The 576,716-nt window shown below is 36.9% G+C and overlaps 4 protein-coding genes, 2 long non-coding RNA genes and 1 pseudogene across 14 annotated transcripts; 4 read left to right on the forward strand and 3 right to left on the reverse strand.

Moving 5' to 3' along the window:
- Positions 1-3,918: 3,918 nt before the first annotated feature.
- Positions 3,919-68,942, forward strand: PIP4P2 (phosphatidylinositol-4,5-bisphosphate 4-phosphatase 2). 2 transcript variants are annotated; one of them, XM_013996621.3, is made up of 7 exons: positions 3,919-4,258; positions 30,921-31,069; positions 38,160-38,266; positions 39,599-39,722; positions 46,414-46,466; positions 66,608-66,698; positions 67,382-68,942. In XM_013996621.3, the coding sequence occupies exons 1-7, from the start codon at positions 4,153-4,155 to the stop codon at positions 67,523-67,525; spliced, it is 774 nt and encodes a 257-aa protein (XP_013852075.1). In that variant the 5' UTR covers positions 3,919-4,152; the 3' UTR covers positions 67,526-68,942. The 2 variants fall into 2 exon arrangements, with proteins under 2 accessions (XP_013852075.1, XP_084877223.1); XM_085021097.1 differs by lacking the exon at positions 38,160-38,266.
- Positions 68,943-95,838: 26,896 nt separating this feature from the next.
- LOC146403797 (uncharacterized) lies at positions 95,839-101,164 on the reverse strand. The gene is made up of 2 exons (XR_014843012.1): positions 100,606-101,164; positions 95,839-98,138 (listed from the first exon to the last, which is right to left on the reverse strand). It is a non-coding gene; the product is annotated as an uncharacterized LOC146403797 (long non-coding RNA).
- A 78-nt stretch (positions 101,165-101,242) lies between these two features.
- Positions 101,243-162,379, forward strand: C4H8orf88 (chromosome 4 C8orf88 homolog). 4 transcript variants are annotated; one of them, XR_014843011.1, is made up of 7 exons: positions 101,243-101,377; positions 106,769-106,867; positions 109,724-109,797; positions 113,920-113,969; positions 134,520-134,592; positions 157,993-158,099; positions 160,270-162,379. XR_014843011.1 is itself a non-coding variant. In XM_021089133.2 (6 exons), the coding sequence occupies exons 2-6, from the start codon at positions 106,795-106,797 to the stop codon at positions 160,291-160,293; spliced, it is 351 nt and encodes a 116-aa protein (XP_020944792.1). In that variant the 5' UTR covers positions 101,243-101,377; positions 106,769-106,794; the 3' UTR covers positions 160,294-162,379. The 4 variants fall into 4 exon arrangements, 3 of the variants coding, with proteins under 3 accessions (XP_020944792.1, XP_084877225.1, XP_084877226.1); XM_021089133.2 differs by lacking the exon at positions 113,920-113,969; XM_085021099.1 differs by lacking the exons at positions 157,993-158,099; positions 160,270-162,379 and adding an exon at positions 140,799-140,959.
- Positions 141,179-147,248, reverse strand: LOC146403798 (2',5'-phosphodiesterase 12 pseudogene; annotated as a pseudogene). Its single transcript, XR_014843010.1, has one exon. The product of XR_014843010.1 is annotated as a 2',5'-phosphodiesterase 12 pseudogene (transcript).
- NECAB1 (N-terminal EF-hand calcium binding protein 1) lies at positions 159,882-418,116 on the reverse strand. Its single transcript, XM_021089131.2, has 13 exons — positions 417,850-418,116; positions 405,389-405,413; positions 382,147-382,255; positions 312,562-312,587; positions 296,012-296,109; positions 234,511-234,647; positions 223,523-223,644; positions 218,443-218,519; positions 189,795-189,845; positions 179,493-179,605; positions 168,060-168,137; positions 167,054-167,145; positions 159,882-163,812 (listed from the first exon to the last, which is right to left on the reverse strand). Exons 1-13 carry the CDS (start codon positions 417,946-417,948, stop codon positions 163,787-163,789), a joined length of 1,053 nt encoding a protein of 350 aa, XP_020944790.1. The 5' UTR covers positions 417,949-418,116; the 3' UTR covers positions 159,882-163,786.
- A 100,753-nt stretch (positions 418,117-518,869) lies between these two features.
- Positions 518,870-543,456, forward strand: TMEM64 (transmembrane protein 64). 4 transcript variants are annotated; one of them, XM_021089135.2, is made up of 3 exons: positions 518,870-519,920; positions 533,822-533,977; positions 539,635-543,456. In XM_021089135.2, the coding sequence occupies exons 1-3, from the start codon at positions 519,114-519,116 to the stop codon at positions 539,824-539,826; spliced, it is 1,155 nt and encodes a 384-aa protein (XP_020944794.1). In that variant the 5' UTR covers positions 518,870-519,113; the 3' UTR covers positions 539,827-543,456. The 4 variants fall into 4 exon arrangements, 2 of the variants coding, with proteins under 2 accessions (XP_020944794.1, XP_084877228.1); XR_014843014.1 differs by lacking the exons at positions 533,822-533,977; positions 539,635-543,456 and adding an exon at positions 522,271-522,486 and having other exon boundaries at positions 518,870-521,771; XR_014843013.1 differs by lacking the exons at positions 533,822-533,977; positions 539,635-543,456 and adding an exon at positions 522,271-522,486 and having other exon boundaries at positions 518,870-521,766.
- A 3,571-nt stretch (positions 543,457-547,027) lies between these two features.
- LOC146403799 (uncharacterized) lies at positions 547,028-553,412 on the forward strand. The gene is made up of 2 exons (XR_014843015.1): positions 547,028-548,487; positions 549,798-553,412. It is a non-coding gene; the product is annotated as an uncharacterized LOC146403799 (long non-coding RNA).
- The last annotated feature ends 23,304 nt before the right edge of the window (positions 553,413-576,716 follow it).

The raw sequence follows: 576,716 nt of genomic DNA on the forward strand, positions 1-576,716 counted from the left end.
CTTTGGGGGCAGGACATAAACCCCAAAAAGATTTAGAAGAAGCCTACAAAGTTTTTAAGGGTGTAGTATCATTTGAATAAAAAAGAACAGAGATAGTTCAAAATTTTAAAAAGGCCTCTGGGCCTCTTTCTTTGGGCAAAAGGCAGGCTGGGAGAGTTACTCAGCTAAAAACAGGAGCCATATCTTACAAAAAAGAAAGGACTCAATGGCAGGGCAAAGAGCCAAGAAGAGCACTATATGAGGAAACCTAGCAGCACCAGGATCAGAACTATTGCCCTAATAAAGAAAAACTCTCTGGCTCTAATGCTATAGAGCTAGAATGCTATAGAGTTCTATATACTATAGAGATCTATATGCTATAGAGTCATATCTCTAGATTGCTAGATAATGGTCTAAAATGAATCATGCTTCCCTATGTTCCACAGCTTTTTGCAGTGTGACTGTCAAGGGAGCTAGTGAAATATATTCAATTGAATTTCAGAATTCTGTAGTTGAGTGTATGCTATGTTCTTTCCACTCTAAATGCATATCACTTCCCTCCCCTCACTTTATGAAACTAGTGTTTACTGCTATTATTCTGCTCCTAATTCTCTAATAGATGTTGGAGGCTAGGACAGGGGGAGATGAGGAAGGCACATATCTTTTCAGTGCATAGCTCTCTGAACAGGTGCAATATCCGAGGAACTGAACCTTTGGATCATACCTGAGGAACTTTATTTAGGTGATGAGATATACAAAGATGACTTTGGTGATTAAATGAGATGTTGGGGGTCTTAGGAATGGGGAAATATAGATTTCTTGTGCTTGTGAGAAGGACATGAACCACTGTGGCCAGAGGATAGACTAAGGTAGATTGCTATACAACGGTCTATGATGAATCAGGCCTCCCTATGTTCCACAGTCCTTTGCAGTGTGACCGTCATTCCATCCATGAAGATATGGAATCTATTCCTCCAATGGTCATGTGACTACCTTTGACCATGAAAAGAGGCCTCTGGGTCCCCAAATTTCTTTGGGCAGGAGGCAGCCTAAAGGAGGTAGAAGAATGATGAAAGTAACATTATTTGAGGTCCAGAGGTTAGATCTTAAGAAGTGCCATGGCTTCCACAATCATCCTCTTAGAATACTTCTCTGAGACTACTAGGCATGTGAAGAAGAAGCCTGGTTTGAAAGACAGTACGGAGAAAGACAGCTAGATATCCCAGTTATCTCAGCTGAGCCAGCTGCCAGCTAACCTGAGCTGAATGCAGCTGCCTGAGTAAAGCTAGGCAAGACCAACATAATATCCATGCAATTAAGCAAAAGAATGATAAAAAAATAAGAAATCACATTGTTGTAAACCACTAGGTTTTGGTATGGTTTGTAACTGGAACTGTAGCTTAATCAGCTTAAGTAAGAAGTAAGATATGGCTCTTCTTGTTCACATATTATCTGTTTATATTGTACTATTATTCCTTTATTCCAAAAGTGAAAGTGAATAGTGATGGCAAAGTATCATAATCATAAAATGTCTTGGATTGAGTAGTATTAACATTTAGTGAGTAACCATAAACTATAGCATTATCTTCAAACTAGAATTAAGTGATGCTCATCTAATAAAAGCTTTTTTTACTTTTTGTTAAATTTGACATTGTTTCAAATATAATCTCAGTACAGCCATTAACTGTATCAACCTCAAATGAGTTCTGAAATGAATAGAGAAGCCATATAAAGAAGGAAAAAAAAGATTATACTGATTATTATTATCTGGGCAATAAACTTTAGTTGTAAAGATATAATGGAACAATAAAAATAGATTACAAGGAGTTCCTGCTGTGGCCCAGAGGGTTAAAGATCTGGTGTTGTCTCTGTGGCAGTGTGGGTTCAATCCCTGGCCTGGCCCAGTGCAGTGAGTTAAGGATTTGACATTGCTGCAGCTGAGGCATAGGTTGCAGCTGTGGCTGAGAATCAATTCCTGCCCTGAGAACTTCTGTATGCTCTGAATATGGCCGAAAAAGGAAAAAAAAAAATTGATTGCAAAACCCATCTTCATCAAAAAGTCAAGAAATGCTCAACTTTTTTCCTGCTAACAATTTGTTTTAGTAAGATTCTGGAACTGTGTAGGATTTGTTCATACCCTCACTTGTTTAATCATTTAGTAAACATTTGTTGAATGCTTATTAATGTGCCAGGTATTGAGTTAGATACTGGAGATATAATAATGAATGGGAGAGATTTGGTTTCTGACCTCATAAAGTCAGCTGGGGATAAAAGGTAAGTAGGTAATGTAAATGCAAATATACTATTACAGTAGAGTGTGACAGGTGAGAGGACAGGACACTACAGTTACCCCCTGTCCCTCTGTATTTCTGGGGGATTGGTTCCAGACACCCTTTAACCCCTTTGCAGTGGATACCAAAATCTGCTGATGCTTAAGTCTCTTACATAAAATTGTGTAGTAACTGCATAGTATGGATATAACTTATGTACCTGCTTCCCTATGCTTTAAAATACCTGATACAAAATAAATGACATGTAAACAGTTGTAAATACAATGTAGATGACATGTAAATAGTTGCTGAAGCGTGGCAAATTTAAGTATTGTTTCTTGTAACTTGCTGAAATTTTTTTCTCAAAAATTTTTGACCTGTGGTTGCTTGAATCTGTGGATGTGGAAACCCATGTATATGGAAGATAACTGTATAGAAAGAGGATTTTGTTGATTCTTCTTAAAAGTTTCTTTAACTCAGGAGCTTCTAGGCTGCGACTGTAACAACACTGCTGTTTCTTTTGTAAATTGTCCATTTTTGCCAGGAGTGCTACATTTTCACCCCTCACATTCCATGTTTAAGTGCCCTTGGATTAAATCCTATGGGAATCCTTATATTGTATTGTATCTTGATACTACTGACCCACAAAACATGCTGCATAATAAAAAATAGTATTCCTTGATTTTCCTTTAAGATTTCCAGCTGGTGCTTAAGCGGATTTCTTTTCTTTTTTTTTCAGAAGAAAGAGTATCTCCAGAGAGCATGTAATATAAGTAGCTTCAAATGTCTTAAATTTGCTTCTCCTCATGCCCCTTTATATCTACAACTGGGACTACCAGCCTCATTTTTGGTTTGTTTTTGATTATGCTACCTCACAGGCATCTTGAAGAACAAGACATGCCCTGTTCATCTTTGTAGACCAGTAAGCACATGATAAATGTGTGAAGAATGACTTAAAGAATTGGTGCAGAAAAGTTACAGGTTTGAGACCATGACTATTTTCCTATTGCATTTTTTAATCTGGGCATGTTCAAAACTTTGTCTTAACATTATCCATAAACTTTATTGTATATGTGTCAAGGACAACATAGTACAAAAACAAAACTAAAATGACAACCTATTTTGTAAAATGAAACTTGCAAAAGCCAACAACACACTATGCATCATTTCCATACGGTAGTTACTAAAGTGCCAAACGGTTATTTAAAAATTAACAAGGAAAAGGAGGTGGCACTGCTCATGCAAAAACCTACTTCCTTTCAGACAACAGATGTTGAAAAATGATTTTCTGACAAAAGCAGCAGTCCTCGAGAAGGAACTGATAATCCTAGAAATAAGCTTTCTTCATTTAACTGCTGCAAAGTTTGAAAGCAAAGAACCTCTCTTGCTTCCTGGAGGGGGAGTTAAACTTGAGATTTGTGTTGGCTGGAGTCTTCCTATAATCAAGTCAGAGGCCTTTTACCCCCTTTCAGACTGTAAAACCTTCTTCTCCTTAATTAAGGAATCGCAGAGTACTAAGAGGAAAAAGTTGTAACCCTTCCCTCCCGCTTACCTCCTCTCCACCTATGGTTACTTCGCACCTTCTCTTCCCCACTTTGCCTTGCAGGCAACCCTACTGCGTTCCCAGGGCTCCTGCTCCTCCTCTTCTCCCCTCCCCCAGCTCTCCCGGGCCCTTTCTTTCTTTCTTCCCTCCCCTCTCCCAGACGTGCTTCCCAGAGCGCTTCCCTTCCCCCCCGCCTCTTGGTCCTGCACCCTCCCCTCCCCGCCTCTTACCTTGTGACACTTCCCAGGTCTTTCCGGGGAAGGCTGCAGCGGCGGCAACACTAACCACCACCTCCTGCCGGAGCCGCAACCCCCGACTCAGCCTCCCACCCGCCCTGCCGCTGCCACCGCTGCCGCAGTCATGGCTGCTGATGGGGTGGACGAACGCTCGCCTCTGCTGTCCGCATCCCATTCAGGAAATGTCACTCCCACGGCCCCACCATACTTACAAGAAAGCAGCCCCAGAGGTAAGACCAGCATAGACATTTCTACTTTGTAAGGAAAAGCCTAGAATGTTAAAGACCAGGGAGCTCTGAGGCGGAGGCCAGCTTCTTACTTGGGCTGGCAGGGAAGGATGCTGACTGTGCCTTCTGAAGCAGAGCCTGTCTGCCGGAGAGAGCTTCACCGCAGGGCTTTCTGGTGGTGTACTGTATGTGTGTGTGTGTGTGTATGTGCGCGCGCGTGTGTGTGTTTCACCCTTTCTTACCCACCGGTATGGGATGTGCGTGTGTGTGTGTGTGCACCCTGTCTTATCCACTGCTGTGGGGTTGTGTGTGTATGTGTGTATGTCACCACTTCTGACCCAGAGATACAGGATGTGACATGAATTTCCCCAGACTGGGCTTTGCTGTTTTGGAGCAGCCCCTAAGTGCAGCTGGGTGGTGTACAAATCTTTCACAATCATTCACAAATACTTTCAGGTTGCTGAGAAACCTGGACTATTGCTCACCTTGGCATCTGTCCTTGAAAGGGCTTAGCCAGAAAATATGCATCTCCTACCATTCACCCACCGTTGCGCTGTTCAATCAGGGAATTGCCTTGCCAAAAGGAATAGAGTTAGTCAATATTCCTAATATGTCTGAAATCTCTGCTCTTCATTATTACTCCTACTTGTAAGAAATATGTGTTAATTTTAGTGATAAATGAGGAGAAATAGAAGGGAAGATGGGATGTTTTTGATGTGAGATTGAAATGAACTTTTAAAAGTAACCCAAGATAATATTGCATATATTTCTATTATCTCTCTTCTCAAGATAGAATCAAAAAAGATTTGATGGCAATGGGGTCTGGAGAAAGAAGGGAGGGATCTATTCACTGAACTATTGTTTATTCAAAGATATTTGTTCTAAGACTTTTAGTTGATTCCTATAGTAGAAATAAGGCGGAGTCAGGAGTTAGAGAAAATGGAAGGCAAGACTTTGAAAAACCTCTTAGAGTAGTGAAAAGATTGGTTCAATATGGCACTTGCAAATTAGGTTAAGTGCCTCCCTCTTTTTTGGCTGGATGGGAGTGAGAGGTCTAAAAACCCAGGGAGGCAAACCTTTTTTTCAAAAATGCTTTTGAAAATGTGGGTGGATCATGTTTCTTGTAACACAACTTTTTCTAAGCTCAAATCTGGAATTGGAGCAGCTGTAGAGCAGGTTGAACTTGTCTGGTATTTAAAAATTTCCATTTGACACATTATAACTTGAAAGCAAAAATCCAGATCTCAATCCACACCTAACAAGAAACAAGACAGAGGAAAAAGCTGTTTAGCTGTGAATAATTCACTGTGATTGATGAGTTCAGAAATAAGGTACAAATGGTACCTTATTTCTGTACCCGTAGAAAACCTACAAGTCATGCTTGTTGGTCAGCATTAAACTTGTGTCAAAAGTCACCAGTAGGGAGAATTTCCTTTAATGGACAAATTTAGTGTTAATATGTTTACTGTTATCTAAATTGTATGAGCCTACAATAGGTTTATAGATTTATTAATGAATATTTCAACTTCATCAAGTCACTCGTTTAAGACAAAATATTTGACAATTTATTGAGAGACAGTTTAGATTTAAGAAACTGTCCTATAACATATTTTCATGCCCCTGTCTTACATGTATTTTTTTTTATTTAGTGGCTAAATTATCCCACAAAATGGTCATAGTCATGGACCTGCTCGTATTTGTAGACTTATCATGTGCCATATAGTTGTTTAATCTAAGACTCCTCAAACCATACAGAAGGTACAATTTCCAGCTCAGCCGAGAAAAAGAATTTTCTTTTTTTTTCTTTTTTAAGAAATCTATTAACAACCAAGGAAATTCAAAGTGTTAAAAAAAACAAAATTTAATTGAGTAAATTTTAAAGACCTTATTTGCTTTATACAAGGATTTGTGAATCAGGTAGCAGTCCATCTAGCAGTTAGAAAGGAGTTCCAAGGAGCTATGCAAAATTAAAGACATACATGCAGAAGGGAGTGGGACAAGGAAGTTATACAAGCAGAAAGTGGATTGGTTGTGGCAAGGTCACTTTTCTTTAGGGGATGGCAGAGGTCTTTCAGGCAGATTACCTCACTAGTGCTGATCAGTGATTCCCAATTGATTAGGTTAAGATTCTGTTTCTGAGAGAAGCATAAGTGATTCCATTTTGGGCCTATTTTTCTTATTTTTAACAAGTTATTTAGCAAAAAGCTCTTTCTGCTATTTCTTAACTGGTGAATTAGACAAATTAGATAATCAGAAATACTAATTTCATACGGCATTATACCTGGGAAGCAAGAAGCATAAATGAGAAGTAAAAGGCATTTTATTTGCACTTTGACAAAATATCTTTTCTCAATAAATAACAAATAAGAATCTTTATAAATACTTCAAGTAATATGCAAGATCTGTTTCTAGAAGACCGGTGCTGTTCACTCATAGTAATTCATTGGGCAGCACAATGTGCCAGAAACTGCTCTAAACAAGACTAACCAAACCCATGCCCTCATGGAGCCCATGTTGTGGTGTGGACAAAAGTATTAAGTAAAGACATGGTTAAATTAGTTCAGATTGTAACAAACATTCTGTGACTAGACTAGATGTTTTCAGTAGTTGACAATAATTAGAGTTGAAGCTTGGGATTCAACAGACCCAAAATAGAATATACTTTTTGAAAATGAACTTTGGTTTATGCTGACATCTATAATTACCCAGACTTTAAACAATTTTTTAAAGTAGTTAATAGCCATAACTAGCAAATATTTTCTTCATTTCAGCCCTTTGGTATTTGTGTAACCCTCTAAGAATAGGAATGATAGACCTCACCCCAAGATGAAATATTCCATTTCAAATTGAAAGTTGGTAGTACTTATTTATATACAAGCTATTGATCATGTAGTGGGGAGCAGTTAGTATTTTGCATCTGTTTTCTTTGTGGTCTGTGTAACATCCTCCTGGATTTCTAAGTGGAGTGCTTCTAGTGGTCTTTACTGTACTTTCCTGCATATGGTAGGAAATCACCTCTCCTGTGATACTCCATTTAGTATACTTGTCAGCTTTTGTTAACTTGTAGAAATTAAAATCCAAGACAATTTTAGGCTCATTTGGAAGCAGACTGTGAAAAAATTGTACACAACTTGTGTAATTTGCCGATATTTATTTGTTTTCTTTATACATCTGCTAATTTTATAGGTAGGATATAGCAATTGAATATGATATTTACATTTATGAGACTTCTGCTATGAAAAATGACTTGTATTTAGGTCATCTAATTATCTATTATTGAATACAGGAATGTGATTATCTGCTTCATTTTAATTCTATAGGGAAAAAGTTACTTTGTTACACAGAGATAGTTTCATTTACTTAGTTTATTTCTGTTATTCATTCAGCAAATAAATATTTGAGTACCAGCCAAGTTCTGTGGTAAGAAGGGAAAAATAGACATGGCTCATTTTCCAGTATAGTGGGGAATATAAAGACATAAATTACATAATCATTCAAACAAATGTAAAAACTAGTGAGGATGAGGACTGTGCTAGAAATAAATTCAGTGCCAAAAAGATTTAACCTGGTTAGGGAAGTCAGAAAAGGCTTTCCTGAGACTTCTTTGAGGTCTGAAAGCTGAGCAGTGCTTAACTTGGCAAGGGGGGAATTAGAAGAACATTCTTACCAAAATAAATAAATAAATAAACAAATAAAAGGTATGTGCAAAAGCAGGATATAGTATGCTAAATGCAAGGAATGAAAGAAGGCCAATGTACTGAAGGAAGGAAGAGCAATAGGGACTGTGCTGCAAAATGGGATTGGAGAGGTTGGTGTGGTTGGTATTCTCCAGAGACTCTCCTTCCTTTCCTCAGAACTATGTTTTTTGATATTCAAGTCCTTGGAGAGTTATTCTCCTTGAATCTGGGCTGACATTGTGGTTCAGTTTGGGCCTGTAGAATAAGGTAATGGAGAGATATATGACTTCGAAGGCTAGGTCACAAGAGGTCTTGCAGCTTTTGCCTTGGGTCTCTTATAAAGCACACTCTGAGAAAAGTAACTCATCATGTAAAAATTTGAATGCCGTGAGACTGCCATGCTTCAAGGAACCCTTTTAACTGCAGAGGCTGTAGGGAGAGAGGGATGCCCAATCAACCGTCAGACATGTGAGTGAAGAAACCACCTTGGTGGTATACACAATAGAATATTCCTCAGCCATTAAAAGGAAATAAATAATGGCATTTGCATCAACATGGATGGACCTAGAAATTATCATGCTAAATGAAGTCAGTCAGACAATGAGACACCAGCATCAAATGCTATCACTTACATGTGGAATCTAAACAAAGGACACAATGAACTTTTTGCAGAACAGTACTGACTCACACACTTTGAAAAACTTATGGTTTCCAAATGAGACAGGTTGGGGGTAAGAGGATGCACTGAGGGTTTGGGATGGAAATGCTGTAAAAATCTGGTTGTGATGATTGTTGTACACCTATAAATGTAATAAAATTCATTAAGTAATTAAAAAAAAAAAGAAACCACCTTGGATGTCCATTTGAGCCTTTACATGACTCCAACTCAAGCCAAATTCTTATTCCACCTTCATGCCAGATTCTAGATGATAACCATACCGAGTCTGAACAATCTACTGACTCATGATAGCTAATATTAAATTGTTGTTTTAAGCCCTAAATTTTTTTGTGATTTGTTTTGCAGCAGCAGATGAATAGAATAATAAATATTAATGAATGCATGCAGGAATTATTGGTCATGTTGAAGAATTTTTCCATAAGCAAAGGGATGATCTGATTTGGTCTTTTACTCTTTTTTTTAAAAATCGCTCTATTTATGGATTAGAGAACAAATTAGAGAAGGACTAGAGTAGATGAGGATAGATGACTTTAAGAGGCTACTTTAATGATTTGGACAAATCTGATAAACTGTGAAGATAGCTTGGACTCAGGCAGTGGTAGAGGTGATGGAATAAAAAGATGTTAGGCATTAAATTGAAGAAGGATTGATGGTAGATTGGATGTAGAAATGAGAGGCAGGTGGCATGAATATCTCCTAGAATTTTGGCTTCTATTACTTGGTGTGATTACCTACACTGACACGGAGAACACCACAGGAGGACCAGCTTTTGGGGAACACAGATCATGAGCTTAGTTGTAGACATGATACATTTAAGATGCTTTCAGATATCAAGAAGAGATGTCAGGTAGGCAACTGGAACTACAGGTGTAGGACTAAGTAAAATGAGGCCTGGGATGAAAATATGAAATTAAGTTATTTATATTTGGCAATAGTCAAATAAATGGATCTTAATTTAGAGCTTTCTGAAGCCCCACCAGTGTGCCATGGGCTATGCTGAGATAGAGTGTACATGTGTTAGGATATTGATTAACCTCAGTCGTTAGACTGGCAGAAGGCTTTAGGCCAGTGGCTTTCATCTCTGAGTAGTTATATCAGTATTGTCATTTTCTCTGTGTACTACAATGTGAAGAAATTTGGGAAGCTTTATATGAGACCACTTAAGGAGAAAGAATAAAAAGAAGAAGAGGAAAGAGCCTAGGATAAAGCTTTAAGAAACTGCCACATTCAGTAACCAGTCAGGAGAAGATGAATCTGCAGAACTGCTGATAAATGTCTTCCAGTGAGATAGGAGGAAAACCAGGAGACTGTAATATCATAGAATCAAGGCAATAAAACACTTCAAGAAAGGAGCAGTCAAACGTGTCAAAAGCTGCAAGAAAGAGCAAATGGTCTAAAAAGGTGTCGTTTGAACTTAGTGCCATTGAAATTATTTGTGACCTTAGAATTGTTCATATATGTTTATATTTAAATCTTTTTTTTTAAATTAAAGAATTGTTCATTTCCACCTAATGTAATACTCCAATGTGAATTAATTTTAACGGTTAAATTACCGCCAGGCCACTTAACTTCAATGAAGACACTAATATTCCTTTATTCTGAAACACGCTTAGATTTCTTTAGGAACATAATTGCATTTTAGAAGGCATTCCCATTTCCTTTTCACCTTTAAAGAGTGTTTTGCTTTAAAGAGCGTGTAAATTCAAAATTGCTTGAAGAAATTTTTTTTGACTACAAAATAAATTGACTTCTGGTTTGAGAGATAATTTAATATGTATCCTTGTACTTCTTACTTAGAAATTGAACAGTATATAAGGTATTTTTTTTTTCAGTAATTCTCTTATGACCTCTACCTGATGAAAACTAAAGTTAAAAGTGGTACCTACCTTACTTTAAAGCAGGTCAAAGTCTTATTTCACTTAGAACTATGTTTCTACACTAGACTAGAGTTTTACTAAGTGTCTTGGTTCAAGCTTTTATAAGAGAACACCATACACTGGGTGGCTTAAACAGCACACATTTATTTCTCACAGTTCAAAAGCCTGGGAAGTCTACAGTGGAAGTGCCTACAAATTATCTCTGTAGGTGCCTCAGGTTTCTAGTGAGTGCTCCCTTCTGGGTTGCAGACCTCCAGCATTTCCTTGTATCCTCATGTGGTGGAAAGAAAGCAAGAGACCTCTCTTGGGTTCTTTTCATAAAAACACTACTCACATATATGAGAGCTCTACTCAGATGACCTGATTATTTCCCAGGGGTCCCATCTCCTAATACCATCACATTGTGGTTAAGAGTTCAACATATGAATGTCGAGGGAACACAAACATTCAATACATTGCCCTGAGTTAGAGTCCTTAAATCTACTCGGGCAGTCTTTTACATTTCTGAACCTCCTTGCATCCTTGAAGAGTTTAAGGTTGGCTCTGGATTGGCAGGACGAAATGATGTAGACTCAGAGACATATACCGTATGCACAACCCTCTGTAAGATGTAATTAATTTCTCATTTTATTTGCCAAAGATTTTGAAACCCACTGGAAGTCAGGTTGTCATAACAAACAGAAATAGAAGAACAGCCACCCAAAGTTCTCCCAAAGTCCCAATAGGAGTGTGTAGTTGGGTGATACTGAAAAAGTAGGGAAGGTTGATTTTGTGCTATGCTAAAGCTAATACTCCATTTAAGGGAATTTCTTCAAAATGGGTTTTTTTTGTGTTTTTTTTTTTGTTTGTTTTTTGGTCTTTTTGGCATTTCTTGGGCCGCTCCCGTGGCATATGGAGGTTCCCAGGCTAGGGGTCTAATTGGAGCTGTAGCCACCAGCCTATGCCAGAGCCACAGCAACGCGGGATCCGAGCCGTGTCTGCAACCTACACCACAGCTCATGGCAACGCCGGATCGTTAACCCACTGAGCAAGGGCAGGGACCGAACCCGCAACCTCATGGTTCCTAGTCGGATTCGTTAATCACTGCGCCACGACGAGAACTCCAAAATGGGTTATTTTTTGTTTGTGTTTTACTGAAGTATAGTTGATTTACAATGTTTTAGTTTCAGATTACAGCAAAGTGATTCAGTTATACATATACTTTTTCAGATTATTGTCCATTATACCTTATTAAAAGATAGTGAAGAGTTCCCCTTGTGGCGCAGCGGAAATGAATCTGACTAGGGTTTGATCTCTGGCCTCGCTCAGTGGGATAAGGATCCAGCATTGCCTTGAGCTGTGGTGTAGGTCGCAGATGCGGCTTGGATCTGGCATTGCTGTAGCAATAGCGTAGGCTGGCAGCAATAGCTGTGATTAGATCCCTAGCCTGGGAACCTCCGTATGCCTCAGGTGCGGCCCTGAAAAGACAAAAAAGACAAAAAAAAAAAAAAGATAATTGAATATAGTTCCCTGTGCTATACAGTAGGCCCTTGTTGTATATAATGTATTGTTGTACATAATGGTTCTTGAATCCAAAATCTGCTCTACTGAAGACCATGTAGAGAAAATAGAGCCCACACATTGGCAAACTATATCTCCTTCCAGTTTTCTGGTATTGTGGCAAGCCCATTTCCTATTATAATCCTTTTCCATTATTCAGAAGGCATCAAACTCCATGATTCTTTTATTCTCTTTTGTAATGTCTAATTTCCTCCCGGATCTACTCTGCATCTTTAAAACATTAATCGAGAAGTGTTTCTTTCAGTCAGTTATCATCAAATATTTGAGCACCTATTATACTGTTCCAGATGCTGGGGAGCTTACACTTCAGTGAAAGATACATTTGGTGAGCATTATAATTTCAGAGAGTGAAGAGAATAAAGCAGGACATGAGGCTAGAGTAAATGGAGGCATGGGAAGTATTTCAGATGGTGTGTTCAGGAAAGATATCTCAGAGGTGACAGTTGCACAGAGACCTGAAAAATTAGTCCAAATCAGCTGTTGTAAGATTTAGGGGAGAATTTCATCAGGCAGCTGAAACAACAGATACGAAACATGCTGGTTTTTTTTAAAAAAAAGGACAGTGGGGGGATTCCTGTCGTAGTGCGTTGGAAACGAATCTGACTAGCATCCATGAGGACACAGGTTTGATCCCTGAATTCGCTCAGTGGGTAAAGGATCTGGCGTTGCTGTGAGCTGTGGTGTAGGTCGCAAACACAACTTGGATCTGGTTTTGCTGTGCATGTGGTGTAGGCGGGTGGCTATAGCTCCGATTTGACCCCTAGTCTGGGAACCTCCATATGCCACAGGTGTGGCCCTAAAAAGAAAAAATAAATAAATAAAAACAATAAATAAGGATGACAGTGGATTAGAGTGTGGTGATGTAGGGGAAGTGTGGTAGAAGAGGTTAGAGAAAAACCAGGAGAAAGGTTAGGGAAAACCAGAGGTTAGGGAAAACCAGGAGAGCTTTGTCTGCTGGGGGGTGGGGAGGATGCACAACATTAGAGTTATCAGTTGTTTTATTTGGGGCAAAATGATGAGTATAGCCTGGGAGACAGCCTCTCAGCTCTGAGGAACTGCTCTGGAGAAGTAATGGGGGAGGTCAGTGTGTATACGGCATTAGTGAAGGGGGTATATGTACAGTCAAGCACACGTTTTGGCAGAAAGTTTTTCCCAGTGATGAGGAGCAGATGTCTCCATTAAGGATTTTAGTGATTTTCTAGATATGAGACGATGTAAGAAATTGGGCTCATACAATCTCCTGAAAAATATCTAACTCTCTGAAGGCCTGTTCTGCCAGTTTTTCCCAGAGGACAGAGTGCCTCATTCCTGACCTCTGCCCTAAACTCTGACAAGCAACATTTTTTCATCCACAGTGCCCCATCATGGTCATAAATTCAATCATGGTTTCAGAGCCATTTCATAACCATTTATTTTGTCCCATGGTGCTATGAATGCTCATTCCTAGGTTAGGCAAGGATTTCTCTGATAGTCATTCATTGTGCTTACTGGACTAGGCCCTATTAGCAGTAGCCGAAAGTCTGTGGACCACTTGTTTTACTAGTTTTTTCCTAGTTCAGGAAAAGATTCCTTCTGTTGCTTCCCAAATCCGGAGTTACATTATTACAATCATCGATGTCATATAGAACTATATATCTGCTCAGTGGCTTCAAGTCAACTAGTCATCATCTTATCAAAGGCTTAGTCACATTTGGCAGTGCAAGAAACAACAATTTTGTAAAATAGGCAAAATACAAGTGTTACTGAGGTCGCAAGTAAGAATTTAAGCCAAGAACTTCCATTAGATGTGAACCAGTATATCCCCAGGTCACTTAGTCTCTTCTGTACCAATTCTTATCTTTAACAAAAGTGATATACAGGCATTGTTCATAAGGCACCTAGCCTAATTTCCTAGTGGTTTAATTGTTCCCAACATAAGGGGAGCCTTAAACTTTTTTTTTTTTTTTTGCCTTTTCTAGGGCCACTTCTGCGGCATAAGGACGTTCCCAGGCTAGGGGTCTAATCGGAGCTGTAGCCGCCAGCCTACACCAGAGACACAGCAACGCAGGATCCAAGCTGTGTCTGCAACCTACACCACAGGTCATGGCAATGCCAGATTCTTAACCCACTGAGCAAGGCCAGGGATCAAACCCGCAACCTCATGGTTCCTAGTTGGATTCATTAACCACTGAGCCACGACGGGAACTCCAAAACTTTAATGATCATAGCCATATAAATCCATCCCAAAACTAAGGTAGGCTGTATTCTTTGGCTGAAATTTTGCTTGTGCTCTGATTGAGCTTGAGTAACTTTAAAAGAAAATTTTTATTTATGGCGATAGAGCAAGTATGATTTGTCAACTAAGGGAATCCCATCTAGTAATATCAATAATGGCCCAAATAGAACTGTAACTTCTTTCTTCCAGCATCTTTTTTTTTTCTTCTTTTTTTGTCTTTTTGCTTTTTCTAGGGCTGCTCCCACGGCATATGGAGGTTCCCAGGCTAGGGGTCTAATCAGAGCTGTAGCTACCAGCCTACGCCAGAGCCACAGCAACATGGGATCCAAGCCGAGTCTGCGACCTACACCACAGCTCATGGCAACGCCAGATCCTTTAACCCACTGAACAAGGCCAGGGACCGAACCTGCAGCCTCATGGTTCCTAGTCGGATTTGTTAACCACTGCGCCACGACAGGAACCCCTCTTCCAGCATCATTTTTTAAGGGCCACCCAACTAGAGCCCTGGAGTAGAAAAATCCACAAAAGTAACCCAGGAGTGCTGGATATAGATAATTTACCATAAATCCAACATTTAGATCAATTTTAAACTCTACATAAGACTGTGAAGTACATTTAGTTCATAAGCAAAGTAATTGGCATAAAGCCCTGGTCTGGCGTCTTTTGTCCCTTGTCTACTTCAGATGTCATTGCCTTCTCATTATGGTCTGATAGTTTCTCCTCTGAGCATTGTATTAAGGTGATTTTTGAAGTCAGCAGTCCTCTCTATAGGCAAGTCCAGTGCAGGGGTCCTTTCTAAGTGGTAAATATTAATCCAAGAATCAATTCCCTTCAGTTTTGCTGCACATGAGCTGGTTAAGAGTATCTGATAAGGGAGTTCCCGTCGTACCTCAGTGGTTAACGAATCCGACTAGGAACCATGAGGTTGCGGGTTCGATTCCTGGCCTTGCTCAGTGGGTTAAGGATCCAGTGTTGCCATGAGCTGTGGTGTAGGTCGCAGATGCGGCTCGGATCTGGTGTTGCTGTGGCTCTGGCGTAGGCCAGCGGCTACAGCTCTGATTAGACCCCTAGCCTGGGAACCTCCATATGCCGCGGGAGTAGCCCTAGAAATGGCAAAAAGACAAAAAAAAAAAAAAAAAGAAAGAAAAAGAGTATCTGATAGGGTCCTTCCATCTAGGTTGGAGATAATTCTTTAATGATGTCTTTTTTAGTATGTATAATTCCCCTGGCATGATCTCTCTCTCTCTTTTTTTTTTTTTTTTTTTTTTTTTTTTTGTTTGGCCTTATTAGCGGCATAAGGAAGTTCCTGGACCAGGGATCAAATATCTGAGCCACAGCTGTGACCTGATCCTTAACCCATTACACTGGGCCAGGGATCGAACTTGTGCCTCAGCGGCGACCCTAGCCACTGCAGAGACAGTGTCAGATCCTTAACCCACTGCACTACAGTGGGAACTTTGGGGGGCATCTGATCTTTATCTAAAGGTAAAAAACTTTACCTTTAGATAAAGGTAAGCTTCGGAGATAAGCTTCAGAAACAAACTTAGAGTGTCCTTTTAAAAAGTCAGTCTAACTTTACAGTAATATAACAGCAATGATATTAGTCTTAGTAAATACAGGCCTCAATTAACAAAACTAGAATTTAATATCTACTGAAACATGATATTTTTCTTTCTGAATTTACCCTCCTTTCTACCAAATATAGCCAAATTAAGACTGCTTTGTTTGGCAATTAAGTCTGGTTTCAGTAAACTTGGCCTGATGATTTACATAAGTATAATTGATCTCATACATTTTTTTGAAAATTGGCTTTGCTTGAAAATTTTGTATAGAATCTCATTGAATTTTTAAAAGGCAAACCAGGAAAGCTGAGCTTGTTACAGATTTTTCCTGTGATTTTTATAGATTTGGATGAATTCCTCCCTTTTTAAGGTCCTCAAAATACCTTGAGGTTACTGTACCTATTAGGAACTGGCCTTCCTAATTTATCTGATAAGGTTTCTGGGAACCTAAGAGTTTCCAATCTCTGGAGGAACAAGGTAGAGAAAAAGAAGAAATGTGCCAATTCTGCTTACAAAGATATTATTTACCAAATTGGTATAGTCATAATTAGCTTGAGGGGAAGGGTTTCCTTATTTTTTGGAAAATACAGATTAAAGCCAGTATTATTTCAGACAAAAACTATAAAAATTATAGTCATATTCACCTGTTTGCTCAGCTCTATGTAACTAATCCTTTTTAATAATTATGAAGCCGTCAGGTTTTCCATTAGAATTCTTTGATCTCTTACTAAGTCCAGCAGGATAATCTGAAAGTTATCCGAAATCAGTACTTATCTAAAAGTCCTTGCTATGAGTCTTCTTGAAGAGGAAGCATTTTTGCAGGGAAATCAGAGTAAAACAGTAACTGTCTGTAAATGACAAAGACTTAAGAAAGATGGTTAAGGACCTGATTACAATATAGCTGACAAAGAAACTTATTTATTGCTGTAACCTACAGCGTTTTAAGATACATACTAACTAGAATTATGACTGATAATATTTTACCAGTGGTGATAATATTTCACCATATTTTTAGGAATTTCGTATAACTTTTAGAATATCTAGATTAGTAACATATACCCATACAATATAACCTAAGAAGATTTATTACTCATTTGACAATGCTTCTCATGTAATTTAACATACCAAATGAACTTAACTTAGTTTAATGTCTGTCTATCTTTGCGATATTTCAAGAGCCCTTTGAAGCACCCCAAAGTTAGCTAGAGGTCAATGGAACTTTATTAGAATTTGGTTTGGAAAGTTTATGAAAAAGATATCAAAAAGGTTTAAAACACTTGCATAAATAGGATTATAGGTCACTTAACCAAGTGATAATAAAAGGATTCAAAGGCACATATAGAAGGTTAATACAGATTACCATTTAAAGGTAAAAAAAGCTTTATCATCTGTTATCAAAAGCAAATCAACATTTTAAGAAAACTTTGTCCTCTTAACAGAGAGATTAAGGTTTTACACCAAATTCAGGTTTTACATACCAGTTTACTTTCAAAATTTATTTACTCAAATTTATTCTAAACTTAGCTAATCCTGACTATGCACAAAACTCTTTTCTCAGGGTTCCTTTTCCATAAATCTTCCATAACTTTCTGTATCCATATTAGTTGGGCCCTTATTTTTGCCCATCCAGAAACAGCCATCCCTAAGACGAAATTGCTTTCTTTTTCCTTAATAAAATGCAGTTCCATTCCTCTTACCTTTTTTTTTACCAAAAACACACATCCTACTTTCCTAGTGTACACTGAAATGTTTCTCCTGTTATTTCTAGTAGCTTTAATTGCATATGTAAATTCTAGTAGCTTTAATTACATATGTCATTCTTAAGAATCTTAATTTCTAATGAAAAACTAAGAAATAAGCAATTATGAACTTTTTACATTAGCATTCTGTAGATTGGCAAACACAATAATAATTTCTAAAAACATATGCTTTCTTATAGAAAATATCTCAGTATGTCACCAAATATATTTATTAATAGTCATAAATAATTTTAGTTTTCTGAAAAGGAAGCCAGTGTTCAGTGATTAATGTTTGAGTATCTTATTGGGGAATCACATAACTACTCAGTAAAATTCCATTATTTAACTTAATTTAGCACAGTTCTAAAATTTCAAGTTATCAAATATCTGGAGTTTTGTTTTTTTGTTTTGTTTTTTGTCTTTTTAGGGCCATACCCATGGCATACGGAGGTTTCCAGGCTAACGGTCGAATCAGAGCTGTATCCACTGGCCCACGCCACAGCCACAGCAATGCCAGATCCCTGCCGCATCTACAACCTACACCATAGCTCACAGCAATGCCAGATCCTTAAACCTCTAAGCAATGTGAGGGATCGAACCTGCGTCCTCATGTATGCTAGTCAGATTCTTTTCCGCTGAGCCAAGATGGGAACTCTTAGAGAGATTATTTTTAAGTAAACATTCCTAAAACATAATTAGTCATAAAGAATTCACTCAAAAGTTCTTATCTTCTGTATATTTAATTTACTTATTAAAAAAGTTCATCATACTGAGCTATTTTTCTTGCTTACAAGTTTGTAACAGATAGAAAAGATCATAACTTTAAAATATAGATGTTATTATCTTTTCTTACCTCACTCTTACACTTCCAATATCCCTCTTTTACGTAAATTTCTATTTCTTCCAATACCCTTTGAAAATTGCAAAGATGGTATATTGAACATTAAGGAGTGTAACATGGCTCTTTTAAACATCAAAAGCCCAACTAGCACGCAGTATTTTTTTTTTCCTTTCATAGAAAGTATTTGTATGTACCACACAACCGGTTAAGGCATTCTATTCAGAGCATGTATTTGTAAAGGCGGTTGCAAAATCTTTTTTCATCTCATATTGAGGAAGGATGTCAAGTTGAGATATTTAAGTTTGGTAGAACCATAATATGGTTTTAAAACAAATATACAAGAAAGCTCCTAATAGTTCAGCGTTTAAATGTGTGACTTCTACAAGGGGAAACTTAAATCATAGAAATTCCCAAATTCCCATGATTTCTATTGAGTTGTATGGGTTCTACCAATTAATACAAAATTATTTTTAAAATTTATAAGAAACCCATTTTCTAAATTTACAGAATTCAGTGATCCTATTCTGGTTCTCTGTATAGAATGCTTTGCCTAGCTCACCAAAAGTAGTGTTTACATTTACTGCCAGTTCCTATTGAGTCTATAGGTTATTATTAAAGCTATCAAACATGCCCGCATACAAGATGATCTAAGTGGAAGCCAAATGGTCTTTTATGACCTAGTCTCAGAAGTCAAATACAGTGTCACTTCTGCCATGTTCTGTTGGTTAAAACAGTTATAAACCGCCTGCACTTATGGTGAAAAAACATAGATTCTACCTTTAATGGGAGGAGTGTCAAAGAATTTGAGGTCATATTGTAAAACCACCATGATAAGTTGTGATATATACTCAAACTGGAACACTATGGAAAAGAAACGAGAAAACTCTATGTATCATTGTGGAAAGTTTGCCAGGATATACAACGAGGTGAAGAGGGAGTTCCCATTATGGCTTAGCATAAATGAATCTGCCTAGTATGCATGAGGATGTAGGGTTTGATCCCTGGTCTTGCTCAATGGATTAAGGATCTGGTGTTGCCACAAGCTGTGGTGTAGGTCGCAGATGCGGCTTGGATCCCACATTGCTGTGGTTTGAGCATAGGCTGGCAGCTAAAGCTCCAATTTGACCTCTATCCTGGGAACTTCCATATGCCCCAGGTGAGGCCCTAAAAAAAATTTTTTTTTTAAATAATATAAAGTGAAGAAAGCAAGAAGAAGAAGAATGTATAAGACATATACCATTTTTTGGAAGCAAGATGAAAAAGAATATGTGTATATATGTATATTATCTGTTGTAGGTTAAAGAAACACTGGAAGGATTCAAAAAATAATAATTTACATGGAAATTTCTGAAGTAGGGCATGATGGATTGGCACAGAAACTGGAGTAACAATTCTAAGCATTCACTTTTTTACATTAATATTGATTTTTGAGCCATGGAAATATGTTACTAATAAAAATTTAATGTATCAGAAAGCACTTTGGCCATATTATGATTGATCCTTGTAGAGTTTATCCTGGACTAGGACCCTGAACACTTTAACAAACGCTATTTTTGGAACCTCAGCCGAGTTATGAATAGAGCCCCTGTCAGTGTCATTGTTCCATTCGAGGTGATACTTTGTAAGGTAGCCCCCTTTCTACACATCAGGTGATAAGCACTATTGAAAATAATATACAGGGTAAAGAAAAAGAGTGCGGGGGATGGTAAGCTGTTCTTCTTTGTAAAGCATGTCAGAGGCAGCCTTTAATAAGAACTGAGGGAGCAAAGCCTGGAGATAGTGCAGGGAAGAGTGACCCAGGAACATGCAACAGCAAGTGCAAAGGCCGTGAGGCAGGAGTGCATTTGGACTATTCAAGGACTAACAAAGATACTGGTGTGGGTTGTGTAGAGTGGTTAAGAGGCAGGAGGGTAGGAGAGAAGTCAGTGGGCCTTTTACAGACATGGGCTATTACTCTGAGTAAATACAGTTTATTATAGAAATATGAACAGAGGGGTGACATGATTTGACTTGTGTTTTAAAAGGATCACTTGCGTTACAAGCTGAGGGAGGACAGTTAAGAGAGCTACTTGGATAGTCCACACATGGGGAATGGGTGTTTGGAAGAGGTTGGTGTGATGTTACATGGAAAGAATACACAGGCACAGACAATGTAAAATCTTCCTAATAAATATTAGAACTAGAAAAAAAATGCTATTTTTTTAGACCATATCTCTGTACAGATCCTTGTAGTGGCACTTTACATTTCATTGTGTTTGATTTCATGACTCCAGCTTGTCGAGATCTTAATAGGAAGTATCCTGTTTTGAAATGGGAAACATATCACTATGCGATAAGACCAAACTCATTGCCTCATACCAGCATCATTTATTAGCCACTTCTAAGTCTTTTCTAGATGAGGATTTACTTTTTGCTTTCTATAGGTAAATGAGTAGGAAAGGGATTTTGGAAAAAGAAGCATTCAAAGTCTATCCATTCATCAAAGACCTTTCTTTTCATGTAACCTTTCTAATTTCTGTTACTGGAAGATACATGTCCCCAAAGCAATATCTCTCAATATTTCCACTGTACATTTTAGTACACATTTGTGTACATGATCTTATCAAGGGAGACAAGGAGGATTCCTGTACCTTTTCATCTCTGAGTTCTTTGTAGCCTCTTGCACCTGATCTTATATTTCTGGGCAGTCAACAAGTAGCAGTATGAATAAATGATAGTGTGAGAAAGCTAGGAAGGATGCCATGATGACAATTTTGAAGTCATTTAGGGAGTGGAGGTTTTATGGGGAGCTAGAAGAACATGAGAATAAAATAGAATAGCAGAGCATGTAATAAATCCTTGTCTTTATTAGAAACATGGCAAAGGAAGCAGCTACATCACTTCCTGCTCCATACAATGAAGAATTCTCCTCATAATGGATTAACCTCTGGATTTCTGTAGCAATATCTATATTGTATAATGAAATTAGGAGTTCCCAGTGTGGCACAGCAGGTTAAGAATCTGACTGCAGTGACTTTGGTAGCTGTAGAGGCGTGGGTTTGATCCCTGGCCTGGCACAGTGGATTAAAGATCCAATGTTGCAGCTGTGGTGTAGGTCATAGATTTGGCTTGAATCTGGCATTGCTGTGGCTGTGGTGTAGGTCTGCAGCCGCAGCTCCAGTTTGACCCCCCAGCCCGGGAACTTCCATGTCCTTAGATGTGGCCCTAAAAAATTAAATTAAATTAAAATAAATTTGGCCAGCCCACGAGGTGAAAATATCAAGCACCAGAATTTAAGGGGTTTATTCACTAAATATGCCTAAAAATAAGTATTGTCTAAGAGATTTAATTCATTCCATATATTGTGTCTGATTTTGCTTAGATATATGGTGAATATGTCCCAAGTCCCCAAATTACTAAACTGGTGACTTTCTCATCTGTAATCTGTTAATCCCTAGGTCATTTTTTAAATGAGTGAACTATTTCAAGACAAAAAAATACTGAGTATAATATAATCATTCATATATCTTACCATGTAACTATCAGACTTTAACAGTATGCCATACTGTTTCATATATTTAAGCAAATGAAACAACGCAAATACAGTTGAATCTTTTCCCTTCATATGCTGAGGTCATTTCCCCCTTCATGTTTTCTCATCTGAAATGTGTTAAAACAAATTTGGGATTCAAGTTTGTTTAGGTATATGTTATTATAACCATAAATAAAAAATAAACACAATAGTTGATAAAATGAGAGAATAATACTTTACTTATAAACTGTCAATCCTTGAAGGAAACACTGCTGCCGCAGATGAAATGCATTAGAATGAGGTTAGGGTATTGCCTAATGAGAAAGAACAGAAGCTTTTGTCATCTAGGAATTGGTTATTGGCAGGTCATTGGGCATTTCTTGCCAGCATCTCCAATTATATGGCAGTATTTTAATACAACCCAAATGCCTAAATCCACTAAGGGAGGGGAAAATAGCAGATAAACTGCTCTGAGTGGAATTCAGTACTCATCATCACCTGCTATATGAGAATGCCTAGTTTGTTGTTGCTTTGGGGTCTACCATGGCCGACATAAGCTCCTATGAACAATCCTGGAGGCACTGGGATGTAGATTGATATTGGTCCCAAACTGATAGCACAACCACACTTAATAAGGTATGGCTGTTTTTCTAGAGCTACTGATTGGAGAAAGGAGTTAATGGTAAAAATAGATAGAAAGATTGTAACACTTGAAAGTTAAATTGTGCTAGAGTGACTCTTTGTCACTACACTTCTCTTCCCTTCCCTTCCCCACACCCCTGAGGCGCTGAGCCTTAGTCAGATTTATATGCCCTCTTCTGTACTCCCCAAATCCCAAGTGTGCTTATCAGAGCACTTTCCATCATACTTGTAGTTTTATTGCCTTTCTACATGTTAAGAATTTGAGCTCTTTGAGCCCTGGAGCATGTCTCCTTCTCCATGGTATCCCTGGCATATGTTCAGTGCAGTGCCTGGTACAGAGTAAATGTTCAAGTACTTGTAGCTAAATGCTAACTAACTCCTGGAAATTCATTGTAGAGGACCTGGCAGGCTGCTGCTTGTTGCCTGATTGTAGCTGAAGGTCTCTTGGCTCTTTCCGGCATCAGAGCTCATAGAGGGGGCTTATATCACAACTCCTCAGTTACAAAACTAGAATTGCCCTGAAACAGCCGTCAGACTTAGAGAATGAGAGTTGAGGGAAGATGTGCCAGTTGTCACCACTCCTACGTCTTTCATATCCTCCACGGTGGCACTAATCTCTGCAATCCTCCCAGGGATGTAGAATTGCTTTTGGTAGAAGTTCCAGGGGCCCTGGATGTGACCCAAATCTATGGGTCAGAGAACCAGTTTAGATATTTTGCCAATTTCAAAGAATGTCTGTTCCAATTATATATTCAGGAACTGGGAGAATAACTTCAGAGTGGGTCCCCAGATCTACTGAGACTACCATGGGTTGGATCTAGGGTAAGACTCTGTCTATAACTGGATGGCCATCTCTATCATCTTTGACTGGTGGACCGCAGTAGAATTTTGAGTCTTCAGGAATTAGCGCCATTTAAGAGCCAGTTTCTAGAAATCCCTGAAAGATCTGGATATTTTCTTTTTCCCCAGTGAATAGTCACCCAAGTAAATGGTCTGAGATGTCTTTAGGGGAAGGCTTGGAGATTTTAAATATATATGCTTATGTAGTGCTGTTGGGTTATTCCTCGGAGGCATCGACAAACCCTTCAGTAAAGATGCTGTGGGTCTGTGAACTTGGATTTGTTGGAAACTGGTTGAAAAACTGGGACTCATCACGGTGGCTACTCATGTCAGGTTGCTGCTTTTAAGACCTAGTTTTTTCTGTTAAATATAACCAAGTAACATTTGTGTAGGTTACCCATCCATTTCACTCTTATACTTATTTTAGTGAACCACTGCGCAAGTTCTTGTGGGTCAAATTTTCCTAATATACACTATTTCCTGCTAAAATATATGTAACCACCTTGTCTTTGGCTCTTAAGTGCTGCCATTTGGCCTCTGTTACCTTGGGATTCCATAATCTCAATTGCAGTCATCCTGCACTGTAATTCCTGGCCTCTGTAGGAAAGCCACGTAGCAGAATGCTTGTGTTCTCCTAAATAATGTATAAATCAATGCCGTAGTGGAAGGCATATTCTCAGAGTTTTCTCAGAGGATATACTTGGGCATGGGTGTGCAGATTTCATATGATTATTCACTCCAGCATTCCTGACTCCCTAAACTTTTGATTGCCTCTTTTGCATTATGCTAAGGATGTTTTGGCATTTCAACCTCGTTAAATGTAAGGCCGAGTCTCATCAGCCGAGTGAACTGGTAAGAGCTACTTCTAGCTTTAAAACAAACATCAACTCCAGAACATCTGGCAAACACATCTATAATATTAAATTTGGTTCAACTCAGTATTATGTTCCATTCTCTTTGCTTTAACCCCCTAAGGATTCACTCCCACACAATGTTCTCCAGTTTTTTGACAACATATTTCATCAAAACCTTGCAATTCTCTTGATGTATACATAGCTTCTTTCTGAGTTACACTTTGTATTTGCTCTCCTAGAAATTACTGAGATCTGATCCTAGTATACAGGTCTTGAGGTAACAAGAAACTTGAGGGTGGATCTTAAGGAAAATGCTTGTCCCCTTGTAAGATAACTGTTTCACATGAGGTTATTAAGTTTTTCATTACGATGAGGCTCATCTCTTCAGACATAACAAGAAATGTTGTGTTCAACTCACAGGGGAGGCTCAAAGTGACTCAGGGGTTTAAGATTCTCAGCTCTGTTTGGGTACAACCAGATGGCCGCATTCCAAGTTTCAAAGTTTCCCCCCTTTGCAATCAATGTCCTAAGGTTCACATGGCACACTTGGTAAGGCTGTGGATCTACCTAGACATTATGAGTTAGCAATGTGCACAATTAAATTTTGTATTTATTTCCAGCAATAAGCCCTGTGACAATTAGAAATAAGCAATACTTTTAGGGCTGCAATAGAAGTTCTCTGGTTCTCTGACCATGACTTATACTGAGAATTTAAAGACCTGAGCTTCTTTTTTTTTTTTTTCTGCAAATGCTCTAGTGCATTCATGAGAGTCTAACCCCATATCACAGTCCATAGAGTAATTATTACTGCCATAATAGTCATTTGAAGGAGCCAAAATGTCACAATCATCTGTAGGATATAATACAGATTCACTGGGATGCCACTGAGTGCCATCAGTTACTACCATACCATGTCTCACTGGCAAAGGAGCTCAGCACTGCATTCAAGCCCAAGGCATGACCAGCCCATTTCTCCAGTCCCATTTTTGAGTGTCTGGTTCCTGAAATTACTGCTGGTGTAAGTTTTTGTGACAGTTAGGACAGGAAGATAGAAATCACACAATAAGAATATGACAGAAAGAATTGTTAATTAGATATCAAGTTGTTAACTAAAAGGTAAAGATATTACTCTTAGATATCAAATAGATATTAAATGCAGTAAGCAGCTGTCACTTCTAGATCTGAGAGAAAAAAGGGAAGAGGTTGGAATTATTAAAATTTAGTAATTTCGAGGAACAGAAGTGAAACATGACCTCTAAGAGGCACTGCCCAGCCGGTGCTGATGTCTCTGAGCTCTGGAGAAAGATTTTGTACACCTGGGGAAAGGGCTACAAGTCCCTTCTTCCTCCTCCAACCCTTTAACACCTCCTTTTAACAGAATGCCATCTGCAGCCAGCTGGCAAAGCAAAAATGTGGTTTGCAGAGTTTTAGTTCCAGCATGACAAAGCAGAGAAGGGTAGATTTGCAACTGAGAGCACATTTACCTTCCCATCTGATTTCAGCCAGATGGATCCTTCTGAGAGTGTCATGGTTTTAGAAGAACCTAGGAGTCTCCTGGAATTGTTTCATTTCTTTGGTTTCAGAGAGGGGAGGAACAGAAAGTGGTCTTACCTTTCTCTGTGCTGAACTGGAGAGTTATAAACAAGAAGTAAATATCTCATTGTAGGCAAGCACAGTCTGTCCCTAACCATACTCTCTACAAAGAGCCCATGTAGGAGAAAGGCCAAAGCTTTCTTATAGGCTGGTTCATAATACTTTTCTTGCTCATCCTTAATTTATAGTGTTCTAAAATGTCTCTCATTTTAATTGGATGTCATCTTTCAATTTTGATACAAAATCTCTGTCAAAGCCCTAAAGGATTAAATGTAAAGATTGTATTAGCAGAAAAAGAAAAAAAAGAGAGTGTATTAGTGAAATAAGTGAATTAAACTGGAAAATATTTGACTTATAAAATAATAACTAGATAATAAAGGTCAGACCTATCCAGCAAAACAATTTCAACCTTTAAAATGCTTGAAGATGTAGCTGGTAAAAAATGAAGTATGTAATATACCAGGATGAATTAGCAGGAAGGAAGGGCTTTTTGGCATAAAATAGATAAATTATGTCAATGTTTGTGACGGGAAAGTATAATTTGATCACTTGCAGTTTTACAGAATAATGGTCCTTTGAGTGTTTTAAGGAAAACCATTATGTATGCCTTGTGATCTATATTATTTCATCTTGTCTCTTTTAGGAGTCTCAGTTTTTCTATGAAATTTTTATCACAAACTAATTCTTTCCTTATATTCTATATTATTTTTTATTTTCCCTGACTATTCTTTCTCCTCCTAATCCCCTTTAACTCAGATCTGATTCTTATCTAAATATTTCTGCAGAATCCTTATTAGTCCTTATATCTTTTCTCTGTATTAAATAATTTTTCAGTAAGAGAGGCAACTGTCATTATGGAGATTTCTGGGAGTCAGTCAGCTTTTGGCTTTGTTGAAGTGCTATGTAAAAGTCTTTTCAAAAGTTAGAATCTCTGGGAGTTCATGCTGTGGCACAGTGGGTTAAGAATCTGACTGAGTGGCTCGAGTCACTGCAGAGGAATGGGTTCAATCCCCAGCCTGGCACAGTGGGTCTACAGCTATGGCTTGGATCCAATCCCTGGCCAAGAAACTTGCATATGCTGCCATTTAAAGAAAAAAAAAAAAAAAAAAGACAGAAAGAAAAGTTAGAATCTATAGGCTTCAGTTTTTCTCTTCCATAAGATGAGGAAATTAGACTTTATAATATACAGATTTTGCTTGAATTTCTAACATTGTAAACTTATGGAACTTTGAGGGAGTTTTTCAGGATTGAGAATTATTGGTCTAACAAATACTGCTCTAACACGGAGAAAACAAGATTTTTCAGCTAGGCAAACCCCATAGAGAAAATGATCATTGTTTAAATAACAAATAAGACTCTTCCAAAATGAAAATTTTTTTCTGACTCTTAATATCTAGTGGTTCCAAGGTCTGAGGCTACAGTGGACTTTTTAACCAGGGCATAAATTTAAAGTATGTGTTATAGTGGTGATCTGTTGAAAGTGAAAAGAGACAAAATGGGCAATCTAAGTTGCTAATTACTGCATTATTCACAACTGTGAAATAAAGGGATTACAAGTCCTTTACAAGAGAAGATGGAGTGGTAGGTGAAGGTTTTCAAGTGAAAAGAGACAAAATGGGCAATCTAAGAGACAAAATGGTCAATCTAAGTTGCTAATTACTGCATTATTCACAACTGTGAAATAAAGGGATTACAAGTCCTTTACAAGAGAAGATGGAGTGGTAGATGAAGTTTTCCTTGGGATAAAAGTATAAGAAATATCTTTAAATCAGTTTAGGACTGAAGTAATGGACAGAAAATTGAAATCATAGGCCTGAAATCACTGTTTAGTGGAGCAGTTAGGCTGCAACATCTGTCATTTTATTGATCTTAAGGATTTATTGTACTTATCTGGTGGACTAGGCCACTGTCCCCTGACCACCTACTCTCTCTTGGGGCATCATTTGGAGAGGGTATTCTCTATGTAGACGAGAGCCTTTTTTTTCTTTTTTTCTTTTTTTTCCAGTCAAGCTGTACTCTGCTACAAGGACCCTAGCTCATCTTCAAGGAGAGTAGTGGTAATATACTTAGTGTCATTTTCCCAAGAGAAACAGAGATGTCTAAAAAATTTCAGTGATTCACTAACTCATTTGTCCATTTCATTCATCCATCCATCCAATAAATATTTATTGAGCATCAGGCACTCTGACAAGTGCTGAATCAGTCCTGAACAAGCCAGACATGGCCCTGGCCTCATGGAGCTTAGAGTTTCTCCCATTTTAGACTCCTAATTTTCATTTGTTCTTTCCCTCCCTCACACTTCCTAAGCCTCCAGAAGATAAGCGCATATTTTTTGGGTCATTGAAAGCTTTTTTTTTTTTTTTTTTTTTGCTATTTCTTGGGCCGCTCCTGCAGCATATGGAAGTTCCCAGGCTAGGGGTCCAATCGGAGCTGTAGCCACCGGCCTACACCAGAGCCACAGCAACGCAGGATCCGAGCCGCGTCTGCAACCTACACCACAGCTCACGGCAACGCCGGATCGTTAACCCACTGAGCAAGGGCAGGGATCGAACCCGCGACCTCATGGTCCCCAGTCGGATTCGTTAACCACTGCACCACGACGGGAACTCCTTTTTTTTTTTTTTTTTTTTTTTTTTTTTTTAACAGGTTAAAAATTATGCAGTACAAATTTTAGAGGAAAAGTTCACAAGGTTTCATTGGTTCTGATATACTTCAAATGGCTTCTTAAGATCACACATTGAATTCTTTAAGAGATTCCATTGAGCAAAATGTTTGCCTGTTGAAGTAGATGGATTTTACCATCCTTTTATGTAGCTACAATGTGTGACCTCCTCCCTTCACCCTCAGTGCCTTATTTTCTTAGTGAAATTGTCTTGTCTTTATTTCTTTTCTATTATACTACGTAAGATAAAGAACTAGAATTATGGGAAACTACTTTACATTATAATTCAAGGAAAAGGCAATTTATTAATAATACTATTTCTAATAATTATTAAAAACAATATTTATTATCACACATTAGACAGTGTATCTTGAATTTCTACTGTGTATATTCTTTTTCCCAGAACAATACCTTCCTTACTGATAAGTGATAAAGTAATCTACAGATTTCGAGGCCTCAAATGTATTGTTGTTGACTGATTGATATTTTAACCTGTTTTTGATTAATACATTACAGGTTACCCCATATCAACCTCAATTTCTTTCAAGGATTTCAAACTATTTTTATAATATAAGACATCTATAGCTTCTTTTCAAGTTCACTGTTTGGCAGTGTTCTGGTATAAAGTCTTCCAGAAATGTGTGCATGTTGTCATTTCGATGTGGCCTCTTTCAGAGCCTTGGCCACTGCAGAAATTTAGCTTATTATGAATCATTTGAATGAATAACACTTGTTGCTAATCCTTTGCAAGTCTAAAAAATTCATACCCCAAGGATGCTAGGTGGTAATATGTGGATTCTAAACATTATATGTATAAAGTGCTCTATTTAACTCATTTTAAGCTATCAAAGAGTTCAGAATCTAATCCAGTGTATAGAAAAATCCCTATTTCAAAAACAGGATTTTTTCATGATTAGCTATTGTGATTGTGTTCAATAGTGTCACACAAGCCCCTTTGAAATATCAGCTCTCTTTAGTGGGGATTCAATCATGTGTTAAAGTATAGTCTTTTCTAGATACCCTATGAAAATATTTTAACTTGAAAGGGCCTCCTATGCTTGTAATTAAGATAGCTACAAAATGACGTTAGGCTTTCCACTTTAGAAATTCCATTCCAGAGTAATATATCTAGATTCCCTTTTTCTGACTTTCATAACAAATAAATACTTATGGTAGATGAACATAATTCTGAAATTGGGCTTCCACCTTTTTCCCAGTCACCCAATAAGTTGATCTTAGGACTCTCCAAAAAACAGTGTGTGGCAGGGGGATATATGTGTTTGTGTGTGTCTTTGTATTCTGGAAATTTTTAAACACACGCAGAAGTAGTAAGAACAAAGTGACCTTCTAGGTCAGGCCGTTGGATTCATCAGTATCACCATTTGGCTACTCTTTTTCTGCTGTTAACCCATTGTTTTCCTTAGAGTATTTAAACTTAATCTCAGACATGTTTTACCCATAAATGCTTGGATACATTTATTAGGGTTTTTAAAATTAATTAATTTATTTATTTTGCTTTTTAGGGCCAAACCCATGGCATATGGAGGTTCCAAGGCTAGGGATCCAGTCGGAGCTACAGCTGCTGGCCTACACCACAGCCACAGAAACGCAGGATCTGAGTTGCGTCTGCGATCTACACCACAGCTCACCGCACAGTGCCAGATCCTTAACCCACTGAGCAAGGCCAGGGATCGAACCCACAACCTCGTGGTGCCTAGTCAAATTCACTTCTGCTGCACCATGATGGGAACTCCACATTTATTATTTTTTAATGTTAGATGAAAGTTAGAGACTAAGATTGTTAAATTTCCTTCATTCTTAGTTTTTGTCTGAAATTGTCATTGTTCCATTCTAATTAGAACATGTTCCATGTCGATAAGTTTTAGTTTTTTTTTTAGTTCATTTTGTCTCTCCTGGATGGCCATCAAAACCCTATCTCGTTCTTGTCATAGCCAGTAACTATTATACTGATTCTGTATAAACAGAATACAACAATTACACAATTTATGTGTATCTATAACTAATTTAAAAACTTCATTCTTGTTGACTATTTCAATTTGGGAGTCAGATCATTATTAGTGTAAGGTGATCACTTTCCTATTACAAACTGTATGAATGTACACATAGGATAGATGGATATTTTGAGTATAGGTTAGTAAAAGGAAACAGGGTCATTGGTATAAACCTAGGCAGAAAAGACTTGGATTTTAGGAGTTAAGACTTTATTCTACTTCACAAGATAGTCCTATGTGTGTTTCTTCTCTGAAACTGTGATAAATTGGCCAGCTTTAAAAGCATAAATAAAAGAACAGTAGAAATTTTTTAATAGTTTCCCACTTTATTTCCATTGCTTGTATGTTCAAACCAGCCATATATCTCTGAGAGTCTGATTCGGTGGCTAATATCTTTTTAGCGGAACTCCCACCTCCGTATACAGCCATTGCCAGTCCAGATGCCAGTGGTATTCCAGTAATAAACTGCCGGGTGTGCCAGTCTCTCATCAATTTGGATGGCAAGCTTCACCAGCATGTGGTTAAGTGCACGGTTTGCAATGAAGCTACAGTAAGTAGAGATTTCCATTAATAAAAGCACAAATTATTATCTGATGTCTTCTCCCTAAGAAAATACTCCAATAATGTTACTTAAAAGTGGATGTGGGCTGGGTACAGATAGGACCTTTTTTTTTTTTTTCTGTCCTTTCTTTCTTCTCTCTGGCTCTTTTTTATGATAAAACGATGCCTCCAGGTGTTTAAATCCATTACGAAAATTTCGCGATGAATTTAAATCTAATGCTATTTGGTTCTTTACTTTCTAAAATGAGACTGACCATCGATAGTTGTTTATAATTATCTTCAGTGTCTAGCCACATAACGACTAACTCATTCTGATTTTCACCAAAATGAAATATACTAAAGTTCACTACAATGTGGACTTTACCTATTACATGGAAAATTATTTAAATTTATTTTGTATCTGTAGGATGTCAGTATGATTTTTCTGGGCCTTTGTGATTATACATTTATTATTGACACCCGTGTCAAAGTGTTTACAAACAGCTTTGTATATATTATTCCATTTACTTGATATTAACTTACTGAAATATTAAAAAGTTTGAAGAGCACATTTTTTTACTGAACTTTGGGAAGAATAAATTTTAAGTAAGTTTTTTTTTTACAGTTTTAAGTAATAAACTGATAATGTGTATATTGATTAATTTAAATATATTTCTATTTTCATGGTTAGGCTTTATTTTTAAATTTTCAGTCTGTCTCAAAATTTGCAATTAAATGTTAACTTTCAATATCTGTATTTTTTTCCTCTTTAGAAAAGTCTAAAGAAAGTCAGCCAGTGATTATCATGTCTCTAAGAACCATAAAACATGAATACTGGGGGCTTTATAAATTATATAGAAAGTTATAAAATACAATCTTATGTCATGAATCAATGTATTCAATCATAAATTTTTTTCCTATAGGGGATATAATTTGAAGAACTGTATTGTATAATAGGTGTTACCTATAAAATCATCTATTTCAAGTTGAACACTCCAACTCAACTTAAAAAGAAACCTAAATAGTAAATTTAATTACTGTTAATTCCTTAGGGCTCGTTTTAGAGTTGGCAAGCAAACAAGTATTGTTAGACACATTAACAAAGAAAAAAAAAACATTGTCTTAAAGGTTTCCTTGGACTTGGCATTAATGTTGAATTTTTTCCTCTTTCTTCACCTATACAAACTTTGTTTTTTAATGAGTAGAAAAAAAGGAAATTTAAAGCTTTATAATTATACTTGGAAGTAAATAAAACGGAGTAGGCCATTTATGCAAGAATCTCAAAGTCACTATGGATTTAACCAACAGCCTCAATCTGTTTACTTATAAGTGATGAGTTCATTTAGGATCAATAGAATTTGGCTTCAGGTAAGCTACTTCTGGATGTAAATAAAATTGTGCTAGAGTTCCTGTTATGGCTCAGTAGGTTAAGGGTCTGATGTGGTCTCTGTGAGGATATAGGTTTGATCCCTGGCCTGGCTCAGTGGGTTAAGGATCCAGCATTGCCATAAGCTGCAGCATAGGTCACAGACATGGATCAGATCTGGTGTTGCCATGGATGTGCTGTAGGCCGCAGCTGCAGCTCCAGTTTGACCCCAGCCCAGGAACTTCTGTATGCCACAGGTGCAGCCATAAAAAGAAAAAAGAAAATTATACTGAAATTTTTATAGCATTACTATCCCTGTTAGTAAAGAAATATAAATGATTATGAATATTCTAGAGAAAATGAATAGTATTTAATAACATTGCCTTGTATGGAATTAGTAATATTATAAGGGAGGAAAAAAGTGAAAAAAAGTCCTGAGGAATGCTCTAACATATGATTTGCTAATGTTTGCAATGTAATTTGATCCTAAATTTATGAATGAAGAGATGTTAGGCAACCAGCAGCTTCTCTGGAAAAATTCTAGGTTGAAAAGAACAGATATAATGGATAGATATTATGTACCAGGGTCCAAAAGAACAGTTCCCTTGTTTCACTATCACTGTTCCCTGCTCAGTTTAACTGTGATCATTCTCCTTAAGTCATCTAAAGCAGAATATCAGTGTATCTATTCTCCTGAGCAGACAGCTTTAATAGGAACCAAATATTCCTGTGGAGATTGAAAAACTAAAACTTAACAAAAAACAAGGTTAATAAAAGTTCTTTTTATTTCAGTAGATAGAATTGAGAAGGGAAGTAAGGTGTGTGTAGGTGTGTGTGTGTGATAGAGAGAGCAAAAAGAATTATGGACAAATTTTAGCAAGATTTAGAGAGTAAAGAATTTAAACTTAAAGGAAGGCAATCTCTATGACTAGTTAGTGGAAAATTTGAGAGGTCTTGGAGAAAGAGTGGAGCTAGATGGCTGCATAACTCATTAAATCCGAGATTTGGAAACTGATATACTGGGGTTTGAATCCTAGCTCTGCCACTTAGCATTTTATCTTTGAGGATTTTTGTAAATTGTGGCTCCTTATGTAAAAAGGTATAGTAGTAATAATACCTAACTCTTAGGGTTGCTATTGGATTATAGAGGTAAAATGTCCAGCACAGTGCCTGGAGCATATATGTTTATTTTGCCAAAGTTAAGACTTCTAAATCTTATGCATAATTACAATGTCATCCCCTCCCACCCATCATTTTACTGCAGACTAGGCATGACATGTTGTGGGCTAGCACTGAAGACCAGGCTTGACATTTTCTAGTTCAGTCTCCTTATTTTACAAATGAGAGAACTGAGATCTAGAAGTATAGTGGGAATAAAATATAGGCATACCTCAGAGATATTACAGGTTTAGTTCCAGACCACTGCAATAAAGCAAGGAATATGAATTTTGGGCTTTCCTCTACATGTGAAAATTATGTTTATATTGTAAGTGTGCAATAGCATTATGTCTTAAAAAGAACATACCTTAAAAAATACTTCATTGCTGAAAAATGCTAACCACCATCTGAGCCTTTAGTAAGTTATAATATTTTTGCTGGTGAAGGGTCTTGTCTCCATGTTGATGGCTGCTAACTAATCAGGATGGTAGTTGCTGAAGGTTGAAGTGACTGTGGCAATTTCTTCTTTTAAAATTTTTACTTATTTTTATTGAAGTATAGTTGATTTTCAGTGTGGTGTTAGTTTCAAGTATACAGTAAACTGATTCATTTATAAATAAATGCAAATGTGGCGTATGTATATACCACAGATCCTTAACCCACTGAACAAGTCCAGGGATTCCTTTCCCTTATAGGTTATTAGAAAATATTTAGTATAGCTTTCTCTGCTGTTCAGTAAGTCTTTGTATGGCAGTTTCTTAAAATAAAGCAGCAATGAACCATTTCTTTGTAACATGCTGTTTGATAGCATTTTACTCATAGTAGAACTTCTTCCAAAATCGTAGTCAAGGAGTTCCTATTGTGGCTCAGTGGGTTAAGAACCTGACTAGTATCCATGAAGATGCAGGTTCAATCCCTGGATTTGTTGAGTGGGTTAAGGATCTGGTGTTGCCACAAGCTGTGGTGTAGGTCATGGACGTGGCTGGGATTTGGTGTTGCTCTGGCTGTGGTATAGGCCAGCAGCTGCGGCTCTGATTTGACCCCTAGCCTGGGAACTTCCATGTGCCACAGGTGAAGCCCTAAGAAGACAAAAAAAAAAATGGAGTCATCCTTCAAACCCTCCTTTATAAACTGCTACACCTTTTTCAACTAAGTTTACGTAATATTCTAAATGCTTCGTTGTTATTTCAACAGCCTGCATCAGGAGTAGATTTTATCTCAAAAAACTACTTTCTTTACTCATCCATAAAAAGCAATTCCTTATCTAATCAAGTTTTATCATGAGATTGCAGCAGTTCAGTCACAATTTCAATTCTAATTCTCTTGCAATTACCACCACGTATGCAGTTACTTCCTCCATTGAATCTTGAACCCTTCAAAGTCATCCATGACAGTTGGAATCAACTTCTAAACTCCTGGTGAAGTTGATATTTTGACTTCTTTCCGTGAATCACAAATGTTTTTAGTTCATCTAGAAGGTTTTCAGTTTACTTCACACAGATCCATCAGAGGAGTCACTATTTATGGCAGCTACAGCCTTATAAAATCTTTTTTTTTTAATAATGAGACCTGAAAGGAAAATTACTCTTTGATCCATAGGCTGCAGAATAGATATTGTGTTAGCAGGCATGAAGACAACATTAATCTCATTGTACATCGCTATGAATGCTCTTGGGTGATCAGGTGCATTGTTAATGAACAATAATATTCTGAAAGGAATTTTTTTTTTTTTTTCTGAGCAGTAGGTCTCAACAGTGTGCTTAAAATGTTTGGTAATTATATTGTAAACAGATGTGCTATCATCCAAACTTTGTTTTTCTATTTATAGAGTAGTGCCAGAATAGATTTAGCATAATTCTTAAGGGCCCTAGGATTTTCAGAATGGTAAATGAGCTTTGGCTTCAACTTAAAGTCACCAGCTGCATTAGCACCTAACAGGAAAGTCAGTCTGTCCTTTGAAGCTTTGAAGCCAGGCATTGACTTCTCCTCTCTAGCTACGAGAGTCATAGATGGGGTCTCCTTCTAATATAAAGCTGTTTCATCTACATTGAAAGTCTGTTGTTTAGTTAGCTGCTTTCATGAATCATCTTAGCAAGATGTTCTTGCTGTAGCTTCTACATCAGCATTTGCTACTTCATCTTGCAATTTTATGTTATGGAGATGGCTTCTTTCCTTAAACCTCATAAACTAACCTCTGCTAGCTTCAGACTTTTCTTCTACAGTTTGCTTACCTCTTAGCTTTGATAGAAGTGAATAGAATTAGGACCTTGCTCTGGATTAGGTTTTGGCTTAAGAGAATGTTCTGTCTGCTTTGATTATCTATCCAGACCACTGAAACATTCTCCATATAAGACTGTTTCACTTTCTTATCATTTGTATGTGCATTCGAGTAGCACTTTGAATTTCCTTCAAAACCTTTTCCTTTGCATTTATAACTTAATTGGTGCAGGAAGCCTAGCTTTTGTCCCATCTCAGCTTTGGACATGCCTTGCTTACTAAGTTTAATAATTTCTAACTTTTGATTTAAAGTAAGAGATGCGTGACTCTTCCTTTCACTTGAACACCCAGAGGCCACTGTAGGGTTTTTAGTTGACCTAATTTCAGTATTAGTGTGTATCAGGGAATAGGGAGACCTTAAGAGGGGGAAAGAGATGGGAACAGTCAGGCAGTGGAACTGCCAGAACACACACAGAATTCACTGATTAAGTTTGCTGTCTTACATGGATGTGATTTGAGGCACTCCTAAATAACAGTGACATTAAAGGTCACTGATCAACGATCAACATAAAAAATATAATAATAATGACAAATTTTGAAAATCGTGACAATTACCAAAATTGTGACACAGAGACACAAGGTGAGCAAATGCTGTTGGGAAAATGATGCTGGTAGGCTTGCTTATCACAAGATTGTCACAAGCCTTCAGTTTGTGAAATAACACAGTAAAGTGAGGTATGCCTATATAAAACAAATTTTGCCATTTGCTAGCACATAGTTACTTAATGGTATTATTTGTATATAGAGAAATTAACTCAAATTCTGGTTCTTGATACTTTAGGATTTATAGCAATACATTTTGGATGTATGTAAATTTTAGAAAGTCAGATTTTTATTTATAATATAGTTTAATAAATTGCAGATGACTTAATAAGTTATACATATATAATTCTCATATAAAATATTATAAAATATGTATTTCCATCAAGGTTAACTTAATATTTTTTAATCTTTTATAAGATATTGTTGCAGACTTACAGAAAATTTAGAAAAATAATTTTTCTATTTTTAGAACAATTATAGTACTAATGGTACATAGTAGCATAGGCTCTTCACCTGCATTCCCCAAATGTTAACTTTTATATATATTTTTGTTTTGTTTTGTCTTGTTTTTTTGAAGTATGCTTAATTTACAAAGTTGTAATAATTTCTGCTATATAACAAAGTTACCCATTCATACATATACACATAATGTATAACAAATGTTAAAATTTTGATGCATTAGCTTTCTTTGTCTAAATAAATAAATAAATAATCTTTTTAGAACTTTTTAAGGCAATTGCAAACATGGGTACTCTTCTACCTCTAAATATTTTAGTGTGAATTTCCTAAAAAAAAAAAGAAAAAAAAAGGACATTCACCTATACAGTCATGGTACAGTTATCAAATTCAGGAAATTAACATTGATACAATACTGTTTTCTAATCTTTTGAACAATTCATGTTTGCCCACTTGTTCCATTAAAAAAAAAAATCTGTTCCAGGAGTCCAAAACAATATACTTCATTTGGTTATCATGTTTCTTTAATCTCCCTTAATCTGAAGCTTAGTCTTTGTCTTCTATTGCCTTGACATTTTTGAAGAGTACAGGTAAGATATGTTGTAGAATGTTCCTCAACTTGGGTTTGTCTGATAGTCCATTGTGATTAGATTCAGGTTTTACATTCTTAGCAAGCATGCCCCAGGAGTGTTGTTCTATTCCTCTCAGTGCATCATAGGTTATTTACTTTACCAAGCTTAAGGAGTGTTTTCTTTAGCTTTATTCTAGCTTTTAAATTTACAGTAAAGTTAAAGAAAAACAGAAATGCTAACATTAAAAGTTATAAAATGGTTTTTTTAAGCTAAAAGATGTCATAAAATTAATTACTTCTTATATTGTAGTGGGTAAAATTTAAGACAAATTCAGATTTGTGATATACTTCTTTTTCCCCACAATTCTTTTTGAGCTTGTTTTTTTCAGACAAATGCCAGAATGCTCAGTGAATGTTTGCTCCTGGCCAGGCAGACAGATGACCTTGTCTTGTGAACTTTAAATGGAAAACAACTTCAGGCCAATACAAACTAATTTTGAAATATGCCCCTCATAATTAAATTTCTATAGTCCCCCAAACTTTATAGAGTGTTTGCCAATATCTGAGGTATTTAAAATCACTTATGATGCACTTTTCATTAAACTGTATTTTGGTAACACTGTGGGGAGACTAGTTTTTAGGAATCATTCCCCTTTTTATACACAAACGAGCTTTGGCAATCTGTACTTTGGTTAATTTTATGTGGTTGTATTTTCTTCCCTTATATAGCCAATCAAAAACCCTCCAACAGGGAAGAAATATGTTAGATGCCCTTGTAATTGTCTCCTCATTTGTAAGGACACATCTCGGCGAATAGGATGTCCGAGACCCAACTGGTAAGGCATAAAGATTCATTCATTCATTCATTCATTCACCAAGAACTTATTAAAGATCCATTATGTGCAAAGTTTTATTCTAAACAGAGTCTTCGTCCTCAAAATAATCATAAGACCTGCAATACCTTTTTTCTTTGTTTAAAGGAATGATATTGCTTAGTTTGAAGTTAATGGTCACAGGTATTTGTAAAATAATATACTTGAAAGAGCAATGAAAATTTATTGATGGTATGTAAGTACTTAATGCATGCAATAAATCAATGACTTATTAAATTTAGTTAAAAAATAACCAACTATTTTATCTTTGACCTGGAAGTGTTTTAGTAATCATTGTGTACTTTACCATGTGTTACACTAGTCTGTGCTGAGTATAATCGATACAATAAATTCTGGAGTTATTTGCCCATGCCAGATGCCATATGGATGTGCCCAGATAGGAGTATATCAGAACCTTAACTGTGTTTTTTCTGTGATTTCTGTCTTTTTGACATTACATAAATTATTTGCAGCCCCATCCGATGATAGACTGGAAAACAGTAAGGAGGTAGCCTTCCATTTTTCCTTCTGTCCTACTCTGATTAAATAGACGTAAAAGGGAATTCCCATCGTGGCTCAGTGGTTCATGAACCCGACTGGTATCCAGGAGGACGCAGGTTTGATCCCTGGCCTCGCTCAGTGGGTTAAGGATCTGGCATTGCCTTGAACTGTGGTGTAGGTCGCAGACACGGCTCAGATCCTCTGTTGCTGTGGCTGTGGCATAGGCCAGCAGCTGTAGCTCTGATTTGACCCCTAGCCTGGAATTACCATATGCCACGGGTACGGCCTTAAAACAAAAATAGACATCAAGGAATACCAGCCTACCCAAGAGAAATTTGGTTGTGATTCAGAACTTTGGTACCTTCATGGCACACACATATTTGTTAATGCAGGATATTTTAACTTACCTAGCCTTCTACCAAACTCAAGTTGTCTTCCTAGATAGGGAATGATCAGAACTATTTTCAGATTTTAACTTACAATAAATTGGAAATGGCAGGTAAATGGTTCCCAAGATCATTTGATTAGGATCAACACCATAATTCATGGTTCCCATCCCATTCCAACTGTTTATTTTTATTTTATTTTTTTTGCTTTTGAAGTATTGACTATTGCTATTTTCTTTGATTTCTAAAGAAATTCACTTAATTTATAAAACAAGTATTTAATTCACTTAATTTATAATACAAGTATAACCTATTTTCAATACTATATTCCATATTTTGATTCTATTTTTCAGGTATTGCTCTCAATCCATGTGGGAGTAATGAAGTTGTTACCTTTCTCTTTCCACAGTAGACGCATAATTAACCTTGGCCCCGTAATGCTTATTTCTGAAGAACAACCAGCTCAACCTGCATTGCCAGTGCAGCCAGAAGGTACAAGGGTCGTGTGTGGGCACTGCGGAAATACATTCTTGGTATGTAATGACATTTGTTTCAGGGACGTCAGTCTGCAAATGTAGCTTATGGTCACATAGATTTAACTACTGCTCATAGTCTTACAATTTTGTCCAAGTACAGATTGATCAAAAAATTAAAACAGAGCCTATTTTTAGAAAGACAGTAAATTGTGCTGCAGCTGCTTAATCAGTACTGCATCATTTGTGAATTACATATATGATGCATCCTCAAATTTGCAGAAAGGGCCTCTGTGGGTAGGCCTCTGTGGGTAGGTACCCTGATCTCTAGGCAGAGCAACATGGGTATCTTGGCTTAGTGAGCAGCTGAATCTACCTCCTACCCTCACCTCCTCAGCAGAGCACAAAGTGCACAATCTCATGAAATGGCCTTGTTTTGTGGTTATAGACTCAAGAAATATTCTTGTTATAATTTATCAATTTTTTTCTGATTTTTAAATATGAAACTTGTACTAAAGGGAATTAACTCTGGTATCTATAGTTAGAAAAACCACTGGATTAAAAAAATAAGAAGGTATAAGTATGAGCAAAAGTTATGGGAGTTCTTGTTTTACCACTTTTAACTTTAACCCTAAGCTTCATTTTTACAAAGTTAATTTCGTAATGACTTAGCCCATCAGGAATCATAAGAACAGGTTTTCTTTATTATTCAGCCTTCAAGTGAGACAAAAGATTTTCCCTAGAACCCAAATACTAGAGGAACTTTCTGGAGTGTTGGCATGGGAGAGCTGAGGTTACAGTGGTTTATAAGCAAGAACTGCTATCACTAGGGATGAATGAGCTTAAGAAAGTGTGGATTATTTGCTCTTCTTTCCTTCTAATTTTTATTTTTGATAAAGTAATTCTTGTACAGTAACATCGAATGTCAAATAGTACTGTAAAGCTTATAGGGAAATTGGTGGTCATTTCTATCTAGCTCATCCCCAATTATCATCCACCAGATACTTTCAGCTCTTTCAGATGCTCTTCCAGTATGTTCTTTCAGGTATTTAAATTGTTTGCTTGTATTTTATCTTTTTTATTAAGCAATTTTAGATATTACCTATTATTTTGTAAAATGCAAATTGAAGATTTAGCACCCTTACCACTTCTGCCTGCACTCGTAGTCTTTTTTCTACTTTCATACTCACTGTAGAGTTATAGCATATTATTTGATTAATACTTAGTGTTTACATTTTTTATATAATTAAGTAAATTATTTTCATAGCTCTGCCAAGTAATATATTACCTTTCTCTCCTGAATGACTTTAACATTTTCTTTGATATCTTAATTTTTTATGTTCAAACCGTTAGTTCTTCTCATATTCTTTTATAGAATTATAAAATTCCTGTCAATATAGTCAAACATATCAGGGAATCTATTATTTAGTCTTCCTGCTACACAGTTGTCATCCTGTGACTTCCCTTCCCCTTATCCTAGGAATTCCTATTGCCTCTTTCCTATTTTGGATCCCATGACATCCTTATAGTTCTTGGTTGATTCCCTCATCTTGTTGGAGCACATCCTCTCTTAGCTTTCTGAGAAAAGATGCAGGGAAATAAATTTGAGCCTCTGTAGTTCTTAAATGGTTTTTCTTCTAATCTCATTTCACTTTATAATTGTTCAGATATAGAATTATAGGTTGCCAATTGTTCAGAAATTTGAGGGCTTTGCTGCACTGTTATCTTTTCTTTCTTTTTCTTTTCTTTTTCTTTTTTTTTTTTTTTTCTGTCTTTTGTCCTTTTAGGGCCACACTCATGGCATATGGAGGTTCCCAGACTAGGGGTAGAATCAGAGCTGTAGCCGCTGGCCTACGCCACAGCCACAGCAATGCCAGATCCCAGCCATAGCTCATGGCAACACCAGATCCTCAGCCCACTGAGCAAGGCAAGGGATCGAACCTGCATTCTCATGGATACTAGGCAGATTTGTTTCTGCTGAGCCATGACAGGAACCCCTTTGCTGCACTCAATGTTGATGAGAAGATCAGCTGCTGTTCTGACTCCTGACCCTTTCCATGTGACCCTTTTTTCTCTCCATTTTCTCTTATTTTCCTCTTTCCTCTTGTATTTCTCCAAGGTTCTAAAATTGTATTAGAATTTGCCTTGAAATCTTTTTTAACTCTTTGTCTTGGTACTCAGTGGACCCTTTTACAGTCCACTGTATTTTTCTTCATTCTGTTTTTCTAGAACTTTAGAGATTAGATCACCTGAATTGATGTTCTCTCTCCCTGTCATTTTTTCTTACTTTTTTTTTTTTTTTTTTTTTTTTTTTTTTTTTTTTTTTTTTTTTTACTTACTGGAAAATTTCCTAGACTGTATCTTCTACCCTTAATTTAAAATTTTAATTTCAGATGATCTAAATTAGATTTTAATTTCTAAGAGTTCTTCCATGTTCTCTGATTAATTTCTCTTTCTTCTAAATAGCATTTTCTTCTTTATGACCTCTCTCTGAAACTATTATATTTTGTCTGAAGTATTCTTCTTTATGCTTTTTCTCTGTTTTCTCGCCACTTCTTCTATTTGTTTTTCTGGTTTGATAGTTTTACTGAAAAGCTCATTTGTATTTGAGAGTAAGTTGGTAATTGGAGTATCTTAAGTATGCAGAGGGAGCTGAACTTTTTCTCCTCCCTTCCTTTCTGCCTTCCTGCCTCCCTTCCTTCATCCCTCACGTTTTCCTTTTTTCTCTCTTCTCCCCATCTTCTTTCTTCCTTTTCCTCTTCTCCTTTATCTCTTATCCTAAAGAATTGCCAACTATTATTATCAATAAGCCTTTTTTAAGGCAATAGTCCTCTGATCTCTTGTAAGAATACCTGGGAGACAGCATTCTAGGAGCTAAGAAAGGGTAATGGGGTGAAGCTTTCATCTACTGTTCAGACTGTATGTAGACTTTGACTTAATTACTTTAGAATGGTATTTTATTCTTGCCTTCTCCTGTGCTTGGTATGCCTAAGTTCATAAGCTTTCTAGATCAGTTTATTTAAGAGAATAAACCACTCTTCTCTTTCATGTGTTGGGGAGAGAGGGGTTTTGGGTTTTGTGTTATGGAGGGAAGACTTTAGAATTCATACTCCTGTTTTTATCACTTTCCCTAACTCCCACCTTTAAAAGCACCTTGTAGCCCCAATGCCTAAACTATTTTATGGTTTTTTAGTTGAATCATCCTGCTTTTCATTGGCTATCTCTCTGATGGCAGTCACATTTCAACATCTTTTTCATTAAGTTAGTTACCAAGTCTCCATCAGCTTTCCATTGTCCAAAAATTCATGATCATTTCTCCTCAGATTCTCTTTGCCCTTATGGTATTATACATTTATAAATCCAGTTTATTATCATTTTAGTCAAATTTGGGAAAGGAAATAGAAATGCATGCATTTGTCCTGCTTATTTCATTTAATAAGAATTTATATGATTTTTCTGATCTAGTAGAACAAGATAAATTTTCTCTGCATTTGTATTTTATTGTTTAAATCAGTGACAAAGTACATAAAGTAGTGGGATATATTTATGGTGGGGATAGTGAAAAAATTTATCATTAAAAATCACTATTGATTTATTATAGGATGACTCCTTCGGTAGGCATTCATGTATCAAGTGAATTGACTAAATTAAATCATAAAATATATTTATCATTTCCTTTCTTAAATGCAAACAAATTAGATTTTGAAATATCATTTAAAAATCTTCAAAATCAATTTTTTTTCTCTTTACTTCCTTCCAGTAAGCTCCCTTCCACAGTTACCTTGTACTTGAATTTTGCCCAGTTATATTTTATATTCTAAATCCTTATTATCAATAATCCTTATAGGCTCATTATAAGTAAGCTGATTTCATTTGTTCAAAAACACATATTGAGTGTGTACCAGACACTGGGCTGTGTGCTGGGGAAATAGGGAGGTGCATTCCCTGCACTCATGGGATTTTCTAATTTATTAGGAGGAGAAAGACAATGAAAACAAGAGTTATATGACATATATCTAGGCTACAGCAGGGAAATTCAGAGTGTTCTTAGTGTACATATGGAAGCACCTTGACTAGAGAAAGTGATATTATCCTAAAAGTCTTAGAAAGCTATAGTAGAGCTTTGTAATTAGTTCTTTGCACATGGATGCTATGTGTATAATAGATTGCATTCGGGCAAGACTGAAGAAGCACAAAACCAGATATTTAGGTTTTGTTACTCAGAAAAGTGATGATGATGGTCCTAAATAGCATAAAGAATTTGAGAGAGAATTGGCCATACTGATATTAGTGTAGATAAGGGCATAAGGAAAAAAGTAAAATTAAAGACAGCTGTTACAAAGGTTTATATTTAATTTTTTGAAATCACCTTGAAGTGAATTCTAGAGAATGATCCAAGTCAAGAGGTTAGATAGATGTGTATATGACATGACTTTTATTATTTTAAAAAATAGTTTATGTATTTAAATATTTTCCTCACACAAGAGAATTATTAAAGTAATATGCAAGCCAAAGATGCACTTCTAAAAGGAACTACTTCTTACTTAATATTCAGTGCAGGCAAGTGAATCATGTTAGCATGGTAATTATGATTTAAAAACTTTGTCTTTAGCAGGAAAAGGTGTTTCAGAATAATATATAATATTTAAAGATGATTTCAAAATTCCCCAAAAATCAAGTCTTTGGTGATTAGGAGAATGCAAAACATACCTGTAGGGTGACTGTTACCTTTGAGAATTCCAGATTAATGAGAGATGCTGAGTGTTATGAAGAATTAACAGACCTAGAAACTCTCGATTCTGACTTGAGAACTTGACCTTATCCTTATTATTGTTATTATTATGCCAATCCACGCAGTCTTATATCCTTTGTAGTATTCTTTGCTCTTCAAGCTTTTAGCTAATAGAATAGTTCTTCTACTTATTCTGTACCTGTTTCAGCTTTTGCTTATAAGGCATAAAGTTGAGAAATTGAGATAAGTTATAAAGTACAATAGCATTGAAAATAAAATAAGAAAAAAATCAAGCAGAACCAAAAATAGGGAAGAAATATGAAAAAGTCATGCATAAGAATATAAGTATGCATAATATTTAATACTGGGCATTTGGTGAAATTTGACTGAATTTTAGCTGTGAGCCTTCTATGGCCAATGAAAAGAGCAAACATGACTATTACAATATATTCATGATGTTTTCTTAAAAGTTCACATAGGAGCTTTTATTGCAATACTAAGACCTGAGAGTATTATTCCTATGGATTAAGATGAAAGAACAGTATAATGGATGGTGTCCTTAATAACATACTTCATTTATAGTAATATAATATAATGTAATTTAATATCACTGTTATAATGCTAAAATTAAATTCACTAGATTCACACTATTCACACTATTCATTTCACAGCCTGGCTGGAATCATGGATAATGTTTACAAAGCTAGATTTGTGTTCCAAAGTATATTCATTAGAACATTCATTTTATAGGCTAATGAGTCTTATGTGAGTAAAAAGTACCAGAATCATTAGGAATTGCTAGGATAAAAAAAAATTAAATAGAATTTTGTATGTATGTGTTTTGTATGCTTTTTAGCATTTTGGTATGTATTACTGTTAAAATCCAAGAGGAAGTTTTATGTGTATGTGCAAAAATTAAAAAAAAAAAAATCTGAACAATTTTGAGAGGATCATCTAGCCAGACCAGTGTTTTGAGGGACATTGTTTAGAAAAGAACTTTCCAGAATAATAAAGGTAATACACACTATTCCTCCATGAATGTAAAGGAGTTTCTTAAAACAACAACAGAGTTTAATTTGCATCTGTGTGGGGCAGATGTTCCCTGTTGCTGATGAAAGGCAGATCATGCTGTCAAGGAGTACTTGACTGTAGGGTCGGCATTCTCCAATAAGATCTAAAACAACCTACAATATGTGCCTGAATCATAGATGATGGTTCAGACTTTTCCCTGAAGTGGGCCAGTGTAGTACCTTTAGACAGGTTCAAATTTTCTGTACTTGTTCACAGGGTCCTATGATTTGGTGGCTTAGCAGAGAGTAATAACAGTTTTAACTTGAACATAATTGAAAGTAATGACACCAGTTGCCTATTGTATCCATTAGAAATAAAATCTAGTAGGGTACTATCAAATGACTAGCTTTTAGCAGTGTAATTTTCTTATATGCCTTCTAAGATTGATTTACAGATATACCTTGGGGAAGGAAAGTTGTTCATAGGAGAGAGTGTTTTGTTATATAGAATAAGCTACTATAGAACAGAAAGCAGTTTCCTGACATTAGTTTGCTTGTATCTATTTTGTTTATTTACTTTGTGCCTTTTCCACAGAAGTAGAATAGTTGCATTTTTAGTAATGAGTCTAAATATTCATGTCATCAATATTTACAGGAAAAACAACTTTGACGGTACATGAAATATGTTTTTGTTTTCTGGCAGTGGACTGAGACATAAACCTGAAATAAATGACCTTGGTTACGGCATTACATTCAGTTATCATTGTAAAGAAAACCTAGATTGCATCAGAACCTTGGGAAAATCATGGGAACTGTTTCACAGGGGAATCCCAACCTTTATTTTAAGGGAGGGAGAGATGTGTTGGAGGGGAAAAGCTCATGCAACCATGAAAGGTTGATGGATTCTGCTGTGATCCCTGAGGACATTTGAACTAAAAGAAACATCTTATCAGATTGGATGATTTTCAGTTGTTTTTCTTTTCAATCTCTCTCCTTATTTATTTTACAGTGGATGGAACTAAGGTTCAACACTCTGGCAAAATGCCCACACTGCAAAAAAATGTAAGTTTCCTACTATAGGAAATTCTATTGAGAAGTATTTGAGAACAATTTAAAGAGTACAGAATTCTCACTTAAGTAGGTTTTGATTTTTAGACATACTATGGAATGAATGCATGTTTAATATATTTATGCTTTTTAAGACTAAAAAGATATATCTTTAAGTGGATTAATATATTCCATTTTTAAATTAAAATGATTTTGCTTATCTATTCTGTATAGGAAAATCAATTTGTAAGAAAACAAAATTATAGTAACCTGATGGGAATTTTCAAATGTAGTACGAGGTTTAATCTGTTGCAAATAATCTAAAATTTATATTTTTTAAATGGGCTGTAATCTAGGAGAAAACCAAATTTTGTATGTGAATGGGTTATAATTATGTAGTTGGATGACAAATTTTTTATGTTTATTTATCTCTCTTAATTACTCAGTCAATTTTTCTGTATTCCCAAGTGGTGTACCTAAGGAAGATAACAGAAGGCAATATAAAAATGGGAAAAAATAAAAAGGCATTTTGATTACAGACATTTCAGGCTACTTGTGTTGGGAGGCCCTAAGTCACCCCAAAATATTTTGACTTACTAGGAGAACTAATAGGAATTGATATACAGTTGTACTCACAGCTTTACAGTGAAAGTATGTAAAGCAAAATCCGCAAAAGAAAAAAGCACATGGGGGCAAAATCTGGAGGAAACAAAGAGCAAGCTTCCTAGAGTCCTCTCCCAGTCCAGTCATATAGGACTTAATTCCTCCAGCAGTGAATCGCTACAACATATACAAAATGTTTTTGACCGGAGGAACTTATTAGAGACTCATAATCTAAGATTTAATTGGAGCTGGTTACATAAGCAGCTGCTTCATAGCACATACCACAATTCCATATTCCCAGAAGGAAAGCAGGTGTTCAGCATAAACCATATTCTTTGCACAAACAATTTAGGTATAGCAGGCCACTCTTATCAGTAAGGGAATAGTTTGAACTTTTTTGAAATCTAAATTCCCAGGTGTTAGCCAGGGGTCTACCTCATAAGCCGACTTGTCTAAAGATAGCAGCCTGCTATACTAACTCTTTTTCTGCATAGCATCTATTTTGGTAATAAAAATTTAATTCAAAAATTGCTATTTTTCCACTTACATGTGTGGAAATTGAGCAAAGAAAATTAAACTGAAATGTTTTGATAATTCAGTATTTAAAATAAAAAATATGGAGTTCATGCTGTGGCATAGTGGATTAAGAATCCAACTGCAGCAGCTCAGGTTGCTGCCCAAGTATGGGTTTGATTCTCAACCCAGCGCAGTGGGTTAAAGGATCCAGTGTTGCTGCAGCTGTGGCATAGGTTGCAAGTGTAGCTCAAATTCAGTCCCTGGTCCAGGAAGTTCCATATGCCATCGGTGCAGCCATTAAAAAAAAAAAAAGAAATATTAGCTCATTGTTAATATTTTGTGATCTTGAGAATAATATAAATATTATATCTATTTTGAGAGTGAAGTAATCCTGAGAATGGTTTATAGGACAAAAGAAAAGTGTCTCCAAAGTATAATACAACAAAATATCTCCATTTATCTGTGCTAGATCTGATTCCAACTAAATGTATTCTGATAAGAATAACTTCTTTACAGCATATTTGTAGCTTCAATTGAACAGATATTTCCTTTTTTATTTACTTGTGAAATTTTTTAACATCTGAATGCTTAACTCAGTTGAATCCAGGATAAGTCCATAAATGGAGAAGCAAAGTGGATAACCCATATAAGTACACAGAAAAATATATACTTGAGGAACCTCCCAAACACATGTGTGTGAATATGTATGTGAATAGTCTATATTTGTTTATCTGTATTTTAACAAAAATGAAGAAAATTATATATATCTTCATCAAGAACATTAAATTGGATCATAAAAATCTTATAAAAAAAACAGAGACTTCTTGTGATTAGCAGACTGTGTGCCAGCCACAGTGATCGTTACTTTGTATACACATATATATTAATCTGTAATCTTTACAACAGTCTTGGGTAGTAGGATATTATCCTCATTTTACAGAGGGGGAGCTGTTGGAAAGGATAATGATTTTGCTTAAGTGATTTGCTTGGTTAATTATTTTACAACAATTGCATTATTTTACTAATACTAAAGGAGTTATTGCCTGTCTAGATATTCTATGGTTAGTTAAGGTATCACAAGACAGTGAGTGTATTACTGTGAAGAAAGATTTTTATCAATTACATAAAGAACTATTTGCTAAGAAATTCACATGAAATGAATCAGCTTAAATACCATTCTTAGAGAATGTTTATAGAATTGGAATCACCTGCGGAGCATAGGAGGACTCAGGGCATTAATGAGTTTGAGCAAAGTTGCTGTTATCACATGAACTTACAGCTCATATCTAGATTCCTTTTCTCTTTGAATGAATGTTTTGTTCATAACAAAATTATAAGTCATTTTTTGAAGTAAGTTTCTTTAAAAATTTTTTATTATAGTTGACTTACATTGTTGTGTTTCTGCTTTACAGCAAAGTGATTCAGTTATATATATTCTTTTTTATATTCACTCTGAGTAAACTCTGAGTTTTTATTTCTTTAAACTCAAATAGCAACTCTCCTAAAATTGTTATTGAAGTTACTAAATCATTGCTATGAAAGTAGCCTGTTATTTTTATATCTTATAAAACAAGTGAGCTCCAGAAACCAAGAAGCATTTTTTAATCTCACTGATTCTTACTCATATAATAACTGAGGCTATTGTAGCTGAAGGTGAGATATTTCTTTCATTTGGGCAGCTTATGGCCACTGGCCAGACATGAGATGTGATCCTAGTACACAGAAATGTTCTTGGACCATATTTCCATGAAAATGTTATAATGGACCAAAGATTAGTAGACATGATGATTTAATCCATGGTAAATTATCAATGACTATCATTCCATCTATGTCACTGAGATACTTTTATGTAGATCTCTTCTTGCCATTTTAAACAATAGCAGACTTATTCTTAGAAGTTATCCTTTTATTTTCTGTTTAGTGCTTTATTTTATAATTATTGATTAATTCATCAGTCCTATGCTAGATACTAGTTGCTCAAAGTAAAGATTAACCTTGTCTTCAGGGGACTTAGTCTTGTGGGCATAGAGAAGAGAAGAGACAATTACAGTAAAGTTTTTTATGCTTTAAAATGGTATGCCAGCATCCTCTGCTCTGAAGAGCCCCTAATCTGAATTAAAGGGAAAGGGAAAATGAGAGAAGGTTTGTAGGAATGAGGAATATATGAAATAAGTGATCCAAGATGAGTGGGAATGATATGAAAAAGGGGGCAGATGGCTCGTTATAGAATAGGCCACTGAATTTGCTCTTACAAAATTAACATCTCCTTTACAAATTCTAATAGATCTGTTCTATCTTCATCTAGTTGTTTACTCTGTAGTATTTGATTCTATTGATCATCCTGTTTTGTTTTGTTTTTTCTTTAGAATTTGCTCTTTTCTTGATTTCCAGACATCACTTTCTCCTGGTTTTTTCCCACTTCTCAGAACATTCCTTTCTGATCTCCTTTTTTGGCCTCACTTCCTCTTCCAACTTGTCAAATATTGCTGTTCTCTAGGATTAGAACTTAACTACAATAAATCTGTGCTTTTTCTTATGTTTTTATGTTATTTGTATGCCACTAAATCACAACCAATATACCATTAAACCACTCCAGATCTCTCTTCAGAGCTTCAGATGTAAATATACAATCTGTATTCAACATTGTGCCTATAGTTATTTCAACCTGGTGTCCCATAGGCATCTCAACTAGAACATCTCCAACTCCCCACCCCACTCTACAAACTAACCTTCCTTGTGTATTGATGAGTAATTTACATTAATAAATGTTTTGGGAGTTCCCGTCGTGGCGCAGTGGTTAACGAATCCGACTAGGAACCATGAGGTTGCGGGTTCGGTCCCTGCCCTTGCTCAGTGGGTTGACGATCCGGCATTGCCGTGAGCTGTGGTGTAGGTTGCAGATGCGGCTCGGATCCTGCGTTGCTGTGGTTCTGGCGTAGGCCGGTGGCTACAGCTCCGATTCAACCCCTAACCTGGGAATCTCCATATGCCGCGGGAGCGGCCCAAGAAATAGCAACAACAACAAAGACAAAAAGACAAAATACAAAAAAAAATAATAAAAAATAAATAAATAAATAAATAAATAAATGTTTTGCTCTCTGCCTAGCTGACCAAGCAAAAACTGAGTATATTTTTATTCCCCATACCCAAATTTTAACAAGTTCTGTCATTTGTCTCTTGATATTTCCATTCTGTTCTCTTATTCTCATGATTCCTACTATATATAGTTCAAGCATTCAGGATCCCTCACCAGAACTACTCCAATAGCTTTCTAATTTATTCTTCAGCTTTAATAGGGCTCTTCCCATTTATTAGAGTAATGGTCCCCACATGCAAATATAATTTTAAACTGGCTTCAGACCTTTGAGTAGCTCCCAAATGCATGGCATGGTATACACTTGTGCAAGTTGTATATTGTACAACCCACGGAGGTCCCATTTACACTGTTATTCTAGGTTTTTCTATTAGTGCCATATATATTATCCTGAGGAAGGATATTCTCTATTTATTGATATAAATGTATCACATAGATTATTGCCCCATTGCCTAAAGTCCAAAATCAAATTCCATGCTTCTTAACAAGATTTATACAACCCTCTAAGTTTAAATATTTGCCTAAATTCTCTATGGGTATTTTTGTTATGTTTTCTTCCACCTGTACACATACCGTCAGCCTCAAGAAATTCTTCTACTTCCATAAATATACAGTTCAGTTTCTTGTTTCTGTCCATTAATCTCCTGCTAGGCCTGGAATGACCTGGCTTGTCCCTTTCTCAATCCTGACTGCTTGGAAAACACTTGCATTACTTCGAATTAGCTTGTAATTAGAAAAATCCCTTGTTTTTACTCAGGGACACTTTCTCTGGGAGAAAAATCTGCTGCTTATTTCTTGAGTGAAATCTATTTTTTCATAGCTGAACAGTACATCTTTTCTCAGCTAAGATGACTTACTCTCCCATCTAATCACATCTTACCTTATCTGTAAGTTCACCTACTAAAGCCTTCACTGGCTACGTCATCTGAAAATTATGCTTAAATAACACTGCTTAGCACCATCTTCATTCTCCAGGTATCCTTCATAATGCTAGTGTTCCACAGGGGAGTTGTGAATGGGAAGGCAAATAGTTTGAAGAGTGATTAGTTGAATGTTTGGGAAATCTTGCATGATATTTTCCTCTTGGATGTTCAGTGTCTACATTTTTGTATATTAGAGGATCTTGACTTTCATATCCAATAATATGAAAGACTAGTTAACTGTTACAAATATCCTTTTTTCATTTTTAGAAATTTTATTGAAGTATAGTTGATTTACAGTGTTGTATTAATTTCTGCTATATAGCAAAGTGATTCAGTTATATGTACAAGTTGATCCACTCTTTTTTCAGCTTCGTTTCCCATATAGGTTATCACAAAATACTGAGTAGAGTTCCCTGTGCTATATAACAGTTCCCTGTTGACCATCCATTCCCTATATAGTAGTGTGCATATGCCAGTGACAAACTCCCAGTTCATCCCTCACCTCTACCATTCCCCTTTGGTAACCAAAAACTTGTTTTTAAAGTTTGTTTCTGTTTTGTAAGTTCGTTTGTATCATTCTTTAGATTAACATGTAAGTGATATATAACATTTGTCTTTATCTGACTTATTTCACTTGGTATGATAATCTCTAGGACCATCCATGTTGCTACAAATGCCTTTATTTCATTTTTTTTTTTATGGCTGAGTAGCATTCCATTGTATATATGTACCACATCTTCTTTATCTATTCCACTATCAACGGACATTTAGGTTGTTTCCATATCTTGACTATTGTAAATAGTATTGCAATGAACATTGGGATGCATGTATCTTTTTGAATTATGGTTTTCTCTGCCCAGAAGTGGGATTTCTGGATCATATGTTTAGTTTTTTGAGGACCCTCCATACTGTTTTCCATAGTGGTTGTACCAATTTCCATTCCCACCAACAGTGTAGGAGGGATTCCTTTTCTCCATACCCTATCTAGCAACTTTTTAAATGCATAGTTCAGCTTATATGAATGTTAATTCGGAAATCCCCAGGGACCAGAAATGGAGAACAAATTACAACCAGTGCTGTTCCCAGGGCAGTTACCAATACTAGGGTCTCAGAGCCTTGTGTTTCAGTGTTCAAATGAAGAATGACAGGGAAGGCCTTGGCCTTGAATAAGGTGGGGAGTTGGAATACCATCCCTTCCCACCCCCAATAAAGTTCTTAAAGGACTATTCTCCATGAAAAGAGTAGGTCAAGGAAAAAAGTCCCCCAGAAAAGGAAGAATTCAAATGGATATTTTATAAGAACAGTGAATTTTTTTATATTAAGGTTTGTCAAAGTAAGTTCTCAACAAAACCACCAAGCACCTGAGGAAACAAGATACCATAAGCAGAACTGGCATTGATAATAAACAGAATAGTTAGACTTCTGAGGACTTCAGATATTATCATTATTTTAAGAAGGTATATTATAACCATGTCTAAAATATTTTTTAAATAGAAATAAGAGAAAACAGATAAGAGTCTAAAAAATGATTGCAGGCACACACAATAGCCTATACACAAATGTTCATAGCAACTTTAAACTTAATAGCCCCTAACTGGAAACAGTCTAAATGTTCTTCCATGGCTGAATGGGTAAATAAACTGAGATTTATCCAGATCTTGACATACTATTCAGCAATCAAAGGAACAAATTATGGTTCATTCATGCAACAGTTTGGGTGAATCTTTGGGAATTTATGCTAAGTGAAAACCAGTCACACGAGGTAAACTACAATAAGATTCCTTTTATTTGATAACAAAATTTTAGGAATAGACAACAGGTTAGTGATGGTGTGATAGGTGCAGGGGCTGAGTAGGCAGGAGGAAGAATCCTTGAGGCTTTGGAACTTTTCTATATCTTAACTGTGATGATGGATATGTGAAATTCCAAGTAGAATAAATTATATAGAATTAAATATACACATACACACTAATGAATATAAGTAAACCAGGAAATATGGATAGGGTATCAGTAGATTATATGAATGTCAATATCCTAGTTATAATATTGTACTGTAGATTGCAAGATATTACCATTGGGGGATATTGGGTAGGGAACAAATGACATTTCTTTGTATTGTTTCTTAAAGCTGCTTATGAGCCTACACTTGTTCTAAAACTAAAATTAATTAATCCAAAAAATAACCACAAAGTTTTTAAAAGAAGCAATAAACTTCTAAAAATTAAAAATTAGAGATGTGAAGATGGTGGAATAGAAAGACTGCAGCTCAACTTCTCTCCTAAAAACAACAAAATTAAAACCAAATGCGGAGCAATGTTCAATCAAATGGACTGGAAACTTTCAAAAAGATATCTTACTCCAGAAGACAAAGAGGAGGCCACATAGGAGGTAGGAGGGGTGATTACATGATATAAGCAACCCCATACCTCCTGGGTAGGAAGCACCACAGACTGGAAAGTGACTGTATCACAGAGACTCCCCTACAGGAGTGAGAATTCTGAGCTCCATGTCAAGTCCCAAGAGCATCTGGTATTGAAGGCCAGTGGGGCTTGAGTGCAGCAATTCCATAGGACTGGGGGAAATGGAGACCCCATTCTTAAAACCTGCACACAGACTTTCAGGTGCACTGGGTCCCAGGGCAAAGCAAAGTCTCTATAGGAACCTGGGTCAAACCTGACTGTAGTTCTTGGAGGAACTCCTGGAAAAACAGGGGTGAATGTGGCTTCTAATGGGGGAAGGGCATTGAAAGCAAAGCTCTTGGGAATATTCATCAGTGTGCATTTCTTTGGACGTGGCCATTTTGGGAAAATCTGGGTCCACCCATCAGTGCTGAGAAGCCCCAGGCCAAACAACATTCCAGGTGGGATCACAGCCCCACCCATCATTAAACAAGCTACCTAAAGACCCCCAGGCACATAGCCACCTCTAATCTTATCCAGAGACAAAGTCCCGCCCACCAAAGGGATAAGAGTAGCTCCACCTACCAGTGGGCAGGCACTAGTCCCTCCCATCAGAAAGCCTACAGCAAGCCCCTGTACCATATTCAGCCACAAGGGGAGCAGACATCAGAAGTAAGAGAGGTTACAACTCTATTATCTGTAAAAAGGTTGCCACACCAAAAACCTATGAAAATGAAAAGACAGAACCATAATTCAGATGGAGAATGAAAAAAACCCCAGAAAAACAGTTAAGTGATCAGGATATTCTCAGCCTCCATGAAAAAGACATTATATTGTTGATGCTGAAGATGATGCTAGACATTGGAAATAAACTGGAGGCAAAGATGGATAATCAACAGGAAACACTGAGCAAAGAAATACAAGATATAAAACTTAAGCAAGAAGAGATGCAAAATATAATAACTGAAACTTAAAAATTCATTAGAAGCAGCCAACAGCAGAAAACAGACAGAACAACAAATAAGCGAGATGGAAGAGAGATTTGTGGAAATCATGGATGCAGAAGAGAAAAGAGAAAAAAGATTTAAAAAACAAATGAAGAGAGTCTCAGAGAACTCTGGGACAATGTTAAATGCACAAACATCCATATTATAGGGGTGCCAGAAGGAGAAGAGAGAGAGAAGGGGACAGAAAAAATATTCCAAGAGATAATAGCCAAAAACTACCGTAACATGGGAAAGGAACGACTCACTCAAATCCAGGAAGCACAGTGAGTACCATATAAAATAAACCCAAGGAGGAACACCCCAAGACACATATTAAGCGAACTGACCAAAATTAAAGACAAAGAGAAAATCTTGAAAGCAGCTAGGGAAAAGAAACAAGTAACATATAAGGGAACCCCGATAAGGTTATCGGCAGATTTTTCAGCAGAAACTGCAGGCCAGGAGGGAGTGGCATGATATAATTAATGTGATAAAAGGAAACAACCTCCAACCAAGATTCCTTTAACCACCAAGGCTCTCACTGAGATTTGAAAGAGAAATCAAAAGCTTTACAGACAAGCAAAAGCTAAGAGAATTCAGCAACGCTATACCAGCTTTACATCAAATACCAAAGGAAAGTCTCTAGGCAGAAAAGAAAAGGCCTCAACCAGAAACAATAATACCACAAATGACAAGGCTCATCAGTAAGGGTATATATACAGTAAACATACAAAATCATCCATGCACAATTACGCCACCAAAATCAGAAATCATGAGAAGAGGAGGGTACGAATGCTGGACACTGGAGGTGCATTCCCAATTAAGAGACCAACAACTTAAAAAAATCTCAATATATATGGAATCATATCAAAACTTCAGAGTTAATGCAAACCAAAAATCTACATTTGATACACAAATAGGAAAAATCAACTCAAATACAACACTAAAGATAGTCATCAAACCACAACAGGAGAGAACAAGAGAAAGGAAGAAAAAGAGCAACAAAAACAAATCCAAAGCAGTTAATAAAATGGCAATGAGAACATACATATCAAGAATTACCTTAAATGTTAATGGACTAAATGCCCCAGCCAAAAGACATAGAAAGGCTGAATGGATACAAAAACAAGACTCATCTATATGCTGTTTTCAAGAGACCCACTTCACTTCTAGGGACACATACAAACTGAAAGTGAGAAGATGGAAGAAAATATATCATGCAAACGGGAATCAAAAGAAAGCAGGAGTAGCAATACACATAACAGACAAAATAGACTTTAAAATGAAGAATATTTTAAGAGACAAGAGTATTTTAAGAAACACTACCTAATGATCAAAGCATCAATCCAAGAAGAAGATATAACAATTTGAAATATCTATGCACTCAACAAAGGTTCACCACAATATATAAGGCAACTGCTAACAATCCAGGACAAATCAACAATAACACAATAATAGTGCGGGACTTTAACACCCCACTTAAAGCAATGGACAGATCATCCAGAAAGAAAATCAACAAGGAAACACAGGCCTTGAATGAAGCATTAGACCAGATGAAATTAATAGATATTTATAGGACATTCTATCCAAAAGCAACAGAATGCACTTTCTTCTCAAGTACACATGGAACATTGGCTAAGATTGATCATATCCTGGGCTACAAATGCAACCTTGGTAACATTAAGAAAGTTGAAATCATATCAAGCATCTTTTGTGACCACCACACTATACGACTAAATCAACAACAAGAAAAAACTGCAAAACACACAAACACGTGGAGACTAAACAATATACTACTAAACAACCAATGGATCACTGAAAAAATCAAAGAAGAAATAAAAAAATACCTAGAAGCAAATGAAAACGAAGATACGCCACTCCAAAACCTATGGGATGCAGCAAAAGCCATTCTAAGAGGATAGTTTATAGCAATGCAAGCCCACCTCAGGAAACAAGAAAAAGCTCAAATAAACAAGCTAACTTGACATCTAAAGCAGCTCAAGAGAGAAGAACAGACAAGACCTAAAGTTAGTAGAAGGAACGAAATAAAGATCAGAGCAGAAATCAACGAAATAGAAACAAAGAAAACCATAGAAAAGATCAATGCAAGGAAAAGCTGGTTCTTTGAAAAGATCAACAAAGTTGATAAACTCTTAGCCAGACTTCTCAAGCAAAAAAGAGAGAGGACTCAAATCAATAAAATTAGAAATGAAAAAGGAGAAGTAACAACGGACATCACAGAAATACAAAGGATCATAAGAGACTGCTATATGCAACTATACTCCAATAAAATGGAAAACCTAGAAGAAATGGACAAATTCTTAGAAAAGTGCAATCTTCCAAGACTAAACCAAGATGAAATAGAAAAGATGAATGGACCAATCACAAGAACTGAAATTGAAACTGGGACTTAAAAACTTCCAACAAACAAAAGTCCAGGACCAGACGGCTTCACAGGCGAATCCTATCAAACATTTAGAGAAGAGCTAAAACCTCTCCTTCTGAAACTATTTCAAAAAATTGTAGAGGAAGGGACACTCCCAAACTCATTCTATGAGGCCACCATTACCCTGATACCAAAACCAGACAAAGATACCACAAAAAAAGAAAACTATAGGCCAATTTCAACAAAATACTAGCACACCGCATCCAACAATACATTAAGAGGATTGTACATCATGATCAAGTGAGATTTATCCCAGGGATACAAGGGTTCTTCAATATCCACAAATCCATCAGTGTGATACACCACACTGACAAACTGAAGAATAAAAACCATACGATCATCTCAATAGATGCGGAAAAAGCCTTTGACAAAATCCAACACCCATTTCTGATAAAAACCCTTCAGCAAATGGGCATAGAGGGAACCTACCTCAACATGATAAAGGCCATATACGACAAACCCACAGCGAACATCATTCTCAATAGTGAAAAGCTGAAAGAATTCCTGCTGAGATCAGGAACAAAACAAGGATGTCTGCTCTCACCACTACTATTGCACATAATTTTGGAAGTCCTAGCCACAGCAATCAGAGAAGTAAAAGAAATAAAAGGAATCCAAATTGGAAAGGAAGAAGTAAAACTATCCCTATTTGCAGATGACATGATGCTATACCTAGAGAATCCTAAGGACTCTACCAGAAAACTGTTAGAGCTCATCCACAAATTTGGCAAAGTCGCAGGATACAAAATCAATACACGGAAATCGACAGCGTTTCTATATACTAACAATGAAAAAGCAGAAAGAGAAATTAGGGAAGCAATCCCATTTCCCATCACATCCAAAAGAATAAAATACCTAGGAGTAAACCTACCTAAAGAAACAAAAGACCTATACTCTGAAAACTACAAGCCACTGATGAAAGAAATAAAAGATGACACAAATAGATGGAAAGATTTACCATGCTCTTGGATTGGAAGCATCAATATTATCAAAATGACTCTACTACCCAAGGCAATCTACAGATTCAATGCAATCCCTATCAAATTACCAAGGACATTTTTTCACAGAAATCGAACAAAATATTTTAAAGTTTGTTTGGAAGCACAAAAGACCCAGAATAGCCAAAGACATCCTGAAAAAGAAAAACGGAGCTGGAGGAATCAGGATCCTAGACATCAGACTATACTACAAAGCAACAGTCGTCAAAACTGCATGGTACTGGCACAAAGACAGACATATAGATCAGTGGAACAGGAGAGAAAGCCGAGAATTAAACCCACGCACCTATAGCCAACTAGTCTATGACAAAGGAGGCAAGAATATACAATGGAGAAAGGACAGCTTGTTCAATAAGCTGTGCTGAGAAAACTGGACAGCCACATGTAAAAGAAATGAGAACACTCCCTGACACCACACACAAAAATAAACTCAAAATGGATTAAAGACCTAGATATAAGACCAGACACTATAAATCTCTTAGAGGAAAACATAGGTCAAATACTCTCCGACATAAACGACAGCAACATCTTCTCAGATCCACCTATCAGAGTATTAACAATAAAAAGAAAAATAAACAAACAGATTCAATGCAATCCCTATCAAATTACCAAGGACATTTTTCACAGAAATCGAACAAAATATTTTAAAGTTTGTTTGGAAGCACTAAAGACCAAGAATAGCCAAAGACATCCTAAAAAAGAAAAATGGAGCTGGAGCAATCAGGCTCCCTGACTTAAGACTATATATAGTACAAAGCAACAGTCATCAAAACCATATGGCACTGACATAAAGGCTGAAATATAGATCAGTTGAACAGGATGGAAAGCCCAGAATTAAACTCACGCACCTATAGCCAACTAATCTATGACAAAGGAGGCAAGAATATACAATGGAAAAAGGACAGCCTGTTCAATAAGTGGTGCTGAGAAAACTGCCCAGCCACATGTAAAAGAAAGAAATGAGAACACTCCCTAACACCATACACAAAAATAACTCAAAATGGATTAAAGACCTAAATATAAGACCAGATACTATAAAATCTTAGAGGAAAACATAGGCTAAACACTCTCTGACCTAAATGACAGCAACATCTTCTCAGATCCACCTTAGTGTAATGACAGTAAAAACAAAAATAAACAAATGGGACCTAATGAAACTTAGAAGTTTCTGCACAGCAAAGGAAACCCTAAACAAAATGAAAAGACAACCTGCAGAATGGGAGATAATATTTTCAAATGAATCGACTGACAAGGGATTAATCTCCAAAATTTACAAACACCTCCTACTGCTCAATACCAACAAAACAAACAACCCCATCAAAAAATGGGCAGAATATCTAAACAGACGTTTCTCCAAAGAAGACATACAGATGGCCAAGAAACACATGAAAAGATGTTCAACAGCACTCATGATTAGAGAAATGCAAATCAAAACCACTATGAGGTACCATCTCACACCAACCAGAATGGCCATCATCAAAAAGTCAGTAAGTGCTGGATAGGGTTTGGAGAAAAAGGAACCCTATTTCACTGTTGGTGAGATTGTAAATTGGTGTAACCATTGTGGAAAACAGTATGGAGATTCCTCTGAAAACTAAAAATAGAACTACCATTTGATCCAGCAATCCCACTTCTGGGCAGGTATCTAGAGAAAACCATGACTTGAAAAGACACATGTACTCCAACATTCATTGCAGTGCTATTTTCAGTAACCAAGACATGGAAACAACCTAAATGTCCATCAGCAGAGGAATGGATCAAGAAAATGTGGTACATATACACAATGGAATATTACTCAGCCATGAAAAGGAACAAAATACCAGCATTTTAACAACATGGATGGACCTGGAAATTGTCATGCCAAGTGAAGTCTTTTAGATCATGAGACATCAACCTCAAATGGTATCACTTACGTGTGTAATCTAAACAAAGGGCACAACGAACTTCTTTGCAGAACAGATGCTGACTCACAGACTTTGAAAAACTTACGGTTTCCAAATGAGACAGGTTGGGGGGTTGGAAGATGTACTGAGGGTTTGCGATGGACAAGCCATAGGGTTTTTTTGTGATGATTGTTGTACACCTGTAAATGTAATAAAATTTATTAAGTTAAAAAAGGATACAAACTACTAAGTATAAAATAAACAACAGATTTATGATAGAGCACAGGGAAATATTACTGTTATTTTATAATGCCTTTAAATGGAGTGTAATGTTTAAAACTATTGAATCATTATGTTATACACCTGAAACTAATAAAATGTTGTAAATCAGCAGAAAATAAATAAACACATAGGACTGCAACAATTAAAATTTTTTATCTGATCAAAAATACATTAGAGATGTGAAAATGCAATGGAATAGGCTAAACAGCAGATCAAACTAAGTTGACAAGTTATAGATTAGAAGGCAAAGGCAAGTAAATTACCTAGAATCCATCCAAGAGATAAAGACGAAAATAGTATTAAGAGAAATATAGGAGTTCCCATTGTGGTGCAGTGGTTAACGAATCCGACTAGGAACCATGAGGTTGCAGGTTCGATCCTTGGCCTTGCTCAATGGGTTAAGGATCTGGTATTGCCGTGAGCTGTGGTGTGGGTCAGAGATGCGGCTTTGATTCCTCATTGCTGTGGCTCTGGCATAGGCCAGTGGCTACAGCTCCAACTAGACCCCTAGCCTGGGAACCTCCATATGCTGTGGGAGTGGTTCAAGAAAAGGCAAAAAGGCAAAAAGGCAAAAAAAAAAAAAAAGTATATGTGAGGACATCTGATATATTTCTGATCTAGAAGGAAAAACTAGAAAATGGGATAGAAGCATTTTGAAAATTTTCAGATCTAATGAAAGAGTAACCTGTAGATTTAAAAAAGAAAACAACAATGAAATCCAAGCAGAATAAATAATGCTTTTTAGTGAAATTGTAGTTAAATAAGCTAAATAAAACATATTAAAATCAGAGACAGAAAAGGCAATTTTTTTTAAGTTTTATTGAAGTATAGTTGATTTACAATGTTATAATTTCTGCTGTACAACAAAGTGATTCAGTTATACATGTACACACATCCGTTCTTTTTCAGATTCTTTTCTTATGTAGATTATCACAGAATATTGAGCAGAGTTCCCTATGCTATACAGCAGGTCCCCATTGGCCAGCCATTCCATACACCACAGTGTGCATATGGATAGGCAGATTTTTTTTGTATGAAAATGGTAGCAGTTCTGTCATCAGACATCTCAACAGCAGCAATGGAAGCCAAAATGTTTAAAAATATTTCAAAGTACTAAGAGAAATGAACTATCAAACTGGTATTGCAGACCTATCTAAAATACTACAGACTAATGGAGGTAAAATAAAGATATTTGCAAATGCAGAACCAACCAATAAGAACAATCAAAACATAGTGTTACAATCCTGATAACCTCACTAAAGAAGTTGATAGAAGGTGAACTTAGGAAAATAACCCAGAAGGAATTGCTAAGTCCAAGAAAGGATAAACCTAGAAATTCCTTTTTTTTTTTTTTTTGTCTTTTTGCTATTTCTTGGGCCGCTCCCACGGCATATGGAGATCCCCAGGCTAGGGGTCGAATCGGAGTTGTAGCCACCGGCCTATGCCAGAGCCACAGCAACGTGGGATCCGAGCCACGTCTGCAACCTACACCACAGCTCACGGCAATGCCGGATCGTTAACCCACTGAGCAAGGGCAGGGACCGAACCCACAACCTCATGATTCCTTGTCGGATTCGTTAACCACTGCACCACGACGGGAACTCCTAAACCTAGAAATTCTGTGCATTCCTCAGGAAGGAACCCTGACTGTATAAAACAGCAAAAACAATAACAGTAATACTATTAATGCTAATAAGTTTGGAAAAATAAAAATAGAATTGAAATATTAGAGAGCAAGAGCATGTAAGATGATAATGTAATGTTTGGAGTTAAAACTTTTTAAGATCTGGGAGTTCCCATTGTGGCACAGTGGAAACAAATCCAGCTAGTATCCATGAGAATGCGGGTTCAATCCCTGGCCTCACTCAGTGGGCTGGGAATCTGGCATTGCTGTGAGCTGTGGTGTAGGTCACAGACATAGCTTGGATCTCAGGTTGCTGTGGAGTAGATGTAGGCATAGGCATAGGCCAGCAACTGTACCTCCAATTTGACCCCTAGCCTGGGAACTTCATATGCTCCAAGAGTGCAGCCCTAAAAAAAACTTTTTAAGATCTGTGCACTTATTGGGAAGATAGATTTACCAAATGATTTTAGTTGTTAAATGGTTCACATATTAAAATTTTAAGTGTAAGTGCTAAAGAATAAAAATAAATTGTAAAACTTTCTAAATAGTAGGTAGAAAATGAAATAAAAGTCATAGTCAATTCAAAAAAAGTCCAACAAAGGGGGTGAAAAAGCAAAGAAAATAGAAAACTAATAGAAAGCCTAAATGAGATAGACGAAATAATCAATATATATTATCAGAGTATATATATAATTATACTAAACTTGTCAATAAAACGTGCGAGAAATTATCAAACTAGATTTAAGTACATCTATATGTAAAATGAAGAAGAAACATACTAAATATGAGCACATAGAATGAAAGTAAAAGATGTTAACACTAACCAAGAAAAGATACACCAGGCAAATCTAACCAACAATGAAATAGTAATAGTAGTTAAAATAGCAGAAACTGCCCTTCTTTTCCTTACAATGAAAGAACTGTCGGTCTTAATGGCCACCCAGATAGAGAATGCACTTCCTAGCCGCTTTTGCAGATAATTTTGACCATGTGTTTATGTTAGGGCTAATTGAATATGAACAAAAGTGACTAATACATCTTCCTGATACCCTCCTTAAAGATAAAACTGCTTCTCTTGCTTTTCCCTCCCTCCTCCAATTGGCCAGAAAAGGCAACTGCAGCAGGAGACTTGTTACCGTATTGTGTCAGTAGCAGTCATGGAATGGAGCTCTAGGCTGCATGTTTACCTTTGCTTTCTTATATACAAGAGAAGACTTAAAGCTGCTATATTCTGGATTTCTCTGTTACAGCATTTTAGCATATACCCTAATTATCTCAAATACTTTAGAGTAAAAATAATTATTTTTACTATGGTCATTTCATCAGAAACATAAATTCTGAATTTGTGTGCACCAAATAATCTAACTTTGAAATCTATAAACTAAAAATTGATAATTATGGAGTTCCCGTCATGGCGCAGTGGTTAACGAATCCAACTAGGAACCATGAGGTTGCGGGTTCGGTCCCTGCCCTTGCTCAGTGGGTTAACGATCCAGCGTTGCCGTGAGCTGTGGTGTAGGTTGCAGACGCGGCTCGGATCCCGCGTTGCTGTGGTTCTGGCGTAGGCCGGTGGCTACAGCTCCGATTCGACCCCTAGCCTGGGAACCTCCATATGCCGCGGGAGCGGCCCAAGAAATAGCAACAACAACAACAAAAAAGACAAAAGACAAAAAAAAAAAAAATTGATAATTATAAGGACTCTGCTGTTGTAGATTGACATAAATTACAAAATGCAAAATTTTAATGCTTTTAGAAGAAAGGACAAAAATATTTTTATGACAGAAGTAAGAAGGTATTTCCTAAACAAGGTATAAAATGTACAAACCTTAAATGAAAAAATTAATAGTTTGGACTTTATTAGAAGTACTTTACATTATTACACTGATATTACTAGTGAACACTCATGATGAAAAGATGTTATTAAAAATGTGTTTATAAAAACAGATTGCAAGAAGATACGTGTAGTATATATAGTTGCCTGGAATAGTATGCAGATTATAGAAATATCACCTATGCATCAATCAGTAAGCTCAAGACAGCCCAAGACAAAAAGACAATAGGTATGAACGAGCAATTAATGGAAAAAGAAAACCAGCATTTGAAAAGATGTCCAAATTCACTACAAATTAAGTTTATAAATAGTAAAAACCTCAATGAAATACCATTCACACTCATGAAGTTGTTAAATGTGAGAACAATATCAAGTGTTCAAGTGTTGATGAAGATGTGAGTGGAGCAATGGGAAGCTCTCTCATATAGTGTTGGCGGAGATAGAAATTTGGCCTTGGTAAAGATATATCTACAGTACAACCCCACAATTCTATTCCTAGGTATTATGTTTGAGAAATTCCTTCATAGGTACATAAGGGAACATAAAAAATGTGATAGAAATAGCCTTGTTATAATAGCAAAAACAGAAAAACTAAAACCCTGATTATATGTCAACACTGAGAATGAGTAAACTGTGTTATTTTCATATAATGGAAGATGTAAAAATTAATGAGCTAAATCTCCACATATGGATATGGAAGAGTCTCATGTAGAGCACTGAGGGAAAAAAAAAGCAAGTCACAGAAGGATACAGCTTAACACATACACCTGTAAAGTTTTAACACTTTCAGAACAATACTATGTATTGTATACAGATACCACATATATATTGAATGCATAGGAGATTTTATTATCCATACAATAGGTGTTTTTGGTCATTGCCTTATGTCTATGATAAGATGGCACTTGGACTGTAGAGTAGCAGTAGATTATTTCTTTCCTGGAAAGAATTCCCAGAGGTAGTGACTGTTTAAGATGAGTGATGAACAATGAAGCATGGGTTTTCTAAGCAGAATTCACGCACTGAAATTAATGTACTAAATTGTGTTCCTTTAGCTAGCAGAAAAACTGCTCCAGTATTCACTTGGAACCTTTTGATTTACTGAGTGTATTCTAGTAAATTTAGTTGACTTCTAATCTATGGTAGATTAGACTGCCAGAGGCAGCTACATAGGTAAATGAGAAATGATGGCCAGCTGTGATATATCAGGCAGGAGAAACTTCAAAATGTGCAAATAGTTATTAAAACTAAAAGTAGTCTAAGACTAATTATAACATGAAGGCAATGAATCACAGATGCTCTAATAATTCCAGATAGCAGGCTGTACACTACTGCAATTAATGATGACCCCCAGGTCATCCATATGTTTCTATTTTGATTCATGTATTCAGGAGTTTTTATGATACATATTTGCAATCATATTCATCAATTTTAAAAAATATTTAGGACTTAAGTTATTTTTCTGTTCTGCAAAATTAACTTTTCTAAAATATGCCTAGTAAATGATGCATATCTGTATTTATTTAATTTATTCAATAGACAGTCCATGAATAATTTACTCTGTGATAGGCATAATGTTGACACTGGCCATACACAGACAAATCAGATGTTTCATTATATCGTTCACTAACACAATGTGTGATATATGTTATGTGTTAATATATGTTTATTTAGGAAGAGAAGAAAGTGCTAATGTGGCTTTTTGATTTTTGCTATACTTTTATCCTTTTGAAAATTTAAAAAAAAATAGAGGTAGAGATAACTAAAAACAACTGGATTTGGAATTTCAGTTGAGAAATATGTTTTATGAATTTCCCAAAGGTTTATTGCAGAATTTATTAACGATTTTTAAAAGTTTAATCCCTTTATTTTATAATATTAATTCTAAAAATTTATTTTAAGAAAATAATGAAAAGTAAGCACAATTCATTTAGATGATGTTTAGCTGGCGTTATTTATAAGGAGGAAATTGCTAAGTGTCCATAGGGAATGGTTAAATTATGTTATACTTAGCTATCAAAATTCCAGTTTGAGAATACTTAATGATGTAGGCTAAATTGGTAAGTTACCAAAAAATAGCTAGAGAAAAATACACCAAAACGTTCAGTGGTATTTATGGTAGTGGAGTTATAGATAGGTAGTTTTCCTTTTCCTTTTTTTTCTTACTCTTATTTCCAAATTTCCTACACTAAACATATTCCGACTGTTATAACTGCAAAAAATAATCATATTATTTGTAAGATAAAACTGATTTTCCATTTTGGAATACATTTTTTTTTGAAATAAAATTGTATCTTAGAAGATAATTATTGACCACAGTTGTTTTCTTTTGGGTATTGTCAATGACCAAGACTTGAATTTTATTTAAAGCCACAGTGATATATCACAAATTCATCAGTTAGGATTTTGGTCAATCATTAAAAATAACATTCTTATGCATGTTCTTGTCTCTCAAGTTGAAGGAATAAATGGAAGTATATGTGTTACTAAACCATAGTCAAATTCTCAAAAAAATGGAGTGGAGAATCTTCATGTAAATACTTAATGTTTTTTGTTTTCACAAATTTGCAGTTCCTCAGTGGGTAGCGCACTTCCGCGAAGACGCTGTTGTGCATATATTACCATTGGAATGATATGTATTTTCATTGGAGTTGGATTAACTGTGAGTATTACTCTACTAAACTGTTAGAATTCTTTCCTCTCAACTTCATCAATGGTAAATGGTGAGGTCTGGAACTACCTTCAGTGATCCCTGAAGAGCCTGTATTCCCTGGCATACCAGGCCAAGAAGCTTCTGAAAGACTGTGAGCAATCTGCAGCCAATCCATAGGCCTGTCTTCAGTGGAGCTTGCTGAACCTGGTGAAATCATGACTTGGGACGCCTCTGAAGGTCCTTGACATTGGGAACTTTATCATCTATTTAACAAATCCCATTTGTGTTTGTTTTGTGCCTGAGCCAATTTTGCCATGGTCAAAACCGTAACAATATTCATTCAGCTAAGGAGGTCTGAAAAACCACTTTTCTTTCTATTCAAGTCAACCAGAAGTACATTATCAGTATGGGAATAGCATAGGGGTTATATAGATTAAATTCCTTTTATAAATAACATTTTAATGGGATTTTTTTCTTCATAAAATTTATAGTTAATATAACAAGTAACATCATTTTATTAAATTTCACTCTGTCAGTGGTAGTCAACAAATACAGCAACTCATATTTTGTAGGGATTTTGTGGGCTCAGGAATATATTTCATAAAAATTGTATGTAAGCCAACACAAGTTGTCTAAGCAGATATTTTCTTACAGTTTCTAACTTTTTGTTTTTATATTGCTTTTTATTTTAGGTTGGCACCCAAGATTTTGCAAGGCGATTTCATGCAACCTATGTTTCTTGGGCAATTGCTTATCTCTTAGGTTTGATCTGCCTTATCCGAGCTTGTTATTGGGGAGCCATAAGAGTGAGCTATCCAGAACAAAGTTTTGCATAAGCTTGTTTATGATTTGGTGATGCAGGTGAGAGTATCTAGCAGTTCTTGATAAGCTACTCTGGACATCTTTAAATCATTTACCTAATGGATTTCATTCTGGTTCATGTATGCAGTTTCAAGACTTTGGGAGTCTTTTATGAACAAATGTTCATTGCACTACATTATATGCAAATAGTTTGTTTTGCTGCTGAGTTTTCAAGCTCCATATAATAAAGCTTAATCCTCATGTTTTTTCACATATCTTTTTTTTGGGGGATTTTCTCCTAAATATTACATGTAATATCACCCTTTCATTATTTTTTAATCAGTTATTCCATTATTTGCAGATCTGTGAGTATTCCTAAGAAGTGTTTATAAATGTTGTTATAATAGCCTCACATTTATATTTACATTTTAATTAAACAGTATCACGATTGCTTGCTCTAAAATCTAAGCAATATACATTTTGCTTGAACTGCTTACTGCAACTTTAACCTAAGATCATAGTGACCTTATTCAGGAAAAAAAAAATTTGAGTGTACCTTCAAAGACTTGACCTTCTTGTCAGATAAAGACCATTTCTAGATACTGTATGCTTGTTTTATGTTGTTTGTAGAAAGATATAATATTTTGGTAGTAATTTAAAATATAAGAATAAAAATATTTATTTGTCCACAGTTGGATATATGTTGGATAAATGTTTTTTCTCAAAGATCACAGAACTTTTGTCTTTCATTTTTGCCTGTTTTGTAATTTACTAATTATAAAAGTTCTGGCTACATTTATGGAATTTAATGTTAATCAGCTATATGTATTCCTTTATGGATCCAGAAGGAAGTATTTTACGTAACATGTTTCATAATATTTAACCATTTACAAAGATGTACCTGCACTGAGTTTTTCTCCTTTTCATTAGATTGTGGTAAATTTTTCTTATTGGGATAATTATGGAGTACTTATATGTGAAGGGAGCCTGTGACATTTTACTCTGGCTAAAATATTGAGATTAAATGCAGTTACTTTTACCATTCTTCTCAAATATAGCTGTCAAATAATTACCAAATTAATTCAAGAATATAGAACAAAGGTAACAAGCAGCATAGTTTCCTAAGAATTCACTAGAATTTAAGGAATCGGCTCTTGCACTGCCCATCTTTGCAGTTTTGAAAAATAAATAGCTTAGCTGAGAAGTAATATTCTAAAGCTGCTGAAGTGTGAATCAGATAATGAGATGAAGAGTAAGTTAATTGGCTATTCCAGGGTTAAGAATAATATTTTAAATTATTTATGTTCCTGATTAGTATAAAAATGTACTCATCATAAAATTTGGGGCAAGATACACATAAACTTCAAAGAGTAAATGATAAATGTATAGATTCAGTAGCTCAGGATTATATGTACCTTTGAAAATCCATTAATAAAGATTATTGTTCAAAAATTACCTTGTTCTATTCTATTTTAAAAATATAAGAGGTCTGTCCAAAATTGCCTAGAGGTCTTACTATAATGTTTTCATGTTTACGAGTGTATATGATATTCCTTTATATAATACTCACTTATGATTTTCCCAATTTTCATGCCATTATTCTAAAAATATTTTAATAAATTTTTAATACACTTGCTGTTAAGTATGAATAACTTAACTAGATAAGAATCTAATTTATTTCTTTACTTAGTGGTTGGCTAGTTGTAGCAACATTGTATATTGAGTAAAACCTTATTTCCCCATTAATTTGAAATCCTACATTAAATTATATGCTGCTGATCATGTTCCTTTTGGAATATTACTCCATGATAGCAGACACCTTGGTCTTATTTGCTACCATTTTAGAACAATGCCTAGTGTGTATGTGTTCAATAGATACTAATTGCATGAATGAATAAATTGGTATGTTAAATTCTTATATGCATTTGGATCTGGATTTTATATTTGTTCCCAAATGTATTGGTAAATATTTATATAATCTTGTGGTAAGAAAAAAATTTTCCAAGTAGATCTCCAAAGCAGAAATTAATAGGAAAGAAATTCAACATTCATTGCTGATAAAAACTTTTTAAAAAGCGAGTGTAGAGGGAACATACCTCAACATAATAAAAGGCATATATGACAAACCTGCAGTACCATCATATTCAACAGTGAAAATCTGAAAGCATCTCCTCAAAAGATCAGGAAAAAGACAAGGATGACCACTCTTGCTGCTTTTATTCAACATAGTATTGAAGTCCTAGCCACAGCAGTCAGACAGTAAAAATAACTAAATGTAATCCAAATTGTTAAGGAAGAAGTGAAACTGTCACTTTTTGCCATTGACAAGATACTATATAGAGAAAATCCCAATGATGCCACCAAGAATCTCTTAGAAGTAATAAATGAATTTAATAAGTTGCAGGATATGAAATTAATATACAGAAATATGTTGCATTTCTATACACTAACAACAAACCATCAGAAAGAGAAATTAAGAAAACAGGAGTTCCCATTATGGCTCAGCAATAATAAACCTGACTAGTAACCATGAGAATGCAAGTTCAATCCCTGGCCTGGCTCAGTGGGTTAAAGGATCTGGTATTGCTGTGAGCTGTGGTGTAGGTCAAAGATGCAACTCAGATCCCGAGTTGCTGTGGCTGTGGCATAGGCCAGCAGCTGTAGCTCTGATTTGACCCCTAGGCTGGGAATTTCCATATACCATGGGTGTGGCCCTAAAAAGAAAAAAAAGTCCATTTACAATTGCTTCAAGAAAAGAGTAAAATACCTAGGAATAAATTTTAACCAACCTTTTACAGGAGGTAAGAAACCTGTACTAAGAAAACTATGACATTAATGAAAGAAATTGAAGATGACACAAATGGAAAGATATGTCATGTTCATGTACTGGAAGAATTAATATTTTTAAAATGACCATATTCTATTCAAGCAAACTACAGATTCAATGTAATCCATATCAAAATGCCAATAACAAGAAGTTCCCATCATGGCTCAGCCAAAATGTATCTGACTAGCATCCACGAGGATGCAGGTTCAATCCTGACCTCGCTCAGTAGGTTAAGGATCTAGTGTTGCCGAGAGCTGTGGAGTAGGTCACAGACACAGCTTGGATCTGGTGTTGCTGTGGCTGTGGCATAGGCCAGCAGCTACAGCTCTGATTTGACCCCTAGCCTGGGAACCTCCATATGCTGTGGATGTGACCCTAAAAAAAAAAAAAATACCAATGACATTTTTCACAGAAATAGAACAAATAATCCTAAAATTTGTATGGAAATACAGAAGTCCCCAAATAGCCAAAAGAATATTAAGAAAACAGTACAAAACTGGAGGTATTGTGCTCCCTGATTTCAAACTTTACTACAAAGCTGCAGTGATCAAAACAGTATGGTATTGGCACAAAAACAGACACATATTATTAATAGAATAGAATCAAGACCCAAAAATAAACCTACACATATATGGTCAATTAATCTACAACAAAGGAATATATACACTGAGGAAGAGACAGCCTCTTAAGTAAATGGTGCTGGGCAAACTGAATAGCTGGATGTGAAAGAATCAAACTGGATTGATACCCGTACAAGAATAAACTCAAAGTGAATTAAAGATTTAGTAGTTCCCATCATGGTGCAGCAGCAACAAATCCAACTAGGAATCATGAAGTTGAGGGTTTGATCCCTGGCCTTGTTCAGTGGGTTAAGGATCTGGTGTTGCCATGAGCTGTGGCGTAGGCCACAGATGCAGCTCGGATCTGACATTGCTGTGGCTGTGGTGTAGGCCAGCAGCCACAGCTCCAATTAGACCCCTATCCTGGGAATGAATCTCCACATGCCTCTCAGGTGTGGCCTGACACAAAGGCAAAAAACAAACAAGAATATATCAGCTTAGCAATATTTTTATGGATATGTCTCTTCAGGCAAGGAAAACAAAAATAAGCCAATGGGACTATATCTTAAACTAAAAAGCTTTTGCAAAGCAAAAGAAACTATTAACCAAACAAATGGTAACCTACTGAACAGAAAAAGATATTTGCACACAATGTATTTGATAAAGGGTTAATATCCCAAATATACAAACATCTCATACTACTCAATATAAAAACAAAAACAAAACAGAAAACAAAAAAACCAACAATCCAATTTAAAATGGGCTGAGGACCTGAACAGATATTTTCCCAAGAAGACATACACATAGCCAACAGAGACATGAAATGATCCTCAACATCACTAATATCACAGAAATGCAAACTTAAACTTGCACCTGAATCCTTATTTTCAAAAAGATAACAAATAACAAGTGTTGGTGAGGATGTGGAGCAAAGGGAACTTCTCAAACACTGTTGGTGTGAATGCAAATTGGTACAGATACTATGGAACACAGTATGGAGCTTCCTCAAAAAAAACTGAAAAAAGGACTACTGAAGATCCTGCAACTTCATATCTGGGTATTTTTGTGAAGAAAACAAAATCGCTAATTCAAAAAGATATACACGTATTCTGATGTTCAGTGCATCATCGTTTACAATAGCCAGGATATGGATGCAACCTAAGTGTCCATCAATGGGAGAATGGATAAAGATGTGGCATACCTAAACATAAAAAAGAATGAAATCTTTGCCATTAGAAACAACATGGATAAACCTAGAGAGTATTATGCTAAGTGAACTAAGCCAGTGCAAATACCATGTGATTTCACTTACAGGTGAAATCTAAAAAACAAGACATACAATAAAACAGAAACAGATTCACAGATACAGAGGAAAAACATGCAGTTGCCAGAGGGTATGGTTGTGGGGATGGGGGATGGGTGAAATAGATGAGGAAAATTGAGAAGTACAAACTTCCAATTAGAGAATAAGCCACAGGGATGTGATGGATAACACAGGGAATATAGTAAAAAATATTTAATGACTTAATATAGAAAATATAGTAAATAACATTTAATAACAGTGAAAAGTGGTACCTAGATTCATCATAATGATAGTTTTGTGGTATATAAGTATATCAAATCTGTATTGTACAGTTGAAGTATAATATTGAGTCAATTACACTTCAATTAAAAACAAGAAATTGGGAAAGTATTCATAGATTGTATGATTAATAGAAAAAAATCATAAGTAAAGCCAAAAGAAAGACTAGTGAAGATCTTTACAAAATAGTACAAAGAGTTAATCTTTCTAATATGGTAAGGGATTGAAGCTCTGAAAAAGTGATTCACAAAAGACAAAACACAACAATTAATAAATGTGAACTTTAAAAAATTTTGCCAATAATCAAAACCCGTAAGTTAAAACAAAGACATACTGTTTTCACTTACCATATTAACAAAGCTGAAAAGAGCAATAGTATTCCTGCAATTTTAAAGATATGGGAATGTATACAGATATACCTTCTCTACCCTAGTGATTGCCACTAAGAATTTATTCTAAAGGGGTTAAAGATAACAAATATGTATATAAAATGTTTATCACATTTTTGTTTGTAATAGGAGATAAAAAGAAAATGTCTAAAAATTCAATAATGTGGACCAGGTGAAATAAATTACGGTACATCTATAACTGTAAAATAACAGGCTGTCATTTAAAATGTGATGAAGATTCTCATTTATTCAATCGGAATGGTTTACAAAATATGGTGGTAATTATAGGCTTCAAGTTCCCTTTAAGGAGATTAAACCCAAAAGCCTCTGGCCATGTCTCATTGTAATGCCCTTTCCCCCACCTTGACCAACCTGGGCTGCTCACTCCTTGCCATAGAAAGATTGTCACCTATTCCTCACCCTGCCTCTATATAACCAGTTCCCCATGCAAATAAGGTATCCTCCCCAAGTCCAAACAGAAGATCAAATTGGTTCTCCACTCAGTCCACATTGTGGGGTATAAAGACTATTGCAGAGGAGTTGGACCCTCTTTTAATCTGCAGGCACACGAGTCCTCTCTCTCCCTCTAAGATGTACTTTCACTTTAATAAATTTGTAAAACATCTGCTGTTCTGATGCTTTGCTATGGCAAGATGGGGACTGAGGAAACTGTGACTATCAGTGGGAAAGATCAGATCACAAATCAATATGTTAGAATATAATCCAATTTAAAAAAAATGATTTTGCATGTTATGTGTTCTAAAAAAAGACTAGGGAAAATTAAGCACTAAAAGTTAAGAATAGTTATCTAAGGGTGATGGAAAAGAAATGATTTTCATTTTATTTCTATACTAGATTAACTAATAGTTGGAAAGTGTAAGTTTCTTTTTGATAAATAGATAAGAATGATAAGTATGATCACATGATTATTATATTTTCATTTAGATTACTGAAAAATTTTTAAATATATTTATCAAAATCTAAACCAATTAATTTCATTCATAAAACTTTATATTTCAAAGTAATCAAATTAGGAGTTCCCATTGTGGCTCAGTGGTTAATGAATACAACTAGGAACCATGAGTCTGCGGGTTTGAGCCCTGCTTTCGCTCAGTGAGTTAAGGATCTGGCGTTGCCATGAGCTGTGGTGTAGGTTACAGACGAGGCTTCGATCTGGCATGGCTGTGGCTCTGGCGTAGGCTAACGGCTACAGCTCTGATTCGACCCCTGGCCTGGGAAGCTCCATATGCCATGGGTGTGGCCCTAGAAAAGACAAAAAAAAAATAATAATAATAATAATAAACATATTATATATTCAAGTGAATTACCATAAATCTTTAATTAACTACAACAAAATTTATGACATTTTATACTTAGTTTTATTCAAAGTAGAGCATGTCTTCCAGTGACTAGTATAGTAGTAGAACACAGAAAACACTGGGAAAATGTACTGGAAGGAGTGTAACATAGTCACTAATCAGAAAAGGAAGGATTTGTTTGTCCCCTGCTGTCCAAAGATGGGGGTGCGGGGAGCCTTATTTCTTCGAAAAGAAAGAAAAATTAAACCATGATCAGGTATTTTTGAGCAAGTAATTTAGTCATTTGTGAGTATACATACGTTGTTTCAGAAGAAAAGAAAGAATCCTATAATGACATATGGCTGGTAAGGTGCTTGCCTCTGAACACAAGCATGTCATGTTTAATATTCACAGTGTCAACTTAAAATAATGCACTACCTAAAAGTTGACTGTTAAAGGTTTTATTTGGAGCAAAATTAGGACTTAAGTCCAGGAGTCAGCATCTCAGGTTGCCCTGAGAAAACCCCCAAGTGGTAGTCAGGATATATAGGAATTTTTTGCAACAAAGGGCAGAGAGTAAGAACAAGAGATTACAGAAAACCAGATATCTCATATTAAGGAATTTAGCACTTTTCTATGGGAAGATGCAAAGGTCTGGGCTCACTGAAATCATTCCTTCGAAATGCATCTCAGCTATTGAGGCCAGTGGATATCCTCTGTTTTCACAGCCCGAGTTTCCTCAAGGCTGGCTGTTAGGAGTGGCTGCAGTCTGATGGCTGCTAGATTGCAGTATTCTTTGTCCCCTTCCTGAATTCCCCCAGGGCTCCCTGGCTCACCCTTGGATGTGGCTGCATTGGCAGGTGATTGTGTCATTCTTTCTTTTGTTGCCTTAACTGCAGTCTAAGGCAGATAACTTTGAAATACAGCTCCCAAGAAGCTGGGGGAATAATATCAGTGTACGTGAAGGTGAAGGGGAGGTGCATGCAACCATACACGCATCTTATAAAAGTTTGTTTCTCATCTTGTGAAGGTTACTACTAGTCACAAGGAGCAGACATTACCAGAAGGAGTTTAAGTGTTTTTCTAGATGTGAAGAGATGCAAGAATTGGGCACATGAAACCTTCTCCTAAAAATATCTAACTATCTGAGGACCTATTCTTCCAGTTTTCCCAGAGCACAGAGTGTGTTTCTCCTGGTCTCCACCCTGAGCTCCAGTCACGGGGTGCTGCATGTCTGAAGCTGCAGTGGCTTATGATTTAATCCACATAGAGGCAGATGGCAAGTGCCAAACTCCAGTTCACAACAGCAATGGTAAAAAGTAAGGATTCTTGTTTCTGCTTTACCAGAGGAAATTGAGGTGCCACTTCCATAGATCTGAAAAAGATTTTGAGTAGAACAGGAATCCGCATTCAAAACAAGCACTCACAAATGGTGCTGATGTTGGTTTTTCCTGGATCATACTCTGAGAAACACTGTACTAAATCATGCTAGAAATATGCACAACTTGTGTTCCTATGCAATTTCTCTGGCATTTACATTTTTTAATGTAGAAAAAGCTTTGATTGTATTTGAGTAATAACATTTTTTCTTTTGTTTATTTTTGATCTAGCTATACTAGGGCTTCTAATGCTATCATGAAAATCTACAGCCATTTCCATGTTCATAATCTGCAAAACTTACTATAAAATCTAAATTTGCATTAATTCAGTGTGGTTTTGATGCATATGTAGATATTTATATAGTAAGCACTGAGGGAAAAAACTTACTTTTATTGAGCTGCACATTTAACCTCTATGTCATAGTTGTCATGGTTCTAAGAAGTCAGAGAGGTTAAATAATTAAAGATCCCTCAGTTTGTGTATAATGGAGTCATTTGAAATCCTTCAGTCTGTGTACCTCCAAAATTTATCTGCTTTGCACTACTTAAGATCTATTGTGGAGTTCCCATCGTGGCGCAGTGGTTAACGAATCCGACTAGGAACCATGAGGTTGCGGGTTCGGTCCCTGCCCTTGCTCAGTGGGTTAACGATCCGACGTTGCCGTGAGCTGTGGTGTAGGTTGCAGATGCGGCTCGGATCCCGCGTTGCTGTGGCTCTAGCGTAGGCCGGTGGCTACAGCTCCGATTCAACCCCTAGCCTGGGAACCTCCATATGCCGCGGGAGCGGCCCAAGAAATAGCAACAACAACAACAACAAAAGACAAAAAGACAAAAGACAAAAAAAAAAAAAAAAAAAAAAGATCTATTGTGCTTTGCTATGTAGAGAGTAACTTCTTAATGTCTGTGCTCCTTGCTGTTCTTTGTGTGTAACTCCTCTCTAGAAAGAAAATTTGAAAATATTTGCCCTAAGTATTTGTTCTGCAAAGAATAGAATACTCTAGCTTAAAAAATATTTTTTGATTTTCACGGTATATAAAACTTTATTGCTTATAGCATTTTCCTCAACAAAATATTATTAAATGTATTTATTTTTTATAATGAACATAAAATCATAGGAAAATTAGGTAGGAATATTACATATTAAATATATGGAAATATACAATGTTTTAATTAATATAACATCTTTTTCTTGTAATTTTTATTGTAATGATTATTAAATTGTACAAGATGCTAAAAAAGATTTGTAAAGGCTTTTAATTTTTAAATTCATTTTACATGCTTAGTTACAAATTTAAATAAATACTAAGGTTTTTTATGTTTGATAAATGTATGTTTTTCACCTTTAATGGAATACCATGTGAAAAACAGAAAAATAAAATTATATACCCTTTCGGGAGTGCCCCTGGAATAAGTTTTCAGATAAGGCTAAAGATGTGAGTACAATTTACAATTTAACAGGTGAGAGTCTTTTATCTACCATGGAGATAGTCTTCAGTTCTGTTAGTATAATTAAGACTCTTTTAAGGTAACTTGCTAAATATGAAATGATCACACACATTGTTCTCACTGAACTTTTTAAGTGAATTATGCTATGTGTAATGCTTGGATGTAAAGCTACGGTAGCTCCCAGTAATCAAATAAAATTTCCTGAAAAACTTTGCAACAGCGTCTGATACTCTACTTCAAATATACCATTGGCTTAAGGTATTGAATATTAAGTAATCTTGGAGAAAATGCATTAATTTTTATTAGGTATTAAGCCTTTAGCAAGAGTAAGCTTAGGACATTTGTGAAGAATTAGATGGGACCAAATGTGTACGTTGTGTATATGTATTACATACCAAATGTGTATGTCCAAATGCACATATGATCTTATCATACCTACCTAAAATCCTTCAATATCTCTCCGCATCCTTATAAAAGTGATAAAAGATTTTTATCCTTCTTTATCTTAGGAATGTTACAGGCTTCAAGGGCCCTTGAAGGAGATTAAACCCAAAAGCTCTGGCCACGTCTCATTGTAATGCCCCTTCCCCCACCTTGACCAGCCTGGGCTGCTCACTCCCTGCCAGAGAAGCAATGTTGCCCATTCCTCACCAGGCCACCAGATAACCTGTTCCACATGCAAATGAGATCCTGCCCAAGACCAATTAGAGGATCAAATTGGGTTTCCATTCAGGTCTGCATTGTGGGGTATAAAGACTATTGCAGAGTGAGTGGGGAACTCTTTTTAAAGCTGTGCTCACGTGAGTCCTCTCTCCGTCTCTGAAAATGTACTTTTGCTTTAATAAATTTGTAAAATGTCAGCTGTTCAAATGCTTAGTTACAGTGAGACAGGGACCAAGGAAACTATGACAGTAACAATATTGAACAACTACCCAAACACTGCCTCGTATTTTGTGTTTTTGCAGTACTGAGTTATTGGTATTGGTGGAGGGTAATGACTGCTATTTCTTTTCTCTATGCATTTGGACATGCCCTTCCGCCTGCAAGGAATATTTCTGTCTCAGTTGGCAAACTCCTTTTTATATTTGAAAAATCCTGCTTAGGCATTATCTCCACTGTGAATCCTTCCATGCTCCTTCCCTTACACCCACAGACAGAATTCTTTCTTTCCTTGTGCTACTTCTATTCCATATAAATACTTCTACTACTGAGACAGAATACTAACTCAGGTAGTTGGTGTAGGAGCAAGGGCTCTGATACATTCTTTTGATATGGATATTGATTAACCTTTGTGGCTTAAGGGCTCCAGGGAATAACACTTCCACAGGCCTTGTTTTATTATTGGAAATGTGCATTCTCCACAGACTTTGTTTACTGTAGGAAATGCCCACTCCTTAACTGATAAAAAGGAGTGAAAGGAATGGTGACTTTAAGGAAAGAAAAGGACAAAGAAACCACAAAACTTAACAGGGCATTTCCAACACTCAAAGCCCTACTGAACAAGGACTGATATAGGTAATTAAACAAGGCCAATGGGAGATAGCCACATCTTTCTGAACCCCATGCTGGGACACTCCCCACCCCCCCCACCTTTAAGCAATAAAAACCCATAAAGGACAATAGAGAAAGGAGGCTCTTCTCACTGCTCCCAGCTGTCCTGGGAGCTATTTGCTTTTCTTTAATAAAGACTTTGCTTGCTTGCTACCTGTGTGTTCCTGGAACTCATTTTTCGACTACTGTGAACAAGAACCCAGATTCCAGTATCACTCCCATATACTACCCTCTATTTTACTTTTTGGTTTTTGTGCCTTAGTCATGCTAGTCTTATTTCAGTTTGTTTTTTTATGTCCTCAAGCCTTGGCACGTAGTAACTTTTTCCTTTTTTTTTTTTTTTTTTTTGAGCTGAGCTGATTGGAACCAAATCTCTATTATAGCTTTTAATGTATTCCTTTAAAGGTTATATGTGTATGTGTTTATGTGTATTTTTTCATAACATGCTTTGTAAATGTTTATGGGATGAGTGAGAGGAAGAATACAGGCAGGGGACTGATAAGGAGATCATTTGGTAAACACTAGCTAATGTTACCTCTTCAACTTTACCCAACTTCCCAGGCTTTCAGAAGCACCACACAGGCACATAGGCACACTGTGAGTGCTTTTATCTTTACAATTAGCTTATTGAGTTGGAATTATTTGTTTGTGTATTTGCACCCTCACTAGACAGTACCACTGAGAACAGGAAACTGTTAGGCAGTAATATAAACTGGAAGGAGAATACCAAACGGATCATGTAAGAAAACCCTATCATCAAGATCCAACCAGGCTCCAGACATTTCAGCTGACCAAACAAACAGGAAAAACAGTCTCCAGCACTGATGAAGGCCCCAGGACCAAGATAATTTAAGGAGCTATTAAACCTCAGAATAAACAGAGCCAAAGGAACTGTTAAAATTCACACTTAATGACCTAAATCCTCCTTCCCTGTTTCCCAAACCCCCTCCCCCTACATGACCTACCACAGGAAACCCTAACTATAAAAAAGCCCAGATAGCAGGGAGCCTGAGTTCTCTCTGCTTAGTGCTTCCAGCCACTATGTTGGTTGATAAACTTGCTTGCCATCTCACTGCTCCAGCCTCTGTTTCTCTCAACTTCACTGTCCTAAAAGAAACCAATTTGTGTGTGTTAACTTGTGCTCCTACAGGTTTTTTAAAAATAAATGTAAGATACTGTGAAGGTAAAGTTAAATAAGCTATGAAAATAAAATTGTAAATTAAACCTCTACTTATAAGTAACAAGACACACTTAACTATGAATTATTATCCTTCTAATTGGAAACTGGGATTCCTATTTCCGCTCTTAGCTTTTCCTCATTACATTCTCATTCTCAAACCCTTTTTTTTGAACCAAAGTAAATATTTCCTTAGAATGAGAAAAGCAATGCAATAACAACAAATTGAAAAAATTTAAAAGCTGACAAATAGCAAAAAGTCCATAAATATATTTTTATTATTTATTTATTGATTTATTTGTATTTTTAGGGCTGCATCTGCAGCATATAGAGGTTCCCAGGCTAGGGGTCAAATCCAAGCAGTAGCTGCCGGCCTATGCCACAGCCACAGCAATGCCGGATCCTTAACCCACTGAGCGAGGCCAGGAATCAAACCTACAACCTCATGGTTCCTAGTCGGATTGGTTTTTGCTGTGCCACGAATGGAATTCCCATAAATATATTTTTAATTAACTGCCTGAACCACCTTTATATTTCCTTTGTATTTTTAGTTTTGTATTTTTGATTACTTCTTTATTTGAAAACAATTTTATAGTGTATTTTCTTTGTGAGAACAAATAATTTGTTGCTTTCAGGATAGGCAATCAAAATTATTTTTTATTATTGAAAGTTTAGAAAAGTTAAATTCAGTCACAACGTGTTAGGGAATGTCCATTTTCGTGTTATTGAAACCGTGAACCAGACCCTAAATCTTTGTATTTTGAAGTAAAAGACTTTCCCTTTAGCTTCCCAGGCCTCCCCTCAGTTTCAAAGGCTGACTCAAGATTTAATGATTAAGAAATATTGCTATAGCTAAAAACTAGTTAAAACAGTATCTATTATGTTATGTCCTATCTTGGCCCACTAACTTATTACTAATGTTTACTTTCTAGTAGAGTTATATTTTACCTAGTATCTGCAATAATCAGACACTTGATTAATTGCTTTCTTTTACCAATGATTACCTTCTATTTAGAGTTATATTGCACCTATATTTCACTTTTTGTAATTCAGACACTTCCTAACACCCCTTCCCTGTGAACAATCTTCATTCCAAAGAAAAGGTCAAGGAATAATAACCCAGAAGACAACCAGAAACCATCATTGGACCCACTGACACCGGCCTTGACAACTCTGAAATAATCTATGGATAAAGAGTAATATAGACACCTTAATCAATAACCCTGTCTTCTGAGCTAAACCTAAAAACCTCTTGCTCTCCTCTCTCAAGTCAGGATATAGTTTTAAGGCATTAAGCCTACCGTGTCCTCCTTCACCTGGCAAAGCAATAAAGCTGTTCTTTCTCTTCCTCAAAACCCTGTCTCTGAGACCTAACTGGTGCTGGCGTACAGAGGACGAATTTTCTGCTACATTGTTAAATTTGAGGAAATCTGTTATGACTTTATTATGTTAGCTTCATAATTTCAAGGATTTCTAGTTTTCTTAGGCAGTATAATAATTCTTAAATACTCTTTAAAATTGCTCATTAACCTGTTGTCAAGTTCTTTTTGTAGAAGTACATTGTGAGTCTAAATTATCCTTGTAGATGCCAATATTTCTTGCCAAATCAACAAAATATTTTTTTTAAGTTTCAATATGTTTATATAACTTATTTTTCTTCATCATTGACTGTCAATAAATCAGGGGTCTACTTATTACCTCTATCTAAAATTTATCTATATCTCCCACTCCTGGGCATCTATCCAGAGAAAAACATGACTAGAAAAGATCCATGCACTCCAATGTTCATTGCAGCACTAAATACAATAGCCAAGACAAAGAAACAACCTAAATGTCCATCGACAGAGGAGTGGATAAAGAAGTGGTACATATACACAATGGAATATTAGTTAGCCATTAAAAGGAAAGAAATAACAGCATTTTGCAGCAACATGGATGGACCTAGAAATTATCATGCTAAGTAAAGTCAGTCAGACAGTGAGACACCAACATCATATGCTATCACTTACATGTGGAATCTAAACAAAGGACACAATGAACTTTGTAGGACAGTATACTAACAGTTACTCAGACTTTGAAAAACTTATGGTTTCCAAAGGTGACATGTTGGGGGGGGTTGGGGGGATGTGCTGGGGATTTGGGATGGAAATGCTATTGTTTGGTTGTGATGATTGTTGTACAACCGTATATGTAATAAAATTCATTGAGTAATAAAAAATTCTGAAAAAAAAAATAAAATTTATCTTTACCTCAAAATAGATAACTGATTTTGGTTTTATTTGAAGTTTTTTTCCTTCCAATCCATTTTTATAACAATTTCTATTGATTTTATTTAGGAATATGTGCCAAACGATTTTATTATATGATGTACATATAATCATATATGTAAACATTGCTAAACATATTCCTCAAGAATAAAACTTCTATTTTGACTAGATTAATGAGAACTGAATCTTACACCTACAACCTTTTACATCTGGGTGTTGAAAGTATTTATTGACTTCACTGTCCACAGAATTCTGGTGCCTCATGCCTCTGACCCCCACTTTACTCTCTGACATTAGGCAAGCTGTCTCAGTAGAAGGTAGGGGTGTTCCTGGAAACCATTTCTACACCTAAATAGCTAGCAATAACTTGACTATGCATGGAAGTGACTGTAAAATCCACACCTTTTAAAATAGTAAATCCTACCATATTACTGTCCCACCTAAACTCTTCAAGCTTCCCATTGCTCTTAAAATAAAATTCAACCTCCTTACTAGAACCTACGAAAACACTGTAGGACTTCAGTTTTTTCTCTCTCTCCAAACTCATCTTCAACATTCTCTTCTTGCTTTCTTTAACCCAAGTATACTAGTCTTACATCAGTTTCTGAAATATGAAACTTTTTTCTCACCCTATTACATTAATACTTGATACTGAGTCCAATCTTGTTCTGCTTGCTGCACAACAAGCCAATAAATAGGGAAACAAATTGTTGGGGCATGGAATAATGACTGTAGTCTTTTAATCAGAAAGTCAGCAAACTGAGAAGATAGAAGACTAATGTCTCAAAGAACCATCATCCCCCAATCAGAATTAAGGCTTATTTTGTATAAAAAGGGGGAGGGGTGGTTGTTGCACACTTCTTGGTATAGAAATCCTTTATTCTTACAGCTGTTCACACAGGTAAATTCACAGCCAGGTTATGATGTTCCTGTAAACCTCCAATAAAACAAATATTTATTCCCTTATTCTTTGTTCTACAACCTTTTAATCTAAAAATGTAATACTCTTAAGCATAGCCTTGAGAATAGGCTATCCTTTATGTTTCAAGCTATAGGCAACTTTTTTTTGTGTGTGTGTATCTTTTTGAGGTTTCGCTAGCAAGCTTACCGAAGTTCCCAAGCTAGGGGTTGAATGGGAGCTGTAGTTGTGAGCCTATGCCACAGCCACAGCCATACCAGTTCTGAGCTGCATCTGTGACTTACGCTACACCTAATTTCAATATTTATCTTTTATGAAGGGCAACCTTAGGTCTTCTAAGGGGTCACAACCCATTGCTCTCTAGGACTTTCAGGAATTGTGTTGTTTTCTGATGACAGTGGTACTACTTTAAACTAAGTTTGATGTATCCATGGCTTTACTCCATTTAACAGATGAATGTGTGGTAAGTAGTAGCACATCATGTGGCCCTATCCATCTTGCAGTTACCTGGTGTTTAGGCCCTGGTTCTCTTTGGTTTTTAGAGAGTACTCTTTCTCCAGGCCAGAAACAACATAAAGCTTCTTCAGTTGGATAGGCAGACTGCTGGAGGTAAACTCATGAACAGAGGTTAGTATAGTGCCCATGGTTTAAACATGATTGGCAACTGCTAGGTCACTGAGAGCATTTATAGATTCTCTGACCCAGGTGACATTCCAGACACCTGGAACGATATGCCATACAATATTTCAGAGGGGCTTAATTTAAGCCTGCTTCTGGGAGCCGGAGTGGCGATTCTGTACAGATTCTATCTGTAGCAGGGCAACTGGCAAGACTTTTCCTAAGTTAAATCAGTCTCTTGACATATTTTAGCAATGCTCTTTTTTAATGTATCATTTATTTCCTCAGTTCTTTCTGTTGATTGTGGTTTCCAGGATGAATGTAGCTTTCAATTAATTTGCAGTGCTGTGGAAATTTGTTGGGTTATGCTAGAGACAAAAGAGTCCCATTATCACTTCAAAAGGGGATTAAGGTTGTGTGAAGCAGGGGATAATCTCCTAAGGAGGGCTTTAACCACTGTCAGGATGGGATATGCCTCCACCCAAGTGTCAATAAAACTAGCATGTCTGTTTGCCAGTGTGGCAAGTTCCTCTATATTGCGTCCCCATCTGGGGGGACTGACAGTAGTGTTTGTGTAATTTTTAGCACAAATCATGCAAATTTGAGTGATTTGCTGGATGGTCTTTTGTAGGTTAGGCCCTTATACATAAAATAAATGTTTATTAAAGTATAGTTAACTGATTTACAATGTTGTGCCAATTCCCATTATATATTTTTTGATCCATTGTAAGGTGGCATCTCTCCTGTAATGGGTACTATCATGAATGTGCTGCAGTAGTGTCCAAGAGGGCCTCATGGATCAGAACAATTCCTTGTGCACTATACTTCCAGCCAGCTAGGCGAGGTGTGGTCAAGAATGAGTCCCCACTCTTTGGCACTCTCCTTGTCCTTTTTTGAATACACTGGCTGATATTGTGACAAGTCAATCTGCGGAGGAAGTGGCTTGATAATTGTCTTCCTTTACTGCCTTCTCCACAGCTTAGTCAGTTTACAACAAATTGCCTTTTATGAATTTCACCCTTTTGGTGGCCTGGGAAGTGCATTATGGTCACTTGTGAGGGCTTATGGATGGCTTCTAATAGTAAGAGGATTTCAGAAGTATGTTTTATGTCTTATTATTTGAAGTAAGGAGCCCCTTTCCAGACTGCCCTATGGAGAATGCATAACGACAGTCTGTGTATATATTTGCTTCCCTTCAGTGAGTTTCTCCCTTCTGAGCTGAGCTCCCTGGGGGCAGGGCTGTGGTTAAACAATCTTTTTAAGGGTTAACACCAGTATGTTGCCTACCTTGGTCCATGAAGCTGCTTCCTTTGGTTCCAGTTCTGTAGTCAGCCAAGGATTGGTCCATTAAATCCGGTCTGCTAGAGCAGAGGAGCTCCATGACATGCAGACAGTCAGGCTCTGTGGATGGTGCATTATCAATCTAAATTGAGAGCATTGTGGCTGGATTCACGATTGAAGTGACCTGAAGTCTTACAATGGGATTTTCTAAGAGAATGGTTTGGCACTTTCCATTTCTCCCGGGAGTCAGCCAACAGCCCCCTTTTTGTTCCAGTAAAGAAAGGACATGGCGAGGGATATACACAGTAGTGGGTTTCCTTGGGATATACTTCTCAGCTTCCTGAACTATGTCAGAAGTAGCTGCTACAGTTAGAAGAGAGCCATTCCTTGACAGTCTGTTCTGGCAGTTTTGAGAAGAAGGCAACCGGTCAAGGGATAATCCTCAGAGTTTGAATTAATACTCCTAGTCTTATGCCTGACATACACTTTGAAAGAATTCCTTAAGTCTGGTAGTCTCAAAGCCAGGAATGAAACTAACTTTTTTTTTTTTATTGTTTAAAATGCTGTTTGGCACTCTTTAGTCCAAATAAGGGGTTCAAAATCATGTCCTTTTAATGCTTCTTAGGTGGCCTTTGCTATGAGCCCATAATTTAGGATCCAAATCCAAGAGAACCCTTTCATTCCCAGAAAGCCCCTCAGTTGTCTGCAAGTCTTGGGTGTTCCCAAGCCTGCAATTGCCTGTTTTCTACCAGGCAAAATCCTGCTGTCCTTGAGAAAGGACAAAGCTCAGATACTGGACTTGTTGCTTATATATTTGGGTCTTTTTCTGGGAGAGTTCTACCCACAATTGGCCAAATAGTTCAAAGTTCTGATGGTATTTTGTAGACACTTATCACATGTAGGTTTTGCTATGAGCAAATTATCCATACATTAGATAAAGAGTCCTTCATCCAAAATTAAGTTTCTAAGGTCCCTAGCCAACATTTCCCCAAACAAGACAGGGGAATTCTTAAATCCTTGAGGCAGGATTTTCCAATGTTTCCAGGTCCTGCCATTCAAAAGAATACAGCTGCTGTGATTCTTCTGCAATAGAAATGCAGAAAAAAAGCATCTTTCAAATCCAAAACTTAGAACCAGCCATAGTTTCTCAGAATAGTCGTGAGCCCAGTGTATGGATTAGGTGCCCCAGAGTGCAAATCTTGGCCTATTTCATTAATAGCTCTCAAGTCTTCGACAAAGTGATACTCTGCTGAGTTTGGCTTTTTGACCAGGAGAATAGAGGTGTTATATTTGGACCTGCAAGATTTAATCAGTTCTGTTTTCAAGAACTTTTTGAGAATTGTCTGAATTCCCACTGGGGGCTCTTGCCTCAGAGGATACTGTTTTAAATTATGTGTTCCTGTGTTCCTTTTTAATGGAATTTGAATTGGCCATGCATTTTTGGCCTTCTCTGGGGTGCCATTAGCCCACATTTTTGGCCATACCTTTTTGTAGAACTGGGGGTAGGGGGAAGAGTTCTGTCTCCTTTTCTGGGGTGTATGTGAGTACTATTGGTAGGCTTACAGCATGCTCCAGTGGGACCCTGATATCAAGATGTTCTAGCAAAAAAGTTACTTGAGCATTTATTTTACAAAGGAGATCTTGGCTCCAAAGGTATTGGACATACTGGCATATTTAAGAAAGTGTGTTTCTGGGTGAGGTCCCCTAATTAGCATTCTAGAGGTTGTAAGAAAGAATAATTTTGTACTTCTCCAGAAATTCCCATGAACAGAATGGACTTAGATATTTTCTGTGCAACCTTGCTGTTTACCACAGAATATGTTGCACATGTATCTATCAGAAAGTCAATCAACTTGTCCCCCACTATCAAAGTTACCTGGGGCTCCTGTGGGGAAATTGGGATTGAGTGCCTCAATCCAAGAGAGCCCCACCCCAGCCTCTTCATTCATCATCAGAATGTTCCTCTCTTTATACCATATGAGAGTCTCCCATATTTTTTATAGTTTTCTTTCTTATTTTTTAGTCTAGAGCAATCAATTTTCCAATGCCCTTACTCCTACGGTATGTACATTGTTCCTTCCCTAATGGTGGCTTACCTGTCTTCTGGTTACTGGTTACTTGACTTCTGGGAATCCAGTGGTGATGCCAGATGAGTGACATTCTATTTTGCATTCTCTTTTTTCTATCATTATTCCCTGTTGTTAAATACGTTAAATGCAATGTCTGCCAATTGAAAAGGGTTCATTAAAAATGCACCATCTATGGGATAAAGTATAAAATAAATTTCCTATTTGTCCTGCATATTTTCCATTCCACTTCTCCAGAGGGAGTCACTTAATCTTTTTCTTAAGATCCATGATATAATAATCTGTGTGAATGTAATTGTGTTTAAATATATGTATTTTATTCTGCAAAAAATAAAAAATAAAAATAAAAACTCAAAAAATGCACCATCTGGAGTTCCTGTCATGGATCAGGAACTAGCGAACCCGACTAGTATCCAAGATGACAAAGGTTCAATCCCTGGCCTCGCTCAGTGGGTTAAGGATCTGGACTTGCCATGAGCTGTGATGGAGGATGCAGACATGGCTCAGATTGTGCATTGCTGTAGCTGTAGGGTAGGCTGACACCTACAGCTCCGATTGGACCCCTAGCCTGGGAACCTCCATGTGCCATGGGTGCAGCCCTAAAAAGAGACAAAAAGACAGAAAAAAAATAAAAATAAAAATGCACTATCTAACTTTCTTAATTTTCTTCTTATATCTGGGGTGCTTTGCCCAGTGAGGGTCATATTTACTCTTTTGATATTTTGGGGGGGAGGGGCACAGGGTCTGCATCAATGTAGCACCTAAAAGCTTGATAAAGTTTTTTTTAGAAAATCTGATGGATTTTCATTGAGTTTTTGGTTATCTGCTGAATTTCATGACGTTTTGCCTAGGTACCTCCTTTTAAAGGCCCACTAATATACACATTCTATAATGGTCTAGGTGCAGCACTCCTCTCAGGAGTGCCAGTCTGGACCTGATTCCCCTTCTTTCACTCTCCTCTTTTCTCTTGTTTTACCCAGTTATGTCACCAGATTCTTGCCATTATTGGAAGTTTAAGTTCTTCTGCCAGCATTTAGTTGCTGTTCTGTGTGAGTCATTTAATATGTAGATGTGTTTTTTTGGTTGTGTTTGTGGGAGAGGGAGAGTGTGTCCCCCTACTCTTCCGACCTCTTGCCTCTCCTCATCTGTTCGAAGCATGATTTTTTAACGTGCTTAAAAAACAGGGGTACCATAAATCAAAACCAAACATTACATTCACAAAAAATGAAAAGTACTTAAGCATAAAATAAATAGAAACCCCCCAAACCAAAAAAGAAAAGAGAAACATAGAATCAACTGGAAAACAAAGTTTAAAATGGCAATAAATACATATCTATCCATAATCTCCTTAAATGTCAATGCACTGAATAATCAAAAGACACAGAGTGGTAGATTGGATGAAAAAGCAAAAACCTTCAATCTGCTGCATAAAAGAAACTCACTTTAGGACAAAGGACACATAAAGATGGAAAATGAGGTGATGGGAAAAAATATTCCATGCCAATGGGCAAGACAGGAAAGCAGGAGTTGCAATACTCATATCAGACAAAATAGACTTTAAAACAAAGGCCATAAAGAAAGACAACGAAGGACACTATTTAATGATTAAAGGATCCATTCAAGAAGAGGATATTCCTGTTTTCCACATATATGCCCCGAATATAGGAGCACCCAGATATATACCACAAATATTAACAGACATAAAAGGAGAAATTGATGGGAATATAATCATAGCAGGAGACTTTAACACCCCACTCACCATCCATGGACAGATCCTCTAGACAGAAAATCAGTAAGACAACAGAGATCCTAAAGGACACAATAGAAAAGTTAGACATATTTTACATTTTCAGGACATTACATCCAAAAAAATCAGAATACACATTCTTCTCAAGTGCCCATGGAACATTCTCAAGAACTGATCACATACTGGCACACAAAGCTAAACCTCAACAAATTTAGGAGCATAGAAATTATTTCAAGTATCTTCTCTGACCACGATGGCATGAAACTAGGTATCAACCATAGGAAAAGAAATGAGCATAAAACCTACTACATGGAGACTAAACAGCATGCTACTAAAAAACCACTGTGTCAATGAGGAAATCAAGAAGGAAATTAAAAAGTACCTAGAGACAAATGAAGACACAACCTCTCAAAATCTGTGGGATGATGCAAAAGCAGTGCTCAGAGGGAAGTTCATGGCAATACAGGCCTTCCTCAAAAAAGAAGAAAAAGCTCAAATCGACAACCAACCCAACACCTAAATGAATTGGAAAAAGAAGAACAACAACAACAACAAAAAAACCTAAAGTCAGCAGAAGGAAGGAAATCATAATGAACAAAGAGGAAAACAATAAAATAGAGATTCAAAAAACAATTAGAAGAACTCCATAAATCCAAGAGCTGGTTCTTTGAAAAGGTAAACAAAATTGAAAAACCTCTGGCTAGACTCACCAAGAAGAGGAGAGGAAAAACCCAAATAAACAAAATCAGAAACGAAAAAGGAGAAATCACAACTGACACGCAGAAATACAAAAAGCAGTAAGAGAATACTATGAACAACTATATGCCAACAAATTTGACAACCTAGAAGAAATGGACAACTTTCTAGAGACTTACAGCCTGCCAAAACTGAGCCGAGAAGAAACAGATCAACTGAACAGACCAATCACTAGAAATGAAATTGAATGTGTCATAAAAACACTCCCTACAAATAAAAGCCCAGGACCAGATGGCTTCACAGGCGAATTCTACCAAACATACATAGAGGATCTGGTGCACATCCTCCTTAAACTCTTTCAAAAGGTTGAAGAAGAAGGAACACTCCCAAAGACATTCTATGACTCCACCATCACCCGAATTCCAAAACCAGACAAAGATACCACCAAAAAAGAAAACTATCTACCAATACCCTTGATGAATATAGATGCAAAAATTCTCAACAAGATCTTAGCCAACCGAATCCAACAACATATCAAAATGATCATACACCACGACCAGCTGGGATTCATCCCAGGTGCACAAGGATGGTTCTACATATGCAAATCAATCAATGTCATATACCACATTAACAAAAGAAAAGTCGAAGACCATATGACCACCTCAATAGATGCAGAAAAAGCATTTGACAGAGTCCAACATCCGTTCATGATAAAAACTCTGGCCAAAGTGGGTATAGAGGGAACATACCTTCACATAATCAAAGCCATTTATGACAAACCCACAGCAAATATAATACTCAGTGGAGAAAAGCTGAAAGCCTTCCCACTAGAATGTGGAACAAGACAAGGACGCCCACTCTCAGCACTCTTATTCAACATAGTACTGGAAGTCCTAGCCACAGCAGTCAGACACACAAAAGAAATAAAAGGCATCCAAATAGGAAGAGAAGAGGTCAAACTGTCACTGTATGCAGAGGACCTGATACTATATATAGAAAACCCTAGGGACTCAACCCCCAAACTACTCAAACTGATCAATGAATTCAGCAAAGTAGCAGGATACAAGATTAACATTCAGAAATCAGTTGCTTTTCTGTATACTAACAACAAAATATTAGAAAAGGAATACAAAAATACAATACCTTTTAAACATGCACCCCAAAAAAATCAAATACCTGGGACTACACCTGACCAAGGAGGTAAAGGACTTATATGCAGAGAAGTATAAAACATTAATCAAGGAAATTAAAGAAGATGTAAAGCAATGGAAAGACAGTCCATGCTCCTGGGTTGGAAAAAGTAATATTGTAAAAATGGCCATACTACCCAAAGCAATCTACAGACTCAATGCAATCCCTATCAAATTACCCATGTCAGTGTTCACAGAACTAGAACAAACAATCCAACAATGTATATGGAACCACGAAAGACCCAGAATTGCCAAAGCAATCCTGAGGAACAAAAACCAAGCAGGAGGCATAACTCTCCCAGACTTCAGGCAATACTACAAAGCCACAGTCATCAAGACAGTGTGGTACTGGTACCAAAACAGACAGACAGACCAATGGAAGAGAATAGAGAACCCAGAAACAAACCCAGACACCTATGGTCAATTAATCTTTGACAAAGGAGGCAAGAACATAACATGGGAAAAAGACACTTTATTCAGCAAGCATTGCTGGGAAACCTGAACAGCTGCATGCAAATCAATGAAGCTGGAACACACCCTCACACCATGCACGAAAATAAACTCAAAGTGGCTAAAAGACTTAAATCTAAGACAACACACCATCAAACTCCTCGAAGAGAACATAGGCAAAACATTCTCTGACATCAACCTCATGAATATTTTCTCAGGTCAGTCTCCCAAGGCAACAGAAATAAGAGCAAAAAGAAACCAATGAGACCTAATCAAACTGACAAGCTTTTGCACAGCAAGGGAAACCAAAAAGAAAAAAAAAAAAAAAAAAAGGACAACTTACAGAATGGGAGAAAAGACTTTCAAACGATGCAACAGACAAGGTCTTAATCTCCAGGATATACAATCAATTTTTTTTGTCTTTTTGCCTTTTCTTGGGCCACCCCCTCTGCTCATGGAAGTTACCAGGCTAGGGGTCGAATTGGAGCTGTAGCCACCGGCCTATGCCAGAGCCACAGCAACGTGGGATCTGAGCGGCATCTGCGACCTACACCACAGGTCACAGCAACACCAGATCCTTAACCCACTGAGTGAGGCCCAGGGATGGAACCAAAAACCTCATGGTTCCTAGTCGGATTCATTAACCACTGAGCCACGACAGAAACTCCTAGGATATACAATCAATTTATACAACCCAAAAACAAAACAGCCAACCCCCAATTGAAAAATGGTCAAAGGACTTCAATAGACATTTTTCCAAGGAATATGTACAGATGGCCAACGAACACATGAAAAAATGCTCAACATCGCTGATTATAAGAGAATTTCAAATCAAAACTACCACGAGATACCACCTCACACCAGTCAGAATGGCCATCATTAATAAATCCACAAATAACAAGTGCTGGAGGGGCTGTGGAGAAAAGGGAACCCTCCTGCACTGTTGGTGGGATTGTAAGCTGGTACAACCACTATGGGGGACAGTATGGAGGTACCTTAAAATCTATACATAGAACTGCCATATGACCCAGAAATCCCACTCTTGGGCATATATCTGGACAAATCTTTCATTAAAAATACACATGCACCACACATTCATTGCAGCACTATTCACAATAGCCAAGACATGGAAACAACCCAAACGTCCATCGGACAGATGATTGGATTAGGAAGATGTGGTGTATAGGTACACAATGGAATACTACTCAGCCATAAAAAAGAACAAGATAATGCCAGTTGCTCCAACATGGATGGAACTAGAGACTCTGATATTGCGTGAAATAAGTCAGAAAGAGAAAGACAATCACCATGTGATATCACTTATATCTGGAATCTAATATATGGCCCAAATGGACCTTTCTTCAGAAATGAAAATCATGGACTTGGAGAATAGACTTGTGGCTGCCCAGGGGGAGAGGAAGGGAGTGGAAAGTTGCTTGGGCTTAACGGATGGAAACCTTTGCTCTTGGAATGGATTTACAATGAGACCCTACTGTGTAACATTGAGAACCATGTCTAGAAACTTACATCTCAACACAACAATGGGAGGAAAAATATGTATACATGTATGTGTAACTTGGTCCCCATGCTGTACATTGGAAACAAACAAACAAACAAAAATAAAAAAAGTGCTTCCTATATCTGCTTGCTTTTTCCTATAGTCCTATAGGCTCAAACACATCATGAAAATATAAAGAAATCTGTATTTTCTTACTTCCCTTCCCCACATTGTATGATTTTGGTCTTTTTCTTTCTTTCTTTCTTTTTTTAACATCATGTTTAGATCTGTATGTTGGCTTATTTAAGTGACTGCTTTCCAATTGTGGTTTCCTCCATCCTAATTCTTCTTTTTTCCTTTTTTTTCCCTCTCTCTCTCTCTCTTTTTTTTTAATTTAGAGGAGCCCTTTCAGTATTTCTTTTAGAATGGGTTTCATATTGCTGTACTCTTTAGATTTTGTTTGTTGGAGAAATTCTTTATTTCCCATTATATTTCAAATGATATTCTTGCTGGATAGAGTATTCTAGGTTGCAAATTTTTTCCTTTCAGCACGTTAAATGTATCTTGCCACTCCCTTCTGGTGTTTCTGTAGAGAAATCAGCTGATAGCCATATGGGGGTTCCCTTATAATTAACGCTTTTGTTTTCTCTTGCTGCCTTTAGACTCTTCTCTTTCTCTTTTTTTATTATAATAATAAGCCATTTTTATTATAATATACCTTGGTGTGGGCCTGTTTGGGTTCCACTTTTTTGGGGCTCTCTGTGCTTCCTGTATCTTGATATCAGTTTCCTTTAGATTTGAAAAGTTTTCAGACATAATTTCTGCAAATATATTTTCAATCCCCTTTTTCTTCTCCTTCTAGAATTCTTATTATGCATAGATTGGCCCGCTGTATATTATCCCATAGATCTCTTATATTTCTTTCATGTTTTTTCATTTGGTTTTCTGTCTGCTGTCCTGTTTGGGTGATTTCCATTATTCTATCTTCTACGTCACTATTTCATTTCTCTATTATTCATTCTGCTCTTTATTGCCTTTAGCTCAGTTTGTATCTCTACAAATGAATTTTCTAGTTTTTCTTGGCTCCTCCTTATATTTTCTAGTTCCTTTCTAAAGGAATCTGCATTACTGTTCATATCCTCTCTTAATTCCTTCAGTATTTTCAACACCTCCCTTTTTAACTCCAAGTCTGTCAGGCTGCAGAGTTCTGTTTCATTGCTGATTGCTTTAGGTGAATTCTCCTGTTCCTTTAACTGGGAGTGATTTCTGTGCTTCTTCATCTTGCTTGTGTTTTTCTTTTTCTGTGAGTTTACGGAAGCCAAACTGTAGACTTGTAAGGCTAGTTCTAAGCAAGAATAACCCTTTGTGTTTTTAGGGGGTTACTAGTTATTTTTGGCATGCGAGTTTGAATATTTGATGTCTCTTTCTTTGGTGTAAGCGGGCTGTTGTTCCCAGGATGCTCAGTGTGTTTTCATGAGGAGGCGGCAATGGGTAGGGCAGGAGTCAGTGCTTGGTCATTGGCCTCTCAATAGCAGCAAGGACCTGCAGGAAGGTGGCAAGGCTACTCCTGGTTTCAGGGCCCTGGGAAGTGGTAATAAGCTCTAGGCAGATCTTCAAGGTGACCAGAGCATTTAGCAGTAGCCACAGCAGGGTGCATGAGTGCCCAGGGGAGTGAAAGCAACAACAGCTTGTATTAGATTGCATTGCCCTCCTCTGAGGTGATTGGAACTTCAGGTGCTGCCTGTTCAGGGACCCCTATTTGGAGCAGGCCATGACTATCTCTAGAGTCATTGATAACTGCAGTAGTTTGCCTCTGCCACCTATAGACCATGCATGAAGCAACCCGTCTCAGCCCACATATGAGCAGCTGTATACTGTGCTCCTAGTTGCAGGATCCTGGGATGTAACAGAGATCAGGCATGTGAGTACTGCCTGGAATGTTTGGCAGTGGCAGCAGCAGGGTGGGTGTGTTCCCAGGGGTGCCTGAGCACTGACAGGTGGTGTTCGGTCACAATGCCCTCCTTTGTGGTGCCCTTTAGGTCAATGGGACTGCAAGTGATTTTTGTTCGGGTATCTCCAATGGCAGTGGGCCACACCCACCTCTGGAATCAGGGATAACTGCAATGGTTTGCTCCTGCTGCCTGCAGACCATGCAAGAAGCACCCTGTCCCACTTAGCCCATGCAGTAGGTGCTGCACCAGCTGCTCCTAGTTGTAGGATCTTGGGAAGGACAGTGACCAAATGTCTGGCCGCTGCCCAGAGCCTTTGGCAGTGGCAGCTGCAAGATGGGCGTGTTCCCAGTGGAGTGAGAGCAACAACGGTTGGTGCTTGGTTGCAGTGCCCTCTTTTTTACTTTTTTGCCAACCCCTGAGGTGACTGGGGTTGCAGGTGGTGCCACTCACAGGCCCCAGTGGTGGCAAGCCACGCCTCCCTCTGGCCTCTGAGATGACTGCCACATTGTCCCTGCCACCTCTAGATTGTGCAAGAGGCACCACGTTGTACTTAGCCCCCTTATGGCCTTAGCCCACACAATAGGTGCCTGGCCACTGGCAGCCTGCACAAGAAGCTCCTAATCTCCCTTAAACAAGCAATAGACTTCTTGCCACCTGTAGCCTCCACAGAGTCACCCGGCCCTCTAAGCTCCCAGGCTTGCGCAGGATCCAGAGCAGGGAGTTTCCTATGGCAGCCCACCTCTCCTCTCTCCCCTCCCCAACAATGGTGCCTTGCCTCTCTTCCGGGTCCGGAGCTTCTCCCAGTTTCCCTCTGCTGTGGAGTTCACTGCTCCTTAGCCCCTCATGCCATCACCACTGCTGTCCCCAGAACTGACCTCCGGAGCCTGAGTCTCAGGGCCCAGCCTCCACCAGAGCATCTCAGGCTGTGGTGCCTAGGCAGGTGTTTCAGATGATCTGCATGGCTCTCACTCTGTGCTGTTCTCAGTCCAGCTGCTATGTTTTTCTTGGCAACTTTGTGGTCCCGCGGCTCTCACTCTGCTTTACTGTTCTCAGTCCAGCTGCTGTGCTTTTCTCTGCCAACTTGGCTGATCTTTGTCAGGTAGGCGGCTTCCCAGGAGGTGGGTTCCTTTTCTCCTTCACATCTCCCTCTCGGGAATGCTAGTCCCATCCTGATTCCTTTTCTCTTTTTTCTTTTGTTCTACCCGGTTATGTCAAGAGTTTCTTGCCCTTTTTGGAGGTTGAAGTTCTTCTGCCAGTATTCAGTTGATGTTCTGTGTGAGTAGTTTTACATGTAGATGTGTTTTTTTGATGTGTTTGTGGGAGAAGTTATGCATGACTTCTTCTCTGCCATCTTGCTCTGCCCGCCCCCGTTTTCCTTTTGTTGTGGAAACTGCAAAACCGTGGCAGTGGAAGGAGACAAACAGCACTCAGAGATATGGGAAAGCAAGGTTTATTCAGCACCAGTGCAGGCTCAGAGGAGTCACCTCCAGAGTCTGAGCACCAGGTCGTTGTTCTCAGTAACTTTTATACACTACAAGGTCTTGATTTTCCCTTATAAGCATCCCGGACCTCCCCCCCATCCCCAAGCAGACAGTGTTCCTCCCTAAGAAACTGAGCAAGAAAGGTTACAGAAGCAGAACTGATAAGCAATGTTGGGTACATGATTAGCAGGGCTGCTGGCTTGGACACAGGGCACACAGTTGTTACGTTATTACAAGAAGGGTGGTATAGTGAGGAGCATAGCTGTAAAGGCTTGCAGCTGCCTTCTTAGCCAAGGGGGGCGGTTCTTTTTTTTTTTTTTTTAGTTTATTTATTTATTTATTATTATTATTATTTTTTATTTTCCCACTGTACAGCAAGGGGGTCAGGTTATCCTTACATGTATACATTACAATTACATTTTTTTCCCCACCCTTTCTTCTGTTGCAACATGAGTATCTAGACAGAGTTCTCAATGCTATTCAGCAGGATCTCCTTGTAAATCTATTCTAAGTTGTGTCTGATAAGCCCAAGCTCCCGATCCCTCCCACTCCCTCCCCCTCCCATCAGGCAGCCACAAGTCTCTTCTCCAAGTCCATGATTTTCTTTTCTGAGGAGATGTTCATTTGTGCTGGATATTAGATTCCAGTTATAAGTGATATCATATGGTATTTGTCTTTCTGGCTCATTTCACTCAGTATGAGATTCTCTAGTTCCATCCATGTTGCTGCAAATGGCATTATGTCATTCTTTTTTATGGCTGAGTAGTATTCCATTGTGTATATATAGCACTTCTTCCGAATCCAATCATCTGTCGATGGACATTTGGGTTGTTTCCATGTCCTGGCTATTGTGAATAGTGCTACAATGAACATGCGGGTGCACGTGTCGCTTTTAAGTAGAGTTTTGTCCAGATAGATGCCGAAGAGTGGGATTGCGGGGTCATATGGAAGTTCTATGTATAGATTTCTAAGGTATCTCCAAACTGTTCTCCATAGTGGCTGTACCAGTTTACATTCCCACCAACAGTGCAGGAGGGTTCCCTTTTCTCCACAGCCCCTCCAGCACTTGTTATTTGTGGATTTATTAATGATGGCCATTCTGACTGGTGTGAGGTGGTATCTCGTGGTAGTTTTGATTTGCATTTCTCTTATAATCAGCGATGTTGAGCATTTTTTCATGTGTTTGTTGGCCGTCTGTATATCGGGTTGTTCTTTAGTTAATACTCTATTTCACTTTCAGATTGCTGTACCATAATAATGTGGCAGACATCTGACTTCCTTCTAATACAATAGCATAAATGTTTCTACAAATGGAATGTCATCATTTTAACCTACTCTTTCTCAAAACAATTCTAATTGCAAGGTAGTATAATAAGGTGAGGTATTCCAGGGCCATCACTCTACTGATCCTAATATGTATTGGGATCTCCCACTATTATAATAGAGTATCATCTCTTTCTTAGTCACAGGCCCACAGCTATATTTTGCACAGTTATTTAAGATATGCCCCAAAGGGCTTTTCTTAAGGGACAAATGGGATATTTCCCATATTTATAATTTCAAGGAAAAAAAAAAAAACACTAAAAGCACAAACAAAATTTCAATACCAAAAGGACAAAGGTTTCATTACGAATGAATGCAAAAACAAAAGCAAAGAAACCAGTTCACAAAGGGGGTTGAGTCCGACAACAATTCAGCTGCCTGAATTGAGGGGGAGAATGCTCCAGGTTGTATACACCGAAGTAACTTATACTACTGTATGGAGCCAGCTGGTTCTGAAATGTCGATTACTTTCTCACCTTCTAAGTACTGAGGCAGCTGATGCCACTTCAGGGAATTTTGAAGGGAAGAGCCTCAGAACAAGTGGTCCCAGCAGCTGCTAAGGCCTTACCTGAAAATTCCCCAACTGCGGCTGGCTGGCCACAAGCAGCAAGGCTCCTGGCTGGCCTAGCCAAAATTGATACCAAGTTCAAGTCCTTTTTGCTTGCCTCATGACAGGCCCATAAATTGTGGGACAATTGTGGCAAGGAATAATGACTTTAACTGGAGAACCAGCAGACCTAGAAGATGGCAGACTAGTGTCTCAAACAACCATCTCCCTCTCATCAGAAATTAGGCTTAATTTATATAAGAAAAGTGAGCTGGAAGGCGAGTATGGTTGGTTAGTTGTTGCAAACTTGGTGCAGAAATTCATTGTTCTTGCAGCTGTCCAGGTAGGTCAAGTCACAATCAGAGCATGATGTTCCTATAAACCTGCAACAAAACAAATGTTCTGTAACTTTTTATCTAAAAGTGTAATAACCTTGGAATTTGCTTAGTTGCTCAGCGCTAATGAACCTGACTAGTATCCATGAGGATGAGAGTTTGTTTCCTGGCCTTGCTCAGTGGGTTAAGGATCCCATTTTGCTGTGGCTGCGGTGTAGGCCAGGAGCTACAGCCCTCATTGGACCCCTAGCTTGGGAACTTTCATATGCTGTGGGTGCAGACATTAAATAAATAAATAAAAATAAATAAAAGTGTTACACTCTTAAGGGTCATAGCCTTGAGAATAGGATATCCTGTACATTTCTCACTATAGCCAGCATTCTTTTACAAAAGGTACAGAGCCAGCATGACTAAGCACAAGCACCAGAACAGATCTAATACAAGTCAGATTTGTTCTTCCCTATCACATACCTACAGTTCCCTTTACCTAAACACACTTTTCCTATTCTACATCAGCCTTTGGGCCTGACTTAGATGGTCTTTTTTCAGAGAGGCACTATATATCTTCAGTTACCCCATTCTAGTCAAGATTTATTTGCCTTTACACAGCCTCCTTTGGAGGTCACTCATCTTTTGCATCCTCTTACCAAGTACTTCTTTCATAATCAGTATCCCTTTCCAATGTTCCAATTTATCTATAATGTAATTGTGTATATGGTATATATTTTCTGTGTATGCATATAAAATAGCTGTTTGAATACCTTAACTTGAACATCCCATTTTAATAGAATGTTTACAAATCCCATTCTGAACTCATCATGTAACAGCAAAGAGAAAAAAATCTGACTCCATATTAGATCTGTTCCTTTTTACTTCGTTTTTTCTTGTTGTTTTTGTTGCCTGTGCTTAGTCATGCTGGCTCTTCACATTTTGTAAAAGAATGTTGCCTATTGCCTGAAATATACAGGATAGCTTATTCACAAGGCTCTGACCTTTAAGAGTCCATTCATATAGAGATAAAAAGTTGCAGGACAGAAAATAACATTTGTTTTGTTGTAGGTTTACAGGAGCATTGTGACCTGACAATGACCTGCTGCACAGTTGCTAGAACAACAACAACAACAACAAAACAGAGGCTAAGAAGTTTGCAACAACTAACTACACCCGTCCCTAATCTTGCCTTTAAAAAGTCTTCTTAGGTGTTCCCATATTGGCAAAGTGGAAACAAATCTGACTAGAAAACATGAGGTTGCAGGTTCAATCCCTGGCCTCGCTCAGTGGGTTAAAAATCTGGCATTGCTGTGAGCTGTGGTGTAGGTCTCAGACGAGGCTCAGAGCCTTCATTGCTGCAGCTATGGCATAGGTTGGCAGCTGTAGCTCTGACTTGACCCCTAGCCTGGGAATCTCCATATGCCATGAGTGCAGCCCTAAAAAACAAAAAGTAAGAAAATAAATTAATAAATAATAAAAATAAAAAGGCTTCTTAGGCATAAGCCAACCATTTCCTGGCACAGCCCTGCAATAAACCTTTTTTCTATTCCCAACCCTGATTTTCAGTATTGCTTGGCCTCACTGTGTGTCAGGCACACAGACTTGCATCTGGTAACAATCCTTTCCTCCTCAAACCAGTTCTGCCTCTTGTATTCCCTATCTTAATGTCATCACCAGCTATTCACTTGTTCACCCAATTCAGAAACCCCAAGAATCACACTAGATTCTCTTACTCATGTCTTTCAACCAATCTGTCACAAAACTATTGATTTCACTTCAGCAACATCTCTCAGATTTACTCCTTCTTCTTTATCAAACATTATTGTTGGAGCTATTACAAACACCTTCCAGGAAGCCTTATATATAAAATTTTTGTCCTTTTTTTTTGCCTTTTCTAGGGCTGCCTGCGGCATATGGAGGTTCCCAGGCTAGGGGTCTAATCGGAGCTGTAGCCACCAGCCTACACCACAGCTCACAGCAATGCTGGATCCTTAACCCACCGAGCAAGGCCAGGAATGGAACCCGCAACCTCATGGTTCCTCGTTGAATTCGTTAACCGCTGAGCCAGTAAGGGAACTCCCAGGAAGCCTTCTTATAGCTTGTTTAATATTGCTATATCTTACACTTGCCCTCCCCCAAATCTAACCTCCATAGCGCTACCAGAATGAGCCTTCAAATATTCAAAAAGTTATGAAAGATTCAAAGTTTGATTCATGTCCACTTCTGTTTTATTTCCCCACTGCTAGCTCCTCAACTCCAACTACTCCATACTAGACGAGTACACCCCCCACCCCGCCCCTTTCTGGACTTCTTTCTTGCCTTCTTCCCCCAGCCAATTGCAACAAACCATCACCTGCTCTGAAAACAGCTATGACATTCCCAGACTAAGGGTCAATTTAGATATTCTTTGTACTATGTTCCAAACTTAGATCTATTACTCTATCACAATGCTTACTTAGTACAGCCCACAGAATTGCCCACCAGCCCAGAGGCCCACCGAATTGTGAGGAACTGTCCTGTTTACCCGTGTTCTGTCCCCATGCCCCCTGGTATAGAGTTGGTTCCAAGAGAGACTCAAAAATAACAATGAAAAACCGAGTAAAAGAATAAAGGTGAAGATTAAAAATAGAGGATTCAGATTCAGACGAATTCGCTTCAACTCATTTTGTTCCTTTCAGTGCTGCAGTCTGTGTGAGACGCATCTCAAACCCCTTACTCCCAGAATCCTAGCCCCATTATAGACTCCTCGGGATGTTGGGGCCCGTGGCCGCTCAGACGCGGGAGGGGGCTCAGTCGTCAGCGCGCGGGAGGCCTCGCTCACAGACGGTGCCTGGAGCCCGCGCAGGCGGCTCCTCCCGCATCTCCCAGGCTCACAGGACCGCCGGCTGTCGGTCCCCAGGCTGTTCATAAGGGCGCGCTCCGTCCAGGTCGAGCCTGTCAGCACCTTGGAGAGGCCTCCCGCCTCCTCCTCCGCACGAGGCAGGGTCCTAGAAGCGCCGCGCCTTCCCGTCGCAACCAGCACGTCCCGGAAGCGCGCGCCGCGGGTTTAACGGTTCTGCTCCCGCCGGGCTGCGCCCGCGCTCGAGACCCGGAGCCCAAAGCACCGCCCTGCGCCCGCCCCTGCCCCTCTGAGCCGCCGTCGGCCCCGCCCCGCCCCCACCGTCGCTGCCACCAGGCTCTCGAGGGGAGGCGCGGCCCGAGCCGTTCCCGGACAGGCGGGGGGGGGCGCTGGGCCACCGCGTCTGGTCTGAGCACCGCGACGCTGCTGCCCCGAAGTCCTCCCGGATCTTGAGGCGGTAAGTGGCCGGGGAGGACGAAGCCCCACGGCGAGGAGAGAAGTCAGGCCCAGGGATTAGGAGGCGGGCCGGCGGCGTCTCCCCAGGCAGGAGCATGGGAAAAGTTGAGGTGACTGAGGGAAGCTCCGGGATCTGTGGGGACAAATCAGGCGGGGACCCCACAGGGTCCACAGGGTAGCTCTTAGAGTGCGAAGGGAGCAAGCGGGTCAGAAGGAAAGAGGTGAGGGCTGGGGTGGAAAACCCGGCGAAGGGCAAGTGGTTGAGGGAGTTAATCTGCTGAAGGGATGCTGATGAAACAAAACAAGCAAATAAAATGCCCCCCGAAGTAAGAGCACGTCGCCCTCAGTCCCAGGACCTGGTCCTAGGTAGTGGGATGGTTAGAAGACTGTCTCATTATTTTGGTGCATCAGTTTATTATTGAGATTACCGTGGTTTGTTTTTATTATTAATAAAATAAACATTAATTACATAAAATTATATACAGTAAGAAAACTCAGTAGGAAATCAAAAGGAAATCCAGTGGTTAATGAATGTTGAAGGTGTTCTGCACAACTTATAAGGATAGGCCTTTTTAAAAAAGTTGACATGTAACAGTATATTAGTTTCAGGTATACAAAATATTTGTATCAAAAGTTTTTTTATTGCCTTAAGAGTTTAGCAAAATTATTTAAAAAGAAAAACTGTAAAAGGACAGTTACATCAGTTATGACAACCACAAACACCCATAACCTGGACAGTTTTATCCCACCTAAGTGTTAAATTGCATGTATGTTGAATGGTGCTTCAAAAGAAAAATTTTTTTTTTTGGTCAGAGGTGTGAGATGGAAAATAAAATGGAACACTCTGGGCTTATAACTTTTTCATATTTTAGTTCTACTTTTTCATGAATATGGCACCCTTATTTGTGGAATATAAAATGTCTTTCATCACCTAAGTCTAACTAGTTTATCCTTTATTCTCCTTTATTTCCTGTATGTTATTTTTTATCTATCAGTTTATCAGTTTAGAGTTTTTTTACTTATAAGCAGCATTTGGCTTTAAGGGATCTTAACTTTGTAAAAAATATTTTGAAATTGAAAATTGAGATTAAATTCTATCTAGTATAATCCTATATGGGAAATAACACATGAAATAAATGAAGCATGGTCTTTCTCTTCTTTCAGCCTATTTCTTTACACCAAATATTCAGCAAGGTTTTATACATAAATGTTCTCTTTCATAATTATTATTTTTTCCAATAAACAGTGTCCACATGGAACAGTGGAGAGTCAGGTATCTTTTACTTATCCGACATACAGGTTTAGAGACGGACATCAACTTTATAGTCAAAACCTCATTTCTACCAATTATTGTGTGAACTTGAACACGTCTCTTATTCTTCTGAGCTTCGGGTTTCTCATCTGTAAAGTAGTCACTTTTCTGATGGATTTTCTGCAACAGTTAATGGATGGCTCAAAATTAAATGTGATAATATATGTAAAGCAATTAATGTGTAGTAGGATCTCAAAAAATGGAGTTTTAAATAAAAAAGAATGGTGTATGTTGGGTAATGAAATTGTGCCCCAATTGGTCAGTGTATGTGCTTACTATCTCTTGATACTATATTTTATAAAATTTTAGGTTAATTTATAATTTCAGAATTGATGGACTCTTAGAATTCATATTTAGTTTGATAAGATTTAAAAAAAAACCCTAAAATATAATTATTCTACATGTAGAATAGCAACTACACTTAGGTTTCCAGACTTGCAGAACAGTGTTCTGTTCATACCCCTAGGCCTTTTAAGGTGATTTGTTAAATATGTGTAAACTTGAAAAAAAAACCGCTTTATTCAGTAACCATTTCTCAGCATGTATTAATGGAATGAATTTTTGAGACATTGGGTCAAAACGTCCTTAAAAATATTTATACCACAAAACTATATATTTACATTTCAAAGACAACTCTATGACAGGCCCAGTGTTGTAAATGAGATTGTTTTTTTGCAACAGTTATTTCTAACACTTGATATCCTAAATGCCTATCCTAGGTAGCATCTATAGTTTTCAAAGGGAACTTTCGAAGCTCTACATTCAGTGAGTGATGTAGACATTAGAGTTTAAGACTAAAGTTATTTTATGTACTGACGTTGTAGTTGTCTATTTATTTATTTATTTATTTTGTCTTTTTAGGGCCGCACCTGTGGCATATGGAGGTTCCCAGGCTAGGGGTCTAATCAGAGCTATAGCAGCTGGCCTGCACCACAGCCACAGCAATGTGAGATCTGAGCCATGTCTGCGACGTACACCACAGCTCACGACAATGCTGGATCTTCAACCCACTGAGCAAGGCCAGGGTTCCCAGTCAGGTTTGTTTCTGCTGCACCAAGATGGGAACTCCAAGTCTATTTATTTTTAACCCAAACTGAGAATTGGGTTTTGGGTTGTAGAGTCCTGTCTTTCATAGATTACAATCTTGGACCAATATTTACCAGATGATACTTGCCTTTTCCTTTAGTAACCCTAAGACATGATGCTGTTATGTAGTACACATCCCAGACTTACTCCCTGTAATATAACTTTCTCTATGCAGGTATAGTTTACTTTAAAAAAAAGGCATATTAAGTAGATTACTGTGTAGTACCATCTTTTCTAATTTCCTTATGTGGATTTGCTGTAGTTTTCCTACTACAAATTAAAAGAGTACGTTGTGCTGAAAGATCTTTGTTTATTTACTTATGTTGCAAAATCATATAATAGTTCTGTAACTCCCAACTCTTGAAAATCCCTAGTTTGAATACTGTGGATTTGCATTGCTCAGCAACTGGAAAAGACTTTACAGCCTACCAACTCAGTTTCAGCTGAGCAAGGAAAAATAAGAAAGTGTGTGTCAAAGTACTCTATTGTATCCTGATTCATTAGTTTCATATGGGAAACAGGATGGAAAGTTACTACTACTTTTATTATGGTTCTAATTAAAATGGCTAGGATAAACATTAAATAATGCAATGTTAGATTGCTTTTTTGGTCCATATTAAAATATTCCCTTCCATACAGAAAATATTCAGTAAATATTTTTTTTATTGTTTAAATTTTTATTTTTTTTTACAGAATAAAATACATATATTTAAACACAATTACATTCACACAGATTATTATATCATGGATTTTAAGAAACAGATTGAGTGACTCCCTCTGGAGAAGTGGAATGGAAAATATGCTGAGACAAATAGGAAATTTATTTTATACTTTATCCCATTTTGTATGGCTTTCATCTTTACTATTTAGTATTATCTGTTACATTTCAATTTTTCTTTAAATATTAACATTATATTAAAATTGTGTATATTATGCAACTAAAATTTTATATAGAAGAAAGCCTTATATACCATTAAATATTTTACATAGCAAAATAAAAAGAATAAATTAACTATAAGAATAACAAAAATAATAAACCCTCTGAAAATAAGTAAAATGTAAAATGCGTAAATTGGTTAAAAAACAGTGTAACTATATAAATATATCCTCACAGTTTGTTACATCTTATTGATCCTTCAGTATAGGCATTACACCATTCGAGGCGATGTGATAAGACATTGTAGACCTTGCATTGTACCATGAAGAGAAATGGTTATTAATAATACAATTGTAGAACTGTATTATTTAATTGTACAGTTGCATTATTTAATTATAATTATCATAAATTCTTTGATGGAGAGGAAATCAGAATCAGATCTAAGGAGACTTCAGCATTCCAAGAATGATGTCAAATGACCCCTTTCATGGTGGATTATGCACTTACTTACTATGAGATATATTTCTTCTCCAGAGATTCCTTGTTTATGTATCAATTGTAGATTTTTGGTTTACAGTTATTCTGAAGTTTTGATATAAGAGTCTATATGTACATGAGATTGTTTTAAGTTGATGGTCTCTTAATTGCAAGTTCATTTCAGGTGTCCTGCATTTGTACCCACCTCTTCTCATGATTTCTGATTTTGGTGGTATAATTGTGCATGGTTGATTTCTCAATAAATATTTGAAGTGCGTTTTTTTTTGCTACATATGCTTATAACTTTTTTTTTTTTTGTCTTTGCTATTTCTTTGGGCCGCTCCCGCGGCATATGGAGCTTCCCGGGCTAGGGGTCGAATCGGAGCTGGAGCCACCAGCTTACGCCAGAGCCACAGCAACGCGGGATCTGAGCCACGTCTGCAACCTACACCACAGCTCACGGCAACGCCGGATCGTTAACCCACTGAGCAAGGGCAGGGACCGAACCCGCAACCTCATGGTTCCTAGTCGGATTCGTTAACCACTGCGCCACGACGGGAACTCCCTTTTTTTTTTTGTTTCCTGTTATATCACAGTTGTAATGCCAACAAGTATAAACAGTATTAGTTTTGTTTAGAAGATTATTAATCACCATGTTGAAATACCGGTTACATAGACATTAAGAAGGTAGATAGGTGTTAACTTGGAGTACTTGGGTGCTTGTCTTCAAAATATAGGAAAAAATATTTTGTGTTTAGTTGTCATTGCTGACTTTGAGAGGTTGTTTATAAATTTATGATTTTTAACATTTAAATATGTTCAAAGAGGAAAGCATTTCTTTTGAGCTAAAAGAAAGTTATTAACCCTATTTTATACTTAAGGACACAGTCACTTAGACTAACGTCAAGTCAAGACCTTATGTTTACAGTGAGTTTCTGGCTGAGCAGGTGCAAATTCAGATGGAGTTTTACTTTTGACTTTGTCTTGATAGGCATCAAAATTTGGAACACTTTTGATCCATTCAGCATCATATTTTCATTAAAAAGGAGGTATTTAAGTTTATATATTTATTTAGTAAAACTACTAAGATACAAAAATAAAGTGTAGTTTTTTTTGGCTTCAGCTAATTCAGTCTAATCAATTAGACATGTAATAGACTTTATAGGATACATTTTTAGAAAAATTAATAAGAAAAATGCAGTATGGACTGGTGGAGGAAGAAATAAAATTTTTATCATTACTATTATTGTTATTTTACCGTCAACTATTTGTTGGAAACTAAAGAACTTCATATGAACTTTTATTTAATGTTAGTGTTGGGACATGAGGCTACTTTCCAAGGAAGTAGCAAGAACTTGACCTTGGTCTTGAGGATGAATAGAAATTTGGGAGAAGAGCAGCAGGGAGAGTGAGGGAATTCTGGACAGAATACTTGAATGTACAGATAAATGGTGAAATAGAATAAATTTATGAATTCAACAATTTATTGAACATCTGTGTATCAGACACTGTACTTTTGTGTTTGTGTATTCCATCTTAAGTAATAGTTATCTTCAAATGAATGTCATGGTTATTTGTATATGTACTCAACAAATAGATTATCTTGTCCAGAAGATAAAATGTATTTTTCCCTTCTAAAGTATGGAATCTCAAGGTCTTTGTGATAATGGAAACCAAAAAATTGATTGGTAAACCACTTCAACCAGCAAGACCTGTTCGTCATCTGACTTCTCCCCCTGGTGAGTAATCTAGGGTACACTTTTAAGAATATTAATAAGTTAGTGGATAATTAGTACTTCAAAGGCTGAATAATACATAAATAATATTATATGAATTGTTTATGGTGGAGATTTAAAAACCAGTGATCTCTAAAGAATTTAAAAGCATTACCAGAAAGATTCTTTTTTTAAAAAATTGAAGTATAATTTATTTTTAATATTATGTTAGTTTCAGGTTTACAGCAGTGATTCAGTTATCTGTACATAATTTTCCATCACAGGTTATTATAAGATATTGAATATAGTTAATTGTGTTATATAGCAAATCCTTGTTGCTAATCTGTTTTATGTATAGTAGTTTGTGTGTGATATATAGTTTGTATGACATGCTATTGTATTGTCTTTCTCTGTATTGACTTACTTCACTAAGTATAACATTCTCTAGGTCCCTCCTTGTTGCTGCAGTGGCAATATTTTGTGCTTTTTAATGGCTGAGTAATATTCCATTGTGTATGTATAACATATCTTAAGCCAGTTGCCTATTGATGGGCACTTGGATTGTTTCCATTGTCTTGGCTATTGTAAATTGTGCATTATCTTTTTGAATTAGAGTTTTTGTCTTTTCCGGATATATAACCAGGAGTGGGATTGTTGGGTTCTATGGTAACTCTATTTTTAGTTTTTTAAGGCATGCCCATACTGTTTTTCATAGTGGTATTTTCGATAGTGGCTATACAATTTTCATTCTCACCGACAGTGAATAGAGTTCCATTTTCTCCAACCTGCACCAGCATTTATTATTTGTAGACTTTTTTTTTTTTTTTTGTTCCTGGGCCAGGGATCAGATCCAAGCTGCAGTTGCCACCTAGGCCACAGCTGCGGCAGTGCTGATCCTTAACCCACTGTGCCAGGCCGGGCATTGAACCTGTGTCCCAGCACTCCCAAGATGCTGCCAATCCCATTGCTCCACAGAAGGAACTCCTGTTTGTAGGCTTTATGATGACAGCCATTCTGACCAGCGTGAGGTGATAACCTCATTGTGATTTTGATTTGCAATAAAAGAATATTCAAATGGTCTACTAATCCGTAGTCTACCAGACCAACAGAAATGGGAAGCATAGTTCTAGTCTGAGAGCAATTTGTGTGTGTGTGTGTGTATGTATATATATATACATATATATATATATATATATTTTTTTTTTTTTTGTCTTTTTATCTTTTTAAGGCCTCACCCACGGCATATGGAGGATCTCAGGTTAGGCTTTGATTCAGAGCTACAGCTGCAGGCCTACACCACAGCCACAGCAACACCAGATCCAAGCTGCATCTGTGACTTATACCACAGCTCACTGCAATGACAGATCCTTAACCCACTGAGTGAGGCCAGGGATTGAACCCACAACCTCATGGTTCCTAGTTGGATTTATTTCTGCTCTGCCACGATGAGAACTCCCTGTATATTTTTTTATGTCTCATTTTCACGGTTGATAGTTGGCTTCTGCTCAGAATAATACTCACAATACAAATTGTGTCTGGTGATTATGATTTTTGCAGAATAGTCACGCTGTAGCGAGCATTAACCTTTATAAAAATATTCCTAATTGAAAAAATTAGGATAAAGCAACACTTACAGATTAGGGCTATGCTTGAGCTGGAACATAAAATCTAATTTTTTAGGAAATCTAAATTAAAATTTCTAAAATTAAAATATTTTCTTTTGTCCATAAAACTAATCTTTTGTACAAATTCTTGAAATGCTTGGTATTTAATTCGTAAATTAGAATGTTAACCTTTTTATGCCTTTCATTTCTTGTTATGTATATACTCATATATAATACATATACATATATATACATAAAATGTGAAACATTCAGATTCTTTTTAGTTCGTGTATTCACCTAAATAGCTACTTGGAAAAAGCAAAAAATTGCCTTTTTATTATTATTTTTTATTGGGTGCAAAGATTAAGCAGGAACGACAGAAATGACACAGTTCTTTAGTCCTCCATTTGTTCTCCCATCTTTGGTTCCTACAAGGAAGGTTATGTCTACTTTGGTCATGTGTCCTCTGAAGATGGCTGTGACTTTGGACAGACAGTTAAGGAAATTAATGATATTAAGGTAACTTGTGGACCAAAGCTTAGCAGTGCCAACACCATATCTTTCTGGTGCACTGAAGAAGCAATTGTATAGGGCAAGTCTCAGATTTTATCCTAAGGGAAGGAAATAAAACCATTGGGAGCTACTCTTTTCTATGGCCAGTCTCCTCCCTTCCTCATTTGTACGGATTAAGTTTTTCACTGATCCTTTCCCTCAAAGGCTACTACAGGGATGAGAGTGGGCTGGTTGCCCTTATCTCTCATTTAATTACGGCTTCTTAAGACCTGGACAGGGGGAGGGGTTTATTAAGTAGAAAAGTTAAGTAAATCATAAATTAACTTTAGGCCTTTCTCAACATACTTCTGTACTCCCTGACCAACTCTCATCCCCAAGCAATCTACTTTTTCTTTATGACCCAGATTGAACTATTTTTCTTTGTGAAACCTTCACTAATACCCCAAAGCCCACTCTACTCTCCCATGGTATCTTCTTTCTAGCTCTCGTATACTTATTTTTATTATAGTCATTATTTATGGGGTTGTTTTTAAAAATAGGCCATGAACTCATTTAGTTCAAAACTATTTTTTATGCTTACAAACCCATCCCCTAACATGGTGGCTGACATTTCATTGTGTTGAGTAAATGAATTATCAGGAAACATTTAAAAACAGTTCCTAGAATATCCTGGATACTTAAGGTATATATAATGTAAGTGACATTATATCATTTATTGAATTAATGGATATTTAAAGTAGTTTCTTTTTTCCTTTCCTTACAGGAGCAGTATTCCCATTTAACTTTCAGAATGAATATACATGCAACACTCAGTGCTTACAAAGTGGAGTTAGCAGAGTAAGTCTTCGAAGTTATAATAAAACGAAGCATTAAAAATAGGAGAGTTACACTTGTTAGTATCATGCTATTGTGTGCCACATACTGTACTAAGTGCTTTATATGCTTTTGAAAAAGTTAAGATATATTTCAAGCATATATTAGAATAAATACTCATTATACCCATTTTTATTTTTCTTATTTTTTTATTTTTACTATGATTTTTATTTTTTTCATTATACCTGGTTTATAGTGTTCTGTTAATTTTCTACTGTACAGCATGGTGCCAGTTACACATACATGTATAGATTCTTTTTTCTCACATTATCATGCTCCATCATAAGTGACTAGATACAGTTCCCAGTGCTATACAGCAGTATCTCATTGCTTATCCATTCCAAAGGCAATAGTCTGTATCTATTAACCCCAAATTCCCAATCCATCCCACTCCCTCCCCCTCCCCCTTGGCAACCACAAGTCTTTTCTCCAAGTCCCTGATTTTCTTTTCTGTAGAAAGCTTCCTTTGTGCCATATATTAGATTCCAGATATAAGTGATATCATATGGTATTTGTCTTTCTCTTTCTGAATTATTTCACTCAGTACGAGTCTCTAGTTCCATCCATGTTGCTGCAAATAGCATTATTTTGTTTATTTTATGGCTGAGTAGGACTCCATTGGTATATATACCACATCTTCCTAATCCAGTCATCTGTCAATGGACATTTGGGTTGTTTCCATGTCTTGGCTATTGTGAATAGTGCTGCAGTGAACATGAGGGTGCATCTGTATTTTTAAAGAAAATTTTGTCCAGGAGTTCTTGTCGTGGTGCAGTGGTTAATGAATATGACTAGGAGCCATGAGGTTGCAGGTTCGATCCCTGGCCTTGCTCAGTGGATTAAGGATCCGGTGCTGTACTGTAACCTGTGGTGTAGGTTGCAGAGGCGGCTTGGATCCCGTGTTGCTGTGGCTCTGGCGTAGACTGGTGGCTACAGCTCCAATTTGACCCCTAGCCTGGGAACCTCCATATGCTGCGGGAACAGCCCTAGAAAAGGCAAAAAGGAAAAAAAAAAAAGGAAGTTTTGTCCAGATATATGCCGAAGAGTGGGATTGCTGGGTCATATGGTAGTTCTATGTATAGATTTTAAGGTACCTCCATATTGTCCCACATAGTGGTTGTACCAGCTTACATTCCCAGCAACAGTGCAGGAGGGTTCCCTTTTCTCCACACCCCCCTCCAGCATTCATTCTTTGTGGACTTATTAATGATGGCCATTCTGACTGGTGTGAAGTGGTATCTTGTGGAAGTTTTGATTTGCATTTCTCTAATAATCAGGGATGTTGAGCATTTTTTCATGTGCTTTTTGGCCATCTGTATAACTTCCTTAGAGAATGGTCTATTCAGGTCTTTTGCCCATTTTTCCATTGGGCGGTTGGCTTTTTTGCTGTTGGGTTGTATAAGTTGATTGTGTATCCTGGAGATTAAGACCTTGTCTGTTGCATCGTTTGAAAGTCTTTTCTCCCATTCTGTAAGTTGTCCTTTTTTTTTTTTTTTTTTCTTTTTGGTTTCCCTTGCTGTGCAAAAGCTTGTCAGTTTGATTAGGTCTCATTGGTTTCTTTTTGCTCTTATTTCTGTTGCCTTGGGAGACTGACCTGAGAAAATATTCATGAGGTTGATGTCAGAGAATGTTTTGCCTATGTTCTCTTCGAGGAGTTTGATGGTGTGTTGTCTTAGATTTAAGTCTTTTAGCCACTTTGAGTTTATTTTCGTGCATGGTGTGAGGGTGTGTTCCAGCTTCATTGATTTGCATGCAGCTGTTCAGGTTTCCCAGCAATGCTTGCTGAATAAAGTGTCTTTTTCCCATGTTATGTTCTTGCCTCCTTTGTCAAAGATTAATTGACCATAGGTGTCTGGGTTTGTTTCTGGGTTCTCTATTCTCTTCCATTGGTCTGTCTGTCTGTTTTGGTACCAGTACCACACTGTCTTGATGACTGTGGCTTTGTAGTATTGCCTGAAGTCTGGGAGAGTTATGCCTCCTGCTTGGTTTTTGTTCCTCAGGATTGCTTTGGCAATTCTGGGTCTTTCGTGGTTCCATATACATTGTTGGATTGTTTGTTCTAGTTCTGTGAACACTGACATGGGTAATTTGATAGGGATTGCATTGAGTCTGTAGATTGCTTTGGGTAGTATGGCCATTTTTACAATATTACTTTTTCCAACCCAGGAGCATGGACTGTCTTTCCATTGCTTTACATCTTCTTTAATTTCCTTGATTAATGTTTTATACTTCTCTGCATATAAGTCCTTTACCTCCTTGGTCAGGTGTAGTCCCAGGTATTTGATTTTTTTGGGGTGCATGTTTAAAAGGTATTGTATTTTTGTATTCCTTTTCTAATATTTTGTTGTTAGTATACAGAAAAGCAACTGATTTCTGAATGTTAATCTTGTATCCTGCTACTTTGCTGAATTCATTGATCAGTTTGAGTAGTTTGGGGGTTGAGTCCCTAGGGTTTTCTATATATAGTATCAGGTCCTCTGCATACAGTGACAGTTTGACCTCTTCTCTTCCTATTTGGATGCCTTTTATTTCTTTTGTGTGTCTGACTGCTGTGGCTAGGACTTCCAGTACTATGTTGAATAAGAGTGCTGAGAGTGGGCGTCCTTGTCTTGTTCCACATTCTAGTGGGAAGGCTTTCAGCTTTTCTCCACTGAGTATTATATTTGCTGTGGGTTTGTCATAAATGGCTTTGATTATGTGAAGGTATGTTCCCTCTATACCCACTTTGGCCAGAGTTTTTATCATGAACGGATGTTGGACTCTGTCAAATGCTTTTTCTGCATCTATTGAGGTGGTCATATGGTCTTCGACTTTTCTTTTGTTAATGTGGTATATGACATTGATTGATTTGCATATGTAGAACCATCCTTGTGCACCTGGGATGAATCCCAGCTGGTCGTGGTGTATGATCATTTTGATATGTTGTTGGATTCGGTTGGCTAAGATCTTGTTGAGAATTTTTGCATCTATATTCATCAAGGGTATTGGTAGATAGTTTTCTTTTTTGGTGGTATCTTTGTCTGGTTTTGGAATTCGGGTGATGGTGGAGTCATAGAATGTCTTTGGGAGTGTTCCTTCTTCTTCAACCTTTTGAAAGAGTTTAAGGAGGATGTGCACCAGATCCTCTATGTATGTTTGGTAGAATTCGCCTGTGAAGCCATCTGGTCCTGGGCTTTTATTTGTAGGGAGTGTTTTTATGACACATTCAATTTCATTTCTAGTGATTGGTCTGTTCAGTTGATCTGTTTCTTCTCGGCTCAGTTTTGGCAGGCTGTAAGTCTCTAGAAAGTTGTCCATTTCTTCTAGGTTGTCAAATTTGTTGGCATATAGTTGTTCATAGTATTCTCTTACTGCTTTTTGTATTTCTGCGTGTCAGTTGTGATTTCTCCTTTTTCGTTTCTGATTTTGTTTATTTGGGTTTTTCCTCTCCTCTTCTTGGTGAGTCTAGCCAGAGGTTTTTCAATTTTGTTTACCTTTTCAAAGAACCAGCTCTTGGATTTATGGAGTTCTTCTAATTGTTTTTTGAATCTCTATTTTATTGTTTTCCTCTTTGTTCATTATGATTTCCTTCCTTCTGCTGACTTTAGGTTTTTTTGTTGTTGTTGTTGTTCTTCTTTTTCCAATTCATTTAGGTGTTGGGTTGGTTGTCGATTTGAGCTTTTTCTTCTTTTTTGAGGAAGGCCTGTATTGCCATGAACTTCCCTCTGAGCACTGCTTTTGCATCATCCCACAGATTTTGAGAGGTTGTGTCTTCATTTGTCTCTAGGTACTTTTTAATTTCCTTCTTGATTTCCTCATTGACACAGTGGTTTTTTAGTAGCATGCTGTTTAGTCTCCATGTAGTAGGTTTTATGCTCATTTCTTTTCCTATGGTTGATACCTAGTTTCATGCCATCGTGGTCAGAGAAGATACTTGAAATAATTTCTATGCTCCTAAATTTGTTGAGGTTTAGCTTTGTGTGCCAGTATGTGATCAGTTCTTGAGAATGTTCCATGGGCACTTGAGAAGAATGTGTATTCTGATTTTTTTGGATGTAATGTCCTGAAAATGTAAAATATGTCTAACTTTTCTATTGTGTCCTTTAGGATCTCTGTTGTCTTACTGATTTTCTGTCTAGAGGATCTGTCCATGGATGGTGAGTGGGGTGTTAAAGTCTCCTGCTATGATTATATTCCCATCAATTTCTCCTTTTATGTCTGTTAATATTTGTGGTATATATCTGGGTGCTCCTCAATTTGGGGCACATATATTGACGATTGTAATCCTCTTCCTTTTCTTTTCTTTCTTTTTTTTTTTTTTTTTGCCATTTTTTGGGCTGCTCCCATGGCATATGGAGGTTCCCAGGCTAGGGGTCTAATTGGAGCTGTAGCCACCTGCCTCTGCCAGAGCCACATTAACGCGGGATCCAATCACGTCTCAGCCTACGCCACAGCTCATGGCAACGCTGGATCCTTAACCCACTGAGCAAGGCCAGGGATCAAACCCGCAACTTCATAGTTCCTAGTCGGATTTGTTAACCACTGCGCCACAATAGGATCTCCAGCAGTATCTTCTTCTTGAATGGATCTTTTAACCATTAAATAATGTCCTTCTTTGTCTTTCTTTATAGCCTTTGTTTTAAAATCTATTTTGTTTGATATGAGTACTGCAGCTCCTGCTTTCCTGTCTTGTCCATTGGCATGAAGTATCTTTTCCCATCTGCTCACTTTCAGTCTATCTGTGTCCTTTGCCCTAAGGTGAGTCTCTTGTAGACAGCAGATTGAAGGTTTTTTCTTTTTTATACAATCTGTCACTCTGTGGCAGAGTATTAAGTGCATTGACATTTAAGGTGATTATTGATAGATATGTATTTATTGCCATTTCAAACTTTGTTTTCCAGTTGAGTCTATGTTTCTCTTTTCTTTTTTTGGTTGGATGGTTTTCACTTATTTTATGCTTGAGTATTTTTCTTTTCAGTTTTTGTGAATATAACGTTCGGTTTTCATTTGTGGTTGCCCTGTTTTTTTCAGTATGTTAACCCTTTTTTGTATCTGATTGCTTTAGGCTGATAATTCCTATAGGCTCAAATATCATTAAAATAAAAAAGAGAATATATATTTTCTTACTTTCCTTCCCCACCATTGTATGATTTTGATGTTTGTTTTAACATCTTCATGTTTAGATCATATGCTGGCTTATTTATGTGATTGCTTTCCAATTCTGGTTTCCTCCACCCTATTTCTTCTTACTGTTTTTTTTTTTTTTTTTTTTTTTTTAAATTTGGAGCTTCTTCGTCTTGTTTATTTTTTTTCTTTTTCTGTTTGTTTGGGGAATCCAAACTGTAGTGTCCTAAGGCTACTTCTATTCAAGAGCAGCCCTTTGTATTTTTGCAGGGATTACTATTTATTTTTGGTCTGGGAGTTGAATAGTTGTTGTCTCTCTCTTCAGTGTGTGCAGGCTGTTATCCCCAGGATGCTCAGTGTGTTTTCAGGGAGCATGAGGCAATGGGTAGGGCCAACAGTCAGTGCCTGGTTGCTGGGCTCTCAACAGCAGCAAGGACCTTCAGGAAGCTGGCACATTCTGCTCCTAGTTGCAGGGCCTTCGGAAGTGGTAATGAGCTCTAGGCAGATCTATAAGGTGACCAGAGCATTTGGCAGTAGCAGCAGTAGGGTGCATGAGTTCCTAGGGGAGTGAGAGCTACAACAGCTAGTTTTTGATTGCAGTGCCCTCCTCTGAGGTGATTGGAACTGCAGGTGGTGCCTTTTCAGGGTCTACTGGTGGTAGCAGGCCATGACTGCCTCTGGAATCAGTGATAACTGCAGTGGTTTGCCTCTGCCACCTGTAGATCATGCATGAAGCACTCCTTCTCACTTAGCCCATGCGGGAGGTACTGTACCAACTGCTTCTATTTGTAGGGTCTTGGGAAGGGACAGTGATTGTGTGGCTGGGTGCTGCCCGGAGCGTTTGGCTGTGGCAGCTGCAGGGTGGGTGTCTTCCCAGGGGAGTGAGAGCAACAGCGTATGGTACTTGGTTGCAGTGCCCTGTTTTGTTTTGTTTTGTTTTCAACCCCTGAGGTGACTGTGGCCACAGGTGGGGCCCTTCACAGGCCCCAGTGGTGGCAGGCCACTCCTCCCTTCAGCCTCCTAGACAACCTACGTGATCTGTCCCTTGCCACCTATGGATCATGCAAGAAGCACCACATCGCATTTAGCCCCTTGATGCCCTTAGCCCACACAAGAGGTGCCTGGCCAGCAGTGACCTGCACAGGAAGTACCCAGTCTCCTGTAAACCAAGCGAGAGGCTTCTTGCTGCCTGTAGCCTGCATCGGAACCGCTCCGCCCTCTGAGAGGCCTCAGTCTCTCTTGCACGCTCATGCACAGGAAGTTACATATAGGGTCCACCCCTCCTCCTCTCGCCCTCCCCAACGAAGGCACTTTGCCTCTCCTGCGGGTCCGGACCTTCTCCTGGGTTCCCTCTGCCATGGTGTTCCACTCCCCAGCCCATACCACACCATTCCCCCACCCGTGGCACACTGCTCCCTAGCCCTTAGGCTGTTTCTACACAGCCGACCCCAGTCCTCTCCCCAGGATTGACCTCCAGACCCTAAGTCTCAGCACCCAGCCCTCGCATGAGCATCTCAGGCTCTGGTGTCCGGGCCGGTGGTTCAGATGATCTGTGTGGCTCTAACTTTGCTTTGCCCTCCTCAGTCCAGCTGCTATACTTTTCTTGGAGACTTTGAGGTCTCTCCGACTCGGCTGATCTTTCCGTCAGTTAGGTGGCTTCCCAGGATGTGGGTTCCTTTTCTCTTTCACAGCTCCCTCTCAGGGATGCTAGTCCCATCCTGATTCCTTTCCTCTCTCTCATTTTTCCTTTTGTTCTACCCAGTTAGGTCAAGAGTGTCTTGCCCTTTTTGGAGGTTTAAGTAATTCTGCCAGAATTCAGTTGATGTTCTGTGTGAGTCATTTTACATGTAGATGTGTTTTTTTGATGTGTTTGTGGGAGAAGGTGCTCACCATTTTTAAATCTAAATATTTTTCGATATTTGTTTTAGAAAATTTTAAAGAAAAATCCTTACAGATGTAGTTAAAAACACTGTCCCTGCACCATCCTACTTCTTTTCTACACCTCCCAAAGATAATAGTCCACAATTTGTTATTGTTTCCGAAAGGTATTAGTACTTTTGCTATAACAAATAGAATTGTTTTTACTGTTTTATAATTTTATATAAATAGCATATTATCTATGTATGTTTTGCCGTATGTTTTCACATAAATTTTTTTAATACAATTTTTGACTAAAACAGTCACAGATTGAAAATTCAAAACATACAAAATGGCATTTAGTGAAGTTTTTTTTCCAGTCTCTATCCCCCAGTCACCTATCCTCTGATCAGAAGTAACCATTGTGGAGTTCCCGTCGTGGTGCAGTGGTTAATGAATCTGACTAGGAACCATGAGGTTGCGGGTTCGATCCCTTCCCTTGCTCAGTGGGTTAAGGATCTGGCATTGCTGTGAGCTGTGGTGTAGGTCGCAGATGCGGCTCGGATCCCACGTTGCTGTGGCTCTGGCGTAGGCTGGCAGCTACCGCTCTGGTTAGACCCCTAGCCTGGGAACCTCCGTATGCTGCGGGAGTGGCCTAAGAAATGGCAAAAAGACAAAAAAAAAAAAAAAAAAAAAAGTAACCGTTTTACTACTTTCTTATCTAAATATGTGCTGATACAGAAAAATCTCTTTATATTAAGATACCACATTTTTTGTCTCATTTTTTGTCAATGGCCATGACGCTTGTTTCTATTTTATAATAAATGCTACAGTAAACAGCATCTATATGTTATATTTATACATGTTTGAGAAGTTCTGTGTGTTTAAAACTGGAGTAGAACTGCTATACACTAAGTGATTTGTACAAGCAGTGCAAGAAGGTCTGTTTTTTTTTTTTCTATGTTCATACCTTGTTATTGTCAGACTTTCATTCTTTTTTCATGTTTAATGGGTGAGAAATGTACCTTTTGTTTGTTTTAATTCTTTATTACTTTGGAGTGTAGCATCTTTTAATGTTCATTTTGGCCATTTGGTTTTTCTGTTTTGTGAATTAATCAGTTTATATCATTTGTCTATTTTTCTTGGTCTGTGAGAATTATTTTGTTTTTTTTTTTTTCAAAAGTTTAAAATCTTAATGTAGTCATATCAATTTTTTTTATGATGTCACTTTTTATGTCATTGTTTATGAAGTCTTCCCATTCCTAAAATCAAAAAATATTTTTCTTACATATTCTTCCACAATTTTTAAAGTTTAGCTTTTATTTTTAGGTGTATAGTCTACCTGAAATTTTTATGGTATGAGATAGAAATCTGTTTTTTAATATAGATGATCAATTGTAAAGTACAAGTCATAGAATAATCTATATTATTTCCTCACAGACTTATGCTGTCTTAGTCTTATTCATAACTCCTTGGAACCCTTGACCTTTTAAAAATTTTATATGTAAAAGTGAATATATTAACATTGCACATTTTATAGAGAAAATCAGTTAATTAAATCTACTTCTAAGTTTAAAATTTTGTCTACTGCTTCATTTATAATGCAAAAAAATACCAGAACCTATGTCAGAAATAACACATAAACTTTTTTGTAATGCTGTGCAGTTTTTTAAACCAACTTTATTAAGGTATACTTTATATACAGTAAAATGAACTCATTTGCTCAATAAGTTTTGATAAATTGTAAAGCCTGTAACCAACGCCACAATGAAGATATATAACATTTTTACCTTCCTCCAAAATGCCTTTTATTCCTTTAGACAGTAATTCACCATCCCCAGTTCCACTAATTCCAGTGCTCACTCCTTCTCTAGGATCTGCTGATCTGCTTTAACTACTAGTTTTAGCTGTTCTAAAATTTCATGTAAATGAAAACATATAATCCATTATTTTTTTCACTTTTCAAATTTTTTCCCTATAGTTGATTTACAATGTTCTGTCAATTTATGCTATACAGCAAAATGACCCAGTTAATCATATGTATACAGTCCTTTTCTCACATTATCCTCCATCATGTTCTATCACAAGTGATTAGGTATAATTCCCTGTGATATATACAGCAGTCTCATTGCTTATCCACTCCAAATGCAATGGTTTGCATCTACTAACCCCAAACTCCCAGTCCATCCTACTCCCTCACCCTCGCACCAGCAAACAAGTCTGTCCTCCATGTCCATGACCTGTTTCTGTTTTGTAGATAAGTTTTTTGTGCCATATTTTAGACTCCATACATAAGTGATATCATATGGTGTCTCTTTTTCTCTTTCTGACTTACTTCACTCAGTAAGAGAGTCTGGTTCCATCCATGTTGCTACAAATGGCATTATTTTGTCCTCTTTATGGCTGAATAGTATTCCATTGTATATATATACCACATCTTCCTAATCCATTCATTTATCAGTGAGCATTTAGGTTGTTTCTGTGCCTTGGCTATTGTGAATAGTGCTGTGGTGAAGATAAGGGGTGCATGTCTCTTTTGCAATGAAAGTTTTGTCCAGATGTGTACCCAGGAGTGGGATTGCTGGATCATGTGTTACTTCTATATTTACTTTTCTGAGGTATTTCCATACTGTTTCCATAGTGGTTGTACCAACTTACATTCCCACCAACAGTGAGGGAGGGTTCCCTTTTCTCCAAATCCTCTCCAGCATTTGTTGTTTGTTCATCTGTTAATGATGGCCACTCTAACTGGTGTGAGGTGGTACCTCATTGTAGTTTTGATTTGCATTTCTCTAGTAATTAGTGATGTTGAGCATTTTTTCACGTGCCTGCTGGCCATCTGTATATCTTTTTTGGAGAAATGTCTGTTTAGGTCTTCTGCCCATTTTTTGATTGGGTTGTTGGTTTTTTTTGTTGTTGAATTGTATATTTTGGGGATTAAACCTTTGTTGGTTGAATCATTTGCAAAGATTTTTGTCCCATTCTGTGGATTATCTTTTCATTTTTTTAATGGTTTCCTTTACTCTGCAGAAGCTTTTAAATTTAATTAGGTCTCATTGTTTTTTTTTTGTTGTTGTTTATTTTTTTATTGTCTTTATTTTAGGAGGTGGGTCAAACAAGATATTGCTGAGATTTATGTCAAAGAGCATTATGCCCAAGTTTTCCTCTAGGAGTTTTATAATATCTGGCTTTGCATTTAGGTGTTTAATCCATTTTGAGTTTATTTTTGTGTATGATGTTAGAAAATGTTCTAATTTCATTCTTTTTATGTGTAGCTTTCCAGTTTTCCCAGCACCATTTATTGAAGAGAATGTCTTTACTCCACTGCATGTTCTTGCCTCTTTTGTCATAGATTAGTTGACCTTAGGTTTTTGGGTTTATTTCTGGGCTTTCTCTCCTGTTCCATTGATCTATATATCTGTTTTTGTGTCAGTATCATATTGTTTTGATGATTATAGCTTTGTAGTAGGGTCTGAAGTTGAAAGCCTGATTTTTCAAAAGTGCTTTGGCTATTAGACGTCTTTTGTGTTCCATACAAATTTTAAAATATTTTGTTGTAGTTCTGTAAAGATTATCATTGGTAATTTGATAGGGATTGCATTGAATCTGTAGATTACCTTAGGCAGGATTGTCATTTGATAACCAAAATCATGCTATATCATTCCATCTATCTGTGTCTTTGATTTCTTTCGTCAGTGTCTTATAGTTTTCAATGTACAAGTCTTTTGTCACTTTAGGTAGATTCATTCCTAGGTATTTTATTCTTTTTGATGTGATGGTAAGTATGATGGTTTCCTGAATTTCTATTTCTGATATTTCATTATGAGTATATAGAAATGCAGTTGATTTCTGTGTGTTAATTTTGTATCCTGTAACTTTACCAAATTCATTGATGAATCCCAATAGTTTTCTGGTAGTGACCTTAGGATTTTCTTAGGATTTTGTCGTCTGCAAACAATGGTAGTTATACTTCTTAAATTCCCATTTGGATTCCTTTTATTTCTTTTTTTCTTTGATTGCCGTGGCTAGGATTTCCAAAACTATGTTAAATAACATTGGTGAAAGTGGACATCCTTGTCTTGTTCCTGATCCTAGAGGAAATGCTTTCAGCTTTTTTTCTGTTGAGAATGATACTAGCTGTTATATGTCATAAATGGCTCGTGTTACCCATTTTCTGGAGAGTTTTTATCAGGAATGAGTGTTGAATTTGTCAAAAGCTTTTCAGGATCTATTGAGATGATAATACAGTTTTTATTTTTCAATTTGTTGATGTAGTGTATCACATCGATTTGTGGATATTGAAGAATCCTTGCATCCCTGGGATAAATCCTACTTGACCATGGTGTACGATCTTTTTAATATATATTTATATGCATTAGGCTGATATTTTGTTGAGGATTTTTTGCATCTATGTTCATCACTGATATTGGTCTATGATTTTCTTTTTTTGTGATATCTTTGTCTTGTTTTGGTATCAGGGTGATGGTGGCTTCAGAGAATGATCTTGTCAGTGTTCCTTCCTCTGCAATATTTTGGGGAAAATTTCAGAAGAAGAGGTGTTAACTCTTCTCTGAATGTTTGGTAGAACTCCACTGAGAAGCCATCAGGTCTTCCACTTGTGTTTTTTGCAAGTTTTTAAATCACATTTTCAGTTTTAGCACTTGTGATTGGTCGGTTCATAGTTTGTATTTCTTCCTGGTTCAGTCTTGGTAGATTGTACCTTTGTAAGAATCTGTCCATTTCTTCTAGGTTGTCCATTTTATTGGCATATAGTTGCTCATAGTGGTCTCTCATGATTCTTTGTATTTCTGCAGTGTTGGTTGTAACTTCACCTTTTTTATTTTTAATTTTATTGATTTGAACCTTCTCTTTTTTTTCTTGATGAGTCTGGCTAAAGGTTTATCAATTTTCTTGATCATTTCAAAGAACCAACTTTTGGTTTCATTGATCTTCTCAATTGTTTTCTTTGTCTCTATGTTATTAATTTCTGCTCTAATCTTTATGATTTCTTTTCTTCTACTAATTTTGGGCTTTGTCTATTCTTCTCTGGATGTGTAAGGTGTAAGGTTAGGTTGTTTACTTGAGTTTTTTCTTGTTTCCTGAGATAAGATTGTATTGATATAAACTTCCCTCTAAGAACTGCTTTTGCTATGTCCCATAGGTTTTGGATTACTGTATCTTCATTGTCTTTTGTCTCTCTATATCTTTTAATTTCCTCTTTGATTTCTTCAATGATCCGTTCATTGTTTAGTGGCATATTGTTTTGCTTCCAAGAGTTTATGTTTTTTTGTTGTTTTTTTCTTATGGTTGATTTATAGTCTCATAGCATTTTGATCAGAGAAAACGCTTGAAATAATTTCAGTTTTTAAAAATTTACCAAGGCTTGATCTGTGGCCCTAGATGTGATCTACCTTGGAGGATGTTCCATGCGTACTTGAAAAAAAAGTATAATCTGCTTCTTTGGGTGAAAAGGTCTATAGATATCAGTTAAGTCTATTTGGTCTAGTAATTCATTTAAGGCCTGTGTTTCCTTGTTGAATTTCTGTCTGGATGATCTGTCCATTGCTGTAAGTGTGGTGTTAAAGTCCCCCACTATTATTATTATCAATTTCTCCCTTTATGGCTGTTAGTAGTTGCCTTATATATTGTTGTGCTCCTATGTTGGGTGCATATATATTTAAAATTGCTATTTCTTCTTCTTGTATTGATCCTTTGGTCATTATGTAATGTCCTTCTTTGTCTCTTGTGACCTTCTTTATCTTAAAATCTGTTTTGTCTGATCTGAGTATTGCTACTCCTGCTTTTCTATATTTCCATTTCCATGTAATATTTTCTTTCATCACCTCACTGTCACTCTATATGTGTTGTTAGATATGAAGTGGGTCTCTTGTAGGCAGCATATATATAGACTTTTTTTTTTAATCCATTCAGCCAATCTGTATCTTTTAGTTGGAATATATAATCCGTTTATATTCAGTGTAATTGAGGGTAATCATGTACTTACTGACACTTACTTAATTTTTTTGGATTGCTATTTTGGGTCTTTTTTCTTCCCTTCCTCTCTTTATTGTCTTCTTTGTGATCTGCTGACCATCTTTAGTGTTACATTTGGCTTGCTTTTTCTTTTTGGTGTATTATTTGATTTGTGGCTCCCATTGCATTTTGTTATAGTAATCCGTATGTGGGCAGAATTGTTTCTACTTGCTGATCTCCTTTCAAATGCATTTTCAGTGTTCTACATTTGACTTCTCCTCATGCTTTCTAGTTTTGATATCATATTTGTCAATGGGTGATTTCCTGCTTTTAAATTATCTTTGCCTTTACCAGTGAGTTTTTTCATTTTTAATATTATTTTTTCTAATTGTGGCTTTTCCTTTTCTGCTTAGAGAAGTTCCTTTAGTAGTTGATGTTGAGCTGGTTTGGAGGTGCTGAATTCTCTTGGCTTTTGGTTGTCTGTAAAGCTTTTGATCTCTCCATAAAATCTGAATGAGAGCTTTGCTGGGTAGAGTATTCTTTTTTTTTGTTTTGTCTTTTTGCCTTATCTGGGGCCGCTTCCCACGGCATATGGAGGTTCCCAGGCTAGGGGTCCAAACGGAGCTGTAGCCACCTGGCCTACACCAGAGCCACAGCAATGTGGGATCTGAGCTGCGTCTGCAACCTACACCACAGCTCACGGCAACGCCAGATCCCCAACCCACTGAGCAAGGCCAGGGATTGAACCCGCAACCCCATGGTTCCTAGTCGGATTCGTTAACCACTGAACCACAACAGGAACTCCTTGGGTAGAGTATTCTTGGTTCTAGTTTCCTCCTCTTCATCACCTCAAATATATCTTGCCGCTCCCTTCTGGCTTGTAGAGTTTATGCTGAAAAATCAGCTGTTATCCTTAAGGGGGTTCCCTTGTGTGTTATTCGTTGTTTTTCCCTTGTGGCCTTTAATATTTTTTCTTTGAACTTAATTTTTGTCTGTTTGATTAGTATGTGTCTTGCTGTGTTTCTTCATGGGTTTATTTTGTATGGAATTCTCTGTGCATCCTCCACTTGAGTGAGTGTTTCCTTTCCACATTGGGGAAATTTTCAGCTATAATCTCTCCAAATATTTTCTCTGGCCCTTTCTCTCTCTTCTTCTGGAGCTGCTATGATGTGAATGTTGGTACATTTAGTGTTGTCCCAGAGGTCTCTTCAACTCTCCTAGTTTTTTCATTCTTTCTTCATTACTCTTTTATGTAGCAGTGATTTCCACCACCCTGTCTTCCACCTCACTTATTCATTCTTCTGCCTCTGTTAACCTGCTATTGGTTCCTTTTGTATTATTTTTAATTTCAGCTATTCTGATATTCATCGTACTCTTTAAATCCTCTAGCTCTTTGTTAAACATTTCTTTTAAATTCTCAATTTGTGTCTCCATTCTTTTCCCAAGATCTTAGATTATCTTTACTATCATCACTCCAATAGTAAAGATAATCAGGTAGATTGGCTTTCTCCTCATCATTTAATTTTTTTTTTTTTTTTGGTGTGTGTGTGTGTGTGTGATTTTGTCTTATTCCTTTGTCTGGAAGCTGCTTCTTTGTAGTCTTGTGGTGTCTTTGGGGGCCTTCTCCCTAACTGTTGCTAAAAGGCTCTTTCCGTAGCTGAAAGGATGGATGTTTCTGGTGGTCCCTCCCCCTGCCTGGCTGCTGATAGGTGTGCTCTCTTTAGACACAGAGGATTGGAATGTGGGTTAATGGGCCTCACATAGCTCTTTGGTTTGGAATGAGTGCCACTGATGTGGGCCTTTGCACAGCCACTGGTAGGGGCCTTGTATCTTGTGCTTTTCTCCACTTGGGCAGCCTGCTGCTCTGGCAAGGAGTGGGCACCAGCAGCCCTCTCTTGGCTCTTTTTTCTGCAGATTGGGTGCTGCTAGCATGAGCCCCTGCAGAGCTTCTGGGTGCAGCTGAGGCGCCTGTGCTTTTCCTGATTGAGCAGATTACTGCTCTCCTGGGGAATGGGCAGTGCTGCCAGCTCTTCTGGCACAGGTTGGGGCCACCAGCAGGAGCTGGGAACTTATGTTATTTCCCCAGGAGGTTAATCTGCCTGCTCCAGTAAGTCTGCAGCTCTAGCATAAGGTTACAGTTAAATGAAAATGGGGAATCATCCAAAAACTATTTTCCTTGTTTTTTGCAATGCAACATAATTATTACTTGGCCTCCTAAATTATATGCATTAAACTTCTTCTAAAAATGAAGGGTGGGGCTGCTTCCCAGCTATTGCTAGGCAGCCACTACTGCCAAGTGATTTCCCAAGCCAAAGAAGGTAGTGTCCTGCAGTTTGAGCCAGTGCACACAGGGAACAAGGCTTTAGTGGTGGATCCCATCCCTTCTTTCCAGCTCTCCCAAACAGTGCCATCTAGTGTCTAAGCCTAACTGCCTTGCCTCTGCTTAGACCCTCTGAATTGTGGTCACCCTATACTGTAGTCCCTCCAGGCTGTTCCCACATGGCCAGCCCTGTTTTTTTCCCATGTAACAAGCCACAGCTCCCTATTTGGGTCTGATCTCTAAGGCCAGAATTTTATTTCCTGACACCTGCTGGTATCTGCCTATGGTTGCATGTTGCCCTTAGTTCTCACCATTTGTGGAGGACTGTCTCCTTTTTAAGGGCTTCACACTATTTGTCTAGAGTTCCTCCTCCTTTTTTTGGCTGCTCCTCCTCCCTGGTGGGGGAACTTCCTGGGGTGCAGAAGCTATTCCTCTTTCTAGCTCCCTCCTGGGAGAGCAGGTCCCGGCTCTCTCACTCCCTTTCACTTCTTTTTCTCTTCTTCTTTCTTCTTTCTATTGCCCTATCTGGTATTGTACTCTATCATATTCTGAGGTCTTTTGTCAGTTTTTCACAAATTTTCTGTGCTAATTATTCCACATGTAGTTGTATTTTCAGTGTATTTGTGGGAGTAGAGGAGTCTCATGTCCTGCTACTCCACCGTCTTAGACCTTCCACATGTATATTCTTTAGTGTTAGTTTTTTTTTTTTTTTTAGTTAGCATAATGCTTTTGAGATTCTTCCATGTTGTATATATCAGTAGTTGGTTTCTTTTTAATTTAGAATAATATTGAGCTGTATGAATAAAGGACAACTTACATATTAATCAGTTGATGGACATTGGATTATACCTAGTTCAGGGGTATTAAGAATAATGCTATTGAAGATAATTGTGTTCTAGTCTTTGTGTGGACGTATATACAATACATAGCAGTGGAATTGATGGGGGCGTTACATGATAATTTGGTTTAGTTTCATAAGAAACTGCCAAAGTATTTTCCAAACTGGTTGTACCATCTTACATTCCCACCAGTAGTGTGTGCGATTACAACTTGCTTCATATTTTCACCAACACTTGGTATAGTCAGTCTTTTCATTTTTAGCCATTTTAGTGTGTAAGTAGTTGTATCTCATTTTAGTTTATATTTGCACTTTCCTAAGGATTAAGTATATTGAGCTTGGTATAGTCAATCTTTTTGTTTTTAGCCATTTTAGTGTGTGAGTAGTTGTATTTCATTTTAGTTTATATTTGCCCTTTCCTAAGGATTAAGTATATTTTTATCATGAGTTTATTTGCCCTCTGTTTTTTTCTTTTTGGCAAAGTGTCTGTTCAGAGTCTACTGCATGTAGTAAGTATTTGGGTTGTTTGTCTTTTTAGCACTGAATCATAAGAGTTTGTTGAAAATCACTGTATCATGCATTTTTAAATTTATTTCTAAACTCTGTTGTGTTCTACTGATTTATATGTTTTTATTCCAGTTTTATTGAAATATAATTGACATAATATTATATAAGTTACGGTATGTGTGATGATCTGATACATGAGTATGTTGCAGAATGTTTACCACAGTGGATTTAGTTAGCACTTGCTTCATTTCATGTAATTACTATTTTGTTATTGTTTTGTTGTGATGAGAGCATTTAAGATTTACCCTCTTAGCAGTTTTCAAATATACAATACAGTATTGTTAACTATAGTCACTATGCTATACATTAGATCTCCTAGCAGTCTATTTCTAGGTCAGCATCACACTTTACAGAGTGCTGTGGTTTTCTAATAATCAAGTATCAGGTATGAAAGTTCACTAACTTAATTTTTTTTTTTCAAATTTGTCTCTTTTATTCTGGGTCCTCTGCATTTCCATATCAGTTTTTTTTTTATTATTTTTTTTTGCAGGGTGCACCTGTGGCATATGGAAGTTCGCAGGCTAGGGGTCATATTGGAGCTGTAGGTGCTGGACTACACCACAACCACAGCAGCTTCCTCAGCCTACACTGGAGTTTCCAGCGACACCAGATCCTTAACTCGCTGAGTAAGACTAGGGATCAAACCCACATCCTCACAGAGACAGTGTTGGGTCCTTAACCTGCTGAGCCACAATGGGAACTCCATTTTGTATTTTTTGTAAGTGGTATTTTTTGTAAATTTCAAATTCCATGTGTCAGTTTCTAGGACACAGAAATATTATTGGTTTTTGCACATTGGCCTTGGTAAACTCGCTTCTTAGATCTCATAGCCTTTTTATAGAGTATTTTCTGCCATTCTTGTGCTATTGTAATGGTTTTACTTTAGTTTGTACTATAAAAACATAATACATTGTTACTGTTTTGGCTTTTGTATATTATCTTTTAAAATAATCTTATAAAATAAAAGAATGAATTTATTTTACTATCATTTCCAAAACTCTTAATTTCTTTGTGTAAATCCATGTTTATGTCTGGTACTACCTTCCTTCTTTCTGAATAACTTTTTTTTTTTTTTTTTTGGTCCTTTTGCCTTTTCTAGGGCCATTCCTGCAGCATATAGAGGTTCCCAGGCTAGGGGTTGAATCGCAGCTATAGCCACCGGTCTACACCACAGCCCACAGCAAGGCAGATCCAAGCCATGTCTGCAACGGCAATGCCGGATCCCTAACCCACTGAGCAAGGCTCGGGATTGAACCTGCAACCTCATGGTTCCCAGTCAGATTCATTAACCATTGAGCCATGACGGGAACACCCTGAATAACTATTTAAAATCTGTTTTTTATTATCACTTCATAAAACAGTATTAAAAACTTTGCCTTAACAAGTTATTATCTTTCATGGGTCTGTGTGCTGAGTGGGCTTAGTTGGCCATTTCTTTCTCTTTCTTTCTTTTTTTAATGTGTGTGGTGGTTTTTTTGTTTTGTTTTGTTTTAAGCTATGCTGGCAGCATCTGGAAGTTCCCAGGCTAGGGACTGAATCTGCGCCACAGCAGCAACACAAGCTGCTGCAGTGACAATGCCAAATTCCTGTACCGCAGGAAAACTCCTAGGTGGCCATTTCTTAGTAGTGTGGTTTTAGTCAGATAGCATATGGGTTGGGAGTGCTTGAAACACTGGACTGGACTGGATGGCTAGATGGTTCACTCACATGGCTGGTAGTTGATGCTGGCTGTCAGATTTAGTCCTCCTGTAGACTGGAGGAAGCACTTACAGTTGGCTTCTTCAAGTGGCTTGGGGTCTCTATAGCACCATGTCTGGGTTTTAAGATTAAGGCCTGGAAGCCAGCACAGTGTCATGTCTGTCATATTAGATTGGTCTGAGCAATCACAGAGCTTGCATAGAGTCAAGAAAAGGAGATAAAGAATTTACTTGGGGTAGGAGGAATGTTAAGAATTTGCGGCCATCTTGATCGCTTAGTAATATGAATTTCCTTTCATCTGTATTACCAGTTCATGGCCTTTGTTCATTCTTTTTTTTATATGATATTTCCCCCAATTGTTTCCCTAGGAGCTCTTTTATTTTTTATTTTTATTTCTTGGGCTGCACTTGTGGCATGCAGTTGTTCCTGGTCCAGGGATCAAACTTTTCACCAGAGCAGTGACTGAGCCACAGCAGTGACGGTATCAAGTTCCTTTATCCTTTAGGCCACCAGAAAACTCTTTTAGGAGCTCTTTTATACTACAGAAATTAGGTCTTTATGAGTTAAAGTACTTTTCCTATTTACCTTTTGTCTTTTGATAGTGTTTATAAATCTTTTTTAATTTTTGTTTTAGGAATGGATGTTGATGTGAATTTGTCTGTTCCTGTTCTCCTTCCTTATTTTAGTGGTGTAAATTTGTTTAAGATGGGTGATAGGGTCTAGAAACATTTTTCCTATGAAATTGAAAAGGCTAAATAGAATATCCAGGTATTGTATCACAAATTACAAAGAGCCTTGACTTAAAACTAAAAAACAAACAAACAAAAATACCCGAACCACTGATGTTTATTTTGCTTTACTAAAGCCTGTTCAACTTTTTTCATTTCCTAAAAACTAGTCATGTTATCCTATGCTATCTAGCACAAGGCTGCTTTTCTTTCATAAACATTCATTTTTTACTTGTCAATCAACCTAACTCCTGTTAATCCTACTAGTGTTGTTTAAGCATCACTTCCTATGTAAAGCCTTTCTAGAAATTTCTAAGTCAAATTTGATAACCCTTCCATTGCACTTCTGCATATATTTATTATAGAACTGAGTTCTCACGTTTTATTGTGACTTGACATTTTATTTTTCTGCCTACCTTTTATTTTGTGAGCCCTCTGAAAACACATACTGGAATGTCACGTTCATCTTTGTATTCCCAGTACAAAGCACAGTGCCAGTCATGTAATAGGCACTCTGTGTTTGTTAAATGAGTGGGTTTATTAGTAGGGCCACTACTACACATTTGGTGCTTTTACAAGAATTAGAATACAGATTTTGTTAGAATAAAATACTCTGCCACCATCTGCTATGACATCTGCAACATGTATGCTGGGAATGGTGCCCCTGTAGATACACAGCCTTCATAACTACTTGTAGTTGCCCTGAGTTTCAAAAGCTAGCTCAACTGTCTCTTAGCTGTGTACTTTTGGGTTTGTTACCAAACACTTCTTATCTTGATTTCTGTTGCCTGTAATATGGTGATAATAACTTTTGCCTTATTTCCTTGTAAGATTATGATGATTAAATAAGACATAATCATTTTATAAAATTTTAGTAGGTGTGTGAAAGATTTGAAGTAATATAAAATTTTAGTAGGTGTGTGAAAGATTTGAAGTAATATATATTTTTATTATGTGCAGACATGACAAAGTAAATTTACTTTTTAAAATTTGAGATATGATTAAAAATACAAATTTAAGATATTTAGGTTGTATCACATGATTTTTTTAAAAAGGTATACAACCTGATGATTTAATAGATACATACATTGTGATATGATTACCACAGTTCCTCACATCATGTGGTTAACATTTTTTTTGTATGTGTTATGATCTACTTTCTCAGCAAATTTTAAGTATATAATACAATATAATTATCATCACTATGCTGTGTGTTAGATCCTCAGAACTTATTGATCTTATAATTGGAAATTTGTACCCTTTGACCATTTCCCCTACCTCCAGCTCCTGGTAAACCACCATGCTATTCTCTGATTCTATGAGTTGGAGTTTTTTAGATTTCATATATAGTGATATTATACAATATTTGTGTTTCTGTGTCTGACTGATTTCACTAAGCATAATGTCCTCCAGTTTTATCTGTGTTGTTACAAATGGCAGAATTTTTCTTCTTTTTTTGGCTGAATAATATTCCATTATTCATAGAATAATACTCATATATATATAAATATGATATATTGATGGACACTTAGGTTGCTTCCACACCTTGTCTTTTGTGAATAATGCTGCAGTAAACATGAGAGTGCACTGTCTTTAATAGTAACTTATTTTACTTTGGATATATACCCAGAAGTGGGATTACTACATCAGATGGTAGTTTTATGTTTTCATACTGCTTTCCATAGTAGTTGTACCAATTTATACACCCACCAACAGTGTACAAGAATCCCCTTTTTCCCGGTCTTGTCAATACTTGTTATCACTTATACACTCACACACACTTTTATTTATTTATTTAGGCCACACCCACAGCATTTGGAAGTTTCTGGGCCAGGGATTGAATCTGACCTATTCCATAGCTGCACGGCAATGCGAGATCCTTAATCCCTAAGCCAGGCAGGGGATTGAACCCACACCACCACATAGACAATGCTGGCTCTTAAAGTGCCATACCACGACGGGATCTCCCCACCTACATTTTTGTTAATATTCAGTCTAACAGGTGTAAGGTGATATCTCATTGTAGTTTTGACTTACATCACCCCAATGATTAGTGATGTTGACCATCTTTTCATGTACTTCTTGGTCATTTGTATGTCTTCTTTGGAAAAATATTTATTCAGGTCCTCTGACCACTTTTTGATCAGATTTTTTTTTGCTATTGAATTGTATGAATTCCTTATATACTTTGGGTATTAACTCCTTATTGGATATATGGTTTGCAGGTATTTTATCCCCATTCTGTATGTTACCTTTTAATTTTGTTGATTGTTTCTTTTGCTGTGCAGAAGCTTTTTAGTTTGATGTAGTTGCACTTATTTATATTTGCTTTTGTTGATTATATTGTTGGTGTCATATCTAAAAAAATTATTGCCAAGAGCAAACACAGGGAGCTTTTCCCCTATGTTTTCTTCTAGGGTTTTTATGAGTGCATGTCTTATATTTGTCTCTAATATAGTTTGAATTCATTTTTTTGTGTGTGTAATGCAAGATAAGGGTCCAGTTTCATTCTTTTGCATGTAGATATCCAATTTTCTTACTTTTTTTGAAGAGACTATCCCTTCTCCATTGTATATTCTTAGCTCCCTTGTCAAAGATTAGTTAAATGTATTTGTGTGGATTTATTTTGTGGCTATTTTGTTCTGTTAGTCTTTGGGTCTATTGTTATGCCAGTACTGGACTATTTTGATTATTAGAGCTTTAAAATATAGTTTGTGGTATTAGAAAAAATTCTCAACATCACTAATTATTAGAGAAATGCAAATCAAAACTATAATGAGTTACCACTTCACATCAGTCAGAATGGCTATCATTAATAAGTCTACAAATAACAAATGCTAGAGAGGGTGTGGAGAAAAGGGACGCCTCCTATACTCTTGGTAGGAATGGGTACAACCTCTGTGGAAAACAGTATGGAGATACCTCAGAAAACTAAATATAAAACTAAAATATGATCTAGCAATCCCATTCCTGGACATATCTGGACAGAACTTTCATTGAAATAGATATAAACTCACCCCTATGTTCATCACAGCATTATTCACAATAGCCAAGACATGGAAAGAACCTAAATGTCCATTGACAGTTGGATGGATTAAGAAGATGTGGTAAATGTACACAATGAAATACTACTCAGTCATAAAAATGACAATGCCATTTGCAGCATAATGTGGGTGGAACTAGAGATTCTCATACTAAATGAAGTGAGTCAGACAAGAAAGACAAGTGCCATATGATACCACTTATATGTGGACTCTAATATATGGCATAAATGAACCTATCTACGTAAGAAACAAACTCATGGACATGGAGAACAGACTTATTGTTGCCAAGGGGGAGGGAGAGGGAGTGGGATGGACTGGGAGTTGGGGGTTAGTAGATGAACGCTAGTCCATTTGGAGCAGATAAACAATGAGGTCCTGCTGTATAGCACAGGGAACTATGTCCAATCACTTGTGTTTAAACATGATGGAAGATAATGTGAGAAAAAGAATGTTTTATAGATATATATATGTATAGCTGGATCATATTGCTAGACAGCAGAAATTGACAGGACATTGTAAATCAACTATAATAAAGAATTAAAAAATAGTAAGTTCTAAGGAAAAAAGAAATGCAGTTTGAAATCACAGAATGTAATGTCTCCATATTTGTTCTTACTCAGGTTTACTTTGATTACTCAGGGTCTTTGGGGATTCTGTGTAAATTTTAGGACTTTTTTCCTATTTCTATGAAAAATGCTATTTTAATTTTGATAGGGATTGCATTGAATCTGCAGATCATTTCAGGTAGTATGGACAGTACTACCACTTAATAGTTACAGGGTATCTTTTATTTATATCATCTTCAATTTCTTTAATCAGTGTCTTACAGTGTTCCATATACAGATACTTCACTGCCTTTGTTAAATTCATTCCTAAGTGTTTTATTTTTCTGATACTATTTTAGAGAGATTGTTTTCTTGATTTTTTTTGATTACAGTTTACTTTTGAGTTTGATTTTAGATATTATACTTAAGTAGTGTTACATATATAGTGAAGTCTGCCTCTGCCAAAATTTTCAAATTTAAGAAATTAATTTTTTAAAGGACCATATAATTTATATTATAGTTTTTTAAATCTAAAAGGCAGAACTTTGGAAAACCAGAATCTTTGGTATTTCTCTATCTTTTCTTACTGCTATTTAAAAATTTAAAAATTCTAAATTTGATTTTTTTCTGGTATCTGAGTAGTGGAGAATTACACTACTCTTCATTGTGTCATAGGGTAGAAAATTAATCCTTTGGACTTTAGGCAAAGTTACCTTGTTCGAATTTGCGGATATATAAGGAATGAGCTACAACTTGCTGGTATAGTGATTAATGGAGCAGAGATCTTTATTTTTCAGGACAGATGTCTCCAAAGAATCCCACCTTGGTGAATTACCTTGGTCTCGGGTCACGTTTACTGTTTGCTAACTGATATTTGTCAGCATAAAGGGAGATCATCTCTTAGGGGTAGATCATATTGACCAAATTCATGGAACTTGTTTATAAAATAAGAAAGCCTATTATTTTATGAGAAATCTTGCTGTCTTGTGCTCTGTGATTTGTTACTGTTTTCACTAGTGTAGTATCTGGTCTAAGGAGATTTATGGGAAGCTAAATTGTAATCAAGATACTGCTTAGTGAGCATGGAATCAAAAGGAGTTAGTTAAAAAGATTTTTTCTAAGGTCATCAGATTAATTTACCAATCTCATAATAAAGATGGTCCTGCGAGTAGGTCTAGAAAACTGGGCTAATGCCTCCCCCTCCCCAAGACATTGAACTCTACCAATGTTTCTGCTTTCTCTTTGCCTCATTGGCTAAAGTAGTTTTTTCTTATTTTCCCTGTTTCCAAAGTGTTAGATGAAATAGCCCATATGCTTGTAGACTGACATCAAAAATTACTTCACATGAGATGAAATAAAGTAAATACTCTAATATCATTGCATCTTTTTAACAAATATCTGTTTTCATGAACTAAAATCTATTTTTAATTACTTTGGAATTATTTATCTTTATGATCAAATAATTCATCTTTGGCTTTTTGTTTCCTTTCAAAAATAATTATAATAATGACAAAGTAGTTATAATTATATGTGAATTTATTTTGAAAGATGTTTTTGTTGCTTCTTTTTTTTTTTTTTTTTTTTTTTTTTTGTCTTTTAGCTATTTCTTGGGCCGCTCCCCACGGCATATGGAGGTTCCCAGGGTAGGGGTCTAATCGGAGCTGTAGCTACCAGCCTACACCAGAGCCACAGCAACTCAGAATCCGAGCCGCGTCTGCAACCTACACCATAGCTCACGGCAACGCCGGATTGTTAACCCACTGAGCAAGGGCAGGGACCGAACCCACAACCTCATGGTTCCTAGTCGGATTCGATAACCACTGCGCCATGACGGGAACTCCTTGTTGCTTATTTTTAATAGACGTTCTTAGTAAAGTTGCTTATCCTTAGCCCCAAAATATGTCTTGACTAATGCTTTGACTGTTTAGGAAAATATTTTTGGATGGTAACAAAAAGGTTATATAAAAATTTTAAACCCTAGTTAAAAAATGTATTTTCTTTTTCTTTTAATAGTGTAAAACGAATGGAATGCAAGCCTTTTCTCAAGGTCTTAATGAACAACAACATCAGTCTTCAGTTAAAAAAGGTAAATTTTTACCATAATTCCCAAATTTCATAAGAGAGTCTTAGCATTCATGTAAAATTAATATTTGCTTAGCTATAAAACTTATATATATAAGATATTTTTAATATTATTTTGGTTGATTTCTGTCTGTATTAGGCTCTAGGTTTAACTGCTCTAAAGGGGAGATCATAATAACAGTGGCTTTAGCAAGACAGAAGTTTATTTCTGTATCTTTTGTATCATGTAAAATTTTGAGCTGGTATACTCATTCTGTACTGTGATGTTGCGCTGTCCCCAGTATTACACTGTTGTATGGCTTTTCCCTCTTTACCACATGGTCAAGATGGATGACTCTACTCCAGCCAGCATGTCCCCTTTCTAGCCATCAGGAAGTAAGTGACGAAGAAAGTTCTTCTTAAAAGTTATGACCCATAAATTGCATATTTCACTTCAACTTAATGTCTCACTGGCCAGAGCTTAGTCATGCTGTACAAAGCAGACTGGAAATGTAATCTTTAACTTTGTAGCCAGCTAATTTTATTACTGATGGGGAAAGGAAGAACTGTTCTTGGGAAGATCTGATAGCCTCTCCCACCCAGCTACTTTTTAGTAAAACAGATTATTTATTCATTTAGTTTCCAAATTTTTGACAATCTATGTGTGTAATTTTAAAAGTTAACCATTTATTAAAATACTCTTATTAGCATTTTATTCTAGTATTTAACTGCACATTCTCAGTAAAATATTTAAATTATTTCCATGTTTCTCATTTTTTTTTCCTTTTTATGGCCGCACCTGGAGCACTATGGAAGTTCCTGGGCTAGGGGTTGAATTGGAGCTGCAGCTGCAGGCCAGTGCCACAGTCATGGCAACACCACTATCAGCCACATCTGTGACCTATGCTGTAGCTTGTGGCAACACCAGAACCTTAACCCACTGAGCTAGGCCAGGGATCAAAGCCACATCCTGACAGAGACTATGTCAGGTTCTTAACCTGCTGAGCCACAATGGGAACTCCATGTTTCTCATTTTTTGATATCATATTTTGATGGCCTCTTTTGAAATATGAGAACTTATGTCTTCCTCGTCAGTCTTCTCACTTCTTTAGCTCTTCTATCTAACCTCTCCCTACCACATAGTTACTTCATAATTTTCAGATAAAGCATTATCAGTCTTTATATTATTTGCCTATAAATGTAGTTGCTTAGCCAAGAGGTGCATGTCTCTGTTTTATACAATCTATCATTTTTCCTGGACCTAATGTTTGCCTTGTTTTTCTGTATAACTTGTTAACTTTGCCCTTCAGTCGTTCCAACAACTCTGCCACACGTATGTATAATATTTCCTTATGATCAGATACATCACTTGGTATATTTTCCCCTGGAGGAAATTTAACCATTTTAAATGTATAATATCATGCAGCCATCACCACTATATAATTTGAGAACTTTTATTCACCCCTGAAGAAACCTCATACCCATTAAGAAGTAAACTCCCCCTCCCCCAGTTCTCTCCTCTGTGTAGCCACTGGCAAACTCTAACCTGCTTTAAACCATTTTAAATGTACAATATTGTGTAATCATCACCGCTATTTAATTCAAGAACACTCTTTTCACCCCCGAAGAAACCTCAGAAATATTTATCACTATGAGTTTTATAGTTTTAACTCTTACATTTGGATCTTAGATCCATTATGAGTTAATATTTGTATATAGTGTGAGTTATTAAGCCCACATTCACTTTCGTTATTGAGGTATAGTTGGTGTACAATATTATATAAGTTTCAGGTGTACAACATACTGAATCAATTTTTTAAAGTTATATTCCATGTATAGTTACTGTAAAATATTGGCTATACTCCCTCTGTTGTACTGTATATCCCTGTAACTTACTAATTTTATATATAGTAGTTTGTACATTTTAATACCCTACCCCTATACTGTCTCTCCTTTCCCTCTCCTCACTGGTAACCACTAATTTGTTCTATATATCTATGAGTCTCTTTCTTTTTTGTTATATTTAATAGTTTTTATTTTTTAGATTCCACATATAAGTGGTATCATATAGTATTTGTCTTTTTTTCTATCTGACTTATTTCACTTAGCATAATACCCTCCACGTCCATCCATGTTGTAGCAAATGGCAAACTCATTTTTTAATGGCTGAGTGATACTGTATAGTGTATATATGCCGCATTTTCTTTATCCACTCATTTGTTGGATGGATACTCAGGTTGTTGCCTTGAGCATTGGGATGCATGTACTCTTTCAAATTAGTGTTTTCATTTTTTTCAAATAAATACCCAAGAATTTATTAAATAAATAACCAGGAAAATATAATCAAATAAAAAAATACCCAGGAATTCCTGGGTCATCTGATAGTTCAATTTTTAGTTTTTTTGAGAAATATCTATTCTATTTCCTTAGTGAATACACCAATTTATATTGCCACCAAAAGTGTACAAAGGTTCCCTTTTCTCTACATCCTTACCAACATTTGTTATTTGTATTCTTCTTTATTTTGTAAAATTTTTTAATTTTTTTTTTTTTTTTTTTGCCTTTTAGGGCCACACCTATGGCATGTGGAGGTTCCCAGACTAGGGGTGTAATCAGAGCTATAGCTGCCAGCCTACACCACAGCCATGGCAATGCCAGATCCAAGCCAAGTCTGTGACCTACTCCACAGCTCATGGCATCGCTGGATCCATAACCCCCTGAGTGAGGCCAGGGCTCGAACCCACAACCTCATGGTACCTAGTTGAATTTGTTTCTGCTGCGCCATGGCAGGAACTCCCTAGATTCTTTTTTATGATAGCTTTTCTGACTATCATAAAAGTGATATCTCACTGATTTTAATTGGCATTTCTCTAATGATTAACAATATTGGACAACTTTTCGTGTGCTGGTTGGCCATTTGTATGGCTTATTGAAAAATTGTCTATTCAGGTGTTTTCTCATTTTTAATTGGGTTATTTATTTGACATTAAATTGTATGAGCGGTTTATATATTTTGAATATGAACTCCTTATTCATCAGAAGTTTTTAAGAGGACTGATTTGTTTATTTTTGCTTTTATTTCCTTTGCTTTGCGAGACAACTCCAAGAAATATCGCCACAATTTATATCAAAGAGTATTCCATCTATGTTTTATTCTAGGAGTCTTATGGTTTCTGGTTTTATATTTAGGTCTTTGAACCATTTTGAGTTTATTTTTGTATATGGTATTAGAGACTTTTAGTTTCATTCTTTTATGTGTGCCTATCCAGTTTTCCCAGCACCACTTATTGAAGGTACTCTCTTTTTCTCCACTGTTTAGTGTTGCTTCCTTTGTGGTAGATTAATTGATCATAAGTTCATGGGTTTATTTCTAGGCTCTCTATTCTATTCCATTGACCCATGTGTCTCTTTTTGTGCCAGTACTATACTGTTTTTGTTTAAATTGAAGTGTACTCAATTTACAATGTTATGTTAGTTTCTGATGTGCAGCAAAGCGATTCAGTTATACATACATTTTCCTTTTCATAATATTTTTCATTATGGTTTATTACAGGATATTGAATTTAGTTCCCTGTGCTATACTGTAATATCTATAGTGTCTTGATTACTGTAGCTTTGTAGTATAGTCTGAAGTCAGAGAGCATGATTCCTTCAGTTCTCTTCCTCTTTCCAAGATTGTTTTGGCTATTCAGAGGTCTTTTGTATTCCCATAGAAATTTTAAAATCATTCTAGTTTCTGTGAAAAATGCCACTGATATTTTGATAGAGATTGCATCTGAATCTATAGATTGTCTTGGGCTGTATAGTCATTTTAATAATATTAATATTCTTTCAGTTCATGAACAAAGTATATCTTTCCATCTGTTTTTGTCATCTTCAGTTTCTTTCATCAAAATATTAGCAAACCAAGTCCAACAATATACCAAAAGTATCATACACCATGAGCAAGTGGGATTTATTTCAGGGATTCAAGGATTTTTCAGAATTCACAAATAAATCAATGTGATATCTGACATTAATAGATTGCAGAATAAAAATCATATGATCATCTCATTAGATAAAGAAAAATCTTTTCACAAAATTCAACATCCTGAAAAAAAAAAAAAAAGCTTAAAGCTGAAAACACATTTCCTTTAAGATCTGGAAGAAGACAGGGATGACCGCTCTCACCACTTTGGTTCAGCATGATGTTGGAAGTCCTAGCCACAGCAATCAGACAAAAAAAATGAATCCAAAAGAGAACTGGAAAAGTAAAACTGTCACTGTTTGAGTATGACATGGAAGATCCTAAAGATGCCATAAAAGCACCACTGGAGCTCATCAATGAATTATTAAAGTTGCAGGAGAAAAAATAATACAGTGTTCTGTTTCATCTCTATACACTAACAACTAATGATCAGCATGAGAAATAAAAGAAATAATCCCATTTACAGTCACATCAACAAAAATAAAATACCTTGGGATAAACCTACCTTGGGAGGTAAAAGACATGTTGTTGGAAAATGGTAAGACACCAAGTTTATTTATTTTTGCATTGGCTTTCCAGTTGTCTCATCACTATTTGTTAGACATGACACCTTTGTTGAAAACTTTTGACCATAGGTTTATGTGTTTACTCCTGGACTTTTGGTTCTGTTCACTTGATCTGTATGTTTACCCTTATGTCCAAATCACAGGCTTTGTTTACTATAGCTTTATGGTAAGTTTTGAAATTGGTAGATATGTGTCTTCCAACTTTGTTTTTTTTTCCAGTTGTTTGGTTATTTGAGAGCCCTCGGAGTTCCATGTATTTTTTAGGATCTGCTTTTCCATTTCTGCCGAAAACAGGTTGTTGGAATTTTGAAGGGATGGCATTGGATTTGTAGATCATTTGGGGGCATTATTGCCATCTTAACAACATTAAATCTTCCAATCCATGAACATGGGATATATTTCCATTTTTTAAAGTATTTTTTTTCATGGTTCCTAGTGCTACACAATGGGATCTCGTCACTAATCCATTCCAAAAGCAATAATTTGCATCTGATAACCCCAAGCTCCCCATCTACCCCACTGCCTCCCCTTCCCACTTGGGATCCACAAGTCTATTCTCCAAGTCCATGATTTTCTTTTCTGTGGAAAGGTTCATTTGTGCCTTTATATTAGATACCCGATATAAGTGATATCATATGGTATTTATTTTTCTCTTTCTGGCTTAACTTCATTCAGTTTGAGAGTCTCTAGAGAGTTCCATCCATGTTGCTGCAAATGGCATTATTTTGTTCTTTTTTATGGCTGAGTCATATTCCATTGTGTATATATACATATCTTCCTAATCCAGTCATCTGTTGATGGACATTTGAATTGTTTCCATGTCTTGGCTATTGTGAATAGTGCTGCAATGAACATGCGGGTGCATGTGTCTTTTTCTTTTTTTTTTGTCTTTTTGACATTTCTTGGGCCGCTCCAGTGGCATATGCAGGTTCCCAGGCTAGGGGTTGAATCGGAGCTGTAGCCGCCGGCCTACGCCAGAGCCACAGCAAGGCAAGATCCGAGTCGCGTCTGCAACCTACACCACAGCTCATGGCGACGCCGGATCGTTAACCCACTGAGCAAGGGCAGGGATCGAACCCGCAACCTCATGGTTCCTAGTCGGATTCGTTAACCACTGCGCCATGACGGGAACTCCGCATGTGTCTCTTTTAAGGAAAGTTTTGTCTGGTTATATGCGCAAGAGTGGGATTGTTGGGTCATATGGTAGTTCTCTGTATATATTTCTCAGGTATTATTTAATTTCTTTCAGCAGTGTTTTACAACTTTCAGTATACATGTTTTGTACCTTTTTGGTTAAGCTTATTCCTATGTATTGTCTTTATGTTGCTAATGAACTTGTTTTCTTAATTTCTTTTTTGGATTGTTGATTAATAGTGTAAAAAGTACAATTGGTTTTGTGGCGACATTAATATGAGCTTAAAAAGAACAATGATAATAAAAGTATGAATAATAAATTGTGTACCAAAAAATTAGGTAACTTAGATGTAATGGTAAAGTTATTGGAAATACAGAAATTACCAAAACTTATTCCAGAAGAAAGAAAATCTGAATAAATTTATAGATTAAGTAATGAGATTGAATTTGTAATTAAAAAAATCTTCTAACAAAGAAAACTCCAAGATTTGATGGCTTCGCTGGTGAATTCTAGAGGACACTTAAAGAAGGATTAATATACCAATCCTTCTCACACTCTTTCAGAAATTGAAGAGGAGGGAACACTACCCAGTTGTTCTATGAGGTCAGTATTACTCTGATATAAAAGCCATACAAGGATATCACATGAAAAGAAAACTCCAGACCAATATTCTTTAGAATTAGCTGCAAAAATTCTCAGTAAAATACTTGAAAACCATCTTTAGTAGCATAGCAAAAAAGATTATACACGTTGGCCAAGAGGGATTAATCCCCAGAATGCAAGTGTGGTTTAATATAGGAATATCAATCAGTATAATACACCACATTAACAGAATATAGGAACAAAAAGGGCATATCACTTTCACATTTGATGCTGAAAAGACATTTGGAAAAACCCAATAATATACCCTTTCTTGATTAAAAACTCTCAGAAGGAAGGAATAGAAGGGGACTTCTCAGCATGATAAAAAGTATGTATGGAAAACCCACAGTTAACATCATACTCAATGGTGAAAGACTGAAAGCTTTCCTACCTAAGATCAAGAACATGTAAAGGATGCCCACTTTCATTCAGCATTATGAAAGTTCTTATGGGAGCAATTAGTCAAGAAGAAGAAATAAAAGATTTTCAAATAAGAAAGGACAGAATATTCTTTATTCACACATGACACAGTTATGTATAGAAAATCTTAATCTGCATAAAATTAGAGCTAATGAATTAAGCAAAGTTGTAGGCTACAGAATCATTGTCATTCATGTTATTAGTAATTTGAATCTTTTTTTCTTAGTCTTTGTAGGTTTTCATCTCTTCAAATAACCAACTTTTGGTTTTCTTGACGTTCTCTTGTTATTCTGTCTCTATTTCATTTATCTCCACTTTAATCTTTCTTATTTCCTTTATTCTTCTGGCTTTTGATTTAGTTTGTTCTTATTTTTCTAGTTCCTATAATGTTTGATGTTAGTTATAGATTTGAGCCATTTTTTTTAAGGGTAGGCATTTGTAGCTATTCATTTTGCTCTGAGTCCTGCTTTTGCAGCATCCCAAAGTTTTGGTATGTTGTCTCCTTGTTTTCGTGTCTCAAAGTATTTTCTCAGTCTTCTGTTGTTTATTCTTTGACCCATTGATTAAGAATATGTTTTTAATTGCCATGTATTTTTCTTTTTTTATTAATAAAGTATAGTTGATTTACAATGTTTTATCAAGTTCTGCTGTACAAGAAAGTAACCTAATCACACACATTTCTGTGTTGCACAGTAGGGTTCCATTGCCCATCCATTACAAATATAACAGTTTGCATCCAAAAAACCCCCCAAATGCCCATCTATCTCACTACCTCCCCTTTCCCCATGGGAACTCCAAGACTGTTCTTGGCCATGATCTGTTTCTTTCTTTCTTTCTTTTTTTTTTTTTCCAGATAGGATCATCTGTTCCATGTTTTAGGTAACACAAATAAGTGATATCATATGGTATTTGTCTTTTTCTTTCTGGCTTCCTTCATTTAGTATGAGAGTCTCTAGATCCATCCATGTTGCTGAAAGTGGCATTAGTTTGTCTTTTTATGGCTAATATTCCATTGTGTTTGTGTGTGTGTGTATGTGTGTGTATATATGTGTGTGTATGTGTGTGTGTGTGTATGTATGTATACCACATCGTCTTATTCCATTCATGTGTCGATGGACGTTTAGGTTGTATGTCTTGGTTATTGTGAATAGTGCTGCTATGAATATAGGGGTTCATGTATCTTTTTCAATGAAAGTTTTCTCTGTATGTATGCCCAGCAGTGGAATTGCTGAATCATATGGTATCTCTGTATTTAGTTTTCTGAGGTACCTCCATAATGGAAAGATTTACCATGCTCTTTGATTAGAAGAATCAATTGTGAAAGTGACTGTACTACCCAAGGCAATCTACAGATTCAGTGCAATCCCTATCAAATTACCAAAGACATTCTTCACAGAACTGGAACTGAATATTTTCGAATGTGTATGGAAACACAAGAGACCCTGAATAGCCAAAGCAATTTTGAAAAAGAAAAACGAAAATGGAGCAATCAAGCTTTCTGACTTTAGACAGTACTACAAAGTCATCAAAACAATATGGTATTGGCACAAAAACAGAAATATAGACCAATGGAAGAGGATAGAAAGCCCAGATTAAAACCCAAGTACCTATGGTCAAGTAATCTGTGACAAAGGAGGACAGAACATACACTGGAAGAAAGATAGTGCTGGGAAAACTGGAAAGCTATATGTAAAAGAATGAAATTAGAACACTGTCTAACACCATATACAAAAATAAACTCAAAATGGATTAAAGACCTAAATATCAGGCCAGATAATATAAAACTCCTAGAGGAGAACATAGGAAGAAATGCTCTTTGACATAAATCACAGCAACATCTTGTTTGATCCACCTCCTAGAATAATGACAGTAAAGACACAAATAAACTAATGGGACCTAATTAAACTCATAAGCTTTTGCACAGCAAAGGAAACCTTTAAAAAAACGAGAAGACAACCCACAGAATTGGAGAAAATCTTTGCCAGCAATGCAACAGACAAGGGCCTAATCTCTAAAATACACAAACAACTCATGTAACTCAACAACAAAAAAACCAACAATCTAATTGAAAAATGGGCAGAAGGCCTAAATAGTTATTTCTCCAAAGAAGACATATGGATGACCAACAGGCACATGAAAGAATGCTCAACATCGTATATTAGAGAATTGCAAATCAAAACTACAGTGAGGTACCACCTCACACCAGTTAGAATGGCCATCATTAACAAGTCAACAAATAGCAAATGCTGGAGAGGGTATGGAGGAAAAGTTACCCTCTTCCATTGGTGGTGGGAATGTAAATTGGTACAACCACTATGGAAATTTCCACATATTTTTAATTTTTATTTATTTATTTTTTATTGTAAGAATATTTTACCTTGGTGTCTAGTTTTCCATTAAAGGTTACACATAAGCTTTGATTCATATTAAATTTCCTATTAAAGCAGTCTTAAATTCCATTAAACACAAATCTGTTTCCATTTTAATTCACACACAAGTGCTGTATGATCAGAAGGATGGGAAACACTAGGTAAGGCCTGGTGGGTGGTGATTTCTTCATGACTTGGTAATGGAATCACCTGTTCAACCTCTAAAGCTTTTAAGTCAATGAAAATGTAATCCAGATATCCGTGAAAACCACCAACATAATTTATGTAAGCAGGTTCACTACAAGCACTTTTCATTTTGAAGAAATGGGTAAGAAACATGTTGCTTGGTTCTTCTTCCCCATTGGAAGCCCAGGCTTCATGATCCTCTGGAATGTTGCCATTGATGACAAAGTGATACATTTCTGTTAATGGGGTACTATTAAAGCCCCCACAAAATATAACTGATATGCCAGGATACAAAATACAAGAGACATGTCTAACATGAGCCAAGGCTACTGCCATTTGAATGAGATGAATGTACCCACCTTTGGGCTGCCAGTAGAGATGGGTATTAGCAACACATATGTTTTTAGAGGAGTCCTTTGTAGACTGAAGAACAGAAACCTGAAGGACAGAAGATCTCTGAAACACCTTCTTCTGTGCTGATGGGTACAAAACCAGTTTCTCTAGCAGTTCTTTGTGAAGTGGGTCAGACTGCAGGGCCTCATGGAAAGCAATGTCATGCTGGCTAAGGAGGTTGAACTTGGACTTTTGGTAAAAAGTAGCGAGGCCTTCGTGCTGCTTGATTCGAAACACCCCCTCCAGCCCAAAGGCCTTGAAGGCCCGCACCAAGCTGTCTGTAAACACATTGCGGTCAACTTCCTGCAAACAGACGAGGTCAGCGTTGTAGCCCGTGAGTTCCTTTTGGATAAGCTTCTGGCAGTAGTTGAGTTCCAGGGTGTAAGGGGCACAGTACAGGTACAGGACCATCTGTGAGAACTCAGTCTAGACATATGTGTCAGCCAGAAGGTTATAGGAGACAGTGCAGATGAGGGTCCACACATTTTTAAAATTTTCCAATTTTACTTCTTTTATTGGTTTCTAGTTTCAGTCCATTGTGGTCAGAGAAGATACTTTGTATGATGCCAGTGTTTTAAAATTTACTGAGATTTCTTTTCTTTTGTGGTCTAACAAATGGTTTGTCCTGTAGAATGTTTCATGTGTACTGCAGAAGAATGCATATCCCGCTGTTATTGAGTGAAGTGTTCTATTTCTGCTAGGTCTATTTGGCTTATAGTGTTCTTGTCCTCTCTTTCCTTGTTGATATTCTGTCTAGTTTATCATTCATTATGGGCTTCGAAGTCTCCAGTTGTTACTGTTAAAATGCCTATTTGATCCTTCGATTCTGTCAGTTTTCCCTGCTTTTGTTAGGTACATATATGTTTATAATTGTTATCTTCTTAATGAACTTACCCCTGTAAAAATTGTTAATGTTTGTTTTTTATTGTTTAAAGTTTTTTTTTTTTAATCTAAGTTAGTATACCCACTCTTGGTTGCTGTATGCCTCAAATATCTTTTTCATTCTTTCACTTTTCAACTTATTTTGTGATTGGCTCTAAGGGAGTATCTTTAGACAACATACAATTGAATCATATTTTAATCCATTCTGACAATCTGCTTTTTAATTAGAGGGTTTGAGACATTTAATGTAATAACAGATAAGGAAGGGTTAACTCTACCCATTATGTTATTTGTCTTCAAGTATTTTATCTTTTTTGGTCTTCAGTTCTTTCATTAATGCCTCCTTTTGTGTTTAATAGATTCTTCTTAGTGTATCATTTTTATTTCCCTTGTCCTTAATTTTTTAGTTATTTTCCTAATGGTTGCACTTAATTTATAACAATCCTGTTTGAATTAATATTGGTTTATTTTCAGTATTATATAGAATTTTACTCCTAGTAGCTACATCACACCTATATGTTTTATTGTCTTTATTCATATTTATACATACTTGTACATGTCTTTATACATTGTATAATCTATCAGCCTAGATTTATAATTATGCCTTTTTATACATAAAACAACAGTTCTTGGTTGACAGATTTTTTGCTTTTTCAGTAACTTTGTCATCCCAATGCCTTCTAGCTTCCATGGTTTCAGATGAGAAATCAGCTTTTTATCCAATATTGAGAATTGCTTTTAAGTGGTAAATTACTGCTGTCTCTAACTTCAGGAATTTCTTTTAGGCTTTTAACAATTTGCTTATAATGCATCTCAGTGTGAATCTCTTCGAGTGTATTCTATTCGTAGTTCATTGAGCTTCTTGAATGTGTCAGTGTATTTCATTAAATTTGGGAAGTTTTCTGCTGTTATTTCTTGAAATATTTTTCATGCTTTTTCTGTTTCCCCTCTCCTCTTGGGTCTTCCATTATGCATTATTTATTTATTTATTTTGGTATTCTTGATATGCTCCTATAGGTAACTTAGGCTCTGTTCCTTTTTTTTTTTTTTCATTCTATATGTTTCCACTCATCAGACTGGATAATGTCATTGACTTATATTTCTTTTTTCTTTTTAAGGCTGAACTTGTGACATATGAAAGTTCCCAGGCTACAGGCCAAATCAGAGCTGCAGCTGCCAGCCTAAGCCACAGCCACGGCAGTGCCAGAGCTGAGCCATATCTGTGACCTATCTCACAGCTTACAGCAATGCTGGATCCTTAACCCACTGAGTGAGGCCAGGGATCAAACCTGAATCCTCATGAATACTAATCAGGTTCTTGACCTGCTGAGCCACAATAGAAACTCTTGTAATTTTTAAATTTGCTGATTCTTTTGCCTCCTCATACCTGGTATTAAACTTTTCTAGTGAATTATTTGCTTCAGTATTGTACTTCAATTAATATGCTAACTGTGGAGATCCAATTTTTCACTCTTCCCAGGGTCTGTTGTTGCTGCTTATTGTAATTGTCATTTCTTTAGTGACTTTTATAAACTAATATTATGAAGTCTGTATGTGTCATGTGTGGATGCTCTAGTCTCTTGTGATATCTTCATGGTCAGCTAATGATTCAGCAAAGATTTCCTTCCATGCCTAGATCCAAAAAACAAAACAAAAAATTCTCTCTCAGTATTTGTGTATGACCTCTGTGCGTGTGTATTGGGGTGTGCCTTCAGTACTCAAGTCAGGCAGTTTACAACTCTGCCTTTGCCTTTACTTTTTGCTTGTGAGGGACCTGAAGGTAAGCCAGGGATAAGAGCTTGGGCATACTCAAGCCTTTCTCTGAGTAGGAGTCTATCTAACTTCCTCCAAACATCTGAGATTCTTTCAGTGCCCTTATTCCCAAACAGATCTCTTTTCCTAGCCTTTCTTCCCAAGCTTTTCGTTTTGCCTTTTGTTTGTTCCAGTTGTTACCCTTTGTCCTAGGTGGAAGTGGCTAATACATTTCCCTATAAATGTGTTGACAAATGGATTCATTAAGTAGCCTCAGACTTTGGAGAGTTCTTAGGTGAAATATAAGCAAGTCCTTTGAGATGATTCCTGAAGGAGCTACCAGACAGGTCAAAAAACAAAAACAAAAACAAAAAACACCCACTACAATTATTTGAGACTAGTCTCTACTGCTCTCTCTGGGACTGTGAACCTGTACCAAGAATGAGGCCTATTTTCAAAACCATAGGCAAGCTGGACTGGGGTTGATGTTCCTAGGCAAGTTAAAATGGCACAAAATTCTTCAGCAAATTTAGCTATCATTTCTTCATTAAGCATTCCCCTAGCAGTCTGTATTAAATGGCTCTTAATTCTATCAACTCCAGTGCCATTTTGATTCCCAATCCCCCAAGGCCCTTTATAAAGGTCTTTTTTTTTTTTTCCCTTTTTAGGGTTGCACCTATGGTATATGGAGGTTCCCAGGCCAGGGGTCTAGTTGGAGCTGTAGCTTCCGGCCTATGCCAGAGCCACAGCAATGCAGGATCTGAGCCATTTCTATGACCTACACCACAGCTCACGGCAACGCTGGATCCTTAACCCACTGAGCAGGGCCAGGGATTGAACCTGCAACCTCATGTTTCCTAGTTGGGTTCGTTAACCACTGAGCCATGACAGGAACTCCTGAAGGTCTTTGTTTAATATTTGCATTTTGTTTTGTTTTGCTATTGTTGCTCTGGATATATTTTAGATTGTGTATTTTTCTTTTCTGAAATTTCCAAATGTTGTACCTTTGTGTAGTCTTTTTTTTTGTTTTTTTCCTCAGTTTTTTACCCTGAGCAATTAGTGAATTTCTTCAGTCTCAAGACTTAGGTTCTTCTAATGTGGAAATTTGTGGCTGTTTCTTAGATGATGTTTCTCATCTCCATTTTCTTCTCTGTTTTCTTCCTGAAACTATTAGTAATATATTAGTAATATTAGCCTACTTACCTGTCTGATTGATACTCTTAATTTTCTTATATTTTATTTCTTATTTTCCATCTTATTATTCTTTGGGTTTACCTTCTAATAGCCTTCCTCAATTTCTTTTTCTGGCAGCACAGTCTAGAGAACAACTTAGAACTGAGTACTAGCCATTTGTTCTTTTAAAAGGCACCAATCACTTCCATCACTGGAAAATTCTCATTCACTTCTAACACGTTGTGTTCCTCCCTACTGTTGTTTTTCATTCTCTAAAATCAAGACTCCTTACCCCTCAATTCCCATTCATTTTTAAAAGATCTTCATTAAGGTATAATTTATATTTAATAAAATTCACCATTTTAAGTATGTATTTTGTCTTTTTAGTAAACTTGCAGTTGTGTAACCATCAGCACAACTTAGTTTTAGAACATTTTCATCATCACAAAAAGAACCCTGTACATATTTTCAGTCAATTCCCAGCTCTAGCCCTAGCCCCAGGCAGCTGATACTAAGCTCTGTTTATGTCTGTTGATTTGCCTTTTCTGGACATTTCATTTAATTGTAATCATACTATATGCAATCTTTTGCTTATAGCTTCTTTTACTTAACATCAATATTTCATTCCTTTTAATTGTTGAATAAATATTACATTTTATGGCTAAATTTTTAAATTTTAAACCAAATTTTAAACCAAATTTTAAATTTTAAACCAAATTTTGTTTATCTATTTACCAGTTGATGAAAATTTTTATTTAAAGCCTTCAGTTTTGACTGACATTTCATAATGTTCTTTGAACATTCCTGTAAAAATTTTTGTGTGGATATATATTTTCATTTCTCTTGGATAAAAGTGGAAATACTTGATCATATGGTAAGTGTTTGTGAAACTTCAAGACAAATTCTTTTCAAAGTGACTGTGTCACTGGCAGTATCTACAAATTCCAGTTGCTCAGAGTCCTTGACAGCACTTAGGATTGATAGTTCATTATGACTTTTTAGTTGTAGAAATTTTAGTAGGGCCTGATTTCCAAATTGCCACATAAACTCAGCAGTTTATACCAAAGGGAAATGAAAAAAGTAGGTGTACACAAGAACTTGTAATATATCCATTTCATCCAGGTTGTCAAATGTCACCTTGAAGTTGTTCATAGCCTAAGTAGACATTTCGCCACAGAAGACATAGAGATGGCCAATAGGCACATGAAAAAATGCTCAACATCACTAAATATTAGAGAAAATCAAAACCACAGTGAGGTACCACCCCATACTGGTCCAAATGGCCATCATCAAAAAGTCTACAAATAATAAATGCTAGAAAGGGTGTGGAGAAAAGGGAACCCTCCAACTCTGTGATTGGGAATGTAAATTGGTGCAGCCATTACGGAAAATAGTATGAAGTTTCCTTAAAAAAACTGAAAATAGAGTTACCATATGATCCAGTGGTTCCACTCCTAGGTACATATGCAGAAAAGATGAAAACAACTTGAAAAGATACATGTACCCCAATGTTCATAGCAGCACTGCAATAGCCAAGGCATAGAATCAACCCAAGTGCCCATCAACAGACAATTGGCTTAAAAAGATGTTGATATTTGTATATAATGGAATATTACTCAGCTGTAAAAAAAGCATGAAATACTACCATTTGCATCAACTACCAACATGGATGGACCTAGAGAATATCATACTAAAGTGAAGTCAGAATAACACAAATATTATATGATATCACTTATATACAGAGTCTAAAAATAATGCAAATTAATCTATGTACAAAACAGAAACAGACTCATAGACATAGAAAACAAACTTATGGTTACCAAAGGAGAAAAGGAAGGAAGGAGGGATAAATTAGGAGTATGGCATTAATAGATACAAACCACTATTTATAAAATAGATAAGCAGCAAAGATTTACCATATAGCACATGGAACTATATTCAATATCTTATAATAACCTCTAATGGAAAATAACCTGAAAAAATATGACTGAATCACTTTGCTCTACCTCTGAAACTAACACAATATTGTAAATAAACTGCACTTCAGTAAAAAAGAGAATTTGTAAGTTTCTCTTGGAGCACTACTTCAGCTGCACTCTACCAATTTTGAATGTTATATTTTAATTAACATTAAGTTTAAATATTTTAAAAATTTCATTATTATTTTATACTTTTGAATTATTAAGAACTATTAATTTCCAAATTATTTAAGGTTTTCCTAAATACCTTAAATAGATTTCTTTTTCCTTTTTCTTTTCTTTTTTTTTTTTTTTTTTGGCTTTTTGCCATTTCTAGGGCTGCTTCTGCAGCATATGGAGGTTCCCAGCCTAGGGTCTCATCAGAGCTGTAACCGCCAGCCTACACCAGAACCACAGCAACGCAGGATCCAAGCTACGTCGCAACCTACACTACAGCTCATGGCAACACTGGATCCTTAACCTACTGAGTAAGGCCAGAGATCAAACCTGAAACCTCATAGTTCCTAGTCGGATTCACTAACCATTGAGCCATGACGGGAACTCCTAAATAGATTTCTTAATTTACTTTGTTGTCAAAATTTTATAGTCTATATGATTTAAAGCTTAAATTTTTTATTTTTATTTTTTAGCATTTTTTATTGAGGTAAAGTTGACATAATACATTATATTAGTTACAGGAGTACAACATGATTTGGTATTTGTATAAATTGGGAAACAATCACTGATTAAAACATCTGTCACCGTGCATAGTTAGAAAATTTTTTTCTGTGAAGATAACTTTGAAGATTTATTGTCAGCAGCTTCCAAATAGGCAATATGGTAGTATAAACTATAATCACAATATTATACATTATATCCCTAGGACTTATTTTATTTTTATTTATTTATTTATTTATTTTTTTGTCTTTCTGCTATTTCTTTGGGCCGCTCCTGCGGCATATGGAGGTTCCCAGGCTAGAGGTCAAATCAGAGCTGTAGCCATCAGCCTATGCCAGAGCCACAGCAATGCGAGATCTGAGCCACGTCTGCAACCTCCACCACAGCTCACAGCAATGCCGGATCCTTAACCCACTGAGCAAGGGCAGCGACCAAACCCGCAACATCATGGTTCCTAGTCGGATTCGTTAACCACTGCGCCACGACGGGAACTCCAGGACTTATTTTATACCTTGAAATATATACCTTTTGACCCCTTTCACCCTCTTCACTCACCCCCAACCCCCTCCTCTCACTATCATGAATCTGTTCTCTGTATGTCTAAGTCCATGGGTGTTGTTTTGTTTTAAGATTCCATATATAAGTGAGGTCATAACAGTATTTGACTTTGTCTGTCTGACTTAGCATTATGCCCTCAGAGTCCATCTGTGAGCTGCAAATGGCAAAAATCCGTTTATTTATGGCTGAAAAACATGCCATAATGTGTGTATATGTATTCGCTTTACCCATTCATCCATCAGTGGACACTAAGGCTGTTTCCTTGTCTTGCCCATTGTAAATATACTGCAGTCAACATGGGAGTGCAATTATGTTTTCAAATTAGTGTTTTTGTTTTCTTTAGAAATATCCATAAGGGGAATTGTTGGATCATATGGTAGTTCTTTTATTGACTTTGAAGAACTTTCATATTGTTTTCTGTACTAGTTGCACAAATTTTACCTTTCCATAAGCAGTTGACAAGTGTTCCCCTTTTCTCCACATCCTTTGAGATACTTGTTGTTTTTTGTCTTTCTGATAATTGCCTTCCTAACAGGTGGTATCTCATTGTGGTTTTGATGTGCATTTCCCTGATGATTAGTAATGTTGAGCATCTTTTCTTGTTTATGTTGGCCATCTGTATGTCTTTGGAAAAATATCTATGTAAATTCTCTACCTATTTTTTAATTAATTTTTTTTGCTATTCAATGGTCTGAGCCCTTTATCAGAAACATTATTTGTAAATATTTTCTCCTATTGAGTAGGCCACCTTTTCATTTTGTTGTTGTTTTCCTTTGCTGTGCAGAAAATTTTTAGTTTGATACAGTCCCACTCATTTATTTTTAACTTTTGGTTCCCTTTTCTTTTAAAAATAATTGCCAAGACCAATGTAATGAAAATTACTGTCTATGTTTTTTTCAATGAATGTTATGGTTTCAGGTCTTAAATTCAGGTCTTTAATCCATTTTGAGTTAATTTTTGTGTATAGTGTAAAATAAGGGGCAAGTTTCATTCTTTTTGCAGGTGGATGTTCAGTTTTCCAAGTATCCTTTATTGAAAAGACTTTTTCTCATTGTGTAGTTCTGGCCCCTTACATCCGTTGACCATGTATTCATGTGTTTATTTCTGGGCTCCCTATTCTGTTCCATATATATATAAAATCTGTTTCAGGCCAATAACACACTGTTTTTATTACTATAACTTTGTAATATAGTTTAAAATCAGAGATGTGTTGTCTCCAGCTTTGTTGTCCTTTCTCAAGATTTCTTTGGCTATTTTGGGGTCTTTAGTGATTCCATACAAAGTTTAAGATTTGTTTATTCTATTTCCATGAAAATGCTATTGAAATTTTGATAGGTATTGCATTGAATTAGATTGGTTTGAGTAATGTGTACATTTTAATGATATTATTTCTTCTGTCCATGAGCAAAGACTATCTTTCCATTTATTTGTGTCATCTTCATTTTTTGAATTCATGTCTTAGAGCATACAGGTCTTTCCCTCCTTGATTAAATTGATTACTGGGTTTTTTATTCTTTGATATGGTTGTAATTTGGATTGTTTTCTTAGTTTCTCTTTCTATAGTTTATTAGTATGTAGAAGCACAACAAATTTTTGTATATTGATTTTGTATCCTGCAACTTCACTGAATTCACTGACTAGTTCTAATAGCTTTTGGTAGACTCTTTAGCATTTTCTGTATGTCACCTGCAGACAGTGACATATAGAAATGTCTTTTCCAATTTGGATACCTTTTTCTTTTTCTTGCCAATCTACTCTGGCTGGGACTTCTAATATTATATTGAACAAAAGAGCTAAGAGTGGTCATCCTTATTTTGTTCCTATTCTTAGAAGTAAAGCTTTCAGCTTTTTACCATTCAGTATGATGCTAGCTGTGGGCTTGTTATATGTGTCTTTTATTATGTTGAGGTATATTCCATTTACACCCACTTTGTTGAGAATTTTTATCATAAACAGATGTTGAATTTTAGCAATTTCTTTTTTGTATCAAGATATCATGAGATTTTTATCATTTTGTGATGTGGTATATAACATGATTGATTTATGGATATTGAATCATCATTGCATCTCTGAAATAAATCCCACTTGATCATACTGTTTGATCCTTTTAATGAACTGTTGAATTTCGTTTCAAAAAAAAACCGTATTAAACTATTAAGTTTGTTGAGGAATTTTACACCTAAGTTTATCGAGGATATTGGCCTATAATTTTCTTTTCCTGTGGCTTCCTTTTCTGATTTTGGTATCAGGGTGATGCTGGCCTCTTAATATGAACTTGAGAATGCCCCCTCCTCTTCTGTTTTTTGGAAGAGTTTGAGGATTGGTATTAATTTTTTCTTTGAATATGTGGTAGAATTCACCAGTGAAGCCATCTAGCCCTGGACTTTTGTTTATTGTGAGGTTTCTGATTAGCGATTCAATTCCTTTAATAGTAATCAGTCTGTTCACATTTCTATTTCATGATTCAACCTTGGCAGATTATGTTTCCAAGAATTTATGTTTCTTATGGGTTGTCACATTTGTTGCCTGTAACTGTTCAGAGTATTCTCTTTTTTTTTTTAATTACTCCAATGAATTTCTCACATCTGCAGTTGTATAATGATCATAACAGTCCAATTTCACAGGATTTCCATCCCACAGCCCAAGCACATCCCCCCGCCCCAAACTGTCTTCTCCGGAGACCATAAGTTTTTCAATGTCTGTGAGTCAGCATCTGTTCTGCAAAGAAGTTCAGTCTGTCCTTTTTCAGACTCCACATGTCAGTGAAAGCATTTGATGTTGGTGTCTCATTGTATGGCTGACTTCACTTAGCATGATAATTTCTAGGTCCATCCATGTTGTTAAAAATGCCAGTATTTCGTTCCTTTTAATGGCTGAGTAATATTCCATTGTGTATATGTACCACATCTTCTTGATCCACTCCTCTGTCGATGGACATTTAGGTTGTTTCCATGTCTTGGCTATTGAAAACAGTGCTGCAATGAACACTGGAGTACATGTGTCTTTGTGAGTTGTGGTTTTCTCTGGATAGATGCCCAGGAGTGGGATTGCTGGGTCAAATGGTAGTTCTATTTTTAGTTTTCTGAGGAATCTCCCTCTGTTTTCCACAGTGGTTGCACCAATTTACAATCCCATCAACATAGTATTCTCTTATCCTTTGTATCTCTGTAATATCAGTTGTAATGTCTCCCCTTTCATTTCTGATTTTATTTATTTGAGCCTCTTATATTTATTGAGACTTGTTTTATGGTGAGCATATATGATCTATCTTGGTTACCTACTTGAATATATTTTGTATTTTGTAGTTGTTGGTGTAGTTTTTATAATGGACAGTTAAATCAAGGTGGTTGATAGTATTTTTTTTTTTTTTTTAGGGCCACACCCACCGCACATGGAGGTTCCCAGGCTAGGGGTAGAATCAGAGCTGTAGCCACTGGCCTATGCCACAGCCACAGCAATGCCAGATCTGAGCTGCGTCTGTGCCCTTCAATGCAGTTCATGGCAATGCTGGACCCTTAACCCACTGAGCAAGGCCAGGGATCAAACCTGGCATTGTCATCATGGTTATTAGTCAAATTTGTTCCCTCCAAGCCATAACAGGAACTCCTAGTTCATAGTGTTTTTAAGATCTTTGTCTTTTCTGATTTTTTTTTTTGTCTAGTTATATCAATTTCTGAGGGAGTGGTTTTTACATTGCATGGTATTTTTATGGAATTATGTGTTTCCCTCTTTACTTCTATTAATTTTTCCTTCATACATTTGGAAACTCTCTTTGAGCACAACACATGATGATTGTTTTCTCGTTATCTAATTTTTTTTTTGGCTTTTTGTTTTTTTAGGGCTGCACCCACAGCATGTAGAGGTTCCCAGGCTAGGGGTCTAATGGGAGCTATAGCCACTGAGCTACACCAGAGCCACAGCAACGTGGGATCCAAGCTGCATCTGCGACCTACACCACAGCTCATGGCAATGCCGGATCCTCAACCCACTGAGCAAGGCCATGGATCGAACCCCCATCCTCATGGATGGTAGTTGGGGTTGTTAACCACTGAGCCATGACAGGAACTCTTCATTATCTAATTTTAAGATAGCTACTCCAGCCTTCTTATTCTTAGTCTTTGTGTGGTATATCTTTTTAAATCCATTTACTTTCAGCCTTTCTGTGTCTTTATATTTATATTAAATATATTATATTTGTATCTCTTGCTGGCAGCATATAACAGAGTCTTCTTTATTATTTGTTGTGTCAGTTCATGGCCTTTAATTGAAGTGTTAAACTTAGGAGTAAACCATGGCCCTCAGGCCAAATGCCTGTTTTGAAAATTATATTTTATTGGAATGTCACATGCTTATTTAGTTATTATCTGTGCTTGCTTTTCCACTATGAGACATAGTTGAGTAGTTTGACTCTATGTCCCCAAACTCCTTGAATATTTTACGCTGTGGCCCTTTACAGAAAAATTTTGCTGACTCTGGTTTAAACCATTAAGATTTAATGTGATACAGATGAATTTATGTATATCATTTTTTTTCTGTTTGTCTTGGTTTTTGTTTATTTTTGTTTTTCCCCTTCACTGTTACAAATTCTTTTAGTTTGCTTTCATCTGATTTTTTTTTTTTTTAACTTCATCTGAATTCCTATAGGATTTTTTCACTGGCAACGTGTAAGGGAGAAAAAGCCACTCCTCCTGTGTTTTTCCTTTTGTTTTTGGATATTTTTGAAGTTATATTTTGGTATTCCGTTATATATATTGTATTTTTAACTTTTTTGTACTTTTATAAGTGATTGGTATAGAGATTGTAATATCTGACTTTCTCAGTGTACTTGCTACTTCATGCAAAATGATAATAGTAAAACTTTGCAACCATATGTAGATTCCTTTACCTTATACCCCACTGTATTGACCTTTTTGCTATAGCTATATGCATTATATCTCCATACCTTGAAAATCCCACCAGTATTATCAGAAATCTTGCTTTCAACAGTTTTGCATGCTGTCAGAAACTTAAGAGAGGAAAAAGGGAGTCTTATGTTTATCTGGATCTTTACCATTTCTCTTTTATTCTCCCTTTAAGCTGAAGCTTAAAATGTTCATCTGGTATCATTTCCCTTCAACCTGAAGAATTTCCTTTAGTGTTAATTCTAGATCAGTTTAGCTGGTTACAAATTCTTTTAGTTTGCTTTCATCTGAATTTTTTTTTTTTTTTTTTTTTTTTTTACTTCATATGAATTCCTATAGGATTTTTTCACTGGCAATGTGTAAGGGAGAAAACGCCACTCCTCCTGTGTTTTTCCTCTACCTTCAATACTCTATTGTACTCATAACACTTCTGACACTAGGTGTGTGGTATTTTTTTTTCCACATATCAATCAATTCTTTGCAAAACCAACTTGTGTCCTATAAATCAACTCAATTCTAACATTATCTGGAATTAACATAGACCCCATAGATTAAGGGCCTAGCCCCATAAGAGTACCCTCACTTCAGATGACAGTCTCAAGAGAGATTCTCAAGACCCCCTCCTTTGACTCTGTCATTTCTTTGGATGGCTCACAAATCTTAGGGAAAAACTACCTACTTAATAGTATGGTAAAGAATACAGATGAACAGCCAAATGAAAAGATACATAGGGCAGGGTCTGGAAAGGTCAAGTGCAGGAGCTTCTCTCCCCATGGAGTTGCACCGCATTCCTAGCATGTGGATGTGTTCACCAACCCAGCAGCTCTCCAAATTCCTTACTTTGGGGAATTTTAAGGAGGCTTCATCATGTAGGGATAGTTGATCATTAACTCAATCTCCAGCATTTCTCCCTTTCCCAGAGGATGTAGGAGTGGGGCTGAAAGTTCCCAACTTCTAATCATGGCTTAGTCTTTCAGGTAACCAGTCCCCATCCAGAAGCTCACCAAGAATTACCTCATTAGAGCAAAAGACCAAATCCCCTAGGAAAGTTCAGCTCTTAAGCTGTGTCAGGAACTAGAGTCAAGGAAAAAATAGAACGAAAGATGCTCTCTGTGTTCTTATCACTTAGGAAATTACTAGGGAAAGGAGCTCTGAGCAAGGAACCAGGGACAGAGACCAATACATATATTTTTTCTATTATTTCACAATATGAAAATCAAGGTGGCCAGCCCTTTTCTGTTAGCATTTTAAAGCTTGTAGCTCCACTGTTTCTGGCCCAATAAATGGACTAGTATAGACCAATGTGGTGATAGTCTCTAATGAGAAATCTGCAGATATTTGAATCATTGCTCCCTTTGAAGATAGAGACTTTAACTTGCAGCTTTTTTGCTATTACCTTGCATAGGTGTACAATAAATGCTTCTTGAACTTATTTTGATTGCATTAATTTTTTTAGTAAGTTAATATAAAGATGAGATAGGCTTATTAGGGTTCCATTTTGGCAGGATCTGAATTGCCCAATAAGTATTACAAATGTTATACTTTATAATACAAGATTGTTCTACTAGATAGGATTAACTAAATAAAAGAAGCCATACACTACCATTTTTCTGAAAGGATTCTCTTTCAGTTTTCCTTGGATAGTCAACTTCATTTCCATGTAAAAGAATTGGAGGCAGTAGACATTTGTCATAACTTTTTCCCCCTTTCTCTTTTACATAGAAACTACTTACCATTTTATAAAGTAATGGACAGTTAAGGGACATCCAGAGAGAAATAAGCCAAAAAGTGTTTGGGAGAGTTCTGTGCTTTTGTAACATTACATTTGATGTTTAATATCTACAGAGAGAATCAAATACAGCAGAGATTTCCTATTGAAGCTCTCAAGTGTTTCTATCTGCAGAAAAAAACCAGACTTTCTACCTGATCATCCCATTGTACTTCAAAAACCAGTGAGTAGTTTTCTAATTTTGTATTTTTAAAATTCTAAATATTTATCTTTTAAAGATTTTTGTATGTTTAATTTCTATAATATTTTCCTTTAAAGATTTTTGATCTTTCTCATTATGCAGTATAATTCAGAAAAGTATATAAATTTAAATGTATGATATAACCACATAGTGTAAGTAACTACCACTCTGGTCAGTAAATAGAATGGAAGCATCATATTTTAGGAAATATTGTTCTACTGGGAGGTCATGGAAAGAGATCCCACATTATCTTCTAAAAGTTCCATTGTTTTAAGATTAAGTTTTATAATCCACTGGAATTGATTTTACTAAATCGTGTAAGTTTTATTTTTTTTTTCTGCGTGGATATCCTAGCTATACTAAGTGAAAGTATAGTCCTCTGTCACCTTTGTGGCAATATATCTATGCGTGGTCTGTTTTGGGGCTGTCTGTTCTGTCAAGTCTTTCTATACAACACTCACTACTCTTCAACAGGTCTTTGCTGTTTCTTAACCCTTTATATTTCTGTCACCTCATCAAATTCTATCAAAACAATACACAGTGAATACATATATGTATCTTTTAGGATATTTGATTGGAGAGGGCATGAGGTTTGGCATCAGGCTTGGGTTCAGGTTGTAGCCTCACCTTGTGCACTGATATACTGTTGAAACTTAGGCAAGTCACTTAACCTTCTTTGAGCCTCAGTTTTGCAATTGTAGATAAAGATGATGATCTCTAGTTATTAGGATTACAAGGGATTTATGAGAGTGCTTTTAGTATGGTACTCATCTCTCATTATGTACTCAGTAAATGTTGATTCCCATCTTTTATGGTCTTACATTTTGACTGGAATTTTACTTTATTTTATTTATAGTTTTTATAAGCACCACTGCATATAGGTAAAAGCATGTAAAAGATAGACAGGCATACCTCAGAGATATTGTGGGATGGGTTCTAGACCACCACAGTAAAGTGAATGGCTCAATAAAGGGAGTCACATGAATATTTTGGTTTCCTGGTGCATATAAAAGTTATGTTTACACTGTACTGCTATTAGTTGCTCAGTAGCCTTATGTCTTAAAAAACCCACATACATACTTTATTGCTAAAAAATGCTAACCATCCTCTGAGCCTTCAGCAAGTTGTAATCTTCTTGCTATAGTAATATTGAAGATAACTGATCAGAGATCACCATGACAAATATGGTAATGATGAAAGTTTGAAATATTGCGAGAATTACCAAAATATGACAGATGCAAAGTGAGTAAATGCTGTTGCAAAATGATGACTATAGGCTTGCTTAGTGCAGGGTTGCCACGGTCCTTCAATCTGTAAAAAATACAGTATCTATAAAGCACAATAAAGTGAAGTATGCCTAAGTATACTATTGAGATGAGTTAAGAATATAGGTATGTTAAGAATGACTCAAATGTGATATATAGAGTATCTCCTGTGTTCTCCATTTGCGGGATTTCTAACCCTTTGGAATCTGTAGCTTTTTTTTTTTCCTAATTACAGATTTTTGTATTTTAATTTATTCATAGTGCATATTAATGTTTCTTAATCTAAACTCCTTACCTTGCAGGCCTCCCACCAATTATTTTTAAAATTAAAGCATAAATTTAAAAGTTTTTGTTGTAATACTTTGCACACAGGAATATTTAATGAGGAAAAGCATCCTTGATACTTGAATGTTTCTACCTATTTAGAGATCTTAGGGCCATGTAATCCTTGGTCTGTAAGAATAAATCTAAACTTCAACACTGTATAAACTATAGTCGCTTTTTCATTTTGAAGGTTTTCCATCTCTAACATTTTATTTTGTCAGTAAAAGTTTGACTTACACTTTATTTTGAACAAATCTTATACATTACAATTGAGTTTATTTACTTTTGAATTTTATGCATTAATAACATTTAAAAAACCTAGGTACCACAAAAACAGAACAACTGGGTTGGAATACAGTCTAATATAATTAAAAATGAATTACATATGTTTCTCTAAACACAGGAGAACTTTATTTGAAAAGTTCTAGTTACTTTAATAGTTTCTTCACTAACATGCATTTAGATCTGTAAACAGTAGGATCACAGTATTTGGCTTGATAAGCTAATTAGTAAAAGCTGCATTCATTCAATCTAATTGACAAATGAACATTTTCTTATTACAGGAAAACAACCAAAGCTTTAAGTAGCACTTTAAGAACATATATATTTGAAGATAAAGAATTATTCATATTTTGGACACCTGCAAATGAAGTGGATCTAGCAACAATAACTATAATGGACTGTGACAATTCAATGTATTTTTAATTTTGATGGCTGGGAATTTGGTTTCTCCTAAAATGAGAAAGAGATACTTTAAACTATAAAGAATTTTCTAATCAGTTTCAGCTTTACAGGCAGTTTCCTGCATAAATTGAGACATTAATTTGGTTAGTGAAATGGGAAGACTGTATTTATAATTTGCATGCTACTTGCAAATTTTTCATCACTTGTAATAATGGAATGTAAGCTGTAAAGATGCTCAAATATAAAGTATTTGCTACAGTGTATATATGATACATAATTTCTTGTGTCTTTTAAAGTTGCTTTTGTTGTTTCCCACTGATTTCATACCAGCATTTGAAAAGAACTTTCCTATCTCTCTAGAGGCTCAGAATAATTCAGGATGTTCAATACTTAGTTCTCAATAAGAGGGAGAACATTTTTAAAAAGGTATTTCTTTTCAAATATATGATCTATCTCTAGGTTTGTGATAATACCAACATTGTCAAAGATTGTTTTATTGCCAAAAGAGGAAAAATTTGGGCATTTATAAATAATTGAGGTACATTAAGTTTTAATTCTCTAATTTCTTATAACAAGAATATATATGGATGAAGAATTTGGGAGTTTAAACTTTTAGCTCCCAGAAATTTTTATTCAATATATCTCCTGCAGTTTGTCACTCTGGATGTTACTCGTTAAAAAAATAAAAGTTTCTTCCAGCACAGTGCCAGAAATTTTGCTGATAGAAAGGTAAGTGTAAACTCTCAGTAGTTCTGTTCTTTCAGGTTTTCTCAGATCTCAGGTCTACTGGCAAGGCATTCAAGGGCATCATTTGGCAGAAAGTTTACCTTAAACTGAATTCTGAACTCCTAAAACCAGTACCTTTTTCTTCACTGGTCTCGGGGCTTGTTATCCAGATCAAAATTTAGTCCATGGCAGGTTACCCCTCTTGGTCTTTAGTATACTACTTTTGATTGCTTTGTTCCCTAGAAAAAGATTTCTTTTTAAATAGGGGATAGAAAAGCTTCATTAGCAATAAATCTATTGGTTATTTTAAGATTACTTTATACCTACAGTGTAGTTTTTTTCATTTGTTTTTGCCCTATTTCCCTTTATATTATAGGCGCCATTATTTATATGTGTATGAATATAAACACACTCTCATATACATACATAAACTACATGTATAATTTATGTAAGAGCTGGGGTCATCTCAAAAAATATAATAAAAAAAGAGCTGTGTTCAGAATTACCATATAATTAAATTGGTTTGCTTTATTATTTGCCTATTCTCAAAGTCTTTTTTTAACTTTAGTTTAAAGATGATAGAATCTATTCCAATTGATTGTATCTAAAGAGAATCAAAAGAGCCTTTCAACTTAGCACTGTTACTGAGGACAGAAACTTTAAAGTCATACTAACCTTCTACTTTGGAAACTGCCTCGTATCCAAAAGACCTGTTGTACTTTCTAAATATGATACTGAATTGGACTGGTCAGAACAATGTATTGATTGGCTATAATTGTATTTTTGAAGCCATTGTTTTCAGGAAGAGTTTGTACATCAAAAGTCTCCAAGGTTTCAAAGTCTTTTGATCCTTTCTTACTATATATAATCAGAGTGAGACTGAAAAGACTATTTTATTATCTGTTTGCCTTTGTACATATGTATAGCTTGTTTGAATAATCATTGTACATCTCCATTAATGTTATTCTTTGCTTGTATATAAATTAAAGAGTAGAGATAGATGTTATTTCATTGTGTTCATCATCTGTAGAAGTGACCATACACACATTTTATGTATATATACACACAAATATATGTGCATATGTCAAAATTTACTACCTAGGTTTAGTAGAAGCTATTAAAATTAATTTACTTTTATTTAAATTGAATGAGGACTAAGTGTATATAAAGATATTGTTAAAAAGTTAATATTCCATAAATTAGTTTGAGAAAATATTTTAGGTCACTTTTATATTTAAAAAATAAAATTTTAGTTCAATCTTCCCTTTGTCTGAGTTTTCCAATAGTTAAAAAAAAAAAAAAAATTGGAAAAATTCACCTTACATTTGCTTCCTGGTAGACCTGTGGTTGTTTCAAGGGAATTTGGATTAGAGTGTGTAACATGGTAACAAATATCTATATGCATTGCATTTTCATTAGCATTTATAAGAATAAAAGATTTTATTAAAAGATTTAATTTATGAGCTTGTACAGCAGAGCATAAAAGGTACATAGTTACAGTTGTTCTAGTGAACTGAGATTGTGGTTATTCCAGTGCTGAAACTGGATAATAGATGTTTTTTGTCCACTACATATTTTATTATTTCCCTAAAGTTTCATACTTGTTTTCTATTTCTTCCTTATTCATTTAGGTTAAAATTTTGTTTTTAAAATACTTTGAAATCATTATTTAAATGGAAATTTCTATTTTTCATAAGTTAAAACCTGAGTCACATATACTCTTGATCATGTGCCCAAAATTCCAAACCATATTTTTTCAAAGTAAAACTCTCCTCTTTTCTTGATTTGTTTAACTTACATACATGGAGTTATGGTACTAATAAATGATATAACAGTGTTATATTATTAAATGGTACCCTGTCAAAGAATTTTTCCCTTGTGAAAAACCAGTTTATAACCTGACAGATGGATAGAGATTCTGTCAGTTATAATGAGGGTTGTTTTATGCTCATGTATTTACTTTTTAAAAGCTCAAACAACAGAAAGATATTTTCTCATAATTCTAGAGACTAAGAGTCCAAGAGTGCTAGCAGAGCTGGATTCTCTTGAGGCCTTTCTCATTGGCTTGGTGTTGGCCACCTTCTTACTGTGACCTCATGTGGCCTTTTCTCTGTGCACATGTATCCCTGCTGTCTCTCTGCATATAAGGACACCAGTCATATGGATCATATTATTCTACGTAATATAACGTGAATAGACATAGATCATGAATTGGGAATGGAGCAGGCATTACTCAAATATAAATTTCAGTTGCTGAAAATTAGATACTTAAAAAATCACAAAACACTGATTTAAGCTTTACAGTTTATGACATCTACAAAAGCTGTTCTAGGAAGTAATATTCTAAATAAAAGTTCTCACTGTGTCATAATGATTTTGTTCCTTTATGTGTACACTTTTTCACATATTAGGATTTTGTGGCTACTGGGTTTTAGGTTACAGTATAGCAATACATTAGCACATATTGAGAATAATAGTGAACTTAGAAAGTTGAGCTAAAATACATATGAAAGATAAAGTTATAGAAGACATTTAAGAAATGAGTGCACATTTTAGGGTAAATAAAACCAAAGAGAGTTGACTAATAAGTACAGAGAATTTTCTAGTTCACATTTTAGATAAGAACACTTGTTTTTCACTTGGAACCATAAAGAAAATGTTTAGAAACATCTAGTTGTTCAGGATCCACCATGAAGCTGAAACAGAAAAACAGTTTTTTGAGAAAATGAAAATAACTGTCAGGGCTAAGTTCAAAGTGCAAGTCATACTTAAAGAGACTATTTTCCCTCACCTTTAGTCTGTATATTTACTTATATTTCAAGTCACTATTTCCTGACTTGATTGAATTTTTCTATGTAATTGTTAGTCATGTATCTTTTGGCACTTGGTTGTAGTCTAACAGAAAAATTCTTGATATATATGAGTAGAGTTTTCTTGACAATGAGATTATAAATGCCTTGAAGTTAAAATCATGATGTTATTATTTTAATCATACTCAGTTCAGAAAGATCGAATACAAGCAAATGGATATGTTGTAAACAATATTTTTAATGTATATCTCTATTATCAAATTGAAATTGTTTTCCCCAGTAAATACAATTATCCCACAGACAAATTTAGGGCAAAGAAATAAGATTGGTGGGGGTTCTCATTTGTGGCTCAGCAGAATTGAACTGAGTGAGTATCCATGAGGATGCGGGTTTGATCTCTGGCCTCGCTCAGTGGGTTAAGGATCCTGTGTTGCCATGAGGTGTGGTGTAGGTTGGAGACATGGTTTGGATGCTGCATTGCTGTGGCTGTGGTGTAGGCCAGCAGCTGTAGCTCCAATTCAGCCCCTAGCCTGGGAACTTCCATATGTCACATGTATGGCCGTAAAAAGAAAAAAAAAAAAAAAAAAAAAAGTAAAATTGGTGGAATGAGGTGAGAAAGAAACAAAAAGGATTAAAATTTGTTTTAAAAGCTGTTTAAATGATACACTGATTGGCAATAGGATATTTCTTGTGTAAACTTTTTTCCATAATTTTAGGCCTTTCTTCTTTGTCAAGGGATATTCTGCTCCACAGAGGTTTCAAGTTTGGAGAATTGAAAATGGATATGATGTCAGATACAAAAATTACAAATGTCAGGACTTCTTGGGAAATTTATGACAAATACCAATGCATTTATGATGATATCAAAGTCCTTATTTATTCCTTCATTTAGAAAATATCTGTTTCCATGTGCTATACACTGTATTTTAATCCTGCACTAGAGGTTGTAAGGTTAAATAATGTGTGCTTTCCTGCATTCTACACACCAAAGCTGTAGCAGTCATATTTACAGAAGTTATTTGAACTAGAACTAGTTATTTTCTTCTCATTTGTAACAGTCCAAATCTGGTATGATAGTTAAGCTAAAACTTGTCTAGATCAATTTAAGGCAGTCACTCAAGTCTGTTCCTTAATAGCCTTTGCTACCACACGCACCTACAACTTTCCTGAAGCTATGGTATTTCCTAATTTAAACTGCATGAGTCAAATTATTAATCACAAGAAATTTCAACCATATTCTTGGCTTTCTTATTTGAGGGTTAAATCTTAGATACATAGCAAGAGAAATTCTACAAGTCTACTGTCTTTAGGTTAGGTAAACCTGTTTTTAAGATCTAGAGTAAATATATAACTAAAGCTCAGCCTGAGACTATCAGAGTTGGCCAACTCCAAAGCATTCACACCTGATCTCCCCCATTTTCTCACCTAGCTTCAAATTTCAGAATTTACTTTTTCACTTTCCACCTATTGCCCAATCTATCAAAATATATCCTAATTTAAAAATTTCTATCATTTTGTTAAAACTTCTCTCATCAAATCCAATTTCCAGTCCCATTCTCTTCAGTCATACTCCACTACATAGGCCCCCTGAGGAGCACTGTTCATTGCATGTTACTCTTTTGGTTTTCTTGTTACTCTACTGCTGTGACACTCCTAATCTCTGATGGGTTCCCCTCTATATCCTTAATGAAAGGAGGCTCTTCTCCCCCAATCTTTTAAATAAAGGCATTTCCTCAGGTTTCTGTTAGATATTTTGTTCTTATAGTCCCAGGCTTCAACCATCATCTTGCTATGGTTAACTCCTGAAAATTTTATCTGCAAGGGAACTCCCAGGGTACCTTCTTGGTTCAGATGCTTTGTTTCCTTCGCCTAGATTATTGCCCTGCATAACCAGTTTCTATCCTCCCTATGACATTCACCCTTCTGTCTCCTGCCGCAGTTACTACTGATTAGAGCATACACTAGCCCTCTCAAAAAACTTAATTACGTATTACTGTACGAAGAAAGTTTAAACTTCTTATTATGACATTTGCAATTCTCATTTCCTATTCTCTCCTCTCTCTCCACATGCACCACATAAAGCCTTATGTTTTAGTCATATCTTTGTACTAATTAACGTAGCACATTTGCTTTTTGTTCATGTCTACAATTTGCCTCTATCAAAGTACCCTTCTTTATCTTTATTTTATCCAAATCTCATATTTTAAAGTCAGCTTAAGGATCATCTCCTAAAATTGGAGCTTAATCAGAAAACAGGCCAGACACCCAACTATCGCCAGTGGCTACGACTTATTAACATTCATAAAAATGTTTAATTGGTAATTGAATGGCTGATTAGTTAAATGAATTTTGGTTCTCAATTACCTTAAATAAGCTTTGGCTAGGCCAGATTTCTTGGACAATTTCATTTCGAATCTCTCCTTTCCTTCTCCTTTTTTCCAAATTACAAAAAATTTTAAGTATTATGATAAAAATATTCTAACATAATTCTAATCTCCAATCTATGGGTCACCTTTTCAAAGCTATTCAAAACACTATAATATGGTAAAGCCTTTGAATAATTTTTTGAAATGCCATGATTTGTATTTTGCTTAATATTTTAAAAGTGACTAGCAAATAATTAATACTAGGTTTAATACAGCCAGAAATATAAATAGAGTCAAACTAAGGAATAAAAGCAATAGAAAAAAATATACATAGATCTCTCACTTCCTCCCTACACTTAAGATGTATAACGAAAAAACAAAGTGCCATTGATAAAAGGGAAGAGGTGAGAGTGTGCTGTCTTATTTATTTATTTATTTTATTTATTGTCTTTTTGCCATTTCTTGGGCTGCTCCTGCAGCATGTGGAGGTTCCCAGGCTAGGGGTCAAATCGGAGCCGTAGTCGCTGGCCTAGGCCAGAGCTACAGCAACGCAGGATCCGAGCTGCATCTGTAACCTACACCACAGCTCATGGCAACGCCAGATCCTTTAACCCACTGAGCAAGGCCAGGGATGGAACCCGCAACCTCATGGGTTCCTAGTCGGATTCGCTAACCACTGAGCCACGACGGGAACTCCCTGTACTGTAAAAACGAGAAAGGCAGAATGAAAGCACATAGAATTGTGATACCAGGATAATTACCAGGAACTAGCATAGTAGATGTGAGTTCTGGAGTTTCCAAGAAATCCACATTACTTCTTTGGAATGTCTTGCTATAATTCATCTGAAGGTGGCTGTATAAATAATTACAGGTTAAGGCTGTGCAATTTATTACAATCTTCCTGAGTGTAATACAGTTTAAATTTAGTCAAGGTAGCAAGGTTTCAGATGATCTGGATTAAGTGCCTGAATACAATTCTTTTCATGGTTGTTTAACCTTAAAAAGAACGACTCATGAGTAATTTAACAATTGTCATCAGAATTTTTTATAGAGATATTTAAAAACTGGAGAGCATTAATTCTCTACAGAAAATAAAAGGAGATAACTGTAATTGCAGCAAGAAATTTAAACAGAAGGAAAAATATCTTGGCTGTCAGGATGTTTAAAAATAGAATAGCTAAGAAGAGGAACTACAGATTCTCCATCTCTAGAGAAAAGAAAGAAAAATCATCTAAAAGTATAGGCCTGGAAGTAAGGAGTTGAGTAAGTTACTGTTAAAGCGCCCTTTTATGCCTGAAAACTCTTTTGGTGTCTTTATGCATTATAACTTAAAGTGCTTAAAATAGCCAAAAAAACAAAATATTTAGGTGAAATATGTATTAACTACATTTCCAGGTATTAACATGCAAAATATTGACTTGAGAAATTAGGAAGTAAACATTTTTTTCATCTTCCCTTTTCTGTATCCTTTGTCTTCCACCCTTGTATACCTTAGACACCCACGACCACTATCTAAATGTTTATCTGAAAGTATCAGTAAAATGGCAGTATTTAAAGTGGGGTCATTATCAAAAGTCTTTGTGCTTCAAAAGGAAAATGATTTCTAATCCATGAAGAGTGGGATTTAGAGAAATGAACAAATGGGACAGGTTTTAAGGTGAGATAAAGGGAATGGAGCTTTTCTACATGTCCTAAAATTATATCATGTATATTACCACCTCTCTGGTGAAAAAATAATAATTAAAATAAGGCCTAGTCATAACTTACCTATTCCATACATTACTATCTTCCCAGAATTCATAAATCATGTAGCGAGATTCATTTGAAAGCTTCTGTATAGAAATACTGAAATGGAAAAAAAAAAGGCATTATTAGCTATGGAAAATTAAATACAAGAAGTAAACTAATATTTTTATCATCTCTATATGTGGTTTGAAACAGTCTTATTCAGTCATATAGAAGATACTTAAGGTTCCTATATGAAAATCAAAATTTTGTCAAGAACTGATTAATATGTTGGCCTGTTTAATATAATTTTTTAGTTTTCTGGCTTGGAATCATGAAGACTTTCTTAGAAATATTATAGACATTACAAATATAACTTCTGTAAAATTTCACTCATATATCCATTCATTCAAAAAGATTTATTGAGTTCTGTTTTGCCAAGGTTTAGAAAAATGTGAGTGCATGCCACTTTCCTTGCCCTCAAGTCTGCCTCTTCAGATCAACCCAAGGAGTCCTTCCGATCAACCTCCAAAGCTCTTGCCAAATTATTTTCCTTACCTCTATTCTTGGATTGACAGCTTTTGTTTGTGGTCCTGCTGCAAGCGGTTTGAGTTACTTGGACCACACTGCTGCTGTCCTACTGTCTCCATATGCCCAATATTGGTCCTCCTCCTTTCCCTTTTACACACTCACACTTCTCAAATTTCTCTCTGTTCAGATCAAGTTTGAATCCACATTCTGCCATAACTGTAATTTTTAAAAATTGCTTTTCCAATTTTGGGAAGACAAATTTGTTCCCTCCAGCTCTATGGACTAGCCTGAGAGTGACTAATAGCCTATATAATACGTTTTGGAAGAGTGAAGAGAGGGAGGTGGGTGAAAAGACAAGTTGAGGTTGAGACTGGATTTAATTCTGTGGCAATGAGGAGACACTAAAGGGTTTAAAGCAGGGAGAGACCCATGATTAAAGTTGAGTTTTAAAAAATCCTTCTGGGAGGATTGGATTAAGATGGTGGAATAGGAGGACTGGAGCTTAACTTCTCTCCTAAAAACAACAGAATTCACAACTAAAGACTGAGCAATCTTCACCAAAATGGACCGGAGACCTTAAAAAAGATACCCTACTAAAGAAGAAAAAGAGGAGGCCACATCAAGAGGTAGGAGGGGTGATTTCATGATATAAACAACCCCATACCTCCTGGGTGGGAAGCTCCACAGACCGGAAACTAACTGGTTCACAGAGACTCACCTACAGGAGTGAGAGTTCTGAGCCACACATCAAACTCCCATGTGTGGGGATCTGGCACAGGGAGAAAGAGCTCCAGAGCATCTGGCATTGGAGGCCAGTGGGGCTTGTGTGCAAGAGCTCCACGGGACTGGGGGAAACGGAGACCCCATTCTTAAAAGGCACACACAGACTTTCACGTGCACTGAGTCCCAGGGCAAAGCAAAGTCTCCAAGGGAATCTGGGTCAAGCCTGACCGCAGTTCTTGGAGGACTTCCTGGGAAAACAGGGGTGAACATGGCTTGTGAGGGAAGGACATTGAAAGAAAAGTTCTCAGGAATATTCAGCAGCAGTGCCTTTCTCGGAAGTGGTCATTTTGGGAAAATCTGGTCCCACCCATCAGCTGCTGAGAAGCCCCAGGACAAACAATAACCAGGTGGAATCACAGCCCCACCCCTCAGTAAACAGGCTACCTAAAGACCCCTCAGGCACACAGCTGCCTCTAATCCCATCCAGAGACTAAACCAAACCCACCAGAGGGATTAGAATCGGCTCCTCCTACCAGGGCAGGCATCAGACCTTCCCATCAGGAAGCCTACACCAAGCTCCCATACTGACTTCAGCCACAGGGGGGCAGACATCATAAGTAAGAGAGGTAACAATTCTATTATCTGTAAGAAGGTCACCACACAAAAAACCTATAGAAATGAAAAGACAGGGGACTAAAACTCAGAAGAGGGAGAAAGGAAAAACCTCAGAAAAACAGCTAAGTGATCAGGAGATTCTCAGCCTCCAGGAAAAAGACTTTAGACTGTTGATGCTAAAGATGATGCTAGACATTGGAAATAAACTGGAGGCAAAGATGGATAACTTAGAGGAAACACTGACCAAAGAGATATAAGATATAAAACTTAAACAAGAAGAGATGCAAAATGCAATAACTGAAATAAAAAATTCACTAGAAGCAGCTAACAGCAGAATACAGGAGGCAGAAGAACAAATAAGAGAGGTGGAGGACAGATTAGTGGAAATTACGGATGCAGAACAGAAAAGAGAAAAAAGATTGAAGACAAATGAAGAGAGTCTCAGAGAACTCTGAGACAATGTGAAACGCACCAACAACCGTATTATAGGGGTGCCAGAAGGAGAAGAGAGAGAGGAGACAGAATAAATATTCCAAGAGATAATAGCTGAAAAAGTCCCTAACATGGGGAAGGAATCACTCACTCAAATCCAGGAAGCACGAGTACCATAAAAAATAAACCCAAGTAGGAACACCCCGAGACACATACTAATCAAACTGACCAAAATTAAAGACAAAGAGAAAATCTTGAAAGCAGCTAGGGAAAAGAAACAAATAACATACAAGGGAACCCCAATAAGGCTATTGCCAGATTTTTCAACAGAAACTCTGCAGGCCAGAAGGGAGTGGCATGATATACTCAATGTGATGAAAGGAAAAAAACCTCCAACCAAGATTACTCTACCCAGCAAGGCTCTCATTCCGATTTGAAGGAAAAATCAAAACCTTCACAGATAAGCAAACGCTGAGGGAATTCAGCAACACTAAACTGGCCTTACAACAAATACTAAAGGAACTTCTATAGGCAGAAAAGAACAAGAGAAGAAGGAAAGGAAAAAGAGCAGCAAAAACAAATCCAAAGTAATTAATAAAATGGCAATAAGAACATACATATCAATAATTAACTTCAATGTGAATGGACTAAACGCCCCAGCCAAAAGACATAGACTGGCTGAATGGATACAAAAACAAGACCCATCTATATGCTGTGACCCTACCTCACTTCTAGGGACACATACAAATTGAAAGTGAGAAGATGGAATATTCCATGCAAATGGGAATCAAAGAAAGCAGGAGTAGCAATACTCATAACAGACAAAATAGACTTTAAAATGAAGAATATTTTAAGGGACAAAGAAGGACAGTACATAATGATCAAAGGATCAATCCAAGAAGATGATATAACAATTTTAAATATCTACACACCCAACACAGGTTCACCACAATATATAAGGCAACTGCTAACAACCTTAAAAGGAGAAATTGACAATAACACAATCATAGTGGGGGACTTTAATACCCCACTTACAGCAATGGACAGATCAACCAGACAGAAAATCAATAAGGAAACACAGGCCCTGAATGAAGCATTAAACCAGATGGACTTAATAGATATTTATAGGACATTCCATCCAAAAGCAACAGAATACACATTCTTCTCAAGTGCACATGGAACATTCTCTAAGATTGATCACATCCTGGGCTACAAATCCAACCTCGGTAACTTTAAGAAAACTGAAATCATATCAAGCATCTTTTCCGACCACAACGCTATACGACTGGAAATCAACAACAAGAAAAAAACTGCAAAACACACAAACACGTGGAGACTAAACAACATGCTACTAAACAACCAATGGATCACTGAAGAAATCAAAGAGGAAATTAAAAAATACCTAGAAGCAAATGACAGCAAAGATACGCCACTCCAAAACCTATGGGATGCAGCAAAAGCCATTCTAAGAGGATAGTTTATAGCAATGCAAGCCCACCTCAGGAAACAAGAAAAAGCTCAAATAAACAAGCTAACTTGACATCTAAAGCAGCTCAAGAGAGAAGAACAGACAAGACCTAAAGTTAGTAGAAGGAACGAAATAAAGATCAGAGCAGAAATCAACGAAATAGAAACAAAGAAAACCATAGAAAAGATCAATGCAAGGAAAAGCTGGTTCTTTGAAAAGATCAACAAAGTTGATAAACTCTTAGCCAGACTTCTCAAGCAAAAAAGAGAGAGGACTCAAATCAATAAAATTAGAAATGAAAAAGGAGAAGTAACAACGGACATCACAGAAATACAAAGGATCATAAGAGACTGCTATATGCAACTATACTCCAATAAAATGGAAAACCTAGAAGAAATGGACAAATTCTTAGAAAAGTGCAATCTTCCAAGACTAAACCAAGATGAAATAGAAAAGATGAATGGACCAATCACAAGAACTGAAATTGAAACTGGGACTTAAAAACTTCCAACAAACAAAAGTCCAGGACCAGACGGCTTCACAGGCGAATCCTATCAAACATTTAGAGAAGAGCTAAAACCTCTCCTTCTGAAACTATTTCAAAAAATTGTAGAGGAAGGGACACTCCCAAACTCATTCTATGAGGCCACCATTACCCTGATACCAAAACCAGACAAAGATACCACAAAAAAAGAAAACTATAGGCCAATTTCAACAAAATACTAGCACACCGCATCCAACAATACATTAAGAGGATTGTACATCATGATCAAGTGAGATTTATCCCAGGGATACAAGGGTTCTTCAATATCCACAAATCCATCAGTGTGATACACCACACTGACAAACTGAAGAATAAAAACCATACGATCATCTCAATAGATGCGGAAAAAGCCTTTGACAAAATCCAACACCCATTTCTGATAAAAACCCTTCAGCAAATGGGCATAGAGGGAACCTACCTCAACATGATAAAGGCCATATACGACAAACCCACAGCGAACATCATTCTCAATAGTGAAAAGCTGAAAGAATTCCTGCTGAGATCAGGAACAAAACAAGGATGTCTGCTCTCACCACTACTATTGCACATAATTTTGGAAGTCCTAGCCACAGCAATCAGAGAAGTAAAAGAAATAAAAGGAATCCAAATTGGAAAGGAAGAAGTAAAACTATCCCTATTTGCAGATGACATGATGCTATACCTAGAGAATCCTAAGGACTCTACCAGAAAACTGTTAGAGCTCATCCACAAATTTGGCAAAGTCGCAGGATACAAAATCAATACACGGAAATCGACAGCGTTTCTATATACTAACAATGAAAAAGCAGAAAGAGAAATTAGGGAAGCAATCCCATTTCCCATCACATCCAAAAGAATAAAATACCTAGGAGTAAACCTACCTAAAGAAACAAAAGACCTATACTCTGAAAACTACAAGCCACTGATGAAAGAAATAAAAGATGACACAAATAGATGGAAAGATTTACCATGCTCTTGGATTGGAAGCATCAATATTATCAAAATGACTCTACTACCCAAGGCAATCTACAGATTCAATGCAATCCCTATCAAATTACCAAGGACATTTTTCACAGAAATCGAACAAAATATTTTAAAGTTTGTTTGGAAGCACAAAAGACCCAGAATAGCCAAAGACATCCTGAAAAAGAAAAACGGAGCTGGAGGAATCAGGATCTTAGACTTCAGACTATACTACAAAGCAACAGTCGTCAAAACTACATGGTACTGGCACAAAGACAGACATATAGATCAGTGGAACAGGAGAGAAAGCCCAGAATTAAACCCACACACCTACAGCCAACTAATCTATGACAAAGGAGGCAAGAATATACAATGGAGAAAGGACAGCTTGTTCAATAAGTGGTGCTGGGAAAACTGGACAGCCACATGTAAAAGAAAGAAATGAGAACACTCCCTGACACCACACACAAAAATAAACTCAAAATGGATTAAAGACCTAGGTATAAGACCAGACACTATCAAACTCCTAGAGGAAAACACAGGCCAAACACTCTCTGACATAAACGACAGCAACATCTTCTCAGATCCACCTATCAGAGTATTGACAATAAAAAGAAAAATAACCAAATGGGACCTACTCAAACTTCAAAGTTTCCGCACAGCAAAGGAAACCCTAAACAACACAAAAAGACAACCTGCAGAATGGGAGAAAATATTTGCAAATGAATCGACTGACAAGGGATTAATCTCCAAAACTTATAAACACCTTCTGCAGCTCCATACCTAAAGAACAAACAAGCCTATCAAAAAATGGGCAGAAGATCTAAACAGACAGTTTTCCAAAGAAGACATACAGATGGCCAAGAAACACATGAAAAGATGTTCAACGTCACTCATTATTAGAGAGAAGCAAATCAAAACCACTATGAGGTACCATCTCACACCAGCCAGAATGGCCATCATCCAAAAGTCTACAAACAATAAGTGCTGAAGAGGGTGTGGAGAAAAAGAAACCCTAGTACACTGTTGGTGGGATTGTAAATTGGTACAACCACTGTGGAAAACAGTGTGGAGATTCCTCAGAAAACTAAACATAGGACTACCATTTGACCCAGCAACCCCACTCCTGGGCATCCATCCAGAGAAAACCACGACTCGCAAAGACACATGTACTCCAGTGTTCATTGCAGCACTGTTTTCAATAGCCAAGACATGGAAACAACCTAAATGTCCATCGACAGAGGAGTGGATCAAGAAGATGTGGTACATATACACAAAGGAATATTACTCAGCCATTAAAAGGAATGAAATACCAGCATTTTTAGCAACATGGATGGACCTAGAAATTATCATGCTAAGTGAAGTCAGCCATACAATGAGACACCAACATCAAATGCTTTCACTGACGTGTGGAATATGAAACAAGGACAGACTGAACTTCTTTGCAGAACAGATGCTGACTCACAGACTTTGAAAAACTTATGGTCTCCGGAGGAAACAGTTTGGGGGGTGAGGGGATGTGCCTGAGCTGTGCGATGGAAATCCTGTGAAATCAGATTGTTATGATCATTACACAACTACAGATGTGATAAATTCATTTGAGTAATAACAAAAAAAGGAAAAAAATAAAAGGAAAAAAATAAATAAAAAATCCTTTTGATGGCAGTGTGGAGTATCCTATGGACACTGTTATGCAAAGCAGGAAGAAAAGCTAAAAAGGTAGTTTAATTAGCTTGGGTAAGAGATGATGAGGATTCAAACTAAGGTAGAAAGAAAGGAAGAGGGGATAATTCATAAGCTTTAAAGGGAGACTAGGAGACAAATATAAAAAGATGCCTTTAAAAATTAATTCCACAAGTCTAGCTTGTTCAGCCTAATGTTTCAAAATATAGTTGGATTAAAAATCAAAATGAGAGGTTAGAAAACCAATAATTATATTGATTTAATAGAGAAAAACAGAATATACCAGTAAAAATAGCCAAGCTCAGTACAGAGTTTACTAAGTATGACCAGCAGGTGGTGGTAACTACACAGAAATTTTCATATTTATTTTTCTTTCTTTTGACTGTAAGCAGTTTGGTCTTTTTCATAAAGCTTTTGCTGTATTAAGCTATGATGTAGACAATATTGTTATTATTTCAATTACAGATTTTCTGGGGGACAGGTTTATAAAATTATCAAAGGAATTGAATAGAATGTGAAATTGGAGATTTTCTAATTCCAGAAGTTCATAAATCTATTTGGAGGGGGAGGGTTCCTTGAAATCCCAGAAGTGAGCTGCATATTTGCTTTTTCCTGGGAAGAGAATCTATGGTTCCCATCATAGTATTAAAGGGTGTGTAATCTCCAAATGTAATCTGAAAATGTAATGGACAAATTTCAATCCATAACTATTTTTTGAGATAAAGTTTAAAGTACCCAGTTTAGTATTTCCAGTGCTTTATGAGCTGTCTCCTAGAAACTAATTTATTTATATTACTACATTAAAAATCAGTAATCACTAATCCTGTTATTTGAACCTTCCCTTTTCCTGACTGGCCACAAGAAATTGACATAATTTTAGCCTGATATTCAGGAAGGATTGAAGAAGGTATCACATTGTGATAAGGAAGTGGTTTGGAGTGTGGGCATACGGGCATGTCTTCTACAACCATGCATTAGAGCTTTGTCACCTTGGGCTCATTACTTAACCTGCTTCCTCACCTGTGAAATGGTGGCAAAAATAGCACTATGAGGATTAAATTAGGCATTGCTTTGGCCAGTCCTTGGTGTGTGTGAGTGTGTTTAACTAGCTGTTAGCTCAGTAGCAAAAAAGGAAGTACCTCCATTCAGTAGGTAGCTATGAAAGCTAAGCCTTAGTGGTGCCCAAGTTGAGAAGCATGACAGAAGTAAATGGAATAGGAGAGAAAGGAAACTGAGGGGAAATATCTTCGATAATAATGAGAAGTAGTAAGCCAATAATAATGTTGCTAACACACATTGCTCTGTCCCAGGCCCTGGTCTAAGCATTTCTCATGGATTAAGTCATTTTTACCTTCACAGACCCTCTGGGGCTCATATGGCAGATACCGTCTGTTGACTTCCCAACTGCTGTTATTCCCCCCTTTCAAAATGAATCCTGCCATTGTTCAGTTTGCAGTATATCCAGTGTACCAATCAGTTCTAAGCTGAGACAGTCATCACAATCTCCTTTCTGCTGGATATTTGTTTCCTAACCACCCCAGTACCCAGGAATGGCTGAGTGACTTGAGTTGGGCCAACAAGATGCTAAGGGAAGTATGCAGATAAGCAAGGACTTCTGGGAAACTTTACATCCTTAGGTTCAGACATGAAAGGATGGCTTGTAGGTGTTGCTCGTGTATAACACATATGCACATACACACGCACACTCACATACACACTTGCACACATACATTGATTACTCTTTTCACATATTTTGTTGTCATGAAGACTTATCCCTATGTTTGGCATGGAGAGGTGATGTACACAGTGTATTCTCAGGACCATACTTGACTTCAGAGAGAATGAAACTAGTTTCTGCTTCCAAAGATCTTAGAATCCAGTTAGGAAAATACTACTCATTCATGAGCAATTAAAGCCATGTAGTTGGAACAGAAGGGATCTTGTCTATTCTACTCCTGGTTAATCACAGACAGTCCAGGAATCTAATTCAAGGATGACCAAATACTTGCAAGAAAGATTAAATGTGGGTTTTGGAGTCGGACAAATTTGGGCTAGTTATTTAACTTCTGTGAGCCTGTTTCCTCCTGAATTGGATGTAATACAAACTTTAGATAATTGCAGTGAAGATTAAAAAAGAAAATGGGTACAAAATGCCCAATCTCATAAATCCTTAATTTCCATTTTATTTTATGCCAGTGTTTCCTCTCTAACCATGGTGAGGCCAAGCCAAACATTGTGGGCGAAGAAGAAACTGCATAACTCTGATAATTCACAGAGCTTTATTTTATCAGCCAAGCCTCAGGCAACCATGCTGAATGCATTAGAGCATGACTGAAGACATGAGTGGCCCATTTGACTCTTCATCAATTAATACAGACAGAAAATTAAATTTGATTAACTAGTGCAACTGGATTTAGACAGGCACACTCACATAGCATGTATTCCACCATATTTTCCATTTGTGGTTGAGACTTATTTTCATCTAATAAAGTTTACTTTTTGGAAATTCCAGTAGAAAAAAACTGAAAAAAATCAGCAATAAGAAGTGAGGGAAGAGTTAAACAAACCAGTCTTACAATGGAAAAAGAGGGTCTTAAAGTCTCAATTTATCTTACAGGAAAAGGATACTTTCCTTTCCCTTTACTTCACATCTGGAGCTGAGGGAGCAATTTTGTGTGCTCACTGGGAGACCAGAGTTTGCAGCAGGCGGCACAAATCTGCTTCTCTCTTATTCTCCCACAGCCTGTTTCCCTTACCCTGGGGCTATTCTAGTTGCTTTAGATCATTTTCCCAATGCACATTAATGTGGTGTTTCTGAACCTTAAAAAGTAATCAAACTTTGTACCATTTTTGCAAATGTAAAATATCTAATCTATCCTAGGAATTGTGATACAACAAACCAGACTTTATTTTCTTTATAGCTTCACTAACCAAAAAAAGTTTACTGAGCTCTACTTTCTACGGTTCACAATGTGGAGTTTATAAGTTCTTTTTTCATTTTCCAAAAACCTTATCTTTAAATGAGCAGCCTTTTAAAAACTACATATACTCTCACTTTGGCAGATCTCTTTTAAGTCACTGAAATAAAAGGACTAAAATGTGGTTTTGATCTCTGCCCTTCTGAGCCCATTGAGAAGTACAGTAACAAAAATAAAAAGTAATGACTTAGTTACAAAGGCACTGCTGGGAATATGGTGAACTGTATGACATGAATGGCAGTAAGCAAGTCCTCTTCTACATCAGAAAGGAAGTCAGCCAGCCACACGACAAGGAACCAGTAGTAAGTGCAGCAGTAATCCCAGCTCATGTTTCCTGGTCCTTAGTTGATGGGAGGCACTCTGCTGTGCACTCAGTTAATCCTCAAAACCCCTTTCTGAGGAAACGAGTCTTCGAGCCAGCTGGGATCTTTCTCAAAATGACAAAGTTAGTACAATCCCATGTTTAATTCTGGAGCCAGACTTCTTAGCTGGGAAAGTGTTCTGCCAGAGTGAGAATGAGATTTAACTAGTAATCACTGGGAGGAACACCAAAGCACTCAGAGACATGAAATATGTGTTTCATTGTGCACATATGTGCTAAAAAGCTTCATGCATGCACATACGTGCTAGAAAGCTTTCTTAAAGCAATGTTCTAAGAGCATTATGAAACACAATTTAAACAAGCTCCCAAGGTAGGGATAGATTTGGTTCAGTTTTTCATGAGCAGGTGAGTCTAGGCTCTTGGCTTGAGGTAGAGCATGGGCTGGCTAAGACCTGAAGCTGGGTATACACTTCTGGGAAGGAGAATGGCCAGAACTAAGGCACAGAATTAATAGATGTACATATAAGCTCAAAAGGCAACATGCAGCTGGGCACTGTTGAAGCACAGTGCTCAGGTGAGGGAGAACAAATGGTAGCAGTGCTATGGATTTCTGGGGGACTGTAATAGTATAAATGTAGGGTCAGGATACATTTATAGCATTTGATAAGGTACTCATTACTTCAGGGTTCTGATTATGAGAATTCCATGATAATTGTTTCTGGAAAATTATGATTTTCCACTTGGAGTGGAGAAACTGAAGATGAGCTATATAGTTATTTTTTTTTAGTAGCCTGAGCTAACAGAAGCCTGCAGAAGTAACTTTTTTTTTAATGACAAAAATAAACACTTGACAAAAATCAAGATGGTGCAATTTCATAATGAATGGCTGAAATGGTGGTTATTAGGCCATAGTACATGCTCCCAAGGGAGCAATCAGAGCTAGATGCACTAAAGCTGGAGCCTCATGTACCAGAAATGATTAGAAATCAGAGCGTGAGCCTGCCTGAATGCAAAAGGGGGATTTGGTCTATTTGAAACTCCTCAAATTGTTCTCTTCAATTTATTTACCTCGCTGCTCCTAATACTCAAATCCATATAGAGTCAAGAGAAAACAGTCTATTGAACTCTGCAAAATGCATCACCCAAAGGGCTGGAAGGATCAGCACCTTATATGAGGATTCTCAGATGTGGTCTTCCAGACCCCTCCTCATCTGGACACATGTGCAGGCGTACCTACCGCAAGCATCCACTTTGGGAGGAAGCACTCTCCACATAGTGTTTCAGAGCAAGCTGGAATTCTTCCAAGTCCTCTTCTCTCACAGACATCTGACGCTGCACAAGCATGATGTGCTGCAAGGGGGAGGGGAGAATGTCAGTGTGTTGACTATCACAGAGCCTCCCAAAGCTAACCCCCTATTGCTCATCCCCATCCCTCCTCACAAAACAAACAATTCTCATCTAAAAGTATGACCAAAAAGGCCATGATTAGGAGTTCCCACTGTGGTACAGTGGGTTAAGGGTCTGGCATTACTGCAGCTGTGGCACAGGTGCTGAAGAAAGTATCCTTCATAACTTTCACAATGATGTTTCCCTTTTAAAAGCAGTGGTTCTCCATCAGAATCACTGGGGAGGTTTTAAAATTGCACTTGGATTTCCTGTCATGGCTCAGTAGAAACGAATCTGACTAGCATCCATGAGGACACAGGCTTGACCCCTGGCCTTGCTCAGTGGGTTAAGGGTCTAGCATTGCTATGAGCTGTAGTATAGGTTTCAGATGCGGCTTGGATCTGACATTGTTGTGGCTGTGGCATAGGCCAGCAGCTACAGCTCTGATTTTACCACTGGCCTGGTAACCTCCATATGCTGCAGGTGCAGCCCTAAAAAGCAAAATAAAATAAAATAAAATAAAATAAAATAAAATAAAATAAAATAAAATAAAATAAAATAAAATCGCATATATATCAGAATCTCTTGGAGTGGGATACAGGCACAGGTATTTATAAAAACATCTCCAAATGACTCTAATGTGCAGCCAGGGTTAGGATCACTAGAGTCACTTACCAAATTTTAGAGAGAATTCCTACTGTAAACAGGGGACATCTCCAAATTCTCCTTGGAAAATTCGTGCTGATAGACATATTATGAACATCATTACAAAAAATCAAATTAAAAAAATGTGTGTGTGTGCATTTCCAAAGGTGCATTAACCATCGCAGGGTTCTCATACATATTACCCACCTACAATAGACTCCACTCAAAATCTCATGGCATTAGATGGAGCCTGTGTTTAGTGGATCACACTGGGTTGGACGTTAACTGTTTCTTGTATCAAATCCTTTTACCATTATAGCATTTGTAGCTTGAAGACTTAAAGATCCACCTATGGGCTTCTCAAGGTATTTTTATTTTAAGATTAATCCTTTCCTCATCAAATGTTGGTAGTAAATCATAAATGTGCCAAAAACATAAGGATTGGAGGTGAATCATAAAATTACAAAGCAACAATGCAAGGATGATTTAGAATATGAGGAAAATAACTTGCATGATATTACCCATTTCTGTAGCACTACAGCTAGAATCAAGCCCCTGGTTTACTGTCTCCTATTCCAATGAGCTCTTCCATTCATGTTAACAGCTATCATTTGTTGAATACTAATTATACTGTAGGTATTATGCTAGGCACTTTATATATTCAACAAATGTTCCTACTTTGTGTTCTAACAGGTAGTTACCAAGTGCTGGATTCAAGGTATTCTAGTAATAGATTAAGATATAATTCTTGCCTTCATAGGTTTTAGTAAAGAAATAACAAATCTTTAAAAGTATGTCTAAGGAGTAATTTTAGGTGTGCTCCATGAAACTTATTGTATGTAAATTGATCAGAATTCTACTAAAATTTTGACCAACTGTATTGCCAAATAAATCTTGACCCTAGTCTTAAAAATCCTTTGTCTAAGTTTATTTATTTTTCTTTTTTTGTCTTTTCTAGGGCCACACCTGCGTCATATGGAGGTTCCCAGGCTAGGGGTCTAATTGGAGATGTAGCCACCAGCCTACACGAGAGCCAGAGCAACACGGGATCCAAGCTGTGTCTGCAACCTACACCACAGCTCATGGCAATGCCAGATCCTTAACCCACTGAGCAAGGCCAGGGATTGAACCTGCAACCTCATGGTTCCTAGTCAGATTTGTTAACCACTGAGCCATGATGGGAACTCCTATTTAAGTTTTAAAATAATATTTGGGCCCACAAACTCACATCAGTGGGAAGCAGGCTGTGAATATTGCATAACTGTCAAGAAAGATAATATTCCCCAGTGGCATGTTTTAGGTGTGGTTATGGATGATAATGGACCAAGAAGAAACTCTATTTTTTTTTTTTTGTCTTTTCTATGGCCACTCCCATGGCATATGGATTTCCCAGGCTAGGGGTAGAATCAGAGCTGTAGCCGCCGGCCTATGCCAGAGCCACAGCAATGCGGGATCCGAGCCGCATCTACAACCTACACCACAGCTCACGGCAATGCTGGATCCTTAACCCACTGAGCAAGGCCAGGGATCAAACCTGCAACTTCATGGTTCCTAGTCGGATTTGTTAGCCACTGCGCCACGATGGGAACTCCAGGACCAAGAAGAAACTCTTAAAAAAACAATAGACAGCAGAGTTCCTCCCAGAATAGAGATGTCTAGTTACGGAACTTCCTTTATTAACAAATATCTTCTCAGCAACCAACCAGTGAATGCTGTAGAATTCCCTTTCATTTGTTTTTTGTATGGCAGTTTTTATGGCATTTATTCTAGCCTAGTTTTATCACTGTGTATTTTATCTGTGTGTGTGTGTGGGGGGGGTGTTAGAAGAATTGGGGGAGGGGAGTCAGACCTCAAGGGGTTACCAAGAAAAATGTACGTCATCCATGGATGCTGGATTTTGAGCTAAAAGCAGTAACTGGAGGCGATTTTGTGTTCTACATATATGACAAGAAGGGTGCAAAAGAATATTTGATGACTAGAAGGTAGATTAGCAGACTCCAAGCTGTGTATAAAAATCCATTTCTTTCTTCTTTATATATATAATATATAGTTATATATAGCATATGTTATATAACATATTTTATATCACATAATATAAAATTATAACTATAATTTTATAAAATATTATATTATAAAATAATATACTATTATACATACTATAGGTATTATAGCATATATGGTTATATATATTATATATACTTATGTATATTATATATATATGAGCGAGAGTTAAACTATATATTCCATCATCCCTTGCAGTTAGGTGTACCCAACTGATGAGTTCTTACCGGTAGAATATGAGCAGAAGTGAAATATACCACTTCACATTCTCTTTCCCTGTTCTGTTAGCTGGATGAAGACCTGCCTTAGGAATGGCAGAGCCATAGATGAAAGAAGATCTCTTATCTTTCTCACAGATAAGAGAAACCTGTGTTCCTGAATCACTGTGTAGACTGTTTATTGGACAAATTTTTATCAGATTGGAATCATTTTACGTTTTGGGTCTATTTGTTTCCATACATAGTCATCTAAATGAGTTCAATTATTTTAATTGAGCTTTATTTTATTTCCCTTCAGGATCAGTGATCAAAGCCTATTTTCTAAGATTGTGTAATGAACAATCAGCCTCCTATCTGTCTCTCCCAGGACCTGGTTTTAATATCAATAAGAGTTAAAGGTAATCTCTACCAGAATAATTATGAACATATTCTTTTGAAAAAAATTCACAGAGGTGACTTGGACAGGTATTTGTGATAAACAATAAATCACATAATTCTTACAGCTTTCCTAATGAGATGTCTAAATATATCCACTTATTCCATCACAGTTATTTTAGTCTTAAGGCAACTGTTATGTGAGTCAGATTATTAATATGACCAGAGAACCCATGTCCTTTGAAATGTGACTTTTCAGTTTTCCATCAATACCTGGATTATTATTATTATTACTATTGTTTACTTTTAAGGGCTATACCTGCAGCATATGGAGGTTCCCAGGCTAGGGTCTAATCAGAGCTACAGCTGCCAGCCTACATCACAGCCACAGCAATGCCAGATCTGAGCTGCATCTGTGACCTACACCACAGCTTATGGCAATGCTGGATCCTTAACCCATTGAGCAAGGCCAGGGATTGAACCTGCAGCCTCATGGTTCCTAGTCAGATTCCATTTCCACTGTGATGCAATGGGAACTCCGACACATGGATTCTCTTTCCCCTTATCTTGGATCTGGGTTAGCCTTCCAACTTATTTTTGCCAATGGAATGTGACAGAAGGGATACTGTGGGATTCATCCCGAGTTCACAAGAATGGTTCAACATATGCAAATCAATCAATGTCATATACCATGTTAACAAAAGAAAAATCAAAACCAAATAATAATCTCAATAGATGCAGAAAAAACATTTGACAAAATCCATCATGGTGGGAATATAAGTTGATGCAATCACTATGGAGAACAGTATGGCGGTTCCTCAAAATACTAAAAACAGAACTACTATATGATCCAGCAATCCCACTCCTGGGCTTCTATCTGGCAAAAAAACATAATTCAAAAAGATACATGCACCCCACTGTTCATTGCAGCACTATTTATAACAGCCAAGACATGGAAGCAACCTTAATGTCCATCAACTTAGGAATGGATACAGAAGAAGTGGGGCATATTTACAAAGGAATATTATTCATCCATAAAAAGGACGTAATGCCTTTTGCAGCAAGGTGGATGGGCCTAGAGATTATCATGTTAAGAGAAGTAAGTCAGACAGAAAAAGACAAATATCAGATATCACTTACATGTGGAATCTTAAAAAATGATCTAAAAGAACTTATTTACAAAACAGACTCACAGATTTCCAAACAAAATTTATAACCACCAAAGGGGAAACATGGAGGGAGGGATAAATCAGGGGTTTGTGATTAACATATACACATCACTTATTATTATTATTGTCTTCTTAGGGCCACAGATGCAACATATGGGAGTTCCCAAACCCAAGTGGAGCTGAAACTGCCAGCTTAAGCCACAGTCACAGCAAGGCAGGATCCAGGCCATGTCTACAATCCATACCACAGCTCACAGAAACATAGGATCCTTAACCCTCTGAGTGAGGCCAGGAATAGAACCCACATCCTCATGGATGCTACTTGGGTTCATTTCTGCTGAACCACAAGGGAACTCCACATCAATTATGTATATATAAAATAGATAATTAACAAGGACATACTCTATAGCACAGGGAAATCTACTTAATACTCTAAACCTATGTGGGAAAATGATAAATATGGCTATATGTATAGGTATAGATGATTTGCTTTGCCATATATCTGAAAATAATACAGCACTGTAAGTGAAGTATAATTCAATAATTTAAAAAATTATTTAATACATTTTATATATACAGTATCCTTTCCAGAAAAAGATTTGAGGTGGTCCAATCTATCATCTCCATCTTGCATTCTTTTCCCTTTTCTCTCTAAGAGCAGATGTAGACTGGATTCATTTTTACTAGCCACCTGGCCTTGAATAAGTTACTTAATCTTTCTCAAGTCTTCTGATACATAAAACTGGAAGTTTTTATGAATGGATAAAGAAGTGGTACGTATATGCAAAGGAATATCACAGAGTTTTGAGGAAGGTTAAATTATATATTATACATATAATTATATATAATATGAAATTACACTGTTTTGATGAGTCATCAAAACAGTGTGGTACTGGTATCAAAACAGACAGACCAATGGAACAGAATAGAGAATCCGGAAATAAACCCTGACACCTATGGTCAATTAATCTTTGACAAGGGAGGCAAGAACATAAAATGGGAAAAGGAAAGTCTATTCAGCAAGCATTGCTGGGAAACCTGGACAGCTGCATGCAAAGCAATGAAACTAGAACACACCCTCACACCATGCACAAAAATAAACTCAAAATGGCTGAAAGACTTAAATATACGACAGGACACCATCAAACTCCTAGAAGAAAACATAGGCAAAACACTCTCTGACATCAACATCATGAATATTTTCTCAGGTCAGTCTCCCAAAGCAATAGAAATTAGAGCAAAAATAAACCCATGGGACCTCATCAAACTGAAAAGCTTTTGCACAGCAAAGGAAACCCAAAAGAAAACAAAAAGACAACTTTCAGAATGGGAGAAAATAGTTTCAAATGATGCAACTGACAAGGGCTTAATCTCTAGAATATATAAGCAACTTATACAACCCAACAGCAAAAAAACCAATCAATCAGTGGAAAAATGGGCAAAAGACCCGAATAGACATTTCTCCAAAGAAGATATACAGATGGCCAACAAACACATGAAAAAATGCTCCACATCGCTGATTATAAGAGAAATGCAAATCAAAACTACCACGAGATACCACCTCACACCAGTCAGAATGGCCATCATTAATAAATCCACAAATAACAAGTGCTGGAGGGGCTGTGGAGAAAAGGGAACCCTCCTGCACTGTTGGTGGGAATGTAAACTGGTACAGCCACTATGGAGAACAGTTTGGAGATACCTTAGAAATCTATACATAGAACTTCCATATGACCCCGCAATCCCACTCTCAGGCATCTATCTGGACAAAGCTCTACTTAAAAGAGACACATGCACCCGCATGTTCATTGCAGCACTCTTCACAATAGCCAGGACATGGAAACAACTCAAATGTCCATCAACAGATGATTGGATTGGGAAGAAGTGGTATATATACACAATGGAATACTACTCAGCCATAAAAAAGGATGACATAATGCTGTTTGCAGCAACATGGATGGAACTAGAGAATCTCATCCTGAGTGAAATGAGCCAGAAAGACAAAGACAAATACCATATGATATCACTTATAACTGGAATCTAATATCCAGCACAAATGAACATCTCCTCAGAAAAGAAAATCATGGACTTGGAGAAGAGACTTGTGGTTGCCCAATGGGAGGGGGAGGGAGTGGGAGGGATCGGGAGCTTGGGCTTATCAGACACAACCTAGAATAGATTTACAAGGAGATCCTGCTGAATAGCATTGAGAACTATGTCTAGATACTCATGTCGCAACAGAAGAAAGGGTGGGGGAAAAAACTGTAACTGCAATGTATACATCTAAGGATGACCTGACCCCCTTGCTGTACAGTGGGAAAATAAAAAAAAAAGAAATTACATATAGAAATAATTATATTGTATATATATTTATATTTATTAGTAAGTATTATTTTATAATATAAATATTATATATTTAAAGTATACATAAAGATCTTGTCCATGATTGATAGTCAACAAATGTTACTTCTCTTACTCTAGTCAGAGAAAAAATGGACTTAAAAAGAATTATATGCTGCACTCATCATTATGTAATGGCTCATATCCAGAAAAACAGTATGGCAGCTGCTAGTATTCAGGACTTTTGCTGTGTGCTTAAATAAGCCTACCAGATAATCTGCTCAACTCTAATGATAGGAAATCTCATGAAACAGAGTCATCTACTACCTTATGACCACACTGGTAAAAAGCAGCTCTACTTTAGTGCTTGGAAGTATCACAAACACTAGATTAGGAATATTACAGTGTGTTGAGGAGTGTAGGTCTGGAATAGAACTTCTAGGGTTCAGCTATGATATTTAAAATTTTCTACACATTAATTTCTTCATCTATTAAATTGGGCAAATAACAGCACCATCTCATATGGCTTTGGAGAGGATTATGACATTTACATATGTGTGGCTTTAACACAACATTTGCACATAGCAAGGGCTCGGTAAAGCTTAAATTAAAACAAAGTATATAATAAAAATTTATGCTTTGTTCTTAATGTTTCGTTTTTTTTTTCCAAATTTCTAATGCATCCAATAATGGAAAAGGAAAAATGTCTCTCCAGTCAATAAATTCTAAAAATGGTTTTGATCATCAGGTAAATCGCTGATCACACAGTAACGTACAATAATGAGTGCCAGTTGTGAAACAACATGAAAAATTGTTTTTGTCATTCTGAGTGTAAATGTTTCATAGGAATTGATAGTGATGCATATACTACCACTAGTAAAAAATTCAAATTTTTTATGAAAAATATCTTATGGGTAAAAAAAACCAAACTAGTTCAGACTATTACTATATGTACATTCTCATAGAGCATAATTATTTTACTTCTACATATGGTTAAAAATAAGAATATTCTTTCCTGCTTTTAAATAATTTTGACAACTGAACTACCCAGTTCTTTTTCTCTAAAATACTTCCATGCACTGTTGAATTGGAAATGCTATGTGGGTTGATAGATCTTTTAAAATAGATCTTGCTCTTCTGTCAGGGACCAGAGAACAGAAGTCTGTACCTTTCATAAACAATCCCTAGAAATTTTTCTCCTTCATAGATAGTGAGAAAGAATATTCATATTAAGAAAAGACAACAGTCTCTCCTAATACTAAAAAAGTGTTCATTTTTCTTAATTGGCATATCGTTTTCCCTACATGCAAACCTAAGAGACGATACAGATGCAAGACTTCAAGGTCACAATCCTGTGCCTGTGGGGACTGCACAGGCTTGCTAGTCATAGAATCTGTGCTCAGTACCTCTCTTCCCTCACCTTTCCACTCAAATCTACCACTATTTATTTATTTATTTAATTTATTTATTTATCGGCTGCCCCATGGCATATGGAATTTCTTGGGCCAGGGATCAGATCCAAGCCACAGTTACAACTGCTGAACCCTTAATCCACTGGGCCAGGCTGGGGAATTGAATCTATGTCCCAGCACTCCAGAGATGCCACTGATCCCTTTGCACCACTGTGAGAACTCCTAAAATCTACCTACCCCTTTAAAATTCTGGGGGCCTGATGAATTAACATAGACCACATCCTTATCTTTGGAGGAATAAAAGTACTGAACCTGTAGTGAAAATATACTTTATATCTAGGGAGTATTTCTGTATCTATAGGATTCTAATCATAATAGCCATTATTAAACTATTCTGAAAAGCCTTAAAAGCTTCCCCTTTGAAAATTTCCTTTGTGCTCTGAGTTTGGACAGATAAACAGGAGCTGACACACAGGTGATTCTCACCTTCTATCACATAGGCAGTGCCTGTGGAACAAGTACATGGTACAGAGATGGAAGATATTTCCTATCCTTGTTTACTATAAATGTGACTGATCCTACAAGATATATACAAAATATTTAAGGTATTAAGAAAAATGATTTTCTGTAGATACTCAGGATTTTAAAGCGCAAACTTCCATTTTACTGAACGTAAATGCAAACATACAATTTCCCAAAGCAGAAGTGCTATAAATATTTGCCTTAGAATAAAGTAAAATAATAAAGCATGGTATGTATTGCTTTTCAATTAGTTAATTTATTCATTAATTTCATTTGTCACATTTAATGAACCTACATGATTGCTTTGTCCTTTTTCTTTCAGTCTCCAGCAATTGTAATCCCCTAGATAGATATCTATTCCCTATGTGCATGAATGTTCACTTTTCTCTAAGCATCATTTCTTTTTCTTTGAAAAGTGATTTCTGAGCATCTATAATGTGCCTAGCCCTGGGCTAAATGCTGGATATACAATAATTAATAGGGCCAAGTTTTGGCTCAGATGTACTATTCAGACTATTTTTTTTTTTTTTTTTTTTTTTTTTTTTTTTTTTTTTTTTGTTGTTGTTGTTGTTGTTGTTATTGTTGCTATTTCTTGGGCCACTCCCGCGGCATATGGAGGTTCCCAGGCTAGGGGTTGAATCGGAGCTGTAGCCACCGGCCTACGCCAGAGCCACAGCAACGCGGGATCCGAGCCGCGTCTGCAACCTACACCACAGCTCACGGCAACGCCGGATCGTTAACCCACTGAGCAAGGGCAGGGACCGAACCCGCAACCTCATGGTTCTTAGTCGGATTCGTTAACCACTGCGCCATGACGGGAACTCCTATTCAGACTATTTTATGATACAATTTGAATGTTGTCCTTCTCTGCTAGTCATATTTATTCAATTATTCAATAACTCATTGATTTATACATGCATAAAAATTTCATTTTGCACATATTACATACCAGGTGCTTTCACAAAACCCCTATGAAGTAGGCATTAGTCTTCCACAAACCACAATTTAGAAAATATTACTGAGCCATACAAAATAAAACATGCCCACGTTTAGTTTATTAGTTTTTCATATTTTCACTGAGATAGTAATGTTTTTGGTGTTTTTTATGGCCACACCTATAGCTTATGGAAGTTCCCAGGCCAGGGGTCAAATGGGAGCTGCAGTTCGGGCCTACACCACAGCCATGGAAGCACTGGATCTGAACTGTATCTGTGACCTATGCCACAGTTTGTGGCAGTGATGGATCCTTAACCCACTGAGTGAATCCGGGGATCATATCTGCATCCTCATGGAGATAATATCAGGTCCTTAACCCAATGAGCCACATTGGGAACTATGACAGTAATTTTGAAAAAAAATCATGTTTTAAAAGTACATATATACAAAATTTTTACCTAGAAAGAATACTTACATATTTAGTATTCCCTTCAATAACTTCTTCTAGAGGTTCAAGTTTGAGATCCTTTGGTTAGAGGAAGAAATGGGGATAAAACCAGACATTAGTTAAATGAAACATATATTTGAATGTTACAGCACTTTTATGGCTAATATTGAACCAAAATAACTTCCTCATCTGAAAGGAGATGAAATAATTCTGATTTTTATGAGCTCTTCCAATAAAGATTATTTTACCCATTGTAGCAATTGTAAGGAGCCGTTTCAAATGCGTTCAATTTGTTATTACTTTGAGCTTACTTCATTGATGCCATTAAAAGAGAACAAAGTGGACAGAAGACTCATTAAAGCAGAGAGGAAAAGGATAGAAAAATTAAAAGAAAAAGACTGAGTAGGTTGATAGCCTTTGCTGCGGGTATATGGCAATATACTTGAGATATAATGAAAAGATATTCACATTCTAAGTGCTAACTTTGCTTTGTTAAAAAGTGAAATAAAAAGCAAATTAAATCACTATTAATATTTGTTAAAAACAAAAGACTACTGAAAAGACAGAGCTTTCTGTGGTGATCAATGCATAGTGTGCTAATCTCACCTGTGAAACCAAACATGTAGTCTCTGAGGAATTCATTCTAAGAATATATATACTAAAGAGCAACATTGCCACAATGGTGATATATGTTGGTTGTTGGCTTTGCTTCCCCTCACAAGAATAACAAACAACTGTTAAGAACAAGATACCTCTGAGAGAATCCTACAGCAAGGCTAAAGCACTCTCCTACACCACAGAGACCAAGATAGACTGCACTAGAAGATAAGAGAAGTGGCAGCATTGCCACATCCCTAGGCCAGCATGCACCACTTGGACAAATCTCCTGAGCCTTTGGTTCCTTCAGTGGAAACAGAGAGCCTGGGGGGACAACTAGCCTCACACAGCATTGTGAGTTATTTTGTGAAAGCCCCTACTCTGATCTACCAAGAGAGATTGCAGTGAAATCTGTGGTGTTCATCCACTGGGAATCTGACTTTGACAGAGAAGAGGGAAGAAGCTTGCAACAACCAGCACACAGATCTTGGAAGACCAGGTTCATACTCCAGTGCCCAGGTAGTAAATCCAACAAGCAGCTTTGCTTGTCTGCAGAACAAAGTTTGGGATGTATTCTTGACGAGGGGACTTACGTGTAGTGCAGATCTGCCTGATTTAGATCCTCTTAGGACAAGTTTTGTTGGCCCTAGAGCCCATTTTGCCCACATCCAGGCAAGGAGCTGAATCACATTCCCACCACTGCGGGGAGTGTTTTCCAAGCTGATCTTCAGAGGGCTTTCAACAACTTCTGGAAGCAATGTGGCCCAGCAGTGCTCAAGCCAAGAGGTAAGAGAGTAAAGCTGATTACCCTGAACAAAACCAGTACCAGGTGTGGAATGTCCCAATGATAAGCACAGGCAGGGGAATTAATTTATAGACAAGGCTAAGAGTAGTTCCTGACATCTTCCACTCTGAAAGCCTGTTTGGGAAAATAATTAGACTAGCCGGGAGTGAGCCCTCACTCTCCTGCCTAGGCAAGGAAGTTGAGACATATATATGTTATGGAGGGCATCTTCTGGCCCCATCCCAGAAAGGCTAGTGGAAACACCTGGAAACTATGCAGCCCAGTGACACCTGAGCTAAGGAGGCAGGAAGTGCCAATAGTTTCCAGAGCAAAGACAGCAGCCATGTTTATTCAGGGAACTTTTAACTTTAAAACAACTTTTAACTTTAAAATAACAAGGAACTTTACCAGCTTTAGAGCTACTTATCCTGCTGTACCCAGGCAAGGAATCTAATTCATAGTGCTGCTCATTGCTGATGAGCCTTCAACCTGTCCAGCCAGGAAACTTAACTAGAGCACACAGGAAGCTACATAGCTTATTCGACAGCCCTACATACAGTGGCATTTGAACAGAGAGCACAGCCCATGGACCCATATCTTAAACTACACACAGAAATTAATTTAAAATGGATTAAAGGACCGGGTTAAAAAATGGCTGAGGAGTAGGACATGAGGCTCACTTACTCCCGCAAATACATTGAAAATCCCTCTATGTGTGGAACTACTCTTACAGAAAATTAGCTGAATGCTGACATAAAAACTCAGGATTCTGACAGAACAAGAAAAACTTCATGAAACTGTGTAGTAAAAAAGAAAGGAGAATAAAAAGAGAGAAATGGAGAAGTGAAGCAGGTCGGGTCCTGTGTGCCTAGGAGGGAGTTGGAAAGAGGAACAACACCTCACCCTGGGAAGTTCCCCACACCAGCAAAGAGACCAGCCAAGACAGAAGAGGATATTTGCATTACTGGAGGAGAACACAGCAGTTGGTGTAAATGGAAACAGTCCTCAAGAAAAAAAGTCTAACTGCCCTGTACTTCCCAACCATAGGCTGATGTGATCGGGGGTGGGAACTGAAACTCCAACTTTGGAGATCAGACTCAGAGAGAGAGCTGGGGTTGGCTACATTAGCAGCACAGAGACAGCGTGAAGGGGCTAGAGTGACCACATTTGAGGCTATAAGCTGAGGAAGTTTGGCCAGTTTGGAAGCTAGAAACCATTGTTAGGTGGTGCTGGAGAGAAGGGCCAGGATCCACCGCTATAGCCTTACGCTCTCAAGTGATCTCAGGTTGCAAAACCTGCAAACAGCGCCTGCTACAGGATCAGTTCCAGTTACAGAGAGCCTCAATTTACTTAGAGGGTGGAGAAAATTATCCCTGAAACAGTGCAAATGATCCTGGGAAGGGGCCTCCTAAGTGGGAGGAAAGTTGTTATTTGTCTATGAGGCAGAAGGTGAATTGTGAAGCAGCATGGACAGTGCAGGAGTTCATAAGGGGCCCCCTGGGTGGGCAGAGATCCTTAATTTACCTGGAGGGTGGAGAAAAATATTCTTGAAACAGTGCAAGCAATCCTGAGAGTTGGAAGGGGGAAAGCTGTGATTTGTCTAGAGGGTGGAAACAGCTTGGACTGTTCAGGAGTCTGCACAGGGCCCCTTAGATGGGCAGAGGTCCTCGATTTTACTCGGGGGTGGAGAAAGTTATTTCTGAAACAAGATGAAGAATCCTTGAGAATAGCACAAGCTCCACGATCCCAGCCAACAATCAAGTAGGGGACTGTGGAAGCAGCATACATTGCATGGCTATCCAAAGGAGTCAAGAGGGTCCTGAAGGTGCATGCCACTTTGCAGAGGCTACAGGGAGCACTCTGCCATCAGTCTGTTAGGAGGAGAGACCTTTGGAATGGTGAAGGGGCTACAGCAACAGAGAGAGCTTTTAAGCAACAGATTGGGAGGATCCCACACCCTTGAGAATACAGAGAATTCTCCCCCAACCAGCCAAACAAAGGGAGTGACTACAGAAAGGCATCTGCCCCAGCAGCTACAGAGAGAAACCCTGAGAGCCTCCCCAACAGAGGGACTGCTGGAGCAGCTGCTGTGGTTACCAACCGCAGGAAGTTGTCCTGAGAACTACCTGCAAGCAAGAGGAACCAGTGTTGCCCCCACTCACAAAAGCAAGCCTGTGAACCATGAACCACTGCAACTCATGGACGCCATTCCTTGCAGCCACCTGGATAATACTACAGTTCACATCACTAGCTCTGAGTATAAGTGAGCCACTACCACTCTTGAGAACTACAAGACTAGGGGCCAGATGCTGCATCTACATATCTGCCATCAAGGGAACAATAATCACAGAAAGGTGGAGATTATGAGATGATGAAGTATCTATTAGACAAAGGAACAAGACAAAAATCACAGAAAAACAACTAAATGAAGAGATATGTAATCTACCTGAAAAATAATTCAAAGTGATGATAATAAAGATGATTCAAGATTTTGGGAAAAAAATGGAGGCATAGACACAAAAGTTACAAAAAATGTTTAACAAAGAGATTGAAGAGATAAAGGAAAAGCAAACTAAGATTGGTAGCATAATATCTGAAATGAAAAATAATAGCAGGATAACAGAGGCAGAAGAATGAATAAGTGGTGTGGAAGACAGAGTGGTGGAAAAAATAAATAAAAAATAAAAAGAACTTGGGAGAGTCTAAGAGATCTCTGATACAACATCAAACATACAAACATTTGTATCATAGAGGTCCCAGAAGGAAAAGGAGAAAGGCCCAGAGAAAATATTCAAAGAGATTATAGCCGAAAACTTCCCTAATTTGGGAAAGGAAGCACCTACTCAAGTTGAAGAATGCAGAGAATCTCACAAAGGATAAACCCAGAGAGAAACACAGCAATACACATACTAAACAAACTGCCAAAAATTAAATACAAAGGAAAAACATTAAAAGCCACAAGGGAGAAGCAACAAATAATATACAAGAGAACCTGAAAGGATAATAGCCTATCTTTCAGCAGAAACTCTGCAAGGTAGAATGGGGTGGCAATATATACTCCATTGCTGTATAAGGGGAAGCATCTAGAACCATGGATAATATTCTAAGCCAACTTCTCATTTAGATTCAATGGAGAGATTAAAAGCTTTCCAGACAAGAAAAAGCTAAGAGAATTAAATACCTCTAAACCAGCTCTACAACAACTACTAAAGGAACTTCTCTAGGCAGAAAAGAAAAAGCTACAATTAGAAACAAGGTCATTTCAAATGAGAAAACTGGTAAAGACAAAAATAATATAAAGGCAGAAAATCACACACTGACAAATATATCAAAAATAACAACCATTAGAAGACAAATGCAGAACATTGAAAATGCATCTGAAAATAAGAGACTCAAAACCCAAAACAATTCTGTACACTTACAGTTGGATATATTCAAATCTCATGGGAACCACAAACCAAAGAACTATAATTGACCAAAACAGTTAACAAAATGGCAATAAACACATATTTATCCATAATTTCACTGAGTGTAAATGGATTAAATGCTCCAACCAAAAGACACAGACTGATGAATGGTTAAGAAAACAAGACCAATTACCTACAAGAGACCCACTTCAGTCCTAAGGACACATGCAGACTGAAAGTGAGGAGATGGAAGAAAATGCTACATACAAATGGAAATCAAAGAAAGGCGGGAGTAGCAATACTCATAACAGGCAAAAATACTTTTTTTTTTTTTTTTTTGTCTTTTGTTGTTGTTGTTGCTGTTGTTGCTATTTCTTGGGCCGCTCCCGCGGCATATGGAGGTTCCCAGGCTAGGGGTCTAATCGGAGCTGTAGCCACCGGCCTACGCCAGAGCCACAGCAACGCGGGATCCGAGCCGCGTCTGCAACCTACACCACAGCTCACGGCAACGCCGGATCGTTAACCCACTGAGCAAGGGCAGGGACCGAACCCGCAACCTCATGGTTCCTAGTCGGATTCGTTAACCACTGCGCCACGATGGGAACTCCGCAAAAATACTTTAAAGTCACAAGAGATAAAGAAGGACACTACATAATGATCAAAGGATCTATCCAAAAAGAAGATATAACAATTGTAAATATATATGTACCTAACATAGGGCCACATCAATATATAAGGCAATTGCTGACAGCCATAAAAGGAGAAATCAACAGTAACACAATAACAGTGGGGGACTTTAACATCCCACTTACACAAATGGACAGATCATCCAGACATAAATTCAACAAGGAAACACAGGCCTAAATGACATCATAGGCCAGTTATGTTTAACTGATATTTATAGAACAGTCCACCCTAAAACAGCAGAATACACATTCTTCTCAACTGCACATGGAACATTCTCCAGGATAGATCATGTCTTGAGCCATGGATCAAGCCTTGGTAAATTTTTTAAAAATTGAAATTATTTTAAGCATTTTCTCTGACCACAATGCTGAGACTAGAAATCAATTACAAAAACAAAACAAAACAAAACAAAACACAAAACCCCCCAAAAAACAGCAAGAACACAAACTCCTGGAAGTTAAACAATAGGCTTCTGAACAACCAATGGGCCATTGAAGAAATCAAAGAAGAAATCAAAAGATTCTTAAGAGATGAACGACAGTCTTCACAAAAATCCAAATCCTTTGGTACACAGCAAATGCAGTTCTGAGAGGGAAGATTATAGCAATAAAATCTTATCTCAGGAAAGAAGAAAAAGCTCAAATAAGCAACCTAAATTTATACCTAAGGCAACTAGAGAAGAAAGAACAGACAAAGCCCTAAATTAGTAGAAGGAAAGAAAACATAAAGATCAGGCAGAAATAAACGAAATAGAGACAACGAAAACAACAGAAAAAAAATCAATGAACCCAAAAGCTGGTCCTTTGAAAATATCAACAAAATCGATAAACCTTTAGAGAGACTCATAAGAAAAAAAGGGAGAGGGCTCAAATAAATAACGTCAGAAATATAAAAGGAGAAATTACAACTGACATTGCAGAAATACAAAGGATCATAAGAGACTAGTATAAGCAACTATGTGCCAATAAAATGGACAACCCAGAAGAAATGGACAGATTCTTACAATGGTACAACCTACCAAGACTGAACCAGGAAGAAATTGAAAATATGAATAGATCAATCACAAGTACTGAATTTTAAAATGTGATTAAAAAATTTCCAAAAATAAAAGTCCAGGACCTGATGGCTACACAGACAGAATTTATCAAATATTTGGAGAAGAGTTAACACCAACTCTTCTGAAACTCTTCCAAGAAACAGCACAGGAAGGAGCACTCCCAAGCTCATTCTACTGAGGCCACCATCATGCTAATACTGAAACCAAAGATACCATCAAAAAAAAAAAAAAAAAAAAAGAATTTATTTTCGTGCATGGTGTGAGGGTGTGTTCTAGTTTCATTGATTTGCATGCAGCTCTCCATTTTTCCCAGCAATTCTTGCTGAATGGACTTTCTTTTTCCCATTTTATGCTCTTGCCTCCTCTGTCAAAGATTAATTGACCATAAGTATCAGGGTTTATTTCTGGGTTCTCTATTCTGTTCCATTGGTCTGTTTTGGTACCAGTACCACACTGTTTTGATGACTGTGGCTTTGTAATATGGCTTGAAGTCTGGAAGAGTTATGCTTCCTGCGTGGTTTTGGTTCTCAGGATTGCTTTGGAAATTCTGGGTCTTTTGTGGTTCCATATAAATTTTTGGATTGTTTGTTCTAGTTCTGTGAAAAATGTCATGGGTAATTTGATAGGGATTGCATTGAATCTGTAGATTGCTTTGGGTAGTATGTCCACTTTTACAATATTACTTTTTCCAATCTAGGAACATGGAATATCTTTCCTTTTCTTTACATCTTTTTTTGTTATTTGTTTTGTTTTGATTTTTTATTACTCAAATGAATTTATCACATCTGTAGTTGTGTAATGATCATAACAATCTGATTTCACAGGATTTCCATCGCACAGCTCAGGCACATCCCCTCACCCCCCAAACTGTCTCCTCCGGAGACCATAAGTTTTTCAAAGTCTGTGAGTCAGCATCTGTTCTGCAAAGAAGTTCAGTCTGTCCTTGTTTCATATTCCACACGTCAGTGAAAGCATTTGATGTTGGTGTCTCATTGTATGGCTGACTTCACTTAGCATGATAATTTCTAGGTCCATCCATGTTGCTAAAAATGCTGGTATTTCATTCCTTTTAATGGCTGAGTAATATTCCTTTGTGTATATGTACCACATCTTCTTGATCCACTCCTCTGTCGATGGACATTTAGGTTGTTTCCATGTCTTGGCTATTGAAAACAGTGCTGCAATGAACACTGGAGTACATGTGTCTTTGCGAGTCGTGGTTTTCTCTGGATGGATGCCCAGGAGTGGGGTTGCTGGGTCAAATGGTAGTCCTATGTTTAGTTTTCTGAGGAATCTCCACACTGTTTTCCACAGTGGTTGTACCAATTTACAATCCCACCAACAGTGTACTAGGGTTTCTTTTTCTCCACACCCTCTTCAGCACTTATTGTTTGTAGACTTTTGGATGATGGCCATTCTGGCTGGTGTGAGATGGTACCTCATAGTGGTTTTGATTTGCTTCTCTCTAATAATGAGTGACGTTGAACATCTTTTCATGTGTTTCTTGGCCATCTGTATGTCTTCTTTGGAAAACTGTCTGTTTAGATCTTCTGCCCATTTTTTGATAGGCTTGTTTGTTCTTTAGGTATGGAGCTGCAGAAGGTGTTTATAAGTTTTGGAGATTAATCCCTTGTCAGTCGATTCATTTGCAAATATTTTCTCCCATTCTGCAGGTTGTCTTTTTGTGTTGTTTAGGGTTTCCTTTGCTGTGCGGAAACTTTGAAGTTTGAGTAGGTCCCATTTGGTTATTTTTCTTTTTATTGTCAATACTCTGATAGGTGGATCTGAGAAGATGTTGCTGTCGTTTATGTCAGAGAGTGTTTGGCCTGTGTTTTCCTCTAGGAGTTTGATAGTGTCTGGTCTTATACCTAGGTCTTTAATCCATTTTGAGTTTATTTTTGTGTGTGGTGTCAGGGAGTGTTCTCATTTCTTTCTTTTACATGTGGCTGTCCAGTTTTCCCAGCACCACTTATTGAACAAGCTGTCCTTTCTCCATTGTATATTCTTGCCTCCTTTGTCATAGATTAGTTGGCTGTAGGTGTGTGGGTTTAATTCTGGGCTTTCTCTCCTGTTCCACTGATCTATATGTCTGTCTTTGTGCCAGTACCATGTAGTTTTGACGACTGTTGCTTTGTAGTATAGTCTGAAGTCTAAGATCCTGATTCCTCCAGCTCCGTTTTTCTTTTTCAGGATGTCTTTGGCTATTCTGGGTCTTTTGTGCTTCCAAACAAACTTTAAAATATTTTGTTCGATTTCTGTGAAAAATGTCCTTGGTAATTTGATAGGGATTGCATTGAATCTGTAGATTGCCTTGGGTAGTAGAGTCATTTTGATAATATTGATGCTTCCAATCCAAGAGCATGGTAAATCTTTCCATCTATTTGTGTCATCTTTTATTTCTTTCATCAATGTCTTATAGTATTCAGAGTAGAGATATTTTGCCTCTTTATTTTTTTTAACCAATTTCTTTTATTTATTTACTTATTCAATCATTTTTTTTCCCCACTGTACAGCAAGGGGGTCAGGTTATCCTTAGATGTATATATTACAATTACATTTTTTTCCCCACCCTTTGTTCTGTTGCAGCATGAGTATCTAGACAAAGTTCTCAATGCTACTCAGCAGGATCTCCTTGTAAATCTATTCTAAGTTGTGTCTGATAAGCCCAAGCTCCCGATCCCTCCCACTCCCTCTGCCTCCCATCAGGCAGCCACAAGTCTCTTCTCCAAGTCCATGATTTTCTTTTCTGAGGAGATGTTCATTTGTGCTGGATATTAGATTCCAGTTATAAGTGATATCATATGGTATTTATCTTTGTCTTTCTGGCTTATTTCACTCAGGATGAGATTCTCTAGTTTCATCCATGTTGCTGCAAATGGCATTATGTCATTCTTTTTTATGGCTGAGTAGTATTCCATTGTGTATATACACCACTTCTTCCGAATCCAATCATCTGTTGATGGACATTTGAGTTGTTTCCATGTCCTGGCTATTGTGAATAGTGCTGCAATGAATATGCGGGTGCATGTGTCTCTTTTTAGTAGAGTTTTGTCCGGATAGATGCCCAAGAGTGGGATTGCGGGGTCATATGGAAGTTCTATGTATAGATTTCTAAGGTATCTCCAAACTGTTCTCCATAGTGGCTGCACCAGTATACATTCCCACCAACAGTGCAGGAGGGTTCCCTTTTCGCCACAGCCTCTCCAGCACTTGTTATTTGTGGATTTATTAATGATGGCCATTCTGGCTGGTGTGAGGTGGTATCCCATGGTAGTTTTGATTTGCATTTCTCTTATAATCAGCGATGTTGAGCATTTTTTCATGTGTTGGTTGGCCATCTGTATATCTTCTTTGGAGAAATGTCTATTCAGGTCTTTTGCCCATTTTTCCATTGATTGATTGGCTTTTTTGCTGTTGGGTTGTATAAGTTGTTTATATATTCTAGAGATTAAGCCCTTGTCAATTGCATCATTTGAAACTATTTTCTCCCATTCTGAAAGTTGTCTTTTTGTTTTCTTTTGGGTTTCCTTTGCTGTGCAAAAGCTTTTCAGTTTGATGAGGTCCCATGGGTTTATTTTTGCTCTAATTCTATTGCTTTGGGAGACTGACCTGAGAAAGTATTCATGATGTTGATGTCAGAGAGTGTTTTGCCTATGTTTTCTTCTAGGAGTTTGATGGTGTCCTGTCCTATATTTAAGTCTTTCAGCCATTTTGAGTTTATTTTTGTGCATGGTGTGAGGGTGTGTTCTAGTGTTGTTGATTTGCATGCAGCTGTCCAGGTTTCCCAGCAATGCTTGCTGAATAGACTTTTTCCCATTTTAGGTTAATGCTTCCCTTGTCAAAGATTAATTGACCATAGGTGTCAGGGTTTATTTCCGGGTTCTCTATTATGTTCCATTGGTCTGCCTGTCTGTTTTGATACCAGTACCACACTGTTTTGATCACTAAGGCTTTGTAATATTTCTTGAAGTCTGGGAGAGTTATGCCTCCTGCTTGGTTTTGGTTTCTCAGGATTGGTTCGGTGATTCTAGGTCTTTTATTGCTCCATATAAATTTTTGGATTGTTTGTTCTAGTTCTGTGAACAATGTCATGGGTAATTTGATAGGGATTGCATTGAATCTGTAGATTGCTTTGGGTAGTATGGCCATTATTACAATATTGATTTTTCCAATCCAGGAACATGGAATCTTTCCATCTTCTTGCTTTCTTTGATTAAAGTTTTATAGTTCTCGCCATATAGGACCTTTACCTCTTTGGTCAGGTGTATTCCGAGGTATTTGATTTTGTGAGGTGCAATTTTAAAAGGTATCGTATTTTTGTATTCCTTTTCTAATGTTTCATTGCTGGTATACAGAAATGCAACTGACTTCTGAATGCTAATCTTATATCCTGCTACTTTGCTGAATTTATTAATCAGTTCAAGTAGTTTTGGGGTTGAGTCCTTAGGGTTTTCTATGTATAGTATCATTTCATCTGCATACAGTGACAGTTTGATCTCTTCTCTTCCTATATGGATGCCTTTTATTTCTTTTGTTTGTCTAATTGCTGTGGCTAGGACTTCCAAAACTATGTTGAAGAGCAGTGGTGAGAGTGGGCATCCCTGTCTTGTTCCAGATTTGAGTGAGAAGGCTTTCAGTTTTTTCCCATTGAGGATTATATTTGCTGTGGGTTTCTCATAAATGGCTTTGATTATATTCAGGAATGTTGCCTCTATTCCCACTTTGGTGAGGGTCTTGATCATGAATGGATGTTGGACTTTGTCAAATGCTTTTTCTGCATCTATTGAGAGGATCCTATGATTTTTGACTTTTTTTTTGTTAATGTGGTGTATGATGCTGATTGATTTGCGTATGTTGAACCATCCTTGTGAACCTGGGATGAACCCAACCTGGTCATGGTGTATAATTTTTTTGGTATGTTGTTGGATTCGGTTGGCTAAGATTTTGTTGAGAATTTTTGCATCTATATTCATCAATGATATTGGGCGATAGTTTTCTTTTTTGGTGGTATCTCTGTCTGGTTTTGGAATGAGGGTGATGGTGGCATCATAGGATGTCTTTGGGAGTATTCCTTCTTCTTCAACCTTTTGAAAGAGTTTAAGGAGGATGGGCACCAATTCCTCTTTATATGTTTGATAAAATTCCCCTGTGAAGCCATCTGGTCCTGGACTTTTATTTGTAGGGAGTGATTTCATGACCTCTTCAATTTCATTTCTAGTGATCGGTTTGTTCAGTTGGTCTGTTTCTTCTTGATTCAGTTTTGGCAGGCTGTAAGATTCTAGAAAATTGTCCATTTCTTCCAGATTGTCACACTTGTTGCCGTATAGTTGTTCATAGTATTCTCTTATGGTTTTTTGTATTTCTGCTGTATCCATTGTGATTTCTCCTTTTTCATTTATAATTTTGGTTATTTGGGTTCTTTCTCTCCTCTTTTTAGTGAGTCTGGCCAGGGGTTTGTCAATTTTGTTTAACTTTTGAAAGAACCAGCTCTTGGTTTTATTAATTTTCTCTATTGTTTTTTGAGTCTCTATTTTATTGATTTCTTCTTTGATCTTTATAATTTCCTTCCTTCTGCTGACTTTAGGTCTTTTTTGTTCTTCTTTTTCTAATTCATTTAGGTGGAGGGTTAAGTTGTCAATTTGGGATCTTTCTTCTTTTTTGAGAAAGGCCTGTATTGCTATAAATTTCCCTCTGAGCTACGCAGCATCCTGTAGATTTTGAGAGGTTGTGTCTTCATTATCATTTGTTTCAAGGTATTTTTTAATTTCCTTCTTGATTTCCTCATTGACCCACTGGTTTTTTAGTAGCATGTTGTTTAGTCTCCATGTAGTAGGTTTTTTGTCTTTGCTTTTCCCATGGTTGATTTCTAATTTCATGGCATTGTGGTCAGAGAAGATACTTGAGATAATTTCTATGCTCATAAATTTATTGAGATTCGCTTTGTGTCCCAATATGTGGTCGATTCTTGAGAATGTTCCATGAGCATTTGAGAAGAATGTGTATTCTGATTTTTTTTTGGATGTAGTGTCCTGAAGATATCAATTAAGTCTAACTTTTCTATTGTTTCCTTTAGGATCTCTGTTGCTTTATTGGTTTTCTGTCTAGAGGATCTGTCCATTGGTGTGAGGGGGGTATTAAGGTCTCCTACTATGATTGTATTCTCATCACTATCTCCCTTTATATCTGTTAGTATTTGTTGTATGTATCTGGGTGCTCCTATATTTGGGGCATATATGTTGACGACAGTAACATCCTCTCCTTGGATGGATCCCTTAATCATTAAGTAGTGTCCTTCTTTGTCTTTCTTTATGTCTTTTGTTTTAAAGTCTATTTTGTCTGATATGAGCGTTGGGACTCCTGCTTTTCTGTCATGTCTATTGGCGTGAAATATTTTTCCCCACCCTTTCACTTTCAATCTATATGTATACTTTGTCCTAAGGTGAGTTTCTTGTAGGCAGCATATTGAAGGATTTTGCCTTTTTATCCACTCAGCCACTCTGTGTCTTTTGATTGGGGCATTCAGTCTATTGACATTTAAAGTGATAATTGATAGATGATTATTTATTGCCATTTTGAACCTCGTGTTCCAGTTGATTCTATGGTTCTCCATTCTTCCTTTCTTTTTTTTTTTTTTTTGGTTGGATGGTCTCTGATTATTATCTGCTAGAGTGTTTTTTTTTTTTTTTCATTTTTTGCGAATGCAATATTTGGTTTTGGCTTGTGGTTGCCCTGTTTTTTAAGTATGCTAACCCCTTCCTATAATTGTGTGTTTTAGCCTGATGGTCCTGTAAGTTCAAACACTTCATTACTATATTAAAATTAAGAAGAGAAACATACAAACAAACAAACAAAGGGTTATTTATTTCCTAACATCCCTTGCGCACATTTTTATTTCTTTTAAATTTTATTTTTTTTGAAGCATGTTCATGATTAAATCTGTCTGCTGGCTTATTTGAGTGACTGCTCTCTGATTGCAGTTTCCTCAGTCCTAGCTCTTCCTCTTCTTCTTCTTCTTTTTTTTTCTTTTCTTTTTTCTTCCCTTTCCTTCCTTTCTTTTTGGTTTAGAGAAGCCCTTTCAGTATTTCTTTTAGCCTGGGTTTTGTGTTGCTGTATTCTTTTAGTTTTTGTTTGTTAGAAAAAATTTCTATTTCCCCTTCTATTTTAAATGGTATTCTTGCTGGATAGAGTATTCTAGATTGCATATTTTTTCCTTTTAGCACTTTAAATATCTTTTGCCATTCCCTCCTGGCCTGTAGTATTTCTGTAGAGAAATCAGCTGATAATCTTATGGGGGTTCCCTTGTAGGTAACATTCTGTTTTTCTCTTGCTGCCTCAGGATCCTACCTTTATCACTAACTTTTGCCATTTTTATTATGATGTGTCTTGGTGTGGGTCTATTTGGGTTCAATTTGTTTGGGGCCCTCTGTGCTTCCTGTATCTTGAACTCAGTATCCTTTAGATTTGGGAATTTTCCAGCGATAATTTCTTCAAATATGTTTTCCATCCCCTTATCTTTTTCTGCTCCTTCTGGAATTCCTATTATGCGTAGATTGGCCCGCTTTATATTATCCCATAGGTCTCTTATATTGCCTTCATGTTTTTTGATTTGGTTTTCTGTCTGCTGACCGGATTGGGTGATTTCCATTATTCTATCTTCCACATCACTGATTCGTTCTGCATTATTCATTCTGGTTTTTACTGCCCTTAGTTCAGTTAGTATCTCTGCAAGTGAATGTTCTACTTTTTCTTGGCTGCTCCTTATATTTTCTAGCTCCTTTCTGAGGGTATCTGCATTACTGTTCATATCTTCTCTTAATTCCTTCAGTATTTTCACTATTTCTCTTTTGAACTCCAGGTCTGTCTGACTGCAGAGATCTGTTTCATTGTTGACTGTTTTAGGTGAGTTCTCCTGTTGGTTTGACTGGGGGTGGTTTCTCAGCTTCTTCATCTTGCTTGTTGTTTTCTTTTTCCTGAGGAGTTGTACTCTCCGTGACCAGGCAGTGTTTGCCTTGTCACTGCCGTGGAATGTTTCCTGGGCTGGTGTTGTTGGTCAGTCTTTTTTTGAGGCAGTGTGGCTTTTTTGGTGTGTTTATGGGGCTAACAGGGTCTCTTTGAAGCAAAGGAGGACTTCCTGAGGGCAAACAGGACTGGGAGGTCCACACCACAATGGTATCAGATTTCACTTGGTCAGGCAGAGCTTGCTCTGGTGTTTTTAGGCTGTGGGGTTCTTGCAGGGGGTTGGCGGTGTTGGGCAGCAGTTCCTCAGGAGTGCAGCACCTCCTGAGGGCTGGAGCAGCTATCTGGGTCACTGAGAACCCAGGAGGCTCTTCCCTAGGTCAGCCCAACTCAGGACAGCCTGGGAATGTAGGCAGATCTGAGAATGCAGGCCTGAGAATGTAGGCAGATCTTTTCACAGCCTGGCCAAGCTTGTTGTAGCTTTTCTGGGCCGCAGGGGGTCCTGCAGAGAGCTGGCAGTCATTTGCAGCTCTTCTGCAAGAGTGCGGCTCCCCTCAAGGGCTGGAGCAGCTAGCTGGCCTGCTGAAAACCCTAGAGGCTCTTCCCCAGGGCAGCCCGACTCAGAAAGACCGTCCGAGAATTAGGCAGATCTTTTCACGGCCTGGCTAGGCTTGTTCTAGCATTTCTGGGCTGCAGGCCTTTTCTCGGGGAATGGTGGTGTTTGGTACTGCTCTGCGGGGGTGTAGCCCCTCCAAAGGGCAAGCAGGCCTGTGCAGGGACAGTCCCTGTGGTGGTAGGCTTCATTTTGCCTCTTTAGATAGGTTTACTCCTAGGTATTTTATTCTTTTGGATGTGATGGTAAATGGGATTGCTTCCCTAAATTCTCTTTCTGCTCTTTCATTGTTGGTGTATAGAATGCTGTTGATTTCTGTGTATTAATTTTGTATCCTGTGACTTTGCCAAATTTGTGGATGAGCTCTAACAGTTTTCTGGTAGAGTCCTTAGGATTCTCTAGGTATTGTATCATGTCATCTGCAAATAGGGATAGTTTTACTTCTTCCTTTCCAATTTGGATTCCTTTTATTTCTTTTACTTCTCTGATTGCTGTGGCTAGCACTTCCAGAACTATGTGCAATAGTAGTGGTGAGAGCAGACATCCTTGTCTTCTTCCTGATCTCAGCAGGAATTCTTTCAGCTTTTCACTATTGAGAATGATGTTCGCTGTGGGTTTGTCGTATATGGCCTTTATCATGTTGAGGTAGGTTCCCTCTATGCCCATTTGCTGAAGGGTTTTTATCAGAAATGGGTGTTGGATTTTGTCAAAGGCTTTTTCCGCATCTATTGAGATGATCGTATGGTTTTTATTCTTCAGTTTGTCAGTGTGGTGTATCACACTGATGGATTTGTGGATATTGAAGAACCCTTGTATCCCTGGGATAAATCTCACTTGATCATGATGTACAATCCTCTTAATGTATTGTTGGATGCGGTGTGCTAGTATTTTGTTGAAATTGGCCTATAGTTTTCTTTTTTTGTGGTATCTTTGTCTGGTTTTGGTATCAGGGTAATGGTGGCCTTATAGAATGAGTTTGGGAGTGTCCCTTCCTCTACAATTTTTTGAAATAGTTTCAGAAGGAGAGGTTTTAGCTCTTCTCTAAATGTTTGATAGGATTCGCCTGTGAAGCCGTCTGGTCCTGGACTTTTGTTTGTTGGAAGTTTTTAAGTCCCAGTTTCAATTTCAGTTCTTGTGATTGGTCCATTCATCTTTTCTATTTCATCTTGGTTTAGTCTTGGAAGATTGCACTTTTCTAAGAATTTGTCCATTTCTTCTAGGTTTTCCATTTTATTGGAGTATAGTTGCATATAGCAGTCTCTTATGATCCTTTGTATTTCTGTGATGTCCGTTGTTACTTCTCCTTTTTCATTTCTAATTTTATTGATTTGAGTCCTCTCTCTTTTTTGCTTGAGAAGTCTGGCTAAGAGTTTATCAACTTTGTTGATCTTTTCAAAGAACCAGCTTTTCCTTGCATTGATCTTTTCTATGGTTTTCTTTGTTTCTATTTCGTTGATTTCTGCTCTGATCTTTATTTCGTTCCTTCTACTAACTTTAGGTCTTGTCTGTTCTTCTCTCTTGAGCTGCTTTAGATGTCAAGTTAGCTTGTTTATTTGAGCTTTTTCTTGTTTCCTGAGGTGGGCTTGCATTGCTATAAACTATCCTCTTAGAATGGCTTTTGCTGCATCCCATAGGTTTTGGAGTGGCGTATCTTTGCTGTCATTTGCTTCTAGGTATTTTTTAATTTCCTCTTTGATTTCTTCAGTGATCCATTGGTTGTTCAGTAGCATGTTGTTTAGTCTCCACGTGTTTGTGTGTTTTGCAGTTTTTTTCTTGTTGTTGATTTCCAGTCGTATAGCGTTGTGGTCGGAAAAGATGCTTGATATGATTTCAGTTTTCTTAAAGTTACCGAGGTTGGATTTGTAGCCCAGGATGTGATCAATCTTAGAGAATGTTCCATGTGCACTTGAGAAGAATGTGTATTCTGTTGCTTTTGGATGGAATGTCCTATAAATATCTATTAAGTCCATCTGGTTTAATGCTTCATTCAGGGCCTGTGTTTCCTTATTGATTTTCTGTCTGGTTGATCTGTCCATTGCTGTAAGTGGGGTATTAAAGTCCCCCACTATGATTGTGTTATTGTCAATTTCTCCTTTTAAGGTTGTTAGCAGTTGCCTTATATATTGTGGTGAACCTGTGTTGGGTGTGTAGATATTTAAAATTGTTATATCATCTTCTTGGATTGATCCTTTGATCATTATGTACTGTCCTTCTTTGTCCCTTAAAATATTCTTCATTTTAAAGTCTATTTTGTCTTTTATGAGTATTGCTACTCCTGCTTTCTTTGATTCCCATTTGCATGGAATATTCCATCTTCTCACTTTCAATTTGTATGTGTCCCTAGAAGTGAGGTGGGTCTCTTGAAGACAGCATATAGATGGGTCTTGTTTTTGTATCCGTTCAGCCAGTCTATGTCTTTTGGCTGGGGCGTTTAGTCCATTCACATTGAAGGTAATTATTGATATGTATGTTCTTCTTGCCATTTTATTAATTACTTTGGATTTGTTTTTGTGGCTCTTTTTTCTTCCTTTCTTCTCTTGTTCTCTCCTCTTGAGTTTTTATGACTAACTTTAGTGTTGTATTTGAATTGATTTTTTTTTTGACTGAATTCAAAAACACTTCAAGTTTTATTTTGAAGAGCTGACTCAAAGAACAAAGTTGTTGTTTTTTTTTATAATTTTTTTTGTTTTCCCACTGTACAGCAATGGGGTCAGGTTATCCTTACATGTATACATTACAATTATATTTTTCCCCCACTCTTTCTTCTGTTCCAACATGAGTATCTAGACAAAGTTCTCAATGCTACTCAGCAGGATCTCCTTGTAAATCTATTCTAAGTTGTGTCTGATAAGCCCAAGCTCCCGATCCCTCCTACTCCCTCCCCCTCCCATCAGGCAGCCACAAGTCTCTTCTCCAAGTCCATGATTTTCTTTTCTGAGGAGATGTTCATTTGTGCTGGATATTAGATTCCAGTTATAAGTGATATCATATGGTATTTATCTTTGTCTTTCTGGCTTATTTCACTCAGGATGAGATTCTCTAGTTCCATCCATGTTGCTGCAAACAGCATTATGTCATTCTTTTTTATGGCTGAGTATATTCCATTTTGTATATATACCACTTCTTCCGAATCAAATCATCTGTCGATGGACATTTGGGTTGTTTCCATGTCCTGGCTATTGTGAATAGCGCTGCAATGAACATGCAGGTGCACGTGTCTCTTTTAAGTACAGTTTTGTCGGGATAGATGCCCAATGCATTGATTTTTCTTATTTGTTTGTGTATCAAGTGTAGATTTTTGGTTTGCAGTTATTCTGAAGTTTTGATATGAGTCTACATATATATGAGATTGTTTTAAGTTGTTGGTCTCTTAATTGCAAGTGCATCTCTAGTGTCCTAAATTTGTACCCTCCTCTTCTCATGATTTCTGATTTTGGTGGCATAGTTGTGCATAGATGATTTCATATCCTTATTGTATATATACCTTTACTGGTGAGCCTTGTCATTTGTCGTATTTTTATTTCCTCTTGCTATCTTTTCTGCCTAGAGAATGTCCTTTAGTATCTGTTGTAAAGTTGGTTTAGTGTTGCTGAATTCTCTTAGCTTTTGCTTCTCTGTGAAGATTTTGATTTTTCCTTCAAATCTCAATGACAGCCTTGCTGGGTAAAGGAATCTTGGTTGGAGGTTTTTTCCTTTCATCATGTTAAGTATATCATGCCATTCCCTTCTTGCCTGCAGAGTTTCTGTTGAAAAATCTGCTGATAACCTTACTGGGGTTCCCTTGTATGTTATTTGTTTCTTTTCCCTAGCTGCTTTCAATATTTTCTCTTTGTCTTTAATTTTTGGTCAGTTTGATTAATATGTGTCTCAGCGTGTTCCTCCTTGGGTTTATTTTATATGGTATTTGTTGCATTTACTGGATTTGAGTGAGTGGTTCCTTTTCCATGTTAGGGTAGTTTTTGACTATGATCTCTTGGGATATTTTTTCTGTCCCCGTATCTCTCTCCCCTCCTTCTGGCACCCCTTAATACAGATGTTGGTGCATTTAATGTTATCCCAGAGTTCCCTGAGACTCTCATTTGTTTTCAATCTTTTTTCTCTTTTCTGCCCCACATCCATAATTTCTACTAATCTGTCCTCCACCTCACTTATTTGTTATTCTGCCTCCTGAATTTTGCTGTTGGCTGCTTCTAACTAATTTTTTATTTCAGTTATTGTATTTTGCATCTCTTCTTGTTCAAGTTTTCTATCTTGTATCTCTTTGCTTAGTGTTTCCTGTAAGTTATCCATCTTTGCCTCCAGTCTATTTCCAATGTCTTGCATCATCTTCAGCATCAAAGTCTTTTTCCTGGAGGCTGAGAATCTCCTTATCACTTAGCTGATTTTCTGTTTTTTTTTTCTCCCTTATCTGAGTTATAGTTCTCTGTTTTTTCATTTTCATAGGTTTTTCGTGTGTTGACCTTGACAGATAATAGAGTTGTAACCTCTCTTACTTCTAGTGTCTGCCCCCTTTGTGGCTGAAGTCAGTATGGGGGCTTGCTGTAGGCTTCTTGATGGGAGGGCCTAATGCCTGCCCACTGGTAGGTGGAGCCGATTCTAGTTCCTCTTGTGGGTGAGGCTTTGTCTCTGGAGGTATTAGAAGTGGCTTTGTGCCTGGGGGTACTTTAGGCAGTCTGTTTACTGATGGCTGGGGCTGTGATCCCACTTGGATTGTTGTTTGGCCTGGGACTTCTCAGCACTGATGGGTTGGGCCAGATTTTCCCAAAAAGGCCACCTCCAGAGAAAAGCATGCTGCTGAATATTCCTGAGAGCTTTGCTTCCAATGCCCTTCCCTCACAACAAGCCATATTCACCCCTGTTTTCCCAGGAAGTCCTCCAAGAACTACAGTCAGGTTTGACCCAGATTCCCTTGGAGACTTTGCTTTGCCCTGGGACTCAGTGCACGTGAAAGTCTGTTTGCACCTTTTAAGAATGGGGTCTCCATTTCCCCCAATCCCATGGAGCTCCTGCACACAAGCCCACTGGCCTTCAATGCGAGATGCTCTGGGGGCTCTTTCTCCCTGTGCCAGATCCCCACACATGGGAGTTTGATGTGGGGCAAAGAACTCTCACTCCTGTAGGTGAGTTTCTGTGAAATACTTTCCATACATCTTTAGTTTCCTTGATTAATGTTTTATAGTTCTCAGCATATAAGTTCTTTACCTCCTCAGTCATGTGTATTCTCAGGTATTTGATTTTTTCGGGTGCAATTTTAAAAGGTATTGTATTTTTGTAATCCCTTTCTAATATTTCATTGTTAGTATACAGAAATGCGACTGATTTATGAATGTTAATCTTATATCCTGCTACTTTGCTGAATTTGTTAATTGGTTCAAGCAGTTTTTGGGTTGAGTATAGTATTATGTAGTCTGCATACAGTGACAGTTTTATCTCTTCCTATTTGGATGACTTTTATTTCTTTTGTTTGTCTATTTGCTTGGCTAGGACTTCCACAACTATGTTGAATAGCAGTGGTGAGAGCGGGCATCCCTGTCTTGTTCCAGATTTAAGAGAGAAGACTTTCAATATTTCTACATTCAATATTATATTTGTTGTGGGTTTGTCATAAATGGATTTGATTATGTTCAGGATTGTTCCCTCTATACCCACACTGATGAGAGTGTTTATCATAAATGGATGTTGGACTCTGTCAAATGCTTTTTCTGCATCTATCGAGATGATCATATGGTTTTTGACTTTTATTTTTTTAATGTAGTGTATGACGTTGATTGATTTGCATATGTTGAACCATCCTTGTAAACCTGAGATGAATTACACCTGGTCAAGAGCTTAATGTCTAGAATATACAAGCAACTTACACAACTCAACACCAAAAAAGCCAACCACCCAATGGAAAAATGTGCAAAAGACCTGAATAGACCATTCTCCAAGGAAGATGTACAGATGGCCAACAAGCTCATGAAAAAATGCTCAACATCCCTGATTATTAGAGAAATGCAAATCAAAACTACCATGAGATACCACCTCACACCAGTTAGAATGGCCTTCATTAATAAGTCCACAAATAACAAGTGCTGGAGTGTGTGTGGAGAAAAGGGAACCCTCCTGCACTCTTGGTGGGAATGTAAACTGGTACATACCATGGAGAACAGTATGGAGGTACCTTAGAAATCTATACATAGAACTACCATATGACACAGCAGTCCCACTCTAGGGCATATCTCTAGACAAAGCTTTCCTTAAAAAATACACATGCAGGAGTTCCTGTTGTGGCTCAGTGATTAACGAATCCTACTAGGAACCATGAGGTTGTGGGTTCGATCCCTGGCCTTGCTCAGTGGGTTAAGGATCCGGCATTGCCATGAGATGTGGTGTAGGTTGCAGATGCGGCTCGGATCCCACATTGCTGTGGCTCTGGTATAGACCAGCGGCTATAGCTCCAATTTGACCCCTAGCCTGGGAACCTCCATATGCTGCGAGAGTGGTCCAAGAATATGGCAAAAAGACAAAAAAAATACACATGCACCTGCATGTTCATTGCAGCAGTATTCACAATAGTCAAGACATGGAAACAACCCAAATGTCCATCCACAGATGATTGGATTAGGAATACGTGGTGTATATATACACAATGGAATACTACTCAGCCATTAAAAAGCACGACATAATGCCATTTTCAGCAACATACTGAGTGAAATAAGTCAGAAGGACAAAGACAAATACCATATGATATCACTTATAACTGGAATCTAATATATAGCACAAATGAATGTTTCCACACAAAAGAATAGACTTGTGGCTGCCAAGGGGGTGAGGGAAGGAGTGGGTGAGATTGGTAACTTGGGGTTAATGGATGCAAACTACTGCTCTTGGAATGGATTTACAATGAGATCCTGCTGTGTAGCATTGAGTACTATGTTTAGATACTTATATTGCAACAGAACAATGGGAGGAAAAAGTATGTATACATGTATGTGTAACTTGGCCCCCCATGCTGTACAGTGGAAAAAATAAATAAAAAAGAAAGAAAAAGAAGAAAACTACAGCCCGATATCACCGATGAACATAGATGCAAAGATCCTCAACAAAATATTAGAAAACTGCATCCAAATATATTTAAAAAGGATCATACACCATGATCAAGTGGGATTTATCCCAGGCATGCAAGGATTCTTCAATACCCACAAATCAATCATGTGATACACCACATCAAACTGAAAAAGAAAAAACATATCGTATCAATAGATGCACAAAAAACTTTTGACAAAATTCAACACCTGATTCTGATAAGAACTGTACAGCAAATGGGAATAGAGTGAACCTACCTCAACATAATAAAAGCCATATATGAAAAACCCACAGCTAACATCATTCTCAATGCTGAAAAGCTGAAAAATTAAACATAGGACCTAAAATATAAGGTCAGATACTATAAAACTCCTAGAGGAAAATGTAGGCAGAACACTCTTTGACCTAAATCACAGCATCATCTTGTTTGATACACCTCCTAGAATAATGACAACAAAACCAAAAATTAACCCATGGTACCTAATTAAACTCAAAAGCTTTTGTACAGCAAAGGAAACCATTAAAAACATGAAAAGACAACCCACAGTATGGGAAAAAATCTTTGCAAATGATGCAACAGATAAAGGCCTAATCTCCAAAATATATAAACATCTCATACAACTCAACAACAACAAAAAAACAAACAACCCAATCAAAAATTAGGCAGAAGATGTAAACAGACATTTCTCTGAAGAAAACATATGGATGGCCAACAGGCACATGAAAAACTGCTTAACAACACTAATCTTTACAGAAATGTAAATTAAAAGTACAATGAGGTACCACCTCACTTTGGTCAGAATGGCTATCACTAACGAGCCAAGAAATAACAAATGCTGGAGAGGGTGTGGAGAAAAGAATGCCCTCCTTCACTGTTTGCTGGAATGTAAGTTGATACAACCACTATGGAAAACAGTATGGAGATACCTCAGAAAACTAAATATAGAACTAACATATGATCCAGCACTCTCACTCCTGAGCATATGTCCAGATAAAACATTCAATCAAAAAAACACATGCACCCCTATGTTCATCACAGCACTATTAACAATAGTCAGGACCTGGAAACAACCTAAATGTCCATTAGCAAATGAATAGATTAAGAAGATGTGGTGCATATATACAATGGAATACTACTCAGCCATAAAAAAGAACAAAATAATGTCATTTTTGGCCACATGGATGGAACTAGAGATTCTCATAGCAAGTGAAATACCATATGATATCACTTACATGTGGAATCTAAAATATGTCACAGATGATCCTATCTACAAAACAGAAACAGATCACAGAGATGGAGAGCAGACTTGTGGATGCCCAGGGAGAAGGGAGGAAGTGGGTTGGATGGCTAGTTTGGGGTTGGTGAATACAAAGTATTGTATTTGGAGTGGATGGGCAATGGGTTTCTACTGTACAGCATAGGGAATGGTATGTGATTTGGTCACTCTGATCTACAACAGAAATTGAAGAAACATTGTAAATCAACCACACTTTAACTTAAAAAAAGAAAAAGAAACGAATTAAAGACTAAATTGTAAGTTCCGAAATCATGAAATTCCTAGAAGAAAACACAAAATAAAGCTCCCTGACATGATTATTGTTAATGATTTTTGGATGTGGCACCTAAAGCACAAGGAAATAAATAAAAAGTAAACAAGTGGGATGGGATTACATCAAACTAAAAAAGCTTCTGCACAGCCAAAAATAAAAGTTAATGAATTGAAAAGACCAAACTTTGGAATGGAACAAAACATTTGAAAACCATATATCTAATATTTGAAATACATAGAGAATGCTATACTTCAATAGCAAAAACAAAACAAAACAAAACAAAAACCAAACAGGAAAGGACCTGAATAGACATTTCTACAAAGAAGATATATGAAAGGCCAACATGAACACAAAAAAATATGTTAAATATCACTACTCATTAGGGAAATGCAAATTAGAACCACAATGTGATATCACCTCATGCTTATTAGAATGACCAGTATCAAAAGACAAGAGATAACATGCAGATGTGAATGCAGAAAAAGGGAACCCTTGCACATTATTGGTAGGATTGGAAAACAGTGTGGAAGTTCCTCAAAAAATTCTAAACAGAACTACCACATGATCTAGTAATTACATTCCTAGAAATATATTCAAAGGGAATGAAAACATTAACTTGAAAAGATATATGCACCCCTATTGTCACAGTAGCATTATTTACAACAGCCATGTAAACAACCTACATGGAAGCAACCTAAGTGTCCAGTGATGAATGAATGGATAAGGATGTTGTGGTATATCATCTATATCTGTATCTGTATCTATATAATATCTACATCTAATCTATCTCATATATATGAAGATGATGCACAATAAATTCCTTCAAGTAGATAAGAAATACATTGAAAGTTATAGAAATAGAGACTTTTTGAAATAGTATAAGCCTGTTAATAGAGCTATGTAGCTCTAGCTATGCTATTTCTTGTGGTAGAATTTTATGCAAGTTAACTTCTCTGCAGTTCATTTTTACTTTTTTCTCTGCCTTAAATTCTCTATCCCTAGGTTTTCATCTAGTATCTCTTTCTCATATTTCCAACTTTAACTCAAATATCACATCCTTAGAATGATCTCCCATTACCCACTTTAAGTATCTAACCCTCCATCTTCATCATATTGCCCTACATTTTCCTCATAGCACTTTACCCTATCTGAAATTACTTCATTAAATGTTGAATAAACTAATGGCTGAATGAATGCCCATTTAAATCACAACTCCTCGGTGAAGATAAATTTATATATGGATATAGAAGTGTATTGAATCTTTAAAAGTACATAGAGAAACTGCAATAATAGTGATCTTTTTGACTGCCCTTTCCATAACAACAACTCAGGCACACTTTTAAGTTCTACTTTCTTTAATCTAAGGTAAGAATAACTTAAAACAAGATGTATCAGTGCGACATCCTTAATTACATCCCCTTAAATATGGATTTCCTGTGATCCAATGACACACTTAGGATTTCATGAAGATTAAAGAGGTTTTGTTGTTGTTTTGGTTAACATTAAAGGTGTTATCTGCACAGGAAAAAATGAGATATAACCACAGTATATCCCATAAATACTCATAGAGGTCAAAGAGGAAAAAAGGAATGCCTGAAGAAACTTGTATCAATTTCAAGTGCTATCACCCCCCCAATAAGTGGTTTTGGGTTTGGTTTACAGTGCTGGAATGATTTATCATAAATACTTAACAGAGAGAAAAGATAATATATACTCCACTGTAAGTGCATTTCTTTATAATGTGGAGATCAAACCTAGTTATAATGACTGCAGAAGACAAAATAGCCAGCAGTGAAATAATATGCACTTAGCTACTGTTTGGCAATTGGGTAGTTTTTCCTCAAAAATCTAACTCATCACAGTACAGACAAAGTTGTAGAAAAACCCAACTTGCACTGCTTTTCCATTCATTAAGACAAATCATGCTGAGCCCCCACATAGCTGGAGCCCCATGCTGAAGCCCATCGCACTGTACTTTCAATAACTTCTCAGACACTGTTCTCATAATGAAACACTTTCATAGGAAGGAAAGGAGAAAAAAGCCTAGGAAAGAAAAAGACATGATAATACTTTGATTTAAAGTTGGGGAAAAAAGGCATGACCTGAGTTTGAGCTATTCATTTAAAATAAGGACACAAACTTATGACACCAAAGGAAGACAGGTTTGCCAAGAACTTCAAAATTATTTTAAAAAGAGATACTGTATTCTTTAAATCCAAACTTATTTAACAACTGAATCCTAATATTTTAACAAGGTTTGGTTTTCAAATAGGGTCCTGCATTTCCAAATTTTCCACAATTGGGAAAGGAATTTTCATAGTTACTGTTTTTCCTACTAATCTTTTTAGTCTCAGTCCACATACCAATGTGGAAAGGAGGAAAGTTGATTTACAGCAAACTCTTAGTTTATTTTATTTGCCCCAGTAAGTGGTCACTTTAAATTTAACAAACAATAATATGGTGGCAGGGGGACAGGAACTCTCCAAAGCTGCTTCCCCTAGACTTGGTTGGTTCTTCTTTGTACAAAATCTCCATTCCAGAGAACTTACCGTACTCAGGACTTGAGGTTTCGCCTCTGTAGAGATCTTAATCTGTTGGTTTGTCTTCTTGCATACTTATCTAACAGGATGTTTCTACTTAGGTGTCCTATTATATTTTGAAATTAATACATTTAATGAACCAATTCACTTACTCACCTCACCTTATCAATTATCTCTCATTGTCTCTCCCTTGTCTGTTAATGGTACAATTGTATCTGACACTTAGGCTTAAACCCCCAGGCTCCTGTTTGAGATTATTTATCCTGTCCTTTGCCCATCATGCTCATTCAATGGTCCTTTAATTTCACATTGAATCTTTCAAATTTGCCACTTTCTTTCCAGTCACCTAGTCCAGGCCCATCTCTTGCTATACTTGATCTCAGTGGGCTCAGGTCTACAGCTTGCTCTTTAAAGTCATTGTTATCATAGCTGGCTTTGGTGGCTCTGACTTTGAATCTTCTTGTTTGAATCCATTTTTTATTCTTGCTGCACTATTTTCTATCTAAAGGATTTTTATGTCATTTATCTGTTTAGAGATAATAAATGACTCCTGTTGTTGCCAAGATTGAGTCCAAATTCCTTAGTCTGTTATTTAAGGCCATTCACAATATGGCCCCATTCATTCACACAATTTTGTTTTTGTCTTTCTAGGGCTACATATGTGGCATATGGAAGTTCCCAGGCTAGGGGTCGAATCAGAGCTGTAGTTGCTGGCCTATGCCACAGCCACAGCAACGCTGGATCCAAGCCGTGTCCCTGACCTATAACACAGGACACAGCAATGCCAGATCCTGAACCCACTGGACAAGGTCAGGGATCAAATCCGAGTCCTCATAGATACTAATCCGGTTCATTAGGTTGAGCCACAATAGGAACTCCCATTCACACAATCTTACTAGTCACTATGTCCCTAAATGAAAGACTCTAACCAGGCTGGTCTACTTAATCTTTGTTCATGCCATCATCCCACCTGAATGCCCTCTCTAACTGTTCTCTGTACTAAAATTTTTACTTTTCCATAGCCAATATTCGCTCATTAGTTTGTTATCAAACATTTATTCCAACATTAATTCCAATACAATTTCCTTCAGTGAATTATCTAATCTCCTTTCAATACAGACTCTGGGACTGTTAATCAAGAGAGTGTGACAATAATAAGACCCTCTCTCCTTGGAAAGTGGAATTTTGGGCAGAGTGCCCACAGACTGGAAATTATTGGAACTCATTTAGTCCAGTGAAATAACCTGAGAAACTGTTGAGAGACTGTTTCTTGCTTACCTTGATCTCTAGAGTTATCTTATCTCCTGACATTCCCAAGTCTGGATCTCTAGACTGTCTGTTGATTCTGTGCTGATTCACTCTCATTCCTTCCAGAGATTTCTTTTTTATTAAAGAGGTAATTTCTGTTGCTTGCACTCAAAACTCCTAACTGTCAGCATTTAAAAAAGCCCACTTAAGTCCTTTGTGCCACACAAGGTCCTTTCCAAGCACTCCAGCTTTCAATAATCATTCCCTCAGTTTAGCATCTGTAGATTTTGGTATATGCTCCATTCCTTTGGCATGTCTCAGTCAGTTACCAAGTATTTACTGAGCATTAACTATTTACTGAACCTGGTTCTAGGCTACTGCATATTGTAAAAATCTGTTAACTCATTTTTTTTGAGAACAGAATATTTTTACAAATGGATTCTGGGTTCTTCAAAGTCAGTAACTTTGTCTCAAACATACATGTTCCTTCCTTGGTGCCTGGTATGTACAGAAAACACATATTCTTACTTATGGGCAAAAGCAGCCTCTTCCATTAAAGCTGTTTAAGAGGAATATAACTATAATATCAGGATTTCTTGATGCCAGTAGAATTACTCAGTAAAAATACAATAACTGGAAATATAAACTATAGTTCTAAAGAACTTGCCATCATATCTTAACTTGCTAGATAACTTGGTAGTTTTTATGAAAAAAATCATCAGTTAAGATGCTCTAGAAGTTGAGTGTGCAATCTCATATTTTAGCGCACAACATCTCCATTTCCCTAAATCACTTTGAAATAATCCTAAGAGTCAGCCATGTCATCCCTGAGAGCTTCACTTTGCATCATTCAAGTACACTGCTATCTTACATGACTGATAACCTAAGAGTCAGGCAATGTAGTAGATTTATTTAACTTTAAACCTTATATTCTATTTTAGCTATAATTAGGGATGGTTTTGGGAGGAATGAGAATTAATGCAAGCTTCTACTTTTGCTTTAACAAAAATTTCAAATAACTACCAACCAGCCATTGGTAGGTAGCATCACTGAGATCCTGGTTGTTACCCTATCCATGGGGCAGCCATGGATATTAGGGCAATAAGGAAAAATGAGTAATAATCTATTGACAACTGAGAGGGAGAAGAAAGAAAGAGAAGCACTCACTTTCTTTTCCAGTCTGTCAATTAATTTCTGGAGTCTATTTATCTGGGTCATCCATTGGTTATCTTCTTCTAGTAAACCTTGAGGGGAAAATCAAGAGGGCAGTGTGTTAAGTTCTAGACAGAGCAGGAAAAATTTGGCATCTCAGAGCTTTCTTTTGCCCTGAAGGAAAAACACAGCATCATTGACTAATTAACACATTACACACACACACACACACACACACACACACACACACACACACACCCCTACACGAGTCCTTTCTAAGGTATTGTTTTCCATAGGTCCATGCACCCCAGTTGGTTCATTTTCACAAGTCTGTTTTTTTTTTTTTTTATGTCATTGTCTGAACTGGCCTTTGATAGTCAAAAGAGCAGATCCTGCTGAACCATTTTTACCACCCCATGATGTGGTTGATTTTTCTTTTGGAAAAAAGAAAGCACCAAGGAAATTATAGTCCTGATCACAGCAACGGGCAAACTGTTAATCAAAAAGAAGTATAAAGCAAAATAGCAAGTATCTTCTAACTTGAGTGGGCACAATGGTCACGGCATAGCAGGAAAGAGTACAGGCTCTGGAGTCTGCTGATTTGGTCAAATTACTTGATTCCTTTGGCCTCACTTTTTGTATTTTTATTTTTTAAAACTTTTGCTGCCCTATGGCATATGAAGTTCCTGGGCCAGGGATCAGATCTGAGTCACAGTTGTGACCTGTGCTACAGTTGTGGCAACATAGGATTCTTTAATTGACTGTGTTGGGCCAGGGATCTAACCTGTGTCCTGGTGCAGCAGGGATGCCACCAAATACTCTGCACCACAGCAGGAGCAGTACTTTTCATATTTTCTCCCATTCTGTAAGTTGTCCTTTTTTATGGTTTCCTTTCTGTGCAAAAGTTCATCAGTTTGATTTGGGCCCATTGGTTTATTTTTGCTTTTATTTCTGTTTCTTTGGGAGACTGACCAGAGAAATCATTTGTAAGGTTGATGTCAGAGAATGTTTTGCCTATGTTCTCTTCTAGGAGTTTGATGGTGTCTTGTCTTATGTTTAAGTCTTTAAGCCATTTTGAGTTTATTTTTTTGCATGGTATGAGGGTGTGTTCTGGTTTCATTAATTTACATTAATTTACATCCTTACCTTTTTACAATAAAATGTTCTAGCTGTGTGCAAAGTGGCATTGATATTTTTACAGGGATTTCATGGAGTCTGTAGACTGTCTAGGGAAGTATGATCATCTCAACAATATTAATTCTTCCAATCTATAAGCCCACTATCTTTTTCCATCTGTTTGTATTGTCTTCAATTTATGGTATCAGTTTTCTCAGTACAGATCTTTTACTTCCTTAGATTTATTACTAGATATTTTGTTACTTTTGATAGAATTGTAAATGGGATTATTTTCATAATTTCTATTCCTGATACTACATTGTTAGTATATAAAATGTAATAGAATTATGTATATTAATTTCGCATCCTGGAACTTTATGTAATTCATTCATGAGTTCCAGTAGCTTTTAGGTGGTGTCCTTAGGATTTCCTATGTACAGTATCACATCATCTTCAAATAGTGACAGTTTTACTTCTTCCTTTCCAATTTGGATTCCTTTTATTTCTTTTTTTATCTGATTGCTGTGGGCAGGATTTCCAATCCTATGTTGAATAGAAGTGGAAAAATTTGACATCCTTGTCTCATCCCTGATTTTAGAGGAAATGGTTTCAGCTTTTCACCATTGAGTATGACATTAGCTGTGGGTTGTCATATATGGCCTTTATTTTGTTAAGGAATGTTTCCTCTATACCTAATTTCTGGAGAGTTTTTAATCCTAAGTGCATATTTAATTTTGTCAAAAGCCACTTCTGCATCTACTGAGATGATTATGTGATTTTTAGTCTTCAAGTTCTTAATGTAGAGTATCATAAATTGACTTGCAGACACTGAACCATGCTTGCATCCCTGGGAAAAATCTGTTAATATATTGCTCAATTTGTTTGCTAACATTTTATTGAGGAATTTTGCATTTATGTTTATCAGTGATATTGACCTGAAATATTTTTTCTGTGAGATTATCTTTTCAGGTTTTGGTATCAGGGTAATGCTGGCCTTGTAGAATGAGTTTGGATGTGTTCCCTCCTTTGCAGTTTTTTCAAATTATTTCAGAAGGATATGTGTTAATTTCTTTTCTAAGTATTTGGATTCACCTGTGAAGATAACTGGTCTTGGACTTTTGTTTACTGGGGTTGTTTTATTGCTGTCTAAATTTCATTGCTCATATTTGGTCTGTTCATATTTTCTATGTTCTATGTATGTATATGTTAATTTCATCTTGTTTAAGGTATTATTTAAGGCCATTGTTTCCTTATTGATTTTCTGTTTATATGATATGCCCATTGATGTAAATAGGGTGTTTAAATCTCCTACTCTTATTATGTTACCATCAACTTCTCCCTTTATGGCTGTTAATATTTGCTTTATGTGTTCAGGTGTCCTATGTTGGGTTTTTATATATTTGCTATATTTTATTTGCTATATTTACTATTGTTATATCTTAATCTGGGATTGATATATTTGTATTGCTTTCTCTTTTTTTGTGTGAACATCTATTATAGATTTTTGGTTTGTGGTTACCATGAGTTTTATATAGACCAATCTATATGTATCTGTGACTATTTAGTGTTGCTTATCTTTTGAGTTCAAATCCATTCTAACAGCTCTGCATTTTTATTCCCACCCATACATTTAATGTTTTTGACATAGTATTTTGCATTTTTATGTCCCTTAACTTTTGTGGATATAGACGATTTTACACTTTTGTCCTTTAGTCTTCCTACTAGCTTTATATGTGGCTGTGTTACTACCTTAGTGCATATTTTCCTTTACTAATGAGACTTTTCCTTTCAAAATTTTCATATTTCTGGTTTTGGCCTTTTCTTTTCCACTTAGAAAAGCCCCTTTAACATCTCTTGGAAAGCTGGCCAAGGGGAAATGCTATATTTTAGCTTTTTTCTTTTCTATGAAGTTTTTGATCTCTTTGTCAAATCTGAATGGAAGTTTTGCTGGTTGGAGTATTTTTGGTTATATGTTTTCCCCTTTCATCACTTTAAATGTGTTGGGCATCCTCAACAGCAGAGTTTCTGCTGAAAAGTAAGCTGATAGCCTATGGGAGTTCTATATGTTAACTTGTTGCTTTTAATATCCTCTCTTTATCTTTAATCTTTGCCACTTTATTTTTATTTATTTATTTATTTATTTTGCTTTTGGGGGCCGCACTTGTGGCATATGGAAGTTCCCAGGCTAGGGGTCAAATTGGAGTTGCAGCTGCTGGCCTATACCACAGCCACAACAACATGGGATCTGAGCTGCATTGTGACCTACATTGTGCTCAGGGCAATGCCAGATTTTGTGTGCAAACTCTATTCCCCATAGTCTTCCCCCAAAAATAAACTCTGCTGGCCTTTGAAGTCAAATGTTCTGGAGGTTTGTTTCCCCAGGGCAGGATCCCCAGGCAATAGAGCCCAATGTAGGGCTCAGACCCCTTGCATGCTTGTGGAGAACATCTGTGATTGTAATCATCCTCTCATTTATGGGTCAGCCTCTTAGGACTCCGCATCTCATTGTGTTTCCTTTTTTTGTATTTAGTTGTAGAAGATCTTTACTGTCAGTCCTTGGGCTTCTCATCAGTAGTTGCTCTGTTGTAATTCTGGTATCCATGGGAGAAGGTGAGCTCAGGGTCTTCCTACTCCACCATCTTGGCCACTCTGAGTGGTTCTAAATGAGCTGTGTTTTTTTTCCTGGATGTTTGTACTTTTGATATTCACCAGGAGACAATACTGTTCCAAGTAGTCACTGATCCTAGGAGGCTACCTGAAGAGTAGAACTGAACCCAACTCACAACCAGCTGACATCACACAAATCACACAATCTAACATAGAGATCCATGAGAGAAAAAAAACAAATATTTCCCATTGTAATTACTGATATTTTGAGGTTATTTGTTTCACTGTAAAAAATGGAATAATAATCTCTTACCTCTGAACAAACTGCTTAAATTTCTGGGGAAATTGATATACTAATACCTATCATAAGTTAAAATAACAATGTTGAAAAAAGAACTTTGAAATCTTTCAAGTACAATCTGTACATACAGGATATATCTATATATTGATTTTGTGAAATAGTAGATATTTAAATATTCATTTGTGTTACAATGACATGTTCAAGTGATATGTGCATGTATATATACACATACATATAAACATGTAGATATATTCACACTTCATAAAAATTATTCTAGGGAATTCCCATCTTGGTGCAGCAGAAATGAATCTGACTAAGAACCATGAAGTTGGGGGTTTGATCCTTGGCCTCGCTCAGTGGGTTAAGGATCCGGCATTGCCATGAGCTGTGATGTAGGTCACAGATGCAGCTCAGATCCCATGCTGCTGTGAGCTGTGGCATAGGTTGGCAGCTGTAGCTCTGATTCGACCCCTAGCCTGGGAACCTCCATATGCTATGGGTGGGGCCCTAAAAAAATTACTCTAATACTTAGCAATGTAAGTTTTCATATTTCAAATTAATTTTAAAGTAATTAATATAAATTATATGGTTAAAATAACTATTGAGGTCTTAGTCTAATAAACTATACACTTTGAAAGCATGGCTATGGCTTTAATCCTACCACAAAGGAAATGATAATCCTTTTCCTAAAATGAATTTAGAGAATGAATGAAATGCTTAGGCAGGCTTAGGGATCTGGAGTTAGGGGGCAGACTAAAGGGTACCCCCTTTGTTTAAAGATGATGAGGATTTCTATAGTCTCAAGTCTTTCACGCATATTCCGTATCCATCATGTCTCTATGTACTGCCCAGATACAACCGCTAGGATTCTGACAGAACTGATGATTAGGATCATCACCACAGTACTTAATACTCAGATTCTTCAGCATTTTGGTTTCAGACAAACTTTTTTGGTATAAAGAAAGCATTCCATTATTATTGTTTTAGCTGCCTTTTTTACATTTTAAAATAAGTCAATATGAATATACAATTGAGTAAATCTGAAGAAGAAAAATGACAAAGCTTCATTACCTGGACTGTAGACATTAAACTGAGGGCTGTTGGGGGAGAAGCTGTTGTGTCTCTGGACTCGGCGACTTGATCGTTTTCCAGGCCATTGGATTGAAAGGACTTCTGGCTTAGTTGGCCCTTGTCTTGAACAACAAAGATAATATTTAACCTCAATGTCAGGGCTTCAGTCTCTTATCTCAAGGAACATATCTTCAAATATCAGTTACAAAGATTTTCTAGTGCAGTGAAATGAAAACATATGAGAATTATAGCTTGGCAACATGGTCTGGAGATGTGTAATAATATAATAATATAATATGTCAAACTAAGGAAAAGATATTGGAATTTTTTTATTCTTGCAATTAAACAGTTTGAGTAAAAATCCTACCTTAATTTTTAATATAAAAAATTCTTTCTTTATTGTCCAAATCATCAATGGAAAAAATGTTTACTTGTACACTGCCATTGTATTTTGTTTAGTTTGAGAAAACCTATGGAGTTTCTTTTTCTTTTATTCAATTTTAAAATAATTGTTTAAATCTGGAGTTCCCATCATGGCACAGTGGAAACGAATCTGACTAGGAACCATGAGGTTGTAAGTTTGATCCCTGGCCTCACTCAGTGGGTTAAGGTTTCAGCTTTGCCGTGAGCTGTGGTGTAGGTCACAGACACAGCTCAGATCTGGCATTGCTGTGGTTGTGGCTTAGGCTGGCAGCTGTAGCTCAGATTAGACCCCTAGCCTGGGCACCTCCATATGCCGCTGGTGTGGCCCTAAAAAGACAAAAAGACAAAAAAAATACTTGTTTAAATCAAAGCTAAATATAAACACCATATTGTATCAATAGTCAAATAATCCTATAAATTTATTTCTAGAAACAGAACCTCCCCTCTGCTATACCATGTCTCCATTTCCTTTATACAAAGAATGATTTTCAACCAGTGTTTATATGTATATAATATGCTTAAATTCCTATTTGTTAGGGATGCGTGGCCAAGAGATGGTGAAGTAGGAAAATGCTGAGCTTACCTCCTTTCATGGGTACGCTAAACTTATAACTATTTACAGAGCCACTATTGATGGGAACAACCTGAAGACTCGCAGAAAAGATGTTACACAAATAAAGGAATCATTTATTTATTTGTCCAATAATGAGATTGGTAGGACAAATGGAGATACAACATGGTAAAGATTCATACCCATAAGTAAGCAACCCACAACAAAAGGAAAATGACTACTGTAGTTCTCCGAAGTGAGGGGTCCAAGTACAATGCTGAACTCCCCAGAACATATAGCTTTGAAGGCAGTGGGACATGCATATAGGTGATCTGGAGGGCTCTAGGCAACAGAGACCCCACTCTTAAAGGGCACAGGCAAAAAACTCACACAATCTGAGACCCACAGTGGAAGCAGTAATTTAGGAGGAATCTTGACCAGACCCAATTGCTGATCTTAGAGAGCCTCCCAGAGAGGCAGAAGGCAACTGTGACTCTCCCTGGGGACAGAGACAATGGTGACAGCATTTCTAAGAAGCTGCTCCACCACAAAGATATTTGAGCTGGAAAGCATAATTTTGGAGTCCTCCTTTTCACACTCTAGTTATAGAGGTTTATGCCTACATTAATAAATTGACATCAGTCCTAGGAACACCAAAATTGTCAGCCAGGCACACAGGAACCCAGTCCTGCCACCAATTGCCCCAGGACCAATTGTGCAAACAGCAGCCTTTCTTCAGCCTCTGATACCCTGGACCCTACAATTAGCCACCCTGGAACATGACACTTCCCAGCGATGGACTGACATCAGCACTAGGATACCATGAAGCAAGCCACACCAGGACCTAGTCCTTCCTACCAGCTACTATAAGGCAGGGACTTGTAGCTAACTATGTCAGAGGAAAGCCCTGCCCACCAGTGAACCCATTAATAGTTGGACCTACCACAACAGAGGGCCCATGCAGTCCACATAGTGGGAACTCCTAGAGCATACAGCTCTGGTAAGCAGAAGGTAGTGCTTTTCCAGGCCCAATAGGACATTTTCTATTTAAATCTACTTCTGTAAGATTGAGAAACATAACCAACCTACCTAACACACAGAAATAAAAACAGAGAGCTTGGCAAAATGATGTGAAAAAGGTATACGTTCCAGATAAAGAAACAAAATAAAAACCCAGACGAAGAACTAAGCAAAGTGGAGATAAGCAATCTACCCAATAAGAGTTCAAGCTAATAAATCATACTCAGGAGAAGAATGGATGAACATAGGAGTTAAAGAGATAGATATAAAAAAGAACCAAACACAGCTGAAGAATACAATAACTGAAACAAAAATACACTTGAAGGAGCCAACAGTACAGTAGATAATACAGAAGGAATGGATCAGTGACTGGAAGACACCAAAGCTGGTGTAAATTACCAAAGCTGAATAGAAAAAAGGAAAAAGAATTTTACAAAGTGAAAATAGTTGACGAGACCTCTGGGACAACATCAAGGTAACTAATCGTGCCTTTATAGAGGGCCCAGAAGAAAAGAGAGATGGGGGAAGAGAATTTACTTGAAGAAATAAAGGCTAAAAATTTTCTAATGCAAGAAAAGAAATAGACATCCAGGTTTAGGAAGCATAGAGGTCCCAAACAAAATGAACTCAAAGAGATCCACATCAAAACAAATTGTAATTAATATAGCAAAAATTAAAGATAAAGAGAGAATCCTAAAAGTGGTAAGAGAAAAGTAACTAGTTACATACAAGGAAACTTCCATGAGACCATCACCTGACTTTTCAGGAGAAACTTCAGACCACAAGTGTGTGGTAAGGTACATTTAAAATGATGAAAGAAAAAACTTACAACCAAGAATATTCTACTAGGCAATGCTGTAATTCAGATTTGAAAGAGAGATAGTTTTATAGATAAGCAAAAAGCCAAAAGAATTCAGCCCCACTAATCTAGCTTTACAATTAATGTTAAAAGGATTTTTCTAAATTAAAAAGAAAAGACTACTATTAGAAATATGAAAAATATTAAAAGAAAATCTCATTGCTAAAGGCAATATGCAGTAAAGGCAGTAAATCAACCAAAAAGCTAGCAGAAAGGTTAAATGACAAAACTAGTAAAATCATTTATATCCACATTATGTAGTTAAGGGATACACAAAAGATAAATATATAAAATATGGAGAGGCCATATTTTATATCTTAGGAGATCAACAACTTTAAATAATTACATATATGTAAATAATTACATATATATGGTTATATATTTTTATACGTAAATGCCATGGTAAATGCAAACCAAAAACGTATATAGAGATACACACAAAAAAGAAAGAAGTCCAAACAAAATTACCTATCAAGTCAAAAGGGAAAATAGCAAAAGAACTAAGGAATAAGAAAGAACTTCAAAAAGTAACCCCAAAACAATTAACAATATCTATCAATAATTACTTTAACTGTAAATAAGCTAAATCCTTCAATCAAAAACATAGCATGGCTGCAGGGACAAAAAAGAACAAGACCTGTATATGCTGACCACAAGAGACTGACTTCATATCTAAAGATACATAGGCTGAAAGTGAGGGAATGGAAAAGTATTTCATGCAATTGGAGATAAAAAGACAGCTGGGGTAGCAATGCATACATCAGACAAAACAGATTTAAAAAAAAACTGTAAAAAGAGACAGAGAAAGATATTACAGGAGTTCCCATTGTGGCTCAGTGGCTTAAGGACACAATGTTGTCTTTGTGAGGATGAGGGTTCAATCTTTAGCCTGGTTCAGTGCATTAAGGATCTGGTGTTGCTATAAGCTATGGCATAGGTTGCCAATGTGGCTAAGATCCAGTGTCGCTATAGCTGTATCACAGGCCCCAGCTGTAGCTCCGATTCACCCCTGGCCTGGGAACTTCCATATGCCACAGGTGTGGCCATGAAAAGAAAAAAAAGAAAGAAAGAAAGAATGATATTACAGAATGATAAAAGGATCAATTCAACAAAAAGGTAAAACAATTGTAAATGTATATATACTCAACATAAGAGCACTTAAATACATACAGCAAATATTAACAAATATAAAGGGAGAATTAACAGTAACACAACAATAATAGGAAATTTAACAGCCCTCTTACAACAATAAACAGATCATCCAGACAGAAAATCAACAAGGAAACATTGGTCTTAAAAGAAAAAGTAGACCAAAGGAACATCTCCCACTTATGAATCAGGAAGTCACAGAAAATACAAACAAACCAATTACCAGCAATGAAACTGAATCAGCAATTAAAAAAACTCTCAAATAAAAAAAAGTATATCACTACATGGCTTCAAAGGTGAATTCTACCAAACATTTAAAGAAGAGTTAATGCCAATCCTTTTCAAATTATTACAAAAATTTGCAGAGGAAGGTAAACTTCTGAACCCATTCCAATGAGGCCAGCATCACCCTGATGGAAAAATGGCCCAAAGACACCATGAAAAAAGAAAAGTACAGGCTAATATCACTGATGAACATAAATGCAAAAATTCTCCATAAAGTATTAGCAAACTGAATTCAACCAAAGAATAATATACCATGATACATAAGATTTATCCCAGGGATACAAATATGGTTCAATATCTGTAAATCAATCTATGTGATACCGTACATTAAGAAAATAAAGAATAAAAATCATATAATCATCTCAACATATGCAGAAAGAGCTTTTGACAAAATTCAACATCACTTATTATAAAAACTCCCCATAAATTGGGTATAGAGAGAACATTCCTGAACAAAATAAAGGTCATATATGACAAGCCAAGCTACCTTTACACTCTACAGTAAGAAGTTGAAAGCATTTTCTCTAAGGTCAGGAGCAAGACAAGAATTCCCACTCTCACAATTTCTATTCAATATAGTAGTAGAAGTCCTAGCCACACCAATAAGACAAACAACAACAAAAATAAAAAACTTTCACTGCAGATGACATTATATTATATACAGAAAAGTCCTAAAGATGCCACCAGAACTATTAGACTATTAGAACTATTAGAATTAATAAATTTGCAGGATAAAAAATTAATACATAAAAATCTATATACTATCAATGTTTCTATACATTAACATCAAACTATCAGAAAGTGAAATTAAGAAAACAACTTACAATTGCATGAAAAAGAATAAAATTTCTAGGAATAAATCTAACCAAGTAGGTAAAACTACTGGAGTCAGAAAACTATAAGACATTAATGAACTTAAGACAACATAAGTAAAAGTAAAAGATATCCTGTACTCAAGGATTGGAAGAAAAAAATTATTAAAATGACCATACTATCTAGGCAATCAACAGACTCACTGAAATTTCTACCAGAAAAAAAAAGGTATTTTTCACAGAGTTAGAACAAATAATTCTAAAATTTGCAGAGAAACACAAAAGACTCTGAATAAATTAAATAATCTTGAGAAAGAAGAACAAAGTAGGAAGTATCATGCTCTCTGATTTCAAACTATACTACAAAGCTATGATAATAAAAACAATATAGTACCAGCACCAAAACAGACACCTAGCTCAATGGAACAGAATAGAGAGGTAGAAATAAACTCTCTCACACATGATTAATTAATCTAGGACAAAGGAGGCATGAATGAACAATGGAGAAAAGAGCTTCTTCAGTAAATGTTAGGAAAACTGAATGGCTACATGCAAAAGAAACAAACTATTTTATAATACCATATACAAAAATAAAATTGAAACTGATTCAAGGCAAATGCTGTGGGTTTGTCATTTCCCCAAAGAAGATATATGGATGGCCAAAAGGAACATAAAAGATGCTTAACATCATTAATTATTAGAGAAATAACAATAATACAATGATGTGCCACCTCACGCAAGTCAGAATGGCCATTAGTAAGGCTACAAACAACACATGCTAGAGAGGGTATGGAAAAAAGGGAACCCTCTTATACTGTTGGTAGGAATGTAAATTGGTACAACTACTATGGAAAACAGTATGGTGGTACCTTAGAAAACTAAATATGACAAGCTTGTGGTTGCCAAAGGGGAGGAGGCAGGAAGTAGAGTGGACTGGGAGTTTGGGAGGGGGGTTATTATATGCAAACTATTACATTTAGAATGGATAAGCAATGATGTCCTACTGTATAGCACAGAGAACTATATCCAATCTCTTGGGATAGAACATGATGGAATATCATGTGAGAAAAAGAATATATATATATATATATATATATATATATATACACACACACACACATATATATATGTATATAGAAAATGACTGGGTCACTTTGCTGTACAGCAGAATTGTCACAATACTGTAAATCAACTATACTTTAATATGAAATTAAAGAAAACTTAAATGCAAGAGCTGAAATCACAAGACTCCTAGAAGAAAACAACAGTACACTTTTGTTGTTATCATTATCTTTTTTTTAGGGCCATACCACCCATGGCATATGGAGGTTCCCAGGCTAGGGCTCGAGTTACAGCTGTAGCTGCTGCCCTAGTCACAGCCACAGCAACATGGGAACATGGGATCCAAGCTGTGTCTGTGACCTACACCACAGCTCACAGCAATGCTGGATCCTTAACCCACTGAGCGAGGCCAGGGACTGAACCCACATCCTAATGGAAACTAGTCGGGATCATTAACTGCTGAGCCATGATGCAAACTCCTGCAGTACACTTTTGATATCAGTCTTGGCAATATTTTCCCCACTGCCTCCTCAGCAAGGGAAACAAAAGCAAAAATAAACAAATAAGACCGCACCAAACTAACAAACTTTTGCACAGTGAAGGAAAATATCAACAAAATGAAAATGAAGCCTATTGAATTAGAGAAGATATTTGCAAGTGATATATATGATAAGGGGTTAATATCCAAAATATACAGAGAACTCATACAACTCCTCAACATCAGAAAAAGAAATGTTAAAAATGGGTGGAGGGGAGTTCCCGTCGTGGTGCAGTGGAAACGAATCCAACTAGGAACCATAAGGTTGTGGGTTCGATCCCTGGCCTCGCTCAGTGGGTTAAGTTCTTGAGGCTTTCTGAGGTTATGTGATACAAATTGTATTTCATCTTGGCTCTTATACTACATGCTTACATTTTAGCTTTCTCAGATCTCCTAAATCAGAGCTTTATCTCCTAATTCTGAGCTTTATCCTATTGATTCTTTCATCTGTCTTATCATTGTGGATTTGGGACTCCTTTTTTCTAGATGCTTTAAATGCCATTTTTGAGAGGTTTAGGGAGGGACCAAAATAAATAATCTATGTTTACTCTCCAATCTTTAACTAGATGTCCTTCTAGATTTCCCTTAATTACAAGAAAGTCAACTTTCTAGCAACTTTGGTGGTAAGGAGGAGATGATTAGAGCATTCCTTCTTTATGTTAAAGCTAAAGAAATTGATGTCTGAGCTTTTACAATCAGTTTGTGAAATTAAAGCTTTTCCTTACTTCTATAACAGACAACCATCAAAAGAAGAAAAATAACTTCTAAGCCCAGAAGTTGTCTTTCTGGATAAAGAACAACTTTGGAAAATAGAACAAAATTGCAGATTTTGCTATAAAAAAGAAATTCACATAATTAAATTGTATTCCCAGAAATCTAGTTTGTGAGAAAGAAAGGTTTATGTAAGAGGACAGGTGTCCTCTAGACAGAAACTTCAGTATAACCTAATGATTGTTCTTGTCTTTGGCTATTAGGTACTTTCAAAGACACAGAATTAAGTGGCTCCCATTAAACCAGTTTGCCAAAGCAGATACAATGAGTGTTACATAATGCCATCTGAAAATATCACCTCTGTGGTATTCCAGCTGTATGCATCTTTTCTCTCTGAAACTGCTATTTTCACATGAATAGACACAGACATTTTGCTCATCACAGCACGTCTAACTCATTACTGCAGGATGAATGATACTATGTGATTACTCCCTGGGGTTGATAGCAGAATAGATGGCTTCTCAATTTTTTTCTTTATTTCAACAAGTCATTGTAACTCGAAGCTTCACAAATATTAATCCCCAGAGTAATATTGATGCTGAAGGGGAAGCAAATTATCATAACCCTGAAATTTTTAAAGATATCTGTGGGTTGCAACTTTTGACTGCACAGAGCCTCATGAAATCTTCTTTTATGATATAAAAAAACAATGCAGGAGTTGTCTCACAGTGCAGTAGATTAAGGGTCCAGTGTTGTCAATTTAGCGGTTTGGGTCACTGCTGTTGCATAGGTTCGATTCCTGGCCCTGGAAATTTCATGTACTTTACGTTGGGCCAAAAGAAGAAAAAAAAAAAAACTAATGCATTTTTTAGGGGGGATATACCTATTTGACCTCTCCTCTCTGAGCTTGTTCTCCTCTCCCTCAAATTTACTACATACTACTGTGAGACTAATTTCTCTTAAACCTCGTCTTTATTATATTTCTCCTTTATTTATAACCTATGACAATCTCTGATCATATGGAGTCTAAACACATTTGTCTAGCTTTAAAGACCTATCTTAACCCTGTCTCTCTATGTCCCAGGTCTTCATCTGATGATCCTCTATATAGCTTCCTGTACCTGGAATCCCCCCTCATTTATTCAGTGTCATATATTTAACACATAGTTGTGCCAGGTATAGGGAAGCAAGGCAAAGCCCCTGCCATCCAGAAACTCAAAGTCTAATTGGAAAGGTAAGTGAGAGACTGAGATTGGAAGTAGATATAAGTAGAGGGTACTAAAGAGAGTACATGGTGGTAGAGTGGGAGGTATAACATTCTGTCTTGGGAGCAGTGAAAGCTTCTTAAAGAAAGTGTTGCCCAAGCAGTGACCAAAAAATCTAGGAGGGGTTAGTCAGATGAGAGACATGGGTCTTAAGTAGTGGATGAGGATACTCATCCCTTCAGGAAGATATCACTGTCACTAAATGCACCCAAAATATCCAAGTCAAGTTTTGTCTCCTCATGAGGCTTCTTCACTGATCTCTTGTTTGATATCACAGGAAAAAGGGCAGCCATAATTCCTCTCTGTCTTTTCTCCAATGAGGAGCTCTCTGGGGCTCTTTACTTTGGTGTCTGGTGGCTAGCTGACTGGAAGATGGAGCCTTGGGAGCCAAATAATCTTGGGCTCAATTCACATGCTTCAGTCAGAGTAACCAAAACTTCACATCAGATATTATGGGCACAAATCCATAGTGGAACCTTGTTTTCTGTTTGACTATTCATGTAGTTCCCCCCCTCCCCCGGAAATCTCCCTGGGGAGAATATTATGGATTTGGGGTAGGATTTGGGCATTCTGGGTGCCTTAGTCAAATGCTATACAATAGCACTCCCCTAAACTGACATCAGATCCACAATATTTCCTATTCTCCCAAGCTGTTTTTGAGCTAGAAACCTAGAAATAAAAGATTCATTAATTCTCTAGTGTCTTCTACTTTCCTTAAACTCTGAATTATCATGCTTTTTCTCATTAACCCCAGCTGCTATGCAGCTGTTGTCAGGGGTCACAGGAGTTCAAGATCAGCCTGTGGCCTAACACAAAGAACAGTTGTTCATTATACATTCACTCTATGGTGGTGAGTGTAGAATGCAAGTCTGTAGGAGGTGACTGTGGAAAAAAACCTAAAGTGCAGGTAAAGAAGCCTTTTTCAAGCCTCTTCTCGGGTGGCAAAGGATTGATTCTAAAAAAGGGAGAATCCATTTTATGTGAAGAAAATCTGAAGAAAAGGCAATAAATCAGGTCTCACTTTCTCAAGAGGAAAATGAAATCAGTTTCACTGTGCTTTAAGACATTCCGTCATCCTCTGTTCAAACCTGAGGAGATGGGTTGTTGCTTTTCTAAAGCTAATTGCTACACTTTGCTATCTGATATGGAATCACCCAATATAATGAAAATACTAAATTTATATTGCTAAAATGCTGCAGAGAACCATCGAGGAATGCACGTCCATGTTCATCAGCTGCACAGGCTCATTAGATCTGAAATTACAGGCTTTTTTTGTTAGAATTAGATGATGCTCACTCATTTTTACATTGTAAACATAAGGTTGAAAATACCACTGTTTTTCTGAGATGTCCTAATAATTATGTATCCATTAATTTGTTTAGAAAAATTGGCCCTACAGAGTAGTCTGTTATTAGCCTCCTTAAAAAAATGTACTGTGTGGTTCTCCCTAAAATTCAGAAATTAAATAAGCCATATCCATAGGTCTAAAGTAGCACATGCAAAAATATCTTGCATAACCATGGGTTTTGCCAAGTGCTTCTCTAGCTTGCAAGGTAAAAAATGATAACTTAAAGTACCAGCTGTTGGTGGGAATTATTTTGATGTCTGCTTTACAGACATTTCTAATCCAAGGTTCTCTTTAGCATTAGTGCCATCATTTACATAACTATTATATTATCACCACTTATCTTCTCAGTGATATCAATTGGTGGTATTGAATTTTGAAACTTTTTCCCATTATTCAATTTTCTCTATTTCCTTAAATAATTAGGCTTGTTGAATTCTTAGGTATCCTGCTATATCTAGGTTCACTGAGCCTGTAAGACTTTTTTCCTATCATTTCCATATTTTCAAATATGCCCATTAACAAGATTAGCTCAAATGTCATCAAGAACCTCCATGAAACTTGTCTTTTGTCCCTTGGCAATTTCCCATTCTCTCTGGTATTTACCCTTTTGTACATTGCATTATAGTTTCAGTGTTCACATTTTATTTATCTTAATAGACTTTAACCTCCTTAGGAACTGGGACTATGTAAAATATACCTTTACATTATCACAGTGGCTTGTAAAGTCTTCTCCATCTAATAAATTCTCAATTAAAATGTGTTGAATACATGATAGTAGAAGAAAAATGAGAATGGTCTTTTTAAGAGCAAATATAAGGCTAACATACAATGGAGGTCCCTGCCATTCTGTTTAAATCTATTCATTCTCATTTTTAATTTTCTCTAGTTTAACTAGGATGCCTTTCATCTGGTCTTCCATAAATATGGAGTCACTAAAGAGATATCATATGAAATCATCTAACTTGCCTTTCTTGACGGGTTTGCTCCTCAGTAGTTTCCATGGCACATTCGAGAGAATTCTGGAGAGACTGCAGCTGATTCAAGGTCTCTTTCAATAAAAATCGAGTTACAAATTGTTCCAAATTGGAGGCCTCTTGATAGTCCTAAATAGGACAAAACAAATGCTATTAGAAGTATGGTAGGAAAAAATAACCAGGAATGTTTTATTCTCATGATCCCATCAATCTCATATTAATCCTTGAGAAAAAGAGACAAAAAGGAGAGAAGACATGTTGGGCCCTGGAGGCTGGAGCAGAGTTCTATCTACCCACCATAAGTTAAGTAAGAGAGCTGCAGAAATGACTAGAATGTCTCATCTCCATTGCACAGGATTAGAAAAAAAGGACAAAACCTAGTTGAATTATGCAATAGACAACTACAGAAAAGAAAAAAAAAATATCTGGAGAAAGGTTGGAATGTGACTAACTCTGGGCTTGTTTTCTATTACCAACTAAATGCAGTCACATGTCAGCAATTGTCTTAATTCCCTCTTGATGTATTATATGCCTGATCTGAAGCCAAAGGAAATCATGTGTAGTTATCTCAAATTTCAGAAAATGTTAAACTTGGAATATTTACACAGTTTGTTAAATCTGATTATGAATTTTACCTGAATCTCATCTGGATCTAACATCTAGATTGAAGAAAGAGAATAAAACCATATTGTTGTGGAATGAAACATGTAGGAATCACTTTTTTTTAGGTCATGGGACAGCCAGCTAAATCTGATTTTCTATATTCTCAGGAGGGAACAATAGTTTGTTCAGCCAAAGAAAGGACTTATTTGGCTCTATCTCTAAACAAAATGATTATTTCATGGTTGAAAATACAAAACTGAAAGAAGTAATGGTGACAAGATAATGCCAGGAAATACAGTGTGCTGAGAAATCTTGGGGTATGGCTGTAAACCCAAGCAAACAAGATTTAGTTAATTAACCTTTCTAGGTCTCAGCTTTCTCACTTAAAAATCAGACCAAGTACTCTGGCATACATCTGAACTCAAAAATATTCTGAGCTTCTATCAACTCTAAATTAGGAAATATTGAACTTCTGGCCTCCTGGTATAAGTTATTTTAGAATTTTATTCTGTTAGCAGAACAACCTAGTGTCATAGAAAACTTAACTTCTTTCCTAACTTGAAATAACAAAAGGTTTCAATCATCAGTCTCTCTTTAAGTTCATTTTTGTTTTTTTATTTTTGTGGATGAACAATACAGAAAATTTTCTTATCGCCCTATCTTATTTAAAAATTAAAATTTTTTATGTCTTTAAATTCCACCGAACAAATTAACCCTAAAACAAGACATTCCTTACTATAATCAGAATTTTGTGTGTTAATTCAATGTAAAAATATACAAAATATTTAATTTGAACATATAGCTTGTCATTTAGCAGCAATAAAATCTTCAAAAAATTAGTTCTTAGTGTGTTTTATAAAACTGAGTAAAGCTTTCCTTTGAGATGAAAAGAAAATGTGATGATAGAATAAAACAGTTGTGCTTGATGGATGTCCCATAGTTATAACATTTTTCTAAAGCACATTAAAAAGATAAAATGTATTAAAATGATGAGATGCAATTGTGTAGTCAGAGATCACGCCAACTGTATTTGTACTTCAGTATATACTACACTAATCTAAAGCAAATGATAAAGGTTTATACCTATTTATTGACAGCATATAAAAGTAAAGGGGTATGCATTTTTTTTTAGCTGTGCAGCATTGCATTGGCCTCAACCTTTTCTCATTTAAATGTTAGCTATTTGTCATGTTAAAATTATCTATAGAAAGGAGATTTTTACTTTTGAGTTATCCAGTTTAAATGCTCTGGTCACTGTGATTAGATTTTAGCTTCTTGGACACAAAGGTCATGCCTTATGCTTTTGTATGCCTCATGGTACCCAGAGCAGATACTCATTCAATACTTGAATGTTTGCAGATAAACTCCTAATTCTGAGAATCGATTGTGTTCACTATTATGGTCTTAATTGTTACATTTCTCTATTTCTTAAAAATTTTTTCTTAAAAATTTAAGAAAATTTTAAGAATTAATTAAGAATTGTTGTGCCAAGACTTGCATCTCACCTTGAGAATTTACTATCATCACTACTGACTCTCCAGATAACATTAAGAGATGGCACAACACAAATGGTACATTTGAAAGAAATGTTGATGCCTTGACATTGAGAGGAGTAGTAGGTGGGTTTGAGGATTTAAATGATTAAGTTTTTTGAGTCAATTATGAAAATCTGCTGTTATGTTCTGACCTTGATTGGCAAAGAGAAAAAAAAAATGCTTGTTTTCTATCTTTCCTATTTATCCTTCCAAACCCAGTTCATGTGTGGCTTTTCCTCCCTTTGAATAAGCATTTCTCTTCATAGGATTAGGAACAGGCCCTTTCCCTTCTGTGTGTTCTTGTAACAACTCTTCCCTACCTAGGATATAAATTTATCATTTTATACTATAGTATGTTGTTTGCTTGTCTATTTCTGCCATCCTGGGTCAGCTCCTTAAACGGTATGGAATATGTCTTAATCATTTCTGCCTCCAGAATGTCCAAAACAAAACCTGGCTCACAGCCTCTGATCCATAAATGCTTAAAAACTATATGAGGAACAAGGAACCACTTGGGGGTTCAGGAGATGGAGGTAGTATCTGAGCTCTGGGAACTGCTCTTGCATCTCTCCAGTCACTGGCTGCCTTCCCCTGCATCTAGCCCTTGCTGGTGGTAGACACTGCTGTTCAGCTTGTTTAGTCATATGAGCTCTACAATAAAAGGAAACACAGCTTTATTTTATAACAGAGTGTTTGTCCTCATTTCATTTTCTGTACCATTGTTGGTCTTCTTCCCTAGCCTTATTCTGGATCCCAAGGTTTAGGACTGCAGTCCCAGGTGGTATGGATCCAATCTTCCTTCCCTTCTCTCAGATGTGCAGTGGATGTTCATTGAGATGACAGTGGCAAAAGAAGCAGATGGAGAATTAAATAGATAATAAGCTGGAAAATGTCAAAGCCTGGTCCTTTTTATTCTCAACAAATGTGTTGGTAGTAAAGGTACAAAAAGGGATCTTTGCATGCTGAACTCCCACAATATTCTATGGTGGCTTAAGTACATATTCCTTTGGGCACAACCTGGAACCTGAGAAATTGGTAGAAAGAACTTCTACTGGTCTAACAAAGCAGTAAAGAAAATGTACAGATGATACCTGATATCCAGTCCTTCATGTCTATAACAAAGGATGTGGGCAAATGAAGGCTAACTGTATGTTTTTCAGGTCCCAATAATGTTCATTCAATTCATTGATAACTGTTCAATTAATAATAAAGAGGAAATTGTTAATAAAGCAGCCTTAATATTTCCATTTGTACCTTGGAAAGCCAGAATGTATTTCAATCCACATATATCCTTTGTGTGGAGCTGGAACAGGGCGAGGAGTCATTCAGGTAAAATTCTTAGCATTAGCAGCACAGTGCTTTGAAAATCAGGCTTCTGAGACTGTGCATTTTAACTGTCAGACAGCAAGCCCTTGCCCATCTGGTATGATGGAGGTTTGGAAATCTTAGCTATTAACCTACTATGAATCATCTCTGTTAATTATAAAAATCAGAGCATAGTCTTTCCGGTTTGTGTTTGCCCTATTTGAAAATTAATCAAGTCAGTGACATTCAGTCTCAGTGTCATCTTGTTTACGAGATCAGATACAATCACATTTTGCAGGGGGTACTGCTTCTGAATGCCTTTTGATCTAAGCCCTGTAGCATTCCCTGTTGTGTGAGACATCTGGGCCAGCTTCTATAATAGGAAAAAATTCACTTTCACAAAAATAAGGTTTTTTTTTTCCCTCTTTTTCTACTTTTCCCCAAATTGTAACTTTTAAAATATGAACTGGCTTATCCTCTTATCTATGTCCTATTTCTTTAAATATTCTTAGACTTTCATTTTAAATGACACTTTTCAAACTAGGGGAACACATATCAAGTTTTGGCCTTACTAAAATAAAAAATAAGAAAATAGTCCTTAATTAAGTGTCTTAAAGCTGGACTGTGGCTAATTCCAGATAGGTCTTTGAAAATCTGAGATGACAGAACAAGAAATTAAAATATTTTCAAACTGTAGATTCCCAAGTATTAAGGGAATTGTAGTTTTTAAGGTCAGTGATAGAGAAAACTAGCTCTAATCTGTTATAAAGGGCTCATCCTAGAGATGTCAAGGATTTACTCCATGTAGATTTCTTACTTCCGGCTTCTTCTATTGCTCTGTCTAATACCAGCATACCCTAACAAGAACATACGGTTCCTTAAATGTCTTTGCTTAAAGAGTAATCTCAGAGTAATCTCAAATTAATCCTCTTTGAACAAGTAGAATTTCAGGAAAATTTACATGGGTATTTCCTTAATAGCATCAATCTCATAAACTTGTAAGGATTAAATGAAAAGTACATGGCATGTAAAGCACACCATATGATGTCCAGCTTGTAGTTTTTGATAAGTAAGTATTCACTATTGTTATAAATCCATTAGTGGAAGAATATTACAAAATGTAATAGATAGATCATTGGCCTAAAATTCACAAGACCTGGGTTTAAATGTTGTGATAATGGTTCACTTCATAATTTTTGATAGGGTAAATATATGGTCCCTGTTTGGAATGTAGCAGCTTTCCACAAATATTAATTTTTCTGAGTTCTTTCTACCTATATTTAGTGCTGCACATCTGCTACCCTGATTGTTCGAAAATGTATACTTTTTACATGCACATTTGTTACCATATTGGAACTATGACTCATGAAATTTGATATCTGAGGATTTGCAATGTAGAGTTCAAATGCAAAATTAATTTGAAAGTGTTTCCATTCTTGAATTTTTTCTCATCAAGAGTAATACATGAGATCTAGTTTACAGATCTAAACACTTCTTGCATCATCTCTTTTATCTACTCTGAATTCGATCAACTGTATCTTCTTCTAGACCATTTCACTTTCCAGAATCTCTCAGTCTTTAATGTTATTTTACTCCTGTTTTCTCTTCCAGATTTGTATTTGTACACTGGCTAAGATTTCTTTCCTTCTCCTTAAGTCATTATGAGTGTGGCTCTATTAATATGTTCATCCCTTATTCTGAATCACAGAAACACAGAAACCAGAAAAATAATAACAGAAGGAACTAGGGAAGATATGCATATCAGTGGCATTGTTTTTGAAACTCCAAAAACTTTCACCTAAAAACAGGTAGTGCAAATAGATTAAACACAATAACAACAAGACCCCAAAGGTACCAAATACAACTAAACTAGGTTTTAAGGGTGTCAACAGGAACTGGAAGTGATAAGTGGCTAAGGACAAAATCTCTGATGGCCACAAGATCTGCATTGCATGGTGTCACTGGGTGTGTAGGAAGAAACAGAGAGAGTAATGGGATCTGTGAAAGCCCTGAAGATAAGAGAACTCCAAAACAGCCAACAAATATTCATAAGAAAATATAATTGGTTGACTTGAGAACAGCTAAATCTGGGAAGAGTTTTATTCAAAAGTAGGTGAGCATAAAAATCTTAGTAAAGCCTAAAAAGGCTGGAACAATGAGGTCCTGTGAACTTTTGGAATCAATTAGCCAGGATGTTATGCTAGGAGGGTCCCACACTGAAAAGAAACTGCAGGGACTCAAATCAAAACTTAGCAGGGTTATAGAGATCAAGAAGATTCAGATAACAGTCAGGGAGAGCAACAGAGCCAGAAATCTCAGAAGAGCCACTATATATTTTTAATACTACAAGACAACCAAGAAGGAGCTCTGTGAAGTCAGAAGAACTATTTTGAACAGATCCTTCTTTGAAAAACTCAAGAAAATCATGTTAAAAATAGGCAACAGAAAATTATTAAGGTGAAGTTCTATATAATGGTTATTATTAAAAAGGGAAATAAAGAGTAAAATAATGTTCCTGCAGACAATGGGTGTGCACAGAAAGATAAGCCCACAAAACAGATCAAAACTATAACCAAGTATTTAAAAATGAGCTAAAAGACATTAACAAAAAATTGAAGAAAACAAAAATAAGGAAAAGAAAGAAAAAGGATTTGAGAGGTGTCGGGAGATGTTTCTACAATCTTTTCTTAGCCTCTCTGCTTCTATTTTCTATGCTGAAAACTCCATCTTGTCCTGCTCAAACTTTACCCTATATTCCTGCTTGAAAAACAGTTGCTGTCCTGGTAAATAACTTAAGCTTAAGAACAAAGACCAAAAGGCATAAGTTATTCATGTGGTCAGCTGAATGAGAACATAATGTGTTGGTCTAGGCATGCCTGACCTGTGCAGATAGGCATGTTGTTTTGCACAGCATGATATGTCCTGTTAAGATAAGAGGAAGATGAGCCTCATGGCCCCAAGGGGTTTATGAGGGGTTGTTAGCAGGATATGCATTAGCAAGGAGATTAAGGTGCAAACCTAGGCACTCCGGGTTGCCACAGTTAGGTATGACCTCTGCAGAAGCACAATGGTGGTTTTCTAGATGCTATGCATAGACAGCTGATGCCAGGCTTCCTCAGTGCTAATGACTGTTAAATGCGTAAAGGTCAGAGTAAAGGCTTAACCAGCTATGTGAGTTTTAAAAAAATAAAAAAACTATATTCTACACCTACAGTCCCCTCCTCACTTGACATAATCCCAAAGAGCACAATAAAAGCAGTGTGTTTTCTTGAGGCCATGCTCTTGGTCCGTGAGACCTTGAGTCCCCAGTTCCCAACTTTGATTAACATAAATGTCTCTATGTTTTGTTTTATGTTAACCATTTCTTAAGTTTCACAGCACCCGTTCTCAGCCTTCATCTGCTGAGTTGGTCCTGGCAGAGAGGAAGTGAAAAATATTGCAGATAAGCAAAAAAAGACCTACCATACTTATAATAGAGTTCCTTTAAGAATAAATCCAGAAATCAACAAAGGAACAGAACAAATCCTAGAATCTAACATTCAAGAATGCTTTTCTGAAATAACAATATTTAAAATTAGGTACTGAAAGCATACTGCATGTGTAAGAGTAACAAGTAAGCACAAACAGATTAAGACACATTTTAGTAAAATTACTAGACTTTAAAAGACAAAGTCTTTGTGCAGTTACACATAAAGATCAAAACACTCCTAGAGTTTTTTAAAAATTATATTATTTTGATACATTCCAAAATCAACACTTTTTTACTAGAAAAAGTAGAGAAATATATTTAATATATACAAAGTAAAGAAATGGAGCCAAAAATTTTATATCAGGAAACATTGACTTCTAACTGTAAAGAGAACTGAAAAAAAATTTTTTTTTTTTGGTCTTTTTGCCATTTCTTTGGGCCGCTCCCACGTCATATGGAGGTTCCCAGGCTAGGGGTTGAATCGGAGCTGTAGCCACTGGCCTACGCCAGAGCCACAGCAACGCGGGATCCGAGCCGCATCTGCAACCTACACCACAGCTCATGGCAACGCCGGATCCTTAACCCACTGAGCAAGGGCAGGGACCGAACCCGCAACCTCTTGGTTCCTAGTCGGATTCGTTAACCACTGCGCCACGATGGGAACTCCTGAAAAATTATTAACATGCAAAAACTCAGATTAAAATGTTCCCAAGAGCTCCTCCCAAGTAACCTACTAGAGAATGAGCTTCATATATCTAAAATAACTAGAGTGTTCAACATAAAAAATAATGATGTAGGACAAGCAGTAGCAGACTTTTTTAAAACAGAGAATTATATAGTAAATATTTTAGACTCTGTTAACCAAGACACCACAAATATCACTGTATCATGAAATCATCAGCAGATAATTCTTAAAAGAATGATTCTAGCTGTGTTCAGAGAGCATATAACACACGTGTTTGGCAGAATCTGGCCAATGGCTAAAGTTTTATAACCCCTAATACAGGCATTGACTATCAAAGGCTGCCAACATCAAAAGAGACATCTAGAAAGTACGTGCTTTGTGATGTTGCCAAATAAGACTCTGGATTCATCAGACTATTTGAGGTAAAAACAAAGTTCAGAAGAACATGATAAATTGTGCCGTGAGAGGCAGCAGTGAAGTCTAGATGGTGAGAGTTGTGGGAATAGACAGATATGGCCTGTAAAATTCAAGATTCTTTGGCACGCAGTAGAAACACTCCCAAATTAGTAACTTTTATCACCTCTCATATACTGGCTTCTCAACTGCTGTTTTGCATTTTTCTGGGGTGTAACAGAGAACCAAATGTTATATTTTTCAGTGTAAAGAGCAAAGAGCTATATTTATGAATAAATTTGGCTCAATATATGTTTGTTGATATGGATAATGAAATATAACCAAAATTTCTTCTCCCCAAATATGCTTTTTTCCACCTTTTAGCCCACACATTTTTTTCTTTGAAGACAATTTTTAAGTACATGAAATACCTCAAGAGTAACAGTCATTTATAATTTGTCTCTTCCTAAACAGTATATATGTCAGATGAATATATATTTTAATGATAGTCATATAATACTGAGCATTAATATGCCTAATTTACTGAATTTTTCAAAGACAAATACACATTCAAAACATCATATATGATTTTTCTGTTTTCAAAAACAAATTACTCTTGTCTTGATCTAAATAAATTCTGTGCCAGAGGAATAATTGGGTATTAAAATATTGTGAGCACTGCCAAATGGTCTAATGCATTGGAAATGGTAGATACTTAATATATTTAAGCATTGGCACATTTTTGGATTAATTCACCTTTGTGACCCATTTATGAATAGAATAACAAAGCACTCCAGTAACTTTTTATTCAAGATCAAATGTTCCTAGGAATAAAAAACCTTCTTCAGAATAACAACTAGGCAATTTTTTTCTTTTAAATGATCTTTATTTTTTGCATTATAGCTGGTTTACAGTGTCCTGTCAATTTTCTACAGCAAGATGACCCAGTCATATATACATATATACATTCTTTTTCTCACATTATCCTCCATCATAAGTGACTACATATAGTTCCTAGTGCTATACAGCAGGATCTCATTTCAATGGGACTTAAAAATAATATTGTGAGAGAGATCAAGATGGTGGAGTAGGAAGACACAGCCTACTCCTCCAATCATGAACACATCAAAAATACATCTACACATGGAGGAACTTTCACTGAAAATAAACTTGATACTGTCCAAAAGTCTCTTCTTACAACTAAGGCTGTAAAGAAAGATCCATAAAGTTGGGTTAGAAGGGAGGAGAAGCAATCAAGTTGGAACCCATGTCCCTAACAGGTGACACAGAAGAACAGGGGAATATCATGGGTTTAGGGACTTTCCGAGGGGAGTGAGTTCAAGCCACATATTGGGCACCCCAGCCATGGGGTCCAACACAGGGAAGATGAGTCCACTTAGCTTGTTTGAGAACCAGTGGGGTTTACTGGAGGGCTGTAAGAAACTGAGACTCTGCTTGTGAAGAGTGCACGCACACACAAGTTAATCCCCAGGAACAGCATAGGAGCAGCAATTGAAAACTGCTTAGGGCTCTTGCCAGTTTCCTGCTACTGTCCCAGTGAGTACCCGAGGTGGCTGTTTCATTAGCACAGCTTTCAACTAAAGCAAAGGATGCTGTTTCCAAGGAGAGCATGAACACTTAGAAAGAATGGAGCTGGCTCAGACAGAACCCTGCCTCTCAACGGAGGAAGGGCAGCCATTGTTTGCATGCATGCAGAGGCAAAAGATTAAGGGATACCTGTGGCTCTGACTGGCTTGATAGAACTGTTGAAATGTGTGCCTCAGCTCATGCCAGGTGCTCATTCCAGGCCCTCTCATTCCAGTGCTTCCGTCTACTAGAGTGGAAGTGCCATTGTCCTGAGGAGTGCACACACTCAGAGAGAAAGGAACCAGCTCAGATCTGACCTCAAGGAATCTGCTCCAGCACCTTAGTCTCACTCCTATCCTAAATAGGGAAGTGACTAACACTGAGGGAGAAGGCCCAACTCAAACCTGGTTCCAGCTCCACCCCCGCCCCCCCCACCTCCAGCTCTACCTACCACCAAGGTAGTAGCTGCCAACAGACCCTGAAAGAAGTCATGACCCACATTCACTTTAAATTCAGTTCTCCCACCAAAGCTACTGGACACACCCAGAGTGCATAGGGATGCCCTCACACAAGGACACTGTTCAAGAACATGAACAGATAGATGTTTCACTCTGAAGCTTCATAGAGATGAGAAATTTAACCTAGATTAGGAGAGGAATATATTTCAAATGAAAGTACAAGAAAAAAGATGTCTAATGAAACAGAGATAAATAATTTACCACATAAAGAGTTCAAAGCATTAGTAATAAGAATGCTAACTGAAGGAGAGGAAAGAATCACCAAATCAGAACAGGAAGGAAAAGGCACATTTGTTTACAAAACTAGGAGTAGGGACTTCTGGGACAACATCAAGGATAATTATAGGAGTCCCAGAAGGTGAAATAACTGAGAAGAAGTAGAAAGTTATGTGATAAAATTATAGCTGAAAAATTCCCAAACTGAAGAAGAACAAAACTGATTCCAGGTACAAAAGCATAGAGATGCCCAAACAAGATGAACACAAAAAAACTCACATGAGGGAGTTCCCGTCGTGGCGCAGTGGTTAACGAATCCGACTAGGAACCAAGAGGTTGCGGGTTCGGTCCCTGCCCTTGTTCAGTGGGTTAAGGATCCGGCGTTGCCGTGAGCTGTGGTGTAGGTTGCAGATGCGGCTCGGATCCCGCGTTGCTGTGGCTCTGGCGTAGGCCAGTGGCTCCAGCTCCGATTCGACCCCTAGCCTGGGAACCTCCACATGCCGCGGGAGTGGCCCAAAGAAATAGCAACACAAACAAACAAACAAACAAACAAAAAACTCATATGAGACACAGCATAATTAAAGCGACAAATTTACAGAGATAATTCTAAAGGCATCAAGGGAGAAACAGAGTCATATACAAGGGAACCTCCATAAAGCTATCAGATGATTTCTCTGTAGAAATTTTGCAGGCCATAAGGGAGTATGATATATTTAAACTGCTTAAAGGGAAAAAAACCTACAACCTAGAATACCCCTAATATTCAGAATTGAAGAAGCAATACAGAAATTCTTAGAAAAGCAAAAACTAAAAGAGTTCATCAATACTAAACAGATCTTTCAAGAGGTGTTTAAGGGTCTTCTTTAAGTGGATAAGAAAAGGCTATAATAAGAAGTAAGAATTTATAGGAAAGAGAAAATTCCATTAGTAAATCAAAATATAGTAAAGATTTGGATCAACCACTTAGATATGCTGGTATTAAAACTAAAAGACAAAAATTGTAAAATCAGCTATAACTACAATAATGGATATACATAAAAATGCAAAATATGATATGAAAAACAGAAAACATGGGGGAGGGAAATAAAAAATTTAGATCTTTTAGAATGTGTTTGAAATTAAATGAATAAAACAAGTACATATAGATCAACGTGTAAAACCCCATGGTAACCACAAATCAAAAATATACAATAAATACACAAAACCTAGAGATAAAGGAATGCGAGCATAATATTGAAAAAAATCATCAAACCACAAGAAAAGAAACTAAATAAAAAGAAAAGAACAGAGAACAATGACAAAACAACCAGAAAATAAGTGACAAAATGACAATAAGTTGACATCTATCAATAATCACTTTAAATGTCAGTGAACTAAATGGTACAATGAAAAAGACATAACATTGGATAAAAATATAATAACTAACTATATGCTGCCTAGAAAAGTCACTTCAGAACTCAAGACATACATGGGCATAAAATGAGGAGATGGAAAAAATATTCCATACAAATGGGATGACAGGAAAAGTTGAGTAGCAATACTAATATCAGAGAAACTAAATTTAAAACAAGATATATAACAAAAGACAAAGAAGGGCATTATATAAGGGTACTGGGATCAGTGCAAGAAGATATAACATTGTTATCATATATGAACCTAACGCAGGAGCACCTACATATATAAAGTTAATATTAAAAGATGTAAAGAAAGGAAATGACAATAATACAATAATAGCAGGAGACTTTGAATACCACACTTGCATCAATGTACTGATCATCCAGACAGAAAATCAAAGGAAACAGTGACCTTAAATGATGCATTAGACCAACTGGACTTAAAAGATAACTACAGGACATTCCATCCCCAAACAGCAGAATACACATTCTTTTCAAGAGCATATCAAATATACTCTGGGATATATCGAATGCCATGGCAAAAAACAGGTCTCAATAAATTTAAGAGGACATAAATTATATCAGGCATATTTTTCAAGTCAGATTGAAATCAATTACAGGAGGAATAAAACAATAGGTCAAGGAAGAAATCAAAGAGGAAAGAGAAAATACCTTGTGAAAAATTAAAATAATAATAAAAAAAAACTTTTCGGGAGTTCCTGCTGTGATGCAATGGGATTGCCAGTGTCTCTGCAGCACCAGGGCACAGTTTTGATCCCTAGCCTGGCACAGTGGGTTGAAGATCTGGAATTGCTGCAGCTTCAGCATAGATCACAACTATGGCTTGGGTCTGATCCCTGGCCTGGGAACTCCATATGCTGCAGGATGGTCAAAAAAGAAAAGAAAAGAAAAAAAAAAAACTTTCCAAAATCTACATGATGAAGCAAAAGCAGTTCTAAGAGGGAAAATTACAGCAATACAGGAACCCACCCCAAACATGAAAAATCTCAAATACAACCTAACCTACACCTAAAGGAATTAGAAAAAAGAACAAAGTCCAAAATCAATAGAAAGAAAGAAAAAATAAAGATCAGAGAAGAGATCAATAAAATAGATTAAATAATACCACAAGAGAAATGGTCAATGAAACCAGGAAGTGTTTTTTTTTTTAAAGATAAACAAAACTGATAAGCCTTTAGCCACGCTCATTAAGAAAAAAAAAGAGAGAGAGAGAGAGAGGGGACCTAAATAAACAAAATGAATGAAAGAGGAGAAATTATATCCACAGAGATAAGTCTTAAGAGAATAATATGGACAGTTAAATGCCAATAAACCAGACAGCTTAGAAAAAATGAATGAATTCTTAGAAACATATAATTTTTTCCAAATTGAATTAGATAATCTAAACAAACTGATGACTAGTAGTGAAACTAAATCAGGAAAAAACAAAAACAAAAAACCTCACAGCAAACAAAAGTCCAGTACCAGGTAGCTTCTTTTTGGTAGGGGAATTCTACTAAATTCTTCATATAAAAAAGACATAATATCTACCTTTCTTTAATTATTCTAAAGGAACACTCCCAAGCTCATTCTGCAAAGACACTATTACCCAGATTACCAAAACCAGACAAAAACACTACAAAAAAGAGAAAATTATAAGCACATATTTGTGATGGATATCGATGCAAAAATCTTCAATGAACTGTTAGGAAATCAATTAAACAATATATAAAAAGAATCATATACCTTAATCAAGTGGGATTTGTTCCAGGAATGTGGAAATAGTTCAGTGTTACCAAAACAATCAATGTGATATACCATATTAACAAAAAGAAGGACGAAAATCAAATGATCATCCAGTAGAAAGAGAAAATGCATTTGATGAAATTCAACATCCATTTATGACAAAAACCCTTGTCAAAGTTGGTATAAAGGAAACATATCTCAACATAGTAATGGTCATTTATCAGAAGTCCACAGCAAATATACTCGATGATGAAAAGCAAACAAAACAAAGCATGCCCACCCTCACCACTTCTGTTTAACATAGCATTGGAAGTCCTAGACATACCAATCATACAACAAAAACAAAAATGAAATAAAAGACATTCAAATTGGAAGGGAAGAAGTAAAAATAATCATTTTAGACCATGATACAGACCATGATACTATAGGTAGAAAACCCTAAAAACTCCACCAAAAAACTATTTCAACTAGTAAATGAATTCACTAAAGTTGCAGGATATGTGATTAATATACAGAAATCTGTCATTTTTCTGTACACTAATAATAAGCTATCAGAAAAAGTGAGAAAAGAATCTCATTTAAAATCATACCAAAAAGATTAAAATACCTAGAAACAAAATTAACCAAGGAATTGAAAGACTTATACCCTGAAAACTGTAAGACATTTATAGAGGAAAATGAAGCAAAACAAAGATGTCAAAATATATCCCATGTTCATGGATTGGAATAATTACTTTTGAAAAAATGTCCAAACTACCCAAAGCAATCTACAGATTTAATGCAATCCCTATCAAAATACTCATGACATCTTTCACAGAACTAGAAGAAATAATACTAAAATGTATATGGAATCTCAATATAGACGAAGCAATCCTGAGAAAAATGAACAAAAGTGGAGGCATTATGCTTCCAGTTTCAGTTAAAGCTATAATAATTAAAAGAACATGATGCAAAAATAGGCACATAGATCAATGGAACAGAATAGAGAGCCCAGAAATAAACCCATACACTTATAGTCTATTACTTTTACAACAAACGATGCAAGAATATACAATGGAGAATTTCCCAGGATCTTCAATATGCTGCTGGGAAAACTGGACAACTATCTGTAAAACTGGACAAGAATAAAATTATTACACTTACACCACATACAAAAAAAATAAGCTCAAAATGGATTAAAGACCTAAATGTGAAAACAGAAACCATAAAAATTCCTAGAAGAAAACATAGGAAGAACATGCTTTGACATAAATTGTAGCAATATTTTTTGGTCTGCCTATTAAAGCAAAGGAAAGAAGAGTGAAAGTAAACAAATGGGACCTAATTAAACTTAAAAGCTATTTCACAGACTGGGTCACTTTGCTGTACAGTAGAAATTGACAGAACACTGTAAATCAACTATAATGGAAAAAATAAAAATCATTAAAAAACACAAAATGAATGGGAGAAAAATATTCACAAATTACATGAATGATAAGGGATTAATATACAAAATATATAAGCAGCTCACACACTTAACACTTAATGTTAAAAAAGGCAGTAACCTGATTAAAAAATGGATGGAAGACCTGAATAGACATTTTTCTAAAGAAGACATATAGATGGCGCATAAAAAGATGTTCAACATTGCTAATCATCAAAGAAATCAAATCAAAGCCACAATAAGATATCATCTCAAACTTTTCAGAATGGATATACTCAAAAGATCACAAATAACAAATGTTGGCAAGGATGTAGAGAAAGGAGAACCCTAGTTCATCACTGGTGGGAATGTAAGTTAGTGAAGCCACTACGTAAAACAATATGGAGTTCCTTGAAAACACTCTGATTAAAGGTGTGTTACAACTTCTCACTCAGTGCTTTATGTCTCTTAATCTCTTTCATATTTTCTGGCCACAGTCTATGATATCTTCAGTTCTGTCTACCAGTTCACTTATTCTCTTTTTTGCTATATTTAATCTACTGTTAGTCTCCTGATGTTTTAATTCCAAATTGCTTTCATTCTTAGCAAATCATTTTTGTTTCTTTCTCAAATTTGTTTTGTCTTTTTTTGTTTTGTGTACTCATGCTCATTTCTCATATTTTTAATCCTACCAAGTACTTATAAAAATGTATTAACATATTTATTCTTAAGCTGTATTAAGTTTTTGTGTTTCAATTTTTTTTTTTTTTTACTGTCAGTTTATATTATTTGTAAGATTACTCTGTGGAGGTATTTACATATAAATTTAGAGAGAATTTAATCTTTCTTTTGCCCAGCCCTGGGGGCACCAAAATATTGGAGTAAATTTTATTTATTTCTAATTTTTATTATGTTTCTTTTTTGGCCATTTTCTGGAAATGGAAATTTCCAGGCCAGGGATTGAATCTGAGCCACAGAAATGGCAACGTCAGATCCTTAACCTACTACCCTTGGCCAGGGGTTGAGCCCATGCTGCTGTAGAGACAATGCTGGATTCTTATTGCTGCACCACAGCAGGAATTCCTGGAATAATTTTAAATTAAATTATTGGCTTGAGCCTATCCCCATCACCCAGGAAGTTTAAATTTGGTTTGAGATTTCACATGAGGTCCAAACTGTAGTTGCAATTCACAGGACAAACTCTTTCCTTCTCTTTTGTTTATTCAGTGTTCAGGATCATTAGGGGTAATTTTCCTTAATGTAAGGAGTAAAGCCCTTTGGGTTCCAAGTTTATACAATAGGTATCCTATTGGAATCCCTACCTTGGAGAGGAGATGATTGTAGCCAGGCTTTCTGTATTTCCACTGGGGTTTCAAAAGGCTCAAAAAATAAAATTTAAGGTTACTGGATTAAAGTCAGATTTCTTGTACTTATTTGTTTGAGTGCCCTCTTTCACTTAGATTTTGGCTCCTGAGGAGTATTTGCTCTTTAACCAGGAAATTGAAATATTTAAAAGTTTTAAAAATATATTGTGTGTAATATTTTTAGTTTGTTTCAGCAACAGGCCTGTTCAAGGAATTTTCCCCCCAATAAATTTACTCCATTTACTATAATGGAAGTTGATAATTATTTTTAATGGATACTTTATTTGATCCTCACAAACTTGATCTAAGAGATTAATTAACCTACCTAAGGTAATATAGCTAATGGATAAATTTTGACTTTAGTGTTCATATGTTATAAATGAACCACAGAAAAAAATTAACAAAAAATCTTTGTTTTTCATAATTAGTTTAAAAATCTGACTTTATCATAACAGACATACTCTGAAATGACTGAAACAATTTTTCTACAGATACATTATTAAAAATTTTTAATTAATTTAAGTATAGTTTACCTACAATGTTGTATTAGTTTCAGGTGGACAGCAAAGTCAGATCGTATGTGTGTGTGTATAAATAATATAATATATAATTATATATATGTGTGTGTATATATAGAAATAAATATTTCATATCCTTTCCCATTATAGGTTATTAACAAGATATTGAGTATAGTTCCATATGCTATACAGTAGGTCCCTGTTGTTTACCTGTTTTACACACAGTAGCATGTATACGTTAAGCTCAAACCCCTAATTTCTCTCTCCTCCCACCTCTTTAGTTAACATAAGTTTGTTTTCTGTCTATGAGTCTATTTCTGTTTTGTAAATAAGTTCATTTGCATAATTTTTTAAGAATCCACATATAAGTGATATCATATGATATTTGTCTTTCCCTGACTTACTTCACTTAATATAACAATCTCTGAGTCCACCCATGTTGCCGAAATGGCATATTTCTTTATTTTTATGGTTCAGAAATATTATATTGTGTGTGTGTACACACACAATATCTTCTTTTACATTCATCTGTTGATGGACATTTAAGTTGTTTCCATGTCTTGGCTATTGTAAATAATGCTGTGATTAATATTGGGGTGCCTGTATCTTTTTGAATTACAGTTTTCATCTTTTACAGATATATGCCCAGGAGTGGGATTACTGGATTACATGGTTACTCTGTTTTTCATTTTTTAAAAAGGAACCTCCACACTGGTTTCCATAGAGGCCATAACAATTTACCTTCCCATCCAACAGTGTAGGAGGGTTCCTTTTTCTCCACACCCTCTCCAGTATTGGGAAGACCTTTGGATGAGGGCCACTCTGACTTGTATGAGGTGATAACTCATTGTAGTTTTGATTTGCCTTTCCGTAATAATTAGCAATGTTAAGCATGGTTCATTTGCCTCTTGGCCATCTGTATGTCTTCTTTAGAGAAGTGTATATTTGGGCCTTCTGTTAAGTTTTTAAAAATTGGGTTTTTTTTTCATATTAAGTTATATGAACTCTTTGAATATTTTAGAAATTAATCCCTTGTTGGTTTTAACATTTTCAAATATATTCTTCCAGTCTTTAAGGGTGTCTTTTAATTTTGCTTATGGCTTCTTTTGCTTATGGTTTTAAGTTTAATTAGGTACCTTTTGTTTATTTTTGTTTTTATTTCCATTACACTAGGAATAAGGATCAAAAAATATTGCTGCCCCTAGCCTGGGAACCTCCATATGCTGTGGGTGAAGCCCTAAAATGACCAAAAAAAATTTGTTTTAGATCTATGAAAAATGTCATTGGTAGTTTGATAGGGACTGCACTGGATCTGTGGACTGCCTTGGGTTATGGCCATTTGTACAATATTGATTCTTCCAATCCAAGAACATGGTATATCTTTCCATCTATTTCTATGATCTTCGATAGCTTTCATCAGCATCTTAAAGTTTTTCACCCTTTATTCTTTTGTTATCTTGTGATTTGATGACTATCTTATATGCTGTGTTTGAATTCTTTTTTCTTTTTTTTTTGTGTATCTATTTTAAACTTTTATTTTGAAGTTACCAAGAGGTTTTTGTATAGTGGTCCATATATATGTGATTATTTTAAGTTTCTGATCTCTTAATTTCAAACGCCCTTTCAAAACACTTGGTATGTACTCTCTTCCCCTCGTGGTTACTATTTCAATGTCATATTTTATATCTAATTGTTTTGTGTAGCCTTTAACCACTTGTGGATACAAATGATTTTACTAATTTTGACTTTTAACCTCCTTACTAGCTTTGTGTATACATGATTTCTTACCTTTAATGTATGTTTGCCTTTAGCAGTGAGCTTTTTCATTTTGTAATTTTCTTGTTTCTAGTGTGACTTTTTCTTTTTCATCTAAAGAAGTTCCCTTAGTACTTGTAATAAAGCTGGTTTGCTCTTGCTGAATTCTTTTAGCTTTTGCTTGGATGTAAATGTTTTGATCTCTCTATCAAATGTAGATGAGAATCCTACTGAGTAGAGAATTCTTGGTGTAGTTTTTCCCCTTTCATCACTTTAAATATATTATACCACTCCATTCTATAGTGCAGATTTTCTACTGAAAAAAACAACTGATAACCTTATAGGAGTTCTCTTGCATGTTATTTGTTTATTATCCCTTTCTACCTTTAGTACTTTCTTTTTAACTTTTGTCATTTTTGATTATAATGTGTCATGGTGTATTCCTTTTCAGTTAATCCTGTATGGGACCCTCTGTGCTTCCTGGACTTGGGTGACTGTTTCCTTTTCCAGGTTAGGGAGATATTCAGCTAGTATCTCTTCAAATATTTTCTTGTTCCCTTTCTCATCTCTTCTTCTGGGACACCAATAATGCGATTATTAGTGTAGTCTCAGAGGTCTCTTGAACTTTCCTCATTTTCAATTGTTTTCTTTATTTCTGTTCAGTAGCAGTGATTCCCACTACTCCATCTTCCAGCTCACTGATCTCTTCTTCTGAATCATTTAATCTACTATTAAGTCCTTCTAGTGTATTTTTCATTTCAGTTATTATATTCTTTATTTCTGGTTGTTCTTTATATTTTCTTTTCTGTTTTTTTTCTTTGTCTTTTTGCCTTTTCTAGGGCCTGCAGCATATGGAGGTTCCCAGGCTAGGGGTCTAATCAGAGCTGTAGACACTGGCCTACACCAGAGCCACAGAAACACAGGATCTGAGCCGCATCTGTGACCTACACCACAGCTCACGGCAACCTTGTGGTTCCTAGTCGGATTCGTTAACCACTGAGCCACAATGAGAACTCCATATATTTTCTAATTATTTGTGAAAAACTTCCAACTGTGCATCCATTCTCCTCCCGAGTTCTTTGATCATCTTTACAATCATTACTCTGAACACTATCTTGGGTAGATTGCTATCTCCACTTCACCTAGTTTTTCTTTTAGGGTTTTAACTTGTTTCTTCATATGGAACATATGCTTCTGCCACCTAACTGCTTAAGTTGCCATTTGTATTTTTATGCATGTGGTAGGTTAGTTATGTCTCTCAACTCTGGAGAAGTGGCATCATCCCAGGAGAAGGAGACATTCTATACATCCGAGCAGTGCATTTCCCTCTTGTCACCCAAGCCATGTGCTCTAGATGTGTACTCTAAGAGGGATGTGTGGGTCACTTTGTTGTGGCAGGCTGACTGTGTGGGTGGTCTAGTAGGCTTTGTTGACCCTTAGTGTAGTAGGCTGCCAGGCCCTGCTTTGTGTGAATGCTGCTGGCTCTGTTTAGCAGTACCTAGTCACCATGCAGCTGGATAAAAGACCTCCTAGGAGGCCCTGTGGCTAGGGCTGCCTCATTGGTTGGCCCAGTCATATTCCTGAAAACTCTGAGGTTTTACCTACCCACTGGCAGGTGGAGCCAGATCCTGAGTTAGTACTTCTAACAGGAAGAGTTTGATCTTGAAGTCTAGCTTCATGATCTTAGTATCCCAAAGATTGTTTCAGATCATTGGTGTGTGTGTGGAACTAGTTTGTGACTAGTTAGGTATGGGGTCTGACATGTTCCACAGGTTGCATTGCCCTGCTACTGGGCAGGTCCAGGGCCCAGTTGGTCCAAGAGCAGAGCAGAGTGTGGCCTGCTGTGGTGGACCACAATCAAGTGAGATTTATCCCTGGGATATGAGGATTATTCAATATATGAAAACCTACAGATTAAAGGGTAAAAAAATTACATGATCACAACAAATGCAGAAAAAGTATTTGACAAAATTCTATATCATTTTTGATTAAAAAAACTCTCAAGAGGAGTTTCCATTGTGGCTCAGCAGGTCAATAATACAGCTAGTATCCATGAGGATATGAGTTCAATCCCTGGGTTAAGGATCTGGCATTGCCATAAGCTGTGGCATAGGTTGCAGATGTGGCTCGGATCTGGCATTGCTGTGGCTGTGGAACAGGCCAGCAGCTGCAGCTCTGATTTGACCCTTAGCCCAGGAACTTCCATATGCCACAGGTATAGCCCTAAAAAGAAAAAATAAAAACAACATAACAGGAATATTTCAACACAGTAAAGGTCAAATATGAAAAGCTCACAGCTAACATCATGCTCAACTGTGAATAACTGAAACTTCTTCCTCTAAGATCAGAGTCAAGGCAAGAATGCATATTCTGACCATGTCTCTTCAACACAGCACTAGAATTCCTAGTGAGATTAATTAAACAAGAAAAGAACATGAAAGATATTCAAATCAGAAAGAAAGATAAAATATTATCCCTATTTAAAGACATTTTTATATATAGAAAACCATAAAATAGTCATAAAAACATCTTATAACTAATAAGCAAATTTGGCAATATTCTAGGACACAAAATCAATATTAAAAATTCAGTTGTATTTCTATACACTAACAACAAACTACCTGTAAAGGAAAATTGAAAATAATCCCCTTTTCATAATAACATAAAAAAGTATAAAATAATTGAGAATATACTTAACTAAGAAGGTGAGAGATTTGTACACTTAAAACTATAAAACACTGAATTTAAAGTGGACACAAATAAATGGGAAGACATCCCCTGTTCATGAATTAGAAGAATTAATATATATATATTTTTTTATCTTTTTGTCTTTGTTGTTATTATTGTTGCTATTTCTTGGGCCGCTCCCGCGGCATATGGAGGTTCCCAGGCTAGGGGTCGAATCAGAGCTGTAGCCACCGGCCTACGCCAGAGCCACAGCAACGCGGGATCCGAGCCGTGTCTGCAACCTACACCACAGCTCACGGCAACGCCGGATCGTTAACCCACTGAGCAAGGGCAGGGATCGAACCCGCAACCTCATGGTTCCTAGTCGGATTCGTTAACCACTGCGCCACGACGGGAATTCCAGAAGAATTAATATTATTAAAATGTTCATACTACTAAAGTGATCTACAGATTTAATGCAATCTCTATCAAAATCCAAATTACACTTTTTACAGAAATAGAAAAAATTATATAATTTATACATATCCATGAAAGATCTAAACAGCCATAGCTACTCTGGGAAGGAAGAACAAAGTTAAAGAAATCAAACCTCTTTATTTCAAAATTCATTTAAGAGCCACAGTAACCAAAACAGTATTACACTAGTATAAGACAGATATAAGACAAATAGAACAGAATAGAGAGCCCAGAAATAAATCCATGCATATAGAAACAACTGATAAATGTGCCAAGAGTGCCTAGGAGAAACAATCATCTTTTCAACAAACTGTGTTAGGAAAGCTAGATTTCCAGAATAAAAGAGTGAAATTGGACACTGACTTTACACCAGACACAAAAATCAACTCAAAATGGATTAAAGACCTGAGCATAAGACCTGAAACTCTAACACTCTTAGAAGAAAACATAGGGAAAGTTTCATGATATTGATCTTGGCAACAAATGCACCTGGCAACAGAAGCAAAAACAGGTAAATGGCACTACATTAAGCTAAAAAGTTTCTGCAAGCAAAGGAAACAGTGAAATAAAAAAGGTAATCTCTGGAGTGGGAGCAAATATTTTTCAAAACATGTACCTTATAAAGGAATAATCTCCAAAAATATCTGAGGAAGTCTTATAACTTAAGAGGAGAAAAGCTAACAACCCAACTTGAAAAAAATGGGCTAATGTCTTGAGTAGGTATTTCTCCAAAGAATATATACAAGTAGCCAACAGTTATATGAAAAAATGTTCAATATTACTAGTCATCAGGGTAATTCAAATAAAAACTTCAATGAGATATAACTTCACACCTGTCAGGATGCTATTATTAAAAAAACAAACAAAAAAAGACAAGTGTGGAGAAATTAGAACTCTTGAAAAACACAGCTACTATGGAAATTATTATGGAAATGTCCCAAAATATTTAAAATAGAATTACAACATGATCCAGAGATGGTGGCATCTTAGTACTTATTTAAAATATTTTAAATTAGTATCTTGAAAAGATTAGCACTTTCATGATTATTGCAGCACTATTCACAATGGCCAAGGTGTGGAAAAGACCTAAATGCCCATAGACAGATAAATGGAAAAAGAAAATGTGGTATATACAAATAACGGAAGACTATTCAGCCTATTCAAAAAAGGAAATTCTGCAACATGGGACAATATGGATGAATCCTGAGGACCATTATGCTAAATGTAATAAGCCAATTGCGACAGATGATTCAATTGTAGACAAAGAAGTTCACTTGCCATATAAGTAAACAAAGGATCTTGTGGTTATCAAGCCATCAGCACGGCACCCACCCTCAATTATGCACACTGAAGGGATCCAGGATGTTGAAAAATAGGATACTGGCCTAGATAGTTAAGATGCCTATCAAAAGAATAGTTGCAATGTGCCCAGACTCTTACATTTTTCCATACATATAAAAGCACTAAATTCATTAACCTGAGATGTTTGGTTTTTCTTTAATTAACAGTAATCTCTTGATGTTCTCACTACCTGGTTTTTGCTGCAAAAACTCCTTTATATTCTGGCTTCTCATTTACCTGTTTGGAACAGTTCCTCTTACCTATCTGAGAGGCTATCTTCTGGGCTTAAGTCTTCAGAAAGTCCACCCAAAACCCCCAGAATTCTCAACTTTTTGGTTGTATATTTTTCATCAGTTATATACATTAGGTATCTAAAACAGGCAAACTCAAATAATGAAAGAGTGGAATGGTGGTTGCTAGGAGCTGGGGCAGGGGAGTGGGAAATGGGAAGTTACTAATCAACAGGCCTAATTTTAAGGTGAGAAAGATAAATAAAATCTAGAAATTTGCTGTATAACATTGCACCTGTAGTCAACAATAATGTATTGTACACTTAAAAATTTAAGAGAGTGGGTCTCATGTTCATAATAAAATGAAGGGATAGTAAGTAGATATATTTTTAAAAGTCTAAGAAACACTAAAAAAAGATGAAATAGTTCCAAACATCTATTTATCTATTTTCAAATTGTTTTTATCACACACAGAGCATTTTTTAAACAAAGCTTTACTTTAAAATTATTGATTAATCTACACATTGGAAAATAAGAAAGAATAAAATTTGTAGATGGGTACTTCTATTATTTATTGCATATCCCTTTGTAAATATAGATGTGTAAGTTGCATTTAAAATGAAAATAAAAAACAACTTGATTTTACAGTTGTTATTTGTTAAAATAAATTTATTCCACAAATACATATTAATATTAACACACACAAAACACTGATAGAATACAAATAAGGTTTTAGCCAAACATGAAATACACATGGGGTCTACTAATTAGGACACATTGCCATTCCTCCACTGATTGAATATAATTACCAAAAAGTCTCACTTGCATGAAAGAGATATTTAATTATTAACAAGAACAGGGTATCTATAGTCTGTTGATGTACAAAAAAATACTTCAGTCTTTGAATTTCATAGGAAAGCAGTTAATCAGACAAATATAATGCATTATAGAGCTGGAAGGGGTCACAGAATACAAGTCCCCTCATTTCCAAAATGAGGTATAAATAGATTAAGGATATTTGCTCAAGATTACAAAGCTTACCTAAAGTAGACTATCATACAGTTGTCTTTTTCCTGCTGCATCATATAAAAAAGTGTTTAAAACACAAAAATCCTTTTGATGATTCTGGGTTGATGTTTAGTATCTCTGGAGAGAAACAATTTCTAGTAATTTCCTGAGGCTATAAGGTGCCCTAAAGGGCACAACTGGAAGAAAAGCTTTTCAGGGAAGAGAATGAACAATTAAAATGAAGGGGAAATGACCTCTGAATTGCAGCTTTATTGCTATTTAAGCTGATAGTAGCAAAAGGGGAGCATAATTTCTGAAAATTGGCTTTTCTTGATTAGAAACATTTAAATTATATCAGCTTCAGAAGGTTTTTCTCAGAGACATTTAAGGCGTCACATAAATATTCATCAAAGTCCATGCTGAAATGAATATCTCCAGGCTGCCAGTTATTTAATTTATCATTTCATATTTCTCTTTCACATTTGATATATAGATTTTCTGGATTTTGTATTGAATCAAACACTCAAAAAACTTAATCTGAAGGTAAAATTTAGATTTTAGAAGAAATAAATAAGTTGTAACATTGCTATCCATCAAACTGTTTTTCATATATGAAATCAAAACCTTCAGTTATTCAGAATAATTAAAGGGTGTTTATATATCTGAAAAACAATCAAGAAACTAACAGAGAAAAATTAATTAAGTTTTTATATAATCAACAAGAGCAAATTTCAATTAGCATTTGGAGCTCTAGGCTTGGGGTACTATGGAGAATGAAAAGACTAGAAAACAGTGATGAACCTATGATTAGAATCTTGATCATTTCTTAAAAAAGTTTTCATTTTAATCGGAAGTTTAGATTTTGCACCTGTGTAATGACAACTGATGCAGAATCCTGTATTTGGAAAGTTATGGTGATAATTTTCCTTAAGCTCAGAACTGGCCCTGTGTTAACAGTTTAGTGAATGGACTGAAAGGAACTGACCAGTTGTTTCTACTCAATTCTGAATAATATTTTTTTGGACCTCATAGAGGATCAAATTCCATGCTGGGTGACAGGATTTTCCATTAATTGTAGTGTGACTTTAAGTAAGTCCACCAATTCCCCTGTTTGTTTCCTTAAATATATGAGATGAGAACACTGGGCTCAGCTTCTACCCCAGAACAGATTAAGACTGTGTTCACCAGTTCCTCTAGCACTGGGTGGGAAGAAAAGAATCATTTTTCTTCTTTTTTTCTAATAGGTGAAGCAATTTTCTCATGCCCACTCTACCCTTCTCTTCTTGCTCTGCAGCCTCAAAAAACCTCAATGAAGAGTACACAGATTCTGCTGCATGAATTATGATAATCTGACATGATTCCTGAATCTTCCCACTTCAGTATGTAGGAGCTAAGCTTGGCTGTTTCACTATTGCGCAACTATTTATTTTCTTAGGGAAACTCAGAAAATAATTATAATATTTAAAAAGTGGTGAGGAGGATGGGATTAAGATGGCAGAGGAGTAGAACATGGAGCTCACCTCCCACAAAAACATTTAAAATACATCTACAAGTGGAACGATTCATATAGAACATCTACTGAAAGCCAGCAGAAGACCTCAGACTTATAAAAGAGCAAGAAACCCTCAAGGTAACCAAGTAAGACAAAAGGAAAAAAAGAGATAAAGATAAAAGAATCAAGATGGGGCCTGCATTCCGAGGAGGGAGCTATAAAGGAGGAATAGTTCCCACACCCTGAGAAGTCCCCTTAGCAGCAAGGAACTCGGCCTGGAGGAGGAAGAGCTTTAGAGCCTAGGAGGAGAGCCCAGCAACCAGTTGCCAAAGGCAAAATGTAAAATAATCTGCAGAGAAGGTTAGCACCACTGCCCTGAACTCCCCAGCCTGAGACACTCATCTGCTGTTGTGGGCTGGGTTTTGTTGCTGAAGATCAAGCTTCAGAGATCAGATACAGAGAGGACTGGGGTTGACTGTGTGAAGAACGCCTGAAGGGACTGGACTGTGGCAACTGAGGGTGTAATTGGAAGAAGGCTGAGCCCACCAGAGAGGCAAGGTGACATTGCTAGGAGTGTGCAACAAGAGGAGCATAACCTCAATAAAAGCTTCTTTCCCTGTGAGTACAGTCAAGCAATAAGACACCACCTTCAGGAGCTCTGGGGGTAAGCGGTGAGCTGCTGCCACCATCATGGGCTCCAGAGGTGGGCATAGGCTGTGGTCAACCTTACAAGAACCACAGGCAGGCTCCAAGACCTGCTCCCACTCTCTGGGGAGTGCACAGGCTGCAGATACCCTTATAAGACCTGTGAACAGGTGTAAGGCCCTGCTCTCACTGACTGGGGTGTGTATAAGGGCCACCACATCTGTACAGACCATATCAAGGGACTAATAGCCAGAAGAGACTAAGGAAAGAGGCAGCAAGCATCCAAACTAAAAGCAGCCCCTCAATTCCAGCCAAGATATTCGAGTAAAAGGATTTGAATTCCCCTCCTCTCAAAAATACCAAAATCATAATTAACTGCTGAGCAATCTTTGAAAAAAAAAAGAGACCGGAACCTACCAGAAACAATATTTTGTAATCAAAGACAAAGAAGAGACCAAAATTAAATGGTAGGAGGGTGGACTTCCATGATATAATCAAACCCCATACCCACTGGCTGAGAAACCTTCAAATTGGAAAATAATTACATCAAAGAGGTTTCTTTACAGGAGTGAGAGTTCAGAGCCTCACATCAGACTAGACACAATAACAATGAAAAAATAATCCAAAAACTATGGGAATGCAGCAAAAGCAGTTCTAAGAGGGATGTTTATAGTGATAAATCTTACCTTGGGAAACAAGAAAAAGTCATACTGCCTCACCTTACACCTATAGCAACTAGAGAGAGAAGAACAAACAAGACCCAAAGTTAGTAGAAGAAAAGAAATAATAAACATCACAGCAGAAACATGTGAGGTACAAATGAAAGAGTAAAAAATATCAATGAAACTAAAAGATGGTTCTTTAAAAAGATAAACAAAATTGATAAAACTTTAGCCAGGCTCATTAAGAATAAAAAGGGAGAGGGCTCAAATCAATAAAATTAGAAATAAAAAATGAGAAGTTAAAATAGGCACTACAGAAATACAAAGGATGATAATAGACTACTAGAAGCAACTCTAAACCAATAAAAGGGACCACTTAGAAGAAATGGGCAAATTCTTAGAAAGGTGCAAATTTCAAAGACCTAACCAGGAAGAAATAGAACATATTCACAGGTATTGACATTGAAACTGATTTAAAAACTTCTTAAAAACAAATGTCCAGGACCAGATGGCTTCACAGGCAAATTCTATCAAATATTTAGAGAAGAGTTAACATCCATCCTTCTGAAACTACTCAAAAAAATCACAGAGGAAGAATCAATCTCAAGCTCATTCTACGAGTTTGCCATTGCCCTGACACTAAAACCAGATGAAGATAATACAAAAAAAAAAAAGAAAATTACAGGTCAATACAGCTGATGAAAACAGATGCAAAAATCCTCAACAAAGTATTAGCAAATAAAATCCAATCTACATTAAAAGGACATCACAAACAGAGTTAGACAAAATGAGATGACAGAGAAATGCATTCCAGATGAAATAATAAAATAAAACTTACAAAACCAACTAAATGAAGAGGAGAAAGACAATCTAGATGAAAAATAAATCAGAGCAATGACCTCAGAGTAAAGACGATCTTAGATTTTGGAAACAGAATGGAGGCATAAACTGAGAAGATACAAGAAATACATAACAGAAGATTTAAATAACAAACAGAGATGAACAGTACTAAATGAAATAAAAAATACACTAGTCAAACCAACAGCAGAATCAAGCAGGCAGAAAAGCAAATAAATGATTTGGAAGACACAGTGGTGGAAATCACTGCCACAGAAAAGAATTAAGAAAAAAGAATAAAAAGAAATTTATCCCTTTCATTTCATTTTCTCTTCTGATTGTTGTTTAGGACTTTCAAAACAATGTTGAATAAAAATGGTGAGAGTGTGCATCCTTGTCTTGTTCCTAATCTTAGTGGAAATTCTTTTCAGCTTTTCACCATTGACAATGATGTTAGCTATGGGTGTTTCATACATGGCTTTTATTATGTTGATGTAGGTTTCCTCAGTATCTACTTTCTGGAGAGCTTGTATCATAAATGAGTGTTGAGTTTTAACAAAAGCTTTTTCTGCATCCATTGAGATGATAAGGTTTTTATTCTTCAGTTTGTTAATGTTGTATATCACACTGATTGATTTGAAATATTGAAGAATTCTTGCACACCTGGGATAAATCCCACTTGATCATGGTGTATGATCAAGGCCGGAGATCAAACCTGCATCCTCTTGGATACTAGTTGGGTTTGTTACCATTGAGCCACAATGGAAACTCCAAAAATGGGATACAAATTTGAAAAGAAGAAGCAAAACTGTCACTGTTTGCAGATGACATTATACTATACATAGAAAATCCTAAGGACACTACCAGAAAACTACTCAGGCTCATTAAAGTATTTGGTGAAGTTGAAGGATAATAAAATTAATACCCGGAAATCTCTCACATTCCTATACAGTAACAAAAATATCAGAAAGAGAAGTTACCATCCCATTTACCATCTCATCAAAAATAATAAAATACCCAGGAATAAACCTACCTAAGGAGGCAAAAGACCTGTACTCAAAAACTACAAGATATTAATGAAAGAAATCAAAGATGACACAAATAGATGGAAAGATGTACCATGTTCTTGGATATCAAGAATCAATATTGCCTATACTACCCAAGGCAATCTACAGATATAGTGCAATTCCTATTAAAGTACCAATGGCATTTTTCTTAGAACTAGAACAAAATTTTTAAAATTTTCATGAAAACACAACAGAGCTCATATAGCCAAAAAATCCTGAGAAAAAAGTGCAGCTGGAAGAATCAGGCTCCCTTGCTTCAGACTATACTGCCAAGCTACAGTTATCAAAACAGTATGATACTGGCACAAATACAGAAATACAGATCAATGTCACAAGATAGAAAGCCCAGGGACGAATGCACATACCTATGATCAATTACTCTATGACAAAGGAAAAATACACAATGCAGAAAAGATAGTCTCTTCAACAAGTGGAACTGGGAAAACTGGACAGCTACATGTAAAAGAATGAAATTTGAAACTTCTCAACACCATACAGAAAAGCAAATTCAAAATGGATTAAAGGCCTAAATGTAAAGTGAGATACTATAAAACTCTTAGAGGAAAACAGGTGGAAAAATATCTGAAGTAAGTCATAGCAATAGATCCTTTGATCCACTTTCTAGAATAATGAAAATAAAAGCAAAAATAAACTAATGGGACCTAATTGCACATAAAGGCTTTTGCACAGCAAAAGGTACCATCAAAAAAAAAAAAAAAAAAAAGAAGAGACAACCCTTAGAATGGGAGAAAAATCTTTGCAAGGAAGCAACCTACAAGAGATTAATCTCCAAAATATAAGAAAATCTCATGTTGCTCTATGTCAAAAAATGGACAGAAGATCTACATAGATATTTCTCCAAAGAAGACAGATGGATGGCCAAAACAAACAAACAAACAAACAAAAACAACAACACATGAGAAGATGCTCAACATCACTAGTTATTAGAGAAATGCAAATCAAAACTACAGTGAGGTATCACCTCACACAAGTGACAACTGCCATCATCACCAAAAAATTTACAAACAAATGCTGGAGATGACATGGAGAAAAGGGAACTTTCCTGTATTGTTGGTGGGAATGCAAACTGGTATAACCACTATGGAGAAAAATATTTAGTTAAAAAAACTAAATATAGTGGTTCCCATTGTGGCTCAGTGGTAACAAACCTGACTAGTATCCCTGAGGACACGGGTTCAGTTCCTGGCCTCATTTAGTGGGTTAAGGATCTGGCATTGCTCTGAGCTGTGGTGTAGATAGCAGATATGGTTCAGATCCTGTGTTGCTGTGGCTGAGGCTGCAGCTGTGGAGTAGGCCAGCAGCTACAGCTCTTATTTGACTCTTAGCCTGGGAACTTCCATATGCCATGGGTGCGGCCCTGAAATGACAAAAAACAAACAAACAAACAAAAAACTAAATACAGAGCTACCATATGATCTAGCAATCCCACTCCCAAGTGGATATCTAGAGAAAAATGTAATTCAAAAAGATACATGTACCTCAATGTTCATTGTAGTATACAACAGTCAAGACATGGAAGCATCCTAAATGTCCACTGAAGAGAGGAACTGACAAAGATGTACATATGGAATACTACTCAGCCAAAAAAAAAAGAATGGAGTAATGCCATTTGAAGCCACATAGATGGAGAGATTATCATACTAAGTGAAGCAAGTCAGACAGAGAAAGACAAATATCATGTGATATCATGTATATGTGGAATCCAATAAAAAAAGATACAAATGAACTTATTTACAAACCAGAAGTAGACTCACAGATTTTGAAATCAATCTTATGGTTACCAAACTGGAAAAGTATGTGGGGGGGATAAATTAGGAGGTTGAGATTAACATATATACATTACTATATATAAAATAGATAATCAACACAGACCTACTGTATAGCATAGGGAACTCTACTCAATATTTTGTAATAACCTATATGGGAAAATAATCTGAGAAACAATGGATATACGTATATGTATAACCGGTTCACTTCACTGTACACCTGAAACTAACACAAATTTTAAATCAACTATACTTCAATAAGATTTCTGTAAAAAGATCTTCAGGCATTTCCTGGTGGCTCACTGAGTTAAGGATCTGACGTTGCCACTGTTGCTACTTAGGTCACTACTGTGGGTCGTGTTTTGATCCCTTGCCGAGGAAAACTTCTGCATTCCATGGGTGGAGCCAAAAAAGAAAAAATGATCTCCATAGGAAATTGAGTATCAATGTAAAAAGTAAATAAACTGGCTTTGATAAGAGCTTATGCTTTATGCTATTTAAAAAAGAGAAAGAAAATGTGCAAACACTAAGCAGAATCCCAGAGAAAAACAGAGGAAAGCTTTTATTATTTTTGATTGGAGAGGGTCTCTTTAGAACACCCTGTTAAACATTACTGTGGTCTTCAAAGCTCCACATCAGGTACTCAGTGTTTATGTAGCAATGGTCATTATTTTTACTAGTGTATCTGACTCTAGGAAGGAATGTTAGGTTTCCTTCTCCCACGTTATCAAATTTGGGTCTCACAGTATTCCCAGTACACTCTAGGAATTATAGCATTTAGTTTCATGTAAAACTGTATCAGGAGTAAGAACCTATCTGAGGTATGTTTTTCCTATGATGAACAAAGAAGCATTTCTGGATCAAATCAGTGTGTACTAAATATACACAAAGCTTTTTATTGTATCTTTATTTTTATTTTTTATTTTTAGGGCCTCATCTGCAGCATAGGGAAGTTCCCAGAGATCAAATTGGAGATATAGCTGCTGGCCTATATCACAGCCACAGTAAGGCCAGATCAGAGCTGTGTCTGCAAACTATGTGACAGCTCACCACAACGCCAGATCCTCAACTCACTGAGCAAGGCCAGGGATTGAACCTGCGTCCTCATGGTTACTAGTCATGTTTATTACCACTGAGCCATGATGGGAATTCCACATAAACCTTTCCTGATCAAAGCAGGGTGTACTAAATACACCCAAAAATCAAATACACTATGTACTATTACATACAACAAGGTAAGATTTAAGCATTTTATATCACAAACTATGGCAAGGTTAGATTTAGGCCTTTCTGCACATCTCTCTCTGTCCCAGAGTTTCTCATCTTGCTCCAGTTCAAAAGTTTTGAGTTCCATCCTTTCACTCCTAGCAAGCTTTCAACTTTATTAAGTTATTAGATAAAAGAAATAAAAAAGGCAAGGTCCTTCCCTTACCATGGACATTTGCTTTTAAAACCTAGTTAAGACTGGACTTTTTTTTGTCTTTTTAGGGCTGAACCTGTGGCATATGGAAGTTCCCAGGCTAGGGGTTGAATCAGAGCTGTAGCTGCTGTCCTATACCGTAACAACAGCAACTCAAGATCCAGGCTGTGTTTGTGACCTAAACCACAGGTCACAGGGACGCTGGATCCTTAACCTACTGAGCGAGGTCAGGAAACTAGCCAGTTCATTACCACTGAGCCATGATGGGCACTCCCAAGCCTGGACTTTTAAAGACTGAAAATCCTTTGAGACTTTTTTTTGAGAGGTACTATCACGTCTCAGCAGTTGGCGAACCCGACTAGCATCCATAAGGATTCAGGTTTGATCCCTGGCCTTGCCCAGTGAATTAAGGATCCAGCTTTGCCATGAGCTGTGGTGTAGGTTGCAGATGCAGTTCAGATATGGCATTGCTGTGGCTCTGGTGTAGGCTGGTAGCTATAGTTCTGACTGGACCCCTAGCCTGGGAACCTCCATATGTCACAGGTATGGTCCTAAAAGACAAAAAAAAAAAAAAAAAAGTGCATTTTTAAAGATTTCTGAATAATTGCCTATGTTCCTAAAATCACATTCTGGTATATAGTAAGTACTCATGGCAGCTATGGAGGTGCTACCAGGGAGAAACTGTCAAAATAATGTACCTATTTGACAGCCTCTGGGTACTGTACTTTAGGGGTTCTCTGAAATGTTCATGCTGTAGCCACATTCTCTCCAGGCTATTCTAACTAATGACTAACACAGTGAAGATTCAAGAACTGGGCCATTTATGCCTGATGTGGAACTCCTCTTTGGGCAGCCCCTTTGCTCTATGGCTCCCCACAGGCCTGGACAGGACTTCTTTAGAGGTTCTTTCTGCTCAGCTTTCATGTCTTTGATGTCAGATCTGCATCATGATGTAAAGGTTCTTCCTGTACTCCTGTGTCCTTTCCCCTTCCCTTCACAGGTATTTCTTCCAAAAAATCTTGCACTCCTAGTTCCATCTTAGCATCTGCTTTCCAGAAGATTTGAGCACCAAAGTACTCCACAAATATTTGTTGGCCCAGATAAAGGAACCTCAGGAGAAAATAAATGAATAAAGGAGGTGAAGAGAAAGGTAAGGAAACAAAATTGACTACATATCATTTGCCAGATTGCTTGGCTGCAAGGGAGTCTCGTGCAGTTGGGCTAAAAGATTAGTTAAGATAATATATATGCTCAGTGGCTGATATATAAAATGCTCAATAAATAGAAACTATCCTTATTATAAAGAGTTACATTGGATTTTGTGCAAAAAGGTAAGATGGGTATGAGATATCAAGAGTCATGGAAGATGCAGAGACCCAGGCAAGAAAAGAGATCAGGGATCCAAAGAGGGTATGGTTCAAGCAGTAATTTGAACTCAATCAATTTAGCATGGCTGAGAAGAACTCCCTAGGAGCTGTTGTTCCTACTGAAGGCCTTCTGAGGACATTCATTCCTACATAGCACCAAATATTAAATTGGTCCCTTTTTCAAGGCTCTATGATTTTAGGGGTCCCTAAATGGTTAATATAATGTCTGATTTCAGTGAAGCAGGGAAACATTGGTATCAATCTATAAATGGTCCTATTCTAAATACATGGCTATATTTTTAAATTTGGATTTTGGGCCCTAAATGGTGTAGGAAGAGGGGAAGTGAGCACAGACAGGCCTTGGTGTGAAACTTGGCTTCCTTTCCATCTGAACTTGCTCCTATAGAGAACTCCCAGGCTTAGCAATTATTTTTTTCCATCTGCTCAAAATGTAACACTAAAATTAGGTGTGTGATTATGGACTTTTCTTAATTGTAATTTGATTAAAGAGAGTTTCTAGAAATAAGACACAATTTTGAGGTCACACTATTTACCTCCGAAAACGATACAGGTTATAACTAGGAAAATTCCAACAGAGCACTACACATTATAAGAAAAGAGTTTGTAAAGAAGCAATAATTAACCTCATCCTATATCAATATAAAAAGGAATTCTTTAAATCAATCAATTATGCTCAAAGCCATCTAAGGCATCTATCAGTGACTTTTAGAATGTAGCTCTGGATTCCTTTTAGTAAATTAAGACTACAGGTGAAAGCATTCTTAATTCATACATGTCTGTATACCTGCCACAAACATAATTAGTGCAGTCTCATGACAATATCATTTTGAAAGCTTAATAAATCTATCCATACTTTCCACATTGCACCAGGGGTCAATTTTCACTAGGATATGCATGATTTGTTCTCCTGCCCTTGAAATACAATGAATTCTTCCAAGAATTTGTAGGGTTTGTTTGTTTGTTGTTTGGTTGGTTGTTTTTTGGTCTTTCTGCGTTTTCTAGGGCTGCTCCTTGCGGCATGTGGAGGTTCCCAGGCTAGGGCTCTAATCGGAGCCACAGCAACGTGGGATCTGAGCCACATCTGCAACCTACACCACAGCTCACAGCAACGCCGGATCCTCAACCCACTGAGCAAGGCCAGGGATTGAACCTTCAACCTCATAGTTCCTAGTCGGATTCGTTAACCACTGCTCCATGATGGGAACTCCAGTTTTTTAAAACATATCACAGGCAAATTCTACCAAACATACAAAGAGGATCTGGTGCCTGTCCTCCTTAAATTTTTCAAAAGGGTGAAGTAGAAGGAATACTCCCAAAGACATTTTATGATGCTACCATCACCCTCATTCCAAAACCAGACAGAGATACCACCAAAAAAGAAAACTATCGCCCAATATCATTGATGAATATAGATGCAAAAATTCTCAACAAAATCTTAGCCAACCGAATCTAACAACATATTAAAAAGATCATACACCATGACCAGGTAGGGTTCACCCCAGGTTCACAAGGATGGTTCAACACATGCATCAATCAATGTCATACACCACATTAACAAAAGAAAAGTCAAAAAACACACGATCATCTCAATGGATGCAGAAAAAGCATTTGACAAAGTCCAACATCCATTCATGATCAAAACTCTTGCCAAAGTGGGTATAGAGGGAACATACCTGAACGTAATCAAAGCCATTTGTGATAAACCCATAGTAAATATAATACTCAATGGAGAAAAACTGAAAGCCCTCTCACTCAAATCTGGAACAAGACAAGGATGCCCACTCTCACCACTGCTCTTCAACATAGTTTTGAAAGTCCTAGCCACAGCAATTAGATGAACAAAAGAAGTAAAAGGCATCCAAATAGGAAGAGAAGAGATAAAACTGTCACTGTATGCAGATGACATGATACTATACATAGAAAACCCTAAGGGCTCAACCCCAAAACTACTTGAACTGATCAACAAATTCAGCAAAGTAGCAGGATATAAGATTCACATTCAGAAATCAGTCACATTTCTGTATACTAACAATGAAATATTAGAAAAGGAATAAAAAAATATAGTACCTTTTAAAATTTTACCCCCCAAAAATCAAATACCTGGGACTACACCTGACCAAGGAGGTAAAGGACTTATATGCAGAGAACTATAAAACTTTAATCAAAGAAATCAAAGAAGATGTAAAGAAATGGAAAGATATTCCATGCTCATGGATTGGAAAAAAATCAATATTGTAAAAATGGCCATACTACCCAAAGCAATCTACAGACTCAATGCAATCCCTATCAAATTACCCATGACATTGTTCACAGAACTAGAACAACAATCCAAAAATTCATATGGAACCACAAAATACCCAGAATTAACAAAGCAATTCTGAGGAACAAAAACCAAGCAGGAGGCATAACTCTCCCAGACTTCAGGCAATAGTACAAAGCCACAGTCATCAAAACAATGTGGTACTGGTACCAAAACAGACATACAGACCAATGGAACAGAGTAGAGAACCCAGAAATAAACACTGACACCTATGGTCAATTAATCTTTGACAAAGGAGGCAAGAGCATATAATATGGGAAAAAGAAAGTCTATTCAGCAAGCATTGCTGGGAAACCTGGACAGCTGCATGCAAGCAATGAAATTAGAACACACCCTCATGCCATGCACAAAAATAAACTCAAAATGGCTGATAGACTTAAACATAAGACAAGACACCATCAAACTCCTGGAAGAGAACGTAGGCAAAACATTCTCTGACATCAACCTTACAAATGTTTTCTCAGGTCAGTCCCCCAAAGCATCAGAAATAAAAGCAAAAATAAACCAATGGGACTAATCAAACTGACAAGCTTTTGCACAGCAAAGGAAACTAAAAAGAAAACAAACAAAAAAAAAAACAACTTACAGAATGGGAGAAAATAGTTTCAAACAATGCAATGGACAAGGGCTTAATCCCTAGAATATACAAGCAATTTATACAACTCAACAGCAAATAAGCCAACAAAAGACCTGAATAGACATTTTTCCAAGGAAGATGGACAGATGGCCAACAAGCACATGAAAAAATGCTCAGCATCCCTGATTATTAGAGAAATGCAAATCAAACCTACCATGAGATACCACCTCACACAAGTCAGAATGGCCACCATTAATAAATCCACAAATAACAAGTGCTGAAGAAGTTGTGGAGAAAAGGGAACCCTCCTGCACTGTTGGTGGGAATGTAAACTGGTTCAGCCACTATGGAGAACAGTTTGGAGATATCTTAGAAATCCATACATAGAACTTCCATATGACCCAGCAATACCACTCTTGGGCATATATCTGGACAAAACTTTCCTTAAAAAAGTCACATGCACCTGCATGTTCATTGCAGCACTATTCATAATAGCCAAGACATGGAAACAACCCAAATGTCGACAGACGATTGGATGAGGAAGATGTGGTATATATACACAATGGAATACTACTCAGCCATAAAAAAGAATGACATAATGCCATTTGCAGCAACATGGATGGAACTAGAGACTCTCATACTGAGTGATATAAGTCAGAAAGAGAAAGACAAATACCATATGATATCACTTATAACTGGAATCTAATATCTAGCACAAATGAACCTTTCCACAGAAAATAAAATCATGGACTTGGAGAATAGACTTGTGGCTGCCTGATGGGATAGGGAGGGAGTGGGAGGGATCGGCACTGTGGGGTTATCGAATGCAAACTATTGCTTTTGGAATGGATTAACAATGAGATCCTGCTGCGTAGCATTGAGAACTATATCTAGATACTTATATCACAACAGAACAAAGGGAGGGAAAAAAAAGTATACATGTAAGTGTAGCTTGGTTCCCACGCTGTACAGCAGAAAAAAAAATAGTATTGCATTTCACCATTGATGAAGCATAAACTCTGGTGGTTTGAAAGAATAATCAGATCTATAACCATATCATATACATTAACATAGCCATCTCAACTTGATCTTTATTGAAACTATCAGGGCGAAATATGTTTCAACACTCAGAATTTTTAGAATCTAGAAAGGTAATACCTACTATACTATCTATCATGTAATATTCAGGGTCTGAGATAGCATCCTATAATGATTATATTGATATTTTTGCAACACAATCTTTTTTTTTTCTTTTTTAGGGCTGCACCTGTAGTATATGGAATGGCCAGGGCTAGGGGTTGAATCGGAGCTGCAGCTGCCAGCCTATGCTATAGCCACAGCAATGTGTGATTGGAGCTGCTTCTGCTACCTATGCCGCAACTTGTGGCTATGCTGGTTCCTTAACCCACTAGTGAGAACCCATATCCTCATGGACCCTATGTTTGTTTCTTAACCCCCTGAGCCACAACAAGAGCTCCCTGCAACACGATCTTGAGTGTGAAAATAAGTTTTGCTACCAAATGAATTTAGGTGCTAAGCTTATTAAACAAAAAACAACATTAAAACAAAACCAAATATTCAGTTTTCAAAATTTTATGGATTTTGGAATTTCAGATAAGGAGTGGTAGTGAACTTGCATCCTAACTCAAACAATCCTATGATGACTGTGGGAACAGAAAAGAAAGAGTCGCAAAGGTTTAGCTTAAAATTAAAGTGGGAGGCAGGGTTGGTGTTGCTTTCTACCTGCTCATTCTAGAAGACTCATTTACAAGACGTCTCTTGGGCTACATAAAATATAGACTCTCGGGAGTTCCCGTCGTGGCGAAGTGGTTAACGAATCCGACTAGGAACCATGAGGTTGCGGGTTCGGTCCCTGCCCTTGCTCAGTGGGTTGACGATCCGGCGTTGCCGTGAGCTGTGGTGTAGGTTGCAGACGCGGCTCGGATCCTGCGTTGCTGTGGCTCTGGTGTAGGCCGGGGACTGCAGCTCCGATTGGACCCCTAGCCTGGGAACCTCCATATGCCGCGGGAGCGGCCCAAAGAAATAGAAAAAAAAAAAAAAAAATATAGACTCTCTATATAATGCTTTGTCTAAAATGAGTAACTTGCAGGAATTATTCTTTTACTGATAATCAGCTCATGGAGCTTTACTTGTGCCTCTGATATGCATGAGAAAATATACAAGGGGGTGGAGACTAAGAATTAAAGGAAGAAAACAGCCCTTCCAGTTATTCCCCTTTTCCTTGTGGCCACAGGTCCATTCCTCACAGTAGTCTCATCCTTGCAAAGAAGTTGAAGAGCTATTTTGCACTGAGCTTTGAGGGACAAGGAAGAGGTGTTACATAATTCCCTGCTGTTTCTCTTTATCAGATCAACAATCACTTTATCAATTGACTAAAAAAATTCTGCAACACAATGATCAAGATAATAGAATAGCTATTAATAAAAGTGTTTTTGTTATATCATTGGAAGGTAATTTTTGTTTCCTATTATAATCTTCTTTGTGCTAAACACCTGGCAACACCTTGAATGTGGTAGGTGTTCTAGTGTGCTTATTAAGTTGGGGTGAGAAGGCACCTTTAGGACCTTCACACCACACCCTTTTTGTGTGTGTGCTCATTGCTTCTTTTTTTTTGATTTTTTGTCTTTTTCAGGGCCGCACACATGACATATGGACATTCCCAGGCTAGGGGTCTAATCAGAGCTACAACAGCTGGCCTATACCAGAGCCACAGCAACGCCAGATCCGAGCCGCACCTGCGACCTACACCACAGCTCACAGCAACACCAGATCCTTAAACCACTGAGTGAGGCCAAGGATCGAACCCGCAACCTCATGGTTCCTAGTCAGATTCATTTCTACTGCTCCACGATGGGAACTCCATGCTCATTGCTTCTCAAAAGAAGACCGTGGTTCCCAGTGTTGAGGCTACTTTTTCTGTTTTTACTGAGGCATTTAGAGGCATTGGATTCTGCTCCTGATGCTATTTATAACTCTGGGTAGGCAGGTTCCACATCCCTCCTTTGTACTTCCAAGTGGGTTGCAGGAGTATATATTCTGTCACTGCAGATTATCTGTTTTGATTACACAAATGAGGAGATGAGACTGACTAGGAGCTGTGCTTCCTCTCCAGTTATTCTCCTATATTGGTACAAATTCATTTGTTGGATTTTTTAAAGTTTTATTGGAATATAGTTGATTTACAATGTTGTGGTAATTTATGCTGTACAGCAAAGTGATTCAGTTATACATGTACACACATACATTGCCTTTCGGATTCTTTTCCCATATAGATGATCATGGAATACTGCGTAGAGTTCCCTGTGCTATACAGCAGGTCCTCATTGGCCAGTAATTCCAAATCCCTTGATGTGTATATGCCAGTCCCAAATCCTCTGTCCATCCCTCCCCCACCTTCACCTGTCCCCTTTGTAACCATAAGTTTGTTTTTAAAGTCCACGAGTCTGTTTCTATTCTGAAAGTGAAAGAGAAACATCATATGATATCATTTAGATGTGGAATCTAAAAAACAGTTTACAAATGAACTTATTTGTGGGACATTTCTGTTGGATTTTGGTAATTATGTTATTGACAGACATTTTACCTTCACACTATCATGTGTGTCTCTACCATTAAGTAGTGATTGGCCTGTCATTTAGGGATATGCATGAACTTCTGTGTATTCACAAGACAAGTTCTCTAAGAAACAAGCCCATTTTGCTTCATCACTATTAAAAATACTTATGTGGGAAAAAGTGTTTAGAACTGTTTTATGTTATCAGCCTACTTTATATGAAATTTATGCCATATATCTCTTTTTCCTCCTTGCTTTTTTGATTAGCAGCATGAAAATGAGGCTTCTGTTTCTAAGAAACTCTAAAAATATTACTCACCTGCACCTACCATGTTCTGCCAACATTATAATCTTGGTTTATAGCTCTCAAAAATATCAGAGAAGAAGCTCATGACATGAAGATGTGCCATAGACAAAACTATTTTAAATCAAGTTCGACATAATGGATTATGGAGAAAAAATCAAACCATGAGAAAACATGATGAACCACATTAAAAAAAAAAAAAAACCAGCGTCCTTTACAAAATACAAATTGTATAAGCACTATAAAACTGCTAATTCCTTTCTTTTTTCAGCCCTCTCCAGCTGGCCACAAAATGCATCTGGCCCCTTGCCAGGGGGCTGTGACTCCCTCTGGCACCAGGCAGGCTGGAGATAGGCAGTTCTCATTTCATGTTTTGATAAATTCAGAAAGAATATGTTGCTGCCCTGAGCAACTAAACATTCCAAATTTTAGAAACAATTTAGAGTGGAAATTTTGTGAATCTGCTCCCTCCTTAGTTTTTCCCTAGTACCTGGAAATAGTCACATTGGCTCTTAACCTGTCCAGAATTGTATTGCAGTCACTGAGCCCCTCTTCCCTTCTAGCTGACACGAGATCAGAAGTGGCATATTCTTGCCTTTCCTATGAACTAGTCTATTTCAATAAATGTTACTGAATGCTTTAATTAGCCTTAGCAATATTACACCTTTAAGACAGTAAAAAGTGATAGGAACAATCACAGGAGTATGACTGAGGTGATTTCAGAGCACACAACTCCCCTTGGTGGGTCAAGGCAGTCTTCTCTGGGAAAATGACATTTAAACTGAGCCTTGTAGCATCACCAGGATATTATAGGACCATCCAGATGGATAGAAAATGGATAACTGGAACCCTGAAAAAAAAACCTAGGGAGAACAAAGGAATTCATCCACGCAAAAGGACCACTCTACGGCAAAGTCCAGAGTGGACAGAGACTAGGCAGAATTCAGGGGGTTGTAAACAGCTAAACGTGGCTGGGGCAGAAATCATCTAAGACTGGCAATAGGTGGGATTAGGGAGTTGAGCAGTGGTGCCAGATGGACAAGGAGGGCCCAGCCAGTCTTGTGTGCCCTGGGCAAAGGGTCTGGGCTTTTTCCTGAGGGCAATGGGAGATAGATATTGTAAGCTTTTAGGTAGATGAAGGAAAGCCTTATTTTCTGGAAAAATTTCTCATACTGCAGTGTGGAGCATGATTTACAGAGAACACTGGTAGAAGAATAATGAATTTGGTATCTGTGGCAAATAATCCCAGTGAGAATCATGGCAACTCTGCCTAACATGGCCCAGACAGTGGGATGTGAGCAACATTAAAATGAGTAAGTCATGGGGACTAGATGACTGATTCAACCACAGGGGATAACCAGAAAGAGGAGAAGGCAACAAAGAACAAATGTGAAAACTAGCCTTTTTATTTGAGTGACAGTCACATGGGTGGTCTTTTTCATTTAAAATATTTCTTTATTGTTACAGCGTCTTTTAAAATATTGTCTATATTACAAAGAAAATTTGATAGTTATAATACTTAGTGATCTAAAGTTTTTAAGATAGAAATCATGATACTAACAAATGTTAAGATTATTATTGTTCATATTTGATTGATTCAGAGGTAAATCAAAATGCAATTCTCTCCCTTAAGAGAGAAAACCTGTGAGCTGATCTCTCACCTACCCTAATTTCATTTAATTGAAATACTTATTTTCAAATGGGCAGAAGACCTAAATAGACATTTCTCCAAAAAAGATATATGGGTGACCAGAAGGCACATGATAAAATGTTCATCATCACTAATAATTAGAAAAATGCTAATCAAAACTACAGTGAAGTATCACCTTGCACCAGTCAAAATGGTCATCATCAAAAGGTCTACAAATAACAAATGCTGGAGAGAGTGTAGAGAAAAGGGAACCCTCCTACACCATTGGTGGGAATGTAAATTGGTACAATCCCTATGGAAAACAGTATGGAGGTTCCTCAGAAAACTATACATAGAACTACCATATGATCCAGCAATCCCACTGCTAGGATATATATATATATATATATCCAAATAAAACTATAATTCAAAAAGATACATGCAGGCCTATGTTCAGAGCAGCACTATTCACAAAAGCCAAGATATGGAAACAACCTAAACGTCTATCAACAGATGAATGGATTAAGAATATGTGGTACATATAAACAATGGAATACCATTCATCCATTAAAAAAGAACAAAATAATGCTAATACAGATGGAACTAGAGAGTCTCATACTAAGTGAAGAAGTCAGAAAGAAAAGGACAAACACCATATGATTATACTTATATGTGGAGTCTAAAATAGGGGGAGTCTAAAACAAGGGAGAGAAAGGAGGGAGTGGGATGGACTGGGAGTTTGGGGTTAGTAGATGCAAACTATTACACTTAGAATGCATAAACAACAAGGTCCTACAGTATAGCACAAGGAAATATACCCAATCTCAGAATTCCCATTGTGGTGCAGTGTAAACGAATCTGACTAGGAGCCATGAGGTTGTGGGTTTGATCCCTGGCCTCGCTCATTGGGTTAAGGATCCAGTGTTGCTGTGAGCTGTGGTGTAGGTTAAAGACACGGCTCAGATCTGGTGTTGCTATGGCTGTGGTATAGGCCTGTAGCTACAGCTCCAATTAGACCCTAGCCTGGGAATCTCCTTATGCCATGGATGCAGCCCTTAAAAGACAAATAGACCAAAAAAAAAAAAAAAAAAAAAAAGGAAACATATCCAATCTCTAATATAGAATATGATGGAATATAATATGATAAAAAGAAAAAAATATATATGTGTATATATGACTGGGTCACTTTGCTCTACAGCAGAAATTGGCAAAACATTGTAAATACTTTAATAAATTTTTTTTGAAGAAAAAAAGAAATACTGATTTTCAGAGTAATACAGAAAAACAATATGACCATATGAGGAAGAAAGAATGATAACCTACATATTTTGATGTTCCTAAGAAATAAAAATACATAAATATTTTCTGAAAATTTTGAATAACGATTTGTTGTTGTAAGCCCAAAACTCTTGGCCTTTATCCATTACTTTTTGATCATATAAAAATATACACAAATAGAAAAAACAGGAGTTTCCGTTGTGGTGCAGTAGAAATGAATCTGACTAGGAACCATGAGGTTGTGGGGTTGATCCCTGAACTCACTCAGTCAGTTAAGGAACTGGCATTGCTGTGAGCTATGGTGTGGGTCACAAATACGGCTCAGATCTGGTGTTGCCATGGCTGTGGTATAGGCCGGAAACTGACCCCTAGCCTGGGAACCTCCACATGCTGGGTGTGGCCCTAAAAAGAAAAAGAAAAGAAAAGAAAAACAGTGTTGGCAACCCTGGCTTTATGCTTCTCAAGTCATTTTGACCGGCAACAACCAAAAAAAAAAAAAAAATCACATCAAGAATGACATTTTTAAAAGTGAGGAAATTCATAGTTTCATTACATTTCTTTCTATGTGGATATACAATGCTTGCAGAAAAATTTTCTAGAATTCATAAATCACCTAGAGTCACAAACACATAAATATTCACAAAATTGCACAATGTACACAATAACTTTTCTTTCAAAGACTAAAGATCAATATAACGACTGGAGTAAACGTTAGACTCATTTTAGACACTGCAGTCAGAAAACCAAATAAGTTTATATGAGAAAAGTAAGAGCTTGCTTAACTCCAGGGTATTGACTCTTCCCTGTGTTAAATTTTTAATGGCCCTCCACTGCTTAAACTCTCAATTTCCCATTCTGAACAACCACTAGCATTCAAAATAGCCTTATGCTTCAAATACACTTTATTCTTGTCTTTCCATGAAGACACACTGTTTCTCACACATTTGCTGATGTTATTTCTTTTCTTGAAAGTGATGTCCATTCTCACTATTACCCCAGCAATCTCTGCCCATAGACTTTCTTTTCATTCTTTGAAGTGCAGCTTAAGTGCCTTTTACTCCTCAGTAACTTTCCAAATTAGTTGATACATTTTTCTATTCTTACCACTTGGTTTGAACCATTCCTATCACATCTATTCAAAGCTTTGCATTACAGACAATCCTGAGTTACCCATTCTGCTCTATGGTAGGCCTCTTGAGGATATAGTGTTGCAAAACTTAGATTCCTTTCCACTTTCTAGCACTGGATATCTGCTGAATGAGTGACTGAATGGAGTTATTCCTAAAACACAAGGATTTGCAGTCATTAAAAAAACTGAAACCCTCTTTGAAAGCTGGTATCTTTGAAGTACTTCCTTAAAAGCTTCTTTTAGACTAGTCATCTTTAATATTAAATTAACTCAAACATATAAAAATGTATTTCCTCCCTTGTTATGCATGTTTTGACTTTTTGATAGTTCTTTAATCTTAAATATATTTGTATATGTGGCTTGAGGCACAGTTTTAAAAAAGTAACTGATTCTTACTATCTTTCAGCATTGGTAATACTCAACTAAGACAAGGAATGGACATGTTTGTTTTAATCAATTTATTTCTTTTAATGGGGGCAAATACTAATGGAGAAAAAAAGATAAAGATCCCCTTCTTCCACCACTCCTTTCAAAACACACACAAACACAGTTAAAAGCAGACTATTATGGTGATTTTAAAGATATCTGATCACTTGTGATGGAACATGATGGAGGATAATGTGAAAAAAAGAATGTAGAAGGGGGTGGCGCAAGATGGTGGAGGAGGAAGAGGTTACACTCAAGTTCTCCCACAAACACATCAAAAAAACACATCTACATGTAAAACGACTCACACAGAACATCAGCTGAATGCTGGCAGAAGAACTCAGACCTCCAAAAAGGGCAAGAAACTCTTGACATACTGGGCAGAACAAAAGGAAAAAAGAGAGAGAAAAGGAATCAGGACCACACTAGCATTCCAGAGTGGGAGCTGTGAAGGAGAAAAGGAACCCACATCCTGGGAAGCCACCTAACTCTTGAAAAGGTCAGCCAAGTTGGATGGACCTCAAAGTCACCAAGAAAAGTGTAGCAGCTGAACTGAGAAGGGCAAAGCAGAGTGAGACCTGCACAGATCATCTGAACCACTAGCCCTGACACCACAGCCTGAGTGGCTCAGGTGGGTGCTAGGCACTGAGACTTAGGCTCTGGTCAGTCCCCAGGAGAGGACTGTGGTTGGCGGTGTGGAGACAGCCTAAGGGGCTAAGGTGCAGTGTGCCATGGGCAGGGAGAGCAGTACCCCACAGGCTGTGGAGGGGAACACCATGGCAGAAGGAACGTGGGAGAAGGTTCGAACCCGCAGGAGAGGCAAGGGGCCATTGCTGGGGAGGGCGAGAAGAGGAGGGGCAGACCTCCACAGGAAACTCCCTATACCCAAGCTTGCGCATGTGCCTGTGGGCTCTCAGAAGGTGAGGCAGCTCTGGCTCAGGCCACTAGCAGTGAGAAGCCACTTGCTACTCTAAAGAGATACAGCGGTTCTGGTGCAGGCTGCATGGGGCGAGAAACCACACACCAGTCTGTCGGGGACCAGGTGGCTCTGGTGCAGGATGTAGGCAGTGAGAAGCCTCTTGCTTGTTTATGGGGGATTGGGTGCTTCTTGTGCAGGCTACCTATATGACTGTGAGGTTAAAGCAAGCAGATATAAGAAGGGGTTAAAATACTTAAAAAACAGCACAACCACAGATCAAAACAAAATATTACATTCACAAAAACTGAGGAGAGTACTTAAGCATACAATAAATGGAAACCATACAACCAAAAAAAAAAAAAAAGAAAGGAAGAAAAGAGAAACACATAGAATCAACTGGAAAACAAGGTTTAAAATGGCAATAATACATATCTGTCAGTAATCACTTTAAAGGTCAATGGACTGAACACTCCAGTCAAGAGACACAGAGTGGCAGATTGGATAAAAAAGCAAGAGCCTACAATATGCTGTCTACAAGAGACTCACATTAGGGCAAAGGACACAGATAGATTGAAAGTAAGGGGATGGGAAAAGATATTTCATGCCAATGGACAAGACAGGAAAGTAGGAGTTGCAATACTCATATCAGACAAAATAGACTTTAAAACGAAGGTCATAAAAAAAGACAAAGAAGGACACTATTTAATGGGTAAAGGATCCATTCAAGAAGAGGAAGTTACAATCGTCAATATATATGCCCCTGATAGAGGAGCACCCAGATACCTACAACAAACACTAACAGACATAAAAGGAGAAATTGATGGAAATACCATAATAATAGGAGAATTTAACACCTCACAGACATCAATGGACAGATCCTCTAGACAGAAAATCAATAAGACAACAGAGATCCTAAAGGACACGATAGAAAATTTAGACTTAATTGACATTTTCAGAACATTACATCCAAAAAAATCAGAATATACATTCTTCTCCAGTGCACATAGAACATTCTTAAGAATCAATCACATACTGGGGCACAAAGCTAACATCAACAAATTTGAGAGTATTGAAATTATTTCAAGTATATTCTCTGACCACAATGGCATGAAAATGGAAATCAACCACAGGAAAAGAAATGAGAAAAAACTTACTACATGGAGACTAAACAACATGCCACTAAAAAACCAATAAGTCAGTGAGGAAATCAAGAAGGAAATAAAAAATACCTCGAGACAAATGATAATGAAGACACAACCACTGAGAACCTATGGGATACTGCAAAAGCAGTGCTCAGAGAGAAATTCAAAGCAATAGAGGCTTTCTTCAAAAAAGAAGAAAAATCTCAAATTGACAATTTAAGCCACCACCTAAGTGAATTAGAAAAAGAAGAACAAACAAAACCTAAAGTCAGCAGAGGAAGGAAATCATAAAGATCATTGAGGAAATCAATAAAATTGAGAATCAAAAAACAACCAAAAAAATCAACAAAACCAAGAGCTGGTTCTTTGAAAAGGTAAACAAAATTGACAAACCTCTGGCTAGACTCACTAAGAAGAGGAGAGAAAAAACCCAAATAAACAAAATAAGAAATGTAGAAGAAGTGACAATGGATACTGCAGAAATCCAAAAAAAAAAAAAAATGAGAGTATACTATGAACAATTGTATGCCAACAAATTTGACAACCCAGAAGAAATGGACAGCTTTTTAGAGACTTACATCCTGCCAAAACTGAATCAAGAAGAAACAGATCAACTGAACAGACCTATCACTAGAAATGAAAAAGAATATGTCATAAAAACACTTCCTACAAATAAAAGTCCAGGACCAGATGGCTTCACAGGCGAATTCTACCAAACATACAAAGAGGAACTTAAACCCATCCTCCTTAAATTTTTTCAAAAGGTTGAAGAAGAAGAAACACTCTAAAAGACATTCTATGATGCCACCATTACCCTAATTCCAAAACCAGACAAGGATACCACCAAAAAAGAAAATTATAGGCCAATATTCTCAATGAATATAGACACAAAAATTCTCAACAAAAGTTTAGCCAACATATAAAATCAAATCCAACAACATATAAAAAAGATCATACACCACGACCAGGTGGGATTCATCCCAGGTGCAAAAGGATGGTTCAACATTTGCAAATCAATCAATGTCATACACCACATTAACAAAAGAAAAGTCAAAAACTACATGATCATCTCAATAGATGCAGAAAAAGCACTTGGCAAAGTCCAACATCCATTCATGATCAAAACTCTTACTAAAGTGGGTACAGAGGGAACATACCTTAACATAATTGAAGCTATTTATGACAAACCCACAGCAAATATAATACTCAATGGAGAAAAGTTGAAAGCCTTCCCATTAAAATGTGGAAGAAGACAAGGATGCCCACTCTCACCACTGTTATTCAACATATATTGGAAGTCCTGGCCACAGCAATCAGACACACACAAAAAATAAAAGGCATCCAAATTGGAAGAGAAGAGGTAAAACTGGCACTGTATGCAGAGGACATGATACTATATATATAAAACCCTAAGGGCTCAACCCCAAAACTACTTGAACTGATCAACAAATTCAGCAAAACAGCAGGATATAAGATTCACATTCAGAAATCAGTCACATTTCTGTATACTAACAATGAAATATTAGAAAAGGAATAAAAAAATATAGTACCTTTTAAAATTTTACCCCCCAAAAATCAAATACCTGGGACTACACCTGACCAAGGAGGTAAAGGACTTATATGCAGAGAACTATAAAACTTTAATCAAAGAAATCAAAGAAGATGTAAAGAAATGGAAAGATATTCCATGCTCATGGATTGGAAAAAAATCAATATTGTAAAAATGGCCATACTACCCAAAGCAATCTACAGACTCAATGCAATCCCTATCAAATTACCCATGACATTGTTCACAGAACTAGAACAAACAATCCAAAAATTCATATGGAACCACAAAATACCCAGAATTAACAAAGCAATTCTGAGGAACAAAAACCAAGCAGGAGGCATAACTCTCCCAGACTTCAGGCAATAGTACAAAGCCACAGTCATCAAAACAATGTGGTACTGGTACCAAAACAGACATACAGACCAATGGAACAGAGTAGAGAACCCAGAAATAAACACTGACACCTATGGTCAATTAATCTTTGACAAAGGAGGCAAGAGCATATAATATGGGAAAAAGAAAGTCTATTCAGCAAGCATTGCTGGGAAACCTGGACAGCTGCATGCAAGCAATGAAATTAGAACACACCCTCATGCCATGCACAAAAATAAACTCAAAATGGCTGATAGACTTAAACATAAGACAAGACACCATCAAACTCCTGGAAGAGAACGTAGGCAAAACATTCTCTGACATCAACCTTACAAATGTTTTCTCAGGTCAGTCCCCCAAAGCATCAGAAATAAAAGCAAAAATAAACCAATGGGACTAATCAAACTGACAAGCTTTTGCACAGCATAGGAAACTAAAAACAAAACAAAAAAACAACTTACAGAATGGGAGAAAATAGTTTCAAATGATGCAACTTACAATGGCTTAATCTCTCAAATATACAAACAATTTATACAACTCAACAGCAAATAAGCCAACAACCCAATTGAAAAATGGGCAAAGGACCTGAATAGACATTTCTCCAAAGAAGATATACAGGTGGCCAACAAGTACATGAAAAAATACTCAACATTGCTGATTATTAGAGAAATGCAAATCAAAACTACCATAATGTACCACCTCACTCCGGTCAGAATCACCATCATTAATAAGTCCACAAAGAACAAATGCTGGAGAGAGTGTGGAGAAAAGGGAACCCTCCTGCACTGTTGGTCAGAATGTAAGCTGGTACATCCACTGGGGAGAACGGTATGGAGGTCCCTTAGAAAACTCTACATAGAACTACCATATGACCCAGCAATTCAACCCTTGGGCATATATCTAGACAAAACTTTCTTGAAAACACACATGCACCAGCATGTTCACTACAGCACTGTTCACAATAGCCAAGACATGGAAACAACCCAAATGTCGACAGACGATTGGATGAGGAAGACGTGGTATATATACACAATGAAATACTACTCAGCCATAAAAAAAGAGCGACATAATGCCATTTGCAGCAACATTGATGGAACTAGATACTCTCATACTGAGTGAAGTCAGTCAGAAAGAGAAAGACAAATACTACATGATATCACTTATATCTGGTATCTAACATACAGCACAAATGAACCTTTCCATAGAAAAGAAAATTATGGATTTACAGAACAGACTTGTGGTTGCCTAGGGGGAAGGGGAGGGAGTGGGATAGATTGGGAACTTGGAGTTAATAGATGCAGACTATTGCCTTTGTAATGCACAATCTTGCTGTATTGCACTGGGAACTGTGTTTAGTCACTTATGATGGAGCATGATAATGTAAGAAAAAAGATTGTATGCTTGTATATGTAACTGGGTCACCATGCTGTACAGTAGAAAATTGACAGAACACTGTAAACAGGTATATGAAAACCAATCATATTTAAAAAAAAAGAAGAATATATATGGATATATGGCTGGGTCACTCTGCTGTGCAGCAGAAATTGAGAGAACATTATATATCAACTATGATAAAATATTTTAAAAAGATATTTACACATATTCTATGGTACTTTTTCCTTAAATAAGTGGAGTTTAATAATTTTCCTCCCCTTGAGGAGGGCTGGATTTACTAATGAATAGGATATGATAGAAGTGATATGATATTACTGCCAAGACTATATTGTAATCTTAATCTCTGTCTTATTTTAGGGTTTCTATGTGTCTCTTTGTCTGTCTCTTTTTTTTTCCCTCTTTTTGTGCTTGCTATGGAGAAATCTAGGTGCCATGTCATCTGAACAGCCCTAAGGAGAAGCCCACATGATGAGGAATTAAAGCTACATGACTAACTCTCTATTGCCTCCTAATATGCCAACAACAGCTGCTCAGAAGCAGTTCCTCAAGCACCTTCAGATGTCTGCAGTGTCAACACAAAACTTGACTACAACTTGAGTCAGAATCACCGAGTTAAGCAACTCCCAAATTCCTAAGTCTTAAAAACTGCTAGAAATAACTTAATTTAGGAGTAAAATTTATTGCACAGTAGTAAATAATGGTTATAACTAACCAAGTCCTGAAATATTTTTTCTTTTCTCTCCAACAAACCATGATTTTTGTCATCTTTTCAAGAAATTGACTGGAAATCATGGTGGCTTCAAGACAAGAAGGCTAAGAAGAAATTGGCAATGCATCAATTTTGAGATTACTGTCTACATCTTATCCATATGACCTAACACTTTTTTGCCTCAGTCTCTTTATACACTTATGGGAACAAAACAGAACCTACCTAATAAAATATTAGGATTAAATAAGATACTAAAATGAAAGTGTTGGCATGGTTTTTGGTAAGTGTTAAATAATACGTTAGCTATATTATTATTATTTTGTTTCAAAAAATCTAAGAGGTTGCCGAAGTAGACATTTTAATCTCAGAGTAATAAGACACAGCTAATATTTGGGCACTTAAGTGTACAATTAATGAAAACAATCTCTCTTTTTTTTTTTTTTTTTTTTTTTTTTTTCTTTTTAGGGCCTCACTTGCTGCGTACAGAAGTTCCCAGGCTAGGAGTTGAATCAGAGCTCCAGCTGCCAGCCTTCACCACAGCCACAGCAACACAGGATCTGAGCTGCATCTGCAAATTACACAACAGCTCACAGCAATGCTAGATCCCCAACCCACTAAGCAAGGCCAGGGATCAAACCCAAATTTTCATGGATACTAGTTGGATTCGTTTCTGCTGTGCCACAACAGGAATTCCCCAATCTCATTTCTATATTGTCAGAAGTCAAGTCACTTACAGGGCTTGGTAGTCTTAAAAAGTGAATTATGATCCATTATAGAAATTCAAACTGAATATTGTCCTGGTTTAAAGAAACTCTAATAAGAGTGTGTAATTTTTGCACCACACCAGAGATCCCGGACCAGGCTACACCCCTGTAGAGCCACTAGAGCTACAGACCATTGCTAGTACACAACTGTCAGATCATTAAATAAATCACTCCAAAGAGGACAGCACACAGCACATGAGGCCATGAGCTCTATTGTCCTGTAGCAGTCACACAGGAAACACAGGTATAATGCACCATATACTTATTTTGTCTTTGAACATATTATTCAATTGAAGACTTTGGCAAAACTAAATAGTTAAAATAATATTTAGTACATTTGTATACTAAATAGCAAACAAGAAACAGAAAGGACAACTTTAGCATGGTAATAACTGATGCCTGTTGAATCTGAGAAATATAACACAGATAAATTTTTAATCTTTCCCTCTTTACTTTTACACTTTAGGCAAAATAAATGAGTCATATCAATTTTGATTCTCATGACAGAATCACATGCTGTGCTGTATATCCCCTAGAAATGTTTGTATTAACTTCTCTTTCCCTCATCTAGCTTTACACATTTCAAAGATCAGTTTTTTAGAAATAGGGCTATTCATGAAGGCAAATCCTTAAGCAAACCATCTTTTCTGTTTAAATAAAGTGGTGTACTTTGTACTCATTACTTCATTAGGCAGAAAATCAACCCCAATTTCTCTTAAGAACAAAGTGTTCCAGTCAGCAATTTAAGCTACATTTTAAAAAAGATTCTCATGAAGGAAACAAACAGTTCCAAAACTATATGTGCATAACACAAAATACAATAATTTCTCACTATATCTTATTTATGGTTGGGTGGAGGGAGAGGAATAGGGTTGGAAGGATTAGTAGGATTGTCTAAAAATAAAAGTGATCATGAAAAAGGGTGACTACTTATATAGGGATCCCTATGGTTTTGGGGTACACCAGAGATTTACCTGGGGCCTGTAACTATCACAGCTCTAAGGATTTGCTGAGATTTTTTCAAGTCCTTTCAAGATTATAGGCAAGATCATCATTTGCTATTATACACTCATTCAGGAAGCATAAGGTAAAGTGTAGCAAACTGCTGTCAGTACAACCTGATCCTACCCACTGGTAAATCACAGACCTTTTTGGAATGAAGGCCTCTGGCAGAACCAGGCCCCAAACTGCCTACTTAAGTGGTCAAAGATGTGTAGTTACCTCTATCTTCTTTCTCTTTTAAAATCCTGCCCATTCTTACCTCCTTATTTAAATCTCACCCCCACCCACCAACATTTTATCTGGTTAGATTTTCTGAAAGATAGATGAAATAGGTTGATTATTCCACTAAGTGGCAATGCATCTCCATGTTCAAACCTGTAATATTAGTTAAGGGAAATAAATAGACTGTCACAGCTGGAGCAGCCACTGAAAATGGTAGCTAATCTGCTCACCAAAATCATATACAAAAAAAAAAAAATCAATCATTTTCTAATATACTGCCAATATTGAGTTAGGAATATGGAGAGACAGAGTTCCCATCATGGCTTAGTGGTTAATGAATCCGACTAGGAGCCATGAGGTTGCGGGTTCGATCCCTGGCCTCCCTCAGTGGGTTAAGGATCCAGCGTTGCCATGACCTGAGGTGAGGGTTGCAGATGTGGCTTGGATCTCACATTGCTGTGGCTGTGGCATAGGCTGGCGGCTACAGCTCTGTTTAGACCCCTAGCCTGGGAACCTCCATATGCTGCAGGTACGGCCCTAGAAAAGACACACACACACACACCAAAAAAAAAAAAAAAAAAAAAAAAAGGAATATGGAGAGGCAGACCATTTATAAAAGCAACAAAAACATAAAATAGCTACAAATCAATTAAGACATGTCTTGAAACTATATGAAGTATCAAAACATTTAATGAGACAAAAGAAAGTTTGGATAAATGAAGAAATATGTATGCATATGCATGGGAAGCATAATATTAGCAAGATGACAATCTCTCAAAACTACTTTACAAATGTAATGAAAATCCAATAGCTTTCACAAGGAAATTTCCCTTAGAATTGAAAAAAACAACTTAAAACTTATATTAAAATGACAAAACAGGAAAAACACCAACACTTTGGTAAAGAAAAACCAGGGTAGACTTGTACTTTTTCATTTTCAAACATACCCAAATACTCAAGCAAGAATTAAGACAATGTGTTAATAATACTAGAACAGTTCTATCAGTGGAACAGGACAGTTAGCTAAGATACCCACCCAAGTATAAATATATAGCAAATGTTAAATGTGGAATTTTAGGTAAGAAGTGAAAAGTGGGGGTTGTCTTGTAGTTCAGTAGGTAAGGATCCAGCATTTTCACTGCAGTGGCTTGGGTCACTTAATCCCTTCCAAATGCCATTGGCATGGCCAAAACAAAAGAAAAAAGAAAAAAAGAAAAGTGTAATAGTTAGCTAGCTTATTTGGCAAAAGCAGCTGGACTTCTATTTGGATGCTTTGGGATCCTAAATCTACCCAGAGCTCAGAGGGCCACCAGCAGTTTTGCATAGTGCTCACTAGCTATTAGCTCTCCTTTTAGATATATTTAATTCTTCAAGCAAAAAGCTAAATATGGTATGTTACATCTCTTGTTTTCTAATTAACATTTCATCTATTTCTTTGATGACAATAGACTATGTATATTAAAATGTATGAACTTCCTTGTCTAGAATGTTGTATATGCACCATTTACTTTTTTTAATTTCAGCATTTAATTATTTTAGCATTTAATTAGCATCTACTTTTGTCTATGATTTCTTTCATATTTTCTTCACATATTACACTAAGCTCTGGGCACCTATTTGTTCACTTGCAAAATTGAAAATAACTTTATCAGAGAAGCCGGATGTCTCCAGTCTGCTGAAGAGTTTAATTGTTTCAAACATTAATTTTTTTTTTTGTATTTTTTTAGGGTCTAACCTGTGGCACATGGAAGTTTCTAGGCTAGGAGTTGAATCTGAGCTGTAGCTGCCGGCCTGCACCTCAGCCACAGCAACACTGGATCTGAACCATATCTGTGACCCACACCGTAGCTAGCAATAATGCCCAATCCTTAACCCACTGAGCGAGGCCAGGGATTGAACCTGCATCCTCATGGATACTAGTTGGGTTAGTTACCACTGAGCCACAATGGGAACTCCTCAAACATTAAACTTATCTAACACTAGAAATTTTTTGTGCCGTGATACAACTTAGGGTTACATATTTATAAAATGTTCAGTATGGAACCACATTTCAAATGAAAATCACTTGGCTTAAAACTCACTAAATTTATGATATTAATAAATAAACTAAGCACTTTGTGACTCAGTTTCTACATTTTTGAAATAAGTATATTTTCATTTGCCTAATATTACTCACTAAGATGTTACAAAGAATAAATTAAATATTGTACATTAAAGGATGTTGATAACTCTAAGCACTATATAAATGTTAGTTGGCACTTATTGTTAATTCTCATTCACTTTTTGTTCAGAACTACTCAAACCTTAAACTAGTAGGGAAGAAGAGGCTCTGTCTAGCAACTTGGCTCAGAGAAGTCAGTCAGCAGTCAGGTAATTTGGTAGAGCTGTGGCAACAGCTAGAAACAGCTAACAGTGTGGTTTCCAGGTAGGTGCCAATCCAAGTTTCCAGCCTGCCTAGGCTACACTGTCAGCTTCTGTCCCTTATCCTCCTAGTTTTCACCTTGTTGATGATTGCCTGAACTAATCATTCCCCTGTGGTCTAATCTACAGGTAATCTCATCTTTAAATTGCCGCCAAAACCATACTCACATGAACTGGGTCAGGTCTGTGATCTCAGTTCTGCTCCCTCCCTCCACAGACAGAAGTGGCAAGTTCCTCTGCCCAGGACTGCTATTCTATAAATCAGCAAGTACTTCAGGTTCCTTCAGGAAACCATGGGTCTCCTAGAGGACTCTGTCCCCCACGACTTGAAGCAGGTTTCCAATCACCCAGCATTTCCCTTTGCCAGAACTGGGCAGAAGTCTGGCCACCTTTGTAAGGAGGATTCTAAGGATTAGATCTGACACAGGGCTTCTCTGTTATTGGGCCAAATCTGCAAGCTCAAGACAACTTCTCTCCTATTTTCCATGCCCTTAGTCTCGATCTTCTTTTTCCTGAACACATTTATGTGAAAGGTAATTTCAAGGAACACATGGGATATCAAATAATCTTTTTGGAAAATGTTTTCCTATGGTCACTCTGAAGTCCAAGAATATATTTTTCATTAATAAAATTTAATAATTAAAAGGACTATAATTAAACTATAATGAAGGATGAAAATGTCCGCCTTCTATAAGCCTAAGAGGGTTACTATTCCATCAGAGTAGTATTTTAGCTCCTATATTCTGCCTGAAACATGGGAAAATTTTCACTATAAATCCAATGTAAAAATCATAATTAATGATTTTTTCCAAGATAGGAATTCTTAGACCTATTGCTATTTCTTTTTTTCTTTATAAGACAACTTTTTATAAATGAAATGGTTATAATTAACTAGTGAACAGAATATGGCACCCTGGGGGGCTGACATGCTAAATAGAAGGAAATAAACATAGAGGAGAGATGGAAAGGTTGAAATGATGTTATATACCGATGCTGGGGAGACAAACAGCATAGATCCCAAAGACAGATGTTAAGAGGCAAGAGAGAGATAGGTGCTCAGTAGTGCTAAGACTCAAGTTCATATTTTTCTTAAAATCATTGATGCTATATTGTAGGATGTGCTTACTAGAAAAACGACTTTTAGGAGCAAAATAGAAAATATGTATACATTTTAATTTTGACACATCCCCAGGTTCACTCAGCAGCATGACTGTTGCACCCTAAATAATTATTTTAAGAACACCACTCTTCACTTTAGCTCATAATCTCCTTTTAAGCCCTACCAATGAGCCTTAAGGGCATCCCATTTATTCTTATATAACTCAGTACAAGATGTTTTCACTTAAGCATCAGAATTCCACATGTGATTTGATATTACAAGCATATTGCATACCGAGGATATGTTACTTGTCACCCCATTGTAGAAAGAAGAGAAACAAAGGGACAAATCTACTTGTGTGTGTGTGTGTGTGCGCATGTGCGTGTGGGTGTGTGTGCGTGTGTGTGTTTGTATGAAACCCAAAATCAGGGAAATCTGGTTTTAGCTACCTTCAGGGCTTTCAAATGATCATGTGAAATTTGACATATCATGCTTATTTCAGAAAAATAAACAAAGTAAAATAATCCAGTTAACTCCTGAGGATCTAGCAAAGGGCTTGTGTTTAAGGAGGAGGAAGGGAAAATAATGACAGACTATATCTGTGCCAAGTCACCTCTTGAAGTTTAAGTTAAGCAGTGGTAACCCATTTAATCCATTCTCTGACACAGTAGACAAATGTATTACCAGTGAAGATATACCGTAAATGGCCTGCATTTCATTTTTCATAAAAGTCTTGAACAGTCAGCCCTTCCTACTGAGACAGGACCTTTCATCTGGGTAAAAATATTTAGGAACTCTCAAAAGGAAAATACTAGATTTCTCAATCAGAATTCATTGCATTAGATAGAATGGACAAGATGTCAGTTTAACAGTGGCTTGAAAAATGTCAAAACTTCTGCATTTCACTCATTCTGAGCTATCACGCATACCTTTCTCACTTTATTTTTTTTTTTTACCATTTCTTATTTTCTTTCTTTTTAAAAAAATCAAATACATTATCTTTGATTATACAGTATGATTATATGGCCAAAATGCTTTTTAAGGGTCCATGCTAAGAAAAGACTTTGTACTTAAGAGACCAAAATAATGGATTGATCTTAATTTAAATTGCACAAAGCCTCATTGTATTACTACAAGGAGAAGAATATTTTAGTGCAATCTGTGAGAAAATAAGAAATACTATATACTTGCTTTTTTTTTCCTATTAAAAGAAATCTGAAAGCTTCTTCAAGGAATTTAGGAACAATTTTTCTTTCAGAAGCAAAAATACTTAGCATATGGAATTTCATCAGTTTACTCAATCACTACATTTACTGAGTTCATTTTAATTTTCAGGTCCATTTTAATTGCTAGTTTCTGGGTATTCAAAAAAAAAGATACTTTCTCCTTCCTTACAGACAACAAACAAAAATACATAGTTACTCATCCTGATAACTGCTAGCAAGGAACAAATGAAATATTCTGATAAAGACAATTTTTTTATTTTATGTATCATGTATGCATGTGTGTATTTATTTATTTTTGCTTATTAGGGCTGCACTCAAGGCATATGGAAATTCCCAGGCTAGGGGTCAAAGCGAAGCTGCCCTTACCAGTTTATGCCACTGCCACAGCAACACCAGATAAGTGCATCTGCGACCTACACCACAGCTCACAGCAACGCTGGATCCTTAACCCACTCTATGGGGCCAGGGATTAAATCTGCATCCTCATGGATACCAGTCAGGTTGAGAACCCAATGAGCCACAAGGGGAATTCCCTGCCTTGTGTTCTTTGAGTGTGTGGAATAGTGCTTTGAATTAAGAAGCACAAAGTTCACTATTTAAGATATTCTAATCATGGATGCCAGTCAGGTTTGTTACAGCTGAGCCACAATGGGACCTCCAAGACAACCTTATTTAGATAGGTGGTTTGAGAAGACCTTTCCGAGAACATGGCATTTAAGATAAGATCTAACCAAAGAAGTTATATCAAGCAGAACTTTAAAAAATTACCATTTCTGGACAGATGGTCCCAAGGGATAAAACTTTATGTGATTTCTAAATGCTCCTGAAGAGGTCAAGAGAAAATCCATTCAGATTTCTTTTTTTTGTTTGTTTTTTTTTTGTTTTTCTCTCTTTCTGGAATTTGTTATTTGGATATTGGACATCTTAGATTGATACTCCATTTTTCATGTCATATTTTGCTTTATTTTTTGGAGCTTTTTTAAACTTTATTTTCTAAAACTCTGTTAAATCGTTATTTCTGCTCTCTTACTTAAACCTCCAAAAGCATTTTCTTATTTTCCTGTGGCCCACTGTTTGTCATCCTGTTCTTGCTTCATGGATGTAATATCTTCTCTTACATCTTCGTGGGAGTAAAGGGCATTACTTTGAAGTTTCCATCTCCATGCATTGTCTGCTGAATTAGTCCCTCCCTCTTTCTTTTTCAGTTTGTTTTGGTCTCAGTCTTTCCTGTAAGAAGTTTAGTGGCACTTGAATGACTGCATATTTAAGGATGGACTATAAATAAGCTGATTATGCAATGGGAGGAGAGATCAGACCAAGCTCCATCATCACTGGAGAATTTATAGGTCTTTTCCCTTGTTTGTAATGGTTAGACTTTTCCTGCCCTTCTTTCTTGGCCACACCTATGGTATGTGTAAGTTCCCAGGCCAAGGATCGAACCCATGCCACAGCAACCTGAGCCAATGTGGTGACAATGCAGGATCCTTAATCTGCTGTGCCACAAGGGAACTCCCAGTTAGACTTCCCAGAGACAGCCTCTTGTTATCTGCTTGGAGGAAAAATGCCTGGTTGCCAACACTTGAAGTTAAGTAAGAGAAGAGTGCTGGATGTATTTTAACGTAGTATATTAACTTTTGTTTCATCCCTCAACTATGACTAATACCACCCCAAGGCTCTCCTTTACCTTTTCCGAGATCAAGAATATATTTCTTACTTGGATGCAATTGCTTAGCTGGGTAGAGAACAACAAGGGATCTGGGGATCTGGGGACCTAACTGCTTCCTATTCAGATTTCCAATAAATCACCTTGTTTTAGCCCTACCATTCCCCTCCTTTTCCAGTGACAGCTAGTGCCACAAATTCCTGAGTCTTTTTACAAATCAAGCTAATGATTTTCTCCTTTTTCTCATTGTAAGTGAAGCAGTCAAATGTTTCAGGTCTTCTGTCAACTACTGCTTGTCCATTTGCTTTTCAGTTTCTAAATTTTATTGCTATAAATTTCCCTATTTAAAAAATCTAGTTTCAGGAGTTCTTTTGTGGAGCAGTGGGTTAAGGATCTGGCATCTTCATTATAGTGGCTTAGGTCACTGCTGTTGCTTGGGTTTGAGCCCTGGCCTGGGAGCTTCCACATGCCACAGGCATGGACAAATTAAAATTTTTTTTCTTTTAAAAATCTAATTTCACTCTTTTTCATGAAGCTTCAATAGCAAGCAGAATTCCTTGTATATATTATTCTGCTGTCTTTATCCAGAAATTCCATATATACTTTAATTTTCAAAATTTCTTGTTATGTACTGTATATGAGCAGGAGAACTATGTCTAGATACTCATGTCGCAACAGAAGAAAGGGTGGGGGAGAAAACTGTAACTGCAATGTATACATCTAAGGATAACCTGACCCCCTTGCTGTACAGTGGGAAAATAAATAAATAAATAAATAAATAAATAAATAAATAAATAAAATGCCTTTTTTCTGACTTACTGACAGTGGAAATTTTAATTCTCATCTCTCTTGACCTCTTCATAGTGTTGCCCACTTCCTACCTCTTGACATACTCTATCTCCGGCTTTTGGACATTACATTTTCATGGCTTTCCCCCATCTTTCTTCCCACTTTGTCTCAGCTCATTCTCCTCTACTCACCATCAAAAACTGAAGTTCCCTAAGCTCAGTGTTGGGTCCCCTCCTCTTTTTAATTTATACTCTTTTACGATGATGTATCACTCAAGTTCTCTGCTTAAGCATTAACAATTCGCAAGTTATATATCTCGTATACACTTAGGTCTCTCAGATCTAGGTCTATGTATCTAACGGCTTATTTGACTTTCCCTAGATGTCTTGAAGATAGCCTAGATCCTGTATGTCTGAAAAGTAACTTATGATCTTACTTCCTTTTTTTAATGGCCACACCCACAGCATATGGCTCCTGGGCCAAGGATTAAATCCTAGCTGCAGCTGCGACCTACACCACAGAGGTGGCAAAGCCAGATATTTTAACCCACTGCACCAGGCCTGGGATCAAACCTGTGCCTAAGCAGCAACCCAAGACACTGCAGTCAGATTCTTAACCAATTGCACTGCAGAAGGAATTCCTAATCCTATCTCCCTAAACATGGTCCTCTGTCAGCATTCTCTGTCTATATAGTGCCAGTACCAAGATATTCAAGCTTAAAACTAGGATTCATCCTTGGCTAGCCTCCTCACTCATCTTCCTTTTTCTATCCTTCCACATTTTCCACATTAATCCCAAGCTAATTCTTGCATGTTTTTTAAAAAACACTACATGATTTTTCATATCTCTGCTTAAAATGGCTGATTTATTTGCACTTAGCATACAGGTCTAAATCTAACATTTAGATTTAGTAAATACAGGTTTACTAACACACATGATGAAAGATGCCACCACTTCCAACCACACCAGTTTTATCTGACATCATGACACTCTTGATTTTTCCGAGTTTTAGCCTTATTGGCCATCTTCCTTGAATGCCCCATGTTCCTCCTGACACAGGGCCTTTGCACACGATGTTCCTTGCATCTGGTTCTTTGCTTAGATATAACTACTTCTTTTAATTCAAATTGCTCAGGTGTTATATCCTCCAGCACGAATTAGGTGTTCTATATTGCGCTTTTCTCTGTTGTACTATATGTGAATCACTCGTTCATGCGCTTGTATCCCCACCAGAATAAGAATCATTTGGAAAGCTCTTTGTGTCTTTGTATCCTTAGCATGAAGCACAATATCTGCCATCTGGTGAATTTTTTATAATTGAATTGCAAATAAATAGGTCATTTATATCAAGAAAAATAAATTATCAGTGATAAAAACAAATCTATACTTCTAAGATACACTAGAAAATAGGTATGATTTTTAAGAAAAATATTTTTCAAAGAGATTTTATAAAAATAATCAAATTTTCTTACTTTTTTTGTTTTTCCCATTGCCTTCAGGATAGAAATATTTAAGTCTTCAAGTGCTGCTAGTACATTCTCATACTCGCCCAAGTGCTGAGAAAAATATTCTGAAATGTGAAAATATTGAAATAAATTTTTCAATGCAATAAATGTTTGTATTTAGGTAATGTTAGAATATCAACTAATGATTTACTCAATAAATAAGTAAAACAAATAGAGGAAACTGAACATTTTTCAAATAAGACTAACACTAAAGCATCAATATACTTTCAAAAAATTAAACTATATGTTATTCTTTCTTCTAGGAGGCATTTTAGAAAGGCATGCTTTGTTTAAGGTTACGAATTGAATAAAACACAAGGCACCCCCTGCGAGTAACTATTCTTGTAACAATGTAATTTTTTTTACCCAATTTGGATAGAAGAAAACACATTCTAACACATTTTTCAGTTGATTGGAATAAATGCTACATTGGATATTACAATTAAAATTACAGGCATGGAATATATGCTGATCCCAAACTAGTACTTTGAAACATAATAGAGATAAATGCAAAATATTATATTTGTACCAAAGAAACTGGACACACACAGTCTGCACAGGGATGCTACTATATAACACTCCACTTCAAATGCACAATACATAACTGTTTCTCCTAAATTCAAAGAGAAGTTCAATTTAAGTAAAATTAAAGGGCAGAAGAACTGCTCCCAATTAAAAGAGCAAAAGAAAACACTGAAATAACAATTAATTAGAGATAATCAGTCTACCAGACACTGTGTGCAAAAGTTGGCAATAAAAGTGCTAACTAAATAGGATTTCCCATTGTGGTACAGTGGGTTAAGAATCTGCAGTGGCTCAGGTCACTGCAGAGGTGTGAGTTTGATCCCCAGCCCAGCACAGATTGTTAAAGGATCTGGTATTGCTGCAGCTATGGCATAGGTCACAGCTGTGGCTTGGATTTGATACCTGGCCCAAGAAGTTCCCTGGACCATGGGTGCAGCCATAATAAAAAAAATGCTAACTGATTAAAGAAAGAGCACTGTTTAAGAGTAAACACAAATCTTTTTAACATGGACTCAAAAACATGCAGCCTGTCAAGACTGATTAAGAAGATATAGACAATTTGAACAGACTGATCACTAGAAGTAAAATAGAATCTATAAGTTAAAAAACAAAAACCAAAAAACAAAACACACCTCCTTGCAAACAAAAGCCTAGGATCTGATAGCTTCACTGGGGAATTGTACCAAACATATAAAGGAGAATTTATGCCTATCCTTCTCAAACTAGTACAAAAAATTGAAGAGGAGGGAATATTTCCAAATTCATTCTACAACATTACCATTAACCTGATACAAAAATCAGACAAAGAATTATAAACAATACCAAAAGACCAATATCTTTGATGAATATAGATGTAAAAATTATCAACAAAATATTAGCAACCCAAATCCAACAATGTGGAAAAGGATGACACACCATGATCAAGTGGGATTTATTTCAGTATCACAAGGATATTTCAACATATGCAAATCAGGAGTTCCCATCTGGCACAGTGGAAACAAATCTGATTAGGAACTATGAGGTTGCAGGTTTGAACCCTGGCCTTACTCAGTGGGTTAAGGATCTGGCATTGCCATGAGCTGTCGTGTAGGTCACAGATGCAGCTCAAAACTGACATTACTGTGGTTGTGGTGTAGGCTGGCAGCTGTAGCTCCAATTTGACCCTTAGCCAGGAACCTCCATATATGCTGTGGGTGTGGCCCTAAAAAAGCAAAAAAAAAAAAAAAAAAAACCCAAAACATGCAAATCAGTGTGATGCACCACATTAACAAAGGAAAAACATGATTATTTCAACAGACACAGAAAAAGCAAGACAAAATTCAACATCCATTCATGATAAAGACTCTCATCAAAGCAGATGGTACAGAGAGAACATATCTCAAGACAATTTAGGCCATTTATGACAAGTTCACAGCCAACATTATACTCAGTAGTGAAATATGAAAGCCTTCCCCTCAAATTCAGGAATAAGACAAGGATTCCCATTCTAAATGCTTCTATTTAACATAGTATTGTAAATTTTAGCCACCACAATCAGACAGGAAAAACAAATAAAAGGCATTCAGATTGGAAGGGAAGAGGTAAAACTGTTACTACTTGCAGATGACATGATATTCTACATAGAGAACCCCAAAGTCTTCACACCAAAACTGATAAGAACTAATAAATGAATTCATCAAGGTAGCAGGTTAAAAAATTAATATAAAGAAATCTATTGTGTTTCTATACACTAATAGTGAACTATAAGAGAGAGAAAAATTTTGAACCTATTTAAAATTCCATTAAAAGGAGTTCCCTCTGTGGCAAAGTGGGTTAAGGATCTGGTGTTGTCATAGCTGCGGAGCAGGTTGCAGCCAGGGCTTGGGTTCAATCCCTGGCCTGGGAACTTCCATATGCCACTGATGTGGCCAAAACAAATTACATTAAAAAAACCTTAAGATAAATTTAACCAAGGAGGTAAAATACCTACACTCCAAAAAAGATAAAACATTCACGAAGTAAACTGATGACAATTGAAGAAATCAAAAGGTATCCCATGCTCTTAGATGAGAAGAATTAATATTGTTAAAATGGCCATACCACCCAAAGAAATCTTCTGATTTAATGTAATGCCTACCAAAATACCCAGGTCATTTTTCACAGAACTAGAACAAATAACCTTAAAATTTATATGAAACCGTAAAAACACCCCAAATTACCAAGCAGTCATATGAAAAAGGAACAAAGCTGAAAGTATAACCCTCCAAAACTTTAGACTATACAAAAAAGCTATAGTGTTCAAAACAGTGAGGTACTGTCATAAAAACAGAAACATAGATCAATACAGAACAGAGAGCCCAGAATAATCTCATGCACCTATTGTCAATTAATCTACAACAAAGGAGGCAAGAATACAATGGAGAATAAAGTCTCTTCAACAAGTGTGCTGGGAAAACTAGGCAGCTACATGTAAAACGATGAAATTAGAACATTTACTCACACCACATAAAAAATAAACTCAAAATGGTTTAAAAGCCTAAATGTAAGGCACGAAACCATAAAACTCCTAGAAGAGAACACAGGAGAAACACACTTTGACATAAATCATGGCAGTATGCCAACTACAGCATTTGGAGTGGATAAGCAATGAGATCCTGCTGTATAGTACAGGGAATTATATCCATTCACTTGTGATGAAATGTGATGGAGGATGATGTGAGAAAAAGAATGTATATATATGCATAACTGGATCACTTTACTATACTGCAGAAATTGACACAACATTGTAAATCAACTACAATAAAAATTTTATTAAAAATATTTTCTTGGTTCAGTTTTCTAAAGTAAGAGTAATAAAAGCAAAAATAAACTAATGAGACCTAATTAAACTTGAAAGCTTTTACACAGTGAAGGAATCCATCAACAAAACAAAAAGGCAGCCTATGGAATGGGAGAAAGTATTTGCAAATGATGCAATTGACAAGGAGTTAATATCCAAAATATGTAAATAGCTCATATGACTCAGTATCAAGAAAATGAAAATCCAATAAAAAATAAGTGAAGATATGAATAAACCTTTTTTCCAAAGAAGACATAACAGATGTCTATCAGGTAAATGAAAAGATGGTCAACCTTGCTAATTATTAGAGAAATGCAAATTAAAACCACTATGAGGTTTTATATATATATATCACATCTTTTTAAGCCAATAAAAGAATAATCTTTTCCAGAATAATCTCATGCACCTATTGTCAATTAATCTATACAAAGGAGGCAAGAATACAGTTGAGGAGAAACAGTCTCTTCAGCAAGTATATACACACATACACATATACAGTGGTATAGTACTCAGCCATAAAAAAGAATGAAATACTGCCATCTGCAATAATGTGGATGGAACCAGAGAATATTATACTTAAATAAGATAGGTAAAAAAATAAAAATACTATATGATATCATTTACATATGGAATCTAAAAAATAATACAAACAAATCTATATGCAAAACAGAAACAGACTTACAGACATAGAAAACAAAGTTGTGGTTACTACCAAAGGAGAAGAGAAGTGGGAAGGGACAAAATAGTTTATGGGATTAACAGATACAAACTACTACCTATAAAATAGATTAAGCAACAACAATATACTGTATAGGAGAGGGATTTATACCCATTATCTTGTAATAACCTATCATGGAATATAATCTGCAAAAATACTGAATTGCTATGCTATATATCTTAAACTAACACAATATTATAAATCAACTATACTTCAATAAAAAACATAAATAAATACATATTTTAATTCACATATATTTGGCTTAAACAGTGAAGGTCCCTGGAAAGAATATAAGTTGTCTTTCCACCTTGAAATCAAACCTATGTATTCATGTGCTGATAGAGCACATGAGAAGACAAGGATTAGAGGTCTTAGAGGAGACACCTATCTAGCCTGCCCTCCTTCTTTCCTTCCTTTCTTTCTTCCTTCCTTCCTTCCTTTCCTTTCCTTTTTCTTTCCTTTCCTTTCTTTTCCTTTCCTTCCTTCCTTCCTTCTTTCCTTCCTTTGTTCCTCTCACCTTTCCAAGTAGTTAGGAAAAAACAATCACTCCCCAAGCAATATCACTTGGGAAATCACTCTGAGAAGAGAGAATTACAACATCAAAGCTCTGAATAGAGAGTTTAAGTTGTGAATAAGTATGAGAGTTATCTTGATGTGGTACAGTTCAGTGTTATTCAAACTGTTTTTATAAGTTACACACTGAGGGACATACGCCAGGGCAAGTAGGCTCCAATTAACTCAAAGAGAGAAGTTGGGTGAAAAAGTCAGAGACATTTAACATAGATAAAAAGAGATAATTCCATCTCTCCTTTATCATAATGTGGGTTCATTTACTCAAACCTAGACTTAATGCACATATTTAGTGCCTGTTATATATACTAGGAACTTGGAATACAAAGATGAAAAAACAGAGACAATTTTAAGGAGCATACAGTCTGGTAGGGGAAATAAATACTCCAACAAATAACTTCCCTACACATGATCACTGTTCATGACAAGGATCAATAGCATTTACAGAGCAGATACATGAGGAATAGAATGCCCAAGCATTCAATACAGAGCAAAGAATGCCCAAGCTCACCTGAGTAAATCAGAAAGAGCTTCATAGAGGAGATACCAATAAGGTCTGAATTAACAGGTATGTGAGAATCTGTTGGATAATCAGAAGAAGGGTAAACAAAGACATGGAAACATATATCTTGTTAGCAGGAATATGTGTAGTTTATCATTGCTAGGATATAAAGGATAGGATTGGGAGATATTTAAGGATAAGAGACACCAAGGAAGCAGGATGCTACAAATCATGATGAGAGAGGAAACTCAATGTGTTGGAAATTCCTTGCTATGTGCTCTAAATTTTATCCCTAAGTCTAGGTAAGTGTTTTCGACCATCTGCATTGGATACTCTAGAGAATTCCCTAGAGCTTCACGGCTCAAACTTTGTCCTATGGAGCGGCAGCATCAGCATCACCTAGGAACTTGTAGAGCGCAGTATCTCAAATCCACTTCAGATCTATTGAGTCAGAATTTGCATTTTAATAATCCCCCAGATGAGCTGTAAGTACATTTAAGTTTAAGAAACACTGCTCTGGAGTACTTATTAGAAACGAATATTATTCATAAGGTCTCATCTATTAAATCAGAAAATTTGGGGTGAGGCCCAGGTTTAAGCAATTTTTTGTAAGTTCACTAGGAGATTATTAGGCAGATTAAATGTGAAGAGTGTTATGAGCAATGGGAAGCCTTGGAACAGTTTTGAAAAGGAGAATGACATACTCAAATTTTTCTATTAAAAAGATCTGAATACACTTGGAAGGTTTGGAGAATATTGGTGATATACCTCAGGAGAGACAAGAGTAGTGTCGACTGCCAGGAGTAATTTAGTCATAGTAAAAGGACCATAGGTCATACCAAAGCTATGAGGTAGAAGTGGGAATTTCAGCAGTAAATCTGCATACCCCAAAATATAGCAAAGTCAGTGACGGCTTTGGAAATGGCTAAGCTTGGACTAAGGTATTATTCATGTTATTATGACTCATGTTCCTTAATTGAATCATGCTACCAATGTGAGCTGAGCAAATGTGTTTAGCATTACGGATAAAGAAAAGTTCAGAACAAATGTTTATTCCTTAAAACCCTTGTCCATTGTAAGTAGGATAACTTCCAGGAGAAAAGACCTATTTTTATTGAAGCCCACATGTTTTTTTGGTGAAGGTCATGTAGAGTATGTGACCACAGATTGACCTACAAAACTATACCCAGAAAATTGGAGGTGCCTCATCTCCTTTCCTGCCCTTGAAATGTATGCTTCCTCACCCTTCCCGCAGTGGGAGCCATTTTCAAGGACACATCTTCAGAGAGCAGTCTGGATAGTGTAGGTGACTGAATCCAATTAAGGACTCTATATAAACTTTTAAGATTCTTGTGGGAGGGTGCAGAGATCTACTTGTTTTGTAGCTGCCCACATCTAGCCTTATATGCAAATTTCCCTGTCTATTAAATCTGCCACTAACAATTTGGAATGCTCTGCCTCTTTCTCTGGTCTCCCTGTGCCCTCCGTGTACAAGGGCCAATTTGAAAGCCAATAGGATTCCATGGGCAAGAGCTAAATACGATTGTATAGTACATATGGAAATGTGTGAGGAAAAATTCACCTCAATAAATAAAGAATCTTCCAAAAGAGTCTGGGCATTGAGTAGAATGAAAGAATAGAGAAAGAGTTATAATTAGATGTATTTAATAAATTATCTGTCAGAAAGCAAATCATCTTCTCATGGATATTTAATGCCAACCAAAGGTTAATTTCTCCTTTCCTTACTGTATGTGATTGGAGGTGTCACATCACCAAATTACAGAGTTTTCTATTCTGCATCTCAGTCTTACAAGTTGTTGAGTTTTCAAGTCTGGCCCAGGAATTCCAGGTCAGAACAAGAGAACCTGTAGCTGCCACAAAGGCCGTACTGGGAACTAATCTCACAAAGCATTTTCATGAGTTTAGATGAGTCCCTAAATATAGGTACAAGATATGTACCTTGCTATAACTTCCCAAGTAATATACTAGATAGGAAAGAAAATAGCAGATGACAGAGAAAGAGAGAGTTTGTATATCCATGCTCCGAATAAAGGCATCAGTTGGAAACCTAAACATGAGTTATTTTGAGGGGATACATATCAGTGTCACACAAGCTATTTTGCAATTCTTTTTGGTGATTTTATAAATGTGCCAAGTACATCTGGCCATAGCTCTAACAGCATGGAATAGAGACTTTTGATTTTCTAGCACCCAGACTTGGCAGGGACAGGTTCATCAGCACTTCCCAGGCTCTGGCAATGCAAGGTCATGCTCCTCTATGTCTGACTAGGTGTGTCTGGGGCACAGCTACTTAAAGGAACTTTGTGTATGAGGCTTAAAAAATGTTTATAGGAATTTCCTTCACCTTCAGTTTTATAGATCTTATTTATAGACTTTATCTAACTTTCAAAATAACTTAATATTTTGTAGGTAAAAACTAACTAGATGAGAACTTAGACTATTGAATATATTCAACCTTGCTCATGAAGCTTTCTTATAAAAGATGCTTTCAGATCAAGCACTGTAGCTATGTGAACTTTCATTGCAATCATTCGTCACCTGTCTATAAATATCTCAAAATACTCAGCTGCCAAGTTCAAGAACTGCAAAACATTTCAGTAAAAATGAGTAAGAGCATAAAGTTATAAGCTGGGTAAGAGCAGTAAAACAATGATTTTGCTCCCAGCAGATTTTAGATCACAGCTAAAAATGGCACAAACAGAAAATCAAAGACTCAGTGTTAGAGTTCAAACACAGTTACCTAATTAAAATCAAGTTATGCATTGACTAACAGGAATAAGCTATAGCCTAAAGCTTCTACTTAGGAAAGTGAGTAATATTGACTTGCCTATACACTGCTTGTGGGCATGCACATCAGAAGAACCTGACCAAGTAATTATACTTTCGGGAGTCTATCTTACAGAAAAACTTGTACGAGAGTGCCAAGAGAATACAAACAAGCATATTTACTTCAGTACTGTTTGTTCCAGTGGAAAGCTGGAAACAACCTGAAAGCCTACTAAAAGGGACTTGGTTGAAAAAATTAAGGTAAATGAGGCATTATCAAGCTTTTAGTTTTATTTCATTTTATGCTATTTAGGGCTATACCCACAGTACATGGAAGTTCCCAGGCTAGGCATCAAATTGGAGCTACAGCTGTCAGTCTACACCACAGCCACAGCAACGCTGGATCCATGACCCACTGAGCAAGGCCAGGGATTGAACCTGCATCCTCATGGATACTGGTTGGATTCATTACCACTGCGCCACAAAGGGAACTCCACTGTGGAGTTTTTTAAATAAAATGAGGTAGAACAGTGTGCACTTGTACTGATCATACAGTATGATCTCATTGTTGGAAAAAATATACACATACATATCAAAGTCAGTATATGTATAAAACGTCTGGAAGGATATATTCCAAGCAGTTAGGAAATTAGTAGCAAGGGAAAAAAGAGGCAAGTGAGACAGACTTTGGCACTTTATCTTACACTCCTACACAATTCTATGTTGCTAAATTTTAAAAAATAAAGTTACTTTCATAATTAAAATAAGAAATATATATTTATATATACATTATTTTAATATATTTTTGAATTTTAGATTCACAATTTAGTCACTGACAAACTGAATAAAAGCAACAGAAAGTTTTAGAAGCCTGGACCTTTTAATCAGCTTCTACCAAAGAGAACATGAAATCCATTTTCCATGCCATTTGCTCCTTCCATGCACAAGGAAGAATTTATGCTGGGTGTGAGTCAACATATCTCACTTGCTAGCACTGAAAAATTTGGTTTTGCTTAGAATCTATTTTGACTCCCACCAGTGAGGAGGTCAGCTGAGACTGAGGAGGAACTTTAGAATAATGGAGGAGAAAACAGCCATTGTTTTGATGCAGTTAAAATGGCAACAATCTTCCACAAATGGTCACTGCTACAGCAAGGTCAGTGCTATGGCAACCATATGCCAGTGTCAACAAGTGTCAGGAACTAAAAATCTGGCCTAATAGATCAGACTCAAACAGAGAACTGGAGCTGACTACATGGGAAAAAACTGGGGTTAGTCACACAGAGACAGCCTAGAGGGACTAGAGTTTAGGGCAACCACATTTGAGGGCATAAGCTGAGGTAACCCAGTCAAGCTTAAAGGCGAGGCACCATTGTTTGGGGGTGCTGGAGGGAAGGGGCAGGATCCACCATACAACCTTATTCCCTGCATGCTCTAAGGCTTCAGGACACTGTCTTCTTCAGCTCTGGGAGCCATCTAGCATCAGTGACTGCCTAGCAACAAATGGGAAGCAGTCATACCCTTAGGGCCACTGAGAACTCAGAGCAGGCAGAGTTACTGTTGGGGGGAATAACACAATCTTCTTGGCTCCTGCAAGTGGCTCACACACTAGCAGTGGCCATTCAGTACCAAAAGAACTGTGAGAGGGTGTCTGGCACATGTTCCCTGAAGGTGACACAAACTGCCCGACTGGGAAAAGCACAAGCTCTGCAGCAGCTTGTGCTGGTGGTGCCCATTTGCACCAAAAGAGCTGCAAGGGGGCTGCTGGTGCATATTTCCTGCAGAGCCACAAGTTGCTCTACCAGGAAAAGCACCATTTCTGTACCTCCTGCCAGTGGTCCTGTGGGGGTCCATGCCAGTGGTGCTCCATCCATGCCAAGGCAGCTGTGGGAGGCCCACTGGCCCACATATGATCTGTGGTAGCAACAGAGAGCACTCCCGCCAGTAGCCAGGTGGGAGGAAGGACCACCAGAAGTACATGTCCTGCAGCTACAGAAAGAGCCTTTTAGCAACAGTTAGGGACCAACCCCCACCCTTGTGGCTACAGAGAGATATCCCTAGGGTGCGCATACAAGGAGAGTGACTGCAGAGTGACACCTTCCTCTACAGCTACAGAGAGCAGTCCCAAGAGCTTCCCTGGCAAAAGGAGGAACTGCAGGAGCAACTGCTGGCATTGCCAGCTACAGGAAATAGTTCTGAGAACCACGTGGTAGCAGGAGGGGTTGCAGGAGCCACTGCTGCCCCCACATAATACAAAAGCAATCCTGTGAACTGCGAATCACTGTCACCTTCCTTGAGGACTCCATCCATATCAGCCACCCAGCCCCAGGAGAGGGGCTTCTTTTTCTAAGTAGAAAAGGAAAAGTGTGTGATACTGCTGCTCCCATCACATGCTCTAAGTACACATGAACCAGTACCACCCCTGAGAACTTCAGGACTGGGCATCTGCTGCTGCATCTATATACCTGCTGTCAAGAGGACAATACACAGAAAGGTAGATATTATGAGATGACAAAGAAGTAGCTTTCAGAAACAAGAAAAAAGCACACAAAAACAGCTAAATGATGAGATAGCCACTCTACCTGAAAAAGAATTCAGTGATGATAGTAAAGGTGGTCCAATATATTGGGAAAAAAATGGAGACACAGATCAAGATGTTAAAAGAAAAGTTTAATAAAGAGCTAGAGGATTTAAAGGGCAAGCAAACCAAAATGAATAGCACAATATCTGAAATGAAAAATACACTAGAAGGAATCAAATGCAGGATAACAGAGGCAGAACGAATAGGTGAGATAGAAAACAGACTGGTGGAAATCACTGCCACATAAAAGAACCAAGAAAAAAGAATAAAAAGAACCGAAAAGAGAGTCTAAGAGACCTATTGGACAATGTTAAATATACCAACATTTGGGTTCATAGGGGTTCCAGAAGGAGAAGAGAGAGAGAGACGGGGCCAGAGAAAATATCTGAAGAGACTATAGCTGAAAATTTCCCTAATATGGGAAAGGAAACACTCAAGTACAGGAAGAACAGCATGTAGCATATAGAATAAACTCAAGAGGGAACATGCCAAGACACATTTTAATGAATTTGACCAAAATTAAAAACAAGTTGTGGAAGCATAGAGAATCCCATATAGGATAAACTCAAGGAGGAACACAGTGAAAACATACTAATCAAGCTGACAAGAATTAAATACAAAGAAAAAATTATTAAAAGCCACAAGGGAAAAGCAACAAATAACTCAAAAGGGAGCCCCCATAACGATAAAAGCTGATTTTTCAGCAGAATCTCTACAAGCCAGAAGGGAGTGGAAAGCTGTAATTGAGGTGATGAAGAGGAGGAACCTAGAACCTAGAATACTCTACACAACAATGCTTGCATTCAGATTTGATGGACAGATCAAAAGCTTTTCAGACAAGAAAATGCTAAGAGAATTCATCACCTCCAAATCAGCTCTACATCTATTACTAAAGGAATTTTTTTCTAAGCAGAAAAGGAAAAGCCAAAAATATAAACAAGAACATTACAAATGAAAAAGCTCACTGGTAAAGGCAAAGGTAATATAAAACTAGGAAATCACTCATTGACAATTATGATATAAAAACTAGCTAGCATGAGAGGAGAGACAAATGCAGAATACTGAAAATACATTTGAAATTAAGAAACCAGCAACCTTAAACAATTCTGCACTAAAGACTACAAGAAAACTGTTAGAGATCATCAACAAAATTGTTAAAGCTGCAGGATACAAAATTAATATATAGAAATTGATTGCATTTCTATATATTAACAATGTAATATCAGAAAGAGAGATTAGGGAAGCCATCCCATTTACTATCACATCAAAAAGAATAAAATACCTAAGAATAAACTTATCTAAAGAGCCAAAAGACTTGTACTCTGAAAACTGTGACATTTATTAAAGAAATTGAAGAGAACACAGATGGAAAGATGTACCATGTTCTTGGATTGGAAGAATCAATATTATCAAAATGACTATACTGCCCAAAGTAATCTACAGATTTAATGCAATCCCAATCAAGTTACCAAGGACATTCTTCACAGAACTAGAAGAAAAAAATTTTAATTTGTATTGAAACACAAAAGACTCTAGATGTCCAAAGCAATATTGAAAAGAAAAAAAACAGAACTGGAGAAATCAGGCTCCCTGACTTCAGACTATACTACAAAGCTACAGTCATCAAAAGAGTATGGTACTGAAAAAAAACAGAAATGTAGATCAATGGAACAGGATAGAAAGCCCAGAAATAAACCCAAGCGCCTATGGTCAACTAATCTATGACAAAGTAGGCAAGAACATACAGCAGAGGAAAGACAGTCTCTTCAATAACTGGTGCTGGGAAAACTGGACCACTACATGTGAAGAGAATGAAATCAGAATATTCTCTAACACTACACATAAAAATAAACTAAAAACGAGTTAAAGACCTAAATGTAAGGCCAGATACTATGAAACTCTTAGAGGAAAACATAGGCAGAACACTTCTTACATAAATCACAGCAACATCTTGTTTGTTCTACCTACTAGAATAATGACAATAAAGATATAAATAAACCAATGGGACCTAATTAAACTCAAAAGCTTTTGCACAGCAAAGGAAACCATGAAAAAATGAAAGACAGGGAGTTCCTGTTGTGGCATAACAGAAATGAAGCTGACTGGTATCCAGGAGGATGCAGGTTTGATCCCTGGCCTTTCTCAGTGTGTCAGGGATCTGGCATTTCCATGAGCTGTTGTATAGGTCACAGATGCAGCTAGGATCCCACATTGTTGTAGCTGTGGTGTAGCCCAACAGCTGTAGCTCTAATTTAACCCCTAGCCTAGGAACTTCCATATGCCATGGGTGCGACCCTAAAAAGCAAAAAAAAAAAAAAAAAAAAAAAAAAAAAAAAAAAAAATGAAAAGATAACCCAAAGAATGCGAGAAAATATTTGCAAACGATGCAACTGACAAAGGCTTAATCTTCTAAATATACAAACAACTCAGCAACAAAAAACCAAACAACCCAATGGAGAAATTGGCAGAAGACCTAAGTAGACATTTCTCCAGAGAAGACATACAGATTGGCAGCAGACACATGAAGAAATGCTCAACATCACTGATTTATTAGAGAAATGCAAATCAAAACTACAGTGAGCTATCACCTCACACCAGTCAGAATGGTCATATTTAACAAGTCAACAAATAACTAATGCTAGAGAGGACATGAAGAAAAGGGAACCCTCCTTCACTGTTGGTGGGAATGTTAATTGGTACAACCACTATGGAAAACAGTATGGCGGTTCCTCAGAAAACTAAATATAGAACTACCATATGATCCAGCAATCCCATTCATGGGCATATATCTGGATAAAACATTCATTCAAAAAGATGCATGCACCCCTAGGTTCTTTGCAGCACTATTCACAATAGCCAAAACATGGAAAAAACCTAAATATCCAATGAAAGATGAATGGATTAAGAAGATGTGGTATATATATATATATATATATATATTATATATATATATATATAATGGAATACTATTCAGCCATAAAAAAGGACAAAATAACGCCATTTGCAGCAACATGGATAGAACTAGAGATTCTCATACTAAGTTAAGTAAGTCAGAAAGAGAAAGACAAATACCATGTGATATTACTTACATGTAGAATCTAAAATATGGTGTGAGGGTGTGTTTTTATCTACAAAACAGAAACATATCATGGACATGGTGAGCATCCTTGTGTCGGCTGGGGGAGAGGGGAGGGAGAGAAGGGGATGGACAGGGATTTTGGTGTTGGTAGATGGATACTATTAACATTTAGAACAGATGGGTAATGGGATCCTACTGTACAGCACAGGGTACTGTGCACAGTCTCTTGGGTTAGAACATGATTGGAGATAGTATGAAAAAAAGAATGTGTGTATGTATATTTATAGCTTGGCTGTTTCAATGTACAGCAGAAATTGAAGGAACATTGTAAATCAACTATACTTTTTTTTAAAATTTTATTTTCCCACTGTACAGCAAGGGGATTAAGTTATCGCTGCATGTCTATATATATATTTTTCCCCACCCTTTGTTCTGTTGCAACATGAGTATCTAGACAGAGTTCTCAATGCTACTCAGCAGGATCTCCTTGTAAATCTATTCTAAGTTGTGTCTGATAAGCCCAAGTTCCTGATCCCTCCTACTCCCTCCCACTCCCATCAGGCAGCCACAAGTCTCTTCTCCAAGTCCATGTTTTCTTTTCTGAGGAGATGTTCATTTGTGCTGGATATTAGATTCCAGTTATAAGCGATATCATATGGTATTTGTCTTTGTCTTTCTGGCTCATTTCACTCAGTATGAGAGTCTCTAGTTCCATCCATGTTGCTGCAAATGGCATTATGTCATTCTTTTTTATGGCTGAGTAGTATTCCATTGTGTATATATACCACATCTTCCTCATCCAATCGTCTGTCAATGGACATTTGAGTTGTTTCCATGTCCTGACTATTGTGAATAGGGCTGCAATGAACATGCGGGTGCATGTGTCTCTTTTAAGGAGAGTTTTGTCCGGATAGATGCCCAAGAGTGGGATTGTGGGGTCATATGGAAGTTCTATGGATAGATTTCTAAGGTATCTCCAAACTCTTCTCCATAGTGGCTGTACCAGTTTACATTCCCACCAACAGTGCAGGAGGGTTCCCTTTTCTCCACAGCCCCTCCAGCACTTGTTATTTGTGGATTTATTAATGATGGCCATTCTGACTGGTGTGAGGTGGTATCCCATGGTTGTTTTGATTTGCATTTCTCTTATAATCAGCAATGTTGAGCATTTTTTCATGTGTTTCCTGGCCATCTGTATTATCTTCCTTGGAGAACAGTTTATTCAGGTCTTTTGCCCATTTTTCCATTGATTGATTGGCGTTTTTGCTGTTGGGTTGTATAAGTTGTTTATATATTCTAGAGATTAAGCCCTTGTCGGTTGCATCATTTGAAACTCTTTTCTCCGATTCCGTAAGTTGTCTTTTTGTTTTCTTTTGGGTTTCCTTTGCTGTGCAAAAGCTTTTCAGTTTCATTAGGTCCCATGGGTATATTTTTGCTCTTATTTCTATTGCCTTGGGAGAATGACCTGAGAAAATATTCATGACGTTGATGTCAGAGTGTTTCGCCTGTCTTCTTCTAGGAGTTTGATGGTGTCCTGTCTTATGTTTATGTCTTTCAGCCATTTTGAGTTTATTTTTGTGATGGTGTGAGGGTGTGTTCTAGTTTCATTGCTTTGCATGCAGCTGTCCAGGTTTCCCAGCAATGCTTGCTGAATAGACTTTCTTTTTCCCATTTTATGTGCTTGCCTCCCTTGTCAAAGATTAATTGACCATAGGTGTCAGGGTTTATTTCCGGGTTCTCTATTCTGTTCCATTGGTCTGTCTGTCTGTTTTGGTACCAATACCACACTGTTTTGATGACTATGGCTTTGTAGTATTTCTTGAAGTCTGGGAGAGTTATGCCTCCTGCTTGGTTTTTGTTTCTCAGGATTGCTTTGGCGATTCTGGGTCTTTTGTGGTTCGATATAAATTTTTGGATTGTTTGTTCTAGTTCTGTAAAATATGTCATGGGTAATTTGATAGGGATTGCATTGAATTTGTAGATTGCTTTGGGTAGCCTGGCCATATTTAGAATATTGTAAATCAACTGTACTTTAATAAAAATATTTAAAAAGAGATTGAGGAGGCAATTTATTATAGAAAGTAAAAAAGGAATCCATTTTGATTAGAAAATATTATATTCACAAAAAATAAAATTCACTCTGGAAATTAAAATGCATGTTCTTGAAGAGAAGGGGAGGATTGTAACACACAATTAGGGATACAATCACTAGGTTTAAAAATACATAGCAATTCTGCTGAATTAACCCCCACCAACTAGTTCCCTGAATAAAACTATGGGAACAAAGCAGAGTCAAACTTTAAAAAAAAATAAAATAAATACAGAGTAGGTTCTTAATCTAGTTTTATTATTATAGAAGAAAAATTCTTCATAACAAATAATAAATTTCAAAAATATTTGCATTTCATATTTATAGCCTCTGATTCTGTTTCCACCCACAAAAATGGAGAAAATAAATGAAAAGTCCGTTAAATCAGAAATTTGTGAAGACTTCTTTCCCTACTGAATCACTTGTTTTACAAGCAACATTCTAGAATGGATTTGGCAGGTATGGAACAAGTTGTTTTTAAATGTCAAGGGGTCAGGTTTGCAAAACAATTACAAAAGGCCCTGCACAATATATTTGAAGAGAATAATGAAGTTCTATTAAACACTAGTTTAAGAATATATTCAAGCTGGTGGAGAATTTGCTCTCGTGAAACTGATTGTACTAACTATAATCAATATTGTCCTCCTGTGAACACATAAGGCCCAACTCCTTCCTCAGTGAAATACATACTTCAGTAACGCATGGATAAAGGTAAATTCCTTGAGATATTTTACTTTATTCCAGACCTTCTAAACTATGACGTTTCTTTCAGGGTATATAGAAATATATGACAGTATATTTTTTATTCTAAAGCAAGTAATGAGTTTGATTGGCTTAAAAAAACTTACCACATAGTTCTTCTGTGTCAAGATTGCTGAAAAGATAAAAAAAAAGTATTATTACTTTGGTAATATTTAATTTTAAGTATTTGAATACAGTTATCCCTTAATGTATACTATCCTATTAATAGATGATATGTAGTTATAGTATTTCTCTCTCACATTCTATATTGATTGCTCATATATTAATAATGATTATCAGCTTTTATCCTTGAACAAATAATTCTTGGCATTTGGGTGTCATGAATTACTTATTCATGTCATGCTGGGGAAGGACTGCATAATTTTGAGAATGTAAGCTCTGAGCTAGTACACTTGAGTTCAAATATTAACTCCACCGCTTAACATCTACACCCTGAGTACTTTGCATCTATGTGTCTCAGTTCCTCAGGCCCAAGATGGGAGTAATAATTTCTATTTCATAGGAATGTCATAGGATTTAAAGGGGTTAATAAGTATAAAGCATTTAAAAGAGTAACTGGCACAAATTAAACACTTAATGTTAGCTGTCATATTTCTGACTTGACATAACAGCTAGAACTTCCATATCTAAATTCAAATTTTGGGCTAAGTTTGATTCTGCTCATTTCAAATTATTTGTAATATATAATGAAGAGTTACATTGTTTAATATTTATATATAAACAATCAAAATTTGTTATCATTATGAATATAACTGCAAAAGAGCCAGATGAACTGTTAGGTGATCTGATACATTACTACCAGAAGAATAATGGTACCAAAAAGATACGGTACAGAAATTCCACAATGGTCCAATATCAGGTACTAAATAAATATCACATATTTACATCATAATTCAAAGGAGAAAAACCTTCATGTTAACAAATACTAAATGGGAATTTAATAAAATTCATCTTTCATTCCTATTTTTTAAAGTTTAAATAAGAATACAAGTAAATCCCGCTTGGGTTATGGGATGGAAATCCTGTGAAATTGGATTGTCATGATCATTATACAACTACAGGTGTGATAAATTCATTTGAGTAATAAAAAAATCAGAAAAAAAAGAATACAAGTAAACCTCTTAAAGATGAAGACTGCCAAAAATCAACTGCAAACATCAGTTAACTGAAAATCTTTGACTACATACATATCAAAACTCAATGTAAATAAACTTTATAATTCAGTCCTCCTTTAAGTAGCCGTCAGGGTTGACAGAAGGGACACTGTTGTAAGCATTTCAAACAACCAGTTATTTTGCCAGTTACATCCACAAATTTGTCATGTAATTTTAAACTCAGGATTTTATCCTAACATGCTAAATATTTGATCTTAGGTAAATGATATCTCCATATTATAGGAAATATTTTTGTAAAGTAGTATTTGCCTTCAGATAGAATATGTAAAGTCTTCTGCAATAGTTTTGGTGTGGGCTCCTGTTCATTCATCTATTTATCCCATAAACATACACTTTATGTGTCAGGCATTGTTTTGGCTGCCATGGCTAATTAGGCTGCATTAGATAATGAGCTGAATATAGCATATCACTAGTCTCTAGTAGCTCAATTTAGAGGTAGGCTCACGCAAAAAACAATTAAAATGTAATAAAATAGTTGGTAAGAGCGGAAATTGGCTAACTTGCAAAAGTTACCAGGGATTACATAAAAGAGGATATACTTGTGGACTAACTCTCAAAGGTTAAATAAAAGTGAAAAAGGCAGACAAGGGAAGAAAATTCCAATTAGAGAAATGCTATTTGCAACAAAAATTAGAAGTGTGAAGAGTATTTTACTAAATTTCTAAATGACTGAGTAGTTTATAGCTGAAACATAAGGTCAGACTGAAATCAGAATGAAAAATGAAAAGCCTCATTCTAAGAAATTTCTACTCTATCTTTGCTAACTTGGATCAAAGAAGAATTTAAAAGTGAGTGATATGATTATATTTACACTTTCCAAAGGTTCTGACAGATGGATTAAGATGGACCAGAAAGAGAGTTTAAACAAGGACCTACTGTGTAGTGTAGGGAAGTTTACTTGATATTCTGTAATAACCTATAGGGTGGAAAATGGATATATGTATCAGTATAATGGATCCACTTTGCAATAAACATGACATTAATACAACATTGTAAATCCACTATACCCTAATAAATTTTTTTTTAAAAAAAAGAGATTTTTTTTTTAAAAAAATGGACTAGACCAGTTTAGAAGTTATTATTATGGTGTGGGAAAGAATGGGACAAACAGTATGCAGTACTATCCACAGGAGTGGCAATAGGAAATACATTTTTATTTTCTGGAAAAATGTATTTCATTTATTTTCACTCAGTTTTACTGAGATATAACTGACATACAGCACTGTATAAGGTGTACAGCATAATAATTTCACTTAAATGCATCAAGACATGATTATCATAATACATTTAGTGAACATCCATTATCTCATGGATACAAATTTTAAAATTAAACAAAATTTCTGTGTGATAAAAATTCTTAGAATTTAATCTTTTTTTCCCTTTTCCAAATATATATATATATTTTTTATATATTTTTTATTTTCCCACTGTACAGCGAGGGGGTCAGGTTATCCTTACATGTATACATTACAATTACATTTTTTCCCCCACCCTTTCTTCTGTTGCAACATGAGTATCTAGACAGAGTTCTCAATGCTACTCAGCAGGATCTCCTTGTAAATCTATTCTAAGTTGTGTCTGATAAGCCCAACTCCCGATCCCTCCCATTCCCTCCCCCTCCCATCAGGCAGCCACAAGTCTCTTCTCCAAGTCCATGATTTTCTTTTCTGAGGAGATGATCATTTGTGCTGGATATTAGATTCCAGTTATAAGTGATATCATATGGTATTTGTCTTTGTCTTTCTGGCTCATTTCACTCAGTATGAGAGTCTCTAGTTCCATCCATGTTGCTGCAAATGGCATTATGTCATTCTTTTTTATGGCTGAGTAGTATTCCACTGTGTATATATACCACTTCTTCCCAATCCAATCAACTGTCGATGGACATTTGGGTTGTTTCCATGTCCTGGCTATTGTGAAGAGTGCTGCAATGAACATGCGGGTGCATGTGTCTCTTTTAAGGAGAGTTTTGTCCGGATAGATGCCCGAGAGTGGGATTGTGGGGTCATATGGAAGTTCTATGGATAGATTTCTAAGGTATCTCCAAACTGTTCTCCATAGTGGCTGAACCAGTTTACATTCCCACCAACAGTGCAGGAGGGTTCCCTTTTCTCCACAGCCCCTCCAGCACTTGTTATTTGTGGATTTATTAATGATGGCCATTCTGACTGGTGTGAGGTGGTATCTCATGGTAGTTTTGATTTGCATTTCTCTTATAATCAGCAATGTTGAGCATTTTCTCTTGTGTTGGTTGGCCATCTGTATATCTTCCTTAGAGAACAGTTTATTCAGGTCTTTTGCCCATTTTTCCATTGATTGATTGGCGTTTTTGCTGTTGGGTTGTATAAGTTGTTTATATATTCTAGAGATTAAGCCCTTGTCGGTTGCATCATTTGAAACTCTTTTCTCCCATTCTGTAAGTTGTCTTTTTGTTTTCTTTTGGGTTTCCTTTGCTGTGCAAAAGCTTTTCAGTTTCATTAGGTCCCATGGGTATATTTTTGCTCTTATTTCTATTGCCTTGGGAGAATGACCTGAGAAAATATTCATGATGTTGATGTCAGAGAGTGTTTTGCCTATGTTCTCTTCTAGGAGTTTGATGGTGTCCTGTCTTATGTTTATGTCTTTCAGCCATTTTGAGTTTATTTTTGTGCATGGTGTGAGGGTGTGTTCTAGTTTCATTGCTTTGCATGCAGCTGTCCAGGTTTCCCAGCAATGCTTGCTGAATAGACTTTCTTTTTCCCATTTTATGTGCTTGCCTCCCTTGTCAAAGATTAATTGACCATAGGTGTCAGGGTTTATTTCCGGGTTCTCTATTCTGTTCCATTGGTCTGTCTGTCTGTTTTGGTACCAGTACCACATTGTTTTGATGACTGTGGCTTTGTAGTATTTCTTGAAGTCTGGGAGTTATGCCTCCTGCTTGGTTTTTGTTCCTCAGGATTGCTTTGGCGATTCTGGGTCTTTTGTGGTTCCATATAAATTTTTGGATTGTTTGTTCTAGTTCTGTGAACAATGTCATGGGTAATTTGATAGGGATTGCATTGAATCTGAAAATTCCTTTGTGTAGTATGGCCATTTTTACAATATTGATTTTCCCAATCCAGGAACATGGAATATCTTTCCATTTCTTTACATCTTCTTTGATTTCTTTGATTAAAGTTTTGCAGTTCTCTGCATATAGGTCCTTTATCTCCTTGGTCAGGTGTATTCCCAGGTATTTGATTTTGTGAGGTGCAATTTTAAAAGGTATCGTATTTTTGTATTCCTTTTCTAATGTTTCATTGCTGGTATACAGAAATGCCACTGACTTCTGAATGTTCATCTTATATCCTGCTACTTTGCTGAATTTATTAATCAGTTCAAGTAGTTTTGGGGTTGAGTCCTTAGGGTTTTCTATGTATAGTATCATGTCATCTGCATACAGTGACAGTTTGATCTCTTCTCTTCCTATTTGGATGCCTTTTATTTCTTTTGTTTGTCTAATTGCTGTGGCTAGGACTTCCAAAACTATGTTGAAGAGCAGTGGTGAGAGTGGGCATCCCTGTCTTGTTCCAGATTTGAGTGGGAAGGCTTTCAGTTTTTCCCCATTGAGGATTATATTTGCTGTGGGTTTATCATAAATGGCTTTGATTATATTCAGGAATGTTGCCTCTATTCCCAATTTGGTGAGGGTCTTGATCATGAATGGATGTTGGACTTTGTCAAATGCTTTTTCTGCATCTATTGAGATGATCATATGATTTTTGACTTTTTTTTTGTTAATGTGGTGTATGATGCTGATTGATTTGCGTATGTTGAACCATCCTTGTGAACCTGGGATGAACCCAACCTGGTCATGGCGTATAATTTTTTTGGTATGTTGTTGGATTCGGTTGGCTAAGATTTTGTTGAGAATTTTTGCATCTATATTCATCGATGATATTGGGCGATAGTTTTCTTTTTTGGTGGTATCTCTGCCTGGTTTTGGAATGAGGGTGATGGTGGCATCATAGAATGTCTTTGGGAGTATTCCTTCTTCTTCAACCTTTTGAAAGAGTTTAAGGAGGATGGGCACCAATTCCTCTTTATATGTTTGATGGAATTCACCTGTGAAGCCATCTGGTCCTGGACTTTTATTAGTAGGGAGTGATTTTATGACCTCTTCAATTTCATTTCTAGTGATTGGTCTGTTCAGTTGGTCTGTTTCTACTTGATTCAGTTTTGGCAGGCTGTAAGATTCTAGAAAATCGTCCATTTCTTCCAGGTTGTCACACTTGTTGCCGTATAGTTGTTCATAGTATTCTCTTATGGTTTTTTGTATTTCTGCTGTATCCGTTGTGATTTCTCCTTTTTCATTTATAATTTTGGTTATTTGGGTTCCTTCTCTCCTCTTTTTAGTGAGTCTGGCCAGGGGTTTGTCAATTTTGTTCACCTTTTCAAAGAACCAGATCTTGGTTTTATTAATTTTCTCTATTGTTTTTTGAGTCTCTATTTTATTGATTTCTTCTTTGATCTTTATAATTTCCTTCCTTCTGCTGACTTTAGGATTTTGTTCTTCTTTTTCTAATTCATTTAGGTGGAGGTTTAAGTTGTCCATTTGGGAGAATTTAATCTCTTAACTTTCATATTAACACACAGAAGTGTTAATTATACTCATCATGTTGTATATTACATCCCTAGTACTTAAATACCTTATAACAAAAAGTTTGTACCTTTTGACTGACTTCCTCAATTCTCCCTCCCCTTCTGGTAACCACAACTACCTGTCTCTAGTAATCACAACACCCGGTCTCCAGTAAGCATAAACCTGGTCTCTGAGATTGTTTGTTTCTTTGGGTAGTATACTTGACCTACAGCTCTGTTAGTTCCTGTTACACAACATAGTAATTTGGTACTTCTAAACAGTTAGAAATGATCACCACAAGTCCAGTTAATACCTGTCACCATGCAAAGATACTGCATGCATAATAATTATATGCCCCATGCTATACATTTAATACCCATGACATTAACTTTACAACTGGAAGTTTGTACCTTTTAATCCCCCTTACTATTTATTTTCTTCACCCACTCTATCCCATCTGGCAACTACCTGTTTGTTCTCTTGTATCTATAACTCTGTTTCTGTATTATTATATTTCTTCATTTGTTTTGCTTCTTAGATTCCACATATAAATGAAATCATACAATCTTTGTCTTTATCTGCTTGCTTAATTCACATAGGATAATACTCTCCAGGTCACATTATTGCAAAAGGCAAGTTTTCATCATGTTTTTTATGGCTGAGCAATAATTTATGGTAGTGTATATACATACACATGTATATGTATATATGTATATACATATATCACATTTTTTATCCATTCATCTATCTATAGGTACTCAGGTTGCTTCCATATCCTCCCTATTATAAATAAATATATAAATAATGGAGATAAGGCTGCTTATATCTGTTCTAATTGGTGATTTCATTTTCTTCAGATAAATATCCAGAAGTGGAATTGCTGGATTTTTAACTTTTGAGGAATTGTATTCTACAGTAGCTGTACCAGTTTATATTTCCACAAATAATGCATGAGGGTACTCTTTTCTCCACATCCTCACTTACACATGTTATTTGTTGTATTTTTGATAATAACCATTGTGACATGTGTAAAGTGCTATCTCACAATGAGAAATGATTTGCATTTCCTTGATGATTTGATGTTGACCATTTTTCATATGTATTATGGCCATCTGTATGTCTTCCTTGAAAAAAAAAATGTCTATTAAGATCCACTGCCTGTTTTTTAATCAGGCTGTTTTCTCTTCTTATGTTGAGTTTATGAGTTTTTATGTATTTTGTAATATTAACCCCTTATCAGATATGTCACTTGCAAATATCTTCTTCCATTCAGTCGGTTGTTTTTTCATTTTGTTGATAGTTTGCTTCATGGTGCAAAAATTTTTTAGTTTGATGTAGTCCCATTTATTTTTGCTTTTGTTTGCCTCGCCTGAGGATAAAGATCCAAAAAAATATTACTGAGATTGCTGTCAAAGAGCATACTGTCTGTGTTTTCTTCTGGAGTTTTATGGTTTCAGGGCTTACAGATAAATCTTTAATCCATTTCGAATTTACTTTTTTGTAAAGGGTAAGAGAGTAGTCTAGTTTGATTATTTTGTGTGTAGCTGTCCAATTTTCTGAATACCATGTGTAGAAGAAGATATCTTTTCCCCACTGTATATTCTGTATATTATTATGTACTTCATCATAGATTACCTTACCATATAAGTGTAGGTCCATTTCTAGCCTCTCTCTTCTGTACCATTGATTATGTGTCTGTTTTTGTGCCAGTATCATATTGTTTTGATTACTGAGGCTTTGTAGTATAGTTTCAAATCACAGAGCATGATACCTCCAGCTTTGTACTTTCTCAAGATTATTTTGGCTGCTCAGGCCTTTTGCATTTCCTTGCCATTTTAGAATTATTTCCTAAGTTCAGTGGTAGTTTGAAATTCCATTGGTAGTTTGAAAAGGGTTGTATCGAATCTGTAGATATACCTGGGTAATATGGTAATTTCTTTTCTTTTCTTTTCTTTTTTTTTTTTGGTCTTTTTAGGGCCACACCCATGTCATATGGAAGTTCCCAGGCTAGGGGTCAAACAGAACTGTAGCTGCCAGCCTATATATACCACAGCCTCAGCAAAGTGGGATCCAAGCCATATCTGCAACCTACACTGCAGCTCACAGCAACGCTGAACCCACTGAGTGGGGCCAGGGATCGAACATGCATCTTCATGGATACTAGTCAGGTTCATTACTGCTGACCCACAATGGGAACTCCTGTTATGGGAATTTTAACAACAGTAACTCTTACAATCCATAAACATATCTTTCCATCCATTTGTGTTGTCATCAATTTCTTTCAGTCATTGTCATAATTTCCCAAGTACAGGTCTTTTAACTACTTAGTTAAATTTATTTGAAGGTTTTTTATTCTTCTTAATATGATTTTAAATGGGATTATTTTCTTAATTGCTCCTTCTGATAATTAATATATATAAATGCAACATATTTCTTTTTTTTTTCTTTTTACAGCTGGCATATGGAAGTTCCTAGGCTAAGGGTGGAATTGAAGCTGTTAGTTGCAGGCATGTATTACAACCAAAGCAACACCAGATCTGAGCTGCATCTGTGACTTACACTGAAACTTGTGGCAATGTTGGCTCCTTAATCACTGAGCAAGGCCAGGGGTCAAATCTGCACCCTCATAGACACAACATTGGATACTTAACCTACTAAGCCACAATGGGAACTCCAACCACAACAGATTTCTATATATTAATTTGTATCTTTCAACTTTACCAAATTCATTGACTAGTTCTAGTAGATTTTTTTGTAGTGTTATTTAGCATGCTGTTTAGTATCATGTCATTTGCAAACACTGAACATTTTATTTCTTCCATTTCAATATGAATTCCTTTTATTTCTTTTTCCTGTGTGACTGCTGTGGCTAAGACTTCCAATACTATATTGAATAAAAGTGGTGATATTGTACATCCTGTCTTGTTCTTTATCTTAGAATAAATGCTTTCAGTTTTCCACAACTGGGTAGGCTATTACTTGTGGGCTTGTTACATGTGGCCTTTTGTTAGTTGAGTATATGTGTTCTATGCTCACTCTATTTAGAGCTTTTATCAAAAATAGATGTTGAATTTTGTCAAAAGATTTTTATGCATCTATTAAGATGATTATGCATCTATTAAGATGATTAAGACTATTCTTCAATTTTTTTTTTGTCTTTTTTTTTTTTGCCATTTCTTGGGCCGCTCCTGCGGCATATGGAGGTTCCCGGGCTAGGGGTCGAATCGGAGCTGTAGCTGCCAGCCTACGCCAGAGCCACAGCAACGCAGGATCCGAGCCGCGTCTGTGACCTACACCACAGCTCACGGCAACGCCGGAACCCTGACCCACTGAGCAAGGGCAGGGATCGAACCCGCAACCTCATGGTTCCTAGTCGGATTCGTTAACCACTGTGCCACGACGGGAACTCCTATTCTTCAATTTTTTAATGTGATGTATCAAATGGATTGATTTATGGGTACTGAATCATGCCTGCATCCCTGGACTAAATTCAATTGATCATGGTGTGTGAAGCATTAAATATAGTGTTGAATTTGGTTTACTAAGATTGTGCTGAGGATTTTTGAATTTATATTGGCATATAATTTTTTTGTATGCATCTTGGGTTTTAGTATCAGGGTGATGCTGATCTTCAAGAATGAGTTTGTAAATGCTCCTTTTTCTGCAAGTTTTTGAAATGTTTGAGATGGATAGGTATTAACTCTTCTCTAAATATTTGGTAGAATTAATCTTTTGTTTCTTGGGAGGTCCCCCCCCCTTTTATAGGGCATCATGTGGAAGTCTCCAGGCTAGGGGTCGAATGGGAGCTGCGCTGCCAGCCTATGCCACAGCCTCAGCCACACAGGATTTGAACTGTGTCTGTGAACTACAACACAACTCATAGCAATGCCAGCTCTTAACTCACTGAGTGAGGCCAGGTATAAAACCTGCATCCTCATGGATACTAGTTGGATCCATAACCACTGAGCCACAAGTGTCAATTCCAGTAACTTACTGGTTCAATTTCACTAAGAATAACTGGTCTATTCTTGTTGTCTATTTCTTCCTGGTTCACTCTTGATAGATTGTACATTTTTAGGAATTTATACTTTCTTCATTTTATTGTCAGTTATTCATAGTCATCTCCTATGATCCTTTGTATATCTGTGGTGTTTGTTGTAATTTCTCTTTTTTCATTTTTATTTCACTGATTTACGTCCTTTATCTTTTTTCTTGATGAATATGTTAAAAGTTTATCAATTTTGTTTATTTTTGCTAAGAGCCAGCTCTTAGTTTCATTGATCAAATTTGTTCTTTTTTAGAATCTAATTCAAACTGAGCTAAAGGCACTAAAGAGCAGAACAGATAGTTCAGAGGAAGGAATTAGTGACTTGGAAGATAGAATAATGGAAATGACCAAATCAGGACAGTAGTAGAAGACCAAATGAAAAAACACAAAAGCTGTATAAGAGAGCTATTGGACAATTAATAAAGGAGGCCAATCTATGCATAATAGGAATTCCAGAAGGAGAAGAAAAAGAAAAGGGGATTGAAAATATATTTGAAGAAATTATGGCTAAAAATTTTCCAAATCTAAAGGAAACAGACAACAAGATACAGGAAGCACAGAAGGCCCCAAACAAGTTGAACCCAAATATGCCCACACCAAGACATATTATAATAAAAACGGCAAAAGTTAAAGAGAGGATTCTTAAGGCAGCAAGAGAAACACAAAGCATTAATTATAAGGGAACCCCCCATAAAGCTATAAGCTGATTTTTCTACAGAAACACTACAGGCCAGAGGGAGGGGAAAGATATATTTAAAGTTCTGAAAGGAAAAAAACTGCAGCCCAGAATACTCTATCCAGCAAGAATATCATTTAAAATAGAAGGGGAAATAAAGAATTTCTCCAAAAAACAAAAGCTAAAAGAGTACAGCAATACTAAACACATTCTAAAAGAAATATTGAAAGGGCTTCCATAAATAAAAAAGAGAAGTAAGGATAAATAGGATGAAGGAAATCACAATAGGAAAGCAATCACTTAAGCCAGCATACAGATCAGAAAGAGAGAAAAAAAAAAACCTACTATAAAAGTGATGATAAACACAAGGAAGAACAAAAGGACATCATTTAAAATTATTTTCTTCCATTCTGTAAGTTGTCTTTTTGGTTTTTTTTTTTTATGGTTTAAAACTTGTCAGTTTGATTAGGTCCCATTAGTTTATTTTTGCTTTTATTTCTGATGCTTTGGGAGGCTAACCTGAGAAAACATTTGTAAGGTTGCTATCAGAGAATGTTTTGCCTATGTTCTCTTCAGGGAGTTTGATGGTGTCTTGTCTTACATTTAAGTCTTTAAGCCATTTTGAGTACAGGAGCAAATGGCTTCACAGGTGAATTCTACCAAACATACAAAGCGGAACTTATACCCATCCTCCTTAAACTTTTTCAAAAGTTTGAAGAAGGAACACTCACAAGAATTTCTATGATGCCACTATCACCCTAATACCAAAACCAGACAAAGATACCATGAAAAAAAAAAGCATAGTCCAATATCTCTGATGAATATAGATGCAAAAATTCTCAAGAAAATTTTAGCCAACTGAATCCAACAATATATAAAAAGATTATACCTCACAACCAAGTGGGATTCATCCTAGGTTCACAAGGATGGTTCCACATATGCAAATCAATCAATGCCATACACCACATTAACAAATGAAAAATTGAAAACCATATGAACTTCTCAACAGATCCAAAAAAAGCATTCGACAAAGTCCAGCATCCATCCATGACACAAACTCTTACCAAAGTGGGTATAGAGGGAACATACCTTAACATAATCAAAGCCATTTATGACAAACCCACAGCAAATATAATACTCAATGGGGAAAAACTGAAAGCCTTTCCACTAAAATCTGGAACAAGACAGTGATGCCCAACTCACCACTATTATTCAACATATATTGGAAGTCCTGGCCACAGCAATCAGACACACAAATGAAATAAAAGGCATGCAAACAGGAAGAGAAGAGGTAAAACTGGCACTGTTTGCAGGTGATATGATTCTATACATAGAAAACCCCAAGGACTCAACCCAAAAACTACTTGACTGATCAATGAATTCAGCAAAGTAGCAGGATATAAGATTAACATTCAGAAATCAGTCACATTTCTGTATACTAACAATGAAATATTAGAAAAGGAATAAAAAAAAATACAATACCTTTTAAAACTGCACCCCCAAAAATCAAATACCTGGGAATGCACCTGACCAAGGAGGTAAAGGACTTATATGCTGATAAATATAAAACATTAATCAAGGAAATTAAAGAAGATGTAAGGAAATGGAAAGATATTCCATGCTCCTGGATTGGGAAAATCGATACTGTAAAAATGGCCATACTACCCAAAGCAATCTACAGATTCAGTGCAATCCCCATCAAATTACCCATGACATTTTTCACAGAACTGAACAAACAATCCAAAAATTCATATGGAACCACAAAAGACCCAGAACTGCTAAAGCAATCCTGAGGAAGAAAAACCAAGCAGGGGGCATAACTCTCTCAGACTTCAAGAAATATTACAAAGCCACAGTCATCAAAACAATGTGGTACTGGTACCAAAACAGACATACAGATCAATGGAACAGAGTGGAGAACCCAGAAATAAACCCAGACACCTACAGTCAATTAATCTTCAACACAGGAGGCAAGAATATAAAATGGGAAGAAGTCTTTTCAGCAAGCGGTGATGGGAAAATTGGACAGCCACATGTAAATCAATGAAACTGGAACACACCTTCACACCATGCACAAAAATAAACTCAAAATGGCTTAAAAACTTAAACATAAGACAAGACACCATCAAACTCCTGCAAGAGAACGCAGGTAAAACATTCTCTAATATCAACCTTACAACTGTCTTCTCAGGTCATACTCCCAAGGCAACAGAAATAAGAATAAAAATAGAATGGGACCAAATCAAACTGACAAGGTCTTGCATATTAAAGGAATCCATAAAAAAACCAAGAATACAACTTATAGAAGAAAATAGTTTTAAATGATGCAACTGACTAGGGATTAAGCTCTCAAATATTCAAACAACTTTTACAAATACAACTCAACAGCAAAAGAGCCAACAACCCAATGAAAAAGTGGGCAAAGGACCTGGATAGACATTTCTCCAAAGAAGATATACAGATGGCCAACAAGAACATGTAAAATGCTCAAACAGCTTATACAACTCAACATCAAAAAGCCAACAACCCAATGGAACAATGGGCAAAAGATCTTAAGAGACACTTCTGCAAAGATACACAGATGGGCAACAAGCACATGAAAAAATGATCAACATCCCTGATTATTAGAGAAATGCAAATCAAAACTACTATGAGGTACCATCTCACACCGGTCACAATGGCCTTCATTAATAAGTCCACAAATAACAATTGCTGGAGAGGGTGTGAAGAAAACGGAACCCTCCTACACTTTTGGTGGGAACGTAAATTGGCAAAACCACTATGGAGAACACTATGGAGGTACCTTAGAAAACTATACATAGAACTACCATATGACCCAGCAATCCCACTCTTGGGCATATATTCAGACAAAACTTTCCTTAAAAAAGATACATGCACCCACATGTTCATTGCAGCACTATTCACAATAGCCAAGACATGGAAACAACCTAAATGTCCATTGACAGATGAATACATTAAGAAGTTGTGTGTATACACACACACACACACACACACACACACACACAATGGGATACTACGCAGCCATCAAAAAGAACAAAATTATGCCATTTGCAGCAACATCGATGGAACTAGAGACTTTCATTCTAAGTGAAGTAAGTCAGAAGGAGAAAGACAAATACAATATATCACTTATATCTGGAATGTAGTATAGGGCACAAATGAACCTCTACACAGAAAAGAAATTCATGGACTTGGAGAACAGTCTTGTGGTTGCCAAGGGGGAGAGGGAGGTTAGTGTGATAGACTGGGAATTTGGGGTTAACAGATGCAAACTACTGCTTTTGGAATGGATAAGCACTGAGACCTGCTGAATAGCACTGGGATAGCATATCTAATCACTTATGATGGAGCATGATGAAGGATAATGTGAGAAAAAGAATGTACACCTATGTATACTATTGCTTTTGGAATGGATAAGCACTGAGACCTGCTGAATAGCACTGAATAGCATATCTAATCACTTATGATGGAGCATGATGAAGGATAATGTGAGAAAAAGAATGTATATATTTATGTATGCTGGGTCACCTTGTACAGTAGGAAATTGATAGAACACTGTAAACCAGCTATAATGGAAAAAATCATTTAAAATAAAAAAGAATCTAATTCATTCACTTTTAGTCCGAAATTTCTGATTTTTATCACTCTACTATGCACTTTTTTTTTTCTAGTTCATTTAGGTGTAAGGTTAGGTTGTTTGTTTTGAGATTCTTCTTGTTTCATCAGGTAGGCTTGTTTCACAGAAAACTTCTCTCTTAGAACCTTTTATGCTACACCCCATAGATTTTGGGTTTTTTATCATTTTAATTTTTTCCACTATAGTTGATTTACAGTGTTCTGACAATTTCTACTGTACAACAAAGTAACCCAGTCATACACACACATATATATATTTTTTTCTTTTTCTCACATTATTCTCCATCATGTTCTATCACAAGTGATTGGATAGAGTTTTACTGTATTTTCACATTAATTTGTCTCCCAAGTATTTTTCATTTCCTCTTTGATTTCTTTCATGATCCATTTATTGTTTAGTAGCATACTGTTTAGCCACTATGTACTTTTCTGCAGCTTTTCTCTTTAGTTGATTTCTAGTCTCATACTTTTTTGGTTGGAAAAGACGCTTGATATTATTTCAGTTTTCTTAAATCCACTGACACTTGTTTTGTGATTAAGCCTGTGCTCTATCCTGGAGAAGAGTCCATGTGCACTTGAGAATTCTGCTGTTTGGGGATGAAATGTTATCTATACATAACAATTAGTCTAAAGTGTAACTTAAAGCAAGTGTTTCCTAACTGATTTTCTATCTAGATGATCCAAGTTGGTTGTTAAAATCTCATACTATCATTTTGTTAATGGCAATATCTCCATTTATGTCTATTAATACTTCCTGTGTAATTAGGGGCACCTATGTTGGTTGCATATAAGTTTATAATTATTAAATCTTCTTTGAGTTTTCCCTTGATCATTTATTTTACTTCCCTTCCTGGTCTACTGTTACAATCATTGTTTTAATGTCTATTTTTTTCTGATATAAATATTTTTACCCTGGCTTTTTCATTTCCTTTTTCATGGAATAACTCTTTCCATGCCCTCACTCTCAGTATTTGGGTGTCTTTAAATTTGAAATGAGTCTCTTTAGGCAGCACGGATATGGGTCTTGTTTGCTATCCATCCAGCCTTTATGCTGTTTGATTGAGGCATTTCACCTATTTACATTTAAAAGTTATTGATAAGTATGTATATATTGCCATTTCGTTAATTCTTTTCGGTTCATTTTTGTAGTTCTTTATTATTTCTTCCTTTTTCTTTTGTACTCTTTCCATGTGATGACTACATTTAGTGTTTTTGTAAAATACCTTCATTTTGTATGTGTATCTATTTTGTCTTTATTGTGTATATCATATATATGTGTTTATACAAGCACACATATATATTATTATGAAATGTTGATCTCAATTTCAAACACCTTTTAACAACCATACATTTCTACTACTCTCCTGCCATCTTTTTTTTTTTTTTTGTCTTTTTCTAGGGCCATACCCATGGCATTTGGAGGTTCCCAGCCTAGGTCTAATTGGAGCTGCAGCTGCCGACCTACATCAGAGCCCCAGCAACAATAGATCCAAGCTGCATCTGCGACCTAAACCAAAGCTCAAGGCAACACCGGATCCTTAACCCACTGAGCAAGGCCAGGGATCGAACCCACAACCTCATGGTTCCTAGTAGAGTTCTTTAACCACTGAGCCATGATGGGAACTCCTCTCCTGCTGTCTTTAAATATGCTTTTGACATATTTGACATCTTTTTTGTCTTGTGTATCCCCTAACTACTTATTATGGACATAGATGATTTTACTACTTTTATTTTTCAACCTTCCTACTGGCTTATTTCTGGTTGATTTACTACCTTTACTGTATATTTACCTTTACCAATGAAATTTTTCCTTTTAATATTTCTAGCTGTTGTAAAACTGATTTTGGGGGTTGATCTTTTTGTTTTTGCTTGTCTGTAAAACTTTTGACTTTCCACCAAAACTAGATGAAAGCCTGCCCAGAAAGAATATTCTTAGTGTAAGTTTTTCCCTTCCATCATTTTATGTCATGCTTCTCCCTTCTGATCTGCAGTATTTCTGCTCAAAAGTGAGCTGATAGACTTATGTGTGCTCCCTTGTAGATAATTTGTTGCTTTTCCCTTGCTGCTTTTAATAGTATCTCTTTATCTTTAGTCTTTGCCATGTTACCTACAGTGTATTTTGGTGTGGTCCTCTTTGGGTTGATCCTGTTTTGCACTGTCTACATTTCCTGAACCTGGATGTCTATTTCCTTTCCCAAGTTAGGGAAGTTTTTAGCTATTATGTCTTCACATATATTTTCTGTGTCTTTCTTTTTCCTTCTGATACTCCTATAATGTGAATGTTAACGTATTTGTCTTATATTTTTATTCAGCTTCAGTGATTTCCACTACTGTGTTATTGATTACTATTCCATTTTTTCTGTATCATATAATCTATAATCTAATATTGATTCTTTCTAGAGTATTTTTATTTCAGTTATTGTATTCTTGATCTCTGCGTGGTTCTTTACCTTTTCTAACATATTTTATCAGAGCTACAGCTGCTGGCATATGCCAGGGCCACAGCAACAGGGAATCTGAGCCACATCTGGAACCTATGCCACAGATTGTGGCAACACTGGATCCTTAACCCACTGAGTGAGGCCAGGGATTTAACCTGCATCCTCATGGACACTGTGTCAGGTTCTTAACCTGCTGAGCCACAACAGAAACTCCTCTAACTCTTTTTTAAAAACTTCTAACTTCTTACTCTATTAATCCAATCTTCTCTCAAGTTCTTTGAACATCTTTATAATCATTACCTTCAACTCTTTATCAAGTAGATGCTAAACTGTACTTTACTTAGTCCATCTTTTGGGGTTTTATCTTGTTCCTTTATTTGGAACATGTTCCTCTGTTACCTCACTTTGCCTAACTTTCTGTTCTTATTTTTATGTATCTGATAAGTTGGTTATATTTCCTCACCTTAGAGAAGTTACCTTTTGTTGGAGACAATGCTACGTGCCACTCCTCTGTGTTCACCAGACTACGTGCTCTAGGGGTGCCTTCTTGTTCACTACATGGGTATTTCTTGTAGAGAGTTGACTACCATGGACTGTCTGGTAGGTGTGGTTTGCCCCTGATATAGTTATTTGCTAGGCTCTGCCTCGTGCATAGGCTGTGTGGGGCCAGATCATGAAATGGTTGGCTGTGGAGCCCTGGGAGGTTTCAGGGCTAGTGATGGCCCAATGATGGGAGGAGTCAGACTCTGGGGCATGTGGCTTAGGGCCCTTTTGATCTCAAAGCTAGTGTCAGCCTGCTGGCAGGTTGGGACCAGGACCCAGAGGATCAGGGCTGTTGATTGCCTGTTGGTATGTGGAACCAGTTCTTGATACAGTTGGCAATAGATTCTGGGGTTCCTGAAGCAGGTGTCAGACTGTTAGTGGGTGGGGCCATATCTCAGGACAGCCAGCTGATGGGCCCAATATGTCCCAGGAGTGGTGTCTGTCTGCTGGAAGCCAAGGGGTCTCATGGCTGGTACTGGTCTGCTTAGGTGGGTTGAAGCTGACTGTCAGCTTTGCTGCAGTATTCCTGGTATTGGTGTGCCCACTGGTGGTTGGGACTTGGCCCCAGGGGATCTGGAGCTCACTGGTAGTTTGAGCCAGGTCCCAAAGTCTCTGGCTGCAGGGGTCCTAGAGTTGATGTGTCAGCCCAATTGTGGGTGGGGCTGAGTTCTGGTCCCTCTGATGGAAAGGGTTGGGTCCCAGGCCAGCTATGGGATCAGGGGCCTTATGCAGCCAGCATGCTAGTAAGGGGGTGCTATTTCTCCACATGGCTAGCTGCTTTTCTAGAGGCCTCTTAGTACTAGTGTCCACAGATTGGTCAGCCGGGCCAGGTTCCAGTGCTAATAATGGCACTTTCCAGCACCACGGTGTCCTTGTGGTAGAATGAGCTCCCAAAATGGCTGCAGAAAGTGTCTGTGTCCGCAGGATGAGCTTTTCCCCTTGCTTCTCTAGGAGGTTCTCCAAGATCAGCAGGGCAGTCTTGTTCAGGAGCTTTTCAAATTACTGCTTTTGCTCTGGATCCCAGAGTATGTGAGATTTTGTATGCCTTCTTTAAAGTGGAGTTTCTGTTTCCAAAGCCCTCTGCTTTCCTGAATGTAAGTCCTAATGGTTTTTGAGTCAAATGTTTTGAGATCTTTTCTTTCCAGCGCAGTACCCTCAGTATGGGGAGCCTATTGTGGGACATGAAGTCTCCTTGGGAAGAACTTCTGCAATTGTAATCATCCTGTTTGTAGGTCATCCACCCCAGGAGTATGAGTCTTGACTCTACCAGGTCTCCACCTATTCTACACATCTCATTGTGTTTCCTTCTTTATATCTTTCATTGTACAACAGTTTTTCTCTTAGATTCCAGTCTTTGTCATCAATAGTTGCTCTGTAAAATTAGTGTAATTTTGATGCCCATGGAAAGAGGTGAGCACAGGTTTATGTTTGTGACTCTCTGTGCTTCCTGGATCTAGATGTTTGTGGCCTTTTCAGGTTAGGGATGTTTTTAGCTATTATATTTTCAAATTGTTTTCTGCCCCTTTCTCTTTCTCTTATCCTTCTGGGACACCTAAATGTGAATGTTAGTATATTTGATGTTGTCCTAGAGGTGTTTTAAACTGTCCTCTTTCTTTTTATCCTTTCATTTATTTGTTTGCTTGTTTGGCTTTAGTGATTTTCAATACCCTATGCTTCAGCTCACTGATCCATTTCTGTATATCATTTAAACTTACTGAAAATCAAATTACTTGCAACATATTATAAAATATATATGTAATCTACATGAAAATAGATCTACAGTAAAAGAACATGTAAAGTTAAAAATTGTCACCTCAAATGTTCCCTTTTTTAGCAGTTTACTACCAAAGCCATGTATATTGCAATACCTATCAAAATTACAATGTCATTTTTCATAGAAATAGAACAATTTTAAAGTTTTTATGGAATTGCAAAAGACCCTGAATAGCCAAAACAATCTTGAGAAAGAACAAAGTTGGAGGTATCACACTTTGTGATTTCAAACTATATTACAAAGCTATAGCAATTAAAATAGTATCATCATTAAAAATGACATATTAATCAATGAAACAGAATAGAGAACCCACCAAATGCAAAGGCAACCAAAGAAAAAAGAAGAAAAGAGAAAAATGGAACTGCACCAAACTAAAAAGCTCTGCATATAAAAGAAAACCATTAACAAATGAAAAGGCAGACTACAGAATGATGGAAAATGTTTGCAAATTACACATTTGTAAATCATATATCAAGATACATTATATATGATATATATATAATTATATATATAGGGTTATATATCCAAAAGGTATGAAGAACTTATACAAGTCAATAGCAAAAACAAAAAAAAATAAAACTGCTCAGAAGACTTATACATTTGTCCAAAGAGGACACAGAGATGGTCAACAGGTAGATGAAAGATACAAAGCTCACAATCAGGGAAATGCAAGTCAAAATCATAATCAAATACCACCTCAAACTGGTCAGAATTGCTCTCATCAAAAATACAACAGCTAGGTGCTAATGAAGATATGGAGAAAATGGAATCTTTGTGCACTGTTGGCAGGTATATAAATTGGTGCAACCAATATGGAAAACAGTATGAAATTTCCTCAAAAAAAACCAAAACAAAAATAGAGATACTACATAATTCAGCAATTCTACTTCTGGGTATATACCCAATGAAAATGATATCTGCACTCCCATGTTCAATTCAGCATTATTTACAATAGTCAAGATATGGAAATAACTTAAGTATCCACCTCTGGAAGGATGAATAAAGAAAGTTGATATACATGTGTATGGGGTATATATACCATGAAATATGGCATGAAGGGAAGAAAATAAGGCAAGACTGTGGAGACACAGGAAAACGGATTCAAATGAAGGGAGAATGTTATTTATATAGACTGGAACCAAGAGACCGAGAGGAAAGAGGAGGTAATGGGTGGAGAGATACCAAGCAGAGACAGGAAGGAGGCATATGAAGCACAGTCATAACCTCAAAAATGGGAGAAGGCATATTTCTTTCTCCCAACTTAAAACATTTTTTTTAAGGCAGAAATCTAATAGGTTCATAACTGTGTCTATTTTCTAGTTTAAGGGTTTCTAAATATGGCTGAGCATCTGAATCAGCTGAAGAATTTTTTAAATGCAGATTTCCAGGACAAACTCTTAAAAATTATACTTCAGAAATTCAAGATATGACTTTGGAGTCTCTTTAAGGAAATTAGCAAAGAGATTTCAGTAGTCCCTGGATACTTGTAACACTCTCTCTCAAATAAAATAAAATATTTTTTAAAAATTTACATATTTTTGTAAATATACCAAAAGTATCAGAAAATTGTCCAAATTTAACTAAGTTTGATATGACTAGCAATGTTTCAATTTTTTCAAAACAAAAAAAACCTGACAGAAATAAAAAGTTTACTTTGGAGAGTAGGAAAAATGATGGGTTTGGAGTACATTTATACCTTTCTTTTTATGCAATAAAATGCATCATTATGCATAACTCTGAATCTAGCATGCTTCATAAAATGTTTGATCTTTCTTATTATCTCTAAAATTCAATCTTGAGGGCCTATCTCAAATATTATTTTGTCTTTGAGATTTCAATCTTTGTCATTAGACAGACAGTATAAAAAAGGGAAGAATATTTTTTCAATATTTTTCAATACAGCAGAGAAAGACAGCTTTATGAATGAAAAATGAATTCTTTCCCTTTTTTCTTAAGATCAGCATTATGTTTTCACCAAAATCCATTCAAGGGCTTGATATGTACATCAATTATTTGGGCATATATATATATGTTATTTGAAAGGCCAGAAGTGGCAAAAATTAAGCAGAATTTTCATTTTAAGTGAAAGAAGAGGGAGGTTATTATGTGTTACCAAGATACATGGCATCTATTGCAACACTCCCAGGTACTATTAGCAAGTATCTGATGTTTTGAATTTTATATGTGACTGAGGAAGGGAAAGTACAGAAAATACCCTGTAGAAACATCTTAGACTTCGCATACATTTTATATCTCCAGTATCCAATATAGTTCCTTCCATTCCAGTTATTAATTTTTGTCTTTCTGGGATGCATCCATGGCATATGGAAGTTACCAGACTGGGCTTGAACTGGAGCTGCAGCTGCCTGACTACAGTCAGAGCAACGCCAGATCCGAGATGCGTCTGCGACCTACAACCGCAGCTCGCAACAATGCCTGATTCTTAACCCACCAACCTGGGCTAGGGATTAAACCCATGTCTCAAGGATACTAGTCAGGTTCATTACTGCTGAGCCACAAGGGAAACTCCCCAGTTATTAATTTTAACAACTCAAAAGTATAGTTGGGTGGTAATTCTATATTAAAAACAAAAACAAAACCAAAAAAAACAACCTCAAAGGAAAACTATACAAATTTTAAAATAATCACATATAAAAGCCTGCATATACGCACTGAGAAATGTATTCCTTCAATGGCCTGCTTATCCTCCTTCGGAACCAGTATATGAACCTGTTTCACTGATTTGCCTCATAAAACACCTTGTTTTACTGAGATTTCTGAAACTCAATTTTACAATCTTATTTTAAACATCACAGTTGCCATTGAGAACAGTATACTTGTTTGTTTGTGCAGGTAATGATTATGTGTACATAACATAACATCATAACATTCAAAAGATAAAACAGCACCCCCAGTGAAAAGTCTGTTTTCCTCCTACCTCATCTCCTAGCCACACAGGTCACTTCTAGTAGGGGTGTATTTCCAGTTTCATGTGTATCTTTCTAATGATACTCCTGTATTTATTAACACATTTATGCATATATTTTTTCATTTTAAATAAAAAGCAGCATATTATACAGGCTATTCTATATGTTACTGATTTATTTGACAATATATCCTGGACATCATATACACACACACACACATATACAGATATAAAACTGTCTCATTCTTTTTAATACTTGCATAGTTTTCTACCAAATGAATGTACCATAATTTATTTATAGAGGCCTTATTCAATGAGTATAACTGTTAAGACAGGCTACCTCCACACTGACTGAAAGAAGTCATACATATAGAGAAGTCCTGAGTCAATGTGCTCGCCTCTAACTACTCTTAAGTCTAGGCAATTCCCTCTCCAATTCATTATATCAGATGACATCCCATTCTTAATGTATAGTCTCATTTTTGAAATCTTGGTTTAAATATGTACTTTGAGGCAGTATCTTGTAGTGAGAGAGGATCAGGAAATTTGAGTTTATTCTTGGATCCACAAGCATAAACTTGTGGATCATCTAACTGACCTTAGGCAAGTTGCTTACATTTCTAATCTAGAGTTCCCTCATGTATAAATTAGGGTCAAAGATAATTATACCTTTCTCAGTGTATTATCTTGAAGATTGAATAACTTAATATATTTAATGCCTTTAGAGCATTGCTTGACACATAATTAGTATCTCTCAAAGTTCCTCTGATTCCAAGGAACACTTAAATACTTACTCTTAGCAGATGAAAGGGGTGAAGGATTCTTTGTCATTTGCCATGTGACAGCATTTCCTTTACCTTTAACCATATGTGATTGATTACTTGCTATTAGGAGAGAATGACACCACTCTTAAGGCCTGGGCCATTTTATTTCCAAGTGATCCTATGTTATTATGACAAGGTTTCTCTAAACACATGAGATACTATTTTGCATGCTTGTTTCTTTGCCAGAATCTCTAATGAAGAAGAGAAAGGTGAAATTATATGTCACCACTGCCAGTCATATTGGGTTGCCTTGAGAGAGAGAAGTTCCTGTTTTCAGAGCATGCCTGTGGGTGAACCTCTCCTTGACTGTCCCTTCTAAGATCACAGAAGGCATTTTGGGAAGTTTATTAAATTCTCCTTAGACATGAAAGCAACTCCAAAAGAGACCTCATCATCAGAGAAATATGAAGAGACAGTCAGGGTGATATTTGATTGCTATTGAATGTTATTTTGAATAGAAAATAAAGATATGTGAGAAAAAAGAATGTATACTGTATGTGTAACTGTGTCACCACGCTGTACAGTAGAAAACTGATAGAACACTGTAAACCATCTATAATGGAAAAAAATAAAAATCATTATATATAAAAAAAGAAAAAGAAAATAAAGAGATGGGTATAAACCCCTTTGGACTGACTGATGGCCTATTCTTAGAGTTCTGAACCTTTTACTCATAAAATGAATCTATTAATTAGTTTGAGACCTGGAAGGAAGGAAAAAATCATTCTTGATGTTTAATAAAAAATTCTTCCAAAGAACGTAAAGCCTAATACCTCTTATACTACCTTTATACCAGCAGACACATTCTTACCTCTATAACTTTTTTCTTCCTCTTCCCTGGACCTGGAAAAAACTTTTCTTCCTTTCATATCATTGCGTAGGCCCTGCAATGTCCTGTGTGTGTTCCACCTTCTTCACAATGCTGTTTCTGACCCATTTTTGACTTTCACTCTTCTGAACCCTTAACTGTGGTTCTTAGCCTTTCCTGTATCACTGAACCTATTGAGAATCTGATTAAAGCCATGAACCAACTCTAACTATTTAGCTAGCTGGGAATGGCATATAGATATAAATACAACTAGGTGGATAATCTGAGAATCCTCAAGATCTACCCTTGCAATCCTAGGTTCTCATCATTTTTCTCCAAATCCACCAATTTGGTACTGCCTCGTATTGTTATTTATCTGGTAAATGTAATACATGTATCATCACCCTCCTAGATCAGTAAATTTTTGACCACATGGGCAATAAATTTCTTAACTTATAAGTATTATTCTCAGTGTTCTAGAAACATCTCAAATAAAGGTGCCTCCCAGAAAATAGGGGCATAACAAGAATATCAATGGGCCACTGTGCAGTGATTCTCACCCTTGGCTGCTCGTTAGTATCACTTAGAAAGCTTATGAGTACCAATGCCAAAGTCTTGCCTCAGGTTCTTGTTTATTTGGTCCTGGGTACAGCCTTGGCCTACTAATTTTTCTAAAAGCTCCCAGGGTAATGCTAATAGGCAAGCAAGGTTGAGATCCACTGGTAGATGCCTAATAGTAAACTCTCCTGAAACAGATTGATAAGGTTTGGCTCAAACTCTCACATTTTCTAGTTGGGTGATCTTAGCCAATTACTTAACTGCTCAAAGGGTCAGTTTTCTCAACTGTAAAGCAAAGATAAAGGTAAATTTAGCTTTATTAAAGGAGAATAAAGGAGATAAATCTTGAAACATTTGAAAGGGTCAGGCAAAGAGTAAGCACTCAATAAATATTAGCTCCTACAGTTACTTTAGATAATAAACATTCAAGTGCACAGATAATATGATATACACCTCATAACCAAGGCTTCAGTATCTTCCATCTTAGAAACAACACAGGTAATTCTCAATTATTGGTGCCATCCTTCTAGCCATTATTCCTAGGGAGCTGTTTCCATATTCTTGAGCTATAGCTTAGGTGTAACAGATGATCCTGTTTCTGGATGTGGAAGTAGAAAGCTACAATGGAAACAATGAGAAGATTGGACAGGTACAATATAGATTGTAATGATCTATCTGAGTTAGCCTTGACTGCATGTTACCACCAAACGCACGTGAGCAGATGTATTCACAGAGCACATACTTTGAGATACCCTGTTTAAGCATTTTGTTGTGGGAGTTTGGCTTCTAGGGAGATGAATTCCCTGCAGACATTTTTATGCAATAATAATCCATGCTATTATATGTTTTTTATATTTTTCTCAGCTTTAAATGGTATTATCTTTATTTTAGGGTTCTTGAAAATTTGAATAGGCAAAAAATAACACATTAAATATACTCATTATTGGGAAAATGTTATCTTTATTTCAATTGGGTAAATGACCCTAGTTTCCTAATATCTTTTTATAAAGATGAAATTAAAAAAATGAGTGTGGATTTTAATCTTGTATATTGCCCCACTAAAAACTAAAAAATTACTCTAACTTGCTATGAATTATAGAGCATGGCTTAGGTAAACCAGTCAAAAATTCACAACCTTAGTTTCCTCTGTTTAAAATGGTTAAGTGAGGGAAGAGTAGGAAAACATGTTATAATGACAAAATTTAAATTTTGAAGCCATGAAGTTCTTGTTTGATTCCCTGATCTATCCTTTGCAAGTGAATGGGATCCTAGGTAACTCACTCAACTTCTTGCGGACTTAGTAAATGGTGGTAATTTAAAAGTCAGTATAAACATGAAACATTTAGAACAGTGCTTTATAAAAAAGTAAGAATCAGGCAGATGTTTGCACTCTTCCTGACAGATGTCCATTTAAGATGAAGTCAGATATTTTTCCACAATGAGTGAGCAAATAGGATATCTAGGAGAGACTTAAACTGATACATTTCTCTCATATCACTCCCTCTCCAGCAATAAAACTAAAACCACCAACAACAAATTATATTAATTCATTTAACTTATTTTACTGAAATTTACACTAGAGCCTTTGTACCGAGGAAGCAAAGGAATAAGTATAATTAAAAACCAAATGAGAATTTAATGATTTCAATGGAAACAAAGAGACTTGAACTCCACTAATAAAACATAGACAAAGCAATAACACCCCAGATCTCCTGTTTCCCAGTCCAGTGCCCTTTCCTCTGACCTGTCCAATAAAGCACACATTGTGATTTTTATGGTATTCCCGTATCATGTGTTACATATTTATCAGCTCTCTGTATTTATGAAAAATGATCTTTACATTATTCATCTTCTCCTTCTCTCCAGGGCTATCTGCTCCAAACCGCCAGTTCCCTGGGCCTCTTTGACATTATGCCAAATCTCTTCAAACTTAAATTTTCTTTCCATCCTCCATTAATTTATAACATGCTTTGGGGAAATGTGCTGTTTTGTGCACAGAGCCATTTTTAAGTCATTGAAATGAATATCAAGGAAATTTATCTTTTCTATCCCGATGTACTTATCCTTCTTTTTTTAAAACCTCTTATTTCTCCTTTCCACATCTCCATTTTTAATCTTTCTTTTTCTGTTCCATTCAGACAACCAGAAGAAAAAATTTAAATGATATGAAGTGAATTGGAAACCACTCTATTTGACAAGTTCCATTCAATTCCTTTTTTTCTTTTATACTTTTGGCATATTAAATAAATTCTAAGCCATAGTCCATTCTAGTCCCTTCTTTTTCTACTTTGGAGAGTTCAAGAATAAAATAAAATAATTTTATTATATAAATGGAAATTATAATCACACACAATGATCAGCTATGGCTGTTTTTGTTAATTACTTTATTAAGAATGAATAGAAGATGTGGTACATATATACAATAATATAAAAAAGAATGAAATAATGACATTTGCAGCAACATGGATGGACCTAACAATTACCATACTAAGTGAACTTAGTCAGACAGTGAAAGAAAAATATAATATGATATCACTTATATGTAGAATCTGTAAAAAGGATACAAATGAAGTTATTTGCAGAATGGAAACAGATTCACAGAATTTGAAAACAAAATTATGGTTACCAAAGAGGACAGGTTGGAGGGAAATGATGGACCAGGGATTTGGGATTGGCATATGCACACTGTGGTATATGGAGTGATTGACTAACAAGGACCTCCTGTATAGCACAGGGAACTCAACCCAATATTCCGTGATGGTCTATGTGGGAAAAGAATCTGAAAAAGAATGGATGTGTGTATGTGTGTAACTGAATCACTTGGTTATGCAGCAGAAATTATCAAAACATTGTAAATCAACCATACTTCAATAAAACTTTAAAAATGAAAAATAGAATAGTACTGGAAAATTTTTAAATAAAAAATTTTCTTTTATATTTGGTAATAAAAGTAAGAAATCTGAGTGATATTCTAAATTATTCTAGGGAGAAGTTGCCCTTAAGAAGTCCTTGAGCTTACCTTTTCCCATAGGCACACAAAAATTACAACTATTTTCAGAACAACTATTGATGGGAAGGCTGAAAACTAGAGGAAAAGATATTCTACAACTAAAGATATAATGAAGGAATGAGAAGATGGGTATGCAGGTGGAGATACAATATAGTCAAGACCCAGTCCTCAAGTGGGTGACCCACAAATGGAAGGATAATTACAATTACAGAAGTTCTTCCCAAGGGATGATGGGTCGGAACCTCACAAATAGATCTGAGGCTGGGGATCACCAAATGATCATCAGAACATTTGGCTTTGAAGGCTAATAAGGCTTATTTTCAGGAGAGCCAGAGGGCAGTCTGAAACAGAAAGTGCTCTAAAAGAGAGCACAAAAAACCTCATATACTCTGGGACCCAGGCCATAAGCAGGGACAGATCCACATACTGATCTTGAACAGCCTCCCAGAGAGATAGGAAGAAACTGGAGCTCATCCTTGGGGACAGACACTAGCCACAATCATTTCAGGTAACTCATCCTAACATGAGGACACGAGTGCTGCTAAGTATCATTTTGGACTCCTCCGTCTAGCCTGCCTATTAGCACTGGGACCTGGCCCCACTGACCATTCTGTGAGCACCAGTACTGGGACACCTTTGCCAAGCAGATAGCCAGGTGGGGATACAGCCCCACCCATGGCAGGCCAGCTGCCTTAAGTTTCCCTGAGCCCTCTTCAAAGACCAGACCAGTCCACCAAAGAGCAGAGGGCCCCTCACAGTAGTACCCTGGCATTAGCCCCTGGGATCCTGGAGCCCCACAGGCAGCCACTGAGACCCAACCCCAGCAACCAGTGCATTGGCACTATCTCTAGGACCAGCCACACACACCAGTGAACAGGCATCAGCACTAGAATCATCTGGGCCCCAGCCAGCACAATCAGCAGACCAACACCAGCTTTGAAATACCTAAAGAACCGCAGTCAGCTACTCAGAATCCAGCCCCACCCACAGTAATCCAACACCAGGTTTGGGAAACCCAGGACCATGTAGTTGGTATTCTAAGGAACTGCCCACCAATGGGCTAACTCCAGCTCCTAGACCTCCAGGGCCTTTTATCCAAGACCCTGAGACTTGATCTGCCCATCAGCAGACTGGCAGAAGCCCCAGGACTCAAAGACCCCAGCCCTGCCCACAAGCAGGTCAATGCCTACTCTGGGACTCCTTAGATCCCTCACTCAATCAACTCAGTATACAGCCTCATTCACCAATGTACAAACAACAGTTTGGGGATACCATGAGCCCCGCAGCTAGCAGTGTCAGGAACCATTCCACTCACTTAGCAGGCCAACACTAGAAATAGAACCCCCAATCCCAAAAACACTGACTCTAGAACCCAGATCCTTCAATAATGTATAAGAGAATATCTCTACTCAAGGAAATATTTGCAAATCAAAGGGATTAATACCCAACATATATAAATAGCTCATACAATCTAATATTTTAAAAAAAAGATTAAAAAATGGGCCGAAGACCCGGATAGACATTTTTCCAAAGAGGAAATGCAACTAGCCAATAGGTACATAAAAAGATGTTCAACGTTGATAATCATCAGGGAAATGCAAAACAAAACCACAATGAGATATTACCTACATCTTTCCAAATGGCTAAGAACACAAATAACCAATGTTGGCAAGTATGTGGAAAAAAGGGAATCCTTGTACCTGGTAGGAATGCAAATCTGTGCATCCACTGTGGAAAACAATATTGAGGGTTCTCAAAAAACTAAAAAGTGAAGTACCATATGACCAATAATTCCACTCCTTGGTATATGTCCAGAAAAAGAAGAAAAAAACTAATTTGAAAAGATACATGCACCTCAATGTTCATAGCAACATTATTTACATTTGCTAAGATACAACTGCTAACATACAGAAACAACCTAAGTGTCCATCAGCAGATTAATCAATAAAGAAGATGTGGTATGTAACACACACATACATATACATGTATACATACACATGCATACATACAGTGGAATACTACTCAGCCATTTGCAGCAGCACAGATGGACTTGGAGGGCATTACACTAAGTGAAATAAGCTAGACAAAGAAAGACAAATACTGTACAATATCACTTATATGCAGAATCTAAAAAAAAAAACAAACTGATAATATAACAAAAAAAAGAATCTCACAGATAGAGAGAATAACTAACGGTTATCAGTGGAGGAGAAAAGCAATATAGGGTTGAGGGAGTAGGAAGTACAAACTGTTGGGTGTATGACAGGCTCAAGGATGTATTGCACAGCACAAGGAATATAGCCAATATGTAAATGGAATGTAACCTTTAAAATTGTATAAAAATAAAAAATAAGATAAAAAAAGAAATAGCCCTACTCAGCCAGCCACTTTGTGACCTGGCCATGCCCACCACTGGCCTGCAACCTTTGCACAGCACAGGGCTTGGTAACAGTCTGAAAAGTAAAAATACATACCTACCAGACTGCTCAAAATAATCATCCACCACAACAGAAATATCCACACAGCCTACACAGGCCACCTCAAGAGCACATAGTTCTTTCTGGAACCAGACGGGAGTGCACTACTGGGACACATAGAACATTTGCAGAAGGCAACATCTTGAAAGTCAGGAAATGTGACCAACTTACCAGATACATAGAAATAAAAACAAGTTAGGCAAAATGAGGTTACAGAGGAACATGTTTCAAATGAAGGAACAAGACAAAACCCCAGAAGATAAACTAAGTGAATGGAGATTGGCAATTTACCAGAGAAAGAGTTGAGAGTAATGACGGTAAAGATGATCAAAGAACTGTGGAGAAGAATGAATGCACAGAGTGAGAAGTTAGAAGTTTTAAACAAAGAGGTGGAAAATATAAGGAATAATCAAACAGAGATGAAGATTACAATAACAAAAAGAATATACCCTGGGGGGAATCGATATGTTTAACTGATACAGAGAAATGGATTTGTGAGCTGAAGCACAGAGTAGTGGAAATCACTAAAGCCAAACAAAAAATGCCACAAAATGATAAAAAGAAAGAGGACAGTTTAAAACACCTCTGGGACAACATCGAATATACTAACATTCACATTTAGGTGTCCAGAAGGATGAGAGAAGGAGAAAGGGGCAGAAAATGTATTTGAAGACATAACAGCTGAAAACATCCCCTAACCTGAAAAGGCAACAAACATCTAGGTCCAAGAAGCACAGAGCCCCAAACATAATCAACTCATGAAGACCACACCAAGATACCCTGTAAATAAAAAGTAAAATGGCAAAAATTAAAGATAAAGAGATACCATTAAACAAAAGAAAAGTAACAGCTCACTTCTGAGCAGAATATGGCAGGTCAGAAGCAAGTGGCATGTTATATTTAAAGTGATGAAAGGGAAAAACTTACAACAAGAATATTCTATCTATCCAGGCTTTCACCTAGATTAGATGAAGAGGTCAAAAGTTTTACAAACAAGCAAAAGCAAAAAAGTTCAACACCACCAAGCCAGTTTTACAAGAAATGTTAAAAGACCTTATTTAAGTGAAAAAGAAAAGGCCACAATTATAAAAATTAAAAGTAAAAAAGGAGGAGTTCCCTTTGTGGCTTAGCAGTTAGTGAACCTAACTAGGATCCATGAGGATGTGGGTTTGATTCCTGGCCTTGCTCAGTGGGTTAGGATCCCACATTGCTGTGGCTGTGGCATAGGCTGGCAGCTGTAGGTCCAATTCGACCCTTAGCCTGGGAACTTTCATATGCCGCAGATGTGGCCTTAAAAAGCAAAAACAAACAAACAAACAAACAAACAAAAAAAACAAACACAAAAACAAAAAAAAACTCATTATCTCAGTGGTAAAGGCAAATATTCAGTAAATGCAGTAAATCAACCAGATATAAGCTAGTGCATCTTTTGAAAAACAAAAATAGTAATATCATTTATTAGGTAGTTAAGGGATACACAAAAAAAGATTTAAAATATGATGTCAAAAACGGTAAACATGGCAAGGGAGCAGTTAAAATGTATTTAAAATTAAGAGACCAGCATTTTAAAATAATCATATATAATATATGCTACATGTAAACCTCATGATAATCACAAGCTAAAAATCTATAATAGATACACACAGAAAAAAGGAATAAAAAAGTAACATTAATTATAGTTATCAAATCACAAGTGACGAGAGCAAAATAAATCAAAATCAATTGACAAAATGGCAATAAGTACATACCTATCAGAAATTACTTTAAATGTAAATAGACTAAATGCTTCAATCAAAAGACAGAAAGCCTGAATGGATACAAACCCAAGACCCACATCAATGTTGCTTATAAGAGATGCACTTCAGATCAGAAATACTGAAAGTGAGGGGATGGAAAAAGGTTTTCCATGTGAATGGAAAGGAAAAGAAACTGGGGTAGCACTACATACTTCGGACATAACAGACTTAAAGACAAAGAAGGACACTACATCATGATCATATATTTTTAATAACATTTCATCCCAAAGCAGAATACACATTCTTTTCAAGTTCTCATGGAACATTCTCCAGGAGAGGTCACATGCCCATTCACAAAGCAAATCTCAGTAAATTTAAGAAAACTGAAACCATATCAAGTATTTTTTTCTGAACAAAGTGCTATGAAACTAGAAATCAACCTTAAGGAAAAAGCTGCAAAAACACAAACACATGTATGCAAAACAATACTAAACAACCAACAAACTCCTGAAGAAATTATAGAAGGAATTTTGAAAATAGCTGACGACAAGTGAATATGAAGACATGTTGATCCAAAATCTACTTGATGCAGCAAAAGCAGTTCTAAGAGGAATAATTATAATGATACAACCTTACCTAAGAAAAAATGTAAAAATCTCAAATAAACAAACTAATCTTACACTTCATGGAACTGGAAAAATAAGAACAAACCTGAAATTAGAAGGAAATAAATCATAAACATTGGAGTAGAAAAAAACAAACTAGAAACTAAAAGAAGCAATAGAAAAAGCCAATGAAACTAAGAGCAATAAAGATAAAGAGGAAAAAAGAGGGAGGGCTCAAATAAAGAAAATCATGGTATCACTTATAACTGGAATCTAATATACAGCACAAATGAACATTTCCACAGAAAAGAAAATCATGGACCTGGAGAATAGACTTGTGGCTGCCCGGGGGGGAGAGGGAGGGAGTGGGAGGGATTGGGAGCATGGGGTTATCGAATGCAAACTATTGCTCTTGGAATGGATTAACAATGAGATCCTGCTGAGTAGCATTGAGAACTATGTCTAGATACTTAGAACAAAGGGTGGAAAAAAAATGTATACATGTAAGTGCATTTTGGCCCCCATGCTGTACAGCAGAAAAATAAATAAATAAATTTAATTTAAAAAATGCATTGACACACAAAAAGTAATAAAGGAAGCATTTCTAGAATATGTAATGTCACAAACTAGATAATATTAACTATACTCCCACTAAAGAAAGGTAGAAACCTAGACACACACACACACACACACACACACACGCTTGATTTAAAGCAACTTTCAAGGCAGTGATATCTGCAAATCCAAATTTAGAAAAAAACAAAAAAACAAAAACAAAACAAATAAAAAAAGGAAAATCAAGGATGAGATAGGAGGAGTTACAACCAACACCAGAGAAATACAAAGAATCATAAGATATCAATACAAACAATTATACACAAATTAAATGGATATGTAGAAAAAAATGAACACATTCCTAGAAATGTACAATCTCTCAAGAATGTAGAAGGAAACAGAAAGTATGAATAGACCAATCACTCAATGAACTTGAATCAGTAATAAAAACAACAAAACAAAAGTCCAGGATCAGATAGATGTCTTCACAGAAGAATTCTGCCCAATATTTAGAGAAGAGTTAACACCTATCCTTCTCAAAAAATCCAAAAAAAATTGCAGATCAAGGCACATTTCCAAACTCATTCTATGAGACCAGCATCAGTCTGATACCAAACCAGATCAAGATATCACAAAAAAGAAAATTACAAGCCAATATCACTGAAGAACATAAATGCAAAAATCCTTAACAAAATTTTAACAAACTTAATTCAACAATACATTGAAAGGATTATATACCATGATCGAGTGGGATTTATTCTGGGGATTTAAGGATGGTTCAATAGCTGCAAACTGATTAATGTGATACATCACATTAACCAAAAAAAAGTCATATTATCATCTTAATAGATGCATAAAAATATTTTGACAAAATTAAGCATCCATTTATGACTAACTCTAAAAAAGTGGGTACCCAGTGAACATATCTCAGCATAATAAAGTGCCATATATGATAATCCCACAGCTAAGAACATAATCAATGGTGAAAAGCTGAAAGCATTTCCTCCAAGATCAGGACAAGACAAAGATGCCCACTCTCACCACTTTTATTTAACATGATACTGGAAGTCCTAGCCATAGCAATCACACAGGATAAAGAAATAAAAATAATCCAAAATGGATAGAAAGAAATAAAATTATCATTGTTTGCAGATGATATGGTTCTATACTAGAAAATTCTAACAGTGCCATCAAAGTGTTACCAGAACTCATCAATGAATTTGGTAAAGTTGCAGGACACAAAATTAATATCCAGAAATCTGTTGCATTTCTATATATTAACTATCAGAAAGATAAATTAAGAAAACAATAATAATTACAATCACATTGAAGAGAACAAAACATATAGGGATAAATCTAGCTAAGCAGGTGAAAGACCTGTACTTGGAAAACTCTAAGATGCTGATGAAAGAAATAGACAATGACACAAACAGATGGAAAAATATAGTGTGCTCAATGAATGAAAGTGTTAATATTGTTAAAATGACCATATTACCCAAGGCAAACTACAAATTCAATGTAATCCCTATAAAATTACCAATGGTAGTTTTCACAGAATTAGAACAAATAATTCTAAATTTTGTATGGAAACACAGAAGACCCTGAATAGCCAAAACAATCTTGAGAAAGAAGAATAAGGCTGGAGGTATCATGCTCTCTTATTTCAAACTACACTGGAAAGTTACAGCAATTGAAAAAGTATGGTTTTAGCAATAAAAACAGATAAATTAAGATAAAATAATAAGCTCACATAGATCAATGAGAGCTCAGAAGTGGACCTACCCTTACATGGGCAATTAATCTACCACAAAGTAGGCAAAAAAAAAAAAAAAATGGGGAAAATATAGCGTCTTCAATAAGTTATATTGAGAAAACAGACAGCTACATGGAAAATAATCAAAATGGACTCTCAGACCACAAATAAAAATAAATTCAAAATGGATTAAATTCTTAAATCTAATATCTGAAACCATAAAACTCCTATAAGAAAAGAGATAGTATGTTCTTTGACATAAATATTAGTATTTTTTTTGGATATTTTTCCTTAGGCAAGGGAGACAAATGCAGAAATAAACTGAACAACAGTTTAACAAACTAAAAAATATTTTGCATAGTGAAGGAAACTATCAATAAAATGAAAATGAAGCATACTGAATGGGAGAAAATATATGCTAATGATATATCTGATAAGGGGTTAATATCCAAAATACATAGTGACTTAAAAATGACAGAGGGAGTTCCCACTGTAGCACAGTGAGTTAAGAATCTGATCTCAGTGGCTTGAGTCACTACAGAGGCTCAGGTTCAATCCATAGCCCAACACAGTGGGTTAAAGAATCTGGCTTTGCCATAGCTGCAGTGTAGGTTACAGCTGTAGCTTGGATTTAATCCCTGGCCCAGGAACTTCCATACATGGTAGTTGTAGCCATAAAAAATAACTAGAGAAGATCTGAATAGAGATTGTTCCAAAGGAGATATCCAGATGTCCCACAAATACATAAAAAGATATTCAATACCACTAATCCTCTGAGCAATGTAAATCACAACTGCAATGAGGTATCATCTCACTTCTGTCAGGATAGCTATAATTAAAAAGACAACAAATACAAGTATTGGCAAGGATGTGGAGAAAAGGAAACCCTTGTACACTGTTTGTGGGAATGTAAATTGATGCAGCCACCATGGAAAACAATATGGAGAGTCCTCAAAAAATTATAAATAGAACTATTATATGATCCAGTAATTCCACTCTTAGATATATATCTAAAGAAATTAAAACACTAATTTGAAAATATATATGCACCCCTATATTCACTGCATCATTATTTACAGTAACCAAGACACAGAAGAAGCCTAAGTATTTAGCAATAGATGAATGGATAAAGAAGATAAACACACACACACAAGAATATTATTCAGCCATTAAAAAAAAGACCCAAATATTGGGAGTTCCCATCATGGCTCAGCGGAAACAATTCTGACTAGCACCCATGAGGACACAAGTTCAATCACTGGCCTTGCTCAGTGGGTTAAGGATCTGGTGTTGCCTTGAGCTGTGGTATAGGTCACAGATACAGCTCAGATCTGGCATTGCTGTGGCTGTGGCATAGGCCAGTGGCTACAGCTCCAATTAGACCCTTAGCCTGAGAACCTCCAAATGTCGCAGATGCGGCCCTAAAAACAAAAAGCAAAAACCCCCCAAATTTTTCCATTTGCAACAACATGGAAGGATCTATAGGGCATTATCTTAAGTGAAATAAGGTCAGACAGAGAAAGGCAAATACTATATGATTTCACTTATATGTGGTATCTAAAAACCAAAAACAAATGAACATAACAAAACAGAAACAGGTAGAGATGCAGAGAATAAACAGAGATGCAGAGAATAAACCAGAGAGGAGTGGGACGGTGGGGGAAAAGAATAGGTGAGTGAGATTTTAAAGAGGTACAAATTTATAGCTGCAAAAAAATGAGTCATGAATATCAAGTGTACAGTGTGTGGAAAATAGTCAACTTGTATTAAATATCTTAATATGGCGACAGTTCTTTATTAGACTTACTGTGTCGTTTACTTTGAAATACACAGAAATTCAAATCACCATGTTGTATAGTAGGAAGTAACATACTGTTATAGGTCAATTACACTTCATAAACAAAAAAACTCATGGAATAAGATTAGATTTGTACTTAGCAGAGATAAGCGTGCAGTTTTTGGAAACTGGATGAAGGCAATCAAGAAGTACAAACTTTCAGTGACAAGATAAGTACTAGGGATGTGATGCACAACATGATAAATATAATCAACACTGCTATATGTTATATATGAAAGTTTTTAAGAGAGTAATTCTTTTTTTTTTTTTTTTTTTTTTTGTCTTTTTGCCATTTTCTTGGGCCACTCCGGTGGCATATGGAGGTTCCCAGGCTAGGGGTGGAATCAGAGCTGTAGCCGCTGGCCTACACCAGCGGCCACAGCAATGCCGGATCCAAGCTACGTCTGCAATCTACACCCCAGCTCAGGGCAACGCCAGATCCTTAACCCACTGAGGAGGCCAGGGATCCAACCCTCAACCTCATGGTTCCTGGTCGGATTCATTAACCATTGAGCCACAATGGGAACTCCTAAAATTTTTCTTATGGAGAGAATTCTAAAGAATTATTCTCTTGGAGTTCCCGTCGTGGCTCAGTGGTTAATGAATCCAACCAGGAAGCATGATGTTGAGGGTTTGATCCCTGGCCTCGCTCAATGGCTTAAGGATCCGGCGTTGCCCTGAGCTGGGGTGTAGATTGCAGACGTGGCTGGGATCCGGCATTGCTGTGGCTCTGGCGTAGGCCAGCGGCTACAGCTCCGATTCCACCCCTAGCCTGGGAACCTCCATATGCTGCGGGAGCGGCCCAAGAAAATGGCAAAAAGACACACACACGAAGAAAAATTCTATTTCTTTAATTTTATATTTATATAAAATGATGGTTATTCACTACCTTTACTGTGATAATCACTTCATAATATATGTAAGTCAAATCATTGTCCTGAACACCTTATGCTTAAACTGTGCTGTATGTCAGTTATATCTCAATAAAACTGGAAGAAAAAAGGTACAAACTTTTAGTTACAAAATAAATGAGTCACAGGTACAAAATGTACAGTGTGAAGAATATAGTCAATAATTATGTAGTACCTTTGTGTGGTGACAGACGGTAACTACACTTGCCATGGTGATCATTTTGAAATGTATAGAAATATAACATCAAAGACATTTTATAACAGGAACTAACATAGTGTTGTAAGTTAAATATGCTTCCAAACAAACAAATAAGTAAACAAACTCATAGCAATGTTTTGTGGCTAACAGAGGCAGGGTCTAGCAGGAGGAGACAGTTAAATGAAGGTAATCAAATGGTACAAGCTTCCACTAACAAGATACATAAGTACTATGATGTAATGCACAACATGAATACAATTAACACTGCTCTATGTTATATATGAAAGTTGTTAAGAGAATAAATTATGTTAGCACAAGGAAGCTTTTTCATTTCTTGAATTTGTATCCATACAAAATACAAAATGGATATTTACTAATTTTATTATGGTAATCATTTCACAATGTAAGAAATGATTATCTGTATACCTTAAACTTATACAAAGCTGTATGTCAAGTATATTTCAATAAAATTAAAAGAAAAAATAATTATAAATAAATTACTCTATTATTTTAAATTATAAGCTCAATTCTAGTCTGGACAGTTTGACTATGGTAAGCATTCATTTAATGATATAGAATAAACGAATGAGTAGAAAATAGCATAAACTGAAAAAATACTGTTTTAAAAAATTGATGCACTCATCATTGAAAGTACTTTAAATTTTCTGTCTTAAATCTTTTGTTCTAAAAGATGGAAGAGAAGTCATAGCTAGTTTCTTGCAATAAGAACACTTTAAAACATTTATTGGGGTAGTTTTTTGAGGCTTCTAAAACTATCATAGTTCCAACTAAATAGCAAGAAAATTTCATAGATTAAATCTTATGAAATAATTACTGCAGTTTCCATTTTGATGACACTAAAATGTCTGTGATTTTCTTTCTTTTGGAAGTATCAAGAGCAAGTTTAAGCATGTTGTAAAATAACTGCTCCTGCAATTTCAGTATTAAACCAAAAGCTATTTTGTTATAATAAATAATCTTAGGAAAGTATTAGATATGAGAGGCCAAAATGTAATCAGCCATATTGATAATATGCATACCCAAAGGACAGCTATTAAAATTGCAAGTTACAAAATTCCAATTCTGGAAGATTACCTTTTATAAGTGACATTAAAATCTCAGCTATATTCAGTGTTACATTAAAGCTGGCAGGAAATAATTAGATATCATTTTGTGGTAATTAAGGATATGGCACTTTTTGTTCACTTAGCCCAGTTTGATCTCTGCTTAACAGAACTTAGGATATACCAGGTGGCAATTCTGGAAAATGTTATGGTTCCTCAGCAACTCGAAGGAAGATGCAAGCTTGATTATGCTGACTTCAAAAACCACTCAGGAAAAAACTACTTTAAAAATTAGAACAGAGATAACAGTCGAATGAGAAAAACTTCCCTGCTGTTTAGAGCAAAAACCATTGCTCATTTTGGAAAATTTTGTATAGAACTGTTACTAGACTAGCGTCCTTTAATTTTGCATAAAGATAAAATATGCAAATCTCAAAGAAATCTGAAAAACATAAAGATAAAGGAGTGAACTTCAAATGTTTTTCTCACTTACAAATATTATTGAAAATTGCATAGTTTCCACTTAAATATATAGTATCATGCCTTGTGGTTAAAAAGAATTTTTTTCGGAGTTCCCATTGTGGTGCAATAGTTAACGAATCCAACTAGTAACCATGAGGTTGTGAGTTCAATCCCTGGCCTTGCTCAGTGGGTTAAGGATCCAGCGTTGCCATGAGCTGTGGTGTAGGTTGCAGAAGTGGCTCGGATCCTGTGTTGCTGTGGCTATGGAGTAGGTCAGTATCTACAGCTCCAATTAGACCCCTGGGAACCTCCATATGCCAAGGGAAGTGGCCCTAGAAAAGACAAAAAGACAAAAAATAATAATAATTTTTTCAATTAATGAATTTATTATTATTTATACAAAACACAAAAATTTATAATCAGCTGTAGATGAATCAGTGCCTACTTTCAAATAAACTATTTTTTTGGAAAACCAAAGATAAGGATCTACAAAAATGATTTTTTCTATGTCTTGGCTATTGTGAATAGTGCTGCAATGAACATAGGGGTGCATACATTTTTTTTAATGAAAATTTTGTCCAGATATTAGCCCAGGAGTGAGGCTGCTGGAATATGTGGTAGTTTCATATCTAGTTTTCTGAGGAAACTCCATATTGTTTTCCATAGTAGTTGTATCAGTTTACATGCCCACCAACAGTAAATCCATTGACAGATGAATGGATTAAGAAGATGTGGTACATATATATAATGGAGTACTACTCAGCCATATAAAAGGCCAAAATGATGTTTGCAGCCACATGGATGCAACTAGAGATTCTCATACTAAGTGAAGTACATCAGAAAGAGAAAGACAAATACCATATGATGTCACTTATATGTGGAATATAAAATATGGCACAAATGATCCTATTTACAAAACAGAAACAGAATCACAGACATAGGAGCAGACTTGTGGTTGCCAGAGGGGAGGGGGGAGGAAGTGAGATGGATGAGGATTTTGGTGTTGGTAGATGCAAACTATTGCATTTAGAATGGATAATCAATAGAGTCCTACTACAGCACAGGGAACTATGTCCAATCCCTTGCGTTAGAACATGATGGAAGATATAGTATGAGAAAAAGAATGTATATATGTGTATGACTGGATCACCAGGCTGTACAGCAGAAATTGACACAGTGCTATAAATCAGGTATACTCTATTTAAAAAAATCTATAAAAATGAAAATGTACTTTTGAAGTAGCATATTTAAAAATTCTAGTTAATAACAAGTAAATATATAAGTACTATAATTATACAAGGTAAGTATTTTAAAATATGAACCAGTCTCCTTGTCTGCTTCTACCCCAACAGCATCTGCCATTATTTCTTCCTACTGACTAGGCTACTACTGTTTTAGAGAAGCAATGACAGGCAGACCACAGATAAGAGAGGGGTGTAAGAGTTAATTTTATGTGTCAACTTGGCTAGGTCACAGTGCACAGATATGTGATCAATCAATATTATATATGTTTGTGAGAGTGTTTTTTGATAAGGTTAATATTTAAATCAATAATTTGTGAGTAAAACAGTTTGCCTTCCATAATGTGAGTGGACCTTATCCAATCAGATAAAGACCTAAACAGAAGAAAAAGACTGATTTCTCCCAAACAAGAAGAAATTCTCTAGCAGGCAACTTTTGGACATTAATTGTAGTATCAGCTTTTCCTGGGTCTCCAGGCCACCCTTCACATTTTGTACTGAGTAGCCTCTATAATTGCATGAGCCAATTCTGTAAAAGAGATTTCTCTATGAATATACCTCCTATTGGTTTTGCTTCTCTGGAGAACTTTGACTAATACAAGGGATCAGACTCTGGAATTTTGAAATTCAAAAGTCTAGACCCAGGTAGGATAAAAGATTTAGAAGACTATAACTCATTAACAGCTATGCCTCCCCATGTCCTAAGTGGATAAGATTCCCTAGAGAAGAATAGGAAAAGAGAAAAGGGAAAGTGATTCAGAGGTCATCTTCCCTGTCTTCCTTTCAAGGCCAAGTCTGTAGGTAAAAAAAGATGTTTGTCATGGTAGAACTCTAGAAACGTTCGAAATCTAATATGAGGGATGTTCTGTGACTCATCTCCAGATAGAAAGTCTATGTTCTCCTTGATTGGCATGGTGGGAAGCAGCAAGCAGACATGTCTATTTGGTATGTCTAGACAGAAGGACCAGAAACAGTTTCACAGTTATCTGCACAGAGACTATTATGGGAATACTACAGGGACCCTCAGGATCTGAAAGCAGCAGAGATTTGGCACAGGGAACTGGTAGACATGAAAAAGGTTGGGAGTTAAGAAAAAGGGAGAATGCAAGGGACTGGCCTGAAATGACCAAAAATCAGGTGAAAAGTAAGATACCACTACTGATGCATCATGGAAAGCTGAACTCAGAGAGGGAGAGATGCCCCTCCTCTCTCATGATTTTGCACTAGGTGGCCCCAGACTTATGCACGACCCCAGAAATGGAAGAGAGTGATCCTAAATTGAGTGAGATTAAATTTCCATCACCTGGCAAAATGGATGTTCAAAAAAAGAAATTAAGTCATAGAAAAATAAAAGTTACATTTCTCATTTGCTACCTGCCTGGTTTTCACGGCTGCTATACCAATGAGTAAGGAGGTAGTACAGAATAGAGAAAAGAGGGAGGGATGGGTTCCAGAGACATATTCCAGTTTAGGGTTAGTCAGTCATATTGATCTTCTTTGAACATAGTTTCCTCAAATATAAAATGAAGGAGTTAGACTAGAAGTTCCCAGCAGAAGCAAGTTTTTGTTTTCTTTTTTCTTGACATGCATTGTCTGTGATATAAAAATGTAAAAGGAGGAGTTCCTGTTGTGGTTGTGGGTTAAGAACCCGATGTTGTCTCTGTGAGGATGCAAGTTCAATCCTTGGCCTTACTCAGTAGGTCAAGGATATGGCATTGCTGCAACTGCAGCACAGGCCTCAACTGTAGCTCCAATTCTACCCCGAGCTTGGGAACTTCCATATGCTGCAGGTGCAACTGTAAAAAGAAAAAAAAATATGTAAAAGGAAACATCCAGCTTCGAAGGAAGAACTTCTGTCCAAAAATTATGCTAGATTTTGCATTTGCTTAGTTTCTAGCCCATAAGCAGTACTGATAAACATCTATTTAATTGAAATAAAGCAATTCCCAGGGTTCAGTGTTGAAATTATCTTTAGAATCTTGTTACCTAGTAATGTTTCACTGTTCTTATTGGTGAGTATGTAATAGTTTCCACTAACAATAGAGAGTGGGAGCCACTGCAAAATCATTAAATTCATTTCTCCGCTACATGTTAAGAATATGTTAAAGATTTTCCTCTCAGGATCCCATAAATCCTTCAGAAATAATAATTTTAAAACAGAATGAAGGAGGAAACATAGAAAGATTCTTCCTCTTTTCGACAGGGGAAGTGTTTACTTTTATTACTCTTGGATATGAAGAGGCAAAGAAGACCAGTAATTATCCATCCATTCAACCAAAGGAATGATTCTGGAAGAGGCACAAACCAGTAAAGTAAATTGTACATGTTTCCTCATCTGCCACAATTCCAAAGCAACTTTTCTAGCACTTATGATTATGTACCATTAATACTGCCCTCAAAGTCCTTAGTAACATTAGTAAAACTTAAAATCCATACCATTAAAATCAAATGTAAAGTTCTGCGATCCATCAAGCAAGAAACAAAGAAATCCTTTAGCTGTCTAAATGGTACCACTGTCTCAGCATTCTGGGGCTTTACAGAAAAGGCCCTATACTGCAAAAGCCTCTGAGAGTGATTCAGAAGCTCTAATCATGCACAGAGCAGGGCTAGACAGCCTAGAACTTGTATGAAGAGCAAAGAGCTCTAGAAGAAAAGCTGTAACTGCCCACATAAAACAAACAGCAAGCAACAACCAAGAAGCTCACCCACACAGCCAGGCCCTTGAGAGTCTGCTGACACTTTTCTGCAGACAGCTTCTACAATGTGAGCTGCAGCCTAACCAATCCTCCCTCATACCCAGCACTTATCTTGAAGGGGTTAGGACAATGGGAAAATTTAAAAAGAAGTAACAGCATCTATTTGTTAGACATACAGACTTGAATATAATTTCAAGCTCAAGGACAAAAGTTAATATGTGAGGTCAGAGGTGGACCTTATAGGCAGCACCCCGTGACCTACATTGTGGAACTACCCAGTCTCTACTTTATAGAGAATTGCATGGGTTCCTGACTGTTAAGTGTCCCAAATCACTTCTCAAGCCTGAGCTATTCAGATAGTTTCCCGTTAATTCTCAGAACTGCCACCGTGCCACTATCCATTAGGAAAGTTCTTCTCTCTCAAAACCAAAACTCAGTCTTCTCAGTTTCCCCCTTTCCTTACTATCCTTGAAAATAAATCTCCAGGACATTTTCACTGCTGAAAAACTACACACTCAGAGGAGAGAGATGTAACCAGAGTCAGAAACCTATATGTCAGTTTTTAAACCCCTCCTTTCGATAATATTCAGAGGCTTAAGTGGCCTCCAGTTTTCTGATATTACTGAGGTCAAGGTCCTCTGGACCTCCATCTATTTCTATACTATGCTAATATCTTTTTTTTTTCCCAAAAAAAACCTCATTTTCCAAGCTACTCATGCATCTTGAAGCCATGATTAGGAAAAATGCAATTCCTGTCAGCTAGAGTTCATATTACTAAGGCTCTTTAGAAAGAAAAATATTTGTTTCAAAGGCTCTTCACCCAAGATAGGTCATTTCTACACACATTTTCCAATCCACTATTTCAACTATTTGCTCACTAAATTGAGAGGTTCATCACTACCATTTTGTTCTGTAGTAACATCCCTTGAAATACTAGATTTCTATTTATTGAGAATGTCCCCACCACAACTATCAGCAGTTATCTCCCCAAGAAGAGTTGTGACCATGTGCAGAAAACTAAATGAAAGTTTAGCTTCACAGCCACAACCATTTTTCTCTTGTCCCAAACCCAGGAAGCAGTGACAAACAATGAATCTGTACTTCATGTGGTTCTGTACTCATAAGTACTACTAACCCAAGTCAAACAAACTTCACATATTTATATAGCACCTTCCTTGGCTGGCAGACTAAACTGCTTCTTAACATTTGTTTCATGAATTTTTATAATTTACTGCCAGAAAATATTATTAGCTTCATTCAATATTCAAAGATAGTAAAACATTGAAAAGTTTATTTGGCCAGAGCTCTCAGAAACTAAATAAAGATTATCACTCTGCCAGACATCAAGGCAGCATAGAGGCTGAGGTGAGTAGTGGTAAAGTGCCAGACTGCCCAGCCTTACCCCTTATTCTCTGTGTGATTTTTGGGAAATTACTCACTTTCTCTGGGTTTCAGTTTCTCATATGTAAAATGGACTAAATTACAGATTTGTTGCAAAGGTTAAGTAATTGAATGAATGGAAAGTGCTTAAGACAGGATCTGGCACATGGCAAATTATCCATAAAAGTTAACCATGATTATTGCTCTGCAGTATCAAGGTAACTATCATCCAAAATATTTCTGTACTGAAAACATTTAAGCCAACTCAGAAAGACTAGAGGACAGATTCTTTGTTGTTGTTGTTGTTGTTGTTGTTGTTGTTGTTGCTATTTCTTGGGCCACTCCCGCGGCATATGGAGGTTCCCAGGCTAGGGGTCTAATCGGAGCTGTAGCCACCAGCCTACGCCAGAGCCACAGCAACGCGTGATCTGAGCCGCGTCTGCAACCTACACCACAGCTCAAGGCAACGCCGGATCGTTAACCCACTGAGCAAGGGCAGGGACCAAACCCGCAACCTCATGGTTCCTAGTCAGATTCGTTAACCACTGCGCCACGACGGGAACTCCTAGAGGACAGATTCTTAAAATGGTTCATATAAACATTTTTCTAGTACAGTTGCAACAACAGCCTCTTAATTGATCAACCAAGTCTGTCTCTGGACTTGTCACCTCTTATCAATTCTCTTCACTATGGGTAGACCCAATCTTCTAAAACAGAAAGCTAATGCAGCCATTTCCATGTTTAAGACCCTGCAACAGCTCTGCACTGACCTAAGAGATGAAATCCACGTGCCCCACTGGTTCACAAGGCCTTTCACAACTGGGATCCTCCTTTGCCTCTCTAGTTCCTCTTCCCCAATGCCCTCTTGAATTTGATGCTATGGGCATGCGGAATGTATACAGGTCCTCCAACATGCCACACTCTCTTGCACCTAAAGACTTCCATGTATGCTACTGCCTTTGACCAGACACTTCTCTCATCTGCATCTGCACCCATATCCATACCTCTTCTTAATAATATTTCATGACTTAGTTTAAAAATAACTTCTATGAGGTTTTGTCTGACCCTTTAGCCCTTTGGACTGGGTTAACCCTCACCCACCACCCAACCCCAAAGCAGTTTATTTCCCTACAGAACAGTGGGTTAAGAATCCAACTGCAGCTGCTCAGGTGGCTGCAGAGGTGTGGGTTTTATCCCTGAGATCCCCCAGCCCTACATAGTGGGTTAAAAGGATCCAGCATTGTCACAGCTACAGCTAGGATTTACTCCTGGCCCAGGAATTTCCATATGCCATGGGTGCAGACATAAAATTTTTAAAAAGAGAGAGAGGGAGATTTTGAAATATGAACTCTAAAAGGCAAAAATCTGTGATTAGGAAAACTAAATACAAGTAGAAGTGCCAAGAGACACTTAGAATAAATAGGAAAACAGAAATTCAAAGACCGTACAGTTCTTACAATTCATCCTGAGTCTGATATAGACATGATTTTTCACTAAATTTGGTGATGGATTAGAACAAGAGAGTGAGTGAGAGAGTGAGAGAGAGCAAAAGAAACTAGGCAGAGACAGGGACTCAGAGAACAATAGATAAAATTCCATAATTTCTATTTAATGCTTTTGAAATAAAGGTCAAATGGTAATTCTCCCTATTTTTTTTTTTTTTTTTTTTTTGTCTTTTTGTCGTTGTTGTTGTTGCTATTTCTTGGGCCGCTCCCGCGGCATATGGAGGTTCCCAGGCTAGGGGTTGAATCGGAGCTGTAGCCACCGGCCTACACCAGAGCCACAGCAACGCGGGATCCGAGCCGCGTCTGCAACCTACACCACAGCTCACGGCAACGCCGGATCGTTAACCCACTGAGCAAGGGCAGGGACCGAACCCGCAACCTCATGGTTCCTAGTCGGATTCGTTAACCACTGCGCCACGACGGGAACTCCAATTCTCCCTATTTGATTCTTGATGAGTCCATAGGAAGGGCCTTGATAAATTATTTTTCAAGAAATAAGATATCATTTTCCTTGTTCACATTATTACCTTGAATGGATGACCTTTGGCTAAAGTTAAACAGACAACTCCCATTAACACATAATCTAGGAGTCTCTGGTTTTTTGAAACCTTTTTTTAAAAGTTAGTCTCCCAAACTAACTTTTTTTTTGGTCTTTTTTTTTGCTATTTCTTGGGCCGCTCCCACAGCATATGGAGATTCCCAGGCTAGGGCTCCAATTGGAGCTGTAGCCACCAGCCTACGCCAGAGCCACAGCAACATGGGATCTGAGCCACGTCTGCAACCTACACCACAGCTCACGGCAACGCTGGATCGTTAACCTACTGAGCAAGGGCAGGGACCGAACCTGCAACCTCATGGTTCCTAGTCGGATTCGTTAACCACTGCGCCACGACAGGAACTCCCAAACTAACTTTTGTTTCTATTTCAGAAAAACAAATTTTTACTAAAAGATGGGTTTTTCAAACAGAGATGAGCATGTTAAATTGCATTTTATCACCAAGAATTAACTATTGTAAAGATCCATGTTAAAGACAAGTATAGAAATAGAAATATTAATGGAGAAGAGTGCCTTTTCATGCTCCCCAATCATATTAAGCAGAAGCCACTGACTCTACATTTACAAAACATCAACCCTCCATAAGATATTTGGAAAACAATTTTCTATCCATCAATATGTCAGCTTCCCACAAATATAAAGTAATATTTATTCATTTATGCAGGTACCATGACACACGGTGCCTGTTATGGATGAATAATAAATATCTGTTGAATAAATAAATGATTAAGTAGGTAAAAATGAGTAATTTCTTGGAAGCTACAATTTCAAGTGGAATAAAGTCAGTCTGATAATCTGAATTTTCACTTGGAAACTATTCACTATTAAAACAAAGGAAAGGAAAAAAAGAAACTCAGTCTCAAATTTGTATCTATTAAATCTATCTGATGGCAGCAAGGATGGGAAGATGGGGGGAAATTATACATGCAAATTATCACAGCTCTATGGCCCTACACAAGTAGGTTTCTAATTATTCTGAATCACTGTTTTAAATCTAAAGTCGATTAAAAATAGATTCTCAGGGAAACTTAAAAATAAAATTAAACAAGTCCACTAGTGAATGAAAAAGAACAATAATGTTCAGCTAAGACCCATGCTCAGCTTTCTTATAATTTAACTACTAAAAGCTAGCGCTATTTATTCTTTCCTTATGAGAAACCTTTTAAGATCAGAAAAGAGAATATAATGTTCTATGTACTAAAAGCTTCTTTTTAAATCATTGAAAACTTTATATATATATATACACACACATATATATATATGTATATATATATATTCAATGCATTGAATATACTGGAACAATGAGAAATTCTTAATTTAAACAAATTCTGAGTCTGTTAAAATAAGACAGTAATCCACATTTACATCTTAACATTATATTTCATGGTTTTTAATTCTTAAGAGTAGAATTATTTTAAAAATGACATTTTAAATAATTTTTATTTTTTCCATTATAGCTGGTTTAAATGTTCTGCCAATTTTCTACTGTACAGAAAGGTGACCCAGTCACACATACATGTATACATTCTTTTTTCTCCATTATTATGCTCCATCATAAGTGACTAGATATAGTTCCCAGTGCTATACAGCAGGATCTCATTGCTTATCCATTCCAAAGGCAATAGTCTGTATCTATTAACCCCAAATTCCCAGTCCATCCCACTCCCTCTCCCTGCACTTTGGCAACCACAAGTCTGTTCTCCATGTCCCTGATTTTCTTTTCTGTGGAAAGGTTCATTTGTGCCTTATATTAGATTCCAGATGTTAAGTGATATCATATGGTATTTGTCTTTTTCTGACTTACTTCACTCAGTATGACAGTCTCTAGTTCCATCCATGTTGCTGCAAATGGCATTATTTTGTTCTTTTTATGGCTGAGTAGTATTCCATTGTGTATATACACCACATCTTCTTAATCCAATCATCTGTTTATAGACATTTAGGTTGTTTCCATGTCTTGGCTATTGTGAATAGTGCTGCAATGAACATATGGGTGAATGTGTCTTTCAGGGAAAGTTTTGTCTGGATACAGCCCAAGAGTGGGATTGCTGGGTCATATGGTAGTTCTGCGTAGTTTTCTAAGGTACTTCCATACTGTTATCTCCAGGGGTTATAGAGCTTACATTCCCACCAATAGTGCAGAAGGGTTCCCTTTTTTCCACACCATCTCCAGCAACCTTACAAATGTTTTCTCAGGTCCGTCTCCCAAAGCATCAGAAATAAAAGCAAAAATAAACTAATCAAACTGACCAGCTTTTGCATAGCAAAGGAAACCATAAAAAAAAAACAACAAAAAGACAACTTAAAAGAATGGGAGAGAATAGTTTCAAATAATGCAAATGACAAGGGCTTAATCTCTAAAATATACAAACAACTTATACAACTCAACAGCAAAAAAGCCAACAACCCAATGGAAAAATGGGCAAAAGACCTGAAGAGACATTTCTGCAAAGAAGATATACAGGTGGCCAACAGCACATGAAACAATGCTCAACATCCTGATTATTAGAGAAATGAAAATCAAAACTACCATGAGGTACCACCTCACACCAGTCAGAATGGTCATCATTAATAAGTTCAAAATAAAAAATAACTTTTTGTTTGTTTGCTTTAGGGCCATACCTGCTGCATGTGGAACTTCCCAGGCTAGGGGTTGAATTGGAGCTACAGCTGCTGGCCTACACCACAGCCACAGCAGTGCAGGATCCGAGCTCAATCTGCAACCTACACCACAGCTCATGGCAATGTTATATCCCCAACCCACCAAATGAGGCCAGGGATAGAACCTGCATTCTCATGGATCCTAGTTTGGTTTGTTAACCGCTCAGCCCCTCCAAAAATAAATTTGAAATTGTTTAATTTAGAGTGTAATGCCAGATTTATCATTTACTCTGTCTCCAACAAGAAAAGTCAGTTCTTTTTTTTTTAACAGAATTTGTTAGCAGTATCACTGCTCTATGTCAGCCAGGGTCTGAAGTCACAAGCAGTGTACATTTCCATGCCTTTCTTACATCTAATCAATATCCTATAGCAATTAACCAAATCAATCCTATAGCAATTAATCCAATCAATTAACCAAACTACTTATTGAATATATTCCAGTAATTACTGAAAGTAGTGAGAACAATGTCCTTACCACAAAGTTGTTTATAATTTAGATTTGGAGACAACATTAACATGCTGATGAAATAATTAGCAAAAAAATAAGAGATGATATATAATTAAGTGATACCTTATGAAAGTATAAACTATAATTATAGAAATTTAGACAGAGAAGATGATCAGGAAAGAATAAAATACTAGTGAATATATTTTAATAATAATAATTATTTTATGGCAGGTGTTAATTTATGTTACTGCTAAACTTTGAAAGATGGGTGTTTTATATTAGCTCCATTTTATAGCCAATGAAATTAGGGCTCAATGAACAGCAATGACTACTTGCAGTCTTCATAGCTAGATAGCGAAGGGATTTAACCTTGACCAGTTCCTGAGTTCTTTTTACATTGCAGCACTGCTTTTTTATGGAGTTGAGTGGACCTTGATGTCTGGAAAGTTTTACTAGGCTTAGGAGAGGGGTAGGGATATTCAAGAAAAATGTATAGTATGAGGTATGGGGAAAAAGAAATCTCTCCCTTCTCATTGAGCTTATAATGTGTGCTAGACATTATACTGGGGCTTGGGAATGGGTGCAAAGCAAAACAGTCATGACCTCTGCCTTCATGAAGGTGAGCCTTAATCAAATAAATATAAAACAAATATAGAATTGTAGCTGATAACAACAGTTGGCAGAGAAGACATATGTATTACAATGAGAAGGCAGATTGAGAAATTTAACCTAATGATGAAGGTCAGGGAAGGCTTTCATGAGACATATAGATGTATATATGATTATATAAGCATGGAGAAAAGATACAGAAGACCACACTTTAGGTGCTGATGAAGATTTGTTACAGGGAATGGGACAGGGGTAGACAGTGGGAGAGAAGAAGAAAGTCAAAAGGAAATAGTTCTCTGTGATTAAAACAGAATGCACATATGAGAAGTAATGGTAACCAAATGTTATTGGTAGTTATCTTAAGGGGATGGAATTTCAGGTGTTTTTATTCTCTTCCTTGTGATTTCTATATCGTTTGAATTATTTTTACAGGAAGCATATGTTATTTATATAATTTTTATTGTGGTGGGAAATATTTTCCTAAAGAAATTGCTCTTCAAAAGCTTTCAAGAAGTAAGCAATGACTCTCAGGTTATTTGAAATATGTATTTCAAGAATTCTGAAATCTCGGGATGTCATAGAGAAAAACAATTGTGATTGTTCCATCAAACTGACCATTTTTGAGAATAATGTAGTTGTACAAGAGAGAAAGCAGGTACTTAGGCAGTGGTTGTGACAATAAAGAGAACAGATGAATTTATAGGATAAAATGGTTGATGCAGTGGGCATGGAAGACAAGAAAGAGAGAAAAGACTGTCCAAGTGAACGTTATATACTTTTAAAAGATTGGAATTAGCATTTTACTAATTTGATTTAATCTACTTGGTGGATATTGGCAAAGTAAGAAAGAACACTACATTTATGTGAATAAATAATTCATATCGATTGCTCAGTAGACAGTATTTATTTTAAGCAGTAATAGATTTTGCTTCACCACTAGCAATTACATCATAGCTGACTGTAAGAGAGAGTTCAATTAAGACTGAAGAATAATTCAAGCTCTTTACTAGGAGGAAGAGATGAGAACCAGAGAATAATTCTCTAGATAATATTAAAAATATAAAATATCTTGAAAAGTTTGGAAGCAAAGGCCTTTAATAAAAATGACTAAAGTTGGAGGTCTCTTTTGGCTCAGCAAGTTAAAGATGTGTTGTTGTAATTGCAGTGGCTCAGGTTCCTGCTCAGGGTTTGTTCCCTGGCTCAGGAACTTCTGCATAATGCAGGTGCAGCCAAAAAAAAAAAAAAAAAAAAAAAGACTATAGGAGGGAGTTCCCTTTGTGGCTCAGTGGTAATGAACCCAACTAGTATCCATGAAGATGTGGGTTCAATCCCTGGTCCTGATCAGCAGGTTAAGAATCCTGCATTGCTGCGAGCTGTGGTGTAGGTTGAAGATGCAGCTTGGATCTGGTATTGCTGTAGGCCAGCAGCTGCAGATCTGCTTTGACCCCTAGCCTGGAAAATTTCATATGCCTTGGGAGTGGCCCTAAAAAAAAAAAGTGACTAAAGGAAACAGTAAAACTCTGTGATTGCTCTGAAGAACAATGGAAAAAAATGAAGCAAATGCAGCAAAGTGATGGAATAGAGGGTAGTAAGGGGACTAAGTCTAAAAGCAGAAGAAAATTCCAGACACTAAGGTAGGATGGAGGGAGGGAAAATGTTCAAAGAAAGGAAATAATGTCCACAGAGAGAAAGAGTAACATTTCTACATTATAGCAACTCCCACACTGTAAAAATCCTACATAATAGGTACACAAAAAAGGAGAGATAAAGGCAGCAATTAAAGAAATTACCTTTATAGTGTACATCCAAATATATTCTATTACTGGAGACAATTAAGCACATTTTCATCAAGAATAAAATATGTGAAGGTGAGTTTAAAAACTGTCCTTGGGGAGTACTCATTGTGGCTCAGTGGGTTATGGACCTGGCTAGTATCCATGAGGATGTGGGTTTCATTCCTGGCCTTGCCCAGTGAGTTAAGAACCTGATGTTGCCATGAGCTATGGTGTAGGTTGCAGACGCAGCTCAGATCCTTCCTTGCTTTGGTTGTTACATAAACCAGCAGCTGCAGCTCTGATTCAACTCCTAGCCTGGGAACTTCCATATGCTGCAAGTGCGACCCTAAAAAGCAAAAAATAAACAAAAAAAGCAAAAGCAAGCTGGCTTTGGAACTTTTTGATTTCTGATACACAAAATAAAGAGCTAAAAATCTGAAAATTTACTGAGGTGGTGTGACAATGTACAGAGTTTTGAGTTTTGCTTCCAGCCAGCCCTGAATTGTAGACTGTGAATAATACATTTTTATATGTTTTTTTGGTGAAGATGAAATAAGATGATGTTAAGTAAGTGCCTGGCATATTCAAGAAACGTATTTTCCTATTCAATTAAAATTAAACATTTCATTTAGAAATTACACTTTTTTAGAAATTACATATGAACTGTCTTGACAAGAAATTAGCTCATCTGCCATCTTTGTCAGGGAAAATTAGAACCATTTTGCCCCCCAGCAATTATAGTTAAGGAGAAACCATTTCCAATAAATTAAAAAAAAGTCCTCAAAATTCTCTTCTTTATAAATTCCTCAAACCATGCTAATCACCTTAATTATAAAATAGACTATTGATTACTCACTCTTCCTCTAAGGAATAATCCTCAGATCCTCTGCAAATTGTGGAATGGGGCTTGATTTAGGAGGAAATGGTAGTGGTGATGATAAAATGCCTTCATGAGAAAGAAAAGGATTTTAAAAGTAACTCTCAGGAAACGGCCTGTTTTATTCTCTCCATATTTTCATGAGTTAGAGATACTCAAAGAAAGTAAATGGGTTTTGGAAATTATTGGACTGAAAGGCACAGTCTCAAAAAAATAAGGGAGGAGTTCCCATCATGGTGCAGCAGAAATGAATCCAACTAGTATCCATGAGGATGTGGGCTGGATCCCTGGCCTTGCTCAGTGGGTTGGGGATCCGGCAGTTACTACCGTGAGCTGTGGTATAGGTCACAGATGCGACTCTGATCCTAAATTGCTGTGGCTGTGGTGTAGGTCAGCAGCTGCAGCTCCAATTTGACCCCTAGCCTGGGAACTTACACATGTCACAGGGGCAGCCCTAAAAAGCAAAAAAAAAAAAAAAAAAAAAATTAAATAAAAAATAGAATAAAAGCTTGAACCCATTAAAAAAACTTTTAAAAAATCAAATTATATATAAAAATAGGTGAATAGTAAGGAAAATTGATGGCCACAGGCGAGTTCAAATGGCCAAATGGAATCAATAACTGAAGACCTAGTTATAGATTAGAATGAGTCCTGGTAAGACTGTAAGACTTCTATTTTTGGTCTCTTAAAAATGTGGCAAAAAGTACGTCTCTATAGGATATAATTAAATAGTACTTCTCTTAGTTACATACACTGTTCTTTCAATTTTTTTTTTTCTTTCTAGGGCTGCACCTGTGGCATATGGAAGTTTCCAGGCTAGAGGTGGAAATGGAGCTACTCTGCCAGCCTACACCACAGCCACAGCAATGCCAGATCCGAACTGCTTCTATGAGCTACACCACAGCTCATGGCAACGCTGGATCCTTAACCCACTGAGCGAGGTCAGGGATCCGTGCCTCATCCTCATGGATGCTAGTTGGGCTTGTTACCACTGAGTCACAAGGGGAAATTCCTATTATTTCTAATTTTTAAATTCTTTTTTTAGGTTCACATCCCAGCTTTATTTTATTTTATTTATTTTTTTGTTTGAATTCTGGTTTAATTTTTTTTTTAGATTTTTTTAAAAGTATAGTTGATTTAATTTTAAATTCTTGTAAAAAATAAGGACAACGTGAGAACTATCCAGAGTATCTACTTTAGGTTGGTGATTATGGAGAAAAAGTAAGGGAATAAAGATCAAGCGTGGAGTTCCCGTCATGGGTCAGTGGTTAACAAATCTGACCAGAAACCATGAGGTTGCAGGTTCGATCCCTGGCCTTGCTCAGTGGGTAAGGATCCAGCATTGCCATGAGCTGTGGTGTAGGTCACAGACGCGGCTCGGATCTGGCATTGCTGTGGCTCTGGTGCAGGCCGGCAGCTACAGCTCCAATTAGACCCCTAGCCTGGGAACTTCCATATGCTGCAGGTGTGGCCCCAGAAAAGACAAAAAAAAAAAAAAAAAAGATCAAGTGTTACTCATTAAGTCTGCCTACGTTTTTTGGCAGTCCCTGAAAATACAGAGACTTGGTAGGACCACAAGGAAAAAGAAGTAGAATCACAGGCTTGATTCTAGGAAAGTATGGGTAAACAGCAACATTGAGAATAGACACAATCAGATGGTCGAGAAAGGAAGTGGGTATCGAGGGCTGGGGCCCTGAAAGATCAGTGGAACAAGGATGCTTGTTAAAACAAAGATTTCTCTCTGGCTTCAATCTACAGTATAGATAGCTTCAAATTTTCTAGATTGACTCTACACTTAGTAGGAACTCTCTGGAATACAAACTCCACCAAGCCCCGACCTCTTGGGGAAGCAGATCATCTTCCTCTAAACTATGAATAGTAAGTGGAAGTATTTAAGGCTGAAAAGTTATTTGTTCTGCAGGAGACTCAAGTTTTGCTGCCCAGCATTTATTGCCCCTTATTTTGGTAACTGTATCCTGGTTTCCTTTCACATTGTCTTTTCCTAAAAAGTGATATTTCAAAAATGTGCATGAGATCCAAGCTAGACTAACATAATTCAAGACAAAAATTTTGCTGGAACTACTGTGAAATAAAATCTCTCAGAGTTTTCCAAGCTGGTGGCAAAAGGAATCTTGAGCCTCTAGTAACCTTCCTGACCTCTCAGCAAGAAGGTCTATGCAAGAGACTAGCTAACGCAGAGAAGAGGTGAGGGATGATTTCTAGCACCACTAAGTCCTTTGCTCCAGCACACATGAAGCCTATCTCTGGACTTTTCAGATACATGAAGCAGATAATTATTTCTTTAAGTCAGCTTAATTTATGTTTCTGTTACTCACAACTAGTAAAGTCCTGCCTAGTACATTATCTTTTGCCCTGCTGTGACTTCTGCTAAGTAAGGCTTTGAAGAAGTTGAGGACTGTCTATAAGAAGTATGTTATTCTCTCCCTCCTAAGTATCCTTGGCTCCTCTGACTCAGAATGTTAGCAAAGGATGCTAACCACAGCTGTCATCTAATTTGTTCCTCTCTCTGGAAAAGAGCATACACCTATCAGCCTTTGTCTGCTTATGCCAAAGAGGCAACTCAATGCCTGGACTGATGTCAGCCCTTAGTTCTTACAGCTAAGTCTTGATCATAAAATGCTCCATCTGGGCTCTGTATTCTCTATTAGTTTGCTCATGGCCAGTTGGAGCTTTGTCTGAATACTAGGAGCACTCTTCCTTCAGTGCTCCTTTGCCCAATCTATATCGCTAAAACTCAACCCTGGCACACCCAGTCTGTCCAGTCTACTTTAGCCTTGTTATACTCTGGACTTTGATTTTCACTGTTTTCTCATGACATATTACTAGACAATTTTTTTCTATTTTCTAACTTCTTAACTGGCACCTCTAAGTCATGCCATACTTAGCCTAGCACTTGGGATTGTGATCTGCCCTATCTTCCAGGTACTGAGGTCTTAGTGCCGCTTTCTAAATTTTCAGTACTAGTTGAAGATGGTATAGACTATAAGGATAGACTCTCTTGCCCACTATTGGAATTGCAACGAACTTTCTAGTCACTACATGCAGTGAAGGCTTTGGTCTTCAAACTAACATACTGCTTATTCCTTGGGTACTGACCCTGCCATCTTTACCTAAGGATGCTAAAATGTGTCTACTTAAGCAGTATAATGATAACTCAAGGGAAAAAGTGGTTTCATCAACCAACTCATCGAACTTTAAAATTTAACTGTTATGCACAAATGTACAATGAACAATGTTTTCTGTTTCAGAAGGAAAAAAATTCTGCCATCTGAAACAAACCCTTTGATATCATTATTCTCCAAATACTATGGGACTTTATCTCAGCATTGGTGCATAAAAACTGTCTTCAAAAATTAGAAAAACTTGTCATAAAGTATTCATATTTTGCATGGCTCTAAGGAATAGAATAAATTAGAATAAGTGAAAGTTTAGAGATAAAAATTTCATTTTAGGTTAAGAAAGAGATTTTTAAACTTTCAAATCTAGCTCAAAATGGACTATGATTTTACAGCAGGCAATGATTTTTTTTTTTTTTTTTTTTGCTTTGCAATGCTTCACTGATTTAGCAAGTACTGGATTGAAATCTAAGATTTTAGCATCCAAAAACTTATTTTAGTATGGAATAAGGAACACTTGATGTGAAACATCAGTTGCCCATTTCTATCATAGGCTCCCATCTGCAGGCCCTGGGAAACTTTCCTGTGTTCACTGCCTGATCTAACAGCAAAACTTCCATCTGGTCTACCATTTGGTCTATCCTGACAATCTGGAACTCCAAATTGCAGTATGCTAAAAGAATCATTTTTGTCTCTAGGGGATCTTTCCCCCTTGCCTGTGTTATGGATCTGTTCCACAAAGAATTATGCTAATTTCTTCATGTGTTCCTCTGACTAAAAAATGTAGACAAGCTAATTGAAAAATGGCTTAATGATGAGTGAAAGGACTTCTTCTTTTGTTTAAGAATAACTGAGCTGCTAAACTAAGTCAGTTGCAGGTGTACAATGTAGTGATTCAATACTGCTATGCATTATAGAATGCATAGCAGTAAATCTAGCTACCATTTATTATCATACAAAGATATCACAATATTATTGACTATATTCCTTATACAGTACAATTCACCCCCATGACATTTATTTTGTAACTGGAAGTTTGTACCTCTTACTCTCTCTAACCTATTTCACGCACACCCCTATCCCTCTCCCTCTGTCAGCTACCTGTTTATTCTCTGGATATAAGAGTCTGTTTCAGTTTTCTTTTGTTTTATTTTGTTTTCATTTTATGGCTGCACCCATGGCATGTGGAAGTTCCCAGGCTAGGGACTGAATCTAAGCTCCAGCTGCAACCTATGCCACAGCTGTAGCAACACCAGATCCTTTAACCCACTGAGCCACAGAAGGGACTCCTCTTTCTGTTTTTTTTTTTTTAATCGAGGTATAGTTGATGTGCAATATTATGTAAGTTTCAATTGTACACATGGCAATTCATAATTTTTAAAGCTTATACTCCATTTATACCTTTTCTTAAACAAAATATTGGCTATATCTGGAGATGCTGTCATGGCTCAGAAGTTAACAAGCCTGACTAGTACCCATGAGGACTCAGGTTCGATCCCTGGCCTCGCTCAGTGGGTTGAGGATCCAGCATTGCCATGAGCTGTGGTGTAGTTTGCAGAAGCAGCTCATATCTTGAGTTGCTGCAACTGTGGCATGGGCTGGTTGCTACACCTCCGATTAGACCTCTAGCCTGGGAACCTTTCTATGCAGCAGGTGCAGTCTAAAAAGACAAAAAATAAAAAATAAAATATTGGCTATGTCCCCTGTGGTCTACAATATATCCTTGTAGCTCATTTATGTTATATATAGTAGTTTGTGCCTCTTAATTCCCTACTCTTGTCTTGACCCTCTCTCTTTCCCTCTCCCCACTGGTAGCCACTAATTTGTTCTCTATATCTCTGAGTCTGTTTCTTTTTTGTTATATTCATAGGTTTGCTTTATTTTTTATGTTCCACGTGTGATATCATATAGCATTTGTCTTTCTCTGACATTCCATTTGTCATTATACCCTCCAAGTCCATCCATGCTGTTGCAAATGGCAAAATTATTTTAGGACTGAAGTATTCTATTGTTTGTGTGTGTGTGTGTGTGTGTGTGTGTGTGTGTGTGTGTGTGTACATCTTCTTTATCCATTCATCTATTGATGGACACTTAGGTTCCTTACATATCTTGGCTATTGTAATTAATGCTGCAGTTAACACAGGGGTGAATGTATCTTTACAATTTAGTGGGTTTTGTTTTCCTCAGAAGAATACACAGAAGTTATACTGTTACACTGTATGGTAATTCTATTATTAATTTTTTTGATAATACCTCCATACTATGTTTTTCATAGTTACTTATGAATTTGCATTCCCACAAACAGTGCAAGAAGGTTTTGTTTACTCCACATCCTATCGACACTTGCTATTGGGATTATTTTTGATAGTAGCCATCTGACAGTTGTGTGGTGATATCTTATTGTGGTTTCATTTGCATTTCCCTGATGATTAGTGACTTTGAGCATATTTCCATGTGTCTTATGGTCACTTTTATTTCCCCTTTGTAAAAATGTCTATTAAGGTGCTCTGCCCATCTTTTTTAATTGTTTCTTGTTTGTTTTTTTGTTCTGCTGTTGAGTTGCATGAATTCTTTGTATATTAGGATACTAACTCCTTTTCAGATACATAACTTGCAAATATCTTCTCTCATTCAGTGGACTACACTTTCAATTTGATGACAGTTTTTGTTTTCACTGTGTAAAAGCTTTTTCGTTTGATGCAATCTTTTGTTTAAGATCACCTTTGCTTCCCTGGCCTGAGGAGACAGATCCAAGAAAATATTGCTAAGACTGATGTCAAATAGCATACTGCCTATGTTTTCTTCTAGAAATTTTATAGTTTAAGGCCTCACATATAAGTTTTTGTTCCATTTTGAGTATATTTTTGCAAGAGCTGTCCAGTTCTCTCAATACCATTTATTAAAGAGGCTGTCTTTTCCCCATTGTATGTTCTTATGTCCTTTATTGTAGATTAATCTCAAAATCAACAGCCCAGAAATAAACTCGTGCTTATATATTCTCAATTCTTAGCCATTGATCTATGTGTCTATTTTTGTGCCAGTACTAAACTATTTTTATTACTATAGCTTTGTAGTAGAGTTTGAAGTGAGGGAGTGGGATACACCAAATATCATTCTTTCTCAAAATTATTTAGATTATTCTGGGTCTTTTTTGTTTCCAGGTAAATTTTAGAATTATTTATGTTAGTTCTGGAAAAAATACCATCGATATTTTAATAGGGATTACATTGAAATTGTAGATTGCTTTGGGTGTTATGGACATTTTTACAATATTAATTCTTCCATTTCCTTAGCACAGTATATATTTCCCTTTGTATACATCATCTTCAATTTCTTGCATCAATGTCTTATAGTTTTCTAAGTGAACATTTCATCTCCTTGGTTAAATTTATACCTAAGGTATTTTATTATTATTGATGCAACTGTAAATGGGACTGTTTTCTTAATTTCTCTTTGTGACAGTTTTTTTCTTAGTGTATATAAATGCAATTGATTTGTGCATATTAATTCTTTAACCTATGACTTTACCTAATTGAGAATTCTAGTAGGTTTTTTTTGGAGGCATCATCAGGATTTTCTATGTATAGTATCATGTCATCTGCAAACAATGATAATTTAACTTATTTCCTTTTCTTGTCTAATTGCTGTGGCTAGGACATCCAGTACTATGTAAATATGAATGGTATTGTTTCTGTTTTAGTGGGAAATCAGGATTTCTTGTTCCTGATCTTAGTGGGAAAACTTTCACCATTGAATATAATGTGAGCTGTGGGTTCATTATTTACAGCCTTTATTATGTTGAGGTATATTCCCTCTATAACCACTGTGTAGAGAGTTTTTATTATAAATTGTGTTGAATTTTGTTAAAACTTTTTCTGCATCTAGTGATATGATCATGTGATTTTCATTCTCCCATTTGTTTGTTTTTTTTTTTAAAGTTGGGTATAGTTTTTTTTTTTTATTATTATTTTCCCACTGTACAGCAAGGGGGTCAGGTCATCCTTAGATGTATACATTGCAGTTACAGTTTTTTCCCCCACCCTTTCTTCTGTTGCGACATGAGTATCTAGACATAGTTCTCAATGCTATTCAGCAGGATCTCCTTATAAATCTATTCTAGGTTGTGTCTGATAAGCCCAAGCTCCCGATCCCTCCCACTCCCTCCCCCTCCCATCAGGCAACCACAAATCTCTTCTCCAAGTCCATGATTTTCTTTTCTGTGGAGATGTTCATTTGTGCTGGATATTAGATTCCAGTTATAAGTGATATCATATGGTATTTGTCTTTGTCTTTCTGGCTCATTTCACTCAGTATGAGAGTCTCTAGTTCCATCCATGTTGCTGCAAATGGCATTATGTCATCCTTTTTTATGGCTGAGTAGTATTCCATTGTGTATATATACCACATCTTGCGAATCCAATCATCTGTCAATGGACATTTGGATTGTTTCCATGTCCTGGCTATTGTGAATAGGGCTGCAATGAACATGCGGGTGCATGTGTCTCTTTTAAGTAGAGTTTTGTCCGGATAGATGCCCAAGAGTGGGATTGCAGGGTCATATGGAAGTTCTATGTATAGATTTCTGATTCTCCCATTTGTTAATGTGATGTATCATATTAATTGATTTGGAGATATTGAACCATCCTTGCATCCTGGGAATAAATATGGGATAAATCCCACTTGATTATGGTATTTGATCTTTTAATGTATTCTTGAATCCAATGTGCTAAAATTTGTTGAGGATTTTTTCACCTAAGTTCACCACTGATAATGGTCTGTAATTTTCTTTTTCTGAAAGTTTTTTGTCCAGTTTTGATATATGGGGGATACTGGCCTTGTAGAATGAGTTCAGGAACAATCCTTCCTCCTCAATTTTTTGGGGAATAGTACAAGAAGGATAGACATTACCTCTTCCAAATGAAAGAATTTACCTGTGAAGCTGTGTGATCTTGGACTTTCTTGGGAGGTTTTTTTTTATTAATTATTACAGATCAAATTTAATTACTCATTTTTGGCCTGTTGCTATATTCTATTTTCCCCCAATTCAATATTGGGAGATTTATATATCTAGGATTTTTTCATTTCTTCTAGGCTGTCCATTTTATTGGTATATAATTTTTCTAGCAAACTCCTATGATCCTTTGTATTTCTGTTATGTGAGCTATAACTTCTCTTTCATTTCTGATTTTATTAATTTAGGCCCTCTCTCTTTTTTTTTTCTGATGAGTCTGGCTAAGTTTTATCAAGTTTATCTCTTCAAAAGAGTAAGATTTTAGTTTCATTAGTCATTTTTCACTTGTTTTATGGTCTCAATTTCATTTATTTCTTCTCTGATCACTGCTAGCACTTTTCGTACATTAGCATTAACATTAGATTTTGTTGTGCTTCTTATTCTAGTTCCTTTAGGTGTAAGGTTAGGACTATCCATCTGGGATTTTTCTTATTTCCTGAGGTAGGCTTGTATCTGTATAAACTTCCCTCTTAGAACTGCTTTTGCTACATCCCATAGATTTTGGATTGTTGTGTTTCCATTTTCATTTGTTTGATTTCCTCAGTGACACTATGGTTATTTAGTAGTGTATTGTTCCAATGTTTGATTTTGGGGGAGGTGGAAGTTTTTTCTTGTAGTTGATTTATTTCTAGTCTCATACCCTTGTGATCAGAAAAGATGCTGATATGATTTTGGTCTTCTTAAATTTATCAAGGCTTGTTCTGTGGCCTAGAATGTGCTCCATCCTGGAGATTATTCTATGTGCATTTGAATAATATGTGTTCTGCTGCTTTTGGATGGTATGTTCTTTTTATATCTTTGAAGTCCATCTGGTCTAATGTATCACTTAAAGCAAGGGTTTCTTTATTCAAGCAGGGTTTAAAATTCCCTAGTTTTATTGTGTTACTGTTAATTTCTCCCCCTACATTTGTTAAAATTTTCTGTATATGTTTAGGTGCATCTCCTTGTTAGATTAATCCCTTTATCATTATGTAATGTCCTTTGTCTTTTGTTGCAGTCTTTGTTTTAAAGTCTATTTGGTCTAAGTATTATTAGTCTCCTTTTTTTTTTTTTTTTTTTTTTTTTTTTTTTTTGTCTTTTTGCCTTTTCTTGAGCCGCTCTTGCAGCATATGGAGGTTCCCAGGCTAGGGGTCCAATTGGAGCTGTAGCCACCAGCCTATGCCACAGCCACAGCAATGCGGCATCCAAGCCACGTCTGTAACCCACACCATAGCTCACGGCAATGCTGGATCCTTAACCCACTGAGCAAGGGCAGGGATTGAACCCACAACCTCATGGTTCCTAGTCGGATTCGTTAAACACTGCGCCACAATGGGAACTCCTACTCTACTTTCTTTTCATTTACTTTTGCATGGAATATCTTTTCCATTCCCTCATTTTAGCTTTTTTTTTTTTTTTTTTTTTTTTTGGTCTGAACTGAATCTCTTGTAAGCAGCATAGATATAGGTCTGGTTTTTATATCTATTCTGCCTCTCCATGTCATTTGACTGGGCCATTTTGTCCATTTAAAGTAGTTATTGCTAGGTATATACCTATTGCTATTTTGTTAATTGTTTTCAGTTCATTTTTGTAGTTTTTTTTATTGTTCCTTCCTTTTTCTTTTGCACTCTTCCCATGTAATTTGACAATCATATTTAGTGTTATTTTTGGATTCCATTCTCTCTTTTGTGTGTGTTTCTATTATAGATTTTGTTTGTGGTTACTGTGAATTTTATATGTAGTCGTGTATCTATCTTTCTTCCTAACTCTCTATCCATCTATCCATAATACATATATTATGTTAGCCTTATTATGTAGATTATTTTTCACTGTAGGTTTTTTTCCTTCTTTGTCACTTTAATATATATTGTTCCACTCCTTTCCAACCTGCGGTGATTCTGTTGAAAGTTCAGTTAGTTGTCTTTTAGGAGTATGTAACTGTTGTATATAATTGTTTTCCCTTACTACTTTTAAGATTCTCTATCTTTAATTTCTGCCATTTTAATTACACTGCAGCTTGGTGTGGACCTCTATGGCTCGATCTTGATTGTGACTCTGTGTTCTTCCTGAACCTGGATATCTGTTTCCTTTCCCTTGCTAGGGAAATTTTCAGCCTTTGCATTTTCAAGTAAGTTCTCTACCCCTTTCCTTCCTCTTTTTCTAAGACCCTTATAACAAATGTCAGTATGCTTGATGCTGTCCCAGAAGTCTCTTACACCATCTTCATTTTTTTTATATTCTTTTTTCTTTTTTGTTCATCTTGGGTGATTTTCACTACTCTCTTTCAATTTGCTCATCTGTTCCTCTGTATCATTTCTTCTATATTTTCTGTTTGTTATTCTCATGGTCTTCATCCATTCTTCTTCTGAGTTCATTGAGCATCTTTATCATTATTGCTTTGAACTTTTATCAGGCAGATTGCTTACCCTCACCTCAGTTCTTATTCTGGGGATTTATCTTGTTTCTTTCTTTGGAACATATTCCTCTGTATCTTCCTCTTGTATAATTCTCTATGGTTAGAGAATGTTTATTTCTATGTATAGGTAGGTCAGTTGATTAAATTTTCCAATTTTGGAGAAATAACTCTCTGTAGACAATGTCCTATGGACCCATCAGCACACTCCCCTCTGATCACTAGAGCTATATGCTCTAGAGCATGCCTGATGTGGGCTGCATTGGTCTTTCAGTTTTGGTGGGCCCAACTACTGTGCACATGCTGGTAGTCATGGCTGGCCCCCTGCCCAGTTTGCTGCCAAGCCCTTTCTTGTGCAGAAGCTGTCAGCCTACTGGTAGGTAGGGAAAATCCTTGCTTGAATGGCTGAAGGTCTTTGGAGTTCCTAGGGTTGGTACAAGCCCACTGATTGGGAGGGCCAGGCCCTGGGCCTCCTAATTGCATGGACTGAGGAATCGTGGATCTGGTGTTGTCCCACTGGTGGGTGGGGCTGGGGCTAATGGAACTGGTTGCTAAGGCTGAGGGGTCCGAGGACTGGTGCTAACCAGTTGTTGGCAGGTAAGACCCCAGTGCTAACAGCCTACAGGGAGAACTCTAAAATGGTGCTTGCCATCACCTGGGTCCTCATGGTAGAATAAGCTATTCAAAATGGCTGCTACAAGCATCTATGTCACCGAGAGAGTGTCTTAATTGCCTCAAGGCTCTCTTGGAGGCTATCCAAGATCAGAAATTGCATCTGACCCTGGTTCCTTTCATATTACTTCCTCTGTGCTGGGTCTCAGAGCATGTGAGGTTTTGTGTGTCTATTTCCAATAGCCCTTCTGTTCTCCAGTATACAAACTCCACTGGCCTTCAAAGCCATACATTCTGGGGGCTTGTATTCCTGTTTCAATATCCCTAGGCTGGGAAATACAATGTGGAGTTTGAATCCTTCATTCCTTGAGGAAAACCTCTGTAATTGCAATTATCCTCCCATTTGTAGGAAACCCTCCAAGGCATATGGGTCTGGACTATACTGCATCTCTGCCCCTCCCACCTGTCTCACTGTGGTTCATTCATTATATCCTTAGCTGTGGAAAATATTTTCTATTATTATTCAGGTCATTCTCATTGGTAGCTGTAATTTTTCTATGCCCATGGGAGGAGGTGAGCTCAGGTAAAGATCTCTGCAATATTGGATACACTTTCAAATGAAAGCACTGTTTTGTTATTGTTGTTTTTGACTTTTTAAGGTCACACCTGTGGCATATACATGTTCCTAGGCTGGGGTAAAATCCGAGCTGTAGCTCTCAGCCTACACCACAGCCACAGCAATGTGGAGTCCAGGCCATGTCTGCAACCTACACTACAGCTCACTGCAACACTGGATCCTTAACCCACTGTGTGAAGCCAGGGATTGAACCTTCATCCTAATGGATACTAGTCGGGTTTGTTACCACTGAGCCATGAGGGGAACTCCAAATGAAAGCACTTTTGATGTACCATGGAAGCTTCCTCTTGACCTAATGATATTCCTTCTATTTCTTCTCTCTATCTGGTATGGTAATGTCCATTTGTAAACTACCAAAGCTGTATATTTAGTTTTTATTATTTTTTAAAGCTTAAATTTTAGGGGTTTAAATATTCTTTTCTAAAGAGTAACTTTTATAAAATCTGAGAAAAAAAAGTGAGTTTAAAAAAGCTTTACTAGAGCTGGAAGAGATAGAATAGGCCAAGTAATTAAAATGACAGAGATCAACATTTTTTTTTTAAGGAAAAGCAAGATTAGGCATATTTGACCCAGAAAGAAGATAGTAAAGTAAGGCTCGACAAAAATCTGTTAAATCATGAAAGTCCTAGTAAGGTGAATATGACATACTTCAGAAAATTAGTGTTTATACTTCCCCTTAATGCTTAAGTAAAAATTTTCAACATTTTTTTCTTGTTTACCAAAACTTACATTTTCTACCTTCTTTGCTACAAAACATATCCCAAGTATCATTCATAGAAACATGCTTATCTTTTGTTCCACACTCAACCAATTACTCTACTCAATAAAAAAATGAAAATTTTCCAAATGTGCAACCATAATGGAAAAGAACTATCAAATAATAAAAAAAAACCCTTTTTTAAATGTTATAGAAAGCTGGACTTCATTGACATCTTTAAAGTTCTCCTACTTTCATTCAGGGCTTTTTCTACTTCTAAACTCTCTGTTTTTTTTTGTTGTTGTTGTTTGTTTTTTTGTGTTTTTTTTGAAGAGACCTTAGAAGTGGAAAGAAATGTTCAGACCATGTAGATTAGAAATGTAATTTCCAAAAACAAAAAGTCCTAATCTTCAAATCTGATTAAATACTTAAGATGATTCATGGAATTCTCATTAGAATGAGGTTATACTGAATTTTAATCTTAAACTTGTACCTGTATAGGCCAGAAGGGTGACCACAACTCCCTAACCTTCTTTAACATAGAGGAGGATGTAGTTAATATTTTAATTTTGAAGTACACTTAAAAAAAAAAAAACCCCAGCCTTCTATGGTTCAGATCTAAAATACCTCCAACCTTGGTAATATTAATGAACAGAAATTTTTTCACCATCTTAAATGCGTAAGTTCTTATGAGGTTGCATGTATTTTTTTTTTTTTTTTTGTGCTTGGGGTTTGTTTAGTATAGTTTACTTGTATCCATGAGAGAAATTTGACTGAAAAGATCTAAGGGGCTCCAGGGCATAAGTTTTTTACTTTAGTGAAATACTCTTAACAAAATTTCTCAAGTGAACATGTTATTTTTTTTTTTTAAATGAAGGAGCAAATGAATGAATGAAATGAAAGAAAAAACAGGAGAGTTATAATTGAAAATTAAACGTGTGGAGGGGCAGTATATATATTTTTATTTGTCAAAACTCTGTTAGAAGTTCCCACTATGATACAGCAGAAACGAATCTGACTAGGAACCATAAGGTTGCATGCTCGATCCCTGGCCTTGCTCAGTGGGTTGAGGATCTGACGTTGCCATGAGCTGTGATGTAGGTTGCAGACATAGCTGGGATCTGGCATTGCTGTGGCTGTGGTGTAGGCTGGCAGTTGTAGCTCCAATTAGACCCCTAGCCTGGGAACCTTCCATATGCCATGGGTGTGGCCATAAAAAGCAAAAAAATAAAAATAAAAATGAAAACTTTTTAGTTAATCATAGCACAGCTCTACATTAATAGTTTATTCATTTTAAATCTACTATAAAAACATAATTTCTGAAAATATGAAGGTTTACCTGATGATTTTTTTTGTCCTTTTACAAAGAATGATTTACTTAATTTTTAAATTTAAAATACCTCAATTATGTTGCACTATAGACATAGCTATAATTATGTTTCTAAACAATATTTGCTTCTCATGATCAAGCAAAATATTTAAGAATAGCATTCATGTGATAAAAGAGGGAAATTTAACTAGCAAGATACGTTTTCAATATTTTCCTTCTTCCTTTCCAAATATTTTCAAAGTGGTTATGTCACTTTTCAAACATAGCCAGATATACTGTTTATAGCAAAGATACTTGTATTTACTTAGATGGCAGTAATGAGCTGAGGTAATACTGTCTTAGATTATACTTTTGCAAGGAGCAGAATCTTACTCAAATAAGCTCAAGAAAATGTGGAGTATTAATTGGATAATGATTTAATGGACTCCAAAGTGAAGCTAAACTGCCAGACATCAGAAAGAGCAGAAATCAGGCAACCCTAGAGGCTATAGTAGCAGACATTCATGGTTTCTGACTCTCATAGTTCACCATAAACATGAGACAGTGAGTGCCAACTGACTTGGTCCCGTCTATGTATAAACTGGCTCCTTCAGGCTATGTGGTACCCTTGATCAAATTAGAGTGGTTGAGGATGGTGTGCATTTGAGAGCATATTTTCTTAGAAGGTATGTGAAAGGGAACTATATATGGCATATATATAGTACAATCACTAAAATATTAAAATTTGGATCATGCAAAGATAAATTATATCACTTGCTTGAAATATGGCTATTAAATATCAGCACCAATGTTTGAATTAACTTTCATAAAAGATCAATGTCCAACACTAGCATCCTTTTTTTAAAGGAATTTCATGAATATAATTCAGAAGTCCATATCTAATACTTTAGCTCCAAATTAAATTGAACAACATTATTATCAGAAAACACTTGTTATTTATACATTTTTAAAAATACCTGGTAGTAATACTCTTTTAGAGTTATTGTAAAAATCATTATATACTTCTTTAGCACTTATGTAATCTTAATGCTATGCCAACCGTTAATAAATATATAAATAAAATAGTAAAATTAGGCAACAAGTTCTAGTGAAAACTTTATTTTTCATTAATATGAGTAAACATGTATTAAAAAATCTCTGTGACACCAAATTCTGGAACTATGACTACAAATAGCAGTTCCAAACCTGGAAATTGTTAAAACTTTAATGTTTAAAACAATAATGAGAAAGAAATAACCAGGATATATGATGAAGTACTATCATCTCAACTTCCAACATCTGAGCTCTGGTCTTCTCTCCACTCAGTATCATTTCTTTGAATGATACAACATCAATTTGTTTTTTCCATGCATAAACATTACTCCCTAGCAGTAATTTAAGAATTCAGCTGCTAACTGTATTCTTCCTCTACCACTACCCCCTTAAGCCTATCTTTGAGTAGAGCCACAATGACCCACAAAGATGTCATAAGCTGAAACACTAACAATCTCATAATGCAAATTCTGTATTATCTGGTCCATTCTTTCCTCTCCTGATTCTCCTACTTTCAGCCTTACATTTGTCATTTTGGTAATAAGGGAATATCTTTTGCTCCTATTCACCTTATTCTTTCAGGTCTTTCCTTATGCTTTCCCCTCAGATTGAAATATTACGGCATCTATTTCTTTACGTAATCAATTTCTACTCTCCCATGAAGACTCAGATCCTGCTATCTAATCCTAAGAACATTCTCTCAGCCTACTCAACTGGACATCTCAAAGTATCCTGTGTGTATATCAATCATAACATTTATGATATTATTTTGAAGTGATCAATTAGTGGGCCTATTGCTCCTCTAAACTATAAGCTGGTTCTGTCTACCGCTAGTTCCTACTAGGGATTTGATATTCCTAGATTTATTGCACAGAATGGAACTTCTTATATAGTTATCTTCTAAAACCATTTCTGACAACAGAAACCTTAGACCATTTCATAGGGAATTTGGAACCCCAACAGAAGTCAAGACAATTACAAAGTGTCATTTTTAAATATTCAGCTGCTTGAGTAAAGTGAATTCAATTTTTTAATTTTTCTTATTAGTCTGATGCAAGAAAATATCAGTGCATAGATGTAGCCCAAGAGCATTTTATTGGTAAGCTGGCTCACTGCCTGCAACCATCTAAACACTTTGGAGTTCCCGTTGTGGCTCAGCAGTTAACAAATCCAACTAGGAACCATGAGGTTGTGGGTTCGATCCCTGGCCTTGCTCAGTGGGTTAAGGATCTGGCATTGCCGTGAGCTGTAGTGTAGGTCGCAGACACAGCTCGGACCGCAGGCTACTATGCCTCTGTTGTAGGCCAGCAGCTACAGCTCCAATTAGACCCCTAGCCTGGGGACCTCCATATGCCGTGGGAGTGGCCCAAGAAATGGCAAAAAGACAAAAAAAAAAAAAAAAAAAAGGAAGATAGTGATTATTAAGTAGTAGACATACAGATGGGTCAAGGAGGCATAGTTCAAATGGTATGTTTCAGTATTAGAAATCTATAATTGTGATTATAATTGTGTCACAAATAATATGATTTGTTTCAATTAATCACATTTCTGTTGTTCTATATCCTAAATACATCATTATTTTATGTTTTTAAGTATAATGTGAATATAAATAGAAATTTTATAAATGTTATGCTAATGCAAAGGAGAGAAAATAAATAGATGACTGTATACATTGATTGTTTAGAGAAAATTCTGTGTCTTGAATTAACTGCATCTCTCAGGTAACACAGATTTGGAGTTCAGCATATCTGAGTTGTCCAGGTAATTGCTGCATTTTCCTATTTTGCTACGCTAACATAAAAATGGCCTTAGGATTATTTATTTATTTATTTATTTTTATTTTTGTCTTTTTTTTTTTTTTTAGGGCCATACTCACAGCATATGGACGTTTCCAGGCTAGGGGTTGAATCAGAGCTGTAGACACCGACCTTCACCACAGCTACAGCAACATGTGATCTGAGCCACAACTGCAAACTATACCACAGCTCAAGGGCAACACTGGATCCTTAACCCACTGACCGAGGCCAGGGATCAAACTTGCATCCTCATGAATATTAGTCAGATTTGTTTTCACTGAGCCATGATGGGAACTCCAGGACAATTTTTAAATGAAGCAAATTGAGATAAAATCTAAGAAATGAGGTAAAATTCTACCTCCTTATTAATAATACAATTAGAATTATTTGTAACCTATGCTTGTTTTACATTCTACCAACTCTACAATTACTTTACAGAAGATCATTTTTTTCTAATTCAATATTCAGTTTTTCACAGCATTTCAATTATTAAAGAGAGACTATCTTAGAATCAAACATAGGTGAGTACTATAAAATGTGCCCTCTGAAGCTTTCCTCCCTCTCTCCCCCTTTGGTACGTACTTGTTCATTCCCTCTTTACTTTGTTTAGAGAAGCAAGTGATTTTAAAAAGTTCCTTACTTGGTATTATGTGTATCAATGGTATGGAAGAGCTCATGTAATTCTTCTCCACTCAGAACACCATCTGCAAAATATGCTTTGAATTCTTCAAAGGACAATTTTCCATCATCTAAAATGGTAACAGCAAACAGAAGAGAAGCAAATCATTTTAATTTTGTACACTATTTTATCTTATAACTTTAAAAACTTTGCCCAAATGCTTATACAGGTTTATTTGCACATGCACACATGTATTCAAAAAATAAGAACAATTTGTGTTTAAAATAAAAGCAATTTAATATATCTTTACAGTACATAGACTACAGATGTTTATACCCAAAAAAAATATGTCTACATGATTTAGGGTATTTTTTGGTTCTGTTATTCATATGATGAACGTTTAACATCTAAGAAGCAATTTAACTGGCCACACAAAAAGGATATCCATATAACTAAATAAAAGCTCAAGACAGAATCAGCTATTTACAGGTGTTTTGCCTTCATATACAGGACCTGGAAGGTTGCAGAATAAAGAGATTGTAATAGAAATTCTGATATTATTCAATCAATATACACTTATAAGTGTATCAGAATTGTTATTACAGTCTAACAAAATGTGTTCATTCTTTTATTCCTTAAGCAAATGAACATTATTTAAGCTGAACACATTTTATTTACTGTTGGATACCAAAGAGAAAGATATCAGGGAGTCCAAAAAAAGAAATCAGATGTGCAGGCATAAGTAAAACATAGTAAGTGTAATAAGAGATATATACTCTGGAATATAAGGGAGTTTGAGTAATAAAAGAGGCTTTCATTTGGGGGCAAGAGGAATTTTAGTAAATTTTTTGCCTGACATTGAAAAATAGATAAAATCTAAATAAGCAGAGATGGAAGAAACACATTAATAACAGATGAAAATAAAAGATTTGAACAAGACACAGCAGCAGAGAATATAGGGAAATAGATGGCCAAGAAGGAAAAGCTACGTAATGAGCTGCTTTCTCAGCACATCAGGTAAGTTGCCAAATGCTGTTAAGTGGTGGAATGATCTTCTCTATTTATAAGGAGGCAACAGAGAAAGAAGGAAAAACTTGCCAGGTTCACAACGTCTCTATAGGGTGTTCCTACCAACAGTATTATATTGAAAAAAGTTGACATTATCTTAAAATAGGTATTATTTAATAGGACTGGATCTTCAAAGTTCGAGCATTTTTGCCTTCAAAAGATGGCCCACTGACCATTTAGAGAACAGTTAAAATGTAGATGGGAGAGAGGACAAGATGGCAGAGGAGTAGGGGGACACGCTCACCCTCTCCCACAAACACAACAAAAAAAGCACATCTACAGAATAAATGACTCGCACAGAACAGCAACCAATCGCTGGCAGAGGAACCTAAACTCCAATAATGGCAAGAAGTTCGTGACATTACTGGGCAGAACGGGAGAAAAGAGGAGAGTGAGAGAAGGTGAATCTGAGCGGGACGGGCGCTCCCGAAAGGGAACTGTGGAGGAGAAAGGGATCCCGCACCCTGGAAAGTCACCTACCGGGGGAAAGATCAAACAAACCGGAGGAATCTTCAGATGCAGAGAAGAGTGTAGCAGTAAGTTGGAGTACAGAAAAGCTGATTAAGAACCCAACAGACCATCTGAACTATGGGCACAGTCACCAAAAATTGAGACGCCTGGGTGGGGGCTGGGCACTGAGACCTCGCCTCCGAAGGTTAGTCCCTGAGAAAGGGCCGGGGGATGCCTGGGTGGGGGCTGGGCACCGAGACCTCGGCTCCAGAGGTTAGTCCCCGGGAAAGGGACAGGGGACGCCTAGATGGGGGCTGGGCACCGAGATCTCGGCTCCAGAGGTTAGACCCTGAGAACGGGCTGGGGGAGGCAGAGCGGAAACTGCTTGGGAGGTCTAGAAACCATTTGACGGGGCAGAGACTGCCTGGGAGACTAGAAAACAAAGCTGTTGAGAGGAAGGGGACAATACTCTAGGGGCGGGGAAGTGGAAAGCCACATCAGAGGGAACCTGGGAGAAGAGCCTGGTCTGTGCCTGTGCTGGGGAGGGGAGAGAAGAAGGGGTGGGTCCCCATAGAATACCCCCCACACCACAGCAAGCTTACAGGCCCGCTAGCTAGCAGAAAGCTGTGCTTCCCAGTGCATCCCATCCCCCCACCCCCGCCACCCCCTACGCTCTCACTGGACCTGGGGCTGCCTGCCATCCAGGAGGGCTGGCCGCAACAATTGCCTGAAGCCTACCACTGCAGGGGCTGTCCTTGCACAGGCCTGCTTGCCCTATGGAGGCGCTACACTTCCGCAGAGCAGCACCAAACACCACCAGCCCCCGAGAAAAGGCCTGCAGCCCAGAAAAGCTGCAACAAGCCTAGCCAGGCCTTGAATAGATCGGCCTAATTCTCGGACAGTTTTTCTGAGTCAGGCTGCCCCAGGGAGGAGCCTCTTGGATCTCCAATGGCCCTGCTACCTGCCCAAGCCCCCAGGGGGTGCCCTAGTGGATCAGCTGCATAGGACTGCCAGCTCCAGGCAGGACCCCCTGCAGCCCAGAAAAGCTGCAACAAGCCTGGCTGAGTCGGGAAAAGATCTCAGACGGTTTTTCTGAGTCAGGATGCCCTGGGGAGGAGCCTCTTGGGTTTCCAGTGGCCCTGCTACCCGCCCAAGCCCCAGGGGGTGCCCCACTCACGCGGAATAGCTGCTCAGCACCACCAGCACCCTGGAAGAGCCCCTGCAGCCCAGAAAAGCTGCAACAAGCTCGGCCAGATTGTGAAAAGATCTGCCTACATTCTCAGGCTGTCCTTCTGAGTTGGGCTGCCCTAGGGAAGAGCCTCTTAGGTTCTCAGTGACCCAGATAGCTGCTCCAGCCCCCAGGGGGTGATGCACTCCTGAGGAACTGCTGCCCAACACCGCCAACCCCCTGCAAGAACCTCACAGCCTAAAAACACCAGAGCAAGCTCTGCCTGACCAAGTGAAATCTGATACCATCGTGGTGTGGACCTCCCAGTCCTGTCTGCCCTCAGGAAGTCCTCCTTTGCTTCAAAGAAACACTGTTAGCCCCATCAACACTCCAGAAAAGCCACACTGCCTCAAAAAACATTGACCAACAACAACAGCCCTCAGGAAACATTCCACGGCAGTGACAAGGCAAACACTGCCCGATAACGGAGAGTACAACTCCCTCAGGAGAAAGGAAACAACAAGCAAGATGAAGAAGCTGAGAAACCACCCCCAGTCAAACCAACAGGAGAACTCACCTAAAACAGTCAACAATGAAACAGATCTCTGCAGTCTGACAGACCTGGAGTTCAAAAGAGAAATAGTGAAAAGACTGAAGGAATTAAGAGAAGATATGAACAGTAATGCAGATACCCTCAGAAAGGAGCTAGAAAATATAAGGAGCAGCCAAGAAAAACTAGAACATTCATTTGCAGAGATGCAAACTGAACTAGGGGCAGTAAAAACCAGAATGAATAATGCAGAAGAACGAATCAGTGATATGGAAGATAGAATAATGGAAATCACTCAATCCGGTCAACAGACAGAAAACCGAATCAAAAAACTGGAAAGCAATATAAGAGACCTATGGGATAATATAAAGCGGGCCAATCTACGCATAATAGGAATTCCAGAAGGAGCAGAAAAAGATAAGGGGATGGAAAATATATTTGAAGAAATTATCGATGGAAACTTCCCAAATCTAAAGGATACTGGGTTCAAAATACAAGAAGCACAGAGGGCCCCAAACAAACTGAACCCAAACAGACCCACACCAAAACACATCATAATAAAAATGGCAAAAGTTAGTGATAAAGAGAGGATCCTAAAGGCAGCAAGAGAAAAGCAGAATGTTACCTACAAGGGAACCCCCATAAGAATATCAGCTGATTTCTCTACAGAAACACTACAGGCCAGGAGGGAATGGCAAGAGATATTTAAAGTGCTAAAAGGAAAAAATATGCAACCTAGAATACTCTATCCAGCAAGAATATCATTTAAAATAGAAGGGGAAATAAAAATTTCTTCCAACAAACAAAAACTTAAAGAATACAGCAACACAAAACCCAGGTTAAAGGAAATATTGAAAGGAAGGAAAGGGAAGAAAAAAGAAAAGAAAAAAAGAAGAAGAAGAAGAGGAAGAACTAGGACTGAGGAAACTGCAATCAGAGAGCAGTCACTCAAATAAGCCAGCATACAGATTTAATCATGAACATGCTTCAAAAAAAATAAAATTTAAAAGAAAAAAAGAAAAAAGTGTCATCAAAACCATAAAATGTGGGAAAGGGATGTTAGGAGGTAAATAACCCTTTTTGTTTGTTTGTATGTTTCTCTTCTTAATTTTAATATAGTAATGAAGTGTTTGAACTTACAGGACCATCAGGCTAAAACACACAATTATGGGAAGGGGTTAGCATACTTAAAAAACAGGGCAACCACAAGCCAAAACCAAATATTGCATTTGCAAAAAATGAAAAAAAAAATACGCTCAAGCAGATAATAACAGGAGACCATCCAACCAAAAAGAAAAGAAAGGAAGAATGGAGAACCATAGAATCAACTGGAACACGAGGTTCAAATGGCAATAAATAATCATCTATCAATTATCACCTTAAATGTCAATGGACTGAATGCCCCAATCAAAAGACACAGAGTGGCTGAGTGGATAAAAAGGCAAAAACCTTCAATATGCTGCCTACAAGAAACTCACCTTAGGACAAAGGATACATATAGATTGAAAGTGAAAGGGTGGGGAAAAGTATTTCACGCCAATAGACATGACAGAAAAGCAGGAGTCCCAACGCTCATATCAGACAAAATAGACTTTAAAACAAAAGACATAAAGAAAGACAAAGAAGGACACTACTTAATGATTAAGGGATCCATCCAAGGAGAGGATGTTACTATCATCAACATATATGCCCCAAATATAGGAGCACCCAGATACATACAACAAATATTAACAGACATAAAGGGAGATAGTGATGAGAATACAATTATAGTAGGAGAGCTTAATACCCCCCTCACACCAATGGACAGATCCTCTAGACAGAAAAGCAATAAAGCAACAGAGATCCTAAAGGAAACAATAGAAAAGTTATACTTAATTGATATCTTCAGGACACTACATCCAAAAAAAAGCAGAATACACATTCTTCTCAAATGCTCATGGAACATTCTCAAGAATCAACCACATATTGGGACACAAAGCGAATCTCAATAAATTTAGGAGCATAAAAATTATCTCAAGTATCTTCTCTGACCACAATGCCATGAAATTAGAAACAACCATGGGAAAAGAAATGACAAAAAACCTACTACATGGAGACTAAACAACATGCTACTAAAAAACCAATGGGTCAATGAGGAAATCAAGAAGGAAATTAAAAACTACCTTGAAACAAATGATAATGAAGACACAACCTCTCAAAATCTGTGGGATGCTGCGAAAGCAGTGCTCAGAGGGAAATTTATAGTGATACAGGCCTTTCTCAAAAAAGAAGAAAGATCCCAAATTGACAACTTACCCCTCCACCTAAATGAATTAGAAAAAGAACAAAAAAGTCCTAAAGTCAGCAGAAGGAAGGAAATTATAAAGATCAAAGAAGAAATCAATAAAATAGAGACTCAAAAAACAATAGAGAAAATTAATAAAACCAAGAGCTGGTTCTTTCAAAAGTTGAACAAAATTGACAAACCCCTGGCCAGACTCACTAAAAAGAGGAGAGAAAGAACCCAAATAACCAAAATTATAAAGGAAAAAGGAGAAATCACAACGGATGCAGCAGAAATACAAAAAACCATAAGAGAATACTATGAACAACTATACGGCAACAAGTTTGACAACCTCGAAGAAATGGACAATTTTCTAGAATCTTACAGCCTGCCAAAACTGAATCAAGTAGAAACAGACCAACTGAACAGACCAATCACTAGAAATGAAATTGAAGAGGTCATAAAATCACTCCCTACTAATAAAAGTCCAGGACCAGATGGCTTCACAGGTGAATTTTATCAAACATATAAAGAGGAATTGGTGCCCATCCTCCTTAAACTCTTTCAAAAGGTTGAAGAAGAAGGAATACTCCCAAAGACATTCTATGATGCCACCATCACCCTCATTCCAAAACCAGGCAGAGATACCACCAAAAAAGAAAACTATCGGCCAATATCATTGATGAATATAGATGCAAAAATTCTCAACAAAATCTTAGCCAACCGAATCCAACAACATACCAAAAAAATTATACACCATGACCAGGTTGGGTTCATCCCAGGTTCACAAGGATGGTTCAACACATGCAAATCAATCAGCATCATACACCACATTAACAAAAAAAAAGTCAAAAATCATATGATCATCTCAATAGATGCAGAAAAAGCATTTGACAAAGTTCAACATCCATTCATGATTAAGACCCTCGCCAAAGTGGGTATAGAGGGAACATTCCTGAATATAATCAAAGCCATTTATGATAAACCCACAGCAAATATAATCCTCAATGGGGAAAAACTGAAAGCCTTCTCACTCAAATCTGGAACAAGACAGGGATGCCCACTCTCACCACTGCTCTTCAACATAGTTTTGGAAGTCCTAGCCACAGCAATTAGACAAACAAAAGAAATAAAAGGCATCCAAATAGGAAGAGAAGAGATCAAACTGTCACTGTATGCAGATGACATGATACTATACATAGAAAATCCTAAGGACTCAACCCAAAAACTACTTGAACTGATCAACAAATTCAGCAAAGTAGCAGGATACAAGATTAACATTCGGAAGTCAGTAGCATTTCTGTATACCAGCAATGAACCATTAGAAAAGGAATACAAAAATACGATACCTTTTAAAATTGCACCTCAGAAAATCAAATACCTCAGAATACACCTGACCAAGGAGGTAAAGGACCTATATGCCGAGAACTGTAAAACTTTAATCAAAGAAATCAAAGAAGATGTAAAGAAATGGAAAGATATTCCATGTTCCTGGATTGGGAAAATCAATATTGTAAAAATGGCCATACTACACAAAGCAATCTACAGATTCAATGCAATCCCTATCAAATTACCCATGACATTTTTCACAGAACTAGAACAAACAATCCAAAAATTTATATGGAACCACAAAAGACCCAGAATCGCCAAAGCAATCCTGAGAAACAAAAACCAAGCAGGAGGCATAACTCTCCCAGACTTCAAGAAATACTACAAAGCCACAGTCATCAAAACAATGTGGTACTGGTACCAAAACAGACAGACAGACCAATGGAACAGAATAGAGAACCCGGAAATAAACCCTGACACCTATGGTCAATTAATCTTTGACAAGGGAGGCAAGAACATCAAATGGGAAAAGGAAAGTCTATTCAGCAAGCATTGCTGGGAAACCTGGACAGCTGCATGCAAAGCAATGAAACTAGAACACACCCTCACACCATGCACAAAAATAAACTCAAAATGGCTGAAAGACTTAAATATATGACAGGACACCATCAAACTCCTCGAAGAGAACATAGGCAAAACACTCTCTGACTTCAACCTCATGAATATTTTCTCAGGTCAGTCTCCCAAAGCAATAGAAATTAGAGCAAAAATAAACCCATGGGACCTAATGAAACTGAAAAGCTTTTGCACAGCAAAGGAAACCCAAAAGAAAACAAAAAGACAACTTACAGAATGGGAGAAAAGAGTTTCAAATGATGCAACCGACAAGGGCTTAATCTCTAGAATATATAAACAACTTATACAACCCAACAGCAAAAAAACCAATCAATCAGTGGAAAAATGGGCAAAAGACCTGAATAGACATTTCTCCAAAGAAGATATACACATGGCCAACAAACACATGAAAAAATGCTCAACATCGCTGATTATAAGAGAAATGCAAATCAAAACTACCATGAGATATCACCTCACACCAGTCAGAATGGCCATCATTAATAAATCCACAAATAACAAGTGCTGGAGGGGCTGTGGAGAAAAGGGAACCCTCCTGCACTGTTGGTGGGAATGTAAACTGGTTCAGCCACTATGGAGAACAGTTTGGAGATACCTTAGAAATCTATACATAGAACTTCCATATGACCCCGCAATCCCACTCTTGGGCATCTATCCAGACAAAACTCTACTTAAAAGAGACACATGCACCCGCATGTTCATTGCAACACTCTTCACAATAGCCAGGACATGGAAACAACCCAAATGTCCATCGACAGATGTTGGATTCGGAAGATGTGATATATATACACAATGGAATACTACTCAGCCATAAAAAAGGATGACATAATGCCATTTGCAGCAACATGGATGGAACTAGAGACTCTCATACTGAGTGAAATGAGCCAGAAAGACAAAGACAAATACCATATGATATCACTTATAACTGGAATCTAATATCCAGCACAAATGAACATCTCCACAGAAAAGAAAATCATGGACTTGGAGAAGAGACTTGTGGCTGCCTGATGGGAGGCGGAGGGAGTGGGAGGGATCGGGAGCTTGGGCTTATCAGACACAACTTAGAATAGATTTACAAGAGATCCTGCTGAATAGCATTGAGAATTCTGTCTAGATACTCATGTTGCAACAGAAGAAAGGGTGGGGGAAAAATGTAATTGTAATGTATACATGTAAGGATAACCTGAGCCCCTTGCTGTACAGTGGGAAAAAAAATGTAGATGGTTTTTCTCTACTAGAAAATCAGAATCTCATAGACAGTCTGGAGAGGTGGGGTAGGTAGAAAAAAATTGGGATTTTTAACAACCTATGTAATTTCTCCTTATTCTGATTCTTTTTTAATTTTTTTTTAGGGCCACAACCACGGAAAATGGAAGTTCCTAGGCTAGAAGTTGAATTGGACCTACAGCTTCCAGCCCATGCCACAGCCATAGCAATGCGGGATCTGAGCTGTGTCTGCGATCTACACCACAGCTTACGGCAAGGCCAGATCCTTGACCCACTGAGCAATGCCAGGGATCAAACTTGCATCCTCGTGAATATTAGTTGGATTTGTTTCCTCTTAGCCACAATAGGAACTCCTCTTATTTTGATTCTTGAGAGATATTATTAAAGAACAAAATAGGCCTAATCACTGAACTATTTATGAGATAAGGACTTAGAGGTTATAACATTTCAAAAATTCTTATTTGCAAAATATAAATAGCCCCAAGAGTCTTAAAATTGTATTTCATTTTGCTTTTTTTTTGTTGTTTTTTAGGGCCACACTTGCAGCATATGGAGAGTATGGAGGTTCCCAGGCGAGGGGCCCTAGCCACAGCCACAGCAACATCAGATCTGAGCCACATCTAAACACCGGATCCTTAACCCACTGAGTGAGGCCAGGGATCCAACCTGCACCTCATGGTTCCGAGTTGGATTCGTTTCCTCCGCGCCATGATGGGAACTCCTCATTTTGCTTTTTAATTTAATAGGTATATTAAACGAATTTTCAGTTAATTCTTGCCAACAGTTAATTGGGCATATATAGCCTCATAGGTCATAAGAATAATGATTTGGATCAAAAGTAGAACGAGTCCCTAACCCCTAGAGGGCCACTGCACAGGCCTGGCTCAGCCACTTAGATACTTTTACAAAATAGAAACCCTTTACAAAATGAAATTTAATCCATCAGGATTGCCTAACACAACTGTCAAACTTTCTGTTTCTGTTTTGCGATGGGATATTTTAGTGTCATGTCTCCAATGACTATTTTTAAACTTTAGCCCCACGTAATCTGATGTAAATCCCAGATTAGATTTAGCAGAGTATCTCTTCTGTGCATCTCCATACTTTAATGAAAAACATATTGCCAAGAGAGAGAAAAGGAAAGGCCTTATCATCTACAAAAGGAAGAAAGTAAGAAGGAAAGGGAAACACAGAAATCAACCCACTATTTACAACTCTGCAACTAGATTTGCAACAAATGTGATACACCCATATTTATGGTGGAATATGTTTTCCTTGGTGAATATTTAATGGTCCCCACGTAAGCTGAATCAAACCTGTGCCACCCTATGGGCGGGATGGGCCTCTGTAATACTTCTTTATAATTACCATAAGTAAATTAATTAAAGTAATAATGTCCATACTATCAAAAGCATTTAATAACAAGTCCTCTGATGATTCTGTGGGGACTAATGGCCAGTTTTTTTTTTTTTTTTCTAATTCCTATTGAAAAAAATACAAAAATAAAAAGAAGGCATTGAATATAGTGCTGACTTGAAGGATGGAAAGTATGTTCTAAAAGCCTGTTTTTACCTCATGCAGGATTGCTGGGAGCCTTCAATTTGGGCTGCTATGCTTTTAAACAAGAAATTGCAAAGAGTTAATTTTGAGTACTTCCAGACTAGGGCTTTAATTTTAAACAAAAAGTATTACATTTTTTAAAAGGAAAGGGAGAAAAAAAATCCCCTTCTAGTGTAGTTATGCATTATTAAAGCAAATGTAATATTTTTATTAAAATATTTTATTTCCAGTTCAACTTTCCTTTAATTTATACTGGCTTGGCTCAGAGAATAGCCAAATTTGGTGAAGTCTGATGTCCTATGATGATCTTAACTTTTACCACCAAAGGCAAATTTTTTTCAGCTTTTTCAATTAGAATTACATGCTTTACCTGAGTTTTTCCTGAGCATAACTAGTCCTTTCTATTTTATTTCTAAATTATTCTAGCCTTATACCACAAATTCCACTAACGTTTTTGAGACGGAGGGAGCGAAGTGCAATTACTTAGAGCATAGTCTTAAAAAAAAAAAAGAAAGAACAGGAAATCTTGAGTATTAGACATGGGATTTGCTCTGACACAAATTGTACCAATATTTTCTTAGGTCAATCTCCCAAGGCAAAAGAAATGAAAGTAAAAATAAACAAGTAAAACCTAATCAAACTTTTAAGATTTTGCACAGCAAAGGAAACCATAAACAAAATTAAGACGACCTACAGACTGGGAAAAAATATTTGCAAACAATATGACTGACAAGGGATTAATTTCCAATTATATAAAGAGCTCATATAACTCAATCACAAAAAGACAACCCAATAAAAAATGGGCAGAAGACTTAAATAGACATTTCTTGAAAGAGGACATACAGATGGCTAACAGACACATGAAAAAATGCAAAACATCACTTATTATTAGAGAAATGCAAATCAAAACTATACTTCCCACCAATCAGAATGGTCATCATTAAAAGCTCTACAAATAATAAATGCTGGAGAGGCTGTGAAAAAAATGGAACCCTCCTGCACTATTGGTAGGAATGTAAATTGGTTCAGCCACTATGGAACACAGTACGAAGGTTCCTTTAAAAACAAAAATAAAGCCTCCATATGATCCTACAATCCCACTCCTGGGCATACAAGCAGAGAAAACGATAATTTGAAAAGACATATGCACTACAATGTTCATTGCAGTACTATTTACAATAGCCAAGACATGGAAGCATGGAAGCAACCTAAATGTGCATTAACATATGAATGGATAAATAAGATATTGTGTGTATGTGTGTGTATATACATCCACATATATGAATATACATACATACACACAATTAAACATTACTCATCTGTAAAATAGAATGAAATAATGCCATCTGCAGCTAATGAATGGACCTAGAGATTATCAAAATAAGTGACATAACTCAGACAAAGACACATCATACACATGGAATCTAAAACAAATACAAAAGAGAACTTATTTACAAAACAGAATCAAAGAAATCAAAATCAAACTTATGGATACCAAAGGAGAAAAGGGGGATGGGTAAATTAGGAGTTTGGGATTAACATATACACACTAATAAATATAAAATAGATAACTAACAAGGACTTACTGTATATCATGGAGAACTATATTCAATATTTTGTAATAACCTATAAGGAAAAATAGTCTGAAAAAACACACAGACACACACACACACACACATACACACACACATATATAACTGTATCACTAAATCACTACGCTGTACAACTAAAACTGACGCAACACTGTGAATCAGCTATACTTCAATTTAAAAAAAATAGAGAAGCAAAAATCTTCAACAGAATATTAGGAAACTGAATCCAACAATACATTAAGTAATTGTACTCCCATGATCAAGTGGGATTTATTCCAGGCCTGCAAGGATGGTTTACTATCCAGAAGTCAATCCATGTGATACACCACATTAATAAACTGAAGAATAAGAATCATCTTTTTGATGCAGAAAAATCTTTTGACAAAATTCAACACCTATTTGACCTCCCTTTCAAAGAGTGAAGCTATGAAAAGGGGAGGAAGGAATAATCTTCACAGTGAAGAAATCTGAAAGATACACCTCAGCCAGGTCATCATGATCAAAATCGATAGGCATTAAAACATATCGATAGTATATACCTTTGATATGAGGTGATGGCACTTTATCTCTGTGACCTTCCTCCCCAGAACACATAACCCCAGTCTAATCATGAGAAAAACATCAGATAAATCCCAAACAAAGGACTTTCTACAAAATGCTAGGTTACTACTCCTTAAAATTGTGAAGGTCTCAAGAACAAGGAAAGTCTGAGAAACTGTTTCAACCAAGAGATGTGACTACTAAATATAATGTGGCATCCTGGATGGAATCCTGAAACAGAAAAGGGACATTAGGTAAAAACAAAGGAAATCTAATAAAGTATGGACTTTAGTTAATGTATTGGCTCATTAACTGGAAAAAATATATTAAAATAAAATGTTATAATACTAAGGGAAACTGGATATAAAGCAATTCTCCATACTAGCTTCACAGTTTTTCTGTAAATGTAAAACTGTTCTAAAATAAAACATTAATTTAAAATATACATATAGAATAGAATAGAATAGAAAAGTTATATAGAATTAAAATACTTTAATATATTAAAAACTGATTTGGCACGTTATCAATATGATAAAATCAGTTATGTTTATTTGTATTAGATCTTGAAATCTAACACATTTCACTCAATAATCAACTCAATAGATTCATTTCTTTCTTAACTCCAGATAATCTATCCTGGATACCATGTTTTCTACAGATTTTTGGGGGGAATAATTTTGTGTTATGCAAGTAAAAAAAACATGTTGACCTATTATCTTGAAAAACATTTTACTCTAAGTTTTGTTGATTATATTCATCAAGATAATTTCATAAAGAAATTATTTATTCTTATTTTTCTTTTTAGGAGCATAAGAAAGTAAATCAACAAGGTTAAATAAGTCAGTTGTTGTCCCTGAAAGCACACCTCCTTGGACACACTTTTGGAAGGTGATCATTAAAACTGCCTTCAGTTTAAAATATACCCAATCTGTGTGATTAGGTCACTTTGCTACACAACACAACTTGAAGAAATGTTGTAAATCAAATATAATTCAATAATAATAACAAAAAAGAAAAAAACTCAGGTAAATAAAGGAGTATAGGACTTTAAAATACTAAAATAAAATAAAATAAAATAAAATAAAATAAAATAAAATCTACCAAGTGCCCAGAAATCAGGTGGAAAATCAAATAACTGAGTTGAATGCTTGGGTCTTCACTGACTTAATACCAAATATTTAGGCAGTTTATCAGGAAAGATTATTTTTTACATCAAAATATTTTTTGTCATTTACAATTGTGTCGTGAATATAAAAAAAATCTGTCTTCACCATGAGGAAATGAGTATATATTAATTTTTCATGACTAGAAAGGATGTGCTTCTAAGTTAGTGAAAAAAATATGTTTAATATCGCTTCCATGGAGAATTAACAATATTTTACATGATACTGGGAGAAAGGAAACAAGAAAACATACTTAGCCTTTCATAGAATGACAGATGAAACATTTGTTTTTGGAAGAACATTTATTAATTTGTAGTGAAAGTAGATTCAAAATTAGCAAAGTAAAGAATATTCTATCTGGGGAGATCCTGTTGTGGCTCAGTGGTAACCCAACTATTATCATTAGGATGAGAGTTTGATCCCCGGCCTAACTCAGTGAGTTAAGGATCCAACATTGCCATGAGCTGTGGTGTAGGTTGCAGACACAGCTCGGATCTCACGTTGCTGTGGCTGTGGTGTAGACTGGCACCTGCAGCTCTAACTCGACCCCTAGCTTGGGAACTTCCATATACTGCAGGTGCTGCCCTAAAAAGAATACTCCATTTGTAGGCAAATTTTTCTACAAAATAAAAAATTAAATGTTTTAATACTGGTGTGATTTATAGAAAAAGGAATACAATACACATCAGATTGCTTTCTTTTCCCTTCGTCAGTATCTTCATTCCCATTGGATAACCACTACTTTCCAAGTTAATTATCTATTATTTCTGCCTGGCCAACCCTTATTTTGGTTAAAATTCTTTGATTTTCACTTGGGATGTCATCTGCCCCCTCTCTCACTCTACGTATTGCCCCCTCTCTCACTCTACGTATTACAAGTAAGGCTTTATGAACCCTACTCTACTATGGGGGTATATGGAATCCAAGCCTGGAAAATCGGTTCATTCCATCTCTCAGTTACTGCTTCAAGGATGATCACATGACTCTAGCTGATCACTCAGAGAAAATCTCAAGATTTTTGCTAAAATCACTTTAAAATAAGGGATATTTTCTCTCTATTCTGACTTGAATTGGTAGAAGCCATTCTAGGAGCCATCTTGTCACTTCTAGTAAGAAAGCATATCTGAAAGTAAAACCAACCAGAAGAAAACCAAAATTGAGATGAAGAAAGAGAGAGGAAGATAGGAAAATAGAGACCTAGATACAGCTGGGCCTGCAGCTACACCATTTCCTGCTATTTCAATTATAAGAGACAAGAAACTCTCAACTTTACTTAAACTAAGCAAATTGGGTTTTTGTCACTTTAAAGTGAATTGGCTCTAATTGATAACCATCTTTCTTTTTTTATAGCTATCTTAATACTTACTCATCTTCAGAGATTTACTTGAGGACAATTATTTAATAAGATTATCTGGGCTACCCCAAGCTCAGAGAACTTTTCTCTGAACTCTTATGTGTTTACCATTCAACTTAGTGATATCTCTTGCATTGCTGATGACATTATTATTCAATTTTCTCTGTGTTTATCATTAATTTATCAACGAGATGCTAAGCTCTGAGAGGACAACATTGTCCAATATCTCCTCCCCACCTTAAGTCTCTAAGAGCTTATAGCTGATGAACTAAGTGTTCTCCAGATCTGTGTGCAAAAATCTAAGTTACTTTCATTACACAAATGTATGGTTTGTCCTAGTAACATAAAATCTTGCAAAGGCTCACAGTTTTCAGTCAGTCTTCCATAACTGATCTACAAGTGATGAAATCATATCTTTAAGACCTATACAAAATTAATAAAGGCAGAAGGGAATATTGCTAATTTAGTCCTATTATTCCTACATTAAAAATGAGAAAGTAAGTTCAGAGAGGTTAATTTGTCCAAGATATCCTACACAATGTATACTAAATTTATGTTGTTGTTTTTTTTTAATCTTACCACCTAGCACAGTGTCTGGCATGTAAAAGGTATTTACAAAATATTAATCAAATGAACAAATAAATAAATGAAATAATGAATGATAGAGCTAAGATTAAAGATTATCCTTTTTGGTTTCAAATCTCTATTATACCATGCCACCTTCAAACAGGATCATAGCCAAAACAATACCTTAGATCTTTGTCTTTTGTTTTTTAATTACATTGAATCAGTGTTATTCATATGGAAATAGATCCTAGATTTCAACAGCATAACCCTACTACAGAGATGAGCCATAATAAATCAAGCATCCTGGACTAAATACTAGTGCTTTGAGGTTAGAGAGGAATCTGGATATAAATTCTATTTACTCATTATTTACTCTGGGTCATTGCACAAGGTATCTATGTCTCAAACAATTAATTAAATTGGGATAATGGTACCATTTTCCTTGAAAGATTACTGTGGAGATAAAATGAAAGTATGTCTAGAATAGCAACTGGCATATAGTAATCCTTTGCTAAAGTTATTTACTGTTATTACTGTACTATTACTTTCTTTTGAAGTCTGAACCAATTTTCTCATGGCCATATAAGTCTTGGTAATGCACAAGCTATTATATTTTATTTTATAATTTAGAAATGATTTAGAATATAAAGAAAAAAGAAATAAATGTCACTAATAGATAAACAGATATTCATAAGTAAGTGCTCATAATTAAAAGTGGCCCCAATATTACAATAAATAAGCTTTTAATACAAGAGACACTCTTACGTAAACAATTTAGCAGTCTCATTACCAATTCAGTTGCCCAATCTGGAAACTATAAATCTGACTCCCTCCCTCCCATATACAAATACGTGCCATTAAATACCTTCATCTTGCTCATTAACTATTTCCAATTAATTACCAAGTCCTTGCTAATTACATATATAAAAATATCAAGTTCAGTTTTTACCTCTTGCCATGGATTTATTGAAGCCTTCAATAGCTCTAATACTGAGGCTTTAATAGGGTAATGAAAAGTGATTAGATTTTCAAGACACTTTAACAATGGAAAAAATAGGGCCTGCTAATGGATTAGGCGCGGAATTGTTAGAGAAAGAGAAGAATCATGGATGCCTCTAAACCTTTTTTTTTTTTAATGAACTGCTGAATTGTGGTGCCATTTCCTAAGATGAAGAATGCTGCTGAAGGAGCAAGTCAAGCAACTGGGATAAGAGTGTGGTTTCAGATATGAGCATGGTAGGTATCTGACATACTTTTACAAATGGAGAAATTGTGTTGAGTCAGTACCTAATTCCTATGCATTTTTTCAAGTTGTGTGCCTCTGTACTTGCTTTTCATTTACCTGGAATTACCTGTCCCCCATGTAAACCACACTTAATCAGATGAATTAATTACAACTCAAGTGGTTGTTCCTCAACATCCAAGGCAGAATTAGACTTATCTTCCTCTAGTTCCCCATAGCAATGTAGCAATATTTACAAAATAATATTCATGAATCAAGCTTTAATCACTAGGTATACAAAAATGTACAGTCCCTAAACTCAAAGAGCTTGCAAACTCATAGAGGGTAGGGGAACACACTCACAGACTATTCAGGACAATGTGGTAAGTGATATTATACACAAATGGCTTTGAAACTAAAGACGAGAGTGATGGGTAGTTAGGCAATGATACTAATGCATATTATGTATGTATCTGTCACATGTAAGATATTTTGTATTATTTCATTAATCATCACAGCAGCTCTACAAGCCAAGCATAAAGGCACAAATACCTACCCAAGGTTAGACAGCTTTCATGAGACAGAACTAGTTTAAAAATCAACCTCTACTCCAAAGCCAATTCTCTGCCAAACCAAATTCAGAGAAGGCTTCATGGGAGGGATAAACTTGGACTAAAACAAGAAAAATGAAGGCCATTACCAGTGGAGGAAAGTATGAATATATACATGCAGAGGGATGGGGGGAGTTGGAGGCAGTATCTTTCACAGATAATGGGGAAAAATGGAACTTGACAGGTAATGCTATGCTCAGGAATCTTGATTTTATCCCATAGGCAATAGGTAACAAATGAAGGATTTTGAACAGAGGAGTGATAGAATCCTGTAGGTTTACACTACAGGAAGATTATTCCAACATAGATCCTAATGTAGATCTATATCACAGCACTTATTAGAGTATATAATTACTTTCTAATTCATGTTTATCTCCCCCTCTAAACTTTGAACTTTAACTCAACTCCATTCCATTCCCTGTACTCTGTGTGTGTGTGTGTGTGTGTGTGTGTGTGTGTGTGTGTGTGTGGTACCAACTTTAAGTCTTATTTATTTCATATCTTTAGTCTCCAAAGTAGGCTCTGGCAAATAGGAGCATTGCCTAGTAACAGATGAATAAAAGAAAGAAAGATGGAGGAAGAAAGGGAGGGCAAGACTGAAATTTAAGATCTTTCCAAAGTTTATACTATCTTTTCTAAGCATGGTTCTCATTAGTTTTAATAAAACTCTGGGTAAATAATGACCAGTTGAGCTATTTTGTGAAAAAAAAATCAAAATATTGCTACTTTTAAAGAAATACACTGATCTACTAGTTATTTGACATCATGAAGATATAGCCCACATAATCCAGCATTGCAATATTTTTGATATCAAGAAGAGCCCTAGATACTGAATGTATCACACTTTCCATTTTCCCCACATTTCTTTAATTATTTTATTTAAAAATCATAAATAAAGATGAATAGAGTTTCTTCAGTTTTCAATGTGGAGTACAGAGCCCAAAGGCTGTCTTAGGCATATAGAATCAACTCCAAGCACACATGAGAAATTATATTAGCACTATTGGCTTGCAAAAAACAGGAAAAGCAGAATGAGCAGGGCAAAGGTAGAACAAGTGCCAGGGCAGCTCAGGGACCTTAGTAAGGTCATCAGGGACATAACGTCTAGGCACTGTCAGGTGAATAATTCAGCACCAGTGGGAGGGTGAGTAGGACATTGTGACTGACAGTACCACCAAATAGGAATAAGCATTAGGATGAAAAAAAAATAGAAATAGGTAACACTTATTAAGAATCTCTTAAGGGTCAGACACCTTTCCAAGAATTTGTGTGCATTATCTCATTATCTTTCAAAAACCTGCAAGAGAGGCACTGCCTTTGTCTCCATTTTACAGGTGAGGAAGTTAAATAACTCACCCAGTTTACAGAGTAAGTGGAATAGGGATTTGAACCCAGGAAATGTGACTGTGAAGTCATAAGCTTAATATGCTTCCTGGATATAGCTGGAGTATAGGAAACGATTACATTGCAGAACATAAAGGGAAAAGAATGTTAAGCTGCCAATCCACAGATCTGGATTACAAAAAATGCTTAAGGTAAAAGCCACATTTTAGGGTAGACACTTTGCTCTGTACACTCCAGGATCTGTTATTCTCAGCCAATGGTAGCCGTATCTTGAGCTCAGTAATTGGAATCTAAAATTTCTATTTGTTTCTATGACAGCTGATAAGCCCAGCTATGTAAGATAAGAATTTTAACAGTTTTCTGCTTTTGGCAGAAAACCAACAGATTTATGAGTGTTAAACTGCTTTACATTTTAGAAAAGAAAACTACACACAGAGATAGAACATTTGTTTTCCCTTTCTCTGTAAGAAAAAAAAAAGAAAAGAAAGAAATCATTACTATCAGAACCTGCACTCATGCACTTCCACATATTGGATGGCTTGAAGGACCACTTCTCCCAATAGGGTTGTTGTAGTTCTGTTTGTTTTAATGAATCAGTCTTACTAGACTTTGACTTTCAAGCTGACAGATGTAGAGTTGAAGAGTCTGCAGGTGTGCATATGCCTGAAAGTAAATGTGAGTGCAGGGCTATCTGAGAACCCTTCTTCTCTGTAATAAGCTATCTGATTCTCAGTTTCCTAATTTTCACCAAAAAGTTTGATAAAATAGTGAGCAATTATAAAATAAAAATCATCCTTATGCCAATAATCCTTATTTCCAGCACCTAGCCTTTACAATCTTGTCATCTTTATTTGTGGTTAGGATCCCTGACTAGAAGATCAGAGGAGCTGAGGAGTCTCGTCGGGGCGGGCGGGGGGGGGGCAGTGAAACCTAAGTAGCTTACATCAAAGACAGTTTTGTTATTAAGATGTAGGAAACATAGAATCTGACCTCTAGATGGTACTCTGAAAGTTTCCCTGTCTTCAGAGAAAATACTCCCATTAACTGAAACTGTTGTTTCACCCCTCTACTTCAGTTCATATTTTTACATTTCATTGGAATAAACCAAACTTTGGGTAACCAAACTGAAAGGCTCTTAACAATTTTCATTTAATATATTAACATTAGTTATATAATGGTCCCATGAAATCTCTGAAGATTTGAAATATTTCTAAACACACAAATAAACTAGGGTTTTTAATGCAAACATTATTTCCTTGATGTGAATTGGCCTTAAATGAGTCATAATTCTTTCAGATTACCAAGAAAGCATTTAATGCATGGAATCAAGAAAACTACTCTGTACTGGAGAATCAGAACATCATATTAAAAATCTTTGCAAATTCACATAATGCTTATATGTATATACTTACACATATATAATTATGTATGTGTAGTCTGAAGTACCTATATATATGCATACATAATAAAGTGAAAAGATCGCCAGATTTGGAGTCAGAGACACTTAGGTTTAAGAATGCTGGTTCTGCTGATAACATACAATATACCCAGAGAAAATTATTTAACTCCTCTGAGCTTAAATTGCTTCACTGAAAAAACAGGGAAATAATAGAAAAAAAATGTAAAAGTACTATTCTGTGCAAGATCAAGAGTAACTAAATGTTTTAGAGGTATAATCTCATTTAATACTCAAGAAAATTTTATGACAGAAGTAATATTACCCTCCTTTGACAAACAAGGAAACTGAGGCAAGGGGAAGTTAAATAACTTGCTCAAAGTAATACAACTAAAGACTGTTTCTTATCTCTAAACTGTTATTCTGTAGACTTTTCATAACGACTGAAGACAATGCATATAAAACACCTACATAGAGCCTAGCCAATAATAATATGTCCTCAGTAAATTTTACTGATACTATTAATAAACAACATATAAATAACAATACTTAGTTTGATTAATGATGTATGTGATTGAGTTTCTTCTTCAGTTTTCAAGGTCAGATTGTTAGTAATACACTTCCTACAAATAAAGTCAGAAATATTTATTGAGTACTATGTTGTGACAGGAATTTTGCTCACCTCTGTGGCGTGGTCTCTACCCTCACAGTTTTACAACATATGGGTTATTGGAGTAGCTAAAAGCCACTGAGGAGAACTATAATGATTTCATAAAGAGATGTCATTGCATTGGGCTCAAAAGTGCCATTCATACAGCCTACCTATTTGCTGACCTAGAACGGCAGATCAAGGATGGCAGCAGAGGAGTTCTTCGCTGGTACAGCAGGTTAATGATCTGGCATTGTCATTGCAACAACTTGGGTCACTGTTGTAGTGCAGGTTCTATCCCTGACCCAGGAACTTCCATATGCCATGGGCACAGCCAAAAAATAAAGGACGGCAGCAGATCTCAGTAAATGCACATCAACTAGATGAATTGAATGGTGTTATTCACTACTATGGGCCTTTTCATTTTGCCTTTTCATAAAGTTAAAAAAATATTTTTGCAAATTTTACAAATATTCATGTTATGAATGTTTTCCATTTTCATTCAACCTGCATATAAATAAGTTTTTTTCAGGGAGTTCCCTGGTGACTCAGTGGGTTAAGGATCCTATGTTGTCACTGCTGTGGTGTGGATTTTATCCCTGGCCCAGGAACTTCTGCATGGTGCAGCCAAAAAAAATAGTTTTCTCAGGATTTTTGTCTTTCTAAGTTTAATTCTAGGCTCTTTAGATCGAAGCAGTTGTGTCTCTCTAAGCAATCCTATTTGAAGGTCTATCTCTATGTTCAAGATCCCAGCCTATGATTTAAAAATAGCAGCCAAGGAGTTCTTTCATAGTATTGTGGGTTAACGATCTACACTGTCAGTATAACTTGGGGCATCGCTGTGGCACAGGTTCAGTCCCTGCCCTGAGAACTTCCATATGCCACTGGTTCAGCTAAAATAAATACAAATAAAAAAATTAAAAATTAAAACAACTACGAAACCCAAAAAACTCATCAAGTATTTTTCCAATTTCTCCAGAAGCTTCTCTTTCATGTGAGATAGATTCCAAAAGCTAAATCTGTACCCTAGCAGACAATCTATCATATAGCTTATATCTGCTTATTCCCTTTGTTATCCCACCACCAATTATGAAATCCATAAGGTATTCTATCATATGAAGGTCTGTTACCCAGAGAGTAATAAGTACATGTAGCAGCTATTTATTTGCAAATATAGAATGTAATGAACACATGGTACAGAAAGATTTTTTGATGCTGATATCCTCTCATTTACATGTATATCCACTATCTTTTTTCCCTATTTCAATTCCATATGTATGGTAAAGAGTCTGGGTTTTTTTTTTTTTTTTCCACTAAACTCTGTAACAGAAATGACTAGAATGTTACCAAGTGTCCTAAAAGCCAAGGGACTAAAATGCAAAGACAGCTCAAGCTTTCAGTAGTATACTGATCACATTGATCCTAACAATACCAGCAAAATGAGCAGGTATAAGTTCTTAATATATACCATGCACTGACCTGGAGAATTTACATATGTTATCTCATTTATTATTCAAAACTCCAAGTTTGAGAAAACATTTTGATGGATAGGCATAATTAAATATTATCAGATTTGGGCCACTATTTTATTGCTCCTTGGATTAACATTTTTTGTTGTGTGAAAAGGTGTAGATTGACAGTGAAGCTTTCCTTGATCAGGCTGCTTAATGGCTAGACTACAACATATGTCTGTCAGATCTAGATTCTCTCCCCATAGATTAGAAATCAGATTTCAAGAAAAGGAGTCCTTGTAACCTAAATTTGTCAAGAAATTCTTGTCAAGAATATAGTTCTATTATGAATTTATACTATAGCAGTGGAATAAATTCAATAACCTCTGATTTGGTATTCTATGGAACAAAATTTGTAGTAGAATAAAGGAGCCAAAAGATATTGCTTATTGCAGCTTTTTATAAGGTTAAAAAATTGGACTTTGGGCAGGCATCATTTAAACTGTGATTTCTTTGACAAAACAATTTTCCCTTAGGGTTCCTCTTTCCTCTCTGCCTGTATAGATTATCCACCCCAGTGCATAAACTTCAAATGGGAGATTTGTGGCCAAGAGCCATGGAATAAAGATAATTCTGATAACACATGCATCCATATAATAGTGCAGTAGCAGTCCCCAAGGCCACTATAAAGTTCGATGTGGAGACCCTATACTTTGGTGCTACACAGATTCAAGTTCAAGTCTTATATCTATATCGTATTAACTCTAAGACATAACAAATGCAAAGCACTTGCCCCAATGCCTAGAACACAGTAGACACTCAACAAAAAGAAGCTGTTATTACCTTAAAAATAAATTTAAAGCACAAAAGGGAAAGCCAGAGCCCAAGTATGATGGCTCCTTACTTCAAAGGCATAAATTCCATCTTCCCGTCAAATACAAATACCTCTGTCAACTTCTAATGAGTATCTGTAGCCATGAACTTGCCTAAAAATCTTACAAGTACAAGAAACTGACATTTTATGTGTCAATTTCTTGGGTTCCCATCTCTTTTCCATATTATTCTTTATAAAGTGATCTAAAAGGTAATAGATTAATAAATAGAAACTATAGATTTTTTGTCTTACCATTTTTGTCTGCTCTCCTCAGTATCTGGAAAAGAAAAAGGACACATTTTATCACCATTTTTTGTAAGCATGGCAGGGAGCATTATACTCACACGTAATTTACCCATTATTAAACAAAAGAAACACCAATTTAAAATAAAAGTTTTCCAATTGAAACTTTTATTTATAATAGTCAAAATTAAAAACAACCCAATGTCCATAAACAAGTGAATGGACAAAGAGGCCATCGTATATCCATACACTGAATACTACTGAGCAATAAAAAGGAATGTGCTTTTGATGCATACAATAACTTGATGGATCTCAAAGTAATTATACTGAGTAAAAAATGTAGACACAAAAGAGGTATTATTCTACTTATATAAAATTCTAGAAAATGCAAAGAGTAAGAGCAGATTAAGGGCTGTGTAGGAAATGAGTAGGGCAGGGCTGGATTATAACAGGGCATGAGGAAACTTTTTAGAATGGTAGACATTTATTTTCTTGATTGCAGTAAAAGTTTCATAGATGTGTAAATATGTGAAAACTCAACTTTACACTTTAAATATGAGCTATTTAGTGCAAGTCAATCATATAATAAAGTGGGGAAAAACAGAAACAATATTAATAAATTTTGGATAATTAGGAGCTCATGTGCCTATACTATATCTTACTTTACTTTTATGAGCTAGTTATATTACCTGGCAGTATTTTAACTTATCTTTGATGGGTATGAACTGCTTGATTATCAAGAATCTTTGTAAAGATTTTCAATTTTCTCTGGTAAACCAATCTCCCCTCTACTCTTGGCCTTTTTTGGGGAGAGCACTAGTTAACAAGGTGTCACAACCTGTTAGTAGAGACTACTCAGGAATTAGCACAATAAAGCCAAAAAAGCCTTGGTTTTGCTTGATTTGTCAAGAAAGACACACTTTTTTTTTTCTGTTGACTTTGAATCTATGAAAGTACAGATAAGAAGCTTCTGTTAGCCTTTTTGTGATTGTATACAGTGTGGGTTGAACTGTGTTGCTCCAAAACAAATGTTGAAGTCTTAACCCCTAGTAACTGTGAATATGACCTGGTTTGGAAATAGGATCTTTGTTGTAGTCAAACTAAAACAAGATCTTATTAAATTGGGGCTGAATCCAATGACTGGTGACTCTATAAGGAGAGAAATTCAGAGATACAGAGACACAGAAGAAGGCTCTGTGATGACATGGGCAGGTATTAGAGTGATACTGCTGCAAACTAAGAAATGCCTAGGGCTGATGGTTACCACTAGAAGCTAGGGGACAGGCATGGAACAGATCTTCCCTAGAGACTTCAAAGGGAGTATGGTCCTATCTACACCTCGATTTCACCCTCTAGCCTCCAGAACTGAGAGAATAAATTTTTCTTGTTTAAACTACCCTTTGTTCAGTCCTTTATTATCGAAGCCCTAGGAAATTAATATAATATACAACCTGGAAATAACCAACACTCAGGAATGGTGTGTCAAGAAGTTCCTGTTGTGGCTCAGTGGTTAACGAATCCAACTAGGAACCATGAGGTTGTGGGTTTGATCCCTGGCCTCACTCACTGGGTTAAGGATCTGGTGTTGCCATGAGCTGTGGTGTAGGTTGCAGAGAGGGCTCGGATCCCACGTTGCTCTTGCCCTGGTGTAGGCCGGCAGCTGCAGCTCCAGTTAGACCCCTAGCCTGGGAACCTCCATATGTTGTGTGGGTGCGGCCCTAGAAAAGACAAAAAAAAAAAAAAAAAAAAAAGGAATGATGTGTCAAGAGATTGAGAGAAACTGGATCACAAGGACACTCTCTGAGTCCCTTGATCACTTAATCCTGAAAAGATGACCTTTGCTTTTCATTACAAGAGTCAATAAATTGTTTTAATTTTTAAATCTTAAGATAGTTGGGTTATTTTTTCTATTAGCAACCATCAAATTAGTCCTAATTCATACTGTATATTAATAGAAAAAATCTGGGTAAGATAATACACAGCTTTGTCATACATAGTACCAAAGAAAATGTCCCTTCACCATATTACAAAGACAAGCTTTAATCAAATGAAAGGGGTAATTAAGGACTGTACTTCCTGAGCAATTTATAGGTATGTTTAATATCTATAAATACTCTTATATTTAGGTGATCACTTCTTGGTGGCCATCTAGAAATATCAGCAACAGTTTTCGTTATCAAAGGTTTCTGTTTACTAATTTCCACTACAGAAATATAATCTACCTTTCCTTCTGCTGATTTCATGGAGATGAAGTATGGATAAATGTATTCATCACTACAATGCATTTTTATTATAAAATACTAATATTATTGCTAAAATTTCTCCCCTGAAAAATTTCCAGTAACAGATATGTATCACCCAGAACTGAGTGCATAAAAGTTGTCCTCTTTTAAACTAAATTTATTTAATTATTGCAGTAGGACTGCTTTCAATAGTAAGAGCTTATATGTTTAGAGCAAAATTAGACACAGCTTCTTTTTTACAATACAGAAGTAATTTCTAGTGGGGATTTTGGAAGTCCATTTCTCCATTTCTCCATCATAACCAGCTTCTTCCTCTCCTCTGAAACTTGAAGACAGAGCTGGGGAGAAACAAAACATAGTCTATTTCTTCCTTTGATATACTCTAAGATTCTATTTCAAGCTCTACTGTATCCTGATGCATTTGAAATAATTACAATAGGAATAACAAAACACCAGAGACTTGGACTCAAGACTGTCATCATCTCATTTCATAAAGAACAATCTTAAATAACATTCATCTTCTTATAGATGCAATTAAGACAGTTATTTTTAACTGAATATGAACAGAAGTGTCTCTGCTGTAAATTTTGCCTGCGAGCCCTCAGACTAATAAAAAAAGGACTTGTAAATGAGAATTGAGTTCATTATGTTATGAACCATAGTAATCTGTGTCAGATAATCTTACTGGTTGCTTTCACAAGATAGATAATAAATACATTTAAATATCATGGTATTAAATGTAGATGGTGTTAAGTTTTGGCAACAATTTCAGGATTTTCAAATAGCATCCTGAAAGATATTCTTGGATGGCTTAAAATTCTTCACTTTTCACTTTAAGTTATTGAATGCAGGTGTTGAAATGCAAATATTACCTTGGAGGCATAAAAAATTAATACCATCAACACTTACTGAACTAATATTTGCTAAGTGCCTCCTCTCATGTACCAGGTTAAAATTAGGTAATAAGATGAGCTATCAGTCACTTAGTAGACTCCTAAGAAACTGGGCTATGGGGCAGGGAGTAGGGACTCATCCAGAATGTTCCATTCAGGAGGATCAACCTAGTAGTTGAGTCATGGTGTGTGGGCCTGGACACCTACCGTGTGGTTTTGCTACCAGGCAATTAGTCATCATGAGATAGGATGCAGGTAAATGGACATTGAAAGATGGATGGAGAAAAGGTAATCAGTACATACTGATTTTTTACTAAAGTATAGTTGATTTACAATGTTCCTGCAATTTCTGCTGTATAGCAAAGTGACCCAGCCACACACACACATACATTCTTCTTTTTTTAATACTATCTTCCATCATGTTCTAACCCAAGAGACTGAGCACAGTTCCATGTGCTGCATGGTAGGACGTCATTACTTATCCATTCTAAATGAAATATTTGCATCTACCAATACCAAACTCCCGGTCTGTCCCCTTCTCTCCTACCTCCCCACTGACAAACACAAGTCTGATCTCCATGTCTGTGATCTGTTTCTGTTTTTGTTTTGTTTTGTTTTTTGTCTTTTTGCCATTTCTGGGCCACTCCCACGGCATATGGAGGTTGCCAGGCTAGGGGTCGAATCAGAGCTGTAGCTGCCGGCCTACGCCAGAGCCACAGCAACGTGGGATCCAAGCCGTGTCTGCAACCTACACCACAGCTCACGGCAACACCGGATTGTTAAGCCACTGAGCAAGGCCAGGGATCGAACCCGCAACCTCAGCGTTCCTAGTTGGATTCGTTAACCACTGCGCCACAATGGGAACTCCTCTGTTACTGTTTTGTAGATGGGTCATGTGTGCCATATTTTAGACTCCACATATAAGTAATAATACAAGGTGTTTGTCTTTCTCTTTCTGACTTACTTCACTTAGTATGAGAAACTTTACTTCCATCCATGTTGCTGCAAATGGCATTATTTTGTCCGTTTTATGGCTAAATAGTATTCCATTGCATAAATGTACTACATCTTCTTAATTCATTCATCTGTCAATGGACACTTTGGTTGTTTCCATGTCTGGGCTTTGTGACTAGTGCTGCAATGAACAGAGGGGGTGCATGTATCTTTTTCAATGAATGTTTTGTCTAGATATATGCCCAGGAGTGGGATTGCTGGATCACATAACAGTTCTCAGGAACCACCACCATACTGCTTTCCATAGTGGTTGTACCAATTTCCTTTCCCACCAACAGTGAAGGAGGGGTCCCTTTTCTTCATGTCCTCTCCTGCCTTTGTTGTTTGTGAACTTGTCAATGATGGCCATTTTGACTGGTTTGCAATGGTAGCTCATTGTAGTTTTGATCTGCATTTCTCTAATAATTAGTAATGTTGAGCATTTTTTCATGTGCCTGCTATCTCCTCTATGTCTTCTTTGGAGAAATGTCTATTTAGGTCTTTTGCCCAATTCTCAATGGAGTTTGTTTTTTTGTTGTTGAGTTGTATGAGTTGTTTGTGTATTTTGGAGATTAAGCTTTAGTTGGCTGCATTGTTTGCAAAGATTTTCTCCCATTTTGTGGACTGTCTTTTCATTTTTTAATGGTTCCTTTGCTGTGCAAAAGCTTTTGAGTTTTAATTAGGTCCCATTGGTTTATTTTTGTCTTTATTGTCATTATTCTGATACTAATTCTGACACTTTTTAGAAGTATTTCATACAAATTAGGTTTGAAAATAAATAGTCCCTGTATTATTTTGTGGGTTTGCCTATCATTTTTGATGCATTCAGCATGGAACAATGATGTAAAAATAATAGTTCAAATTTAGCACATATCCTTTTTTCTCAGTTTCCTATGCTATGATCTTTTATTTCATTCTCACGACAACCTTTCGAATTAAATATAAAACTCATTATTTTTACTGATATGGAGATAAAGAAAATGAAGCAAAAGCCAACAGCGGTGGTAAATCTCTGACTTTCTGATCTATGGCTAGTTTCTAACTAGCTGGATATAGCTAGCCATGTCATTAATAGTATCCTCAAAAGCAGTTAGAGTTATTTGTTAAAGCAGTGGCACTGGAATATAGACACTGAAAATCAAAGTTTTCCTCAGATATGGAAATTAGTCAGTGTGATGCAGAAGATCAATTTCATTTTTGTTCCTCTTTGGAAACGGGAATATCTATCACCTACTTATTACAACCTGAACATAATTCAAAAAGCAATCTTACTTAGTAGTGCTACTAGAATAATGAATCAAATATAATTATATATTTATAATTTAATTTTTATTTTTGGTAAAAGTAATATGATTCAGGAATAAAGAACTCAAAAGTCCCTGAGTAACAAATCCTTTTTCATGTCACATAGGGTTAAATTTTTCACAAAATATCTCAAATTTTCACAAGGGTTAAATTTTTCACAAAATATCTCAAAGAAAAGTGTAAACAAAGTATTTTCTATTCAAGATAAAATCCAGTGGCAGTTTTGTGGAGACTCTATCATTTTACTGGCAAATAAGCACCTCTCATATGAAATCAGTTGTATATTTTTATTTTTAAATTCTAGAAATAAATATAAGAACACAAAGTTGTCCTATTCATAGAGTACACACTTCTTTCAGAACAAGGACCTGAAGCTGTTTATTTACTGAACTTGGGAACAATCATGCATATATATAAAATAAATGAGATCTTAATTTCCTCTTTTTTCTTATTTTTAAGTAGCAGTTTGAACTCTTGGGCTAAGTAGGTGTGTGTCTTAGTGAGGATGACTTTCCATTTACATAGTTCAATCCATTCATCTCTACAGAATCACTGCTTTTAAACAGTCATAGAGAAGGGTTTTGGCCAGGATGGCAGAGTAGGAAGACCATGAATTTACCTCTTCCCATGGGCAGAGGTATTCTATTTACAGAGCAACTATTGATGAAAACGACTGGAATCTAGCCGAAAAGTTCTCATACACTGAAGATATAAAGAAGGAAATACATGTGGGCAAAACAAAAAGACAATCTACTGAAAGGGAGAAAATATTTGTAAATCATATGACCAATAAGGGATTAATATATAACACATATAAATAGCTAAAACAACTCAACATCAAAAACAAACAACTCAGTTAAAAAGGGGTGTAAGAACTGAACAGACATTTTTCCAAAGATGAAATATAGATGGCCAGCAGACACATGAAAAGATGCTCAGCATTGCTAATCATGAGGGAAATGGAAATCAAAACCACTATAAGATATCACCTCACCTGTCAGAATGGCTATCATCCATGAGAGCACAAGTAACGAATGTTGGCTATGATGTGAAGAAATGGGGACTCTTGTTAATTGGTATAGCTACTGTGGAAAACAGTATGGAGGTTCCTCAAAAAATTAAAAATAGACCTACCGTATGACTCAGTAATTACACTCCTGGGAATATATATATGAAAAAAAAAACAAAAACACTAATTCAAAAAGATACATGCAACCCAGTGTTCACAGCAGCATCATTTACAATTGCTAAGATATGGACACAACCTAAGTGTCCATCACAGAGGAACAGACAAATAAAATGTGGCATACACACACATGCATGCACGTGTGTGTATATGTGTGCATGCACACACACACACACACACACACACACACACACTGGAATACTACTCAGTCATAAAAAATAATAAAATTGTGCCATTTGTAGCAACATGGATGGACTTGGAGTGCATAATGCTAAGTAAAGTAAGTCTGACAGAGAAAGACAAATACAGTATGATGTCACAAATGAATTCTAAAAAATACAACAAACTAGTGAATATAACAAAAAGAAGCAGAATCACAAATACAGAGAACAAACTAGTGGTTGCCAGTGAGGGGGGCAATATAGGAGTGGGGTAGTGGGATGTACAAAGTACTGAGTGTAAGATAGGAACGAGGATGTATTGTACAACACAGTGAATACAGCCAATGTTTTATGATAATTATAAATGGGAAGTAACATTTCAAAATTGTGTAAAATTTTTTAAAAAATTGAAAAAAAGAAGGAGCTACAATAAGACATGTAGGATGGGTGGAGACACCATATAATTAAGACTCATACTTCCAAGGTGGGTGACCCACAATGAGGAGGATAATTACAATTGCAGAAGTTCTCCCAAGTAGTGAGGGGTCTGAGCACCAGGAAGACAAGTAAGCCCTCAAAACATTTGGCTCTGAAGGCCAGTGGGGCTTACTTATGGTAGAGCCAGAAGACCCTGGGAAATATAGACTCCACTCCTAAAGGGTGGATACAAAATCTCACACACTCCAGGACCCATGGCAGAAGGAATCATTTGAAATAAGCCAAGGTCAGACCCATTTGCTGATCCTGGAGAGCCTTTGGGAGAGGCAAGAGACAAGTGGAGCTCACCCTGGGGACACAGACAGAGGCAGCAGCTATTTGGGATGGAGGAGGCTTAGTCTATCACAAGAACATAGGTGCTGACAATTGCCATTTTGGAATCCTCCCTTTTAGCTTACTAGCCCCAGGGCCCAGACCTGTCCACCAATCTGTGGGCACTAGTATTGGGCCAAGCAAAGCAACTAGCCAGTCAAGGACACAGTCCAATCCACCAGCAGGCTTGCTGCTTAGGAACCTCTAACCCCTCAGCTTCTCCAGGACATATCTCTGTCCATTAAAGGACTCAGGACCCATCCCCACACACCAGTGCTATGATTCTAGCCTCAGAATCCCCAGAGCTTGGCATCCAGAGACCTTGGGACCCAGCTTCTCGGACCAGCTCCAAAACCAATCTCAAACACCACTAGCACTAGCTCCAAAACCAATCTCAGACACCAGTGAACAAACACAAGCTCAAGGAACACTTAGACTCCAGCCCTGCCAACCAGGGCACTGAAATCAGTCCCAGGACCTCTGCAGACCCACAGGCTGCTGTGCAATACCGACCCCATAAATCAGTAGGCTGGCACCAGCCCCAGGGCCCAGTGGACCCTGGCCCTGCCCATCATCAGGCCAGTACAAGAATGGAAGAAGTAGAACTACCACTGTTTGCAGATTACATTCTTATACACATAAAATCCTAAATATGCCACCAAAAAACTACCAGAACTCATCAGTGAATTTCGTATACAGATTAATTAACATATAGAAATCTGCTATATGTCTTTACACTGACAATGAGCTATCAAAAAAAGAGATTAAGAAAGCAACCATATTTACATTTATATAACATCAAAAATAATAAAAGCCTAGGAAAAAAATCCAACCATGGAGGTAAGAAACTTGTAAATTTCTTTCAGAAAATTATAAAACACCAATGAAAGAAATTGAAGATGACATAAACAGATGGAAAGATATACATGTTTATGGATTAGAAGAATTAATGTTGTTAAAATGATCATACTACCCAAGGCAATCTATAAATTCAAGGCAATCTCTATCAAAACACCAACTGCATTCATAGAATTAGAACAAATACTTGTAAAATTTGTATTGAAATACAAAATACTGCAAATATCCAGAAAATCTTGAGACAGAACAAAGCTGGAGGTATCATGTTTCCTGATTTCAAATATACTACAAAGCCACAATTATCAAAACAGTATGGTACTCACACAAAAACGGACACAGATAAGTGGAACAGAATAGAATCCTGAAATCAACCCACACTTATATTTATCTATGACAAAGGAGGAAATATCTATGACATATGGGGGAAAAAGCCTCTTCAATACTTGGTATTGGGTAAACTGAACAGCTACAAGCAAAAGAATCAAACTGGATTATTCTCTCAGACTATGCCCAAAAATAAATTCAAAATGGATTAAAGACTTAAACATAAGACCTGAAACTCTAAAACTTCCTGAAGATAACATAGGCAGTATGCTCTCTGACATCATTCTTAGTAATTTTTTTTTAACATGTCTCCTCAGTCAAGGGAAACAAAAGCAAGCATAAATAAATGGGCCTAAAAACCTAAAAGGACAACCTTTTGCTCTGTGAAGGAAACTATCAAAAAAATGAAAAGGACATTTACTGAATGGGAGAAGATGTTTGCAAATGGTATATCCAATAAGAGGTTAATATCCAAAATATACAAGGAAGTGGTACAACTCAACATCCAAAAACCCAAAGACTCAATTTAAAAATGGGCAGAGGATCTGAATAGACATGTTTCCAAGGAACATATACAGATAATCAATAGGTACATGAAAAGGTGTTCAACACCAGTAATTATCAGGGAAATGCAAATCAAAAGAACAGTACTTCACACTTATCAGAATGGATATTGTCAAAAAAGACAACAAATACAAGTGTTAGGGAGGGTGTGGAAAAAGGGAACCCTTAAGCACAGTTGGTAGGAATGTAAATTGGTGCAGCCACTACAGAAAACAGTATGAAGAGGCCTCAATTCCACTCCTAGGTATTTATTCAATGAAAAGGAAAACCCTAATTAGAAAAGTGATATACCCACCCCCCTCACGTTCATGGCAGCCTTATTTACAATAGCCAACATATGGAAGCAACCTAAGTACCCATCAATAGATGAATGGATAAAGAAGTGGTAGATTGATAGATAGATGATAGATAGAAAGATCTAGGTATATGCACAATGAAACATTACTCAGCCATAAAAAAAGAGTGAAATCTTACCATTTGTGACAACATAGATGGACCTTGAGGGTATTAGGCTAAGTGAAATAAATCAGATAGAGAAAGACGAATACCATGTGATATCACATATGTGGAGTCTAAAAAACAAAGCAAATGAACAAACATAACAAAAGAGAAACAGAGTTATACATACAGAGTGGTTGCCAGAGGAGAGAAGAGTCGGGACAGGAAAGAAATAAGTGAGGGAGATTGAGGTACAAACTTCTAGTTGCAAAAAAAAAAAAAAAAAAGTTACAGGTATAAAATGTATAATGTGGGGAATACAGCCAATAACTGTGTAAAATCTTTGGTGACAGATTTTTATCTAGACTTATCACGGAGATCATTTTGAAATGAATAGAAATTTCAGTTCTCTATGTTGTTTAACAAGAGTTAACATTGTATTGTGGGTCAATTACACTTCAAAATCAAACAGACACATTCATAGAAAAAGAGATCAGATTTGTGGTTACCAGAGACATGGGGTAGGGAGATGGAATGGGATAGATGAGACAGTCAAAAGGCATAAATTCATGTTACAAGATACATAAGTACTAACGATGTAATGTACAACATGATAAATGAAGTCAACACTACTGTATGTTACATGTGAAAATTGTTAAGAGAGTAAATCCTGAGTTTTCATTACAAGAGAAAACATTTTTTTTCTCTTTCTTTAAACTGCTATCTATATGAGATGATAGGTGTTCACTAAACATACTGGGCTAATCATTTCATGATATATGCAAGTGTACACAAATATATAGTGCTGTATGTCAATTATCTTTCAATAAAACTGGAAGAAAAATAAATAAATAAATTTTCTCCAGAAAAATAAAAAAGTCATAGGGAGGCACTTGATATCCTTGGGGGAAACACCGAAGATAGATCAGAATGAATGAAGGCCCCTCTTGCCTTCTTTGAATCAATCTCATAGCTGTTTAGCCATAAACCTTATCACTGACATGATTTTGAGGAACCCTAACTCTATCCCTGAGGATTTCCTTCTCTGGTGTGCTGTGTGCCTCCTCCTTCTCCCAGCTCAGTTCCTCAGCGGCTTTTTTTTTTTTTTTTTTTTTTTGCCTTGAATGGCAAGACTTAAAAAGTATAGTATTAGCCAGTGTAACCATTAGCACCAATAACAACATCTGATTGACCCAAACTAAGCAGAGATTAGTGCTCATGAAAAATGAGGTATTAACAATCCTATTGAGTGGAAGGAATGGGAATCCCACATATGCATTGGTGGGAAAAAGATGGCCCACCCAGAAAGCCTGTATTTCTAATTGCTACTGCACGGTGATGAGAGGAGAAGCCGGCCAGGAAATGCAGGTGAATCTTATCTATATCTTTTGTCCTACCCCAGGTTTAATTATTGATGGAGGTTTCTCAGCTAATCCGTTCAAAATAAACTTGGGAGGGCTCCCTGCCCCCTCTTCCTTACATTCATTACCTCTGCTCCACCATTATGATACTGATAACTTGATTTCCTCATATTTTCATCTCTCCACAAATAAATGTATTTGGCCTCTGGCCCCCTCACTTCGACTTTTATAAGAAATGATAACTCGGGTTAGGGGAAAAAGCAAAATCATTCTTCAATGCCCTCTGCCCATTTTTTTTTTATCATGACAGAATTGTCCCCACTGAGCCAGAAACTACCTCAAGGGACAGGACGAATGTGACAGCTGAGGGGCTGAGAGTGCTGAGAGCCTGCAGGCAACTGAGGGATAGGAAAACCATAAAACCTAAAGGCAGAGGAAAGAGCTAAGCAAAACGGTGAGAAATATAGAGAATGGCAGGAAGGGAGAGTAAAGCAAAATTGAGAAATAAATAAGAAATAAAACTGCTACAGGGATAGAAACCACAGCATGAGGGCAGAAAAATAGCACAGAAAGGGAAAGAAAGAATGAAAAACGATTATTCAAAATCAGAGAAATGGAGTGAGGGAATCAATAAGCAAGCCACGGTGAGGACCAAAAGAACAACAGCTAAATTCTAGAACTGATGAAGATAATGACAGTAATTACAACTTGGAGAGTTACAGAAGGCCAATAGCAGGAAAGAAAAATGTAAAAATAGGAGATAGCAGCGAAAAAGGAATCATTATGAAAGTCTTGGCGACTGCTGGTAATAAGAAAAATATGTTTTCAAGTGATTGTTTTTTGGGGATGGGGGGGTTGTTGAAGGATGGCGGGCATAGCAATCTCTGTTGATTCCCCAGATCACTTTAGAGCGTGGGCAAGATGGGAGCTGAAAATAGGGCATATTGGAGATGAGTTGGGACAACGCCAACACCCCCCACCTTTACCCCCTTTAAAATACTCTATTCACCTGAATGGAGACTTGTATTTACAAACCTAGTCCCTATTGAAATCCAGGCTGTTGGGGAATTTAACTTTTTGGAATATATTAGGGGTGGTTAAGCCCCAGGTCGCCGGACTGGGCCAGCCCTTTTGACAAGTTCAGTGGCGGTTATTTCCCAGGCATTTGCCTGAGTGGTTTTCCGGGGAGAGAGGGAAGCGAGGTAGGAGCTAGTTCTCTCAGGTGTTCTGGAGGCAAAACACCGGCTGATGGACACCTGGCTGGAAACTCCTCCTTCCAGCGAAGAGGAAAGCCCCTAAGACACATCGACCTAACCCCTTCCCTTTGTACTTACGTCTAGGAAGATCGACATGCCTTTGGACAGCTGCAGCGCGGAACTTAGCTCTTCCGAAGAGTTGTTGGAGGACGACGACGTCTCCCTAGATTCCTCCATCCTTGGGAGCCCTGAAGACCGCTGGCGCTGGCGAGAGCACGGCTAGGCAGCCACACAGGCTCAGGCAAGGATGCGCCGCACTCCCTACCCTCTCCCAAGCTCCCGCTGCAAGGCTCGGGATCGAGAGCGGATGCTCGCTGCTCCGAGAGCCTCCCTCCTGTCTCTCTCGGGCTTATTCTCCACCTCCTTGTCTACGTCCTCCGCGCTCCCACGCATTCCAACTCGCGCCTCCCCCTTCTCTTGGCTGCGCCGCCTGGATCACTCGTCTCTGCTGGTAACAACGCGCTGCTCCTCTTGGGGGCGGGGTGGGGGGGTGCGGACTCTGACCCCCACGCACTGCCATTAGGCTTGGGAGTAACCCTGAGGCTTCCGCCCAGTCCACAACGGTCCCACACGCGGAGAGAAAGGAGGTAGCCCACTCAGAGAGGGGGAACAGATGGAGGGTTAGCTGTCCTGAATAACTAAAACACAAAGTAAGGATGCCCCCAAACTCACCCCTGGGTAGAAAATAGTTAGATTCCAAGATGTTTTGCCAACTTTGCTTTTGTCCAAGTACACCTGTCTTCCCCACCCTCCCCAAAGACTGGTAGGTAAATAGATATCACCAACCAACGAGATAGGGGGGCGGTTAATGTGGGGATTAAACCACTCATTTTTGGAATCTTGAGGCCCCGGGTTCAAAACCTGCTCTTTGTTGATTTATCTTGTGATCTAGCAAGTTACTACATCGTTTCGCCTCTGTTTTCATCAGTAAAATGGTCACGATGGTGCTACTTACCTCAAAGCATTCTGGGGCTTAAATGTGGTTAGTGCCATGGACAAAGGTATGGACGCTGCATAGAGTGAGCAGCCAAAAAAAAAAAAGTTCTATGGGAAAAATATTGTCAGATCATGGTCAAGCAAGTTTTCCAAAGTTGAAGTCACAATAAAGGATACAGTCCCTATCTATGTTTAAGAGAGGGTAATTATTCAAAATCTGAGGGCTTCTGTAAGAGCTGCAAAAATGGTAATCTCACCTTCCATCAGGAGAAATATCCACTGTTTATTGGGCATCTAAATGTGCAAGACACATTCGAGTTGCTGTGGGTTACAAAGTTGAACTATCTTGGAGTAAAATGAGCCAAAGAGAATAGTACCTTTTCCAAACAAGGCTCTGCCTGTGAGAATGGATGAAGTGGATCCAGATCTCTATTTTGTGGCCTCCAAGAAAAAAAAAAAGTCGTTTCTATAAAGCACGTGCACAAACAACCTAACACAGGACAAAATGTGAGTTCCAAAAAGCATATAAAAAGTTCTATATGAGTTTCCTAGGAGAAATGATTTATTATCTTGCTAATGGGACCAAGAAAGGCTTGATAAAAGAGGTGGTATTTGAAATGTATCTTGAAAATTCCTAGATATATATCTGATAGAAATAGAGAGAAAAGACATTCCAGATGGAACAGCAAAAGTAAAGGCATGACACCCAGGAGAGTCCATGGGAATCTGTAATTAGTCTACTGGAATCCTAGTCCCTACCCAAGGCTTACTAAAGCAGAATATAAAAGTATGAGATCCAGGAATCTGAGTCCCTCTTTTTTCCATGATTCATATCCTGGTGCTCGGTAGCAGGTAGGACTGGGGCGGGGGAAGGCCCGATAAATCACCTTGGGCACAAAGTGTAAGGAAGTGTTACCCTGTATTTGCATGATCCTGATAGTGCCTGCCTTCTTAAATTTTGCATCGTTGGCATCTCAGTTACCTCACCCAAGTCCCAGACTTGCTCTGTAGATCAGTGTTTGCAAGAAATGGATCCAGTCGTTTTCAGTTCTGGCTGTACATGGGAATTACCAAGGATGTATGGCAACTTTCAATACAGCCACAATTTCGTTAACTTCCTATAGAAACGTGCGTCCCCTTTCCTTGAATCTGAAGGACTGTGACTGCTTGAATGCATAAAATGCACCAGAAGTGATGCTATGTTTTCTGAGTCTAGGTATATAAAAAGCCTCACAGGGAGTTCCCTTTGTGGCTCAGTAGGTAAGGACCAGATGCTGTCTCTGTGAGGATGTGGATTCAATACCTGGCCTTGCTCCTTGGTTAAGGATCTGGCATTGCAGCAAGCTGCGGCATAGTCTGCAGATGTGGTTGAGATCTGGTGTTGCTGTAGCTGTGGCATAGGCCTGCAGCTGCAGATCCAATTCACCTTCTAGCCTGGGAACTTCTATATGCGACAGGTGTGGTGTAAAGAAAAAAAAAAAGCCTCGCCATTCCATCTTCTTCAGTGGAATATTTGCTCTGGAGCCTTGGGATCGCTATAGGAAATATGACTACCTTGAGCACCATGCACCGAGGAAGCCCAAGCTATACGGAGAGGCATCTGTAGTCACCCTGACTGAAAGTACCAGCTGAACCCAGCCTTTGAGTCATTCCAGCCTAAGTGGCAGAAAAGTGAATAAAGAAGTCTCTAGATGATTCCAGAACACAGCTATTTGAGACACGCCTAGCCATTTGTGTTATCTCAGCCAAGATCTCAGACATCATGGAACAGAGACACACCATCCATCAGTGCTGTGCCCTGTCTAAATTTCTGACCCACATAAATCAGGAGCATAATAAAATGGTTACTGTTTTATACAAATAAGCCTTGGTGTGGTTTGTTTTGTAATAATAGATAATAAAAAATAAGGAGCTTTAAAAAAAACAGGAAAAAACAAATTGATGCCTTTGTTCATATTCAGGTTCATATTCAGTTAGCATGCAGTGGTACCTAGGCATCACTGTTTAAAAACAAACGAACAAACCAACAACAACAAAAAAACAAAACTTCCCAAGTGATTATGATGTGCAGCCAAGATTAAGAACCACTGAAATGATCTATACCGTACATTCATGGAAGCAACAGAATAAAATATCAGAAGACAGGGGTGATGACAGGGACAGAATTTTGGACTTAATTAGATAGAGCCTTAGAGACTTTAGACTTAATCAGGGCAGATACTGATTAGATCTGTACTTTGGAAATATTAATCTGACATGTTTGCATGATTTTGCCTTTTTAACTACAAATCTGATTGTCTGAACTGTCCCTTTATTTTGACAACTGTTCATCAAAGAAAATACAAAATCGTTAAAATCAGACTGGCCATTCATCAAAAGGATACTGGTGATTCGAATCACTGAAGAAGAAAAACCAGAAGGAGAGGGTGCGGGGAACTGAGCATGAACATTGGCTACCAAGTCTATAAAACTAAAATATTATTTGTTCCTGACACTGGATGGAGGATTGAATAGATTTTTCTGCAACAAGTGTAGTTTAAATCTTACCCCTCTAACCCAAGCTGTAGGTCCCTCACTCCTTAAATTCAGCCCTGCAAGTGGTAATACTATAATGCCAATCCTATGCTAACAAGAGCAGGTGTTGAAGAAGACTTTCTGTAATTATAAATGAAGAATAAGAGAATAATCAACAATTATTATTGAAAACTAGGGAGCTGTTTGTAACTTCAAAAAATATGTTCCTTTTACCTTTGCTGACATGAATGATATTTTCTCTACCTGCGGCTTTGCTTATTTCCTCTAATGGTCTGTCAAGAGGAAACGTAAATTATTCAATAATCCAATAGTCATTAATGTTTTTTACTGTTTCAATGTGCACACCATTATTGCTATAGCTGAGTTCTCTATTTAATGGAAATGTGATGTTCATAGAAGGCTTCAGTAGAAATGGATGGCAATTAGATTTCCTTCCATTCACAGCCAAATTCAATAGGCACTACAAAGTGGTAACCACGTTTTTGGTTTTCTTTTTATGTAGATAGTGTCAATTTTTGAAAACTGTTTTCACACATTATTTTTATGAAACACAGATGCTTCACTGTGTATAGTATCAATCACACACAGGAGACAGCAAACTTGAGAGAGGAAATGCATCTTCTTACCAACTTCTTTGTGGCCAGATCCTGGTGTGGGGAGAGGAATGTAATTCTAGATTCCAGCTCTCAGGCTTCTTATAATAAGATTTTGACAAGAGGGTATTTCTAGCATTTCAGGAGATGAAAGCCATGTGGGGATGCATTGTATTGCTGCTTGAGGAGAGGAACTATTACCTAAATGATTTCAGATAGCCAGACATCTTACTTATATTTTAAAAACTGTACAGAAATCTATCCTTTGGCATGATGACTCAGACTCCTTTCAGTCAGTTTACTGGACATTTTTATTGCTTTGGAAACCTAAGATCAAACCTTCTTCCTCCTCTAGGGACCTGTCCCATGGTGTGGATCCTGATCATGGGCAAGACTCATCTTTTCTACAGAAGAAAGATGGCCCTTCTCTCCCTTCCCCTGGAAGCTGGAGCAGAGTCTGAGATCTATGCTCAGCCTACAGGACGCTTCACTTGGGACTTTAAATCTGGATCAAGGGACATGAAGGGAAGCTTATTAGTGTCATTGTGCAAAAGAGTGTAGTGGCAAGTGGTCAAAATGCCAGCGGTCGTATTTGCCAACCTGAAGACAAGTTGACAAATGTGATAGGGAAATTTTGGCTGTGATTTCAGTAGTCTTGTCCTCAAAGCTTAATCTCCAGCCTTCCTATTGCCTTGAGGTCCTTCCAGAATACAAAATATGTGTCTTTCTCTGTCTGGCTTTCTTCACTTAGCATAATGCCCTTAAGGTCCATTTACACTGTTACAAGTGACAGTATTTCCTTATTTCTCAAGGCTGAATAGTATCTTCTTTATCCATTTTTCCATCAGTGGATACTTAGGTTGTTTCCATACTTTGACTATTGTGAATAATGCTGCAATGGACATGTAGGTGCAGATATCTCTTCAAGATTCTGTTTTCATTTCTTTGGATATATACCCAGAAATGAGATGGCTAGATTATACCATATGGTAGTTCAAATTTTAATTTTTTCTGGAACCTCCATATTGTTTTCATGGTGGTTATATTGTGGGAAATCTAGTTAGAAAACTCTGAAAAATTAGTAAGAGTTAGTTTTTGATGATTAACTCCAATAAGCTCAATCTAAAATTTTCCTGTTAAATAGAGCCATTTAGTAAGTCACTGGGGAAAAACTTGGTAGAAAAATTAATGCTATTTGAACATTTGTTTAGTGCCTGCTTCATGCCACCAACTGAGAGACATAGCTGAGGAAATGATGAAAAAGACTGATCCTCAGTTTTGTAGAACTTAAGTGTGACTTAAGGAGACTTAATTTAATAGATAATTTAATGGATAATTTTAATTCAGTGAGACAAGAGGAACACCAGAGGCTTGCAGTGAGTGCTGAGAGAAGACAGAAGGCACATCTCTCATTAGTACCTATTCTCCATGAACTTTTATGTAACTGTAGATCATAAAATTAGGACTCAGTTATAGTAAGTGCCACTGGGCCCCAAAATGGTTAACCAATAATGGCTATTTTCCTATAAGCTATTTTGCCCTGAGGATAAAATTTTTTTCTGTTATGCCACTGTATGAGTGAAATAAAGCTCCTATTTACTGGTTTATTCACCATAGAGTTCTTCCATCTTGAAAAGGAAGCAAAGCCCAAGGAACCAGTATAGTCCATTAACTCTTTGCATTGCTACAGTCAGTACACCCTATCTTCATCACTCTTATAGGCAAGCTTTCTCACCTGTAACAACAAGGATGAGGAATTGTGTGCAAGGGGTTTTGCAGCGATAAGCAGAGACTGTGCTGAACAAAGATAGTTATTGTTATCCCCAGCAGCACCACTGCTTTGCATTCATATCCTAGAACCTGAGATATTTCGTAAAAAGTGCATGGTATAGTATCTGGTACATAGGGATCTGGTAAGCAGTGTGGTTGCTATTACTGTGAGATTGCTCTCTATAGCCCTGGTCACTGATCACGCCTTCCTTCTTAAAACTCTTATCCCAGCTTTATGATCATGTTCTTCCTCAATTTAGTTTTCTTTGTGGGATCTTCTAATTCTTCTAGTTTTCTAAACTAATGCCGTTTTTCTGTAAACATGATGCTAATACAATATTGTAAGTCAACCATACTGCAATAAAATTTAAAATTTAGAAACCTATATATAGAACTACCATATGACCCAGCAATCCCACTCTTGGGCTTATATTCAGACAAAACTTTCCTTGAAAAAGACACATGCACCCGCATGTTCACTGCAGCATTATGCACAGTAGCCAAGACATGGAAGCAATCTAAATGTCCATCGACAGATGAATACATTAAGATGTGGTATTTATACACAATGGGATACTACTCAGCCATAAAAAAGAACAAAATAATGCCATTTACAGCAACATGGATGGAACTAGAGACTCTCATCCTGAGTGAAGTAAGTCAGAAAGAGAAAGACAAATACCATATGATATCATTTACTTGGAATCTAATATTTGGCACAAATGAAACTTTCCACAGAAAAGAAACTCAAGGACTTGGAGAACAGCCTTGTGGTTGCCAATGGGGAGGGAGAGGGAGTGGGATGGACTGGGAATCTGGTGTTAATAGATGCAAACTATTGCCTAAGTAATGGATAAGCAATGAGATCCTGCTGTATAGTACTGGGAACTACATCTAGTCACTTACGATGGAGCGTGATAATGTGACAAAAAGGAATGTATATATGTATGTGTGACTCCTTCCCTCACTGCTACTTACCTTGCCTTTATTTTATGCTCCTTCCTATCTAGTCAGTTGCAAGAGTTTTTTGGAATCCACCCACTCCCTTCTATCCCCATTGCAACCACACAAGACCAGAAAACTGTTCATCTCTCACCTGGAACAGTGGCCTAGCCACCTTCCTGGCTCCCTGCCTCCAATCTGCCCTCCCTTTAAGCCATGATTCACACACTGACAGAGTGAGTCTTCTGAAATACACAGCTAGGAGTTCCTGCTGTGGCATAGCGGGTTAAGAATCCAACTGGAGCAACTTGGGTCACTGCAGAGGTTCAGGTTTGATCCCCTGTTCTGCACAGTGGGTTAAGTATTGGTGGTGTTGCTGCTGTGGCGTAGGTCACAGCTGTGGCACAGTTTTGATCCCTGGCCCAGGAACTTCCACATGCCACGAATGTGGCAAAAAAAAAAAAAAAAAAAAAAAAAAAGACATCTAAGCACAGCACGGAGCTACTAAAATCCTTCCTCAGTGGAGCCTTCAAGATAAAATCGCTTTTGCTTCTGTCATCTATTCCCTATCCTGACTCTTCCCCTGACTTATCATTCTGGTCACACAGAATTACTGGAGTAGAATGGAGTGGTTAAGATAAATTCTGATATCCAAAAGATCTGTGCTCAAATCACAGCCTAGCTTCCTATTATCACTGAATAACACTAAAGCATGTGACTTAGCCTCTATTTTTCTCCACACTCAAATAGAAATAAGAATCCTAACTATTGCATAGGATTTAGATGAGGATTCAATTAAACAATGCATGTAAAGCACTTAGCGTGGCATCTTGAACAAAAATAATAGCACAGAAATGTGACTCTTTCTCTCCCATGCTCCTGGGCTGTTGCCCTTGGCATTCTCTGCTTAGAATACACAATTTTCTTTAATTGGCCTGTTCATCACTTAATGGGTTTTAGAATCAGCTCAGACATCTTCTCTCCAGAAGAGCCTCCCTCCTCCAATGCCCCCACCAATCCCCAGGGCTGGCTTGGTTTTCCCTTCTCATTTACACAGCACTCTTTATATACCCCTTTCATGTTTCTTATCATATTTTTTAAAAATAATTTTTATACCCTTTCTGCCCACTTACATAAACTCTGAGATACTAGAGAGGGAGAAATGGATTTTTCATTTATATCTTATATCAGGCAAATTGCTAAACACATGGCAGGCACTCAATAAATGTGCAATGAATGAACAAAAGAAGGAAAGATTAAATAACTCATACTGAATATAGGAATCAAAGTAAGAGAATGAAGGATTTTAGCTGCTTCCCTGTCATAATATCCAATTACATGAATTGATGATAAAAAAAAATACAGAGACAAAGCATAAGGGCCTCAGGATCTGGAGGCAGCATTATAAGCATGAGCTGCTGAAGCTGGACAGAATTAGTGCTGGATTACCAAGAATGTGCTTACGGATATTGAACAGGGGCATTTCAATCCCCCCAAAAGAGAAAGGTTAAACATTGATCAATTTAGCTATCATTTCACAATAAAAATATAGAAAATTGCTACTATAATTTTAATAAGCATTTATAATTTTAAAAATTCAGGTTTGTAGGGCGGTGGAAAAGAGGACCTGACATCTCTTTGTAGATGCCACAAGGGTTTTACACAGGCCTTAGAAACAGGCTTCCTCCCCTCTGATTTGGATTCTTCATACAAATGTGTACATTTAGGGATCTCACAATGAATCCTGGGGTTGTGTCACTAAGCCCAGGGAAACCAGTATGAGAGAGTGCAGTAGGAGTGGGATTTGGGAGCCAAATCCAGCTCTGAAGTCATGAGCAATCAATCTGAATCTTAATTGCCACTTTGTAAGATTTATGTGGGATTAATGAGAATGGACATAACCTGGCTGTAAGCACTTTGTGGGCAAACCCTGGATGTTTTGTTCACAGTGTACCCAGTGCTTAGCACTGTTCTTGACATAGAAGAAGAGATCAGGAGTTCCTGTTGTAGCACAGGGGAAACAAATCTGACTAGGAACCATGAGGTTGTGGGTTCGATCCCTGGTCTTGCTCAGTGGGTTAAGGATTTGGCGTTGCCATGAGCTGTGCTGTAGGTCGCAGACATGGCTTAGATCTTGAGTTGCTGTGGCTGTGGTATAGGCCGGTGGCTGCAGTTCCGATTCAGCCCCTAGCCTGGGAACCTCCATGTGCTGTGGGTGCGGCCCTAAATAGACAAAAAAATAAAACAAGATAAAGAATAGATCAATGATATTGGTTGAATAAGTCATTAACCAGTAAACAATAGGGTCATCATTATATGCACAATATGGGAACTTTATTAACCTCAGAGAGGTGTAAAGAAAGAAGGTGAACACCTGGAAGACACTGTCTTAGTAATCAAATGTCCACAATCAGGTAGAGGGTGAAAACTGCCCAGTTTCACACCGTTTGGCATTTTCCCCTCTTAGTTCCTCCTCACATGAAAGGGGGGGGGTTCCAATGCATTTGACATTTCCCCTTAAAAATACATATTAGCCTCTAATTAGGGAAATATGTAAGAACAGACTAATTACACAACAATTTCTTCAAAACAGAGTCCCCAGAAACTGAAATGTTATCTAGTTTGTGGATGAGTCAAGGTTATTTGAAACCAGTGTTTGAAAACAATTTTTAAATTATTTATTAAGCTACTTTTCATTGTAGAAAAGTTGGAAATCATATTCTCATCATACAGCTATTTAGTACGTGTTTCAGAATCCACAGCATAAACCTCTTACAACATTTTTTATGAAGAATACAAGTCCTTTTGGACTGTGGTACATCTTTGAAGTAAGTAAGTTCAATCCTGTTAAATACCACATATATTTTTTTTTCTTTTTAGGGCTGCAACTGTAGCATATGGAAGTTCCCAGGCTAGTAACTAGGGGTTGAACTGGAGCTGCAGCTGCCATCCTATGCCACAGCCACAGCAATGCCAGATCTGAGCATATCTGTGACCTACACCACAGCTTAAGGCAATGCCAGATGCTTAACACACTGAACGAGGAGAGAGAAAAGGAGAGAATGCTGGCTCTTCAACTTTTGACTTGTGTCACTTTAGGCAAATTATTTAACCTTTTTGTGCCACAATTTCTCCATCTGAATGTGGACTGATAATGGCATTTACCTCATGGAAAGTTATGAGAATAAAATGATATATTCCATGCCTGGCTCAAACTAGTTGCTCAACAAAAGTTAATCATTATTAAGTAACAAGCAGTTATATTAATCTTTTCATGGTTATTTGTTAATATAAGCAAAAAAAGGGGGGCATATGTTTTGATGGAAAATTTTAGTCTTTTTTTTTTAAGAAGAATGGGAATTATCTTTGACTTCCCTAATCCCTCAAAAATCCAGGAATTTACCAGGGCTTATGTATTCAACTATATAAAGAGTTCTGTATTCTGTAGCCCTCCATTTTTTTGCATTTCTTTCTCAGATTTCCCCAGAACTACAGCCTCTTTCTGGAACTCCATAACTCTCATATTTCCTTCCCCTGTTAATGTCCCAACCAATGTCAGAGCAATGATCCTGGAATATATGATAATTTTTCCCTGCTCATAAATATTCGGTGGCCACCATTAACCTTGGGATTCCTTCAAAATAAATATTTGTGCCCTTTGTATTGCTCTCAAATTCCTGAAAAATCCAGTTTCATCTCTCCAAATGAACTTCCAGAAACACAATTATAAATGTATGTGTACACATGAACACATATACATGTGCAGGCACATACACATGTGCAGGCACATACATGCCCATCTATTTGTGCACATATACACAAGTTTCCTTCCATTCTTCACCTCCATGTTTTACCTCCTCAATTCCTAATCATTTCTCTTCTTCTTTTTTCTTCTTTGGCTGCCCCATGGCATATGGAAGCTCCCAGGCTAGTGATGAGATCCAAGCTGCAGTTGCCACCTATGCTACAGGATCTTTAACCTACTGTGCCAGACCGGGATTGAACCTGCATCGCAGTGTTCCAGAGACACTGCAGATCTCCTTGTGCCAGAGCAGGAACTCTTCTCTTTTTCATTCTTTTTTTGACTGCACCCAGAGCATACAGAAGTCCCAGGCCAGGGATTAAGCCTATACCACAGCAGTGCCCCAATTTACTGCAGTGACAATGCCAGATACTTAAGCCACACCTCCATTCATTCTTTAGGTTTCAGTGTTTTGTTGTTGTTGTTGTTGTTGTTTTTTGGTCTTTTTGTCTTTTTAGGGCCACACCCACAGCATGTGGAAGTTCCCAGGCTAGGGACACCACAGCTCGCGGCAACACCAGATCCTTAACCCACTGAGTGAGGCCAGGAATTGAACCGGCAACCTCATGGTTCCTTGTCGGATTTGTTTCTGCTACGCCATGACGGGAACTCCATAGGTTTCAGTTTAAAGCTCATTTCCCTTAGGAAGCCTTAGGTAGCACTTCAATCACTCCATACTTTTCTAATGCAAACCCTCACAATTTCTGCTGTGTTTATGGATTGCAAACTCAAAAGCTTGGCATAATTATCATATGTAAATTCATTTAATAAAGATCTAAAGATTTAAGCCCACTCTTCTATTCAAGTACTTCTATAGATGTGTCTTCTACTATCTTTATAGGCATTTATTTTGACAAACTATACAATAGGTATTCCTCACACTAACCCTGTTCTTTCCCTTTTCCACACTTTTGCTCCAGCATATCCAACTGTCTAATTTCCCCAATGCCATATCTCCACCTAGGGAACTTGAAATTATCCTTTAGGTGTCAGTTCACATGTTACCTTTGCTTGGATCAATGAACTCATTATGTAGCTTATTGTGACTATTTAAATGCCTCTTCAAATCTCAGTAGAATTCATAATGTTAAAAATCACTAATAACCTTAAATAAAAAGTTAATTTGCTTACATAAAGCATGAATAACTAAATTTGCAGTTCCACACATGCAAATTTGTCCTTTCTTGTGACAGAAACAAATCCTGCTTGAAAATGATACTCAAATGCAAACTGAGAGTGATGCAATTAAAATTATATTTTAAAGCACTGGAGTTGAATAAGCAAAGTGACATTGTGTTTTTAAAGATTCTTACTATCTCAGGGTGGCTCTCATTTCATTATTGCTATTAGTTTCAAAGCACAGGTAGCATAGTATATACACCACTGTCCTTCCCCTGTCCACTTTTTGCCAATGCAGACTGCGTAGAAGTGGAAGGCAGATGAGGGGAATGAAGTTTAGGACTATACCTGCCTGCTGGGAGTGGAGGCCAGCAGACAGTTCCTACTGTCCAGGAGGTATATGACAAGTGGTATCAGAGAGGACCAATATGAAGTGGAGAGGGGATTGAGGTGGAAGAACACTGGTTTCCAAAATGTAGGTTTAGTAAAGCTGTGAGGAGTCTAGGAAGAGTCATCATTCAGAGGCCCAAGCACCCAGCATACATCAAGTAACTCTCAGTTGTGACAAAAAAATAACAATTTATGTGACCAAAGAGATTACTGTGCTAGGGACTATTCAAAGTCAACCTACATCTCATAACTCATTTAACATTCACACACTATGAGGTGGGTATTATTATTATCCCCAGTTTATTCACAAGGAAAATGAAGAAACTTTAGAAAGTTAAATCATTCCAGGGTGTTATAGCTTATCTTGATCTGAAAGAGCTGACTGTAGCACAGTGGTTCTGCCCTTTCCCCTTGGTTTAATGTGGACAACTGCTTTGTCCAAGCTTCTAAGCATCATCACAGCAATATAGTAGCAGCCTTCATCAGGCAAAATCCTGACTATTGGTGGGGGCCCCAAGTTGACAAATTCTGCCCTATCCAGCCTTCCACTCACATCTCCCAGCTCAGCACATTTGGAATTACCCTCAGGTATACTCCCACTGTTCCTACTGGTACTCGTAAGGCCTCCCTAGTCAGGTTCCCCTGAGATTGGACCATTACACTGCTTCAGCAGCCATTCTTTGGTTATATGTAATGCAGGGGTGGAGAAAGGTGGTAAGGCAGTCCCCATCAGCCAGGAAGAATCCTCTGTCGAAGGAGGAAGATTTGAACTGTAAGCAGCCAACACCCAAAGCAGCTGGGGAACAGGTGCACCAGCCAGGTAAAGTGAACCTGGGTAGAGCATCCTAGGCATATGCTAGAGACTTTTCTTGAATCTAGTACTGTGCCTGAATTTTCATACTGAGTCCCAGATGCAGTAACCTGTTCAAAGCAATTGTGATACTGTCTCTCCATTTTCCAGAGCCCTGCCATACTCTTTAAAGAAGTAATATAAAATAGTAGTTAAGAATGCTTTGATGCAATAGATGCAGGGATTAAAAGGTTCAGAGAAGTGGATATGCTAAAATGGGTTTATTCTGTAAGACTGGATGATTTACCAGCTGATTTCCTTAGGAAGGCTGAAAGAACACTGCATTTATCAAGGCAATAAGGAGTGTTGTGGTAAGGGAGACACAATCTCCATTGACTTATTCAGTAATGCCTGTCCTCTGGAGGTTGATAGTAGGGGATATTGTTACATAATTAAGTTCCTAAGTAGAAATGAAAATAAAGGATCTCAGAATAGAAGAAGTCAGGCAACAACAGCATGTAACCATCAGGGACAAGATGCATGTAAATAGTATTACAGGGAGCAAGGTCAGGACAGTGGCCAGGGTACTTTAAGAAACTATGGAGATGGTTCATAAAATCATGGTGTTCTTAGAGGCAAGATATATGAATAGCCAACATAAATACATATACACACACATGCACACACAAAATGATCAAAGGAAAATTATGATCCTTCACCCACTTTTAGACTCATGCCACCATCAATAAAAAGGCTGATGAGTCCCTTTGAATAAAGAATCCTATAATACCACAATGAGTTGTAATTTCCCAGTGCTTCTCCAAGGTATTTACTGGGTAACTGCTCACTGGTATACTCATATATTTTGACAGTTGCTGGATACAGAGTCTGAGCACTGGCACTTGAAATCTCTACATGATATCACAAGCTCCTCCACCCATCTTAGCAGCAGTGAATGAAATCAGATGAGTAGAGAACTGTTTTGTGTATATTATACAGCTAGTTCACTTAGATCCAAAGACCCACCCAGTGGTTATCTCCCCAATTTCCAAATGTACAATAAAAAGAAATATTTAGTAATTAGCAGAATATTCACAATAATTCCTTGGTCTGTGGAAGAAGAGCTACTGCTAGAGTAGAGAAGACCAAAAGGAATGCTCTGAAACTCCCTCTTTAAAGCCAAAATAATAAATTAAAACCAGTATCTCACCATGAGTGAAATGGCAGGGATGAGTGCCACTTTTAAAGACTTGACGAGTGCAGAAGTAGTGGCTCCATCATATCCCCATTTAATGCATCAGTCTGGACCCTGCAAGCACTGAATAGATATTGTAGATACAGTGGGAACACATTTAGTCAAGCTGCCATCTATGCCAAATATTTTCATTAATAAAAGAGGTCAAAATAACTTCTAATATACGGTTTTTGTCTATTTATCTGACAAATGCTTCCTTCTCCAGCTATTGAGAGGAAGGACAGGGAGTTTCCTTCATGGAACAGTGGAAACAAATCCGGCTAGAATCCATGAGGATATGGGTTTGATCCCTGGCTTCACTCAGTGGGTCGGGGATCAGGTGTTGCTGTGAGCTGTGGTGTAGGTCGCAGATGTGGCTCTGTTCCTGCCATGGCTGTGGCATGGGCTGGCTGCTGGAGCTCCGATTAGACTCCTAGCCTGGAAGCTTCATGGGTGCAGCCCTAAAAAGAAAAAAGGGAGAAAAAACTATTCACACTTAAATGTGGGCGGGATGTATATGAATATGTGCTCGCAGTTTTGGTCCAAGACTAATTGATTCTTTTGATATCTGTTACAATATTGTTTAAGGGACCCTAGATCATTTAGATATTCCATGGACTATAATGCCATTTTGCTGACATCACTTTATTTGAAACTTATGAGCAAGAAGTGGCAAGTTGCATGACAAAACTTTGAGTCAGTGGTCTCAGAATATATGCCAATCATCTCCTTCATAATAAAGGTCTAGTTATCGTACCTCATCTCTCTACCACAAAGAAAGAAGCACAACACTAAATAGGCCTCTTTGGAATTTGAGACCAGCATATATTGCTTTTGAAAATACTATGTCAACTGAATAGTCAGGTTATATGGAAGACTATCAGTTTTTTGCTTGTTTGTTTACTTTTTTGTTTGTTTTATTGTTAGGGCTGCACCTGCTGCATATGCAAGTTCCCAGGTCTAGGGGTTGAATTAGAGCTTCAGTTGCTGGCCTGCACCACAGCCACAGCAACACTAGATCTGAGCCACATCTGTGACCTACACTGCAGCTTGTGGCAACACCAAATCCTTAACCCACTAAATGAGGCGAGGGATCAAACCTACTCCTCACAGACACTATTTTGGGTTTCAACCTGCTGATCCAAAACAGGAACTCCTGAAAGACTATCAGTTTTGAATGGGGTTCAGATCAAGAAAGGATTTTTTAATAGGTCTAGGCTGTAGTACAAGCAGGTCTACCAACTGGGTCACATGACTTAACAAATTCCACAATACTGTATCTGTACAGAATTTCTAACAAGGTCCAACAGGAGAATCACAGTGCAGACACCTAGAGTTCTGGAACAAAGCCATGTTACCTGCAGCAGATAAGTATAAAAGAATTGAAAATTGACTTTTGGCATATTTCATGGGTCCTAGTGGATACTGAGCTTCTGATTATGGGACATTAAGTGACTATGCAGCCAGAGCTATCTATCATCAGCTGAATTCTGGCAGACTCACTATATTATACAATTAGCAGAAATCCACCATAAAATGCAGATGGAGTATCAAAGAGTGGGCTGAATCATTCCACAAGGCAAGAATAATCTACAAGAACAGGTAATTCATACATTATGCACCCAGCACTACACCTCTTCCTCAGCTCACACTGTGGCCTTATAGGGCTCCCTAAGATCATCAGATGATAGAGGAGGAAAAAACCCAGGTTTGGTTCACAGATGGCTTAGTTCAGTATGCTCCGCAAGTTGAAAATAGACTGATGATGAAGTACATTCTTACTTAGGGGTGGCTCTGAATAACAGAAGTGAGGTAAGACCTTCCCAAGGGGCAAGCTTTTGTACAGAGAACCTCATCATCTATTTCTGTGAAAAGAAAAATGGCCTGAATTAAGAATGTACATAGAATCATAGTATCATGGACTGTGGTGAATAACTTGGCTGATTGGTCAGATATCTGGAAGAAGTAAGGTAAAAGATTGGGAACAAGGAGGCCTAGGAAGGAGTTATATTATTGTACCTAGGGAAATGGGTACAAAATGTGAATAGCTCTGTATTCTACTTTAATGCCCACAAGGATGCATTCAGTGCAGAAGCAAGTGAACAAGATTACTTCCCCACTCTTATGCTTATGCAATAGGCTCATTAACATAGTATTCTTGGTTGCAAAATTGGAGGCTATGTATGAGCCAAAAAGTATAGACACCCTCTTATTAGGGTTGATGTAGCTAATACCACTGTTGAATGTCTGACCTCCCAATAAGAAAGAGCAATCCTGAGCATCTGATATAGTATCATCCCTTAAGGAGACTAATCAGGCAGTTGTCAGCAGAGCTGCATGTTCGATCCCTGGCCTGGTGCAGGGAGTTAAGTATCCAGCATTGCCCCAGCTGTGGCATAGGCCACAGCTGCAGCTCAGATTCAGTCCTTTGCCTGAGAACTTTCATAGTCCATGGCTGCGGCCAAAAATGAAAAGGAAAGAAATGAAGAAAAGAAGAAAGGAAGGAAGGGAGGGAGGGAGGAAGGAAGGAAGGAAGAAAGAAAGAAAGAGAAAGAAAGTAAGAAAGAAGAAAGAAAGAAAAAAGGAAGAAAGAAAGAAAGATAGAAAAAGAAAGAAAGAAAGGAAGGGAGGAAGGAAGAAAGAAAAGAAGAAAGAAAGTAATAGTGGTAGAAGAAGGTGATAATTTCAGTTTCTTCCTCTGGACCAACTATAGTACTAGGGCTATAGTTTTTATCACTAGACCTCCTCTTATAGGTTTATGCAAAAGTTGTGACTACATAGAAATCAGAAGAAGATGTGAGTTTTATTAAAAAACTTAATGTAAGGAGTAAGTGGATCTGAGTGGTACAAAGTGGACTGAAGCAGATGTTAGTGATGCTCAGCCCAGATTTCCTTTACCAGACCAGTGTACCTATCTCCAGGTGTGTAGGTCTTGATTCCCTAAAACAAGACACAAGCAATGCCTCAAAAAGTGTTCTCAGAGTAACATTCAGTACTAGACTAACAGATGATTGAATTTTCACTCAACTTTATATTTCTGGGCTAGAAATCTTAGAGTGTAATCGAGAGTGGTATAAAGTAATTGAATAGGGCTGAAAATAAAGAGGGAGAGGTGGCAGTGGGAAATGTTACTAGCTATGATGAGTAGAAGAATAAATACACTAGGGGTGGGTTCACTACTGGTTTGAGACATTCCATGTTCTCCAGCAAAGTCAGAAATAAACTCTGCAGGTTGGAAAATGTGACCAGAGGAAGAAGAAGCCTATGCTTTTAGGTGAACTGCCTTCATGAGATCTGTTCTTTATCTGGGCAGAGATCAAGAGGGATTTGTTGTCTTTTCTAAAGAGACTATCCCACCCTCATAATCTCTACTTTATTCAGCCAGGCAGACAATGCCTTACCTCTGGGGGACATCAGCCACATAGTTGGGGATTTCTAGCAATGATGCTAAATAAACATTGGCTTAGTGAATGAATGAATTCCAATATCCTCAGTGTAAGCTTGTGTGTATCTGAAGTGCCTAGAGTCTGCTTATTACTATATATAATATTCATAAAGCATTTTGAGTCTCATGATAGAGTTTCTTTGCAGAAGAGTATAGTTATCTCTCCCTAAAGGAAATGGTGAAGATTAATTAGTTAATTTTATAAAATCTTTCAGGGATGAAAATTGCTTTACAAGAATTGATTATGCCTATCACCATAAATGCCATAAATTTGTACCTCTAAAGTTGAATGAAATTTGTTTTTTTATTTTTATAAGAAAGAGTTATTGGAATTGACATACCACTTTATTTTTATACCATGCAAGATTATTTTCCACTTCAAAATGTAGATTTTGTATCTCATTCCACAGAGACAGCTGAGTTTGGTTATGTGGCCAGGTTATTAGCACTAACTACTTCTCATTTGTGGTTTATTTAAGACTTCAGATATAGACTATTATCATTTAAAATAAACAAAAAGTAGCAGAGTTCATATTCTCCCTCTACTATATACCAGCTAGGAGACTGGGAAAATCAGTAAAACTCTCTGTGCCAAAGTTTTGTCTGTCAAATATTAGGTAGGACATACCCTATGGAACTAAAAGATATAATTCAGATATAGACTTAGCAATGCAAGTATAGTCTTAAATAATGCTCAGTGATTTTTTGGTGTAACTGCTAAGTTGAATAGTCATGACTATTAAGTGTGTGACCAAAATATTTGATTTGTGTCTCTCATTGTCTCCTTTAAATAAATTTATTCAGTGGAAGCATTTTTTTGTTGTTGTTTCTTTCACTGAATAAAACCCCTAGAAAGTTTTATAATTTTTCTGCTTATTCTTGGGTAACATATCATAACACAGCCTCAATTTGACAAGTCTAGGCCATTTCTGGAATAATAAATTTGAAGGTAAATCCTCTTTTCCCACTAGAGCACATATGTGTTTGGGCACATGGATCCTGACCTTCTAGTGATGAAACTTGGCAATCAAGCCATCAGACCCGGTCCTTTAGGCCTGAAAATTGTCTCCCATTCAAAGGAACCTGGTTATTAAGGCATGGAATAGGCCCTCCCTCCCCTTTACCCCTGGATATGAAACACGGTCCCATACATTGAATATAAACTTGCAGTGTGGAAATGAACTCTCCAGGCATGGAAAGTTGAATGCAGTCATGGAACATGCCCTCCACACAGGGCATATCTGCACCTATGCGCATGAATTCTATCCCTTAAGAATGAAATCTGGCCTTCCAGAGGGAAGAGGCTTTTGAGCCGCTGTAGCCATGTAACCTAATTTTGCATCATGGGACATTAATACATTTCGGAAACTGACACGCCAAACATGGAGCCTATACCTCCAAACTCATACCCTAAACTTCCTGGAATGAAGAATAATCACCAGTTGTAAAACCTGGCTATCAGGTATGAAACCTCACACTCAAGGTTCAGAAACTTATCCTAAACATGGAATTTGAGTAAAGAAATTTGGATTCTCTGTGCAGACTGTAGAAATGGGATCTGAGAAATAAATTTTGGAATCTGATCTTTCAGACAGTAATTTCAAAATTTAGATGTTAATTCTGCCTTTCCAGGCATAAAGCCTATTTTATACATAAGTTCCAGCCTTACAGGCATGAAATTAGATCTCCAAGACTGGAAACTAGCCCACTAAGCAAGAAACTTGGCCCTCCGGGTTTAGAATGTAGCCCTTCAATCATGGAACTTAAACCTTTAAATATGATTTTTAGGTTGATGTTCCAGACATAGAAGCTAGCTTAAAATGTGAATCCTGGAGCTCCCGTTGTGACTCAGTGGTAATGAACCCAACCAGTATTCATGAGGATGTGGGTTTGATCTCTGGCCTTGCTCAATGGTGGTTAAGGATCCAGCATTGCTGTGAGCTGCGGTGTAGGTCACAGAAAAGGCTTGGATCCCATGTTGCTGTGGCTGTGGTGTCGGCTGGCAGCTACAGCTTAGATTCAACCCCTAGCCTGGGAAATTAAATATGCTACAGGTGTGGCCCTAAAAAGAAACCAAAATAAAAGTGAATCCTGCTTTTCCAGACATGGAATTTGGCCCTCTAGGTGTCAAACCTGGATGTCTACCTGTGACTCCTGGACATCTAGGTATGGAATATATGTTGACTACTGAACATAAGAAAACTCATCACTCTATCATGGAAGATTATGCTATATATATATATATATATATATATATATATATACTCTTAATATTCAAACATGGAATTCCTGTCGTGGCTCAGCGGTTAACAAATCTGACTAACATCTATGAGGATGCAGGTTGTATCCCTGGCCTTGCTCAGTGGGTTAAGAATCTGGCATTACTGTGAGCTGTGGTGTAGGTCGCAGATGCAGCTTGGATCCTGCGTTGCTGTGGCTGCAGCATAGGCCAGCGGCTATAGCTCCATTTGCCGTGGATGTGGCCCTAAAAAAAAAAAAAAAAAAATTAAAACATGAAATTTAGCTTTAAAAACATGAAAACTGATACATGTATGAAATCTTTTTTTTTTGTTATTTCCCCAATATAATTTTTTTTCTACTGTACAGCATGGTGACCCAGTTACACATACATGTGCACATTCTATTTTCTCTCATTATTATGCTCCATCATAAGTGACTAGACACAGTTCCTAGTGCTACACAGCAGGATCCCATTGCTAATTCATTCCAAAGGCAATAGTCTGCATCTATTAACCCAAAGCTCCCCAACCACCCCACTCCCTCCCCCTCCCCGCTTGACAACCACAAGTCTATTCTGCAAGTCCATGATTTTCTTTTCTGTGGAAAGGTTCATTTGTGCTGTATATTAGATACAGATATAAGTGATATCACATTGGGTATTTGTCTTTCTCTTTCTGACTTACTTCACTCAGTATGACAGTCTCTAGTTCCATCCATGTTGCTGCAAATGGCATTATTTTGCTCTTTTTTATGGCTGAGTAGTATCCCATTGTGTATATATATACCACACCTTCCTAATCCAATCATCTGTTGATGGACAATTGGGTTGTTTCCATGACTTGGCTATTGTGAATAGAGCTGCAGTGAACATGTGTCTTTTTTAAGGAAAGTTTTGTCTGGATATATCCCAAGAGTGGGATTGCTGGGTCATATGGTAGTTCTATGTATAGATTTTAAGTTACCTCCATATTGTCCCACATAGTGGTTGTACCAGCTTACATTCCCAGCAACAGTGCAGGAGGGTTCCCTTTTCTCCACACCCCCCTCCAGCATTCGTTCTTTGTGGACTTATTAATGATGGCCATTCTGACTGATGTGAAGTGGTATCTTGTGGTAGTTTTGATTTGCCTTTCTCTAATAATCAGGGATGTTGAGCATTTTTTCATGTGCTTGTTGGTCATCTGTACATCTTCCTTGGAAATATGTCTGTTCAGGTCTTTTACCCATTTTTCAATTGGGTTGTTGGCTTTTTTGCTGTTGAATTGTATAAGTTGCTTGCATATTCTAGACATTAAGCCCTTGTCAATTGCATCATTTGAAATTATTTTCTCCTATTCTGTAAATTGTCTTTTTTTTTATGTTTTCCTTTGCTGTGCAAAAGCTTGTCAGTTTAATTAGGTCCCATTGGTTTATTTTTGCTTTTATTTCTGTTGCTTTGGGAGACTGACCTGAGAAAACATTTGTAAGGCTGATGTCAGAGAATGTTTTGCCTATGTTCTCTTCCAGGAGTTTGATGGTGACTCGTCTTATATTTCTCAGAGTATGAAGCCTGTGAGAAATGAAATATTGACTGCCATATCAACAAAGATGTCACAGTCATCAGTGATTGCAGCCACCTCAGAGCTGGTTAGCCCTGAGGGAACTCAGGAAGGAAACAAAGATTACCCACCATCTAGCAGCCAGACTGCAGCCACTCCCTATGATGATCCCTGAGGAAACTCAGGATGTGAAAACAGGATACTGCCCCCCCAATAGCTGAGGTACATATCAAAGGAATGATTTCACATGTTGGGGGTAGGGGATGGGCTGGGGGTTTGGGATGGAAATGCTATAAAATTGAATTGTGATGATCATGGTGCTACTATAAATGTAATAAAATCCATTGAGTAATTTAAAAAATTAAAAAAGGAATGATTTCAATGAGCCCAGACTCTTGCATTTTCTCATACACAGGAAAGTGCTAAATTTCTTAACTTGAGATATAGTTTTCTGTTATTAACAGTGACTTTTTATTCCTACTACCTGCCCTTTGTGGCAAAATTCCCATATCCTAGCTCCTCCCTTGCCTCTACAGTTTTCTCAGGGTTACTTGAAATGCTGCCTTCTGGGCTTAAGTCTTCATTTTGCCCCAAATAAAACTTAACTCTCAATTTTTAGGTAGTGCATATTTTTTATGTTGACATCTAGCTCTATGAGCATGAACCTGCCACTCCATATATAGAAATAATTTCTGATTATGGTACCTGGCCCTACAAACATGTATCTTGGCATTCCATGTTTGTACTCTGACTCTCCATGGACTTACCATAGTGAATGTGGCACCCTAGATTTGGAATCTGGCATTCGAGTCACAGAAGTTGTCCTTACAATACATGGTCCCATGTCTCCCAGCTTTGGAACTTCATTTTCCACGCATGCAAGTTCAACATCCAAACATTAAAACTGATTCAACAAGCATAGAATCTAGTCTACCATGTATAGACTTTCGAACTCCATGCATAAAAACTAAGATGTACAATCTTGGTATTTTATGTGTGGAATGTTGATCTCAAAGCATGGAACTTGGCTCAAGTATGGAACATGACATTACAGATATATAGCATTATACAAGGTCTTGCAAAAACATGGAAACTGGTCTCTAGTTATGGATACTGGAACTCTATGTATGTAATCTCAATGTCCAAATAAGGATCTTAACCTTATAATCATGGAGAATGGCACCAGTTTCCAAAAATGGACCACTTCAGAGTGTTAAACTTGATACTCAAAAACCTATATTTCTTTCATAGATTTTTGGTGCTCCATGCATGGAATATGGCCTTCCCAGCAAGGAAACTAAAACATCCAGGGATGGAATATGGTCCTACAAGTATAGAAACTAGTATTCTATGTATGGAATCTTGATTTCCAAGCATAGAGCCTGAACATACAAGCACGGAAGCTAGCACTCCAGGTTTATATTTTAAGTTAGAAACATTGCAGACACCTCTTATTCCAGACAGGGAAATTAGCATTTAAGTCATTGACATAGGCCCTCCTAATCATGGAAGCTGCTCTCTGACTTATCAGACTGCCATGCCACGTGTTGTGGACTGAATTGTGTGGAACTCAAGCCGCAGCATATTGGCTCAAACACAAAACCTGAAGCTGATTGACAAAATCAGGCATGACACTCGTGACAGGCCTGTCTCTCTTCTGATAAAGAAGTAGTCTGTCCTAGCAAGCTCTCTTCTCCATAAAGGGATAGCTTACTTGATCAGTCCTTTATTGAGAATGAAGAGAGTTTCAGACCTCTGGTCAATCAGTAAAACACACTACCCTTCCCTTACTCTCTGGCTGTAAAAAGAAGCAGCCAACTTGCATAGGTAAGAGTTTCCAGAGATCTGGTCATCCTCTTCATCCTGATTACAGGGAAGGATATATTCTTACAAATGAAGATTTCCCCTATAGATGCAAATGCTTCTTTACAAAAGGGTAATTCCTAAGTGGTTTGCAGAATTTTTCCCATGTCTGCTGTTTCTTAGTAAATAACCACCTTAAAATAATAAGCCAAAGAGACATTTTTTAGGCGGCAAATTCTGTTTCCTTAACAGTACATATATAATATCTCAATCTCCAAGCAATTAAATTGGCTCTGCAAGCTTAGCACTTCACACCATATGTGAATCTCAATCTCCACACATGGATTCCAGCCCAACAAGAATTAAACCTGTCATTCCATGTGTGAAACCTCAATCCTCAAGTGTGTAGCCTAGACTTAAAATCATGTAACCTGGCTCTCCATGTTTGAAATCTCAATCATTACATATGGCATCAGATCATGGGGTCTGGTAGTGACATCTATGGTAGTGACAATCTATGTGTGGAATTTCAAACTCCAAGCAAGAAATAGTTTCCATATGTGTGCCTCCTAGAGTTCCATGTCTAGAATTTCAAATTACATGCATAGAAATTTGTACAAGTAGAAAGGAAACTAGCATTTCACATGTGGAAACTATAAGAATTTCAACTGGTCACAAAAGTAGGGAACCAGGCACTCAATATATATATAATATCAGACTAAAAGCATACCTTATATGAGTAAAACCTGGCACTCTAGATACTAAAAATGCATGTGAGTTGGTTTTCTAAGATAAGGAAACTTTACTACCAGACACAGAACATTTAATATGCTTATGTATTCTCAATATCCAAGCATGATTTTGGCCCTAAAAGCAGGAAAAATAGCATTTTATATATAGAATTTCGATATGCAAGCATGGAACCAGGTCTTACAAGCATGGAAGCTGGAAACTTAAGTGAGGACTATCAGTCTTTAGATATGGAACAAACACTAGAACCTGGCATTCCATGTGAGGAATTTCAATCTTCAAGTGGAACCTGTCCCTAAAAAGCACTTAATATGGTACTCAATGTTTGGAATCTTTACCTGAAAACATTTAACTTGACTTCACATGTTTGGAAACTCAGTCCAAACAAGGAGCATAGGCTTTTGCTATTAGAAATTGTCTTTCCAGGAGTTCCTATTGCGGCCCAGAGGAAACAAATCTGACTAGGAACCGTGAGGTTGTGGGTTCAATCCCTGGCCTTGCTCAGTGGATTAAGGATCTGGTATTGCTGTGAGCTATGGTGTTGGCTGCAGATGTGGCTCAGATCTGGTGCTACTGTGGCTGTGGCATAGGCCAGCAGCTATAGCTCCAATCGAACCCCTAACCTGGGAATCTCCATGTACCACCCTAAAAAGCAAAAAAAAAAAAAAAAAAAAAAAAAAAAAAAAAAAAAAAAAATCTTTCCAATATATGCAAACTTGTCTCCAAGCATGAAACTTAGTATTAATCAAATGGATTCTAAAAATTTGGGTCTTTAGATGGAATACTGACCTATCTATGAGCATGGACTCTTTCTCACTATGTGTGGAATATAAAATTTACATATAGAATATAGAACAACAATGATGGTAACTGGTATTCCATGTGTGGATTTTAAATCTCCAGATAAAGAATGTGGCCACAGAAGTGTAGATTATGGCATCTAAGCATAGAAAGTTACTAGCTACCTGTTGACATAGAATATCAATCTCTAAACACTTGACACATCAAGTATGGAACTTCCATGCTCTGTGGTGAACATAATTCTTCAAACAGGGAAACAGGATTTCAGTGTGTGGTATCTCAAACTACAGGAATGGAACATGACTTGGTATGTGTGTAATCTGAAACTCCAGTCATGGGAACTACTATTTAATCACAGATCTTGGCTCTACTGTGAATGAAAAGATATTGCCTACTATATCAGTAAACAGAGCCAGCATGTTATAGCCTCCCTGATGGTGAGCCTTGAGGTAATTCAGGATGGACCAGGATGCCCATCACATAGCAGTCAACTACTGCAGCCACCCTAGACTCAGAATGAGAAATATAGGATGGGCCCAGATAACTGAGACGCCTATCAAGGGAATGATTTCAGTGAACCCAGGTCCCTCCAACTTTCCACACACAGAGAAGCACTAAATTCCTTAACTTCAGATATCTGATTTTTTTTTATTAACAGTAATCTTTTGATGTTCCAGGTACCTGATCTTTTTTGAAAAAACTCTTATATATCCTGACTCATTTTTCCTCTTCAAAGCACTCTCTCAGTCAGAGTTACTGAGATGCTTTGTCCAAGGCTTAAGTCCTCAGATTTGTCCACTGACTAAAACACAGCTCTGAACTTTCAGGTATGAATTTTTTTTTTTTGGTCAACACTACCAAATATTAAACATAGATTTCCAGTCATCATATCTGGCACACTACATATGGAATCTCAGTCTCAGAGTATGGAATCTGACCCTCCATTTGTGGAATTTCAATCTCTGTGCACGGAACTCAGCTCTAAAAACATTTGACCTGGAACTCCACATTTGAAATATCCATCTTTAAGCATAAACCTGAAACTGCAAGCATGGAAACTGCATTACACATGTGATATTTTAATCTCAGAGCGTGAAACCTGGAACTGCAAGCAGAAAACCTGGTTCTATATGTGTGAAACCTCAGTGTCCAAAACCAGAAAAATGAAGTCATGGACATTCATTCCCTGTAAGGAGAAACAAAATCCACCATGGAATATGGTGCCTTATGTTAGAATTTCAATCTGTTGATTTGGAATTTGGCCTCACATTCCAGACCTGGAACCTCATTTTAATCATAGACTCAGCTTGTCAAGTCATGGAACTGTATTTCTTAAGTGACCTAACACACAATATGTGGGGTCTCAATCTCCAGGCAAAGAACCCAACCCTATAAGCCTGGAACCTGACAATTCCCACATAGAATTTCAATTTTTAGGGATGGATATTAGCTGTATAAGTAAGGAACGTGGGATCCTGTGGGTGGAAACTCTGTCTCCAAGCATAAAACCTGACCCTACAAACATGAAATATAACACTGCATATGTGAAATTTCAATCTCTAAGAAAGAAACTCAGCCTTACAAGCACCAATTCTGATATGCCAATCCTCAAGCACTGAACATTGTCTTAATATGACAAATCTAACTGCCTTAATGTGACACACTCCAGGGAAGACTGTGCTGCTGGGCCCCATAGGGCATCTCCTGCATAAAGCCACTTCTCCAAGTTTAAGAAACATAACCAACCTACCTAATACATAGAAATAAACATAGGAGAACTAGACAAAATGAGGACAGAAACAAACAAAGGAATAAGACAATCTACCATCCAAGTACTAACCAGGCCTAAAAAAAAAAAAAAAAAGACAAAACCTCAGACAAGAACTAAATGAAGAGGACATAAGCAATCCACACAATAAAAAGTTCAAGGTACTAATCATAAAGGTGCTCAAAGGACTAAGGAAAAGAATGGATGAGCACAGTGAGAATTTTAACAAAGAATTTGAAAATATGAAGAAGAATCAAACAGAGGTGAAAAATACAATAAATGAAATAAAAATACACTAGAAGAAATCAACTGTAGATGACAGAGAGGAATGGATCAGGGAACCAGAATAGAGTAGTAGAAATTACACACACACACACACACACACACACACACACACACACACACACACATATATATGAAATATATAATTGGATATTGCTTAACCATAAAAAGAAATGAACTTTTGTTTTTTGTGACAACATGGATGAAAGGGAGTGTATTACGCTAAGTGAAATAAGTCTACTCAGCCATAAATGGATGAAATAATGCTATTTGCAGCAACATGGATGCAACTAGAGATTCTCATACTAAGTAAGGACAAACACCATATGATATCACTTATATGTGGAATCTAAAATATGGCACAGACGAACCTGTCTGCATAACAGAAACAGACTCACAGTCATGAAGAGCAGACTTGTGGATGCCAAGGGGGAAGGGGAGGGAGTGAAATGGACTGAGAGTTTGGGGTTAATAGATGCAAACTATTACATTTAGGACGGATAGGCAATGAAGTCCTGCTATATAGCACGTGGAACTGTATCCAATCACTTGTGATAGAACATGATGGAAGTTAGATAATATGAGAAAAATTGTTTTTCTTTTTATATTATGATTGAGTCACTTTGCTGCACAGCAGAAATTGACACTCATTGTAAATTACAATAAATTTTTTTTAAAAAAAGAATTTGGGACTGTTTACAATAGACATACTATTTAATAATGCAAAATATTATATGAATAAAAATAAGACAATTGTGAATGGGGTGTGATTTACACATTCTATTGACATTTTAGTGTTTCCTTTTTCACTCAATACGGATACATTCTACAGAAATTATTATAGAAATTTCTATACAATAAAATTTCTGTAAATTTAAGTTTCTTTTTTTTTTCTTTTTTAGGGCCACACCCTAAGTATCAAAGCAAGCAGGCTCTAAATTTGGCTTGTTTGGGTTATTTTAAAAATAATTTTATATATAAAATTATATATATAATTTACATGGAGGTTCCCAGGTTAGGGGTTGAATCGGAGCTACAGCCACAGCAATGCCAGATCTGAGCCATATCTGCAACTTATACCACAGCTCTGGCAACGCGGGACCCTTAACCCACTGAGGGAGGCCAGGGATCGAACCCACAACCTCATGTTTCTGAGGCAGGTTCGTTTCTGCTTCACCACAGTGGGAATTTCTGTAAATTTAAGTTTCAATAGAATATTTTGTAAACTGTTTAAATGTTTATCAGTAAAAGAAAGTACAAAAAAATAATAAAGAAAGAAATGAGTCAGGCAGAGAAAGACAAACACTGTGATTTCACTATGTGGAATCTAAAAAATAAAACGAATAAACATAACAAATTAGAGACAGGGTTATAGATGCAGAGAATGAACAGAGGTAAACAGAAGAAAGTGGGGTAGACAGAGGAAAGAAACAAGTGATGAAGATTAGGATGTACAAACTTCAGCTGCAAAATAAATGAGTCATGGTGGTGAAATGTGCGGCATAGGAATAGTCAATAATAATGTAATAACATTGTGTAGTGACAGCTGGTAACTAGACTTACCATAATCATCTTTTGTAACATAGAAATATTAAATCACTGTATCTTGCACATAGAACTAACATAGTGTTGTAGGTCAAGTATACTTCAACAGAAAATAATTAGTTAAGTAATAAACCTGTGCCCCTCCAGGCATTGAACATGACATTCTACGTACGTCACATATTCTCAGTCTCCAATGTGGAACCCTAAAAACATGGAAACTGGCACTTGCAGTGGGGAGTCTCAAATTCCATCCATGTTACAGGATCCTACATATATGAAATAGGGCATACTGTGTGGAAACTCAATCTCTAAACATGTAACATGAACTTAAAAGTGTGGACTTGGCACTCCATATATAATAAGTTGAGTCTTACTAGGTCATACTAGATATGGATTCTGGCATTATAAGCAAGGAAACTGGCACTCCAGGTCCAGAATCTCCCTCTTCAAAAATGGAACATTGTCTTACAAATGTGAAAACAGGCAATCCAGATGCATGACCTGCACTTCAGTTATAGATGTTGTGCCATATAATAAGACAAAGATGTCCTTTGTGTATTAGCCCCTAACTTGCCTATTTCTTCACTGCAGGCTGAAAAATGTTAGCTCAAAAGCCCAGTGACAGCACATTTACATTTTTATATATAAAATTATTTTTAAAATAACCCAAACAAGCCAAATTTAGAGCCTGCTTACTTTGATACTTTGTGAAATAACTTGGTATCTCCTGACCATTGAAAAGAGAGGTTATTAAGATCCAAATTGCTGTTACTTTGGTGCTCTCTGACCCAAGAGATTCCCACCATGCTATAGAGTGATGTCACAGACACATAGGCTCCAACTTCTATCTCCCTCTACCCCACAAGTTCTCTTGAATTCGTCCTGTTCTATATGGTAGCCCACTTACAATAATCCTCTGAACCGACTCATGATGTGAGGAAGTTTTCCCTTCAAGTGACCCTGTCCAAATACTGCACAATAAAGCTTGTTATGTGTTATTAATAGAGCTCTTGTGGTCATACCTTTTTCCTTGATCAGCCCCAAATCCAGTAAACAAATCCCTTTACATGTCACTTTAAAACATGGAGGCTGATCTTCTGGGCTCAGAACCTGCCTCTCTAGGTTTGGAATCTCAGTCTCCAAGAATGGAACCTGGCCCCAGAACTTTGGAATCTGTTACTCCACGTGTGGAATATTCTCAGCAAGAATGGAATATGATCCTTGACGTGGAAATAGGACATTAACTCAATGTATGAAATCTGTATTTTTCTAGATCGATTTAGGTCTTCTAGATATGACTCTTGCCTTTCTAGGCATACAACTGGTTCATTCTAGACATTGTCCTGAAGATATGGAATTTGGACCCCTGGGCATTAAACCTAGTCCTCTGATCATGCATATTGGCCCTCCGCCTGTGTAAGGAGTTGGTGATAGTTTTTTCTGGATTGTGAGATTTGAGTGATTTTAATTTTGGTGTGCGTGTGTGAGTTTGTGTTATATTTTTCTATAATTATTAAGTAATTTAAAAGGAAGTGGAAATTTTTACAGGGAAAAAATGCTTCCTTTTGTTGGACAAAAAAGTGAATTATATAACACACATACTGGTTTACATTGCAATCTTTAAGTAATCAGTGGTCTGTTGTATGTGATTTTCTATTGCTATAGCTCTTATGCCATCTTCTGGTCTAACTATAATCTAACAATTTGGGAATGTCTACATCAGTAGTTAGTACCTTAATGTTATTTCAGACACTTTTCTCATCCTACTTATGAATCAAATATCTATCTCTATATCAAGTATAAAATTTTAAGCCAGCAACTTAAAAATCTATGATCAGATAAAGCAAGTTTAATGTAACAGGAAAAGAACATTGAAAAATCTTATCAAATACAACCTTCATAAATAGATGGAAATAAATACATTCTTGAAAAAAATCTATGCAAACCTAAAATACGGTATTCAAGTATTTCTAAATATTGAGTTAAATACACTATATAATTACAGTTTACGTTTCTACTTAGCTTATGACGGGAGTCAAAAAGTTTAGTTTTGAACACCATCTCTGCTACTAATGTATAAACTTTATTTTTAAAATATACCAATTTAAAATTTATAAATCATTATAAACTCATTTCTCATTTACCTATATCTTCCCTATTAAATAAAAACATTTTATTAATTTTTGCCTTTCTAAACTGCTTCATCTCCTTCCTTATTTTTGAACTATATATATATTTTTTAATTCTGGGATATAAACTCTAGGATAAAAAACAACTCTGAAAAGCTGTATTTTTTCTATCCTGGAAACACTGGTTTATCTTTTTCTGAAATAATATCTTTTATTATGTCCTTGTTGTACAAACAACAACACATACCTATTTACAAGAATGTACAAGTTCAAAAATGTGAATTTCAAAATAAATACTTTTTATATTTTTTTTGTTTTTTAAATTTTTTTTATTAAGGTATAGTTGATTTACAATGTTTCTTTAATTTCTGTTGTACATCAAAGTGATGCAATCACACACAATTCCCTGTGCTATATAGTAGGGCCCCATTGCCCATCCATTGCATCCAAAAATCCCAAACTTCCTGTCCATCCCACACCTCCTCCCTCCCCCCTGGGAACCACAAGCTGCTCTCCTTGGCTGTGATCTGTTTCTGTTTTCTTGGTAGGATTGTCCGTGCCATATTTTAGATTCCACAAATAAATGATATCATATGGTATTTACCTTTTTCTTTTTGGCTTACTTCACTTAGTGTAGGAAATCTCTAGTTCCATCCATGTTAGCGCAAATGGCATTTTTTTTGTCTTTTTATGGCTGAATAGTATTTCATTACATATATGTATCATTACTTCTTATTCCATCTGTTGATTGACATTTGGGTTGTTTCCATGTCTTGGCTGTTGTGAATGGTACTACAATAAACATAGGGGTGCATGTATTTTTTGATCGAATGTTTTATCTAGATATATGCCCAGGAATGGGATTCTTGAATCATATTGTAGTCCTATATTTAGTTTTCTGAAGTACCTCCATACTGTTTTCCATAGTGGTTGTAACAATTTATATTACCACAATGGTGAAGGAGGGTACCCTTTTTTCCCCTCCCTCTCCAGCATTTATTATTTGTTGTTTTGTTAATGATGGTCATTCTTACTGGTGTTGAGTGGTACTCCATTGTAGTTTTGATTTGCATGTCTCTAATAATTGGTGGTATTGAGCATTTTTTCATGTGCCTATTGTCCATCCATATGTCTTCTTCAGAGAAATCTCTTTTTAGGTCTTCTGTCCTTTTTTCAATTGGGTTGTTTTTTTGTTGTTGTTGAGTTGTAAGAGTTGTTTCTATATTTTGGAGATTAGGCCTCTCTGTGTTGCATCCTTTGTGAAGATTTTCTCTCATTGTCTTTTCATTTTTAAATGGTTTCCTCTGCTGTGCAAAAGCTTTTAAGTTTATTTAGGTTCCATGGGTTTGTCTTTGTTTTTATTGTCATTATTCTAGGAGGTGGAACAAATAAGACGTTGCTGTGATTTAGGTCAAAAAGTGTTCTGCCTATGTTTTCCTCTAGGAGGTCTATAGTGTTTGGCCTTATATTTAGGTCTTTAATCCATTATGAGTTTATTTTTAATGTATGGTGTTAGAGAGTGTTCTAATTTCATTTTTTTACATGTAGCTGTCAGTTTTCCCAGTACCATTTATTGAAGAGACTCTCTCTTCCACTGTATGTTCTTGCCTCCTTTGTCATATATTAGTTGATCATAGGTGCTTGGGTTAATTTATGGGCTTTCTGTCTTGTTCCATTGATCCATATTTCAGTTTCTGTGTTAGTACCATACTGTTTTGATAACTGTAGCATTGTTGTATTGTCTGAAGCCAGGGAACTTGATTTTTCTGTTTCCTTTTTTCTTTGTCAATATTGCTTTGGCTATTTGGGGTCTCTTGTGCTGTCATACAAATTTTAAAATATTCTGTTCTAGTTCTGTGAAGAATGTCCTTGGTAATTTGATAGGGATTGCGTTGAATCTGTAGGTTGCCTTGGGTAGTATAGTAACTTTGATGATATTAATTTTTAGTCCAAAAGGATTATATATCTTTTTGTCTGTTTGTCTTTGATTTATTTTATCAATGTCATTGTTTTCAGAATATAGCTCTTTGTTTCTTTACGTAGGTATATTCCTAGGTATTTTATTCTTAGGTATTTTATTCTTTTTGGCGCAATGGTAAATTGTTGCGAGACATGTTTTTATAATATTTTCTTAGGCTCTTTGCTGAAAACTCCATCTTGTCCGTCCTTACTTTGTCCCGTCTTCTTGCTTGAGAAACAGTCACGGTGATGGTAAATGACTTGAGGATTCTCTGAAATGCTATGCATAGATAGCTAACTCAAATGCAAATGATTCTTAAATGCCTAAAGTTTAGAGTAAAAGTTTAACCATCTACCAGCCAAGTGACTTTTAAAATAGTAAAAGAACTTATAAAATAATAAAAAAAAACCCTATATCCTGCACCTACAACCCCCTTTTCCCTTGAGCACAATAAAAGCAGTGTGGTTTCTTGAGGCAGGGCTCTTGGTCCCTGAGACCTTGAGTCCCCCAGTTCTCACCTTTACTTAAGATAAATGTCTCTGTGTCTTGTTTTATGTTAACTTTTTTTCCTTAAGTTCCATAGCACCTGTTCTTCAGCCCCATCCTGCTGAGCTGGTCTTGGCAGTAAATGTGATGGTTCCTCTGATTTCTCTTTCTGATCTTTCATTGTTAGTATTTGGAAATGCAATCAATTTCTGTGTATTAATTTTGTATCCTGCAACTTTGCCAAATTCACTGATGAGTTCTAACGTTTTTTTGGTACTGTCTTTAGAGTTTTCTAGGTACAGTATCGTGTCATATGCAAACTGTGATAGTTTTACTTCTTTTCCAATTTGGATTCCTTTTATTTATTTTTCTTCTCTGACTTCCATGGCTAGGACTTTCAAAACTACGTTGAATAATAGTGGTGAAATTGGACATCATGATCTTGTTCCTGATCTTAGTGGAAATGTTTTCAATTTTTCACCATTGAGAAAGATGTTAGCTGTGGGTTTTTCATAGATGGCTTTTATTATGTTGAGATAGGTTCCCTTTATGCCTGCTTTCTGGAGAGTTTTATCAAAAATGAGTGTGGAATTTTGTCAAAGACTTTTCTACATCTATTGAGAGGATCATATGATTTTTATTTTTCAGTTTGTTCATGTGGTGTATCACACTGATTTGTGGATGTTGAAGAATCCTTGCACCCCTGGGATAAATCCCACCTGATCATGGTGTATGATCCTTTTAATATATATTTGGATTCAGTTTTCTAGTATTTAGTTGAGGATTTTGCATCAGTGCTCATCAGTGATTCCAAAACCAGACAAGGATACTACAAAAAAAAAAAAAAAAAAAAAAGAAAAATTATGGGCCAAGACCATTGATGAACACAGATGCAAAAATCCTCAAATAAATAGTGTTTATGTTTTGAGGTATAAATTGAAATTGCTTAGCATATATAAAGTAGGGAATTTGTAAAGTTTGTTCCAGTTATATTGTCCAACTTTTAATCAGGTGACAGGGAGTTTGTTTATATATAGAAAACTCCACTTTCAGAAGCAAGTGCTAGGATTTGACTAAGACCTGGGATGCTATCAAATGGACTGTAACCTAAAGATTAAAGCAATGCCATTTCCAGGCAGCCTCAGAACCTTGAGATGTATCTGTCCTGCCTTCAGGAGTACTGAATCCACTAGGCTTATGCCCCATTGAGATGGTAGAATCATAAGGTAAGGACTTCAGTTAAGAAGTAATATAAATTTGGTTGACTCAATGGATCAGGAACTTTGCTGTCATCATCTTAGGGAGGTTAATGCAGATGTCAAATGTCAATTCATTTACAGTGGTGTATGTCATTCCTAATTTTTTTTTTTTTTTTTGCTTTTTATGGCTGCACCTGTGGCATTTGAGCCTGGGGTAAAACTGGAGCTGCAACTGTCAGCCTATGCCACAGCCACAGCAGTGCAGGATCCAATTCCTGTCTATGACCTATATCACAGCTCATGGCAAGGCCAGATCCTTAACCCACTGAGCAAGGCCAGGGATCAACCTCACATCCTCATGGATATTAGTCAGGTTTGTTACCACTGAGCCACAATGACAAACTCCCTCAATCTGAATTTTTAAAAAAGAGGTCCAGTCATCATTGTTCTGCTAGGCTATCAATTTTAGTATAATGCAAAAACTAAGACTTTGATCTTTAGTATTAGTTATCTGAGCTTAGTTACTGATTAAATAAGTGAAGCAGACTGTATTTCTGAAAAATAGCTATAGTAGTAACTCCCACTATATACTTTGTAAAAACCCACCAAAAGGCACTTTTGTCCACTTCTCCAGTTCCTGAATCTGGGCAGGTCTTATAGGGTATGGTGGAAGTGATGATCTATCACTTTCAGGCAAATCCCTTAACTGGCCAGGCATCCCTGCTTACTGTCTTTTGGAACTCAGCTGCCAATCAAGGAATGCAAAAACTCTGAGACCACCATGTTGTGAGAAGCCTGAGCCATGTGCACAGACCATGGAGGAAGAAAGTTTCAGAGACAAAACATCCAGTCAGGCTCTTCTTGAATTCGTGACCTCAAAAAGCATAAATAAAATAAAACCATTGTTTCAAGTCACAAAGTTTAAGGATATTTTGTTATGTAGTAATAGGTTACCAAAACCATGTGTGATCTTGGGTAAGATGTTAACTCTTCTGGAGTGCAATACTAAAGTCAACATGGATTCTAAGTTTATAATCATCACCAACATCATTATCACCTGAGCTCTTAAAAAACGGGAAATAGCTATTAAAGTATCCTTTGTAGATGTACTTTTGTGGTTATAGGTTGCTGGGGTTTGTTTGTTCATTTATATATTTGTCTTTTTAGAGCTATACCAGCAGCATATGGAAGTTCCCAGGCTAGGGGTCTAATGGGAGCTGCAGCTGCTGGCCTACGCCATAGCCACAGCAATGCCAGATCTGAGTCATGTCTGCAACCTCCACCACAGCTTGAAGCAAATCTGGATTCTTAACCCACTGAGAGAGCCAGGAATTGAACCCACATCCTCATGGATACTAGTCAGATTTGTTATGGCTGAGCCACAAGAAGAACTCCAGGTTCCTGGGATGTAGAATTTTGTATTTAAATCTATATTCTTTCACTTACAAATCATGTGATGTTAAGCAAGTCACATAATTTCTCTAATATACTTGTTTGTTAAATAGGGAGAATATAGAGTCTATTTACTGGGTTGCAATGAGTTTTTTTTTAAAGTTATTTATTTATTAGTAGGAACACTTAACATGACTCTCTTAACATACTTTTAAGTGTGCAATACATTATATTATATTATAATTAACCATGTTGTCAGGAGATCTCTAGAGCTTATTGGAAAATAGGAGCTACTAATCAATGGGCATAAAGTTTCAACAAACATGATGGTGGTATGATACATCGTATTATATCATGTTTTGACATCTTAAACAATTCTAGCTGGAGAGTGAGTACCCCTCCCTGGGCTTGACAATTCTTAGAAATAGAAAGGACTTAAGGAGGGGCATGATTCTGATATGCAGATTCGCCAATCCAGAACAATACCTCTTCTATCTAGCCCATACTCTCCAGGAGGCAATACTAGTCAGTTTTAAATATCCCAGGACTTGGGAGTTCCCTTCGTGGCTCAGCAGGTTAGGAACTCAACTAGTATCCATGAGGATACAGGTTCAATCCCTGACCTTGCTCAGTGGGTTAAGGATCCAGCATTGCCTTGTAGGTCACAGATGCTGCTTGGACCCCATGTTGCTCTGGCTGTGGCCCTGGCCTACAGCTGCAGCTCCAGTTTGATCCCTAGTATGGGAACTTCCATATGCCACAGGTGTGACCCTAAAAACTAAAAAAAAAAATTATCCTGGGACCAGGTATCAGACAACTGAAGAAAGAACACCCCTGGGACCAGGTATCAGACAACTGAAGAAAGAACACCCCTGAAGAAAATTATCCTGGGACCAGGTATCAGACAACTAAAGAAAGAACTGAAATTATTAAAACTAGCCAATCCTAAACTGTTTATACTGCTTTCTCTTGTCTTTCCCACAGAAACTCCAATGAGGTCACTTTCCTAAATCTGTTACTCACTCCTGCTTCTACTTCCTGAACTCAAAAGCTGCTTTTCCTCCTGTGGTCCTGCATAGCTAATTGCGCCTCTGGTTTCTAGGGGAACTACAAATGACATTAAGCTTTTCTTTCTTGCCATTGATCTCTCCATGTCATCACTCAGTCACTTTTATAAATTAAGACCCTAATAGAAACCATACATGTCAGGTACTTAACATAGTACTCGATATATTAACAACAGTTATTGAAAGTAGGGATATAATATATTGAATAACTTTATAAATTCCAAACACACTAAATTGGCATTCACTTGTTTTCATTATAATAGCTGAACTTATTTTGAAACCAGTTTTATATTTTTCTATGATAATCAATTTTTTAGATGCATTTCTTATAGAATTATAAACTGTGAGTTAATATCTTAACCCCTAAAATACTAACACTGAGTATTTAAATGTTCTTTATGCTCATATATTGCTGTACAATTTTAAAATATTCTCAAATTACCTCAGTTTGACCTCCCAACTCTCTGGCGATATGTCAGGGAAATATTACTCATTCAATTTATAGATGACAAAACTAGGCCAAAAAAGACCTATGACTAGAAAGTGTGAGAGGTAGAATCAGTATGTTCTCATTCTGTTTTCTTCACTATTACTCATTAGAGGGATAATGAGAACTTTCTTCCCTATTCTAACAACAAAAATTCTATTCTATGTCAAATTCAAATGTCATCTCATTATCAGATTCTCCTTTGATGACCCACAATTCAGAAGAGATTTTCCTTCTGAACTTCTATACTTTGTTGGTTTTATATATATATATGCTTATACACCTCATGACATTTGACATTGTATAGTAGATATACATGAGTCTCTGTGTTGACAAATGCTTGGGGGAAGTGCTGGAGTGAAAGAAACAAAACACCTCTCCCTTAAAAACTATACACTTCAAAGGCAAGAGCTTCTTTATACCTGGGAGTTTCTTTTCCTGCTGTTCACCCAGCACCTAGTGCAGTGTAGATATCTGGTGAATACATTTTGAAAGATTAAATGAAGGAGTGAATGTGTAGTGGAGAATGGAATTTAAATTCTAAGCATAAAAGTGTAAAATATTAAGTTCCAAGAAAGAAGTAGTCCTGAAATATGTGTATAAAATTCTGAGAGATCTCTCAATATGAATTAATGGCCTGAGGTGTGAAAGTTGGCCTAAAGTGGAATCAAGTCAGTTAGAGTGTCATTGAAGTTGGGGGCATTTCTGGGAGCTGCCAGGTGAGGAGACTGATAGAATCAAGAAGCGGGCAAAATCTTTGGTGGTATGAACATGATGCCTAATACAGTGTGGGCAAGAAAGTACCCAGAAGCAAGAGCGTGCTGAGGATTTAGTTCAGAGGTCAAAATGATATTTAAAGGAGCAAACCCACTTTAACAAGAACCCTCCCATAAACCAACTTTATAATCAGGTTCTAATCTTATAATTCATGATTTAGGGTGGAGAATACCTAAATTCCTCTTTATTTTCAATGTCTAGCTCTAATTAGAATCTCAACTACTGTTTGAATAAATAAATAAATGAGTGATGGAAAAAACTTGATTTGGGGACAACTACAATTTTTTTTAAAAAAAACTTTGGCAGGATTAATTGGAAGATAGGTGTTATGAAACACTGACAGTACACAAAAAGAATTTATGAATTGCATGTCTGCACTGCCAGCTACAATAAATTAGATCTGTATAGATGGCTTTTTAGAACACAGAAATAAATTAGCTATGAGGCTCCATGTGAAAATTTATGATGAATTTTAAATCTGTTGGAATTCAGGCAATGTCGGAATTCAAACTAAGGAAATAGTTTTATAAAAATGGATACTAATGGCAGCATTTTTATAATTAAAGTAATTGAATAATCTAAATACTAAAAAATAGTGATTTGTTGCCTAAATTATAATACACGCAAACAACTAAATATGATGCAGCAAGATAATTATATTATAGAAGTATATTTGGCTGAGAGAGAGCGTCATCACTTATTTTAGAGTGATAAAATAGTAAAAATATCGCATTATATATATTATAATCTGTGGTTATTCTGATTTGTAGATTTATGATTTTTTTCTTTTTTGAATCCATATTTTCTAATGCATCTACAATGAACACACAGTACTTAAATCAAGGCTAATAAAAATAGTTAGCTAGGATCGGGTTATGCTGCAGGATTCAAGATGAAGTATGCTTTCTATTTCTAGGATTTATAAAGTAAAGCAATATTTAAAAACTAACCTTTAAAGATAATGTAACAAAACAAACTATTTGGGTTAAATATTTGGTGACCCAAATGCAATGCTCATTATCATTGTTAGGCCTTAAATTAGAAATGAAATTTTGTTTAATGAATATGACTTTTCTTCTCTAGCCATACACTTTTTGATACTATAGAAAGAACATATCAGAAACAAATACATGAAGTAATATAAAAAGGAATAGAGAATACTTAAATCCTTATAGGAAAATAAACATATTTCAGTACAGGAGTCAGGAATACAGTATAAAGGAATTGGAATCAACATTTTCTCAGTGTGTAGTTAAGCTCAATATTTTATAAATATTGCCTTACTTAATTCTTATAACAATTGTGCAGGTGGATATTTTTCTTCCTACTTTATAGAGGAAAAGAATGAAGCTCAGAGAGGTTAATTAACCTAAGAAAGTTCACATGAATGGCAAAACCAACAAGCAGACCTGCATCTGTCTTCTGATCATTTTGCTGTGCCTCTGCATGTAACTTATTTTCTCCTTTGAACACTGTTACAATTGAATTTTATATTCCTGAACAAGAGATATAACTTTTATATTAATAGCTCAAAGTATCACTAATTATCTACAAATTAGACATCAGTATATTGTACCTGGTAGAGCTGTTTTTTTAAAATATGGAAACCACTATTAATTTGAATATAATCATATTTAAATTATATATTGCTGTAGGTTACATCTTTTCTTTCTTTTCTTTTATTTTGGGGGGGTCACACTTGCAGCATATGGAAATTCCCAGGCTAGGGCTGGAATTGAGCTACAGTTTCCAGCCACGGCAACATGGGATCTGAGCCTCAGTTTGACCTATGCCATAGCTTGTAGCAATGCCAGATCCTTAACCCTCTGAGCAAGGCCAGGGATTGAACCCATATCCCCATGGATACTAGTCAGGTTCTTAACCCACTGAGCCATAACGGGAACTACCCATCTTTTCTTAATATATTCAAATTTATAGTATTTTATCCCACTATACAAAGTCTTTATTTTTGCTGTATTCAAAAGCTACACTAACAAAGATGTAATATTAGAAATTAAGAACATAAGAAAGGTTGCAGAATTCAGATTTTATATCTATATTTCTGTCAAAATTATTTTAACATAAAACCTCAGGCAAAACATGACATTAGGAAATAACATTTTTTTCTCCTGCATTTCCTCTGAAAAAGCAAAAATGTTTGGTTTGGTTTGGTTACAACATAAACTAGGAAATGTATATCCTATTTTACATTCAGAAACTAAAATGATGTGGATATATCTTGTTACTTGTTATATAGATATGATTAAAATCACCTACTAAACATGTCCTAAATTAAGTGTAAGACCTCTGACTAGTTGGAAATAAAATCTGGTAAATAAACTAGGAGTACATGTTCATGGTTGTAGGCAGGTAGGATTTTGTCCCAAAGTTACAGCAGCAACGCCGGATACAGTAAAAAAGAATCAGTGTTCCTGTGTTTCTCACTGCATGATCGGGCAACCACCTCTACCACTATCACCTGCACTATTAGCAAAGTGCATAGTAAGAAACCATACTCCAGAACTGTGACCATATAAGCCTCTGACAGCTAAAGGATCCTGGTCTCGATTTTTCTCTGTGTTTCAAAGCAACTGGTATTTGGCAGAGATGCTTTGAGGTTGGTGCTTTTAGAGATATGAAGTTGTCAATCACATTGAGCCAGCTCTAACTTGACCATAGGAACATACATGCGAGGCGTTGGAAAGTTACCTTTGCTTCATTACCATGCAAAGATATCCACCCAAGGGGAGGATTTGTACTCTGCTAGGCACAATCTGTGCTCTGTGTGAAGAAGCGTGGAAGATGACTGTCCATGCCCCTGGCTGCCCCTGGAAATCTCCACCCATTTCCTATGGCCCTGATGACATGTCTACTTCCTACCCCTTAAAATTCTATTATTCCGCTCCGTTTGGGGAGATGTTTTTAGAGCATGACCTCTTCTTTCTCCATTCCTTGATCAATGAATAAATTTTCTGCTCTGCTTCACTGAACCTGGTTTTGTTTGATTGATATTTGTGTGTAACTCAAGGCAAAGGACCAATTGAAGGGTCAGCAACCCACTGGCAATAGGTAATAGAACTAATAGAATTTCTGAAGTCTATGAAGCTATAATTTGTTTTTCTTTTGTCTTTTTAGGGCCGCACCCACAGCATATGGAGGTTCCCAGGCTAGGATCTAATGGGAGCTATAGCTGCCGGCCTAAGCCACAGACACAGAAACGCCAGATCCGAACCTCATCTGCGAACTGCACCACAGCTCACAGCAATGCTGAATCCTTAACCCACTGAGTGAGGCCAGGGATGGAACCTGTAACTCATGGTTCCTAGTTGGATTCATTTCCGCTGCGCCACGATGGAAACTCCTAAAGCTATAATTTGTGAAAGCTGAAAACTCTTCAGCTCATCCTTAGGGCTCTAAAATGTAATAGTGCTGCTCTGGGAATAGCATTCTTTCTGAAGAAGTTAAGAGGAATGTTCTGTTCATGATTGCAACAAATTTCATGATCAAAACTCCCAAGAAATTTATATTTCAATGTTTGGACTTTGAAAAAAGAATATCAAATATTTAACTTCATTTCTTGTTTAGCAAAAAAACCCCTCTTTCTTGGAACATAAAATATTTTTTATCTCAAGAAAAGTAACAAAAAAGGCCGAGATAGAGCAAATAAATCCTTATCCTAGTGTTTCTTTCCTAAATCAAATTATGATTACTCTCCTGAGATGTATTGAGACCACGTTCTCTTTGACAAACCGAATGTAAAATGAATATGCACACTTCATAAAAATACAGGGAAGAATAATGAATTCCTATTAATGGTTGCTCCTGGGGAGTTTTTGTTGTGGCTCAGCAGTAACAAGCCCAACTAGTATCCATGTGGATGTGGGTTCGATCCCTGGCCTCACTCAGTGGGATAAGGATCTGGCATTGCCAGTGAGCTGTGGCATAGGTTGCACACTTGGCTTAGATATGGCTTTGCTGTGGTCAAAGCATAGGCTGGCAGCTTTGATTTGACCCTAGCCTGGGAACGTCCATATGCTGCAGTTGCAGGCCTAAAAAGCAAATAAAAAAATATAATAACAACAACTACAAAAAAATTTCTCCCTAACTCCAGTATTGTTTGTGTTTTCATAACCTGTATTCATGCCACTGTATATTTCATGTTCTCTCATAGATTGGTGCTTCAGGTCCTCAAACTCTGTGGTAAGGCTGTAGATCATCCATGCCAAGGCATCTGGATCTTTCATTGTGTCTGATGACATAGGGTTTGTCATTGACCTTTCCCAATAGTTCTCCAGCGTAATTCCCTTCATGATTTTAATGGCTTCTTGAGGGAGAAAGATCATTTCAAGTTTATGGATGATGTGTGTACAAGAACTTCTCTTCAACTGATACCAAATTTCTGAGTGTGATATCAGTGGAACAAAGTTCTATTTTCTTTACTACTAGATCAAGGGCTAGCAAACTATGGCCTATAGGCCAAATCTGGCCAGTCACCTGTTTTTGTAAGTAAAATTTCATTGGAACACAGCAATGATTATTCACTGCATATTGTGAATTGACTACTTTTCTGGGATACTGGAAGAGTTGAGTAGTTGTGACAGCATAAAATGGTTATTTTCTGGCCCTTTGTGTGTGTTCCTTGATGTATATCTAAGTCCTACCATGTTCACAAGAGTAAGCAATCCCCAATGGATACTGAGAAAACTGCCAATGCCCATTAACCTCATCAAGACTATCAATATTCTGCTTTAAAACATTTACTTCCCAACACAGCTTTCATGGATTCAAATATTTTCTCATAGCAGCTTTGATGACTGTGTCTGATGGATGGCTAAACACACTCTCTGAGTCTGCATAGTTAATCTGTGTAAGCACAGAGGCCAAAGGCAGAGAGCAGTCCAACCTAGAGCTCAGATGCTCAGGTCACCCTCCCATTTATCTCTGATCTGGGCATGCCACAACAGGAGCCAACTCCATTGCAAGGCCCATCGACCATCCAGCTGGAAGGAGTAAGGATGCTGGTATAGAAATTTATGTTTTACTACCTTCTTTTTTCCCATATAAAATTTTCCTGCAGCAAGCATGGCTATTCACGTTATCACTCTGTTCAGTCAGTTTTCATTAAATTATACTGCAGTAACAAACAACTCCCAAATCTTAGTGCTTACTGCAATAAAGATTAACTTCCTGCTTATGTTACAAAACAATTTGTCTCAGAGTCTACTCCAAATGCCTTCTTTATTCCCAATCCATGCTGAAAGAACAGTGTTTTCTGGTACATGCCATCCTAGGGTCAGAGGGAAAAGAGAGGTATGGCAGACGTCTTAAGACTTCTGCTGAGACATCCCATAATTTTCTTCCATTCACATTCCACTGACCAAAACCAGGCACATGCTCAAGCATGATGTAATTGGAATGAGGAAGGATATTCTTCCTATAGAGAAGGACTACTTCAAGCTCCATGGCAATGTTTAGGAAGAACAGAGAAAATTGGAAATAATGCAATTTATGACATGTGCTTTGTTTAAAAGTGGAGTGCCTCTGATTTCTTAAACTGTCATCTCATCAGAACCAGAAACTTAATTTGGGCTCTGACACCTTTAAATGCATGAATCCATCTTATATATGCTATTTTTGCCATCCTTCAATGAGTTAAAGTGCCTTAGAGCCTTGTCTTTCTTGGTAGCCAAACTGGTCTTAAAACCACAAACTAAATTTTCTATCTTGATTTCCGGTGCTACAAGTTCCTATTTAAAATTATAATCCTAAGTAGGTCATCATGTTTTGCTTTCATGATTTTCAAAGATTTTTATGGACTGTATAAATGGTACAAGTTATACACAAAGTTAAAAGCCTGTTCCCATACTCACACCCACCTACCTACCCCTGGGAGAAAAGATAAGTTAAATAGAATTCTTTGTAACATTGAGAACTTGCAAGCTAATGGCTCTTGCTCAATCATTCTGGGAACTTGTTTCAGAAAGGATTTAGGGTAAATTTATTAGACCAAAGTGAAAATCAATCTCATATTGTATAGGTATGAGGTACATAATTCTATAGAACTACTTTTTCTTCTTTTTGGCTCATTCATTCAAAAAATATTTATCAGACAACCTCTATATGCCTGTCACTGCATAATTTCTTCCTCTTTGCTCTTTCAAGCTTGCTAAACATTAGGAGTGCTGACCTGGACTGAGAGGCCACAGAGAGAGGACTTCTGGGTAGCCTGGGCTGAACTTCTGGGGGAAAGTCTGTCAGTGAGCAGGCTAAGGCCATTTCTTTTTAATGTTGCTTGCTACATGTGATGCAGGTCACAGAAATTACCAGATGTTGTTATCCTCAAGTCAAGCATTCTAGGCACCCCAAACATGAACCTGCAATTGCAAACTATATCAACTGGGGGATAAAAAGTATATTATAAGGCTGTTATTTGCTTTAGGAGGATTCATTATGAGGAGTTAAATTTTTAAAATATATTTACTTCTTAAATTGATAATGAATGCACACAGCACAAAACTCAAAAGACACCAGAGAGCTTTAAAGACTGAATCTTCCATCTTTGTTCTCCAGCTACCCAGAAGCCATTCCAGAAAATAACCACAGTTAACATTTTCTTGTGTATCCTTCCAGAGATAGTCTATACATATGCATGTATGTTTTCTATTTGGCTTTCCTCTTTTTTTTTCTATATTTTCTTTCTTCTAGAAAATAGTAAACATTCCATGCTTCATAAAATATCTTGGAGAGCTTTTCTTTCCACTATACAAGGAGCTGCTTTGTTCATTATGACTGACTGTTGAAAGGACTAGTGTTAAGTGTGGATATTAAGGCCCAAGTCACCTGGGTTCAAATCCAAATTCCATTTCTTTTTAGCTCTGAAACTTTGGGCAAATTACCCTCTATGTTCTTCTATTCCTTCACAAGGGTGTGATTAAAGATTAAGCAATCTAATGTATAAACAAAAGCATTTAGAGTCATCCTTGTCATCTATTAAATGCTCAAAAAGGTTATCATCCTTATTTATCCTTATGTATCCCTATGTATAGAAGTACTTTCATTTATTTAATAAGTTCTCCTTTAATAGTTTGGTTATTTGGAAAGGAATATTTATGTCTCTTCAAATAGATATGTCAGGACACTGGAATTATAATGATAGGAAATGATAAACAAAATACTAATAATTTAAATTTTCATAAATGTAAATTATATCTTGAAATAATGCTTACTTGCACTATCTCATTTGAAACTTAGAACAATATAGTAAGTACATCTACTTCTCTCCAGCTTCATTGCCATCATCACCCTTTTGAAGTACTATCAATACATCCCTAGCATACCACACTGAATGTGGCACATTGTAGGTGGAAAATAAAACATGTCAAATGAAAAAGTGAGTTAAATTGAGATGGATATATATCCATATATATATATGTATGAAAGGGAACAGAAAGTGGTAAACTTTAATTCTTACGGTGTCATGTTTGAGAGGAGTCAAAGCCAGATCACAGTCTGCACTTCCTTACCCAATCTGGTGTTCTTTCAGTGATACTTCAGCACCTAGTCTAAAAGACTAGTGTATAGAACCACTAACAGTTGAAGATCACCTGAAGAGAAGGTAAACCTTCCCTCTCACCCAGTTATGATGAGAACAATAGGACAATAATATTCTCTTTACACACTTTCATTTATATGAAACTTTTTCATGAATAAGTCTATACTTGGGTGTAAGACAACTCTTTTTTAATTCAGAAAACCGCTTCAAATTCAGATAACTTGATTATGTGTTCTTAAGTGTCTTTGGAAGGGAAATTATAACATATAATGAGGGAAAATAGTTTATAAAAAGAAACAAAGTTTCTTTAAAATTTCACTTATATAAAATATGAAACATGTTTGTCAAGGTAATTTCTGACCAGCTGGATTTGCAGAGCTTGTTATTCATATTTTTAAAGTCTCACATTTATAGTTGTACAATGATCATCACAATCCAATTTCACAGGATTTCCATCCCTACCCCCAGTGGCCCCAAAACTGTCTCCCCTGGAGACCATAAGTTTTTCAAAGTCTGTGAGTCAGTATCTGTTCTGCAAAGAAGTTCAGTCTGTCCTTTTTTCAGATTCCACATGTCACTGAAAACATTTGATGTCTGGTCTCATTGTCTGACTGACTTCATTTAGCATGATAATTTCTAGGTCCATCCATGTTGTCAAAAATGCCAGTGTTTCATTCCTTTTAATGGCTGAGTGATATTCCATTGTGTATATGTACCACATCTTCATTATCCACTCCTCTGTCAATGGACATTTAGGTTGTTTCCATGTCTTTGCTATTGAAAATAGTGCTGCAATGAACACTGAAGTACATGTGTCTTTGCAAGTCATGGTTATCTCTGGATAGATGCCCAGGAGTGGGATTGCTGGATCAAATGTAGTTCTATTTTTAGTGTTCTGAGGAATCTCCATACTGTTTTCCACAATGGTTATACCAATTGACAATCCCACCAAGAGTGTACTAGGGTTCCTTTTTCTCCACACCCTCTCCAGCACTTATTATTTGTAGACTTTTGGATGATGGCTATACTGACTGGTATAAGGTGGTACCTCAGAGTGGTTTTGATTTGCATTTCTCTAATACTGAGTGATGTTGAGCATCTTTTCATGTGTTTTTTGGCCATCCATATGTCTTTGGAGAACTGTCTGTTTAGATCTTCTACCCATTTCTTGATGGGATTGTTTGGTTTTTTGGTATTAATTTTGGAGATTAATCATTTGTCAGTCAATTCATTTGCAAAGATTTTCTCCCATTCTGTGGGTTGTCTCTTCGTTTTCTTTAGGGTTTCCTTTGCTGTGCAGAAACTTTGTAGTTTGATTAGGTCCCATTTGTTTATTTTTGTTTTTGCCGTTCTAATTTCATTCTTTTACATGTGGCTGTCCAGGACCACCTATTGAACAAGCTGTCCTTTGTCCATTGTATATTCTTGCCTCCTTTGTCATAGATTAGTTGGTTGTAGGTGCATGGGTTTAATTCTGGGCTTTCCATCCTGTTCCACTGATCTATATTTCTGTCTTTGTGCCAGTGCCATATGGTTTTGATGACTGTAGCTTTGTAGTATAGTGTGAAGTCCGGGAGCCCGATTGCTCCAACTCCATTTTCTTTTTCAGGATGTCTTAGGCTATTCTGGGTCTTACTTTAAAATACCTTGTTCAAATTCTCTGAAAAATGTCCTCGGTAATTTGATAGGGATTGCCTTGAATCTGTAGATGGCCTTGGGTAGTAGAGTCATTTTGGTAATATTGACTCTTCCAATCCAAGAACATCATGGTATGTCTTTCCATCTATTTGTATCATCTTTGATTTCTTTCATCAGTGGCTTATAGTTTTCAGAGTACAGGTCTTTTGTCTCTTTAGGTAGGTTTACTCCTAGGTATTTTATTCTTTTGGATGTGATGGGAAATGGGATTGCTTCCCTAATTTCTCTTTCTGATCTTTCATGGTTAGTATATAGAAATGCAGTCAATTTCTGTGTATTAATTTTGTATCCTGTGACCTTGCCAAATTAATGGATGAGCTCTAACAGTTTTCTGGTAGAGTCTTTAGGATTCTCTAGGTATAGTATCATGTCATCTGCAAATAGTGATAGTTTTACTTCTTCCTTTCCAATTTGGATTCCTTTTATTTCTTTTACTTCTTTGATTGCTGTGGCTAGGACTTCCAAAACTATGTTGAATAGTAGTGGTGGGAGCGGACATCCTTGTTTTGTTCCTGATCTCAGCAGGAATTCTTTCAGCTTTTCAACATTGAGAATGATGTTTGCTGTGGGTTTGTCATATATGGCCTTTATTATGTTGAGGTAGGTTCCCTCTATGCCCACTTTCTGAAGGGTTTTTATCAGAAATGGGTGTTTCATTTTGTCAAAGGCTTTTTCTGCATCTATTGAGAGGATCATATGGCTTTTATTCTTCAGTTTGTCAGTGTGGTGTATCACACTGATGGATTTGTGGATATTGAAGAATACTTGCATCCATGGGATAAATCCCACTTGATCATGATGTACAATCCTTTTAATGTATTGTTGGATGTGGTTTGCTAGTATTTTGTTGAGAATTTTTTGCATCTATGTTCGTCAGTGAAATTGGCCTGTAATTTTTTTTTAAGGACTGAAGCTCAACTTCTCTCATAAAAACAACAAAATTTACAACCAAATGCTGAGCAATCTTCAACCAAATGGACTGGAAACTTTCAAAAAGATATCCTACTCCAGAAGACAAAGAAGAGGCTACATCAAGAGGTAGGAGGGGCAATTACATGACATAAGCAACTCCATACCTACTGGGTGGGAAGCAACACACACTGGAACATAACTGTATCACAGAGACTCACCTACAGGAGTGATAGTTCTGAGACCCACATCAAATTCCCACGTGTGGGGATCTGGCACTGGGAGAAAGAGCCCCCAGAGCATCTGGCATTGAAGGCCAGTGGGGCTTGTGCTCAGGGGATCCACAGGACCTGGGGAAACAGAGAACACATTGTTAAAAGGTGCACACAGACGTTCAAGTGCACTGGGTCCCAGGACAAAGCAGAGACTCCACAGGAATCTGGGTCAAACCTGACTGCAGTTCTTGGAGGACATCCTGGGAAAACAGGGGTGAATGTGGCTTGTTGTTGGGGAAGGACATTGGAAGCAAAGCTCTTGGAAATAGTCAGCAGCATCCCTTTCTCTGGAGGTGACCATTTGGGGAAAATCTGGACTGACCTATCAGCACTGAAGAGCCCCAGGCCAAACAATCCAGGTGGATTCCAGCCCCATGCATCAGTAAACAGTTTGCCCAAAGACCTCCTAGGCACACAGCTGCCTCTAATCACACCCAGAGACAAAGCCTCACCCACCGGTGTGATAGGAATCAGCTCTACCTACCAGTGGGAAGCCATCAGTCCCTCCCATCAGGAAGCCTACAGCAAGCCCCCATACCAATTTCAGTCACAAGTGGGGCAGACACCAGAAGTAAGAGAGGTAACAATTCTATTATCTGTAAAAATGTCACCACACCAAAAACCTATAAAAATGAAAAGACAGGGGACTATAACTCAGATGAGGGAGAAAGAAAAAAACCCAGAAAAACAGCTAAGTGATCAGGAGATTCTCAGCCTCCAGGAAAAAAACTTTAGATTGTTGATGCTGAAGATGATGCAAGACATTGGAAATAAACTGGAGGCAAAGATGGATAACTTAGAGAAAGCAATGAGCAAAGAGATACAAGATATAAAACTTAAGAAGAGATGCAAAATACAATAACTGAAATAAAAAATTCATTAGCAGCAGCCAACCACAGAATACAGGAGGCAGAAGAATGAATAAGCATGGTGGAGGACAGATTAGTGGAAATCATGGGTGTAGAACAGAAAAGAGAAAAAAGATTGAAAACAAATGAAGAGAGTCTCAAAGAACTCTGGGACAATGTTAAATGCACCAACATCCCTATTATAGTGGTGACAGAAGGAAAAGAGAGAGAGAAGGGGACAGAAAAAATATTTGAAGAGATAATAGCCGAAAACCTCCCTAACATGGGAAAGAAACCACTTACTCAAATCCAATAAATGCAACAAGTACCATATAAAATGAACCCAAGGAGGAATACACTGAGACACATATTAATCAAACTGGCCGAAAATAAAGACAAAGAGAAAATATTGAAAGCAGCTAGGCAAAAGAAACAACATACAAGGGAACCCTGATAAGGTTATCAGCAGATTTTTCAGCAGAAACTCTGCAGGCCAGAAGGGAATGGCATGATATACTTAACGTGATGAAAGGAAAAAACCTCCAACCAAGATTCCTTTACCCAGCGAGGCTCTCATTCAGATTTGAAGGAGAAATCAAAACCTTCACAGATAAGCAAAAGCTAAGAGAATTCAGCAACACTAAACCAGCTTTACAACAGATACTAAAGGAACTTCTCTAGGCAGAAAAGAAAAGATAGCAGCAGGAAACAAACATACGACAAATGATAAGGCTCACCAGTAAAGGTATATATACAGTAAAGATAGGAAATCAACCATGCACAATTATGCCACCAAAATCAGAAATCGTGAGAAGATGAGGGTACAAATGCAGGACACTGGAGATGAACTTGCAATTAAGAGACCAACAATTTAAAACAATCTCATATATATATAGACTCTTATATCAAAACCTCAGGATAACTGCAAACCAAAAATCTACAGTTGATACAAAAACAAGAAAAATCAACACAAATACAACACTAAAGATAGTCATAAAACCTCAAGAGGAGAGAACAAGAGAAGAAAGGAAGAAAAAAGAGCAACAGAAACAAATCCAAAGCAATTAGTCAAATGGCAATAAGAACATACATATCCATAATTACCTTAAATGTTAATGGACTAAACGCCCCAACCAAAAAACATAGACTGGCTGAATGGATACAAAAACAAGACCCATCCATATGCTCTTTTTAAAAGACCCACTTCACTTCTAGGGACACATACAAATTGAAAGTGAGAGGATGGAAGAAAATATTCCATGCAAACAGGAATCAAAAGAAAGCTGGAGTAGCAATGCTCATAACAGACAAAACAGACTTTAAAATGAAGAATATTTTAAGGGATAAGGAACGTCACTATCTAATGATCAAAGGATCAATCCAAGAAGAAGATATAACAATTTTATATATCTACACACCCAGTGTAGGTTCACCACAATATACAAGGCAACTGCTAACAACCTTAAAAGGAGAAATCGACAATAACCCAATAATAGTGGGGGACATTAACGCCCCACTTACAGCAATGGACTGATCATCCAGACAGAAAATCAATAAAGAAATACAGGCCCTGAATGAAGCATTAGACCCAATGGACCTAATAGATATTTATAGGACATTCCATCCAAATGCAACAGAATACACATTCTTCTCAAGTACACATGGAACATTCCCTAAGATTGATCATATCCTGGGCTACCATCAAACCTCAGTAACTTTAAGGAAATTGAAATAATATCAAGCATCTTTTCCAACCACAATGCTATATGACTGGAAATCAACAACAAGAAAAAAACTCCAAAAATACAAACATGTAGAGACTCAACAACATGCTACTAAACAACCAATGGATCACTGAAGAAATCAAAGAGGACATTAAAAAATACCTAGAAGCAAATGACAGACAGCAAAGATAAGACACTCCAAAACCTATAGGATGCAGCAAAAGCTAGTCTAAGAGGAAAGTTTATAGCAATACAAGCCCACCTCTGGAAACAAGAAAAAGCTCAAATAAACAAGCTAACTTTACATCTGAAGTAGCTCAAGAGAGAAGAACAGACAAGACCTAAAGTTAGTGCAAGAAAGGAAATCATAAAGATCAGAGCAGAAATCAATGAAATAGAAACAAAGAAAACCATAGAAAAGATCAATGAAACAAAAAGCTGGTTCTTTGAAAAGATCAACAAAATTGATAAACTCTTAGCCAGACTTCTCAAGCAAAAAAGAGAGAGGACTCAAATCAATAAAATTAGAAATGAAAAAGGAGAAGTAACAACGGACATCACAGAAATACAAAGGATCATAAGAGACTACTATATGCAACTCTATACCAATAAAATGGAAAACCTAGAAGAAATGGACAAGTTCTTAGAAAAGTACAGTCTTTCAAGACTAAACCAAGATGAAATAGAAAAGATGAATGGATCCATCACAAGAACTGAAATTGAAACTGGGATTAAAAAACTTCCAACAAACAAAAGTCCAGGACAAGATGGCTTCACAGGCGAATTCTATCGAACATTTAGAGAAGAGCTAACACCTCTCCTCCTGAAACTATTCCAAAAAATGGTAGAGGAAGGGACACTCCCAAACTCATTCTACGAGGTCACCTTCCCCCGATACCAAAACCAGACAAAGACACCACAAAAGAAAAGAAAAGAAAAGAAAAGAAAATGACAAAGCTATTCATCAATACTCTAAACACAATTTGGAGAGCATTTGAGGAGAGTAGTGGTGATGGTAAGGGCTGAGAAGCTTTAAAAACACTTTTAAATTCATATGGGGAAAAAAAGATAAATTGAAACAGCTAGTCATTTTCTGAGTCAGGCATAGGGCTGGATACTGCTGATACCTCCAAACAAAATAAGTATTGACAAAGAGACTAATAATTAAGAAAATAATTATAAAATAATTAATAAAGCATAATTGGTCCTGTATAAAAATCCTTTGTAGGAGTTCCTGTCGTGGCTTAGTGGTTAACAAATCTGACTAGGAACCATGAGGTTGCAGGTTTGATCCCTGGCCTTGCTCAGTGGGTAAAGGATCCAGCATTGCCATGAGCTGTGGTGTAGGTCGCAGACCTGGCTCAGATTCCGTGTTGCTGTGGCTCTGGTGTAGGCCAGTGGCTACAGCTCTGATTGGACCCCTAGCCTGGGAACCTCCATATGCCATGGGAGCAGCCCAAGAAATGGCAAAAAAAAAAAGACAAAAAAAAAAAATCCTTTGTATGTGAGCTACTCACATTAACAGTGGTAGAAAAGATTATTCAATAAATGGAATTGGTAAAGGACTCTTTATGAAATAAATAACTAAATAAACCCTAACATCATATTCCAAATTTTCCAAATGTTTTAAAGAGTTGAAATTAAATATTTTAAAGAGTTGAAAAGAAGAAACTGCATAAAACTTAGGAAAAATGTAAGCAGATTTCTCCTGAATAATGAGAGAAATTTCTCTAAATAAAACTTATGAAAGAAATCACAAAGTAAAAGTTAATTTTAACTACATAATATTTTAAAAATTTAAGATGTCAAAAACCATAAGCAAGTTTTAAGGCAAATGACAAACTAAAAGCATTCACAATAAATATGGTATTGTTTATCTTTAAAGAGATCCTGCTCCATGGACTGCAATGATGATACTGGTCTGTTTTTGCTAAGGAGTAGAAGTTTTCATAGGTATTTTATCAGTAGGATTTATCTTTCAAATAAAAATGTAGGTATAACTAATTTAATAAACATTTGGAAGAGGTGTTGCCCTGACTGAAGAAGAGCAGTAGGCTCTGACTGTCCCTACCTCTTATCTGCAGCAATCCATGAGATACATCCCAGCGGTTCTGCAAAAACCATGACTGTAGAATATTCACAGGAGCACACATGACTTTGAGCCACTTGGGTACTTTACTTATGAACTCATATTATGCCAGGACCAGAGTTTGGCCCCCACACCTTGGTGTGAAGAAGCAAGACCTACTTCTGTGGCTAGGATATAGACTCAATTTTAATTTGGTGTATTGTATTTCAAGCTGTTCATAGAATATGATCCCTATTTATAAGATACTCCCATGTAAACAAGACTGGGAGGAAGACAGTCAAAATGTTAGTGGAGATTGCATATTTTAAAACAGTTTGGGTCATCATGGGATACATTTCAAACTCCTTAACTGGGCATTTGAGTGACATACCACCTGTGTCCCAACAACTGTATCTGCAAAACTGTATCTCACTTAGTTCTCTAAGTGGGCATTGTCCTCAAAGAAGCCTGTTCCAGCTATGTTGGTGTCCTCATTTTATAAAGACAACATTGTATGTTCCTGCTTCTCAGCTTCTCATATCGTCCTCCCACTTCTTCCCAAACCCCATTTAAATTTTAGTCTTATTTCAACATCCAATCCAAGATTCCTTCGAGACAGGAGGGAAAGAGGCAGGAAATAAATGCTAGATAATGCTATTTAATGCATCACTTTCATTAAAAGGGATGCAGCTATTGTGAGGTAGTAAGAACTGGCTGGAACCAGCTGAAACCAACTGAAACCAAGGTGACTTTGAGAATGATCTAGTCATTGATTTTTAGCTCATTTTACCTTCATTGTAACACTAAAAATCATTCCCACTTGTGTCATTACAGTTTCAAGGAGCACTATAAAAAAAAAAAAAGTGAGCATTGTCCCAATGCCTGGGAAATCCCCACACTTCCCCAAAATAGCAAAAGTATTCCTCCCACTCATAGGCTATGAAATTACTTATTCCATAAAAACGCATGACCTGGGGTCCACTCTCTCTAAGGTGATCTGCATTCTGGCTACGGAATGTGTATCTCTCTAAATAAACTTGCTTTCCCTTTACTATATCTCAGTCTTTTTTTTTTTTTCTTTTTTCTTTTTTTGTCTTTGGTCTCTTTAGGGCCTCACCCACAGCATATGGAAATTCCCAGAATAGGGGATGAATTAGAGCTGTAGCTGCTGGCCTGCCACAGCCACAGCAGCTCAAGATCTGAGCCATGTCTGTGACCTACACCACAACTCACGGCAACGCTGGATCCTTAACCCGCTGAGCAAGGATTGAACCCACATCCTCATGGATTCTATTCAGGTTCGTCAACCTACTGAGCCACAACAGGAACTCCTCACTCTAATTCTTTCCTGCTTGAAGTCAAGACCCCTCACGTGGCAGTCCCAGGACAGGAGAGTTCCCTCTACTGCAACACTTCTCCCACCAAGTATTTTCTGAAATCTTCAAGACACTGCAAATTCTTCCCCTTTGAAATTATAGCACTGATCTACTGTACCAGTTATCTAGCAAATTGACCCTGCAATATCTCCAGCATTGTTATTTACCTTAAACTCTCTCCTTAAGAGCCAAGAGTATATATTACCTTTATATATTTTCCTCAACTTAGTTCTGTGTTCATAATGTGGCTACAGAATGTGTTTGTCCAAAGATAAATAGCAAAAATTTCAGACCTAGATGTAGGCTGATCTGAGTGGTATTTAATACTAACCCTGTAATTCAGTTTTCTCATTTGGAAAATGGTGGTAATAATATATGCTTTCTAAGATTAAATGAAATGTAAAATACTATGTGTAAATTGATGGTGCAATCCCTGGCACATAAAAGGAACTCAATAAATCATTGTTATTATTCATCATCATCATCATCAAGGTCCCTCAGATTAGAGATGATATACGGATCTATGATGTACCCTCATTATTATTCAGCAAGATTTATTATGGTGCCTGTTGCACTGTGCACTAGAGACACTGTGGTAAACATGGGAAATTTGTTCTTGTCCTCCTTATGTTTGCAGTCTAGTCTGAGTTGGGTCTCCTCATAGGAACGAAACCTTAAACCAGTGGGACAAGAAAACATCTATAATAACTTTTAAGTAAATCATATTTTTTCATCAATTTATTTGTCTAAAAGTAAAAAAAAAAAAAAAATTCCCCTCCTAACATACCCACTAATCATAATTGATTTTTTTATTTTGCATCAATATGATTCGATGTTGTTTTTGTTATGCTCCTGATGTTCATTTCCTAAGGATGCAAATGCACCACTAGAATAGCCAAGGGGAAGATAGCTGAAGCGCCTGAATGCTCCCCTTAAAAACGTTCTCTTTCTCTTCCTCTCTCTCTCTCTCTCTCCTCATTTCTGGCTTTATGAGCTGTGCATAATATTGTAATAGTTCCTGGGGTATCAGAACAGCTGGCCCTACCATGCTGGCCCCACCATGAAACTACATGGCTTCCTTTTTTCTTATTTCCAAAAACTCTACTTGCCACTTCTTTCTCCAAAGCAGGGCCCTTATCTCTGTTAATGGCTATTGCTGAAGTATGTTTTCACCATCAGCCAATTTAAAACTTAATAATTTAATTTAAAATAATATATTTTTTTAAAGACTGGCATGTGGATACATCATCTCTTAGTTAAACAAATTCTTAGAAACCTGACCTATAAATTTAGGGTTCTCATTATTCCACAGCACCTATTAAAAATGTATCTTCTGTAAATGACTTAGCTGGTGGTTTAATAGTTTCCCACATTAAAAAAAATGTTGAAGATTGACTGCTATGAGACTTTCTGCATATCCATGAAGAGTAAACCACAAGAGTAAAATGATTGTCACCAGGAAAGAAGTAGTAGTTACAGCACAGGACTAAGATAAAGAAGGGGATCACTTTACTTGGTTCCTTAAATCTGAAAAAGAAACTTACTTTCAGCTATTTTTTAATTTATAAATTATGTGATGTGATAAATTGAGCTTCCTTGTGACATGTTTATAAGGATAATACATGGCTGCGGATTTGGCTTTGTGATGTTTTGTTGTGTTTCTGGTATGTAAGCACATTTTGAACTTTGTAAAGTAGGGGAAGAGACTGGCAGGATTTTACTGGCAAAGCCAACAGGATTTTTCTGGAAAAGAGGAAAGAAACACATGATAGATAGCTTCCTTGAAGAGTGGAATCCTGGAGAAAAAAAAAAAAGGACATTAACGAACACTCCCTCTACCAGTTTCCCATTGACAATTTCAGAGTTTTATTTGTATGTATGTGAGAGAAGCAGGAAATAAGATGAGTGCTCCTTAAAAGCTTCTTTTGATCTGTGGTCATTTGTCTAGGCTGCAGATGAATGAAGCCTCCTGTTTCCAACTTCCTGCCTTTGGCCTCTCTCTATATTCTGATCAGTACAAATATCTATAATCAAATAATAAAAACATTCATCAATGACTGAATTTTGATGATTTTTTATTGCTTTTTGCACATATTCACATAACCTACAGAGACAGTAGGTCTGCAATGCCTTTCCATTTTCAAGTGATGCTTTCAATTCAATCCAAGGAATTTTTAGCTCTACTTTTCTTTCTCTCTCTTTAATTCCTTCACTATAACTTTTTCATGTTGTCCTTTATATATAGAATAATTTCCTTTTTTGTACATTTTAAGTTAGTCTTCCTATTCAAAACTCAAAATTGCTCAAAAATATTCTATTTCTTCAGAAATTCTATTCTGAACAGCCTAGCTAAGGTAAAAAGATAAGAATAAATGAAATAGTTCCTAAGCTTGACCCATACAAGGTATGCCTCACTCAAGGATTCATTACCTGGGAAATATTTCATTCATTCATATTTATTCATTCATTTATGAAATATTTGTATTGACTTTACTGTACCCCAAGACCACAGAAAAATATTATAGCCACATGATTAAAATCACAGGGTTCCAGTTGAATCCTAATTCCATTTACTAGGTATGTGACTGACTCTGGTAAGTTATTGAACCTTCTATGCCTCCATTTCCTCACCTGTAAAATGAACATAATAATAGTAGTTACCAAAGGTTGTTGACAGGATTAAATAAAATAATCTATGGATAGAGTAGAAATTGGCACAACATTGTAAATCAACTACACTTTAATTTAAAAAATAATAATCTATGGAAAATGCTTTACTGAAAGGCCCATGTCAGCTGTTTTTAATAATCTAGAGAAAGCATTGCATTGTTCAGCATAAACTGGACATAATACCATTTTAATATTTATGTTCAGGATTAATTTTAGCTTTCAAAGTAAAGGAAATTAACTGGGCCCGTCTGCTTTTTTATTGAGTTTTAGGAGAAAAGAAGCCAATGGGAAATAAGTACCTGTACTTCTGGTGTAACAGAATATCTTTCTAAGAAGCCAGCCTTGTTCTTATAGAAAAACCTCATGCCTAGGGATTGAGGTCGGAATGAAGTAAGGGAAATCTATAATATTTGAGATCTGCCAGAGTAATCAACATGCTTTCATGTTTGCAGAGCTTGCTTTGCTCAACAATCTATTAAGATCCAACTTAATCCTTTAGAGAAATTTCCATTTATAATGGAAATTCAAAAGACCTGTCAGTATTTAAAAACTGTCATTATTATGGCTACCATTGCCCTTCATACCGTCCCAACAGAAAATGCCCACCTGTTGCAATGCCCTGCATTGACCCCACAGTGAAAATGAAGAATTCAAGAAATATTTTCCTCTTTCATTTTTTATTCACAAGACCTCTGCCTAGAAATAGTATAATAAGTTAGAAAGGATTTTCAATAAACCCTTTTCCCCCTGTATCTTATAGACTAATTCAGAGCATCCATTTGTATTAGTATGAATTGATTTCTAAAATGCAATTTTCCATACAATTAAAATACCCATTGTAAAAATCAAGGTATAACAATGGTTCAAACAAATACTCTAAAAGGAAGGAAATACTGATAAAGTGTGGACTTTAGTTAATAATGATATATCATCATTGGTTCATTAGTTGTGACTAACATAAGATGTTAAAAAGAGGGAAAACTGAATGTAGGTTATATTATATGAATGAAAAATATTGCCTGCCATATCAGTAAACAAGGGATGTTGCAGCCATCAAGTCATTGCATTACAGCCTCCCCAGGGGTGAGCCCTGAGGGAACTCAGAACAGAACATAGTGCTTGTCATCAAATTATCAGACACTGCAGCCACACCCAGACAGTGCACCCTAAGGAAACTCAGGATGAGAAAACATAGGATACTGGCCCCAGATAGCTGAGGTGCATAACAAAGGAATGATTTCAGTGATCCCAGATTCTTGTATTTTTCCATACATAGACAAACACTAAATTCATTAATTTGATATATCTGGTTTTCTTTATTTAACAGTAATTGTTTGATGTTCTGACTACCTGGTCTTTGTTGCAAAAACTCCCATGTATACTGGTTCCCTCCTCCCACCTTGCCTCTTCAGAGCAGTCTCTCAGTGTTGTTGGAGAGGCTGTGTTCTGGGCTTAAGTTCTCAGTTTTGTCTGCCAAATAAAACACAGCTCTCAACTTTTAAGTGTGCTTTTTTTTTTTTGGTCAGTTGACAGTTTTGGAAACTAAAAGTGACCCAGAGCAGACTTCTCTCCTTCACATGAACTCTGTAAGGATCTGGAGCCTTGGTATCAGGAGAGGTCTCTTGAGCCCATTAGCCTCCTCAGGGAGTCCAAGACAAATTAGAGTGAGTCTCTTCTTGTTCTTTGATCTTCCACATTGGTTAATGATCCTTGGGGTTTTTTTGGTGGCAACAGGTGCCTACCCCCTCAGTTGAAATATACTGAGGGTTGAAAGAAAATGGGGAAATACCCACTGAGTTGAAAGATATTGGATGGGGTTGAAAGACACTAGGGACAATACTCACCCAGGAGAAAGACACTGGGAAGGGGACATGGTTGAAAAATACCAGGGTTTGCTCAGTTGAAGGAGACTAAGTGGAATGGACTGAGTGGTTAAGTAAGAGGCTGATGTGACACTTTCCCTCAATTTAGCTGCCTTAATAGAATTTTTCAGGATAAAAGTGCAGGTATCACATGGGAGGGTTTGCTCTGAAGAAAAAGGCCAGGACTCCTCCTGGTCAATTATGGCTTTTTCAGGTGACTGAGATCTTTACAGGAGTGGTGGAGGCAGAGTCCTCTTGCAGTGGTTCTATAGGGAAACCCACACATTAATTAAATACTTGCTTATCAAGGGTCATCTAAAAGGGCTGAAATGACTCTATGGTGATAACTGCAGGAGTTAGGCTCTTTAGCAACACACTGGCCCACCACACAATTTCACTGGTAAATGTTATCCCTGACAAATTTAACTTTAAAATTGGAAATAGAGTCTCTCAAACAGAGAAATGAGGGGCATCAGAAAGTCCGCCACCAACTAACACCTCAGGCAAGTTTATGTATGTACAAAACTTATACTTTCAAGTGTCTACTTAATTGGGAATTAAAGGAAAATTTCACCCTTAAAAAGGGACAAATTGGGCTCTTTAATTGAATATATAGTTGTTAGAGAATGCTAGCTTGAAAGAAAAGAAAAAAAAAATATTTTTATTGTTCTGACCCTGAGCAAACAAGTCCTACTAGGAGAACTTTCTTTCTCTCCCTGTTCCCGGAGACTAGGGCTCTCAGGAATACTTATCTATACCATCTCTATTTCCTGAGACTGAGGGGGAAAATGATAAAAGAAGGCTTTTTAAAACTTATTCCAACTGTTATTAATAAACTAGTGAGGTTTATATTGTGATATTGAAACTAAGCAGGGTCCTGGGGAATCCTAGGCACACAAGCCTATCTGTGTCCCCCATTTCTTATTTTCAGGGAATAAACATCAGCCTCCATGACCTTCCCTGAGTTCTAAAGACTGGTTCAAACAGTTGCTAATCAGGGAAGGGATGGGATGCAGAGACGGGAGAGGAGCAAACAAGAAACAATAGTGCAACTTTGGGGCAGGGTCTCAGTCCATCCTCAAGGCATATATTTCTGCTATACAGCAAAGTAACCCAGTCACACACATATATACATTTCTTTTTCCATATTATCTTCTGTTATGTTCTATCACAAGTGATTGGATATAGTTCCCTGTGACATACAGTGGGACCTCATTGGTTATCCATTCTAAATATAAGAGTTTGCATCTACTAACCCCAAACCCTAAGTCCATCCCAACCTTCTGCCTCCTCCTTGGCAACCACAAGTATATTCTCCATGTCTGTGACTCTATTTCTGTTCTATAGATAGGTTTGTCTATTCCATATTTTACATTCCACATATAAGTGATATCATATGGTATTTGTCTTTCTGTTTCTGACTTAACTTCACTTAGTATGAGAATCTCTAGTTCCATCCATGCTGCTGCAAACGGCATTATTTTGTTCTTTTTTATGACCGAGTAGTGTTCCATTGTATATATAACATGTACCATGGCTTCTTAATCCATTCATCTGTCAGTGGACATTTAGGTTGTTTCCATGTCTTGGCTTTTGTGAATAGTGCTGCAATGAACAGAGAGGTGCATGCATCTTTCTGAATGAAAGTTTCATCCAGATATATGCCTAGGAGTGGGATTGCAGAATGATATGGCAGTTCTATATTTAGTGTTGGAGGAACCTCCATTCTGTTTTCCATAGTGGTTTTACCAATTTACCATGGCACCAACAGTGTAGGAAGGTTCTCTTTTCTCCACACCGTCTCTAGCATTTGTTATTTGTAGATTTATTAATGGTATGTTTTTTGACTGGTGTGAGGTGGCACCTCATTGTAGTTTTTATTTGCATTTCTCTAATAATTCATGATGTTGAGCATTTCCCATGTGCCTGTTGCCCATCCATATGTCTTCTTTGGAGAAATGTCTATTGAGATCTTCTGTCCATTTTTCAATTTTTTTCTTCTGTTGAGTTGTATGAGTTGTTTGTGTATTTTAGAAATTAATCTCTGGTCAGTTGCATCATTTGCAACTATTTTCTCTCATTCTGGATGTTGTCTTTTTTTTTTCTTTTATGGTTTCCTTTTCTGTGCAAAATCTTGTAAATTTGATTAGGTCCTAATGGTTTATTTTTGTTTTTATTTCTATCACTTTGGGAGACTGACCTAAGAAAGCATTTATACTATTTATGTCCATGAATGCTTCACCTATGTTTTCTCCTAGGAGTTCTATGGTGTCTTGCCTTATTTTTAAGTCTTTAATCCATTTTTTAAAATTTATTTTTGTGCATAGTGTGAGGGTATGTTCTATTTTCAGTGATTTATAAGCAGATGTCCAGTTTGGCCAGCATCATTTGCTGAAGATACTTTTTCATATTTTATATTCTTGCCTCCCTTGTCAAAGGTTAACTGACAGTAGGCATTCAGGTTTATTTCTTGGCTCTCTCTTCTGTTCTATTAGCTCTTATGTCTTTTTTCATACCAGTACCATACTGTCTTGATTAGTTTAGTTTTGTAATATTGTCTGAAGTCTGGGAGAGTTAGGCATCCTGCTTGTTTTTTTTTCCTCAGGATTGCTTTGGCAGTTCTGTGTCTTTTATAACTCCATATAAATTTTTGGATTGTTCTAGTTCTCTGAAAAATGTTGGTAATTTGAGAGGGATTACATTAAATCTGTAGATTGCTTTGGGTAGTATGGCCTATTAATGATATGAATTCTTGCAATCCAGGAGCATGGAATATCTTTCCAATTTTTTGACTCCTCTTTAATCTCCTTGATTAATATTTTATAGTTCTCAGTGTATAAGTCTCTCACCTCTTTAGTCAGGTTTATTCCTAGACATTTAATTTGGGGGGGGTATGGTTTTAAAAGGTATTTTCTTTGTATTCATTTGCAAATATTTCATTGTTAGTATAAAAAATGCAATTGATTTCTGAATGTTAATCTTGTATCCTGCTACTTTGCTAAATTTTTTGATGAGTTCAAATAGTGTTTATGTGGAGTCCTTAGGGTTTTTTGCATGTAGTGTCAAGTCTGCATACTGTGACAGTTTGACCCCCTCTCTTTCAATTTGGATACTTTTTATTTATTTTGTTTGGCTGATTGCTGTGGCTATGACTTCCAAATACTGTGTTGAATAAAAGTGGTGAGGGTGGGAATCCTTGTCTTATTCCAGATTTTAGTGGGAAGACTTTCAGCTTTTCTCCATTAGTACTATATTTGCTTTTATTATGTTAAGATATGTTCACTCTCTACTCACTTTGGTAAAAGTTTTTTATCATGAACGGATGTTGGACTTTGTCAAATGCTTTTCTGAATCTGAGATGATCATGTGGTTTTTCACTTTTCTTTTGTTAATGTGGTATATGACATTTGATTGATTTCCAAATGTTGAATCATCCTGGTGAACATGGGATGAATCCCATTTGGTCATGATGTATGATCCTTTTTATGTGTTGGATTAGGTTGGCTAAAATTTTATTGAGAATTTTGCATCTATAATCATCAAAAATATTGGCCAATAATTTTATTTTTTAGTAATATATTTGTCTGGTTTTGGTAGTAGGGTGATGGTGGCTTCAAAGAATGTCTTTGGGAGTGTTCTTTGTTCTTCAGTCTTTTGGAAAAATTTAAGGAGGATGGGAACAAATTCTTCTTTGAATGTTGAGTAGAATTTGCCTGTGAAGACATCTGGTCCTGGACTTCTGTTTGTAGGGAGTGTTTTCATTGCCTATTCAATTTCACTTCTAATGATATGTCTGTTCAAATGATCTATTTCTTCTTGATTTAGTTTTGGAGGGCTGGTGTATGTCTCCAGAAAGTTGCCCATTTCTTCTAGATTGTCAAATCTGTTGGCATATAATTATTTACAGTATTCTCTTATGGGGTTTTTTTGTGTGTATTTCTATAGTATCTTTTGAGATTTCTTCTCTTTTATTTCTTATTTTATTTATTTGGGTTCTCTCTCTCTCTTTTTCTTGGAGAGTCTGGCAAGAGGTTTTAGTGTCCCCCATTTCTTATCTGTACAAAATAGGCTTCATTTAGCCTCCTTGATCTTCCCTGAACTCCAACAGGCAGACTCAAACTTTTGCTAATCAGGGAAAGGAGGGAACCAGAAAGAAGGAGAGAGCAGTCAAGAAACAATAGCGCATCCTTGGGGCAACATCCTAGTTCCTCCTCAAGGAATATTTATCTTTCCATTCTTCTGTAGGAAATAAGACACTAGGTGGAGGATGGCAACTTCAGGCTGAGCACAGGATTCCTGGAACCCCACCCTGTTACCTCGCCACCAACCGATCAGAAGAAAGTCACACAACCTGCAGCTCTCACCCCAAATTTCACCTATAAAAACTTCTCCTATCAAATCATCAGATAGTTCTGGATTTTTGAGCTTACACCACCCATTCTTCTCGCATGGCTCTGCAATAAACCTTTCTGTGCTCTGTGAACTGGAGTTTGGCACTTGCCATTTGGCTCTACATGGATTAAATCATGAGCCATTTCAGCTGCTGACCATCAACACCCCCTGAATAGAACTCAAGGTGGAGACCAGGAGTGAGGCACTCTGTGCTCTGGGAAGACTGGAAGAATATATTTTCAGATAGCTAGATATTTTTAGGACATTTTATGTGCCTGATTCTTCCAACTCCTCATATCTATAAAAACACTAAAATCTTTCATGGTGATGTTTGCTCCTCATGACTAGTAGTAACCTTCAGAAGACCAGCAGCAAACTTTTGTAAAATGTGTGCATGGCCGTATACAACTCCCCCTTCACCTTTATCGCTTACACTGATATAATTTCCCCCTGCCTCTTTGGAGTGGTAATTCAGAGATATCTGAAATACTGCCATCTGGGCTGTAGTCAACAAAACAAAGAATGTCATATTCATCTGTGAATACAGCCACCTCCAAGGGTGAACCATTGAGTCCTGAGGGAACTCAGGAAAGAATGAAAGACTATCTACCATCTAGCAGCCATCACATGGCAGCCACTCCTAACAGCTAGCCCTAGGGAAACTCAGGCTGTGAAAACACAGGATATTGGTCCCAGATAGCTGAGGTGCATGTCAAAGGAATGATTTCAGTGAGCCCAGACCTTTACAACATTCCATAGGAAACCACCAAATTCCCTAACTTGAGTTATCCTATTTTCTGTAAACTTTTGTTCCTACTACCTACTATTCATTGCAAAAAGTCCTATATATCCTGACTACCCCCTCACCTACTGGGAGTAGTTTTCTCAGGGTTGCTTGATGTGGGGATTCTGGGCTTAAGTACTAATTTTTTCCCAAATAAAACTTAACTCTCAACTTTTAGGTTTTGCATTTTTTTTTAAAGTCCACAACTCCAGACCCCAATGTTTCAGTTTATTTGGCCTCATTTTGTGTCAGGCACATAAACTTTATTTGGTAATATCAGTACACTTTCATAATCTTTCTTCTAAGCTTTGATCTTTTTTCTTCATTTCTGGGATGACAAGCCTTAAAAAGAATATTTAAACTTTTGCTCAAGAACAATTCCCATCCTTTCACACAACCCTCTCCCTTGACATTAAAGTCTATACCAACATTACAAAAACCAATTATTTTATTCAAAAAATATAATTTGCAAAATATCTTCCATAAAAGGAAGTTTTAACTTTTCTGGAGTAATTTATGCAGAGAAGCCATCAAATCTTAAACTTTTCTATTCTAGAAAGGTGTTTTTACCACATATTCATGTAACTAAGGGTGTTGGGGTGAGGGGTAGATTCTGAGCACCAAACAATAAGGTAAACTCTTTTTTTATCAGAAAGTTTTATATTTGGTGATCTGAAATTATGTGGGATTTTATTTTTGTTTGGTTTGTTTTTACATTCTCCATCAAAATTTTATTTTTTCTGCATAGTTGGAAGAGTCCTGACTATTCTTCACCAAGGGTGCAATATAAAAGATGACATGAAGAAGAACCAAAAAAGCCCTAGAAATAATAGCAGAGGGGAAAAATCAAGAAGCATTACATAAAAAGCACTGAGTATGACTGGAGGTTTGGCATATATTCAGAATTATTATGAGTATAATGTAGAAGTATAACTTCTTTAATAACAATAGCTACATATCTATCAGGGAAATGATTATTAAAACTATTTAGGATATAATTGCTTCCTATTTATCCATTTTCTTACATATTTGAGTTATAGAATCTATAATAAGGTATTTCACTTAAACTACAAAGACAATTTGTTGGGGTTACAGAGTCCAAATATTGAGAGTTCTTCTAAAATTTTATTTCATTTTGACCTGTCTTCCTTTCTTCCTTTTTAGCAAAATCAGAAACCAAAAAGATTATTTCCATCCTCACAAAAGTCTGAGCCTCAAATTTTATTTTTTCCACTTCCCCAAGTCCAACCCCCACACTACATTATCCATTTTTAAACATTCAACATATATTCCTATCTGAATATGTTTATGTTACCAGCAGAGAATTAAGTTAATGAAATGCATCAAGCAATAGGAGAGCTTATGAGTAAAATAAGTGATAATTACCAATTTCTCATGTGTTCATGTGACACAAGAGACAACAGATTCAGATATAGGAATGTGAACTCCTCTTCAAGCTTCAGATGAAATAAGTGTAATTTAGCTGATGTTCTCACCCCAGTGTCATTCTTATTTAAGCATATTTAAAAGATAAATGCTAAAATAGGAGACTTCTTTTGGTCATACCCTAGGCATATGGGAAGTTCCCAGGCCAGGGATAGAATCCAAGCTGCAGCTGCAACCTGCACCTCAACTATGGCAATTCTGGATCCTTTAACCTACTCTTCTGGGCTGGGGCTTGAATCTGTGCCTCAGCAGTGACCTGAGCCACTGCAGAGACATTACCAGATCCTTAACACCCTGTGCCACAGTGGGAACGTTAAGACTTCTTCAAGTGAGTGTATAGGAGGCTTCTTTAAATAAGTGTACATTTTGAGGTTGGTAAAGAGTATTTTCATTCACTTAAAACTACTTTCCCACCTCTACATTTTACTTCCTCTATTTAGGGACACAGTGCCACCATGGAACTCCTATTTCATTACTCAATGATTATTTGGGTAAAAGCAAAACCTGGCTCTTTACCCAATTTACAGGTGAGAAAGATATTTAGAATCTATATAGCATAGATGAACCAAACTTAATAAGGAAACTCAGAGGAAATTGCCTATCTTGTCTTCTCTTTATTATTCGTAGAATTCTCTGGCATCCCACAGTCTCCTCTGGCATTCTAGTCTCCGACAATTTCCATAGGCAAGAAATACTTTGCATAAATTTATCTCTTTGTCATGCATGATTATGCCCTTTTGATGTGCTGCCTTTAGTGGATATAGACTACTCATTTCTTCCTTTGAGAATCTGTCACAGTGTGCTACAGCAGGCTGCTTACGACCATAGGGGAAAAAATGATCCTTCGTATTACATGAAGACTACTATTTGGCTTCCCATCAATTTTCTTCTTCACTTATCAAACTTAGGACATCATTTTGAGTTTTACTTTGATGTCTGTGTCTCAAAAAATTATATATTTCTTTGGCTCTTCCTAAATAATTACTCAAAATTTCATGTCTCTGATAGATTTTGTTCCAGAATGATAGAATTGCAGTGTCCTTGGTCCCCGCCCCGCCTTAGGAAAGCACTGAAACAGCCAGCATTTTACAAATTTATTAAAGTGAAAGTACATTTTCAGAGAGAGAGAGAGAGAACACATGTGCATGCATGTGTATGTGTGCCTGCTAGGGTAAATAAGGGAGCTTGACTCACTTTACACTGACTTTACAATGGCTTTTATATTCCCATGCTGGATAGCTTATTTGCATGAGGAACATGTTATATAGAGGTGGGGTGAGGAAAGGGCGACATTCCTTCCCTAGCGTGGAGTGAGTGGCCCTACTCAAGGTGGTGGAAGAGGCATTACAATGAGACAGGGCCAGAGGCTTTTGGGTTTAATCTTCCTGAAGGGGTCTTGAAGTCTAAAACCTCTCAACTGAATTGTAAGGTCCAGAGTTACATTTTTCTAAAATATTTACATGCACTATTCTAAAAAAAAAAAAAAAAAAGTCCTCTCTACTAAATGAAAGATATTTCATATGACAATGATAATATTAATTCATAATTTATATTGTGTCACTGTCTGAGCTGTACACTGCCTGACAAATTATAGATGCTTACTGCAAGGTTGTTAAAAAAATGAATTAACTAATGTGATCCACATTGCTTTTAAGTTCATAATTTTTTTTTGCTTTTTTAAGGCTGCATCCACGGCATATGGAAGTTCCAAGGCTAGGGGGCAAATTTGAGCCACAGATGCCAACTTATACCACAGCCACAGCAAAATGAGATCTGAGCCGAATCTGCAACCTACACCACACCTCATGACAACAGCAGATCCTTAACCCACAGAGTGAGGACAGGGATCAAATCCACATGCTCATGGATCCTAGTCAGGTTTGTTAACTGCTAAGCCATGAAGGGAATGCCCCATAAATTTTTTATAAATAGTTCATGCTCAATAATAATTTTTAAACCGCATAATTTTTGTTAACAATATTCAATAGTTCCATCCCATGATATGATGGCATTTTGTGTAATGGTTAAGCATAGGACTCCCATGCTTGAGGGGTCTGCCAGTGTTCTGCCCAGGTATAAATCCCAGTTCTGTCACTCAGTTTATGTGTGAACCTATGCAAGTTATGTAAAGACTCACCCATAAAACTGACAACATTGATTTGTCGTGAAGAGCAAATAAGAGAGTGCCTATAAAAGCCTCTTAGCATGGTCGCTGCCAAATGGTAAGATTTCAGTAAATATTGGCATGGTTCTTTGGACTGTTTGTGCCCCCCCCCATTAATATGTTTAAACTATAAACAAACTTATAGGTTGAAATACATAACTATAATGGTATTAGGAGGTGGAACTTTTGGAAGCTAATTAGGTTATGCAGGTGGAGCCCTCATGTATGGGATTGGTGGCCTTATAAAAGAGACCCCAAATTGCTCCTTAGCTTCTCTTCTGCCATGTGAGGACATACATAGTAAGTAGGCCCTCACCAGACATTAAACATACTGGCACTTTCACCTTGGACTTCCCAGCCTTCAGAACTATGAGAAATAATTTTTTGTTATTTATAGGTCACCCTGTTTATTATATTCTGTTATAGCAGCCTCAACTAAGACCTTAGGGTGGTGGTGGCAAGATATCAATTTTTTTTTCTTGGTTTTTAGAGTCATACCCACGGCATATGGAGGATCCCAGGCCAGGGGTTCAATCAGAGCTACAGCCACTGGCCTACGCCACAGCAGGACAGGATCTGAGCCGCATCTGCGAACTACATTACAGCTCATGGCAACACCAGAGCCTTAACCCACTGAGTGAGCCCAGGAATTGAACTGCCACCTCATGGTTCCTAGTCGGATCCTTCTCCACTGTGCCACAGTGGGAACTCCTCAAATTTTTGATTATTCAACTAAATAAGAGGTGAAGAAATACACTTTTAGTCATTAAACTAAAAGTGGATAATGTTGCTGGAGTGAATGAGAATATATCCTCATGAAAGGATTACTGTTCCTCTTTGACCTTTCCCTCTCATGATCTCACTTTACTTGCTCTTTGGTTCCATGAATTCCATGAGAGAAATCACATTATATCTGCTGTTCTCTGATTTCACTCCCATCCAGTCCAGACTATGTTGCCTTCTCCATTGGTATAACTCATGGTCACCAGTCAATTCCTTGAACTCTGGTTTCTCTGCTCTACTTTCCTGGAAAATCTCTATCTGTGCTCTGTAAATACTTATGCTTTCTCTTTGAAAAAAATAATTGTGCAGCTATGGCTCAATGTTTTTGTGTTCTCTTACCTCATCTGGGCCCTCAAGTCCTCTTCAAAATTCTTTTAACTGTCTCAGTCAGTTCTCTTTCCAGTTCTTTACAACACATTTTCCAACCACCTCCTCACTTAACATTCTTTTCAAAGTCCCTTTTGTTTCTTTACCATCCTCATTCTCAACAGGTAACATTGCTTTCAGTATCTCTCATACACACACACACACACACACACACACACACACACACACACACACACATACTTTTGGGCTGCACAGCAGGTTGTGGGCTTGCAAGTCTTTTACTTGCAGTTTTAAGACTGAAGAAGAGCTGGGAGTGAGCAACAGAGATATCAATGGTTTAATGGATGGGGGGACATGGTCTTGGAGTGACTCCTCACTGTTTGTGGCTGACAGCAGGCAGGACATGGCCCTGATGGCAGTCTTCACAGATTGGGGTGGGAGGACTTGGGGGGGATTGTCAGTTACAAGGGAATTGGCATTGATGTCAGGTTGGTTCATTGGTCACCAGAGAAACTAGCTGAGGGGCATACCCCTCACTGCCCCTTTGATAAGAGTGATCACTATCTAGGGGCTGGGTCAAATTATGTAGGAAGGTCACTCCTGTGAGTAGGTTTAGGCATTGATCAAGAGCAAGAGAACAGCTATCTTGAGTGGTCTGACCACACACATGCACACAATGGGACCACCAAATTGAAACTCTTAGTTGGAGCAGATGTAAAGAGTTTATTACTTGGGCGAATGCATGCACACAGAAAACAGTTTTTCCTTGGATTGAGGTGATATGGGTTGCACTGATGGTAGCAGGTGGTATCTGTTTCAGAATTGGGGGTGGGGGTGATCTCCAGCTGGCTCCCAGATCTATCTCTGGTGTTTCCTGATGACCTACCATAGGAAGTGCACTTGCATCTGAAGGAGTCAGTAAGCTGGCACCAGATGTAGATTAGAGGGTGCAAAAAAAAAAAAAAGGAAAAATCTACTACTCATATTAAGATACTCTTTTAGGTCATATACATCTGTTTCATTTCCCTGGTAACTCCCTCTCTTGCCAATTTTTTCATTTTCTTTCAGCATACTGGTTTAGATAGTAGCAAAAGCTCTCCCATCTGTAAGCTGTTTATAGCTTTACCACTATAGGTCTCACCAGGGCGAAGCAGCTGCAGAAGCGTCTTTAACAGTTTGCAATATGCGGAATTCCCATTGTGGCTTAGTGAGTTAAGAAGCAGACTAGTATCCATGTGGATGCAGGTTCTATCACTGACCTCACTCAGTGGGTTAAGGATTCTGTGTTGCCACAAACTGTGGAGCAGTTCTTGGATGCAGCTCTGATCTGGCATGGCTGTGGCAATAGGCTGTCAATTGCAGCTCTAACTCAACCCTTAGCTTAGGGAACTTCCATATGCAGGTGTGGCCCTAAAAAGAAAAAAAAAAAGGCTCACAATTTGGACTGGATTTGACAGGATTGACAGCAATTTAATTTAGAAGCTCAACATCTATGTCCAATAAAAAATGAGTCAGGGACCACCAGCAGTCTTCCATGTAGTCAATACTCATTTTGATGAGTAAATAATTAATTGACCTACAAACATCAGCTTCTCTCCACCCAGTACTGATCTAATTGAAAAACACAAGAAGGAATAAAAGACCAAAATATAATCTGTGCTATACATAGAGGCCAAGAGAGAGGATATGGCTTTATGTCTATTAGACATAAAGATTTATGATGCTGAATCTCAGAACGAGGCAGACATATCCAAGTTCAAGGCAGCGTTGAAAAAAGGCAAATCTTCCTATGTGGTGAGGAAGAGCTTGCCTTTGGAGAAGCAGGACAACACATGCTTTCTGGAGGCAGATTGCTCCCAAAAGAAAGGATGGCTAAAGTTCAGAGGAAGTATTCTAATGTTCAGTTATTCTAATCAAATTTATTAAATAGGAGTTCCCATTGTGGCTCAGTGGGCTAAGGACCCAATGTTGCCTCTGAAAATGCAGGTTCGATCCCTGGCCTCAATCAGTATGTTAAAGAACTGAACTACCACAAGTTGTGGCACAGGTTGCAGATGCTGCTTGGATCTAGTGTTGCTGTGGCTATGGCTGCAGCTTCAATTCAACCCCTAGCCTGGGAAATTTCATATGCTGCAGGTGTGGCAGTAAAAAGAAAGAAAAAAAATATATATATATATACATTATTAGTTTTACCTCTCCCAAAGTGGTGCGAGTGAAGGAATAGAGACAGCCTGGCCCACACTCCCTTCCTAGAGTAAGAATGAGGGAATCACACAAGTGTCTGCAATCAAACTGACTACCAGTGCATTTCTTTTTTTTTAATCTTTTATTTATATATATATATATATATATATATATATATATATATATTTTCTACCATACAGCATGGTGACCCATTTACACTCACATGTACAAATTATTTTTTCTCACATTACATGATCCATCATAAGTGACTAGACATGGCTCCCAGGGCTACACAGCAGGATCCCATTGCTAATCCATTCCAAAGGCAACATTGTGCATCTATTTACCCAAAGCTCACAGCCCCTCCCACTCCCTCCCCCTCCCTCCACTTCCCCCTAGGCAACCACAAGTCTGTTCCCCAAGTCCATGATTTTCTTTTCTGTGGAAAGGTTCATTTGTGCATTATATTAGATTCCAGATATAAGTGATATCATATGGTATTTGTCTTTCTCTTTCTGACTTATTTCACTCAGGATGAGAATCTCTAGTTCCACCTGTGTTGCTGCAAATGGCATTATTTCATTCTTTTTTATGACTGAGTAGTATTCCATTATGTATATATACCACATCTTCCTAATCCAATCACATATGGATGGACATTTAGGTTGTTTCCATGTCTTGGATATTGTGAATAGTGCTATAGTAAACATGTGGGTGCATGTGTATTTTTAATGAAATATAAAAATACAGATATATGCCCAAGAGTGGGATTGCTGGGTCATATGGTAGTTCTATGTATAGATTTCTAAGGTACCTCCATACTGTTCTCCATAGTGGTTGTAGCAGCTCACATTCCCAGCAAAAGTGCAGGAGAGTTCCCTTTTCTCCACACCATCTCCAGCATTTGTTATTTGTGGACTTGTTAATCATGGACATTCTGACTTGTGTGAGGTGGTATCTTGTGGTAGTTTTGATTTGAAATTCTCTAATAATGAGGGATGTTGAGCATTTTTCATGTTCTTGTTGGCCATCTGTTTATCTCCCTTGGAGAGTAGTCTATTCAGGTCTTTTGCCCATTTTTCCATTGGGTGATTGTCTTTTTTGCTGTTGAGCTGTATAAGTTGCTTGTATATTTTAGAGATTAAGCCCTTGTCAGTTGCATTATTTGACACTATTTTCTCCAATTCTGTAAGTTGTCCTTTTTATTTTTTCTTTTTGGTTTCCTTTGCTGTGCAAAAACTTTCCAGTTTGATTAGGTCCAATTGGTATACTTTTGCTTTTATTTCTGTTGCTTTGGGAGAGAGACCTGAGAAAACATTTGTAAGGTTGATGTCAGAGAATGTTTTGCCTATGTTCTTTTCGAGGAGTCTGATGGTGTCTTGTCTTAGATTTAAGTCTTCAAGCCGGTATGAGTTTATTTTTGTTCATGGTGTGAGGGTGTGTTCTAGTTTCATTGATTTTCATGTAGCTGTCCAGGATTATGAGCAATACTTACTGAAAAGACTGTCTTTTCCCCATTTTATATTCTTGTCTCCTTTGTCAAGGATTAATTGACCCATAGGTGTCTGGGTTTATTTCTGGGTTCTCTATTCTGTTCCATTGATCTGTTTTGGTACCAATACCACACTGTCTTGATGACTGTGGCTTTGTAGTATGCCTGAAGTCTGGGAGAGTTATGCCTCCTGCTTGGTTTTGTTCCTCAGAATTGCTTTCGCAATTCTTGGTCTTTTGTGGTTCCCTGTATATTTTTGGATTGTTTATTGTAGTTCTGTGAACAATGTCATGAGTAATTTAATGGGGATTGCATTGAGTCTGTAGATTGCTTTGGGTAGTATGGCCATTTTTACAATTTTACTTTTTCCAACCCAGGAGCATGGAATATCTTTCCATTGCTTTACATCTTCTTTAATTTCCTTGATTAATGTTTTTTACTTCTCAGCATATAAGTCCTTTACCTCCTTGGTCAGGTGCATTCCCAGGTATTTGATTTTTGGGGGTGCAGTTTTAAAAGGTATTGTATTTTTGTATTCCTTTTCTAATATTTCATTGTTAGTATACAGAAATGTGACTGATTTCTGAATGTTCATCTTATATCCTGCTACTTTGCTGAATTTGTTGATCAGTTCAAGTAGTTTTGGGGTTGAGTCCTTAGGGTTTTCTATGTATAGTATCATGCCATCTGCATACAGTGACAATTTTACCTCCTCTCTTCCTATATGGATGCCTTTTATTTCTTCTGTTTAATTGCTGTGGCTAGGACATCCAATACTATGTTGAATAGCAGTGCTGAGAGTGGGCATCCTTGTCTTCTTCCAAATTTTAGTGGGAAGGCTTTCAGCTTTTCTCCATTGAGTATTATATTTGCTGTGGGTTTGTCATAAATAGCTTTGATTATGTTAAGGTATGTTCCCTCGATACCCACTTTGGTAAGAGTTTTTATCATGAATGGATGTTGGACTTTGTCAAATGCTTTTTTTTGGATCTATTGAAAAGGTCATGTGGTTTTTTGACTTTTCTTTTGTTAATGTGGTGTATGACATTGATTGATTTGCATATGTTGAACCATCCTTGTGAACCTAGGATGACTCCCACTTGGTTGTGAGGTATGATCTTTTTATACATTGCTGGATTCGGTTGGCTAAAATTTTCTTGAGAATTTTCACATCTATATTCATCAGAGATATTGGACTATACTTTTTTTTCATGGTATCTTTGTCTGGTTTTGGTATTAGGGTGATAGTGGCATCATAGAATGTCTTGGGAGTGTTCCTTCTTCTTCAACCATTTGAAAAAGTTTAAGGAGAATGGGTATAAGTTCCACTTTGTGTTTTTGGTAGAATTCACCTGTGAAGGCATCTGGTCCTGGACTTTTATTTTTAGGGATTGTTTTTATGACATATTCAATTTCATTTCTAGTGATAGTTCTGTTCAGTTGATCTATTTCTTCTTGATTTAGTTTCGGCAGGCTGTAAATCTCTAGAAAGATGTCCATTTCTTCTAGGTGTTTTTTGTTTGTTTCTTCTAGGTTTTTTTTGGTTGACATGTAATTGCTGATAGTATTCTCTTATGGTTTTTGTATTTCTGTAGTATCTGTTATGACTTCTCCTTTTTCATTTCTGATTTGGTTTATTTGGTTTTTTTTCTCTCCTCTTCTTGGTGAGTCTAGCCAGAGGTTTGTCAATTTTGTTTACCTTTTCAAAGAATCAGATCTTGGTTTTATTGATTTCTTCTATTGTTTTTTGATTCTCTATTTTATTGATTTCCTCTTTGATCTTTATGATTTCCTTCCTTCTGCTGACTTTAGGTTCTGCTTGTTCTTCTTTTTCTAATTCATTTAGATAGTGAGTTGTCAATTTGAGATTTTTCTTCTTTTTTAAGAAAGGGCTGTATTGCTATGAATTTCCCTCTGACCACTGCTTTGTGGCATCCCATAGATTTTGAGTGGATGTGTCTTCATTATCATTTGTCTCTAGGTATTTTTAAATTTCCTTCTTGATTTCCTCATTGGCCCATTGGCTTTTTCATAGCATGTTGTTTAGTCTCCATGCAGTAGGTTTTTTCACACTTCTTTTCCTGTGGTTGATTTCTAATTTCATGCCATTGTGGTCAGAGAAGATACTTGAAATAATTTCTAAATTCTTAAATTTGTCGAGATTAGCTTTGTGCCCTAATACATGATCAATTCTTGAGAAAGTTCCTTGTGCCCTTGAAAAGAATGTACATTCTGATTTTTTTTTGCATGTAATGTCTTAAAAATATCAATTAAGTCTAACTTTTCTATTTTTTCCTTTAGAATATCTGTTGTTTTATTGACTTTCTGTCTGGAGAAGGATCTGTTTATTGATGTCAGCAGGGTGTTAAAGTCTCCTACTATGATGGCATTCCCATCAATTTCTCATTTTATGTCTGTTAGTATTTGTTGTAGGTGTAGTAGGTGCTCCTCTATTAGGGGATATATATTGATGATTGTAATATCCTCGTTGTGAATGGATCCTTTTACCATTAAATAGTGTCCTTCTTTTTCTTTATGGCCTTCATTTTAAAGTCTATTTTGTCTGATATGAGCATTTCAACTCCTGCTTTCCTGCCTTGTCCATTGGCATGAAATTTCTTTTCCCATCCCCTCGCTTTCAATCTATAAGTTTTCTTTGCCCTAAGCTGAGTCTCTTGTAGGCAGCAGATTGAAGGTTTTTGCTTTTTATCCACTCAGCCACTCTGTCTTTTGATTGGAGCATTCAGTCCATTGACATTTAAGGTAATTATTGATAGATATGTATTTATTGCCATTTTAAACCTGTTTTCCAATTGATTCTGTTTCTCTTTTCTTCCTTTTTTTTTTTTGGTTGAATGATTCCATTTATTTTATGCTTGAATAATTTCTTTTCAGTTTTTGTGAATGTAATTTTCAGTTTTGATTTGTGTTTGCCCTGTTTTTTAAGTATGTTAAGCCCTTCCTATATCTGCTTGCTTTAGCCTGATAATCATATAGTCTCAAACACATCCTTTAAAAAAAAAAGAATCTATATTTTCTTACTTTCCTTCTGCACATTGTATGATTTTCATTTTTTTTTAACATTTTTGTGTTTAGATCTGTATGCTCACTTATTTAAGAGACTGCTTTCCAATTGTGGTTTCCTCCATCCTAATTCTTCTTCTTCTTTTTTTTTTTCAATTTAGAGAAGTGTTTTCAGTTGTAGTTTTAAAGTAACCCATCATTAATAAGTCCACAAATAACAAATGCTGGAGATGGTGTGTGGAGAAAAGGGAACCCTCCTGCACTGTTGGTGGGATTGTAAGCTGGTACAACCACTATGGGGGACAGTATGGAGGTACCTTAGAAATCTATACATAGAACTGCCATATGACCCAGAAATCCCACTCTTGGGCATATATCTGGACAAAACTTTCATTAAAAATACACATGCACCCACATGTTTACTATAGCACTATTCACAATATCCAAGACATGGAAACAACCCAAATGTCCATCCACATGTGATTGGATTAGGAAGACGTGGTGTATATATACATAATGGAATACTACTCAGCCATAAAAAAGAACAAAATAATGCAAGTTGCTGCAACATGGATGGAACTAGAGACTCTGATATTGCGTGAAATAAGTCAGAAAGAGAAAGACAAACACCATGTGATATCACTTATATCTGGAATCTAATATATGGCCCAAATAGACCTTTCTTCAGAAATGAAAATCATGGACTTGGAGAATAGACTTGTGGCTGCCCAGGGGGAGAGGAAGGGAGTGGGAAGGATCAGTTGCTTGGGCTTAACGGATGCAAACTTTTGCTCTTGGAATGGATTTACAATGAGATCCCACTGTGTAACATTGAGAGCCATGTCTAGAAACTTACATCTCAACACAACAATGGGAGGAAAAATATGTATGCATGTATGTGTAACTTGGTCTCCATGCTGTACGTTGGAAACAAACAAACAAACAAACAAACAAAGTGCTTCCTATATCTGCTTGCTTTTTCCTATAGTCCTATAGGCTCAAACACATCATGAAAATATAAAGAAATCTGTATTTTCTTACTTCCCTTCCCCACATTGTATGATTTTGGTCTTTTTCTTTTTTTAACGTCATGTTTAGATCTGTATGTTGGCTTATTTAAGTGACTGCTTTCCAATTGTGGTTTCCTCCATCCTAATTCTTCTTTTTTCCTTTTCTCTCTCTCTCTCTTTTTTTTTAATTTAGAGAAGCCCTTTCAGTATTTCTTTAGAATGGGTTTCATATTGCTGTACTCTTTTAGCTTTTGTTTGCTGGAGAAATTCTTTATTTCCACTTCTAATTTAAATGATATTCTTGCTGGATAGAGTATTCTAGGTTGCAGTTTTTTTCCTTTCAGTGCTTTAAATAATATCTTGCCACCCCCTCCTGGCCTGTAGTGTTTCTGTAGAGAAATCAGCTGATAGCTTTATGGGAGTTCCCTTGTAATTAACACTTTGCTTTTCTCTTGCTTCCTTTAGAATCTTCTCTTTAACTTTTGCCATTTTTATTATAATATGTCCTAGTGTAGGCCTGCTTGGGTTCAACTTGTTTGGGGCCCTCTGTGCTTCCTGTATCTTGATATCAGTATCCTTGAGATTTGGAAAGTTTTTGCCATAATTTCTTCAAATATATTTTCAATCTTCTTTTCTTTTTCTTCTCCCCTGGAATTCCTATTATGCATAGATTGGCCTGCTTTATATTATCCCATAGGTATCTTATATTGCTTCCCTATTTTTTCATTTGGTTTTCTGTCTGCTGTCCTGATTGGGTGATTTCCATTATTCTATCTTCCACATCACTAATTTATTACTCTGCATTGTTCATTCTGGTCCTTTCGCTCAGTTTGTATATCTGTAAATGAATTTTCTAGTTTTTCTTGGCTCCTCTTGATGTTTTCTACTTCCTTTTTGAGGGAATCTGCATTACTGTTCATATCCTCTAATTCCTTCAGTATTGTCACTATCTCCCTTTTGAACTCAAAGTCTGTCAGACTGCAGAGGTCTGTTTCATTATTGACTGCTTTAGGTAAATTCTCCTGTTCTTTTAACTGGGAATGGTTTCTGTGCTTCTTCATATTGCTTGTGTTTCAATTTTCCTGTGAATTTGGGGAAGCCAAACTGTACTCTTGTAAGTCTATTTCGATGCAAGAATATCCCTTTGTATTTTTTGGGGGGGTTACTATTCTTTTGGTGTCGAAGTTTGAATCTTTGCTGTCTCTTTCTCCATTGTGAACAGTCTGTTATCCCCAGGGTGCTCAGTGTATTTTCAGGGGAGAAGGGGGCAATGGGTAGGGCCCACATTCAGTACCTGCTCATTGGGCTCTCAACAGAAGCAAAGACCTGCAGGAAGATGGCACAGGTTACTCCTATTTGCAGGGCCCTGGGAAGTGGTAATGAACTCTAGATAAATCTGCAAGGTGACCGGGGGGTGAGTACAACAGCTTGTGTTTGATTGCAATGCCATCCTCTGAGGTGACTGGAACCACAGTTGGTGCCTGTTCAGGGACCCCTAGTGGGAGTGGGCCATGACCATATCTAGCTTCAGTGATAACTGTGGTGTTTTGCCTCCACCACTTGTAGGCCATGCATTTGTGATCCGTCTTACTTAGCCTAAATAGGAGGTGCTGCATAGGCTGTTCCTAGTTGCAGGATCCTGGTAAGTGACAGAGATCTGGCATATGGGTACTGCCCTAAATATTTAGCAGTGGCAGCAACAGGACGGGTGTGTGCTCAAGAGAACCAATAGTTGATTTGGTCACAATGCCTTCCTCTGCGATGCCCTTGAGGTGAATGTGGCTGCAAATGGTGCCTGTTCACTGACCCCTAGTGGTGTCAGGCCACTGCCACCTCTGGAGCCAGAGATAACTGCGGCAGTTTGCCCCTGCCACCTGTAAATCATGCAAAAGCACCTGGTCCTGCTTAGGCCCCACAGGATGTGCTGAATAAGGCACTGTTATTTGCAGGTTCCTAGGAAGGGACAATGATCAAGCATCTTGGCCCCTCCTAGAATGTTTGGCAGTGGCAGTTGCAGTGTTGGATGTGCTACCAGGGGAGCAAGAGAAACATCAGGTGGTGTTCAGTTGTAGCATCCTTCTCTGTGATGCCCTCTGGAGTGGTTGGGCCTGCAAGTGATTTTTGTTCAGATATCCCCAGCTGTGGTAGGCCATGCCCACTCTTGGAGTCAGGGATAATTGTGGTGGTTTGCTCCCACCACCTGCAATTCTAGTCCACTGTACACTAGCAAGCAGCTTCCCACTGCTGGAGACACCAGGTCTAGGGTAGGGTAGCATGTGTCTTCCTGTGGGGTAGGGGTGGCCCAGAGCACTGCAGAGCGACACACGGCTTCCCCGTGGAGGGGGCAGCCTGGAGTGCTGTGGAATGGTGTTTGTCTTCCAGCTGCATGAATGGGAGGGTGGGGTGCTGCACCAGGGACACTCTGCCCTTGGTAAGCTGATGGGCAAGCACGAATGCTGGGGCACAAAGAGTTTTCTATGGTGGCAACCCACTCCTTCACCTCTACCCTCCCCAACAATGGTTCCTTATCTCTCCTATGGGTCCGGACCTTCTCCCAGGTTCCCTCTGCTGTTGCTTTCCACTCCCCAGCCCTTAGTGTACTACTTTCCCCACCCACAGCACACCACTCCCTAGTCCCTTAGGTTGTCTCCATACCACCAACCCCCAGCCCCCACCTGAGTATTTCAGGCTGTGGTGTCTGTGCCAGTGGTTCAGATGATCTGTGCATCTCTCACTTTGCTTTTCAGTTCTCAGACCTGCTGCTACGCTTTCCTTGGCATCTTGGAGATCCCTCCTACTTGGCTGATCTTTCCATCAGTTAGGTAGCTTCCCAGGATATGGGTTCCCTTTTTCCTTCATAGCTCCCTCTTGAGAATGCTTGTCCCATCCTGACTCCTTTTTTTCCTTTTTTTTCTTTAGTTCTACCCAATTATGTCAAGAGTTTCTTGCCCTTTTTGGAAATTTTAGTTCTTCTGCCAGTATTCAGTTGATGTCCTGTGCTAGTCATTTTATATGTAGATGTGTTTTTTTTTTTTTTATGTGTTTGTGGGAAAGGGTGAGCATGTCCTCTTACTCTTCTGCCATCTTTCCCAGCATCCTCTCAATGCATTTCTAAAATCCTCAATTCTCCACCATTCTTTACCCTTTGTTTTAATGCTAATCCCTTCATCAATACTTAAATCTGTATCTCTATTCTTACTAATTTCTGCAGCATTAATTTTGCCCTCTTGCTTTAAGACTTTTTTTTTCTCCACTGACTTCTCCTCCACAAGTAAATATATAAGTCTTTCCCATTTTAAAGAAAAATTTCCTTTGGCCCTGACTCTCTTTTAGTGATCTCTTCTCTGATTTTCATAAGTAAATCTCCTGAAAAAACATTCTGAATTCACTTCTTCATTCTTGGTTCTTTCCACAACCTACTGAAATTTGACATTTGGTGCCACCATTGACTAAAACTGTTTTTTTTTTTTTTTTTTTTTTGTCTTTTTAGGGCCATACCCACAACATCTGAAGGTTCCCAGGCTAGTGGTCGAATTGGAGCTGTTGCTGCTGGCCTACACCAGAGCTACAGCAATGCCAGATCCGAGCCATGTCTGCAACCTATACCACAGCTCATGGCAATGCCAGATCCTTAACCCACTGAGCAAGGCTGGGGATCAAGCCCACAACCTCATGGTTCCTAGCTGGATTCATTTCCATTGCACCATGATGGGAACTCCTGAAACTCTTCTTAAATAATTTCCAAATTTAATGGAAAGTAGTCAGTCCTTATCTCACTTAAACTTGCACAGTGCATAAAAATACTCAAATTTTTTTAAAGTCTTTCCTCCTAAGTTTTCCATGAGCATCCTTTGTTTCTTTTTATTTCCTTAAGAAGTGTCTTCCTCTCATATAATCTATAATATTGGTATAGATTGTTCCAAATTATACATACTCTTCTTGGATACACATCTACATCTAAATCACCAATATACTAAAATCACCAGTGCATGAGTGCCAAATTATAATTCTAACCTAGATTTTTCTCCTAAGCATCACATCTAAATATCCAACTATCTACTTGATGTCTTCCCAAGGATGCCTCTCAAATTGAGCATTTCCAAAGGTAAATTCATCAATTTCCACCTCAAACCAGGATATTAAAATCTCTCATTCGCTCTGGTCAAGAATCTGAAATTATTTCCCATTTTCCCCACTTCTTCAAACCTCTCATTAAACTCTATCAATACTTCATTTCTGCCATAATTATATCATAGGTCCAGACTTCATACGTGTTCACTTGCTTTGGATCTAGTCTTTCTACTCTGACGCGGATAAACAGGAATCCCAGAGTGACTGTTCTAAACTACGATATAAATAGTAAGTATTAATTTAAACAGTCATAAGGTAATTAATTGCCCTTTCCTATGCTTTTTGTCTCTAATACCTCTAGTTGCATTTTTGTAACAAAATCCTAAACGTCCGAGAATTTGCCTTCTCTACTCCTATGTTGCTGAGGTCTTCCAGAGAAAAATCATGCAATATGGATTGAATTTCTTATAAATTCATGGCCTCAGTTCAGCAGTCATTCTCTGCTCTCTCCTCACCTTTTACCCACAACATCCACTGGGAATCATTAATACTTTCCTTAGAATTCTGACATAATCCTCTCACCTAATCCTTGGTAGGTAATGTGACCTTCTTCAGAGGAGGAGAGAGGACAGAGATTTGTTTTTTTAAGAGAAATTTATTTAATATATACTTAATGAGATTAATTAGGCAGCAGGGAGCTGTCTACATCTCTACTAGATTATGAAATATCATCAGGACAGAGGATACTTAATCTTCACAATAAAGTCTAAACTCCTTCACATGATATAGAAGGTCTTCACAAGTTTGCTCCTGCTTCTGTCTCTGGCTATCCCTGAGTATTCCCCAGCTGTAACCTACTGAACCGTATCATCCACAAGAAACTACTTGGAGTAGCCTTGGCATAGATTCCTTGCTCAGTCAAATTTAGATAATAGAGTGACAACTTTGAAGAATCCAGCCTCAAACTGAACATTGTGATCTATCACATGAATAAAAGTGCCAAAGTGGTTTTCAGTGTTAGGTTCCCTCCACAACACTGCTCCAACTCTCACAGAAACACATACCCAACACCTCAGACTCAAAGTCAACAACAGCTTCAAAGCTGTTACTGTTTAATTATATTGCTTCCTAGTTTTCTTCTACATTTACTCTGAGATGTCAACTATGAAATAGGTTGGACCCATGCTAATTCTGGGAGAAAAAAAAAGTTTTACATTAAATTGAAATAAAAATATAACTTAGTATTAATTTTATAACATGGGGTGTTATAAAAATAAATTTAAGCATCATTTCTATAGAATGCATATTGTATTATAAGGGCAACTAATACCAGTTTAAAAAAAAAAGTTCCCATCGTTGTTCAGCAGAAATGAATCTGACTAGCATCCATGAGGATGCAGGTTCAATCCCTGGCCTTGCTCGGTGGGTTAAGGATCCAGTGTTGCTGTGAGCTGTGGTGTATCACAGACGCAGGTTGGACCTGACATTGCTGTGGCTGTGGCGGTGGCCAGCGGCTACAGCTCCAATTTGACCCCTAGCCTGGGAACCTCCATGTGCTGCAGGTACAGACCTAAAAAAGGCAAAAAAGGCAAAAAAAATTAAAAAGAGCTCTAATTGCCATTTTAGGATCTGACATATAAAAACTGGGAGAGTTTTGAGAGCATTTTCCTAGCCTGTTTTTGTCACACAAAAAATAACATTTCCAGGAGTTCCCGTCGTGGCGCAGTGGTTAACGAATCCGACTAGGAACCATGAGGTTGTGGGTTCGATCCCTGGCCTTGCTCGGTGGGTTAAGGAGCTGGCGTTGCCATGAGCTGTGGTGTAGGTCGCAGACGCATCTTGGATCCTGCGTTGCTCTGGCTCTGGCGTAGGCTGGCAGCTGCAGCTCGGATTAGACCCCTAGCCTGGGAACCTCCATATACCACGGGAGTGGCCCAAGAAATGTCAAAAAGAGAAAAAAAAAATTTCAGTATTATAGTACGTATTAAACTATACTAGCACCTTTAATTACTTGTCTGTCTCCTCCAAATGGTTGCATATTCCTTGATAGCAGAGTCATCTCTACATATCCAGATGCAGAAAATTCTGAGCACCATTAGTGATAATAAATGAAAGCTCATATAACTTCCAGGTCAAGGTTAAGAGTACTTAATCATATAAAAATAAGGCATGGGAAATTGTGTCACATGCTGAATATTACAGCTTAAGTGACTAAGAAAATACAAAAGAATTTTACTCAAATATCAGTTATTCACCATCTGCTCATTTGCTTCTGTGTGAAATTTACTATTTTTTCATTTTTGTGTTGATTTTTTTCCTCTCTTTTGCTTATAATTTCTCCTTCACACTGTGGTTGCTATTGTAGAAATACATTATGTTTAAATGTTTATTGAATAAAATTGAGTTTCCCTAGACTAAACAATTATAATATGTTTACACTAACAACTTTTTCATAGAAGAAAAATCTCCTTGGGTTGCTTTGACTTCCTAGGACTATATTAATTTGACAATGTTAATTAAAACACGCTTAAAATGAAATATAGTATGTAATTTTTTTTTTAAAGCACATAGTTTAGGAGGTCCCGTTGTGGCTCAGTGGTTAATGAATCCGACTAGGAACCATGAGGTTGCGGGTTCGATCCCTGGCCTTGCTCATTGGCTTAAGGATCTGGCGTTGCCCTAAGCTGTGGTGTAGGTTGCAGATGCTGCTCGGATCCTGCGTTGCTGTGGTTCTGGTGTAGGCTGGCGGCTACAGCTCCAATTAGACCCCTAGCCTGGGAACCTCCATATGCCGCAGGAACGGCCCTAGAAATGGCAAAAAGACAAAAAATGAAATAAAATAGAATAAAAGCACATAGTTTATAAATATGATTTTGCTATCATCTTCCACTCTCTCCATTTCCCACCTTAAAGATATATAAAAATTTGCTGGGGCAGCAGCCAGCAACTGGCTTTATAATTGATTTTTCAAATTTATTTATCATTTTTGATTAAACTTAAGGAATAATCTGCTGGAATTTCAACAATTTAAGAAATTAATGGTCATTTTTGGTATCTATATTTAGATTAAATACTGAAAAGTATTGTTGATAAAGATGTAAAGTACATTAAAAAGATGGAACTGTGAGGGTTATCTGAAATAGAAATACCATTTTGAGCTAAGAGTTATTTGGTGGCCACATGTAACTACAAAAATGGATTTTACCTATCATTAAAAAATTTAGTTAGGAGTTCCTGTCATGGCTGAGCAGTAATGAACCTAACTAGTATCCATGAGGACACGTCTCAATCCCTGGCTTTGCTCAGTGGGTTAAGGATCCGGCATTGCCATGAGCTGTGGTGTAGGTTGAAGATGCAGCTTGGAGATCCTGCGTTGCTGTGGCTATGGTGTAGGCCAGCAGCTACAGCTCTGATTTGACCCCTATCCTGGGAACTTCCATATGCCACAGATGTGGCCTAAAAAAAAGACACACACAAAAAATTTAGTTATACATAAATATGTATACAAGTTTTTATGTAGTAAAAACTATGTTATACTACCCAATTTAAATAGATCTAGCACCAATTTATAATGTCAAAAACCAGAGGTATGCATTTTAGAGTCATTTCAGATGTCTTCTAAAATTTACTTCAGCTATAGTAAATATAACATTTCTTATTCCTTTGTCTTTCTAATGAAATATAAGAATTGCTGAAGCATTACAACTAAAACTGTCTTGAACATGGATGGCTGCAGTAACTTCAATAGATAGCATACACAAATGAGCAAAGGGGCTTTACACTAACCTACAAAAGAGATTACCAAATGTTTCACTCATTCAACAAATGCTAATTAAACACTTAACCTATGCTGGGCTGAGTGATGGGCACTAAGAATCCAACAGTGAGCAAACCAGACACAGTCTCTTATACTCCTGGAATTTAGAGGTCAGCTGAAATGCAGATATTTATGAAGAATCTACAAATGAGTGTATGAAAGGGGGATGTCCATGGGGCTAAGTACACAAAACCTAGTCTGAAGGGTTAGCAGTTTAAGAGTATGAGATTTTGTTTTCTTGCACCATCAGTTATTCAAATTATAATACTTCCAGAGTTAATATTAGCTAAAAACTCTATGCTTTGGGGAGGTGAAGAAGCTTTCCCTCACATACTCTCCCCATTGGTGTTCTGAAAAGGGGTTATAGTCAAGGGATGATTAAAAGCCATTCAACAATAAAATATCTAGTGAGTGCCTGCTGAGTGCTAGAGAATGAGACAAAAATGTCTTTGATTTTGGAATCTTCAGGGTTCTGTGAGGATCTCAATTTTGCTTCTCTTTGTCTCATATAGGGTATGTCCTTTCATGTGATTTTTGCATTAAAATGTTCTCCAACACACATACACAGCAATGTTGAGTGGCCTAGGGCTTGGTAACTTGACAAGATCAGTTCTAAATATAAAGACTTTTGTAACTTTGCTACTATTTTTCTTAAACTTATCTTTTCTCCTTTCATACTACTGAAGTAGGAGACTCTGAAAGCAAAAATTCAGATATAGGCCCAAGAAGGAAGAGTCAAAGAAGCCACTTTGCTTTCTTTTCTTCTGGGCTTTAGACCATTGAAGGCACAAAAGGAGTCCTAGAACTCCATGACTCCGCCTGGCCCACTATGGTTCTGGGTTAGTGATATATTGTAACTAATGCATATGCATGCTTAGACTTTTCCACTAGGCCCTAAGGAATAATAGGTGATTTTTCAGGGACCTGGAGTTCCCTCCAAAGCTTCTTTTTATCAAAGATCTAATAGAAAACAATATGTTGCTTTTTTCTGCAAATGTACTAAAATACTTGAAATAATTTTGTTGCTCCTTAGGTGTAGAACTCCATTTCACATTCATACACTTTATACCCCTTTAGTGAGGAGAGTAATGTCAAGGGGTATTGATTAAACTGCCTTTTTTTTTTTTTTTTTTTTTGTCTTCTGTCCTTTTTAGAATTAATGGTATAAGGATGATTTTTATTTTTTATTTTTTATTTTTTTGTTTTTTGTCTTTTCAGGACCTCACCCATAGCAGATGGAGGTTCCCAGGCTAGGAGTCTAATTGGAGCTGTAGCCAATGGCCTACGCCAGAGCCACAGCAATGCTAGATCCTAGCCGCGTCTGTGATCTACACCCGATCTACACCATAGCTCAAGGCAAGGCCAGATCCTTAACCCACTGAGTGGGGCCAGTGATCGAACCCGCAACCTCATGGTTCCTAGTCAGATTCGTTTCTGCTGTGTCATGACAGGAACTCCTAAACTGCTTTTTTAAGTGTCAAAGTTTTCCAAGGGACTATAGGTCACTAAGGTCTCTCTCCTCTCGTTTGCAGGGCAGGACACTTTGGTGTGGGGAACATTGTGCAACCTAAGTTTGGAGCACAAGATGTTCACTTCAGCAATACATAGGAGAGCTAACATAGTTCTCTTGTTTGGCATTCTCTCTTTTTCCATTAGTGCCTTAGGACTACCTTTGGAGCAATAAAAGTGAGAGCAATCTTTGAAGACTGCTTTAGCCTGAGGATATTTGGGCCTAACAAGCTCAAGAAATAGAAGCCTTTCATGTATTCAGGCCAATTTACTTGAGCTTTACACTATGGTTGTAAGCCAAATTTGCAACTAACAAATTTTTTTTTTTAATATTGTTGTTTGGTTATTTTTGTCCTTGAATTTTGCTTTATGAGAATATATCTCATAAGTATCAGAGGAGGAGATAATTGGCTCAGGGAGTTCAGAGTTACCCTTGGTACTCTGACAAAACACCATTAAATAGTATCCCAATCTCGCTCAAGTTTCTAAACAATGTAAGCATGAAAAACTGATTTAAAAGTAAACATACTTTTTCTGTTTGCAGAATACATTTTACTGATACTGGTGCCTTTATGACCTTGACAGCAGAGTATACAGATCAGAAAAATATCTACAAACCAGCTTGCGGAATTCAGCAAAATCTTGATAATGAACCCAACACTGCCCACTCTGAACAGAAGATACCTATGCTGCTACCCACACCTTTCAAGAGCCACTTCATTTGCCTGATAGGTTTGGAATTAGAGAACTATTTAACATTAAGAGAGACACAATGATTTGAATACTGGTAATATATCTACTATGAGTCATGTTGTAGCCATGTGGTTGAAATTGTGCAATGAATAGAACTACCAATTGCTGAAATGTTAATTTTTCCAAAAGCAAATGCTAAAGATTGCCCATTGTACATATGTCTAGAAATAGATATGTTTCTAGCAAGAGCATCCTGTAAATTCTGACCTTTGAATACTGAGTCTCAAAGATCTCCCCCATGAGGTCTCATTTGCTACTCCGAGGAACATGTGAGGTGAGTACAAAGCCATGGATGTTTCTCGAGTTACCATACACAGCTGATTGCTCTTCTTATTCATCAGGAGGTTTGTATGTATATAGTCTGGAGATGCATATTAAATTTTATAATAATTTGAAAAATGAAGCAAAAATATTAATTTTTATAATATAGATCACAAAAAATAAAGCTGGAATCACATGGATATTGAGGCTATGACTCTTGATGACGATCTGGGGATGGGGTGGGGAGGTATTGTGTTTACTCAGAAAGGGCATGGAATTTTAGACAGCTTACAAAAATGGTTCTACTTTTTTCCCTAGATGATTCCTTTCGCTGGCCGCCTTTGCTAATGATTAAAATACTGGTACCTTCTAAAGTTTGCATCTGTAGGCGGATTTCTTTCCCATTTTCTGACTGATATTTTCATTTGTTTGCTGAACTCTTAGGAGGAAAAAAAAAAACAACAGCTTAATTCATATTATCTTAAGGCATGAGTGGGGCTGGTCTGGCAGGCTGAGTTTCTTTGGCAGCATCTGAAAATAAGTAATTTAAAGAGGGAAGTTTCTATGGGCAGCAAAGTAGAGGGTCTATATCAAATCTGATATGCTAAAATACCTTGGTTTATTCTTTATGATACATTTTCTGTATTTGTGACAAGTATAATGAATTCCAAATTATTTTGTTCTTTAACAGCACACAAAAGTCAATTAGATAAATAAATTATTAGGCTAAAATCAGAAGTCTTCAAATAAGCACAACTTCTGAGCCTGTTGATCCATGACAGAGAGTAGCCCTCCCACAGATGAAATGTGCAATGAATAGAACTACCAATTGCCGAAATGTTAATTTTTCCAAAAGTTTTGGTAATGCAGACATTACCAAAACATGACATGAGGTTAGCCGGTATTATGCTAAGACATAAATACTATTGCAAAGCAGGTTTGCAAAAGCAAACAGTGTAATTATGGTTTACAACTGAAATAATGATCATTCTCTAATTTTTAGGATGCTGGTATTTCAAAACATTAATTAGCTGGAAAGGTGAACGTGGAAATAGGAAATCCTGGTTAAAATAATTAAGGCAAGAAACCAAGAAACCTTTCTATGAGGCTTTAACAACCATTATAAAAACCTTATTTTAGCCAGAAATGTATGACTTTGGCTATAATAACTCTTGCTTTAAGAGGCGACACCCTTGTGTTCTCGGCTGAAACATTTAGGAAAGTAGGTTTTTCCAAGGCAGTTGCTAAGAAAATATGAATTTGCACATTGAAGTTTTTCTTTAGTATTTGTCTATGTTTGCCCTTATTTTTCATAATTATGTATCATAAAATAGCAAATATTATTTCACCGGGGGAATATTTTTCAATTTGTCTGAGAATAAGAATGTTTTCATAAACGAATTTTTGTCTTAAAAACACAAGGAAACTGTTTCTTTGTCCCATTTGATTTTTTCTTTTTTGTGTTTTGAGGTTGAAACTTAACATTTGGAAAGCAATACTAGTACTTTTGTATTTCTCTAGTTATACATTTTATTTAAAAACATCCACATGAAAACTTGGCTGAAAAAAATACCAAAAAAAAAGATTCATTCCAAGAAGCAAAATAGCTTTTATCCCAACAAAAATTTTAAAGGGAAAAAATATTGACAGCAACAAAAAACTGATTTTGTTGTTTCCCATTACCTGAATAATATTTAGAATTTTAAAAAGTGCTCCTGGAGTTCCTGTCATGGTGCAGTGGTTAACGAATCCGACTAGGAATCATGAGGTTTCGGGTTCGATCCCTGGCCTTGCTCAGTGGGTTAAGGATCCTGTGTTGCCATGAGCTGTGGTGTAGGTTGCAAAGAGGGCTCGGATCCCGCGTTGCTCTGGCTCTGGTGTAGGCCGGCGGCTACAGCTCCAATTATAGACCCCTAGCCTGGGAACCTCCATATGCCACAGGAACGGCCCTAGAAATGGCAAAAAGACAAAATAAATAAATAAATAAATACATAAAAAATTAAATTAAATTAAATTAAATTAAAAAATGTGCTCCTGGCTGCTTTAATTTTTGGAACTATGGATTTCAGGTTGCCTTTCCAATTACCATGTTACCTTTAACAATTTTTCAAACATATAATGTTTACCAAACACCAATATTACTGAGATAAGCTATATACAGAATTTAGTGACAAAAAAGACAGTTAAAATACCATGATCTACAAATGTATACAACTGCATTCCAAGTCTCTACCTAATAAATTAATAACTGCCATATGGCTGTGGTGTAGGCTGGTGGCTACAGCTCCAATTTGACCCCTAGCCCAGGGAAAAAAAGCATGCTTAAATTGAGTATTCCAGTGACACCATTTGAATTTTTTTTTTCAGGGCCACACCAGTGGCATATGGAAGTTCCTGGGCTAGGGGTCGAATTGGGGCTACAGCTGCTGGTCTGCACCACAGTCATAGCAATGCCAGATCCAAGCAGCATCTGTGACCATGGTACACCACAGCTCATGGCAATGCCAGATACTTAACCCACTGAATGAGGCCAGGGATCGATCCCGCGTCCTCATGGTTACTAGTCGGATTCATATCCGCTGCACCACAATGGAATTCCAGCATTTGACTTTTTTTTACATTGGGATTATAGTGTCTGAACACTGTTGTAAATATTTATTTAAAATGAATTTGGTTTGAGTAAAGAGTTTAAAGTGTTGGTTCCTTTTTGCCTGCTTGCCTTGTGGATTGATAAGAAGAACAGGAGATTTTCAGTGCTACTTTTGCCCTATAAGCACATTTAAGTAGAGATTCCTTAGAAGGAATTCCTTAGAAAATATACTTAAGTCTGTCCATCTGATCCTGGGGAAGACATCTGTGGACTCAACTGTCTTCACTTGAGGATGAGTAACAGTGACCCCACTGCAATCACCTTAAGCCTATTTACATTTGTAAAATAAAGTTGATACCCTAAACTGTAAATAAACAAACATCAAAACCCACTTAAATTTTTATCATAGAAGGTTGGAAAAATAGAAAACATTAAGGAGATTTTTAAAATTCACTCATAAAACCAACACTCAAAAGAAAGCATTTTGGTATATTTCATTCTAGTATTTTTATGTTTACTTATTTTCAGTATTTACTTAAACTGTAATTCTTTATTTTGTGTGTTAAGATTGCCTAGCATAAAAGACAATATCATACAAGTTCAGTATTGAGTGAAAAATTAGAAATGGGTCAAAATAAAAAATAGACTAAAATACTGGGGGAGGGCTGAGGGGGTAGAATTAGATTTTCATATTATCTATGTCATGTTGAAGACAGTGGAGGTAATTAAGGAAGGTGCCTCTCCCTAAGAGCAACTTTAGGTTGCAGAATAAAATTCAGTGGTAGCTTAGACATAGATTCCTTATTGTTTAGTAGTTTACCCATAATACTAGGAAATAAATCATTCTTTAGGGCACTCTGTAGCCTGTTGCAATAACATGAAATTAATATGGGGGACAATCTTGGAATGGTCATAACAAAGTCTAGATGGAGTGCAAGACATAATGCCCAATGCTCAGTGCATTCTTTCTATGGGATCACAGGACCAATTGTCGTGCTTGTTGTTTTAACTTGAGGAATGGCTCCAATAAATGCGTACTTTTGAAATAGATTATTTATGGGATGTTAAGTATTAAAGAGTGGATTTTTAAACTGGGATGTGACGAGGAATCACAAAACTTTCTCTTCACGAGAAAAATTCTCTTTGTTAAGTAGAATTTTGTTTGTTTTTGTTTTTTTGTTTTGTTTTGTTTTTGCTCTTTAGGGCTACACCTGCAGCATATGGAGGTTTCCCAGGCTAGGGGTCCAATCAGAGCTACAGCTGCTGGTCTACACCACAGCCACAGCAACATCAGATCTGAGCTGCATCTTTGATCTACACCACAACTTACTGCAATGCTGGATCCTGAACCCACTGAGCGAGGCCAGGGATCAGACCCACCTCCTCATGGTTCCTAGTTGGATTAGTTGCCACTGTGCCATGATGGGAACTCCTAGATTTTTAAAACTTACTCTAAATTGGAGATTTTCACTGGTTAGATAGGAATGTTATTTCATCAACTTACCTCTAAGATAATAAAGATATAGAAAGAGAGTCCAAATCCTTAATAATCCTAACTTCTATTCACATGTATTCAATTTAAAGGAGATTAGTTAGATTTATTTTGTGCAAACCAACAAGAAAAATTTAACCATGGTATTTCTAAGTATTAGTTTTGTTATAGAAGCAGGATTAGTTCCTGTATTTATTGATAGTTAGTAGCTAAATTTGAGCCATATTCCCTTTTATTTTATCAATTTTTAAAATAATTATTTTCCAAAGGACACAGAAATTAACAAATACATTAAAAATGTTCATATGATTTCTTGGTACTTAACTCTTAATAGTCATTACTAATGTATATAGAATGTTTACCCCTTTAAATCTTTTTCTTCTACATGTTAAAATATTGTTCCATTTTGATCAGTCATTAAATGGCAATATTTTCTAAGAAAAAAAACTTTAATTTTTTTATTTCTAGCATAATTCTCAAGTTATCAACTATTAACATTTAACTAAATCAGTTGCTATTTTATGTAAAGAAATCATTTTATAATGAATTGCTTTAGAAACACAAGGAATTTTTTTTAATAACAGTTCTTTTTGTATTCCTCAGAAGAAATATCACGTATAGTACAAATTGTATATCTCATTTTCTTTCTTTTCTTTTCTTTTTTGGCCATACCCAACAGGTGGAAGTTAGCAGGCTAAGGATCAAACCTATGCCACAGCAGCAACCCGAGCCACTGTAGTGATTATGCTGGGTCCTTAACCCACTGTGCCACAAGGAAACTCCGATAGCTGATTTTTCTTAGATGGTCAAATTTACTTGTTCAGCAACTTAGTGGGTGGTTTCATCACCAAGTAGCTCTCAATTTCAACGTGAAGTTTCCTTTTTAGGTTTTTTTTAAAATTAATCAAACAGTGTTGTCAATATACATATATCCTCTCCAAGGAGACCATGAAACTTATTTATTTATTGTCTTTTATTTTAGGGCCACACTTGCGGCATATGGAGGTTCCCAGGCTAGCGGTCCAGTTGGAGCTGTAGTTGCAGGCCTACACCACAGCCACAGCAACACCAGATCCCAGCCATGTCAGCAACCTACACCACAGCTCACAGCCATGCTGGATCCTTAACCCAATGAGGAATTGAACCTGCATCCTTATGGATGCTAGCCAGATTCTTTTCTGCTGAGCCATGAGAGGAACTCCAAAGAGACTATGAAACTCTTGAAGGTTGGGACTGTCTCTCATTTCTATACACCCTTGACCTTTCAGAGGCTGACACATTTCCAGCAATCAGAAAATGTCTTATGAATGAATAAATGAGCCAATTTCATATTAGTGCTCTATGCTTCTTACAGCATTTCATAACAAAACAATGATTTCTTTCTTCTCTCCAACTTCAGTTTCATTATCAAATTTACTAGGTAATTGCACAATAGTCTCCTAGAGCTGTTGTAACAAATTACCACAAACTGAGTGGCTTAAAAGGAACAGACATTTATTCTCTGGAGGCTGAAAACCTGGGCTCAAGATGTAGGCTGGACCATGCTCTGTCTGAAAGTTCTAGGAGAGAATCTTTACTTGCCTCTTCCAGGTTCTTGTGGCTCTAGGAATTCCTTGGATTGCAGATGCATCACTTAAATTTCTGCTTCTGTCTTCACATGACTTCCCTCTCCTTTCTCTCTGTATTTTCCTCTTCTGTCTCTTATAAAGACATACGTCATTTGGGGAGTTCCCGTCGTGGCGCAGTGGTTAACGAATCCGACTAGGAACCATGAGGTTTCGGGTTCGGTCCCTGACCTTGCTCAGTGGGTTAACGATCTGGCGTTGCTGTGAGCTGTGGTGTAGGTTGCAGACGTGGCTCGGATCCTGTGTTGCTGTGGCTCTGGTGTAGGCCGGTGGCTCCGATTTGACCCCTAGCCTGGGAACCTCCATATGCGGCGGGAGCGGCCCAAGAAATAGCAAAAAGACAAAAAAAAAAAAAAAAAAAAAAAAGACATATGTCATTTGGTTTAAGATTCACCCAGTTAAGCCAGAATGAACTCATCTGGAGATCCTTATTTATATCTTCAAAGATCCTTTTTTCCAAATAAGTTGATAGTCACAAATTTTGGGTAGACTTATCTTTGAGGGGCCTCTTTTCAACCCACTACAATATCTAATTGTACAGAGAACTTACTCATGTGGCTACCACTAACTGCAAGTGAGACTGGGCAATAGTTTCTCTCAGCTGGGTATCCAGCTATAACTTTACTACTATGGAAAACAGAAAAATGGAGTGAGAGATAATTAACAGATTATGACAACTTTTTAAAAATTTACTCCCTTAATTATGTATTTTTAAATTAAATCAATCATTGGTGGAATCAACACAAGTTATGCATCTAATTACAGCTCATGTCATCTTCATTCATAGCCTGGAAAATGAATTAACTTTTCTGATTTTCTAAAATTCCTAACTGTATGACATTATCTTAGAGAAATTATTTTTCTCAGTTTAGAAGTCTTTGTTAGAATTGTTATTTTCTTATAACTTTCTTTAAAACTCTATTACAAAACATCTGTGTTGAGTAATTCATCATCTGGTTTAAATGAGTAAGTGTTTATCTTGACTTCATGCCCTCTACCCCTTTACTCCTCTACATGGTGGTGGAATTAATTACCTGGGAGGAGGGTGACAGCCAAGGTTATTATGTCTGCCCTACAGATTGAAACTTTCCCTCTAGTGCACTGATCAAAGGCCTAGACTGGCAGCAGGTTGTTATACTTGGCTTTCACCCTAAGACATTCTTCATCAACATTGTCAATAATAGAGTTAAAGTTTTGACCTTCATTTTCCTGATTCACGTGTCTCTCTCTCTATTAGTTCAGAATTTAAGTGATAAGAAGTAATTTATTAACCCCTTCTAACGCCAATGGTAACTAAATGTATTGTGAAGTTTTTGTTTCCCAGTGTGTAAGCATAAAATAATGAATCAGAAAAGTTCCTGAAAGGCTGCAGACTATGTTTAATGTTGTTTTTTTTTAAAGTAATATTTTCTGGAACTTTCCATGTTGCTTTGTTCAGCGGGTTAAGGATCAGGCATTGTCACTTCAGTGCTTGGGTTGCTGCTGTGGTGCAGATTTGATCCCTGGCCAGAGAACTTTCACATGCTGTGGGAGCGGTCAAAAAAAAAAAGTAATATTTTCTGTCTAAGGAAGGGAACAGTGTTCAGTTTAGACCCAATCTTTAGACTACCCTTTAGTCAAAAGGAGTAAAATATAACACCTACCTTTCCCCCACCCCACTCCACACTCATCCCACACTTCTCCTCTCTATCCCAAGGCACAGAACACAGAGTCTTTAGTCCAAAGTAGTAGACACAGAGGGTTAATGGTCTGCAAAAACAGAGAGAAGTTAATGGCTTGTAAATATTTAGCAATGAGGCTTGAAGAAAGCAACCTCCTTAAAAATGTCGTTGGCAGAGATCACACTGATATAAAATTTCTTTAATTGCAGAAAGATTAAAAAAATGGTTTATGCAAGAAGCTAACCATTTCAATAGTCCTGCAAGAGGAAAGAACAGCAAAAGTCATAGGAAGAGGGACAGCTGAATCTTAAGATAGAACAATAACATTCAAAGAGAAAAGAGAACAGAGATGTTTCCTTAGTTACACTTGGCTAAGCGCTCAGTTGTTAGAAGGAGAAACTAGAAATTAAAATCAAAGCTTCATTGCATGTTATTATGTGTTTAATAGACTTAGGATCCAGTTACTCATATCTACTTCTCTTTCCATCTTGTGGTTTCAGCCAGTCTCAATTTATACTTCATGTTGCAACTATAAATTCCCATGTATTGAGGGGACCTCCTATAGTTAAGAATAGATTTCATTTCCTTTGGCTGCAGTAGTCATTAAAAGATCCCTGGCATGTATGTTTATTTGGCATAGATTTGTCATGAAGAAATCAAAGGCTTCTGAACCTTAAAATAATAATATTATAAAATAAGTCAGATTCTAATTTTTTAAAAAATTTAGGTACAGTTGATTTACAATGTTGTTCCAATTTCTGTTGTACAGCGTAATGATCCAGTCATACACACATATATGCATGACCGGGTCATATGTATGACATATATTCTTTTTTTATGACTGAGTAGTATGTGTGAATAAATACATACATTTTCTTAATCCATTCCAGATTCTAACTTTGATCTCAGAACCTTAAAATCTCCCCCAGCACTACCAATAGAAGATATAAATAGAAGAGAAAGGCAAAGATACCACAGACCACCAAATTCAGAGGAAAAAGAGTCTCCTGATTGTGCATGAGAAACAATTTGCATGAATCACAAAAAAAATCAGAGCGAACAAACTTGAACTGTTAGCTTCAACATTTACATATCAAAATGTCTTTATCACTATGGAAGTACTTAAATTTAAGTAAGCTAACATCATAGAGTACATGGAAAACCACAACTGTAAAATAGATAATTTAGAGTTTACAGAATATTTTACTATTGAATTAGTTTTTAATAGCATCCTCCCATTTTTCATTTAAATGTGATTACTTAATTACTTAATGTTTGATTGGATTCCCTCTTCTATCCTATTCCCAGTTCTCACAGATACTAACAAAGTAAGGTATCTAAATGACAAACACAGCGGAATGTCTATAACAAGTAGGCTGAAAAAATGTACCCACTGTATGACTGATAGCTGAAAAGCTGAGAAGATAAATGAGTACTTACTTGTAATCAGGGAAATTCTTGGAAATCATGTCCTAAGCTATTAGAGAAAAAACTATCAGCCTCACTCCAAATACATTCAAATAGACCCTCAAAAGACTCATTACAATTAGGAATAAGCATTGGCAAATTTGCATTCCTTTCTTTTCTTTTTTCGTCCTTTTAGGGCCGCACCTGCAGCATATGGAAGTTCCTAGGCTAGGGGGTCTAATGGGAGCTGTTGCTGCTGGCCTACACCGGAGCCACAGCAACGTGAGATCCGAGCAGAGTCTGCGACCTATACCACAGCTCATGGCAACGACAGATCCTTAACCCACTGAGCAAGGCCAGGGAATGAACCCACAATCTCATGGTTCCCAGTCGGATTCGTTTCCTCTGAGCCACAACAGAAACTCCTCTGTAACTTTTCTTTAAGCCTCAGAAGCATTGTCTCCTCTGCATCAAATCCTTCCCCCATATCTTAATTCCTTTGCCTTTCATCTCCTTCAGAACCTGGTTTCATCACCTACTTTTTCCCCTCTGTTCCTTCTCTCTCTAGGCTCTTTCATCTCTAGTTATGAACACTGGAACATCTCACTTATAATATCCCAACCTTCCTTACACTGCATTACCTTCTAGCTGTCATCCTTTCTTTCCTTCCTTTCTGTTCAGGATTATTAAAAGAGCTATTTAAACTCACTTTTTCTCCTTATAACCTTTATTATAGTAAAAAACATATAAAATTTACCATTTACCATTTTAACCATTAAATTTTTTTTGAAGTATAGTTTATTTACAATGTTGTGTTAGTTTCAGATGTACAACAAACACTTTTTCAGATTTTTTTCCAGTATAGGTTATTACAAGATATGAATATAGTTCCCTGAGCTATATAGCAGATCCTTGTTGTTTTTCTATTTATATATAGTAGTGTGTGTCTCTTAATCCCAAACTCCTAATTTATCCCTCCTCCCCTTCCCATTTGGTAACCATAAGTTTGTTTTTAATACCTATTTCTGTTTTTTAAACAAGTTCATTTGTATAATTTTTACATCCCACATATAAGTGATATGTCTTTCTTTGACTTATTTCACTAAATTTGATAATCAGTAAATCCATAATGTTGCTGCAAATGACATTACATCATTCTTTTTATGGCTCAGTAATATTCCATTTTGTGTGTATATCTCATCTTCTTTATCCAATTCATCTGTCAGCGGACACTTAGGTGGCTTCCATGTCTTGATTATCTTAAACAGTGCTGCCATAAAAACTGTGGGTGCACTTATCTTTTCAATTTAGAGTTTTGAACTTTTCTAGATATATGCCCATAAGTGGAATTGCTGGATCATATGGGAACTCTACTTTTCAAACTCACTCTTTTATACTTAGCTTACACTCACTCTCAAACCTTTAAATTGCTTTTTACTGAAAGTATTTTTACCTAAGGCCCTAGTGGCTATTTTTGAAACAGATATCTAAGGGATACTTACTGGCCCTTCTCTTACCCTGAATCATTTGCTACACTGGGCACTATTGACCCTTCCTTCTTTCTTAACATTCTCTCTTCCTTGGACTTCTAGTATAACAGTTTCTCCTGATCTCCTCATAATCCCTGATCTTACTTTGAATTTGAAACGTGAGTCTATCACTTTGTCTGAGTAGCCTTAGATAAGTTAGATGAACTCAGGTGTTAGTTGTGTTGAACTCATTAGCCTCTGACCTATCTAGCTATGTCAGTCAAGGTCCTAGCAGGCAAAAGCAGCCATAGGAAAGAGTCTAACCAAGAGAAAATTGCAAAGGATGGTGAAGCATCAGGAAACCATTACCAGAGCCAGGAAAGAGCTGGAAACTTAAAAGGGCTACTCAACAGGAAATTTGGACATGGAAGAATTCAATCACTAACAAAAACACAGTGAAGTTAGACTGGAAAGAGGTAAATAATCTAACCCCTTCTCATACTTCTATCCTCCAATCTTCTTTTGGTGCCTCTCATTGGTCAAACCTAACTGGAAACCCAGAGCACAATGGAGATTGAGGGATGTGAACTCTAGAGGTCAACCTCCTCCCGAGATGCAGGGCAAGACAAAGAAGAGTAGAGAATGAATCTGAATGGAGGCTCAGCAAAAAATATCCAGTAGATGAACACACTATCTACCATCTCCTTCATTCACTTAAAAAGTAGTGTTCCAGGAAGTATTCTAGGGAATACAGGGGCATTACAAGACATAAAAGATGCCCATTTTCATGGTGTCTTCATCTTCTTGGGGAAAATAGACAGCAAAGTAATAACCATACAAGACAAGTTCAAATGGTAGGTGCAATGAAGAAAAGGAGTACCATGACTTTAACAAAAATGAAGTAATGGCAATAGAGTTTAAAATGAATAACAAGAAGAAAGGAATAATAAAACATTCTAAGAGGTAGGATAAGAGAATTCAAGCAAGAGAGAACGGCAAAGGCAGAGTGCAAACATCCTGAGGTAGAAATCAGTTTGGCTTACCCAAGGGAGAGACAGGAAGCCAGTAGGGATGAAGAAAGGGTGGTAGGAGATGAGGTAGGAATGGCAGGCAAAGACTAGATCATAAATGGCTTTGAAGGCCAGGGAAACAGAAAAGTAACAAAAAGGTTTTAGGTGAGGGGTGGGGAGGTAGAGCATTTGTAGGTTAAAATACATCTAATTTCCATTTGTAAACCATAACTTTCACAGTTCTGAAAAATATATTGGAGTGGGACAAGAATGGAAATATCCCATTTAGTTTGCATTGCCCTGACCAGAGCTTCGATGTTCAGGAATGGTATTTTGCAAAGCAGTGGCACTGTTTGTATTAGGATGGGCACCTGATACATGAGTAGCCCAACCATAGGCTGGCTGGCTACCCATGATGTGGCTCAGAGGTATGAGCTGTTAGAAGTGAACTATGCTCCTCTGAAATATGGATTATAGGATAAGAAAAGGAATTAACAAAGAGGTAGAGAAAAAAAAAGATACAATAGGAAATAAAAGAACAGCTTCTCTTTAGAGATGACTTGGTTCCTAACAGCTATTCATATACCCATATAAATACCACTGCTTCCAACCCTTTTAATTAAGGTGACTTCTGGGTCTCTTTTTCTTACATGCAAAATGGTCTAATGAGCACACTGGTGTCTCCAAAGTTTCACTCTTCTTCTCTTCTCACTCACATCGGTAAGAAGTGACAAAGATTTGCTCTGAAGACAAACAAACAAAACCCCCCTCCCTCAAATCTCAGTTGCCTAAAATAACCAATTTTGACTTCTCACTCACTTTAAATATCCATCATGAAGTGAATGGGACACTATTCTGACTCATCCTTCTAGGACCAATATTAACAGAGCAAATACTCTGGAATATTGTAGATTGCCATGGCAAAGAGAAAAAGAGTTCTCAGAAGGTCTTGCATCAGCAATTAAATGCTGTGCTCACAATTCGTGGTTAGAATGTTTCATCCTAGCCACAAGGAGGCCTGCAAAAGCAGTTTTAGCTAGTACTTGAAAGAGAACAGGAAATATTTGGCATACCCATACCCACCATTATTCACTCACTCATAACCATGGCTTTAACTACTGCCAGAATTTCTAGGAGAGGTGCCTCATTTTCACTATCCATATTTTCAACCATCTACCAAAATGCCACAATTGGATTGTATCACAGACACATCAAGTCTCATGTATTAGGACTGAACCCTTAATTTTTTTCACAAACTTTTCAAATTCTTTCCTTTGGTCAGTGGCTTCATTATCTATCCACTACCTCAAATAGAAAACCCAGGTACTATCTTTGACTCCTCCTCTCTCTCTTCTAACATCTAATCAGTTATCGAGCCTATAGACTTCTAATTTATTCCCATCCTACTAACTCTATGACTATTCTGCTACTTTAGTCCTTCATGGGTTCTTGCCCAGACAATTCTGTTACCCTCCTTGCTTTCTTACCTTCCCCTATAAACTGGGATTTATTCATTCCACAAACATTTAAAGTGTTTACTGCTTCTTAGATTAAATAGGTAATGGGCCCACCTTGAAGAAATTCAGTCTAAAGAGGGAAACAGTGATGTAAACAAAAAAATTCAGCACAGTAGACAAATGTGATAATGTAGAAAGCAGAGTGGAAATGGAATGGAAACACCAAGTTTGGTGTGGTGGAAATGAGAAAGTAGTGTTAGAAGCTTCCACAGAGGAAGTAAAACTTTAGCTAAATAATGGAGCTCTCCTCTCTTTGAACCACAGAAATCAAAAAAGGAGGTGAAGGAAGCAACCTGTGCTTGACACCTTTGAGAGACTTTATGTGACTCAGCCAACCAACACAACTGAAATGAATGGCATGAAAGAGAAAGCAGGCACCTAATCTGTAAGGACTCACAGTGTCCTGGTCTGTTATTTGGCCAGTATATGGCTGGAAGTTTATCTGCTGAAGTAAGAAACTCAAAAGAAAGTGTAGGTCTATGACGAATAATACATTTTAATTATGGATACCTTCACATAGCTGAATACTGATTCCAAGCATAGTGCCAAGCATCTTTATTATTTTATTTAATCTTCACAACAGTTTTATGTGGTAGAGTTGTGGTATTACCTTCATTTTGGAATTTGAAAACAAACACTGAATTTCAGGAATTAATGACTTGACCAGTTATACAGTTATTAAATCTCCTTTGCAAGCCTAAGTTGATATCTTTCTACCAAGTTATCCTGAGTTTGAGGTGGCTACAGGAATTCCACCTGGATGTATCCACAGGTTGGAATGAGAGGGACAGACAGGCAAAGACAGGCAAAGAGACTAGACTTGGAGGTTATCAGCTGTGGGCTTGGATAAGGGCTAAGACCTCTAAACAGGAAGAAGAGGATCTGGGGAACATTAACCTTAGTGGCACGAAAGGAAGAAAATAAACCAGCAAAGGAGTTTGAGAAGGAGCCCTCTGAGATTGTGAACCCTGAATAATGTCCTTCCTTGAATCTTTTTAAGAAGTTCCTAGTCCAAGAGTCAGCAGCTTAATAAAGAATCTCTGAGATCAGAAGGGGAATTCTGTTAAAGTTCAGCCTTTGTACTTGATTCCTTCAGTTCCTTAAGGACCAAAGGACAACCTGAAACCTGCAAGGAGGCTTCACTATCTACGAAGGTAAGCAACTAGAAAATTTTTAAAGCAGATCAAGAACTCCTCCTCTAGTGCCACCAAAGGAGCTGTCGATCAGAGGTTACTGCAGGAAGGACCAATACCTCTTGGGAAAAGATCCTAACAGCTGGCGGACTAAGTCCGAAGGCAAAAAGGCGCTTCAACAAGGAAGGCCGGGAACTTCTCAGGCTCCACTCGGGTCACCGGACCCTCCACCTCACTGCGGCCCCCTCCATACCCTTCTAGCCTCTCCCCTCAGGCCCACGACCCTTCTCAGGCAGTCACCAACCCCTCCTCTTCACCTCCTCCTCCAGGCGAGGCCATGCGTCACGGGGGCGGGGCTTGCGTCACGGAGGCGGGGCTAGACCTAGCTCGCGCCAGGCCTCACCCCCGCGCGCTGAGGCCCACGCCCCTTGTGGCCAAAAAGAGGAGGGCTCGGCTGGTGAGGGGTACCGGGTTGCCTCATTCTCCGTGGAAACATACCTCCGCCACCGAATCCTCGCCTCTTTCCAAGACCCTCTCCTGCCACCTAGGTGAACGCAGGGAGGCGAAGCCGGGCGTGTGGGGCGCCATGAAGGGCCGCCGCCTCACGGGATCGGAGGCAGAGAGGCTGGCCGGCTGAGGGTCTGTGCTGGGCCGAGGCATGTGGAGCCCCGGAGGGAGCCTTCTCCAGACGCTGCCCCGGCTCCTGCAGCACGCCACTCTTCCGGGCCACGCCGAACTGCCGCCCCGCTGGGCCCAGCAGCTGGCGGCGAGCAGGGACAACTCAGCTGACAGCCTCCCCCGTGGAGGCGGGGCGAGTGCGGCGGCGGCGGCAGTAGCGGCGGCGGCGGCCTCCGGGGCCCTGCTCGGCGCCTGTCTGGAGCGCCACGGTCAGCCTGCGGCTTCAGAGCTGCCGGCGCCGGGCGGGGCCTTGGCTGGCAGCCCCGGGAGTGGCAGCGGGGGCGGCGTGGTGGTCGGCGTGGCTGAGGTGAGAAACTGGCGCTGCTGCTGCCTCGGCAGCACCTGTTGGTGCCGGAGCCTGGTGCTGGTCTGCGTGCTGGCCGCGCTGTGCTTCGCTTCCCTGGCCCTGGTCCGCCGCTACCTGCAGCACCTTCTGCTCTGGGTAGAGACCCTCGATTCGCTGCTTGGAGTCCTTCTCTTCGTCGTGGGTTTCATCGTGGTCTCGTTCCCCTGCGGCTGGGGCTACATCGTGCTCAACGTGGCCGCGGGCTACCTGTACGGCTTCGTGCTGGGAATGGGACTGATGGTGGTGGGCGTCCTCATCGGCACCTTTATCGCCCATGTGGTCTGCAAGAGGCTGCTCACCGCCTGGGTGGCCGCTAGGATCCAGAGCAGCGAGAAGTTGAGTGCAGTTATTCGCGTCGTGGAGGGAGGAAGCGGGCTGAAAGTGGTGGCACTGGCCAGACTGACTCCCATACCTTTTGGGCTTCAGAATGCAGTGTTCTCGGTAAGTGGTATCCCGCTGGTCCAGCTCTCTCCAAGTTTGTATTTGAAGGATTTTGTGACGGCCCTGGGAGGGCGCTCCATCCGATGAATGCCAGCGGGGAAGTCACATTGACAACAGGAGTTAAAATTACTTTCTGTCGTACCTTGAGAACTCTCAAACAAATAATGCAAATTTAAGTCAGGCCTTCAGTGGGAGATTTGGTAGAGAAAAAACGACTCCTCTTTGGCATATGAGTTTGATTAAAAATGAAGGGTTAAAAAACTATGGGGATTGGTGAATGGAAATATCCGCTTTAAACATTTGTCAGCTGTCAGGGAGTAAAGGCATCACATCCCTAGCTTTCTCTCTCAACCTGCTTAAATGCCTCCAAGGGCTTTGACTCAAGTTTTTAACAATAGAAGGCTGAAGAAAGTCTTTAAACCATGTAAGGTGTGATTACAGACTCCATGTTTTGGAATTTACTAAAATTTTTAATAGGCCTTTTTTAAAAATTTTGTTTTAATACAGTATATTGGGGGAAAGTCTCCTGTTTATCTTTCTTTGGAGGAACTTAATTTTGAAACAAAATAGGACAGATAACCTTTTTCCCAGTGAGAATATATTTTTTTCTTTTCACACACCTCTTACACTGTTTTTTGCCTTATATGCATATGTTCTGCTTATCCAATTTAGATTTTTCTGGGTAATGTACATGTCATTGCAAGGTGATTGAAGAATAGAAACATTGCTAGTGAGGAAATCATCCCCATTGGAAGAAAGGAATCCAGTATTTAAAACTTAGTGTCTTAAGAACAAATTATTAACTCTATTTGCCCTCTTTTTTGCTCTCCTCTTTTCTAAGGTTAAGAGGTTGAACTAGTTACTGAGTTCCTCAAATTCAATGGTTCCAAAGTACAAAGAGTTCTTTTAGAGATTCCCAGCAACTCACCCTTTAGCTGCACCTAAAGAAAACTCTGTAAGAAGTGAAGAGATTTAGCACTCAAAACAATAGGAATCAATGTATTTTTTATTGTGTTAGTGATTCTGACACCTTGTTTTGTTTCAAAAATACTAGTCTCTGGAAACTTTCTCATTTTGTGTTGTTTCAAAAGTAAATTGTTAGTCTCTAGAAACTTTTCCCATTTTGTTTTGTATCAAGAGTTCTACTCAACCTACCTGTCTGTGATGAAATTAAGATCTTTCCTTTTTTATTCTTTTCTTTTAAATGGCTTTTGCAAATTTCATGTTGATTCTAGCCAACAGCAAAAATGACTGTAGAGTGAGGCTTGTGGAGGCTTGGAAATAGATAAGGAGTTTTCTGTACAGATAAAGTTTGGTGTTCACAGGTAGTTTTGTTTGTTCTCTGCCTTAAATTTTCACCTTTTCACAACCTCCTATAAACATCTGCTTTGACCCAATTAAGTATCCTAAGGCATTGAAAGAGTATTGGAACTAAGAAACCTGAAAGTTTCATTCTTTAGTTTGCTTCTCTCTCCGGTATAGTTTATTTCCTTGTGTATTTTCTTATGCACCTATTATGTGCCTACTGTCCTAGGCTCTTATCACATATTATTTCTAATCTTTAAACTAATGTGGCAGAAGATGATTATGAATATATTATACACTGTTGTCTAATAGTCTGGAACACAGTGCTAGTGGTCTGGAATTCTGCTGTCCCCAGAGAATCTGTTGACCTTGGTCAGGTTGCTTATCCTCTCTGTGCTTCATTTTCTTTCTTTCTTTCTTTTTTTTTTGTCTTTTTGTCTTTTTAGGGCCGCACCCATAGCATATGGAGTTTCCCAGGCTAGGGGACTAATCAGAGCTACAGCCACCAGCCTACACCACAGCCACAACTCCAGATCTGAGCCTCGCCTGCGGCAATGCTGGATCCTTAATCCACTGAGTGAGGCCAGGGATCGAACCTCCAACCTCATGGATTCGTTTCCACTTGGCCACGACGGGAACTCCTCATTTTCTTATTTGCAAAATAGGAAAAGTAATGGTATCTACTTCGTAAAATTATTGAGATGATTACATAAAATAAATACATACAACTGAGCCTAGATTAACAAATACATGTTGACTTTTGTCATCTTACCTGATGTTATTACCTAGGGTCACCTAGGTACTAAATAAATGGTAGTCAAACTTTGCACTATGATTTGAAGATGGTCTCAAACCATGGATCTGTTTCGTCATTGTATATTTAGAACCTAGTGTAGTCCTGGGTGTGTAATGTAGATTCATTATACGTTTATTTATTAACATTAAAATAGGTTTTTAAAAATAATTCCAAACAGGAGTTCCCGTCGTGGCTCAGTGGTTAACGAATCTGACTAGGAACCATGAGGTTGCGGGTTTGATCCCTGGCCTTGCTCAGTGGGTTAGGGATCTGGTGTTGCCGTGAGCTGTGGTGTAGGTCGAAGACACAGCTTGGATCCCACGTTGCTGTGACTGTGACGTAAGCCAGTGGCTACAGCTCCAATTAGACAGACTCCTAGCCCGGGAACCTCCATGTGCTGCGGGAGCTGCCCTAGAAAAGGCAAAAAGCCAAAAAGCCAAAAAAAAAAAAAAAAAAGAACAAAAATAATCTCAAACATAATTAAACATGTGAATGAGAAGTTTTACTTTGTGCTTGGAAATAATTTAAGGCAATTATGTAATTGAAACCAAATGTGACAAGGGGCAGTTCTCAATTTGGCCTTGTGAGATCAAGAGAAAAGGAAAAAAAGAAAAATGACCTCATGAAATAGGTATTATTGGCATAGTTTTACTGAGGAAGAAATGGAGGCTCAACCGTCCAGGAGTTTGTTCAGGATCACCCCCCTACCAAATGGTGGATCTGATGTTTAAACCCCAAATTGGCTTGAAAAAGTGCATCGTACTGTTTGAAATTCTCACTCTTCACCATAAGCAGGGTGGGTTGTGGAGCAAGTCTATTACATCTTGTTCATTTCTATAATTAACTATCTGCTTAGTAGCTCTTTCAATTACTGAAATTCAGTTACTGAATTCACCCAGGGTATGTGAATTAAAAGAAAGTTTAGCTTAGCTGATTTCTGTTTTAGCCTAACTTTCCTTTCTGCCTTCTAGAACTTCATTCTACCTTTACCTTCTCTGCCCTCATACCTGTCTGGCTACCCACAGCTGCCCCCTTTCCAGGCCATAATTCTTTTGTTTTCTTCTTCCCTTCCTATCTTTTAAATTATACCCCTCCCCCCTTCCCATTCCAGTTAAAACTTAAGTGCCCACAACTGACTGATCTTTCATCAATGCCCATGATTAAAAAAATGTATCTGGGACTCTCTCAAAGAGGAAGTGAGGTATAGTGATCATGAGAGGTGCAAGCTTTGGAAATAGTCCTTGGTTGGTCCATGCTGAGTTATGAGGCTTAAATAAGCTAATGCACTGAAGGCATTGAGTATTTGTCTACATACTCAATTCTCAAAAATTGTCAGCAGTTACTGTTATTAGTGGTGGAGGTAGGAGTATTTACATTTTAGAGGCAGGAGCAGATTGTAAAAGGTGAATATATGGAAAAAAGAAAGGGGCTCTTCCTTACTTCCTATCTGTTCTTAACTGTTATTTCTTTCTTTCTCCCACATGTGCTGAAAAGGGATAAGCAAACTGACACTCCACTTTTGAAACTCTTGAAATGGAAAATAAGTACATAATACTTTTAGTATCAATTCTTAGGTCATAAGAAATATAATTTCCCAAGTACATATTTTAATTTTTTTTACCACTTTTAAAGATGGACTCATTGTTTCTGCTAGGTAGTGAAGTTTTTTTTCTTCCCCCTAGTGTTTTTGATGTAGTCCGTATCTGTAAGTATTACTGTACATTAAGACAGATGTCTAGACTTGCAGTCTGTCTAGAGTGTGTATTTCTTACTGCTTCACTCAGGATAGGTTAAATTATGCTTTAGTAGTAACCCCCAAACCTCAATGAGTTAAAAAGCAACAATTTGTGTAGGTTTGTTTACATACATGACACAGATCCAGGTTCTGTTTGATTTGAGAAACTGGTGGGGAGTCTATGTTTCATGTCATTTTTACTCTGGGATTCAAGCTGACAGAACCACAATCTTTCACTAGGTTTCTGTGACATGGTGAATTGCACACTGGTTTTTAAAGCCTTCACCTGGAATTAATCTTACTTTATAGTAGCCTGAACAAGATATATGGCCAGAGCTAACGTCAAACAGAAAATGTATATGCCAGGAAAAAGAGAAAACTGCAGTGTTTTGTAGCAGTCTTCATGACTCTTCCGTATGGATTCTGCCTCATGAACCCTTTGTTTCAGTCCACTGCCACTATCCTGGTTCAGGCCTCCCTTTTGGTCTCCTTCGTTATAGGCATGGATTTTCAGTTTTTTCCTCTCTCCAGAAAGATCTTTCTAGAATGCACATCTGATCTTGGTACTCTGTGGGAAACCCTCAAGTGGGTTTCTTTTCCCTCAAGATATTCCACACCCTTATGGCTTACCTCTATACCCTCTCCCCTGTCATTTCACAATTACTAAGTTCCCTTTGATATATTAACTTACTTCATCCTCAGCATTCTAAGAGGTAGACATCATTATTTCTGATTCAAACATAGCAAATCTTGTCTGTAGCTTCGAACTTCAAGATTTTCTTTTTGTTGAGAAAGTCGAAAACTGTAAACGTTCATAAGAATAACATCCCGTTCTGTATTTAGTAAGCAAGCATTCTTGTAAGGTCTTTTGTAAGATGCACCCTTGAAGACATCTGGACTTCTACAGTTTAATGTTACCTCCTGTGAAATGTCACTTTTTTTTTTTTTTTTTTGTCTTTTTTTGTCTTTTTTAGGGCTGTACTCTCGGCATATGGAGGTTCCCAGGCTAGGGGTCTAATCAGAGCTGTAGCTGCCAGCCTACGCTACAGCCATAGCAACTCGGGATCCGAGCCATGCCTTTGACCTACACCATAGCTCACAGCAACACCACATCCTTAACCCACCGAGTGAGGCCAAGGGATCGAACCCACAACCTCATGGTTCCTAGTCAGACTTGATAACCGCTGAGCCATGATGGGAACTCCCTGAAATGTCAACTTTAATCCAAAAAATATTACACGATAATTGGTTGTTATTGGTGTTTGCAACTTGCAAAGTGATGTGATTGTGTTGTCGTTCTATAGGAGATCCTAAAAATGATTCTATTTTCTCTTTTTAATTTGATTCTAGAAAAACTTCTCAAATAATTCCATATGGGAAATTTTGTTTCCATCATGATTAAATCTATGAAACCTCAAATAAAAATATAGGAGTTCCCATCGTGGTGCAGTGGAAGCGAATCCGTCTAGGAACCATGAGGTTGCAGGTTCAATCCCTGGCCTCGCTTAGTGGGTTGGGGATCCAGCATTGCCATGAGCTGTGGTGTAGTCTGCAGACATGGCTCAGATCTGGCGTTGCTGTGGCTCTGGCATAGGCCGGAGGAGGCTACAGCTCTGATTCGACGTCCTAGCCTGGGAACTTACATATGCCGCAGGTGAGGTCCTAAAAAAAAAGAAAGAAAGAAAAGTAAAAAATTAATAAATAATATAAAACATAGCATGGAAGATCCTCTTATTCATGTTGTTTGCCACTTTATAGTTTGCAGAGCAGATTTACATGCATAATGTCCCTTAATCATCACAACAGTCCTTTGAGGAGGTATCAGTGATTAAGAAGCAGAGTTATATAGAGGACAAAATATCACACACTCAAAATCAGACTTGGTTCTAACATTTACTTTGACATCTTGAGCTGCTCTTTTGAGCCATACTTTATGTTGTAAAATGTGTAGTGAAGTCTGTTGTAAAATGTGTAGTATACCTGTTGCATAGCTGTGATAAAATTTGTAGCTTGCTCATCACTTACTATTTCTGTCTCCATTTTCTGCATTCCAAAATGAGGACATTGAGGAGTTCCCGTCGTGGCGCAGTGGTTAACGAATCCGACTAGGAACCATGAGGTTGCGGTTCGGTCCCTGCCCTTGCTCAGTGGGTTAACGATCCGGCGTTGCTGTGAGCTGTGGTGTAGGTTGCAGACGTGGCTCGGATCCCGCATTGCTGTGGCTCTGGTGTAGGCCGGTGGCTACAGCTCCGATTCAACCCCTAGCCTGGGAACTTCCATATGCCGCGGGAGCGGCCCAAGAAATAGCAACAACAACAATAACAAAAAAGACAAAAAGACAAAAAAAAAAAAAAAAAAAAAATGAGGACATTGAAACTTGGAGGTTTTTTTTGTTTGTCTGTTTTTTGTAATTTAACCATTATTTACATTGTACTTACTATGTGCCAGAAACAGTTCTTCTAATCTGTACACAGTACTTATTTAATGCTCATATAAACTCTAATCCTCATCTTAAGCTGAGGCAGTTGAGGAACATACAGTTAGTAACTGTATGTTACTTAGTCAGTACAGTTAGTATGTTAGTATGTATGTTAGTAAATTAATTTAGCTAAGATTCTGTTGTTGGTCTGCAAAGTGCTGAGTTTCTCAGAGATATCCAGGTTTTAGTTGCAGAGCGCTTGCCCTGGAGGGCTTCCCATATCAAATATTATGGAGGACCTCCCATCCATCAGGCACTGGGCAAGGTTCTGTACAATTCAGTTAGACATCATCCCAGGACTTTAGAACAGGGGTCAGCAAACTGTGGCTATGGGCCCACTGTCTGATTTTGCATGGCACATAAACTAAAAATGTTTTTTACATTTTTAAATGTAAGGTTTAGATATGTTGACAGATGTCATGCCACCTCAGGCCACATCCTTAGACCTCAGTACTACTAAGTATAACCGGCCATTACCTCTTCCAAACTGTGTTCTCCTCTTTGTGCCTTTTCAGTTATCTCACCAGCGTCTGTGATTTTTATATGTCATATATGGGCTTAAAATTCACAAAGCTATATCTCTAGTCTGTTGTATTTTAGTAACAAATACAGTATATCTTATTAACCCTTCCTAGATAAAAAATTTCTTTAGAAGCAGTCTTGATAAAACAGATTTTAGCAGTATTTGTTTCTTCTGTCTACAAAGTTTTTTGTAAAAACTTTGAAAATTATAAGTACAAAGAAGAAAAAGTCATTAACATTTTTGTGTTTATTTTTCTAATCTTTGCATTTATTAATGCATGTGTTTTCCTTTTATATCATTGTGAGTGAATGTTTTAAGTGATTTTTACAACTTTTTACTGAATGAACATTTTGTTCATTAAGTATACTGCAAAATAAAATGACTACACAGTCAGCTGTGATTTTCTGTCTCTATCTTTATTCGTGCTTAGAGCTGGGCCTTATATGTAGAAGGTATTTGATAAATTTTTGTTGAAGGAGTAAAAGTAATAAACCTATAGGTTATCATAGCTCTATAAAGAAGATCTTTTTAATTTATGTGTCAGAAGATGCATGCAGTGAGGTATTTTTTTCCCCCCTGAGAAGAAGTTTCAGTGTGTGAGTGTGTGTATTAATCATATTTTCAAATGGAACTGTGACTCCTAAAATATTTAGGAACAATTAAAAGCAGTTCCTAATGTAGGGGTATTGAACCAATGGAAAAGTCTCTATATGTGAAGATGCCTTCTGAATTGTAGACAGATTTATTGACCTAACTATCTATGTCAGTAGAAGCCTCTCCTATGGTGCCATTTCCAGCTGTTAGAGGGGTGTCTCAGAGCCCTTGTTTTGCTTTTGGTGTTTTGTTTGTTTGTTTTTTTTTCTTTCACCCAGTAGCAAGACTTTCCTCAGTACTTTCAGAGTAGCTGCCTAACTCTGAAAGGGTCTAAGCCTTGATATCAGGTTGACCTCAGAGGTTACTAGAAATGCTTTTAGTGTTCATTCAGTATTCATTCACTCAACAAGTAACTGGAAGATACCTACTCTGCCTATTGCTGTTCTAGATGCTAGAAATAGAATAGCAGTGAATAAAACAAAGTCCAGCCCAGGAGCTTGCAGTCTAGTGCAAGGAGCTTGTAATCTAGTGGAGAAAGCATTCTGGATATATCAAGGCGTATGTTTCACTGATAATGAATTTCCATTTAAAACATTTTTCTCCTTCTCCTTCTCTGGGAAGGAGTTTTTGGTTTCTGAAGAGCCAATTACAAATGACTTTGCATGCTATGCTAGCCTGTTTATAAACTGGTGAATATTTTAAGTTTCCACATTTATAAAGAAAACAGTTTTAATGTTGATACAGTCAGCATCCAGTCAACATGTATTTAGCACCTAATGCCTGTAGTAGGCATCATACTAAAAAAGATTAGAAACACAATGAAGAACAAGACAGATGTGTCTCTTCCTTTACAAATTTATAGTCTGAGAAAGAGATTAAAGGCAAACAGATGGTATAACCTTAGATTACTCTCTAGCATGAAGAGGATAGATGGGAAATACAGAGAACCTGAAAGCAGTTCTTAATGCAGACTTGGGAGCTTGGGAAAGATTTCTTATAGAAATGGTTGACTGAGTAGTGAAAGACCATTTGGGATTTTGCCCAAATAAAAGGAGTGGGAGGGAGAGTAGGAGTGTCCTTGCCAGAAGCAACAATGTATGCGGGCCCAGAAAGGAAAGAGCAAGGAGTGTTCTAAGTAAAAGAATTTTGATGTTACTGGAACATAGTGTGACATGAAGCATGAGACAGTCAGAGGCCAAGTCATGAAGCACTTTGCCTGTTGAAGAACCTAAACTGCATTCTGAAGGCTGTAATAAAGAGTTTAAGTAGGATTAGAGTTGCATTTTTAAAAGACTGCTACAAAATTTAGGATAGGTTGTGAGTGGTGGTAGGCCTAGAGTGTCAGGACAAGGGAGAAGGAAACTGAATAGGAATAGGAACAGATGGTGAGTAGATTTCTTAGATGTTTAGAACATAAAATCCTTAAGACAGTGTACATGATTTTGGATATGGGAGAATGAGGGAAGAGTGAGTTGTGTGACTGACTGTGAAAATGTCTAGCTAAGGCAACTGAGATTGGGAACATGGAAAGAAGTTTTTGGGGAAGGGAAGAGGATGGGCAGTTAATGTTTTTCATTAAACCAGGTTTTAAAGTTTCATATTTATGGAGGTAAAAACTAAATTATTATAGGAATTCATTATTTTTGTGTGTAATACTACTAAATATATATTTTAATTAGAATTTACTTAATATTAACTTTGTCAATAAACAGCATTGCTATTACATAAACCAAGAAACACAACTATACAGGAAGGTATAATTTGCCAAAACTAATATAGATTCTCAGAGCTGTGGATAAAATTTGCATTCTTCTGTACACAGATCATCTTTGCGTTCTTCTTTGGAGTTCCCTTTGTGGCTCAGCGGGTTAAGAAGCCGACATAGGGTCCATGAGTATGTAGGTTCAATCCCTGGCCTCTCTTAGTGGGTTAAGGATCCTACATTTCAGTGAGCTGCTGCATAAGTTGTAGATGTGGCTCAGATCTGGCATTGCTACGTCTGTGGTATAGGCTGGCAGCTGCAGTTCTCATTAGACCCCTAGCCTGGGAACTTCCTTATGCCACAGGTGCGGCCCTAAGAAGAAAGAAAAAATAAATAAATTAATTAAAGCCTGTAAAGTTGTTTTGTAAACAACTGTAAACTGAGAAAGTAGAGGAGCTGAAGGTCAGGTTGCTGGCAAAGCTGTGCTTTGTGCTGTTCTGAGGATAGCGGCCTCAGGTTCAAGCAGCATCCCTTGGAATATAGTGATGTTCTACATTAACTCATACTAACCCAGGCAAGTGAATTACATTTACAAGTAAACACAGAACCTCTGGAACTGAGAATGTCTTTACTTCCACGGTGCTTTAAGAGTTTTAAAAGCATGGGAGAATGGCAATCAGGTAGCATTCACCATCCCTGAAGCTCACTGAAATATTTCTAATAATAGAAACTAACTAGCAGGTCAATGTTTACATCCTAGGTTGAGATTTCTAGGAGTCTTTGGAGTAGGAGAACAATCGTGAGCCAAGATCCCAGCTTATTATAGGCAGGAATTCCAGTGGGAATATTCTAGGCTCACATTGAATATCTTTTTGCTAAGTAGGACAAGGAAACAGATTTTTTTAAAAGTCGGTGGGAAAAGAAGGTTGGATGGGTCTCTTTGTGAGGACAGGTATTCTAAATTAACTATGTTTGTCAAAGACTGGAACTAGATGCAGGTTCTAAATAGCATCTTGGCTTATAGGAAATGCTATATTACAATAATTTAAGACCTATTTATCTTTAATAAACTTAGTTGTAAAACTCTGTGTGCATGTGTGTATTATTGTGATGTTCCATTTGTTAAATAATTTGACACTCCAGCAAAACAGTTTGCAGTGATTAACTGAAATTAGTTTTTCGCTTTGTTTAGCCATGCAGCTTTTCATAAAAACTGTATATAAATTATAACACTTGGCTTTTCCATAAGATGAAGTTTGGTCATGAAAGGTTTGATAAACTTTGATTTATGCTTTGGACAAAGGTCTTGTTAAAGAGTTGAGTGGCTGGGTTGTTTCAGATTTATGATATCTGTTCTTAAAATAGCCATTTGGATATTATTGATGTCACCCATGAATGTCAATTATGTGTTCTAATTAGAGAAACTTCATTACATCTAAAGATTACTGACTAAAGCTTCGCATTCTGACATTTTGGAACTTAAATATTTATTTAAAAATAATTTCCATAACATATAATGCTATTCTTAGCTGTAATATATGATTTGCTTTCATTGTATTTACTTATGTTATACATTTGATATGTTTAATCTAAAGAAAGTTTTAAGTGCTCCAAACTAACAGAGGAATCTTCCTAAAATCTAGCCTCATTCACTTCATTCTTTAATTAGACTCCCCAGAGCTTTTCTACTGAGTACAAACTAGTTTCCCTTTCACCCAAGGGCCCTAACAAGTATCACTGCAAATACTTGTCCTGTCTTTGTTTTACAGGATTCACTTGCCCTGTAATAAACAATCAAAGCTGTACTGCTAGCTTTACTTGTACATCCTGTATGTTCCCTGCCACACTGTCCTTGTTCATTCTCTTCCTTACCTTCCTCATCTCACCTATCTTTACCTCCCAAACCTGTATTTAGCTTTTGGAGTCCAATTGAAAGTCCTCTTTTCCCACAAAGTTGCCCTTTGGCCCCCACCCCTACAGAGATTTTAATCCCTATTTACTCTTTCATACTTTCTTTGTGGCCCTTCTCAAGGCTCCCTTTCTGCCTGTTTCTGAGTTAGTTGGTGTGTACTTTCAGTGTGTAACTTCTTCAAGATAGAAGTTTTGTTTTATTGTCTCTCTCTTGCAGGCACCTACCAGAGCATATCATATTGCATGGAGCAGTTATTGAGTCAGTAATTGTTTGGGTGAATCGTTAACAACCAGTTACTGCAATATTCTTTCCAAACCAGCAGTGGTACATCTCCAGTTAATCATCTATGAATAGAGATGATGTAGCTTTACTGAAAATATGATTTACATGATTATTAGGTTAGATTATAAAGAGTAACTTACAGCTGATTAAAATACCAGATTTTAAAGTTAGTAAAATAAAATTTAATAAAGTGGCCGCTAGCTTTCTTATATACTAGTAATACCCAGATGAGGGTATGGAAGAGTTATTCTCAAATTAATAGCAGTAGCAACAACTACAGTATAAAATGCTTAGAAATAAACTAATAGAAATGCCTGGGAGTTCTCATCATGGCTCAGTGGTTATCAAGTCTGACTAGGAACCATGAGGTTGAGGGTTCAATCCCTGGCCTTGCTCAGTGGGTTAAGGATCCGGCGTTGCAGTGATCTGTGGTGTGGGTCGCAGATGCGGCTTGGATCCTGCATTGCTGTGGCTCTGGCTTAGGCTGGCAGCTACAGCTCCGATTGGACCCCTAGCCTGGGAACCTCCATGTGCCGTGGGTGCATCCCTAGAAAAGACCAAAAAAAAAAAAAAAAAAAGAAAAATGCCTGATATATGTGAATAAAATGACCACATTTTAGTAAGACGTGGAAGATTTTTAAGTAATTATAAAAACATTTCTGGATAAGGATACAGAGTATTATGGAGATTTCAGTTTGACTTACACTAATTTATAAATTTACCTTAATCCCAATATAATGTTTTCTCAATTTTGTTTGTTTGTTTCTTGCTTTTTTTAGGGCTATACCCATGGCATATGGAGGTTCCCAGGCTGGGGTCAAATCAGAGCTACAGCTGCTGGCCTACGCCACAGCCACAGCAATGCAGGATCTGAGCCCTGTCTGTGACCAACACTACAGCTCATGGCAACACCAGATCCTTAACCCACTGAGCTAGGCCAGGGATTGAACCCCCAACCTTATGGTTCCTAGTCGGATTCGTTAAGCACTTAGCCATGACAGGAACACCAACATTTTTTTTTAAATGAGCAAATGAATAAATAAAGCTATAAAGGAATTCAAATAGAAAAGTGTATATCTAAAAGTAATCTAAATATAAATTAAAATAGTATATAATCTATGTGTATATAGATTGATAATGATGAAACATCATTTTTACTGCTATTAAACTAAGATTGAAATTTAAAACTTAAAAGTTGTTGAGACTGTGATTAAGTGGACACACTTATACATAACTCACTGATAAGTGTGTAAATCAGTGTGAACATTTTGGGAAAACAGTTTTTACTGCTTGATCCAGTAATTCCATTCCTAATGATCTATCCTAAAATAATGGAGTTGCATATGCTGTTAGTCATTTCTTGCTGTGTAACAGAATACTCCAAAACTGAGTGACTTAATAAACATATTAGCTCAGTTTCTGTGAGTCAGGAATTCCTGCGCAGTATAGCTAGGTGCCTCTAGTTCAGGTTTTTTCACAATATTGCAAACAAAAAGTTGACCAGAGTTGCATCATGTTAAGGTACAACTTGGGGAGAATCTGCTTTCAGGCTCACTCAGGTGGCTATTGGAAGGTCTCAGGTTTTTACTAGCAATTTGCTGAAGACATCAGTTTCTTGCTATACGGACCTCTCCCTAGAGCTGTTACAACGTGGTAACTTACCTTCTTGAGTCCCCTTCTTTTGTAACCTAATCTCGGAAGTAACACTCATCACTTATGCTGTAGTCTATTTGCTAGCAGAAAGCACTAGGTCCATCCCATGCTCTAGGGAAGAGGATCACACAAGAGCATGAATACTGGGAGATGGATTTAATTGAGAATATTTTAGACACTGTCTCTCACACAGGTTAATATACAAAGGTTTTCATCATAGGTTTACAAAAATTTATAATAGCAAAGACAAAAACAAAAAACAAACATATACAAGAAGGAAGGAATTTAAATGTTCCGCAGTTGAAGAATGGTTACGTTGTGCTACATCCACACAGTGGTAGTTTAATTGTGTAATAATAATTTCTGCCTTTTTGAGTGTCAGTCATGTGCTAGGCATTTGCTAAGATATTTACAAATATTTCTGATCCTAACAACAACCATGTAAGATAGTGGTTATTATCCTCATTTTATGGGTGAAAAAAATTAATGCTCAGAGACTCAGCACTGAAATGTCATTCTAGAGTTACCTGGCTTCAAAGCCCAGTGATCACACTGCTATTTAAGTATGCTTATGAAGAATATTTAATGACATGCCGAAGACTTACAAAATTATTACAAAATTATTTTTACAAAGCAATCCTTGTGTGTACACATTTTATTTACATGTAAGAAAAAAAATAGTCACAGATTTTATCTTTCAATAGCAGAATAATATTAAAATTTTTCTTTAAACTTTCATTCTAAATCTTCTACATTTTATATGTATTCCATTTGTAATCATTTTTAAAAACCAGAATGCTTTGAAAAGTTCAGTTCCCTCTACTCTGAAGGGAAGACTGCTAGCAAGACTTGTACACAGTTTTATGTGAAATTGAAATTTTACTTGGTGATGAATCATTTCATTTCATCTGCTCTTCTAGATTACTGATCTCTCCTTACCCAACTATCTGATGGCATCTTCAATTGGACTGCTTCCTACACAGCTCCTGAATTCTTATTTGGGTACCACCCTGCGGACCATGGAAGATGTCATTGCAGAACAGAGTGTTAGTGGATATTTTGTTTTTTGTTTACAGGTGAGTTTAAGGCCAACGGTTGTCTTTTTTTTTTAGTTTCCTTTTTGTATGACATTACCGACTTAAATCTAACAAATTTCATTGAAAATAAGACAGTTTTTTTCCTTTTTATATCTTTTCTTGTTCTTTCACTACAGCTTCATATTTTGACAACATTTACGCTTTGAATTGTGTGGATATGTGGAAATATATAGAACTGACTTGACACTTATTGAAAATTCTCGTAAACACAAAAAAGGGAATGACAAAAATAGGGTTCTTTTGCAGTGACTTTTTTCATCAAGTATTCTGAGTTTGTATAAAGTGTTATTAATACTGTGTTTCTAAAGTTGTTTTTTCATTTTTTAAAGTTTTATTGACGTATAATTGATTTACAATGTTACGATAATTTCTACTGTACTACCAAGTGATTCAGTTATACATGTACACACATCTATTCTTATTCTCTAAAGATAATTTTAATGAGATTTAGTGAGGCTGGATTTTTATCTTAATTTATGTTCAAATTTTGAAGTTATTGAACTCTTGATATTTTTAGGTTGTTATACTGGCAATGTAAATTTTTTTGTAGTACAATTTGATGTAAACAAAAATTGTTTTTAGAAAATACTGCTTTTGAGGGGAGTTCCCGTCGTGGTGCAGTGGTTAACGAATCCGCCTAGGAACCATGAGCTTGAGGGTTCGATCCCTGCCTTGCTCAGTGGGTTAAGGACCCAGCGTTGCCATGAGCTGTGGTGTAGGTTGCAGATGCAGCTCGGATCCTGCGTTGCTGTGGCTCTGGCTGGCGTAGGCCGGCGGCCACAGCTCCGATTCGACCCCTAGCCTGGGAACCTCCATATGCCGTGGGAGTGGCCCTAGAAAAGACAAGAAAATATTGCTTTTGAAAAATAAAAATGTATTTGATTATATGTCCAAATAATATTTGTATAATAGATTATTACTGCCATGCAAATTATAGTATAGTTTAGGGTACATACAATTCCATATAAGAAGTTGATGAAAGGAAAATCTTGCTGTGTAGGCAAATTTATTCAGTACCTCAAAACAAAGTTTAAAATGTTAAAAATTCATTTGCTTCATTTCATTCCTGAGATTTACCGAAATATAAAATAACCATAATTTTTGATGATTTAGTAAGATGATGATGATAGCTGACATTTTTTGACTACTTTATATGCCATATGTTTAAGCTCATTTAATGCCTACCAAAACCTTTGTGGGCATTTACTTTTATTATCTACCAGTTATGAACCAGTTATGTACATTCAACTGTGCATTCAGTGATGTTACATTGGTAGCATGAAATTGGTCAAGATGGGGGTATTTACAATTATGGAAAATGGCAAATGCTCTAAATCAAGCCTCCCACCTCTGACCCCTAAAAGCTAGATTATCAGTACACTATCAAACAGTAAATTGTCTAACATCCGAGCTGCAAGGGGTAGGATCAGGATTTGAACAAAGTCACTTGGTGTTAGAGACCATGCTTGTGAACCACAGACTATTGTCCACTGAGCAGTTAATGATATTGAGATAGATGACTTAAAAATTATTGGTCCATTGACTTTTAAGTTTAATTTATACTGCTTTTGAATATATTGTATCATATTACAAATTTACTGTTTGTTAGTGATATTATTCTAAAGTTTTTGAGGTACTATATTATATTAAATACTATGTTAAATAAAGCCAGAGTTGATTTTCTTTTTGCTTATGTAGTACGAGTTTAGTAAAGTAAGCCTAGGAATATTTGCATTAAACTATAAATAAAGCTTGTCAATAAAAGGTCTTACTTTAACAAAAATTTTGCAGTATTTTTGATATTCAGTAAGTCGGTTTTAATTTTTCTTTACTATTTTTTCTTCAGAGCTACATTTTTTTAAGTTAACCTGAGTTTAGATTTAGAGTTTTTATTATAGTTGGTTTATTTTTATTAGTGTAGCATGCTAATCATATATTAAACTTTCCATTATTATGTAGTATCTACATTAATAATTTATGTTTATAATCATTCCAAGGTACTCTAAGATTCTGATTTACACTACATCCCCAGATAGGTTTTTTAGTGTATTTAAGTGTATTTTTTCCTAGTTTCCGGAAAACAATTTGAAACATTTTTTTCCCGACATTGTAATTAGAATTCCTTATTATTAGTAACTTTATATTTCTACACATCTTAGTAAATTACTCAGCTATAATTAATGGAATTATAATAGAACAAAATAGTTGATAGATTTTCAGTGGTGCTTCCTAAAATATGGGATTTTCTTTTTTGTAACAATTTCTTACCCCTTTGCTTGAGTTGACAAAACTCTATTTAGGATACAAAATGGGGAAAAAGGCAAATGTTTATTAGCCCAAATATTTACAAAAAATAATCACTATAACAGCAACAAAAAAAGTGAAGGCATATTGGTGCCTTAACTTGATATATTGATAGTTTAATTTGTGTCAGGGAGGATTTAATTTAGCGTACAAAAGGTATACAGGAGAATAAATAAGAAAGGTAAAAAGTCATCTTGGGATAATTAGCATAGACAAAAAAGGATGATGCATAGGTTAAACTTAGTAGAGTAATATCATGAAGTTCTCTTATTTGTTAGAAATGAGCCACAAAATTGCCTCCTATTATAACTACCTAAAGAGAATCTACAGTGTCCATAAAATTAAAGCAATACCAGATAGATTTTCAGAGGAAGGCACAACTATTTCTTGTACTGAAATCCAGGTTAGACTCCATTGTTTGTCAATTCAGTTAATCTTTTCCGTGCTCTGTATTTTTGTGTGTACTCATCAGCCAAAAACCCATTCCCAGATAAGTCCAAATTTTGATTTGCTTTGCACCTGCTCTTTTGGGGAAGCAGATTGATGATATTTAATTCATGCTCAGAAACCTTCAGCTGATTTCTCACCACTGTCCTATAGTCTCTTTCCTTTGTCTTCCCATTCTGCCATTTTCCTCAGTGACTGTTTCAAACTTATCTTCACTGTCCTCACAATTTTCTCTTCCTCCCCACTTCCCTCTTCATTCTCAACAGATTACTTCACTTGCCTAACAGAAAAATCAAAAGCCTTCAAATGAGAAACCTCTCATTTTCTACTAAGAAATATAACCTTCTTGTGTTCTGCTTGTATTCTTAGATTGCTTTCAGTTACCAATGGAAGAAATCCCTTTCTGTATGCTTTCTTGTATTAAGCTTGTCCTTCTATTTGTGTTTGATTCTTTCGTTTTAATAGGGAAACTTTTAAAAAGTTTTTTGGTATTGTTTTGTTTGCTACTTCACTGAGCTATTAGAAAGAGTCAGTAGAAATTGCCAGGTCTTGGGATCCAGAAAGGCCTGTGGGGAAAATCCCACATCAAGATGCAGCCAGTTGACCCTTTTCGGGAATTGGAAAAACTTTTTCACTGGTTCTAAACTTATTTTCTGTGGCCTTGCCAAATCCTTCCATCGTACTTTCATTGCTAACCTTCTCTAAATCAGGTACATTTTCCTGTTCTCATTTTAGCATCCTAAGACTTTTTAAAAACGTTTTCTTTTTTTTTTTTTTTTTTAATTTTATGCCTGTACCCATGGCATATGGAAGTTCTCTGGCCAGGGATGAAATCCAAGCCACAACTTCAGCCTACACCACAGATGCTGCAACACCAGATCCTTTAACCCACACCTCTGCAGCAAACCAAGCCTGGTTTGCTGCAGTCAGGTTTTTTTTTTTTTTTTTTTTTTGTCTTTTTGTCTTTTGTTGTTGTTGTTGTTGTTGTTGCTATTTCTTGGGCCGCTCCCGCGGCATATGGAGGTTCCCAGGCTAGGGGTTGAATCGGAGCTGTAGCCACCGGCCTACGCCAGAGCCACAGCAACGCGGGATCCAAGCCGCGTCTGCAACCTACACCACAGCTCACGGCAACGCCGGATCGTTAACCCACTGAGCAAGGGCAGGGACTGAACCCGCAACCCCATGGTTCCCAGTCGGATTCGTTAACCACTGCGCCACGACGGGAACTCCTGCAGTCAGGTTTTTAACCCATTGCACCATGGCGGAACTCCTAAAAACACTTTCTTCTTTGATATCACTATCTTGATCTTCTCCCCTGTTTGCCTGGCTCACTTATCATCACCACCTCCTTTTTTCACCCTTAAATTAGTTTTCCTTAAGATTCTAGTGTGAACTTTCTAGTCTCACTCTGAAAACTTTTCTTCTTGACCAATACAATTTCAGTGGTGGCTGTTATCATGTTTATTGTAAGAACTCCCTAATACACATCTTCAGCTCAGCCTTCATTCCATACCTTTAGATCCATTCACTTAATTGCTTTGGATATCGAGTAGGCACCTCAAATTCAAGCAGTACTTAGCATCTTACCACACCCTCCCCCAGTTAGTTAACCTTTTTTCCTTCTTTTTACATGGTATCATCATCTATATAGTATCAAACGTAGAGTATTCAATAAGTATATCTTGTGTTTTTAAGAGAGCTAACGTGTTGGAGATCAAACACAAGGTTTAAAGGCCTATGGCTAAAATAACTAATTTGCTTGGAATTGTGTTGAGTAATAGGTACTCACTTAATGGTATTCTCTTGTACAAGTTCCAGGTTCCCCTCTCTACTCAATGTATCTCCCCCCAGTATGCTGCCCTTCCCCCACCACCCTCAACAGTTGTATCTAGAATACTTCCCTCATAAAAGTATTAAAATTTTACATAGGCTTAATTGAAGCAGTATTGTATTTTAAGATCACTGGTTAGAGCAGCCTTTGAAAGCTTGCTCAGACATTAAATGACTCCTACTGAGACTATTTGCTCCAAACTCTAAAGAACTGCTTTACAAATAAACTTTGGAATACCACTTAGAAGATATAGATTACTTAATCATTCTGCTGAATTGTATGGAGAATGTTTAAGCACAGAAGGATCCCAACTTTTTGGACAGTGGGAGAAGCCATGAGGTTTAAAGGTATTTAACCTAAATAAAATCATTAGTGAGTAGCTAAAACAAGACTAGAACCTGATTTTCAGCTTGACGCTTTTTCTAGTTGACTGGCATTTTTTTCCTTCATCATCTTTTGTTTTTGTTTTTCCCCAAGAATAGACAGTTACATGTTCCCAATCGCTTGTTAATCTCTTTTGAAACTTAATAGCACTTCATTATTTAAAAGTTTTTCTTCATATTCTTAATTTTGCTGCACCAAGTAGTTCATTTGCAGATGGCAGTGCTTCCCTCTAAGTGGGCTTAAAAATACTTATGGATATTTATAGTTCTGCACAGAAATAATACTACATTAATAATATTAATAAAAGTTTAGCCAGCTTTACATCTACTGTAGAAATTTTCTTTATTCCTTGAGGAAGCTTTTTGGTACAAAGAAGGACGCTTGACATGTGTCAAGCAAATATCATTTATATAGAGTAAAAGGAATGTATGCTTGCCTTATGGTTACTTGATATCATATAATGGTTATTAGCCCTATAGATTTTGGCCCTCCACACCAAGCAGCCAAGGAAAAAATAAATGACAACGTGATAAACTATTTAAAAATTTTACTTGACTGTATTTGAGAAGCATCCTGTTTGAAACATTTCTAAACCAGATATTTATTGGATTTATTTCTCCTTTTTTATATGAAAATATTGTTAACTGCAATGTTTTATTTTTATTCACAGATTATTATAAGTATAGGCCTCATGTTTTATGTAGTTCATCGAGCTCAAGTGGAATTGAATGCAGCTATTGTTGCTTGTGAGATGGAACTGAAAACCTCTCTGGTTAAAGGCAATCAACCAGATATCAGTGGCTCTTCACTCTACAACAAGAGGACCCTAACATTTTCTGGAGGTGGAATCAATATTGTATGATACTAATAAATTTATGATTGTCAAGAGCCTAATGTGCTGTCCAAGTTCTAGTGGTCCCCTCACTAATGGGCAGACACAGGTTCTAATTGTATTACAGCACACACACACAAAAAAACTGACTAGTTTTTAAATTGCACATTTTTTTTAAAGCAAAAATAATTTTCTGAATATTAAATGTAAATATAGTTGCAATTTTGGCTGCACCTTTTTATCATTCATTATGCCCATAACGGCCTATAGATCTGCACTTTAGTTAATTTTTCCCATTGTTTTCTTTCTGGGTACTTATGAACAGAGAAACAATAATCCAAATATTTTTCTGCTTAGTGTCTTTATTTATAAAGCCCATGAATAGTTGTATGCATCTTTCCTATTTATAAAGATGAGTAATAGTATGCAATTTTAAATGTGTAATATTATCAGATATTCTTTGCTTCGTTAGTCTTTCCAGAAAGGATGTATAGTCTTTTTTGCTTTTTTTCAATTATTTTAGGTGGGACCACTTTGTTTCCCTTTTCCTTAATAGTTTAGAAAATAGACATGAACTTTTGTTGAAATGTATTTTTTGCAAGGACCATATTGTTGCAGGGCCATTTACACCTATACACACAGCTTAAATCCTACATTGTGGGACTGAAGTGCTCTTAAGATAACTTTTTTAGTTTCACTGTGTAATATGCAAAGCAAAAGGGAAATTATTTAATAGGTGGTGGCTCAAATTAGAACTTACGTTCTAATTTTATTACATTGGCTTTACCCTCCTTAGGTCTCTCATCAAAGGGCTGTCCTATTGCAGTCTTACTAAAAATATTACTAAATTAAACTTCTTTTTTTAATGTTCATAATTAGGCTTTGAAATAAAGATATTATCCTTTAAAGTGGTGGACTTACCATCATTGAACATGTCACTTGGGTGGCCTTGTTTAATCAAAATGCCTTTTTAAAAAAATCAAGCTTTAAAATCATGTTTTTAATTACCTTGAAGTACATATATATTTGTGTCATAGTCTTCAGCTTTAAAACTGTAAGTATAATGTTAATGTCCAAATTTGTATTATTTGCCCTACTATAGAGTAGGTTTATTTTGGTTTTTTGATACTTGTTTTTCTCTGATAAGACTCAGGAATTCTGAAATGTGAAACTAAGTCCTCAATTCTTTATTCTGTAGCATGAATTGAGTATATTTATTAATAGCACTTATGTATATAAAAGATAATAATTAGGTATATGATTCATATGGCATATTATTGTTCATTTATCACCTTATATTTTTAAATAGTTTCATTGTGATCTTAATGATTAGTTTTTTTATAACAGAGATTATAGATATGAATGCAGATTTTCTGGTATCTCTTTTTTAGCTATGAAGATACCATCTTATCAGAGACCTTCCATTTGCCTATTCATTAGGATAAAAATCTTTGCTCTGATTTACTATAGTGTGAAAGAATTATTTGGAAGCTGATTAGTCAAGTCTTATGCTAAAGATGCATTTGATCATTTTCATGTGTAAACATGTTGCCTTATTGCAGTTATAATTGTTTTCCTTTCCTTCATAATGCCTAAGTTTTCTTAACTTTGAGTAACAGTGAAGTTCATTTATATATGTCCATACCAAGAAAACCTCAGTGCAAATGATCTGATAGGCGCCTGGGTCTATAGCCCTACAAATCTTTCCTTCTTTTATTAGTAGAAAAATATATATAGTATTGGAATGTTCTTATTCTTTTCTAAATCCTAATTACTTGTTTAATTATTTTAAGATGATTTTAAGTATACCAATGATCAGTACATTTGATTTATTATTTTTGCCTAACATGACAATATTTCTCTTGTGCTTCTTGTTTGTCGGTTAGATTTGTTAATGAAATCATTAAGATCACCACTTTCATACACTTTTGTTACACTTCACGTATTTCGAAGTGCATTTATTTTACTTAGCATTTTGTAACTTGAATAACTTTACCAAATGAATTCCTTTTGGTAGTTTGTAATGAGTTCTTCCAACTGTTGCATTTTGCTTGGTACTTTACATCTGTAAAGGTGAAAGAGAAGTAATTTTTCTGTATTATGCCAACGTAATTTTATGTAATAAAATCATCCATTTTTACTTAAAATAGTATGGATTTGCTACTTCTGAAATACTGCAGTTTTCCTTTTTGGCATCATTTCCAGCCTCCAAGTAAACTGCAGTCCCTTATAGTTATGTTGTTTGATAGCTGCACTTGGTTGCTGGGTTTTTAGGTGTGCTGTCTATAAATTGTACAAAGCATTACCATGCCTTACGCACTCCATCTTTAATGCTGCATCCCAGATTTTTGGCAGCCACAGATTTCTACAAGCATCTTTTATGTTGCAAAATTACTGCTTCCATTCATAAAGTATATATTTATAAAAGAAAATGTTTTGGACTTCACAGACCATTTAAGTGCAGTTTAAAGTTGCTTTGTTTTTTAAAAGTATACAATATACTGAATCTCTAAATCTGATTAAAGGTGTATTCTATTTTTATTTGGGGGGGCTTTTTCTTATTTTCCACATTTTCTGGTTTATATGATTTAGTTAATTTTTTTGCCAAGTTTTGTCATGTAATTTTTTTAAACAGCAGCACCTCCTTTTAAAAACATGTTCATGGTAATTTATTAGTGCTTTCTTGTTTATTTGCATTTGACCATCTGATTTGTTAAATAACTTGAAATCTGTACTCTGGTTTGTAAAAATAATAGAACTAGATCTTTGTCATCAGAATGTGTATTTTGAGTTTATGTTCTGAATTGACATTGTAGGTCTATTCAGAGTCAGCAATACTCACCTTTTGTGCATTTGTAAGTCCAACTGCAGGACTTTCTAAGAAGAGTCCCCTGCTAGGGTCAAGTATATGACTATAAAACGTTTCCCTCTTTGAGAAGCTATTAAGTTCAGTATCTACTATTATTTACCATTGCTGTAACTGACCTAAGTGGTGGAGCTACAAGCATGTCATAGCATTTCTGTGTTTGTTAATGCACGATGATGATTATAACTGTTCTTGGGAAAGGTACTATGGTTTGCATATGTCAGTATTTGTGGGACTTTCTTTAGAATGATGAAAGTTGCTAGGTATGTGCTAGGTTGATGCAGGTAATCCTTAGGCTCACAGTAAATCCATGCTATTCAAAACCAGTCTATATTTGGAGATAAAAAGATAGGTTTAATGAGGACCTCAGGAACAATGGAATTTTGTTTCAGACACAGGCCACTCAGTGTACCAGAATGATGGTCAGAATAACATTGTCTGGTTTTTAAATTGGACATTGCTCATTTCTGTTATAATTTACTGTTCAGGATTTCATTTTTTTTTTTTTAAAGGTCATGTCTTTAAGCTGAAAAGCCTTTAAAGAAGGAAGTGGAATCACGTATTTAACAGGATATTTAAAACTAAGGAGTTCTAATTACTTCACATATATTGAATATAAGTTGTTAACCAATTCTACAACTAAACAATAACTTGGTACTTCTGATTTGCAAAGTGATTGCTGCAGAATATTTTCTAAGGTAGCTGAAAATTTAAAATAGATAATCAGTATAATCTCTTGATAACTGGTATCTCAGATCACTTGTATATCTGAGAAAATAAAAGATTATGTTTTATTTTTGTCCTCTCTTCTTTTTCTTTCCCTCTCTAATCTAATGGATATGGAGATATGTGCCAGAGGAGGGGGCTATTCAGGAGGAAAGGAGAACATGCTCCTAAATCCAGGAATGCTGGTAATTGACCCTCAGTGCAGGTTGTTATAGTTATAGCAGAGGCCCTGTCTTTCTGTGAAAGACATCAGAAATTCTGGTGTCTTATGTTGGAACTTGATCTTCCATGTGTTTTTTTCTAACACCCTAAAGTTATGGCTACTTATTTGTTACTTATTTGTCCCAGGTTAGAGTAATGTTTATGATGCCTTTCATAATATTGAAAGACTTTTACCAATCTAATTTTTTCTTGATTTCTATCCCGTTTCCATAACTGTTTCCTGGAGAGCCCATTCCAGTTGCCATAAAGCTTTCATCTTAGTACTTAGAAAAACACTTGTCCTTGTTTATTTGTAGCAGATCACATACTGTTGCCTGTCTATTTTTTCTAGACATTTTAGGTGAAAATGGTTTGCTAGAACACAAAGTAGGCCAAAGAGGGGACATCGCATGCTGCATACTGCTTTCAACTGGGGTATCGCAGTGGAAAACTCATTGGATAAACTCATTGGAATGTTGGCAGTGTGTGTGTTCATTACCCAAGACTGTATAGTACTTTCTTCCATACTTACCCCCCTTGGTTGAGGGTATCTATCAGCACTCAGAATGTGGGGGAAACGTATGTTAATAATATTGTGAGTTAAATATTGAACAATTTTAGGGAAAACTTTATATTGTGATAGTGTTAAAATAAGGTACATGTGTATAGTAAATTTATATTTAATCATCTTGTCGTGTTTCAACAAAGTTTCTTACACTGATTGATATTACTGTCTTAAAAATATCTAATATTTTATAGGGTAATCTACTGGTTGAAATGCTATTTTTAATAGCAAAATATTCTCAAAGTTAAATAGAAAAGAGTCAGCAAAATATGCACTGAACCAAAAAAAGAATAATTTGAAAATTGCGAAGTTTTTTTGTTTTGTTTGCCTTTTCTAGGGCCGCTTCCTGTGGCATATGGAGATTCCCAGGCTAGGGGTCTAATCGAAGCTGTAGCCACCAGCCTACGCCTGAGCCACAGCAACGCCAGATCGGAGCCACATCTGCAACCTACACCACAGCTCATGGCAACTCCAGATCCTTAACCCACTGAGCAAGGCCAGGGATTGAACCCGAAACCTCATGGTTCCTAGTCAGATTTGTTAACCACTGCGCCAACGACGGGAACTCCAAAAATTACAAAATTCTTAAAATAGGTATACAGCTAAAGTGGTAGGTTTTATTTGTTTTGTTGTTGTTTTATGGCTGCACCCATGGCATATGGAATTCCCAGGCCAGGGATTGAATCTGAGCCACAGCTGTGACCTATGCTCCATCTATAGCAATGACAGATCCTTTAACCCACTGCTCTGAGCCAGGGATTAATCCCATGCCTCCATAGCGACCAAAGCCACTGCAGTCAGATTCTTAACCTACTGTGCCACAGCAGGAACTCCATAGTGGTATGTTTAATATATTTATCCTAGGATGTATAGAACTCATAACTGGCATAAAGTAATAAAAACCAAAAGGAAATTCTTTGATTCTTTGTTAGTTATAAATCCATTTTTCTGTGGAAATGTTTTGATGCTTGGCCTATTTCATACTCGTTATCTCTTATAGTCCTGCATTCAAGTGGACCACAGCTGGGAGGACAGGGAACTGAGTAGTTTTCCACTAAGTTTTTTCAGTTTGTTCTTCCGATTTTCAACTAACTGGTTTTGTGTCATCACAGTTCTATTTTATGTAATAGGACAGCTTTGCTTGGAATCAATGTTCTAGATAGGTTTCATAGAATTGCATTAAGTTGTTAGATGGTCTAATAACAGATTCTGATAACATTGAACCTGAGAGTGTCTTTCCTTCCCTCCATTTGGATGCTATGGTCAACTTTTATGAGTTTGTAGGGGTCTTGGTAGTGAAAACCAGTGCAGGGGTTTCTCCTACATGGGCTGGCAAATGCTGGGAGGAAAGACTAGAGAACTGCAGATTTGGGGGAGACTTTAGCTTTGGAATCTATGGGTTTCTGAACAGAAGTTCAATAGCTGCTCTATCAAAATATGTCAGTTCTCTCTGACCTCAGAAAGACTAATGAGAAGGAGCTGAATGACCTGAATGTTCCCTGCTGCCTGAAGAGGAGAGAATCCAGGAAGACCATATACAGAGAAGCTTCCTGCAAACTTCCTCAAGGGAATTCACAGCATGTCTATTCACATTCCACCCCTGGCACTTCTGATATTAATTGCAGCATTGTTCCCAGTGCCAAACAACTGGGAACAAAGTAAACATGGTTCATAGAGAATGGCTGAATAAATTATGTTCCATCCATACCATGGTAGATTGAATAGCCACTTCCTTAGGAAAGAAGAACTAGATGTATACCAGTAAACTAGATGGGTTTCCAGGAAGTATTGTTTTGTGAAAGAAATGAGATGCAGAAAACTAAAAATACTACATTTTGGAGAAAATGTCATATCTCCATTTTCTATGCATGAGTTTCTGTATGTGACCTTCTGTACATGAATTTGTATGCATGTAAATAGATACATCTCCCCATATTGGATTAAATTAGAAAAATCTGGAAAAAAAAACCCCACTAGTTTAAGATGGATTACTTTGGTGGTGGTGGAGAGCTAGCGAGAGGTGGTGGGGAATAATGGGGATGGAATGAAGAGGAGAAAGGGAATGACGGTAATAAAGCCAAAAGGAAAGGGGAAAAAACTGCACTACTTTTTTTAGAAATAGGTGAAATGAACCTATATTCCTTTCTTTGTCATGGTAGAAGTCATCCTCTTATAAAATCATCTCAATTGATAGCCATTCTGTTCAAGTACTTGAAATAATATAGTACAGTATTAAAGGGCAAGCTCTCAAGGCCAACTGCCACTGGTCAAATCCCAGCATCACCCTTCTTGGATTTGTGATGACCTTGAAACATTAAGAAGTTTCTTAACTTTTCTGCTTCAGTTTCCTCTCCTGGTTGATAGCCTACCTCGTGGGGTAATTTTAAGAATTAAAGAGATTAAAATGGGGTAATGGCTGAGCATAATACCTGGTAAGTAGTAAGGACACATTAAGCATTAGTTATTACCAAAAAAAACAAACTTTTAGGAGCTGAGAAGCACTTTGGGCATTTGCATGTATATTTGTCTTACTACTTTGAGTTGGTTGTTTATGGGCCAGATAAGGGGGAAGTATTAAACTTCTTACTGGGCTTCTATCTTTATGGAGCACACAATGATGTTGGAGAGACAACATATACACAAAATAACTACTATACAATATGTACAGGGTAAAATAGCAGTGAAAAAGTTTAAGTACATACTGAGTAGTGAAAGTAGTGCTTAGATCACTGAATTTGGGTAGAGATTGGAGTTTTGTGGGGGTTTTTTTAATCTATTTTATTTAAGTATAGTTGATTTACAATGTTGTATGGAGAGGTTTTCTAAAGAAGACTTATTATTTTAGCTTGTTTTGTTTTGTTTTGTTTTTGCAGGTAAGGGCTATAAAGTGCATGATATGCAAAGGGATCTCTAACCAAAAAAGACCCAAGAAACATCAAGGTGAAAGGTGAAGTTTGTGCAGATAGGAATTTATATCTTTCCTTAATATGTACATAGTTTCAATTGTTATATCAGTATAGTTGTGTCTCTACTCTTCCTTTATACCTCATATACTCTGTTCATGTCTGTGAGGCTAGCCGCTTTCTAAATGCTAAGAAAACAAATTTTACCCCCAAAAAACCCCTGTAATTTATCCTACTTTTTGCTATTTGAGGGTTGGTTTTGGTTGGTTGGTTGGTTTTTGGAAAACTAAGAGTTTTCAGTCTAATAAGTTTTCCCCCAGTGGACTACTTTCTTTACCAGCAGCTTTTTAAATTTTTTAAGCCAACATACAACTTAGACTTGTTTGAATTTATAACTTGTGAATTTATCCAATATTCCTTTATAAATAGTTGATTTTGAGCTTATTGCATTACTACAATTTGTGATGCCAAAATTGTTCTTTTTTAAGCAAAGTTCACGCCTCATATTATTAGAAAGTAAGATTTGAATTTCTGAATTTTTTTTTCTTTTGGTCTTTGGTCTTTTTAGGGCTGCACCTGCAGCACATGGAGGTTCCCAGGCTAGGGGTCGAATTGGAGCTACAGCTGCCGGCCTACAGACTATACCACAGCTCATGGCAACTCTGGGTCCTTAACCCACTGAGTAAGGCCAGGGATCAAACCTGCAACCTCATGGATACTAATTGGATTCTACTGAGTCAGGATGGGAACTCCGAATTTCTGAATTTTTAATGTCAGTCATTTATTCAAAAAATATTTAAAGACAATTAACTATATATCAGACACTCTGCTAGGTTTTAGAGTTAAGGGAACTCTTGTTTAGTGGGAAAGGTAGAAGAGTAAAGGAACAATTGCAATAAAATGTGATCAGATCCATGATAAAGGTTTATACTATAGAAGCAGAAGGCTAAATTTGAATCAGGAGTTGCAGCAGAGACAAAGGGGACCGGGGGATGACAGAGGTAAATCAGGGTAGGAAAGTATTCCACAGTTAGTGATAACTGAATTGAATTTGGGAGGATAAGTGCAAATTGTCCCAAGGAAGAGAAGGAAGGAGATTGTAAAGACAAAAGCACGGGAGGGCTTGGAAGATAGTTAACTACAACTGGAATACAGAGGGTGAGTAGGGAATGTTGAATTAAGTTTGGAGAATTAAATATATGACATTTTATGTGTTATGTACACACATATATGAATAGATTTATATAGTGTATTAAGAAGTTAGGACTTTATGGATGAGGATATACTGAAGTGCTAATTAAGTCCATTTTAAATCACACTCAGAAGATGGGAGCAGGAGTTCCTGTTGTGGCGCAGTGGAAACGAATCCTACTAGTAACCATGAGGTTGCACGTTCAATCTCTGGCTTCACTCAATGGGTTAAGGATCCAGCATTGTTGTGAGCTGTGGTGTAGGTCATAGACATTGCTTGGATCCTGCATTGCTGTTACCATGGTATAGGCTGGCAGCTGCAGTTCCAGTTTGACTCCTAGCCTGGGAACTTCCATATGCCGCAGGTGTTTGGAAAGTTAAGACTACCACTCTAAAAGCTAATCAGGGGAGAAATGATGAAGGCCACAAAAAAGACATAATAAAAATCGGAAAGGGTTATATTTGAGAGGTACAGAAATAAATTGGGTGAGCGTAGGATGAAGGTGCCAAAAAGGGGAGAAGCTGTGATGGCTTCTCAGGTTCTGCTGTGGGTGTGATATATGTATGAGAAGTTTGGGGGTGGGGGAGATGACACTGAGTTTGAAATGTCTATGAGGCATGGAGATCAAGAGACACTGCTTAATGGATAAGAGATATGGACTGAAAACAAAGGTTTGGATATTATCAACACACATAGATGGTATTTGAAGCTTTTGGTGTGGATTTGTGCAAAGTGAGTAGGATGGTGACTGGTAATAGGACCAGGCATGAGGAGATTAATAAAGAGCAGCCACGGAGTTCCTGTCGTGGCTCAGTGGTTAACAAATCCAACTAGGAACCATGAAGTTGCAGGTTCAATCTCTGGCCTTGATCAGTTGGGTTAAGGATCCGGCATTGCTTTGAGCTGTGGTGATCCCCTTGTTGCTGTGTCTCTAGTATAGGCCAGCGGCTACAGCTCTGATTAGACCCCTAGCCTGGGAACCTCCATATGCCATGGGTGTGGCCCTAGAAAAACAGAAGAAAAAAAAAAAAAGAGCAACCAAAGAGAAGAGCAGCTAAGTGAGGCAGTGTCATAAGCAATGTAAGGAGAAAGGCTTTGAGAAAATAGGAGACTGTTAAATACTAAAAACAGTGTTTGTGGGGTTTGACAATCATTAGTAGCTTGGCGGCAGTTATTGCAAGCAAGTAGTGGGTGTGTAAGTCATGTCCAGGTGTATTTATGTGTGAATGAAATGGAGACTGCAAATGTAGACCATTCAATAAACTTGGCAGTGGAAGCATGGAAGATTACAACTAACATTAAAATTAATTAGAAAGGGACCTGCTTTTCAAAGAGATTTGCATTTCTTTGCCCTTTATTCTAAAATTGTTTTTACATAACTATGTCATTTAAAATTTTATTTTATTTTATTTATTTTATTTTTTAGGGCCACACCTGCAGCATGTGGAGGTTCCCAGGAATAGGGGTCAAATCAGAGTTGTAGCTGCTGGCCTACACCGCAGCCACAGCAACACCAGATTTTAGCCAGGTCTGTGACCTACACCACAGCTCACGGCAATGCTGGATCATTAACCCAATGAGTGAGACCAGGGATCGAACCTGTGTCCTTCTTGAGCAGAATCATGGCTCTATAGAAAAAATATCTAATTTGTATCTATAGCTAAATGTAATTCCAATTCTAATTAACTTTAGGATAATTCCTTAACATTCTTTTTCTTCAGTGTCTGAAATAAAAACTTCAAAAAGTTTATAGGATCAAGCACATACCATGAGAACTGCAGGGTTTGGTGAAAACTCATATGGTGTCCTCTACTGTCAACGTTTATACTCCAGGGAAATTTATTTTAAATTAGTTTGCTCAAATTGAAAAAAAAGCAAAAAAAACATGTTTTTAAAAAGCTGGAAGGAATGAAGATTTATCTAGTTCTGCCTTCTGATTTTGAAAGTAGGACATAGGATCAGAGAAAGTTAGCAACAGAGCATCTTATTCCCCCATCCTCTGCCTTCTATTACTAGTCCACTGTATAGCAGTTGGGAAGCCTACATAAAAGTGACACAAGAGCATCCAGCCTTTGTTGCCTTGGTGCATATGAGAGGCTTCAGAGCACAAGGCCCAGGGCCCATCACCCTGTTTAAGTGAAACTTTTACATATTCACTTAAACTTGATAGAACTTGATTAAGGCTGAATTTTCAACTCACTTTGAACATATCAAGTCCTAGAAAATTGAACATATAATGATAACAAATAGTTATCAAAATAGTTAGAAATGTATGGAAAAACATATTCCAATCCCTTAGTTTTATTTATTTATTTATTTTTTGTCTTTTGTCTTTTTAGGGCCACACCCACGGCATATGGAGGTTCCCAGGCTAGGGCTCCAATTGGAGCTACAGCTGCTGGCCTGCACCACAGCCATAGCAATGCCAGATCCGAGCCACGTCTACAACCTACACCACAGCTCATGGCAACACTGGATCCTTAACCCACTGAGCAAGGCCAGGGATCGAACCCACACCCTCATGGTTCCTAGTCGGGTTTATTAACCACTGAGCCACTATGGGAACTCCTTAATCCCTTATTTGCCATTGAGATCAAGAAAAATGAATTTTAGGACACTTAAGCGACACTCAGAAAAATGTATTTTGTATGTCAAAGTAGATATAATCCCCACATAACAAAAGAAGCAATTTTTTTATAGAAATACAGAGAAATTCATAAAAAGTAATTGAAAAGAAAAGGAAAATTATTCCAAAATAACAGTTGAAAGCATTATGATATCTCCCAGATGTATAAGTAGGGCATCAGATTTGTTATAAGATCATTTCTGCTCAAGCATTAGTCCCAAGCTTAAAAAATGATGAAGTTCTAGAGATGCATATGGTTATAAAATGCTTTCAGGGCTAAATATGTGCACTAAATATAGGAGTAGGTATTATCAACTGAACTTTTCAGACTTAGTTTATGGAACTTTTGTACTTACAAAATTAGAACTAAAATGGGATTTATTCAAATTGATCAACAGTAACAATTTTAGTTATACAGAAAAGTTGAAATTTTATAGAAACTAACAAATCATTTAACCTAAAGTTCTGAATTATGTATTTAAATGAGTTAACTGAAGGGAGGAAAGTGAACTTTAGTTGCCTTCCAGTTCAACTTTTGTACTGTATTCTCCCCCACAAAAAAAGGTAAATACAAAGTATTTATCCCACAACAGACATTTAAGAAATGATAATTTTTTCCCTTACTATTCCCCCTTTTTTCAGTGATAGGCTTAATTACCATTTCTGACAGCACACTGTATAGAGGCTCAAGGGGCAAAAAGCCCTAATAGTCTCACTGAGGTATAAGAGACCAAATAATTTAAAATGATGTCTCTGTTGGATGTCAGAATTATTCTTTGCTCCTAAGTTAAGATTAGCCTATTTAGATTCAGCTGTTTCTACCATTCAGTATCACATGAGTACCCTGAGTTTCTTGCTTTGATACTTCTGAAAGATAAGTGGAAAACTTCATGTTGATTTAACTAAAAGTCAAAATTAATAAAGCATTTTTAAATTTTATAATCAAATTAGGAACACTTTTCTCATTATGACTTTGTCTTCCATTTCATCCTTCAAAGTTAAAACAAAAGAAACAGGATATTGTTATTTTTCTTATATGGATTGTAATAGATATAAACTTTTACCTGTTAGCTGGGAATGAGTCAATGGAACTGTACTATTCTTGTAATGTGAGAGTCACTTCATTCCATTGTTAAATTACATGTTGAATTCCCTCAAATTATCCTGTCAATTTACTCTCCATATGCAATAATTATTCAAAAGCATTGTTCTTGATTTTTCATTTAACAAAAAGATGTACAGATCAACTGCAATAATAAATGTGTGAAATGTCCAGGAAAGTTTTGTGGGGAAAAAAGTAACAAAGGATGGATTTCTGTGCAAAAAAATTATATATTAAGGCATCAAAATCAGAAGAAATAGTTAGATTAATAGAACAGAAGAGAAAGTGTAGAATCAGACCCATGGACACATAAGAATATACTATGTAAAGAGCATGATAACAATAGCAGTGTGAAAACAAGCTGTCTTTTGAAAAAATAAAATGTGAATTAAGATTTGAAGTGGAAAAACTTGAATTACAAGGTGCTATCCCAAGAAATTAACAAGCAGTGATAAATTTTTAATTTCTAAAAATAATCCAACCCTAATTCCACCTCCCTAAAATGTTTAATTTGTTATCCTATACATATTGCTTAATGCAGAAATGTATGTTCATTATGTTTTATATCCCACTTTATTTAATGTTATTTTTTTTTTAGACCTAGTTAGTAGTTTTGGTTATTTTAACTATTATTTTAACATTCGTAATATTTTGTTTGTTTGCTTTTTATGGCTGTGCTCATGGCACATGGAGGTTCCCAGCAAGGGGTCGAATCAGAGCTACAGCTGCTGGCCAACAGCACAGCAACATCAGATCTGAGCTGCGTCTTCGACCTACACCACAGCTTATGGCAACATGGGATCCTTAGCCCACTGGGGGAGACCAGGGATCGAACCCTCATATTCATGATTCTTTTCCATTGCACCACGACGGGAACTCCTAACACTCATATCTTTTTAACAGGTATATATAATTCATAGCTAACAGTTTAGTGTAAAGCCTTTTGGAGTTTTTTCTCTTTATATACAAATATGTACATAAGTATGTTTGTATGTGTTTATCTAACTGATGAAAAAGTGGAGACATACCTAATAAACTATAACTATCCTTAATGTTTTTTCTCTATGCAATATATTTTGGAAACAAGATGACCTGTACAATCATACTGTCTCATTTTGAAGTTAAAAACAAAAAGGCCTGCTGTGGTTCTATTTGGAGGCCAAACTGTAGAGAAATCATCATTTTCTAAATTAATTTCTAGGTTACATTTAAAAACCTTTCTACTTGTCTATTTTAAATATTTCATATTTTTATTTTTATTCAAGATTCTATTTTGAATGACTAATTTATGCCATTTTCATGTTTTGTAGTCATTTTACTTTGTAATTTAAAAATTTATAGTTCTCCCTTTTCCTTTTTCCATTGTGATGTTACCTATATGATGTGCATTCTATTTACATTAATATTTTAATAAAGTTTGAAAGTATATATTCTATTTCAATGCTGTTTATTAATGAGTTAAAGCAATTCGCAAACCTTCATAATACTACCATTATCAATTTATAACTGTCTAATCAAGCATTCTATACTTTTTTCCTTTTAAAGAGAGAAAAATAATTTTATGCTCTTTAGTGATGTTCTCTATTCCCTCATTCTTCATCATTAGTCATACAGGGAAGTTTTTTGTCATTAGTTTGTTTTATTTTAATTAATGTTTCAGTACTCATCATTGGTAGTAACATCATATCCCCTTGTCTTTCTGGAGTATTCATAATCTTGTTGTGGTAATTAGAGAAGTTTCTAGTTATCACGAAGTTTTTTACTCATGTCTGAACTTCATAATACTTATCCTAAATACTAAACTTCCTCTATTTGGGATCTCTTTATTCCTGTCTCCAGGTTCTCTTGAATTTTCTAGAGGTCATTACAGGAAACATACTTTTTCAGGTAATAAATATTAAGGCCTAAAATGATTTTTTTTCTGTACTTTCACACACATGATAGCTAGTTTAAACAGCCTAATTTTTACATGCTTTTAGCTTTTAATTCAACTTTTTATTTTAATTATAAATTCAATTCACATGCAGTTGTAAGAAATAACAAAGGCATCTTGTGTATTCTTTACCAGTTTCTTCCAGTGATAAATCTTATGAACTAAAGTATGATAGCACAACCAGGATATTGACACTGATAGAGTCAAGAAACAAATTTTCCATCACCACGAGGAAGGACTCCTGTATTTTGTCCTTTTATAGCCCCACTTATTTCCCTCCTCCCACCTCCTCCTCTATCCCTGGAGACCACTAATCTGTTCTTCATTTCTATAATTTTGTTATTTCAAGAATGTCATGAAAATGGAATCATACAGGATGTAACCTTTGGCTTTTTCCACTCAGGATAACTCTGGATATACATCGAGGATGTTGCATCTAGCAATCATTTCTTCTATTTTTTTCTAAAAGTTTTATAGCTTTATAGTTAAAGTCAGTGATCCATCCTTGACATTTAAAATTTTCCCAAGACATGTTTGATCTTGGTTTCTTTTTGTTGATTTTCTTCTTCTTCTGTGATAGGATGAGTTCTTTTAACTCGAATCCTATTTCTCAATATATCGAAAGGCATCTTCAGTTGTATCCCTTATCAGTGATTATGGTTTTATATGAATTCTTTATTTAGGACTTCTATTATTCATCAATTTATGTGTATATCTTTTCACTGGTGCATATCCTGCTCTTAAAGCAGCACCTGCCACATGGTATGTGCTATATAATTAACCACTAAATGATTAAATAAGTCAATATCTTTTGTTTTCTCTGCTTATCTGGCATTTTCATTCTCTGTTATTTTCCCCTTGTATTTTTATTTTATATTTCTTAAGTTATATACCATTTTACTAAATTCAGTTTTGGTAAGATTGATTGGAGAATTCCACTGATGACAATAACTTGTTTCAAAGATGTGGTGTCAATAAAGTATTTTGAGGTGGGGTGCAACAGTGTCCCAGAGGAAGGCCTGGGGTTGCTCAAGGAAGGAGCATAAAGTCTGGTGACCTAATGAAGTCATGAGATAAGTTTTATACATGGAAACTAGAAATAAACACACTGTATAATGGAAACCACGTTTCTCACTGTAATAGGAAGGAGTTACAAATATGGAAAGCAGAAAAACTAGAATGAACCCTTTGGCATTGGATTAGCACTCAAGTCTAATCTATATGAAAATATAGATATAAACATATTTATATATAAGTATGTATATATACATATACTGTATATGCATAGAGATCTTTTGTCTATCTCTGTTCACTGAGAGGGTCTGGGAGCAATGGTATTCCAATAACAATAACTAGTACCCAGATCTTGGTTTCAAAATACCATTCTCTACTAGAAGGGACCAGAGTTCCTTGGACAAATGGATAATCCTAGCTGGGACAAGGAAAATACAACTGATCCGGGAGCTGTCTTTTTGTGCTAAAGAAAAGAAAGTCACCTCAAACAAACAAACGGACAAACAAACCAGGAGCCAGTTGAAAGGACTCCTGCTGGCCAAATCTGGGACAATTTGAGCACCAACATAAATAATGATGAAAAGGAAGTCATAACCCATTAATGAAATAGGAATATATAAATCAATTCTGAAAAAAACTAATAAATGTGAAAAGAGAAAAAACTCAATTTCATAGCAGAATACCAACTAATAAATCTAGAAGATAGGATAGAAAATCACCATACAGCAATTGCCATACGTAAAGTGTAGAAATCTGGCTGACATAACCTTTAATCAAGTGCATGTCATAGAAATACACCCCCTATGTGGTGGCCATGGAAGTGCCCCCCTGAGATCTTCAAGAGAACACGCTGGCTGACACTTTCAGCTACCATCTCTATGAATGCTGAGGTCCACTTCTAGGCTGCTCCTAGCCAATTGTGCCCGATATGGGATGCCTCTAACAGGAAACATTTTCTTGAGGACATCCCATCAGTCTGCCTAGAGGTTTTCTTAGAAATGCCCTGCAGTCCGGGTTCTTCCTTCCATCTCTCCTTTCATAGGTGTTTGTCTCAAATACTAGTGTAAAGACTCTGCCAATTCTTGCTTCTTTCCCTTTATTCTTCACAGATATTTCTCCCAGTAAGTCTTCTTTTGTGTTTAATTTAACTTGGCATCTGTTTCTTGGAAGATTTGAATTGACACAATCTCACACGCAATGAGAGGGAAAAAAGTATCATTTCTGTGATATTTATGCCAAAAATGCACAATCTGAATCTCTTCATGAGGAAACACTAATCGACCACCACTGAGGTATCTTGTACAAAATAATTGACCTGTAATCCTCAAAAGTATCAAGATTTTGACAGTAAAATACTAGAAAACTATTCCAGGTTGAAAGAATCTAAAGAGACAAGATAACTAAATGTAATATGTGATACTGTATGAATCTCTTAGTCACAAAGGACATTACTAAGATAATTGGAATATTTTCACTAAATGGTAATAACAGTGTCAATGTTAGAAATACTTAAGAGGAAATACTTGCTGAAGAATTTAGGAATTACGAATGTATCATCACACCTGAAACAGTTCAGGAACACATTTGTCTTTGCACTATACCTGAAAATTTCCTGTAAATTTAGAATTCTTATGTTTTAAAAAGTAAATCTGGTGGAAAATGAAGTATGGATTGGAAGAGGCCAAGAAAGAGTCCGGAGCAGCATTGGAATGCTATTGAGTTTTCCAGATAAGAAAGAGTGGGCCAGCAGATTTGGCAAGCAATGATAGATTCAAGGTAGATTTAAGTGAATTGGATATGGGAGATAAGAAAAAAAGGGTTATTAGATATAATTTTTTTGTGTCTGTCTTTATCAACTGAGTGGAGGCTAGACATTTATTGTAGAAAGGAAAATGGAGAGGATAACAGGTTTGGGAAGAAATTCATGAGTTCCATTTTAGACACGTTATAATTTAAAAAAAACCTAGTATTTATAGGCAGTTGTTATATAGGTCTAGAACTTTGAGTAGAAGTCTGGGAAAGAGATATAAATTTAGCAGTTATTGGCATGAAAAAGCCTTGAGTTAAATGAGATCACCTGCAGAGAAAGAGCAGACATTAAAGTCCATAAATTAAACCCAGATGACCTCCAACATTTACAGATGAGTTAAAAGAGGAAAGCAGCTAAGTAGAACAATTACGATGTAAAAAATTTAAATAATTGTTTACCTGTCCCAAACTTCTAAAATGAAAGTAGATAGGTTCTGCATGTTTATACAAGAGAAAAGTATGCCCTAGTGCTGAGTTTGTAAGCTCCTCTCTCTCTATTATAATTTTCCATCAGGTTATGTGGACTGACCATTCTTTCCTTCCAGAGTTACCCCCGTCACAATAGTAGCTGAAAATGGATGAGCTTTAAATCTTGTTTTAAATTTGCACATGCAGTAGGCTCACTCCTTATAAGAACTTGGGAATTGTTGTTTCTCTTGGGGCTCATTAGAAACTTCCTAGGGTTAACAAACAAGTAACTATTTGCCTTATTATATGTATAAGAGGGAGAAAACTACTTTCACTTTCAATTCACTATCAGTGTAATCATTATGGGGAATTAAAATGAGTGTTTTCTTAAGAAATATAATTAGTTTGAGGCTAATTAAGTATTCTTTCACAAAACGTTTTTATTTAAAAAAATTTAACTCTGCTCTCTGAACTATACAAGACATATGCGGATTGATTTTATATATTTTATATATTGTTACACAATTTCAATAAAAATAGATGACTTGACATTCTGTAATGAAGATGGGGTGGTGGGCTGTTTTGGATATCCCAGTAACTGGTGAATAGAAATCAAAATCAAAACTAAGTAGGCATGACTAAGTAGGTGGCTAGGAAACTGTTCTTCTTAGGAGCAGAATAGAATGGATGATCTTGATCACACTTTGGTCGGGGGATTTCTAGAAAGACGTCACGAATATTCATAGTCACTCCAAGGAAGCTTCTAGTTTCCTAGGGTATGTACTTTGTACACACCTGCAAAATTGTCTTGAGAGAGCTCTTTAGAGTGCTGATGTCAAAATAATTGAATCTTGATCAGTGCGTTTAACAGAAAGATTTCTATTTTAGCTCTGCCATTCACTTGGGAGAGGCTTCATTAAATAGAGTTTGGCCCTGACACTTCCCCAGGTTCATGTTGTCTATCCTTCTCACATTTACGAACAAGCATAGCTAGAGTTCTTGGCTCTAACTGTCCCAAATGATAACAGCAAAATCAGTAGCAATTGTGTATTGGGTTACTTGAATGGTTTTTGCCATTGCACAAACTGAAAGAGGGGGCCAACTGGAGAAAGTCTCTCTTCTTTGTCACTGGGCACAAGTGCTTTTCTTCTCCTTCCTTGAATAGAACCAGGGTTCTGATTGGGACGCAGCTAAAGCAGAAATATGGAAATCAAATGTTTCATAGACTCTTAGTAATTCCTATTAATGTATACTCAATTATTTTACTTCAACAACCTCACTCTCTCAGAAGCATTTCTTTCTTCTCTGTCTTGTTCATCACTGAATTGCCAAAACCTAGGACAGGGCATAGAATAGACACATTACAAACATTTCATGACTTACCAAATAGTAAAATTAATATGACCTTATATAGATAGAATATGACTTGCCTACTTCACTGGGTTTAATAAATATTTTTAAATGTTGACTCTAAACATTTTTTCACTTTTCATATGTGATACAAATGTCAGGGAATATAATTTATTACAGTTATACTATACCAGAGGATTTTTCCTTTTTTGGATTACTGAAAATAAAAACATTTATTATTTTGGGAATTTAATAGAAACTTTCTGAATATTTTCATAAATTCACTAAGGGATACTATAGAACTCAATATAATGATACAGTGATTAGGGTTTAGAAGTTATTTTTTTTTTTGCTTTACTTTCAATAATTCAATTTTTATTTTCTTAAATCTTTTACATTAGAAATTTTCATATTTTATAAATATGGGGTAGTTTATTGATTAATTGTATTTATATGTGAGTGAGGGAGAAAGAGACAGAAGATGAATGAATTCCTGTTTGTGTTCTTTGCTTAGTTTTCTAGTATGGTGCTTATCTTTTTGACATTGATATGTAATTTCAGTACCTTAACCCTTTGATATACGTATAAGAATTATTTTTCACAATGTATTTTCATTTTATTTTTCTTTGATTTATATATATATATATAATTTTTATATGTAAGCTTCATATTAACCACAAAGCAAAAACCTACAGTAAGTACACAAAAGATAAAAAACAAAGGACTATAAGCATACCACCACAGAAAGTCACCAAAACACAAAGGAAGAGAGCAAAAGAAGAAGAAAGGAACTACAAAAACAGCTAGAAAACAATAACAAAATGGAAATAAAAGCATATACCTATCAATAAATTAATTTAAATATAAATGTACTAAATTCTCCAGTCAAAAGATAGAGTGTGGCTGAATAGATTAAAAAACGAGACCCACCTACATGCCACCTATAAGAGATACACTTTAGATATAAGTTTCCATTTAGATATATAATGGAAACAAAAAGAAATCTGTAATGGCTATATTTATATCAGATGAAATAGACTTTAGAACAAACACTGTAACAAGAGACAAAAGGAGGATAAAGGGGTTAATAAAGGTGTTAATCCAACAAGAAACTATAACATTTAAAATATTTATGCACCCAAATATGAGCATATAAATAAATAAAGCAAATATTAACAGACCTAAAAGGAGAAATAGACAGTAATACAATAATGGTATGAGACTTTAATACTCCTATTTACACCAATGCATAAATCATCCAACAGAAAATCAATAAGGAAACATCAGCCAAACAAATGACACATAAACCAATTGGGCTTAGCATACATTTACAAAAGATTCTATCCAAAAGAAAGTCTTCTCAAGTGCACATCTTCTCAAGTGCACAGTCTTCTCAAGTGCACCTGGAACATTTTCCAAGATACATCATGTATCTTGGCTACAAAACAATCTTAATAAATTTAAGGGCATTGAAGTAATATCAGGCATCTTTTCTAACCATAATGGTAGAAACTAGGAAACTGGAGAATAAACACACTATGGAATAAAACAAATAGGTCAAAAAAGAAGTCAAAAGAGAAATCAAAAACTACTTTGAGACAAATGAAAATGGAAGTGTAACATACCAAAATTTATGGGATGCAGCAAAAACACTTCAAAGAATGACATTCATAGAGATAAATGCCTACCTCGAGAAGTTAAAAAGTCTCAAATAAACAACTAATTTTACACCTTATAGTGTAGAGAAAGAACAACAAAACCCAAAGATAGTAGAAGGAAGGAAATAGTAGAAATTAGAGTCAAAATAAATGAAAGAAAATAAAATGACGATAGAAAAGATCAATAAAACTAAGAACTGATTCTTTGAAAAAAATTAAGAAAATTGACAAATTTTTAGCTAGATTCACTAAGAATAAAAGGGGTTTCAAATAAAATCAGATATGAAAAAGGAGATATTATAACTGATACCACAGAAACAGGGACTAATAAGAGATTAATATGAACAATTATGTACCCCAAACTGGACAACCTACAAAAAACAGATAAATTCCTAGAAATATACAACCAACAAAGACTGAATTGTGAAGAAACAAAAAATATAAACAGACTAAATTACTAGCAAGGGAATTTGATCAGTAATCTGAAACTTCCCAACAAATAAAAGTGAAGGACCAGATGGCTTCACTGGTGAAATTCTACCATATATTCTAAGAAGAATTAATACCAATTCTCCTGAAACACTTCCAAAGAATAGAAGAGAGAGGAACTCTTCCAAACATATTTTACAAGGCTAGCATAACCTGATACCAAAACCAGACTAGTTTCACACACACACACACACACACACACACACACACACACACATACACACACACAAATTATAAACCATCCATGATGAACATAGATGTAAAAATTCTCAACAGGGGAGTTCCCATTGTGGCACAGCGGAAACGAATCTGACTAGGAACCATGAGGTTGCGGGTTGGTCCCTAGCCTCACTCAGTGTTTAGGGATCCAGTGTGCCATGAACCATGGTGTAGGTCGCAGACACAGCTTGGATCTGGTGTTGCTGTACCTCTGGTGTAGGCCGGTGGCTACAGCTCAGATTAAACCCCTAGCCTGGGAACCTCCGTATGCCACAGGTGAGGCCCTATAAGAGGACAAAAGACAAAAAAAAAAAAAATTCTCAACAAAATATCAGCAAATCAAATTTAACAATACATTAAATGAAGCATACGCCATGATCAAGTGGAATTTATTCTAGGGATGCAAAGATGGTTCATCATCTGCAAATCAATCATTGTGATACATCACATTAATAAAGTGAAGGATAAAAATAATATGATCATCTTAATAGATGCAAAAAACATTTGACAAAATTCAACATTAATGTGTAAAAACTCTCAGCAAAGCAGGTATAGAGGAAATATACCCCAATTTGATAAAGGCCATTTATGCCCACAGATAACATCACACTCAACAGTAAAAAGCTGAAAGCTTTTTTTTATAAGATCAAGTTAAGGATCTTGGAATCCTTAACTTACCATGTTTATCTAAAATAGTATTGAAAGTCCTAGCCAGAAGAATTAGGCAAGAAAAAAGAAAGGGGTTTTCCTAGGGCTTTTTATTTGTTTGTTTGTGTTTTGGCTACCCTCTGTAGCATGTGGAAGTTCCAGGGCAAGGGATCAAACCTGTGCTTCAGCAGCAACTCACTCCATTGCAGTGAAAACTCGGTATCCTTAACCCACTGCACCTCAAGGGAACTCTTCCTAGTTATTTTAAATAGCAGATACGCATTATTTATAATATCAAAAATGCATCTGTTCACAATTAAAATTTCCCAAGTTCTAAACTGTCTGAGGCATCTACAATAAAATGAAATTTATTTTTTAAAAAGTGGGGATTTATTTTAGTTGTATAGACACAGATATTTAGAAATGAAGGGGAAAGAAATCAATTATCCTGAAAATATCATTCCGTAAAACAGTGTTTTAAGACTGCAAACATTCTTTATGGAACCAGGAATCCATATTAACTTAAAGAGTTCCAAACAATCAAAAGTATTATGTTTATCTAATGATTTCTGAGTACGTATAAATGGGATGTATTAGTGATTTTCATAGATTATGTTAATGATTTTAATATAGTATATGTTTATAATAAAATAAAAATTATTTACCATCTTTTCCTCTGATATTTGATATTATGTAATTCTATAAAGAGATTCCTTGTAGCAAATTCTTCAGAGGTGGAAATATAGAGAACTCAAACTAATTCTCAGATTTATCTAACAGATTTCAGATATGGATTATATATTCTAGTGGGAAATAAAGTACAAATTAAATATGCCTTCTGCCACAGAATACATCAATTGACTAAAAGAGATGCTAATTATGCAAATGAGAGAATCTGAAAATCAAATTCTATTTAATATCTCCTTTCATGGTAACTATTTAGTTTAATTCACATATTATGGCTCTTTTCAAGGTAAGAAAAATTGCTTCTTGACTTCATGAAGTTCACATTGAATTTTATAAAATTTTCTAGTAATAATACTTATGCAAAACCCATATTATCTTAAATTCTTGTTTTGTTTTGTCTTTTTGCTATTTCTTGGGCCACTCCTGTGGCATATGAAGGTTCCCAGGCTAGGGATTGAATCGGAGCTGTAGCCTCCAGCCTACGCCAGAGCCACAGCAATGCAGGATCCGAGCCACATCTGCAATCTACACCACAGCTCACGGCAACGCTGGATCATTAACCCACTGAGCAAGGGCAGGGACCGAACCCGCAACCTCATGGTTCCTAGTCGGATTCGTTAACCACTGCACCACGACGGGAACTCCCATATTATTTTAAATTCTTAATGTTCAAAATAAAAGTTTTAAATAATACTTATGCAAGACCCATATTATCTTAAATTCTAAATGGTCAAAATAAAAGTTTTAAATAATATTTTCTTTAAAGTAGAAAATAGGTTCATTTCAGAAGTGGGAATCTGTGTTTTAAATTCTGTCAGATCCTGTTTGCTCATTAAATTTGATTATATATCTGGAATTATTCTTTGTAAAAATGTAAGCCACAGTCTAGGTTAGCTGTGACATTACTCTTAGGAGTGGACCATGAAGATTTACATAGTAACAATGCAGTGTTTTCTTTAGTGACCCATCAATCTCCTGGAATTTTGTGTACCTCTTTATTCCATATGATCTGACTTACTCATATTCACATAGTCCCTGAGTTTCAGTACAAGGTAACAGCTAACTTTTTTGAGCACCTACTGTGTGTCAAACATAATTCTAAGCATTTTCAGGACTGATGTAACCCTGTGGAGTAGAAATGATTAGCCCCCTTTGCAGAAGAGGAAACTGAAAGGCAGAGGACTCTAGTGGCTAGGGAGGGCTTGAGAACAATTGAATCCAGAGATGAGTTTAGGACCATTATGGTAAACTGCCTTCTCATTTTCAAGAGTAGACCTTCTCAATCATGAATGAATTATGAATATGTTCAGCTGTGGATCCTCTCAGCCCTTGAGATTGATGGACAGGACCTGGAGCCCAGAACCCATGTCTGCTCCCATGTGTGTAAGCAGCCTAGTTTATTTACATCAGTGCACTACACAAAGATGGTTGTTTTCTACATGTGCCATAGTGTGAAAAAGTTTCACAGGCACACTTCCCTAGACCAAGGAAAGCATTTAGAGATAAACTTATTAACATTTTTCCTAATTTGTAACTGACATTAAATTTTCGGAGTTAGGAATCCTCTGACAACGGATAACATATACCTTAAATAATTCTACTGTATGTTGCTTTGCTATTAATTTCTTTTATTAACATTTTCTTATGCATCATATTAATTCTTAACTGTACATTAGGCAGCATTTATCCTGTCTAGTATTAACTATTAAGTCTTAATATAATTAAAATGGAATTTGAATTATTCTTGATAAATCTTTTTTTTTCTGTTCATATAGACTGCCTACTTCTTAATTTATCTGAATTGGCAAATATTTTCTCTTGAATGCTGAAGTAGCACAAAACAAATAAGGGTGAATAAAGTTAAAAAAGAGAATTTAAAAAAAAATTTAAGATGGGGGGTCAGCATGGCCAGACATTCCTTTCTTGCCCCATCCCCAGGCACAGGAATGCTTTTTAAAGGAATGATGCTTAGAGGTTAAACATATATATAACGAATAGGAATGTTGTCTTAATGAGTAGAGACTTGGGTTGTTTAGGAGCCCTTGCATACAACTGAAATGAATTGTGAGGCTTCATATCACTTCAATGCCAGGATGAAATAAAGACAGAATAGTTTAGAATCCCTGGGCACCTTAGAAACAGCACAGGGAAACCCTCCTGGCAATCCCAACTGGCTTAAATCAAAGTGCAGTGATACATAAACATTTGCACTCAAGTGTTTTCATTATGTTTAAAATGATTTGTTCACAATGCATTAATCATGTAAACTCATCTGGAAGTGCGGTTTGTGGTTTTCCAGATTTTACCTCAATAGCCAGAGAATTATTGCCCAGTCACACCTGTTGGCTCTGGGTTACTACCTTGGTGAGGGACCTCTTTGGAGCTTTGACTATTTGTCATCTGATCTGGGTATGTGATTACACATGAAATAACAGGTTGGGGGAAGGAAAGGCGGCTGCAAATTTGTAAGCCTCACTGGTTTAATAATAATGGGCCATTGTCAAGGAAAGAATTACCAAGAAGAGGAGCTGGTTGGGTGTGTTTCAGGTGGAGAGGACAGTGAATTCTTTGGGGAACATATAGGTCTGAAGGAACTGGGAGGAGATCCAAGTGGAGGTTTCATGAAAGTAATTGAAAATGCTTGCCTGGATTTGTGTGGCAAAATTGAGACTGAAGTTTTTTTTGTTTTTTTTTTTTTTGTTTGTTTTTTTTTTTTTTTTTGTCTTTTTGCTATTTCTTGGGCCGCTCCCGCGGCATATGGAGGTTCCCAGGCTAGGGGTCTAATCAGAGCCGTAGCCACCAGCCTACACCAGAGCCACAGCAACGCGGGATCCGAGCCGCGTCTGCAACCTACACCACAGCTCACGGCAACGCCGGATCGTTAACCCACTGAGCAAGGGCAGGGACCGAACCCGCAACCTCATGGTTCCTAGTCGGATTCGTTAACCACTGCGCCACGACGGGAACTCCGAGACTGAAGTTTTGATTTGGAAGTCATCTCACAACCCTAGGGAGTGAAAGAGACTTTCTCTCCAGGAAGAAAGGAAAAAGAGGAACTAAAGGGCCACATCACATTGCCTGGATAACCACCTTCACATAAGGAGAAAGGTGGGTAAAAAAGGACATAAGTTGCCTTGGTCTCCTTGACATCCCTGAACCCACACCAAGCATAGCCCCCTGAGGGCTAGGGACAGAGAACGCTCTTCCCACAGGAGCAGAGGTGTGTCCTTTGTGCCCCCATGAAAATTGTTTCCGATGCTACATTTAGACATCTTTTTAGTATCTTGTCTCACCTGATGCATAATATACATTCAGTGAATGAATGAATGAGATGAAATCGCATTCAGGACCACATTTCTTGACCAAGAAGTCAAGATCTTGGAGTTCTCCTAATTTGGTCAGACATGTTATTTCAAGGAAAATATAACCGAGTGCTCATTGTGTGCCAGGCATTCATAGAACAAAAGCCAGACATTTAAAATAGTGTCAAGATGACTCTCCATTTCTTGGAGAGTCTTCTAAGTGCTGGTCTCATCTTTAGGCAGGTTTTGTTTTTTTTGTTTTTTTTTTTTGTCTTTTTGTCTTTTTTGTCTTTTGTTGTTGTTGTTGCTGTTTCTTGGGCCGCTCCCACGGCATATGGAGATTCCCAGGCTAGGGGTCCAATCGGAGCTGTAGCCACCGGCCTACGCCAGAGCCACAGCAACGCGGGATCCGAGCCGCGTCTGCAACCTACACCACAGCTCACGGCAACGCCGGATCATCAACCCACCGAGCAAGGGCAGGGACCGAACCCACAACCTCATGGTTCCTAGTCGGATTCGTTAACCACTGCGCCACGACGGGAACTCCTAGGCAGGTTTTTCTTAAGTGGCAGCAAAGTCAACACTCACTCCACTGAAATGATTCTGTCTTTGCTGGAGTCATTTGCTACCTCTGTGAAACTAGGGCAGGCAGGGCCCCTGATGGATTACCCAAGCCGGAGGGAGGGATAGTTTTGAGAGCAGAGTAGGAAATAAAGGCAAAAATTAAAAGTCCATTCTTGAAATCATAAGAGAGGCCATCAAGTGGCACAGTGATTTGAAACAACAGTTGGGGATGGAGGGGGAAAACATAAATTCACTCCCCCCCACATCTTATTGTTAAAATTACACTTTTCTATCAGAGGGAAGGATGGCTGCTGGTCCCTGAGATTGCCTTTGTTTTGTGTTTGAGATTCTGTACATAAAGGAGAGTTGAAAAGGCATCAGCTGACAAAAGAAAAAGCCACTTGTTAATGTTAGAACATTTGGCCCTTGTGTTTTTATTATTAAACCTTGCTTTCGGTTTGATATGAAAATGTTAATCTAATATAAAAGTTTTACGTTCACTTTAAAAACTCTCTAAAGTCCTATATATAAGGTTGTAAGTATAGCATGGATTTTGTAAATAAACTCAGGTTTAAAACCTGCTATACTCCCTTACTATTTGTGTGAAGCCCAGAGAGATGACTTAAGCTTTTGTGTCTCATTCTCTTCAATACCTACCTTAAGGGTGTGAACTGGAAATTGGCACTTGTCATCATTTCCCACCTGCTTCTACATAGGTTGAATCATGAGCCACTGTGTTTGCTGACCCTCAATACCCCTTGGAAAGAGCTCAGGGTGGAGATCAGGAGTGAGGCACTCTGTGCTCTGCGAAAGCTGTCAAAACAGGTCTTCAGACAGATAATTTTAAGGGAAGATTTTATGAGCCCAATTCTTACATCTCCTCATATGTAGAAAAGCACTAAAATCTTTCATGGTGACATCTGCTCCTTGTGACTAGTAGTAACCTTCACCATGAAGATCAGCACCAAACTTCTGTAAAATGTGTGTGTGGCTGCCAGTGAGCCCTGAGGGAACTCAGGAAGGAAACAAAGAATGTCTGTCATCTAGCAGCCATTAGACTTCAGCCACTCCTCATAGTGAACCCTGAGGAAACTCAGGCTATAATAACACAGGATACTGGCCCTAAGATTGCTGAGGTGCATATCAAAGGAATGATTTCAGTGAGCCCAGAACTTTGCATCTTCCCATACACAAAAAATTGCTAAATTCCTTGAGATATCTTTTTTTTTAAATGTACATAAGTAATAATCTTTTATTCCTACTACCTGCCCTTTTTTGCAAAACTCCTATATATCCTAGCTCCCCTCAGGCCTCCTCAGAGCAGTTTTCTCAGTGTTACCTAAACTCAGTGTTACCTCCTGGGCTTAAATTCTCATTTTGCCCCAAAGAAAACTCAACTCTCAACTTTTAGGTTGTGTGTTTTTTTTAAGGGGACAAGGTTAACTAAGAGAATGCATGAAAAGAATTTAGCACATTGTCCAGCGCAACAGTCAGTACAGATAGGTATTATTGGCATTATTGTTGTGGCTTAAGAATTTTTTACTGTAGTAAAATATACAAAAAACATACAATTTGAAACACATGTTAAGTATGCAGTTAAGTGGCATGAAATGCATTCATATTGTTGTACAACCATTACCAATACCTCCAGATTTTTTTCATCTTCCCAACCTGAAACTCTATACCCATTAAACAAAAATTCTCCATCTCTCTCTCTCTCAACCAAGATACTGATACTTACCATACTTTCTGTCTCTCCAAGTTTGCCTATTCTAGGTACCTCATGTAACTGGAATCATACATTTTTCTTGTGTCTGGCTTAAGATTTTTTAATAACAAAAACTAAATCCAGATTTTTAGTCATTAATTCCTGGGGCTTCTGCACTACATAGGCCCCAATAGATAAACCTAAATTACATCATCATATTGATAGTGTCTCCTAATTATAGGTACAATATTAGCAGGCAAGACAATGCGGGATTTAGATCCCCAATCTGTTTTCATGGCATCATAGAAGTAGAGTATTTTTAGTGACTATAGAATCTGAAAAAAATTTCTCAAAGGTAGCACCAGTAACGTGGGTGTTTTATCTGTGTATGAGGATACAAGTTTTCAGCTTGAATATCATAGCTTTTTAATGATTGACCTCAGGATGCCTGTCTCAAAGTGACCGCAAATTGTGCAGTCAGTAAGTAAAATTGATGGCAATAAGGCGTAAGTATTTATTATTCAACAACTATGAAGACCTAAATAAGATTGTTCAGAAAAAGCCCTATTTAAAAAGTTATCTCTCAGTTATGTAGTAATTACACAAGCTGTTTCTTTTTACCACATGAACCCAATAGCTGTTTTGTGCCTGGCAAATCTACATCCCTTTGATTCTGCATAATCATGCCGATTCCTGGACAAAAAGCAAAAACTGTTCAACCTGTAGCCATAATGACCAAGAAAGTTATCTCTGTAGCAATAAATCACCTACATGAAAACTCTTAGTGTTTTTACTTCTTTACTTCAATGACTTTTCAATGCAAATACAGCCATTATCAGTCAAGTGGAATATTGATCAAGTGGAAATCTGGGAACAGGCTCTTTTTCAGTAGCTCAGCTCTTTAGAACTTGTTCTTTCTAATGTTCACAATCCAGATTATGATAATCATCACTACAAACAACAAATGCCTCCTCTGACTGTAATTTCTACTCTCTTTGTATAATTTGGACAAGCAAATTTATAATCTCTAAACCCTGGTGTTTCATCTATAAAATATGCAAATAAAGAAAGCTTGTGAGAATGCCCAGCATGGTATGTGACAGGTAGTAAGGAATACAGGCAAATCTTAGAATTAGGAAAGAAGCATGTGATTATGTATCCTGTATTTTGTCAGCTCTCTTTTTCCTGGAAGTTATTTCTCATTTCTCTCCTAACAGCCATCTCACAGTATTTGGAACTGAAATTTTCACCTCCTTTGCCCTTCCACTGGCAGGGGCTGTCTGTCCTAACATAAGCTAAGACTACTAGCTGGAAATCACTGCCCTTGCAATTGATTATGTTTATCACATCCATATTCTTTGTCTTTAGGCTTTGCAAAAAGCAAGTTTCATAATCTGTTTCTAGTTTTTAATCTAAATGAAATGACATTGATTCAGGCTTTAAAAGGACACTGTGATAAGCAAGAGAGATGAAATTTCTGAAAGAACAAAAGGAAAAAAAAGTTTGTATTTTATCCTAATGCTGGGTTCTTTGTCAGAAAACATAACGCTATGTTCTTTGTATACTTCAGTTTCTTTGAATAGTTAGACTGGTATTCATCGAGTACTTACAGCAGCCCAGGCACTGTGTTAAGCACTTCACATATATTATTTCATTTAATTCATCCATCAATCCTAGGAGGAAGGTGTCACTCATAACCATTTTATAGATATGAAAATAAAAACTTAGGTTAAGTAGCTTGCCTAATTTCACAGTCAAAACCAGGCTGACTTAAGAACCACATGGTCTGGGCACCATGCCAGGGTCTTCAGTGGTGTATTCAAATGCAAGTACTCAATCCAGAAATGACATACTGTTTTATTCCTTTAAACTAGGAAAACTCTGGGGGGCTTTAAATGATGGTCTTTTCTATAGAACATTTTTTCCTCTTATCCTCTTTTTTTTCTCTTATTAAAGTCCTTATGCATAATTTTTTAATACTAAAATCTATATGTTCTCTGTTGTAGTAAGAAACATAAGCCTTCAAGAGGGCCCTACAACTTTATAAATTTGGAACTTCTTGTCAAGTATGTGGCAACATAACACACTGAATCTATTCAAGAATAAATGGGAATTTCAGAGTTCCCGTCATGGCTCAGTGAAAATGAATCCAACTAGTATCCATGAGGATGCTGGTTCAATCCCTGGCCTTGTTCAGTGGGTTGGAGATCCATCATTGCTGTGACCTGTGGTGTAGGTTGCAGACACAGCTCAGATCCTGCATTGCTATGGCTGTGGTATAGGCTGGCAGCTACAGCTCCAATTTGACCCCTAGCCTGGGAACCTCTATATGCCACTCATGTGGCCTTAAAAAGACACACACACACACACACACACACAAAAGGAGTTCCTGCTGTGGTGCAATGGGATCAGTGGTGTTTTGGGTGCACTGGGATGCAGGTTTGATCTCTAACCTGGCACAGTGGGTTAAAGACTGGTGTTGCTGCAGCTGTGCCTTATGTCACACTGTGGCTGGAATCTGATCCCTGGCCCAGGAGCTCCATACACTGTGGGGTGGCCAAAAAAAAAAAGAAAAAAAAAGTTGTAACCTCAGGGATTCTTGTGGTTGGAATTTTTACTTTGCAATCAAAATAGTAAGAACACAATTAATTTTCTACTAAAGTGTGACTGTAAATTAAGAATGCTCCCCATGTAATATTGTATTTCTTCAAGTATGAAATATACAGTCCCACATTCAGAATTTGATATGAATATGAAAAAAAATCAGGACTCAGAAGATTTTGTGTGTTATAACAATTGTCTCCAGAATGGGTCCATAATAGAGTCCTTTGGGAAAGCTCTAATCTCACTTTTGAATTTTGACTTAGAATTTTGACTTTTATTTTTAATTTCTATTTTGTATGTACTTAATATAATGTATATAAAGATTTTATGCATATAATGTGTATCTACATATAATTTATTTGAAATTATGTGCTACTATTATATACATAACATGCAATACATTATATGTTTACATATATTCATTATTTTTATTCTGTATATTCATACACTTTTGCTCATATATATTTACAACATACATGCTAAAAACATATTGCTGATGAAATGAGTGATCAAAAAATGTCTGGAGAGCATGGTATAGAGATCTTTTGAAATTATAAAATATTACTAAGTATAATAAAATAGACAGTTAAAATTCCTGCATTTCTGATATAAATATGTACTTATTTTTGTAATCCAATCAGAAACATTTTAAAAGATACAGTGTTTTCATAAGTGTTAAATTATAATTAAATATACCAAGTGATAAAGTTAAAAGGCCATTTGTAGGCTATGCCATGTTCATACAAAGTATAATGATGATTAAAATTTATAACAATATTCTTGGGCTTTGCAAAATTCTTCATTATCTTTTAGTGTAAATTGTCTTAGTTTTCTCTAGTCTAAAAGTAAAATTATGTAGTGCCAGTCATTGATAAGTGATTTTTTTCAAGGTATTTTCTTATACTTTCAGTGACTCCAATGTCCCTGAAGTGACATACAAGATTTTCTAGTATCCTGAGATGTCACGTTCTACCTCATTAATCAACATTACTCTTCTCCAAGTCTATGCCAAGCTCACTTCCCTTTACCAGTTTTCTTGCCTTTTGGCATTTGCAGAATCCATTCCTCCTTTATGAGAGAAACACTTCCCTACTTTGCCTGGCTAACTTCTTCCCATCCTTTCAGTCTCAGCTAAGATAGTTTTCCTTCCCCCAAGTTGATATTACTTGCCTCTTCTATGTGTTCCATGGTGTCCTGTGCTCTTCTCTCCTTTAACATTTATCACATTGCATGTTTAGATGTCTGTCTTCCAATCCTAAATTTGTAATACTCACTTCACATTTATGGCAGATTAGACTATTTGGTCTCAATACCTTGGATCCAAGTCTGGATGGAGAAATAATGGCACGTGACTGAAACTCTCCTACTTGGGTGGTATAGAAGTTTCTCTAGCCCTTAAGTGGCACTGCATACCTTCACTGGTCAGCTCATTTATACCTTGTGAACTATATATTAAATGCTTTGATATCTTACTTAAATCAGTCCCCCACTCTTTTTCCTTTTTTCCCTTGTCCTTTCTTCTTTTTGTTATACTGACATTTTAGTCCTGCTAATATTTCTGATTTTATTCCATATACCTACTGTCTATAGGAAATTAACCTTGCTCTTCTAGGCAGTGTCAACAAACTTTATGCACTGATCCACAATGGCCTGCTGAGAAATGCTGCTGGCAGGGGCAAGGGAAAGCACTAGCAGCATGGGAAAGGACCAAGCTGATTTTAGATGAGACAAAATTTAGTAGATATTTGACTCTTAATCAACAATCAGTCTTTTAATGAAAATTTTTCCTAACTTGGTAAAAAAGGAATAGGTTTTTCTTTCTCAGTCCCTAGTCTTTTCTTTTCTTTTTTAATCACAAATGCATTTTCTCTTTTACATCCACTTATTCTAAGTCAAGGGTATGAGATATTATGCTGTCAGCAAAATTATATTTGGTTATGAAGGCAAAAACATTGCTGAATTATTTGAAATTCAATCTCATTCATGCTCTAATTCAAATTTGACCTTCCCTGACTTTGATTGCAATAGATTGTGTTTTATAATCACTCATCAGCCATTTTTTCTGGATTATGAACTCAGATCTGTATTGTTTGTGTTAGTTGATTTGGAAAGTACTTTTAAATTTTCATTATGTTGAGTATTCATTGGATCGGAATTGTAGATTTACTCTTCTCCTCTCTCCCAGTGCTAACTTAAGCAAAATAGACAAATGGTCTTAAAGCAGGTGCCATTCTCAAGATTTATTTGTACAATAGCTTTCTTTTGCCTCTAGTAAAATTGTTGGCTTTAAGGATTGTGCCTTAAATCCCTTCTCATGAAGGGACAATGTAGTCAGTTAGATTTAAGTTTGAATAAGTCACTTTTTGGAGATTACTGATGGGAGGGGGAAGTAAGGCACTATTTTCTATCAAAACTACCTTAGGGAAGTTTTTGCTGCCTGCCAGCCTCTCCCATGAGCAACTTACTGACTGAAGAGTACAGATCATTCAGGAAAATTAATTCCAATACAAATGGAAGGGGAAAAAAGTGCCTTACAGAGCAGATTAATTTGTCAGTTTCTTAGTGCCCAAAGTTTTCTTTTAGATTTTTGATAAATAGGCATAATTATTCTAACTAGCTGTAGTTAAAGTGTAAAGCTCCTGTTTAAGGATATTATTTGGCTTTTAATGGCTGAATACATGAAGAAGTAAATATCCTGAGGCTCACATTATTAGTTATCCCAGTCATAGTCAATAATTTGCTATAATTAAGGGTAGAAATGATTGATCAAGAGACCATGGATATGTAGAATCATGTTTTGCAAATAATAATAAAGACTAGGCTGAGTTAGATTTGCATATTAATGAGTCATCTTTTAACAACTACAGTGACTTATCTGGCTTGAGGAATGAATTTACATAAGTGACTTTTATTGGGTTTTTGTGTTTGTTTTTTTGTTTGTTTTTGCCCACACTCATACCATGTGAAAAATCCTGGGATAGAACCTGTGCCACAGCAGTGACAATGCTAGATCCTTAACCCTGTGAGTCACCAGGGAAAACCATAAGAGACTTTTAAAATGTTGAATTAGTTACTTAAAAATATATGTACATATATATTTTAAAGGATATATACAAATATATATGTATATATATATCCTTAAAAATATTTTTTTCTTTTTGAAAGATATGGAGAATCCAGAAAATACAAATAAACAAAAAGAAGTTTTACCCAAAGTCTAATTACCCAGAGACAACTATGTTAATACTGTGTGTATAAAACTAAGCTTAGGAAAGTATACAAATATTGCATATAGAATACTTATTTGTGAAAAATGATAGAAAAAGGCAAAGTTTCCTGAGTTCTTGGTTGTTTTGTTTTGATTTTCACTTTTGATTGTACACTTCCTGGCCTTTAATACAGAAATCTTACAGAAATATATATATAAATTAAAGACTTTTTAATAGAGAAAAATACATATTTATACCACCCAAACTCAGTACAATTTTAACAAAACAGTGCTTAGGAAAGCCTCAAGTTATAGTGCAAACCCAATTGGTAGGTTAAGAATCAAGTGAGAAACAAACTTTAAAATATTTTGTTCGAGTTCTGTGAAAAATGTCCTTGGTAATTTGATAGGGATTGCATTGAATCTGTAGACTGCCTTAGGTAGTATAGTCATTTTGATAATATTAACACTTGCAATCCACGAGCATGGTATATCTTTCCATCTATTTGTGTCATCTTTGATTTCTTTCATCAGTGGCTTATAGTTTTCAGAGTACAGGTCTTTTGTCTCTTTAGATAGGTTTACTCCTAGGTATTTTATTTTTTGGTTGTGATGGTAAATGGGATTGCTCCCTTAATTTCTCTTTCTGATCTTTCATTGTTAGTATATAGAAATGCTGTCAATTTCTGTGTATTAATTTTGTATCCTGTGACTTTGCCAAATTTGTGGATGAGCTCTAACAGTAGAGTCTTAGGATTCTCCAGGTATACTATCATGTCATCTGTAAATAATGATAGTTTTACTTCTTCCTTTCCAATTTGGATTCCTTTTATCTCTTTTACTTCTCTGATTGCTGTGGCTAGGACTTCCAAAACTATGTTGAAGAGTAGTGGCAAGAAGGGACATCCTTGTATTGTTCCTGATCTCAGCGGGTATTCTTTTGGCTTTTCACAATTGAGGATGATGTTTGCTGTGGGTTTGTCACATATGGCCTTTATTATGTTGAAGTAGTTTCCCTCTATGTCCACTTTCTGAAGGGTTTTTATGAGAAATGGGTGTTTCATTTTGTCAAAGGCTTTTTCCGTGTCTATTGAGGGGATCATATGGTTTTTATTCTTCAGTTTGTTAATGTGGTGTATCACACTGATTTTTCACAGAACTCGAACAAAATATTTTAAAGTTTGTTTGGAAGCACTAAAGACCCAGAACAGCCAAAGAAGACATACTAAAAAAGAAAAATGGAGTGGGAGGAATCAGCCTCCTGGACTTCAGACTTTACTACAAAGCAACAATCATCAAAACCATATGGCACTGCCACAAAGACAGAAATATAGATCAGTGGAACAGGATAGAAAGCCCAGAATTAAACCCACGCACCTGTAGCCAACTAATCTATGACCAAGGAGGCAAGAATATACAATGGAGAAAGGACAGCTTTCTCAATAAGTGGTGCTGGGAAAACTGGACAGCCACATGGAAAAGAATGAAATTAGAACACTCCCTAACGCCATACACAAAAATAAACTCCAAATGGATTAAAGACCTAGATATAAGACCAGACACTATCAAACTCCTAGAGGAAAACATAGGCCAAACACTCTCTGACATAAATGACAGCAACATCTTCTCAGATCCACCTATCAGAGTATTGACAATAAAAACTAAAATAAACAAATGGGACCTAATGAAACTTAGAAGTTTCTGCACAGCAAAGGAAACCCTAAACAAAACAAAAAGACAACCCACGGAATGGGAGAAAATCTTTGCAAGTGAATCAACTGACAAGGGATTAATCTCCAAAATTTATAAACACCTTCTGCAGCTCCATACCAAAAAAACAAACAACCCCATCAAAAAATGGACAGAAGATCTAAACAGACAGTTCTCCAAAGAAGACATACAGATGGCCAAAAAACACATGAAAAGATGTTCAACATCACTCAGTATTAGAGAAATGCAAATCAAAACCACTCTGAGGTACCACTGTACACCGGCCAGAATGGCCATCATCCAAAAGTCTACAAACAATAAGTGCTGGAGAGGGTGTGGAGAAAAAGGAACCCTAGTACACTGTCGGTGGGATTGTAAATTGGTGCAACCACTATGGAAAGCAGTATGGAGATTCCTCAGAACACTAAACATAGAACTCCCATTTGATCCAGCAATCCCACTCCTGGGCATCTATCCAGAGAAAACCATGACTCACAAAGACACATGTACTCCAGTGTTCATTGCAGCACTATTTTCAATAGCCAAGACATGGAAACAACCTAAATGTCCATTGACAGAGGAGTGGATAATGAAGATGTGGTACATATACACAAAGGAATATTACTCGCCCATTAAAAAGAATGAAATACCAGCATTTTTAGCAACATGGATGGACCTAGAAATTATCATGCTAAGTGAAGTCAGCCATACAATGAGACACCAACATCAAATGCTTTCACTGACATGTGGAGTCTGAAAAAAGGACACAGTGACCGTCTTTGCAGAACAGATGCTGACTCACAGACATTGAAAAACTTTTGGTCTCCAGAGGAGACAGTTTGGTGGGTGGGGGCATGTGCTTGGGTTGTAGGATGGAAATCCTATGAAATTGGATTGTGATGATCATTATACAACTACAGATGTGATAAATTCATTTGAGTAATATAAAAAAATTAAATTAAAAAAAAAGAATCAACTGAGAGTTCCCATTGTGACTCACCAGTAAGAAACTGGACTAATATCCATGAGGATGCAGGTTTAATCCCTGGCCTTGCTTAGTGGGTTAAGGATCCAGTGTTGCTGTCAGCTGTGGTGTAGGTTGTAGATGAGGCCCTGTCTGGCATTGCCGTGGCTGTGGTGTAGGCCAGTGGCTACATCTCCGATTTAATTCCTAGCCTGGAAACTTGCATTTGTTGCGAGTGTGGCCCTAAAATGACAAAAAAAAAAAAAAGAAAAAGAAAAAAGAAAAAAGCTTCAAGTTTTGGGGTGCTCACAAGTGTCAGGAAAAGTCATCTGTTTCTCTGAGGTCAGTTCCTGAAGATGCCCTATTAGCAAATCTTTGGTGTTTAATAGCTGATGTTTGAGCAATTTATAACCTAATATAACAGTACATACATAAACATGTTTATGATGGTTTATACATGGCTT

Source organism: Sus scrofa, chromosome 4 (genome assembly GCF_054392235.1).
Source record: "Sus scrofa isolate SSC_HxYL_T2T_F1_AM1 chromosome 4, Sscrofa_HxYL_maternal_Yorkshire_Landrace_v2.0, whole genome shotgun sequence".
Taxonomy (NCBI): Eukaryota; Metazoa; Chordata; class Mammalia; order Artiodactyla; family Suidae; genus Sus; species Sus scrofa.

Coding starts and splice junctions, on each gene's coding strand:
- C4H8orf88 (XM_021089133.2), top strand. CDS start 106,795: ATGGAAACCAAAAAATTGATTGGTAAACCACTTCAACCAGCAAGACCT. Junction 106,868..109,723: donor TCATCTGACTTCTCCCCCTG/GTGAGTAATCTA, acceptor CTTTCCTTACAG/GAGCAGTATTCCCATTTAAC. Junction 158,100..160,269: donor CCATTGTACTTCAAAAACCA/GTGAGTAGTTTT, acceptor TTCTTATTACAG/GAAAACAACCAAAGCTTTAA.
- PIP4P2 (XM_013996621.3), top strand. CDS start 4,153: ATGGCTGCTGATGGGGTGGACGAACGCTCGCCTCTGCTGTCCGCATCC. Junction 39,723..46,413: donor ACTGCGGAAATACATTCTTG/GTATGTAATGAC, acceptor TTTATTTTACAG/TGGATGGAACTAAGGTTCAA. Junction 46,467..66,607: donor TGCCCACACTGCAAAAAAAT/GTAAGTTTCCTA, acceptor ACAAATTTGCAG/TTCCTCAGTGGGTAGCGCAC.
- NECAB1 (XM_021089131.2), bottom strand. CDS start 417,948: ATGGAGGAATCTAGGGAGACGTCGTCGTCCTCCAACAACTCTTCGGAA. Junction 179,606..189,794: donor TTGAAGGGAATACTAAATAT/GTAAGTATTCTT, acceptor TCCCCCTTGCAG/CACATCATGCTTGTGCAGCG. Junction 167,146..168,059: donor GATAGTAATGTATGGAATAG/GTAAGTTATGAC, acceptor TTATTTATACAG/CCACCTTCAGATGAATTATA.
- TMEM64 (XM_021089135.2), top strand. CDS start 519,114: ATGTGGAGCCCCGGAGGGAGCCTTCTCCAGACGCTGCCCCGGCTCCTG. Junction 519,921..533,821: donor TTCAGAATGCAGTGTTCTCG/GTAAGTGGTATC, acceptor CTGCTCTTCTAG/ATTACTGATCTCTCCTTACC. Junction 533,978..539,634: donor ATTTTGTTTTTTGTTTACAG/GTGAGTTTAAGG, acceptor TTTTATTCACAG/ATTATTATAAGTATAGGCCT.